At 37.5% G+C, this 531,248-nt stretch overlaps 2 protein-coding genes and 3 pseudogenes across 2 annotated transcripts; 3 read left to right on the top strand and 2 right to left on the bottom strand.

The window, feature by feature from the left end:
• The first annotated feature begins 62,831 nt into the window (after window positions 1–62,831).
• On the top strand, window positions 62,832–276,315 carry LOC131055729 (clp protease adapter protein ClpF, chloroplastic). Its single transcript, XM_057990131.1, has 10 exons — window positions 62,832–63,075; window positions 80,461–80,965; window positions 81,438–81,497; window positions 81,630–81,727; window positions 106,915–106,993; window positions 107,167–107,260; window positions 162,020–162,132; window positions 217,045–217,090; window positions 275,354–275,394; window positions 275,625–276,315. The coding sequence occupies exons 2-10, from the start codon at window positions 80,639–80,641 to the stop codon at window positions 275,787–275,789; spliced, it is 1,023 nt and encodes a 340-aa protein (XP_057846114.1). The 5' UTR covers window positions 62,832–63,075; window positions 80,461–80,638; the 3' UTR covers window positions 275,790–276,315.
• A 3,165-nt stretch (window positions 276,316–279,480) lies between these two features.
• LOC131055732 (cytochrome b6-f complex subunit 4-like) lies at window positions 279,481–280,589 on the top strand (annotated as a pseudogene).
• A 43-nt stretch (window positions 280,590–280,632) lies between these two features.
• On the bottom strand, window positions 280,633–281,634 carry LOC131055733 (DNA-directed RNA polymerase subunit alpha-like; annotated as a pseudogene).
• A 1,053-nt stretch (window positions 281,635–282,687) lies between these two features.
• LOC131055728 (cytochrome f-like) lies at window positions 282,688–283,653 on the top strand (annotated as a pseudogene).
• A 60,850-nt stretch (window positions 283,654–344,503) lies between these two features.
• Window positions 344,504–346,337, bottom strand: LOC131055731 (serine acetyltransferase 5). The gene has a single exon (XM_057990132.2). The coding sequence runs from the start codon at window positions 345,996–345,998 to the stop codon at window positions 344,901–344,903; it is 1,098 nt and encodes a 365-aa protein (XP_057846115.1). The 5' UTR covers window positions 345,999–346,337; the 3' UTR covers window positions 344,504–344,900.
• Between the last annotated feature and the right edge of the window lie 184,911 nt (window positions 346,338–531,248).

The following is a 531,248-nucleotide window of genomic DNA, read 5'->3' as shown; positions in this document are numbered from 1 at the left end:
TGTTAAGTTATTTTATCATTGTTACTTTAGATTATAACAAAATGATGATTGTTTGTTGTTTTTTTGCTTTGATCATGATTGATATGTCTTGTATTTTGGTTTTTTTTTTTAAGTTTTTTTATTATTGTTACTTTAGATTATAACAAAATGATGATCATTTATTGTTTTTTTTCTATTTGATTGTGGATTGTCATCATGAAGTTATGTGTAGGACAATGGGAAAGAACAAGAGAGGAACAAATGAACAAAGGGAGCGTATGAGGAGATTACGTGAAGGTACCTCATCTAATGCACCTAATGAAAGTAATGAACATTCAAAAATTGAAATTGATATGATGAATGCACCAAATCAAAATGATCAACATACACCAATTTAAATACATATCATGAATGCACCTAATGAATGCAATGAACATGCACCATTTGAAAATGATTCAGTGAATGCAGATGTTAATGAAATTGAAGAAGATATACCATTTGAATTTGATGTGATCAATGCACATAATGCACCTAATGAAAACGAAGAGCATGCACCAATCTTAACACCTTTTAGAATAATTCATAGAAAACCAAAGTTCCTAATAGATATTGATGAAAATATTGTGAAGCCAATGCATGATAAAATTTATGAAATAACTTGTAGAAGAACGGTTAGAAGAATTTGGAATAACTATTTTGAAAACTTAAATCAAAGTGGAAGATGCTAATTAGTTGTTGAAATGATTAAAAAACTGAAATTTAGAGAGACAATGAAAATTTTGGGGTTAAGAGCATCCGAAAATAATAGAGAAAGAACCATTGTGAGAAATCTTTTTGATGCATACCAAGACATTGGTTCAAAATCACACACTAAAGATGCTAATGTTACTCGCCGTGTCCTCACATCAACCATAATGGGAAAGGAAATGAAAAAATCTCGTTTAATAAGCAAAACAAGCAAGTCATTAAGGATAAGTTGAACCACATTACACTATGCCTTAGAGAGGTGAGATAAAATCAAGAATCCTAACAATAATTCTCTTTGGGCATTCTCGAGTAGACTCCCACGCAAGGACAAGGTTGTTTTTGATGCACTAAGAATGTTAATTGAGAAATATTGGCATGACAACACAAAGGTTTCACTCAACCAAAGAGATGTTGTTAGAAGGCGAATTGGAATTAATAATCATGAGCCACATCCAAAACACTATTTAGATACCATTCAAACACAATTTTATGAAAGGTTTCTTCAAAGCTTTCCTCATATTAAAATAAATAAAAGATTTTTTGAGATGACAAAACCATTTTATGTTAAGATTAATCATGCACGTACTACATGTTGTTGTAGGGTGCATGTTGAATTTTCCATGCATTATGATATTTATCACTATATATGTTGTACTTTGCACAGTAATGATGTTTTGCAGGAATGTGGTCTACAAGAACCTCCTAAGTCACCGAGAGAATTTATTTCAAGTGTACTATGTAAATGAGATGACGGGTGCATTTACTATAAGAAGATGTGTTTGAGAGGTTTTTGTCCTACATGTGGCAGTTTGCAACAGTTGCATAGATGCCTACATCTGGATAGCACACATGAAATTGGTAAGGAACTAGTTTCTATTGGAAAATATAAGTCAGTCACATATGGTGTTAAAGATGGAAAAGAATTAAAGAGGTGTGAGTTAGTGAAAAGGGATATATGCGTAGCTGATTTTATGAAGATGTTTTAAGAGAAACTAGTGTATGAGTACATAGGTCACACACATAGAGCTAGGTGGTTAGATGAGCAATTCAAGTTGTGTAAGGACACTTTCCCCCTTGGCACTATTGTCTCTATCGTTTATTTTGTTGATAATTATGCACTAAAGCCACAAAATGAAGTACAATCTATGCATTACCACTCTACACAAGTTACAATTTTTGTACACATAGCATTCATGCATGCACATGATAGCACCGGGGAGGACAAAAAAGTTATAAGAGAATATCACTTTTATATCAGTGATGATCGTACTCATTCCTCAGAGTTTGTGCAAGAATACTTTACAGTCTTCTATGATAGTTTAAGGGAAAGAGATATAAGATACAACCAACACTTAATATGGTCGGACAATTGCACCACACAATTCAAGAATGCAAGGATGTTCTACTAGTTGACTAGGATGCATGTGACAAGTGGTGTGCAATATTTTTGGAATTTCATTAAGGCAGGGCATGGAAAGGGAGAGCATGATGGTGTGGGAGCATGTGTGAAAAGAGCTCTTACCAGAGAGGAATTGAAGTACAAAGGTGGTGCAATGTTAATAGATGCAGAAACAATTGTGCAATGGTGTAACTCTACAATGGGACCAGGTAATGCAGGTAAGTCTATGGTTTCTAGATATTTTTGGTTAATACATGAATCTAACATTGAAAACTAACTAGATTGTTGTACACTTACTGGATCAAGTGACATGCATTCATTTAGAAGTTTAAATGCAACATCACTAGTTATTTATACTAGACAGATTGCATGCTTTTTCTCTTCATGTATGCATTTTATGTGGGATGAATGTGAATCAAAAGAGTGGGTTGACCAATGGTCATGTAGACCTTTGCAAACCCTAGATACATATCAACTTCCTAGAGTACTACAAATGAACCAGATTGAAGCATTAGTGGATTTTGACCATGTATCAAACATAGTTGAACCAAGTAGAGGGTTGTAATTTGCTACAATTTTAAGCTTAATTTATTAGTATTAACTTATGTTGATTTTGGTATTAACGTATATCCTTCTATTAAATGCAGGTCATGTATATACAGTTATTGCGGATGAGAACAACGAAGAAGGAACAAATTACTTTTTGTGTCGTTGTATTGAGTCCAAAAAGAAATTGACTTCTACAGTGGTTGATGGAGAGGGTATTGAGTACCCAATAGGATCTGTTGTTGTGACAGGGACATGGCTTAGAAGGTACCATTCTTGTGTTGAGTTGTATTGAGACCTCTTAAACTCATTTATTTAGCAGACGTTGTATTGATTTTGGCATTAACTTATCCTTCTATAAAATGCAGGTACCCTATCAAAAATTCTAATGCCTGGTTGTTTGAGGACTTTGAGACACATAGACATATTCTTCATTACTCAAACCTTCTTGTTGCAACAAATATTCATTTGATTAAATATCGTGGTAGACCTCTTAACAAGGATTTGTGGAAAGTTTGTGAATCAGACCACGAGGCAATACTTGAAACACTAAGGGTTAGAGCTGATCCAGAAGGTTCACTTGATTGATTTTGGGCCATCTAGAAGAATAATTCTACAATATGGTAGAATAATTTTGACAATTTTGTATATATCTTTTGCGAAACGTTGTAACTTCACTTTTTTGGATGTGCTCTACATGCATATGAGTTGTAATATGCATATGATCTATAATGTACATATGTAGATGCCAAATTTTGTATATAAAAATATCAATGAGTTGTAATGTGCATATCTAGATGCTAAATTTTGTATTAAAAAACAACAATGAGTTGTAATGTGCATATCTAGATGCTAATTTTTGTATAAAAAAATAACAACGAGTTTTAATTTGCATATTTAGATGCAAAATTTTGTAAATATAAACAGTAATGAGCTTGATCATTTATATTAGATGCCAAATTTTATATATGAAAGTGTCCATGGGGCTGATTTGCAAATTTTGAGAGCCCAAATTTGTACCATTTGATTATAAATACATTTGTAATAAAATTGTATACCATTTGATTATAAATTTGTACTATTTGATTATAAATAACCGAGTCTGATTCTGACATATGTTAAATAACTTGCAAATGGGTATCTGAATATGCATTTTTTTTCTAAGTCTTTTGGGAAAGTTTCGAGCTATTGTTGAATTACCCGATTTGAAGGGCTAGTGGGAATAGTCTGAAACCAAGAGAGGCCTTTGATGCGACAAAAAAAATTTCACCACAAGAAAACAAAATCAAGTTGTTCGAAATTGAGAGAGGATTTTTTAGGTAGCAATAACATGACTCCATAGGTTCAAACGGATCATCCATAAGTGCCACGGTCTCCGAGTTACATGACATCAAATTTTGACCATTTTTTCCACTTTGAGCACTCAAGGGAAAACGTCACTACGAGGTGGCTCGAAACAATCAGACATCTTGGGGAGTGAGAAAAGGGCACACCTAGCATAAACACATCCACTTGGATGCGCTCATTCTGACGGTTCATTCCCAAGATGAGTGGAACGAAAGATGCACTATTTTTCCACCTCTCACATACGGTTTTTGATGCGACAGAAAAAATCTCACCACAAGAAAATGGAATCGAGTTGTCCAAAACCGAAAGAGGATTTTTAGGCAGCAAAAAAATAACCCCATAGGTTCAAATGGATCACCCATTAGTGCCACGATCTTCGAGTTATGCGACGTCAAAGTTTGACCATTTTTTCCACTTTAAGCGCCCAAGGGAAAGCGTCGCTAAGAGGTGGCTCAGAATGATCGGACGTCTTGGGGAGAAAGACAAGGGAACATCTAGCATAAAACCAACCACCCGGATGCGCTCGCACTGACGGTTTGTTCCCACAACAAGCAAAACAAAAGATGCACTATCTTGCCACCTCTCATTGACGGTTTTTTATGCGACAAAAAAATCTCACCACAAGAAAATGGAATCAAGTTGTCCTAAACTGAGAGAGGATTTTTTAGGAAGTGACAACATGACCCCATAGGTTCAAATGGATCATCCATAAGTGCCACAGTCTCCGACTTACGCGATGTCAAAGTTTGACCTTTTTTCCACTTTGAGCGCTCAAGGGAAAATGTCGCTACGAGGTGGCTCGGAACAATCAGATGTCTTAGGGAGTGATACAAGGGCACACCTAGCGTAAAATAGGCCACCCAGATGTGCTCATGCTGATAGTTCATTCCCAAGATGAGCAGAACGAAAGATGCACTATTTTGCCACCTCTCACTGACGGTTTTTTATGCGATAGAAAAAATATCACCACAAGAAAATGGAATCGAGTTGTCTGAAACTGAGAGAGTATTTTTTAGCAAATGAAAACACAAACCCATAGGTTCAAATGGATTGTCCATAAGTGCCACGGTCTCCGATTTACGTGACATCAAAGTTTGACCATTTTTTCCACTTTGAGCGCTCAAGGGAAAATGTCGCTACGAGGTGGCTCGGAACGATCGAACGTCTTGGGGAGCGAGACAAGGGAACACATAGCATAAACCCAACCACCCACTTGGATGTGCTCACACTGATGGTTCATTTCTACAACAAGCATAACGAAAGATGCACTATTTTGCCACCTATCACTAACGGTTTTTGATACGATAGAAAAAATCTCACCACAAGAAAACAGAATCGAGTTGTCTGAAACTGAGAGAGGATTTTTTAGGCAAGAAAAACATGACCCCATAGGTTCAAATGGATCATCCATAAGTGCTTCAACTCTTCTTTTATAGCCAATTTGGATGAATAGGCGTGTCTCTTACCCTAAGGCTGACTTGTTATGGAATAAAATTTAAATGAAAACCTTACCTAAGCCGGCTCATCCTTAGATAAATTTCAAATATGCTTTGTGTGCTCAAATATTATCTTAATTGGTTCTTGAAATGATGAAATTTGCTCCATAAGCATGAGTTTATGAAATAATAACTTCACTCCAATCTCTTCATGCACAAAGGACTCAAAGCAAATTCACTCAATCAAAATACACAATATGAACATTACGGGTGTCAGTACTTGGGTATACACAATATGAGCAATAGATAGTTTAAAAGTATACGCCATATGAGTTACAGGTAATGAACAAATTGGATCACATTTCAAGACATATACACAATGAACAAGTTTGATCACATTTCACTAGCAAATAACTAAGTTTCAAGAATATAAAGTTTCGTATATATCGATAAACAAATTGGATCGAATATCAAGTTTCATATATAGTAAAATGAATAATAATCATGTACATATCAAAAAATGGCATAGATGCCAAATCAATAATAGTTACAAAAATGTGGCACGTGCCATGTCTGTCAAAGTCGATATATACATATACAAATGTCGAATATATAAAAAAATTGGTCCTTCAATGACCACAACTATAACTATATATGTCTCTATTGGTATCTATGACTGTGGCGGATCATCAAAATCAAGACTCTTCGAAGTAGTACATGGCTCTGCAGGTGGCTGCACAAGGACAATTCAAATGTCGAATCAAATATATTTTCTCAATAACATCAAAATAACTAAATACTGAACTCTAAATTGCTTGAAGTTGAAATGTTGATTACCTCATCTTTGTCTTCTGCAATTGGGTGAGGCTGAGGATCCATGGGATGTCCTGAAGGAGGTTGTAACTGGTAAAACAACATTAATACATCTTAATAATATATATGTCAAATAAGACATAATAACTAAAAATGAATAGACTAAAAAACTAAAGCATACCGGAGCCTAAGATGGATGTGTTGTGGTCTTAGGAGGCAAAGTCACAGATGAATCAATTACGACCATTTCCTATATCCATGGTAAGTGATCCAAAAGGAGTTAACTAGATGGTTTCAACTTCGTTGTGCACTTAGTGAAAAGGAGTTGATCTAAGACAAACATACCTTTTCCCTTGGTTATGTTGGATCCCATAATATACGCGTAGGACTTCTACTGAAATGGAATGGTAGAATAATAGTAGGAAGTTTGGAAGGGGCCTGCAATAGGTTAAAGACAATCATACAAGTTAATAACCCAAAGTTGTTGACAAACTAGAAAAAACAAATATTTTTAACATATGTAGAACAAATGCACACTGAAGCCTCGTATAGTTCTCTTGTAACCTTAGGAGGCCTAGTTGAATCTAATGCAGCTATTACCATTTCCTATATGAAAAATGATAACATATGATATAGACATAAAAGGATTTAGTTATTTTGAACAAGCAAGAATGCAATCCAAAGTGAATATGAAGATATCACCTCTTCCCTCTGCTGAACCTCATCGACATCAGGTGCATTCATTAATTTTGTAAACCCCATATGTTTCTGTATATAGAACAAATAAATTAAGTGCATGTATCAATATCTACATATACATGTTTAATCATAATACATTTCAACAAATGAATTTAAATTGTATTGAATTACCTTCTGTCATTTGGGTATCCAAGAGGATATCTTTTTCTGCCTCGGAGTGCTAGAGGATGGCTTTCTCACATGAGATGTCCTCGAGGCAGGTGGGGTAAACTAACAGAAAAAAATTAACATAAGGGAAAAGAGCATGTATATAATATATGACTTAAGTCAAAAATATATAAATCTAAATGGTACCGCATAGCTATCTTGGCCAAAGTCAATGGCCGAAAGTGTGATATCATCAAGTTGAGACATCTCAGCCACTGATAAGCCCTATAAAATACCAAGTAATGATACATATAATTAAAAAAAGATGTTTTGAAACCAATGTATCATTATATTTGAACAAATTTACAAATCTTTACCTCTTGTGGTGAAACTACTCATGACCGTGGAGTCGACTGAAAAGTATGTGGGGTACTCCCACCACCTACTGCACCCTGCAATGTATTTTATTTATATGTCACTTTAAATTGTTCTAAAAATAAAAATTCATTTCTTTTTATAATATTTAGTCACTTAATTGATAACATGTCATAAACAAAATTAAACGCACCTGTGTCTGATAGAGAGGGTACAACATATTGATCAGTTTGTTGGTGAGGGCCACATCCTCTGTAGTGGAAGCATGACATCTACTCCTGCAACATGTACACGAATGAGATGTCGAACCATCCTCGTCCGCGTCAGTGTCTACACCAGAACATACACCCTGGCAAGTGGGGCACATATGCTGAATGGGTTGGCTCGTGCCAAATGATGCATGAGGTGATGTTGATGAAGGAGGTGTCGCTGAGGAAGGAGGTGTTGTTGATGAAGGAGGTGTCATTGATGAAGGAGGTGCCACAGGTGCTGGTACATCCTCTGCTCCGGCCAATTGTGTGCCATACTGAATAATGACATCAGTCAATGATGCAGCTACCTGAAGAGTGTGTAATTCCATAGACTCCTTCAAGGATATAGGGACAGTGACATGAACCACGGGTTTAGGAGCTATACACCTCCTATGTTGTGGCTCTACCACCCTATGGGCCCTAGGTCTATCCTGCGTAGAGCCTCTCCCTCTACCCTGAAATTGTCGGATGTCAAAGTAATTCGGCTTCTCGTTGAGGATAAACTCACAATATAACTTTCTCAAAAAATATAGAAGCACCTCCCAATTATTACAAGGTGGTTGATCAAAGACCATATACCACCTATCCCAAAAAGCTTCTTTCAGCCTAGCATGAAAACACCAATGTATAGGAAATTGAGTCGTATTTAGTTCTAGGTTGTTACTGGTAACAGGATCAGTGAAAAGAGCACATATGTTAGCTTTACCTATGCCCTTTTTTTTCACTTGATCATATGACAACCCGACCGCATAAAATGTTTGATATCTATCCCTCCATGAACCCCATTTCATAACCTCCCTAGATACCTCATTTGCACTATTAGCCATTGTTTCTAGTGTTCTAGCGAGGGTTGAGTGGTGCTCAAGCCTAGAGGACCTCAACCTATTCACCAATATAGAAATTTGGATACTATTTTGTGTAAGGTGATTGATGAGATCCTCTTGTGTGGCATCTACATGATCTAATGGAGGACATGGAGGGTTTCGGGGTGGCGGTGGTTGTTGAGGAGCAACATTTTGAGGAATTTGAGGGTTTTCTTGTTGCTCTTGTGCGATGTTTACAGGGTTTTCTTGTGTTGCTTGTGTAGGAGGAGGTCTTTGTTTTCTATTTCATTTTTGGGGATTGTTTGAAGAATCTAACATCAAATTAATAAAAACAAAAGTTAAATCAATTAAAAAACCCTACTTCAATTAAAATGCAAACAAAAATAATCAAACCAATCAAATCTTACCTGTTTGGCGAGGTGCCATTGTTGAAAATTGCTCTCAATGTTGGGAAAATCCAAAATAGTTGCAAACCTATGTGGGTTCTATGTTTTTTTGTCTTTTCCTTGCTACTGTTCCATGGATTTTGGTGTTGAAAATGGCCAAAACCCGTGGCCTACACCAAAAAATAATGTTTCTCAAAACTCGTACGGGTTTTGAGAAACTTTTAATTTTTTTTTAAAAACCAAAAGTTCCTCAAAACCCGTACGGGTTTTGAGGAACTTTTGGTTTTTTAAATTGTTTTTATCTAGGCTTGGTGTGTACAGGTTTTGAGGAACTTTTGGTTTTTTAAATTGTTTTTCTCTAGGCTTGGTGTTACCAAGCCTAGCACATTTTTTAATTTTTAGAACCCGCATGGGTTATGAAATTTTTTATTTTTATTTTTTGGCATGTGGTCACTTTTATGTTCACCATCTTGGTGCACTTACCCTGGGAGAGACACTAGTCAAGAGGATCTCTGCTTAGATTTGGTTAACACATCATGGATATGTGTTTGGATTATATGTCAGTCTAGGTAAGCTCAGATGGATGGGAAAAGCTCAGATTGATGGGGATCATAAATGGATTGGATAGGATGGGAGGAGGATAAATGATTGGATGTGCTAGTATTTGATTGGATATAATAATATGAGAGATAAATGATTGGATACGATAGGATTGGATTGGATTGGATTGGATATGATGGGATTGGATTGTGGATATAGGACAGAGGGATTGGGACCAATGACAAGGGAGAACCAAGGCTTGGTAAAATGATAGAAGGATGGAGAGATTTCTTGGATAGGATATGGTAGACTAAGGAGATGCATAGCTATGGATAGGATATGGAAGACTAAAGGATGAAGGATAGGAGTAAGTAGACCCAGGGACTATATTGCAAAGGAGTGAAATGCCCCACACTAGAGGTGGTACAATGAAGGATGGAAGGATGGTGGATAAAGATGTATGAGATGGAAGGCTAACGTGGAATGGATATGGATGGAGGAGGAATATAGGATTTCATTTTCCAATGCATGCATATACATTACTTTTCCTCTAGCATGATTATGATAAAAGATAGGAAGGGTGTGTTTAGATATGATGAGGAATATGAGATGGAGGATATGGATAGGATAGATGGATGATATGGATGGGATAGTCAAGATCAAATATGGGTAAAGATGATGGACTTAGATAGGATGATAGCTATTGGATGAAGGATAGATAGATTGGAAGGATAGTACATGGATGAAGCTTTCCCCCAAGTGTAGAGTGCGAGAGGATGAGGAGATCAGGCATGACACTTGTTTACCAATTTTTCATCATGGTACATACCCAAGGCACCACAAGACATGGTTTTCACCATTGGATGTATTTTTTTCTTTACTTTTGTCTTTTTATTTTGCTTTTTTGCTTTTTTTTGTTTTTGCTTCTTTTTTTTTCGGGGGGGGGAATTTTTTCAAATAGATAAGGATGAGGATAAGTGGATGGAGATATTTGGAAGAGTGGATGAGTGAAAGGGAGATGGAGGGAGGACTCAATCATCTAGTTCCACTAATGGTATCCCTTAGATGTGCTATATTGAACCAAGATAAATGGAGGTACACTCATAGATGTTGGTATAAATGGATGTGGAGATGGAGTATTATAAGGATTTATCCAAAGGATTGGATTAAAGGAATGGGATTATGAAAAATGGATGTTGGATAATGGATGGAGTTTTGGAAGACTGGTGGATAAATGGATGGCAATATTGGGAAGATAATTATTGGCACACACCTTGAAAGGTGGTGGAGTTGTAGAGGAGAGAGTTTTGAATTAGATGGAGGATAAAATGTGGATTTTGGGACGTGAGGACCCAAAATAGATGAAGGGGACAATGGACATGAGATAGTGGATTTTGAGATGTAAGGGCCCAAAATAGATTTTGAAGATTGAGGATTGGTAGATGGAGTATTTGAGGACTTGTGAGTAGAGGAAGCTTAAGGATTAGCAAGTTTGGATGACAATTTGGATTTCACTTTGAGATGCACTTCTTCTATGAGTTGCTTGGGTATCCACATAGTTTTTTATTTTTTCTTTTGGGGCCTTTGTGGGCTTTTTGGTTTTTTCATCTTCTTTTGGATCATATTTTTCTTTTCTTGAGGATGTCTTTTCGATGGGACATGTTTATCCTTGGATTTTTTGCTTTATGAATTTGATGTCTGGCATCCAAATTGCTTCCAATAGCAATGGTACGAGTGCATGAAGATTTATAACTTGGAGATTTTATGGATGGTATGATGGAAGCAGAGTGTTGGAAGAATTTCAAGGATGTGTGCCTTTGTTGATCGTGCTTAGGGATTATTTGAGGTGATAGAGTGGTGGATGGAGGGATGTAAGGACCCAATATGGATGAAAGGGGTGAAGGGTTTAGCTTTGGAACATAAAGACCCAAAATGGACATGCAGATGAGGAAGTAATGGACTTTTGGATGTAAGGGCCAAAAATGGATGTGGAAGATGAGGGATGGTGTGATTTTGATTTGTATGAATGGATTTCGGATTTAGGAGGGATGGAAGATATACCAACATCTTGAGAATGAGCTTTGTAACCGAGGCCATATGATCTTTCATTTTCTTCAACTTGAAGGGGTTCCAATATGCCTTGTTCATGGAGGCCTAACCCTTTGCCTCGATAATTCATTTTTTCATAAATTATTTTTCTAATAGGATACTTATTATTTTAGAAAGAAGATACGAGTCCATTTTGAGGGGAATAGGAGGTGGAAGGTGTTGTAAGCTCTTAGAGGAAACCACGGTGGATGAAGGTGGAAGAGCCAAGTTGATATATATGGGATTCAGGAATAGGTCAAATAGAGATGATTGGATCTTGTGGAGGACTAGGATCATGTGGGGGTGAGGAATATGAGGATCTTGAGATGGATGGGGATCGTAACAGGGAGATGACAGAATACTTTGATCTTGACACGGAGAGGAATCATTGTATTGGATAAAAGGGATGTTTTTATCTTGATGAGGAATGATATGCTAAAGGGGATTACGAGGAATAATTGGATCGTGAGATGGAAGAAGATCGTGACATGGCGATGGAGGAATACTTTGATCTTGACTTGGGATAGGATCATCTGGTGGATTGGAGGGTGAAATTGGATTTTTATATGGAATGATATCATGAGATTGATGGATGTTTTGATCTTGAGATGGAGAGGAATCTATGCTAGAATGCTTTGGAACAAGCTCTTGCCTTGATTGGCATTGTGGTGATGGTGTGATGGAGGAGGATATGGATTCTTCAACTTGGGTAGATGAATGGATGGTAGATTCATGACACTTAGGGGATTGGGGTTTGTCTTGATTTGGAGGGGATGGAGGTGGATGTATGACTTGAGGAGATTGGACGATTTTCTTCAAGGTGGGAATTTTTTCTCCTTTACTTGTAAGTCTTGGATTGTTCGTTGGAATTTTTTTTGGAGGAATGGGGATATTGTGGATTTTGAAGGATTAGGATTAGGTGGAGGTTTAACATTAGATGGAAGATTGGGATTATGGATTGGGGGATTAGGTGGACGATTAGAATTATGAAGGGGTTTTGGATTAAATGAAGGATTAGGAGATGAAGGTGATTAGGATTATGGTTTGGGGATTTTAGTGTAAGGGACTTGGATGGGAAGTGGATGTGTCGTAGAAAGACGAGGATTGTGATGTATAAGTCTTCCTATGAGTCCCTTTCTTGAGGTCATTGATCATGTTTCTCAGGTCTTGGAGCTCCTTGCCTAGGTTTAGTGCTTGGGATGTGGACGAGGGAGAAGATGAAGATATATATACTAGATGGGAGGGGTATGTTTGTGAGGGATAAGATGGGGACATGGATGAGGGATAAGAAGGATTCCCCTTGTCAAAGTTAGAGGAAGGATAAGGAATGTGAGATGGATTGGGGTTGGATATAATATGTTGAGGTGGAAGGGAAGAATATATGGTAGACGGATTGGAGGTTATGGGATTAACTTAGTAATCGGGTTGGGGTGGGCATGATTGATAGGTTGATCCATGAATTTTCGTAAGCATTTTCTCATACGAAGCTCAAATTTTTGGATTTTGGATTTGGTTTGGAGGTCCTTGATGAGGATTGAGAAGTTCATCTCTTTAGGAAGTCATCTTTTGTTTTTTGTGCTTGCGTCAAGAATATTCAATGGCAAGAGTGAAAGGATGGTTGGAGATGGGAATGCTAGATGAATGAATATGGAACTTGGACTTAGGACTAGTGCGTTGATTGAAAAATGGAACCTTATGGTAGGATTGGATTGTTGGTTTTGGATTGAACCTTGATCCTTTGATGAGGATTAGATTGGATTGGATTGGATTGGATTGGACCTTGATCCTTTGATTGGGACTAGGTTAGATTGGATTGGACCTTGATCCTTTGGGTAGGACTAGGTTGGATTGGATTGGACCTTGATCCTTTGAGTGGGAATAAGTTGGATTGGATTGGACCTTGATCCTTTGATGAGGATTAGGTTGGATTAAAATCTTCTCTCACTTGGGATAAACCAAGTTTCCAAGCAAGATTGGATAAGGTGCAAGGATCAATGATTTGGCTATAAATCAAGGTAAAAACCTAGCTAGGTCAAATCTAGACTTTCGGATTAAGATTGGATTTGATTTGGTCTTTGCTAACTCAAGATAGACTCATGTTCCTAAGCAAGGTCATACATGGATAAGGTTTTGGATCAACCCCAAGTGATTAAAATTAGGACCAATACTTGAGATAGATAATTTCTCAAGCATTATGCTAATTAGGTATTTTCAAAGGATTAAGAGATCTAGATTAAATTTTGTAAAGTTTCAATCTAGATTATAAGGTCGATTTTTGTTGATTGCACTAAGTCTTCTTGAAGCAATGAAATGTTGGATTTTGAAAGAAGATGGTTGGACAAATGAGGTGAATAGTGAAAGGTGATGAGTGACAGGTTACAGATAGGTTATCTATGGATCAAGTAGATAAGATGGTGGGATGCGACAATTTCCATGTAGCAATTGATACAAGGCTACTCTTTGGTCGTGGGCTATTGTTCTTAAAGGTTCTTCTGCAAACTTAGTGGTGAACCCATGAGAAGTAATGATACTTGTGTAAGAATGTTTGATATTTCAATAAGATGTCATTGGTATTTGTAGAGAGCTTCTCTTCTCTAAGATCTCTTTTTCACTAGGTTTTTTCTTTTTGAATCAGTGGTAATTGGGCTTCTTGATATGGTTGAGGCATTTTAGGATATGGCACATTAGGACAATTTTTGATAGCAAGGTGTATGCTTGTGTCAATCTTGAGAATGTTTTCTCTTGGCAAGAGATATCAAACAATAAGATACATTGGCCAAGTTTTAACGCTTTGAGAAAGAACGACATAAAAGGGGCCTAAATTAGCCTAGATTTGAACATAAACAGGTTTCAATGATTGCAAACACTTGATTCATACAACTCAGGCTGAAAATTGGATTTTACTTGTTGATCCCCACCTGGATTTCTCCTATATACCTAGACAAAGTCGATAGATAGAGATTCGGTAGCATTGTCTCCACTCTATGACAAACACTTCTCAGGCATACCAAAATCTCATACCCCAAAGATCCAGAGATCTTTTGAACCAAGGGACATCTATCTAGACTTTGAATGATATGTGTGGGGCCGCTTCAGAGGTCCAACCTCCTGCATCAACAAGCAATAGGGATTTTGTCCACTAAAACAAGGTGTTTAGTATGAGACTCTCTTTCAAGCGTCCATATATGCTCTCTCCCTCGAGAGGCTTCCTTCTTGTAGAACACAAGTACTGGGGAAGTCGACGTAGGTAGGAAATTAGCACCCATTGTGAAGACTTTTTTCTCACATATTTTATATAGCAGCTGAGAGGTGGCTTGGCTTTAGCCCATTACCGCTTGGGTCGTTCTCCCCTCACTGGCCTTATGGGCTTCTCAGGGAGACAAACCCTCTACCTAAAAAATAAATATTTGATCATCGCTAACACTTTTCTCTTGTACCTAGGACCACGAGAGACAAGGGAGAGGATAGTGTGTGTTAGCAGTGTGTCCACTCTATAGATGTGCAAACACACCAATCGCGAAAGACACTTGTTCATTTTAATTCCTCATTGAAAAATCTGAGTTCATTTTATAAACTTGAAAAATGACAAGGTGATTTGTTCGTTTTAAACCATGATTGTAGCAAAATGAGAATGTGAATTTAAGTTTTAACCTGAGATTGCAAAATGTTTTTTCATTTTAAACCAAGATAACAAAATTTGTGTTTATTCTAAACAAAGATTGTAGCAAAAGGACAATGTGAATTTGTTTTTTAACCCAAGATTGCAAAATGTTTGTTCATTTTAAACCAAGATAGCAAAATGTGAATGTTCATTTTAGACCAAGATTGCAAAATTCTTGTTTGATTTAGCCAAGGAAGCAAGATGTGAATATTCATTTTAGACCATGTGCTTGCGCAGAGAAAAATTTTCCTATCCTAGGATTGATCAATTTGCACCATTAAAATGAATGTTATGAGATTGCAAATATTGACACCTTGAGAAACCTACAAATAATTTGTTAGAACTCTCCTTCTATGCCCTACTGTTAGTGAATAGATTTTTGCCTTTCCTCTAATTGAATTGATTCAAAACTCTGTCACCTTCTTTGAAAAACAAAAGTTCAGCTAAACAGTTGGGTAAGTGTGACATACACCAGTTCCCTCTAAATTTTTGATAGGTACAACTCCTTCCATTAGTTATTCAGGGAATAATCTAATTAAATTAAACTGGTATGCTTTTAACCTGAAAGCACATAAGGTTGCCTACTTCATTCTTAGATAAGAGGCTACTAGTTTGCAAATATTTCAGGGAAAATATTCTTCAAAACACTTCAACATGAAAATCAGAGGTGCTCGAAATAAAGTTCAAAAACACCGATTCAACACTTCATAAAAAATACATAAGAGAAATAAAATCTCTTTTCCAACATATATCCTTTTAAAATCACATAGAAAGGAGTCCCGGATTAATAACAACATCTACCATCAGAAAGGTAATCACAGTCATTTAATTAGATTAATATTTGCAAAGAAATACCACTCCACGGATTCAAAACTCAAAGATTTTCCCTCTCCTTAACGCATATGATCTTTATATATATGTATTTTATGCAACAAGGATACAACAATACACGTATAAGTTCTTTCCAATTTCAGATTTGAAAAACTGATGACTTCCTTCCAACAAAAACATAACTTATAAAAAAAAAATCTAAGTAACTTCTTCTAACCCCTTCTCTATCTATCTTAATCTAATTTATAGTAGCTTTAAAGAACAGACCAGGTCTCCCTCAAAACCCGACCTCCTCCGAAATAGTTATAAAACCAATAGAGTATTTTAGGGACAGATGTCCCGAAGTCATTGCAAGATTATGAAAAACACATAAAATAAAAATAGAGCATTATTGTGTCATGCTTCTTCTCCATCGTCTTCCTCTCCTCCACTTTTCTAGGCATCGTGGGCAGTTGCAAGCTCCTAAATTATAGACTGGCTCGGATTTTTCATGGCATTGATCTTTGCTTTTGCGGTTTCTTTGTCCCACCTGTGCTTCATCATTTTCTCGGCATGCTTAGGTAACTAATCATTACCGATAACTATCATGGATTCAATTCAGGCGACTTGTGTTATATCTTCGGGAGTGAAATTGCCTTTGGCCTTAACTTTCTCCATGTGCAGCCTAAAAGATTTTATTGTGTCCTGTGTGTTCAACCCACAAAGTCTCAGTTGCCAATTGTGGTCCAGATTAACCACTTTATTGTCATTGACCAAGCTACACTGAAGGTCTTGAAGCTCATAAATAGAAGCCCTGCCATCATAAATCACATACTTGAATGTGATTACCCGCCACATTATAGTCTTCTTCAATACGAAGAGTTGGCACTCATCAGTTACCAACTTGATTGAGTTTTCTGCTAAAAATTTGGTGGCTCCGTACTCTTCTATCTTGGTGAGCATGGGTAAGACATTTTCCCATTTATGCTCTTCTTTTTCCCATGGCACAATCTGATTATGAATCTCTGCAATGAGGTTTTGCATCTCATCACATAACTTCCTGGAGCTTGTGATATATTTTTCACCATCTCTAATCACTCCTTCAATCCATTTCTCCATAGCCCCCACGATGCTTTTGGCCTGATGAACTTGACTCGTCAGTTTCTTGTTCTCTGGCGTAGTAGGGTCAAAACTTTTTGAAGCATGTGATATGGAAAGTGCTCCAAAACAACCTATGCTATCAATGAATTGAGCTAGAATCTTGATATGTCATTTCAACTCTCTTTTCTCCTGCCCATATTTTTTTGACTTGGTGAGCATCTTCTTAGCCAAAACTTGGAAAAGGTGATTATCTGAATCCCTGCTCATGTTCCCGAGCTCCACTTTGGTGACCTCAAAATCCTCTGCATTTACTTCCTTATTTTCATCTTTGGGTTTATAAGAGGCGATTTCAGCAACCCACTTCCCGGTCTTTTCATCAGCATCCAATCTAGCAGTTGTTTTGAACTTCTTTTATTTGGGACCCTTCTTCGTGTATTTAACCACCATGTCCTGAATTGGGATGGACACTAGAATGAAACTTTGTTTCTTGCTTACTGAAGTGGTTAGCCATTTAGGAGTTGCACTTGAACTAGTTGTTCCTCCGATCACCTTAGGTGGCGGGGTCATGGCTACAGTGACCACATGAGAATCCATGGTGTTGACAATGTCATTGTCAAGGTCCTCGACTTCGAAAATTTGAGTATCAAGGATTTTATCTTTTGCCTCTATGTCTTTGACTTGGTCCATTTTCTTTTGCGCAGCACTCCCTGACCTTGTATATCAAGGAGAAAAAAAGTCCAGAGCCAGATTAGGCTTGTGCTTGGTGTGAGATGGTTTCTTATCTTTTCCTTCACAATTGAGACCAATCGAACGACTACTAGCAAACAAACCTTCTATCAAAAACTCTACAGCAATGAAGAACAAGTTTCAGAAATTAATCACTTCATACCTTATAGAAAAAGAAGTGATACAAACTTATTTAGTGCATTAATTATGATCATCAACTCAAATGTGCTGAGCATTGGGATTGGACATCACATGCGTGCATTGAATGCATGGTGGCATTTTTGGAGTAACCGCCAATTCCCAAAAATGATTACTTGCCTTGAAAAATCAACCAGTTGACGTCACCCGAGATATGGTTCAATCTTCATCATACTTAGCAATAAATGCACCATCATGTCTTTTAGTTCATTGGACCTACCTGATTTGAACACGCATGAACAATTTGAACTGACTTCACGAGAGTTCAGGTAGTTCAAAACGTACACTGCGCCAAGAAAATTCTCTTTGAAAAGATTAACTCTGTTAAGTGTCGTTGGTCTTTTGAACCTCATTGAACATGTTGAACACCACTAAACTATTTGAACTAGGTTCAAAGGGTTCACAACCTGGAGAAAGAGGATATAACACATCATACGCGACCACGAAAAAAAAATGTTGCAAAACACTTTGAATGAACGTTAGCATGCAAACTTTTTAGATACCTTAGAACTTGCGGTACCTAAATGAACATTATGAACTCCCTTCAAAATGGTTCAATGAGTTCATGGGGTTCAAAAAGACCATTAAAACTTGGCGTTACAGATTAAGAGACAATTTACAAACGGATTAAGGATTGAACCAAGGAATTTCTAGAAAGATAAGGACTCAAATAAAATTTTGTAGGGTGACTTACTCTTGCTATGAAGGATGAATGACAAGATAACATTGGCTCTAACTGGGGATTGTATTTTGTGAAAAATGCAAAGAAATTTAAATCTCTGGTTCGCACAGCAAAAATAGAAAGGGGACAAAGAGGACACACACCAAACAGACACAGAACAAACAACTAATCTACTATGTACAGGAACTCTTAACCTCAGATTTCAAAGTTTGTAGAGCTTGAGGTCCTGCCCATTATAGGTATAGGTCATAACCATTTCATCAAAATAATTCAATCTAAACGCATTTGGTCTACTACTTCATGGATTTTGAATGGACCTTTCCACAATGAGTCAAATTTTCCATGGGCACCTTTTGGTTCTTTTCTCTTGTCCCATAACAATACTTCATCTCCTTTAAGGAAAACTCTTGGTTGAGCTCTCATATCAAAGATTTTCTTCACCCTGTTTTGATGCTCAATAATTCTATCCACTAACATCTCTCTTTCCTCTTCCAACTTCATTAAATACATAACTCTCTTCTTGAGAGAATTTTGGAAAAAGGAATCCTTAATTACAGTCTGAAGCTTAGCTGCCGACAATTCTAGGGGTAAGGAAACTTTTGCACCAATCCCATACACTAGCTCAAAAGGTGCCATTCCAATCCCTCTTTTAGGGGTAATTATATCTGCCCATAGAGCTTCATATACCTTTTTGTGCCAGTTCCGGGCATTATCATCAACTAACTTCTTCATGATTGCTACCAGGTTCTTGTTGCTCGATTCTGCCAACCCATTACCTTGCAGAAAGTAATTGGAAGAGTGTGAAAGAGTAATTTGATGTTCATAGCAAAACATAGTCAATTCTTCAGAGGAGAAATATGATGCATTATTTGCGACAATCTTCTGAGGGACCCGAAAACGGACTAAAATGCAATCTTTGAGAAAATTACATACAACCTTTGAGTTCGCCTTCTTAGTGGGAACAACCTCCACCCACTTAGTAAAATAGTTCGTTGCTGTCAGAATATACATATGGCCAGCACTGGAATGAGGATTTATTGGACCAATGAAATCAATACCCCATTGTTTGAAGGGTTCATCTACTACCACAAGCCTTAAAGGTAGAGCAGCTAAATGTGGTTTTCCCAAAAAGAGTTGACATTTTTCACATCCCTTTACATAAGTATATGCATCACGAAACATACCAGGCCAATAAAAGCAATTTCTTAAAATCTTAAAAGCAGTTACTGAGGATGAGAAATGTCCACCGCAGGCTTCACCATGATAACTTCCAGAAGCTTTTGTTATTGAGGCTTATCTACACACCTCAAATAGGTACCATCCAAGCCTTTTTTGTATAAAACATCTTGCCAAATAACATACTTAGTTGCTTTCAATTTGAGATTCCTTTGTTCTTTAGCTGACAAATGACTCGGGCAACTGCCGTAGGTCAAATAATAAGATACATCAGAAAACCATGTATCTTGCAACCCAATGAACAGAGTTGATGGTGGCTCTTTTTTTGTCTCCATCTTATTTTCTGTTATTAATTTGCATAAGCCTTGTCCTTTAACCGTCTTTGTAGGACGAATATCTAGATCATATTCCTGAATTTTGGTTACCCATGTCGCCCTTTTATTGAGTCTGACTTCTTGCTAAGTCAAAGTACTTTTCACCGCGGAATCTAGAACAAAAAACACAAAATGAGAATGCAAAATATAATACCGAAATTGTTTTACAGCTTTAACCACGATGAAGGCTTGTTTCTCTAAAAGCAAATGTTTAAGTTCATGCTTCTTGAGAGGGACACTCATGAATTCTATAGGTGCTTCCATCCCATATTCATCCACCTATAATAACATTCCCGACATAGTATGTTCTGAGGCATAAAAGTATATGACAAAATCCTTTTTAAAATCTAGGTTGATGAGAATTGGCGCATTGGCAACTGAACTCTTGATCCTTTCAAAAGCTTATTTGGCTTCATCAGTCCATTTAAAAGGATACCTTTCACTCAACAAGCTAATGATATGCTTGGTAGTTTCTGCGAATTCGGGTACAAGCCTTCTTAGGAAGTTTACCTAACCGAAAAATGACCTTACTCTAGTCCGATTTGAAGGTAGACTGAGATGTTGAATTGCATTGACTCTATCAGGATCAATCTTGACACCTTCTTTCGAAATGATATGCCCCAATAATTTTCCCTCAGTTACACAGAACACTGACTTCTTTAGATTCAAGGAGATACAATGTTCTCGACAATGTTGTAGAACTGCCTTCAGATCTTTGAGATGATTCTTCCTATCTTTAGAAAACACGGTCAAGTCATCTAGGTAAACAACAATAATTCTGTCATGAAAATCCCTAAAAGAAGAATCCATGGCCCTTTGAAAAGTTGCTCCAGCATTAATCAGACCAAATGGCATATGATTATATGTGAACAGTCCCCATGGAGTGATGAATGTTGTCTTGTGCTATTCATTCTCTGCAACACCAATTTGATTGTAACCAGAAAAACTGTCTAACACTAATATCATTTCCGACCCAGCTATTGTCTGCAAAATATGATCCATATTGGGTAAAGCATGGTTATCTTTAAGACTTTCCTAGTTCAGATTGCGAAAATCTACACAAATCTGAATTTCCTCGTTCTTCTTCCTCACAAGCACTATATTGGCTACCCAAGTAGAGTGATGAATTGGATATATAATTCTAGCTTTAAGCATTTTATCTACCTCCTTTAAAATCGCGTCTACCATCATGGGATTGAAATTTCTTAGTTTTTGTCTAAAGGGAGAAACACCAGGCTTCAACGAAATTTGATGTTAAAACTGTCCATTCCTAAATTCCTTCAAATCATCACAAGACCAAGTGAACACGTCAATGTATTCTTTCAGTAACCCATTGAGCATTAGTTTTTCCTCAGAAGAACAACATTTGCCAATTGTTACCATTTTAGGATTAGATTCATCACCAAGATTGATCTTTTCACAACTTCCCTTTCCGTCATCATCAGGAGCTTTCTTGCCAGTGAACACATCATTATGGGTGAAAAACCTTTCTAGAGTCACCAAACCTTTCAGGATTTTGTTCCCTTTTCTTATCAGAATCAATACCATGGTCTGGACAAAATTCTTTGCAACTATCTTCAGAACTTTCAAAATATGATTGGGCAAATGAACAGGTGCACTCTAGGAAATCTTTAATCTGAGCATCTGTATCAAATACTTGCCAATGATTCATGTTGTCAAGAACACTAGGCCTATAAATCATTTCAATCCTCTAAGAATCATTCTTAAAATCTGGGTGTGGTAACAAGAGAAAAGTTGAAATGGCCAATGAATCTGCCCTAGTGTTTTGCTCTCTTGGTATAGCTTCAATTGAGAATGCATCAAAAAACTCTACCTCATCCCAAACTTTGTTTCTCTAATGTTCTAGTCTATCATTCTTAACTGAATAAACATTTATTACATGTTTAACAATCAACTCCGCATCACCCTTAACCTTAAGCAATTTTATACCCTTATATTTAGCTTCATTCAACCCTAAAAGTAATGCATCATATTCCACAGTGTTATTGGTATTCTTGAAATCCAACTTGAAAGAAAAAGGGAAAATGTTACCGTTAGGGGAAAGCAAAACTACCCCTGCTCCTGAGCCAGAGTTGGCGCAACTTCCATCAAATTCCATTTGCCACAGTTTGCCTTGTTCATCGACTGCTTCTTCCAATTCCTTTTTATCAGGTGCAAGAATGAGATAATTTCCAAATTGACAATCTTGGAACAGAATATGGGCTTTGGGATTATCAGAGGGAAAGACTCTATATTTATTTTTTGGCTCGGGTTCAAGTTTGATCTTTTGTTTTCCTAGTGGGATGATAGCTTCTGACCAGTCCATCTTAATTTCACCTCCAAGCTCTTTACAGAAAGTCCTACTTAAGAGTATCCCATAACTTACAGAAATGTCAGCAACCAAAATGGTCAATTTTACCCTTTTATCAGGACATGTTGTCAGCATTGCCTGAGCATCCTTTACCTATCCAATGAGAGGGACCTGCTTCCCATCCACTAAATAACATCTCCCAAATGTCTTAGTAAGTGCTAAACCTAAAGATCTAGCAACAAATGATGGCATTATGTTATCTGATGCCCTTGAATCTATAATACAATTGATAAGCTTCTGACCATTCAGGAGGAGAGAGATATAAAAAGGTTCAGGTTTCAGAACTTCAGTGTCAAGTTTATCTTCAGCATTGTGAAAAGCACAGGGATTAATCAAATCAGTGGAAGGGCAAGAAACAGATTGAGGTTTTGCAGCAGTAAACAAATCACTATCAACCACACACTTATGCACTGAGGACTCTGAGGTAGAATCTCCTTTTACATACTTGACCAGTTTGTCTAATTCCTTCGGGTTCAATTTCAAATATTCAGTAGTGGAAATTTGAATAGTTGAAGCTTTACAAAATTCAATTATGTCAAAGGAGGGCGAAGGAGAAGAATTATTTTTACTTTCAAAATTTCTTTGTAAATCTTAACTTCAGGAGTCTTTGCAAGAAAGGAAAAATCATTACTTGTGGGATCCTTAGCCTTGAAATTAGCTCCAGAAGAGTTTGCAAAAGGAGCAGGTTGGAAGGTTCGTTGATTCCTTGTAAGGATTGCACATGAAGGGTCTTCAAGAGTTACCAAAATATTACCACCTCTTTCTGAATCTGATTCATATTCAAGGTAGAATGATCCAGAGTCGCCAGGTACTTCTTGAATCTTATCCGCTTAAGTGAACTCACCTAGTTCATCCTTTGTGCTTTTCATTTGAACATGCCTTATCATATCAGGACAAGAAATCCCATCATGATCTGTAGTAAGGTGAAAAGAGCACATAGCACCTTTATCGGGAGGAGCCTCTATTTGTAATCTTTGCAGGGCAACGGGCAGTTGCAAAGTTTGCCCATAATTATACTGGTTTGGTTGTTTTCTACTTATATCTTGATAGGGTTGTGGTTAGGAAACTCCAGGTTTCAGAATCTGCCTTTTAAAAGCAATCATATCATTGACTATTCTTTGAACAACTGGATCAGTTGAAGAGGTGGAAGCTTGAGATTGACCTTGAGGAATTTGCACATCTTTTCTCCACTTCTCAGTTGTTATTAAATCATCTTCAAGCTCTATAGCCTGATTTTGTGCAGTATCAAGATCGGCTGGCCTATTTCTTCTGAGATGGAAACCAATATTAGGAGGCATAGAGTTGATAAAGAAACATTGTTGGTTATCAGCAGTTGGTCTTTTAGCCTAGGGAATTTTATGAATAATCTTATTATACCTAGCTACGTAGTCTCTCATTGGCTCACAAATCTCCTTCTTCATTTGTGTGAGCTGAGCCAAAAGTGAGTGCTCATCGTCGACACTCTTGAATTGTTTCTCAAAAATAGTTTTCATTGTTTGCCAATCAGTTATAGATCCGGCCTACAGATGACTGAACCAATCTGTTGCTCCCTCGGTAAGAGTTTGAGCGAAAAGCCTAACAGCCACATCTTCATGTTGTACTGCCAGTATCCCAGTAGCTACATTAAAGGAATTCAAATGTTCTTCAACCGATATTTTCCCATCACCATTAAACTTAGGTAAAACATCCCTAGCCCCTTTTGGAAGAGGATTATGGGCTCCAAGAGCAAGAGGCCCAACTGCAGCACCCCATGGTTGGGAAATAATAAAAATAGGGTAAATAGTTACAAGGGGAGGGGCTTGAATTCCAGAAAGCGTTAACACTTGCCAATGGCTAGAAGAGGAAGGTACCTTGGGAGTAGTTTTGGTAGCAGAAGATGGTCTACTTTTCGCATTCCTCTTGGGAGTGAAATTTGTGGAAAATGATAACCCTTGCAATTCTTGAAAACAATCATCAACAACTCCCTCTCTCCTTTGTGATCTGGTATAAGGACGAGAATCCAGTGTTGTCCCCTCTAGGGTCCCTAAACAATTCTTTCAACCACAACAATGTTCTGGGTTATGGAAATTCTTCTCAACCCTTCCCCCCTATTTTTAATCTTTTTTCAAACAAAGCAAAGTTGTTGATACTATTGGTTATGAGTTCAATTCTAACACGCATGTAACATACTGATCTATTGAATGTTTGACGCTCCCTAGTAGAGTTGCCAAAAATCTGTTAGTGAACAGATTTTTGTCTTTCCTCTAATTGAATTGATTCGAAACTCTATCACCTTCTTTGAAAGACAAAAGTTCAGCTAAACAGTTGGGTAAGTGTGACATATACCACTTCCCTCTGAATTTTTGATAGGTACAGCTCCTTCCATTAGTTATTCAAGGAATAATCTAATTAAATTAAACCGGTATGCTTTTAACCTGAAAGCACATAAGGCTGCCTACTTCATTCTTAGATGAGAGGCTACTAGTTTGCAAATATTTCAGGGAAAATATTCTTCAAAATGCTTCAACCTGAAAATCAGAGGTGATTGAAATAAAGTTCAAAAACATCGATTCAACACTTCATAAAAATAGGTAAGAGAAATAAAATCTCTTTTCAAACATATATCCTTTTAAAATCACATAGAAAGGAGTCCTAGATTAATAACAACATCTACCATCAAAAAGGTAATCACAGTCATTTAATTAGATTAATATTTGCAAAGAAATACCACTCCACGGATTCAAAATTCAAAGATTTTCCCTCTCCAAAACGCATATGATCTTTATATATATGTATTTCATGCAACAAGGACATAACAATACACGTATAAGTTCTTTCCAATTTCAGATTTGAAAAACTGATGACTTCCTTCCAACAAAAATAGAACTTCTAAAAACAAAATCTAAGTAACTTATTCTAATCCCTTCTCTATCTATCTTAATCTAATTTATAGTAGCTTTAAAGAATAGAGGAGGTCTCCCTCAAAACCCGACCTCCTCCGAAACAGTTATAAAAACCAACAGAGTATTTTAGGGATAGATGTCCCGAAGTCATTGCAAGATTATGAAAAACACATAAAATAAAAATAGAGCATTATCATCATGTCATGCTTCTTCTCCGTCGTCATCCTCTCCTCCACTTTTCTGGGCATCGTGGGCGGTTGCAAGCTCCTAAATTATAGACAGGCTCGGATTTTTCATGGCATTGATCTTTGCTTTTGCGGCTTCTTTGTTCCACCTATGCTTCACCATTTTCTTGGCATGCTTAGGTAACTGATCGTTACCGATAAATGTCATGGATTCAATTCGGGTGACTTGTGTTATATCTTCAGGAGTGAAATTGCCTTTGGCCTTTGTATGCAGGAAAAGCGGGCCAATAGAACTCAATATGTGAAAAACGGAGCTCTAGGGAGCCTTGCTCACACACCCATAGGACTTCTTGGTGTAAGCTATGGAGTCATGAAGTATGGCTCAGCTTCCCAAGGATGGTTCCATGGTTCTCTATCTTGCACGGTCCCTCAAACCAATGTTTTTGCTCTCAGATCACTGAGCAAAATGGTTTAGGGATGGCAAATGCAAGAATGAGGGATGCTTTTGTTGATTTTAAGATGAGATGCATCCTAAACTATGCATGATACTACAAATGCAATAAACTAGCTATAAGATGACAAGGTTAGTAAACAAGACTATCCTAGCATAGTATATTAGTCTATGATTAAGCTAAATGATAAGCAACATACTCTAAATTAGCATATTTAGATTAATTCCTGTTTAAAAGAGAAGCTAAATGATGAGCTAAAAAATGAGATATGAAAGCTATGCATGATGCTACAAATGCAATAAACTAGCTATAAGATGACAAGGTTAGTAAACAAGACTATCCTATCATACTATATTAGTTTATGATTAAGCTAAATGATAAGGAACATACTCTAAATTAGCATATTTAGATTAATTCCTATTTAAAAGAGAAGCTAAATGATGAGCTAAAAAATGAGATATGAAAGCTTGAATGGATTTAAGTATAAGTGCGATGCTAAAGACTTGGATGATGAAAAATGGAGGAATGAGAGCTCTATTTATAGCAAAAATAGGGCAATGGATGGTTAGGATTGGAAGAGGCAATCAAGGGCCAAGTTTGAAAGTTGGGAATCCATGTTTGCAATTGGCACCAATGAAATGGTGACAATTGTCAACATAAGGTTGGTTGAGAGGAGATGTAAGAAGCATTAAATGCTTGAGAAGACCTCATGGTTGCCCTAGGGGTTAAGGGTTAAGGTTAAGTTAGGGTTATTCATTGGATAAATCTTTTACCCAAAGGATAAACTCTTGTGCAAAGGTTTAAGGATAACCATGGTCAAAGCAATAAATGCTTGATGAGACCCTTGGGCTAGATGGAGGTTGAGTTTATGGAAATTCTTTAACCATGTAAGAGGGTTGAGTTAACCATTAATGGTTATGAAGACTTTGGAGACAAATTTGTAAGAGTCCTTCCAAATTTGGGGGCATTTAATGCATTTTGAAGACTTTACTCCAAATTTGAGAAGTGACCTCCTCAAATTTAGGGAAAAGGGATAATGGATGTGTTTGGGTTAATTAATTAGGTTTAGAAAAATCTAGAAGAGGTTAGAAAGAGGGTTAGGATGCAAGTGGGAGGTGTAGGATTTTGCAAGTGGGTGAGGGAAAGTAGGTTTTAATTGAATTTAATTCAATTTGGTTGCAATTAAATAAATTGGATTTATTTAATTTAGGATAACTATTTTAATTAAATTTGAATTTAATTAAAAAGTGGATAGGCGCTTTAATTGAATAAAATGAATTTATCCTATTAAATGGTATAGTGAATTTAATTGAGTAATTTACTTAATTAAATAGAGGAATGCAGGTTATTTAATTAAATAGAGAAATGAACATAAAATATTCATTTAGGAATATGGTCATTTTTATACGTCTACATTTTGCCCCTCTTTGAAGTGACGTGTGTGCACATGTTATTTCAAAGAAAATGATGTGTCGTTGCGATTTTATGATCAATGTCATTTTTTTATGATTTTTATGTTATGCCCCAGATTTGATGTGTGATACCCCAGATTCGATAAACGATGGTGATAATGCCCCCTCGGGAGATGAATCAAAATTTTGAAAAATTTGATTTGATTTGATAATTTGTGTTTGGTGTGCAAGATTTGGGCTAGGTGAAATGTTTAAATTGATTCATCTCCTGATAATTGACGTGTGTGAGGGTATGAGGGAGACCGCGAGCAAATTATATGCTTATTTCCCTAACCCTAATTTCATTTTACCCTATAAAAGGGAAAAAGTGCTTTGTTTTGTCTCATTTGTGCTTGTTGACTTTGAAGAAAGAGATTTTTGGAGAGAAGACAAAATGCCTATTCCCTATACTATGCATCGATTTGAGCACGTTTGGAGGTATCAGAGATGTGCCGTGTATGGTCCACCGGTAAGTCAACCCTTTTGACCCCTTTTTGATTTTTCATTTGATCATTTTTTGTTGGTTTTTTATTTTTGAAATTTGGTTTTAACGGTTTAGCGCATAGGGATCTTAGTTTAGCGCATACGAAAATGTTAGTAGCGCATAGGGTATTAATTTAGGGTAGCGTTCGAAAATGAATAGGGTAGCACATGAAAGTTCTAGGTTAGCGCATGGCGTCAGGTTAGCGCATGATGAACATAGGTTAGCGCGTCAAGTTAAAAGGGTAGCGCATAGGTCAAACCTAGCGCATAGGGTCAATAGGGGGTCCAATGGGTAGAGGGATTTAGCGTGTAGGTTAGACCTAGCACATAGGGTTGAATAGATAGTGCAAGCATGAGATAGGTTAGCGCATGGGTCAGTTTTAGCGCTTTAGGGTAGATTGGGTGGCGCATGGAGAAAAAAAGATAGCACGTAGAGTCAGTCTAGCGCATAGGGTAGATAGAATAGCATGTGGAGAAAATAGAGTAGCGCATGGGTATAGTCTTAGCACATAGCCAAGTTTAATTAGCACATGGATCAGGTTTTGCAAGATTTAGATGATTTTTGGATGTGAAAGTTTTCATAGGAAAAGGTCAGTTTTGCCTAGGGGATGGATTTTTGCCATTTGTTCGGTCTTTTGTTGTGTTGTTGATAATTTGTCCAATATGAGTATTGATATAACTTGATTTATTTTGCGATTTTTTTCAAGTTATTGATGTAGATATGAATGTGTTGTTTTGATCGAACCATGATTTGTTTTGCACTATTTTCAAGTTCAAATGTGTGGAGCCTGATTTGTGTTACAAGCTAATATGGGTTGGAAACTTGAGTTGTTTTACAAGCTGATATGGGTTGGAAACTTGAGTTGTTTTACAAGCTGATATGGGTGGGAAACTTGATTTGTTTTACAAGTTTATGTGATGTGGAGACTTGAGTTGTTTTACAGGTTTTGATATGGTTTTTGAAAACTTGAGTTGTGTTACAAGTTGATACGGAATGATATGATGTGGAACTTGATTAGTTTTTGCAAATTGTTTCATGTTTTTGATGTGATTTTGATTTTGATATCTTTGTTTTGATGTGGAAACTGATATTGGACTTGTTTTTCTTTTGACAGGATCGATTGGGAGTGGTGCAGTCGTGAGAGCGATTTCCTAGACCTTGGGTATTGATTCCACAGTTGGCACAGGTTGACCTAGATGTGATAGAGAGATGTGGTTTATCATCTTTGTTAGATATGCCTCAGTTCACTATGAACCGGGGTCTACTTACAGCGCTCGCTAAGAGGTGGCACAGTGATACGAACACCTTTCACTTTGCTACTAGTGAGATGACAATCACTCCAGAGGACTGTTACAGGATTTTGAGGATTCCCGTAGCAGGTGCTTTGTTGTCGTATGAGCAGACTAAGGAGGGTGGGACTGAGGCACTACGACATATTTTCCATGATGATACAGTGTATGGGTATGAGATCCCATGGCAGGAGTTCCTGGATCTAGACTATGCACCTCTCCCGTCAGTATTAGCAGGTTTCATCGGTGGATTCCCTTGTCCTGATCGTAGGTCAAAGGGATTCTTTGTGGGTTGGGGATTGGTTCTTAAGGAGATGGTGACCCAAGGTCGCAGGTTTGCTTGGGGATCAGCCATGTTAGCCCACTTGTATAGGGACCTTCATGAGGTTGTGTATCTGGGTTACGGCAGTTTGTCAGCTGGCGTGACACTTTTATAGGTATGGTGCTAGGAGCACATTCCAACAGCGAGACCACTGGTGGACAGAGACAGGCCTGTTGGGCAGGCATATGCTTATGTTTAAAGGGGTCTAGTTGTCCAGCGTAAGCTAGGAAAACTAGAGCACTGGGGGAGGGTTCTGGATGATACAGATACGTTCGTCTGGTGACTGTATATAGATTGTGAGGTCTGGGCAGAGGATGGGCTAGAGATGCCTTATGTGTTTATGAGCTGGTTTTTGATAGGGCGGACGCCCTTTGTGATTGAGAGATTCCAGGTAGGCAGGGTTTTGAGGCAGTATGGTCAGCAGTAGGGCATACCACAGGGGACTTGCTTGTATGCGCGCCGGAGACAGGACATACCGGATTGGGGTCCTACTATTGATAGCGGAGTAGCTATAGAGGAGTTCTCTAGCTTGGCAAGTCAGATATGGGACTATGCTCCCGAGATACTAGACACAGGGATGACCCATGAGTTTGCTGGTTTGTTTGCAGCTCGTCTTGTGGCCAGGATATCAGATCCTGAGGAGATGCGACCAACCTTTGATGATGATGAGGAGGATGTTGGGGGAGATGGAGATGATGGAGATGATGGAGGTGGAGGAGGACGACGGGGGAGAGGATATCAGGGGAGGAGAGGAGATAGAGGTAGAGATGGGGGAGGTCGAGTGGAGAGAGCAATTCGATGAGTTGTGATAGACAGAGGGAGAGGAGGGTTGGTGATATGAGCAGGGGAGAGTGGGAGAGGTGATGGCGGTGGTGGGAGGGACGGATGAGTGGAGGTGGCCAATGCAGAGGAGGAGGACTGATGAGTTACCGCCACCAGCACCTAGGACAGGCAAAGGGATAGGGGGTACCCCTTCACAAGTGCCTCTACGGGTCCGAGTCCTGACACATGTGGAGGATGCTCAGATCAGGACTCTGCAGTTGACAGTTTAGCAGCTGCAGGCACAGCTATTGACGCAATAGCGTCAGATTACTCAGCTGACTCTAGAGCGAGATATAGAGATAGAGCGGTGCGGTCGAGCGGAGGAGCTGGTAGATAGCATTCAGAGAGCGACAATAGGTGGTCCTATGAGGGACATCATGAGAGAGTTGTCCTCGAGAGTGAGGAGTCAAAGTACTATTGACGCCATTATGAGGACGTCGTGCCCAGGGAGCATAGAGTACAGAGCTTCACGCAGGCGAGATTGAGTCGATCTCAAAAGACTGGGACACAGTCAGAGAGCAGAGGCGTGACGGGGCCCTCGAGACAGGATCTTCCTAGAGATCTAGGAGCTAGGACATCAACGGCGAGACCATCCCCCTCAGGAGATAGTCATACTTGAGAGACGATGTCTCTATTGTATTTTTAGATCATTGTTTTGTTTGTACTGGGCACAGACATGACAGATTTTGTACATTTGGATCATTTTTGATATATATATATAGATGACACCATTTTCCTTGATAATGTGATGCGTTATGGATGCATGTTCTATATGCTCTTTCTTTTCTTTATGATGATACAATGCTTAGATAGATGATATGATGCATGATGTAAATGTATGATGTATGTTTTGATATGTTGTGAAATGTATTTTGAAAATGAGATGTATGATAATGATAATGATGTGAGATGTATCTTGAAAATGAGATGTATGATTTGATAATGATGTGAGATGTATCTTGAAAATGAGATGTATGATTTGATATGCAAAATGATATGCAACTACTTGTAAAATGATATGTAACTACTTGTAAAATGATATGCAACTATTTTTAAAATGATATGCAACTATTTGTAAAATGATGTGCAACTATTTTTAAAATGACATGCAACTATTTGTAAAATGATGTGCAACTATTTTTAAAATGATATGCAACAATTTGTAAAATGATGTGCAACTATTGTTAAAATGATATGCAACTATTTGTTCTTGGAGCATCCTCATTCTGCATTTGTCATCCCGATATAACCATATGTTATTTTGCTTTCGATATAGGTATCATCATTGAGCATTGATTTGGTTGGGATATGTTGAAAATTTATACAAGCATAATGGTATAATTGAACCATAATGACCTGAGAAAAATTTACATGATTTTTGATTTTGCAAGATAGCACAAGCGTCAAGGTATAACTGAACCACGACGACCAGAGTGTGGATTGCGTATAAACAGACAAGATTAAACCATTTGTATGCGTAAAGTGGAATCATGTCTTCAGTGATATTCGATGTATCACGTCTCGAGACAAGTATTTACACAGTACAAGTGATCACCTCACAGATAGAAGACTAAGAAAATATTGGAGTTTCCCCATGATCTCTAGCTTTTGAAGCGTGCAGTGAGAAAATGTAGAGAATCCAATGATTTAAAAAGTTTAAATGCAAAAATAGTCAAGACTTTATGCGATAATGCAACATTTAGTACTTCATAAAACCATCCATCTTAGCATGTTTGTGATTCTTGTTTTAGTGAGCCAATGTTTTGCTCTGCGATGGAGTGAAGTTTTTTGGTTGTTGGATGTGATGTTTCTAAGTTTTGCAAATAGTTTGGATTGTTTTGAAACATACTGCAAGTTCTGCCGATTTGTTGCCCCTAGATGGGTGTACTTATTGATGCGGATGTGTAGTGATTACCAAGCCATGGTAAAATGTGGTGAGAGGATATATGGATAAACCAGGATAGTGACTACGCTAAGTATGTCCTGACTGGATATTTGTTAAGTGTCAGGCGATGGCCAATAGTACTTTTACTACAAGGGTATAGATATAGATGAAGAAGTTGTCCTCTTACAATAGTGCCTATTACCAGGTTTTCACCAGTTGCTTTTATTGTACCTTTTTATTTTCTTTTTCTTTGATTTTTTTATTTTTTTGGTTTTTTGCTTTTTTCGTGCATTAGGCTACTTAAGTGTAGTATTTCTTCAGATGAATGCTATTAGTTGGTTCATTGAGCACATCTCCTTCTAAGGTTGTAAGCTAATAAGCACCTGATCCATAGACTGATATGATGACATAGGGACCCAACCAATTAGGTTCAAATTTCCCTTTCTTTTCTCGATCTTATTGATTTCTTGGATTTTCTTTAAGGACTAGGTCACCAACCTTGAAGTTGTGAGGGATGACATTGTGATTGTAGCTTCTGCACATGCATTGCTGATATGCTTTGAGATGAGTGTAAGCATGCTAACGTCTTTCATCTAATAGTTCCAATTCTTGCAGTCGGTTGACCCGATACTCTTCATCTGGAATTAAGCCTTTTAGAGATACTCCGAGAGATGAAATTTCTACCTCCAGCGGTAAAATAGCTTTTGATCCATAGACTAATGAGAAAGGTGTTGCTCCTGTAGGTGTACAGATGGTGGTTTTGTATGCCCAAAGTGTTGGATTGAGTTGTATATGTCAATCTTTGCCTGCATCATTTACTGTTTTCTTGAGAATTTTCAATATTGTTTTGTTGGATGCTTCTGCTTGACCATTCCCCTGGGGGTAGTATGGTGTAGAGAACCGATGTTATATTTTGAATTGCTCACATAGTTCTTGGACATCTTGGTTTTTGAACGGTCGTCCATTATCGGTGATGATGGAACTTGGAATACCATATCTGCAGATCAGATAGTTCAGGATAAAAGATGCAATTTGCTTTCCAGTGACTGTGGTCATGGGGACTGCTTCTATCCATTTGGTAAAGTATTCTGTTGCAGTTATAATGAACTTGTGTCCATTTGAAGATGAAGGATGAATTTTGCCAACCAAGGCTAGTCCCCACTGACAAAAGGGCCAAGATTTTGTAAATGGCTGCAGTTCCTGTGCTGGTGCATGTATCAGATTGCCATGGATCTAGCATTTAGGACACTTCTTGGTGAAGTGGTAAGAATCTTTTTCCATTGTAGGCCAGTAGTATCCCATCCTTAGAAGCTTTTTAGCAAGAGTAGTCCCACTTGAATGTGTTCCACAAATACCTTCATGAATCTCGTGTAAAGTGGAATCAGATTCATTTCAATCAAGGCAACGAAGAAGAGTACCATCTAGACCTCGATGGTACAAAGTATCAGCAGTAAGGGTATAACGGGCACCTTGTCGGATAAAATTACGTTTTTGGTTACGGGATTGGTCAATGGGTAGGATATTGTTCTTTAGATAAGCATATATCGGTCCATACAAAGGAGATTCTGAACCGGTTAAGGCATAGACAACATGGGATTCAAAGTGGTCATAGGCTGGGGAGAACAGTTGCTCTACCATGAACTCATAACGACTCTGTTGCTCTGGAATTTGTAGTAATGAAGCGATAGTAGCCATCGCATCGGCTGCTTTATTGTTCAACCTTGGTATTTGCTCAAAGGTGATGTGTACAATATACTGTTTGAAGTCATCCACCATTCACTTGTAGGGTAGTAGCTTGTCATCCTTTATCTGATAGTTGTTGTTGATTTGATTGACGACTAGTTGCGAATCTCCATAGACCATTAACTCTATGATTTTCCATTCTACTGCCATTTTGATGCCCATAACCAATGCCTCATATTCAACCATATTATTTGTGCATGGGAACATAAGCCGATATGATTTTGGTATAGTGTGTCCTTCAGGAGTGACGAAGAGAATGCCAGCACCTGAACCATGTTGGGTGTAGGATCTGTCAAAGTATAGGGTCCATTGTGTGGTAGAAATAGCAAGAACGTCCCTGTCCGAAAATTCAATCTCCATAGTTTGTTTTCCTAGTAGCGGTGCTTCAGCTAGTTGATCTGCAATTGCTTGTCCTTTGATAGCTCTTCTTTCTGTGTATTGGATGTCAAATTCACTGAGAATCATGACCCATTTAGCCAACCGGCCGGTAAGAGCTGCCTTGCTGAGTAGATATTTGAGAGGATCAATTTTTGCTACTAGCTTAATTGTGTGTGCTAGCATATAATGTCGAAACTTCTGAGATGCGAAGACCACCATTAGACAAGCCTTCTCAATGAATGTATAGTTGAGTTCATAGCCCTTCAATGTCCTGCCGATGTAGTAGAGGGCTCATTCTTTTCCTTGTTGATCTTCTTGTGCTAACAATGCCCCCAGTGATATATCTATTGTTGAAATATATAGAATAAGGGGCTTTCCTGCTATTGGTGGTACTAGAACTGGTGGGTTCATCAGATACTGTTTGATTTGATAAAAAGATTCTGCACACTTGGCCTCCCATCTGAAAGGTACATTCTTATGGAGAAAATGATTGAATGGTAGACTTTTATCAGCTAGTTGAGCGATGAATCGCCTGATTGATTGGAGTCGTCCTTGTAGAGATCTGAGTTGACTAATATTCTTTGGGGATGGCATCTCCATAATGGATTGTACCTTTGCTGGATCCACTTCAATACCTTTAGCTGAGATGATGTAGCCTAGTAACTTTCCTGATGTAACCCCGAAGACACACTTCTTAGGGTTGAACCTGACTTGGAATTTTTCCAATCGATCAAAGATTTTTGTTAGGATGCTGAGATGTTTTGCTCTGGTGAATGATTTAGCTAACAGATCGTCCACATAGTCTTCCATGAATGTGTGCATCATGTCATGAAAGATTGTTGTCATTGCTCTTTGATAAGTAGCCCTTGCATTCTTTAAGCCAAAAGACATAACATTCCAACAATACGTTCCCCAAGGACAGGTGAACGTTGTTTTATCTTGATCTTTCAGGGCTATTTTTATCTGATCATAGCCTGAAAAACCGTCCATTAGTGAGAGCATTGCATGGCCTGCTGTGAGGTCTACAATTATGTCGATACTAGGCAGAGGAAAGTCGTCTTTTGGATAGGTCTACAATTTTTGTTGTGTTGTTAACCTGCACAAAGAAAAGAAACAAGTTAGTAAAATTAGTGCTCAAAGGGGGGCTTCCACAAGCCTAATTTTTTTTTTTTTTTTCGGTTACAAGTCTAGTTGGGCGACACTCTGTCGCAATAGCGCTATTCTGTATTTTTTCAGAAGCGCTGATTTATGCAATATCGCTAGTCTGTGTGAGCCGAAGCGCTAATTTAAACAGTAGCGCTGAAAGAAAACCAGAATCCCGAATAGACAAAAGCGCTAAAATAGTGTCAGTAGCGCTGAAACTGGAACAATAGCGCTGAAATGCCGTCAATAGCGCTGCAATGTTGTCAATAGCGCTATTTGAGTGTCAATAGCGCTAAAATAGATTTTTCAAAAGCGCTAAAACGCGTTCAATAGCGCCGAAGCGCGACCTGTGTGGCAATTTCAACATTCAGACATGTTAGTTAAAAAAAATGATTATGTTTTTGGTGCTTGGATTCACGTCGGGTTCACCAAATGATGCCCTCCTAAATGGCACAAGGTTAGTTTATGATCAAACAACACAAAACACACAAGATGTTAGAGTTAATCAATCAAAAACTAAAACATGAAGGCATTCCAAAGGAGACACTAAAAACACATGCTAATGAATCTAACTAAAGAAGTAAGACAATGAGACATCTCCAACTATCTCTTAGCATGAGATTAGCTCCTTTCTCCCTTGTTCCTCTCCTCTCCAAGTTCCAAAATAGTGTAGCTCTCAGCAGCTTTTTGCACTATGGATGCTTATGGAGGATTGAGATTGTAGAATAGCTCTAAACATGAAATGAAAAGCTATTTTAATGCTAAAATGATGTATTTTAACCAAAAGAAAAGATTTAGTTATGCTATGCTAAATGCTCTCTAAAATGGCTATAGTCTAAATGCATACAAGTTTTCAGGATCTGGATTATGAAGGAATGGGCTCTATTTATAGGAAAAATGGAGCAATGGATGGTTGAGATTGAGTAATCTCAACAAGGGTCAGGATTGAATGATTTCAAATCCATGTGAGGGCTTTCAACCCAATCCCAAGATGACAAGTGTCAATGTGAGATAGGTTGAGAGGAGAGGGAATAAGCATTAAATGCCTGACATGACTCTGAGATTTTAGAGTCAAGGTTGGTTGAATGAATAAACTCTTTATTCAAAGAATAAAGCTTTTATCCAATGGATAAAATCTTGTGCAAATGTGAAATGGATGAATATGGTCAAACAATAAATGTTTGGGGAGACAAGATTGAAATAACCATAAATGGTTATGTAAGAGCCATAAATGGTCATGTAAGAGCCATTAGTGGTCTTGGAAGACTTTGGAGGTTAATTTGTTGAACACACAAAGCATTAAATGCTTTTCAAAGACTTTGGAGTCTTTGAGAAGTGACTCCATTTTGCTTAGGAATGTGACAATAATTAGGGGATGGATTAGGCTAATCAGGAAGGGGTTAGAAGAATCTAGAAGGGGATTAGATTTTGCAAGTGGATTTGGTGGGTGAGGGAAAATAAGATTTTATTAAAATAAAAATTCATTTATTTTAATAAATATGTGCAAGTTGCATTTGTAGGAAAATGCAAGTGGGGTGGGGATAATGATTTAAATAAATGTTTTATTTAATTTATTTAAAAGAGGAATAGGGGGATTTAATTAAATAAATAGATTTTATTTATTTAATTGATTTGTATTTGGTTTAATGAATTAATTAAAATAAATTGAATAATTTATTTAATTAATAGAAGAATGTTTGGGGATGAATTAATTAAATATTAATTTAATTAATTGATGGCTAGTGGATTTTTAATCAAATAAATACAAAATATTCATTTAATTAAAATGGACAGATTTATGTGACTACACTACATATGACCAAGCAAAGTTAATTTGCTTCTCTTTAAAAAAGATGAGAAATGTCGATCTTTCCTCCTCTGTCAGAGATTCTGCTAGGTGTATGTTTTTGACTGCTTCCATGGTACCAATGTTGATTGATTGAGTGGGCTCAATCAATATGGGTGATCGCTCATGAAAATGTCCAAGAAGAATGTCAAGTCTCCCATCCTTAGGTGTCTTAAAAAGGTTTTCACCCTCAGATGCGTCCTTTATTTTTACTTTTTCCTGATCTAGAGGTGCCATTGACTGGTTTTCAACATTAGATCTTTTATTTGGTTCATTTTTGCGATTGAGAGACTTGGCACTCCCTGGTTTGCAAACATCGTTACTTCATTCACTGGTAGAGCTTGTTTCCGGGTTAACGGTACATAGGTAGTGGATAATAGATTCATCGTTTGGGAAAATTGGTATATCATGTATTTCGAGTTCGTCCCAGTCGATGAGGTCAGGAAAGACAAGCGGTAAGGAATCATTCAGTGGATCAAGTTCTGCTACTGTAAGTGTCAAGACAGAGGTTTCATCATGATTGGTTCTGGTAAAGGAGTCAAGGATTTCGTCGAGGTCTTTGATGGTATCATCTTCCGTATAGATTTGTTTGTAATGTTTCTATTCACTTTCCTTGGCATCATAGATATTCTGCGGTCCAAATTCAAGAGGTCTATCTTCTGCGTTATGTTCTTCCTGAGAAAGGGATATGGTACTAGTATTGTCAGTGATATCTGTGGTAGCATTTGAGCAGCTACCCCATTCATATTCATTGGAATCAGTCTTTGAGGCATCATCCTAGATTCTATCAGTGTTGTAAACAGGTATGTTGTAGGGTGAAAATAGATCTTTGATGATGGATACCAGTTTGATAGTCTTTGCTGATTCGATGTCGGATCCTGCTTCTACTTTCTATATTTGTTCATAGACTGTGCCTCCTTAGGGAGGAATAATGGTATCAGGAGATGTTTCTATTGGTTTTTGAGATATTGGTGTTTGAATATGAGCTACTGCTGCAGATATGGCCTTCTTGTGACTGATAAGTTTTTCCTGATGTTGCTTTTGTTCTTGACGTTCATGTGCCTTGCGGATTGTTTCTGCTGACTCAAATAGTGCTTCATGCCAGGATTCTTCTTTGTACTTCTTCTTTGCTTTCCATTGAGGTTTTGGAGTTATGTGCGGTGTCCTTCTTAATAGGAAAGTGAGTTTACAACCCAATCCTGTTTTGTCTCTACTGGGCTGTGAAGGAAGATCTATGGGTTCAGTGACTCCTTTGCGTTTTCCAATGGGTCCTTTACTATCATATCCCATTTGTTGCATGATTAAATAGCCCTTTCCATATAGGTGTGTTGGTAGAACTATATCCAGGGCAGCTGCTCTGTTATCTTCTTCCTCATCTTTGTATAACCAGCTAAGAATGTCTTATCTTCTGATTCATGTGCTAGAGTACCTAGTTGGATGAAGGTACCATCAAATTTGGTGGTGGGTTGAGTTACCTGATGTGTTGATGTAGTAGGCAATCCATGAGATCTAGGTGATGTTGGTAATTTGGCTAAACACATGGGTTCCAAAGAGTACTCTCCCATACCTTGTTCTCTGATTTGCATTTTCTGCTTGAAATCTCTAGGTAATGATTCGGGCTTTGTCATCTGTAGATCTGATGTTGAGGATCTCTGTTTTTCCCTATTATGGGGAACCAAACTGTCCTAGGCTGCCCCCATTGCATTACAATGTTGAAATGGATTGTGATCAACAGATATAGAGACCTCTTGTCCGTTATAGGGAAATTTGACACACTGGTGATACGTAGAAGGTACTGCTTGCATTTCATGTATCCAGGGTCGACCTAATAAAATATTGCAGGTGAGGTCTATGTCTAAGACCTGACACATAGTATCTTTTTGCACTGGTCCCACTTGAATGGGTAACATCACGGTTCCTTTAGATGACCTTTCTTCATCATCATATGCCTTTATGGTAATCTTTTTACGTGGATCAATAGACTCCTTTGAGAAGCCTAATGCACAGATAAGTTTTAAGGTACATATATTAAGTCCATCTCCTCCATCTATCAATACTCTTTTTACTCGGTGTTTATAAACGATGACTTCAATATGGAGAGGAGTGTTATGTGGATGACTCAAGGAAGTATTATCATGCTCTGAAAAGGTGAGATTATGAGGCCCTGTCATATGGGCCACCATGGCTTGAAATCTGTCTGCATCCAGATCTTGAGGTACATTGGTTTCTAATAGCACTTGCTCTAATATGTTTTTGTGTTTTGGTGACAGTTTTGACAATTCTAGTATAGATATCTGAGCTGAACTTTTGCATAGTTGGCTGACTAAATCATATTGGATTTTTGGTGTAGTGGTTGTAGGCGATGTATGTCCCTTCAAGACATATTTCTGATCTCTGGTTGTTACATTGATAGATTCATGATCATGCGGGTCTCGGATTGTGATGACATTTACATGATAGTCTTCAGCTGATATGTGATTGATGGTGTTATTGTAGATGTGGTTGATACGAGATCCGCGTGTATCGTTTGAGGTTGAAGCTCCATCTTTGTTGTAGTTTGGAAGAGGATTTTTAAAAGCTTCGTGGTCACCATTTGTTTTGAGACCATCTACCGTTAAGTCACCCCGATCAATCATGTCTTGAACAATGTTTTTCAATCTCATGCAATCGTCCGTTCGATGACCTTTGTTACGATGAAAATCGCAATAATGTGAGTCATTCCACCAAGGTGGTTTGATTTGGGGTTCATAGTTGCTAATTAGAGGCAAAGAGAGAATCTTGTTTGCTAGGAGCTCTCTGAATGTTGACTCTAGTGATTGTCCCAATGATGTGAAGACACGTTTTTGGAAATTGTTATTGTTGTCGCGTGAATTGTTACTAGGTCCTTGATTTGTGGTTTTGTTTTGACTATCGTTGGTGTTGTTTGCATTGGGTTGACCTTGATTGATATTCGGTGTGTAGGTGTTAGCGTTTGGATTAGCACCTTTAGGATTCTTAGTAACTTGAGGATTTCCGGATAATGCGAGCACTGGTTGCTTAGATTTTGGATCATGTGATTCATTGTTGCCTTCGTTTTTGTTTTGAGTCCAGAATCAAGACTTGTCTAAGTTGTTGTTGTTATTGTAGTTTGATGAATTTGTTCCTTCCTTGAAGAATTTGAGCGTTCCCTTTTTGACACATGCTTCTTCTACTTGAATACCATTTTCAATCAATTTAGCGAAAGACAATATGCATTGGAGTTTGAGCCTGTAACTCATTTCACCATTCAAGTTATCGATGAAGATTTCCATTTTCTCCTTTTCAGGAATGTCTCGAGGATATCTTGACACCATACGTCGCCAGCGTTGAAGGAATATCATCAATGTTTCATTGTTTTTCTGTTTGGTGTTGCAGACGTCTAGCATGGTTATAGCATGTTGAATGTTATAGGAATATTGTGTTATGAACTTGTTAACCAATTCATCAAATGATCTGACGGGCAGGGTAATTTTGGATAACCACTCCATTGTTTGTCCTCCCAAGCTTCTTGGGAACAACCTCATTAGATAGGTGTCATCATGAGCAAATTCAAGACTCATGGTACAGAATTCTCTGACATGATCATGGGGATCACTTTTTCCATCGTATTTGTCAAATTTAGTCACGTCTGAGTTTGGAGGAAAAGGGATCATGTGCAATCTTCTGTCAAAGGGATAAGGAAAATTTTCGTTTAAAGAGTACCGTACTATTGTCCCTTGTTGCATGTCTTGCATTTGTCTTTGTAACATTTGCATTTGTTGAGTAAGGGCAACCAAAGGCGCATTGTTTTGCTGAGGGAAAACTTCTTCCCTTGTATTGATCTGGGGCTGAAACGGTGTATGGAACGGTATGTTTTGCTCTGGGATGTTTTGTCTTGGTGTATGTTGCTCCAGTATGTTGTTCCGATATGTTTTGATCGAGGATATCTTGTTCAGGTTCGCGTGCTTCCCCTTCTCATTGTTGTTCTTGATATTCGTGATGTTGAGGTCTTGTTCGGAATACATCTGCGTCAAAGTTTTCAAGGAGTTTGACTCCTTTGCTTGTGAGCATGAGCAAGTATTTTCTTTGTCATTTTCCATGAGCCTTTCTACAAGCTTTTGGAATGAAGCACTTTCCTGACATTCCTGAAGAAGTTCTTCAGAAATTTCAGTATCCTCTAGGTGTGGACCTTCAAAAGGATTTGATAACTTTCAATTCATACTAGATTATGCTTGTGACTCGTTTTGTTGGTTTTGTTGAGAGCGAGTAACAGGCATTTTAGTAGAAACTTTAAGTGATGAAGGGGACAAAATCCTCTTCGATATGTCGCTCAGGGGTTGGTGGTTCAGGTCGGGGTGTGTTATAAGTGACACTCGTCGGGCAAGAATGTTGGATTGATCCTTCCTCCATGGTTTATGATTTGATTAAGGCAGATTTTTGACAATATGCCCTAGTCTTTAAAGGCTCTTTGTCAAATTCGTTGGATTTGTTTTGGATATAACGTTTGACGTGATGAAGGAATACTTGATGAGATTTGAAGAGTTGACGATTGATGTATAAAAACTTGTTTCTCTTGATAAATTTGGAAAAACTTGGTTGGTGTTTCCTTAACGTGGTGTTACGATAAATATTCTTTCTTCTCAGAATATGGGGATTAGTCATGCATAAGTGATCAATGATTTCCTTTTGATTTGTTTTGGATTTAGTTGATCTTGCTTTGAAAACTCAAGTTCTACTTTATCAAAGTGAAGGTTTAGATGACCCTTCACGACAAAGCGTGTCACATGATATGGATAAAGTCTCCCGATATGGAAACTTGATTTGACAACCTGAGGTTTTAAACAAGTGTTTTTGAGATGAAATCCGTGAGATGATAAAGGATCCTTTTGATACTTGTGATGATGTTTCCAAATTTTGATAGGATAGATATGTTTTACCGTGCGATCAATTTTAGATTTACAACGTTTGCTTGACACAAATTTTCCTCAAGAAATAGTTTTTACAGTTTTGTTTTCGCTACTCTGTTTTGACCAAAAAAATGATGCTAATGAAAAGAGGCTTCCAAAGATGTTTTCAAAATTTTCAAAATTCCTTACTGTTTTGCCCTTTGTTTTTCAGGTTTTGGTCACGCGCTAAAACAGAGACAAGATGTGCTATCAAATTTACTTCACGTGCTAAATAAAGGACCACATGCGCTAAACTGCCCCCGGCTACGCGCTAAAATGTTTGACTACTAAAAGTTGTTTTCTGTCTAGTTTGAAAAGTTATGCACTAGTATGGGTCAGTGACGTGCTAACTGTTAAACCCTATGCGCTAAAGTGTGACTCCTACGTGCTAAGTTGATGCTTCAACGCACTATGTTGTTTTCTAAATGCGCTAACTGTTTAACACTGTTTTGGAATTTTGGATAAACGCTAATGTTTTGATCGAACGCGCTAACTTGATGCTTTGATGAGCTAACAAAAGTACCTCACGCGCTAAACTGCCCTGATTTTTTTTTTTCTTTGGTTGGTTTTTGCAATTTTTGGATTTGATTGTGATTTTTTCAGTCTTGATGGATGATTTTCTGAAGTAGTAAATGCAAGCACAACACAAAAAAGACAACCATTTTGCCTAATCTATCAAAAAGTGTATGTTCGGCGATGATGTGTTCAAATCCCCAATGTTTTGACAGGTTTGGATGCAAATGATACACTTCAAGAAGACTCTTCATTCAAAGGTCATAAATAACATCATAGCCCACTAGTCTTGATACTTCGTCAATTCAAACAGCTGTGTCACCCCTAGAGGGCGCCCGTTTCTTTGCCTTTTGCCAAAAATTAACTCAAAGTGAATCACTTCACAATTGAGTAGTTGTCTTGGGAGATATATGGTGAGTGATCTTGGGGGTAGATTCTTCCCCACCCTTGCACTATGATGTTATAAATGCCTGGTTACTGACTCGGCTCAAGGGTTCTATTTCTATGGTTCGTAATCAGGCTTCTTGTTCGGTCGTCAGTGATAAACTCCCTCAGGAGGCTTCCCAACCTTTAGAACAAAGGCTTTATGTATCTCAAGGATATTGGGGGAAGGCTAATTGCTGCGCGCAACCATTGAAAAGGACTTTCGTCACTTTCCACTTTTGATTATAGTGGGTTGGAATACTTGGCGTCAAAGTCGTTTCCCACTTAGGTCATTCCCTTTGCACCAGCCATAAATGGCTTTAAGAGTTGATTCCAACTCCTCAAGAAGGCAGGACTGCTAGAGGTTGTAAAATGATTGAAGTACAGAAAGCTTTAAGAGTGGTTTGGCTTTTTGATCACCCAGTTAAGGGAAGAGCATATACCTTCCACTTTTGAGACAAGGCAAACAATTTTTCTTTTTAGCCTTTAAGAAAAATGATTTGCTAACTTCTATTGGGAGATGTTGCTCCAAAAAGCATGGTGTTAATTTTATTTCCCCAAATCAGTGATTATTTAATCTGGGAAAAAATAATCGAGTCAACAAAGCAAAAGTTCGATTTCGGATAACAAAAGGAAACCGACAAAAAGGGGAATAACTTCCTTCTTTTGATTGTAACAAGAATCTCTTAAGTGTGGTTCTTTCCTTTGCAAAAATTAGAAATGAATACTTTTATACACCAAAGGATGGTGAGGTTCTTTTTAAAGCTACCTTTGCAAGAAGGAAGGTTTGTATTGTCCTTTTTAAAGCCCAAAAATAAAGTTTTCTCCTATGAAAGCAAGAAATTTTCTGATTTGTGGTTCTTTTTAAAGCCCCCCCAAAAAAGTGAGTTCAATTTTAAGAATAAAAGAAGTTCAAATTTTTAAACTAATTTAACTAAGTTAGTGAAAATCCTAACTATCCTAATAATCTTAAGATTAAGCTCCTATCTGCAACAAATTTGTTAGAATCTTGCAAGAGAACAAGTGGAAAACGTTAGATGACTGGTGGACTTCAACGAGTCTAAATTTTTACCCTCCGTTACAGATTTTAATTTTATGATTTATGTCTGTCTATGATGCGCTACAGAGCAAACTATACGCGCTACAAAATAACAGTGATGCGTTGAAAGAAATCAACGATGCGCTATACTGTTTTCGGTATGCGCTACTTTGTGTTTCGAAAGCGATGCTCTATTTTTCTCCCGTGCCGAGACCTACAGGAAAAGTTTAGTATTATGATGCACTAATAAAAAGACTTTACGCACTAGATGATGGACCCAACGCGTTGAACAATTAACTGGATGCGCTAGGTTGTTGACCGGATGCGCTAGGGAATGTCTCCCATGCGTCGATTCTCATTTCCCCTAGACCTGCAAAAGTGGTTAAATTTAAAAACAGATTTGATATATGGGGTAATGCCCCATAGTGGGTGCCAAAAATGTATGCGGGAAAAACGGGCCAATAGAACTCAATATGTGAAAAACAGAGCTCTAGGGAGCCTTTCTCACACACCCACAGGACTTCTTGGTGCAAACTATGGAGTCATAAAGTATGGCTCATCTTCCCAAGGATGGTTCCATGGTTCTCTATCTTACACGGTCCTCAAACCAATGTTTTTGCTCTCAGATCACTGAGCAAAATGGTTTAGGGATGGCAAATGCAAGAACGGGGGATGCTTTTGTTGATTTTAGGATGAGATGCATCCTAAGCTATGCATGATACTACAAATGCAATAAACTAGCTATAAGATGACAAGGTTAGTAAACAAGACTATCCTAACATAGTATATTAGTCTATGATTAAGCTAAATGATAAGGAACATACTCTAAATTAGCATATTTAGATTAATTCCTGTTTAAAAGGGAAGCTAAATGATGAGCTAAAAAATGAGATATGAAAGCTATGCATGATGCTACAAATGTAATAAACTAGCTATAAGATGACGAGGTTAGTAAACAAGACTATCCTATCATACTATATTAGTCTATGATTAAGCTAAATGATAAGGAACATACTCTAAATTAGCATATTTAGATTAATTCCTATTTAAAAGAGAAGCTAAATGATGAGCTAAAAAATGAGATATGAAAGCTTGAATGGATTTAAGTATAAGTGCGATGCTAAAGACTTGGATGATGAAAAATGGAGGAATGAGAGCTCTATTTATAGCAAAAATAGGGCAATGGATGGTTAGGATTGGAAGAGGCAATCAAGGGCCAAGTTTGAAAGTTGGGAATCCATGTTTGCAATTGGCACCAATGAAATGGTGACAATTGTCAACATAAGGTTGGTTGAGAGGAGATGTAAGAAGCATTAAATGCTTGAGAAGACCTCATGGTTGCCCTAGGGGTTAAGGGTTAAGGTTAAGTTAGGGTTATCCATTGGATAAAGATTTTACCCAAAGGATAAACTCTTGTGCAAAGGTTTAAGGATAACCATGGTCAAAGCAATAAATGCTTGATGAGACCCTTGGGTTAGATGGAGGTTGAGTTTATGGAAATTCTTTAACCATGTAAGAGGGTTGAGTTAACCATTAATGGTTATGAAGACTTTGGGGACAAATTTGTAAGAGTCCTTCCAAATTTGGGGGCATTTAATGCATTTTGAAGACTTTACTCCAAATTTGAGAAGTGACCTCCTCAAATTTAGGGAAAAGGGATAATGGATGTGTTTGGGTTAATTAATTAGGTTTAGAAGAATCTAGAAGAGGTTAGAAAGAGGGTTAGGATGCAAGTGGGAGGTGTAGGATTTTGCAAGTGGGTGAGGGAAAATAGGTTTTAATTGAATTTAATTCAATTTGGTTGCAATTAAATAAATTGGATTTATTTAATTTAGGATAACTATTTTAATTAAATTTGAATTTAATTAAAAAGTGGATAGGGGCTTTAATTGAATAAAATGAATTTATCCTATTAAATGGTATAGTGAATTTAATTGAGTAATTTACTTAATTAAATAGAGGAATGCGGGTTATTTAATTAAATTGGATTTAATTAAATAGAGAAATGAACATAAAATACTCATTTAGGAATATGGTCATTTTTATACGTCTACAGCCTTAACTTTCTCCATGTGCAGCCTAAAAGCCTTTACTACGTCTTGTGTGTTCAGCCCACAAAGTCTCAGTTGCCAATCGTGGTCCGGATTAACCACTATATTGTCATTGACCAAGCTACACTGAAGGTCCCGAAGCTCATAAATAGAAGCCCTAGCATCAGAAATCATAGACTTGAATGTAATTACCCGCCACATTATAGTCCTCTTCAATACGAAGAGTTGGCACTCATCAGTTACCAACTTGATTGAGTTTTCTACAAAAAATTTGGTTGCTCCGTACTCTTCTATCTTGGTGAGCATGGGTAAGACATTTTCCCATTTATGCTCTTCTTTTTCCCAAGGCACAATCTGATTCTGAATCTATGCAATGAGGTTTTGCATCTCGTCGCATAACTTCCTGGAGCTTGTGATATATTTTTCACCATCTCTAATCACTCCTTCAATCCATTTCTCCACAGCCTCCGCGATGCTTTTGGCCCACTGAACTTGACTCATCAGTTTCTTGTTCTCTGGCATAGTAGGGTCAAAACTTTATGAAGCATGTGATATGGGAAGTGTTCCAAAAACACCTATGCTATCAATGAATTGAGCTAGAATCTTTATATGCCATTTCAACTCTCTTTTGTCCTACCCATCTTTTTCTGACCTAGTGAGCATCTTCTTAGCCAAAACTTGGAAAAGGTGATTATCTGAATCCCTGCTCATGTTCCCGAGCTCCACTTTGGTGACCTCAAAATCCTCTGCATTTACTTCCTTATTTTCATCTTTGGGTTTATAAGAGGCAATTTCAGCAACCCACTTCCCGGTCTCTTCATCAGCATCCAATCTGGCAGTTGTTTTGAACTTCTTTTGTTTGGGACCCTTCTCTGTGTATTTAACCACCATGTCCTGAATTGGGATGGACACTGGAATGAAACTTCGTTTCTTTCTTACTGAAGTGGTTAGCCATTTAGGAGGTGCACTTGAACTAGGTGTTCCTCCGATCACCTTAGGTGGTGGCGTCATGGCTACAGTGACCACATGAGAATCCATGGTGTTGACAATGTCGCTGTCAAGGTCCTCGACTTCAAAAATCTGAGTATCAAGGATTTTGTCTTTTGCCTCTGTGTCTTTGACTTGGTCCACTTTCTTATGCGCAACACTCCTTGAGCTTGTATATCAAGGAGAAGAAAAGTCTGGAGCCGGATTAGGCTTGTGCTTGGTGTGAGATGGCTTCTTATCTTTACCTTCACCATTGATACCAATCGAACGACTACCAACAAACAAACCTTCTATCAAAAACTCTGCAACAATGAAGAACAAGTTTCAGAAATTAATCACTTCATACCTTATAGCAAAATAAGTGATACGAACTTATTTAGTGCATTAATTTTGATTGTCAACTCAAATGTGTTGAGCATGGGGATTGGACATCACATGTGTGCATTGAATGCATGGCGGCATTTTTGGAGTAACCGCCAATTCCCAAAAATGATTACTTGCCCTTAAAAATCAACCAGTTGACGTCACCCGAGATATGGTTCAATCTTCATCATACTTAGCAATAAATGCACCATCATGTCTTTTAGTCCATGGGACCTACCTGATTTGAACACACGTGAACAATTTGAACTGACTTCACGAGAGTTCAGGTAGTTCAAAGCATACACTGCACCAAGAGAATTCTCTTTGAAAAGGTTAACTTTGTTAAGTGTCGCTAGTCTTTTGAACCTCATTGAACATGTTGAACACCACTGAACTGTTTGAACTAGGTTCAAAGGGTTCACAGCTTGGAGAAAGAGGATATAACACATCATACGCGACCACTAAAAAGAAATGTTGCAAAACACTTTGAATGAATGTTAGCTTGAAAAACTTTTTAGACACCTTAGAACCTGCGGTAACTAAATGAACATTATGAACTCCCTTCAAAATGGTTCAATGAGTTCATGGGGTTCAAAAAGACCATTAAAACTTGGCGTTACAGATTAAGAGACAATTTACAAATGAATTAAGGATTGAACCAAAGAATTTCTAGAAAGATAAGGACTCAAATAAAATTTTGTAGGGTGACTTACTCTTGCCATGAAGGATGAATGACGAGATAACACCTACAAATATTAAAATGATTAGTAGATTAGTTATCGATATAAACCAAAACCATTTTAAATGTGATATCAAGAAATATCAAATAAAGAGCAAATGCGAGAGAAACAAAACAAATGAACTATACTCATGATGCTACCATTGCCATGAATCTTCCTTGTCCTCCTCGTCCTCATGAATCACATTGCTCCAAAGTTGACCAATGAAGAGTGGGAGAGATAGATGGGGTGAATGTGGATTGCTCACATTCGCATAACAAAATAAGGATGTGCAGGTGATGATTTGGACATGATGAGTATGGTATGAAGTGATTATGGTGTCAAAATGATAGCACAAGGATGCAAAGATTGCAGATAAATGGTGAGCATAATGATGTAATGAAAGTGGATGCCTTGATGAGAGTAGAGGCATAAATTTATAGAGTTGGGAGCCTATAAAAAGACGATTAAGAGCAAAAGTGGGATGAAGGGCTCAAATTGAAAGGGAATGTGGTCCCATATCTGAAGGCCTAGCCTTGCGACAAGTGTCACAAGGGGAAGAAGGGTGCAAGGGTAAGTGTGCTCACACATGTGTGAGAAACCTTGGGAAGAACAACTGTAATAGGGAAAAGGGGAATATGTGCTCATACATGTATGGGCAACCTTGGGAAGTCCAATTATCCTAGGTAAAATGGAAAGGTGTGCTCACACATGTGTGAGTAACCTTGGGAAGCCTAAAAAGTTGACAAGTGGAATACTTGTGGAAAGGAGTAAGGACTAGGAAAAGGGGGTTTATGACATACATGCGAAAAGGGGAAAGTGTGGGGTGGCTCTATGGGGAAGAGAAATTTTCACACATGTGTGAGCACCCCTTGGTCAAAGGTGATGTGGATGGGTGAGATGACTTAGCTAGGTGTGTAGTATTTTCAATTTGAATAAGTACTAACATGAATTAGGATTTGGGTTAATTAGTTTAATAAGGGGATTAAGATGTGGGTTTGTAGGAATCACTAAATTAGCCAAATTAACTATAAATTAATTTAGTTAATTAGGATTAGGAAATACAGAATTAGCCCAATTAATTATGAATTAATTTGGCTAAGTTTGATTGGGGATAAAATTAGAATATTTGGCCAAAGGCAGAGTTTGATTTATTGAAATAAATTAAACTTTAGGAGAAATGGGAAGGAGGTAATTAATTAAATATGATTTAATTAATTGAGGGGTAATCATAGGATAATATGATTAATTAAATTAATTAAAGGATAATTAATTAAATATTTCAATTTAATCAATTCTATGTTTCTACACTATGTAACTTTATATCAACTTCAAGTGTGTACATCTTTTTGTTGTGAATGAATTTGAGTAAGAAATGAAGGATAGAAGGGACCACTTGCATAGCATGGAGCCACAGTCTACCTAGAAGAAGATTGTATGTGGGGGTATCAGGAAATGACATGGATATGCATTGGTAGGATCACATGACCTAATTTAATAGATAATGTAATTGTACCCAATGACTAATTATCAAAATTATCACAAATAGACATATAATTAAGTTGAATGAGGGAGGTATCCACTTTGATCTCATGGAACAAGTTTATTCTACAAACATTAAGTCTTGACCCGTTATCCACTAGGGCATGTCTTATTGCATCACCATTGATGAGCACGTTAATCATGAGGGTTTCATATTGGTTTTTAACTTCCAAAGGAAATAACTCATATTGTCATAACACAATGTATGTCCTTGTTTCATGCATACAATCAAGAAAGGCCACTATATCATCTAGTCTAGAAAAAGGTGAGACAACTACCTTATATAATGCTTCTTGGAGCATCCCATGGTATGTAGGTGAATTTTGAATAAAATCACAAAGCTAGATCTTAGTTGGAGTGGCGAGAAGTTACTCAACAATATCATACTCTTTCCCACATGTTGTGAAAGACAAGGGGGTGGAGGAAGAAAAGTTGGAAAGTAGGAATCTGAACATTTGAATCTTGCTTGTTTTTTGAGTTTTATATGCATGAGCTATTGTATAATAATTAAGTTGTTTTGACACTTGATGATTCACCCCATTTCCTTGACTGAGTTTTTTTGTGAAGCTTAAAAGATGGTTGGGAGGTCTAGTTGGATTCTCAACACCTTTAATAATAATCACTGGTTTGTTTTGAGGTTAAGGGACATCTTGAAAAAAATGGACAACAATTTTAGGCTTCACATGACTAGAAACATTAATAGCATTGGCTTGAGATCAATTGGGCTCCTTATTCATTAAGGCTTCATCTTTACGAGAGAGAGAATTGAAAACATTGCTAGTGATATCCTTCTCTTGCTAAAATATCCTCATGAGTGCAATCAATTTTGGGAGAGGGACAAGTATGATTCATCAAATATAGTTCATCTCTAAAAGATGTGCCATTGGGTAAAGTGTCATCAAGGGAATTCTCAATGGTATCATTCTCCTTCAATACAATATCCTCGTGAGCAGGATCATGGTTCAACATCCCAAATTTTTTTTTGCAACATGAGAAAATTTTAAAATGTCCTTTTTTTGTCTACGATGTCTAATGGAATAAATAATATGCTTTCTAAACTATAACATATGCAATAAATAAAGAAATTATGTGGTAACTAAGCAATACAAGTATATAATGAATGAGTTTGAGAAACAAATGGATGTAACTTGAAAATTGCATGAAAAAATCAATATGAAACTAAAAATCAGAAATTATGCAAGTGTAAGACATGTCACATTCACCAAAATGAAATGTAGTAAAAATGAGGTGTTTACTAGTCTAAACATGCAAACTAGGAATCAAACCCATTCACACCAACATTCATTAAAACATAACCAATTAGGCCCAACTTCAGATCCTTGGGAGAGATGGGCACTTTGATTGATTATTCATTTGTTTACATCAGGCTCACCAAAATATAATGGGGTAAAAATGGGGTGTTCACCACTCTAAATGTGCAAACTAGGAATAAAACCCATTCACATTAACATTCATTAGAGAATAAACAATTAGGCCCAACCCCTTGGGAAAGCTAGGCACTTTGATTGATTATTCTCCTTTTTTTTGTGATTTTGATATGATTAGATAAGATATAATGATAAATGATGCAAGAACTAGGGATTTTAACAAGAAACAACATAAAAGGAAGATACAAAAATATAAATCAAGAATGAAGCTCAGATCTGGAATTGTGATACAAAGAGGAAGCCAAATCTACAATTTGGGCGTGAAAGTGTCAAATAGTGGATAGGCACCACTATCTATAGGGTGTTTTTGTCAACTTAGGTGTGAAAAATCTAGATTAGGATGCTTTTTAGATTGTCCTCTCAAAATTTGAACAGAAAAGTGTTGGACACTTTTGATAATAAAACAATGTCCAAGGTATTTCACTTGTTATTAATTTGAAACTATGTGTCTATATCTGCACTTTTTAAATCTGCAACACTCAGTCATTGGATTTGTCACCTACACACCAAAAAGAGAGAGAGAAAGTTTTTGGATTGTAGAGGGGCTTTCCCACTTATTCAAACCTCAATAAGGTGTTAACCTCTACTACAACAATGATGATTAGAAAAATAGATCTTACCCTTGGTAGCACAAAGACTAAGTTTAGAAAATGTTGAATTGAAGTGTTGAAATGAAATTATTATACCTTTGATTGGTGATGCAATTCTCTTTAGCTAAGTCCTCCAAATGTTGATGCACATGATATATCATAGCAGAATCCATCACGAACACATACTTGGAGACAACTTGTTGTAGCTTGTTGTTCCTTGTACATATATTTTCTCTTGAATGAAGGAATTAGGACTTGAATGAGACTTGTGGATTATGAAAGACGTTCAAATGAATTAGAGATGATGCCTTTATATGGGATTTTTAATGTATTTTCACTTTTAGGCTGGCTTCCAGCAGTCATATAATTTATTGGGATCAAATCACAAATGGAGGGAACCAACACTCCAACAAGTTCAAATTTGGGCCCTTTTGGGATGGACTATGGTGCCTAGCACCATAATCCACCCAAAAGGGGTGAAGCAAAGGCTTATGTGAAATGCATAGGTTTGAGACATATGATCTGGTCACCAAATAGATATATAACAACAATTTGGATGTGAAAAGGCAAAAATAGACTTAAAAAGATCTAGAAGGGGGCACACTAAAGAAAGGGCCCAAAAAGAAGTTTGAAATTATAAAGGGTTGCAATTTATGATATTGCAAATAATATTAATCCCTATTGCTTCAAAAAGTGACTTTTTTTAAATATTTAACATTTTCGGCACTATAGTCACTTTATAAATAATTAATTTAAGTCATCTTTTAATATTGCTTTTCAACATATTAAAATTAATTATTTAATTTATTAATTATTTCTTGCACAACCAATTGAGAGTATGAAAAATATAGAATTAGTCCAAAAGTGAAATCCAAAGGTGCCCACATGGTCAAGAGCTCATTGGGAACTTGACTTACTAAAAATAAACACTTTCCAAAAATAGAAAAGTCCTCCAAAATGTTTGGAGTGCACCAAAATGACTAAATTACTCTCAAAAGGCATAAAAAACGCAAAACAATCCCTAGAACTCAATGCCAAAACCCAAATTCCAAATTGATAATCTCCCCCTCCATGAAAATTAGAGCTACTGCATATGTAGAAATGGCAAAAAATGGGGACATTACATCTCCAAATCCTATCCATTCACATAACAATGATCCCTCATGTGACACTTGTCACGTGACTAGATCTTTTTCTCCAAACACCAATCCTCATTCAATCCTAGCCATCCATCAACTGGCACATCTCAGCCTTTGATTTACCTCTTGAAAATTCCATAAATTAGAGGTCTCTCACTCCATTTGCATATATGGATTTATTGAACTATTATGCTATCCATTTAGTTTTTAAATCATCTTGATTTTACCGCCATGTTGCTGGAATCTTGGGCAACCACATCCAATCCATCAACGTCAAAATATAGTTTGATTTTTTTGAGGTTTGCCTGTATTTGGTTTGCATAGGTTAGATCTAATGCAAATTTCATTTATGTCATTTACATGCAATACAAGAATAAATTTAAAGTTGGCCCAAGTGTAATCTCTTTGTCTAGTTATTGTGTTAGAATAAATGCCTCACTCAAGATAATACTATAGAGAGAGGATTTCATAGTGACTTCAAATATATTTTATGAGGCATAAAAAAAACGTTGCTCATATTTTCTTTTAGTTTCCCTTCTCCTTGGACATTTGAAGGTAATGGCGGAATATGTGGAATTATGTACCATTCATGCCACTTCTTTATTTGAGTTTTGGAAAATCTTAGGTCATCCTCCTATGTCAACTTCTTTCCTTATGGTTGCCTAGGATTGTGGTCCTATTTTCATTCTTTGGCAGATCTAGTTAGAGCATAAGTATTGTATTTTCTAGGAGTGCCAGAGTCTCATCATGTGGTTTTGCTAGAAGATTAGGGATTCAATTAAGGAAACTATTAAGGCCAAATGCTCTTTTGAAGAGTGTCTCTCCCCTTTTGATTCACATTTATCAAGCCTTTTGGAGCTCCTATCTTAGACCCAGTCCAACTATGGGTTAAATAATTGTAAGAAGGTGAACAAGATTGGTAATTGGTCTCCTTCTCATTGTTGTGAAATATGGATCGAAGAATAATGACAGTGATTCTGGAAGACTGATTGTCGTGAGTTATTGATCGTCTCCATCATTGAATCTGGTTTAAATACAAGAGGAAAGGTTGCCTACATAGGGACATGTCCATACGTGGCAGTTGCCACGTATGGACATGTCCCTATAGAGGCAACCGTTCATAACAATTAGTTTGTTTATGTTTAATTTCCAAACTGTATGCTCTATTAATATATCACTCTCCAAATAATAACCGATTTACCATTAGTTAGATTCATGAGGGCTATATCTTAACACTCCCTCTTAGCAGGAGTGGATCTAAGTAATTTTCTTGGGAGCATATTCTGTCATGACTTCCGACACAATTCAGGACAACATTTAATATAGTCTTGTCATGACAATAAACTCAATATCATGATATCTAGCTCAGTTCGGGACAATCACTTAAGAAGTCAATCATGAGATGATCACATACTTTAGGATCAAGATATCCGGCATAGTCCGGGACAACAACTTAATGTAGTCAATCTTGACACTTGGTCAACTATTGTCAAGATCGTCACCTTGAAATAGTAACCTTAAACATAAGAAGATCGTCATCTTCTTGAACACAGTTAGAATATTGCAATATACATTTTATTTATTTATTCACGAACAAATTACACATGGTAGGAATTTCATCCTAATAATCTCAATTATAATCTAGTCATACCAAGTTTACTTCTGAAGTATTCTATCTTCAATCTTGCAAGTGGCTTGGTGAAGATATCAACATTTTGTTCTTCAGTAATGATGTACACTAGTTTAATGACGTTTCGATCTACCATATCTCTTATGTAGTGATAAGGGATCTCAATATGTTTGGATCAACTGTGAAAAAATGGATTTACTGAGAGCTTGATACAACTCTGATTATCACAGTGAATTATTGTTGAATTCAGAGTTTTTCCAAATAATCCAAATAATAACTTTCTTAGCCATACCGCTTCACGAGCTCCCATGGAGGCTACCATATATTCTGCTTCGGTGGAGCTTTGTGCAACTGCTGAATGTTTTCTGTTGAACCAAGATATCATAGCAGAACCAAGACTGAAGCAACACCCTATAGTACTTTTACGGTCAGTGGTACTTTCGGCCCAATCAGAATCAAAATATCCTTCAAGTTGAATCTCAACATTTTCATACTTTAAGCCAAGTCTGATTGTGCCTCGTAAATATCTTAGAATGTGTTTAGTAGCCATTAGATTTATCTTCTTAGGTTCACACATGAAGTGACTTAATACATTTGTAGCATAGCAGATATCAGGACGAGTATTTACCAAATACAGGAGTGAACCGACGATTTGTCTGTAGAGTGTGGGATCTGTAGGTTCTGAATCTTTTGCCTCAATTTTCAGCTTGTGCAAATTAGTTTCCATTGGTGTAGCTAATGGCTTACACTCCATCATCCCAAATCTAGTTAGAATATCTGTGGTGTACTTTCCTTGATTTAGGAATATGTAGTTTTTCTTCTGTCATACTTCTAATCCCAGAAAATAATGTAGAAGCCCTAGATCCTTCATATCAAAGTCTGCTGCCAGATCTTGCTTACATTTCTCAATGAGATTATCCTCTCTTGTTATCAAAAGATCATCCACGTAAAGGACCAATATAATCATATTGCCATTTGAAGCATTGAAGTAGATGTTGGGATCTGCTAGGTTCTTGGAGTACCCTAGTTTGGAGAGATAATTGTCTATCCTTGCATACTAGGCCCTAGGTGCTTGTTTTAACCCATAGAGAGCTTTCTTTAGTTTACAAACATAGCAATTTTTATCACGTATGGTGAATCCTTTTGGTTGTTCTATATATACTTCTTCTTCAATTGAACCATTTAGGAAGGCAGTCTTTACGTCCATTTGGTGAATTTTCCATCCTTTGGATGTTGCAATTGCAATGATTGTTCTTACTGAAGTATACCAGGCAACTGGGGCAAATGTCTCTTCATAATCAATTCCTGCTTTCTGAGAGAATCCCCTGGCCACAAAGCGAGCTTTATGTTTTTCAATGCTGCCATCAGATGCATATTTGATCTTGAATAACCACTTGGATGAGACAACTGATTTGTCTTTTGGTCTAGGCACTATATCCCAAACATCATTCTTTAGTATAGATTGATATTCTTCAACCATAGCATCTTTCCAAACCTGTTTTGATAAGGCTTCTTTGACATTTGTTTGTTCAGAATTTGTGACTTCGGTTAGAAGTGTAGCATAACATTTTAGAGTTCTTGTTCTATTATTTTCTTTGGAAATTTCATTTGGTTCTACATTATTCTCTTCAATCATTTTCCTTGCCCATAGAGGTCTTTTCTTGTTATTGAGTGTTTCAATATTTTCATCAACAAGAGGTTAAGAAGCTCTTATGATGTCCTCCCTCTCAGTGTCTGAAGGTTTGGAATTTTCTATGATATTCTCCCTCTCAATCTCAGTTATGTGATCTTCTTCTTCTTTAGTGATGTCATCATCCTCAGGTTCTTTGAGTGTAGTGTTTTCTTCAAACTTTACATCTCTACTTATCTCAACAGATTTTTTTCCTAGAATGTAAATGCGATATCCTTTAGTATTTTCACTATAGCCAATGGAGATACCTCTTTTTCCATATGGTTCTATTTTTGTCCTCTTTTCTTTAGGAACATGTATATATACGAGACAACCAAATATCCTTAAATGACTTAAGTCTGGTTTGTTCCTTGTAAAAGCTTCTTCAGGAGTTATGTTTTCTAGAACTGAGTGCGGACATCTGTTTTGAATGTAGACTGCTGTATTTGAAGCTTCGACGCAAAATGAAGTGTGTAAGTTTTGGTCATGCATCATGGCTTTTGCTGCTTCAATTATGGTTCTATTCTTTCTTTCTGCTACTCCATTCTGTTGTGGATTATATGGTACAGTATACTCCCTCTTAATCCCAATAGAATTACAAAAGTCTTTGAAGTTGTTAGATGTATATTCTCCCCCATTGTCGGATCTTAACACCTTAATTTTCTTCCCTAACTGGTTTTCTACTAGTGCCTTGAATTCTTTGAACTTAGATAGTACTTCATTTGAGTCTTTGCACTTTAGAAAATATATCCATGTTTTTCGAGAGTAGTCGTCAACAAAGATTATGTAATATAAGGATCCAGTTAGGGATGGTGTTGACATGGGACCGGATAGGTCTGAGTGAATTAGTTCTAAAATAACTTTTGATTTGTGCTCGCTTGAGGGAAAAGAAACTTTCACATTCTTTCCCAAGGCACATCCTTTGCAAATGCATGTGTGTTCAGATTTTAGTTGGGGCAGTCCTGAAGTAATCTTCTTTGTGTTGGATAGAGCACTATATCTTAGGTGTCCTAATCTTTTGTGCCATAATTCATTATTATTTGAAACTTCAAGATTTAGTGCTTCCTTTTGACCACTGCATAGTTTGTATAGGCTACCATCTCTTGAACCTACTATTATGGCATTTTTGATATTTGTATTTTTAGGCCAGAGTAGAACTTTATCTTCATTGAAGGTAACCCGATATCCTTGATCAGCTAGGCCTGAGATTGAGACTAGATTTCTTTTTATTACAGGTACAAACATAACATCCTTTAATTGTAGAGATACTCCATTTCTTAGTTTGATAGTACAGGTCCCAATTCCTTTCACAATATACGTGGAGTTATCTCCAATAGTAACCTCTTCACTTGAGTGCCCGTTAAGGGTTTCAAACTGATTTCTGAATCCAGTTATATGCCTTGATGCTCCACTGTCTACGATCCAAGTGTTTTTATTTGTATTTATTTCTCTTGATAGGGCTAAGAAGAAAAGTGAGTTTTCTCCTTTGACTTCGGCTAGAGTAGCTTGTGTTTTCTTCCTTTTTGGACAATTACTGTGAGTGTGCCCATATTTGTCGCATTTGTAACACTGAATTTTAGACATATCTCTTTTCTGATGGTTTTTATTTCCTCTCTTCCGTTTGGAGAACTTTTTCTTTTTGTTGAAGGTATTTGTATTAAGTGCTTGGATTTCTCCTTCTTTATTTGTCCCTAATCCTCTTGAGATTAGTCAAGATTCCTCTTGAATGCACTCATTCTTAAGTTGTTCAAATTTGGGCAAGGGAGGTGTTATGCTAATACATTGAATGTAGGATTCCCATGAAATTGGTAATCCTCTCAGGGCTATGAGAGAGATTTCTTGATCATCTACCTCATTTCCAACAGTTTGTAATTGGTCTTTTACTTCAGATATCCTTGAAAAGTATGTAGACATTGTATCGTCTTTATTCATCTTTATGTTTAAAAGTTGTTGTTTCAAGGTTAACATTATGCTCGCATTGTTAACTTCATATGTATTTTTAATGGTTTTAAATACTTCATATGCTTTAGGCAGTCTGGCTATAGATGGAAGAATATGATCTTTGACCGAGTCAATAATTATTTTCTTTGCTTTATTATTACGCCTTTTCCAGGTAGATTTCTCTAGTTCATCATTTGGCATGTCTAGATTTTCTTCTATGTAAGACTCTAATTCTAGTTCTTCAAGAATGGCAATGATTCGTATCTTCCAGGAAACGAAGTTGGAGGCTCCTTCGAGTCTATCTTCCACTCTCATATTACTTGACATTTTGAATATTTTCTTAGTCAGATATATCCTCTGCGTATATAGCCTCTGCGTTGATTTGTTATTTACTTCTGATAAATGCTTATGAGTAATATGGCTGTCTAATTTATTCTCTTAATAACTTGGCTCTGATACCATGTTGTGAAATATGGATCGAAGAATAATGACATCGATTCTGGAAGACTGATTGCCATGAGTTATTGATCATCTCCATCATTGAATCCAGTTTAAATACAAGAAGAAAGGTTGCCTACGTAGGGACATGTCCATACGTGGCAGTTGCCACGTATGCACATGTCCCTACGGAGGCAACTGTTCATAACAATTAATTTGTTTATGTTTAATTTCCAAACTGTATGCTCTGTTAATATATCACTCTCCAGATAATAACCGATTTACCATTAGTTAGATTCACGAGGGCTATATCTTAACACTCATCTTGTTTTTTTTTTAAATTAATATTGATGGATCCTCATGAGACAACTTAAGTGCTATTATGATTGGTGGGGTTGCACATGATAGTGATGATTCTATTTATTTCTTCTTTACTTATATGGGCTATGCATTAATAATCACATGGAGCCATGGGCCACTCTTTTAGTGCTTGAGAAAGACTATGAAATGAGTTGTAAGAAGTTTACTTGTGAAATGGATTCCTTGATAACTTTGCGATTCCTCTTGGAGGTTGGCATCTCTTGATAAGTAGATTATCTATCTCACCCCAAATTTTGAATCCGTTTTCTTCGATCATATTGCTAGAGAATGAAATGTTGTTGATTACTTAACTAAATGTGCCTAGACGTGGAATGCAATTGGAAAATCACTAATTAGGGGTCTCTAACTCTAGATATAGTTAGTTAGTCTCTTCATAATGAATTTCTCCTTTCTTGTAATTCTTGGGAAATGTGTGTTTTGTTAAGAAAATAAATTCTTTTGATTCTTGGGGATGTTGGAATAGTGGAAATGTCTCTTGGATTTTTTTCTCTTTTAACCTTTTTTTTTTTTAAGTGCTATCTATAACGGGGACAATGCCCTATATTGATAAAAACAAAATTACATATGCACCGACCCTCAACAGGAAATGGCCCAAACTGTAGATACAAAAACAAACAACCACCCGATGCAACCTATACCACTACACAAGCCTCAGAATTGTAGCAATTTGATTACCCAAAGTAGCCACCTTTTCAATATTGCTATTAGACAACCAACCCATATCCTCATGCATCGTCCTTCGAAATGGACCCAATTCACTTGAAGAGACCCCTACTCGGAATACATCCCAAGCATTGCCCATGAAATTTTCCTTCTTCATCCTCAAATCTCTCGCAGCAACCTGTGCCTCATCGTCTATGTCTGAAACTTCCACATCGGAAAGGAAGCACACAAGGTTGAAAAAAGGCCCTAAAATGCTCACCCACTCCTCTTCCAGTTCCATGACAACATTGCCTACCACATTGGCGTCTACTTCCTTGACAAAACCATACATTTTCTCGATACATGCCTCCTTGTAGGGAAGAGTATCCATTTACATGCAAAGGATGGTCTCGTAGATGAAATTGTCGCACCAATGTCTATCTCCAATGAGCGCCTCTATGACAATCACCATGATTGCTGCCTGTCCATCGACATCAATGTTAAATAGTCGATCACATTGCACTGTGATGGGGTTCACCTAGTTTGCTAACACTTCACCTAGATGGTGTTGCTCAATTCCACCAACTCTCCAGGCCTAGTTTCACTCTAGACCTCCAAGTCCTTCTCAATCTCTTCTAGGGCTTTCTTCTTATCCATTTCAAGGTGTTTGCTTCAAATGTTTTAGTTAGGAACCCTACCAATTCACAATGCTTCCCATGTGCTCATTATGGCTGTCTTGGCTTCAACTTGTCAAATTGACCTCCTACTATTGTGAGTTGATGCAGAGGTGTGGAGGTGGCTATTAACATGTTTTTTTTACCTTTTGGGTCCATTTGAGGTTTGCAATCATTAACTCTCTTGCCGATTTCACCATTTTGCCTAGAAAAGGGCTACAAGGAATTAGCCCTATTAGGCCTCCAAAATCCGGTTTTCTAGGGCTTGAGGGAAAACGGTCCAAAAGACCCTACAATAACTTTGGATTTTCTTCAAAGAATCACCCAACCTCAAGTGATTTTTTTGGTTTTGGTTCCTTATCCCACCGGAGAATGCCCTAACCCAAAAATGAGGGTTTTTAAGGGTTTCTAGGCCTTCTAACCGACAGTGACTGGTCAAGTTTGAGTTTGGGCAACAAATGGTCTTGTCAATGCTTCCCCTTGCATTGGAAACTCTGTACTAACTTCATGGACCCCTCCAAAAGGTTAGATTATGGTTTGGCATTCACCCCTGCACTTTGCACTCCAAATTCACCCCGTCTCCTCTAGCTGGGTTGCTCCTAGACTCGCCTAAAACAAGGTGATAGTCATATTAAACTCCATCTCTAGCACTTGTCCCTGCATATATACATTGTACAAGTGGTTGCCTTCCATATCCCAACAGACCGTGATGGTAGCACAGAGGGAATTCATGGGGCAACCATTTTACACAAAACTGCTACATACAAGCCAAAACTGGCTGTTTGCAAACCAAAACAAGAAAATACCAATACAACTTATCTACAAAGCTTGAAATGAAAAAAAATGCTCTGAAACACTCCAAAGATACTCAATCTATCACTAGATCAATGGATTCAATCCATTTGTATTCACAAAATGAGCAAATAAAGCCAAAATGATGTCAAATAGTCCGAAAATGAGTAGTTTCAGATTGTTGAACTTACAAAACAAAGACTCTAACCTTGGTAACCATGCAAGAGAGGGTTTTTATAGTATTCCCCAAGTGTGGAGTCATTCTAGGGCGTTGGACAATCCCTAACTCTATCGCTAAGCAATTTAGGACAAAAGTTGTCATGACAACTTCCTGCAACTTTGCACTTTTTGCCTTTTTGGCTTTCTCAACCTATGAGACCTAGTCTAAGTCATCACTCATGACTTTTAAATCATTTATAAGACTAATTTAACCCTCCCTAATGCTTATACCAAGTTTTGACACTTTTGACCATCAAGAAGGTCAACTACCTACTCAAACCACTACTTATGCACAAAATGCAAACCTAAGAAGAGCTAACTCAATCTAGGCCTACATTTTACTCATCTCACTCACTCTTGGACCGTCTTGGAGTCCTTATTCAATACTTGACTTGGCTAGGGTCAGTACAAGCCAAAATTGAGAAGAAACCAATAGCCTAAGTCCTAGGTGCTCCTGCACCACATTGCCAAAGTCTCCTCTTGACACATACAAATCAGCCCAAAATGATGCACCATGATTCAAATTAGAAGAGGCTTCGACAAAAACCAAACCAGTCTTTGCAAAATACTAATCCGGATACAACCTTGCTATCCTCCATTCTTCCTAAAATAGCCGGTTGGGAAACAAATTTGAAGTTTCTGCGCAAACAAATCCAATCAAATCTTCTTTTGCAGTCTAAGCAAAGAAAGGCAATCGTCATAATATGTACTTGCCTCTTTTGACCTTATTTATGACTATTGCTATTTGGGAGTTGTTTTGTTGAAATTTTAAGTTCTTTTTTAATATAATTTTTCTTTCTCCCTCTCAATTTTTTTTCCAAAAATAACAAGTGAAACATTTCACACTTTGAATTAAAAAGAATTAAATCAAAATTGTGTAACTAAAGTAAAATCAAAACCAATCTTTAAAACCAAATTTAAATAAATTAAAAATTATATAAAAATTAAATTACATAAGAAATCACATCACTTGTACACTTATCCTTACATTAAAAAAAAAAATCAAATTAAAAAAATTAAATATATTTTTTTTTTTACAACTCATGTGAACCTTTAAAAAAACTTCCCTCTCAAACAAAATCGTCTGCTTTAATATTTCCGTTCCAAGCTTCATCAAATGCTTAACTTACCGAGCGGGATCATTTTATCATTTTTCACTTCATTGTGAGGCGACAAAGAATAATGGTGGTGTATTTCCGAACTTATTAAATACTATTATCTCCTATTTTTATGCATCACACGCGCGAAAGACAAGCGAAATTTCCCCTCTATGCATACAACCATTTATTTGGCTAACTCCACTGTTTCCGGAGTTGGGCACGATTCAAATTTTGAACGGACTGTTTCAAAAGGATGCAGCAAAAGCAGCTTAAGGTAGCATTGGTAGAACCCATTTGCAAATCATTTCGTTTCAAATCTAATTTGTAATAGGATTTCCAATTTGTGAACCCACAAGTTTTTAGTAAAAAGAAGCGTAGGAATTGAATCGACGATAATGTTTTTGTTCTGCAAGAGGTTGTACGAGTAAGGCTGGGTTTAATATTGAAAATTATACTGAATGAGTGAATTGTGATATTCAGACTGATATTAGTTCTGTATTTTAGCGGAAGTTGTTCGTAATGTTGGGAATGCTTCTTGCACCAAGACAAGGAATGACGTCACCGGATATAACTTATTCTATAGGATTATATTTTAAATTTTTTGATGAGTGAAAATGAAGGCGCAGAATTTAGTATATCTGTGGATGCATCATAGAAAGGTGATTGAAGTGAGTTTTACTTTTAATTGTGTACGAAACAAGTACATAACAAGAAGACCCTGTCCTGCTTGCATGTTTTTTAGCTCAATTGTTTTGATGAGAAAATTGGACTCAATTCCTGCTGGCAAACCCACTGGACTAGTAGTAATTAGGTTTCCGTGTACACCCAGGTTAGTCAATCTCTTTACATAGCTCACACACCTTATTTGAGCTTATGGGTAACTGGTTAGGGCAAATAGGCTTTCCAAGTACACAAAGTTGAGTCTATGGGTTTTCACTGGTTGTGAGATTGGGGTTATTGTCTTTGTAGCTGTATATAATTTTCCCGCCATCCTTGTTGCCCACCTCCTGCAACTGACACATATCCCCTGCTGAAGAAGCATCCGAATTTTGAACCGAGATTTCTATTGGGCATGAGCCGGCAACTGAGACTCGACCTTTACCAGCTCAAAATCAGGTCATTCATGAAACTCATACCCATATAAATATCATCACAACATTTCACTATTAAACATAAATTAGCAGTAAGAAGTTAGCAGCAATTTTTGTGATGGTCCAAGGTCCCACTGTAGTATATCATTTCTCCATTTGCTCACATGTTCTCCATATCATACTGTGCGTCAATTCATTTTCATATGATTTGACCTGAAATATGGTGTGAGTTTAATATAAAATAACAAGTGGAAACATTGTATCAGTTTGATGTAGCCAGTATGCTTTTATGCCATAATGATAAAGTACAACCTTATTTTTGTATTGAGGGCTTTATAAATTTTGTTAATAGCAGTTTTACGATTTTTCTAGCAAAGTAGAGGATTGATGCTGATCATGAATGACCGTTACACCATCACATCATGACATGAGCAAATGCTGGATTAGAACGTTTTGACATGCCTTTTCCCGAGTTCTAGGTGCCGATTTTTGTTGGTCACAAATTTCTCTTTCTATTCTGTGCGATAGCACTTCTCTTTTGATTTTATCTCTCTTGTAAAGGTAGCTGAAACACTTTAGACTTCTGCCTTGTTTGCTATTCTCATATGATGATCTGTTCTTTCTTCTCCAATCCGTCTTTATAGTCATTATCGAGCTTGCTATCAGCATCTAACCTTACAAAATTAGTTAGTAGGAAGACCATAAACCACGGAGACAGACAGGGCAAGACATTGTAATGTCCCCTTTTGGGAGGACACTAAATCTTGCCTAATATACTTGTAGAGTTATTGCAAATTATGCATATTCAGTCTGCTTAGTAATTTGGATAGATTCAATTCGATGTTGTTTCCCTCTTTAAATGCACAGGTTTGCTGTTTATATCAATCTGACCTGCAACCTATACTCAGATATATATATGTGTGTATGCGAATCCTTTCTATTGTTGAAAATGGATAGCTAAGTTCGGATTATATTTTAATGATGCCTAGTGGCAATTAAAATATTAATCATATTGTAATAAGGTTAATCGATTACTTGTCTAATAGGGCTGGGCCCAAAATGTAACGTGGTATAACTTGAAATTTATGTAGGCCCCAAATTGGGTGCCAAAAAGGGCAAACTTAAAATATGTAAAAATGGCGGCAATTTTGTTAAAGCCGACTTGGGAAAAACTTGAACATGAATCTTGTATATAAACAAGATTAATTTCACACTTCAAACACATCATTATCTTCATCAAGAAAACATGCCATAAGCTGTTAGCCTTATGCGAATTTAGTCAGTGAACTTGGAAGGATAGAAAGTGATCTAAGTCTTCATACTGCTGCAAGTCTATCTGATCATTGAGCGAATCCATTGGGCAGCTTGCTGGGCAAAGTGGTGTCCTATACTTTAGCGATCTCCTTCTCCAAATGATGTCGATATTCTGCTCTCTCTAAAGATATACTACAACTGCATATACTTGGTTTGAATCTGCCCTAGATTGGCACTACAATTAGATAAGTAATCTGATATATACTGTTCATGTAATCTGCTTATAAATAAAGGATCTGATCTGAATCTTTGATGCTGGGTTTTTCCTCCAAGAGGGAGGTTTTCCTAGGGTACTTGTGTCTTGTGTCGTGTGCTTTATTGTTATTTTTCTGTTTATTCTCAGTCTGATTATAATTTAATTAGTTAGATTAACATCTGATTGCCTAAATTTAACATGGTATCAGAGCTTTAGGTTCATTTAAATAATCAAATTATTAGTTGCCCTTCACTTTAAGTTTGCTGTTTTAGTTTTGCAAGATGGTTATAGGTTTGAAAGTAGAGGATAGACTTGAAGGTGCCTCAATTTCACATCATGGAAGGTTCATGTCCTCCTTGCTCTTGAAGAATTAGAGCTGCTATAGTTTGTGGAAGATATGGATCTGACTGAACCTTCGGATCCGGAAGAGCTAAAGCAATTCAAGAAGAATGCCTTCAAATCAAAGAAGTTCCTTATTGATTCTGTGAAGGATCATCTTGTTCCAGTCATGTCCAATAATGAAGACAGCCCGAGAGATGTTCAAACATCTAGAAGGGATATATGAGATCAACAACATCAACTGGACACTCACATTGATTCAGCAACTTCTTCAAGTCAGAATGTGCAAAGGAGATTCAGTCATGTCCTTCTTCATGAAGATTTCAGAATTGAAGGACCAACTTAGCACCATTGGAAGCGAGATTGTGGACAAAGATATTGTCATGATTGCGTTGAATGGTCTTCCTGACTCTTGGGATTCCTTCATTCAAAGCATAAGTGGAAGAGTTGAATTCCCTTCCTTCGATCGCCTCCGGTCAGATTGCATTCAAGAGGAGTCACGACTAGCTACCAGAGAAATGCATAAAGGCTCTCATGGAGGACATCAACATGTTAAAAGGAAGGGAGGCCATTGGAAGAAGAACAACTTCAAAAGAGAGAGACTTCAAACCTCCAGCTTTCGATTCAAGGAGGAAGCCAAGGGATCTTTCACGTGTCTGTTGCTTCAGATGCGACAAGTTTGGACATTATGCCAAAGAATGTCAGGATTCGCCCATGCAAGGGGAGGCCAACCTGAATGAAGTTGCAAACTCAGAGGATAATGAAGACTATCTCTTCATTTTTGCCTTGTCCAACAATGTGCCAACCGATAGCAACACTTCGTTGATCGACAGTGGTGTTGTTGGTATTTTGGATGTGTTGCACTAGTTTTGTCATTGATGTCAACACTTATCAACACCTATCAGCACTTGGAGATCTTTGATTATGTTCACCGACATGTTCAGTGACTTATGCACAGTCATTGGTATTTGGTTCACCGGCAGGTTATATTGTTCACCGATACTGAGGATGATCTGTTATCATCTGGAGATTACTTGGTAATGTCAAAGACATTGTTTGGACACTTTGTTTTGGTGATTTGGTCATTGGTCTAATTGGGTTTGCATATTTGCTGTTACTGGCAAATAGGTTTAGGTTATGGACCCGCAAGCGTTATCTATTCCAGATCAGCACGACATGTTATGGAGATGATTTATTATTATTGTAAATGCATTGAGCCGATATGATGCATCTCATATTGATTCACTTGTAATTGATTTAATTGTAATATTCTTTGTAAGCTGACCTACACATTTGGTCTTAGGTTTTGGTATATATGTAAGATCTCATTTGTGAGATTAGTGAGAGTGTGGAAAAGGATTGTAATAAGGTATATGCGAATATAAGCAGAGCTATACACGCAGGCATCATTTGAAGATTCAAGGAAGGTTTGGAGAAGGCAATCTGAGCTTAACCGGTACTGAATCCAGCATATGAAGATGCTATTTTGTGTAGTACATTATTGTTGGATTTAATCATCCAATTGTAGTCAGTGTGACTCCCATTTTGTGATTGAGTAGTGAGCTCTAGGCAGTTGGCCTTCTGCATGTGCAGACCCCATACTGTACACACATACTATCTGCAGTAGTATCATCTGATTGTGGGTAAGGTTTCCCACCGTTGTTTTTCCCCTATACAGGGTTTCCACATACAAATCTCTGTGTTATGTGTTGTGGTTGTTATTTGTCTTTCTATTTGATGCATTAAACTTTACTGGTATTGCAATTAACTGTTAAACTGTCAACCGACATAAAGTTTGGTTTACCGGTATGGTACATTAAGTTTGGTTAAGTTATATTTGGATTGAAATTAATAGACAACTGATTCACCCCCCCACTCTCAGTTGCCTCCGGGTCCTAACAATTGGTATCAGAGCCTAGTCCTCTTTTTGCAGAATTTTAACATCTTGAAGAGATTCTATGGAAACTAACTATTTCAGGAAGGACAGTCCGAAGCTTGATGGAACTAACTATGATATATGGAAAATCAGAATGGAGACTCATCTGAATTGCATTGGAAAAGACATATGGGATGTTACAAAGAATGGCTATGTTGGTTCTACTCAAAGTCAACCTAATCCACCAACCTTGGCTAAAGACCAGGACAATGATTGCAAAGCAAGAGAAGCACTTTTGAGCACATTGTCAGAGCAACAAATCATGGGATTATTAGACCGATCTACTGCTAAAGCTATTTGGGACAAATTGGAGACATTGAATGAGGGTGATACCACAGTCAAAATTGCAAAACTGGAATGCTTCCGGGTCGGGTATGAAAATGGAAGAAGATGAAAGGATTTCTGCTTTTATGGAAAGAGTAAATGAAATTGTTTTGGGTATACAATGTTGTGGAGGATCCTTAAGTGAAGATGAAATTGTTTCTAAAGTTTTGAGAGCATTGCCACCGGCATATAAAATGAAAGTAACTGCTATTAATGAATTAAGAACAATGCCTAATACATCAGTATCTAGAGACACTTTGGTTGGAAAACTTTCAGCCTTTGAACTTGAGGAATTTGGTCGTATTGCTACAATTAAGACAGATTTAGCTTTCAAGGTTTCATCATCTGCAGCATCATCATCATCATCTGAGAAATCTGATTGGAAAGCACTCTACGCTAAAGAACTTGAAGAAATTAGAAGGGAGAATGAAGAACTTGAAGAGCTTGAAGCACTATTTGCAAGGAAAATGCCTAAAGGTCCAGTTGGAAGTAAGTATGAAGGTAAAGCATCATTTAAATGTTTTAACTGCAATAAAATTGGTCATATGGCATCTAGGTGTCCTGATAGACATGCAAGATTGAAAGAAGAAGCTAAAAGAACATATAAGCCTAACCCTGAATATCAGAGATACAGATTTAAGAAGAATAGAGACAAATCATGTTATTATGTTGATGAAAGAGTTACTGATGATTTTGATGAGGAACTGACAGACAATGGATGGGCTTTTATGGCTATAACAGAAGATCAACCGACACCTACTGTTCAACCGGTAGAGCAGGCCCTGGCAGCTAGAATTGAAGAAAAGGATGAATGGATCATTGATTCCGGATGTTCACATCATATGACTGGTGATAAAAGTAAATTCTTAACTTTTCAGGAATACAATGGAGGTCTAGTAAGATTTGGGGATGACAAAGCTTGTTTGATCAAAGGAAAAGGCACTATATCTTTTGATGGTAAGCACAATAGTGATAATGTTTACTATGTTGAAGGTTTGAAGCATAGTCTTTTGAGTGTTGGTCAATTAGTTGAAAAAAGATTTCAGTTACAATTCAAGAATGGTAAATGCAAAATCATGAACATAACTAGTTTGGAAATTGCAACCGGTAATCAAACTAGAGGTAATATCTTTCATTTGAATAACAATGAGAAAGCATGTTTGATTGCACATATTGGTGAAAGTTGGTTATGGCATAAGAGACTTTGTCATGTAAGCTTTGATTGCATTGTGAAAATCAGTACAACTAAGGCAATAAGGGATTTACCTAAGATTGTTAAACCTCACAATCCAGTATGTAAGGAATGTCAATTTGGAAAGCAAGTTAGAACAACTTTTAAGAGTATTCCAGAGAAATCTAATAATGTTCTTGACCTAATTCATATTGATTTATGTGGTCCAGCAAGAACTAGAAGTTTATAAGGAGATAGATATTTTATGCTAATAATTGATGATTATTCTAGAATGTGTTGGGTTACTTTTCTCAGGGAGAAACAGAAGCTTTTGGGAAATTCAAACTATTCAAAGTGATGGCAGAGAATGAAACTGGTAAGAAAATTAAATGTTTGAGATCAGATCAAGGAGGTGAATTCACATCTAAGGAATTTAATACATTCTGTGAAGTGAATGGAACCAGAAGACAACTATCAACACCTCGGACACCCCAGCAGAATGGAGTTGTGGAAAGAAAGAACAAAACTATTTTGGATGCAGCTAGAAGCATGATATCAGAAGCAAATCTACCTCATGTATCTTGGAGAGAAGCAGTCAATACAACTGTTTATACATTCAATAGAGTTCACATCAAAGGTGAAACCGGTAAGACCCCTCATGAACTATGGTTTGGTAATACTCCTACTCTTAAATATTTCAGAATATTTGGAAGCAAATTTTATATTATGAGAGATGAGCATATTGGCAAATTTGATCCTAGAAGTGATGAAGGAATATTTCTTGGTTATTCATCTAAGAGCAAGGCATATAGATGTTTTAACAAGAGATTGCAAAAAATTGTTGAAAGTGCAAATGTGAAGATTGATGAACAGTTTAGAGGTAATTCAAGGTCAATGGATTCTGAACTGGCAATAGAGATTATCACAAATGAACCTACAATGAGTACACCGGTACAAAATGTTGATCCAGTCACACCGGCATCATCTGAGAATTCCACAATGACTGAAGAATAGCAACAAGTGAATACACCCAGGTATGTAAGATTGAATCACTCTGAAAGTCAGATAATTGGGAACAAGTATCAAGGAGTTATGACAAGAGGAAGACTGACAAATGAAGAGGTATGTCTAATTTCTCAAATTGAACTAGCAACTGTTATTGAGGCATGTGAAGATAAACATTGGATTAAAGCTATGGAAGATGAATTGGAACAAATGGAAAAGAATAACACATGGACATTGGTTCCCCGACCTAAAGACAAAAATGTAATTGGAATTAAATGGGTATTTAGAAATAAACTTAATGAAGATGGTAAGGTAATCAGAAACAAAGCAAGATTAGTGTGTAAGGGATATTCTCAAAAGGAAGGAATTGATTATAATGAAACCTTTGCACCGGTAGCTAGAATTGAAGCAGTCAGACTATTCTTAGCTTTTGCAGCACACAAGAACTATAAAATATATCAAATGGATGTTAAATGTGCATTTCTGAATGGTGATCTTGAAGAGGAAGTTTACATTGAACAACCTGATGGATTTTTTTTGACAGATGACAAAGATATGGTTTGCAGGTTAAGGAAAACTTTATATGAATTAAAGCAAGCTCCTAGAGCTTGGTATGCTAGATTGGACAAATATCTTTTGAAGCTTGGTTACACTAAAGGTAATGCTGACAACAACTTATATTACAAAGTGACTAATGATGACATCTTGTTTATTGAAGTTTTTGTTGTTGATATCATTTTTGGAGGAGAAGATGGATTGTGTAAATATTTTTTTAATAAGATGCAGGAAGACTTTGAAATGTCTATGATTGGGGAGATAAAATTCATTTTAGGATTGCAGATTTCACAAACTGATAAAGGTATATTCATAAATCAATCAAAGTACTTGAAGGAATTACTAAAGAAATTTGGCATGGAAAACTCTGAACCGGTAAGTACACCTATGACTACAACTGACAAACTATCTTTGAAGGATGAATCAACACCTGTTAATTCGACAAAGTACAAATCTATGATTGGAGGTTTACTGTATTTGACACAAACAAGAACTGATATTATGAATACAGTATGTATTTTTTCAAGATTTTAGAGTAATCCTAAAGAAAATCATGAATCAACAGTGAAAAAGATTTTCCAGTATCTACAAGGCACAACAAATCTTGGTTTATGGTATCCTAAAGATGAAAATTTTGATTTATGTGCATACACGGATGCAAATTGGGCTGGAGATGTAGATGACAGAAACAACACCACCGACGGAGCATTCTTTCTTGGTAGTAGACTAATTTCATGGTTGAGCAAGAAACAAAGCTGTACATCTTTATCAACAACAAAATCAGAATATGTTGCAGCAACAACTAATTGTACACAGGTATTATGGATTAAGCAAATGTTGAAGGACATAAAGGTAAAATGAAAATAATCTATAACCATTTACTGTGATAACATGGCAGCAATTGATATATCAAAGAATCCGCTATTTCATTCGAAAATTAAACATGTTTCTATCAAATTCAATTTTCTAAAAAAGAATGTTGAAGCAAAAGAAGTGAAATTGGTTTATGTGAATACTAAAGAGCAGATTGCAGATATTTTTACTAAGCCTTTGCCTAAGGAAACTTTTGAATATCTCAGAGAGCAGCTTGGAGTTATACCCTCACCGGTAGAGACTTAGATAGTTGATGCTTGGCATCAAACCGACAAAATTAATAGAGAAATCTTTTTCTGGCTTTGATGAGGAGAGCTACTTCTTAGGGGGAGTAGTTTGTATTTTGTAACAAAGTTCTATGAACTGTTTTATCTGGTTTTTGTATTGCTTTGACATTTGATGTCAAAGGGGGAGAGATATCTATGAAAAAACACATTAACTTTTGGGGAGAGATTATTCATTTGGGAGAGATTGTTACTCTCTTTATCTGTATTATGATTTCTGTTTAAAGATCTCTTTTGGAGATTGGTGGTTTTTGGTTTTTGGCATTTCTGCTTTGGCACTTAGATGGTTTTTCCATCTTGTGTTGCCATCAATGCCAAAGGGGGAGATTGTTGGTATTTTGGATGTGTTGCACTGGTTTTGTCATTGATGTCAACATTTATCAACACCTATCAGCACTTGAAGATCTTTGGTTATGTTCACTGGCATGTTCAGTGACTTATGCACAATCACCGGTATCTGGTTCACCGACAGGTTATATTGTTCATCGGCACTGAGGATGATCTGTTATCATCTGGAGATTACTTGGTGTAAAGCGGAAAAATCGAACCCTAGTTGTTCTCCCCTCCCCAACTCCAAGGAGAGAGAAGGGAGAGTCACTAGGGTTGATGGTTTTCACTTAGGAGAGACTTTACATTCAAAAGAGGGGTTGAAACCCACAGGATCCAATCCCACACAATGCAAGATTGGATTCTAAATGAGTTTCAAGGGTTGTGACATCAAGGATACCCTCTTTTGTAAAGAATGTAGATAAAAAGATTGAACTAGGAATGCATGTAAAGTAGGAAAGATTCGCTTATAAACAGAGATAGGGATATGGGATGAAGCTGCGGACTTGGAATTAGCAGTAAAATGTCGAGACGGTGTTGTTCTGCAAATTTGAGCGAAAGTTGACGGGACGATGGCGCCCGGCGTGCACACAGTCCTCCGAAAAATCCGCGAAACGAAGGAGGATCTGTTCGTCTCTGCACAAGGATTCCAGATCTTCAATTACAACTGCGTACCTGCAACCTACACACAGAAAAGAGAGGACGATTGGGGGGTTAGGGATTAGGGGTTTGCCTTTAGGTCAAACCCCGGTTTTGGAATTAACCAAGAAATGAGAATGCTGTAAGTGTAAATGTTTGTAATGTAAACAAGTACTGATACCTTGTTGTAAGAATGTTTGTATTCTTACATGCGAAGGTGTAATGTATGTAGTATGTTGTATGTTGTATGTGATCTCCTCTTCAATGGTTGAATCCTTGTCTTGAATGCAACACTTAGCCTTGAATGGAGACTTAGAATGCTCAATTGCTTGAAGGAATGCTTGAATGCTTGAATGTTTGAATGTTTGAATATTGCTTCCGCGTCTTGCTCACATATGTCTTCCTCTTTTCTTCTTACCTCCCTCAAATGGGAGGGGAAATGTAGTTTATATACTTGTCAATTAGGGCTGATAGACTGATTTTCCTGACCTTAGGCCGACCAGGAAACATTATTTCCCGAATTGCAAACTTAAAGACCTGATGCCCAAAAGAGACCGGGCCCAAAATAGGGCCAGGGACCAGGGCGCTGGGCGCCATGGTCCCACCTCCCGGGACAGCAGGGTGCAAGGAGGGATCATGCCAAGGTGCAGAAAAATGCAGTTTTTGGTGTTATAAACAGGTTTCGGGGTCTCCATTCAGGTTCAACGTTGCGCCGCCATCGTGAAGACCCAAATGCAGTCGAAATTGCAAGTGTCGCAATCTTAGGACGCTACACTTGGTTATGTCGAAGACATTGTTTGGACACTTTGTTTTGATGATTTGGTCATTGGTCTAATCGGGTTTGCATATTTGCTGTTACCGACAAATAGGTGTAGGTTATGGACTGGCAAGCGTTATCTATTCCAGATCAGCACGACACGTTATGGAGATGATTTATTATTATTGTAAATGCATTAAGCTGACATTATGCATCGCATATTGATTTATTTGTAATTGATTTAATTGTAATATTCTCTGTAAGCCGACCTACACATTTGGTCTTAGGTTTTGGTATATATGTAAGATCTCATTTGTGAGACTAGTGAGAGTGTGGAAAAGGATTGTAATAAGCTATAAGCAAATATAAGTAGAGCCATACACGCATACATCATTTGAAGATTCAAGGAAGGTTTGGAGAAGGCAATTTGAGCTTAACTGGTACTGAATCCAACATATGAAGATGCTATTTTGTGCAGTACATTATCATTGGATTTAATCATCCAATTGTAGTCAATGTGACTCCCATTTTGTGATTGAGCAGTGAGCTCTAGGTAGTTGGCCTTTCTGCATGTGCAGACCCCATATTGTACACACATACTATCTGCAGTAGTATCATCTGATTGTGGGTAACGTTTCCCACCGTGGTTTTTCCCCTTACAGGGTTTCCACGTACAAATCTCTGTATTATGTGTTGTGGTTGTTATTTGTCTTTCTGTTTGATGCATTAAACTTTACCGGTATTGCAATTAACTGTTAAACTGTCAACCGACATAAAGTTTGGTTTACCCGTATGGTACATTAAGTTTGGTTAAGATATATTTGGATTGAAATTAATAGACAACTGATTCACCCCCACTCTCAGTTGCCTCTGGGTCCTAACAAGTGGTGCATCTAGATACATCACGGGATATCGAGAGCATCTCTCAGACTTGATGGAGAAAGAGTCTAAGTTTCATATGGTAATTGGTGATGATGCACAGTATTCGGTAAGAGGCTTTGGTAGTACTTTAAATTTAGAATCTGGTTTATCCTTGCATCTTAGTGATATTTTATTTGTCCCTGGAATTAAGAGGAATTTAATTTCTATTTCTGCCCTAGAAGATAAAGGTTATCAAATAGCATTTTCTGAGGGTAAAGTACTTGCATGGCCTAAGAAATCTAGTATTAAATCTGCTCGTGTCATTGGAAATAGATATGATAGTTTGTATAAGCTTTCAGCTAACCCCATTTGAGCACTCATTCATGAAACTCTTGAATCTAGTGAGCTATGGCATAGAAGGCTCGGTCATCTTCACTATCAGGCACTTGCTTCACTTGAAAGGATGGTTAAAGGTATGCCTAAACTTAATCAATCTCATGATGATGCTTGCAAAGGTTGTGCATTAGGTAAGAACACTAAAAGTTCATTTCATAAAAGTGAAAGTAGAGCTAAAGAAAAACTAGCACTTGTTCATTCTGATCTATGTGGATCTATGTCTGTTCCTTCACCTAGCGGATTTCTATACTATGTTACATTTATCGATGATTTTTCCTGAAAGACTTGTATTTACTTTCTAAAATCTAAAGAATCCGATGAAGTGTTAAGTAGGTTTAAAGAATTTAAAGCTCTAGCTGAAAATATGTCTGGTAAAAAGATTAAAGTGTTAAGATCTGACAATGGAGGTGAATACACCTCAAGTAGCTTCAATTACTTTTGTGCAGAAACAAGAATTAAGAGGGAGTTCTGTGTTCCCTACAATCCTCAGCGAAATGGTGTAGTTGAACGAAAGAGTAGAACCATTGTTGAAGTTGCCAAAGCTATGATTCACGATCAGGACATGCAGATCTTCTTATGGGCTGAAGCATCCAAGACTGTTGTGTACATTCAAAATAGATGTCCTCACCGTGTCCTGAAGAATATAACTCCCGAGGAAGCTTTCACAAGAGTCAAAGCAGATATCAGTCACCTAAGGATCTTTGGAAGTCCTGTCTATGTTCATGTGCCAAAGGAAAAGAGGACTAAGTTAGAGCCTTCCGGGAAGAAGGGTATCCTTGTTGGATATAGTGAATCTTCCAAGGCATTTCGCATCTACATTCTTGGTCAAAGGTACATTGAGGTAAGTAGGGATGTCACCTTTGAAGAAAATATTGCTTTCAAGAAATCTAAAGGTTCTCTTATTGATAATGATAAAGAAGTTAATGATAATCAAGATATGGATATTGATATTAACCTTGATATTCAGAGGGAGCCTATTGAGCCTCCTGAACCAATTTAGCATGATGATCCTCCTGAGCCTCTAGTTCCAACTGATGGACCTAGAGATATTGCAGTTAGCAAGAAAAGACCCCTTTGGGTTAGAAGCACAATTCAAGATGTAGAAAAGTTTGCAGCTCCTAGTGGCACCTTCAGAGAAAGTAAGAGAACTTAGAAGCTCCCTAACTATGTTGCAATGATGTGCAACATCATTGAGGCTGAACCATCCAACATAGAAGAAGCTATGAACCAACAAGCATGGAAGTTAGCTATGGACGAAGAGTATCAATCCATCATCAAGAATGATGTCTGGGATGTTGTGACTAGACCTAAAGGTAAGTCTGTTGTTTTTTCCAAATGGTTGTTTAAAGTTAAACATGCTGCTGATGGTAGTATAGAGAAATATAAAGCTAGATTTGTAGCTCGTGGTTTTTCTCAAAAGAAAGGCATAGATTATGAAGAAACATTTGCTCCTGTTGCTAGATATACTTCTATTAGAACTATTATAGCTATTGCTGTAGCCAAAGGTTGGAAATTGCATCAAATGGATGTAAAGACTGCCTTCCTTAATGGTGTTATTGAGGAAGAAGTCTATATTGAACAACCTGAAGGTTATGAGATTCATAATAGAGAGACTCATGTGTGTAGATTGAATAAAGCTCTCTACGGCCTCAAACAAGCTCCTAGAGCTTGGTATGAAAGAATTGATAAGTACTTAGTTAGTTTAAGATTTTATAAGAATGATGCTGATCCTAACATTTACTTTAAAGTATTTAATGGTGAAATGTTAATTTTGGTTTTATATGTTGATGATTTATTTCTAACTGGTGAAGATAGTCTCATCATTAGGTGTAAGAAAGAATTAGCTACTGAATTCGAAATGAAGGATCTAGGTCTAATGCATTACTTTCCAGGGTTAGAAGTTTGAGAAAGACCTAATGAAATTATTCTAAGTCAAGGTAAATACACTTGATATATTGAAAAGATTTAGTATGATGGATTGTAAACCTATGTCTACTATGGAAACTAACTTGAAGAAGTTGAGTATTTCTGCAGCTAACTCTAATTTTGCAGATCCTTCAGAGTACAGGCAGTTGATTGGATCCTTGATGTATCTAGTCAACACTAGACCAGATATTTGCTTTGCAGTTAGTGCATTTAGCCAATTCATGAACTAGCCAAAGCATGTTCACTTGGTGGCAGCCAAGCACATCCTAAGATACTTGCGTGGAACAATTGGCTATGGGCTGAAGTATCCAATCAACACAGTAATCAATTTGGAAGGCTACTCTGATTCTGATTGGGTTGGAAGTGTTACTGATAGGAAAAACACTTCAGGAATCTGTTTCAGCTTGGGTTCTGCCATGATCTCTTGGGCCAGTAGGAAACGGTCCTCAGTTGCATTAAGTACTGCAGAAGCTGAATACATTGCCTCAAGTGTGGCAACTAGAGAAGCAGTTTGGCTTCACAAGCTTCTTGCTGGGTTGTTTGGACAACCTTGGGAATCCATTGTTATTTATTGTGATAATCAGAGTTGTATTAAAATATCTAACAATCCCGTGTTTCATGACAGGTCAAAACATGTGGAAACTCATTATCACTATGTTCGTGATATGGCACAAAGAGGTGCCATCCAACTGAAATATATCAGCACTAATGAACAGGTTTCAGATGTTCTCACCAAGCCTCTAGCTCGAGTGAAGTTTGAGTACTTTAGAGAGAAGCTTGGAATTGTGGAGAACACAACATTGATTGAGAGGGAGTCTCAATCTTAGTAATGCAATTTAGTTTGCATCTTCCATCCTCTGTGGGCAATGCAAGGTGACAGTATTTCCTTCTCTAGGAGAAGATTGAGGTGCAAGGTGGATCTATCCTCTGCGGACAATGTAAGATGGGAAGTTTTGTTGGTTTCTAGTAGGTCACCCTTCATCCTTTGCGGGCAATGTAAGATGAAGAGGTTTATGATGTATTATTACAATATGAGATAGCTTGTTATAATCCTCTCTAGCTAAGAGGGAGTGTTGAAAATGGATAGCTAAGTTCGGATTATATTTTAATGATGCCTAGTGGCAATTAAAATATTAATCATATTGTAATAAGGTTAAGCGATTACATGTCTAATAGGGCTGGGCCCAAAATGTAACGTGGTATAACTTGAAATTTATGTAGGCCCCAAATTGGGTGCCAAAAAGGGCAAACTTAAAATATGTAAAAATGGCAGCAATTTTGTTAAAGCCGACTTGGGAAAAACTTGAACATGAATCTTGTATATAAACAAGATTCATTTCACACTTCAAACACATCATTATCTTCATCAAGAAAACATACCATAAGCTGTTAGCCTTATGCGAATTTAGTCAGCGAACTTGGAAGGATAGAAAGCGATCTAAGTCTTCATACTGCTGCAAGTCTATCTGATCATTGAGCGAATCCATTGGGCAGCTTGCTGGGCAAAGTGGTGTCCTATACTTCAGCGATCTCCTTCTCCAAGTGATGTTGATATCCTGCTCTCTCTAAAGATATACTACAGCTGCATATACTTGGTTTGAATCTGCCCTAGATTGGCACTACAATCAGATAAGTAATCTGATATATGCTGTTCATGTAATCTGCTTATAAATAAAGGATCTGATCTGAATCTTTGATGCTGGGTTTTTCCTCCAAGAGGGAGGTTTTCTCAAGGTATTTGTGTCTTGTGTCGTGTGCTTTATTGTTATTTCTGCTTATTCTCAGTCTGATTATGATTTAATTAGTTAGATTAACATCTGATTGCCTAAATTTAACATCTATTCCATCAGGTTTGATTCTTTGATTATTGATATAATTTTTCTTCTTCTTTTCCTTCGATGCCTGCTTTATTATTGTTCGCAGATTTTTATTTGTGTTTTGATCTCTTTAATAAATGTTCGTATCATTCTTCCGCATTTTCTTATATTTCTGATTTAGGTCTGCTCCTAAATCTGCTTTTAACGCTTCAGATATTTTGTTCTACTCCATGAATCCTACCTTCTCAATTGAAAACTTCTCCACTTTATATCCTCCAACGTAAGGGAGAGTCACACCTCTTCTTAATGGTCACAGCCTCTCACAATTACCACCCTTCGAAAGGGTCACAACCTTTCATCATTGCTGCCCCTTTGAAAGAGTCAATTCCTTATCATCTTCCCATTTATGCTTCCTTAATTCCTTTGCTCCCTTCTTTCTTCCTTTTTCCCCTTTTTTTCAAACAAAGTTCTCTTCTCTCCCTTTTATATCTCATGTTTGAGAGAGTCACAACTTTTCATTTCATGTCTTTTGACCTTTCATTAAACCTAACTAAATCTTAATTATATTAATTTTTATTTTAAATCTTTTATATTTTAAATTATTATTATTATTTATTAATAAATCCTATTTCAACAAGAGGACATTACAGACGTTGGGATATAATTGTTTGAATGGATGGAAATACAAGGTTTTAACTTTGATTGACACATTACAAAATTTTTGTATGGGTATGACACATGCAATCCTCTTGTTAGGTTGGGGTAATTCTAGTAGTTAAAATCTAAGTTGCTGAATTGTGGGATTTCTGGGGTGATTCCGGGTACGAAACATACCGGAATTGGATTCTGAAACGAATCTCCTGTGGGTACATCTGAGGTCTGCAATTTTAGAAGCCAAAATGTTTCTGAAATGTTTAGTGATTCTAGTTTGATCTTTTTAATATTCCTAAGACCTACAGTGCTGATTAGTGAACTCAGAACTTATCTATCATGAGATTCCAGTTTGATCTTTTTGATATTGATAACTGAATTAAATTAGTCTGTTATGTTTCAAAATTTGAAATTTGTAATGGTTTTATTTAGCATATGTATTGATATATGACATTTTAAACTTAATTCTATTTTTTAGCTATATATATATATATGTATACACACACAGATATATATATACAATAAACTTACCCATCCCACAAAACAATTTATGTCGTACCAGCATTTCGTACCCACGTACCTGTTCCTGTTCTCGTACCCGATTCGGCAACTTAGGTTAAAATATATCAAAATCAGATTAGTTTTTATTTATACAGTTGTATAACTTCATTTCGTCTAGCATTTAGATCATTAGAATGGTTATAACAGCAGCATTTTGACAATAGTTTATATGGAGAGGGGTTGTGCACCATATATCAAGAGAATAATTTTTAGGGCCATTATATCTTGTTGTTTGCATTCAAAGGGTTGTTCATAGTAAAAATTGTATGCATTCCACAAGAAAAATGGCTTGATTCATAACTTTGAGACAATGTTTGATACAGATTTATGATCAGGGCATGTTCAACCAGCATATTTAGTTTTTTTATGTTTTGTATTTATGCATGGTCATATTGATGTTTTTGCTAAATTTGTAGAAAATTTTGAAAATCCAGTGTAACTTCTTGCGTTACATAGAATAACTTGATCTGTATCTAGATTCTATGTCTGTACCTATCTATATCAATATCCATGTTTGTTGTTTTTCCTTAATTGTTGAAGGTTTTAAGTTCTTTAAGAGTGGGTAATACATATCATTCTTTGTTTCTGCCAGGAGACATTTTCTTACCAATTCTCATGTTCATGTTTGCATTTCAGGCCTTTTGAAGCTAGTGAGGTAGGTGAATATTCTTCAGAGTATACCATGTGCAAGAAATAGTTCTAGATCATAGGTGGGTAGCAATCAAGAAAAAAAATTGCGTGTTTGAGGCTGATTTGAAGCACAGAGTTTGGATATTAATTGTATGAGAAAACTGTTTTCTGAGCAAGTTGAGCAATGTTTGTTATTGGGACAAATATAGTTCCAGCTGCAGTGGACACAGTAAAATGCACAAAGCAGATTTTATGTGGGTTTCACTCAAGTTTTTTTGACAAAGGTGGAACTAGTATTAATCTTAGCAGAGAACATCCTGAATTAAGGAATGCTTTAAATTTCTCTCTTATGAGGTCAGTTTACTCTCAGAGGGTTGACTTGAGGGTCATTGCTGCGGGGGTATCAAAAGGCAATTACCATGGACCACCTGCTGTTAACGAACACAGTGAAAGTGCTAATGAGGACATCTTGCTATTCTTTTTTCAGCTAGATTTAAGTACCCGGATTCAGGTAGCTGCTATCATTCATTTACAACTGCACTGCCAATCTTAGTTTATTAGTTTGTTCTGGGATGCAAGTTTCTTATGTTTTGTAGCCCTTGTCAATTTATTAATCATTATACTTTGTGCACATCTTTATATTAGCTAATCAAAGTCTGTTTGTAAAATTCAAAGTCTTAGTAACTTATTACTGTGCAAGTGAATATTTGTTGTGTCAATACTGATTTTCTACAGTTATATCCATGCTTTGCATGACATGGCCTTAACAAAGAAATTTATATAAAGTTCTAGAATAACAGAGTATATTTTATTTGCTTTTTCATGCTGAGATTCTAGACTGTTCAATCAGGTTATAGCTGCGTCTTCTTTATAAATCTTTGGTATATTATAGTTTAGCTGCCACATCTGAGGATATTGCTATGTATGTGGAGTTCAAGCTACTATGATAAAGCATATTGAGTGTAGGAATTTTATCATGTCAGGTCGCTTTAAACTTGGATCAATATGAGATAGCTCAGCAATTACAGAATAAGCTTGCAGAGGTATACCTTCTGCAATTAAATGATAAACTTATGGGATTTTAATTTAGTTTTAACTTTCTAATAATGCTGGCATGTGTTGCCTTCTGATAGATTTGTATTGATTTGTTTTTGTGTTGCTTGAGGCATTTGCAGCTTGAGCAAGAACTATCTAGACAGAGGGAGTCAAAGGTGGGATCTTCATCATCCAAGGATGAGGTTCAAGACAAAGCCATAACAATTTTACGTCTGCGGTGGGGAATATTTACAACTCTTGTTTATGTTATCTCCATTCTATAACTAACCAGTTCACAGCTGATTTAACTTGTAAGACATGTATGCCAGGAGGAAAATGTATACATCTAACTCATTGGTAATGGGCATTACCTATTTGTAGTAAAGACGATCCAAAAGCAGCTCATTGTATTCTTAATTTAGGTAGACTTGTTGACGTGTCTGAAATCACATCGCTGCAAACTCCATACGGCCAACGCATAATAGAATAAACTCACTGAGTATCCTACCCTCTCTTGAAATAAGGGAATCCCTAATGCTGTTTTCTACGTTTTGATCAAAGGGGATAGCCTCAAGGTTTCTTTTGTCAGGTCTTGACTACGGGATCTCTCAGTGGCTTGATGTGTTTATGCTGGAAACACAAGGGGACTTACGCTTGACTGGCAATTCTATGGATAAATTCCCCTGAACCTTTTACGATCTTTCCATCAGATGATATTGGTTAATTTGATGCTGCTTTAGTAGGGCTGCAGATTTTTTCGAATAAATAAAAAAAGGGGGAGAAAAGAAAGGAAGGATAGGGAGAGAGAGAGAGGGAGACATGAACTGTAAATTCTAACTAAGACAACAAATTCAGTCAAGTAGACAGACACCTCCAGGAAACTAGATTAGACATCATTAGCCATTTAGACACAATGCTTGCATAAACTTAGTGCAATCTTCAAAGGAGAAACCAGATTTTCATATTACCAAGTACGATATTAGAATTTTTACATTCATAGTATATATTTGATAATCGAACTGAGCATGAAATGGTCCAGATTAACCATGCGGAAAGAAAAGCAATCAGCTATTCTCTAATGGTATGGACTGTGAAGATTCTATCAGATGCTTGATTGAAAAACCGCTGTGCAAAATAAATAGACATAACTAAAAGCTTTCAAAATTAAGTGAAGGAGACCATGCACTCACAAGGAAACTTGAAAATAGTCTTAATTCATTGTATTAATTCCTGCAAATTCCTTCAGAGCTTTCGCAACAATCCAAGAACTTCTTACAAAATGAGGGAAAACCAGTCCCTTAAATAGGCTTCAAAAAGGATGAATGGCCTAGATTAAATCTAAATAAGTGGCCCAGATTCATCCATAAAGCAGTGCTGCCCATACCCATAAATGGGAGGCAAATATCAACAACTACCCCAAAATGGGCAATAACTACCCAAAAAGGGATAATTACAACAATTTGGAACAAATCAAAAAGGGGGCACAAAAGTTTTACAATTTGTTGACCAAAAGTCAACTGTCACCTTTTTGGGACAAAAAGTGCATTTTAAGATTTGGAAGGGAAAAAACACTTTTGAGAAATTACTTTCTCTATTTCGGTTTCACACTCTTTCTTTAGAAACTGGTCCTCGCCATGCAGGTATTCCCGCCATAAATCACGACCTGCTGCCCGTTCCTTGCGAACGTATTCCTAGAATTTGATACATAACTAGAAGAGTAGACTGCAAGGAGGCATGGGAGGGTGGCGAATTTTGTACTGCATGCCCTCGAGATACTGGTCCACGTGCTTTAAACCGTCCTTCTAGCTGGAGCGATTACGCTCGAAGCATAATATGTTTGAATGGAACTGACCAACAAAACTCAAGTCTCCAACGGAATAAGAAACCTTATCTGCTCCCAACCTTTCTTCCCAGTTTGGCCTGATTACACTGTCGGATAGGTCATTTATCCATCCTGAAACCATTGATCGGAGGATGGTCTTACCTAGTTCTTGCATGTTCCCCAGAATTACCTCACATGCGTCACTTTCTTTGTCAATAATTTCCTGGGCGTCGTTCTTCATGGTGATGGTCCAGTACCATTCTTTGAGAACACTGATGCCATGGGGATCTAGGATGTCAGACAATGTGGGAATTTGCGCATGTGTCCAGAAAAGAGCTCTCATGAGGGGAAGGGTAGAGGCTGCCACTTCGTGCATGTGAAGGGATTCCCTCTTTACCTCCAACAGCCTGACTAGAGTGAGCTCTCGATGGAGGGCCATTTCTTTCACCTCCTTAAGGATCTGTTCTCCCTTTTTCTTGATGTCCTGCATCCACTCCCTGACGGCCTTTGCGGTATCTCGAATTCCTTCAAATTCAGTCATGGTCCTTTGTGCCAATGCCGTTGGGGGAATATGGGATTCGGAGGGATTGTGCAATGGCCGTAGGAGCTGATCGATGTATCCCTCGGCTTGTTCAGCACGGGCCCGATACATATCCTTTTCCGCTGTGATCTCCTCGAGCTGTCTGAGTATGTTCTGCATTGAATCCTTAAATTCTTCCTTTTCCTGCTCTTTTGTAGCTCGTCCGATGGGGACAATCGTGATGCTATAATATGCCAGTGTTATTTGATCTGCTGGCTTGTCTACGGGCGGGGTGGCAATATGAAGAGTGCGGTTCCTTTGCTCATCCCTGGTTACTCTAGAATATGCCCTTGGTTTCTTCTTCCCTTTAGCTTTTGCTTGATCCATTTGCGAGAAGATATCCTCTAGATCGATGGGTGCTTTGGTGGCGGCCCTACACTGAGCTCTGGCGATCAGCCACTCTTGAGGCACTGCTTGGGTCGATGATAGGGTCAAGTTAGCATTCTGTTCTCCTACGTTCTCAACCGGCTGGCCACAAATTCGTAGCTGCTCCGCCATCGGAGGAGTGAAAGAGGGGGGAAGCTCTTTGCTTGCAGTTGAGTTCTCCCCTATTTCGCTGAACAACTGTTTGATATCCTCTTGTGAAGGTTGCTCTTCAGTCCTCTTGGGCTCATGAGTTTCGTCTATCCTTTGTTCTCCCTCGACGGTGGAGTCGTCCTTGGCTGTATTAAGGAGTAGCAACTCGTGACGGCTCTGCTGGGTAGGTTCATGCACTTCGACCCCCTGGGTGGATGGGATTTCTCCTTCTTCTACTTGGTTACCCAGTTTGGTCAACTCGAGGCCTTTTGGCTCGGTGTCCAGTACATCAGGTGCAGGAGGATCATTGGCCTCGAATGCATCGATGTCGCTCTGGGAAGGTGGAGCAGGTATGCAATCCAATTCTATGGCATCGTCGGACGAACTAGGATCTTTTGAAGATGAAGTGACCTTTGGCCTCTTTATGGGAATCTTCTCCCTTCTTGTTCTTTTGGACGTCCGAGTTCCTCTGCAAGCCTTAGCTTTCTTTCTTTTCTCTGGTTTCTCAGTTGATGTCCCTTCGTCTTCGGAAGATTGAGAGTCAAGACTGCCCATCAAATGGTAAGTGAACTAGACCCCCTCATGGACTAGCCTCTCGATTTGATGATGTAACCACTGATCTGTGTATCTTGCTGGGGCTACCATAACTGCTTCGAAATTTGTGATTGGGCCCTGAGACCAATCAACGCCTGGCAAGAGGTGTCTTACTGCTTCGAATTCTCGGACCTGGAGGCAATTTCCTGAGTCCGTGAGCTGATCTGGGACCCGACGGTATTCAAAGAGTCGCATCTGCTGCACAATCAACCTAGAATATTCCCGTTGCCTGACTTCGTAGTCATCGAAGCAATTTTTCCAATAGTCTTCAACTGACTCCTTTGCTCTGTATCTTCGACCATAGGCCCTTTTTGCCAGATTATCATGATCGAAGTATTTTCTTGGGAAATGGTCTTGGAGGCCATAAGAGGCCAATTTCGCAAGGGACTCCTTTGCTAGGGTAGGGGTCCTCAATTGGACATCATGGCTGCCTATGATCATAGGAAATGTGAATCCAGCCTGCTTGCTTTCTCGAAGTAAGATGCCGGCGGGGCGTGATTGCCTTGCCACCTCCATAAGGATTACTTTGTCGGTTGGATACCGTGGAAGTCGAAGGGGGGCACCATCGAAGCCAGCTATTCGGATGTAGGAAAACCTTGGGAACTGAATGAACCAGGCTCCATACCTCTGCACTAAAGTGGTAGCTTGCTCCGAGAGCCTTATGTGTAACCCTCCCTGCATTAGCCTGACCAGGCGCATTGTGAAGGCGTCATTGACGCATTCATACTGACCAACCGCGTAAGCCGGGCTGTTCTTTTCCCTTTGAGCTATATCCTGGTAGTGCAGCTGCGGGTAGCAATCATAGACTTTCACCTGACCGGGCCCATTCCCGATCTCACCTTTCATTATCAATCCTGGCAGTGGCTGGTTCTTTGCGAACATATAGACCAAATAGGAGGTCATGGTGAAGTACTTCTTTGTTTCGAGCTCAATAAGCTGAGTGTGGATGTTATCGCTTATGATCTGGGCCCAGTCAAACTTAGACTTTCCGGCGAAGACCTGCTCTGTAAAATAGAACATCCACTCTTCAAAGTAGCTGGACTTAGGAAGTCCCATGACTCGGTTGAGTAAGGTGACCATATCCCCATGTTCATTATGAAAATCACTTCTGGGGGTCTTTTTCACAATCCTGGTGCTTGAAGGCCTTTTCTCCTTGAACCATTCTTCGTTAATCAGTGCCTTGCATCGGGCCGGATTCATATCATATGCCCCTTGTGCTTCGTCTATGGTTGTAGCTGTGGGATTATTTGGAAAGGGGATATCAAATGCATCACCAATAGCCTTAGGGGAGAAGTCAGCGATAGTCATATTCTCCAGAAGCACTAATCTGGACTTTGGTTCGTAATGCCGAGCAGCCTCTACTACTAATTCATAGTTTTGGATTGCTGGAGGAAAACCTGCCGCTTGGGCGATGCCACTTTCCACCATCTGCCTAGGCCTGCCATATGCGTTGGGTGAGAAGACCCGATTCCTGAAGTCCTGAATATCAATATGGCCAAGGTCGGTGTCACCAATGTTGTCCCAGACGCTCTGAATCTTTGACTCCCTCAATCCTCCCCTTTGAGACTGGTACTTCATCTTTTCAACCTTACGCGGGATGTCTGATTTGGATGCTCGTGAGGTTTCGGCTGCAGCGGGCGTTTTTGATGATTCCATCGCCGATTTAGGCATCTATCCTGCACAGCCGGACGCGGATTACGAGGTGATACGAGGAAGGTAATGCGGGTTAGGTAACAAAAGAAGTGCTCCAGCAGGTCGGGATTAATTTAAAGTTTAGTCTGGACATGGAGCAATATTATTTTAGCTAACAACTTGATTAACTTTAACCGCAGCGTATTCTTGAAGATTTGTGATTATGCATTTATACTTATCACTTCTGGATTTTGGATTAACTTTCAACAAAGACAGCATGAAAATTTACTAAGTTTGAAAAGAGGTTCAATTTCTGGTGAAGCCTTAAGAGTGGATTTCTAAATTTCGAGCGATTGAACAATGTTTATGAGCACAAGAGATGCAAATTTCAAGAATTCAAGAATTGCGATCAAATTTTACGATTTGCCCATCCGACTTAAACATTTTTCAAATGATCATATGCGATAAAGTGTACTTACCTGATGGGAGCGGATGGCGAGAGATTACCCGACCTCGTTGCGTGAAATGAATAGACGATCCTGCAAAGTTTGAATCCCAACGGTTATCCCTTTGATTTAAATTTTCGCGGTTTGTTGGACGAAAGAGAATTTATCATTTTTAAATGGTTTTACCCTGGGTGATTGGCAATTTGAATTTAAATGATCGGGAGGGGTTGATGTAGCGTTTTACCTTCTTGTTTTCGGACCTTGGAGAGTTTTTTCAAATTTTGAACTGCATTTTCTCTCCAACTTTGGATTCTTTGACGAATTTGGAGGTTTCGAAATTTAAACTTGGTTTTACCCAGCCTGCATGAACTTTAGAGCTTGAACGTCTCTTGCAAACTTGGAGATTTTCAACCCGTTGGCGAATTTTAGAGGTCTTTGGGGTTTTAGGCGAGCTGGAGATTTTCGGAGCACTTAGCACGCTTCGCAACTTTTCAAAACTTCGGACCTGAGCGCCCTTATTCGCATGCTCTCGCCCCTTCAAACTTCGGAGCTTGAACGTCTCTTGCGAGCTGGAGGGTTCGCGATTTTTCAATCTGTTGAGGCTATGGGGGTTGTGAAGTGTTTTTGTGAATTTAAAACAAACTTCGGAGCTCGAACGCTATTTGCAAGCTTTGCAAAACCCTGGAGTCACGACGCCCTTCGCGATTTTGGCGATTTCTGGTGAATTTCGGAGCTCGACGCCTATAAAAAACTTCGGACTTCAAACGCTATTCGCAGCTCTTCTCTCCTTCAAACTTTGGAGCTCAACGCCTATTTGCAAGCTTTGCAAAACCCTGGAGTCACGGCGCCCTTATTCGCAAATAAAAACTTCGGAGGATGGGGGCGTTCTTGTGTCTCTCGAACTAAGTGCGTCTCTTTAAGTGTTTCGCGTTTTCGGAGCTGGAGGCGTTTTGGCAAATTTGTAACAAACTTCGGAGCTGTTGCCTCCCTCGCGATTTTTGCGTCTTCGGCGATTTTCGGAGCTTTAAACTTATTTGTTTTACCAAGGCGTTTTCGGACCACTTAACACATTTTGCGAAGTCAAAAAAAACTTCGGACCTTTGGACATGTTTCGCAACCTTTTTAAAAGACTTCGGACCACTTAAGGCGATCTTAGAATTTCGCGTTTTAACCCTTTTTTACCCCAAGGTCCGAATTTGGGAATACTTAAGCGATTTCAGAGGCTAAAGCACTTTGGCCATGTTTTACGATTTTCGCCGTTTTATCCCAGGGTTCGAAAAAAGACGAACTTAAAGGCTTTCGGGGCTAGGAGAGTCCTTGGGATATTTCGCACTCTTTCATCTTTTAAAAAAAAACAATTTGCTCCAAGGTTCGAATTTGGGACTTTCGCGATTTCCGAGCTTTCAAACATTTTGCAAAATCGTGTTTTAAACATATCGCCCCGGGGTCCGAAAATAGACGTTTGAAGCGACTTTCGGATCAAAACGTGCCTCTTACAGGCTCCAGTTTCGCCCCAGGGTCCGAATTTGGAATTTAAAGCGATTCTCGGGGCCTAGAGCTATCTTTGCAACATTTTAAAAGAACTTTTGCATTGTTTTCGGACCAAGTGGGGAGCATCCGTTTTTGAAATTTTCGCCCCTTAGACAATTTTGAAAATTTGCACGGAACGTCGAACCTGCTACTAGCCTTTTGCCAGGTTCCACAAATCTGGATTTAGGAGGCATCAGAATACTAAGGCACTTGGCCGGGCAATTCGATCCTTCATCAGCAGGCGAAAATCATCTCTCGCCCAAACCTTACAAAGGTCGGGTGACAAACCTTATGCAATTGGCCTCACAGCTCTGGCTTGGCGGGATCCGCCAATTCCTACCACCTTACGCCTATCTAAGGCGATTCTCAAAATTTCGGACAAAGCTCTTGGCGTTCACGCCCGAGAGCTAGACTAGTCAGGAGGACTCATCGGTTCATTACTTCAACGTCAATCAGTTTATGGATCGGTCACGAACTCGCTCGAAGAGACACGAGAAACTCTGCTCGGAACCTCTGGACAACGATCGAAAGCTCAAAACAGGAAAGGGGACCCTGTCGACGACAGGGAGCGTGTGCAACGCACAACAAGACCCCAAGCTACTAATCTAGGATAAAAGAATAGATGAGATGGAATGTTGAGCAGGGAAAATATTCATAGAATCATAGAGAGATGCACATGCATTGATTAGACACTTCGAAGGAACAAAAGTTGTATTCTATATTCTTGATCCACCAATAAAATTATTTACTCAACATTCTTACACTCTGTTTTCGTTAATAGCAAGGGCGATGGTGATTTTAATGGAAAACATTTTAAGTGCCAATATACATAGCAAAGCATAGACTAATTGCAATCCTCAATGAAGGAGAGATTAACTCGTGGACTCTACAATTGTAGGTCGTTTGTGAGTACTTTAACCTTTAAATAGTCACATCTTATCAACCTGATATTAAAGTATGTTAAAACGTCTTTAACTTTATCAGCTATTGTGTTTTTGATGTTGTTACATCTTTAACTTTATCAGCAATTGCTTTTTTGGTTCAGTAAAAAGTAATTCCAGTTCTTTCTATTTGTCTTATATTCTGAGATAAATAACACAGGCCCATAATTGAATAAACTCCCTTCTCAAGTATAAGAAACAATATTGTGGTGGTGTCAATAGATAACACAAGAATCAAACGATAACAAAAAATTGTGAATCTGTTGTTTCCCATATGAAAATTTTGTATCGAGTGAAGTTAATCAACTGGAAATCCTCATTGCAAAATCTTATCTTCTATGCATATTGTCTTGTTGGTTCTTTTTACTAATCCTATAGGATCATAAATTCAAGAACCTGGAGAAATCAATGTGTCATTGCAAAAAGGAATGAATGATGCAACAAGATGCACCTGTTGGGATTAAGGTGTCTCAACCTTTGCAAATCCTAACATTGATTTTGCATTTATTTATTTATTATTATTTTTATTATTTGCCTACAAATGTCTAGTCATCTAGTCGGAGCCACATGCTTGGTGGCATCCTACTTGGCGATGACTGTATGACACATGTTGCACATGTGGAGCCTTCCCACTTTGAGGATCTTGACAAGTGTCAGCCTATGCCAGATTCTCTGACATATTGGACAAGTGGCAGGAGATACCTTTTGCATGGAGAAGGTGGGTGCCCAAGTTGGGTTATGACGAGTTGTAAGAGAATAAGCTAAAATTAGTCATTTATGACGAATTCTCTTACAGCTGTAAGTGTTGTAAGTTATGACGGTTGTAAGATGTGTAAGAGCATCTGTCATACCTCCAAATAGTAAATTTTGAGTGCCTAACTTAGGAGGTTTGAATGGGGAGTCATTTGGAGATGTACACATGTCATTTGCATTTTTTTTGGTGGCCAAAAAATAGGGCCAAATGCTTTGCACGACCCCATCTTGCTACTTCATCTAGAAGCTTCCTCTTGAGTTGTATTTTTGTATAAAAGGTAGCCTTGGAGAGTTGTACTAATGTAATGTTTTGTAGGTGAAGTGTTATGTTGCCGGAATTAATCCAGTTTGTGGGTTGTAGTTGTAGTTGTTGACTCCTGTTGAAGAAGTCGAGTGCTGATATTGTATTGTAAGAATTTGATTACTAGAATACAAAGTACAATGCTTTTGGAGTGTGGGGTTTTTTACCCGAAAGGGTTTTCCCCACGATATATCTTGTGTTCATTGTGTTTATCTTTATGCATGTTTATTATCTACCTTTGAATGTGTTTCTGTTTCTGTAATAGAAGATTTGTAAGAAAATTTGCACTATCTGCCCCACTAGATTAGTGTTAGGAAGCGTTTTCCGCACCTTACTTCCTTTCAGCACCAAGTAGAGAAATGCGCTTGAACAAAGAAAAAGGGACTCAACAAAGGAGCCGAGGACTTTGAAAATTTTTCTACAATGTATTGGCATGCGCCAAAAATCTTAGGTGCGCCAATGCAAAGGGTTAGTATGATGTGCCATGAATAATGGTGTGTGTCTATACTCAACAAGTCCCGCAAAATGTAAAAAAGGAGTTTAGCTTAAGGAAGAGGATGCATCAATGTGAAGTGTAGAGAAGAATGGAAACACTTGTACAATGAAGGATACACACTAAAGCAAAGGAAGATGCAAAGGTTGTTGCAGGGATTGAGTATAATTGTTGATGCATTATAAGAATAATCTAGAAGCAATGATGAATTATGCTTAATCATGAATACACCTGTGTTTGTTAAATATAGTTGGCAACGTGATCACTTTACCTTGTTGGAATGAACAATCATTGTATTTAAACAAGATTTGGTTCTCATTCAACTATAGGGAGGATCTTTCACACTTTTTTTAGTATAGAATTTTAAAATTGAGGCAAGAAATGTTTGAGTGGATTACCCTGAAGAGTGGAGACCTCAACATAATCTGTCACACACAAAGAGCTTATTTAGCAGCAGTATCATAAAGATTATGACTTTTCAATGAACAAATTTAGGCATGCAATGCCTAGTTTGTAAGTCTTTGGCCAAAGCATTGTGGTCCTAATCCACACTAGTTAGGGACAATTGCAAGGGGATTTTGTTGTCCTAACACAGTGTAATGTCCCTAATAAATAATTGCCAAAAAGATTAAATGATATCAATTATTTTATATTACCTTTCCATTTATTAATATAAATAATTAATATTACATGAAAGTATGTTAATAAAGTTTTTATTTTAATAAAAGCACCGTAATTAGTCTCTAACTATTATGGGAATAACCAACTCTAGGCAAATAAAGGATGGCATCAGGAGAATTTAGGGAGACGAAAAAGAAAAGAATTGAAATCCGCTTGTGTAAAACACATTGAAGACAAAATTGCCTTTCGTCAGTTTCGACTGGCCTATTGGTTTCAGAGTATGATAGAAGCGTCATTATTGGCAGGAAGATAGAGTGAAGACTCCGTTGGTGTTTACTCCCGTGGTGTTTAATACGAAAGACGTGGACTGCAAACAAGAACTGCGTCGGGAGATACCAGTAGTACAACACCCCCTTACTCTAATACAACGACCTTGTAATCTGTAACACAACCGTGTTCACGTAGCAGTGGAATCCTCTGTGACCCGATATCGGGTTGTATAGCGAACTTGCCTTCACTATGTCGGGATATACCAGTAGTACGTGGCGGAAGTAATGGCGCTATTGCGTCTAGGAGGAAGCAGATATCGCGTGGGAGTTGCAGAAGGATATGTCGTGCGTGTCACCCGTGAAGATGCAGAAGTTCGGGTTTAACGTAGCAACAAACCAAGATTGGGAAGTGATCGAGACTGGAAGAATATCCTCCTGGGTTATTACCGGAAGTTGGAAAACCCATGGTTTAGCGTTCTCAGCCATCCTGACAACAAAGTGAAGATTAACTGGCAATCAAAGTACCAGGTGCATTATAAAATGAATGCTCTCCTCCGTTTTCTGTTAGAATAAATTGCTACCAATAGCAGTGAATTGAGATGATACTTGTATATTAGTGGCTATTCAATAGAATTAGAATCTCTGTGCAATGTATAGAACAATCCGATTAAAAAAAAGATGTTATGAGATGTTAATTGCTATCATTCGGCTATACAATCTTCTGTTGCATTTTGGTTATACCATTGAATGGAAATAAAGTCTGGTTAGGGAATTTTACAGTGGTATCAGAGCTTTTGAATCCTACCAGCCTGTAGGGTGTTGAAATTTCATGAAAACTTAATGCATAGTTGAGTATGCACCAGGGAAATTATAATTTCCGAAGTACTAGGGCTCGTCAAAACAGATTTCAAAACTCACCCTTAACTCAGACTAGTTCATCTATTCCGTTTGAATTTGAGGATAGCCACACCGAAACTGACGAGGAATTTATTTTTGAAACCAACATGGGAGACCCAGATAACAATAGGGACCTATTGGCTGCATTAATTAGAAGTCAGCAAGATATGCAAGATAATGTTAACAAAATGACCAACTTGATGACCCAATTTATGGCTAATAATATATATCAGCACCAAAATAATGGAAGACAGAATAATCAACATCAAAATAATGGGGGAAACAATGGGGGAAGAGATGAATAGTCAGTCACTAATCAGCCAGAAAGAACAGGAACAACTAGACCATTTATGCCTACATTTACTGCTAGAAACCAGCCACTGGAAAATAAACCTACAATAAGAGAAATTCAGGAAGAAATACATCAGGATTGGTTAGGTTTTGGAGAAGAATTCAGATCAACAATGACATTTAGAGAATATTTAGATGTCAGAATGAAACATAGGCCAAGAGGACAGCGAGGAAACAACAGTGAATTGCAAAGGAAAATTGGAAAAATGTCCATTCCTTATTTTGATGGATCTGGTAAGACAACTGCTAGGGCTTGGGTGCAAAAATTAGACACATACTTCCAATTAAACCCTATGTTGGAAGAGGAGGCAATTAAATATGCTGCGTTACATCTTGACAATGTAGCACATGAATGGTGGCATCATGGACAAATAACCTTGGGTCATAATTTGATAGGTACTTATGTTGAGTTCACGGAGAAACTTATTGACAGGTTTGATTCTAAAGATCCTGAATTACATCTTAAGGATTTGACTCAGCTTAAGCAAACTGGAATTGTTGAACAATATATTTCTGAATTTGAAAAATTTGTTGTCTTAGTTACTGAAATTTCAGAAAGACACAAGATTGTAATATTTATAGATGGATTGTCTGATTCCCTCAAAGGTTGGGTTAAGTCCTTCAACCCTTTGACCTTACAAACCGCTGTCAAAAGAGCAAGAGAATTAGAACCATCTTCAAAAGGAAAGGTTTTTAATAAAGGACCACCTCCTAAACCAGAAAAAGACAAACAACCTTTCAATAAAGATAATTTCCCTAAAAACAGGTTAGATAAAGAGGAGAGGGAAGAGCTTAGAAGAAAAAAACTATGTTTCAGTTGTAGGGAAGCATGGCAGCCTGGACATAGATGTTTAGGGAAGGGAAAAATTCATTATATCGAGGTTATGTCTGATAGTGAGGATGAAGAGAATGTTGATCCTAACATAGAACGAGCATCACAGAACACAGAGTCAAAAATAGGGACCAAACAAGGAGAAGGAGTAATAGCATCCATGACAGGAACTCCACATTATAATATTTTCAGAGTTAGAGGAGTTTTGAATGCACAGCGTGTAATCGTTATGCTTGATAGTGGTTCTACTCATAATTTTATAGATGCAACACTTGTGGAAAGACGTGGTTTACAGACTGAAAAACATGAGGGATTTGATGGTAGAGTAGCAGGTGGAACTAATTTATCTAGTACTCATAAAGTTCCTAAATTAAATATTACTCTTGGCATTTACACTGTTACAGATGATTTTTATGTGATTGATTTGGCTGACACTAATGTTGTCTTGGGTATTGTTGACGTGTATTTTGTACACTATCAAACACAGAATAAAATACCTAAAGGTACCTTATCCTCTCTTGAATAAAGCCTTTGAATGCTGAAGATATCGCAAAAGGATCAATTAGGGTGACTTCAAGGTTCTTCGCTGTAGGATCTCTACGTGTGGATAAGCACCAATGGTTGTTGTGAATGCTGTTTCTTCAAGGGGTCTTACGCACTTTGAAAGCTGGTCTGTGTTACTCTTACTTGACTGCAGGAACATGAATTTTCCTAATACTAACAAATTCTCAAAAAAAGATCAAAAGATAGGGTTTGCAAGAGATGAATTCTAATCTAATCCTAAGAGTGACTCAATGTAGGCTAGACTTGGTAAGATTCTACCAATTTCAGTACTGCCAAGGAATTACAACTTTACTGGAATTGATGCGATCTTCTAAGGTGATTAGTGATTTTCAAATCATCAAGAATTATAGATACTACCATAAAGATACATACCAATAGTTCAATAATGATTGAAGGTTCAAGCAATCTAAATATCTCTAGTTGACCACACAAGGCGTTCTTACAATCAGTAAGAAGCTAGTGGTTTGGAACGTGAATCTCACCAAAGATCAAGCGCAACACTTAGTCCTTCGAACTTAAATACTACTTCGACTGAGAATGATTCAAGAAAGTAAACAACCATGAAAATAGCCACAAGAATTGCAATAAAACACCATAACTTCAATATTTTATTGATCTCAAAGCCAAAATAGACAACAATTGTTCGAAATTCTTTCTTCACTACTCAATCTTGCTACAAAATAACTTTTTTCTCTCCAAAGCTCTAACTATTATCTATCTCCTTCACATCTAATTTCTAATGACAAAATGAAAATGAGTGAGGATATATATTGCATCCTCAATTACAATGAACGGTCCAGATCAAAAGAAGATCAACGGCTGAGATTCTGACACCTAAACCCTAATTAGGGTTTGTTACAAAAAGTTCCCCTTTTAGATGAACATTATTAAATGCATAGCCAAATATTTAATTGGCACAGAAGTCGAGGAAACATAGACCAATGATAATTAAGATGCCACATCATTCTATAACAACCTTTCTTCTAGAACCTTGTTCCCTTTCCAATGTTCTTTCTTAGCATATGCAACGAATCTGGACACAATTCCTTCAACTTCAACAATGGGAATCTCAGGAAGATTCTTCATGCGTTCCTCCAAGTGGATAACCTGATCAAAGGTAGTGAGAAGAGCAGCTTCCCATCCAGGTTCGAGTTCTTTGATCTTCTCAATCAGGAGCATAGTAGTGAACATTAGATCCCATTGCTCATCTGTGATGACATTGTCATCTTTGCAAAAGATGACCTTGACTCTCTCTTCCAACTCTTGGAGGTCTACATCCGTCTCAACTTCGATTCGTTTGCCAAAAATGGTACACAACACTTCAAACACCTTATCTTGAATTGGATGGATGATGCCTTCAACTTGATTGCATTTGGTGCTGATGTCCTCGAAAAGAACCTCTTTCATCTGGAGTAGAGTTGACCACAGAAGTAGGTTATGAGCTCCTCCATCCATTATCTTTTCTTGTGCTAGGATCTTCCTTGGTGTTTGCCTGATTACTTGCAGAACAGGAATGATAACATCTCTAGTGTGAGCGAAAGCGGCTACAGTTATCATTAGATTGTGGACGATCTCAAGGACCTGGATAGCTCGGTGGATTGTTTTCATCATTCTTGTTGTAAATTCAACAGCTACTGTGTGGGATTTGTCAATCCAAGAGCTCATAAGCTGAACCAAGCTCTTGACTCTTTCTGCCTCGCCAACTGATTCAAGGGGAAGTGCTTGCACAAGAGATACTGCTGGATCCTGACGTCCCAAGGGCTGATTGAGATGGCTAAAGTAACCTCTCCAAGCATCGACCTCTCTCTCAAGCTTCCTATTCTTTTCCATTTCTTCTTTAAGTTTTCCCTTAAGTGCTTCAAATGAATCGGTTGCCTCATCCATTGCCTCAGTAGTGAGCGGACCAAGCTCAAATGTTTCTACATCATACTCTTCTGCAAGAATTTCACCTTCATACTTGTCCACTACTGGTGTAGCTATCTGCAATTTCCTGGATCCTGTCTCATCTCTGATCACCTTGGACATCTTGGTGGCCTTCTTCTTCTCCGTTACTTCTTGAGAATTTCCTATAAGGCTCTCTAAGTCAATTACTCCTTCTTCATCTTCAATCACAATCACCCTTGTCAGTCTCTCCTTTAACCAATCCGGAATGGCAGATCTCGTCTCTCTTACTTGTATTTCTTTAGGCAATGGTTCATCTTCTCGGAGAGGAGATGTCGCTTCATCATCATTCTTCTCTTCATGTAGCTCATCAACTTGGGGAGATTGACTTGATGAATGCTGAGATGTCTGCCCCTTTTTAGGCTTATCATTCTGTACCATGGACTCCATAGATTCATCAACCTCAGGCACCGTCTTTTCTTGTCCTTCAACTTGACTTGCTTTCTTTCCATGTCGAGAAGATGTGCCTGATGAGCGATCTCGATTGGCCTCTTGCTTCTTCTTGGAGGGTTCTCTTTTCTCAGGTCTTTCTTTCCTCTTTGCGCCTCTAGGATGAGAATTGTCTTCACTTACGCTCACTCCTCCTTCTTCTAGTCTTTCCTCCAAAGTAAAAGTCATTGTTATGTTCTGCTCTCTTAGCTTTTGATGTTGTACATCCACCCATCTGCGAGTACATGACAAAACTGGAGCCATCAAAGCTCTCAAGTCCAAAACCTCAGGTTCATTCCAATCTATCTTCACTGCTTTGTCTTCTCTGTCATAAGGTGACTGGAGATGTCTACCGCTATCCTGTGCTCGATCAACTACTCTATAAACTTTGCATTTCCTGATAAGATCTAAGGGTAGCCTGGAATGCATCTTTCTTTTAACTTCTAAATCACTTGAGAGATTCATCCAAAAGTCCTCTACCTGAAATTCGTGTTTGTACTTCTTACCAACTGTCTCCTCCATATAACCATGAGGATCAAAATTCTCCCTTGAGGCAAAGAATGTGAATGAATATAAAGCCAATTCCTTCTCTGCATCATCCAAGGCTTGAGTATTAGGACATACCTCAACTGTATTCCCCAATATGATGGGCACGGGAACTCCAATTCCATGCTTGTGTCTGGATGCCTTTGCATACGCTGCCAACTGTCTGGTCACCTCAAGTAGCTCTATCCTGTCTGTCGGATACCTCGGTAACATGTAGGGAGGTGAAGGACACCCATGAGCTCTGATATATGTAAACTTTTGAAACTGGATGAACCATGCACCATACTTCTTCACAAGTTCTTGTGCCTCCAGAGATAGTCGATTATGAATCCCACCTTGCAATATTCTAGTGATATTCATCGTGAAGGTGTCATTGACTAACTTGTAGTCACCTCTAGGAGGATGATGCAAATGAACATAAGAGTCACAAACTCTCACCTCTCCGGGTCCTCTTCCGATCACTCCTCTATGAGGTAGCCCAGCATATTCGAAACTCCAGATTAGGGCATATATGACATATGAGCTCATGTGGAATGATTTAGTAGGTCTTAACCTTCTCAACTGCACATCCAGACAATGGCTAATAATTCTAGCCCAATGAATCGTTCCTTTTCCTTGGACTATCACTTGGATGAAGAAGAACATCCACTTTTCGAAGTAGAAGGCTTGAGGAGCCCCTGTAGCTTGATTGAGCAAAGTTATCAAATCTCTGTACTCCTCTTGGAAGTCGATCCTATGTGGTGTGTTGGGAATCTTGCTCAGGCGAGGACGACTTTTGAGCAACCAATTCTTATTGATGAGATTCAAGCAAGTGTCGGGATCATCTTCATATATTGACCTGGCTCCTTCTAGACTTTTGTAAATCATATCTTTATGCTCTGGAAGATGGAGAGCCTCACATATAGCCTCCTCTGAAAGGTAAGCCAAAGTGTTTCCTTCCTTGCATACGATTGATCTCAATTGTGAGTCATAATGGCGGGCACACTCGATCATCAGCTCATGACACTGGACTGCTGGAGGGAAACCGACCGCCTTGATGATGCCACTTTCAATTATCTTCTTTGCGACAGGTGATGGTTTGCCAATGTAGGGGACCTCTCGAAACTTCTTCACACTGAAGTTTCCCAAGTTGGTATCTCCGATATTGCTCCATTTGGACATGATCCTGGTCTCCAATTCTTCGTTCTTCTGATCTTCCTTCACGAGAGCTGGACGACTAGTAGATGCTCCTGCCTTTGGAGTCGCCATCTTGACACCTACACAACTTTTCATAATTAGTAATATATCTTGAAGCATAGAAATATAGGGTAGAAAGGAAGATTTAAGATTTTAATTAGGAAACCTTATGATAAATCTTGAGTTATCATTTCCTAATTAATTACGCCAAACTTAGAATTTTCAAAACAAAGTTCAAAATTCAAATCTTCAACAATGGTGTCAAGATGATTTCGCCATACCTCCTCTTGAGTACTAATTCTAAGAAATGATGCAAAAATAGGTGAATTTCGCTAGGCAAAATGTAGATCAAAGCTCTCCCTTGAATAAAATGCGTCTCCTTTAGCCTTCACAAGAATCAACTCCACCTCCTTCTAGCTTCCAACACTTGAAAGAAAATCGCTCCAAGCAAACCAGATTTCGCACCTTTAATCAGCCTTCCAAATTCACACTTGAAGCAATGATTGAATGATTTGAATTGTGAACAAACACCTCCAATATATAGAGCGCTCAATCCTTTGCTCCCTCTAGGCCGACTTGGCAAAAAAGAGGTTAAAAAATAAATAAAATTCCAAAAAGGAGGGGCCGACTTGGCAAAATAAATAAAAATAAGACCTTAAGCGCTCCATATTTAATTTTGATTTAATAAAAATTTAATTTTAAATGCCTCCAAGATAGAAGTTCAATTTTTAAGGCTTAAAATTAATTTATTAAATGCCAAAATGTCTTTTATTAAATGCCAATTTAATTTTAATTTTTTCAAATGCCTCAAAATTAGCAATTTTGGCAATCTAATGCAATTTGGAGGATATTAATTTTTTAAAACAAGGCTTAATGAAATTTCATGATGATTTCGCCCTGGGCCCTCTCTAAGGGTCAGGAGCGATTTTGCAATTTTAGCCTTGAAAACTTCGCATCTTGACTCTAAAATCCCCTGGAAGGTAAATCGATATCCAGTTAAGATGTTGCACTTCAAATTTTGATATTTTGCATGAGGAAAATAGGTGGAAATGTAGATTTCGCACTGGACCCTCTCCAAGGGTCAGGAGCGATTTTCCATTTTAGGCTTATAATCCACCTAAATTTGATTGTTGAACCCTCATCGTTATTTCCAAGATCAATTTCCTTGCAAAATTGAGTAAATTCATCGAAAATCTTGAAGGCAAAAATGTCTTTTGTGGGAATTTCGCCCTGGACCCTCAGCAAGGGCCAGGAGCGATTTTCCTAATTTTGCTCAAAATCCTTCATCTTTTAATTGTCAATTCTCCTTGTGGGGTAAGCGATGATCTCCTTCATCCATTCCATACATGCTTGGTTTGCTTTTGCAATGCAAAATAGGGGCTTCAAAGATTTTCGCTCTGGGCCTCCAGTGAGGGTCAGGAGTGACTTTTGCAATTTAGGCTAGGATCATCAAGTTTTGGAGGTAAATCCTTGTTCATCACGTTTTGGAGGACCTTTCCACCTTAGCACAACCTTGCCTTAGCGCGATCTTGAAGGGAAGTAGTTGGTTTTGCAAATTTCGCCTTGGGCCTTCAGTGAGGGTCAGGAGTGACTTTGAGTCCTTTTGCTCAAATTCTTGATGACCTTAACTTCAAATTACCTTCAAGGCGTAGAATATCATTCTTCACTCCCTTTTGAGTCTTGGAAACAAAAATATCATCTCGAAATACAAGGGAAGTGAGAATTCTTGGACATTTCACCCTGGACCCTTGGCAAGGGTCAGGAGCGATTTTCCCTATTGTCATCAAAATTTGCACTCTTAGCATCTCCATTCCACTTCAAGGTATTTCAAACACCGTTTCTAACTTGTGCCTAGGCTTAGCTTTGCTCAATTTTGGAGAAAAAAGTTGGATATTAGGTTTTTCGCCCTGGGCCCTCAGAGAGGGTTAGGAGCGATTTTGCAAATTCAAGTTTATCCATCTTTTGTTAGTCCTCCAAATTATCTTCAACGGGCAAAACACACTTGCTTTCATCTATTCCAATTATAAAAATCACTTTGTCTTTGCAAGAAAATGTGCCTTTTGAAAGTTTCGCTCTGGACCTTCAGAGAGGGTCAGGAGCGAATTTTGCCCTCTAGACCAAAATGCTTCACTTTTCATCATGAAATGTCTCTGCTAGGGAAGATTTCATCTTGTTTCACACTATGAATAAAAGTTCAAGTCCATGAAAGGTCCAAAAATGTGCATATAAAGAATTTCGCCCTGGACCTTTAGTGAGGGTCAGGAGCAACTTTGCTTCTCTTAGGCAAAACTCCTTCAATTCATCATCTTCAATCAAGTCTGGACACTTTATCACCCTCATTTCATCCTCTACCATGCCTTTGATATCTCAATTTGACCAAACAAGGCCAGGAATGACTTCAATAAGTTTTTTCGCCCTGGACCTTCAGAGAGGGTCAGGAGCGAATTTGATGATTCCAACAAGATCCTTCATCATCTCAAGTTAAAACTCCTTTAGGTGGGTGGAGAAAGTCATTCATTTTCCATTTATGCCCAACATTTGGTCCTTTTTCACTACAAGATGAGGGAAATCAAAATTTCTCCCTTGGCCCTCAGCAAGGGTTAGGAGCGATTTTTCCCTTAGCCTTCAAAATTCATCATTTTTCATGCCTTCAAATCTTCAAAAGCATCAAACCACGTCCAATCATCCCTCCTGGAGACCCTACACAAAACAAGTTAGAAAAGTCAGTGACAAATATGCCTTAAATAACATTTTCGCCCTGGACCCTCAACAAGGGTCAGGAGCGAAATTACCCTTTCTGGCTAAACTATTCAAAATTTAAGTCTCCAATCACTTCACAAGGTAGAGTCAGGTCATTTTCAAGGTCAGGAACAGTTAGCAAGCCTATCCAAAACAAGAAATTGCACTTAGGATAAATTTCGCCCTGGGCCCTCAGCAAGGGTCAGGAGCGATTTCTCTGTTTCAGACATCATCTTACTTCCAAAATTTGATCAAAACTTACCTAGGCAAGAACATACAATTTCACCTTCAAAATGCTAACACTTAGTCAAAATTTGGATTTTACCCTAAAAAACCCTGATTAAACCTAACCTAAGACCTACATGACTCCCCTGAAAGGCTTACCTTACTTCAATCGTCTCAACTCTTCGGGAGGACACTTAATAACTTTCAAAATTTGACTGGACTCAGCTTGAATAACATCCAAAAGAAACCCCCTAAGGTTTAGCCCTAGCCCAGACTGACAACTCACTCACTCAAAACCCTAAAAGTAGAGAGAAGAACAAGCAAAACAAAAGCGAAAAAGAGGGGGTCTCCATTCTAATGGGGCGATGTGTGAAATGGTCACAACAGGTATACAGTGGATGGAAACATTAGATGAATATACACAGAGTTTTAAAAGAATGGAATTCTCTTTTAAAATTGATGATAAGAAGGTAGTCCTTCGTGGTATGCCTAACAGTGGTCCCAGGATCGTCAGTGCTAAAAGAATGGAGGCTATTTTCAGACATGGAGATGTGGCATGGTCAGCACAATGCTTAATCTCCAACAGGGTATCAGGGTTTGAATCTAAATGTTATCAAGATGATTTGCTAACAGTGTTAGATTCACATCATTTGGTTTTTAGTGATATTCCTCTAGGAGTCCCACCTGATAGAGGATTTGAACATACTATTGAATTAGAAGAAGGTGCTAAACTAGTTATCACTGCTCCTTATAGACACCCTAAAACGTTCAGGGATGAAATAGAAAAGGCAATTAAGGAATTATTGGATATGGGGCATATCAGACCTAGTTCGAGTCCTTTTGCATCATCTGTAGTACTGGTAAAAAAGAAGGATGGAACTCTTCGTATGTGTATTGATTACAGAGCACTTAACAAGAAAACAATTAAAAACAAGTATCCTATTGCTCGAATTGATGAATTGTTAGATGAATTACATGGTGCTGTCTATTTTTCTAAAATTGATTTGAGATCCGGGTATCATCAAATTAAGTTAAGAGAACAAGATATTTATAAAATCGCTTTTCGCTGTCATTATGGTCATTATGAATTCTTGGTTATGCCTTTTGGTCTAACAAATGCCCTGGCACCATTTCAGTCCTGTATGAATCATATCTTTAACAAACAATTAAGGAAATTTTTGCTAGTGTTCTTTGATGATATATTGATTTATAGCAAAACTTGGGAAGAGCATTTGAAACATATTGACATATTTCTGGGTATTATGGAATCTCAATCACTATATGCAAAGGCTTCTAAATGTGAATTTGGTATGACTGAAATTTTGTATTTAGGGCATATGATCAGTGCAACAGGGGTACGGTTCATCAAGAAAAGATAAAAGCCATTTTGGATTGGCCACCACCATGGAATCTTATAGAATTAAGAGGATTCTTTGGTTTATGTAGTTATTATAGGAGGTTTGTCAGAGGTTTTTCACAGCTTGGGGCACCCTTGACAGATCTTACCAGAAAAGGGGCTTTCCGATGGACTGAGGAAGCTCAACAGGTATTTGAGAAACTTAAAGAGGTAATGAGTTCTTGCCCAGTACTGTCTCTTCCAGATTTTGATCAGCCTTTTGTGTTGGAATGTGATGCTTCTAGTGATGGAATAGGGGCAGTTTTAATGCAAAACAAACATCCTATAGTTTATGAAAGCAGGAAACTTAATAAGCTTGAGAAATTGTATTCTATCTATGATAAGGAAATGTTGGCAATCATGCATGCATTGACAAAATTTAGACAAAATTTGGTTGGTAGCAGATTTGTGGTGAAAACTGACCATAACAGTCTGCGATATTTTTTGGGGCAAAAAGACTTGAATGACAGGCAACAAAAATGGATCAGTAAGATCCAAGCTTATGATTTCGAAATTGAATATGTGAAAGGTAAAAACAATGTTGTTGCAGATGCACTATCTAGAAGGCCTGAAATAAACGCATTATCTGTAATAATAGCTGATTGGAAATCTTTATTGCTGGTAGAATATTCTATGGATTCTTTTGCTTGTAATGTGATAGATGGTAATACAGAAGATGATAAATATAAGGTTGTAAATGATGTTATCTATTACAAAGATAGAATTTTTTTGACTTCAGGATCAAAGTGGAAAGAGAGAATCCTCCAATCAGTACATGATGTCCCTTTAGTAGGGCATCCCGACTATTTCAAAACTTACCGGCAGATAAGAGAAAGATTCACTTGGAAAGGAGTAAAGAATGATGTCCTTTGTTATGTCAAAGAATGCATCACTTGTCAGCAAAATAAAGCAGAGCATACTTATCTTGCGGGTCTATTGCAGCCTTTGCCTATATCGGAACAGAAATGGGAAAGTATAACTATGGATTTCATTACAGGCTTACCACGATCTCAGGGTAAAGATTGCATTTTTGTTGTGGTTGATAGATTAACAAAATTTGCACATTTCTTATCTATCACTACAGAATTCACAGCTGTTTAGCTCGCAGAACTATTTTTTCGAGAGGTGTTCCGTTTACATGGTTTACCAAAAAATATCATCAGTGATCGAGATAGCAGATTTTTGAGCATATTTTGGGGGGAACTTTTCAGATTGACAGGTACCGAGTTAAATCACAGCACAAGTTATCATCCACAAACCAATGAATAGACATAAATAGTAAACAAGTGGATTAAGGGATACCTTCGTAATTATGTGTCTGGACATCAGAAAGCATGGGTCCGTTGGCTATATTTGGGTGAACACTGCTATAATACTACATATCACACATCTATCGGTATGACTCCTTTCAAAGCCTTATATGGGTATGATGCACCATATTTTATTGACCTTGCTTTTGATCAGAGTAATGTACCCAAATCTCGTGATGTACTCCAGGAATGCCAAGATATAACGAAAGCACTTAAGGAAAATTTACAATGTGCACAAAATCAACAAAAAATGTATGCCGATAAAAAGCGTGTTGAGCGATACTTTGACATAGGAGATTTGGTGTATCTCAGACTACAACCCTATAGGCAGTCAACTCTCAAGCGTAGCAGGGCTGAGAAATTGAAGCCTAGGTTTTATGGGCCATACTAGGTAATTCGGAAGGTTGGTGCAGTAGCATATGAATTAGAGTTATCGGCTGAAAGCAGAATACATAATGTGTTCCACGTATCTTGTCTCAAAAGAGCTTTGGGTCAACAAGTGAAGGTCTCAGAAAATCTACCGCCACTGGATGAGGAAGGAAAATTAGCTATGATACCTGAAGTGATTTTGGAGACCCGCAACAGACATTTGCGGAATAGGACGATCAGAGAATATCTCATTAAATGGCATAATTTACCATTAGATGATGCTACTTGGGAAAATGAGCAAATTCTTCAGCATCCAGAGTTACAGTTGCTTGTGGGCAAGCAACATTTGGGCAGGGGCGACTGTAATGTCCCTAATAAATACTTGCCAAAAAGATTAAATGATATTAATTATTTTATATTACCTTTCCATTTATTAATATAAATAATTAATATTACATGAAAGTATGTTAATAAAGTTTTTATTTTAATAAAAGCACCGTAATTAGTCTCTAACTATTACGGGAATAACCAACTTTGGGCAAATAAAGGATGGCATCAGGAGAATTTAGGGAGATGGAAAAGAAGAGAATTGAAATCTGCATGTGTAAAACACATCGAAGACAAATTGCCTTTCGTCAGTTTCGACTGGCCTATTGGTTTCAGAGTATGATAGAAGCGTCATTATTGGCAGGAAGATAGAGTGAAGACTCTTTTTATTTTAATAAAAGCACCATAATTAGTCTCTAACTATTACGGGAATAACCAACTTTGGGCAAATAAAGGATGGCATCGGGAGAATTTAGGGAGACGAAAAAGAAGAGAATTGAAATTCGCGCGTGTAAAACACATCGAAGACAAAATTGCCTTTCGTCAGTTTCGACTGGCCTATTGGTTTTAGAGTATGATAGAAGCGTCATTATTGGCAGGAAGATAGAGTGAAGACTCCGTTGGTGTTTACTCCTGTGGTGTTTAATACGAAAGACGTGGACTGCAAACAAGAACTGCGTCAGAAGATACCAGTAGTACAACACCCCCTTACTCTAATACAACGGTCTTGTAATCTGTAACGCAACTGTGTTCACGTAGCAGTGGAATCCTCTGTGACCCGATATCGGGTTGTATAGTGAACTTGCCTTCACTGCGTCGGGAGATACTAGTAGTACGTGGCAGAAGTAATGGTGCTGCCGCATCTAGGAGGAAGCAGATATCACGTGGGAGTTGCAGAAGGATATGTCGTGCGTGTCACCCCTGAAGATGCAGAAGTTTGGGTTTAACGTAGCAACAACGCAAGACTAGGAAGTGATCGAGACTGGAAGAATATCCTCCTGGGTTATTACCGGAAGTTGGAAAACCCATGGTTCAGCGTTCTCAGCCATCCTGACAACAACATGAAGATTAACTGGCAATCAGAGTACCAGGTGCATTATAAAATGAACTCTCTTCTCCGTTTTCTGTTAGAATAAATTGCTACCAATATCAGTGAATTGAGACGATACTGGTCTATCAGTGGCTATTCAATAGAATTAGAATCTCTGTGCAATGTATAGAACAATCCGATTAAAATAAAGATGTTATGAGACGTTAATCGCTATCATTCGGCTATACAATCTTCTGTTGCATTTTGGTTATACCATTGAATGGAAATAAAGTCTGGTTAGGGAATTTTACACATAGCATCAGTTATGGTGGAGCTAACACAACTATTGTTAGCCTAAGCACACCAGCGTCCTAGTATTGTGTGATTAGACATACTTCCATGTGATAGTGGTGGAATTCTAGTTATGTTATACATCATGCTTGATAAGTGACTGCTTTTTCCTTTTCATATCCACCACATTTTTTTTCTGAGAAATTAAATATCATCATCTTATGTGTGCATTTATGATCTGCTATATAAATTAGCTGAACATTGCATTAGCTTTCACATATGGATTTGATCCTTTTGAGAATTCATAATGTACATTTATTTTCTTGGACAATGCCCTTAAGTTGTACGTTTGCTTGTAATGTTAACTACATAATGAATGTTAGTATTAATATGAAAAATAAAAATAAATAAATAAATAATGGGTTTTGTATTTAGGGTTAATTGTAATTTATTTAGCGGCCAAGAGTAGGGAGTCTTTACATTATTTCATAACCTTTTCTGCAGGGCGGATCTACAGGAGGCTGTTGAAAATGAAGATTATGTTTATGCTGCCAAGTTACGTGATCAAATTTCCAATCTGGAGGTGTGACAGTTTTCTTGCAAACTAGATCCTTTGGTGCATAAGTAGTAAATGAGGTGATATATAAATCGGTGTGCAAATTTCAAAACATAGAATTCCTCTTAGCCTGTAGTACATAACATTAAAAATATCAGTACTTGATAATCTTGACGTTTCTTTAATTTTGGAAAATACAGGCAGATTCTTTAGCAGCAGCAGCAAGGGCAATGGCTTACCAGAATGTGGAGTACAAGTTTCGGATTGGGCAGAAAGTAAGGCATGCAATTTTTGGTACGAGATATGACCTTGGATGCTTGTGATTCAATTTATACTAATTTGTTGCTTTTATTTTGACAACAAATAAAACATTTCTTATTCTGCTCAGCAATCTGTCACATAAAAATGAGGATTCAAACTAGCCACTAATAAGGAGTCTTCAATGAAAGAAGACAATAAAATTCTCATTTCATTCACTGTATGCATATAATTCTGAAGACTTAAGTTCCTACTAAGTAAGAGTTTTCAGTTTTCATTTTTCAACGTCCAACAATGTTCATAGAGAGAAAAAATTGAAATTGAAATTGAGATATCTATAGAGGTTCATTCTGAAATTTCAAATTTCCAAACAATCTCATGCCAATATGGAGAGTGAGTAACATTGAAAAGTACAACACAAACAAAAAGAAACCTTGCAATCCTGCTGTCACTTTATTCATGCTTCTGCATTTGACCTATTTGTCTCATTTGTCTTGAGAAATTATGTCATGTTTGTTGGGCAACCAAAGCCTCGGCTTGTCTAAGTGAGCTCTCATAATCTTCTCTAGCTTAGACCTTGGTTAACCATAAAACAATCCATATCTGCTTGTTTCAATGCCTTGCGTTTCTCAACTTCTTTTCCTTGAGCGTGATTGAGATGTATTTGCACTCTTGAATATGAGCTTGTATACTATTCTTGCACCTGATTCTGCATCCCCTTATTTTTTGCTTCTCTCTTAGGAGGTCAACATTTTTCCATGCAGTAAAATCATCATTGTTTGCAAGGTCACTCTTAACCATGATGGTAGCCTTTGAAGATTGAGATATCTTTCTCAGAATAAAATGTCTAAACTGGGTCCTTTTTGGGAGCCTTGACATTGTTAAAACTTCCCAAAAAGTTAAATAGTTCAGAAAATTGCACAAAATGCGAATAAATTGCTCATACACAACCACATACTGTTCTAAATTATCATGCCTAGCTTCTCAATTGTCCAAATGTCTATTCATTCCTACAAAATCCCAAACCCAACACTAGAGGAAGAAATAATTTTGAGTAATGAAACTAAAGCTTTGTTTATGTTTTTGATGGGTCAAAAGTTATTTCAGCTGCTTCTTTTTTCAAGTTCAGTGTTTTGTGTTTTAATAAATTAATTTTGTTTTATTTAAGGCTTTTTGGCACAGGCATTTGAAATGCCCAAAAAGCTGCCTGTATCTTTGTAGTCTGGCAGGGATAACTGGGGATTCATTTCTGAGTTAGGAGCTCGCTATTTTGAGAAGATGATGCAAATGGCAGGGATAACTGGGGATTCATTTCTGAGTTAGGAGCTCGCTATTTTGAGAAGATGATGCAAATTCCAATCTCGTTTGTGGCAATCTGCATAAATCCCAGTGTTCATGGGCAATGAATGAGTATAAGCAGCAAGTGAATATTTTTGTGAGGAGAATGCAGATTTATACAATGAAAATCAGTCCTAGAGAAGCAATCAATGAACTGAACAACTACCGTTTGGCTCTAGTTATGATGTAATAAACTATATGTTAATTATCCCCCCCTTATTACATTATACGCCTGTTGTGACCTAATCACACATCACGCCATTCCAAATGGGCCCCCCCTACTTTTTAGGTTCTCTTGGTCTTTTGGTTTTGGTTCTTTGGGTCTTTTTGCAGCAATCCCTTTAGTGTCCCTGTTCTACAAGTGTTTTGGTGAAATTTGATCAAGTCTGCAAGTAGTTTGAGCGAATTTGGCTAAGTGTTTTGGTGAAATTTGATCAAGTCTGCAAGTTGTTTGAGCGAATTTGGCTAAGTCTGGACCTTGTTTGATCTATTTTAGGGTTTTGCCTTTTAGACTTAGGTTTGAGGTCTTTTCGTTAGGGTTTTGGAAAATCTTAGTGTTGCAATGAAGTCAGAGCCCTTCAAGGAAGCTACCAGTGAAATTTGAGCGAATTTTGAGAACTTAATATTTTTAGAAAGTTTCATTGTGTCCCGAATTGTTTTATTTTGTCAAAAATCAAACTTATTATTTTTAGCAATTTCTATTTTTAGTAAGTGTCATCCTGTTTCAGTTTGCCCTAATTTTGATGTTTTGAAGTACCTAATATTTTTGGCAAGTCCACCTAAGGCAGTGGTCACAACATTGAAGGCAGAGGCATTCCTGAAAATCTTTGTCTAAATCTGGAAAGTTGAAAAAGCAGATAGTTGATCAAAAAACGACTGAGTACAAAGTTCTTTCCTAAAGTGGAAAAACATGAAAATCTTCTAAGGCAGAGAAATCCACTTCAATTCCAAAAATGACATCCAAATCTGGAAAGTGTTGATGTTTATAGCATCGGTCAGTATTCTTCTCTAAACTGACAGTGCAAGTCTAAATGTCTAATTGGCCTTCTGGCCTTAGACATTTCAGGAGATCGATTTATGTGTATTGATTCACTCTTGCCAATTTTGTATTTGCTATTATAATTAAATGTAATCCCGCCATGTTTAGTGAAAATTTGGGTCAAATATAATATAACTGATGACTATTAAATGAGTTGTGTTGATTGGTTAGAAGCTGACTTTTGGCATAAGTCGTGTTGCTTGATCTCATTGTGGTGGACTATATAGATTGAAGAACTCCATCTCCTTTGGCAATTGAATTCACAAAAAGCAGATCGTATCAACAATATCATCATCTTCAGCAGTTCGTGTCTTCTTCATTGCAGTCCGAAGTGGTTCTGAGGCAGATCATGTTCATTCCATACCTCATACTGATCTCGACTTGTGTAATATTCTACATCAGCAGATTGATCTTATACTACAACAGTGTATTCTCATATAGAAGGCGAAATTTATCTGTACAATCTGATATACAGTAGTTCGAATCTCTGACTGCTATCAAGGATGAATTTGTATCATCCCTTAGCTTCAAGTGTGAAGCAAATCCATTGTAAAATCTATTGGGACTATTAAGATAATAAAGTCATCCTTCATTGCTGGGTTTTTTCACCTTCAAGAGGAAGGTTTTCCCAGGATAATATCTATGCAATTGTGTGAATTATTGTTTATCTAATCTGATCACTAAAATTAACAGAAAGATCAAGAAATGGCTAAGTCAAGAAGGAAATTGAAATTCCTTCACCATGCTCAGGATGCACTCTAGGAATGGGTTTGGGCACTAAATCAAGGAAGAGGAGGAAAGTTCAAGAAATCCAAAAAATCTTCCATCACATGCAAATAGTGCTCTAACCTAGAAGTGGGCGCCAAATTGGGGTCATGGAGGAAAAGCAAGAAATATTCAAAATCCTCCACATCATGGTTTCAGCACCCAAACATGGAGAAGAGCACCAAATTGGGGTTGTGGAGGAATTCTCCTCCAAACACAAAATTCCTCCACATCATGGTTTTAATGCCCAAACATGGTGTAGAGCGCTAGAAAGGGGTAAGGGAGGATTTTGTCCCTCCAAAGGAAATTCTTGCACCATGTCATTTTAGTGCCCAAGGAGAGTGTAGAGCGCCAAAGTGGTGCTTAGGAGGAAAATGTCTTCAACGCCAAAATTCCTCCACATGGTGGTTCTAGTGCCCAATATTGAGATGGAGCGCCAAAATAAAGAGATGAAGGAAAAACAAGAAAATCATCAATTCCTCCACAAGGTTAAATTTCATCCCAAGGATAAATTGAGAATGGAATTCTAGGCAAGGGGAAGTCATTCAAGAAATTCAAAATTCCATTCTCAGGAAGAAATTTCGTCAAGAATGAAGAAATTCCAAGGCATAGGAAAAATTAACCAAGAAAGATAATTTTCTCCCTCCTAAATTCCATATCTCAAAGCGAAAAAAATCCCTAAAAAATAGGAAAAGTGATTGATTGATAAAAAATCTCCTTTAGAACAAGATGAACTTAAAAACAAGAAAAAGTTCTTTCAGGATAAAAATTCTCTCTCTAGGAATTTTCTCTCTCAAAAAATCCAAACAAATAGGATTCCTGCCAAAGTGGATAAAATTGTCAAAATTCTTTCAAGGAAGGAAAATCTTTCAAAATTTCCTATTAAATTCAAAATGGAAAGTTTTTCACAATCAGTGAGTTGGCGACATGCAAAGGGAATATTCCACATTTATGGCACATAACTTAAGAATTTATGGAAAGTTCTTGGACCCGTTTGCATGGTGAGTTGTCAAGGGAAACATGACACATTTTAAATGCAACTGCCAATTTTAATCTTTCGCCAACTTAACAGTTTGGTAAGGAAATTCTATTTTTAAACGATGGACTGGAATTCATTTCTCACACAGGACATTGGAGAAATTTGAAGTTAGAGAGAAGTGGAAAAAAGTGAGAAGCAAAGAATTTATTATTTTTTAAGTTCTTGTTCATGGAGGTTCTATTTTTATTCCAAATTGGGAATATACATGCTGGAATTCCTTCTTCATCAATTTAGTAAATTCCTGATGATGATTTTAGTGTTAATTTATTTTGTTTTGTAGGAATGGCAGAATCCAGCAAAGCTGCAAGCACTTCTTGGTAGGCACAAATTAAGAATGAGAGGAAAGGATTCCTTCCAGAGTCCAAGATTATTTCAAAGTGGAAGGAAATCAGTCACACCAACTTAGAAACTTTCCAGCTGGGAGTGTTCTGGAACATAATTTTTGGAACAACTGGACGTGCTCCATCAAGCATTGCTATTAAGTTTGTCAACAGTGGAATTGTCTTAGCTGCCGGCTTCCCTCCAACCATTCAATGGTCGGAGCTGATTTTGGAGTGCGCAAAGCATTATAATCCTGAAAGAAGAGTAATTTTGGCGAAGAGTAATTTTGGCATCAGATGGCAAGCTTCTGGCTAACCTAATAGCCAAAGCAATTAGAGAGACATTTGAGATTCCAACATTCCAATCCATGACTTACAAAACCAAGGATAGAGTGGCAATAATATATGATGCTGGTGTGGAAAGATGTGCTAAGATTAGTAACAAAGTCCGAATGCAGAAGTCGAGGCCACACATTTCCAAGATACCCAAACAAATCACCAGCTTTGACTTCAAGCAAGAGTATGCTGACCTCGTGATGATGTTGAGTAAGATTATGGGATGTCCACATGCCTTCATGTTTGAAACATGGATGTTTTTCTTTATCAGTGAAGTAATGGAAGGCAATGGGATAGTGGATTGGGCAAGATTGATCAACCACTACTTGCATGAGTAGCTGAAGAATTTGAAGCATAAGCATACCCAATCTTTTTACATGAGTTCATACATTATCTATTTGCTGGCAAGGATGGGCAAATTTAATAGCTTGCCTAGAAAGGGGCCCATGGGATGTGGACCAGGTCCATTGAAGCTTCATGAATGCTATCCACCGTTACATCTATATAGCACTACATTATTTGAGTTAGTCAATGACATCTTCACCATGCATTTAACTAGATTATTACAAGAACCCCACACAAGGTTGTCGCAGGCAGCCAAAACGCTGATACAGAAGTACGAAACTTGGTATATTCAATTTCCAAAGTTCACCTACATCCGGGTCCAAGGGTTTTCTTTTCAGCCACATAAGCTACCAAGGTATCCGACAAACAAAATGGTACTGCTGGAGCTCACCAGATAGTTGACTGCCTATGACAAAATTCAGAAGAAGAACTTCCTGTCAATTGAATTTCCTATTGTCATAGGTGATTATGTAGAAATGTGTCTGACATTGGTGGCGGCTAAGAACTCCATGGATGAATTGGCATTTTATCACCTGGCATCCCATACGGCCAGATCTTACTTTTATCTGTACAACAAAATAAGGATTGTTGCCGGAGTGAAGTTAAAGTACAAATTCCACTTGGAGGATTATTGGGCCAATGCTAGTGATGATCTTGAAATCAGGAAAAGAATATTTTCCAGATTGTCTCTTGACATGATCAGACTTTGTGAAGTAATTCAGGTGCCAAATCAGGTTAAGGAGGATGGAAATGTGGTTCAACTAGAATACGAAAATCTGAAAGATAGGCCTATTCAGGCTTCAGATTGGTTGGAACTAGAAGTTAATGTTTTGGATGTTTTGACTAGACCAGTCCTAAAATTCACTAGTCATTGGGTTGATCAACACATCACAAGGTTGAAAGCAGGAAATGCTCGCCTGAGTTACCAATTGATGGGAAGCCTTGCTTCCCATAGTGAAGCCACAAAGGGGTCATCATAGGCCCAAGTTGAAGAAGGAGAAATTTTGCAAGAAGGAGCTGAGCAAAGTAGGGGAAAGAATGTCCTTAAGAAGTCAAGAACAAAGAAGAGGAAAGAAGTTCAGTCGGAGGACCCTCAACAAAAAAGGCCAAGGGTGGAAGAAGCGTAATCGCCAACTAGTTCTTCAAGTGTGCAAGAAGTTGAGATGTTTGCATAGGAAATTCCAAGGAATCAGCCACAAGACAATGTTCCTGATAATGTACAAGCACAAGATATGCTTAGCATTAGTGCTTCTCACAAACCGGTTCAGTTGGGGATTCAAAGGCAAGAACTTCCTCCTAGTCCAGAGCAGTAGGAGCAAGATGGTTTTATAGAGGCAACTCTGGAAGACTTGGAGGAAGTTTCGCATGAATAGGTGCACATGGAAGTTCAGGATTAGCCAGGGGCCGCTCCAGATTGGTTGAAGGAAAGGATGAGAAGACAGCCTAAAGAAGAAATGGATCTAGTGCAAGAATTGGAAAAATTTCTGAGCATAATGGACAAACTGACAGAGAAGAAGGCAACCAAGAAGTTTTTAAAGATTACAAGGGACGAGTCAGGACCCAAAACATTACATTTGGCTGAGCCTATGGTGGATAAAGATAGAAGTGAGATCACACCCGATGAATATGTAATCAGAGATGTCGATTTAGGGCATGATTCCACAACACAGGTGGTGGAAGATTTTAATGAATCTTCCTTGCAATGAAAGAGAAAATGAAAAGGATGAAGGAAAATAACAAGAGGTTGAAAAGTGAAAATAGGGCCTTGTGTGAATATGTGCGTGGTTTTAAACATCCACTCAAAGAGGAAGATCCATTCTTTGTACTTACCTCCTCTCTTCCTAAGGAATCTATTGATGGCGTTGAAGAAGTCAGGAAAAGAGCTCAATGCTCTAAGGAGTGTGTGGAAGATGTTTTCGCTTTAGCTGGAAGATTCATTGATGACTTGTCTTGTTCTCACTCTAGAATTCTTGCTATCTTGAATGGTTTGGAGATTGTGGATAGTTCATGGGAGGATGAAAGGTCCCAAATGGATCCTTTTGCTGTTGCTGCTGTAAATTCTTAATTAAACATACTATATTTTTGTAATTTTCCGGTGATCTTATAGATTAGATAGAAGTTGCAGAAAGGGAATTTCTGGGTTTTGATGTTATAAGTAAAGTATGTGATAAATAGCAACAATTGTGAAATAAAACAGTAAACAATGTTCATATGTAAGAACACTTAAGCAATCTGAAAATACTGCAAATCATACCAGGCAAATAACCTAGTTTTGTATTCAGCAAGAATCCATACATTTATTTGGAGCTGTTCTCAATCTGGATTGATGCCAGATGGAGGAATATTACTGGCAACGAACAAGGAAGACCAAATAAGCTGAATACAACCCTTCAAGCCAACATACAAACAAGGCGTGGTTGCAAAGGAGGTGTGGAAGCTGCTGCAAATCACGTGCCAGCTGAAATAGACCAGCAGCCCTGTTGAAACCCCCAATATGCATGCTGAATCTTCAGGCCAAGAAGATGTGTCTTCTACCTCTGACAATCTCTCTGCAATCCTGGATAAATCCACTGTCAACTCCTGCTGAGGGCTACGTTCCAGCAAGCTCAGACCTGGGGTTTGCGTCCCAGACCAAAATTACTCTTCCAGAGCAATTCCCAAATTCGCAAGTTTCAAAATGATCAAAGATGCTATCAATTAGGTTTTCATCTCCTTAAAACTCCTTTCCCTTTGCAAGTCGAACCCTAAAGAATAATAAAGCTTGCGCTTTATAATTAAAGTGACACTTTCCCAATTATGGCGTCAAACTATAGAAAAATATCACTTTATTGCGAATAAATAGCTTCAAGCATCCAAAAAGACTCCGGGAGGTGAGAATCATGTAGCAAAGTTCAAGACCTTTCCAACGAGCTATAACACATAGGCATATCAAACCAGATGAAGCCAAAAACCCCTTATTACTCCGAAATGGCTATATACATAGCTTTATTTTAATTTATTTAATCGTTAACTTAGGAAATATTTAAATATATTAAAATATTTCCATAGATCCAATAATAGCCCAAAATAACCAACCAAACATGAATCTGACTTTGTCACCTGTCTGTGACTGATGCCGGACAAGATGGGCCAACTGGTAGTCCCATCCCTAAAATCTAGGGATACTCCTAGAAACTAGGAAACACACCCAATCTTCCTGGAATTGAAACCATGGTATGGTCCCGTGGAGCCTCAAATATGGAAACTGCCACAACCTCCTAAAAAGTAGGAACCTCTCTCCAAACACCTGTAACTGCTCAAAAGGATCCTGCTCTACTCCTTGGTCCCCCAGGTGGTCATTCAGTCAACTGCCAGTTCTCCCTAAAAAATAGGAACTGTCGTTTGAAGGTCCAAAATGGCTCACAGAGCCCCTGCAAAGCTCAATGACCCTCAAAATGAGTCCCCTAACCATGTCATTGACCTACGGGAACTCGAATGGTAGGTCAACCCCTGCTCATCTCATGTCACCTAGAAAAGGGGACATTACAGAGGATGTCATATTTACCATGACTTGACTATTCTCTGACTTAGAGCATTAATGAGAATTCCTAGTCAGACGTTGATTGATGGGAAGGTTGTGCAGGAGAATGAAATTTATGACTTCCCAAGTTGGTTTTATGCCATTTGCACTGGAAAGAAATCTTTTGAAAGATTCAGCAAGGACTCTACATCTTTGAAGGACTCAGTCAGGAAGATACAAGGAGAAGTCCTCAATGCAGTTGAGGCATTATTTGCCAGAAGATTGACTGAGGAAGAGTTGACAACTGACTTCCTTGAGGGTAGGTTACATGAATATTTCTTTGTGGAATCATTTTCCAAGGCATATTTGGAAAATGTTTCCTTGTTCTCTAGCATGATGCAGAAGACTCAGGAAATGGCAGCAAGTTGGGAGAAGTTTTTCTCCAAGCGCGAAGAAGATATTTCCTTGTTGGAATTCCAGATGGAGAATGTGCCAAGTGTCTCTATAGGAGAATTGGAGGCCGTCATTGCTAGATTCATTGCATACGCCATTCATGAGTGAGATAATGGTCACCCATTTTTGGACGATAATCTTTTGACCGCATGAAAGCTTAGTGGCACATTCATTGCTGGAATGTTTGACCATGTGGCGGCAAATTCAATGCACAGCCGTCATACTTAATGAGAAAGTGGAGAATCTTTTGCATGTGGCTGATTATGGAGATGATGGTGTATTTATTGCACAATGGGTAGTTTTTGGCATGATGGAGCATTTATTACACATTGGGTGAATTTGAAAGAAGTGGTGTATTTAATGCACGATGGATGTGTTGTCCTCATTTTTGGATTCTCAAAAATGTGACAACCCCTACAAATTTTTGCCTTAAAAGTGTCATTTTTGTCTCCAAGGCACGTTTTACGAGGTAAAAAACTCACATTTGATAGTGTCAAATCATTGGGGGGTGTCTTTGCCATCATTGTCCAAGTTTTGGTGAGTTTTGGTCTTCTTTTTCCTAGCTTTCTATGCAATTTCGGGTTTCAGAACAGTCATTGCAAGTTGAAGTTTTTACTCTATGGCACACTTCCTGAGGCAGAATTTTGACTAATCCTTGGACTGGCTTAATCCTCAATCCATCCCCAAGCTACGTTTCAAATTTCATCGCGTTTTGAGTCCGTTTGCTATGTTTTTGCTTCAATGTAGGGGAATTTTTCAATGATTACCAGTAACTGGTAATTTGTTTTTCAAAACCCCCTTGAAGCTTTTAGGCTTGTAGGGGAATTTTTCTCCAACTGCAAGTTTTTATAAAACTTGTAATGGGGGTTTTAAAACCCCCATTACCAGTCGCTTCACTTTAAGTGTTTAAAAACTTGTAAATGAGATTTTAAAACCCCTTTACATGTCTTTATAGCTTAAAGTTGTTTTTATAATGTTAAAATAAAACTTGCAAATGGGATTTTAAAACCCCTTTACATGTTTTAAGTGAAATCACTTGTAAAGGGAATTCTATTTCCCTATTACAAGTAATTTTACTTGTAATTTCTTTTCTAAAACCCGATTTTGCTCATAAAGTGCTTTTTTGAGGATTTTAAACTTGTAATTACATTTTTAAAACCTGATTTTCATTGTTTCATGCATTTTAAACTTGCTATTTGTTCCAAAAAACCCGAATTGCAAGGAAAAACATGTTTTTTGAGGATTTTTAGCAAATTTTTGTGGAGATTTTTTGGGAGATAGAAGGCGTTTTGGATTCCTCCCTATTTTTATGCATTTTCAAACACCTTTCACGCCACATGGAGGTTAAGATTGCTGGTTTTTAGCTTTATAACAGCAAACACGTTTTTGCCAAAAAACCACGTTTTTCTTCATTAAAAATGCCACGAATCAGCAATCTTGTGAATCGTTTTGACTTGGTATGCTAAGGTATTGAGGTTAGAAAGAGTTTTGGTCATTTTCCATGCCATTTCTCATGCATTTGCTGCCACGTTTTTCAGTTTTGGACATTTTTTCAAAAACGTGGCTAGGGTTTTGGAATACGGTTTATTTCTTTTTAAAAGATATTCTTCTTTATTTCAAAGATTGATCATCTTTTGGAGAGGCATTTTCAGATTGGAGCAAGGTAAGATTTATTTTCTTCTTGTTTCATTTTTCTTGTTTTCTTGTTTTGTTGTTTCTCCTTTCTAGTTGTAAATTTGTAAATGGTTGGTTCTTCCCTAAAATCGGTTTTTATGAGAGGAAATTCCCCATTTTACAAATAAATTTGTAAAGTAAAGTTGTTATTCCCCTTTGGAATTTCTCCTTCTTTACTTGCATTCGGGTTTTAAAAACCCGATTGCAAGTAAGAGGAAAATTAGTGTTCTTCCCTTTTTGGACAAAGACTTAATCTTCTTTGGTCCAAAAATCAAGTTTCAAAATAAGAAAGATGTGTTCTTCCCAAATTTGCAAAGAGATTTGCAAGTGTAAAGAGTTCTACCTCTTGATGTGTTCTTCCCAATCATTTGCAAGAGGAATGTTTTGATGTGTTCTTCCCTTTTTGGACAAAGACTTAACCTTCTTTAGTCCAAAAATCAAGCTTCAATGATTAAAAAATCAAGTTCTTCCCATTTTCTTGAAGATGATTTTCTCAAAAAATTTTCATATTCGTTTCCCTCATCCATACATACCATTTCATCCACTCATTTCACACTTTCATTCATTTTCCCCATTTAAAGTCTAGCTACGGTTAGCTATCCAGAACCCGAAATTGGTCCAAAATGCACTCAAAAAACACTTGAAATTGAGTTTTAAAGGTCCAATTACAAGTGCAAACTTGTAGTTACCCATTACACATATGAAGTTGCATGTTTGTTCCCACACTTGCAAGTTAATTCTCTTGTTTTTCCTACACATGTAATGCAACTTCCAAAACCCAAAATTCACTTGTGAGCCCATTTTTGTATCAATTTCTCTCTTCCCTTGTCAGTCCGGTTTGCACACACGATCTACCAAATCAATGGATTAAGGCATGGGCCTTATTTTGCAAGAAGATTTCAAGAATGAAGGATGATACAAAGAAGAGATACAACAACAATTCATGGTTGAGAGCATAGAATGCTTTCAAGACAAAGATGGTCATGACATGAAAAGAGGAAGGCAGCCTGTTCCCTCTTGAAAAGCTAGTACTACCCCAAGCAAGAAGACAAGGATGCAAGTTCCCGTTCCGGTTCAAGACGTCTTTACCAATCTATAATACTTCAAGTTCTAGCATCCTGAAGCGACATGAAGATCATCACAGACAAAGGATGATGCAGTTAGAGTCATGTCTTTAGACACATGGAATAATTTTAGTTATGCATTTGTAATTTCATTTTGACAAGTTACATGTAAAAGTATTTTTGTAAAACGCAAGTTACACATTACTTGCACTTTTGTAATTACATGTAAGGAACTACAAGTTGTGTCCAATTAGGACTGTAGTTGGAATAAGTCTCAGTTATTTATTGAATGAGTCTTGGCGGTTGAGAGAATCTCTCAAGTTAGTTAGGATCCTCCCACCTTTTTCTCAAGGCTCCTCTTCTATAAATACTGGAGAGGTCCATTGTAAATATATCTTTTGGAAAGCAAGCAAAAACTCTGCCAAATTTACAGCAAGAAGTCTTTGAGCTTATGTATGTGGATTGAAAGTTTTTGAAGAATAATAAAGAAGGATTACTCAAGTTTTGAGTCTTTGAGCTACATGTTTGAGTTTGAATTTTTTTATATCTTCTATGCAAAGTGTTTCTAAAGGAACTTAGTCCAATCTGATTTGAAGTCTTTGAGCTGCAAGTAGAGAAGATTAATTAAAATAGGAAAATCTCTAGGAGCAGCAAGTCTTTGAGCTTGCATTAGTTCTTGTCTTTGTGTTAAAAGAATAAATTATTCCAGTCTTTGAGCTGTTGTCTTTTATTCATTGTAAAATTTAGTATAGCAAAGGGTAGATAGGACTTCCAATAGTCAAGTCTTTGAGCTTGATATTGTTGTCCCGTCCCGAAGGAAGTAACGGAAGTCTTTGCGCTTTCAGGAAACTTCATTTCCTTTCTCTTATTTCACTTTAAAGTGGTTACTGTTGTTATTCAATCGCTATCCTTTTCTGTGAAGAGAAAAGGATATTGTCTTTCTTGAAGAAAGAAGGAAGACTGTTGTACCATCCTGTTTTTATTTCAGTTTTAGTTAGATAGGGGGAGCCTTCCCTTAATTAGGAGAGTTTTTTACTCATGTGCTGTGGTTGAAACCACAATTTTGTATATTTCCCCAAGTGTACAAAATTTTCAACCAACAGGATGCCATCTTGGCAGGAATGCCATTAATTGATAATGGACATGATGGGTAATTAATGTTTATTCCCACCTTGTTGCATCATGTGTGTGGAATCTTTTGGCTCAAACCCTAATTAGGGTTCGCATTTAATCAAGGCTGGAGGCCTATATAAGGGAGTCACCCCTTCATTGTAGAAGAGGAGATTGTATGAAATTGTTGCGATAAGCTATTGAAGTGATAATCTGTGATACATTGTTCTCTAATGGTGTACCTTGTGTTATTTGTTAGCTTGCATGGTTTCGCTTTCCTCACTTAGAATAGATTTATTTCATGTATTTAGATGAATGAGGTTGATTGTAGTGTGTTAAGGAGAAGATCGTTTGCTCATACCTTTTGTTGATAGCTTATTGTTATCAACAGTGCAAGGTTGGACTAAGCTATTTTATGTGTGCGCTTAATTTGAATTATTGAATGAGTATTGTTCTCTGATGGTATTCATTGGTGATTTAAAATCTTTCAAACACAACCCCAGAAGATTGCACTTGCTTCATGTAGTTATCTTCTAGTGGTGAAGTGAAGTGTGATTGATCCTATCCTAGGCATTGCTATCTACTAAGTTCTTAGATTTAGAGTAGCTTTCCTAAACATGTCCTATTTATTGTTTGCATCTTCCAAATCGAAAAGTCCCAAAAAAGAGAGTTGTCATTGCCAAATCATTCGCGAGAATCTCCTTGAAAGTTATAAAATTTTAGAAGTCTTCTTCAAAGTGTGCGTAAGTCCCCCTTGGATTACCAATAACATCAACCACACGAGCCTTTATCCACATAAAGTTGCTAGTACTCAGTCGGAACCTTGGAGTCATCGTATGATCTTCTTGCAATCTTAGCATACACTTTGACTTTGATCAGGTAGCCGTTGGGAAACTTTATTTTGTGTTGGGCGTGGTCATAAAACTACAGTAGATCTAAGAATTCCTTCTCCACACAACTGCTGCTCTCAAAAAAATAATTTCTTCTCCACAATAGATCTGAGAATTTCTTCTCCACACAGCTGCTGCTCTATAAAAAATAATCTTCATGAATGAATGAAATCAGCTCCAAACTTGCTTTTAACCTCTTTACTTTTCCCTCCAAGAGGTTTGATCCACCTTTGGGGTTTCTCTTTGCCACTTAACATACTTTATACTGTTTTGTAAAATATTTCACCCCCCCTAGGAAGTTCGAACTTCTTGAGGGTCTAATTCTTCATTGGCAAATGACCATTTTTTAAAACCAACTTAAAGCTGATGCTTCCTAAGTAAAAGTGCCATGGGGGGGTCACTATATAAAGTATTATTTAATTAGCATCACATTATTTTATTTAAATAAAGTAATAAAGTAAAATTAATATTTCATTTTTTATTCTTGAATCCATCACCAAGTCTCCCAATTGAGAAATTGAAACTACTATCCATACTAGGATGAAGCCTAAGTGTGGCGGCCCCCATTGCCAGTTAACTCCTACCAAATAGGGATTCTACTTAAAATTAGGAAATCATGCCTGATCCCCCAAAATGGTTCATAAGGCCTTCTGCCACTAACACCCCACTAACTTTGGAAAGGCCAATAGGCTGACTGCCAATGCCTCCCTAAAAAGTAGGAATATCCCCTAAAAATAGGAACGACACCCAAAACCTCGAGTGATTCCTGAGGTCCCCTATTGCGTCTTGGTCAACTTCCAATCAATCTCTAAAAAATAGGTCACCCTCTTAAAATTTAGGAGACTGCCTCAAATTGTCTAGAATGGCTTATAAGGCTCTTGCGTAGCTCCACAAGCCTCAGTATGGGTCCCCTTTCCTCTCCATGGCCTATGGGAACTAGATGATAGGCCAATCCCTGCTCAATTGCCCATCACCTAGGGAGGGGACATTACACTGTGCAAATGTGACGTTGAACCTTATCAGAAACTCCAAACAAAATAATGTGTTTGGCCTTGTCAAATCTAGTTTGATCAGCACCAGTGTGTGCAGGTTTGGTGAGATTTCTAGAGACAACGTCGTAGAGGTCTTCGAAATCAAGTTATGTTTGCACATTAGTTATGATTTTGAGTGCATTGGTGGCCATTATTTTTATTTTTGAGGATCCTAGTCTCTCTAGGTGGAATTGTTATATCTCCCTAGAGTTTGATTGAATTGTGTTTTTCAAAACTAATAATGGCTTACGAAACTTTTACAATTTTGCTCCAAATAGAAATAGAATAGAAAATTAATTAAAAAAAAAAACATAATAATTATTATTTTGATTCTTTTCAAAATATTTAGGTTATTAAAAAAAATAGTGAGATAAACAAACCTTTTAATTTTTGAATGTCTGGGTCAACGGTATTTCGTAGATCTGTATTTGCATTTTGTTTGCGTTGGAACTAGCAGCAGCAGTACTGTTTTTTTTAAAAATTATGTTGAAAAACCATTACACCCACAAGCTTGTTGAGTAGATAAATATGTCAACGTTGAAAATCCTTCTTTAGTGAAGTGGATTCTAAGTGGCTCATTCGAGATATGGCACAGCAATGTTCTTTATTGGCTGTTGGCTTTTCTATGGAGTCTCATAGCCACACAATCAAACCAATTATCACATTCTTCTATATTCAGATGTGGCCCATTTCATGTTTTTCTACAGATATATGCATTGCGTTCATCTCACTGGGAGCATCTTTTTGTCATTAGCAGTGTTCCCTCATGTGGAGTATTTGGATTCCCTCACACAGATATTCCCTTGTACTCCCCTCATCCCATACAAAAACAATCATGGAATCATGGCTTCTTCTCACAGCACAGGATTAGAAAGTGCTTTGCTACCATAATGAATGAGCAGAAGCAATGGGCAAATATTATTCTGAGGAGAATGGAGATTTATACAGTGAAAAATAATTCTAGAGAAGCAACTGATCAAAGAACTAAACAACTACCATTTGATTCTAGTTATGATGTAATAAACTATATACTAACAATGGGGATGTTGTCCTCATTTTTGTTTCCAAAAATGAAGGACCACTACGGTGAAATTTTTATTAAAAAATGAAAATTTTTACTCTATGGCATGCTTCCCGAGGCAGAATTTCGATTAATCCTTGGACTGGCTTAATCCTCAGTTCATTCTTGAACTACGTTTCGAATTTCGTCCAATTCTGGGTTCGTTTGCTATGCCTTTCCTTCAATTTCGGGTTTTAAAACCCAGACTGCAGGTGGAGAATTTTCTTCAAACTGCAAGTTTTAATGATATTCATTGTTTTGGTCTTTGTAGGGGAATTTTTGACCAATTACATGTGCACTTTTATTTTAAATATGTCACTTGTAAATTATTTTAAGTTTCCCCTTTGATGTTTTTATCTTTTTATTGTTTTTTGGTCATTTTTAGTTAAAATAGGGATTTTTTGGCTCAACTGCAAGTAAACTTGCAGTTTGGTCAAAAAACCCCTACTTTAATGGTTTTTACATCTAATAGGGATTTTAAATCCCCATTACATATGTGCAAGTGTTTCTAACTTGTTGTAGGGATTTTATTTCCCTTTTACAAGTATTTTTTTTTAAACTTGCAGTTTGCTCTAAAAAACCCGATTTTGGCTTGGTAAGTGAAAAAGTGAATTTTTAAACTTGCCATTTGTCTTAAAAAACCCGATTTTGGCATGTAAGTGGAAAAAGTGAAAATAAAACTTGTTATTTTCTCTCTAAAACCCGATTTGCTTCATTTTGGGCAATTCGAACTTGTCATGTGTCTTCTAAAACCCGATTTGCATGGAAAATGGATTTGTTGAAGATGTCAAAGCGATTTTTTGGGGAGATTTGCTGGAGATGCAAGGCGTTTAGGATTCTATCCTATTCTCATGCTTTCACAAACACATTTTTCATCATTTAGAGTTTATTGTTGCTGGTTTTTGGTGCCAAATCAGCAAAACGTGGTTCTTTTAACCCACATTTTGGGCGTTTTTTACTCCATAAATTTGCACACTCCTAAATCGTTTTGCCCTTTCCTACTTAGGCGTGGAGGGTGAGAGGATTTTCGCACCATTTAATGATGGCGTTGGAGTTTATAATGGTGGCCACGTGATTCCCTTTGGCCACGTTTTCAACCTTTGGCAACGTTTTCAAACATTTGGCATCGTTGCTTCTTCTTCTACCTTAGGCGTTTTGCTCTAATAAACTTGGATGCACACTCTCATTGGCATTTTGGTCCTCCAAGTTTAAGATTGTTGCTATATTTGGGGCATTTTTACAAAAAACGTGATAAGGGTTTGACATTCTGGATTGCTCCTTTTCACCGGTTTTGCTTCTTCATTTCAAGAATTGTTGCATCATTGGAGAAGCATTTTGCATTTTTAAGAAAGGTATGTTCTCTTTCCTTTCTTCCCTTCATTTTATTATTTTCTTGTTTTCTTTATTTTTTGTTATTAGTTACATTTTTGGCATGTGATGTTCTTCCCCTATAAATTGGTTTTTGTGAAAGAAATCTTCCCCTTAATATGCAATTGTTGAATTGCATTGTTCTTCCCAAAATTCCCTCCTAACTTGTATTCGGGATTTTTAATCTCGATTACAAGTTCGCTGGAAATTCTTGTTCTTCCCCTACGGTTAAGGAACTTAATCATTTTTGGTTAAAATTCTAAGTTGGAAATTGTGAAATACCCCTCCTTTGCAAATTCGGGTTTTAAAAACCGGATTACATGTTGAAGAGTTCTTCCCATTTTCATAAAAATGACTTTCTCGGATATTCCTGTTTCTATCCATTCACGTTCCCCATATCCGTACTTTCCATTTCCATCATTTCCCGCAAGTCAAAATCTCATTTTTCGTCCATTCCTCCATTTTCGAATTTACAAGTGTACTTGTATTCGGGTTTTAAAACCCCAATTGCATGTATGTCCTTTCCAACTTGTATACTTGCGAAAATTCTCCCAAGATCCGAAATTGGTCAAAGTCAAGATTTTCCCATTTCTACATATCTCCCCTCTTCCTCTCACAAAACCGTGAAATTCAGAAATCAAAGTTTTACCCATTTGAAGAAGGAAGAATGATATTTGCAGTTGACTATGATGTTGCCTTAACTCTTTTAAGTCTTCATCACAGCATTCCAGGTTCACAATCAATGTCAGATTTGCCGGCATCTCCAACTCCAAAGAAAATGAAATACAAATATGACAAATATCAGAATGAGGTTGCACCTTCCCAGGTTCTTCTCCTTTGGATCGCATCAGTGACATGGAAATAGGGCACGTTGATATGGCAGAATTCATCAACAGGGTAGAAGATCCACAGGATAACAACTTGCAGTGGCTGTTGGACAGCCATATCCATCATGCATCTTCCTTCGCAGTGGCTGCCCTAGAACCTGAGTTCGTTCTTGCATGCGCCCATCATTTTGACAAAGAGTCGAGTCATTAAAAATGATGATGGTGAAGCTATAATTCGTCTTGATGCAGATACAATCGAGAAGGTCTTCAAAATACCTCCTGCACCTGTTTATATGGAAATCACCAAAGAAAGTGCAGCAGAGTATTATGTGAAAAGGGAAAAAGATTGCAAGCGACACATCAATAGGTGGATCCAAGAGCCACGTCCTTCTTTCTCAAGATGGGCAAAGTTGTACCGTTGTGATTTCAAGTGGGAGATAGGAGACACCATCACTCTTCACAGCAGGATGTTGGGCCTTGAGCACTCCAATGTCTTTGAGCCATGGATGTATCAATTCATTATGTTCATACGGCAGTCGCATCACATTTCATGGGGCGAAATCATCAGTGATGCTTTGTGCGAACAACTTGCAGCAGTTCCTATCACTATGACCTTCTTCATGAATTCTTATTTGGTATATTTAGCAGCGTCACTTAGACACTTTCCAGGTCTTTCTACCAAGGGTGATTGCTCGCTTATACCAGTTTGGGAATATTATGACCAGTTGCCATTGAAATCTAGCAGACTGCATTTCAGAAGAGTCCAAGATGCATTCTTCGAATATTTCATGTGTCAGTTTGACGTGGATCTCAGAAACAAAAGAGTATCAGATGAGGCATGGGTCAAGGTGTCTGAGTATGGGTGTTTGTTCCTGCAATTTCCCACCTACACCTATATGAGGATTGGATGCTATGATGGTCAGCCATACATGCTTCCAAGATACCCAACCGATAAGATAATTCTTATGGAGTTGGGAAGACAGATCATGGCTGTTCATACTTTTCAGTCTGCTAGACACAAGGTTGGAATGGGGATCTCTAGCACAAGCCCATTGAAAATTGGTCGATACTCCCTTGTCACATCTGTGAAGGCTAAGGCCATGGAGGCTGAATTGCAGGAAATCAAGCTTAAGAGGTTCAAACCTAGAGCTGATTTTGATTATAGAGGTATGAAGGAGAAGATCAAGAAATCCTTTGTGCATGTTCATTGCATTGAAGACATCTGGGTAGATCTCCGCACGGAAGCCGAAGTTCTAAAGATGGATTACTGCAGGCTCACTGTTGAGCAAATTGTTGACTTGAACTTGGTGGATATCCCACAAGGGATGATTGATGACGGGCATATACTTTATCGTGAATACACTTCACGAAGGGTTGAGGAAGCTCCACTTCCTTTGATCCAATGGTCACACAAGGAGTGCGTCTCCATCCTTGACAGATTTCAGCCTATCTTGGCCAACACTAACGCATGGCTGAAAAGTAATGCTGTTAGACTTATCAAAATCAAGGTTGGTAAAGAAGATGATTCTACAGGGCCTCTTGGACGGAAGTCTGAGATTCAGATTGATAACAAGGAGGGTGCTTCATCTTCGGGCACAAGGATCAAGTTATGAGTTAGTCGTGCGGTAGTGCTTCCTCCTGAGGAGACGACTACTCGTGGGAAGGAGAAATCATGGTTCCATGTTCCGGTGATCGATTTGGATAATCCAGAAGAGGGGTAGCAATCTGACGATGCGCCTAAGTTTCCAGTTTCAGACTCGCCTCACGAGGTCATTCCTCCAGTTTCCATTGAGATGCCTCTTTCTCCTCCTGATTTGCTCATAGATGAGTCTCCTCAGAATGCGGTTCCCATTTCAGCATACGAGCCTTCTCCTGATCGACAACGAGAAAGTGTGTTGAAAGTTCCTGAAGATAATCCCACTTGCATTCAGTTATCAGAAATTGATACTTCCACTTCTGGTTTTGAAGAATTCATGAGGCAATCTTCATGTCCATTGGTAACTGAGCAAACCGTGGTCGCCATTCAAACAGATATTCCTCCCAGGGTGACCACGGTAATTCAAACAGAAACTGCTTCTCCTTTGCCTACGGCTGCTACTGGAAGTGAGTTGATGACTTTGCCTCCATGGCTTAGTTCTTTCACCCCGAAAAGGAAGAAGCAAGAGATCTCAGCTGATGCCTTTGACTACCAGCAACACAAACAGTCCAGATCCAAAGTTGCTAAGAAGGCAAAAACTATCTCTAGGGTAACTGTTGATAGCAACAAGATGAAAGTAGCTGAAATTGTGGAACCTATTACAGATAAACCACTTGATGAAATGTCAGCTACTGATTATAAGGTTACTAGGGTAGAATTGGGCAAGCAAACACATGAGGTCATTAAACATGATGCTCAGTTTTCTATTGTTTCACTAGTGCACAGGTGTGACGATCTTCTTGCAAAGAAAGACAAGCTAGAAGAAGAAAACGGACAGCTCATGGCAGCCATTCATAAAATCACAAAACCTGCTGCTGAAGGGAGTAACTCCATAGGTTCTTCTGGTTCCCAAGAATCGATTCGTGGAGTGGAAAGGGCTGCTCAAAAAGTACAAGCACTGGATTCCTGGGTTGATCAGCTTCATGATCAATGTGTACAAGTGGTAAAAAACATTTTTCAAATAATGTCTAAGTTGGAAACCATTGAGGAGAAACTGGATCAGATTTCTGACACTTTCAAAAAGAATCTGGAAAGTGTTGAGAAAAGTCTGGCAATCTGGCGTACCATGCCCCAACAACAACCGAGTATTTTGCAGGAGCACGCCATCATCTCTTCCAGGGTCATGTACTTGGAATTTGAAAAACTCATGGAAAACAAGACCCTTGTTCTTAAATCCCTCATTGAGGAGATCAGTGATGCAAGGAGATTCCGAGATGAAGTCTATCGAGGTATTGTCTCACATTGTGAAAGGGCCTCTTGCAATATAGTAAGTCAGGATGGAGAGCTGATTCCAGAAGAAGAGGTTCTTGCTGATTTACAGATGAGGATTCATAATGAATGGAGGAGCGAACAATTCTCGGCAGCTTCAATTCAAACATTGATGAAACACCAAGCCTTTTTGCATGAGATCCAGTCTATCCTAGATAAAGACAATTCCGCGCTCCTCCGCTGTCACGACACTATTGTGAAGACTATGGTTGTTGCTAAGAACACCCATGAACCGAATCCCGAGGAACTACAAGCGAGCATCCGGAAATTTCAAGGATTCGTATCTTCACAAAATGCAACTTAAGTGTTTTTCAACACTTAGTTGAATTTTCCCTTTTTTTAAATTTTCAGTTGTAATTTTGTTTTGACAAGTTACATGTAAAAGTAATTTTTGTAAAATGCAAGTTACACATTACTTGCACTTTTGTAATTACATGTAAGGCAACTACAAGTTGTGTCCGATTAGGACTATAGTTGGAATAAATCTTAGTTAGTTAGAGTAACTCTTAGTTAGTTAATGAAGTCTCAGTTATTTATTGAATGAGTCTTGGTGGTTGAGAGAATCTCTCAAGTTAGTTAGGATCCTCCCACCTTTTTCTCAAGGCTCCTCTTCTATAAATACTTGAGAGGTCCATTGTAAATATATCTTTTGGAAAGCAAACAAAAACTCTGCCAAATTTACAGCAAGAAGTCTTTGAGCTTATGTATGTGAATTGAAGGTTTTGAAGAATAATAAAGAAGGATTACTCAAGTTTTGAGTCTTTGAGCTACATGTTTGAGTTTGAATCTTTTTATCTCTTTTATGCAAAGTGTTTCTAAAAGAGCTTAGTCCAATCTGATTTGAAGTCTTTGAGCTGCAAGTAAAGAAGATTAATTAAAATAGGAAACTCTCTTGAAGGAGCAGCAAGTCTTTGAGCTTGCGTTTATTCTTGAAGAAAAAATTACTGTTTGATAAGAAATAGCAGCAAGTCTTTGAGCTTGCATTAGTTCTTGTCTTTGTGTTGAAAGAATAGATTATTCCAGTCTTTGAGCTGTTATCTTTTATTTATTGTAAAAATTTAGTATAGCAAAGGGTAGATAGGACTTCCAATAGTCAAGTTTTTGAGCTTGATATTGCTGTCCCGTCTTGAAGGACGTGACGGAAGTCTTTTCACTTTCAGGAAATTTCATTTCCTTTCTCCTATTTCACTTAAAAGTGGTTACTGCTGTTATTCAATCGCTATCCTTTTCTGTGAAGAGAAAATGATATTTTCTTTCTTGAAAAAAGAAGAAAGATTGCTGTCCCATCCCATTTTACTTTCCAAGTTGTAGTTAGATAGGGGGAGCCTTCCCTTAATTAGGAGAGTTTTTTTTTACTCGTGTGCTGTGGTTGAAACCGCAATTTTGTATATTTCCCAAAGTGTACAAAATTTTCAACCAACAGGGGACACATCCTCAGAGTTCATATGATGTCCCCAACGTCCTGGACATACCAAGGACTTGAGAACTTTGAGGAGACATCACCTTTTTTCAGGACTGGGCAACCTGCTGCAATTTGGTGCATAAATAAAAGTTTTTTAAAGAATAAAAAACAAGGGGGATTGTCATTGTAAATGTGGTACACTATTAAAATTTTAGTTGTTTCTAATTTATTTGAGTTATTTTACTAGTAGCCCCGTTGTCCCCATAGTTTGGAAAATTTGGAGAAATGCTGATAGATCCCCATATGCCATGTGCCACACTTTTCTGTTTCTAATTTTTGCTATAAGAAATAGCAAATCATTATTTGCTGCTTGTTGAACCTTTTTTTGGAAGGGAAAAGGCTTGCTGAGTAGAATGTGTGGGTAATGACAATGACTTATCCACTATTGTAACTACCCTACAAGAGAAAGACCTTTGTAGCTAGAATTTCAGTCTTTCAAGGAGTTGCTGATGCAGATCTAATATCCATAAATATTTGAATCTCATTTTCAGCTTTGTTTATTGCTATTTTACATAAGATTTTCATCCTGTTTCAATAAGGTTTGGTACTTAGTTCTATTAGATTTATGGTGGTTCAATGGAGATAAATTCACATGGTGGTTCTATTTCCACCAAGCTTTACCACAAGATATTATCAGTTTTTTTGTCTGATTTCGACAATTTTTCGAGCCGGGACCGTTTTGTGAAAGGTTGTGTCGCTTCAAAGGGCAGAAATAATGAAGTGTTGCACTCTTTCAAAAGGTGCTAATGGTGAAAGGGTGTGTCTGTTGACAAAGGGCATGCATGATGAAGAGGTGTGGCCTCTCCCTCACATTGAGATATACAAAGGAAAGGAATCAAAGAATCCAACAACAGCACCATCGATCAGTTCAGATCAGAACTGTTATTAAGTTACAGGCAGTAACATAGCTGATCATCTGATAAATGATCACAGTTATACAGTAAATATAGTGGATACTACAATCTGATACTTGAACATAATCAGATATAATAAGAATACAAATGTGACAGGAAACAGAAAATCAAATCTGCCAGCAAGGATAGAGGAATATATAGAGACTGCCTCAAGGATAAAATAAAAGGAAGAAGGCCAGTGACAGGTACGTATGTATAGGATTTCTGATTTAATAATGGAATAGAACAGCCAGTATTATATATATAAAAATCTTATATGATCTTTAATTAAATTAGTGGCATTAATATGATATTAAGTTCAGAAGCAAATAATGCATAATTATTAAAACAGCATTAAAATGGTTATACATGACAACACTATTAGACATAAGACACCATATATATATATATATATATATATATATCTGTTAATGAATCCAGAAGGAATAAGGCAATCGAATTTAGTTTGTATAAATGACTATAATACTGTACAGTGCTAATAATATAAGATGCAGCAATGACAATTAATGAATAATTCTGATTTAAAGTAATACTAACAGAAAAAACTATTGACAATCTGATATAAGACACTAAGGCAATATTATATAATGGAAGTATAATAACTATGTCAAATACAATTGATTATCATAATTAGTTGAGCTGAATAACAAATATGACTTCATTAGAATATCACAATTGGTTCATTGCATATGAGGGACTCTGTCTTAAGTATGCCACTCCATGATGGATGCTTAACACCTGCCACGTGGAGCAAAGAGGGGTGTAGCATCTGCTCTTGGGCTTAAGAGGGAAGGTGGTTGTGATGAGGGGGAACGGCGATAGGATACCTCATTGGGTACTCCACTCCATGATGGATGCTTAACACCTGCCATATGGAGCCAAGAGGGATACAACATCTGGTCTTGGGCCTAGGAAGGAGGATCTTTTGGACACCCTATCCAACTAGCCTAGCCTAGTGCACTAAGAAATTGGATAATAAAGAATGGCGACTAACTTACAATCTGATTTTATCTAACAAATATAACAATCTGATTTTATCTAACAAATATAATGCTAATGGTAATTAATACATCAAAATATTGATATCATTCAATATAATTCATTAGCATATGTTCCAGTTTATGAGTATTACTTCATATCTGTTCAATAATTTTGTGTTGCAAGAAAACAATATACAAAGGTACTCCCATAAAACTTAATTACCTATTTTAGATTTGGGCAAATTTAAGTTAATTTATAGTATAACTAATTAGGAGACATTACAGTGGTATTAGAGCCTTGATCCTGCCATCCTGCAGGGTAAGGCTAAAACAATGAATGCATTCTAGTGAATAGGAAGATCTATCAATATGTTTATTCACATATATGCTTCATGAATCAAGTGAATCGATGTGTATACTTCATGTGCTATGTATATTCTCATATATGCTTCATGATTGATGTGTCTTCAGCATATCCACTCCATAAGTACATTTCTCATATATGCATGTTGTTGATGATATAGCATCGGTAGAAATCCTACAGGCCGACTCAGCAAGATCAAATGTGTGAATGGCCTATTGGCCTTACACATTTGATGAATCTATAACTTATATTAATGCTTTAATATCTTTATTAAGTCACATTTTCATTATTAGGTTTAGTGATTAAACATACATTATTGAGTTTGACTTATCAGATTTGTTTCAAAGGGGTCGACTTTTGGTTAAAGTCTGCCAGCTTTCGTTTGAAGGCATGCAATGCTTCATGAAGGTCGTGCCTCCTTGATGATAGACGACTCTTGGATATCTCCTTTCGACGGATATATATGGATGTTGTCTTTCCTCTTTGGAATGGAGATAAGACAACAAGTTCGATCATAATCAGGCAGATCGAATTCATGTACAAGCAGATCAATTGATGGTGAGAAATTTATGTAGTGTGCTCGGGGGTGACGATAAGAGCTTATCATCTATGGTTGGGAAGGCAACAGATCTGATGTTTGCCTGTGGTTAATGAGCACTACCTTAAAATCAACATGGTATCAGAGCGGGTTCCTTCTATAGAGCCTAACCACTTGAAGGTAGATTCTGTGTTCTCAAGGGAAGTTCAATCACAAACAATTGCAGATTTAAGATCTCTTCCTGATCGAAAGGTGACTACAGAGGATAATGCAGTGATTACACTCACCGACCTCCGCCCTTCACAGTGCGTCGGTCAGGTGTCTAAACAAATTAGGTGGCAATCAGGGGATCGAGTCTCCCCAGGCCTCGAGAACAAGTATGATGGCCCAAAATCCTTTGGGCCTGAAATTCCGTGGGAAAACGCAGATAACAACCTGTGCAAAAAGTTGCTTGCTGCCCAGTCACAGGATTTCGCCCAAGATTTCAAAGCTCGACATTGTCAGCGTTGAAAGATGCCGGCTTGTGACTCGAACTCGGGGTGTTGTGGCTGGAGAGGTTTCTGTGCTCGATAAAAATTCTTTGTAGAAGAAGAAAGGGCTAGAGACGGAGCCCGTAGCCCTGTGGAATCGGTACTTGGATTGGCTTTATCAGCACAAGTAAGCTCAGATTGTATATCGATGTCAGCCGAATGGGATTTACGGATGAATTCGTGGAGGCGATGGAACCCAAGTTTCAAAGCGCTTTTAAGTCCTTGGAAGAGCTTGAGGCTGGTTCGATTGCCAATCCGGACGAGGGCCGCATGGTCGGGCATTATTGGCTCAGTATGTCTAGTATTGCTCCCAATCCTAATTTGTGGCAGCAGATTGATAGAACGCTTGACGCTATCTTCAAATTTGCTGACGATTGTTGTCGGGTAATTAAGCATTAAGGTAAATTGTGTTAGCGTCGACAGTTAACCCGTCAGTTCTCGGCAGTTGGCACCGGGTAACTGACCAAACTCCTTTATATTGTATCTGTTTCCAGTCTTTGGACATGCTATTGTAGTCGAAAATATTGCTATCATTGTATGTACTGGCTTATTATGAATCAATAGAATACTTGTGAGTTCCATATATTCTGTGTACTTCTGTCATTTATGCAATGTCTTAACCTGACACCCTACAGGGAAAACATTTGGCTTCGTTGCCTAAGTAAAAACTTGGGAGCAACGGGAAAAGGACGTACTACATGGCACACGGATAATGGGACAACCATTACCAGAAGGAACGAGTGACCCTGACAAAGAACCTGACGAATTGTTCGAGGGGGAAAAGACACTCACGAAGGATTTCTCCTGCATCCTACAAGCGGCAATCAAAACACATGTACGGAGGGAATCCACCGCCGAAAATGTCCCAGAAGATGCTGTGTGGAGTTCGCTCGGAGTAAGCCCCGCTGTGAATCGGTTGATGAGCCAAATGCCTAACCTTTTGGCACAAGGATTTTTGGCTCTCCAGAACCGAAGGGAGGACATCTACCGAGAGAACCGACAACAACAAATTCTACGAGAATTTAGGGAGCGCCAAGAAGAGGAGCGCAATACATGAACTTTGACGGTCAGTGAGAATAAATAAGAACACCCCCATTGTAATGAGTATGCTAGTGACATACATTATGTATGAGGGATGAAGTAATACAAGTTTTTTTTTGTTTGGTTGTGTACATGGTATGTGCTTGCTGTGTACGGAAGTGATTTATGGCCAATATACTAAATAAAAACAAAAATAAAAAGATACAAAGTGACGAATGGGAAGTGGCACAAAGAGCGTTGAATCTCAGACAACAGATAGAACGAAGGCGTAGGCTAAGGCAGCTTGCAGATGGACGACCGACCGAGGGGTTGCTCGAAGGGAACCCAGGAGGTGTCACGGAGGTTGCAGAGGCAGAGATAGACGGAAATAATTACACTCTCTACACTTTTGTAGGGTTGCCCGAAGGGAACCTAGAAGAAGTCATGGAGGGTGCCGAAGGAGAACTCTACAGTTCGCCAGAATACCACCATTGGATAAGAAGTTGCAAAGAGTTGGTGGAACAAACAAGGTGAAATCTAAACCTGATCGACGCTACCAGAGACCTACTAAAGAACTTGTCCATTTCGGAGGACAACCAGAGGGAGACAACCAACCGGAGGGAGACGACCGAAGGTGCCAAGGGAACACAAGGATATCGTACGGGAGGCAATTTTTTCAGTTCAGGGTCACCAACCTTCTTCGGAAGACCCACAAGTGGAGGGTTAGGTGCAGGAGGCGGAGGCAGAGGATCACCAGGTACAAGCACACAAGGCATCAGAGGAGCAAGACCCAGCAGTGGGATGGCAAGTAAACAAAAATTGCCAAAGTTCACAGGGGACGGCAAGGAAGACCCCGTACGGCACTGCCGTACATGTGAAACTATTTGGTCCGCCAATAGAGTGACGGACTAGGATGAGTGGGTACAACAGTTCCCAGCTATGTTACGCGGAGTTGCCATAGATTGGTACTCCGATGTTGACAATCATATGGGCCAATCTACATAAGGAATTCAAGGAGGAGTTTCGGTTGCTCCGTGATGACAATGAAATCGTAGCCGAGATATACAGTACCAAACAAGGTCCCAAGGAGACAATACGGGCATACAGCCGGAGGCTGAAAGAACTGTTAGATAAAATGGAAAGCCAACCCACAGATGGGTTGAAGAAACGATGGTTCGTTGAAGGGTTGAAATCCTCCCTACAGAAGAAGATGAAAATTGTACCCCCGATGTCATATGACGATGCCTATAATAGGGTGATGGACCTCGAGAGCGAACACAAAACGTCAAAGAAGAAGAAAAGTAATAAATACTCATTCGACGATGATAAAGACTCTGATGGGGAAAGCAACAGCAGTGGCGAATCGAGCAAAAAGGTGCACGCGCTCTAAAAGAACATGGAACGAATGCTAAAAGAATTCAAAACCATGAAGGGGAGTACAAGTAAGACCGAAGAAAACGACGTGTGGTGTACGAACTGTAGGAGTGACGGACACACCAAGGGATCCTGCCCCAAGAAGGCTTTCTGCGACATTTGTCAGATTGCTGGACATTTGACAAAGGAATGTCCCTACAATATGAAAACCAGGAGCAAACAAGTTCTCTTCATGCAAGAGCAGCTGGCCGCCAGAACTTCACAAACCGCCAACAATAATGCATCATCTGGCGGATACCAGAACAACCGGTGAGGGGGGAAGACCAATAACAACAATAATAATAGGGGCCGGATCCAATATGATGCGAAGGGACGACCAATGATCCAGTGTCGAGCCTGCAATCAATGGGCCACTTTGCCAGGGAATGCACGTTAGAAGAAACTCCACAAAAACTATGCAAATGGTGTGGGTTTGGAGACCACGATGATGGAACTTGCCCAAAGTCGGGAGTGAACCCGCTCAACATTGACAGGACGGAGGAACGGGTATTGGCAATCACACGGTCACAGGCAAAGAAGGTGACATACCTGGACCCCCGCACGGAGAAGTAGCGGGCACTGGAGGCGAAGGCTAAAGTGGCGAAGGAAATGTTAGCACAAGGGAACACTCAAGAAGCGGCAAGTACTTCCCGCTCTGAGGCTGAGGAAAATATCCTGAATCAAATGCTGCAGATTGAAGTACCTGTGAAGATGAAGGACCTCTTGGAAACGATGCCGCAATTATGTATGACACTTCTACGTACGGTGCAAGTAGCCCCACAGAGTCGGGTGACCCGGAATACGGATGTTCCTGGCGGAACACCAACACTATTAGTGTTGACACTATACAGTGATCGGCACCCGGCGATGGTAGAAATGGGAATACTTGGCACCATTTTGACTGACACCATTGTTGACGACGGGTTGAGAGTGAATGTGCTTCCGGAAGAAACCTGGAAGAAGCTTGGCAAGTCGACACTATGGCCGTCAACCTTCAACTTATTGGGAGCGGATTAACATGGTATCAAACCTCTTGGAACGCTCATGGCGCAACAAGTGACCATCGGGACACAACCATTTGTCCTCGACTTTGTGGTGATTCCGCTCGCCAAGAAAGGATACGACGCCATTCTTGGCAGAGGGTGGTTGGTGGCGGCCAGAACGAATCACAACAAGAAGCGTAACACGCTGTCCATGGAGAAAGCCGGGCAAAAATTTATTATCGACCTGAAAACACAACTAGTGAGTGAAGAACTCGCGTCAGAATCAGAATCGGATGGCGAGGGTGGATTTGACGAAGGAAAGGTACGGAAGGGAACCGGATGAGGAAGGCATCCTGGGAATCCAAGGATGTTCGGAAGATGAGACCGATTCCCTTAATGGGCTCTTCCACTGGCAAATGGAAGAGTACGAGCTGCTGTATGGGTGCAACATGTTGGAGGTTGACGAGGAGTCGGACGAAAATGAATTTCCGCCAGCATACGGGGAATACACGGAAGGGGATGCTCCTGTCAACGAGACACCATCACATAGGTTTGACATGATGAAACCAATCCGGTACGAAGAGTTTGTAAAACCTACAAACCTCGGCACGAAAGCAGAGCCAAGGAACATCTTGGTTGGCGACAATTGGAATCCAGTTCTGAAAGCCGCCGCGTTTAAAATATTCATGGAATACAAGGATGTATTCGCCTGGACGTACAAGGACCTCAAAGGGGTGCCACCAGAACTGTGCGTACACTGTTGACGGGAATAATCATTATGTTATGTTGGTATATTATGTTTATGTCGTCGTCGGTAATAATGAGTTACGGCGGTCAGTTAGTTAGCCGACGGGTAGGTAGTTGGAGTTGCGACGGTTGTGTCGCACCCCTTCGGCTGTCATATATTGTACCACCTCCGGGTGTTGGAGGACATGTAATATTGGCGACAGATTATAATATGAACATCTTTTGACATTAATGGCAAGCTTATTCTGGTACTTCTTTTGTATTTGCATTGTGCATTGCTGTTCAATTTCTGTATTCTTCCTGTTTACCCAGTGAGGTAAACATTTGGCGCCGTTGCCTAGACGAACTCGGAACGGAAGACACGGATGGCGCACAGACCCAATGGGCCTACCCATTGCTGAAATAAACCCAGAAGTCGACGATGCCCAAACAGAAGTCTACGTAGGAGAAGACACCGCGACGAGAGAATTTTCAATTCTACTCCAAGTAGCCATTCAGACCTACGTGCGACGAGAGGCCGCGGAGGCGGAAGTCCCACTAAGTGCCGTGTGGACAGCGTTGGAAGTGAGTCCGGAGGTAAATCGGTTGATGAACCATCTCCCCCGATTGCTAGCACAAGCATCCTTGGCACAACAAGCTCGCCTGGAGGAGATTGCCCGGGAGGAGCGACGCCAAGAAATTTTGCAACAGTACGAGGAACGGGAAGCAGAACGAGATGGCGCCACGTCAGGGGCATTTGAACCGTGAGCCATACGGGACGGAATAAAGAACACTTATTGTAATAAGTATGTCATATTGTTGGCATAAACTTGTCTTCCACATTATGAATGAATAAAAGTGTTCTACTTTTTATGTCATTAAATATATAGAAGCTGTTGGGAATTAATGCCCAATACACTGAATAAAGACAAAAATAAGCAACAATATATAGATGAACGTGCAGTAGCCCAACGTGCCTTGACCCTTGAACAGCAAGCGGAAAGGCGACAGAGGTATAAGCGAAGAGAGGAGGAACGCTCCGAAGGGGACGGTGAGGCCAGCGGCCACCCACGGAGTCGGGAGGAGTTACTTGCGGAAACCCGCCGTAGGATAGAGTGTACCAAAACTCAGTTGAGGGATTTGAGGGACTTGCCACACACACTAGAGGCTAGGAAAACTTCAAGGAGTGGGGAGGAGGCAGAAGAGGGAGAAGACACCGGGGCTGCCAGGAGTGTCGGAGGGACACCGGGGCACGGCGGTCAAGCACCCCTTATAGGATCTGACCCATCCGGAGTAGGACAACAGCCACCAGTAGTAAAAAGGCAAGGTATGGCACAAAAACAAAAACTTCCAAAGTTCCATGGGGATGGGAAAGAAGACCCTGTCCGCCACTGTCGCACTTGTGAAACAATTTGGGGAGCGAATGGTGTTACCGATGAGGACGAGTGGGTAACACAGTTTCCCGCAACCCTCAGGGGCGTAGCCATCGACTGGTTTTCGGATACGGATAAGGCTAAAATTAGCACATGGGCAGACTTGAAGAAGGAATTTCAAGCAGAGTTTCGTCTCCTAAGAGATGATAATGAGATTGTAGCCGAAATCTACGGCACGAAATAGAGAAAGGACGAGACTGTTCGAACCTACAGCCGGCGGCTCAAAGAGCTGTTAGGAAAGATGGAGAACCAGCCGGCAGACGGACTGAAAAAACGGTGGTTCGTGGAAGGTCTAAAGAAATCCCTTAGACGAAAAATGAAGATAGTACCTCCTTCTTCATACTCCGACGCCTATAACAGGGCAATGGATTTAGAAAGTGAACAGAAGACGTCCAAGAAGAAGAAAAATAAATCCTCGTCGGAGGATGATTCCTCTTCTGACAAAAGTGATAGCAGTGATGACGACTCTAATCGGAAGGTACGGGCTCTCCAGAAAGATATGGAGCGAATGATGAGAGAGATAAAGGCAACCAAAGGAAGCACAAGCAAAGGCGACGAAGGGGATTTATGGTGCACGGACTGCCGTACCGACGGACACACCAAGGGGTCTTGTCCGAAAAAAGCATTTTGCGATATTTGCCAGATTGCCGGATACCTTACCAAGGAGTGTCCGTACAATACGAGGACCCGTAACCAACAGGTTCTCTTTACAGAACCATCTGCGTCAGCCGGCACGTCCCAGCCTGCGAGCAACAACGCCTCGTCTGGCTGCTACTGAAACAACAGGCGAGGAAGAGGCAACAATAACAATAACGGAAGCCGTATCCAGTATGACGCCAAGGGCCGGCCAATTATCCAATGTAGGGCCTGTAATCAGTGGGGGCACTTCACCCGTGATTGCACGAAGGAAGCCACCCCTCAGCACCTCTGTCGTTGGTGTGGGCCAGGCGACCATGAGGACGCAAATTGCCCGCAGGCAGGGGTTAATCTCCTCAACATTGAGAAGGCTGAGAAGACTGGTGAGAAAGAAGTACTGGCGATCACCCGCGCCCAGACGAAAAAAGCCACTTATCCCGACCCCCGTACGGAGAAGGAGCGATTACGGGAGGCAAAGGCCAATATTGAACGTGAGATGACGACCGAACGACGGGACAACGAGGTGGCGAGTACATCATTCTGTACGGAAGCGGAAAATAACATCATTGAGCAAATCTTGCAGATAGAGGTGCCGATAAAGGTAAAAGACCTTCTAGACTCTATGCCACAATTGAGGACTGCCATCCTCACCAATGTGCAAAGCACCGCATTGTCGAGTGCACCACAGGTAGGGGTTCCCGCCACCGCTACGAAGAGTACACCACAGGTGGAGGTTTCCGTCAGCCCTTCGACTGACCCGATGTTACTAGCCGTGAGCAGTGGTAGACACCCAGCTGTGGTAGAAATGCGTATCCGTGGGACCATTTTGAAGGACACCATTGTGGACGGAGGATCTAGGATGAATGTACTACCAGAAGAAACATGGAAGCGGCTGGGGAAGCCCACCTGTGGCCACCCACATTCAACCTGGTGGGAGTGGACCAACACGGCATTAAGCCACTCGGCCTGTTGATGGCCCAACAAGTGACAATTGGTACGCAACCATTCTTGTTAGATTTCGTGGTTATTCCCTCGAAGAAGAAAGGCTATGACGCCATCCTGGGGAGAGTGTGGTTGATCAACGCAAGGGTAAACCACAACTGGAAGAAAAATACACTTTCCATGGAGAAGGGAGGGCGAAAATATACCATTGACCTGCACACCCAAAATGTCGGCGAAGAGCTCGCCTCTTCCGACTCGGAGGACTCCAATAAAGGGGAAGGGGGTCCCGATGAAAGTAAGGGCAAGAACGCGATGGAGCCGAACAGTGAAGGGGTGCTAGAATTGGAGGGATGTTCTGAAGATGAGGTATGCTCGACTAACGGGCTCTTCCACTGGCAAATGGAGGATTACGAAATGTTCCAAAGCTACAGGCTCGAAGTAGAGGAACTAGAGCAACCAACAGAGGTGTACCTGCCGGAATACAAAGAATATTGGAAGGGAGACGCCCCAAACCCTGGCGACGTAAATAATCCGAAGAGTGTCGGCACCGATTGGAACCCTGTGTGGAAGGCTGCAGCCTTCAAAATCTTTATTATCCTTCTTCTTCTTATGTACGGGAAGGAGGTCGTGGTCCCTGTAGAATTTGTGGTTCCAGGTCTTTCAATGACCAGTGAAAATAGATTGGCCACCAACGGGTACAAATTGAAACCTTACCACGCGAAGCGCGCAGGGGACCTGAGAGGCCAGACAGACACTCGAGAGCCCGGAGGGGGACCCGAGAGGATGGAAGGGGACCTAAGAGGCCGGGCAAGCAACTCGAGAGGCACGGGACAAAAGCAGGAGACTTTTGGGCGAGAAAAACCGAGAAGGATGAAGGGCGATCCCAGAGACAGGGGACCCGAGCCGAAGACTCTCTAGACAACTTAAAAAAAAAATCAAAAAAAAAATCGCACGGTCGTACGATACCGACCATACGGTCAAAAAAAAAAGAAAAAAAAGAAGGGGAAAATGGCCACCGTACGGTGGGGCCAAGGTGACACCACTGTGCGGTGGAATCACCGACGGTGACACCACCGTGCGATGGAACCACCGACGGTGGAACCATCGTGCGGTGGTCACACCGTGCGGTGGGAGCCACCGAAGGTCGCGCAAGGATATAAAACGCCGCACACCGCTGAGGAAAGGAAGAAGCGACCACACCGCACAGCCGACCTTGGCAATAAAACCCCGCGGAGGAAGAAGACACCGAACACGGCCGAAGGCACATCATCGCGCAGCCAGGGAAAGGGACGCACCGCACGGCCGGATCAATACACACAGCCCACGAGCTACCGCAGGGAGTGAAGCGGATGGATGGGGTCGAGGGTTCTTACAGATTGATCCGCCGCTTAGGGAGAGCGGGATTTCACACAATTCCACACAGCCACGTAAGGGCAAAACGATCGCCACAGGTAGACCAAGCAGCCACACGATTGGAGGTGGTATGGCGGGACATTACAGTGCCTAAAAAAAAAAAAAACGACGACGGATTGAAAAATGATTCGATGACATCTGGAGCCTAGACACTGAAAATATTGGAGTGTAGAAGAAGGGTTTTGACATCATAAAATATCACAGAAATGATGCCGCGCCATGGACTTTCGTGGGGTTCTGAAGGTTGTAAATTGGTGTTGGCGGCGGGGGCGCTGCCCCTCGACCCTGTTGGGGGCGTTGCCCCCAGACCCCCAGTTTATTTTGAGCTACAGAAGACCACGGGAAGTGTTGTGGTTGTCCGTCTTGTGAGAAAGAAGCCTGCAGCTAAGCATTGGCGGGGAAGAAATAAGCCGTAGAGGGAGATGGATTTGGAGGTTGTGAACAAATAGAGTTTGAGGGAAGGCATTGCAAGTCCGCGCAGTTGTATGACACCAAGGAGTTATTCAGTTCAGTTTTTAGCCTTTGGGGAGTGTGATGGAGGATTTGAGGTGTCTCCTAGCATTTGTGCCAACGGATTGTGGCCACCTCCAGGCATGATTGGTACGCTTTGAGGAACTCGGAGTATGTCTCGGCTGGACGTGAGGTTGCCTTGGTGGATGCACAGAGGGCTCGGGAGGAGCTGACCACCAGGTTGGAGGCAATAGTCGCGTGAGACTTAGTTCAGCGTACCCAGGAGTTGGATGCCGAGAGAGCAGCACGGGTGGCTATAGAGGACAAATTGGCTAGGGAGACAGAATCATTTGAGTAGCAGTTGGTGGAAGCTGAGACTGAAAAACGTGTTTTGCAGACAAGTTTGGGTTAGGCCCAGGAGAACTGTGATGGCAAAGGAAGCAATATTGGTGAAATCCGCACTTGAGCATCGGCTGGTAGCAGAAAAGGTTTTCAGGCGAGGACGCAGCAAGTGTATAAGATCCGGGCCCGACTGGCGTCAGTAGTTCCTGCCGTTCATCTCTATTTTGTATTAAGTCGTCGGAGTTGACTTCTTTTCTTGGGGGGGATGATGTTGACGGAATAATCATTATGTTATGTTGGTATATTATGTTTATGTTGTCGTCGGTAATAATGAGTTACGGCGGTCAATTAGTTAGCCGACGGGTAGGTAGTTGGAGTTGCGATGGTTGTGTCGCACCCCTTCGGCTGTCATATATTGTACCACCTCTGGGTGTTGGAGGACATGTAATATTGGCGACAAATTATAATATGAACATCTTTTGACATTAATGGCAAGCTTATTCTGGTACTTCTTTTGTATTTGCATTGTGCATTGCTGTTCAATTTCTGTATTCTTCCTGTTTACCTAGTGAGGTAAACATACACCAAATTTCACTCGTACCTGGGGTCGTACTTGTACGGAAGAGGCCGTACAGAATGAATAAAAATGTGCTGCGAGAATGAATGATGAAATCAAGTGTATGCTCGAAGCCGAGATTATTTTCAATGTGTAGACCAGCAAGTGGGTATCGCCCATAGTGATATCCCTTAAAAAGGAGGCAAACCAGATCCGAATTTGCATGGATTTTAGATGCCTTAACGCGGTCACCATAAAGGACCCGTTTCCAATACCATTTACGGATAGCATCTTGGAGGAAGTGGCCGGTCATGAAATTTATTCATTCATGGATGGATTTTCTGGGTATAACCAGTTATCCATTGCTGAAGAGGACAAATTAAAAACGACCTTCGTAGTGGAAGATGGTGTGTACACGTATAATCGAATGTTGTTCGGGTTATGCAATGCGCCAACGACATTCCAACGGATAATCCTTCACATATTTGACAAGATGTCAGTAGGGAACTTCAGGGCGTTCCTTGACGACTGGTCCATCTACAGTAACCGGGATGCACATCTGGCCGCACTTGGAGAATGCATGGAGAGATGTAGGTGAGCCCGCCTAGCACTCAATCCCCAAAAATGCAGATTCATGGTACCTCAAGGGAAGCTGTTAGGACACATAGTGTGTAAGGCTGGACTCAAGACTGACCCGGACAAGATTCGGGTGATAGTGGAAATGGAGGCATCGGTAGATGTCATGGGAGTCAAATCCTTCCTAGGACACATAGGGTATTACTATCGGTTTATAATAAATTTTGCTCAAGTATCCTGCCCTCTGGACAAGCTGACGAGGAGAGGTGATTGGTACGCATGGGGGATGACTCAGGAAGAGGCCTTCCAAGAATTGAAGTCATGGTTGGTAGGTGCGCCAATCCTGACATATCCGAATTGAAACAAAGTGTTCCATGTACACGTCAACACATCAAATTTTGCCATAGGGGCCACACTGGCGCAGGTTGGCGATCACGGGCTAGATCACTCGGTATACTTCGCGAGCAGACTCCTGTCAAAAGCGGAAAAAGACTATAGTATGACAGAGAGGGAAGCCCTGGGGATGGTGTACTCCGTCCAGAAGTTTAGACTTTACTTACCGGCCATGCCGTTCACATTCTATGTGGACCACCAGGCGTTAATGTACCTGATGAATAAGCCAATCATTCAGGGGCGAATTAGCCGATGGCTGCTGCTGTTGCAGGAGTTTACATTTAACATTATTGTATGACCTGGGAAAAGCCATGTGATAGCCGACCAACTATTTAGAATCAATTCAGGGGAACCGGTGGAAGGAGTAAATGAAGACTTCCCGGACGCCCACTTATTCCGCATTGCCGTCCTTCCTGCTTGGTACACAAGCATCGGGGAATATCTTTCGACATCACAATTCCCTAGAGAGATGCCACTAGGGGAGCGAAGGAAGCTCGTACTAAGGAGTAGGACGTTTCAACTCATTAATGGTCTTTTGTATAAAATGGGACCTGACCAGGTCCTACAGCGATGTGTCCTCGAGGAAGAAATTCAAGGTGTTTTATGGGAAGCACATGAGGGCTAGTAGGAGGGCACATGGGGCTTGACACCATGGCCAGGAAAGTTCTATTGGTAGGGCTATGGTGGCCGACACTGCACAATGACGCCCGGGAGTGGGTGACGAGTTGTGACATGTGCCAATGGGCAGGGAGGCCGCTGAAGAGGGATTTTATGCCCCTCAACCCGTCCAATGCCCAGGAACTGTTTGAACGATGGGGGCTGGATTTCATCGGACCTTTGAAGGCAAGTCGAGCCCGACGGTGCAGATACATCGTGGTGGCCACAGAATACTTGACCAAGTGGGTTGAGGCACGGGCTCTACCAAACAATTCGACCGTCAGTACGACAAGGTTAATCTACGAGCAAATCATTACACGGTACGGGATTCCAATCCAATTGACGAGTGACCGGGGAGGACATTTTGTCAATCACATAATCCGGTTGCTCACGACAGAGTTCAAGATATTCCCCTCCTTATGAAGCCCCTACTACCCTCGGGCGAATGAGCAAGCCGAGGCGACAAACAAAATAATCGTCTCTGTGATTTACAAGTCTTGTGGAGTGGAGAAGGAAGATTGGGAGGAATGCTTACCGTCGGTATTGTGGGCGTACTAGACGACGTATAAGGTCACCACAGGACAGACCCCCTTCTAGTTAATGTTCGGGTAGGAGGCGGTGGTGCCAGTGGAATTCATGGTGCCGAGTCTTCGGATCGCCATTGACAACAGACTATTGACTTCTCCGATGCCTTTGCCCAACTCAAAAGTGTATTGTAGCTCAAAAATAAACTAGGGGTTTGGGGGCAGTGCCCCTAGTGGGGTCTGGTTGCCAGATTGACGGGAAGCATTGCCAAGTACGAAATGTTACACATTAGTATGACCATATTAGTACGGATAGATTAGTACAAACAAAGACATATTAGTACAAACAAAGACATATTCGTATGACATTTTAGTACGTGGTAATTCCGTACAGACTCGTACGGACAAAGGCGTCAAACGAACTACACAGATTCGTATGGCCACAAACCTAGGCATTTTTTGTACGGAACAATTCCGTACAGCTCCGTACGGATGCAACTCCAGAAAAGAGGAAAGACAATCCCGTACGGTCATTGGTGTATGAAAAAGACCGTATGATTCATTGGTACAGGAAAAAAAAGGGAATCGTACGATGGCAAATTAATCCATGGGAAAGAGAAAAGTCTGTAGGGTTTTGAATTGACGATGTTTTGATCTACAGGCCCATATTCCGTACACCCTTGCATGAGGGAAAGAGGCTGAAACTTGCCACGTCGTACACACTACGACAACCTTACCACCATACCGTACCACCATAACGGAATTGGCTACACGCGTATCCCAGGAAACAAAATTCAATTGATGGAGCAGGCAACTAGAAATTTGAAGAAATTAGATTGGCGAAGGAGGCTATAGGAAACTCAGAGAGGACAATACGGAAAGGATTCGATGGGTGATCAGTAGGATGCGAGCCGGGGGAAGGCCGTGGTGCAGGTTGCTCGCACGCACAACGTCACGCCGGACACTGTGACGTTTGAGGGACTAGCTAGCAGTACGTGCAGACAATGGTGGGAAACGGCCCTAACCCCAGCCGACATTGAGGTCAAAGTAGCCCTTGCCAAAGCACGCGTCCATGACGCAGTACAAATGCCCATCTTTTCTATTAAGGAATTTGAACCATGCTTGCGCACTATGATCAAAATCTATGATCCATAGTTGCGTACGTCGTCATTTAAGTTTCAGCATACATATATGAGATATCATAGTTTCTTTCAATCTGGATGATTTCGAGAGGGTTTTTGGCATTCCGGATAAAGGGAGAAAGATTGACAAAAATACAACAAAGATGTCCCAAGAATGGAAAACGCAATTGTTAAAAGAAACGTGTTGGGATGACTTGACGACAACCGACTGGGCAAGGATTCTCGCACCGCAGGGCAGAGGGTTAAAGAAAACATTAATGAAACCTGGCATCTGGCAGTGCTTGCTCGATTTGATGCAGAGTCGATTAACTGGCGCAATGCAACGGTACATATAATTGCACTGATGCAGTGCTTGAAGAAAGGTACGGTATATGATTGGGTGAGTTTGTTGTCGGATAGAGCCCACGATTTCCTGATGCTGAAGCACAAAGTTTTTTACATGCCGTACCATGCCATTGGGTGGTTTTTGGACTCCGTACGAGTACAGGTACTAGCCAATCTGAGAGGGTGGCGACCACGATACTGCATTGATTCCTTACAGCCAGCTATTTTCTATTGGACAGAGTTGGACGCACTGACGGTTAGCGGAGAGGGTCAGACCAGCAGGAAGAGAAGAAGGCAGGTCCCGGTGGTGGTGTCGGCTAGTGACACCGATTCAGGACAGGCAGAGAGTAGTGCAGACGAGAGTGTGGAGTTTGAGGAGACATTGAGGTGTTCCGGAGGAGACACTACTTTCCGACTCTCGGAACTGGCCGAAGTAGAGGTGGCGACAGGGACCCCTGGTACGGAAGAGGGCGGCTGCACAGTGTCTTTTGGCCAGGTACCACGTGGAACGCACGGGCTGCAGCAGGGGGTGTGGCACGACGTCCAGGAGAGGGGGTTCGGGCAGGGCAGTTGTTATTCAAACCAGCATTCCTGCACGTGGACGGGGAATTGACACCACTTTCCTCGTTTGGGGTGACGATGGGAGTCCTTCCTGGGGTGGCCATTCCAGCATTCGGGAAGAGGCATCCTTGTCCTATAATGCAGACACCTGTAGTGACCACCACTCGTATTCCAGTGCGCTCACTTGTCACAGAATAGGAAATAGGGACGAAAGGCATGGGGCAGGCAAAGGATAGTGGGGAAGAGCTGGTTTTGCCCACTAGTGGCAAGGAGGAGATACCTTCACTGATGGGCCTTCAGGACGGAGGTGTAGGGAGGACCCAGCCTACTGCCGTAGCACATTTTTTTGCTGAGATGGAGGGGGCAGTTCAGTAGTTTGTAGCTTCCACAGTTGAGGAATTCATTGTTCAGCCAGCCTTGGAGAGCCTACATAAGTTTGCTACTACGGGGGTAGGAGAGGCATTCCAGAGGTGCTTTGAGGCATGGGGATGGCCAACCATAGACCTACTTGAGATGAGAGCAGAGTGGTAGTTTCAGGAGGTGGCCGAAGAGAGTCAAGTGTAGACTTTGGTGAGACAGATTGAGCAGGCTGTGCGGGATGGTTATTACCGACTTCGGGAGGCTCAGATCCAAGCAGATAGAGTTGCGGAGTTGGCTGCTCGCATCCCGTCGTTGGAGACGGAGTTGGCCTAGCAGCAGGCCTGAGCCGACCGTGCGGAGGAGGTTTTGGACACGGTGCAGAGGGAATTGAGCTTTGTGAGAGTAGCACTGGTGATTGAGTCAGAGATAAGGACCACAACAAAGACTCGCGTTACCATCCTTGCGGCAGAGTTGGAGGCGAAGCAAAAGGAGCTCATGGAGGCAGTATTTAGAGTGAAGCGGTCACAGGAGCACCAATTGGTGGCCGAGCGGGACCTTGCTTATCGAACTGATCAGGTGATACAGTTGCGGGCGCAGTTGGCTTCGACATCAATGGCCCCTTCTTCTTTAGGGACGCCTTCTTGCCCTCACCAGTGATTTGTTGTTTTGGGTTTCAGTTTTGCTTGTACATCATTCCTATTTTGGTTGTTTGTCGTCCGAAGATGACATTTCTTTTTGGGGGGGATAATGTTGTTGGGTAATTAAGCATTAAGGTAAATTTTGTTAGCGTCGGCAGTTAACTTGTCGGTTGTCGACAGTTGGCACCGGGTAACTGACCAGACTCCTTTATATTGTATCTGTTTCCAGTCTTTGGACATGCTATTGTAGTTGAACATATTGCTATCATTGTATGTACTGGCTTATTATGAATCAATAGAATACTTGTGAGTTCCATATATTCTGTGTACTTCTGTCATTTATGCGATGTCTTAACCTGACACCCTACGGGGAAAACAACGATGTAGTCAACGTCAAGGATGGCCTCTCTGCTCAGAGCATCACTCGATTCTTATTGCCAGCTTCCCAGTGTGAATTCACTTTGAATTTGGTTTTGGAAGAGTTGTAGAAGGATCCGTGGGCAGCGCAGATGGATGCAAGAGCTGCACGTTGCACTGGCACTGCTCTCAGCGTGGCTGCGAGGCTGGTTGGGGCTTGTGTGCCTGACACTGCTGCCTGAATTATGCTTTTCATTGGTGGTCACTCTACCCAAGGTTTAGGCACTGACGAATCTCTATTCAATGAAGGAGGATTGCTTGCATTTCTTCGCAGAGGAAGAATCAACATCCAGAGGGAGTGTGACATATCGTCAGAAGTAACCTTGGATGAAGAGGTCAGAAGGTTGATATTTGCTTTAGAGGGAGCCACGTCATCATGAAGATTTGGTTAATGCATTTTTCTTTGTGATGGAGAAGTTTGAGGTATTAGCCCTTGTTATGCATTCTTCTCCGTGAGAGAAGTTTGAGGTTTCAACCCTTGTAATGCATTCTTCTCTGTGAGAGAAGTTTGAGGTTTCAGCCCTTGTTATCCATTCTTCTCCGTGAGAGAAGTTTGAGGTATCAGCCCTTGTTGTGCATTCTTCTTTGTGAGAGAAGTTTGAGGTTTCAGCCCTTGTTATGCATTCTTCTTTGTGAGAGAAGTTTGAGGTTCTAGCCCTTGTTCCACCCTCTGCGAGTAGGGTAAGGTGGATCCACCCTCTGCGAGTAGGTATGGTGGATGTCATGTGAGAGACTCCATGACTTAGCATTTGTGTGTATTCACCCTCTGAGAGTAGCCATTGTGATCAAACGTCACGATTAGGTGGTATGCTATCACAATAAGGTGATAAGCTTCTTTCATTCACATGAGTGTAGTCATTATGTTAGTCATCAGGATGAGGTGATGTGACTTGTAGAGATTAAGAAGGATTCCTCCCTAGCTAAGAGGGAGTGTTGATGATATAGCGTCGGTAGAAATCCTACAGGCCGACTTAGCAAGATCAAATGTGTGAATGGCCTATTGGCCTTACACATTTGATGAATCTATAACTTATATTAATCCTTTAATATCTTTATTAAGTCACATATGCATTATCAGGTTTAATGATTAAACATATATTATCGAGTTTGACTTAGCGGATTTGTTTCAAAGGGGCTGACTTTTGGTTAAAGTCTGCCACCTTTCGTTTGAAGGCATACGATGCTTCATGAACGTCGTCCCTCCTTGATGAGAGATGACTCTTGGATATCTCCTTTCGACGGATATATATATGGATGTGGTCTTTCCTCTTTGGAACAGAGATAAGACAACAAGTTTGATCATAATCAGGCAGATCGAATTCATGTACAAGCATATCAATTGATGGTGAGAAATTTATGTAGCATGCTCGGGGGTGACGATAAGAGCTGATCGTCTATGGTTGGGAAGGCAACAGATCTGATGTTTGCCTATGGTTAATGAGCACTACCTTAAAATCAACACTTGTACCTTATGTGTATGTACTACTTCATTGTTTACATGTATTATATGTGGATGACTCATGCCTTATGCATATTCATGCCTATACTTCATGTGTATTTGTTTATCCATGCTTCATAATTGACATGTTGGCTTTCTGCCTAATGTGTTTCCCACGTGTGTGTTTCTCATGTATGACTTGGTCTTAAGTGTACTTATGTGCATGATTCATGCCTTACATGTATTCCTCTGTATACTCCATGATTCATGCCTTTTGTGTATTCATATGTATTATTTGTGCTTATTCATGCTTTACGTAGCTGCTTCATGCCTTACGTGCTTTGTTTCATGTTTTACGTATATCCATGTGTGTTTTGCTTCTTGCCTTATGTATTCATGACTTCATGCCTTACATATACTCATAGTTTTGCTTCTTGCCTACACCTGTCCATTATTTCATGCCTTATGTGTACACTTCATGTCTTATGATGTTTATGTGTGTCACTTCATGTCTCACATGTATACTTTATGCTATGTGTTTACCGCATGCCCTAAGTGAATTCATGTGTATACTTAATGCTTAATGTGTTACGCGTATTCATGTGTACACTTCATATGTATTCATACCATATGTATACTTCATGTTTTATGAAGATACTTCTTGCCTTAGGTGTTTCATGCTTTACACCTTATGCGTATTTTTGTGTATGACTCACGTCTTATGTATTCATGTGCATGCTTCATACTTGATATATTGGATTCATACATAAAGTGTTTACTCCATATGTGTTTCATATGTATGCTTTGCGCCTCTATGTAATATATACGCTTCATACCTTACGTGTATTTATGGGTATTGCTTCATGCATTACTTGTGTTTATATTTCAAGACTTGCATACTACAAGCGTTGCATGTGTTCATGCAAATGCTTTATGCTTTCCATGTGTTTATGACCATGCTTCATGTGTATCCATGGATGTGCTTGTATCTTATGAGATTGCTTCATGTATTTTCAGATGAATGTTTTTTTTTGGATGCTTCATGTTTCAACGTGATTACTTCATGTCTGTGTGAGCCTTCCTTGAATATGCTTAGTATGCCTTATGAGTACTTATAAATGTTTAAGGACTATACTTTAAATGGGGTGCATGTTTTAAATCACCCTAAGCCAATCTTTTGCAAACATGAAGGACAACATAGGGGCTGTTGAAACCTCTAGGAAGGAAGAATGTGTGAGAGTAAAATTGCTCAAACCGTGCAATAATAGTATAAGAACTTGATGAATATAAGAAGTTCATTCCTTGCCTTGTCTCAAAGAGATATTCGTAGGAATAACTAAAATCGTTTTATGATCACTCACCATTGCTATGGTTAGTTAAGGATCCACACATTGAGAAGATTTAGTTAAAACAATCATTGCTTGAGGGCAAACAATTTCGGGAAGGGCGGACTGTAATGTCCCCACTTTGAAATAGAATTTAACAATAAATAATAATAATAATAAAATTTAAATATAAAAAATTAAATTAAAATATAAAATAATATAATTAAATATAATTAATTAAAATTTAATTAGATTAATGAATGGTCAAAAAGATATGGAAGGAAGAGTTGTGATTCCCTCAACAATAAGATATAAAAGGGAGAAGAGAACCTTATTTGGGGGGGGGGTGGGGGCAGAATTGGACAATCAGAAGTGCAGATCTGATTGTGAAAGGTTGTGTCCCTTTCAAAGGGCAGAAATAATGAAGAGTTGCACTCTTTCAAAAGGTGCTAATGGTGAAAGGGTGTGTCTCTTGCCAAAGGGCATGCATGATGAAGAGGTGTGACCTCTCCCTCACATTGAGAGATACAAAGGAAAGGAATCAAAGCATCCCACAACAGCATCATCGATCAGTTCAGATCAGAACTGTTATTAAGTTACAGAAAGTAACATAGCTGATCATCTGATAAATGATCACAGTTATACAGTAAATATAGTGGATACTACAATCTGATACATGAACATAATCAGATATAATAAGAATATAAATGTGACGGGAAACAGAAAATCAAATCTGCCAGCAAGGATAGAGGAATATATAGAGACTGCCACAAGGATAAAATAAAAGGAAGAAGGCCAGTGACAGGTAAGTATGTATAGGATTTCTGATTTAATAATGGAATATAACAGCTAGTATTATATATAAGATTTAAAAATCTTATATGATCTTTAATTAAATTAGTGGCATTAATATGATATTAAGTTCAGAAGCAAATAATGTATAATTATTAAAACAGCATTAAAATGGTTATATATGACAACACTATTAGACATAAGACACCATATATATATATATATATCTGTTAATGAATCCAGAAGGAATAAGGCAATCAAATTCAGTTTGTATAAATGGCTACAATACTGTACAGTTCTAATAATATAAGATGCAGCAATGACAGTTAATGAATAATTCTGATTTAAAGTAATACTACAGAAAGAACTATTGACAATCTGATATAAGACACTAAAGGCATTATTATATAATGGAAGTATAATAACTATGTCAAGTACAATTGATTGTCATAATTAGTTGAACTGAATAATAAATATGACTTCATTAGGATATCACAATTGGCTCATTGCATATGAGGGACTCTCTCTTAAGTACACCACTCCATGATGCTTGCTTAACACCTGCCACATGGAGCCAAGAGGGGTGTAGCATCTGCTCTTGGACTTAAGAGGGAAGGTGGTTGTGATGAGGGGGAATGGCGATAGGATACCTCACTGGGTATGCCACTCCATGATGGATGCTTAACACCTGCCATATGGAGCCAAGAGGGATACTACATCTGCTCTTGGGCCTAGGAGGGAGGATCTTTTGGACACCCTATTCAACTAGCCTACCCTAGTGCACTAAGAAATTGGATAATAAAGAATGGCGACTAACTTACAATCTTATTTTTTCTAACAAATATAACAATATGATTTTATCTATCAAATATAATACTGATGGTAATTAATACATCAAAATATTGATATCTTTCAATATAATTCATTAGCATATGTTCCAGTTTATGAGTATTACTTCATATCTGTTCTCTAATTTTGTGTTGCAGGAAAACAGTATACAAAGGTACTCCCATAAAACTTAATTACTTATTTTAGATTTGGGCAAATTTAAGTTAATTTAGAGTATAACTAATTATGGACATTACACATTTCTACTTGCCATCATTATTTGGCCAGTTGATTGTCACCAGAAAGAGTTTGCAAGAGTTGTTTTTGTGAAGGCATTTACTTACTTATACTCAATGTTCCACGGGCGTTCGGGACGGGGGGACGGGGGGACGAGGGGGACGTGTCTCGGGGACGGGGGGACCAAGGGCCTAAATTTGGGGACGGCGGGGGGACGGCGGCGGGGGGGGTGGCGGGGTGGTGGTGCTCATATATATACATATAGTACTTGAAAAACTAGTTTTGAAAAGATGTATAACAGTATAACAGTATAAGAATTAGATTTGAAATGAAACTATAGGAAATACCAAGATTACTTAGATTAGTGATACGTAACTAATTGCTAATTGCAAAGTCTATAATAATAAAGATGATTACATGATTCATCATTACAATGAGTAGCCAAATACAAATACGTGTAGCAATAGCATTACAAAAGAGATGAGTCAAATACAAAATGACAAAACTGAAAAGTGAAAACTCAAATTGTAGCTAATGGAGGCCTCTAATCATCTGCAAACTCCTCCTCACTGGAACTGCTGGACTCCTGAGGATCAAGGTCCCTCAAGCTCACACCAACTAGCCCTGCATCTGAAGTGGTAGGATCATCCTCATCAATCTGTGAAGGCTCCTCTGGCTCTACATCCCATCGTGCCGCTGGACTCTCCTTGTACATAAGTGTCTTGCAGTCAATGAGACGCAAAGCACTGTGTATAGCCACAAGCTTCTCTGCTCTCTTAGAGGTAAGTCTGTTCCTCTTAAGAGAGTGGATGAAGCTATATGTAGACCAGTTCCTCTCAGCAGCTGAAGAACTGGAAACTTGGGATAGCAGACGGATGGCTAGAGTGGTGGTCAAAGATTTCGGGCCATGACATTTCCACCACAAAAGTGGGTCCTCCTATGCCATAATGTCTATATCCATCTTTGCTGCATCTGAATAACCTCTAAGAGTGGCAAATCTTCCCCACTCAGTGCGCATTGTGCCGGCATCTCTGGAATCAAACATCTTCTCTATGCACCTAAAGAAACCTGCCTTCACCTCATCATCCTCAATCGGTGTCGTTCTACCCGGTCTAGCCTTGTACCACTTAGGATTCAAGGCAAAGGCAGCCATATGCAAAGGAGTGTTCAACTTGTCCCATCTACTCTGAATGATAGGCCGGATTTGCTCATTGTAGAATGCTAGAGAGGGGTCCTTCACTCGCACAGCAGCCCTCATTTGGCCAAGCATAGAGTCAATGCACTCATACACCTCTCCAAGGTTAGGTGCATCCCCATCCCCATATCTGATCACCTGGAATACTGGAGAAATGATGGAGACAATGTATTTCGCATCAGTCCAAAACACATCACTCTTCACTATCTCCTTCACCCTTCTCCCCTGCTCTGTCTTGGCCTCAGCCCACCTATTCCACTCATTAGTCATAACCATGAGTTGCAATGCCTCTTGCAACTCAATCATTCTCTCCAAGAGAATTAAATAGGATGCATATCTAGTCTCAACTGGTTTCAAGAACTCCTTCTTCACGAAGGTCCTGAAGAGTGCATGTGAAATGTGGTGGTTGCAGATAAACATCTGCACATCTCTCGCATCGGTGACCACTCCTCTAATCCAGTCAATCTTCCCCATGTCCTTGAGTGCATTGTTCATGGCATGCACACAACATGGGGTCCACCAAATGTGTCTATAGGCTGCCTCAACGAGTCTCCCTGCTGCTCTACACACATAGGCTGCATCTGTCACTACTTGGACCACATTTTGTGGCCCAACCTCCTCTTTAGCCTCCCTGAGGACCTGAAACTGGAAATCAGCATCTTTGCGATGCCCTGTACAATCAATTGCTCTAAGGAAGTATGGGCCCTCTGCACATGTGACCATGACGTTGATGAGTGGACGATGGCTAATGTTCGTCCACCCATCCATAACTATGCTGCACCCCGATGCCACCCAACATGCCTTCATCTTCTCCATCAAAATATTGATTTTGGAATAGCTTTTATCCAAGATCGAGGTCCTCATTTTCGTCTCCCCTGGTGGCACATAAGATGGTCCTCCCTTGGCCACCATATCTATCATCTTCCTATAATAAGGAGACCGTGAAACATGAAATGGAATGCCATTGGCAAAGAAGAAATTGCCAATGGATTCATCTATCTCATCTCTCAGCTGCACATTAAACATATCAGCAATGGGGTTGCTCTGTGGTGTATGCAACTTACGTTTCCCAGCCCTGGCAGCAGTAGAAGTGGAAGTAGATGGAGATCCAAACATCATTCCTCCCGCCTGCGAAGCATGATAAGTATGTGGCACTGGCACATTCTGGCTGTCGTGAAGTGATGCCCTAGCAGACAAAGTAGTAGGCATTGAAATATTTGTGTCATCTGGAACCCCCCAAAGCCTGTTAAACTCAATTCTGTAATGTATATTTTTGGGTTCCTCCAAAAACTTACAATGTTTCACGCCTTTTCCTCTCCAAAATAGAAAGTGTGCATTCACCCTGCTAATGCTACCGAACCATTCTCTGTCACAAATATTGTACTTCCACTTCCTTGTTCCCCCACTTGAATGTGATGCAGTGCCTTGTACTGATATTTGTGAAGCAAACTGTTTTAGAGGAGACTTAGGATCAAAATGACCCCTAGCATATGGTGCCAACAACTCTGAAGGGCAACCTGTACTAGCTGCTGCACTTGCCATAGAACTAGATTGGGCTTCAGGATCAGCCCCATGGTCACCCCCCTCATTTTCAGGTTCAAATTCTGAATCATTCTCACTATGAGAATGGATTTCCATGTTATCTTCACTCGTGCCTTGGGAGCTCATTGTGAAATTTTCAAATTGACACTGCATTTCACAAAATAAAAATAAAAATAAAAATAAAATCAGCCTTGTTTAACAATATATTTTTAAATTTTTTTCCTATTCATCTCAAAATGAGATTTGATGTTGAATCTTGAGGGCAAAATGATGAATCATTTTGCCCTCAAGATTCAACATCAAATCTCATTTTGAGTCTTAAGATGAATAGGGAAAAAAAATTAAAAAAACCAAAAATGACATAGAACAATGAAAATCAGAAAGTAAAACAAAAAAAAAACAAGAAGAAGTTGAAAAACCCTACCTTGTGCTTGAAAAATCTCTCCAAAATGTAGAAGAATCTTCTTCTTCCTCTTCTTCTTGCTTCTTCTAGCTCCTATCACGCTTGTAGTCACTTTTCTCAGCCCTTCAATCAATCTTCTTCAAGCTGTTCCTCCTCTTCAAGCTGCTGGAAAAAAAATCAGTTTTGCATAATGAGAGTGAAATCCAAACTAAACATGTTTTTGTGTTGTTTTGGGGGGTAGGGTGGGGCCCACGTCCAATTAGGGTTATGTTGTGACGTTTTCACACATCGCCCCATTGCAAATGGGGACCCATGTTTTTTGCTTTTTAGGGTTTGTTCTTTAGGTTTTTTAGGGTTTTGTTAGCTAGCCTTTGCATTTTGAGTGCTGTCGGGGTGATCACATGGATAGCAAGTCCGGCTTAAGTGAGGTCCTGATCTTGAAATTTGGCTAAGTCTGGAATGTCCTGACCCTGAAATTTGACTAAGTCTGGAAACTGAAAAAACCTCCAAAAACTAGATTTTGCAATATAACTCCTGGAGGTCTGAAACCACTCTCAAACATCCTGAAAGTATATATGGAATATAACTTAAAGTATAAGCTCACTTATACTTAAATGTTATATTCCATAAAAATTATCCTGATAGAGAGTGCGAAAAGTCAAATTTCGCTCATGTCCTTCACTGAGGATCCAGAGTGAATTTCGCCCCTGTCCCTCTCCAAGGGACCAGAGCGAAAATACTTATTTGAGCTATTCCTGACCGTGTTTGGACGAATTGAGACATCAAAGGCATGGTGAAGGACGAAATGAGCATGATAGAGCATCCAGACTTGATCAAAAACAATGAAATGATGAAGTTTTTGCCTAGAGGGTCAAATTCGCTCCTGTCCCTCACTGAAGGACCAGAGCGAAATTCTTCATAAGGTACGATCTGGGCAAAGATCAAGTCAAGTTTATGTTTGAAGGCAAGGAAGGAGGTGAAATGAACTCATTGAAGATAAATTGAAGATTACCAAATGCCATCAAAGGACCAAAATGCTTAGTTCGCTCCTGTCCCTCAGGAAGGGACCAGAGCGATTTTTGTTATAGATGATTTTCTTGCCAAGTTACAACCGATCTCAAGGCATGAATGAATGAAATGAAGTATGGCGAGACCATTGAAGATAAATTTTGAAGGTGATAAAGTAAAATGAAGCCCACAAGAGCAGGATCGCTCCTGTCCCTCTCCAAGGGACCAGGGCGATATAATGGTTATATTGTCGTTCCTCCAAATTCAAGGCACTCCAAGATGAAGAACAAGGTGGTGAAGACGTTTTAAGACATCTCCATCAAGCGCAAAGCATCAAAAATTGCCAAAGATGAAGGATTTGCACCAAGACATCTAATTCGCTCCTGTCCCTCAGGAAGGGACCAGGGCGATATTCCTCTTAACATCAAATATGCCTTGTAAAAATCAAGTGGAGCAAGCGTGGAGTAAAGAAACAATGTTATTTTTCGCCTATGATAGAGATTGGAGGTCAAAGAATGCAAAATCAAGGAGAAAGCATGAAGATCGCTCCTGTCCCTCCCCAAGGGACCAGGGCAATATCATATTTAAAGGACATTCATTTGCAAGAACAAGTCAATCAAGCTTGAAGGACCTAGCGAAAATGGCAATGCCAACGTAAGGATGAAGATTTTGGACGTAAAAAATGCAAGGATCAAGACAAAGTTGATGGATCGCTCCTGTCCCTCTCCAAGGGACCAGGGCGATGAGGTACGTATCTTTCCATCTTCAAAATATTTTGGCGCTCAAACACATTTTTGAATTTATTTAAATGCTAGAAAATTCGATAAGATTGAAAATTTAATTAAAAATAGCATTTAAATATTGCATTTAAATATTAATTAATTTTTGCCTTGTAAAAAAAATCGAAGTTTATTAATTAAAAACGATGGTAAATTAATTAATTATTATAGAGCGCTTGGTATTTTATTGTTTTATGAAGGTCGGCCTTTCTTATTTATTAAAAAATCGTTTATAATTGCTTTATTTTTACAAAAGTCGGCCTAAATAATGATGAGAGGTAAGTGCCTATAAAGGGAAGGTGGTTTATTCATTTCAAATCATCATTTAACATCCTTCATTAGCATGCGATTTGGAGAATACAAAGGAGGTGCGAAATTGTCATTCAAGAGGAGGGTGCAGACATCATCAAAGGAGTGCGAGCTTAGTCTCAAGTTGGGCGAACTTGCCAAAGACCATGTCAAAGATATCCTCAAGGGTGATGAATTGATAAAGGGATCGTTCATTTAAAGGAGATCACGTTGAAGCCATCTAATTTTGATTTTGCCTAGGCAAATTCCTTTATTTTGCATTCTAGAGTTAGTTCTCAAGAGAGGTATGGCGATATGGATTTATTGTTTTGATTTTGAATTTTGATCGTCATAGCCCTAAATTTTGAAATTTTGTTTTCCCTTAGCTCAGTTGTTTTTAGGAAATGATTAATAAAGGACTTATCATTAAGTTTCCTAAAATTTGCTATCTAATTCATGTTATGTATTGCAAAATCATGGTACTAATTTTGAAATGTTGTGTAGGCATCAAATGGAGATCTCTTCAAGGAAAATCAAGCCGGATCCAGGACGGTCTTCGCCAGGACGATCAAGTAAGGACATGGGCAACCTCTTTCAATCCAACGTTCCAAGGCGAGGTACATCATCATCCTGCACATCAAGGACACAAGGAGTTAGAACAAAGGGCTCGTTGAAGAAGTAAATAGTTCCAGATGAATTAATTAAAGCAAGCTTCTCAACAACATCAAGTTGAATATCTAGCAAGCTACAAGTGTCAGATGAGGTGGCATCCCAGTCATCACGTCTCCAATCAGTGAGGTCCACCTCAGCATGTCCAGATTCAATGTACTTAACTCATGGAAGGTGGCACAAACTTCGATGTACCTACCCTGGCTATCCATTGGTCGATTTTTTCTAGAAGGGACATGTGTCCAAGCAATACAATTTTATCATTGGTCAAACATTAAATGTTATGTAATGGTTGTAACAAACCCTAATTAGGGTTTTCATTGTAAAATCTTGGCCATTGATCTTGAATTGATCTAAGCCATCAAATTGTATTGTGGGCACTATATAAGCCCAGGCATTTCATTTGTAAAGGCTAATTAGCAATAGCTAGAGAGTTAGAAGATAGAGAGTAGTTAGAAATTGATAGAATAGTAGTTAGAGTAGAATAGGAGGACAAGGCAAGAAATTGTTGCCATTGATTGTAAACAAACTCCATTTTCATTGAAGTAATGGTGAAGCGTGTCGTTTCTTGCAATTTGCATGGTTTCTTGTTGAGTCTTCAATCTTAGATGGTAGATGATTAGATGAATGGAGGAAATGTGATTGATTAATGGTGGAATTCGTATATCCATACTACTAGCAGTTTGTTGATTGCAGACTTGCCTTGTGTAGTCAACTGGAATCGTTCAGCTTAAGCTCAATTTCAATTTGTCGCTTCTTCATTGATATGCATCAACTTGGATGGTATCTATGCCTGCGGTGATGATTTGAACATCATAAAGCTTCCCTTAGAAGATCGCACTAGTCTTGTGTAGATGTTCCATTGATGTCAAAACAAGATCTAGTTAGAGTTTCATCAAAAATCAAGTCATTGCTCCTACATTCTTAGTATTAGGATTAGATCCTCTCTTCGCCCTTATCCTTTTTTCATTTTTTTTCAAATCTAAGTTAGTGAGAGCTTGTGTTCTAGCAAAGTAGATCGGAAATTCAATCACCAAATGTAAGTCCCCTTGTGATTCCAGCAAATCACATCATACCACGGCGAGCTTATCCACATGTAGAGACCCTACTAAAAGGAACCTTGGAGTCATCCTAACTGATCCTTTATGCGAATCTTCAGCAGTTAGAGACTTTTTCTCAAGAGAGGATAAGATACCCTTAGGTATTTTATTCTGTGTTAGGCTGTGTACAAAATACACGTCAACAGGTTACCCCTTAACCCCCCCCAAAAAGCACATGTCATAAAAACTTAAAAAAAAAATGAAAAATGCGCTTTTAATCCCGTGGGAACGCGGGAGACGCCTGGGCGTCCCCCCGTCCCTCGAGAGACGCCTGGACGTCTCTTGAGGGACAGGGAGACGCCCAGGCGTCTCCCACGGAGACGCCCAGACGTCCGCCAGGAGACGCCCAGACGTCTCCGCGTCGGGGACGTCTCCCCGTCCCGGCAGAGTTTGGGTGGCGGTGGCGGGACGGCGGGGGACGTCGCGTCCCCGTCCCCGCGTCCCCGAGACGTCTCTGACGGGGGGACGCGCCCAAAAATGGGGGGGACGCGTCCCCGTGGTTCACTGCTTATACTCTTGAGTAATAAAAAAAGATGACAAAATTATGTTCTGTCCACCCTCTCATCTAGTTTCTTCAAAAAATATGCTCAACTAGCTATAGAAGTTGGGATACATACCACTTTCTAGGGTCATGCATGTTCATTTTCTATGGCTAGCTTTGTAAATGAATCATAAAGAATAGAAAATCTGGTCTGGGATTGGTCTTGAGGGATGTATTGTGGAATGCATTGGAGGACTTACCAATAAAAAGAAAATTCTCAAAGGCGGTTGCTGACAACACAGGGAGTCTTGTGGTCATATTTTATTCCATCAATTTCATATAAAAAGGGTATTCACGGGCTTGGTTAAATGTTTGGCTGAAGCATGGATAAGGTGTGAGCTGCATGGTTTCACACTAATCACATCACATTAAAACTCTTGAATCTACCATGGAGGATAATTGTGTAAATTAATATTTAGCACTTACGAGGTGTAACTTCTTGTGGAGCATGTCCTATTTAGAAAAGTGAGCTTTTTATTGAGATTCCAGCATTGCCATTGGTGGTTTGGCAAACAAAAATCTAGCTAGCAGTATAAATATCTAATTAAAATTTTGGAAAAGAAAAATTCTAGTTTTGACTTCTTTGCAATCCAATCCTTATGATAATAGACTGGCACGCTCAAAAAAATATATGATATTGTCTATGTTTTATACCATTATAAACTTGTGATTTTGAGTTGTCTCTAGAACAAATGATGTGATTAACTAGTAGAACTGAATAGAAAATATTGTGTTTCTTGATGTGCTCTCATATAATGATGCATGCAAATACTCTCATATTGTGTTTCCTCAATTTCACTATATCAGTCTATTTAAAATATTTTAAAATTTTCAAAGCATATATGAAATTTGTGTGATAATAAATGAAGGATGATGGGCTATATAGTTTTCATGTTAAACTAAATCTGTTTATGATCTAAAATCTGAAAAAGCTACATGATTGTGCAGTTTTGTTGAGCATGGATGCAAATGAAATAGTGAACCGATTGCAAATAACACTTTGATGATTCCCACATTGCCATTTTTCAACATATGCATGCTCGATTGAACATTTGATCCTTATTGCAGTTTCTCATAAATTTATTTATAATGGCATATACCTTATATAATCTCAGATATTCACAAACACATACATAATTGATAGGAAAGATTCTATCATAAATATCATATTAAAGCTTGATCTGGATTCTTGTTGTGTTGGGAAGTTAAAAAATGCTGTAATTTTTGTTTTAGGCTATCGTGCTGTGATCTGTGGAATGGATCCTTTGTGCCGTGAGTCAAGTTCTTGGATTGAGCATGCATGTATTGACCAGCTTTCTAGAGGACGCAATCAACCTTTCTATCAGGTAAGATGGTATTTGCAGTTGTCAGGCTTGTTTTAGTAGAATAGATGCTCACCATATCTGAAATGTCCAATCCTGATTTGTTTTTTGAAGTATATGTTTGCAAGTTTGTGGAACCAACGAAGTAGTTTTGCTGATTGATGCTTTCAGATCTCATTAATGACAAAGAACATACACAAAGTATGATACGTTTGCAGCATAGTATAGAAAACAATGAGCTGATAACAACTAATCTTCATACCAACTTCATTAAACTTTTTTTTGATAGGTAAATAATTTATTTTATTAAAACTATAAGCATCAAAATGAACAACAGAAGTCCATCGAATATATGAAACAACACTGACCAAAAAAACCACTGCCACCTGCAGGGGAAAATGAAACACATAGCAGTACCACCCCTGATCCTCAAGAACAAAACCAAGAAAAACGATTACATACACAAACTTGCCCACCCAAACTCATGCAACTAGCTACAAACTGAGAGACACAAGCTGGGATACCTGAAAAAATTGACGAGCTGCAACAGCCCACCTGGACCACAACGCATAAAAAACTCCAAAAGAAATATTATGCCTCCTGCACAGTGGAAGCATCGGCCACCACCCTTTTTACAGCTGGAAGAAGCGCCCGTCACCTCTGTATTCTTCGGCTTCTCAGCACTCTTCGAACCCAGAGGATGTCCCGTGTTCCACTTCGGCTCTTCCTGCTTCTCGTCCCCACTCTGTGATGTTGCCTCCATTTCCTCACAGTGAGCTCTGTTTTCCAGGGTCTGCAGAAAATTCTTAATTTCACCCAGCCCAATTTGGGCTGCAAAACGACATACTTCCTTGTCCTCGTCAGCACCCCAAATTAAGAAGGGGCGCAGAGGGGGAGTAATTTCACCAACATGTAACCAATCTTTGCCTAGGGCCATAAAGCCTTCCGCCGGTCTTGCAATCGCAATGTGTTGGTTGAAAATTTTGTACACCTGGGGAATGTGCAAAATTTTGATTTCAGCCACAGTGTGTGAGTATGATACTCTCCTAATTTAGGGAAGGCTCCCCCTATCTACAAACTAAACTAATCTAATATGGATGGGACAACAGTCTTTCTTCTTCTTTCAAGAAAAACTATACTCTTTTCTCTTCACAGAAAAGTAATAGCAATTGGAAATAAATAACAACAAATACAAAAATGAGACTTTTTTGTAGAATTTTTTGAACACAAAGGGAAGCAAAGTTTCCATGAAAGCACAAAGACTTCCGTCACTTCCCCGGGACGAGAAAACAGAAAGAAAGCTCAAAGTCTTCAACTATCTATTCTCCTATCAACCTTTTTAGATGTTTTTCTGCTAACCAAGCACAACATCTAGCAGCTCAAAGTCTAACGACATGATGCACTTCACCTTACATGCACAAGTCGTAAAAATAGAAGCAGCACAAAGTCTACAAGCTATCTTCCCGCTTGAGCTTTCCACACTAGTTTCAGATATGATAAGCAGCTCAAAGTCTGCAAAACCAAATCTGAAAACCAAACATATAACTCTAAATACAATTAGTAGCTCAAAGTCTGCAAGATTGGCTTTAAATCCCTCTTTCACAATAGAACAAAATTCACAATCAACTCTAGAAAATGTCGTCACATAACAACTTGAATTGGCACAAAGTCTCAACACAACTTGCCTCACCTCAATCTATTGGTTCTCCCATTGGACCGGCTTCTCGTCCACCATCACCTACACAGATTTGAGGAATCATCATCTGTTCTCCCCACTGTTGAGACATCACAACCCCCTTCTCAAGAGCCTCTTCCACCACCAAGACTACTTGCTGAAGTAGCTATGAAGAAGCCAATGGTTGCATCCTCCTCCTCAAGTGGGTAGCCTCTCGTTGTCCTAGAGAGTCCCGGAGTAGTAACACCTTTGCACACTTTGTCTCTTGGAAGGGATATACCTTTCCAGTCTTATGAAGGGTTTGATTATCAAGGTGAAGCACCTCTACCTCCACATAGATTTGATACCAGACTTGGTGTAAGAATTGAAGACCCTTCTCAAGAGTGGGCCCTTGATGCTTTCAATTTGGGAGGGGGTCTCACTGAAGATATAAGGCTTAATCCCTGTGAAGAATTTATAAGTGATGATAACTTCATCCACACAAAGGAGTTCCAACATTTGGTGATTATGAACATTGTGGATGAGATGCAAAGAAGAGATGGGATTCGGCTTGAACACTTGGAAGAGGGGGAGAGGTTAAGAGTAAAAGAGGAGCTCCTAAAGAATGCAAAGGAACAATTGGCTGTCATGACCGTTAAGATGGAAAGACAAGTTGTTAAGAAGAGTGGTATACATCTTTTGGAAGGTTGGGATATTTCTTCTGCAATTGCATTTGACAACTTGAGGAGAAGGCACAACATTGATTTAAAGAGCATGAATCCAGAGCAAACACAAAAGTTGCTTTTTGAAACCATCTTTGGTGATCATTTGTACCTGCGAGCTATATGGTGCTTGTATCCAGTAACACGGAGGCCAGCAATCACCCAACAAATGGATAGACTCTGCGGTAGTCTACTTATCAAGAGGTTGGCAGACACTTCTACCATTGAAGCTACTGATATGTCAGTTAATGTAGCTAAGTTTTCCCATAAGGTGGCATTGAAGATAGAAGAGGAACTTCAAATTCTGAGGGATAGAGTGAAGCAGCTTCAGGGCCTACGTACAAACCTCCAGCTCTACAGGAGTATCCTTCTGAGGAAGGCATGGGACTAAGGAATTATCTAGCTCAAGCTAGAATTGATATTTCAAGGATGAGGAATGAAATGGACCAACTAAGGTTTGATGTAGCAAGAATGGAAAAGAAAGCTGTCACTGAGATGATAGAGGCTCTGTTAGAGTTCAAATTTGATTGTATACTTGACCATTTTGATGTTGCTTGGGATGAGCACAAGGAACTCCTAGGGTTTTTTCAAGAACATCTGAAATGACAGAGGTTTCTTGCTTGCTCCTTGTCATCCTTGAAGAGAATGGTTATTGCATTGGAGGTTGCCTTAGTTAGGCCTTTACCTTCTTATTTACATGAGTTCATGATTGGTTTGAGATCCGAGCTAAATGTGATGGAGCAGATCTTCATCACTCACAAAATGTACACCAAAAGGATTAAGTCAGAGCTATCTGGTTTCCAACCCTTGGTACCCTGTCACATGCCTGTTTTGTTTGACAAAGAAGAGATCCAGAAGGCAGGAAGGTCTTAAGACCAAAATCAGAATGGAAATCAGAGATCAAAACAATTTTGGATCCAATGCTGGTTGATACTTTTGCTGATGAAACATCGACATTGAGAAAGCTGGGAGCATACTTTAATGCATTGTCAAAATTTGACAATGGAATGTCAAGGGTCGAAGTGGCAAGGACTACAATTGATGATGAAGATTATCAATTACACATTAGGAGAATCCAGCAGCTCAAGGAAGATGGATTGGGAGCTTCTTAACTCTTCTCTCTCTTTCTTTTGAATTTTTGAATCAAGAAACTAACTGTTGTTTCTTGCCTTTTTTGATTTGTTGCTTTTCCTTGTTTGTTCGATATGTTTGGATGTAAAGGAATATTTGTTTTAGTTAGGTGGCCAATATATGACCTTTTAGAGAGTATTTTGACTAAAGATCTTTTTATTTAGTGTAAATATTTTAGGAGATACCGTAAGCTGCTGTCTGTCCATGTGCATTTAATAGGTCTGTAGGGTTATCTGATTCTCCAGCTTGATAAGAGAACTTGTGTGAGAAAAGGAGGATTCCAGATCATCTGCAACAACTACCACCTGTTGAGAGAAGGAAGGGAATGTTTGTTCCTATCAGAATATCCAAAAAGTCTTTTGTCTTTTTCTTGTCAGGCGATTACCCACTGCCTTTTTGAAGTGAAAAGGCCCGAAGCTTATTGCATCCTTATTCTATAAAAGGATAATCAAGGCCTTATGTCGAGTATGTAGATAAATATTTTTAAGTTTATTCGAGCCTTGCAGAGTTTTTGAAAAGCATTTTCACTAAGGGTGAACATTCATACTAAAGTCCAGTGGTCTACAATACAGTACTGGTTCATTTTAATGTCCTATTTTCAGTTTCTTTGCAATTTATATGTGAAATTCTATGCAATTTAAAAAGTATCTTGGAATCAATTTCAATGATTTTCAAGTTGTCTCCACTGTGTATGCTCCAAAATCTTGTTGAATCAACGATCAATGATCTTTTTGATATTACCTGTGCAATGTGTTGTTGATTGTGTATGATTTTAGGGTTCTTCTAAAGTAGAAAATTAAAATGCTTCAATCATTCACGGGGGTTTTCTGGAGATCATATTGAACTGTGGCATAACTTGTTATTTCGTTTTCATGTTATGATTAATATCAGCTATTAGTGACATAGGCGAAGGATGTTTCTGATTATGGATATTGCAGTGTTTCCATATTTTATATCGTAATAATGATTCATCTAGCCCAATGGACAGACACTGGTCAAGTTTTCTATATTGTTAACCTTGGCATAAGAAACAATCAAAGAAATTATCTGTTACAATCAGTTTTATTTTGAATTTTTAAGATTCAGTAATTGGATTGTTTGTTCTGAAGGTAATTCAGAGTGTACAAATCAGGGATAAAAGCCATATCCAGTCAAGCACAATACTTCTCTGATTATTTTAAATATTGAGAGCATATCTATTGCAGTAATCAAAGAAGAGAAATAGGATTATGAAGTATTGTGAAAAGGTTCACCCACCTAGGTCAAATAGAGCCTAAAGTAGGACATAACTAGTTCCTTGTCCCTAGTTAATATCCTGTTAGTTGGCCACTGATCCAAACCCTTGAACATTGAGATTGGTTGTTTACTGGAAATAATAATACAAATGATAATGCATACCAAACACAACAATACAATATATCTTTATTCGCACATCCAATTATTACAAAGAACACTAGAGTTGGTCGGCCAAGGATTACAATTAACCTGACTATAATGTACTCCCTTCCTTGGCAGTACACAACAAATTTGAAGGACTCAACGGTTGCCGAGAGGTACACAACCGTCTACCAATCGACACATTAACTACCCGAGAACGACAACCCACTTAATACAAATAATTAATACATTGGCAAACAACAAATATTATCAAATATAACAATAGGCATTTTATGTCGACTACATCATCCCCCCTAAAAGATAAAGTGGTCTTCTAGACGACAAGTAAACATCAAGTAATATTCGGGAAGATTAATGACAGACAATGACTCGGATTGGACAACCCCAACTTATAGTGTACCTGCCAAATCAAATGGGGTTTGGGGGCAAGGCCCCCAATGGGGGCCAAGGGGCAGTGCCCCTTGCGGGATCAAGGGGCAGCCAAAAAACAACGATTTCATATCAAAATTATGTTCAAGTTGTACTCTCCACTTTAGAATTGATGGCCGTACTTGAAGTTGCTCTATTTTTCTTGCCTTCCCCTTGTCTCATGTAAGAACTCCTTGACCATACAAATTGCCAAGCTGTCCTTTATGCAAACTTCCTTCACATGTTGCTTGCCCGTATCCGCATCTTGTCTTATTGGACAATATCTGTACGGTTGAGTATATGACTCATACAAATGTCTCCGTTCTCTGTACGACATCTCTCCCTTCACTCGTCCTTGCCACCCGTACGAACTGCTTTATATCTGTTCCTCCGTATGACATCCAATATAGCAACACTCTACTTCCGTACGACGTACCTAGTCCTCCTATGACTCCACTTGTTCGGCGTTATGAAGTTTGTGGGCTGTACGACATTCCATGCTTCGTTTGTTCTTCGTACGGTGTTTGTAGGATCTTCAACCTTCCTCTCTTGAGTCCATACAGACTCCAATATCTGGCTTCCTTGCTCATGTATGGCCACCCACTCGGCCCGTATGGGTTCCTCCACCCTCGTCTTCCTGTACAATGTACTTCCGGCGTACGGCCTTGACACTTCGAACGGTCTTGACAGTTCCTTCCTGTATGGTCTTGACACTTCTTTCTTGTATGATTTCTCACCCACCCTGTACGACCATTCTCTGTGAAGCCACTTTCTCACTTCGGACAACTTGTCATGTGTGTACGAACTATGAGTTACACTACGAATGTCTGTGGCATACAACTTCAACTCGTACGGTTTCCCCTTGTATGACATCTTATTTCCAAGCCTGCTTTGTATGGCGTACTGATTTTGTTTGTACGATATAATCTTTCTCTGTACTCCATACAACCTATTTGGTATCTTGTACAGTGCCCTCATGACCTTGTACTATTGTTCTATTTTTCCATTCGATGATGGTATCCCTTCATATGAGTTCTCGTGGAGTCCTTCACTTTGATCTAAAGTAAAAAACTTAAAATTTCAAAGATGCAAATTTTTGGGAGGTACATGTTTATAGTTTATCTTTTGTATTGGAAAGTGATTGATTAATATTTTGTGGTGGTCTAAAGTTGTACAAAAGCCCTCTCTATGTTTGCCCTCTCGGGTGAATACTTAAAGCATAAAGTACGTAATGTAGAATAATACCATAGATATCAGACAAGTATCAGATATGTTATTCCATTCATAATTCGTGTGTTGCAAGTTACATTCTGAAGTATATAAAGATACTGAGGGGGTGCGAGTGCCAACGGTCGCATCGCAACTGCCACCCTCGGTTGCCAACTAACAAACCCAATTACGACTTAATTAACTATTCTTATTCCCGTATACAATAATGCGGCTAACATCATCCCCCCCAAAAAGAAAAGTCGTCTCCAGGCAACTTACAACAAAATGGAGAATACATGGAGCTCGCAAAAATCCAGAAGAATAAAAAAAAACTAAGTGCGTGCAGAGGGCATCCCTGATGAAGAAGGCGCCGGTGGTGGTGTAGAAGTGGACGCCAAGCGCCCATGGAGCTCATACACCTGCTCCGTCCTCCTCTTGAGATCCCGTTTTGCGACCATTTGCCACTCCATAGCAGTCTTTACCATATAGGCTGCCTCGAGCACCTCCATATCCTTCTTGTCCACACTTTCTAGTGCACTCACCAATCGAGTCTCTAGCAGCTCCCTCGATGCCCTCTCCTCTTCCAACTGTATCAGCAAGGCAGACTTCTCTGCTACTAAAGTGTCCATCGTTGTCTGGTTCTGTGCCATGGTAGCCTCTAGCTTTCGCAACCTGGTAGGCAGCTTGTCCCGAGGTGTTACTGCTGCCACCCTCAAAGCCTCAACTGTGGTTGCCGTCTATTGTGACCTCCGAAGCTCCAGATAACCTTCATGGAAGGCCTGCTCTACCTCTCTCGCCAACGACTGCATCCGGGTCTCGCCAACGATTGCATCCGGGTCTCGCCAACCCCCTCAGTGAGGCACCAAGCCTCCAGCATTGCCAGGCTCTCCGTGTCCGGCCACTCGGCACACTCAAAACACCTCTCAAACTCAGCTCGGCATCCGGTGCGGGCAAAGGTCAACAACCCTTCCATCCGCTCAACCGTGGTCGCATCGGCCTGGAGCGTGGTAGATGACAAGTCGTTATGCTCCCAAAGCCATCTCGGTAATAAACTACTCCAACTCTGCACCCTGCTGACTTCCCACAGGCACCCCCTCTGTTCTGTACGGACTGGTTACTACCACCGCAGGGGGTGAGGCAACCCTCTGGACTGCCCTGCTACTCAGGGAACTCCCTTCCTCGAGATCAATGACATCCAAGGAATACATGGTCCGTCCTGGGGATAGAGTGGCCTCTCCCCTTGCCATGGGTGCCATCTGGTAACGGCTCAACCAGTTAGTGAGGTCATCATGAAGAGTGCCTCCTGCCGTCATTGCCTCCTGCATATATCCGGGCAACCCTGGCACATCCTGTTCTGTCACATCTGGCACATAGTGGGCCATGGAAGCCTCTGGCACATCGTGGGCCATGGAAGTCTCTGCACTCGCCAAGGGCTCCACCCGTGGTGGTGTCATGGCTATCATTACCTGAGGTTGCCCGAAGCTAGGAACTGGTACCGTGGTGACTGCACTCACTGTCCCGAAGGACCGCGGCACCGCCAACTGACAAGTCTCCGGTAAGCGGGCTGGTGTAAAGTGGACCTGCACCTGTGATGCTAAAGTAGACCCTACTGTACCTGTCGACTCCACTACCCCCTCTTCAGGCAACTGGTCGCCTCTTCTCCCTGTCAGTTGGAAGCTTCCTCCACTTACCTGGGAGGTGTCTGTGGATTCCTCCTTGCCACTTTCTGCATTGTCAGCCTCGGACTCTTCTGTGTCGGACTCCGTATCGGACATGGCGGCTTTCTTTCTTTTTGTGCCCAAACGTGCCTCCGTGCCATGTGCCAAGACGTCCAAGTGTGACCAATAGAATATGGGCGGCTGGTCTGGTGCAACACGCCCCTGCGGCTCCAATGGCTGTGAGCCCGGGGTGATCTGCGTGCGGACTGCGTCGAGGAATAATCCAATGGCGTGATGCGGCATGTAGAACTTTTTGTATTGCAGCGTTATGAACTCGTCCATCCTATCCGCCAATAGTGACGCCCAGTCGTATACCACTCCATTGTGCAACTCGTTCATCAACACTATATGTGCAATGGCTATGTCCGACGTGTGGGTGGCACCTGTGAGGCGACTCTTCACCACTGACAACAGGCATCGCCATACTCCCTTGGCGAAAAATTGTTTCTTCACCCCCCGACTCTTGCTTGCACTCTTGAGGCTATCTCTCGCCTTGGGTAAGGTTATCGCGCAACATCAACTGCAGCAGTGTGGCACGATTTTCTGGGGATATTTTCTGTGAAGTGTCTATTTTCTTTCCTTTTATCCCTGATATGCCAAATACCCTAGTGAACTCGCCTGCCGTGAATGACACTGTTATCCTCTGATGTTGATAATCAAATACCGACTGGTGGCGATGTCTGTCATAGCTGCCAATCATGGCACGCAAAACCACCTCAAAGTCCTTTGTCAAAAAAACTGGCATCTGGAGGGCCCAGTGTACCTGTGCCTGGCGAAGGCTTTTCTTTATTAAATCATCCTGAGGTGTCTTTGCCCACCAGTTCCGACAGTCGATTCCATTCAAACCTTCGAACATAATATTATCTGCCGTTATTTCATCTTTGTCCTTTGTCACCAAGGCTTTGGGACAATGCTTCTTGCTTTTTGGACTGGTGCTCATACCGAGACTACTTGCAATGCGCACCCCAGATGGCAAAATCCGTTTGCCTGTGTCTGCACTGGTTACTTTTTGCCCTCCCTGCAACTTGTCTTCTAACGGCTGCAACCGTTTCCGCCAATCTGCCTTGCTCCTGTTTATGTCCATTAGTCCCAGATTACTTCTTCAATTTTGCTTTTATAACTTTTTTTTTTGAAATAGAAACCCATTTGCCGCTTTCCAAATAACCTTCCCTAGCAGACTTGTGCGGCTGCTACGGACTTGTGCGGCTTTGTGCAACTGCTGCAGACTTTTGCGGCTGTGCATGTGCGGGCTGCAGCGTTTGTACGACGTGTGCGACTTGTGCGGGCTGCGGGCGTGTGTGGCTGCGGGAGTGTGTGGGCTGAGGGAGTGTGCGGTTGCGTTTTATGTGTGCGACTGCGAGAGTGTGCGGGCGCGTTTTATTTGCGCGGTTGGCGGTGTGCGGTGACCACCGCACGGTGGCATCCACCGCCAGTGGCCCCACCACACGGTGGTCCCACCACACGGTGGCTCCACAGTCGGTGGTCCCATCGCACGGTGGTTCCACAGTCGGTGGTCCCACCGCACGGTGGTTCCACTGTACGGTGGGCCCACTTTCGTTTTTTTTTTTTAAATTCCGTACGGTACGGTCAACGTATGTTTTTTTTTTTCAGATTTAGTCTATTAAGCATCTTGACTGGATGGTCCGGGCTCCCTCTGTTTGTGGTAAATTTTTAATTTCGACTCGTTGACGGCATCTGGTATCTCTTCCCCATCCAGTGTCCACAACTTAATTGCCCTGTTGGTATTGACCTCGCGTACCTTGGAAGGCCCTAGCCAACGTACTTTGAATTTCCCAGGTTTGATTTCGTTCCTTCCGTTGAATTTCAACACAAACTGCCTAGGAGTAAACTTCATTCGTCGGAGATGCTTGTCGTGCCAAACCTTCCGTCTTTGCTGGGCTGTCTTTGTCGCCCACTGAGCCATCATCCTTCGTTCGTCCAATTTGTTCAATGCGTACAGTCTCTCCCTCAGGCTTTCCATGTCGCCAAGTCAATTATCGATGGCGATCCGGAGACTCGGCACCATGAATTCAACTGGCACCACGACTTCTTGTCCATACATTAGCTGGAAGGGAGTCTGTCCAGTAGTTACCTTGTAAGTTGTTCGGTATGCCCAAAGAACTGACGATAGGCGCTCCTCCCAGTCATCCTTCTCCACTCCGCAAGACTTATAAATCACCGACATGATTATTTTATTGGTTGCCTCGGCCTGCCCGTTCGCTCGTGGATAGTAGGGACTTGATAAGGAGTGGAAAATTTTGAACTCCGTTGTTAGCAATCGGATTATGTGATTTACGAAATGGCCTCCTCTGTCACTCGTCAGTTGGATTGGAATCCCATACTACGTAATGATGTGTTCATAGATGAATTTTGCTGTATTGACCGCCGAATTGTCCGGTAAGGCCTGTGCCTCTACCCACTTGGTCAAGTATTCTGTTGCCACTACAATGTATCTGCATCGTCGGGCTTTACTTGGTTTTAATGGTCCGACGAAATCCAATCCCCATCTCTCAAATAGTTCCTGGGCATTCGATGGGTTGAGGGGCATAAAATCACTCTTTAATGGCCGTCCGACCCGTTGGCATGTATCACAGCTTGTCACCCACTCTCTAGCGTCATTATGTAGTGTCGGCCACCACAATCCTGCCAACAGAACTTTCCTGGCCATGGTGTCGGGCCCCATGTGTCCACCTGCGGGCCCTTCATGTGCTTCCCTTAGGACGCCCGAAATTTCCTCTTCTAGGATGCATCGCCGTAGGATCTGATCGAGCCCCATTTTGTACAAGAGGCCATTAATGATTTGGAATGTCTTGCTCCTTAGTACCAATTTCCTTCTTTCTCCTGGTGGCATCTCCCTCAAGAACCGTGATGTCGACAAGTATTCCCCCACGTTTGCGTACCAGGCGGGGAGAACTGCGATGCGAAATAAGTGAGCATCTGGAAAATCTTCATTCACTCTGTCGGCTGGTTCTCCTGACTGGATTCTCGACAGCTAGTCAGCTTTCACATGGCTCTTCCCAGGTCTTACTATAATGTTGAATGTAAATTCCTGTAGCAATAGCAGCCATCGGCTGATTTGTCCTTGGATAATTGGCTTGTTTACCAGGTACATTAACGCCTGGTGGTCCACATAAAATGTGAACAGGGTGGCCAACAAGTAATGTCGAAATTTCTGGACGGAGTACACCATCTCGAGGGCTTCCCTTTCTGTGGTGCTATAATTTTTCTCTGCATTCGACAGGAGTCTGCTTGCAAAGTAGACCAGGTGATCTAGCCCGTGGTCGCCAACCTGCGCCAGTGTGGCCCCTATGGCAAAGTTGGATGCGTCAACGTGTACGTGGAACTCTTTGTCCCAGTCAGGATATGTTAGGATTGGCGCACCCACCAACCGTGACTTCAGTTCTTGGAAGGCCTCCTCCTGAGCCGTCCCCCATGTATACTGTTCACCTTTCTTTGTCAGCTTGTCCAGAGGGCAGGATACTCGAGCAAAATTTTTGATAAATCGCCTATAATACCCTATGTGTCCTAGGAAGGATTCGACTCCCGTGACATCTGTCGGTGCCTCCATTTCCACTATCACCCGAATCTTGTCTGGGTCAGTCTTGAGTCCAGCCTTACACACTATGTGTCCTAACAGCTTCCTTGAGGCACCATGAATCTGCATTTTTTGGGGTTGAGTGCTAGGCGAGCTTGCCTGCATCTCTCCATGCATTCGCCAAGTGTGGCCAAATGTGTATCTTGGTTATTGTAGATGGACCAGTTGTCAAGGAACGCCCCGAAGTTCCCTACTGACATCTTTTCAAATATGTGAAGGATTATTTGTTGAAAGGTCGCTGGTGCGTTGCATAATTCGAACGACATTCGAATATACGCGTACACGCCATCCTCCACTATGAAGGTGGTTTTTAATTTGTCTTCTTCGGCAATGGATATCTGGTTATACCCAGAAAATCCATCCATGAATGAATAAATCTCATGACCGGCCACTTCTTGCAAGATGCTATCCATAAATGGTATTGGAAACGGGTCTTTTATGGTGACCGCGTTAAGGCATCTGAAATCCACGCAGATTCGGATCTGGTTTGCCTCCTTTTTAAGGGATATCACTATGGGTGACACCGACTCGCTGGTCTGCACTTTAAAAATAATCCCGGCTTCGAGCATACGTTCAATTTCATCATTCATTCTCGCCGCATGGTTTTTATTCATTCTGTACGGCCTCTTCCGTACATGTACGACCCCAGGTACGAGTGAAATTTGGTGTATGCACAGTTTTGGCGGCACCCCTTTGAGGTCCTTATACATCCAAGCGAATACATCCTTGTATTCCATGAATATTTTAAACATGGCGGCTTTCAGGACTGGATTTCAGTCGTCGCCAACCAGGATGTTCCTTGGCTCTGCTTCCGTGCCAAGGTTTGTAGGTTTTACGGACTCTTCATACCGGATTGGTTTTGTCATGTCAAACCTGTGTGCTGGTACTTCGTTGACCGGGGCATCCCCTTCGGTGTATTCCCCGTACGCTGGCGAAAATTCGTTCTCGTCTCGATCCTCGTCAACCTGCAACATGTTACACCCATACAACAGCTCGTAGTCCTGCATTTGCTAGTGGAAGAGCCCATTAAGGGAATCGGTCTCGTCCTCAGAACATCCTTGGATTCCGAGGACGCCTTCCTCGTTCGGTTCCCTTCCATACTTTCCTCCGTCAATTCCGCCTTCGCCGTCTGATTCTGACTCTGACGCAAGTTCTTCACTCACAAGTTGTGTTTTCAGGTCGATAATAAATTTTCTCCCGGCTTTCTCCATTGATGACGTGTTACGCTTCCAGTTGTGATTCACTTTGGCTGCCACCAACCACCCTCTGCCCAGAATGGCGTCGTATCCTTTCTTGGCGAGCGGAATCACCATGAAGTCGAGGACAAATGGTTGTGTCTCGATGGTCACTTGTTGCGCCATGAGCGTTCCAAGGGGTTTGATACCATGTTGATCCGCTCCCAGTAAGTTGAAGGTTGATGGCCATAGTGTCGGCTTGCCAAGCTGCTTCCGGGTTTCTTCCGAAAGCACATTCACTCCGGACCCGCCATCGACGATAGTGTCAGTCAGAATGGTGCCCAGTATTCCCATTTCTACCACCGTTGGGTGCCGGCCACTGTATAGTGTCAGGACCAATGGGTCTGTAGGTGTTCTGTCGGAACCATCCGTATTTTGGGTCGCCTGACTGTGCGGGGTTACTTGGACCGTACGTAGGAGTGCCGTACGTAATTGCGGCATCGTTTCCAGGAGGTCCTTTGTCTTCACCAGCACTTCAATCTGCAGCATTTGCTTTAGGATATTTTCCTCCGCCCCAGAGCGGGAAGTACTTACCGCTTCCTGGGTGCTCCTTTGTGCCAACATTTCCTTCGCCACTTCAGCCTTGGCCTCCAGTGCCCACTGCTTCTCCGTGCGAGGGTCCAGGTTTGTGGCCTTCTTTGCCTGTGACCGTGTGATTGCCAATACCCGTTCCTCCGTCCTGTCGATGTTGAGCAGGTTCACTCCCGACTTTGGGCAAGTTCCATCATCGTGGTCTCCAGGCCCACACCATTTGCATAGTTTTTTTGGAGTTTCTTCTGAGGTGCATTCCCTGGCAAAGTGGCCCCATTGATTGCAGGCTCGGCACTGGATCATTGGCCGTCCCTTTGCATCATATTGGATTCGGCTCCTATTATTATTATTGGTCCTCCCCCCTCGCCAGTTGTTCCGGTATCCGCCAGATGATGCATTATTGTTGGCGGTTTGCGAAGTTCTGACGGCTAGCTGCTCTTGTGTGAAGAGAACTTGTTGGTTCCTGGTTTTCATATTGTAGGGACATTCCTTTGTCAAATGTTCCGCAATCTGACAAATGTCGCAAAAAGCCTTCTTGGGGCAGGACCTCTTGATGTGTCCGTCACTCCTACAGTCGGTACACCACACGTCATTTTCTTCAGTCTTACTTGTACTCCCTTTCATGGCTTTGAATTCTTTCAGCATTCGGTCCATGTCCTTTTGGAGAGCGTGCACCTTTTTACTCGATTCGCCACCGCTGCTGCTTTCCCCGTCAGAGTCTTCATCATCGTCAGATGAATATTTATTACTTTTCTTCTTCCTTGATGTTTTTTATTCGCTCTCTAGGTCCATCGCCCTATTATAGGCATCGTCATATGACGTCGGGGGTACAATTTTCATCTTTTTCCGTAGGGAGGATTTCAATCCTTCAACAAACCATCGTTTTTTCAAGCCCTCTGCCGGTTGGCTTTCCATTTTACCCAACAATTCCTTCAGTCTCCTGCTGTATGCCCGTACTGTCTCCTTGGTACCTTGTTTGGTACTGTATATCTCCGTTACAATTTCGTTGTCATCACGGAGCAACCAAAACTCCTCTGTGAATTCCTTTTGTAGGTTGGCCCACGTGGCCACTTTTTGCTTATCTACATCGAAGTACCAATCTATGGCAACTCCACGTAATGTGGCTGGGAACTGCTGTACCCAGTCATCCTGGTCTGTCACTCCGTTGGCGGACCAAATGGTTTCACATGTACGACAGTGCCGTAAGGGGTCTTCCTTGCCGTCCCCTGTGAACTTTGGCAATTTTTGTTTACTCGCCATCCCGGGTCGTCTTCCTGGTGGCGGTTGTGTCTGTGTCTGTGACCCTGTGCTGCTTCCTCCGGTGGCATCGGTGGTGTGTCTTGCGTGGGCGACTGGAGGTATGGTGTTTTGCCTGTCGTGTGTGGCACCTACACCCGTACGGTTGCCCTCCCCTTCGCTCTCACACGCGCCCACTCCTGGTTCCCGTTGGTGATCTTCACTCCGTGGTGTAAGGGATAAGTTTCTAAACTGATCCCGAGTCTCCTCGACTAGATTTCGCCGTAACCTTGTTTCTTCCAGAAACTCTTCGTGGCTCCGCGTCCGACGATGATCTGGCGATGCGTAGAAATTTCCGTCGGCTTATGCACCCTCCGTGACACCTCCTTGGTTCCCCTCGGGCCACCCTTCGGCAGGTCGTCCTTTGGCAAGTTGCCTCAGCCTCCGTCTACGTTCTACTTGTTGCTCCAGAATCAAGGCCCTCTGTGTGGCATTAATTGTTGCACATTTCCATAACTCACAATACATAATCAAAACACGTGTTTATTAATTCATCTGCTCAAATACAACTCGTGTCAATGACACTTTTATTTGAATATAAAGAGTTCAAGGTTCAATTCCCTCCTGGCCTGGTGCCATCCCGTTCTGTTACCTGTCGACTGTTTTCTTCGTAGTGTCGAAGGATCTGTTGGCGTCGCTCTTCTTGGGCAATCTCCTCCAGGTGAGCCTGTTGTGCCAGTGATGCCTGTGCAAGCAACCGGGGGAGGTGGTTCATCAACTGGTTTACTGCCGGGCTAACCTCCAGAGCTGTCCACACGACACTTGGTGGGATTTCCGCCTCCGCCGCCTCTCGTCGGACGTAGGTCTGGATAGCTACCTGGAGTAGAATTGAAAATTCTCTCGTTGCCATGTCTTCTCCTATGTAAAGTTCTGTCCGCGCGTCGTCGGCCTCTGGGTTTATTTCACCAACGGGTAGGCCCATTGTTTCCGTGCGCCATCTGTGTCTTCCGTTCCCGAGTATGTCTAGGCAACGGCGCCAAATGTTTGCCCTCTCGGGTGAATACCTAAAGCATAAAGTACGTAATGCAGAATAATGCCATAGATATCAGAGAAGTATCAGATATGTTATTCCATTCATAATTCGTGTGTTGCAAGTTACATTCTGAAGTATATAAAGATACCGAGGGGGTGCGAGCGCCAACCGTCGCACCGCAACTGCCACCCCTCAGTTGCCAACTAACAAACCCAATTACGACTTAATTAACTATTCTTATTCCCGTATACAATAATGCGGCTAACACTCTAGACTTGAATCTAATGTTTTATCAATGTCTCCCTTCATATGAGTTCCCTCCAACAATCTCGTATGTGTTGTGACGTTTTCACACATCGCCCCGTTGCAAATGGGTACCCCCACTTTTTTTTTTCTGCTGTCTAAGATAGTTGTCAAGTCTTTGCTATTAGCCTTTCATTTGTAAGAGGTGTAGTTGGTCAAGAACTAATCAAGTCAAGGCTCTTTCTCATTAGGATGAAGTCAGGCACAACACTTCCTTTGCCCTCCAAAGCTTCTGAGCTGCCTCTCCTAGCACTACCAGTGGATGCCCAAGCCTGATCGCTTCCCTTCCATCTCCCCTTTCATTTTCATTTCCCCTCACTTATCCATCTTTTCTTCCTACCTTTCCATTCTACCATTCATTCCCATCTCCTTTCACTTCCTCTCCACCTTTCATCTTTCCACTTACCAACTCCCTTTCCTTTCACCATTCCTCCCTTCCTTCCACTTCCTACCTTTTTACCCTTCACCTATCATCACCACGTCACCTACATCTTATATCTTACCTTCCATCACCCCCACTTCATATCTATCTTCCACCCCTTATTCCTCTCAACCCACCTTTAACTACTTTACTACCTGTTGACGTGTATTTTGTATACTATCAAACAGAATAAAATACCCAAGGGTACCTTATCCTCTCTTGAGTAAAGCCTCTGAATGCTGAAGATATCGCGAAAAGGATCAATCAGGGTGACTTCAAGGCTCTTCGCTATAGGATCTCTACGTGTGGATAAGCTCTTTGTGGTATGATGTGATTTGCTAGAATCACAAGGGGACTTACACTTGATGACTAAACTTCTGATTTGCTTTGAATATTGCTGGAACACAGGATTTTATTGCCTTAGATTTGAAGAAAAAGGAAAAAAGACGAGGGCGAGGAAAGGATCTAATCCTAACTCTAAGAATGTAAGAGCAATGAATGATCTTTGATGAAATTCTAACTAAGTCTTGTTTTGACATCCCAGGACCATCTCCACAAGGTTAGTGCGATCTTCAAAGGAAAGCTTTATGATGTTCAAATCATCACTACAGGCATAGACACCATCAGGCTGATGCATATCAATGAAGAAGCGACAATTGAAGTTAAGCTTAAGTTGAATGATTCCAGTTGACTACACAAGGCAAGTCTGCAATCAACAAACTGCTAGTAGTATGGATATACGAATTTCACCATCAATCAAGCACATTTCTTCCACTCATCTAAAAACATGAAATCAAATATGAGAAGTATAGAGACCATGCAAATTGTTGAATCGACCCATAAATTTCACCATTTCTTCAATGAAGTTACAAGTCTTTTACAAGAACATTTTGGCAACAATCTTTGCCTTCTCTCTCTACTCTACTCTAATTGCTATTCTATCAATTGACTAATCACCTTCTAACTATTCTCTATTCACTAACTCCTCTCTAACTCTTTTCTATTAGCCTTTACAAATGAAGAGTCGGGGCTTATATAGTGCCCTTAATACAATTCAATGGCTAAGATCAATTTGAGATCAATGGCCAAGATTCAATAATGAAAACCCTAATTAGGGTTTGTTACAACCATTACATAACATTTAATGCTTGACCAATGATAAAATTACATTTTAAGGACACATGTCTTCTCTGGAAAATTCGACCAATAGATAGCTGGGGTAGTGTTGACGTGTATTTTGTACACTATCAAACACAGAATAAAATACCTAAAGGTACCTTATCCTCTCTTGAGTAAAGCCTCTGATTGCTGAAGATATCGCGAAAAAGGATCAATCAGGATGATTTCAAGGTTCTTGTATGTAGGGTCTCTACGTGTGGATAAGCTCTCTGTGGTATGATGTGATTTGCTGGAATCACAAGGGGACTTACATTTGATGATTGAACGTCTGATCTGCTTTGAATATTGCTGGAACACAGGCTCTTACTAGCTTTGATTTGAAAAAAGGAAAAAAAAGAGGAGGGTGAGGAAAGGATCTAATACTATTACTAAGAATGTAGGAGCAATGAATGATCTTTGATGAAATTCTAACTAAGTCTTGTTTTGACATCCCAGGACCATCTCCACAAGGTTAGTGCGATCTTCGAAGGAAAGCTTTATGATGTTCAAATCATCACTGCAGGCATAGACACCATCAGGTTGATGCATATCAATGAAGAAGCGATAATTGAAGTTAAGCTTAAGCTGAATGATTTCAGTTGACTACACAAGGCAAGTCTGCAATCAACAAACCGCTAGTAGTATGGATATACGAATTTCACCATAAATCAAGCACATTTCTTCCACTCATCTAATAACATGAAATCAAATATGAGAAGTATAAAGACCATGCAAATTGTCGAATCGACCCATAAATTTCACCATTTCTTCAATGAAGTTACAAGTCTTTTACAACAACATCTTGGCAACAATCTTTGCCTTCTCTCTCTACTCTACTCTAATTGCTATTCTATCAACTAGCTAATCACCTTCTAACTACTCTCTATCTGTCTTCTAACTGCTTCCAACTATATTCTAACTATATATCCTTTACAAAATGAAATGCTAGGGCTTATATAGTGCCCTCAATACAATTCAATGGCTTAGATCAATTCGAGATCAATGGCCAAGATTCAACAATGAAAACCCTAATTAGGGTTTGTTACAACCATTACATAACATTTAATGCTTGACCAATGATAAAATTGTGTTGCTTGGACACATGTCCTCTCTAGAAAATTCAACCAATGGATAGCTGGGGTAGGTACATCGGAGTTTGTGCCACCTTACATGAGTTAGGTACATTGAATCTGGAAATGCTGAGGTGGACCACACTGACTGGAGAAGTGATGACTAGGATGCCACCTCGTCTGACACTTGTAACTTGGTAAATATTCAACTTGATGTTGTTGAGAAGCTAGCTTTAATTAATTCATCTGGTACTATCTGCTTCTTCAACGAACCCTTGTTCTAACTTCTTGTGTCCTTGATGTGCAGGATGATTGATGTACCTCGCCTTGGAATGCTGGATTGGAGAAGTCGCCCTTGATGACATTAGTCCAAAGAAGGCCGTCCTTGTCGATGCTAGACTGGAGGAGGTCGCCCTTGTCCTTACATCGAAGAACCTTGGAGTCATCCTGATTGATCCTTTTTCGCGACATCTTCAACAATCAGAGGCTTTACTCAAGAGAGGATAAGGTACCTTTAGGTATTTTATTCTGTGTTTGATAGTGTACAAAATACACGTCAACAGGTAGGTACATCGAAGTTTGTGCCACCTCCCATGAGTTAGGTACATTGAATTTGGACATGCTGAGGTGGACCACACCAACTGGAGAAATGATGACTGGGATGCCAACTCGTCTGACACTTGGTTGATGCCAATTTGATGTTGCTAAGAAGCTAGCTTTAATTAACTCTTCTGAAACTATTTGCTTCTTCAACGAACCCTTGCTCTAACTTCTCTTGTCTTTGATGTGCAGGATGATTGATGTACCTCGCCTTGGAATGTTGGATTGGAGAAGTCATTCCTGATGATGCTTGACCGAAGAAGGCCGTCCTTGTCGATGCTAGATTGGAGGAGGTTGCCCTTATCCTTGCTTGATCTTCTTTGATGATACTGAGTTGGAGGAGATCATCTTTGTCCTGGACCGGATCTTCTTTGATGAGAGCCTGCCGACTAGTAGATGCTCCTGCCTTTGGAGTCGCCATCTTGATACCTATACAACATTTCACAATTAGTAATATATCTTGAAGTGTAGAAATTAAACTTAAAAGGAAGATTTAAGATTTTAATTAGGAAACCTCATGATAAATCTTGAGTTATCATTTCCTAATTAACCATGCAATACTTGGACTTTTCTAAATTTTTTTTTCTAAAAATCAAACCTTGAACAAGGGTGTTAAGATGATACCGCCATACCTCCTCTTGAGTATTAAACTCTAAGAAATGATGCAAGAAAAATGAATTTCGCTAGGCAAAGTTTAAATCATAGCCCCCTCTTGGATGAATTGCGCCTCCTCTAGCTTCAAAAGAATAAATTCCACCCTCCTTAGTCTCACACTTAGCAAAATTTCGCCTTCAATCCTCTGGATTTCGCTCCTCAAATTGCTCCTCAATTTTGCACTTTAGAAGGGATGAATGAATGATTTGAACTTGAAACAATGCCCTCCTATTATATAGAGCGCTCACCTTCTTCAACCATGAGGCCGACCTAGCAAATAAGCCTTAAAATAAAATAAAAAAACACTAAGAAGAAGGCTGACTTGATAAATAAAGACAAAATAATGCCTTGTGCGCTCAACTTGTAAATTTTTAATTTATTTAAATTAATTTTAATACCTCTAAGATGTTTATTTTGAATATTTCAAGGTACAAAATTAATTTATTAAATTAAAATGCCTTTAATTTAGTGCGAATTTGATTTAGCCTTTCCAAAGGCCTCAAAGTTAGCAACTTGGTGAATTTTAAGGAATATCAACGCTCAATAATGTAAAAATGAAGGATATCACCAATTTCGCCCTGGACCTTCAGTGAAGGTCAGGAGCGATTTTTGTATCTAGTCCTTGCATACCTCCTTTTTTCGTCCAAAACTTCATCTAGGCATTTAAATGGCATTTTTAATTGGAGTTTTGAGTTTGATTTCATTTGATCTCTAGGAGGAAAGTGCTATTAGGACTTTTTCGCCCTGGACCCTCAGAGAGGGTCAGGAACGATTTTTCAATTTTGCTCTTAATCCTTCATCTTTTAATTGTCAATTCTCCTTGTGGGGTAAGCAACGATCTCCTTCATCCATTCCATACATGTTTGATTTGTTTTTGTAAGGCAAAATAGGTGCTCCAAAGATTTTCCCTCTGGGCCTCCAGTGAGGGTCAGGAGCGACTTTTGCAATTTAGGCTAGGGTCATCAAGTTTTGGAGGTAAATCCTTGTTCATCACGTTTTGGAGGACCCTTCCACCTTAGCACAACCTTGCCTTAGCGCAATCTTGAAGGGAAGTTGTTGGTTTTGTAAATTTCACCCTGGGCCTTCAGTGAGGGTCAGGAGCGACTTTGAGTCTTTTTGCACAAATTCTTGATCATTTTAACTTCAAATTACCTTCAAGGCATAGAATATCACGTTCTCCTCCTGTCCAAGCAAGATTTTGTCTTAATTCCACAAACAAAGGAGAGAATCATGAAAAATCGCTTTGGGCCCTCTCTGAGGGTCAGGAGTGATTTTTGTAATTGCCTTCAAAATCCTTACTCTTAACGATCCTTTTTCACTTCAAGGCAATTTAAACATTATTCCAAACTCGTGCCTTGGCTTAGATTTGTCCAAACTTGGAGAGAAAGGTTCAATATTAGATTTTTCGCCCTGGGCCCTCACTGAGGGTCAGGAGCGATTTTGCAAATTCAAGCTTATCCATCTTTTGTTAGCCCTCCAAATTATCTTCAACGGGCAAAACACGCCCTTCCTCATTCATTTCAATCATAAAATCGCTTTGTCCTTGCAAGAAAATTACACATTTGAAAATTTCGCTCTCGACCCTCTCTGAGGGTCAGGTGCGATTTTTGCTATCTGGACCAAAATACTTCACTTTTCATCTCAAAATTTCTTTGCTAAGGAAGATGTCATCTTGTTTCATGCGATGAATAAAAATTCATGTCCAAGAAAGGTCGAAAAATGTGCACACAAAGAAAATCGCTCTGGACCCTCTCTGAGGGTCAGGAGCGATTTTACCTTTCTTGGGCAAAACTCCTTCATCTCATCATCTTTAATCAAGTCTGGATACTTTATCATGTTCACTTCATCCTCCACCATGCCTTTGACATCTCAAATCGACCAAATAAGGCTAGAAATGACCTCCATAAGATTTTTCGCTCTGGGCCCTCTTTGAGGGTCAGGAGCGATTTTTGCTTTGGACCTCCTGAGAGGGTCAGGAGCGATTTTCGCTTTGGACCCTCAGGAAGGGTCAGGAGCGAGATTTGACTTTTTTGAACTCTCTGTCAGGATAATTTTATGGAATATAACATTTAAGTATAAGAAAGCTTATACTTTAAGTTATATTCCATATATACTTTCAGGATTTTTGAGAGTGGTTTCAGACCTCCAGAAGCTATATTGCAAAATCTAGTTTTTGGAGGTTTTTCAGTTTCCAGACTTAGTCAAATTTCAGGATCAGGACATTCCAGACTTAGCCAAATTTCAGGACATTCCAGACTTCATCACTCACCAACTTGACCTAACTTGAGCAGAACCTGCTATCCAGGTGATCCCCTTGGCGATACTCAAAACGCAAAGGTTAAAAGACAAAACCCTAAAAGACCTAGAAAACAAACCCTAGAAAGCAAAAAGAAGGGGTCCCCATTTGCAATGGGGCGATGTGTGAAATGGTCACAACACTACCTCTCATACTTTCCTTACCACTTATCTCAAACCCTTTACCCCCTTTATTGCCCTTCCTAGCTTACCCATCCACTATCTATACTCCCTTATCACCCTACCCCCTACGGTATCCTTTATCCCCTTATAACTCACCATCTCCCTTGTCACCTTCCCTTAGCACTTCCCTTTCATAACCCCTTATGACTCCCACGGTAGCGCATATCATAACCCCCCACATCTTCAACTCACCCTTACTCCCATGGCTTCTCTTTACCACTCCCTCATTTTGACTCATCACCTTTATTTCCTTTGACTCCCCTTTTTTCTACCGTAGCATTGCTTGGGCCCACCACAAACTTTAACATGGAGACTTGAAAAGTTTTTAAGGCATTTCGATTTCCTTTGAATCTCTTTCTACCGTAGCATTGCTTGGGTCCCACAAATTAAACAAGGGACAGCGATAAAGTTTTAAAGGTATTTACAATGCCATTTCACTAGCCTTGCGATTTCCTATAAGGAGCAAAAGAACACTCCCTTTGACCGTACAAAAGAAAAGTGAATTAAGTCTTGTATTTCCAATTGGCGTCAAAGGCACGAACATAAGGATTAAATCCGTCCTTTGCCTAACCACATCAGTGCCTTAAGAAGGATTGGTGTAGGAGCACCCCTTCAAGTTGACAAATCAGACTCAGAGGAGGAAGGATAAGGCATCGAGCATGTCTTTAAGATGTTTTGTATGTGTTTCAATCATGCATTGTGTGTTTGTAATAAGAGGCCCATCTTGTGAGCCAAACTCCTATTTTGGCATCTTGATAAGCCAATTAGGACTTTTGGACAAAAGGGGATCAAATGTGTGTAGGACATAGTTATCCTAGTGGTTTTAGTGCTTCTAGGATGTCTTAGGAGGGGTTAGTCTTGACCCAAGGCATTAGGAGGCGAAAGATGACATTTTGACAACTTTTGCAAAAGTTGTCAAAAGTTGTCATAAGCAACTTTTATGCACTTTTTGCATTTTTGTTTATTTGAACTCCTCCAACGGCTCTAACCTGTTTGTTTCGGTTGAGAGCACTTGTGGAACGTTTATATACCTTGTGGATCCAATTCCCAAGGTTAGCCGGTACGGAGGAGAGATTGCTGACTATCAAACTAATGAAATTCTGAGTTCTTTTATGCAATTTTGGAGTTTTGGCACAGAGTACGACCTTGTACGGATTGGGATCACTTCCCAATGATGTGAATTGGTTAGAGAGGAGAGTTATCTTTGTTTTGGCTTTGGTTTGAAGTTCTGGTTGTGTGTTTTGCTCCTGATATTCAAATTTTGCTGTAGGTGCCCGGAAAACCAGGGATTACGTAGGGTTTTACTCCTCCATGGCCATAACTTGCAATTTATCAATCTGAGACTCGTGGGATTTGGTGAAATGCAAGTATGGCCAGTGTATTCTAAGTTTTCAAAAGCATTTTGCAGGAGGAGCAAGGGAGGTGTGTGTTTGAACCGACCCTAGGTAGTCATCTCTATGTGGCTTAGAGATGACTACCTAGCTCTTAAATAGCATAGTTGCCCTTGAAGGCTAATGGCGATGATTCCAGGTGTGTAAGCCTGGAATCCATGATGATTTATGGTCCCCCACATGCTCATGGGGTTGAGATTGTACGGGTTGCTCATTTGGACATAGTTGCTTCACAAATGGAGATCTAATTAGCCCTTTAGGACAGTCAAATTTCTACCGGTTCAGACCTTTGTTTGTCAGACCTCAACCCTTACTTTTGGGGAGTTGTGTAAGGCCCAAAAGGGTACTTGAATATGTGATTTGTTTGTTAGGGTATTTGGGAGAGTTTGAACTTGAGGTCTCATTACCCGTTTTAAAGGGCTACTAGCAAATAGGCCTAATTGTGAAGGTGTCATAAGGAATGGGGTTGAATCCTTACAACCAGTCCTTGGTCTAGTCCAAGTGAGTCTTGTTTGACCCAAAACCAGTATGCAAATGGTCAGTAACCCTTGGAGGTATCAAAGTGTGTGTTGGAGCAAATTATCCAAGTTGAGTAAGTATGAGTCTTGAGGATTGAGAGATGTTGAACTAATGTTGTAGAGCCTTGTCTTGTTAGGATCCTATTGTTGCTTTGAGGGGTCAGTGTCATACACATTGGAGTGTCTAGCAGGATACAAGGAGGGCTCTGCATCAAGGACAGTCTGTCCCTTGGCTTAAGAAATGAGCGAGTTAAGGAAATAAAGGCGTCCTTTCACCAAACAAATCAGCGTCTTAAGCAATCAGCCCATCCTTACCTCATTGAAATGAGTGACTTAAGGATTCGAGACGCCCTCTTGGCAATGAAAAGACAATGTTTTGAATATCAAGAGATGTGATTTGATTTAATACGATTTGCGAAGGCCTCACTGCATTTAATTATAGACATTTATTCTTTCACCAAACAAATCAGCGACTTAAGCAATCAGCCCGTCCTTACCTCATTGAAATGAGTGACTTAAGGATTCGAGACTCCCTCTTGGCAATGAAAAGACAATGTTTTGAATATCAAGAGATTTGATTTGATTTAATACAATTTGCAAAGGCCTCACTGCATTTAATAATAAACATTTATTTAAATTAAGTATGCAAGTTGGCCTAAGAGTCTTATTGCAAACATTTAAATGAGGTTGTCCTTGTGATGACTTACTACACCCATTCGATGGCCTATAAAGGGAAGTTTGATCATTTCATTTGATCAAACTAAGTCAATTTCTCAATGAAAGCAGGGATTTGATACAACAAATTCATCCTTAAGCAAGGCAATTTTAATGAAGGAGGGATCTGAATCAATCATTTTTCACAGCGAATTAGTCTACAAGGACAATGATTTTAATTCTGATCAAGTATTGCCAAGGTCATCATTGCAAGCATACAAGGCAATTTTAATGAAGGAGGGATCTGAATCAATCATTTTTCACAGTGAATTAGTCTACAAGGACAATGATTTTAATTCTGATCAAGTATTGCCAAGGTCATCATTACAAGCATACACAACAAATTCATTTTTAAAGGGTAATTTGACTAGGACTAAGGCAAGAGAATTCAGGGAACCTTTAGCTAAGGACGTTCCGTCCCTGAGCTAAGGACACTTCATCCCTAAGACAAGGACTTTCCGTCCCTGAGCTAAGGACATCCACACCATAGAATTTCAAGACGTCCTTGAGTCGAGGACATTTCGTCCTTAATCTAAGGACAAGTGCTAATTAAAGAATTTCATCCGTCCTTGGGCAAAGGACATTGGTGACATAAGGTTTTGCATCCGTCCCTTCACAATGACCGCATTCGTCCCTTGGCAATTACCGAGATCCGTCCATGACAATGTGCGACCTAAGGCATAGGCACTTCCGCCGTCCAAGTAGAAGTGCAATCTAACATTTAAGAGTGAAGGAAGTAGCAAGTTAAGTAATCAATGAAGAAATCACTTCCTTTGCCACATGTAACCAATGCAGATCAGACCTGGGACCTATCAAGAGCAGGCATATAAAAGTGAGAAATCAGACATAAATCAAGCCTGAGACACAAAATCAGATTCAAGTTGATGAAGAATCAAGTCAAAAGAAGAGAAATCAGATTAAAATCAGATGTTTTCATGATCAAAAAATTCATTTCCAGATTTAAAGAATAGTAGAAACTTAGAAAGCATGATTAAGTACTTTTCGCAATGTTTTGATTCAAGTTTTGTTTGTTTCTAGGCTTGATGCAAGTGGAATGAACATGCAAAGGAATATGAAGAGGATCAATTTCATGGCATTGAAAGAACATTAGCTCAAGGTTTTTGAATAAAGAAGGCTTCTATCACACCAACCTTATAAAGCATAGGCAAGACAAGGTCTACATCAAATGCAATACTAAGGCGGAATTCCCAAACAAGAGATGAAGGGTGAAATGTTGAGTACCAAGAGATATGCCTCATTCATCTACAACTTGTGATGAGTTACAAAGATCAAGCGAGCTAAGGTGGCGCCCAGTCATCACTTATCCAATGAATTTAATCAAGTTAAGGCATCCAAATTCATTGTACCTGTTGTCATTTTATGACACCCTTGGTCCATCAGTGAGAACCGATCAGAGATACAATCCATGGACCAGTGCTGCCCTAGTTGATCAAGGAGAAAGCAGAAGAATCATGAAGTGTGAAGTGTTGCCTTGTCTGGAGGAAGTTCCTCCCTTGGCCTTCTCTTCCTTCCCCGGAACTTTAGAACCCTGAGGTTCCGAGGTTCTTTCCCTTTGCCTTCTCTTGTTCTCCTTCTCCGGAACTCCGGAACCCCGAGGTTCCGAAGTTCCTTCTCTTTACCTTACCTCGCTTTTCCTTCTCCGGAACTGTGGAACCCCGAGGTTCCGAAGTTCCTTCTCTTTACTGCCTCTCTTTTCTCTTCTCCGTAACTTCCGACCCCTGAGTTTCCGAAGTTCCTCTCATTCTTTCCCCTTCTCTTCTTCTGTTCGGAACTCCGAAACCCCGAGGTTCTGAAGTTCCTTTCTTTTCTTCTTCCCTTCATTGGAACTCCGGAACCCTGAGGTTCCGAAGTTCCTTTCTTTTCTTCTTCCGTTCCCCGGAACTCCGGAACCTCGAGGTTCTGAAGTTCCTTTGCGCATGTTCGCCTTTTCCTTGCCTCCTCCTAGTTCCCCCGGAACTCTGGAACCTCGAGGTTCCGAAGTTCCTTTCCCTTGCCCTCTCCGGAACTTCGGAACAACCCTGAGGTTCCGAAGTTCCCTCCTAGCCTTTCTTCCTTGTTTTCTCCGGATCTGCGGAACCCTGAGGTTCCGAAGTTCTCTTTCTTTGCTTCCCCTTCTCTCTAGAACTCTGGAACCCCGAGGTTCCGAAGTTCCTCCCCTCCTTGCCTTTTCTCTCTAGTTCCCTCGGAACTCTAGAACCCCAAGGTTCTGAAGTTCCCTGCTGCGTCTCTTTCCTCTTCCCCGGAACTCCGGAACGTTGATGTTGAAAGATCCCTGATGGATCCTGTTGTGACCATTTCACACATCGCCGCATTGCAAATGGGGACCCTTGCTTTTTTGCTTTTTAGGGTTTGTTTTCTAGGTCTTTTAGGGTTTTGTCTGTTAGCCTTTGCATTTTGAGTGTCGCCAAGGGGATCACATGGATAGCAAGTCCGGCTTGAGTGAAGTCCTGATCCTGAAATTTTGGGTAAGTCTGAAATTCCTGATCCTGAAATTTTGGCTAAGTTTGAAAGTCTTGATCCTGAAATTTGACTAAGTTTGGAAACTGAAAAACCTCAAAAAACTAGATTTTGCAATATAGCTCCTGGAGGTTTGAAACCACTCTCAAACATCCTGAAAGTATATATGGAATATAACTTAAAGTATAAGAAAGATTCTTATACTTAAATGTTATATTCCATAAAATTATCCTGACGGAGAGTTCAAAAAGTCAAATTTCGCTCCTGACCCTTGCTGAGGATGCAGAGCGAATTTCACTCCTGACCCTCTCAGGAGGTTCAAAGCGAATTTCGCTCCTGTCGCTTGCTGAAGGTCCAGGGTGAAAATGTTGTTCAAGTTTATTTCTCGCTAATTTTGGCTAACTTGTTTTGTGCAGGGTTTCCCGGAGAGAAGATTGGACGTTACTGGATGCATTTGAAAGTTTGAAAATTGTTGAATTTTGGGCAACAAAGATAAAGTCGCCCCTGTCCCTCACTGAAGGTCCAGAGCGATTTTCTAAAAGTGCAATTTTCTTGCAAGGACAAAACAAGTTTTGTGATTGAAATGAATGGAAGGTGGTGTGTTTCACCCGTTGAAGATAATTTGGAGGGCTAGCAAAGGACGGATAAGCTTGAAATTACAAAGTCGCCCCTGTCCCTCACTGAAGGACCAGGGCGAAAAACCTAATATCCAACACTTCTCTCCAAGTTTGGACAAATCTAAGCCAAGGCACAAGTTTGAAATGATGTTTGAAATGCCTTGAGGTGGAATTAAGATGCTATGATTACAAATTTTGATGACAATTTGTAAATTCGCTCCTGTCCCTCTCCAAGGGTCCAGAGCGAAATTTCCAAGTATGCCCATTTACCTTACATTTCAAGATGATATTTTTGTTTCCAAGATTCAAAAGGGAGTGGAGAATGATGTTCTACGCCTTAGAGGTAATTTGAAGATTGAAGTGATCGAGAATTTGTACAAAGGACTTAAGATTGCTCTTGTCCCTCTCCAAGGGTCCAGGGCGAAAAAGTCCTAAAGGCACTTTCCTCCTAGAGATCAAGTGAAATTAAATTCAAAGGTCCAATTAAAAAATGCCATTTTAAATGCCTAGATGAAGTTTTGAACGTGAAAATGAGGAATGCAAGGCCAAAAGTGAAAGTTCGCTCCTGTCCCTCTCCAAGGGTCCAGGGCGAAGTTAGTGGCATTCTTTATTCTTACCATATTTGAGCGTTGATATCCTCCAAATTGCATTAGATGCCAAATTGCTAACTTCGAAATATTTGGAAAAATTAAATTAAAATTCGCATTAATTTAAAAGCATTTTGCATTTAATAAATTAATTTTAAGCCTTGAAATAATTAAAAAATCCACATTGGAGGCACTAAAATTAATTTTTAAAATTAAAAATACAAAGTGAGCGCTCAAAGGCATTATTTTGCCTTTATAGGCAAGTCGGCCACCTTTTTAAAGAGTTTTTATTTATTTATTTATCCCTTTTGCCAAGTCGGCCTTGGAGGAAAGAAGATGAGCGCTCTATATAATAGGGGGGCATTGTTTCAAGTTCAAATCATTCATTCATCCCTTCTAAAGTGCGAAATTGAGGAGCAATTTGATGAGCGAAATTCATCTTGAAGGCTATTGGAGAGACGAATTTCTTGCTAGATTGGAGGATAATTTCCAGATTTTTTTTTAAAGGTATTTGAAGGCGAATTTCCAGATTTTGGAGAAGCTAGTGGAAGGTGAAGCTCTTTTTAAGGCTAAAGGAGGCGTACTTCGTCCAAGGGATGGCTATAAATCTTGCCCAACAAAATCCGGTCTTCTTCCTTCATTTTTCAAGGTTTTGTACTTAAGTACTCAAGGGGAGGTATGAAGAATTACTTTTTTTGAAGATCTCATTCAAGACTTATTGTGATCCCATTGAATCTAAGTCTTGAAAATCCAATTTCCATTCATTATTAATTTGAAAATGTGTAATTCTTGATTTATCATGACTTTTTTTCAAATTAATATCTTAAGTTTTACCTTTGAAAGGTCTTAAATTTCATGCCTTAAGGTTTGATGCTCAAAAGACTAACTTTAATATTTTGTGTAGGCATCAAATGGAGATCCCAGAGTTGGAAGATCAAGCAAGGATAAGGGCAACCTCCTCCAGTCAAGCCAGATCAAGGACGGTCTCCTCCAAGAAGATCAAGCAAGGACAAGGGCGACGTCATCCAGTCTAGCATCGACAAGGATGGCTTTCTTCGATCAAACATCAACAAGGGCGACCTCTTCCAGTCTAGTATTCCAAGGCAAGGTACATCATCATCCTGCACATCAAAGACATAATAAGTCAGAGCAAGGGTTCGTTGAAGAAGCAGATAGTTCTAGAAGAATTAATTAAAGCTAACTTCTCAACATTACCAAATTGAATATCAACCAAGTGTCAAATGAGGTGGCATCCCAGTCATCACTCCTCCAGTCGGATTGATCCACCTCAACAATGTCTAGATTCAATGTACCTAACTCATGGGAGGTGGCACAAACTTCTATGTACCTACCCCAGCTGTCTATTGGTCGAATTTTACAGAGAAGACATGTGTCCTAAAGATATAATTTTATCATTGGTCAAGCATTAAATGTTATGTAATGGTTGTAACAAACCCTAATTAGGGTTTTCATTATTGAATTTTGGCCATTGATCTCAAATTGATCTTAGCCATCGAATTGTATTGTGGGCACTATATAAGCCCCGACTCTTCATTTTGTAAAAGCAGTTAGAAGCAGTTAATAGAAGACAGATAGAGAGTAGTTAGAAGGTGATTAGCTAGTTGATAGAATAGCAATTAGAGTAGAGTAGAGAGAGAAGGCAAAGATTGTTGCCATATGTTGTTGTAAGAGACTTGTAAAACTTCATTGAAGAAATGGTGAAATTTATGGGTCGATTCGACAATTTGCATGGTCTCTATACTTCTCATATTTGATTTCATGTTATTAGATGAGTGGAAGAAATGTGCTTGATTGATGGTGAAATTCGTATATCCATACTACTAACAGTTTGTTGATTGGAGACTTGCCTTGTGTAGTCAACTGGAATCATTCAGCTTAAGCTTAACTTCAATTGTCGCTTCTTCATTGATATGCATCAGCTTGATGGTGTCTATGCCTATAGTGATGATTTGAACATCATAAAGCTTTCCTTCGAAGATCGCACTAACCTTGTGGAGATGGTCCTGGGATGTCAAAACAAGACTTAGTTAGAATTTCATCAAAGATCATTCATTACTCTTACATTCTTAGTGTTAGGATTAGATCCTTTCCTCGCCCTCGTCTTTTTTTCTTTTTTTCAAATCTAAGGCAGTAAAATCCTGTGTTCCAGCAATATTCAAAGCAAATCAAAAGTTCAGTCATCAAGTGTAAGTCCCCTTGTGATTCCAGCAAATCACATCACACCACAGAGAGCTTATCCACACGTAGAGATCCTACAACAAAGAACCTTGAAGTCACCCTGATTGATCCTTTTCGCGATATCTTCAGCATTCAGAGGCTTTACTCAAGAGAGTATAAGGTACCCTTGGGTATTTTATTCTGTGTTTGATAGTGTACAAAATACACGTGAACAGATCCCCTTGCTGATCTGCTGTAATTTTAAAAATAATAAACTATATTTTCCTATGATTTTTGCTGATGGTCTTACAGAATAGAGAGAAGTTGCAGAATGTTTGGTTTCTTTTTGCATTTCTTTGAATATATAAGCAAGTAATGAATAAAGAACAACAAATAAGAAAGGAAACTGAAACAAGTAAGAACATTCAATTAAATCAGAATTAATACAAATCGTACCAGGCCGATTTCTGATTTATAATATCCAGATTATTCCCTACGCACTGGGGATGTGCTTACATCCAATAATGGCGCCAACTGAAGGGTAGATGATGAACACAAACCAAGAACACCAGCTATGGCTGAATAAAAGTCTTCACCACTTCCATCGTATAGTGTACGTGTTGTAATGGTGGCATCAAGCTCAAACAATCACGCCCCAGTTGGGAAATTCAACCACCTTGTTGAAACCCTCACCAAGCAATCTGAATCTCCACAAGGAATAGCGCATACACTCTGACCAATAATGCCAATGCCAAAAGAATCCACTGCCAATCAATAGCTGAGGGCTACGTCCCAGCCAGTACCAATCATGGGGTTTGCATCCCAGATTGAAGAATTGCTCTACCAGAGCAATATCGCACCCAACAAGATTTCAATATGTAAAAGATAATGAGAAATTAGGTTTCCTTATCCTTATATCTCTTTCCTTCCAAATCAAACCCTAAAGATATATGAAAAGTGCGCTTGAATATAAAGTCATATTTCCCAATATTGGGCGCCCAAGTATAGAGAAAACACCACTTTTTCAATATAAAATAACTCCAAGCGCCAAAAGGACCTTGGCAAGTGAAAATCATTTAGAAAAGTTCAAGACTTTTCCAATGAGATATAACACATGGGCATACGAATCCAGATTTAGCCAAAAACCCCTTATTACTTCGAAATGGCTATAGACAGCCTTATTTAAAATATTAAAACGCTTAGGAAATATTTAAATATATTAAAAATATAACCCAAATAGCTACAGAAAGCTCGAAACACACCAAAAGCCTGAAACTGAACCTGTCACCTTTCTGTGACTGATGCCGGAAATCATGGATCAACTGGGAGTCTCATCCCTAAAATCTAGGGATGCTCCTAGAAACTAGGAAACACACCCAAATCTCTTGAAACTGAAACCAAGGAATGGTCTCATGGAACCCCAACCCTGGACGTTGTCACAACCTCCGAAAAGTAGGAAATATCTCCTGAAATGTAGGAACTGCCTCCTAAAATCAAGGAATTGCTCCAAACTGGTGTACTACTGCCAAAAACACCAAATCCAAACACTGAATATCCTGACTGAGTCTCTATCCACTATTGCCAGCCTACAATACTCCATAATAGGCTAACTCACAGGTCTCTGCTAGTCAGAGCTAAAGAGGGGACGTGCTAGATGTTCCAAAGTTCTTTCCTCGTCTTTCCCACTTTGGGAGCCCGAGTTTCTGAAGTCTCTGGACTTCTTTCCGTCTGGCAACACTTCCGGATGACGTGATTTATAATCAAGGCTTTAAATGCTCCAACAGTTTTGGTGACTTGTGCACCTTCTTTTGTGAAGCTACAAAGGTGCATTTAATGTTTTTGGCAGGATTTCCATCAAGGGAGGTACGGGGCATGCTTGTTGTGGTGACTTATGCCATATGCCTGCATGCTCTGACTTTGGAAGGTCAGTCAATCCACCCTTCTCAGGGTTGCCTTTTTAGGGTATGGCTAGGTTGCTTGCATGTACTGAAGTCAAGTGCATGCACTTCCTTGCACTCCCAGACTAACATGCAGGGGTCATGATCACTCTTGTAACCATTTTTCTATATAAAGGCTGTTAAGCCTCATTGTAAAGGGTTCTCTCCCTGCTGCCTTGAACTTTCCTATGCTCTTTCTCTTCTCTTGAAGACTTGTAATTATTTTTTGCATTTCTGCAATTGTAAGTTTGGCCTTTGAATGGATTTAAATTACATTCTTGCTTTCCTTCAATTTACGCATGTTGTGTATGTTTCCTTACCTTCATCATAAGTGTATGTTTTGTGGCTCTTCTCTCCATATATGTTGTGTTAACTTGTTTTTCTGAGTGTGACTTGTGGGAATCCTTCTCCCCTCTTGACACTTAGCAAATTCTAACCTCCATACATGTGTTTGGGTCACTCATGCAACTGAAGTTTGTGCATCTCTTGGGTATTTCAGTTGATTCCTCGTGCCATTTCGGGTGGGGAGAGGAACAATCTCTTCTTGGTGCATCACCACCTTTTATTTCAAGCATTTCTCCCTTCCCTTTACCTCTGCAATTTGTTAGGATAGGCCTATGAGTTAGTTTTGAAGTGTTGAGTTGGTTCAACACCTACACCTGGATTGAGAAGGAAGCCGACCTTCTTCGGAGATTCAACCCCCTTGCACAAGGTCCCACACTTCGGGGTTGTTTCCATGTTTCACAAGGTTGCTGAGTTGATAGCTCAACAAGGGTGCAAGCTTTTGTGATAACAGTACCTAAACTCATCCATCAAAGAGAATAACTACCACATGTGGGCACAAAGTCCGATGTACCTACGATCACCATTTATTGGTTGAATTTTCAAAGAACATGTGTCCCATCAATTGTGATTTTATCATTGGTCAAGCATTAAATGTTTTGTAATGGGTATAACAAACCCTAATTAGGGTTTCTATCTGTTGTCCTCATTTTTGTTTCCAAAAATGAAGGACCATTTCATAAATTTTTTGTGAAAAAATGAATTTTTATGTTTTGTAATGGGTATAACAAACCCTAATTAGGGTTTCTATCTGTTGTCCTCATTTTTGTTTCCAAAAATGAAGGACCATTTCATAAATTTTTTGTGAAAAAATGAATTTTTTTACTCTATGGCATGCTTGCTGAGGCATAATTTCAACTAATCCTTGTTCTGGCTTAATCCTCAGTCCATCCTCGAACTACATTTCGAATTTCGTCAAATTCTGGGTACGTTTGCTTTGTCTTTCCTTCAATTTTGGGTTTTAAAATCCCGACTGCAGGTGGAGAATTTCCTTCAAACTGCAAGTTTTAATGATGTCCATTGTTTTAGTCTTTGTAGGGGAATTTTCAGCTTATTACATGTGCACTTTTATTAAAAGATGAGTACTTGTAATTTATTTTAAATTTCCCCTTTGTTGTTTTTATTATTTTTATTGTTTTTTGGCTTGTTTAGTTAAAATAGGGATTTTTTGGTTAAATTACAAGTTTTCAAGCGATTTTTGTGGAGATCTTCTAGGAAGGTGTAATGTCCCTACTAGTTAGAGATCATTAACTTGCAAAACAGATTGTTAGAACACAACAAACATATATATATATATATATATATATATATATATATATATATATATATATATATATATATATATATATATATTCTCTAAATTGCAATCTAACTTTATTGCTTAATTAACATAATCATAATTTTCATCTAATAAAAAAGGCTACAATGCCATACGAAAGTATGTCCGTAGGCGGCCGTGAGGCTCACCTTCTTGGAACCCCTTGGTCCCAAGCCCTCTAGGAAATCGAAGATGAGTTCGAATCCTGTCTTGGGTGTAACCTCTCACACCCAAGCCATCCAAGGAAGACCCTTGTCTATTCCTTGCCTTGGGTGATGCCTCCATCACCCAAGTCCTTAGAGGGGATCGGCCAGATCCGTCGAGTCCTGTCTTGGGTGTAACCTCTTATACTCAAGACAGCCAAGGAAGACCCTTGTCTATTCCTTGTCTTGGGTGATGCCTCTATCATTCAAGTCCTCAAAGGGGATCGACCAGATCCTTCTCTTCTTGGTTGAGTTTTAGTCAACCAAGCCATACATATGCATATCAGTTTCAGTTCATAACCTATCCCTTTGTGTTAACATGGATTCCTAATGTATTCTTTAACATATATATATCAATGTACTTTACCATTTTTAACATATGCATTAAGTTTCATTAATTACCTTTGTATTACACAATCCTTCCTAATGTGTAAACTTGTGAATACAATAATTAACATGATTATATCCTTTACCTATATTTAATGACCACTGAATATTATACATCAATTAATATATATATTCACTTGGACAATAATTAACATCACATATTTACAAGCATTCCACATTACCCATTAACTAATGTTAATGAACATTACATATTAATCAATAATACTGAATACTAATTAATTAATAATGAACATTACATATTAATTAATAATAATGAACATTAATACGAGCATTCTTACCTTTCGTTTGCAGCGGAAGCTTCTCTCCACCTTGCTCCCTTCTCCTTTTTCCTTTCTTCTCTGCCGCTGCTTCTTTTATATAGCCCGTGAGGGGTTGTGCCCCTCCACGGGCCCCTTCCGCATGAAGGGGTATGGGGGTAATCAGCTGCGATTACCCACGCGCCACTTCATGCAGGAGTAACCAGGCTTATTTTAATTGTTTAAGCCATGCCTTTACAATATATTAAATATATTGTTTCCCTTTTTTTAAATATATTAAATATTAAATACATTTCATTTAACTATATTAAATATTTAATATTATTTCCTTTTAAATATATTAAATATAACATTTCATTGAAATATATTAAATATTACATGTCAAAAATATATTTAAATATCTTTCCATTTAAATAGATATTAATTATTTAAATAATGTTTCCTTTATTAAAACAATTAAATATATTTCCTTTATTCGTTCATAGATTACTTAGATTATTATTTTAATTATTTATTTACAATAACCCTATTTAATTAATCTGCACAAGTGATTTTATATCTCGTGATACCGTAGGGGTTATCACAGAAGGAGAGGCATTTTGGATTTCACCCTATTCTTATGCATTTGTAAACACTTATCACACCATTTGGGGTTTGCATTTACGGATTTTTTAGTCTAAATCAGCAACCACGTGTTTCCAAAATGCCACATTTTGGGGGATCAAAATTTCATGAAGCTGCAATCTCCTAGTTCATTTTTACCTCTCTTACCTAGGCGTGGAGTTTGTGATAAGTTTTCAGTCATTTAATGAGCCATTCAAGAAGCATTTGTTGCCACGTTTTTTCCACGTGACCCTCCTTTGGCTGCGTATTGGAAGGATTTAATGCCATTTCTTCATCTCCTACTTGGGCGTTTGGCTTTGACACTTTCATACATGGTTTTTGCATCTATAACCACGTTTTTGCAACTAAAACCGTTTTTCCAAAAACGTGGCAAGGGTTTGGGGATTGCGGTTTGCTTCTATTTATTGGATATTCTTCTTCATTCCAAGTTTGATTGCATTTTTGGAGAAGCATTTTCAGTTTGAAGAAAGGTATGTTCTCTTTTCTTTCTTTCCTTCATTTTATTATTTTCTTGCTTTCTTTGTTTTCCTTCTTAGTTGCATTTTTGAAAATATGTTGTTCTTCCCCCAAAAAATCGGTTTTTTTGAGAGAGATCTTCTCCTTGGTATGCAATTTTTGAATTGCATTGTTCTTCCCATATTCCCTGGAAATTCTTGTTCTTCCCTTACGGTTAAGGAATTTAACCATTTTTGGTTACAATTACAAGTTGAAAAATTCTTCCCATTTTCATGAAAATGACATTCCCGGATTTTCCCTTTTCTATCCATTCATGTTTCTTGTATCCGTACTTTTTCCATTTCCGTCATTTTCCACAAGTCAAATTCTCATTTTCCATCCATTTCTCCATTTGCAAATTTACAAGTGTACTTGCATTTGGGTTTTAAAACCCTGATTGCATTTATGTTCTTTCCGACTTGTATACTTGCAAAAATTTCCCCAAGATCCGAAATTGGTCAAAGTCAAGATTTTCCCATTTATATATTTCCCCTCTTCCTCTCACAAAATCGTGAAGTTCAAGAATCGAAGTTTTTCCTATTTGAATTACCATTTGAAGAAGGAAGAATGATATTTGCAGCTGACTATGATGTTGCCTTAACTCTTTTAAGTCTTCATCACAGTATTCCAGGTTCACAATCAATGTCAGATTTGCCGGCATCTCCAGTTTCAAAAAAGATGAAGTACAAATATGACAAATATCAAAACGAGGTAGCACCTTCCCAAGTTTCTTCCCCTTTGGATCGTATCAGAGATACGAAAATAAGGCACGTGGATATGTCGGAATTCGTCAAGAGGGTAAAAGATCCACAGGATAATAACTTGCAGCGGCTGTTGGACAGCGATATCCATCATGCATCTTCTTTCCCGGTGGCTGCCCTAGAATCTGAGTTTGTTCTCGCCTGCGCCCATCATTTTGACAATGAGACAATAGTCATAAAAAATGATGATGGTGAAGCTATAATTCGTCTTGATGTAGATACGATCGAGAAGGTCTTCAGAATACCTCCTGCACCTGTTTACATGGAAATCTCCAAAGAAAGTGCAACAAAGTATTACTTGAAGAGGGAAAAAGATTGCAAGCGACATATCAACAGGTGGATTCAAGAGCCACAAGCCTCCTTCTCAAGGTGGGCGAAGTTGTACCGCTGCGATTTCAAATGGGAAATAGGAGACACCATAACCTTTCTCAGCAGGATGATGGGCCTCGAGTATTCTAATGTCTTTGAGCCATAGATGTATCAGTTCATCATGTTCATAAGGCAGACTCATCACATTTCATGGGGAGAAGTCATCAGTGATGCCTTGTGTGAACAACTTGCAGCAGTCCCTACTACCATGACTTTTTTAATGAACTCCTATTTGGTATACTTGGCAGCATCACTTAGACACTTTCCAGGTCTTTCTACCAAGGGTGATCGCTCACTTATACCAGTTTGACAATATTATGACCAGTTGCCGTTGAGACCCAACAGATTGCATTTCAGAAGAGTTCAAGATGCATTCTTCGGATATTTCATGTGTCAGTTTGACAGAACTTTGAAGAACAAAAGAGTATCAAATGAGGCATGGGAAAGGGTGTGCGAATATGGATGTTTGTTTCTTCAGTTTCCCACCTTCACCTATATGAGAATTGGATGCTATGGTGGTCAGCCATATATGCTTCCCAGATACCCAACTGATCAGATCATTCTTATGGAGTTGGGAAGACAGATAATGGCTGTCCACACTTTTCAGTTTGCTAGACACAAGGTTGGAATGGGGATCTCTACCACAAATCCACTGAAAATTGGTCGGTATTCCCTCGTCACATCTGTGAAAGCTAAGGCCATGGAGACTGAATTGTAAGAAATCAAGCTCAAAAAGTTTAAACCTAGAGCTGATTTTGACTACAGGGGTATGAAGGAGAAGATTAAGAAATCCTTTGTGCATGTGCATCGCATTGAGGACGTCTGGGTAGATCTCCACACAGAAGGCGAAGTTCTGAAGATGGATTACTGCAGGCTCACTGCTGAGCAAATTGTTGATTAGAACTTGGTGGATATCCCACAAGGGATGATTGCTGATGGGCACATACTTGATCTTGAATACATTTCTCGGAGGGTTGAGGAAGCTCCACTTCCTTTGATCCAATGGTCACACAGAGTGCATATCCATCCTTGAGAGATTTCAGCCTATCTTGGCCAACACTAACGCATGGTTGAAAAACAATGCTGTTAGACTTATAAAAATAAAGGTTGGAAAAGAAGATGATTCTACAGGGCCTCTTGGACGTAAGTCTGAGATTCAGGTTGACAACAAGGAAGGTGCATCATCTTCGGGCACAAGAATCAAGTTGCGAGTTAGTCGGGCAGTAGTGCTTCCTCCTGAGGAGGAGACAGTTCGTGGGAAGGAATAATCACGATTTCATGTTCAGGTAATCGATCTGGATAATCCAGAAGAAGGGCAACAATTTGATGATGCTCCTAAGTCTCCAGTTTCAGACTCGCCTCATGAGATCATTCCTCCAGTTTCCATTGAGATGCCTCTTTCTCCTCCTGATTTACTTGTGGATGAATCTCCTTAGAATGCTATTCCCATTTCAGAATACGAGCCATCTCCTGATCATCGACAAGAGACTGTGTTGTAAATTCCTAAGGATATTCCTACTTGCATCCAGTTATCAGAAATTGATACTTCCACTTCTGATTTTGAAGAATTCATGAGGCAATCTTCATGCCCATTGGTAACTGAGCAAAACGTGGTCGCTGTCCAAACAAATATTCCTCCCAAGATGACCACAGAGATTCAAACAGAAACTGCTTCTCCTTTGCCTACAACTGCTACTGAAGGGGAGTTGATGACTTTGCCTCCTTGGCTTAGTTCTTTTACCCCGAAAAGGAAGAAGCAAGAAATCTCACTTGATGCCTTTGATTATCAGCAACTAAAACAGTCTAGATCGAAAGTTGCTAAGAAGGCCAAGACTATCTCTAGAGTAACTGTTGACAACAACAAGATGAAGGTAGCTGAAATTGTGGAACCTATTGCAGATAAGCCACTTGAGGAAATGTCAGCTGCCGATTATAAGGTTACAAGGATAGAGTTGGGCAAACAAACGCATGAGGTCATTAAACATGATGCTTAGTTTTCCTGTTGCTTCGCTGGTGGAAAGGTGTGATGAGCTTCTAGCAAAGAAAGACAGGCTAGAAGATGAAAACCGACAACTTATGGCAGCCGTTCATAAAATCACAAAACTTGCTGCTGAAGGGAGTAAATCCATAGGTTCTTCTAGTTCTCAAGAATCAATTCGTGGAGTGGAAAGGGCTGCTCGAAAGGTACAAGCATTGGATTCCTGGGTTGATCAGCTTCATGATCTATGTGCATAGGTAATGAAAGACCTTTTTCAGATGATGTCTAAGTTAGAGACCATTGAGGAGAAACTGGATCAGACTTCTAATACTTTCAAAAAGAATCTGGAAAGTGTTGAAGAGAGGTTGACAATTTGGCGTACCATGCCCCAACAACAGCTGAGTGTTTTGCAGGAGCATGGCATCATCTCTTCCAGGGTCATGTACTTGGAATTTGAAGAGCTCCTAGAAAACAAGGTCCTTGTTCTTAAATCCTTCACTGAGGAGATCGGTGATGCAAAGAGATTCCGGGGTGAAGTTTTCCGAGATATTGTCTCACATTGTGAAAGGGCCTCTTGCAACATAGTAAGTCAGGATGGAGAGCTGATTCCAGAAGAAGAAGTTCTTGCTGATTTATGGATGAGGATTCATAATGAATGGAAGAGCAAACAATTCTCGGTTGCTTCAATTCAAATGTTGATGAAACACGAAATCTTTTTGCATGAAATCTAGCCCATTCTGAATAAAAACAACTTTGCGCTCCTCTGGTGTCATGACACTATTGTGAAGACCATGGTTGTTGTCAACAACACTCATGAACCAAATCCCGAGGAACTACAAACGAGCATCCAGAAGTTTAAAGGATTCGTGTCTTCACGTGCTGCAACTTAAGTGTTTTTCAACACTTAGTTGTATTTTCCCTCTTTTGTAATCTTTAGTTGTAAATTTGTTTTGATAAGTTACATGTAAAAGTATTTTTGTAAAAAGCAAGTTACACATTACTTGCACTTTTGTAATTACATGTAAGGCAAGTACAAGTTGTGTCCAATGAGGACTGTAGTTGGAATAAGTCTTAGTTAGTTATTGAATAAGTCTTGGTGGTTGAGAGAATCTCTCAAGTTAGTTAGGATCCTTCCACCTTTTTCTCAAGGCCCCTCTTCTATAAATACTTGAGGGGTCTATTGTAATATTTATCGTTTGGAAAGCAAACAAAAACTCTGCCAAATTTACAGCAAAGAAGTCTTTGAGTTTTCATGTGTAAATTTAAGAATTGAAAGGAATAGAAGGAAATTGCTCAAGCTTTGAGTCTTTGTGCTACATTCTTGAGTTAGTGTTCTATAAAAAATTTACAGCAAAGAAGTCTTTGAGTTTTCATGTGTAAATTCAAGAATTGAAAGGAATAGAAGGAAATTGCTCAAGCTTTGAGTTTTTGTGCTACATTCTTGAGTTAGTGTTCTATATTATCTTTCTTGCAAGTGTTCCTAAAGAGCTTAATCACTTCTGATTTGTAGTCTTTGTGCTGCAAGTAGTTGAGTTTAATATAGATTAAAATAAATATTTTGTTGAGAGAAGTTGCAAGTCTTTGTGCTTTCACTTGTTCTTAGGAGAATTTAGGAATAGATTTTGTGGGAAATAGCTGAGAGTCTTTGAGCTGTCATAACTTGTTCTTTATAGTATTAGTATAGAAAAGGGTAGATAGGACTTCATATAATCAAGTCTTTGAGCTTGATATTGTCGTCCCGTCCCGAAGGAAGTGACGGAAGTCTTTGCACTTTCAGGAAACTTCATTTCCTTTCTCTCATTTCATTTGAAAGTGGTTATTGCTGTTTATATTCAATTGCTATCCTTTTCTGTGAAGAGAAAAGGATATTGTCTTTCTTGAAAGAAGAAGAAAGATTGTTGTCCCATCCTATTTTATTTTCAAAGTTGTAGTTAGATAGGAGGAGCCTTCCCTTAATTAGGAGAGTTTTTACTCATGTGCTGTGGTTGAAACCACAATTTTGTATATTTCCCCAAGTGTACAAAATTTTCAACCAACACTATCTTTCAATCTTGGCCAATGATTGTGAATTGATTTGAGCCACTGAATTGTAATGAGAGCACTATAAAAGGCTCCACTTCTTCATTGGTAAATAGTGAATAGTTAGTAGCTCAATAGTAGATAACAAATAGTTAGAGTAGGAAGAGAAGGCAAAGATTGTTGGCAAGACTTTGTTGTAAAAGGCATGTAAACTTCATTGAAGATATGGTGATTTTGCGATGTTGATTCGACAATTTGCATGGTCTCTTTCTCAATTTGATTTCCATGTTATTTAGATGAATGGAAGAACTTTGTTTATGATCAATGGTGAAATTCGTACACCAATACTACTAACACTTTGCATATGGTAAATTACTTTGCGTAGTCAACTGGATCCATCTTAGCCAAGCTTAACTTCAATTATTGCTCTTTCATTGATATGCATCAACTTGATGGTGTCTATGCTTGTAGTGGTGATTTGAAAATCATAAAGCTATCCTTAGAAGATTGCACTAGCCTTGTGGAGATGTTCGATGCATGTCAAAGAAAAGTTCAGTTGAATTCCACCAAAGATTGTCCATTGCTCTTACATTCCTAGAGTTAGATTAGCTTTCTCAACCCTCATCCTTTTTCCTTTTTTTTTCGAATCAAGTTAATTCCCATGTTCCAATGATATTCAAAGCATTCAAGCATTCAATGTAAGTCCACCTTGTGAATCCAGCAATATCACATCATATACAACTGAGTCTATCCAAGAGCACGCCAAGACCTGACATTCAAGAATCTTGGAGTTGTCCCACTTGATCACGCAACTTTGCATTTGGGAGGCTTTGTTCAAGAGAGGATAGAATACTTAGTATTTTATTTTGTGTTGCATAGTGCGTAAAAACACCATCAACAGTAGGACTGCTCCATTTTTCCATATGACAATGGTATCCTTGCATATGACTTCCTTCCAACAATCTCGTACGACTGCTGCATACCCCCATACAAATTCTGATCACCGTACAAATTCTTGCATGACTTTCGAACCTTGTTAAAGTTCTTGTTGAACGACCCTTTCTCTCCTTGGTATGGCTTGACCTTGTATGGTTTGTCCTGCCTACCACTTGACCTGGTATGGAATGCTTCGACCAGTCTTTGGTTTTCCACAAGCCGAAATTCTTCTATTATTTTTTTCCTTTTATTTTCCATCTTTGTGTTGTTAGATGTATTGCCCATAGCTTTACACACTTGCATGGGTTGCCCTTCAACAAGAGTTGTCGCTTCAAGAAAATTACACGTTGGTGAAAATACCTCATAGTCCTCCATTTGCTAGTGGAATAGTCCATTTAGGGAACTCATCTCATCTTCAGAGCAATCTTCTAGTTCGAGTACCCCTTCCTCAGTTGGTTCCATGCCTTTCTTTCTTCCATCCCAAAATCTCCACCCTCGGACTTTGAGTCGGAGGATGCTAGTTCTTCACTCACCGCCTGGTTTCTTAGGTCAATGATGTACTTTCTCTTGTCACTTTTGATGGAGAGTGTGTTCCTTTTCCAATTATGATTCGCCTTGGCAGCAATCAACCATCCCCTCTCGAGGAGTGCGTCATATGCCTTATTTTGTAATGTGATGACTACAAAGTCCAAGAAAAATTGATGTGTCCCAATTATTACTTTTTGTGCCATCAATGTTCCCAATGGATTGATGCCATGTTGGTCTGCACCTACTAACTCGAAGGTTGGCGGCCACAGTGGCGGCTTCCCCAGACATTTCCAAGTGTCCTCTGGTAGCACATTAACTCTCAAGTCCTCTTCAACGATGGTGTTTTTCAACTTTTGGCCCATTATTTCCATCTCGACAACAACTAGCTTCCTCCCGATACTCACCATCAGCAACATTGGATGACTGGCCTCATTCTCTTCGGATGGTGGTTTTCTCGTCAGCTCCTCCTCTTGTGGCTTACATTGTTTTTGATGGCTGGTGTTGTTGTCACCAACCGTGTTGGTAATTGCCATTCCTAGTTGCGGCATAGTTTGAAGGTCTATCACCTTGATGGGTACGATTGTCTGCAACACCTGGCATATTATGTTCTTCTTTGACTTTGATCGCAATGACATGCAGTTTTGTTGGAGGTTATTTGTTCTGGCTTCTTGGAGTCGTTCCTTCTCCGTACATGGGTCCAAGTACACCACCTTCTTCATCTGTGCTGTCGTGATTGCCAACATTGCCTCCTCTTGTTCTGCCACATTCAACATATTAATACCCTTCTGCTTTGGGCAGTTAGTGTCTTCATGATTACTTGGTCCACACCATTTGCACGATAGTTGTACATTGTCTTTCTTATTCTGACAGTCTCTTGCAAAATGTCCCCATTCACTACACTATATGCACTGTATGATAGGACGTCTTCTGGAGTCGTATTGTATTTGATTTTGCCCTCGTTGATTTCCATAACCGCCTAGCAATACACTCTGTGATTTTGATGGGCTAGACTCTCCCTGTGTGAAGAGTACTTGCGTACTTCTAGTCTTCAAATTATATGGACACTCCTTTATTGAATGATCCATCACCTGGCGAATCTCACAATACATTTTTTTAGGACAATTACGCATCATGTGCCCCTCAATTTTGCACTCAGTACACCATAGTTCTTACATTCTTTATTGGTTCCTTTCTCAGCCTTCAATTCTTTCATCATTCTCAACATATCCCATCAAACAACTTGTACGGTTTTGGATTCTTCATCACTGCTACCTTGGGTGCTCTCGTTATCATTGGTCTTCGTCTTCCCTCGGGAGTATGTTTTGTTTTCACTCTCGATGTCCATCGCCCAATTCTAAGCATTGACATACGAGGATGGAATCACTACTTTCATCTTCTTGCACAACTAGGGAATCAATCCCTCAGTGAACCACCTCTTCTTCAACTCGTCGGCTTGCTGGTTCTCCATCTTGTTCAGTAGCTTCTTGAGTCTATGATTGTAAGCTTGTACACTCGTTTTTACCTTGCTTGGTATTATACATTTCTGCTACAATCTCGTTGTCATCCCTCAAGAGTTTGAACTCCTCCTTGAATGGCTTCTTTAGAGTAATCCATCCTGCCTTGTGCTTACCGTCGAGGTTTGTGTACCAGTCAATGGCAATCCCCCGAAGGTTGGCGGGGAATTCCTTTAGCTAGTAGTCCTGGTCATCTTGGCCATTCGCCTCCCATATCGTTATACATGTCTTGCAATGGCATACGGGGTCCTATGATCCATCCCTTGTGAACTTTGGGAGTTTCCGCTTCTCCTGGGTGTTCATCATTGTTTTCACTCGGAAGGTATCGGAGGAGTCTTTGACTTAGCCCCCTAATTCATGGTTCCTCGGCAAGGGACAAGTTCCTGTAAATTGGTTTCTCGCCTGCGTACTTCCTTGTGTGTTGGACCTTGAGGATTGTTCTGACCGCTACGTTCCGATGCTTTCCCTGCACTCTCAGCCATGTGCACATCCTCTATACGCCCACCTCCACTGTCCCCAACACTCCGGTACTTCCAGGTGTGCCAAACTTGGGTGGATTGTTTCGACCGCTATGTTCTAGTGCTTTCTTTTCACTTTCAGCCATGCACACGTACTCTACATGTCCACCTCTAGTGTCCCAACACTCCGAGTACTTCTAGGCTCTGACTCGTCCTTGTGCTTCCTCCGGCCGAGGGTTAGCGGATCACTTCATCGCTTGATCTTGACCACCTTGTGGCCTCTTCTCACCTTAATTGGGGTCTATGAGCATGAATCACTCAAGGCTGACTTGATTTCTTTTAAGGCAACGGTACCAAAATGTTTACTCGAAATAATAATACAAATGCTAATGCATACCAAACACAACAGTAAAATATATCTTTCTTCGTACATGCAATTATTATAGAGAAGAAGACCAGAGATGGTTGACCAAGGATTACAATTAACCCGACTATAACGTACTCCCTTCCTTGGCGGCACACAACATATTTAAAGGACTCGATGGTTGCCGAGAGGTACACAACCGTCTACCAACCGACACATTAACTACCTGAGAGTGACAACCCATTTAATACAAACAATTAATACATTGGCAGCTAACAAATATATTATCAAATATAACGATAGGCATTTTATGCTGACTACATTGGCTATTCATAGAGGTTATTTAGGGACATCAGTTGGAAACACCAACAGATTGTGTTTTATATTGTTTCCTATTCCAGTTTGGAAGAGCTTGTGTGAGCAAGGCCAAAGGCCCAATATTGTGTACATGAAGCCAAGGATTATTCACATCAGACATGGCACTATATACCTTGCATAATATCATTTCCACATCTGAATCAGCAGTAACCAGTTGTGCATACTAAATTTTCCAAATCAGATACAACCATTCATATTGCCATTGGCAATATCAACTTCTAGTCCATTGCTTATTTATATTGTTCTATTTGAAACAACAAGTAATTGTGCACTTAGTGCAAATTGATATCAATTCATTCAAGCATAATCTTAATTGTATAAATCAGAGACAGCCAGTGGCTTGACCATTATCATATAATTGCATTCTTATTTCCAAATACATAAGTTTATTGTATGAAATCAGACATTAGTTGGCCTACAATTCATATATTGTTCAATAAGGGACTTTACAAGTGGTATCAGACATTACATTCTGTGGTTATATTGCATTGTTCCTGAAACTGGACATTAAAAAGATGACCTGAATCAACAAAAAGTATCAAAAGTCAGATTGACTCAATTGAGTTAGATGTTTCAATTGGCTGGTGCATATGATATGCGGAAAGATAAAGATGGCTCCACTAGAGTTCAAATAGAGCAACTTCATTTGCAGATATCTTTCTTGCAGGAACAAAAAGATCAAATAAAGAAGCAATTTTGTATGTTAAGAGAAACAATAGACTTGAGGTTGGCTTCTGTGTTTAGCATTTTGGGAGAAGTTGAGTAGAAAATGAAGGTTTTGGATGATGTTAACATAGTCGAGGACTTATACAGTTTGAATGTCAAAATTGAATCCTTACCTCAGGAAAGGGTACTTGGGATGCAACTCTGGCTCATCTCAATTTAAAGTATGAAGGCATCTTACCTTCCAAGACTGTGGCTAAGGTAGAGATAAGACAGTTTTTTGGTTGTACAGTTTTGTAGCAGATTACGGTATCATTTTTTTGGGTTCGTAGTTGAAGACTTGTGTATATAATATCATTTTTTTTTTGAGCGATCTCCTTTTAAGGGGGAGAATTTTGAGCTAATGCACACTGTTAGGGGGAGCATGTACAGTATTGTTTTGGTTAAGTAGATATTATGCCCTTTGTCCTTGTGAGATTTTGCCAAGATCTAGAGGCAATGGAAAGCACAAATAAGAGAGAACAAAATAGATGATAGGAATAAACTGTATTCTATCAAGATGCAAAATATGATCAACTGGACCATCAATCGTTACATACAATGAATATGAGCCTACTTATATAGGCAAGGCTATATGGATAGGTGAGCACACAAACATGACACGTGGCTCAATAAGAAACAAGGGTAGGTAGGAAATAGGTGTGGTAGGTAGGAGAAACAATATAATATTCCACATGAGGTGGATCACCCACCGAAGGTGGAATGTAACAACAAGATAAGACCACAAAAGGTGGAAATTCTCTTACACACACTATCCCAATGTGGCACAAACACCCAAGTGTCTCATATCAAAACTACTATGATATGCATGTACCTAAGTAAACTTAAGTAAGGTGTAATAATATCCAAGATGAATAATTATTTACACCAACACCCCCCCTTAAGTGCAACTTAAGGGAATGCACATAAGTCTACAATGCAACTAAGCAATGCAAGATGGGTCCCGGCTACGTGGCCATGTTAGGTACCCATGTACAATGCAAATGCATTCAAACCAATGCAATAAAATCTCTCACAAAGCGGCGAAAGGGAGAAAAACCCAATGGGAAAAAACCCTCCCCAAAAGAGAGATGAAAAATATACAAAGAACTCTCATAGAAGTATGTGAGGAACAAAACCCCATGTGAGGAAAAAGTCCCCCTCCATATGAGAGAAGAAGAAGAGAGACTAGGTAGCCCCCCCTTGGATGTAAAATCTGCACCAATGATAGAAGCTCGATGATGAATGAAGAAACTACTCCACGAACATCGAACCACATTCCTCCCCTTAGGAAGAAACAAAACCAAAGGTGTATCCATGAAGTCTCCCCAATCATGAAGGGAAGATGTAGGAAAAATACTCTTGATGAATGAAGTCTCTGAAAACTACTCAAATGTCCCCATGTTGATGTTGAAAGATACCCCCTCCAAGGGTGGTAAACTGCTCCATACTGTTGAAAAAAGGCACTCCAAGATCTAGTGGAGAAGAAAGTAGAACAAGTCCCAAAGACTCACATGTCTCCTCAAAGGATAAAGAGACCTCCTCCAATTGCTGGACAAAAGTATCCACAATCATATCAACCTCGAAAGAATGATCATGTAGAAAATGCACAAGAGGGTCAGAGTGTTCACTCGCAACAATCGAAGAAGGATCATCTTTATCAAAGAGAAGATGAATATCATCAATGATGTCTCCCAAATCTGTAATGTAGGATTCCACAAACAAACCTGCATTGTCTGTCAAGTACTCATCCCATGAAACTGAAGCTGGAAGACATGAAATATCCTGCTGCAGTGAATCACATGAAGGTAAAACTGTCGCACTATCCGCATCATCAGGTGCAATAGGTGATGTGATATCAATAGGAGGAGATGAAATGCAAGGCTCAAGAACGGGATCACATGTGAGAATCCCCAAGTTCAAGTTCCCAAAGTTCTCAAAATCTGAACCATCACAAGAAGTGTGATCATCATGTGAAGAATCATCATATGTGAAATCATCATCATCAACAAAAGTTGAAAAGGAGTATAACCGAGATGCATGATCAACCACCCCAGTCGCAATGATAGCTCTAGTCTCCAAGTCTCTAATGAAAATTGACTCAGGTGTGAACTCCACAATTCTTTTTGTTGCGCCATGTGTGATTTGATAGATGGAAAGGAGATTGTTTGTCAAGGGGGGTACACACAACACATCATTGAAGGAGTTATCCCCAATGGCAATAGATCCTTTCCCAATCACATCCATGTATGTATGATTGCCCATCAAAATCTGCGGCATGGTGCAAAGCTCAAATGTAGAGAACATAGACTGCGAAGATGCCATATGATGAGAAGCCCCTGAATCTAGAAGCCATCTCCCTACATCATGACTTGTAGTAGCACAAAGAGCTTTTCCTCTTGTAGTAGGACAAAGAGCTTTTCCTCTTCTTGTCCCAAAAGAGTGAGTCTTCCCACTTGTAGAAGCCATGAATGCTTGCCCTTTCCCTTTTGAATGAGAGGAAGTGGAAGTTGATGAATCATCGTTCTTGTAGACATTAGGCAAATCAATGTTATGCTTTTTGAGGATATGTGTGAGCTCATCAATCTTCTTAGAATGGCAACGACGCTCGTCATGACCAAACTTTTTACAATAGGCATAAGTAGGTCTCTCCCTCTTTGGTGAATTGTCCCTCTTGGAAGAGGATGAATTTCCTTGTTGTGGAGAAGGTGATGCTTTGTCCTTAGGCTTTGATTGCCATTTCTTGTTGTTGGAGTTGTCCTTTCCTTGATTTCCTTTGTTCCCTTGATTTGCCACTAATGCTTGAGACTTAGAAGTCTTAAGAATGCCCATGCTTATCAACTTAGTTTGTTCCATCATCAACATTTCAGCGAAAGCATCAAATGTAGGCATTGTGTAGCTTGAACGCATTGTCATCCTATGAGTTTGGAAACTAGAAACAAATGCTGCATATTCTTGTGGAAGCTTGCCCATCAAATTGAAGATCAATTGAGTATCGTTCTTATCAATGCCACAATCCTTGAGTTGTGCACTCAACTCTTTTGCCTTAGTGACATAATCTTGTATAGTATCAAAGTTCTTGGGATCTAACATGGTGAGATCACTATCAATTTGATATCCCCTAATCTCATCAACTTGACCATACAAGTCTTGAAACTTTTGCCAGGCATCCTTGATTAGAGTACATTTCTCAATATGAAAAATGAGATCCTTTGATACATACTTTCTTAAGGTACCAATTGCCATGATATTTTTAGTGAGCCAATCTAAGTGACCAACAAGATCAGCCTTAGGATCAGCGGGAGCAACAATAGTTCCATCAATATAATGAGTTAGTTCTTTTTCCATAAGTTTACTCCATGCATCAATTTTCCAAGTAGCATAATTATGAGGAGTTAATAGAGGAAACTTAGAAGAACTCATAGCAGAAAAAAAGAAAAAACACGATAGAGAGAGGCACAATCACACAAGACACCCCCCCAAATTACTCAATCAAGAAACCACCCCACCCCCAAAAAAAAATCATGATTTGACACTTTATACTTAGTGCCTATACAATGGGCCACTTGAAAAACAAGGCAAGGTGGACTTCTAATTTAAATTTTACAACTTCTCAAAATGAGATATAAGAGACTTTAACAAATACTGCTAGTGACCTAAACTGAGATCCAAGCAAAATACAAGTACCAAATAGGCCAAAAAATGACCAAATACTGAAAGTACAATTTCTACTCAAAATCACTGCAAACAAATGACAGATTATGAAAGTAGACAAAAAATTATGCATTTAAAAAAAAAACGGTACCTGAAAAAGAGTCCATATGAGCTTAAACAGAGCCTCCAAAGTTGTAAAAATCGAGATTTCACGATTTCAGAAAAACCTGTATCCGAAAATCAGAAAACTCATGCACCATTGTACAGATCACGAAATTCTACCCCAAAACAATAAAAAATTGCTCGAAAAAAGGAGTCCGGATGAGTGAGATATCACTATTTGAAAATTGCCTGCAAAATTATAATTTCTGGAAAATTTCCGTCTTAGTTTCAAACTTCAAATGCTCTAGATTTGGCCTTCAAAGTCCGATTTGGATGAAACAAAAGGCAAAACTGACTTTCTTGAACCTCCTCAATCCAATGGTGACTTCAAATTTGACCCATCAAGTTTCAATAATAACCTGCAATAGAAAGCTCCAAAATATACAACCTTAAATAGCATCAAATTTCTCTCAATTGGCAAACCAATGACACTCTAATGGCTCTGATATCATGTGAGATTTTGCCAGGATCTAGAGGCAATGGAAAGCACAAATAAGAGAGAACAAAATAGATGATAGGAATAAACTGTATTCTATCAAGATGCAAAATATGATCAACTGGATCATCAATCGTTACATACAATGAATATGAGCCTACTTATATAGGCAAGGCTATATGGATATGTGAGCACACAAACATGACATGTGGCTCAATAAGAAACAAGGGTAGGTAGGAAATAGGTGTGGTAGGTAGGAGAAACAATATAATATTCCACATGAGGTGGATCACCCACCGAAGGTGGAATGTAACAACAAGATAAGACCACAAAAGGTGGAAATTCTCCTACACAAACTATCCCAATGTGGCACAAACACCCAAGTGTCTCATACCAAAACTACTATGATATGCATGTACCTAAGTAAACTTAAGTAAGGTGTAATAATCAAAGATGAATAATTATTTACACCAACATTCCTTGGTCTCAAGGGAGGACAAATACTAGATAGATTCTATGTGAGAGAGATATTGAATAGATAATGATGTAGATATTGGTGAAAGAGGAGAGTATGTACAGATGCAGATCTGTAGACATATGTAGTTGCCATCAATGATAAACGGGCAGATTGTTGGCAATATGTGTTGTCATTGATGTCAACTTGATGTATGACAATATGTGTTGTGCTTGAGGAGATGATTGGGGTATGTATCGTGGTATTAGATGATGTGTGTTGGGCATATTTGAGAGCAGTTGTGCCATTTCAGATTAGTTAGAAACATAGAAGAGAATCCAAAGATTCATGAGATAGTAGGATATTAGTCTAGAATAGATGGTATGTATTGATACACATGATTTATGTCTTGGTTATATGATGTTGTCACCTTAGTTGGTGTCTAGATGTTCAAGCAGTCAGTTTTATATCTGGGTGACTGAGGAAATTTGTCTCAGTATAGAACAATCTGTTTTCCTATGATTGTGTGTTGGTAAATTACTCTGCATTTTACCGCATTACATCTTCTGGTTGTGCGGTTCAGGATTTAAGATTTGTAATGTGTTAGGGGCCTGATGTCAATTTTTTAAGTCATAATATCTTCTACAAAAAAGTTATAAGGTTCAATTTCTCGGATTGCAGTTTGATGGTGAAGCATGTCTCAATTAGATCACTAGAATGCTCTGCTTTCTATCATGGTTATTGGTTTGACGGTGCGGTATTGGGAAGATGTTAAGGATGGCATATTGAATCAGAGATATGAGTTTTAGGTATGGTGGTGCTCTGGTGAGTAATATTTATTATGTTGATGTCACACAGTTGGTCTGGTCTGCATAGTGTTTACTAGTTCAGTCATGTTGTTCTTCTGCACTTGCACTTGATTGATTACTTAAAGAGATGTTTTTAGAAAGATTGTAGATGGTCTCCGATGCTTTCATCTTGGTCTGCATAATGTTTTTAGTCTCTCTTCAATGTTCCTTCAATTGCGGTTGATCCTAAATTATTTCATTGGCTTTGAAGGATGTGTTATGATATGATTGGAGTTCAGTTAAGTTCTAGGTTGATCCACAACCTAATTTTGTGATTGATACATATGGTTGAAGTTGACCTATTCTAGGTCGCACGTTTCATTTGTTAGATCCTATTTGAGCCCACCTAACTGATTTTTTGGCATGTGATGGAGGATATATAAGGAAGGTTAAAACAGTTGTGAAGATGTGAAGTTTTGTGATGTGCAAAATAAATCAATGATATATCAAATGATTATGAAGTGTGTGAAATCAGTGTGACAAAATCAGTTAGGCTACAAAGAGGACTGCACCATCAGCATTTGTCAGATGCTTCTTCTACAACAGGTCACATTATGATTGTTGCTATGATCTCATTGTACCTTGCCTTGGAGAAGTGATCTTCAATTTGCAAGTCCATTGTATCTTCCAAGTCCATTCAAGTCCATTCAGGGAGCAGTTTGCCTTAGCTTGCAAGTCCATTCAGGGAGCAGTGAGCTTCCTTGGCAGTGAGCCTAAAACAAATTTTGTAAAAACTTGTGTCATATATTGTGAGTTGATCCTCACTGTGGTTTTCCTTTCCTTGGGTTTTCCACGTAAAAATCTTGGTGTTCTTGTGTGTTGTATGTTCTGTTTCTATTCTTTATTTCTGCAGATTTGATTTAATGGTTTAAAGGTTAATGAATGGTTAAGTGTTCAACATGTCTTTCATTAGAAACATGCTGACTAGAATTTCATAGTCATAATTTGTTAATTGACATTTCTAAAACCTGAGATGAAACTTAATTAAATTGCGTGTTACAAAGGTTCATGATTTTCTGATTATTTTGATTGACTATTTTGTCTCTATGTAGGACAAATTATTACTTCTCTAAGTCAGTTTAGTTGGCTATACATATTTTATTTTGTTAAAGAAGTTTAAGAATTTAAAAAAGGGCTACAATTTGTCACTGTCACTTAAATAGAAGATACATACCAACATGAAACAATCATTTTTCACTAATACCTCAGAATGGCCTGGAAACATTTCGGGATTGTTGTGTTTCAAGAAACATCTTGTAAACATTTCTAGAGAGTTTTTATATTGGATTTCTTCGTGAGTGGTATGCAGCTCGAAAGGTTTAAAACTTAGTAAAATTTTTGTACATACTCTCTTTGGTCGACTATTCTCTGTTGTGTTGTCTCTCGGTTTAAGACAACTCGTTCTTTCCATTCTTATGAGTCCCAGACATCCAGAACTTACTGTTCATTTGGAATGTAAAACAACGTTCACAGAGTTCCGAAATGTCATTATGACTTATGAGGTTCTAGTGCCATCCTAGATTTATAGGGCACTTGTATGTCAATAATGTGATTTTTCAGAGAATAGGAGTTATATTTATTACTGCAACAATTTTTCACACATACATCTAGCCTAAGATGTTCTATTGTGCATTTCAAGCTCTGATCAATTTTATTCTTACATCACATATCTATAGAAAATCCTATGGTTTTGGTCACCAATGAAAACATTTGATGTTGCCTTGGTCACATACATAACATAGTGAACCTATTCTTATTTTCTTATTATATTTCATCAATTTTGTGTCCCAAAGATGGTTGAAGACCCCAAGTCCTTCAACATCACTTAGTCCTTACATTTAACATCTATTGAAAAGACCTTAATTTTGACATGCTCTCAGAATGGGGTATTATTTATTGAATATTGAAGTACTTTCTAAAGACTTTTCTGATGCGTGACAGTAATACTTTGGTATTATTGAGAAAGTTATGGGCTACCCAAATTTGCCTCACAAAAGTTTCCATAATCCCAGCATCACATAGTTCACCCTTTTATAACAAAACTGTAATGACAAGAGGTCTAATTGGAACTACCAGAAAATAATAGAGATCTAAGCCAATATGGATGTAACATCCTTCTTTGAGAATATAAATTGATGCGGAAGTAATTCCATAAAAATAACCAGTCAAAAGTCCAAATCACCAGCTGTACTATTCAGATTAATGTTATACCTCACTGTTGTGCTGTTATTATGCATTATGATTCACATGAAAAATGATCTGGCTGTGTTCATTGAAGGTTATCTTACCTTCCTATAACAATTGCTGAATCACCTCAACAAAGGTGTAGTAAATTGACTTACATTATCGAGTTTCCAATTGCATTTTCCATGTAGGCCATGATATCGTATTAGTTTTTCCTTCAAAATAATCCCTTTAAGTGGCTTCTTGAGCTATTCTGGGGCTTCAGAAAGGTGTGATGATTGATCTCATTTTGCCCAATGACCCTGTAGTGGACAGGTTTAACAATGTGAGCAATACAAGTAGCCGTTTGATAATGTAATTGCCATTTTTGTTGCCATGATAACTTTTTGGTGGATTGAAGTTGTTTTGTGCATCGGTTTTAACTTTTAACCACGTATACTGTCTTTGATACATTCTATCTTCCTATTATGTATTATATTATTTCTTATGTTCAAATGGCAAAAAAACTTAATTTGAAGATCTACTTTCTATTTGTTCATTGGCACTAATCATAGAAAACTTATTTTTCAGGTTCTGGTGGACATACATGCAGATCCAACTTTACTGGTTGCTTATGGTAACAGTAGTTCTTAATAATTTTTTGTAACTTTCTTTATTGCAAGAGTTTTAGCTTCTAGGGACCACTTTTGACAAAAAAGAAAAATCAATTGTGAGGAAAATATCGTATTGCATTGCTGTATATGCAATGTTCTAAAAATTTGCATATGCTTGTTGATTCCTTGGTATTGGATATTGGCATCGTTCATATAATATTAGTTTTTCAGGAAACTGTTTATAGACTTATAGTTCATCACATAATCATTATTGCGAAAGATACCTTGATAAATTTATATTTGAGCGATAGATTGATTGCCTGTGGGATGAGCTTCACATCTTATCAAGAAATTGATATGTTTTTTCACTTACTCCTTTTTAACTAACTTGAAACTAATATATAAATCAATGTTGCAGAAATCATAAATAAATTGCTATTTATTGTGATTAGTTGGCATTTGAGTTGGAGGTCAATTTTTTTTTAAATCACAGGTTTGTTGTGAAAATTGGTCAAACCGAGTTTTTGACCTAATAATCATCATTTTTTTATCAGAAAAGTGCATTTCTGGGTTTTTTCCTTTCCCTCCTGATTCATGTAGTGACTTTTTCCTGATTTTTCCCTTAACCCCCCAATGGGATTTTTTCCCTGACCCTAATCCTAACTCTGAGCCAATTTTTCCCAGTTAAATCTGATTGATGGAAAAATGCTCTATCTTTAGGCTAAGTTGCCAGTTTGGGTTTGGGTTTGAGGGTTTTGGTACACAGGTATGACAATTTTTTGTTGAAGTTGGATACATTTGGGTACATCCATACAAAAAATATATAAAAGTCATAAATATGCACATATTTTTACCTAAAAATAGGATGATCACATAACATACATTTAATAAACAAAACAACATAATTTTTTTATAAGATGGTATATACCTAACATTAAAACCTTAACCACCTTTATTGGGACCCACTGAGAGCATTTAAAAAACACACTATACTAATGCATTAGGCACTCTAAGAAAACGTTGAAAAGTAAAACATGCATGTTTTTTTATAATGTGAAGCCAGTAATTATTGCTTTCTAAGAAAAATTCAGCAGGTGATACTCCAAGATGATTTCCATAGCCCGTCGCATCTAACAACCCATGAATTGAATTTGTTAAAACTATTTTGCAGTTCTCAACAGAATTTAAATCACTCCAACACTTAACTGGATTGAATATTTGATAAAAATTAGAGGTGGTTGTTGTCACAGAAGAATATTGAAGGACTTCATCTGATAGATTTGTGAAAAGTGGCTTAACTGCACTTGCTTCATCTGACATAATATCAAAGAGGGGATCATAGCGCATGAAGCACTTGCCCAGCTAAGCTCTACTGAATTTGGCATTTACATAATCCTGGTAAATACTTATATTTGCTTCTTGTGAACAGCTGAAGTATGAGTGCAGTTTGCAAAAGGAGTGGGCTGTACACGGTAGAGTCCACCTGGGTTTGATTAGGTACATTGCATAGCATACCCAGACAAACCCAGGTGGGCTCTGTAGAGCCCCATCTGAATCCACAGCAGATTGGACTGCATGCCTAGACTGGTTAGCGTGAACCTAGGGGTAAATCTGAGTGAACTGGCAATGTCTTTTGGCTTGCTGATTTATTTTCTAAAGACTTTTGCTACTATTATATGAAGTATATTCAAAGATCAAAGTCCCAATATACTTTATATCATAGTAGCAAAAGTCTTTCTCACCAATAAATCAGCAAACCAAAAGACAACATTGCCAGTTGACTCAGATTTACCCCTGGGTCCAGGTTACCCAGTCTAGGTACGCAGTCTGATCTGCTGTGGATGCAGACGGAGCTCTACAGATCCCACCTGGGTTCATCTGGGTATGCTATGCAAATGTGACTAGGCTCTCTACTTTTGGGCAAACCTTGTTATTACAATATGCTAATTATTGCCTTATTTGGTAAAATAGACAGAATATATATTATCTATTAGCACCTTATAATTTTTTATTTACAGTTCATGAAAATTTGTAAGGTAAAAAATAGCAAGCTGATTATCATAGACATGATCTGTGAAGTGAATATAAAATAGGTTGCTATCTGACTGAATTGATACTGATTAATGCACAACGGTTGCTCTCTTGTAATGGTACATGATTGTAGTACCATATATCCATCCCTACATAACAATAGGAAATCTAACGCAGGAAGGATTTAGAGGTTATATCAAACTGCCCAATCAAGTAGCTACAACTAAATTCCAATTCAATTATTTTTGGAACATCAAATTCAAACACAAATACAATAGGAATAAAAGATAAATATTTTATTTATTTCACATGTACAACAAGAAGAAACTTTATTTCAATTCAGTTCTTCACTTCTTCCTTTGCACTCCTCTATAAACTACCAAACCTTATTTCAAATTTTTTTCTATGCTGTTTTTGGTTTCTTCTGTTCTGTCTCCCTACTGGTTGCGTCTCTTTTTCACCTCTTCTCTGTTCTTTCAGAATTATTGTTTCTTCTCCATATGTTGTGCCTGCTTTCATGCTATCCCATAGGCATGTCTTGTTCCTTTCTTCTATGCTGATATCTTTTTCTTACCATTTCTCTCTCATCTGTTGCATGTCTGCTGTGTATCTTTTTCATGTTTCCCAGTTGCACCTCCCTTCTCTTCTCTTCTCTGCTCTGTACTCTCAAAATCTGCTGATGGAGACCTCTTTCAATAATGCCATCATTCCCTTATGATTTTTATTGCCACAAATGTTTAAAACCTTCCATTGAAGCTACATAGCCTGCAACAAATTCTCACCCCTGAAGCTTATTTCCCCACCATCTCTGATATCTTTTTCAGCCTCTTAGAAAATGAAAAGTCACGGCCAAGAAATTGAAGAATAAACACTACATAATAAAATCAAGATTTCTTTTTGTTCACACCACCTCAACGTCGAAATAGCTGGACCGCATTGTAGTTCGTAAGTAAATAAGATAAATTGTTTTGTAATTAAGAAATTGGTTCCTGACAGTCGGTTGTCAGTTAGTAGTTACCAACGGTTGGCGTTCTCAACCATAGTCGACTTTTCTATATATTTCATATTGTACTCACAGTTGGGGACCGAATGTATGAACTCCTGCAACTATTGCATATCTGATGAATGAATCTATTTCTTAGAGGAGTCTATATCACCCAGCCCCCTGGCCCTCTTGCGTGTGCGTCTAAGATACATCCTGGATGATGATGCAACCATGATATCTGCTTGTGTCTTAGGCTCAGTGACATCTACACCAACATCCTAGTGGTCTTCTTGTGCTCTATCCTCCTCTGCCATGGCTACTGCCTCTACCTCACACTACACCCAATCAACCCAGGCCAAGTCATCATCACTGAAGACAAGATCATCAACCTCTATGATCCACTATGACTGTGGATCAACCTCCTCTAAAGTGATAAGAGATAAGTCAATGCCGAAGATTTGTTTGGGATGGAGGCAAAGGAGTTCAATTCTATAACATACACAAGATCATTCAACCTATGCAGAAACAATCTAGTGTATGTTCTCAAACATACTCCAATTGCGCTCACATCCTGAAGCACTACATGGATGGATCAAGACACGAACTGCAATACTTTGAAGATTTGGCACCTTAGCACCAAACATCTCCCGCCATGCATCTGAAATGAGAAAAAAGACAAATCAATTCTATCATGTAACTTTGAGTTTCATAGTACTTTCAATATTAAGTTATTAACGTAAAATGGTAAAAGAATGAAAAGTTTAATTTTTAAAATTTAAATTATACCTTTAATAGATTTTTACTTGGCTGCATTTCTGTCTGATTTGCCTTGCATATCTCTCGTGCAAAGAAGTCTCGTTGTGCAAGCCTGAAGATCTCTATCTCACATACAACTTGTGCTCCAAATAATGAATCAGGTGCCATTTGCTCTACAATTGTGTAAAGGTCTGATGCAATACAAAACACCCCGTCCTCCTCCTTATCTGCACCTCCAAAACTCAAAGACACAAATATAACAGAGACATGGACTTAAGCATAGAAATATATTTCATTCCCTTCAAATACAAGAACAGACTTTGTTTACATCTGCACACTTAATAATTAAATAATTAAAACACACAATAATCTCAGATAAACCTACACTCAGCATAGGTGGTTCCCCACCTCCTACCGACTCATCCCTCTTTCTAACCAAACAAAATTTTTCTTTCTAAATGATTGTTTCTCAGCCTCCGTTCTCTAAATTTAGTCTGTTCTCTAGGGTCGATTTTCAATCTCTTGGCAGCGACCACATTATTTTTTTAACCTCCCCTGTCAGCTGTCTTCCTACGCACCTCACATCACTTTCATTGTTTTTGAATTTGATCAGATTTTCATTATGCACAGCGCTCCTCTCACTATCGTAGCAACCTCCTCTCTTTTCCATCGAACTTTCTACCCGCGGCCCTGCTGCCACACCATTTTCTCCTCCGTTTTATATTTTATCTATCATTTTAAAAACTGAAATCTATTTTTGGGTCGATTCTAATCTTTATGACCCTTTGCCGATTTGCAGTCCACCCTCTCTCCCTGGCTGCACAGTACCTCCTTTATTTCTAAACCACTACTCCCACATGGCTTCATTTTCTCTTAATTTATTCACTACACATATCCATTATAGTTTGTATCTATTTAATTCAAAATAACCTATGCCTTCCATTTTGTGTATGGGTTGGCAGGATGCTCCTGCATCAAGGTCACTCAACACCACCTCATCGGCCTTGAAATCTAGGCGAAATTGGAATGTTGGATTAAGGTAGTAGGCAGCTACATGTAAAGGCTTGTGAAGCTGAAGCTGCCATCGTTGATCAATGATCTCCCATATGGGATGGTACTTAGCCTCAACCCTTGAATAAACAAATTTAATGGCCTTCTTTGCCCTTTCCATGCCCTCATATATGTAAGGCATTGTAGGATTCTTTCCATTAGCAACTTATAGAACAACTAAAGGCTTTGTGTATTGCAATCATTGTGAAACATTAACAATGACCATAAATAAGTGTGAACAAAAATAAACAAATGAAATGGAAATAAGAACAAAAATATAATGGAAAGTTACCTCTACAATCTCCTTCACTGGTTGCCAAAAACTGTGCTCATCAAAATCCCATTAACCACCTCAACCCTTACATTGGTCTTTGCATATGGTGATGCATAGCACTCTTCACTTACAAACATGCATCTCAAAGCGGCCTTGGTGTGATATCCCCATACTTTCGGTCAGAAGTCCAATTTTGTGAAGTCTCTAAGAGACAAAATTGCAGAACTTATATGGTCTGTATTCACTATTCAACAATTAACAGGGTATCAGTAGAAGGGCCGAGAAATCATTTAATAGAGCTTCCATCGTACGACCAAGGCATATATGTTACCCAGGGAAGGATCCGATCACATTAATCCTTGCTGATAAAACAGATTCAGTAACCACTAAACATAATGTCGGTTATTATAATAAACTGGTTTCTTAATGACTAAAGGATACGTGTGGAAAGGTGCGATCTTGATAAAAATTGTATTAGTAACTAAGCAAATATTGTTACAAACAAACAATCTATATCAAACGTTTTTGTAAGGAAGAAGAGGCATGATGAGTGAAGAGTTCTCACGCCTTTCCAAAGAGGCATGTAGGTGTATAAAATACATCTAAATTCCATTTGCAAAGGGAGGAGAAAATAATCTAAAATGCTTCCAAAATCAATACTGAAGAAAAAGGAAATTAAAGACCAGACTTCGGTTGCCAGCCTATAGAATCCAAACTCATTCCCTACCAAAGGAGTGCAGAAAACCAAAAACACATTCTAGGTACAACAATATCGTGACTGCAGATCGAGATCACATTGTGCTTACAGTCATCCCGAACTGGGCGTATTCCATGTAACTAAGTATATACTTTAGAGACTGCGATATATTGGAGGATAGATTTAAGACATCATATATATATATATATACTCATTTTTGCATACAATATATATTTATTATCAGACCTTGTATGTCTGTAGTATATCAATTTTCATAACTGGGCTATTCTAGAACAATTTTCTTCAATTCATCATTTCATTAATCTGTCAAGGAAGGAAGCCTTTATAGGGGACATCACAGTGGTATCAGAGCCATAATCCTGCCATTTTGTGGAAATTTAGTTAATGCGAACTTATCAACGTAGAAGGGGCCAATCCGCTATGGCAGAACAAGTGGCAAATGAGCTAAGATACTTTTGGAGCAAACTAACAAAAAATTTGGAAGGACAAACCAACTGATCCTCCAAGCTATCCAAAGCATGAACAGCAACAATACAAGAACTAATCAAAATCAAGGGAGAGATACATATTCCAACCATTCTGAAAATGAACATTCAACTCGAATCTCCACTTTGAGACTCACCATGCCATCATTTCTGCTTAGAGAAGAACCTATGCTTGAAGGAGAAGAACCAATGACAAAGTGTAGAAGAACTATCAAAAATCTATGCAAGGTTGGTTCCCGAAGTACAAGGATGTATTCCCTTTAAGGAGTACTATGAAGTCAAGACCCAAGTTAACTCCAATAGAAGAAGAAGACACACAGACAGAGACCTTAAGGCAAGGATAAGTAAAATGTCCTTACCCTATTTTGATGGTTCAGGGAAATCTACTGCCCAATCATGGGTCTAGAAACTGGACACATATGTATCACTAAGTCCTATGACGAAGGAGAATGCCATCAAGTTTGCTACTCTTCATCCAGCCGGGACAACACACAATTGGTTGCATCATGCCCTTATCACTCAAGGTCATCAAAACATCACCATGTATAGCGAATTCACTCAAAGACTCATCAAGAGATTCGATCAAAGGCACCAAGAATGGTACTTCAAACTTCCAAGAATTAACTCCAGTTAGTCAACAAGGAACAGTAGAAGATTATGCCAATGAATTTCAGAAATTAGCAGTCATGGTCCCCGACCTCTCTCAAGGAAGACTCACCTATTTATTTGTGGAAGGACTCAAAGAATCAATTAAGAAAATAGTAAACCCTTTGGACCCCCAAAGTTTGGGTGAGGCAATACAAAGAGCTATAAAGGTTGAAGCCAACTACTCAAAAGAAAAACCAAAGTATACAGTACCCAAGGCATATCCAAAGAATCCTTGTAGAGATGAAGACTACAAGGATAAAGGAAGACCATGCTTTTTTTTGCAAAGAAATATGGAGACTTAGACATAGGTGTCAAACAAAAGATGGCCTAGAACAAAGAGAAGACCTAAGAAGGAAGAATCTATGTTTCAAATTCAAAGAACCATGGAGGCATGGCCATCAATGCAAAAGAGGTCAAATACACCAAATAGAAGAGACAAAAGATGAAGGAACGAAAGGGAACTTGTACAAAAGAGCAAGGCTCAAAGATGAAGAGCACGAAACATTAGCAGTCATCACTCGGGTACAGGAACATAGACCCTTAAGGATTAAAGGGACACTCAACGGACAAAAAGTTATTGCCTTGGTGGATAGTGGGGCCTCCCACAATTTCATAAACTAGAATCTAGTGGCAAAGAGGAAGCTGAAAACTAGAGATTTTAAAGGGTTCAAGGTAGCACTAGCGAATGGAGCCATTGCACATTGTACCAGAATGATTCCTGTTGTCATTTTATGACACCCTTGGTCCATCAGTGAGAACCGATCAGAGATATGTTCCATGGACCAGCGTGGCCCCAGTTGATCAAGGAGAGAAGAATCATGAAGCGTGAAGTGTTGCCTTGTCCGGAGGAGTTCCTCCCTTGGCCTTTTCTTCTTCCCCAGAACTCCGGAACCCTGAGGATCCGAAGTTCTTTGCCTTAGCCACTTTCTTTCCTTCTCTGGAACTTCGGAACCCCAAGGTTCTGAAGTTCCCTTCCCTTCCCTTCCCTCATCTTTTCTCTAGTTTCTCCGGAACTCCAGAACCCCGAGGGTCCGAAGTTCCTTCCCTAGCTTAGCCCCTCCTCTCCTTAGCCTTTCTCTCCTTTTGCCCGGAACTCCAGAACCCTAAGGTTCCGAAGTTTCTTGCCCCTTTTCTTCTTTCTCTCTAGAACTCCGGGACCTCGAGGTTCTGAAGTTCCCAGACTTACTTTCCTTCGCCTCTTCTCCAGCTTCTCCTTTCCCCGGAACTCCGGAACCCTGAGGTTTCGAAGTTCCCCTCCTCTTTAGCCTTGCGCAGTTCTTTGGAACTCCGGAACCCTGAGGTTCCGAAGTTCCTTTGCACAGTTCCTCGGAACTCCGGAACCCCGAGATTCCGTAGTTCCCTTCCCTTGCCTTGCTCGAAACTTTGGAACCTTGAGGTTCCGAGGTTCCCTCCTCCCCCTTCTTCCTTCTCCCTGGAATATCGGAACCCCGAGGTTCCGAAGGTGTTTCCCTTCTCTTCTTCTCTCTATCCCGGAACTCCAGAACCGCGAGGTTCCGAAGTTCTTCTCTTGTCTTTCTCACTTTGGGAGTCCGAGCTTCCGTAGTTTCCGGGCTTCCTTCCGACTGGCGACACTTCCGGATGGCGTGATCAACACTCAAGGCCTTTAATGCTCCGATAGTTTTGGTGACTTTTTGTGGAGCCACAAGGGTGTCTTAAATGTTTTGGTAGAATTTGCATCAAGGAAGGTACGAGGCCATGCTGGGTGACTTATGTCATGTCTGACTTTGGAAGGTTAATCAATCTATCTTCCTCAGAATTGCCTTTGGAGGTATGGCTAGGTTGCTTGCATGTACAAGACAGGTGCATGCACTTCCCTGCACCTCCAGACTGACATGCAGGGGTCATGATCACCATTGTAACCCATTTTTCTATATAAGGCTGTTAAGCCTCATTGTAAAGGGTTCTCTCCCTGTTGCCTTGAGCTTTCTTATGCTCTTCTCTTCTCTTGAAGACTTGTAATCTTTTTCTTTTTTGCAACTGTAAGATTGGCCTTTGGCCTTATGATTAATTGAAAATCTCCATTCTTGCCTCCTTCTAACCTATATATGCTGTGTATGCTTTCTTACCTTCATTATAGGTGTGTGTCTTGTAGGTGTGTGTCTTGTGGCTTTTTCTCGCCATCTATGCTGTGTTAACTTGTTTTTTGAGTGTGACTTGTGGGAATCCTTCTCCCCTCTTGACACTTAGTAAATTGTAACCTCCATACATGCGTTTGGGTCACTTATGCAATTGAAGTTGTGCATCTCTTGGGTTTTTTAGTTAATTTCCTTGTGCCATTTTGATAGGGAGAGAAACAATCTCTTCTTGGTGCATCACCTCCTTTTATTTCAAGCAATTCTCTCTTCCTTTTATCTCTGCAAGTTGTTAGGATAGGCTTAGGAGTTAGTTTTGAAGTGTTGAGTTCGTTCAACACCTGCACCTTTTTGAAGAAGGAAGTCGACCTTCTCCAGAGATTCAACCCCATGCACAAGGTCCCACACTTCGGGGTTGTTTCCATGTTTCACAAGTGTAATGTTCTGGACCTGTACGGTGCAGATCAACCGTACGGTGGAAGGGGACACCCGTGCGGTGACCGGGTGGACGTACGGTAGGAGAGGAAGACCATACGGTAGGGGATGGAGAGCATGATGTACGGTGTAAATGTCATACGATGGAGGGAGGGGAGGTGTACGGTATAATAGCCGTACGATGATGTCAAGCGGCGTACGGTGGAGCCCAAAAGGGTCGTACGATGGTGAGGAGGGTGTACGGTGTGGCCACAGGAGGCCGTACGGTGGTGAGGGAGGTGTACGGTGGGGCCAAAGAAGGCTGTACGGTGGTGAGAAGGGGAGGGGTGGTAGTACGGCATGTGGCTGTGAAGATACAAAGTTACGGTGAACTTCAGCGGTTGTGTGGTGACCTTCCAGAGTAATGGATTCTGAATATTAGGAGTCCTCCTTATGCATGTAAACCAGATTAATTGAGACGCAGAGAAAGTAAACAATGATAAAATTCAAGATTTGCCAGATCCGGAACGAGTACAATGATAGAATAGGGTGAGAGGTGAACCTCACCGAAATTGCAAATACCAAATAGGGAGGGTCTTTCACCTCCGAAATGGTGGATAACAGAACTCTAACAAGAATTCGCACAATAGAGAAAAGATACCAAAAATTCGCAACCTACAACAATGACTAACACGGCCATATATATGGGCTTCGGGAAACTTCCCGAAGGGTTACAAACGGGCCGACACGACCAACCAAAACTTGTCAAATCTAATTAAATAAAAGGGTCCGAAAGATTTGTTAGTAAATTTGGGGCCTTACAACAAAATAATTAGATTTATTATTTAATTATATCGGGGACATCACAACAAGGTTGCTGAGTTGATAGCTTAGCAAGGGTGCAAGCTTTTGTGATAACAATTCCCCAACTAGAAATTAAGGTGGGAGGTCATACAATGCAAGGAAAATTCTATGTAGTGTTGTGACCTTTTCACACATTGCCCCATTGCAAATGGGGACCCCCACTTTTTTGCTTTTTAGATAGATGTTTTGCTTAGGTTGTCTTAGTTTAGAAATAATTTCCTAGTGTTTGCCTTTGCTTATGAGAGGGTGTCATATCAAAATGCAAAAAGGTGTTAAAATTGTTAAAATGTTCCTAAGTGTCGAGTTACCTTAGCTTGTCAGTTTATTTTTCAAGTGTTGAATGTCATTTTTGCCTTATAATTTGAGCGAAAATGGTAAAAATGTTGCAAACTGATGCAAATTTTGTGCTAAAGCGTCAAAGATCCCTATAGGAGTTGTTTTTCCACTCCTACGAGGTAAATAAGTCAAAAATGCATAAAGTCGCGATGGACTCCTATTTTTCACCTCTAAAATCCAATTAGAATGTTAAAAGTCTTGATGGAAATAGAATTTCCACTACACGAAATGGTAAAATTTGATAAGTTTGGGCTTTTACAGTGTGAAAATCGTCATAGTCCCGATGGAAGACATTTTTCCCTCATGAAATTAAGGCATAAAAGTGAGAAGTCTTGATGGGAGGCGTTTTTCCATTGAGCAACTGTAATGCTCCCTTCCAGCCAGTGATCACTCCTAGTGAAGAATAGCCTATTCAGGAGGCCCGTAGGCTATTTTTGGCAGAATTAGGGTTTCCATCTTCTGGGAGGATTTTGAGTGGGAAGCAGTTGGAGTTTGGGACTTCTGATTGTGGGGTTTTTCTACGTTTTTCAGGAGTTTTCCGACAGCATGACATGCAACTTCATCTGACTATTCTTTAGTGGACTTACTATTTCTAGTAAGTCATAGTTGGTCCTGGTTTGTGCCCTAATGGAGCTGAGTCACTTAATATTTTTAGTAAGTATGATTTTTTAGGGTTTTAGTGAGCCAGGCAACACCGAGTATTTTTAGTAGTCTTATGGGATGACTCAGCGATTCAGTTCTATTTCTGGGAGGTAGAGTTGAGTTTAGAATGCAGTTTATTGGACTTAGTCATTTATCATTTAAATGACTTAAGAATATTTTATTTTGGCGTCATATTCTATTGTTGAATAATGGTGCTATTTTGGCATCCCATTTGGGAAATATTTAGCAGGGACTCTAGCTTGTGGTTAGAGTATTTTTGATGCCATTATGGAGAGATAAGGGGTTGAATTAAAAGACAAATTTATCTTATATTATGACGCCCTTTATGGTTCTTAGCGCCCACTTTGAAGATAGACTTATGTTTTATTAAAAAAATAACTAAGTGGTCTTTTGCTTTTTGGTGCCCATTCATGTGATGGAGTTTCATTTCATTTGGAAATGAATTTGAAGTGAATTTGGGGGAGATTTGTTCTATAAATATAGGGCGTGGGTCTCCATTTGGATCATCTCAAAGAATTATATTCTTATGCGGTTGGATTGACTCCAGACTTCTTCGAGGGTGAAAATCTCCTAGTTTTTTGGCAGACTTCGAGTGTGAGACATCACTCCTAGCTATGATTGGATCTTCAGAATGCTTGGTTCATTTTTTGTGGGTATCGTCTTGTTGGAAAGCTGATTGTTGGGCGTCTTCTTCCTCTAAAGGGCATGATTTTTGGTGGAGTGTGTTTTTTCCAAGAAGGTCGTACCATCTTGCTGGCCGTACTTCCTTGGTGTGTTGCTGGTCGTGTTTTGGAGTGTTCTGCGTGGGTGTTTTTTGGTGGTGTGTTCAACATTCACTGGTTCTTTTTGGTTTGTGCGAGTTTCCAGTGTTGCTAGAGCCTTGTTGGAGTGACTTCCTTGTGTTTGCTGAAGTTCGTGGTGGCTGTTGGTGGAGTTACAGCAGGCTGTTCTCTGTAACAGCAGCTTGGCATAGTGGTTTTTTCTCTCTTGTTAAGTTTTTCCTTGTTCTTGTGCTTCTCTCTCAGTTTAGTATCTGTATTGGCTTATATCTTCATATTCTCAATCATCTTCTGTAATGATTTATTGTAAAGCTAAATGGTAGTACCATTAGCTATCGTTGTTTGCATCTCTCTTTGTAATTCTCACTACACAAGTGGAAGAGGATGGCTTGGCCGCCTTCAGTGTTTGTAATTCAGCTTGTAGTTTAGTCCTCCCGCTGCATAAGCGGTTGAGTGATTTTTTGTTTGTAATTGTCCTCGCGCTGCATAAGCGGTTGAGTGGAGTTTTGTTTAGTGATAAGTCCTCCCGCTGAAATATTGCGGTAGAGTGCTTGATTGTTTTCTTGTTTCCTTGGCTGGTTTACCGCCAAGTTTCTTATTTCCATCCCACTGAAAAGTGGAAGGGGCTGGCTTGCCGCCCATTATTGTAATAAACATTTTCAAAAGTTGCATCTAATGATCCCCTGCTACCATATGCTCTCTCCCTCCCCGCTTGGGCTCTCGGTGATCAAAAGGTGTAGGGTTCCTTTTAGCTGGTTTAGATTTCATTATTCTAACTCTAACGAGTGTTGGTGTGCTTGTAAACTGTTAAAAAATAAAAAAAATTGTTGGGGATATTACAGCAACAAAGTTGAAAATGGACTTTGTTCCAATGGAGCATGATTTTGCACTCCATTTTTTAGCAAAAAGAGTTATTTTAATGATGAAAATGGTCCTAGTCCCGATGAGGTGTGTTTTTCTTGTCATGGACTGAATTTGCAAGTGTTTTTGGGGAAAATCTCGATGCATCGGGAATCTCCACTAAGGTTGTCCCGATGGAGGTTGTTTTTCCACCGGGCCTACAAGAGCAAAATGCATAAGGAAAGTGAGTCCCGATGACCCACGTTTTCCTAATAGGAGGTAAAATGAGTAAGTTGAGTGCAAATTAATGTGTCTTGATGAAGTTTGATTTTCCACCACAGGGAAAATAAGGGGAATGAAGTGAAATGTGGACAAATTAATGTGTCTCGATGGAGGTCAATTCTCCACTGGGGACAAAATGATGGAAAATTACTAAGTTAATGTGTCCAAATGGGGTTCAAATTTCCACTAGAGGATTTTTTGATGGATTTTAATGAGATTTTGATGGGAAGTTGACTCTTGATAAAGTGCGAATTTCCACGAGGGGGTATTTTTACATGAGACGATCAAATTTGTGTGTCCAGAATCTCCAGATGACTATTGATTTTCCCATGGAGTGGATTTGTGAGGTGAAATGAGTTAAGTGATGGATTTTTTTATGTCTAGATGAGGGTCGATTTTCCCCTCAAGGTTATCATTTGCAAATTGGGGTGAATTTAAGTGAAAATATTATGTCCCAATGTGGTTCGAATTTCCCCAAGGGGCTGGAGATTAAAATTCAAATGAAATTTTTAAGGTGAATGTGTCCCAATTGGCATCGATTTTCCCCTACATGTGCATTTAATGATCAAACAAGGTAAAATGATGCTAAGTGTTGAAATCCCAATGCATATCGATTTTCCACTTGGCTGGTAAAGGCAAATTTTTATCCCACATTGGTTGTGTGGCAATTTTACAAGGAGAAAACATGAATGAAACATACATTCCAGCGCCTTTTTTTATATTATTTTGTGACTGATTTGACAATTGGAGAGCTGGAAGAAGGCAAATTGAGGATTACCATAGCTAGGGGAAGTGTGATTTTGTCTAAGGCTCTAGAGGCACCATCATTGGGAGATCTTTTGGGCATTGAAGGGAGATTCCATTGCTGGTTAAAGACATCATTACCTGTTGTTACCTCAGACCGGAGACAACATTCCCAGCAATTGTTTATGCCAAGACATACCATTTCCAGCCAAGCAAGGGCAGATTGCTCCAGACATATGGATTGCGCCACGAACAAGATCATTTCCAGCCATTGAAACACGATTTTCAGAGGTGTTCTCAGACATTTAAACACAGCAATCAGACTGGAAACGGTGAACTGGGTTGCAATATCATTCATTTTCTTAGTTTAGAAGGGCATTTTCAGACTTACACATTGAAATCAGACCTATCCTAAGTCTGAAAATAAGGTTTATTTAAGACAAATTTTCCAAATTTTGACCCAAACACTCATATTTTCGAGCATTATGTTTCATATTTTCAAATTTCTGATTTAGAAAAGCTAACAAGTCTGAAAATCATTTAGAATCGGAACCTAAGTTATTTTTGGAAAATTAATGGTTCAAATTACCTATCACAAGCTGGGACAAAGGTTGGGAGCAGAAGTGTCTATGAAGATCGATTTTCCACTTAGGAATAACAATTAACTTACCCATCTGGAATGAGGACAAAGTAAAGAACATTGAAGTGTCTTGATGAGGTTTGAATTTCCACTCCATCAAATGGTGATCAAATCAACACAAAATTTTCAAGGACAATGCGATCTGATGAGGGTCAGATTTTCACTTGAGGGCTGAATTTGCAAAGAGAGTGAAAGGGAATGTGTAAAATGCTTTGTCCCTTTATCCATTGATTCTCCACCAAGGGACAAATCAATTCAAATGAAGATCAATGACAAAGTAGTCCCTATGGGCATCAAATTTCCACCAAGTGAAGAAATGGACAAAGATAATGCAGATGTTTTAGGAACTGATCTGCCCTTACGATGATTGATTTTCCACCAAGGCTGAAGCAAGGTTTATTCCATTGGTCTTTAATTCAATATTTGTTTGTTTTGCAGGTCTACTACAAGGAAGGGAAGCACGATCATCAAGGCTTGAGGTGAAAGAGGATGCAAAGGTTTATCCCATGGGTGTTTAATTCAATATTTGTTTGTTTTGCAGGTTTTCTACAAGGAATGGAAGCACGATGATCAAGGCTTGAGGTGAAAGAGGATGCAACTTGCAGGGATACCAAAGGATCAACACTTGAAAGCAACAAATGACGAAGGATCAGCTCCAAGACGACAAGCAAGTGAAATGCAAGAATGAAGAAACTCAAACAATGCTATGAGGAGGAATCAAAAGAAGATAAAGGTATGATTTGGAGAAAAGACTCCACAAGCATATTGCAAGGACAACATCACAAATGCAAATGAGAAAGATCAACATTTCAAGGATGGGAAGAGGATTTCAAGACAAGGATTTAAAAAAAGCAAATATGAGGACTAGCTCAAACATGAAGAAAACTTCACCAGGATGGTGAGCCAGGGAAAGACAAATCTAAGATATGAGCACAGGGAATTCCAAGCATCATGAAGAATGTTCAAGGCAAATCGATTAAGTCTACAATGCAAGCTGAGGTGGCATCCCAGCCACCATTCGTTCAATCAAAGGGTACCAAGTTAGCATTCATTCAAGGATGGAACAAGTGACACATAACACTACATCAAATATTATTTATCTTACCCATCCTCGTCTCTCATTGGCCAATGTAATGGTGGTTGTAACAAACCCTAATTAGGGTTTCTATCTTTCGATCTTGGCCATTGATTGTGGATCAATATGAGCCATTCATTGTAATGAGACCTCTATATAAGGCTCAATGCTCTCATTTGTAAATGTTAGAATGTTAGAAGAGTAGGAGAATAATAGCTAAGACAATTAGGAATTAGAAGTTAGAATAGGAGAAGGAATTGTTGCTAAGACTTGTAAATCAATATACTCTTTTCATTGAAGATATGGTGAAATGTGTTGTTTCAACAAGTTGCATGGTTTCTACTTCACATTTGCTTTAATGTTGGTTAATTGAATGAAAGATCTTGTGGGTGATTAATGGTGAAATTCGCATATCCATACTACTAGCGGTTTGTTGATTGTAAACTTGCCTTGTGTGGTCAACTGAAATCCTTATTCAAGCTTAACTTTAGATGCCATTCACACATTGATATGCATTGCCTTGGTGTCTATGTTGTTGGTGGTAATTTGAACATCATATATTTACCTTAGAAGATTGCACTAGCTTTGTGGAGTTGTTCATTGATGTCAAAGTGAAGTCTAGTAGAGTCTCACCAAGTCATTCATTGCATCCTACATTCGTAGGAGTAGATTAGTCTTCCTAAACCCTTCTCCTTTTGTCCTTTTTATTCAATTCAAGTTAGATTAGCAGAGAAAGCATCACAAGATTGCAATATCGGATGATCAAGTTCCAGTAACGTTCAAGCATTCATGGATTCAATGTGTCCCCTCGTGATTCCAACAATATCACATCAAACCATTGAGCTTATGCACAAGTCGAGACCTAACATTAGGAACCTTGGAGTCTTCCAATTGATCACGTAGTTTAGCATTTAGGAAGATTTTGTTCAAGAGAGGATAAGATACCTTGGTATTTTATTCTATGTTCGAAGTGCCTAAAAAACACATCAACATGTTGTAACACTGGGAAATGATGTATTACTTGGGACACCTTGGATCAACTCATTGGGGCATTTCACCATGGATCTTCCAAATCTAAAGATTTTCTTTCAGCATGATGGACGGGAGGTAACATTGAAAGGACTGTCGGATAGAGCTCCAAGAGTAGTCTCATGCAAAGGAATGGAAAGAATCATTCAACCCATTTTGAGGAAGCATAAGAAGGTCTTTGAAGATATTTCACTAGGTCTTCCACCAAGGATATGTTTTGAACACTCAATAGAACTAGAAGGAGCCAAGCTAGTGATTACTACTCCCTACAGGCACCCTCGAATATTCAAGGAAGAAATTGAGAAAACTATCAAAGAGCTATTCGAAATGGGACACATTCAACCAAGTTGTAGCCCTTTTGCATGTTTAGTTGTTCTAGTCAAGAAGGACAACACTATGAGAATGTGCATAGATTACAAAGCCCTCAACAAAAAAAAATTAACAGGTACCCTATACCAAGGATAGATGAATTGATTGATGAGCTTCAGGGAGCTTGGTATTTCTTGAAAATTGATTTACGGGCAGGTTACCATCAAACAAGGATGAGGAAGTAAGATGTACCCAGGACAACCTTCAGATGTCATTATGGGCATTTTGAATTCCTAGTTATGCCCTTTGGACTTACAAATACACCAACCACCTTCCAATCTTGTATGAACCATATCTTCCGTCAACAATTGAGGAAATCCTTGTATTTTTTGATGACATTCCTATTTATAGCAGAACATGGGAGGAGCATCTCCAACACATTGAAGAAGTTCTAAGTATATTAGAGACAATCCCTATATGCTAAGGTTTCCAAATGTGAATTTGGCATGAAGGAAATACTCTACTTAGGCCATAAGATCAATGAAGACGGTGTGAGCGTTGATGAGGAGAAGATCAAAGCTATCAAGGAGTGGTCAATACCCAAGACCTTGACCCAACTTAGGGGTTTTGTGGGATTATGCAGCTATTATAGACGTTTTGTAAAGGGATTCTCCAAAATGCAACCCCTCTCATAGATCTAACCAAGAAAGGAGCTTTCATGTGGAATGACAAAGCACAATCATTTGAACAGTTAAAAGAAACCATGAGCTCATGCTTGGTCCCTGTAATGTCCCCTTCTCAGTGAGGAGTAATCAATGATCCATCGGCCTATTGCCTAGACCTGTAGGCTGATTGGAATGAAGACTTAGGGTTTCCTATTTTTTTGGAGCTTTGTATGATCTAATAGATGCTTATCCGATAGGGCTTTTGCAACTTCATTCGTGGATTCCTTCTGGGTTTTTCGAGAGCTTCGTAGTGATATAACATGCATTTAGTTTTGAGAGGCATTCTGAACTTACTATTTTTAGTAAGTTGGTGGCAGCTGTTAGGGTTTTGAGATTATTCTGAGTTTTCTGAGCTTCTTCTCATGGTTCGAAAAGCAGGCTGTTTCGAGTTGTTTTCAGGACTTACTATTTTTAGTAAGTGCTATTTCAGGTAGTTCTTTTTTAGTAGTGCAGTTCAAAGCCCTGACCTAGTCCAGTTGTTGGTTTTTGGCATTTCAACCCATCAGTTCAATTTGGCACAATTAGTATTTGATTTTCAGCGATTTATTAAATATTATTACTTTATGCTAAAGTTAATATTTAATGTGTTTTTGGATGACTTATGGAAAAATACTTTGCACCTAAAAGTATTATATTTCCATTTAAGTCAGTGGCGTCAGAAATGGAGGCATATTTCATGAGTTTATTATGTTTTAAGTTGTAACTCATACACCAAGGAAAAAGTTCAAACTTTTTGGCTAGGAGTTGGACGCCAAACACATGAGGGAGTGGGAAATGAAATGCAAATTAGGAAGTTGTAATTTGGATGCCATTCAGAGGTGAATTTGGGGTCTCAAAATCTATAAATATGAGAGCTTGGTCTCTCATTTGTCATATTTGAACATTTTCATAACGAAGTGCTGCCAAAATTGTAATGTTCCGGACCTGTACGGTGCAGATCAACCGTACGGTGGAAGGAGACACCCGTGCGGTGATTGGGTGGACGTACGGTGGGAGAGGAAGACTGTACGGTAGGGGATGGAGAGAACGGCGTACGGTGGAGTGAGGGGAGGCGTACGGTATAGTAGTCATACGGTGATGTCAAGCGGTCGTACGGTGTAGCCCAAAGGGTTGTACGGTGGTGAGGAGGGTGTACGGTGTGGCCACAGGAGGCCGTACAGTGGCGAGGGATGTGTACGGTGGGGCCAAAGAAGGTTGTATGGTGGTGAGAAGGGGAGGGGTGGTAGTACGGTGTGTGGTTGTGAAGATGCAGAGGTATGGTGAGCTTCAACGGTTGTGTGGTGACCTTCCAGAGTAATGGATTCTGAATATTAGGAGTCCTCCTTATGCATGTAAACCAGATTAACAGAGATGCAGAGAAAGTAAACAATGATAAAATTCAAGATTTGCCAGATCCGGAACGAGTACAATGACAGAATAGGGTGAGAGGTGAACCTCACCGAAACTGTAAATACCAAATAGGGAGGGTCTTTCACCTCCGAAATGGCGGATAACAGAACTCCAACAGGAATTCGCACAATAGAGAAAAGATACCAAAAATTCGCATACCTACAACAATGACTAACTCGGCCATATATATGGGCTCTGGGAAACTTCCCGAAGGGTTACAAACGGGCTGACACGACCAACCAAAACTTGTCTAATCTAATTAAATAAAAGGGCCCGAAAGATTTGTTATTAAATTTGGGGCCTTGCAACAAAATAACTAGATTTATTATTTAATTATATCGGGGACATCACAGTCCTCCCGGGCCAAAAATTGCTTGCCTTCAAGCAATAGCAGACTTGGATGTTCAAGAATTTGCTCGCCTTCCGAGGTGGCATCCTCGATGGGTAGATTCTTCTAGCGTATAAGGAACTCTTTGACTGTGCGTGTTCTCAACCTCTTTTCTCTGACATCGACGATCTCCGCCGGTTCCAGAATTAGTTTCCCTTCTTCGTCGATGGGTGGCAGATCCTGTTGTGACCATTTCACACATCGCCCCATTAAAATGGGGACCCCCTCTTTTTGCTTTTGTTTTGCCTGTTCTTCTCTCTGCTTTTAGGATTTTGAGTAAGTGGTTGAGTCGTCTGGACTAGGGTTAAGCCTTAGAAGTTGCCTTTTGATATTTTCAAGTCGAGTCCAGTCTAATTTTGAAAGATTATTAAGTATCCTCACGGAGATTGCAATTTTGAAATAAGATAAGCCTGCCAGGAAGTCAAGTACGTCTCAGGATGGGTCCAGTTAAGATTTTGAAGGCAAATTCAAGTTAGGTCCAGGGGTTAGCATTTTAATGATGGAATTATTCATTTTGTCTGGGCAAACTCTAACCAAATTTTGGAAGCAAGGTAACCGATTCCTGGACTTGAAGACGACCTAACCCTGCATGATGAAGTGATTTGAAGACCTAAATTTTTGATATTTTGGCTTATAAGGGCAATCGCTCCTGTCCCTCTCTCAGGGACCAGGGCGAAAGTGATATTTTATGCATCTTGGTTATTGACTTGTTTTAATTGTTTTATGCAGGGTCGCCAGGGGATACAATTGGACGTGAATTGAAGGTTTTGAAGATTTTGAAGACTCAAAAATGACAAGTTTTTAAAGTTTAAGACCAAATCGCTCCTGTCCTTCACTGAAGGACCAGGGCGAAATAGGTTTTCTTAGATCATTTTGGGCTTTGGTTGATCGAATTGAAGCGTCAAGGACACAATGAAGGATGAAATGAGCATAAAGGAGTATCCAGACTTCGTCATTGGCAATGAAAGATTGAACTTTGGGCCTAGCAAGACAAGTTCGCTCCTGTCCCTCTCCCAGGGACCAGAGCGATTTTCTTCAAAGCACACCTTCTTGAACATTTTTGGATTTGGACTTTTGTTCATAGCTTGCAAAATGATGGTATTTTCCCCAGCAAAGGAAATTTGAGATGAAAATTATGAAGATTTGACCTTAAGGACCAAAATCGCTCCTGTCCCTCATTGAAGGACCGGAGCTTGATTTTCAAATTTGTACTATCCTTGCAGGACCAAGACAATTTTTTGATTGGAAGAGATCAAGGAGGGCATGTTTTGTCCATTGAATATAATTTGAGTAGTCGACAAGCAAGGAAATATACCAAGTTGCAAAAAGGCGCTCCTGTCCCTTGCTGAAGGTCCAAAGCGATTTTCTAAAAAGTGCAATTTTCTTACAAGGACGAAGTAGTTTTGTGATTGAAACGAATGAAAGAAGGTATTTTTAGCCCGTTGAAGATAGTTTGGAAGCCTAACAAAGGACGAATAAGCTTGGATTTGCAAAATCGCTCCTGTCCCTCACTGAAGGACCAGAGCTTGAATTCCAAGTTTGCCTTATCCTTGCAAGATTTAAATGATTTCGCGATTTGAGAAGGACAAGGAAAGTGTGTTTTGCTCATTGAATATAACTTGAATGGACCACAATGGAGAAAATCGATCCAAATTGGCTGAGGCGCTTCTGTCCCTCTCTCAGGGACCAAGGCGAATTTCAAAGGTAGCTCCTGTCCCTCTCCCAGGGACCAGAGCGATTTTCTCAAGAGACAAGTTTTTGGCAAAGGTGAAGCAAGTTTTACGTTTGGGATGAGTAAAAGAAGGCATAATCGATCCATTGAAGATAATTTTGAAAGTTTGCAAAACACAAGTGGAGCCTATAATGGCCAAGGCGCTCCTGTCCCTCACCAAGGGACCAGGGCGAAAAATGCATTATCAAGTCTTCCCTTCCAAATTTGGTTGAATCCAGGCCAAGGCACAAGATGGCGATGATATTTGAAAAGCTTCAAGGGAAAACAAAGTTGCAAAGACCGCAAAACTGGACGAATAATGGCCAAGGCACTCCTGTCCCTCACCAAGGGACCAGAGCGAAATTTTCAAATTTGCCTTATTGCCTAACATTTTGGAGTGTTACTTTCGTTTGCAAGACTCAAGATGGATTAAGGAACAATGTTTTACGCCTTGAAGGCAATTGAAAGTTGACACGATCAAGGGTTTGTACCAAGAACTAAATGGCGCTCTTGTCCTTCACTCAAGGACCAAGGCGATTTTCATAAAAACAATCATTCCCTTCCAAAGCCACGCCAAAGCAAGGTTGTACAAAGTCAAAAATGTCTTTCGAAGGGCGATGAACAAGGAACCAACCCTAAAAAATTGACTAACTTAAGCACAAATGTAAAATCGCTCCTGTCCTTCACTGAAGGACTAGGGCGAATATCCTTGGAAGAGCTCATTTGGTATTGGAGAAACGAGTTTGGCATGCATAAAACAAACGAGGAAGATCATTGATTGCCCTGCAACGTGAATTGGCGATTGGAAAAGACAAGAACCAAGAGCAAAGGGTGGGATCGCTCCTGTCCCTCACCAAGGGACTAGGGCGAAAATGTTTTAAGATACACTCCTTCCATAGATGGAATAAATCAAACTCAAGATTCCAAGCGAAAAGGCCATTTTGGACGTCCAATATAAGATTATGAATGTGAAAAGCGAGAAACACAAGGCTAAAATGCATGGGCGCTCCTGTCCCTCTCCCAGGGACCAGAGCGATGTTGTTGATGTCCCAAATATCTCCCATGCTTAGACGCCAAATTTTTTGAATTGCATTAAATGCTAAATCCGCTAAAACTTTGGAATATATTTTAATTAAAATGGGCATTTAATGAGTTCGCATAAGGCATTTAATAATTAATTTAGCCTTTTAAAAAATCAAAATTTTAATTGCAAAGGCATTTAAATTAATTATTATTAAATTAAATAAAAAAGGAGAACGCTTGGGATGTTATTTTAATAAAGGTCGGCCTCCTCTTTTATTTATTTTTTATTTATTTTAGGCTTATTTTTCAAGTCGGCCTATGGGCAATTGCAATGCATGAGCGCCTATATAAGGGAGGTATTTTGAAACATTTTGATCCATCATTCAATCATTGTTTAAATGCGATTTGGAGAAGTGCGAATTTCAATCCAAGAGGAAGTGCGAATTTCAATCCAAGAAGGAGTGCGAACTTTGTTGGGGGTTAGAGGTGGAGCGAGTTTTCCTCAAGGCGTTGAAGACCCACAAGGTGGTGAAGTTGATGAAGGAGGCGCATTTGCTAAAGGGCTTCGATCTTCATTTTGCCTAGCGAATTTCTTAATTTCGCATCTTTTTTTAGAGCTAGTTCTCAAAGAGAGGTGTCAAGATGGCGACCCCAAAGGCAGGAGCATCCACCAGTCGTCTAGCCCTCATGAAGGAAGATCAAAGGAATGAAGAAATGGAGACCAAGATCGTGTCAAAATGGAGCAACATTGGAGATACCAGCTTGGGAAACTTCAATGTGAAGAAGTTTCGAGAGGTCCCTTATATTGGAAAGCCATCACCTGTCGCAAGGAGAATAATTGAAAGTGGCATTATCAAGGCGGCCGGCTTCCCTCCAGCAATCCAGTGCCATGAGCTGATGATCGAGTGTGCCCGCCATTATGACCCACAGTCAAGATCGATCGTGTCCAAGGAAGGAAATACTTTGGCTTATCTTTTAGATGAGGCTATCAGTGAAGCTCTTCATCTACCAGAACATAAAGATATGATTTACAAAAGCTTGGAAGGAGCTAGATCCATGTACGAAGATGATCCAGACACTTGCTTGAGCATCATCAACAAGAATTGGTTACTCAAAAGTCGTCCTCGCCTGAGCAAGATTCCCAACACACCACATAGGATCGACTTCCAGGCGGAGTACAGAGATTTGATAACCTTACTTAATCGAGTTACAGGGGCTCCTCAAGCCTTCTATTTTGAGAAGTGGATGTTCTTCTTCATCCAAGTGATAGTTCAAGGAAAAGGAACAATTCATTGGGCTAGAATTATTAGCCATTGCTTGGATGTATAGTTGAGAAGACTGAAGGCTACCAAGTCATTCCACATGAGCTCATACATCATATATGCCTTGATCAAGAGTTTTGAATATGCAGGACTACCTCATAGAGGAGTGATTGGAAGAGGACCTGGAGAAGTCAGAGTTTGTGACTCTTATGTTCATTTGCATCATCCACCAGGAAGCAACTACAAGTTAGGACACTGCAAGGCGGGATTCACAATCGGATATCTCAGGAGGCACAAGAACTTGTAAAGAGGTATGGTGCTTGGTTTATCCAATTTCAGAAGTTTACATATATTAGAGTTCATGGGTGTCCTTCACCTCCATATATGTTGCCAAGATATCCGACAGACAGGATAGTACTACTTGAGGTGACTAGGCAGTTGGCAGCTTATGCGAAGGCATTTAGACACAGGCATGGAAATGGGATTCCTGTACCTATCATACTAGGAAATTCAGTTGAGGTATGTCCTAATGCTCCAGCTTTAGATGATGCAGAAAGAGAGTTGGCCTTATATTCATTTTCATTCTTTTCATTGAGGGAAAATTTTGATCCTTATGGGTATATAGAAGAGACGGTAGAAAATACAAGCATGAATGTCAGGTAGAAGACTTTTGGATGAATCTCTCAGATGATTTAGAAGTGAAAAGAAAGATGCATTCCAGATTGCCTTTAGATTTTATCAGGAAATGCAAAGTTTACAGGGTGGCCGATCAAGCTCAGGACAGTGGCAGGCACCTCCAGTCCTCTTATGATAGAGAGGACAAGGCAGTCAAGATAGATTGGAATGAACCTGAGGTTGTGGACTTAAAGGCTTTGATGGCCCCAGTTTTGTCCTGTACTCGCAGATGGGTTGATGTGCAACATCAAAAGTTGAGAGAGCAGAACATACCTATGACTTTTACTTTGGAGGAAAGGTCGGCAGAAGGAGCAAGCGTGAGTGAAGGTCATCCTCATCCTAGAAGCGCAAGCGAAGGCAATCCTCACCCCAGAAGCGTAAGTGAAGGCAATCCTCATCCTAGAGGTGCGAAGAGGAAGGAAAGACATGAGAAAAGAGAATCTTCCAAGAAGAAGCAAGAAGCCAATCGAGATCGCTCATCCGGCACATCTTCTTGACAAGAGAAGAGGACACTTGAAGTGGAGGAATCTATGGAATCAATGGTTCAGAATGATAAGCATGAAGAAGGACAGGCATCTCAACGTTCATCAAGTCCATCTCCCCAGGTCAATGAGCTATATGAAGACAAGAATGATGATGAAGCGACGTCTCCTCTCCGAAAAGAAGAGCCATTACCTAAAGAAATACAAGTTAGAGAGACAAGGTCCGCCATTCCAGATTGGTTGAAGGAGAGACTAACAAGGGTGATTGTGATTGAAGACGAAGATAATGTGATTGATTTAGATAGCCTTGTCGGAAATTCTCAGGGAGTAACAGAAAAGAAGAAGGCCACCAAAATGTCCAAGATGATCAGAGATGAGACAGGGGCCAGGAAGTTGCAGATAGCTACACCGGCAGTGGACAAGTACGAGGGTGAAATCCTTGCAGAAGAATATGATGTAGAAACTGTTGAGCTTGGTCCACTCACCACTGAGCAGGCATTGGATGAGGCAACTGATTCATTTGAGGCGCTTAAAGATAAACTTAAGGAAGAAATGGAAAAGAATAGAAAACTTGAGAGAGAGGTCGGTGCTTGGAGAGGCTACTTTAGCCACCTCAGTCAGCCTTTGGGACGTCAAGATCCAGCAGTATCTCCTGTGCAAGCACTTCCCTTTGAATCAGTTGGTGAAGCAGAGAAAGTTAAGAGCTTGGTCCAGCTTATGAGCTCTTGGAAAGTTAAGATCATCCATCCAATCCAGGACAAGGTGTTTGGGGTTTTATGTACTATTCTTGGCAGAAGGATCGAAGTTGAGACAGATGTGGATCTTCAAGAGTTGGAAGAAAGGGTCAAGGTCATCTTTTGCAAAGATGAGAATGTTATCACAGATGAACAAAGAGATCAAATGTTTGCTACTATGCTCCCGATTGAGAAAATCAAGGAACTCGAACCTGAATGGGACGCAACTCTTCTCAAGGCCTTTGATCAGATTATTCACTTAGAAGAACGAATGAGGAATCTTCCCGAGATTCCTATTGCTGAGATTGAAGGAATCGTGTCTAGATTCATTGCATATGCTAAAAAGGAGCATTGGAAAAGGAATAAGGTTCTAGAAGAGAGGTTGTTATAGATGACGTGGCACCTTAATTATCATTGGTCTATGTTTCCTAGATTTTTGTGCCAAATTAAATATTTGGCTATGCATTTAATATTGTTCAATAAAGAGGGAACTTTTGTAATAAAACCCTAATTAGGGTTTAGGTGTCAGAATCTCAGCCGTTGATCTTCTTTTGATCTAGGCCGTTCATTGTAATTGAGGATGCTATATATACCCTCATTCATTTTCATTTTGTAATTAGAAATAGTGAGCGATAAGAAATAGTTAGAAGTTTAGAGCTTTTGGAGAGAAGAAAGTTATTTTGTAGCAAGATTGAGTTTTGAAGAAAGAATTTCAAACAATTGTTGTCTATTTTGGCTTTGAGATCAATAAAATATTGAAGTTATGGTGTTTTATTGCAATTCTTGTGGCTATCTTCATGGTTGTTTGTTTTCTTGAATCATTCTCAGTCGAAGTAGTATTTAAGTTTGAAGGACTAAGTGTTGGGCTTGATCTTTGCTGAGATTCACGTTCCAAACCACTAGCTTCTTACTGATTGTAGGAACGCCTTGTGTGGTCAACTGGAGAGACTTGAATTACTTAAACCTTCAATCGTCATTGAGCTTTGGATATGTGCCTTTGTGGTAGTGTCTATGATCCTTGATGAATTGAAAAAATCATTTGTTACCTTAGAAGATCGCATCAATTTCAGTTAGGTTGTTATTTCATGGCAATATTGAAATTGGTAGAATCTTGCCAAGTCTAGCCTACATTGGGTCATTCTTAGGATTAGATTAGAATTTATCCCTTGCAAACCTTACCTTTTGATCTTTTTGAGAACTTATTAGTTTAGGGAAATCTTGTTCCTACAGCTTGGAGGACGTAAGGCCCCTTGATGAAACAGCATTCACAACGATCACTGGTGCTTATCCACATGTAGAGACCCTACATAAAAGAACATTGGAGTCACCCTGATTGATCCTTTTTTGCGACATCTTCAGCAATCAGAGGCTTTATTCAAGAGAGGATAAGGTACCCTTGGGTATTTTATTCTGTGTATGATTGTGTACAAAATACACGTCAACAGATCCCTGGACACTGTGACGCGCTGCCCGACGGCCTTCTTCAAACATGATATGTGAAAAACATTGTGAATTCGACTCCCGTCCGGAAGCTCCAATTTGTAGGCAACTTCACCCACTCTCCGAACCACCCTGTAGGGTCCATAGAAATGTGGCTTCAACTTCTCCTTACCACTTGTCTTCAAGGAGGATTGTCTGTATGGTTGAAGTTGGAGGTAAACCAGATCACCAACCTCAAAATTCCGCTCAATCCGGTGTCGGTCCGCATACATCTTTTGCTGGTTCTGAGCCCTCTATAGGTTGTATTTGAGAGACGTCGGGATGTCTAAACTCTCCTGAAGCCAATCTTTGGCCATCGATGCACGACTGTTGTGCTGAGACGTAGTTCCTGAGATAACCCTCTAGCCATTTGTTCACAATCTCGATCTGTCCGGCTATTTGCGGACGGTAGCTCGTGCTGGGCGACAGCTCGGTTCCGGCCAACCGAAATAACTCCATCCAGAAGGTACTCAGAAAATGGCTATCCCTGTCACTGACTATGTTTCGCGGTAAACCATGTAGGCGGAACACCTCACGGAAGAACAACTCGGCTACTTGGACTGCTCGATATCCTGTGGGGATGGCAAAAAAATGTGCATACTTGGTCAATCGGTCAACTATGACAAAAATGCAATCCTTTTCTTGCACTTTGGGGAGTCCCGTAATGAAATCCATCGAGATGCTATCCCATTTCTGGTCGGGAATTGGCAGGGGTTGCAGCAGTCCGACGGGTAGGTTATGCTCAGTTTTGTTCTGCTGACAGGTGGAGCATTCCCGTACATACTGCAGGACGTCGTCCTTAAGCCCCTTCCAGGAAAACCTTTCACGGATCTGTCTGTAGATTTTCAAGTAGCCCGGGTGTCCAGCCAAGGGAGAGTCTTGCAATTCCTTTAGAACCTTTTCCTTCATCTTGGATTCGGGTACTAGATAAATTCTGTCCTTGTAATAAATGATGTCGTCAACCACCTTGTATCGGTCATCCTGCACTTGACCATCCATCAATTCGCAGGCAAAAGTGTTCTTAGAGTATTCAACCAATAGGTATTCCTTCCAGTCCGTCGAAATCTGAGATAAAGAACATATGGCAGGCCTTCTTGACAGGGCATCAGCGACCACATTATTCTTTCCCTTAACATATTCAATGTCGAAATCAAATGCCTGGACTTTGCCCACCCATTTCTGTTGTCGTTCATTCAGATCCCTCTACTCCAAGAAGTATCGCAAGCTGTTATTGTCCGTTCGCACAACAAACATTGCTCCGATGAGGTATTGCCAAAACTTCGTCAGTGCGTGTATGATGGCGAGCATCTCCTTGTCGTTTACGGAATATAACCGCTCAACTCCCGAGAGCTTCCGGCTCTCGAACGCAATGGGGTGACGGTCTTGCATTAACATCGCTCCAATGCCTTCACCCGAGGCATCACACTCGAGGATGAAAGGGTGAGTGAAGTTTGGTAGTGCTAGAACCGGACATGTACTCATAACTTCTTTTAATTTGTCGAAGGTCTGTTGTGCCTGCGCATTCCAATGGAAGGATCCTTTCTTTCTCAGATCTGTCAGTGGTGCCCCAAGCTGTGAAAATCCTTTCACAAACCTTCTATAATAACTGCACAAACCAAAAAATCCGCGCAGCTCCGAGAGAGTCTTGGGTGGAGGCCAATCCAAAATGGGCTGAATCTTCTCCTGATGAACTTGTACCCCCTGGGCGTTGATGACGTGACCCAAGTATAGGACCTCGGTCATTCCAAATTCACATTTGGAGCTTTTGGCATACAGTGATTGTGATTCCATAATCCCCAATACTTCAACCAAATGCCCCATATGTTCCTTCCAGGTCTTGCTATAGATGAGTATGTCATCGAAGAATACCAATAGGAACTTACGCAGTTGCTTGTTGAAGATGTGGTTCATGCAGGACTGAAAAGTGGCCGGAGCATTGGTTAATCCAAACGGCATGACCAAGAACTCATAGTGTTCGTAATGGCAACGAAAGGCCGTCTTTTCCACATCTTGCTCCCTCATTCGGATCTGAGGAACTTACGCAGTTGCTTGTTGAAGATGTGGTTCATGCAGGACTGAAAAGTGGCCGGAGCATTGGTTAATCCAAACGGCATGACCAAGAACTCATAGTGTCTGTAATGGCAACGAAAGGCCATCTTTTCCACATCTTGCTCCCTCATTCAGATCTGATGGTAGCTGGAACGGAGATCAATCTTGGAGAAATAGATTACGCCATGTAGTTCGTCCAATAGCTCATCGATCCTAGGAATGGGGTATCTATTTTTGATAGTCTTCTTGTTTAGTGCATGATAATCGACACACATTCTGAGAGTCCCGTCCTTCTTCTTCACCAGTACCACCGAGGACCAAAGGGGCTAGAACTGGGCCAGATCCATCCCTTATCGAGGAGTTCCTGGATCGTTTTCTCTCTCATCTTTAAACTTGTTCGGGTGGCGATCGGGTGTGGTGATGATTGGTTTTGCTCCGTCCAACTCAATGGTGTGCTCAAACCCTCGGTGTGGGGGTATACGAGGTGGAATATCAGTGAAGACCAAACTATGCTCATCCAGAACTGACTGAAGTTCCCCATCTTGATAGTACGTCGGTTGCCCTTTCACAGGTTTTGTTGAGATCAAGCAATGTGTTGCCCAAACTACTTCATCATGTTTGAAGATGGCTTCCATCCTTTTGGCGGAAATCTCCCTTGGGCCGCCATTCGACATTCCCCTGAGAACTACCTTCTTGCCATCCACCTCGAATGAGAACTCCATCCTTTTGAAGCTCTGTGTGTACTGGTCGAGGGTCTCCATCCATTGAATGCCCATTATGACATCCGTGTCATCCAGATCCACAACAAAGAAATCATCGGTCATCATGTAATTTCCCATGGTGATACTCAGTTGCGGAACCAGGTGAGTGCATGATAGGAGATTGCCTCCTGCCACCTTGACATCGAACCCTTCATGTTCCTTCGTACACAAGCCCCTACGGTTGACGAGTGACGAGTTTTTGAAGTTGAGCAAGGCTCCACTGTCGAGCATAACAAGAACTCGTTGCCCTTGGAGTGTACCATGTACTCTAAATACATTGCATCTTGGGGTACCCACTAGTGTGGCAATGACGCCCCCCCTCCGTACCAATGTGGAGATTTTATCTGCTAGGCTGGTTTCTTTGGCCGATTCTTCCCTTGGGGTTTCGCTTTCTTCATGCTCCTCTTCTCCATCGGACATCACTTCAATATAGTGAATCTTTCCTTTGCCCAAACATCGGTGTCATGGTTCCCATGGTTCCTTGCAGGTGAAACACAACTTCTTCCTTCTGAGTTCCTGTCTTGTGGCTTCATCTAGCGATGACCCGTTCGGATAGGGTTTATTATCCTTTTCCCTCGGAACGAAAGGTGGTTTGGTATGTGCAAAACTTCTGGAAGAGGAAGATGTTGCCATGTTACGGGCCTTTTTTATTGCTTCCGTGAGCGTGCTGGGGTTGAACCCTTTCACCCAACCTTTCAGTGGTTCCATCAATCCGTCTATTAACAAGACCGCCAATCTTCGCTCTGAGATGTCAGTCACCAACACGGATAGTCTCTGGAATTCTGTGATGTAACTGTCCACAGATCCCGACTGCTTTAGTTGCGCCAACTCCTTGAAATTGAGTTCTAGATCCTTCCCGTCAAATCAATCTATTAGCTTCTCTATGAATTCGACATAGGAAGTTGTCTGGTCATGACCAAGAGCGATCATTCCATGATGCCACCATTCATGCGCGACCCCTTCCAGGTGGAGTGTTGCAAACTTGATAGCTTCATCTTTAGGCATTGGGCTAAGTTGGAAGTAAGTATCTTCTTTTTGAACCCAAGCATGTGCCGAGGTCGCTCCGACCCCATCAAAGGATGACATGTTGATCTTACTGACCTTCCGCTTGATGTCATTATTATAGTGTCCATAATGGCCCCGACTTCTGCCGCCCGAGTATTTCATCCGGAGCTCCACATAATCCTTGAAGGATATGTCCCCCTCGAGATTTGCATCCCTCCAATCTTGACTCACCTATGCTTGCATCTCCTGAAAGGTGGGTTCTTGCTCCCCCGTGGTGCACTTGATTTTTGAGGAAAAGTCGGCATCAGTGGCCGTGAATGTGAGTGTTGGATGTTTGACCTTCCCGTGATCGAATCATCGCCTTGTCCATTCTATTCTCCATTCGTTTTTCCCAAGGCCAATTGTCATAAAGTTTCCTCCATGATTTGTTGTCGCTACTCTCCTCTGGTTAGGGTGTCATTGAGTTGAGCTTGGCTTTTGGTTAGCTCCCTTAATAGTGCCATGACTTCTCTTGTAGGATCTTGTGGTTCCCCCATTCGATCGGCTGAAAGGTACCTCCTCCTGGTGTGCACTTGCATCCACAACACGACAAGCTGGCAAGATCACAAGCTTTGATACCACTGTAATGTTCCGGACCTGTACGGTGCAGATCAATCGTACGGTGGAAGGGGACACCCGTGCGGTGACTGGGTGGATGTACGGTGGGAGAGGAAGATCGTACGGTAGGGGATGGAGAGCACAGCGTATGGTGTAAATGCTGTACGATGGAGTGAGGGGAGGCGTACGGTATAATAGCCGTACGGTGATGTCAAGCGGTCGTACGGTGGAGCCCAAAGGGTTGTATGGTGGTGAGGAGGGTGTACGGTGTGGCCACAGGAGGCCGTACGATGGTGAGGGAGGTGTACGGTGGGGCCAAAGAAGGTTGTACGGTGGTGAGAAGGGGAGGGGTGGTAGTATGGTGTGTGGTTGTGAAGATGCAGAGGTATGGTGAGCTTCAGCGGTTGTGTGGTGACCTTTCGGAGTAATGGATTCTGAATATTAGGAGTCCTCCTTATGCATGTAAACCAGATTAACAGAGATGCAGAGAAAGTAAACAATGATAAAATTCAAGATTTGCCAGATCCGAAACGAGTACAATGACAGAATAGGGTGAGAGGTGAATCTCACCGAAACTGTAAATACCAAATAGGGAGGGTCTTTCACCTCTGAAATGGTGGATAATAGAACTCCAACAGGAATTCACACGATAGAGAAAAGATACCAAAAATTCGCATACCTACAACAATGACTAACACGGCCATATATATGGGCTTCGGGAAACTTCCTAAAGGGTTACAAACAGGCCGACACGACCAACCAAAACTTGTCTAATCTAATTAAATAAAAGGGCCCGAAAGATTTGTTATTAAATTTGGGGCCTTATAACAAAATAACTAGATTTATTATTTAATTATATCAGGGACATCACAAAAATTGTGCTAGACCTTTGCTTCGAAGTTGCGTGCTTCCTAGCTTGTACCAGTTTCGTGCTTGCGAGATAGCACCTAGCTGTGAGAGAGTATTTCTCATTCAGGGGAGTAGATTGAGCTTTGAAGTGATGGAGTTTTCTATTATATTTTCAGTTTTTTTATTGCTGCTGTGTTTTTTGGTGTATGTTGGGCATATAGTGGCTGAAGCAATATTTTGATCGTACCTCCTTGCCTGCTGAGCGTTTCAATATGGGTATTGGCTCTGATTTTCTCAATCCTATCGGTGATGATGTCCTCCAAAGGGGAGATGATAGTTTGCTGATTTGAATTTTCTATTGCTGGTCGAACTTTTCTGCTGGGCCACCCACCCCTTCCCTAGCTGCCTTGGGATGCATGCATCTGGTCTCGGACTTCGAAGTTGCAGGTTTGAGGTCCTAAAATGGTCACTTATACCATATTAGTCTTATGCTTTTGATTTGGTGTGATTTTGAGTAGATTTGAGTTAGTTATGAGCATTTTGGTGTTTTCGGCAATGGTTGGTTTGCGTGTTATTGACTTTCAGAATAAAGAACAGCAGTAGTTGCTTTATGCTTGAGTTGGTTTTAGAGGTAGCTATCATTTGTGATCAACATTGTTCTTCTATTCTAATCATTTATCTCTATATTGTAAGGTTGAATAGTAGTACTATCAACCACTTCTTGGTTGTAAAAGAAAACCCCGCTGAAAAGCGGAAGAGGCTGGCTTGCCGCCTACATTTGATATTTGTAATTCCGTCCTCCTACTGTATAAGCGGTCGAGTGATATTATGTTGTAATGGTCCTCCTGCTGCATAAGCGGTTGAGTTGAGTTTGTGCTAAGTGTTTATCCTCCCGTTGTGATATGCGGTAGAGTGATTCGTGTTGGTTATGTTTATTTCTCCTTGGCTGGTTTACCGCCAAGCTTTGTATTTTTCTATCCCGCTGGAAAGTGGAAGGGGTTGGCTTGCCGCCCATTATTGTGATAAGCATTTATCTGATGTTGTATCTAACGATCCCATGCTACCATATGCTCTCACCCTCCCAGCTTGGGCTCTCGGTGAACAAAAGGTGTAGGGTTCCTTCTAGCTGGTTTTGGATTTCTTACTCTAACCCTAACGGGTGTGGTTGTGTTTGTAATCTTGTTGAAAAATAAAAAAAAAATTGTTGGGGATATTACAGTCCCAGCTATCCTTGATTTCACCCTACCATTTGAATGGCAATGTAATGCTTTTGGGGAAGGAATTAGAGCAATCCTCATGCAAAGGAAACATCCCATAGCATTTGAAAGCATGAAGTTGACAGAAGTTGAAAGATTCTATTCGATTTATGATAAAGAGATCTTGGCCATCATGCATGCCTTGGCTAAGTTTAGGCAATGCCTAGTTTGTGGGAAACCATGTCAAAACTGATCATAATAGCCTACGTTACTTTATGAATCAAGAGGACCTAAATGATCTCCAACATAAATGGGTAAGTAAAATCCGAGCTTATGATTTTGACATTGAATATATTAGAGGATCCAATAATGTGGTAGCAAATGAACTATCAAGGCAACCCTGCCTAAACATCATTACTAGCATTTTAGAAGGATGGAGAAATGACATCATCGCAAAACATCCCAAAGATCCCGAGGCCAATGAAATATTAGAAGGAAAGATGCCAAATGATGAATACAAGGTCTGAGAAGGCATTATCCTATACAAAGGTAGAGTTATCTTCCATCATATTCAAGGATGAAGAGTAAGATCTTGAAGGAATACCATGACAATCCCTTGGCCGGGCACCGGGGTTACTACAAGCCATAGAAGCAGATTAGGGAAAGATATTCATGGAAAGGACTAAAAAAGGATGTCATTAAGCATGTGCAAGAAAGTATGACATGCCAACAAAATAAGACAGAGCAAAGCCACCCAACAGGTCTATTACACCCACTACACATTTCAAACTGAAAATGGGAAAGCATTTCCATGGATTTTATAACAGGTTTACCTAAGGTGCATGTTGAGGATTGTATTTATTTGGTAGTAGATAGACTTACAGAGTACGCTCATTTCTTTGCAATATCTACAGAATACAAAGCAGCCCAAATAGAAGAAGTATTTTTCAAGGAGATCTTTAAACTTCATGGTTTACCCAAGAACATAGTGTTAGGGATAGCCATTTCCTTAGTCAGTTTTGACAAGAGCTCTTTCGGTTAGCAAGAACATAACTCATCTCTAGCATCAGTTACCGTCCACAAACGGATGTGCAAACATAGATTGTCAACAAATGGATAGAGGGCTATCTAAGAAACTATGTTACTGGGTAGAAAAAAGCATGGCTTGAATGGCTGCATCTAGGAGAGTATTGTTACAACACCACTCATCACATGTCTTGTTGTCCTCATTTTTTGTTTTCAAAAATGATGGACCATTACATAAAATTTTTGTCAAAAAATGAAAATTTTACTCTATGGCATGCTTCTCGAGGCAGAATTTCACCTTACCCTTTGATTGGATTAATCCTTCGTCCATCCACAAACCACGTTTCGAATTTCATCACATTCTGGTTTCGTTTGCTATGTTTTTCCCTCAATTTCGGGTTTTTTCTCCCTAACTGCTCGTGGGAAATTTTCCTTAAGTTGCAAGTTTTATGTTTTCCTTTGTTTTAGTCTTTGTAGGGAGATTTTTAGTTAATTACAAGTGCATTTTTTGAAATTAGAACTTGTAACTTACTTTTTATTTCCCCCTTGATGCTTTTTGTCTTTTTAAGTCATAATAGGAACTTTTTGGATAAGTTACAAGTTAATTTTAAATTATAAATTTAAAAGTGACTTGTAATTCTTTTATAAAGTTCCTACTTAAGTGATTTTACTTGTAATAGGGATTTTATTTCCCTATTACATGTTTTATTTTCTAAGTCACTTGTAAAGGGAATTTTAAATCCCCATTACAAGTTCTTTTTTAAAAGTTAAGTTATTAAAACTTGTTAGGGGATTTTATTTTCCTCTTACAAGTTATTATAACTTGTATTTCTCTCTCAAAAACCTGATTTGCCTTATGAATGAAAATAAAGGCATTTTAAAACTTGTTGAAGGGTTTTAGAAACCCAATTTTGCCTTGTGCAATGAAAAGTGACATTTTAAACTTGTAATATGAAGAAAGAAACCCGATTTTCACTATTACATGCAAAAATTGAAACTTGTTGTTCACTTCAAAGAACCTGACCAAGTATTTTTCCTCTCCTAAACCGATTTTGCCACAAATTCTTACTGATTTTTGTGGAGAAATTCATGGAGCAAGGAGGCGATATGATAGCAAGGCGGATTTTCTGAGTTTGTGAACACGTTGTAATTATTTTGACAGCCGTTTCATATTTCAATGCTGCGTTTTGACCTCTTCAAAGCTGTTTTTGCTTGCCACGATTTGGGGTTTGCTTGACACGATTTCACTCCATCGTTGGGCGTTTATCTTTGGGTCTCTCCTACGTGGTATTTCCTTGAAGATTTGACCCTTTCTTCTTGCATCTTGAAACACGTTTTTGCTGTTATTTTTCAAATCCGAGTTTGCAAAAAAACGTGGCAAGGGTTTGGTGTCATTTTCTATTTAAGAGGTTGCTTTCTCCATTCAAAGACTGTTTCATATCTTGAAGAGGCATCTTGGATAAGCAAGGTAAGATTTCTTTTGGTTTTGCTTTCATTTTTCTCTCTTGCTTTGTTTATTTTCTCTTCTTGTTTGATCTTCCTAGTTGTATATATGTTTATTTTGTTGGTTATGCCCTAAAATCGGTTTTGTGAGAGAGATTTTCCCTTTTGCAAAGCAATTTGTGAATTGCATTGATCTTCCCCATTTTCCCTCTTTACTTGTATTCGGGATTTTAAATCCCGATTACAAGTAGGATGAAAATAATTGATCTTCCCCAATGGTTGGAATATTTTAATCATCTTTTGGTGAAATTCCAATTCTCTAAGTGAAAAAATACCCATTCTTTCAAAATCGGGTTTGTAGAACCGGATTACATGTTGAAAGTTCTTCCCATTTTCTTGAAGATGACATTCTCAAAATCCTTCCATTTTCATCCATATTCATTGTCATTATCCGTACATTCCATTCACACCATTTCCCACATGTCAAAATCTCTTTTTTCACTCATTTCTCCATTTTCCATTTTACAAGTATACTTGCATTCGGGTTTCAAAAACCGATTGCATGTTTGTTCTTCCCCACTTGTATACTTGTAAAACATTCCCCAAGATCCGAAATTGGTCAAAGTCAAGTTTTTAGCATTCCCATTTATTTCCCATCTTTCTCTCACAAAGTTGTGAAGTGCAAGGGCTGGAGTTCTTCCCAGTTGAAGAAGGAAAAATTTTAGTTGCAGCTGATTATGATGTTGTTTTAACATTTTTAAGTCTTCATCGCAACATACCAAGTTGTTCTTCAATGTTAGATTTACCATCATCTCCCATTTCAAAGAAGATGAAGTATAAATATGGCAAGTACTAGAATGAAGTTTCCCCTTCACTAGTTTCCTCTCCTTTGGATCATATCAAGGATACGGAGATAGGGCATGTTGACATGTCAGAATTCATTAAAAGGGTGGAGGATCCGCAGGATAGTAATATGGAGCGGTTGTTGGACAACCACATTCATCATGCATCTTCTTTTCCAGTGGCTGCCCTAGAACCTGAATTTGTTCTCGCTTGTGCTCACCACTTCGACAAGGAGACGAGAACCATTAGAAATGATGATTGTGAGGCAATAATCCGCCTTGATGCGGATACTATTGAGAAAGTCTTCAGAATACCATCAACACTTGTGTATATGGAGATTTCAAAGGATAGTGCAGCTGAGTACTATGTCAAGAGGGAAAAGGACTGCAAACGCCACATTAACAAGTGGATTCATGAATCACGAGCCGCTTTCACAAGGTGGGCTAAGTTGTACCGTTGTGACTTCAAGTGGGAAATTGGAGACGTGATTACTCTCCTCAGCAGGATGATGGGTCTTGAGCACTCTAATGTTTTTGAGCCTTGGATGTATCAGTTTACCATGTTCATAGGGCAATCCCATCATATATCATGGGGAGAGATTATCAGTGATGCTTTGTGTGAACTACTTGCAGCAGTCCCTACTACCATGACATTTTACATGAATTCATACTTAGTGTATTTGGTAACATCACTTAGACATTTCCCTGGTCTTTCTACTAAGGGTGATTGCTCGCTTATACCTGTGTGGGAATACTATGATCAACTGCCCTTAAGACCCAACATATTACATTTCAGGAGGGTTCAAGATGCATTCTTTGGTTACTTCATGTGCTAGTTTGACAAGACTCTAAAGAACAGAAGGGTGTCAGATGAAGCATGGGAAAGAGTGAATGAGTATGGTTGCTTGTTCCTTCAATTCCTGACTTTCACTTATATAAGAGTCAGATGCTACAGTGGGCGGCCATACATGCTTCCTAGATACTCGACTGATAATATTATTCTTATGGAGTTGGGAAGATGTAATATCCCTTGGCTAATCTGACCCTGTTTCGCTTATTTGAACCCCAAGGAATATTGTCAAACACTTGGCATACAATGTTTGAAGCCACTGTAGTGAATTCTTATTTGTCTTCTTTGGGATTGTAGGCTGCAAATGAAGTTATGGAAAGCTTCTAACAATGCAAAGTTTTTATAGAAATGATATGCTAGCTGTTTTAGAGCTTACACACACGTGAAATGACTGAAATTAACTAGCACAGCTAGTAGACATTAAGACAAACACTTGTCATGCATCCCAAAGTACACCTACAGCCATTAGGCATTTAAGCAAACAATTGGCATGAAAGCTAAATGGCTGATCAATGCTGAATGTTACCATGAATGTGGAATATACAAATTATATCTCCATTAAACATATGCAACCTCCAAGTATTTCATGATATAATCATAATAGAAAATGATGCAATGAAGTAATGATTTTCTAATACAATGACCATAGATAGAAAACCTAGAATTTCAATGGCTGCCTTGATATATTGGTTTGATTCTCCTCATATGCAAATCCCTTGTCAAATATATATAGCTGTTCAACCTTTCTAAATCCCCTTCTATAGAACTCAAACTACCGTAGCGCACTGTTCACGGCACTGTTCATGCGCACTGTTCACAGCATTGTAGCGCACTGTTCATGCACACTGTTCACGACACTGTAGTGCACTGTAGTCTCTTTCAATCTGCAAACAAACTCTGAAATAAACCTTCCAATCAGCTCAATATTGACTTCTGAATGAAGCCAACTCTCACAAGCATAATCAGATGATATTGCACACCCTCTATATGCTGTTACAATGAAGAAGCCACGCTCTCCAATGCCGACAAGCCTTGAATCCTGCAGAAACCCTTGGTATTCTACATTTCAACGCTCCAGAGAAACTTCAATCAAAAACTCCAATCACATAATCAATCCCCTTCTATTCTTTTCAAAAGCCTTATATATATTTCCCATGAAGGTTTGATTTTCTCCAATAAGGCATTAAATCAATTAATGATATTAAATGACATTTAATGATATAATATTTTCACTTTGTCATTTAATATTTCACCTTGGTAAAAGAGCCACAATTAATTAATTAAATGGTCCCCTTTAATGATACTTGGACCCTTACTTAAGTTATAATATAAAATTATATTATAACTTAATAATATAAGCTCTAAACATTAATGTTTATTTAAACTAAATAAACATTAATATCTCCATTAATATTCAACATTTTTGAACGCCGTCTGAACTGGGAGCTGACATGATGAAGCTGCATATGACCATACCTCCTTTACTAAAAATAGCAGGGGTCCATCTCTAACAACCCAAGACTTACTAAAAATAGGAAGTAGAGCAAATGATGTCCGAATGATGCCAAACGAAGACCAAACTGAAGCACTCTAAACACTGGAGATGATACCAATCCTCAAAAGACCCTCTATCCAACACATTAGCCTACGAGGGTCAGGATAATAGGCTAATCTCATAAAATCCAAGTCTGCTAAAATGGAGACATTACAGAAGACAGATCATGGCTGTACATGCACATCAATCTGTCAAACATAAGGTTGGGATGGGGATTTCTACAACCAACCCATTAAAGATTGGCCGGTACTCCCTTATCACATCCACCAAAGCTAAAGCTATGGAGATCGAGATGCAGGAGATTAAACTCAAAAGGTTTAAGTTGAGAGCAGATTTTGACTACCGAGGTATGAAGGAAAAGATCAAAAAGTCCTTCATACATGTGCATCGCATTGAGGATATCTAGGTGGATCTCCGTAGAAAAATGGAGGTTCTCAAGATGGACTACTGTAAGCTCACCCTTGAGCAGGTTATTGATTTGAACCTGGTGGACATTCCGCAAGGGATGATTGATGATGGGAATGTGTTTGATCCAGAGTATGTCTCACAAAGGGTTGATGAAGCCCCACTTCCTTTAATCCAATGGTCACATAAAGAATGTGCTTCCATTCTTGAAAGATTTCAGCCTATCCTAGCTAACACCAACACTTGGCTCAAAGGTAATGGTGTTAGAATCATCAAGATTAAGGTTGGAAAAGAAGATGACTCTATAGGGCCTCTTGGACGTAAGTCTGAGATTCAGATTGACAAAAAGGAAGGCGCATCATCTTCAAGCACTAGGATCAAACTGCGGGTTAGTCAGGTAATAGTGCTTCCTCTTGAGGAGGCGACAGTTCGTGGAAAAGAAAAGTCCCAGTTTCACATTCATGTGATTGATCCCGATAATCCAGAGGAAGGACAACAATCCGATGATGTTCCTAAGTCACTGGCTTTGGAGTCACCTCATGAGATTCCCTCAGTTTCCATGGAGCTGCCTATATCTCCTCCTGACACAGTAGTGGAGGAGTCTCCTCGGAATGCCATTCCTATTTCAGCAGTTGAGCCACCTCTTGATCATCAACAAGAGAGTTTGCTAGAAATCTTCGAGGATACTCCTGCATGTATTCATTTGTCAGAGATTGATACCTCTACTTCCAGCTTTGAAAAGTTTATGAGACAATATTCATGCCCTTGGTTACCGGACAAACCATGGTTGCCATCCAGACAAATACTCCTCCCAGGGTGACCACGGTTGTTCAAACAGAAATTGCTTCTCCTTTGTCTTCGGTAGCTACTAAAGGAGAACTAGTCGTTTTACCTCCATGGCTTAGTTCTTTCATCCCCAAGAGGAAGAAGCAGGAAATCTCTCCTGATGTCTTTGATTATCAGCAACTTAAGCAATCTAGGCCCAAGGTTGCTAAAAAAGCCAAGACAATCTCAAGGGTAACTGTTGACAGCAACAAGATGAAAGTGGCAGAAATTGTTGAGCCTCTTGCAGATAAGCCACGTGAGGAAATGCAAGTTGCTGATTACAGGGTTACAAGGATAGAATTGGGTAAACAAACGCATGAAGTGGTCAAGCATGATGCCCAACAATCCGTAGCTTCACTAGTATAACAGTATGATGAACTTCTAGCGAAGAAAGACAAGACAAAAGAGGAGAATAGGCAACTTGTTGCAGCTGTTCATAAAATCACAAAACCTGCTGGTGAAGGGAGTAATCCTTCAAGTTCTTCCGGTTCACAAGAATCAATTCGGGGAGTTGAAAGAGCTGATCAGAAGGTACAAGCATTGGATTCTTGGGTGGATCAACTTCATGATCTGTGTGTGCAAGTGCTGAAAGACATATTCCAAATGATGGCTAAGTTGGAGACCATTGAATAAAAATTGAATCATACCTCCAAGAATTTCAAACAAAATTTGGAAATGGTTGAAGGTAGCTTGACAGTTTGGCGCAATATGCCTCGACAATAGTTGAGTGTTCTTCAGTAGCATGCCATTATTCCTTCCAGGTTCATGTATCTAGAATTTAAAGAACTTCTAGAGAACAAAGCCCTTGTTCTCAAATCCCTCATTGAGGAGATTGATGACGCAATGATATTGTGAGTTGAATTATTCCAAGGTGTTGTTTCTCACTGTGAGAAGGCCTCTTGCAATATCATGGGTCAGAATGGAGAGTTGATACCAGAAGAAGAAGTGCTCACAGATCTACAAATGAAGATTCATAATGAGTGGAGGAGCGAACAATTTTCAGCTGCCTCAATTCAGGTTTTGATGAAACATCAAATCTTCTTGCATGAAATCCAGTCCACTTTGGAGAAGAATGATTGTATGCTTCTTCAATGCCATGATACCATTGTGAAGACCATGGTTGTTGCCAAGAACACCCACGAGCCGAATCCTGCTGAGCTATGAACGATCATCCAGAAGTTCGAAGGATTCATGTCTTCACATGTTGCAACCTAAGTGTTTTTCAACACTTAGTTGCAGTTTTTCAGAATTGTAATCTCTTCATTGTAGTTTTTCTTTTGACATGATTACTTGTAAAAACATTTTGTAAATTGCAAGTCAAGTCATTACTTGCACTTTTGTAATTACAAGTAGACGAATAACAAGTCAATTTAGAATAGGACTTGTAACTTTGAATAAGTCATAGCTAGTTATTGAATAAGTCTTGGTGGTTTAGAGAATTTCTCAAGTTAGTTAGGATCCTCCCACCTTTTTCTCAAGACTTCTCTTCTATAAATACTTGAGGGGTCTATTGTAATCTTTATCTTTTGGAAAGCAAGCAAAAATTCTACCAAATTTGCAGCAAAGAAGTCTGAGCTTTTATGTGTAAATTGAAGAATTGAAAGGAATAGAAGAAAATTACTCGAGTGTTGAGACTTTGTGCTATATTCTTGAGTTTATGTTCAATATTACCTTTTTTGCAAGTATTTGTTAAAGGGCTTAATCAATTTTGATTTGCAGACTTTGTGCTGCAAGTATTGGAGATTAATTTAGTTAAAGTAGAAGTTCTATTGAGAAAAGTTGTAAGACTTTGGGCTTACACTCGTTTTTAAGAGAGATTAGAAGTAGATTTTATAATAAGAAATAGCTGTGAATCTTTGAGCTCACACTAGTTCTTGCTGTCTTTTCTAGAAAGAAAGAAGTTGTTTCAGACTTTGCGCTGTTATAATTTGTTCTTAATATCATTAGAATAGAAAAGGGTAGATAGGACTTCACATAGTCAAGACTTTGATCTTGATATTGCTGTTCGGTCCCAAAGGAAGTGACGGAAGTCTTTGAAATTTTAGGAAACTTCATTTCCTTTCTCTCATTTCATTTCAAAAAGTTGTTATTGTTGTTTAATGTTAAATTGCTATCACTTTTTTGTGAAGAGAAAAGGATATTGGCTTTCTTGAAAAAAGAAGAAAGACTGCTGTTGTAATGTCCCCACTTTGAAATAAATTTTAATAATAAATGGTAATAATAAAATTAAATTAAAATATAAAATAATATAATTAAATATGATTAATTAAAAATTAATTAAGTTAATGAAAAGTCAAAAGACATGAAAAGAAAAGTTGCGACTCCCTCAACAATGAGATATAAAAGGGAGAAGAGAACCTCATTTGGGAGGGGGAATAATTTGGGAAATGAGAAGTGCAGATCTGATTTAAATAATAAGTGCAGATCTGATTATGAGAGGTTGTGTCCCTTTCAAAGGGCAGAAATAATGAAGAGTTACACTCTTTCAAAGGGTGCTAATGGTGAAAGGGTGTGTCTCTTGCCAAAAGGTATACATGATGAAGAGGTGTGACCTCTCCCTCACATTGAGAGATATAAAGGAAAGGAATCAAAGCATCCAATAACATCACCATGGATTGATAAGATCAGATTTGTTATTAAGTTACAAGTAGTAACATCTTTGTTCTTGGTGGTATGCATGGGGATGAGCTGAGTATGTGTGCTTAATATATGAAACCTGCTAATGTTCTTATGCAGAATTAATAGTAATATTAATATGGACTGCAATATGTATGGCAGTCATACTTAATTTCATATATATCCATAATACATAAGAAATTAGTATACTTATAGACTTATAGTCTAAATCATGTTATTACTGTCAGTATTTAAGAAGATGGGAATGAGATGTTCCAAAGGGGGGCAGTCTAAATCCAAGCAATAGGTTAAGACCCAAGATATGGTGGGGATCAGTGACCCATAAGCCTCGAGGGTATAGACCCAAGATAGGTAAGGGCTTGGATCTGTAAACTTTGAGGGAACCTATTGTATTTGGTCTCTAAGCGCTTTGGTAACATACATAGACCCTTCTCCCTTAAAACTGAAGTAACAACAGGGTTTGATATCTATATTAAAAACTATGAATAATGAAATTAATCATCTAATGAGGAAAATAAATAAGAAATTTGTTAATAACCAATTGAAGAATATCAATCAATTTTAGTATATTGAAATAGATCAAGTAGGGGACATTACAATCAATTTTAGTATATTGAAGAATATCAATCAATTTTAGTATCTTGATATTGCTGTTCGGTCTCGAAGGAAGTGATGGAAGTCTTTGAAATTTCAGGAAACTTCATTTCCTTTCTCTCATTTCATTTCAAAAAGTTGTTATTGCTGTTTTATGTTAAATTGCTATCACTTTTCTGTGAAGAGAAAAGGATATTGGCTTTCTTGAAAAAAGAAGAAAGACTGCTGTTCCATCCTATTTTAGTTTTAGTTTTAGATAGATAGGGGGAGCCTTCCCTTAATTAGGACAGTTGTACTCACACACTGTGGTTGAAACCACAATTTTGTATATTTCCCCAAGTGTACAAAATTTTCAACCAACATGTCTATAGGGGTGAGTCCATTCAAAGCCTTATATGGATATGAAGTTACATCATTTGGGAGCATCATCCAAGACAACAAAGTACTTGGAGATAAAGATTTTGTCTAACAAAGCATAGACATCATGAATGCTGTCAAGGAGAACCTCTATCATGCCCAAAATCAGCAAAAACTATATGCTGATAGGAATTGTCTGGAGAGAACATTTCAAGGAGACTTGGCGTTTTTACGATTACAACCTTACAAACAATCATCAATCGAAGCTATTGGGGTAGAAAAACTCAAACCCCGGTTCTATGGACCATACAAGGTTTTAATGAAAGTTGGTGAAGTAGCTTATGAGTTAGAGCTTCCTAAAGATAACAAAATCCACAATGTCTTCCATGTATCAAGGCTCAAAAGGGTCCTAGGACAACAAGTTGCCCCATGTGCAGAATAACCACCTCTCAATGATGAAAGGAAACTTATATTGGAACTAGAAATCATCCTAGATACTAGGAAGAAGACATTAAGATATAGAACTATCACTGAATTTCTAATCAAATGGAGGGGACTACTAGAGGAAGATGGCACATGGGAAAAAGAAGATATCAAAACATTCAAAGAAAAACAAAATTAGCTTGAACATGGATGAATAGTACCCTATACAAGACAACATTATTGTATTTAAAGATCATAAATAACATCAATGTGAGAATGTATAGATCATTAATTAAAGAATTAATAATGCATATGAGATAAGAGTAAAAGTTGGAATGAATGACTCATGGCAAGATCCATTCTAGAACACTTAGAACCTTAAAGGTCTTACCTTAAGGAGTTAAGCAATTTGGTTCCAAACAACCAAAAGAGGGAAGTGAGAATGGTGGTCAAGCTAGTAAGGTCTCCCAAGTAGATGCTTGGTGTAGGAATGGCCTAGTAGAGGCCCCATTTCTTCCAAAGATTAGATAGGGGAGTAAGGATGTGGACATGAAATGCGAGCCGACAAGTGGAGTAAGAAGGTTGTAGAGAACAACCTCTCTTAGGCTTGGTGTAGAAATGGCTCCAAATAGGCTCCCCGCTCCTCCCAAGAAGGGAATGAGAATGGCACAAAGACTACTTGAGCCGCGAAGCAGAGGAAGAAAATCTCTTAGACTTGGGATAGAAATGGTTCAAGGGAAGTCCCCATTCCTTCTTGGTATAATCAAAGACTAGTATAAAGTCAAGTAGTGTATCAGAATTGTAGAGAACAATTCCTCTTAAGCTTGGGCAAATGTGACTCAAAGAAGCCCAATTTACAATATATGCAATAACAACTAAGTAGTACTCTTTCTAAATCCATTATTTCTTTGATTTATATAATTGCATGATTTGTATAGAAATTTCTAACCAATGTGCAGGTTCATCTAAGAAAAGGCTACAAGGAGGAGGGAAACTGCTTGAGGACAAGCAAATTCAAGAGGGGGAGATTGTGATATCCCCATACTTTCGGTGACAAAATCGCACAACTTATATGGTTTGTATTCAACAATTAGTAGGGTATTGGTAGAAAGGCCGAGACATCATTTAATAGGGCTTCCATTGTACGACCAAGGCATATATGTTACCCAGGGAAAGATTCGATCACATTAATCCTTAATGATAAAACGGATTTAGTAAACACTAATCATAATGTTAGTTATGATAATAAAACCGGTTTTTTAATGACTAAAGGATACGTGTGGAAAGGTGCGATTTTGATAAAGATTGTATTAGTAATTAAGCAAATATTGTTACAAACAAACAATCTATATCAAACATTTTTGTAAGGAAGAAGAGGCATGATGAGTGAAGATTTCTCATGCCTTTCCAAAGAGGCATGTAGGTGTATAAAATACGTCTAAATTCCATTTGCAAAGGAAGAAGAAAATAATCTAAAATGCTTCCAAAATCAATACTGAAGAAAAAGGAAATTAAAGACCAGACTTCGGTTGCTAGCCTATAGAATCCAAACTCAGTCCCTACTGAATGAGTACAAAAAACCAGAAACACATTCCAGGTGCAAGAATAAGTGCAGATCGAGATCACATCGTGCTTACAGTCATCCCGAATTGGGCGTATTCCATGTGACTAAGTATATACTTTAATTGGTCCAACCATCAATTATGAAGGTACAACCCTTCTTCGTCCATATTTCACACTACTAATCAATTGTGGCTTTCACATCAGCCACCTTTTGAGTCAATATAGAGCTTTTTTTCCCCTTGTCATTAGGGGCTTTGAACCCCGACACCACAAATAGTAATGGCGTTTATCATATTTTGCGAATAAGGAGATTTAAAACAAACTAAATAAACAAAATAAGTATTAACTTTAAAATCTTCAATGCCATGTACTCTTAAAAGCGAGAAAATCAAGACAGAGAAATCAAACTATGTATTTTAAAATGAAAATAATAATGATTACTTGGCTGCATGGAAGGGAATGGTGTAATAGAACCAAAAATCTCCAGTTGCACTTTTTGCAGCTTCATGCTTGTCCTTTGTCCAACCCATGCTCTCAAATGATGGTTGGGAACTTGGAGTCGTGCTTGAAACAACATATGAATCTAATCTGGATGAAGATTTACTAATCCGAGGTCTAATACTTACATTGGCACTACCACTGCCACAACTCATAGGTCCAGGAAATGGAGGAATTCAAGAATTCTCTCCACCAATGGCTGCCATCATAGATGCAAGACTCACAGAGTACTCGACAAGTTTTTAAAATTATTACATATGCTTTTGGATTAGGTTGTGTAGAATTTTTTGCATCAACGTTTCGGATCACACTCTGTGATCCATCATCAGGAGGATAAAGAGTCTGAAGGAGAAAAATGATAGATGCAAACCAAAGAGCTATCTAAAAAAGGGATGGGAGGGAGGAAGCGTAGGAAGGGTTACACGGAAAACAAGGCAACCAAAGAATTCAAGGACTAGGTCAAAGAGAAAAAAAGGGGATTAAAAACCAAAATAACCAAAACAAATAAACAAAAAAAAGGAAGAATGAGAATAAGGAAGTTAGAAAGTGTTATCGGAAAAAATGTATAGTTTAGTAATGTTAATTATTGATAGTCAGTTAGCCGACGGGTAGGTAGTTGGAGTCGCGACGGTTGTGTCGCACCCCTTCGGCTGTCATATATTGTACCACCTCCGGGTGTTGGAGGACATGTAATGTTGACGACAGATTATAATATGAACATCTTTTGACATTAATGGCAAGCTTATTCTGGTACTTCCTTTGTATTTGCATTGTGCCTTGCTGTTCGAGTTCTATATTCTTCCTGTTTACCCAGTAAGGTAAACAGAAAGGACAAAAAGAGAGACAAATAAACATAAACGCAAGAAATTAATGAAAATAAAAAAAGAAATAACACAGAATTATATATATATACACACACACATATAACACACAAATAAATATAAAAAGTATATATATATATATATACATATATATACATGTATATACATGTTACACACACACACACACACACACACACACACACACACACTCATATATATATAAATGCCTACATATAAATATACATGTAAATATATAAACATGTATATAAATAAATATACCACAAAGGATTGCAAGCGCAAATGTGTGAGTGTGTGTGTGAGAGAGAGATAGAGGAAGAAAAAGAAGACAAAGCAATGAAAGATGTAATGCCCCCGATTTTAGCCTAGAATTATTTGAGGAGAAATTAGGGGGAAATTATTTAATTTAATATTATATAAGTTGTCTCATAATATTTATTTAAAATCACACGTGAGATGACTTTATTTTTTATTAAATTAATAAAGTGACTAAAGTATAAAATTAAAATAATTAAAAATTCACTTAATAAATAATAAAGTGTACCTACCCTCTTCTAGAAGGAATCTCATGATGAGTTATGAAAAGGATAAATAGAAGAGATCAGGCAGATTGGAGATGGATTGGATATGATAACATGACTGATGCGTTGCATTGGTTGAATCTCTGAGGACACAAACCTTTAGTAGATTGATAGAAGGGCTGGACGAAACCCTAGTTCTTCATTTGGGAGTGGGAGATATTCAGTTTTCCACATTGTGCATAACGGGTTATGGTGATTGGGAAGGACAATCAGTCCTTTCACTTGCGTTTATTGAGGATTTTCCATAATATTTTCAGGGCATAAGGGTATTACATTACTTTCAGCTCATCTTACCAGGGTGCATCAAATTGTTTGTGAACGCTAGGCGAACTCTTTGAGGCATTGAGGAAGTGATTTGAAGGAGTTAATCAGACCTCCTTACCCACGATTTGGTTCTTCTTTTATCATCTAAACATTGTACCCTACCTTATGGACCAGCGATACCATTGAGAAAGGGTGGCGATGTGTTTTAGGACATTTTGAAGGAGCATTGGCAGCTAATAAGTCTGAAGTGAAGTTGTGCCTGATCAGTAAAACCCTCGATTTTGTGTATATCCTTCAAAGAAAGCTGCTAACTTCACATAGAAGGTTGGCGATTGGTTAGAGGGAAATGGCGATTCACAAGGAGACAATTTGGTGGTGATTTGAGAGAGGATCAACCTCTAAATAACTGCAAATCAGAATTCAGACCTGACTGATATATCCTATCGATTTGGCTTTAGCTTGTGCCTGTGACTTTCAAACTCCATATTAAGTGGGGCGATCAGTCTGAGCAAGAGAGGCGATCATTATGGAGGAGATTTGAGGTAAATTCAGCTGTCATAAATTGAGTTGTCAGTCCACAAACTACAGCAGCAGGGGCAGCACTAGTAGAGATCTGATTTGGTATATGAGATGTCAAAAGAAACCGAACATTGTTGGCTTCCCAAGGCGTCTTAGACAGGTTCTTACAAATTCCTCTCATTTGTAATTTTGAAGTGTGAATGCATGATTGTAATTGCAGTCTTTGTGCCCTCAGACATTCTGAGAATTGTTATTAATGACAGCTCTTATAATTGTTCTATAGCTGCCTATATTTCATGTTCTTAGACTGTCATTGAATGATAACTCACCCATCTTCTGAAATTAAGGAAAGGGAAGTGTGGATTACATCCAGTTACACTATTTTTCTGAGGATGCAGACTACTGTTTGACATAATGTCAACTAGCTGTAAGAAGTCTGATTTTGAGTCTAATTTGGGTGATAGAACATCATACTTTGGTTATATATGCATGCTTGGCTATCATACTTCATTAAGGAATCATTTGTAGTTGTTTTTTCATGATAAATGTATGTTTGTTGAACCTTATACCAATCTGAAAACTTCTGAGACAGCAAACAGCATAACATACAATTTCTCAGAACAGCATAATACGCAGTTGGGACAACAAAATATTCCTTGTTTTCAGTCATCTTTGGACAGGGGATATTACAAAAGGACAGAGATTCCAAAAAATGGGAGAAACAATGATAAAGGAGTGGCCACAAGATCTAGCTACTATCACCAAGGAAAACCATTGAACAAACAAGAAAAGACTTGGGGGGAAGGGTGGGGGGGGGTTTGGCAAGAAACAAGGGGACAACCTAAACAAAACACAAGGTCAAGGAGCCTAAGAAGAACAACCAAAAGAGCTAAGAAGGGTGGAGCAACCTAAAGGAGGAAAGCAAGGGAGACCAAGAGCTACTCAGACTCCACCCATCATCATGATTGAGATTTAAGGGGTGGTGGTTGATTTCAGTGGCTTCTTTACGTTTTTTCTCGAAGAAGTTATCTTCTTTGAACAAGATTTGGGTGTTTTCCAAACAAATGTGGTGTTTGGTGGAGGAATAGTTTGCTAGGGCTTACTTAAGCACTCATTCATGCTTGATGTCGGAACAATGCTCTTTGATTCTAGTGTTAAAAGAGCGCCTGGTTTCACCTATATAGGGCATGCCACGCGAGCAAACGACTTTGTACACTCTAGCATCTTGGAAAGCGTCCTTGGAGTCTTTGAGCAAGGGGATATGCTTATTTAATGTGGAGAGGGGCCTGAAAGCACAACGAAGGCCTTTTTTAAGAAGGATTTTGGGGTTCTTTTTTGAAATGCCTTCGATATAAGGAAGAGAAGCAAAGGGGGGTTTAGATGGAAGGGCAACCCTAGTGCCAGAAAAGAATCGAGCCTTAGCTTGGTTGAAAGCTCTAGATATTTGCATACTAGAGTACCCATTCAATTTGAATACCAAGTGGAGATGGGAAAGATCTTGCTCAATGTTTTCCTCATCACAAATCTGAAGGGCTCTCAAGATTAGAGTTTTGAGGATCCTCGATTTTTGGCAAGGGTGATGATGGGAAGACGAGTGGACGTAGAGATCAGTGTGAGTAGCCTTATGAAACACCTGTTGTCCCAAGGAACCATCACACAAATCTCTCCCTTCACTCGTCTTCCCATCATCACCATTGTCAAAAATCAGGGATCTTCAAAACCCTGATCTTGAGAGCCCTTCGGATTTGTGATGAGGAAAACATAGAGCATATTCAAATTGAATGGGTACTCTAGTAAGCAAATCTCTAGGGCTTTCAACCAAGCTAAGGCTTGGTTCTTTTTTGGCACTAGGGTTGCTCTTCCATCTGAACCCCCTTTTGCTTCTCTTCCTTATATTGAAGGCATTTCAGAAAAGATCTCCAAAAACCTTCTTAAAAAGGCCTTCGTTGTGCTTTCAGGCCCCTCTCCACATTAAATAAGGGTATCTCCTCGCTCAAAGACTCCAAGGACGTTTTCCAAGATGCTAGAGTATACAAAGTCGTTTTCTTGTGTGGCATGCCTTATATAGGTGAAACCGGGAACTCTTTTAACACTAGAATCAAAAAGCATTGTGCTGACATCAAGCATGAGCGGGTGTGTAATTCAGCCATTCCTCAACCAAACACCATATTTGTTTGGAAAACACCCAAATCTTGTTCAAAGAAGATAACTTCTTGAAGAGAAAACTTAAAGAAGCCATTGAAATCAACAACCACCCCTTAAATGTCAATCGTGATGATGGGTGGAGTTTGAGTAGCTCTTGGTCTCCCTTGGTTTCCTCCTTTAGGTCACTCCATCACACTTCTTAGCTCTTTTGGTTGTTTTTCTTGGGCTCCTTGGCCATGTGTTTTCTTTAAGTTGTCCCCTTGTTTCTTGCCTACCCCTCTTTTCTTGTTTGTTCATTGGTTTTCCTTGGTGGTAGTAGCTAGATCTTGTGGCCTCTCCTTTATCCTTGTTTCTCTCGTTTTGTGGGGTCTTTGAGTTCTTTCGTTGGTTTGTCTACTTTTTCTTCCTCTCTCGCTCTCTCAAACACTCACACATTTGCTCTTGCAATTCTTTGTGGTATATTTATTTATATATATGTTTATTTATTTACATGTATATTTATACGTAGCCATATATATATATATCAGAGTTACCGGAAACAACACCTCCTACCCCCGGATACGTGTATTGCCGTATCTGATACGGATATGGATACGATACGGGTACAATACGACATGAAAACGTTTCCACGCGTTTCGAAAAACTTGCCCAGTTTTTCATACGTGTCAAAAAACTTGCCCTTTTTTACATGCGTTTCAGATTCAGTTCGATAGAAATTTTGAAAAAAATTGCCAAATAAAGAGAAAACTCTAGTTAACAATCAATAGCATCCAAAAATTATGATTTCTGTCTTATAAATAAACAGACAACCAGCATAGTAATGCACCCATTCTACACAAATATTTTCCGCAAATAGTGTTGTTCGCAATATTTTCTGCACACAGTGTCTTCCGCTATTGGGCTTTGCGATTTCGGCTTTGAAATTTCATCTTTTCTTCAGCTTTGAGATTGAGATTTTGGGTGACTATGACATCCACTTCAGTGCTTCTCCACAAAGCAGCTCCATCTCCGCACGACAACTCGATCTCCATACGGCAGCTCAAGGATTATAAACTTCGATTTATAATGTTCTGAGTTATATTGTTTTGATTTATAATGTTTCAATTTAAATTTTGTTTAATTGTTTAGTATGCATTTTAAATTTTTTATTTAGTTTTAGTTTTTATTTATTTATTAATGTTTTAAATTTATATTTAGTTTATTAAATTAATGTTTTGATTTAAATTAAGTTTAATTGTTTAGTATGAATTTTAAATTTTTATTTAGTTTTAATTTTTAATTTATTTATGAATGTAATAAAATTATTTTTAGTTTGTTTAATATTTAATTTGGTTAATTAATATTTATTTAACATAATTTAGTTAATTTATATTTATATTTATTTTTATTTATTAATCATTAATTTAATTTTAGTAGTTGTAGTTTTATTCATTTAACAAGAACTTTATTTTTTCATTTTATTTTAATGTATATAGTTCATTTTAAATAAATAATTAATTTGATTAATTAATATTTATTTAAATTTATTTAACATAACTTAGTTAATTTATATTTAGTTTTATTTGAACTCTGTTTTAATAATAAAACTATATTTAAATATAGTATTTTGGAATATTTCCAAATTATGTGTCCATATTGCTTTCATGGTAATGAAATTCTTCTTTAATAAATTAGAAATTTGGGTTAAATATATATGTATGTGTTTTTTACGAATGCCGCATCTTGACGTTCCCTAATGAGAGGTCTCAAAAAATAGTCGTTCCTGTATGCGATACCATTCTTGTATCTGATACCGTATTCGTTTCCATGCAACTTTGATATGTATATAATTCTTTGTTATTTCTTTTTTATTATTTTCATTAATTTCTTGGTTTTATGTTTATGTCTCTCTTTTTGTACTTTCTAACTTCTTTATTCTCATTCTTCCTTTTTTTTTGTTTAATTGTTTTGGTTATTTTGGTTTTTTGTCCCCTTGTTTGCTTTTTGATCTAGTCCTTGAATTCTTTGGTTGCCTTGTTTTTAGTGTAACCCTTCCCCCCCATCCCCTTTTTAGATTGCTCTTTGGTTTGCATGTATCATTTTTCTCCTTCAGCACTCTTTATCATCCTGATGATGGATCACAGAGTTTGATCCGAAACTTTGATGGAAAAAATTCTACACAATCTAATCCACGAGCATATGTAATAATTCTATGGATTGTGGAAACTTAATATCATTAAGTTTTCAAAAACTTGAGAGTTTTTTTCCGCTATGAGTTTTTCAAAGAAAACTATGAGTTTTTGTGAAAAGTGTGCAAAGAAAACTCGTCGTGTTTTTCAAAAAAATTTGGCGAGTCTTTGACAAAAACTTGTCTGCATAAAAAAAGAGGCCCAAATGCATCAATTTTGTTTTTCGTCAAGTCGGTCTCTTTCTCTTCGTTAGAATATATATGTCACATTTCAATATTTCTTTTTCTTTAAGTTGTATTTTATGTATATATTGGTAGAATGTTTGAGTGTTTTAAGATGTCTAGGAGCTATAATGCAGATTCTAGGTTTTAGAAGATCTTATAAGTTTTCAAACTTAGTCAAATTTCAGTAATCAGTAGGCTCCTATCAACATCCTCTCTTCCTCTCTCTCACTCTCAAACCCCCACGAGGGGTGCTACCCTCAACCTCGTTTTGGCGAGGTGGAGGAGCCACAACAAACTCCTAGTACTAGACCCTGTAGTTCTACCTCTTTGTTAATTTTCACTAGAGCTGGGAAGAGGAACATGTAAAATGTATTGATATAGTATTTACTTTTAGTTTTACAAAACAATTTGCTATTTTCATTTTGTTTCAAACTAACGGCCATCAAACATCCCACATGAGGATGCCATTTTGTACTTTTCCCTCGGGTATACTTCCCTCGAGTACTTTGCCCTCGGGTATACTTTCCTCGGGTACTTTGCCCTTGGGTATTTCCCTCGGTAATTGCCCTCAGTTACTTCCCTCGGGTACTTCCCTTGGGTATACTTCCCTCGAGTACTTTGCCCTCGGATACTTTGCCCTCGGGTACTTCCCTCAGTAATTACCCTTAGGTACTTTGCCCTCGGATACTTTGCCCTCGGGTACTTCCCTCGGTAACTACCCTCGGGTACTTTCCCCTCAGATATACTTCCCTTGGGTATTTCCCTCCGCTGCTCTACCCTCGGGTATTTGCCCTCGGGTACTGTGCCGTAAGAAAGCGCTGGTGCATCACAGTGGTACGTGATGTGCGGTGGAAATATGGGTATCGTACGGTTGGGTACATTACAGTGGTATCAGAGCCAAAATCCTGCCAGCCTGTGGAATGCTTGGGATGACTGTAGACATGGAAGAAAGGGATAATGAAATTGCTGCCAATAAAATCACCAAGTGGTATAACAAATATCAAAAGAGGAAGAATCTTCTGACATTTCAAGAATATCTAGTTTTGATAGGAAAAAGTATACCTGTGCATGAGGAGGTTATCAGAATCTTTGATGAATACTCAAGTGAACCTGAGGATATCAATGTTACCGAATCCTTTGATAGGTACTATGTAAGGAAAAGAAAAGAGCAGTTGGATCTTGAATTAGGAACTCAATCAGAATCAAAGAAAGATGAAGACAAGTTCACATGTTCACCCCAATGACAGGAGGATATGGACAAGCCAAAGACAACAATTGTCCCTTCAAGTGGAGAACACTTAAACTTTCATGACAACTGCAAGGATGAAGATGTTTGTATGAATTTTGTCAAGCCAACAGTGGTTGATCAACTTCATGGAGATGCGAACTCTAGCAATGATCCCTTTCAGGAGCAATCTTTACAGTTGGTTGAATACGAAGTTTACCCTTTGGTTGGGCATGAGGCGTGCATGATTGTCATCTCCTTGTGAGTGGAATCTATATGAAGAAAGCAAGTTGGATTTTGATGAGTTATTCCTTAACTCCGAGCAGGGCAATGTTTATATCAAAGTGGAGCAGCGCAAGCTGATTGGTGATTTGCAGGTGGTGCTTGTAGTCATGGTGCAACATCAAGCTTTCAATGGATACGGCTACCAGCATCCGTTCATGGTCTAGGATCCCGGAGCTTGTCAGATGGCAGATAGTTATGGATTGCTTGAGGGCAAGCAATCTTTGGGCCGGGAGGACTGTAATGTCCCCAATTTTAATAAAGTGACTTAATTAAGTTAATTAATTAAGTGGCCCCAAACTTTAATAATATCACAAGGACTTATTTAATTAATTAATTAAATTATTAAATAAAGGGGCCCAAATTAATAAAATAATAAACTATTGTCGGCCTGCTTGTAACCCTTTGGGAAACTTCCCGGAGCTCTTTATAAGGCCGAGTTTGGCATAGTTGTAGGTATGGTGAATTTTATATTTTTTTTGTATCTACGAATTCCAATTGGAGTTTGGCACTGTTGCAGTATCGGAGGTGCAAGATCCTCCCTATTTTGTAATCTCAGTTTCGGTGGTTAGTAGCCACCCTAATCTACCATTGGAGATATCATTTTTGATATTTTACTTTGTACTTCATTGTTGGATCTATCTCTACCGTGTGGAAATATAATTACAAATATCTAGTTCTTGGCTACTCTGTGTTGATAATTCATTCCCATATCTGCAATAATCTTATTGACAGAGGAATTATCTACGGAAGTGACATTGTCGTACGGAGTGTTTGGAAGTGTGCGGCCTACTTTTCCGTATGAGTGAAACTTTACGTCTGGAGCCGAAGTGTGCCAAGTGTTGTTGATTGAGGGCCAAAGGTGTCGAAGGTACTTTGCCCTTGAGTGCTTCCCTCGGGTGTTTGCCCTTGGGTACTTTCCTCGGGTACTTTTCCTTCGAGTATACTTCCCTTGGGTACTTTGCTCTCGGGTATACTTCCCTTGGGTACTTTGCTCTCGGGTATACTTCCCTCAAGTACTTTGCCCTTGGGTATTTCCGTTGGTAATTGCCCTCAGGTACTTCCCTTCGGCATACTTCCCTCGAGTACTTTGCCCTCGGGTATACTTCCCTCAGATACTTTGCCCTCGGGTACTTACCTCAATAATTGCCCTCGGGTACTTTGCCCTCAGGTATACTTCCCTTGGATACTTCGCCCTCAGGTATTTCCCTCCGGTACTCTACCCTTGGGTATTTGCCCTCGAGTACTGTGCTGTAAGAAAGCGCTGGTGCATCACAGTGGTATGTGACGTGCGGTGGAAATTTGGGTACCGTACAGTTGGGTACATTACACCAATTTACATTTAAATCAATCAAATATAATTAGATTTATTTTGTTTCTTTTATGTACTCATTTATTGACTCATTGGATGCATCTCCTCATTGAATTTTCCAAAAAAAAAAATGTGTTTCTAATGAAATTTAAGCAATTTTTTAAGATGTCAAGTTTTTTGTCGAGCTTGTGTCGAATTTTTGCCAGATTTTTGTAGAGTCACATTTTCAGGCCTTGCCGAGTTTGAGTTTTTCAACTATGGCTGCCATTTCTTCTCTTGGCCTCTTTTTCAATTTCTTTTGCTACTCAAAAGTCTCAAGTTGACATTGCACTTCATGTACAACTTCACGGAGTGGTGCTGTGCATGGTTTAGCATCATGGCATGGTATGTGTGCAAGGTGATACTTAGAGCAATTAATAACTCCCTCATTGTTTTTCCTTTTGCAATAAACACATGTTACTTCACCTTTTTTTGTACCAGGATGGCATGCTTTTGACAAGGATCCTTTCTAATTGTGATAGACATTATTCTTGAAAATATTGATCAATTTATAAATGAATAGTAAGCTACAATAAATTATAAATGAAAAAAAAAACATTTAGACTCCAACTAAATTAAAATAGAAAAAATAAGAAAAAACTAAGAATAATTAGGGTTTGTAGCTTTAAAAAAGGAAAAAAACAAAAAAAACTAGAGTTTGATTATTTGATAGTTAGGGTTGCTTTCATTAAACCTAAAATGAAATAAAATAAAACAAATGTAGAACAAAAATGGAAATTTGAATAAAATAAATAATAACTTACCTCTTGAAATTTGGTCCAAAATGAAGAAATGCAGCTCCAAATCATTGGTGGCCTCCTCCGATTCCTTATGTTCCTATAGAATGATAGCTACTAACCTACCCAAATGATCTTCAATCATTGTTTTGTCGTCAATCAATTTGCTGGTTTTCTCTCCAATGTCGTACAAACAATTTTTTGCTGAAGTAGTTTTTCTCTCCTTTTGCTTGAAAACAAAATGAATGACTTTTCAGGGTTGGGGGGGATAATTTTTAGTGCTTTTGTTTTTAGTTAAAAGTGTTGTTGTTGTTTTTTTTTTTAATATTTATTTTAACTCTACTTGCATGATGGAGTCTTAGGCTCCAGATCATCAATTCTGATGAGTCTCGCAAGACTTGCCCAGACCCAAGTCTTAGGTCCTTGGGCCTCATTTCGCTTGGCTCGCTCCTCGACTCGCTGAGTTTGGGCAAGTTCAAGTGAGTCTTGTAACTTTGATTAGAATAATAAGTCCCGAGTTTTAGGTCTTTGGGCCTTGTTTTGCTTGGCTCACTCCTCAACTTGCTAAGTTTGGGCAAGTTCAAGCAAGTCTTGTACCTTTGATCAGAATAATATTAAATTATTAGAAGATTAACACTTACAGTTGTAATAAAGTCAGCTTAGTGGCAGGTATTTCTATCCTTTTTTTTGGATTCACATTTTAGTTTTTAGTGAGTCATGTAATGTTTATTCATTTGGGTGGTTTCTTCTCTAGTGTCTATATAAGGAGATGAAACTCTTTGTAAATGTATATTGTTAATTAATAGAATATTAAATATTGTGTTATATTCATTTTTGCAATAGATTCCTCCAGCAGCAGTTAATCATACTTTGTTGTAAGTGGATGGACAAGTTTGAGTTTACCCTTGAGCTTGGTCATGAGGTCAAAACTGAATACGTAAATTGCAAAACAATCTTGTTTTGGGCCTCCTCACCAAGGGAGGTCTTATACACCAAATTGATGTCTTGCTTGATGGTGATATAAAAAAACTGCCTTTCCTCTTCCTAGAAACAAAATGCGCCAAGTATGCCTTTTGCCTTTTGCCAAAAAAAAATGATTATATGCAATAAGATATGGCATGGGCATAATAAAACTAGAGGCGTTTAGTTTGTAAATTATGAGTTAGTAAATCTTCATATTTTTAAAATGTATTTTACCCAGATTATTTTTTTTTGTGTGTATATTTGTTTCTTCTCTCTGATTTTTTAAAACAGTTATGGCAGTAAGTTCACTTTTCATTTTGTTTTTCTTATTTTATGAAAAAGTTAAGTGATGTTTGGTTTGGAGCTCGGCCAGACAGATTGGCCGACCCAAAAGGTTTGAATTCAGATTAAACCACTGCAAGGTTCAGCTTTAACGTGTAACTGTGCAGAATAGTCCTAGATTTGTTTGGAAGCATAAATGGAAGCAATCGAGATGTAATGTTAATTCTACAATGCACCGTGTCTATTAAACAGTATTTGAATGCATTATGATAGGAACTTTGACTCTATAATTGATTTTTATCTTGGTTTGTTGGGCATCTGAGTTGTATGATATTGTTTGTTTAACAGTTGCTGAAGAGAAGCTGTCAGAACTTGACAAACCAGATTTGGTGAGTTATGTTAAATGCATCACACATTTCTATGTATATTCTTACTTCCTAAAGACAAAATCATAATTGTAAACGCAAATTCATGCAAAAGGATACTTTGATATGTGATGAATGGTGTTAGGCATATTACTATATGCTAAAGACAAAGTTTTGAGGGATGTAAGCACAGTTTAGGTAGAAATTAACTTTCCCATGTATCTAGTAGGTACTGATGGATTTTTACAATGCAGGACCGCTTTGATCATCCTTACGTTTCTTTCTTATTTTATGGAATGGATTCTGCTGGGGATTTTATCCCATTAAAACAATTACGTGAGAAGTATAACCGACCAAGACATGAAGTGCATATAGAAGATAACAGTGATGATGCTATGGACGGTGGCAAAGGTCCTTAGTTATCAGATTGTTTTCAGTGCTAAAGAAATAAGTGCATAATTCGAGATGACTCTTTATGTTGTGTACATGTTGTTCTACTCGTGCAATATTTTTCTACAGAAATCAAATCATAATGTGATAGGTATGTTAGTACCAAATTGGTATCATCAAGGTCAACAGGTATCATGTCAATAATTTCATATAATGAATGGTAATGAAATTATTAAAGTTCATAATCGTGATTATGCCAAGCAACCATAATGATGCAGAAGTCTTTGTCGGTCATATATTCATTTGTGTTTTGTCATATATATGATACACACTACAGTGAAGAATTCAACTATGCAACAGTGATGCGTTTGAGTTTACCACATTAGCTAACATTTCTTTTCATGCCAACATACTTTTCACATTTACCAAGTAGAAAAATCAACTTACTAATAAACCTTTAAACGGACAGAGGCTAAGATACACTTTACACAATTATGTTGTCTGGCTCCTCTAATAAGAATCAATAAAAAGGCAAAAGATATTCAATTGTTATCATTCAAAGAACATTTTATATTATCATAGTTGTTTGGATGCTTAAAAATTTCATGTCATAGATGCAGCTTCATATTCATCCATGGAGATTTTCTATTATAGAGGCAGAAACAAAGTCGCTTGGCAGTTATATCTTGTCACTTAATACTGTCATATACTGCATATCTGGTTTTGCATTATCTTACTATAGTGGTCTTAGGTTAATAGATCTTGATGATGTTAGAGTACTTAGCTGAACTGTGTCTTAGACCTCTTTGTGATTTCTAGTTTTAGTTAGTATTTTAGCTTTTGTATTGTTTCCTCAAAACTTTTTCATGGCCTCTTGATCAAGACCGACTGGCAATGTAGTTCGCCTATTCAGGATATTAAGTTTCAATTAGGAAATTGTTATATTTGAAGAGGACAATGTAAATAGTTTATTTTGCTTGGATTTTAACTTTTTGCAGATCGAATGAGAACCATCAGTCTGAGATGTTGCTTGCTATACTAGATTATTTTTTGTGTTTCTCAATTTAGTGTTTTACTATTGTTCAAGGGAGATTGAATAGTGATCCTGGAATGCAAACATCACGTTTGCATATTCATCAAACTCATAACACTCTGAATTCATTTGCCCTTGTGAGGCATTGTTTCAAACCAAGAACCCAAAACCGTTTCTTGTGGAAGGGAGGTGATGTATTTCCTCTTCTTGGTCTGGATATTTGCGTAGAAATGAAGACAAGTTATGGTTGGCAAAAAGGAGACTGATTTTGTTATACGATGTTAATTTTTTCTCAAGCATCTTCTGGATGGTTTTTCTAGTGCAATTTCAGCTCCAAAATTGTCAGAAGAGTTATTCATTGCTTCTGAACAAGGTAAGTACGTGTTGAAAAGATTGTATTTCAAATAGGGATCTGGGCTAAGGGTATATAGATATATAGCTTTCGGAGGAGGCCCCTGGTTTATAGTTAGACTTGGATTGTTCATGAAACTGTGGATACCCCTTGAAGCTTTCTACGTCGATCTACGCAAGAAGTTCACTATTACCCTTAACTTTATGGCGTTAATAAATTTTTGATTAGATACAAGATTGTCATGTTTTACCACAACCTTCGTCAATTTAAAATATGCGAGGATCCACATTGACATACAGTCTACGGCGCTTCCAGCGCTGATCATTCTCAAATTGATAAGTTTTGCTTGGGAGCAACAGTGGTGTCATGAAAATATTTCATTTTAGGTCGTCCTTGCAAGTATGGGTGATTAGTATAAGCTTTTCTTAGGATTCCAACTACAACATATCGTTGGTTGAAAATTTTGTACACTTGGGAAGGTATGCAAAATTTTGGTTTCAGCTACACTGTGTGAGATATACTCTCCTAATTTCAGAGGGAAGGTTTCCCTTTTGCTTTCTATTTCAACAATTCAAAAATGAACTTTAACTCTAAATCCATTTTAAATCTGGGTGAAACTCCATCCTGTTCTCTTTTTTCAAAAAAGGCACTTATTGTTTTCTCTTATTTCAAAAAAGAATCACAACTGAAAGCAAAAATGATTAATGAAGCAAACTAAATAAAGGAATAAAGTCTTCCGTTGCTTCTTCGGGATGGGAAAACATAAAGAAAACTCAAAAGTCTTCAATTATCTACTCTCGTATCAACCTTTTTATATGATTTTTTGGTAACCAAGTACAATATGTAGCGGCTCAAAGTCGAACTACGTGATGCACCTCTTATGCACAAACATAGAAAACAAAAAGCAGCACAAAGTCTGCGAGTTACCCCTTTTGCTTGACAATCTTACAATAGTTTCAAACATGAGAAGCAGCTCAAAGTCTACAATATCAAATCTGAAGACCAATCTAAAACTCCAAACACAATAAATAGCTCAAAGTTTGCAAGATTGAGCTTGAATCTCTTTTGTATAACACCTCAAAACTCACAATGAATCTCCAAAAAATGTCGTCACATAACACCTTAACTCAACATGAAGTTTGAAAACAATTTGCCTCTTTTAATTGATTGCAATTTGATTTACAACTAAGCTCAAAGTCTTAGAGTGCACATACAAACTGGTAGAGTCTTGTTGTATTGCCAAAAGATAAAGATTACAATAGACTCCCTCAAGTATTTATAGGGGAGGAGCCTTGAGAAAAAGGTGGGAGGATCCCAACTAACTTTAGAAATTCTCTCAACCATCATGATTTATTGCAACTACAATCTTAATTTAACTCAACTTGTAGTTGCTTTACATGTAATTACATTTTACAAAAATGCAAGTGAAAGTGACACTTGCAATTACAAAACTTGTTTTTATATGTAATTTGTCGAAACAAAATTACAAATACACAATTGAAACTACTCTGTGTCCGAAGACACGACTCTAAATACATCATCCTTTGTCTGTGATGATATTCATGCTGCTTGAGGATGCTAGAACTTGAAGCATTCAAGATTGGTTAAGACATCTCGAACCGTAACGAGAATTTGCATCCTTAATGATCTTTGTGTCCTTTGCTAACAAACTTCAATCGTATCTTCTTGCTTGGGGCAGTATTGGCATTTGAGGAGGGAAATTCTTCTCTTCGTTGTGTTCTCTCTCCATGCTTGATTCACTATCACTAGATGACTTCATGAGGATTATTGACCCTTGGGCTGCCCCATGAACTATTGTTGTATCTCTTCTTCTTTTGTTCATTGATAAAGAACCCATAACACCTTATTCAAGATGAAAGTGTTATAAAACAATGTCCATGTCTTGATTTGTTGGTTTGATAGATCGTGTGTGCAAACAAGATTGACAAGGGAAGGGATAAATTGATGCAAAAATGGGTTCACAAGTGAATTTTGGGTTTTAGAGACTGCATTACATGTGTAGATAAACAAGAGCATTGACTTGCAATTGTGGAGAATGAACATGCTATTTCAAATGGGTAATGGGAAAATACAAGTTTCCACTTGTAATTAATTTTTAGAGACTCATTTTCAAGTGTTTTTGAGTGCATTTTGGACCAATTTCGGGTTTTGGAAGGATGACTGCAAGTGCAAGTATAGGGGAATTTTTTTACACAACCACTTGTAACTAGGTCTTGAAGATCCGACTAGAAGTGTTCTTTATTTGCAAAAAGGGGACATTTAAAACTTGTTTATGAATGAAAGAAACTTGGAGCCGCCTTGTGGAGATCCGACCATGGAGGGAAGGTCATCAAAATCAAACTCAAATATGCAAAAACGTGGCAATGGTAGATACAAAATGGGGGATTCAATAAAGTTGCAAACCTTGCCAAGTGTTCTTCATCCCAAAAATTTCTCCAATCGGGGTACATATGAGCAAGAGCAAGTTAAAAATTCACAAAAACACTTGCAAAACTAATTTTGGGTTTGGGGAGACTCATTACAAGTTTAAAATAACTTGTAGTTCCTCATTGCATGTATTTCGGGTTTTTCATGACCCATTACAAGTTGAAAATGTCTTGTAATGCTTTACTTGAAGCAAATCGGGTCATTTTTGGTTCATTACAAGTTGCTTTTTGAAAATAACTTGTAATGGGAGCTTTTAAAATCACTTTACAAGTTTGAAAAAATGACTTGAAGGCCAATTTCAGGGTTTGAAGGACACTTTACAAGTTGAAAAGACTTGCTACTTATCCCAATAACAAAGAACCTGACTTAAATGATCTTGTATTAAGGGCTAAATAGGCTAAAGGCATGGGCCATAATTATTATGGCGAGCTCGCTTGGCCCAATGATCTCTTATATATTTTTCCAGTAATTATTTTTGGTACTATTGCATGTACCGTAGGTTTAGTAGTTCTAGAACCACCAATGATTGGTGAACCGACAAATCCATTTGCAACTCCTTTGGAAATATTACTCGAATGATATTTTTTCCCCGTATTTCAAATACTTCGTACAGTATCTAATAAATTATTAGGTGTCCTTTTAATGGCTTAAGTACCTGCAGGACTATTGACAGTCCCTTTCTTGGAGAATGTGAATCAATTTCAAAATCCATTTCGTCGTCGAGTAGCTACAACAGTATTCTTATTCGGTACCGTAGTAGCTCTTTGGTTAGGTATTAGGGCAACGTTACCTATTGATGAATCTTTAACTCTAGGTCTTTTTCCAATTTGATCTAATTTAGAATATCTTAATATAGGAGAGGAGGGAAATCTTTTGTTTATATATCTAGGGAGTCATTGCTTTAAAATAAAGGGTCTCTCCCTAGATATATTTTTTTATCGAATATTTTCTAATATTGTTACAAAATGGTCAAAGATTTATTCCAGAAGAACTTAGAAGAAGGGAATGAATGGGGAGATTGAATAGAACTCTTAGAAATCTAAACCGGATTCCTCGGTGAATCAATTTGAATATTTCGCATAGATTCCAAGATTTCTTTGATAGATTGTTCCCCAAGATGTTTTTTTTTCATTAAATCTTCTCGATTGTAATTCAAAACGTCTGATACTGTATTTATATTTGCCTTTTTGAGGCAATTATATATCCTAGTAGAGAAGTTTAATTGGTCAATATGCATTTGATCGAAAGCTATTCTCTTCGTATCAGTCGATATATGCAAAATAGCTAAGGAAGGAGTAATATCGTCGCTTAGATTGTTTGTTCCATCGTTGTTCTCTTCCTTTGCATTTAGAAAGGGAAGGAAAAAGTCAATCAAATTCTGAGAAGCTTCATAAAGTGCTTCTTTAGGAGCTAATCCTCCATTCATCCATATTTCAAGAAATAGAATTTCTTGTGTCTCATTTTCGGTCCAATAGGAGTGAATACTGTAATTTACATTTTGAACAAGGGCAAAGGCAGCATCTATAGGAAAGACAAAGGCAACATCTATAGCAAAAATTTCATCCTTAGGATTGTAATTATTTGGATTTTGGATAATATATCTGCGACCTTTTTCAATTTGTAATGATATATCTAAGGTAATTGATTTGTTTATGTTAGCTATATGTTGTGTAGTATCAATTATTCTCACAGAAGGTGGTAACATGATATCTTGAGCGGTTACTTTTTTTGGTCCGACAACATGGATAGATCCTTCTCGAATTCCGTACGCATCACTTTGAAGTACAATTTCTTTCAAATTCATCAAAATTTCATGTATTGATTCTTCAATACCTATTATTACGGAATATTCGTTTGATATATTGTGAAATTTAGCACGTGTGATACATGTTCCTTCTACTTATCTGAGTAAAACTCTTCTTATTGTGTTGCCTATTGTATTAGCTTGACCTTTGCGAAGCGGAGATGGAGTGAAACGACTATAATGAAAACGCTTATTCTCTGTTCTGGATTCAACGCACTTCAATTCTGGTATCTTCATTGAGAAAAAACATACGACGTTTGACATCAAAATGGTTCAAAAGGTCTCAATTTTATTGTACAAAGTAATTTCTGGCAAATATTTTTACAAAGAATTAAAAAAAAAAAATATTACAATAAAGCATTGAGAATATTAGTAGCATACAACAATACTCTTGTTAATATCCTTAAGGTTGCACTAGGATCAAAATTCATAAAATATTTGAATTTAGATTCAAAAGAAACTATTAAGATACTACAAGATATTATTGATACAAGGTTGAAAACAACTCAATTTGTACTATTTGAAATATTGGTCAATCAAATTTTTTTTTTGATTATTTACAAGAAGAAAACGCTATAAAGAAATTTGAAAAAATAGAACTATTCCTGTTAGAAATAATGGTGGAAGATTATTCCGAAACGCCTTCACAAGATATTCGTGTAGAGATGCAGAAAAAGACGATCCAATTGGTCAAAATATATAATCAAGATTGTATCCACATCATCTCACATTTATTAGCAAATCTAATAGGTTTGGTTCTTCTAAGTGTTTGTCTCATTCTAGGTAAGAAGAAACTTGGCATTCTAAATTCTTGGATCTAAGTAGTCTTCTATAGCCTAAGCGATACAATAAAAGCTTTTTCTATTCTTTTAGCAACTGATCTATTTATTGGGTTTCTTTCGCCCCATAGTTGGGAACTAATGATCAATTGGATCTTCGAAAATTATGGATTTGCTCATAACGAACGAATAATATTTGGTCTTGTTTCAACTTTTCCAGTCATCTTAGACACAATTCTCAAATATTGGATTTTCCGTCGTTTAAATCGTATATCTCCTTCACTTGTAGTAATTTATCACTCGATGAATGAATAACCAATGGTTTCTCCCCCATTTGACCTCCCCTCTTTTTTACTTTTTTTTAAGGGTGATACTTCTTATTTTTTAGCTTTAGTACTTCTTATTTTTTAGCTTTAGGTTTAATATAGTAGCAGACTTGCAGGCAGGTAACTATGATGGTTACCTACCACCATTTATTTAAAATAAAAGAATTGTAACAAAAAATTGAACTATGCAAAATAGAAAAACTTATGATGTCTGGGTGAAAAAGTGGATAACTCAATCAATTTCCGTCTTAATAATGATAGATATAATGACTCGCACATCTATTGCAAATGTATATCCCATTTTTGCACAACAAGTTTATGAGAATCCTCGAGAAGCAACTGGGCGTATTGTATGTGCCAATTGTCATTTGGCTAAAAAACCTGTGGAGATTGAAGTTCTGCAATCCGTGCTTCCTGATACCGTTTTTGAAGTAGTTGTTAAAATACCCTATGATAAGCAAATAAAACAAGTTCTTGCTAATGGTAAGAAAGGAACTTTAAATGTAGGAGTTGTTCTTATTTTACCCGAAGGTTTCAAATTAGCTCCTCCGGATCGTATTTATCCTGAGATTAAGGAAAAAATAGGTGATCTTTATTTTCAAAACTATCGTCCGAATCAAAAAAATATTCTAATAATAGGTCCCATTCCTGGTAAAAAATATAGTGAAATTGTATTTCCCATCCTTTCACCAAATCCCGCTACTAATAAAGCAACCCACTTCCTGAAATATCCCATATATGTAGGTGGTAATAGAGGAAGAGGACAAATTTATCCCAATGGGAGCAAAAGCAACAATACAGTCTATAACGCTTCAACAACGGGTAAAGTAAGTAAAATTGCGCGTAAAGAAAAGGGTGGATATCAAATAACTATTGATAATCCATCAGATGGTCGGCAAGTGGTTGACTTTGTACCTCCGGTTCCAGAACTTCTTGTTTCAGAAGGCGAATTCATCAAGGCGGATCAGTCGTTAATGAATAACCCTAATGTGGGTGGATTTGGTCAAGAAAATGCATAAATAGTACTTCAAGATCCTTTACGTGTTCAAGGTCTTTTATTATTCTTAGCATCTGTTGTTTTAGCACAGATATTTCTGGTTCTTAAGAAGAAACAATTTGAGAAAGTTCAATTGGTCGAAATGAATTTTTAGGCGCATAAAAGTGAATCTCCATACGAATTTCAAACACTTCCATTCAACTCAAAAAATTCCTACAAACACTTAAAGTGAAAAAAGAAACATAAAGTGAAATTTAAAAGCTTGTAATTGCATCAAAAAGTTCCTACCTGCAGTGACTTTACTTGCAATGACATCTAAAAGTTCCCCAACTTACAGTGACTGCTCTGAAACCCGAAATTGCACAGAAAATGGCCAAAACAAAGGCCAAAAGTAACCAAAATTTTCACAAAGATGGAAGATAAGCCCGTGATTGATTTACTATCAAGAAATGTAGACTTTCCACCTTGGGAAGCATGCCCTAAAGCCTTAAAATCTTGTAATTTTGTATTAAAATCTTCTACTTGTAGTGATTGCTTTGAAACCTGAAATTGAAGAAAAACCCAATTTTAAGACAATGAAAATTGACAAAAATGAAGGTGAAGGACTTGGACTCATCAATGGATTCCTAGGTGATGAAAAAATGCCTTGGAAAACATGTTTAGAGCCTTAAAATTTTAAATTTCAAGCAAAAATCTATAGGGTTGTCCCAATTTGTGCAAGTTCAAAAATTAGGACAACACATATCAGTGTAAGGAGACTAATCAATGACTTCAAACAGTTGACTAGCCAATTATGGGTAAAGGTACTAGGGAGAGTGCCCTATAGCTAAAAAGGGTTCAATAGGAGTTGAGCACAATTAGTTTATTAGTGGAGCACATAAAGTGTCATGTCAATACTTATTTTTAAAAAGGTTCCACTTAATTTGAAAAAGCAACCAATTATGTGATTCCACATTAGCACACCAATAAACATGACTTAGTGCATAACTATGGGTTTGACTTCTCTTTGGGATCATTTAGGATATTCTTGGCAAAAAAGACATGTGATGGCATCATATTTGATCATGTGGACTTGAAACCAATTTTTCTAAGTAGGAGTCTTATGAGTAGGCATATGTACAAAATTCAATTTAAAAAAAAAAATATTTAAGAGAGGAGACACCAAATTTGGATGCTCCACTATAAGGCCCTACATATGTACAAAATTCAATTTTAAAAAAAAATATATTTAAGACATGAGGCACCAAATTTGGATGCTCCACTATAAGGCCCTCTACCATAATGTCTTTATATATATCAATATCTTGCTTGAGATATCAATGATAGAAACCAATTGACAATAACTTTTAAGACAAAACACAACAAATTAATGGTATAGGGGAGAGGGACTAGTAGTCGTTAGGGCTAACTTCGTCAACATGTAGCTGTCACATGGAATATCGTAACACCTCCATTTAAAAAAAAAATGAAATATGGACACTTAACTAACTACAACTAAAGTTTAAAGGTGTGACTCATCATGCAAGTTGTCAAAATAACACATCTAGTGCAAAGTGTCCAAAAAATGACTTTTTAAAGATTCAACCAAAACTTAATCTAAAAATCTCTAGTTGTTGAACACAAAAATATCATTTGTTGTTAGTAAAATTTCATATTATTATTTAAAATATAACTTATATGCAACATAGATGGACCAAATACGTATTAGTAACCTTAGACCTTTGTTATCTATAATTTGTAAATCCAACATAAATGGATCAATAGTTGAACACAAATTTTTTTTTGCTCTTATAGAAAAAACACATTATTATATAAAATACAACTTATATCCAACACATGGACCAATAGTTGAACATTAAAACTTGTTGAAAATCCTTCTCATTTAATGGAAAAATACAAGGTATTTTTTGTGCTTACCTTTTATATTTGTGATAAAACAAATTATTAATATGAAATACTCCAATGAATATACATTGCTACCCCAATAGTTGTACACATAGGAATACTATTTTTTCACTATGACAACAATATTTGTTTAAACAAGTATCTTATTTTATTAAATGAGCATCTTATTTTATAAATGATATACTTATAGTGGATAGTTATGATATTTTATTTCAAACAAAAAATTATTTATTTTACTGGTTAATGAATGTATATATGTACTTTTTATATAACATTTATAGGTTCTTATGTGTTCAAGTATAGGGCTATTTTGACCAACATTTGGTGATTTTTTAATTTACAAATGGACTATTTATTCATAATAGATAGTATAAATTTGTGGTAAGATTGGATATTATAAGCACAATTGCTATAACAACTAGACCCTGTACAAGTACTGATCTCTCTCCCCTAGATATCTTAAATACATTTATAAGAAATATATTTTGAAATTATTTTAATTATTTGAGAATATTTTATTTAACTTTATAATTAATTATGAATTATTTAATTTTTTTCAATAAAAGTGGATTATTCCACTAAACTTTTTTATTAATGTTTTTTATTTTTTACGCAGGATTCAAAGAGCATACCAGAGGAAAGAACCCTGGAAAGAAAATCTTCGGTCACAGCTCATAAAATAAACCTATAGTATCTAACGGATCAGTTTATACACCCCACCCAAAACCACATACAAAATGCGGTCACAACACATATAATATTAGTTTTGCATAGAGCCCATATGACAATTTGCCAAAAAAACCTATCGGATAATTTTCAAATGTAGACTCCACAGATGCTATCAATGGAAGAAGACAAAATTTTCCAAAGCCCTGTGCCAAATCCCATGAGCCAAAAACCTTCCTGCCAAAAAAGAAAGTATCAAAAAACCTTTGGAAAAACACTATTGTATCAAATACCATGAGCTCGAACTCTCCTCCAGACAACGAACATGAATACTTGAAATGAAAGGAGAAAGCGAGAATAATTATCATCATAAAATTTTACATCAACATTACTCAAGAAAATAATATAACTATTGATGCAAACCTTCCCACACCCTAGAAGGAATTTCCTCAAAACCCACCTCTCGCTAATTAGCATTGCTATCAATGGCTAAATTTGCCAAATAATTCACAATCTTATTAACTTCTCTGTAACAATGGGATACCAAGAAATATTCAAACAATTCTAATTTTTGTAAAATGGGATCAAGTATATACTGCAAATTCCAACAATTCGATTTCTTTTTCATAACACATTGAATAATCACCATAGAATCATCTTCAATTATTAAGTCCTTAATTCCCAAAGAGATTGCCATATCCAATCCAAAAGACAAAGCATGAAATTACGCATAATTGTTAGTTTTAAAACCAATAACATGACACTTAGCTCGAATATTATGAATTATTTTATTTTAGTTATATTCTATATTTATTTTTTATTTTATGTTATTTTAAAATAATTTTATTTTTGTTAAGAATAATTTAATAGTTTAATTTTTAATTTTTAAAATTTATATGAATTATGTTTCAATTTTTATTGCCATTTCTTGCTGTCATGGCAAGATATCCCTTGAAGTAATTAGTGTGATGTAGGATGCCTTTATATTTTGTAAATATTAGCCATACATTTACAATGGGACAACTATGCCAACCTTTGGATTCGTGTGTTTTGTTTAATGTGAACAAGTATAAATTCTTGTGTGAGGAAAAAGAGTGGCCATTTATCCATGTATAAATAAAAAATGTTTCTACAACTTAGCTTATATTTGAAAAGTGTATATAATCTTATTAAAAAATATTCTTTAATATTTGTGATATTAAGAGGTACAAGTCTATCAATGTCTCTAACACCCCTTCTCACCCTATAAAGCTTTTGAAGATTCATGGGAATGAGGATTTTTAAAAATGAGAAATTTCAATACAACAATTAACATTGTAGATAAGAAGCTTCAAATTTTAGTTTTTCAATTTTATGTATTAAAATTTATTGTATAATATTTTTATTATTTCTATTGAAATTAGAATTTATTTATTGCACATTACTTTATATTTTATTATAAAAATAGTATATAATGAATTTGTGAAATATATCTAGATAAAAATGATCTTATCATTTGTATAATCCTTTCTTACTAGTATTAGGGAATGCTCCTTCAAAGATAATCCTTGATCATTAATTATGTATTATAATAATCAAGTAATTGATTCCTAGTCACATTATCTTGGTTATTCCAATTAATCAATACTTGCCTTGTGATCCTAAATTGTCTCAGGTTAACCAACTGCATGAGCACAATCAAGACAATTGCAACTTGCTAGCATAGACAAATAGGAATTTGGGAGTTGATCTCATATAAAAAATAACAATTGTTTAAAAAAATGGTAGAGTGGAAATTCCATAATAGGATTGGTGGGACTACTTAGGTCTTTCATATGTTTAATATGTCAAGTTGGGTTGACAAGTGAATTTCATAAGTGCTTGATTGGCTATGTGTTTCCTTGATGATTGTTCTTTCATCAAATGAAGATCAAATCATCATTTTTGGAATATAATTTTAGTTATAATCAAATATAGTGAAGGGTTATCAATTAACCATGTTTTCAAGAAGCAAACCATGAGACATGATGAAATACCTTAAGTTATTTGAGTGTCCAACAACTCCCTTAACCTTTGTAGTTTAGCCATCCATTATATACACGATACACCTAGTGAAAAATATTTTCCCTTGATCTACTCAATGAAAGAAAGGGATTGACAAACACCAACCAAATAATAAAAAAAATACATCATTTGCTCAATTAATCCCAACCCAATGGGAGAGGGAGACGACCCCGTTGTTAGAACTATTCTTTTCATGGTCTCAACATCCTTTACAAGGCTATTGTGTCTTTTTAATGCAAGAAACGTACTATTGTAGTGTCGTAAATTGTATCCTTACACAATTCACACTCATTTGGGGCCCACTTCGATGTTTCTCCCTTCTTGCCCCCAAACTTAACTAATTTTTCTCAAGCCAGTGCAAAATCTATAAACTCTGCACTTTTTCAAGCTCTCTAACCTTCATTCTAGCCTAGGTCAAGACTATGGTGCCTAATGCCCTAATTTCCCTAGACTTTGGCGCCTAGTGCCCTAGTTCCCCTAAACTTTAGCGCCTAGCGTCATGGTATAGTCAAAAGGGGCCCAAATTTGAGCCCTCAATGGTTAGGAAAAGGTTAAGCGAGAAAGTGCTCCTTGGTGTCAGCCTTTTCAAAATTTTAACACATTTCATAAGGTTGAGTATAAAATCAAGTCTCACCCCTTCATTTGAACATCTCTTCATAAACAATTTGATTCCAATTCAAGTTCAATTGAGCAAGTAATCATCTTTATGATAGTGAAGGAGAGATCAATCATTCAAGCATTCAAGATGGCATTTATGATCAGGTTTATATGTTTCCTCCATGAGTGAAGACATGCATGAACTCCCACCTAGTAACATCAACCTTTCATGAGGCTTCAATGCAAGAAGATTTATAGCAAAGATATAACGTCTCAATTCTACTTTTCCTTAAGGTTTTCAACCTTTTCCCTATAAGGGTAATCTCTCTTTTCCATCAATCATTTTTGTAGGGGAGGTTAATTCCTACTTGAGGTTTGACTTAGGGAAACCCCGATACAACCCAACACTTCCTCTCTTTTCTCTTTGTGGGTGATAGATCCAATGATAGAGAGTAGTAGATCCAGAAAGTGTAGACATAGACACATTGTTCTAGATTCCGAATAGGGGAAAAACCTTGGAGACTAGTTAGGAGTTTGAAGTGTACGACACTTTTTGGCTGAAATTTTGGGAGGAAGATCTACAAAGTATTTTAATTCGAATTCCACACATTTGAGATAATAAAAACACCCCCTAGATGGTGATGCCTATTGACATAGTCTAACACTTTTAGGTCTTGATTGTAGACATATGTTCCTCTTCTTATCTCATTTCCAAATTTGGGCTTCTCTTTTGATTTACATTTCTCTACCTTTATGCTTATGTTGTTTCTTGTCAAAATCCCTAATTCTTGGATCACCGCCTATTGATATACTCCAACAGTTTTAGGTCCAAATTGCAGACATAGGTTTCTTTCTGTATCCCATTTCCAGATCTGAGATTCTCTTTTGATTTACAGTTTTGCACTTTTCTGTTTATGTTGATTTTTGTGAAAATCCCTAGTTCTTGCATCATTTATCATTATATCTTATTCAATTATATCAAATCACAAAAGGAGAATAACCAATCAAAGTGCCCAACTCTCCTAAGAGTCTGAAGTTGGGCCTATTGATTATTCTTTAATGTATGTTGATGCAAATGTGTTTGATTCCTAGTTTGCATGTTTAGACTAGTGAACCCCATTTCCAGTACATTACATTTTAGTGAACCTAACATTTCTTGCATAATTTTTGATTTGGATGTTAAGATATGAGTTTAATTGCATATCATTTTTATATTTAGAGACATTAATTGTTGAAAGCTATCATTTCTATAGCTCACTTTGCTTAATTAAGTGGCTAATTGATCATTCTATTGCTATTTTGCATTGTTTAATCACTTGTTTCATTGCTAGTACTTGCACTTTATTTCACAATTGTATAAAAGGTATTGAGAACATAAGTCAATTCCATTAGCTTTTCTTTCCTTCTTTGTTGGAGCTTGTGCTTGTGTATGAATTTCATTACCTGTTGTTTTGAATCCAATATCTAGATGAGAAGAAGTTATAGACTCATGGCTTCCCATGGTTTAAACACAAAGGGTTTTGAGCCTGAGTTGGCTAACATATTCCCTAGGAGCTTGGGTGAATCCTCTTCTATTAATCCAACACCTACCATGCCTAATGTTCTTCAAAATCCTTCCTTTCATGCATCTCATGATGAGGTTGACTCTTCAAATCAAGTGTCTTTTGAGAAATTGGGGAAGATTGACAAGCAATTGGAAGATAATCAACAATTTATGAGTCAAGAGCACTTGGATGGAGAGGCAATCCCCTTGATTAAAGGTTTAAGGAGGTTGATTCAAAATAATGAACACGGTGTGGCTGTTTTATATGGTATAGCTCACATAGTGGATGAAAACACTATGAAATTGGCTAGTTGTGCCAAAGTTCTTGGACATTCCATTCCTTCAAACCAAATTGATATTTCTATGCCTATTCTTGCATTTCTACCTAGTGTGCTTGCATCCACATCTTCCATCATGGCTACCGCTACACATGTTAGTAGTGGGGGGAATCCTATCAATCAATATGTTTGCATTCCACCTTCAACCAATCTCTCATTTGTTTCTCAACTATCTCCTCCACCTACCTACCACAATGTTCCACCTACCTATCATACTACACCTTCAAATCCTCCATCACAATACAATCTTTCTCGATCCAATCCATCCATTAAAGCCACCATAAACCATTTGTTACAAAATATTTTATCTTTACAAAAACAATTGGCCATCATAACCCAATCCGAATTCACCATTCCTACATATTTCTTAGCTAGCCCACTTTCCATTGATATGCTTCATACTCCTCTTCCATAATGCAATGAGGTTCCTCAATTGGAGAAATATAATGGACAATGTGACCCCACTTTCCATTGATATCCTTCATACTGCTCCTCCACAACACAATGAGGTTCCTCATTTGGAGAAATATAATGGACAAGGTGACCCCAATGCTCATGTGCAAATATTTTCCATTGTGTGGCAGCTTCTTTCATGATCAAAGGCTTCTTGCAAAACCTTCCCTTGATCTTTAAAGGATAAACATTTGAAATGGTTTTGCTCCTTGCCTAGTGATTCAATTGAAACTTTTCAATAATTATTTGATGTGTTCATTCAATAGTTCCAAAATAATATTGGGCCACAAGTTACTTTGACTAATTTAGTGCATTGTAAACATGGTGTTAAGGAAAAAGTAACTGATTTCATTGGTAGATATAAACATTTGTTTGCACAAATTGCTTCTCCTATGTCTGAAGGTGATATTCAAAGTAGCAAAAATTTTAGTGGCTAATATTTGGAAATTGGCTATTTTTTGAAATTTGCGAATCAAAATTTGGCTAATAAGTTCAACTTTTAAGGTGAACCAAATTGCCACATTTTTACAGAATTTTATTTTAGTGTTATTTAAATCGCCAAAGAATTTATTTTATTAATTCTTTTAACTCAAAGATTTGCCAACGTTTTATAATTTATTGTAGAAATCTAAATTAATTCACCAATAATATATCATAATTATTAGTTACTTTAGGGTTATATCAACAATCTTTAATTACCACCATTGATTTAAAATATAATCCAATGACCTTCATTGTATTCCATGAGGTAAATTGTACCTACAAATTGTAATGATTGTGGGGTTTGAAATTTCTTTTGAATTGTTGACCTCAATTAAAATCAATGGTCTAGAGCAATGTTTTGCCCCATGAGTATTACAAATTTTTGGTACATTTTGTCTCACAAAATACAAAGAGGGCTATTAGATTATTTTAAATAATGGTAGAAACTAAATAAAGTAGAGTGTACCCCTTAAACTCTTTAATGATTTCCACCTTTAGGCCTTTAATTTTCTATAAAAAACTATTTTTTGAAATGAAAGAATTTGCAATAGTAATTAATGCATGCTCTTATTTTTCAAGTTTCGCCATTTTTTCTACCAAAAAAAATTATATTAAAAAATTTGCCAATAAAATTAATATTTTTCTTTTTAAAAAAGGAAAGAATTGCCAATAAAATTATTATTATTATTTTTAAAATTAAATATTCACCAAGATTTATACATTTTTTTGAGAGGGGGTTTCCTAAAGTTATCATTGATTCAAAGGATTTTCATTAATAATTTGCAAAAAAGATATTATAGATAAGCTTTTATTTTTTGAATTCACATCGTTCACACAATTGTGCATGACACTTCATAATTATCAACTTCAAGTGAGTCAATATGAACAAGCCTCTTCATCTTTCTCCAGCTGATAGAAATGAAGATGTTCATCAAACATTTCAAAACTTTAGAAAACAAAACAATAACTTTATCAAGATCAATGACAACAATTTTTCCAATTATATTGATTCTCAAGTGGCAACCACAATCCCTATTGTAGCTCACTTTTCTTCAAAATCCAAGCATCACAACTTCACTCCTCTTTCTAAGTCTTTGCATAACATCATGTTTCAATAGATAATGTGGACATCTTAAATTAGTTAAATTTAATCTAAGCTTGTCAACATAATTAATTAATTAAATTATGTTGATCCCTTTCTTCTTAAAATTAATTAAATCAAATTTAATTAATTTTATTACTATAGTCCAATAATTAATTTATCATTAAATTAATTATTCTCCATTCTTCTAAAGTTATCTCAATCATTAATTCTTCTAAAATCCTCTTAGTTAATTAATTCTAATTAATTAACTTAAGTCATGTGATTCCTACAAATCACTTCTTCTAATCCTCACTTAGGATAATTAATTCTTCTAAAAGCATGATTATCATTATTCATCAATTTTCGATTCCTTTGCTCATTCTCTCTCATGTCACATCCTCCTAACTTTCCCACTTGCACTGTAATCCTTGATTAAGCCACCTAATCAATACCTTTGATCATTTGCACATCTCTAATCACCTTGATTAGGGATGAGTCAACTCTTTGCCATAAATGGCTTTCCCATCTCATCATCCAATCTTAAATGCTACCCACTTTGATCATTTCAAAGAAATTAAAATATTTGAATATCCCTATGCATCCTCTTCCCAAGGAATTTTTAATTCCTTTTCTTATTTAGTCTTCCCACACATCCTCTTATTTTGGAATTTTTAATTCCTCTCCCCTTTCTCCAAGGAATTTTTAGTTCATTTTTCTCTTCCCAATGTACTTGAGGAGCTTTTCCCCATGTACTTTGAGAGGCGTGGAGATAAGAAATGCCTTTATGACATATCCCTTGAATCCCACACCTTGTCCTCTCAATCCTCTCCCTCTCTTTCTTTCAATCCTAGCCTTTCATTCCAAAATCAATCTTAACCCTCTATTTTGGTCTCCTCCAATCTATAAATTGGAGTCTCATCTCTTCACAAATCATCCACTTTTCATGCAATCTTATGCTACTAATTTGAGCTCCTAAATCATCCATCATGCCATCATAATGCCAAAATCTTGCCTCACATAAACCATATCCATCATTATCATTCAAATCCAATCCAATCCCTCTTGTGTAGTGGAGAGCAATCCATAATCCTATCAAAGAGCCAATCCAATCAAGTGGAGAAAGGGTGCATTCTTCACTGTACCGAAGTCTCAATTTGAGGAGCAAGAGAAGATTATTGTGAAGGTATAAATTGTTTTATTTCATGCATGATTGAATGTTTTGTGTTTATTACATTTAAAATTAACCATAAGACCTCACATTTATTTTCCATTGGTTTAGATAATAATAATATGATGAAGATTCCTTATCTCCATTCTCAATATACTTCCAAGCCTTTGCCACCTTTTGATTAAAAGTCTCTTGTCAATACCATTTTCAACCTTGACATGGCACAGATAAATTTATCCATTCGAACATGAAATCCATGATCTTATTTATTCTATTGCTATAGTGGTGGATGGTGTGAAATCTATGGCACCTCCTAATCAAAATTTACAAATCGTTACCAATCTTTTGCCTTCTCATTCTACCAATGTTGTTGAGCATGATGATAGAGGCTTTATAGGTATTGATGATATATCTAATGAAACCAAAAATGTGGTGAACTTGATTGAGCTTGACCTAAACCTAAGTGTGAACCTTGCTTTACATTTGACTTAAGAGATATCATAGAAGCACTTGATGGTCCATTATACATTAGAGCGAAAATCAAAGACAAGCTTTCACATGGAGTGTTCATTGATCCATTATGTATGGTCAATGTTATTACAAAAGAACATCTCTACACACCATAATTTCAATGAGATACATATGGCAAATCTGATGTTGTGATTAAGGTGCATGATGATTTCACTTGTCCCATAGTGGGTTCCATCACCCTTCTTGTCGAAGTTGGTACTAAGTGCTTAGATGTTACTTTTGTCATTATTTGTACCTTAGACCAATTTCATGTGAATTTTGGAAGTCCTTGGATAAATTCCATGAAAGCAATCCCTTTCTACCATTCATAAGTATTTTAAGTTCCCTCACAATGGGCAAGTTATAACGATCAATCATAGTCTTTATTATCCCTTCTAGCTAATTGTGGAAACTTCACCCTTGATTACTTTTTACCCCCAAAACCTCAACAAGATGTACTCTTCTTCCTATCAAAACTTCAAAGCCAATAGAATAAATGTCTTAATTAAACTTTTGGGGTCTACTTCAATTGCTCTACCTAAGGATTTGTAACATGCTAACTAATTCAGAATGAAATTATAAGGAAATACTTTTCAATTGATATACAAATAAATCACATCTTTTGCATGAATGAAATTTAAAAGAAAAAATTATCACTAATTTGAATCAAGAGATAATATGTAATCATGATTATTAACTAAATGAATTACATAAGACAAGGAAGATAACGTGTACTTTTTCTCTAACATAATGACTATGCAATAAATAAACAAGAAGGGTTAGAGTTTATAGAAGTTTTCTTTCCAATATAGAATCTATTATAAGTCTCGGGTTATTCTACAGGAGGGAGAGCATCATCAAGGAACTTTACCTCCAACCACGAACCCAGCGGTCTTATGCACCCCTTCCTTATGGAAGTGGCCCTACCCTTCACGAGGGTGTAGACACAGGACTAGGTCTAATTGCCATTTGAGCCTGGTGTTTAGAACCTACATGACTTTAGTCGGTCACATAATATATGTACTTCCTAACTTGCATGACCTTCTAAGTAGGTAGTGTATTTGGTTCTAGTAAACTAACAGGCGCATGCAGAACAGTGTGCCACCTTGGGCAAAGGTTTTATATAATTGCAAAGCATGTTTAATGCACAACCATTGTTCACAACCCCTTACTTGTTACAATATCACTCAAGTTCTAGTTGACTTGACTTGATTTGACTTGGTGGACTTAACCACTATGACTCAATTGAATGAAGTTCACATTTATTGAACTTATGATTTCAACTTCTTTATATTTCTTATGTATAGTTAAGTTCTTCCATGCTAGCTGATAAATTACAATATAAATTTGTTATACTTTTACTTCTCTCCTTTAGCTAGGATTTCTTCCTAACCCTCTAGATAAAGACTTTGCCCTAGTATGAAAAAAAAATGCTCGAGAGTTCCTACTATTAATATGATTCATATTAACCAGTCTCATTATTTAATTATACCTGCATGTGGGTCCCTCTTGGCACATTACATATGTGCATGTAGGTGCATCCCTTGCACTTACATGCATACATGCATGTGCCTCTACCATACTTTTATATTTATATACTTCATTTAATTCCAAGTATTTACAACTGTTAACTTCTCGGTTTGGGTTAAGCTTACCAACAATTATTACAATTTCCTATCAACTGATTATGGTTCAATGAATAACAAATAACTTGACTCTATCGAGTTATTAGATTGCAATGCAATATGTTATTAATGCATAACCGAGAATATTATATTCCCTCAAATTTCTAATCGGCCCACATAAAGATCTTATACAAAGTTTATCAGACAATATTAATGCCAGCCTCGACTTGATGACAATGTCTATCCAACACCCATATTGTACCATTGACCATATTTAATAATTAATTAAAAAATAAACACATGTTATATTTAATTATTAATTAATTAAAAAACATGATCAATGGTACAATATGGGTGCTGCGTAGACAGAGGTCGACTTGACTGCGGCTTAGTGACTGCGGCTTAGTGACTGCGTCTTAGTGAGAAAGGAAGTATTAAAATGCATTTTCTATACTTGCAATGATTTTGCACCTAAGTTTGTATGATTCTTATCATCTACAGAACAATTTAATAATGGCACTACGTTTTCATGCCAAGAAAGTCAGAGATCATGCCTCCGTAACAAAATATGCACAAAGTATTTGGCACGGGTCTATCACTGGGTTACATTAATATTATCTTGATATTTTTTCATGATCTTCATACTACAACCCTTATTAGCTAAGCATTCTTCTAGACAATTATCATTGAATTCAGTAACTTATTGAATCATTCCTCTTACTAATGCGCAAAAGATAGCAATAAAGATTAATTCATAATAACGCATTCTTCTACTGATAAGGACTGATAATAAAAGCTAAAGAGAGCAAACTATAATGGTTATAAATCATGCTTGAATATTTCTTGAGAAGAGCAAAGTATGAAGACAATCTTTCACAGCTTCGCACCACGTAACCCTTGCAGATGAGCTACCTATCTTCCTTGTTTAACCTCCAAACTATTCTGCTATTCACTATAGTTTTTACTGGCATTCATTCCAGACATCATAATGATGTTTTCGAGAATCGGATCCCCCTCTATATGACTGGATTCCAAACAAAATTATTCGATAACAAAATCAAGAAACAATTATGCTCATTGCCACTTTTTATTGGCATTACATTTCATTTTCATTTCCATTCGACTATGGTATCGATCACCACCACCGCAAATAATAGATGCGATGTAAGCAGACGGCTTAAATCATACACTCTCAGCTTTGACTTCTAAATCTAAAAGTGCTAAACGCTTAGAGTTGACTGACATTCTCTAAGCTTAATATGTTGTTTAGTGTGTGTGGTTTAAGGCTGCTTCGATGTAAGTAACACCCATGCTTGTTAAGTATGTTCGGCTATAAAGATGCATATACATGGAGACTTCCACTTTAAGAGTCATCTCCACATTGTCTCCCAAGATTTAAATTTGAATTCTTGAATTAACATATATACTGATATTTATATAGGTATGCATATGTGTGTTATTAATAATAATTAATAAAATTGGTTGAGTAATAAGATACTCCCAAACATGAATTCATTTACTTATATCAATTAAATTATATTTCCAAGTCAAAATATAATTTAATATTGGAGATTATTAACATAAGGTAGAGGATCTTGACCTAACCAACTGGATAACAAGGTCTCAACATCTTAATGTCATAATACTGGCTCAACCCTAATGATTCTAGGGCAACAAAGACAAACCTATTTAGGTTACTTATCTCAATAATCATGACATTGATGGAAACTTTGACCTTTTCCCATGTCTACACCCCTCTCCCCGATGATTATCTCCCTCTTTTTTCAGAGGTGATAGGATTCTCTGCATCCAATTAGACACATGGAGGTAGTTAGACATAATCTTGTTCCATTTAAAGTATCCACATATAAAAAACATTAATTGCTCAATTTCATTTATTTCATAAAATTCACCAAACTAATGTTCACAATAAACCATAACATCATCATATCTCTAATATGCAATAAAGTAAAAATGAAATTGTTCATGAAAGAGGGATGTAACAGGATCCTTCATCATCTATGGACATGGAAGTAGTTCATCCTTCTCCACATCTTGGACCTAGGCTTCTTCCTCCTCCTTTCATTCCTCCCATATATGTTGCAGTTCCGCCTCTCAAATCTTATAAAGGACAAAGATAAATACACCCAACATCTTCTATCTCTCAACCTATTGTGGTTTCTTTTGTTCCTCCTTCTACTTCTAGACAAAAGAAAGAAAAGAAACCAATTTTGACCAATGATCCCCAACCTTCTTTTACACAAGCTTTGAGTCGTAACAAACATAATCGTAGTGCAAGAGAATTCTGACAAAGACATCGTGCCATGACTCATGATCTTCTTACCCAAAATGATTCTTCTCCTAAGCAATCGAATGTTGATTTGATCCCATTTTCCCAACCTTCACCCATTCCCAGAGAGGAGATTTATCTTGACCCACCTCGCCAAAGACTTAAGATGCCAATGCAAAATGATTCTTCTTTTTCATCTCCTTCTCACATGAGATCTCTTATTTTAATTAATTTGGATGATGATGTTGAAAATAATTTTGAGAGTGCTAATGATCCTAATGATATGTACAAAGCTATTGAAATTAATCATAAATTATCTTCAATATTTTAAAAAGCTTTAACTATAGCTCCTAGTGACATATATTGATTCATCAATAAAGCATGGTTCTTGTTTGGCACTAGTGATAGATCCATCTACCATACTAGTTGTGGCTCCTTCAACATCTTGTCCACCATCTCTAAATAATGCTGAGAAAGATTGGGAGGTAGATGATTTTCTAGACTATCTCGCTCATGTAGTAGATTATTTTATGTGTTTACTTGCATGTAATGTGATTCTCATAAAGTGATGCTTGACATGCCTTGTGTTTTTTTATGCTCTCTTTGGATGACCCTTGTTGCTCCATTGACACAAGGCAACAAAGGGACTAACCTTGTCATAAAATTCCTTTATTTGTATCTCATTTCTTGTATATGTTGTATACATGTTGTGTCGTAAATGTGCTCTTGTTGTAAGTGTGCTTTTGTGTTGTCTACTTAGGGACAATGCAAAGGATTAAGATCCTTTTGGTTTCTTCCATGTTGACTCAAAAAGACTTGTGTTGTTCATCTTATGTGCTCTTCTTCCATTGTGCTCATAGTACCACTACTTTGGGGGATGAGGTCAATTCATTTAATAATGTGAGATTTTGCCAAGATCTAGAGGCAATGGAAAGCACAAATAAGAGAGCACAAAATAGATGATAGGAATAAACTGTATTATCTCAAGATGCAAAAAATGATCAACTGGATCATCAATCGTTATTACATACAATGTAGAATAAGCCTTCTTATATAGGCAAGGCTATATGGCTATGTGAGCACACAAACATGACATGTGGCTCAATAAGAAACAAGGGTAGGTAGGAAATAGTTGTGGGTAGGTAGGAGAAACAATAAAATATTCCACATGAGGTGGATCGCCCACTGAAGGTGGAATTATCCCTCCACAATTTAAGTGGATATGATAAAGTAGTAACAAGATCAATACCATAAAATATGGAAATTCTCCTACACACACTATCCCAATGTGGCACAAACACCCAAGTGTCTCATACCCAAACTACTATGAAATGCATTTCCTAAGTAAACTTAAGTAAGGTGTAATAATAGCCAAGATGAATAATTATTTACACCAACACCCCCCCTTAAGTGCAACTTAGGGGAATGCACTTAAGTCTACAATGCAACTAAGCAATGCAAGATGGGTCTTGGCTACGAGGCCATTCTAGGTACCCATGTACAAATGCAAATGCATGCAAAACAATGCAATGAAATCTCTCACAAAGCGGGGAAAGAGAGAAAAACCCAATGGGAAAAAACCCTCCCCCAAAAGAGAGATGAAATCTATACAAGAGAACTCTCATATAAGTATGTGAGGAACAAAACCCAATGTGAGGAAAAAGTCCCCCCCATATGAGAGAAGAAGAGAAGCTAGGAAGCCCCCCCTTAATGTAGAATCTGCACCAATGATAGAAGCTTGATGATGAATGAAGAAAGTGCTCCATGAATGTCGAACAACATTCCTCCCCTTAGGAAGAAACAAAACCAAAGGTGTATCTATGAAGTCTCCCCAATCATGAAGGGATGATGTAGGAAAAAAACTCATGATGAAAGGAATCTCTAAAGACTACTCAAGTGTCTCCATCTTGATGCTAAAAGATACCCCCTCCAAAGGTGGTAAACTGCTCCACACTTCTGAAAAAGGTACTCCAAGATCTAGTGGAGATGGATGTAGAACATGTCCCAAAGACTCACATGTCTCCTCAAAGGATAAAGAGATCTCCTCCAACTGTCGTACATAAGTATCCACAATTATGTCAAGCTTGAAAGAATGATCATGTAGAGAATGAACAAGAGGGTCAGAGTGTTCCCTCACAACAATCAAAGAAGGATCATCTTCATCAAAGAGAAGATGAATATCATCAATGATGTCTCCCAAATCTGCAATGTAGGATTCCACAAACAAACCTGCAATGTTTGTCAAATAGTCATCCAATGAAATTGAAGCTGGAAGACAAGATATATCTTGTTGCATTGAATCACAAGAAGGCAAAATTGTCGTACTATCTGCATCATCGGGTACAATAGGTGATGTGATATCAATAGGAGGAGGTGAAATACAAGGCTCAAGAATAGGGTCACATGTGAGAATCCCCAAGCTCAAGTACCCAAAGTTCTCCTCAAAATCTGAACCATCACAAGAAGTGTGAACATCATGTGTAGAATCATCATATGTGAAATCATCATCATCAACAAAATCTGAAAATGAGTATAACTGAGATGCATGATCAACCACCCCAGTCGCAATGATAACTCTAGTCTCCAAGTCTCTAAGGAAAATTGACTCAGGTGTGAACTCCACAATTCTCTTAGTTGCGCCATGTGTGAATTGATAGATGGAAAGGAGATTGTTTGTCAAATGGGGTACACACAACACATCATTGAAGGAGTTATCCCCGATGGCAATAGATCCTTTCCCAATCACATCCATGTATGTATGATTGTCCATCAAAATATGTGGCATGGTGCAAGGCTCAAATGAAGAGAACATAGATTGCGAAGATGCCATGTGATGAGAAGCCCTTGAATCTAGAAGCCATCTCCCTGAATCATGACTAGTAGTAGCATAAAGAGCTTTTCCTTTTTTTGTCCCAAAAAGGGTGAGTCTTCCCACTTGTAGAAGCCATGAATGCTTGCCCTTTTCCTTTTGAATGTGAGGAAGTGGAAGTTGATGAATCATCCTTCTTTTAGACATTAGGCAAATCAATGTTATGCTTTTTGAGGATGTGTGTGAGCTCATCAATCTTCTTAGAATGGCAACGACACTCCTCATGACCAAAATTTTTACAATAGGCACAAGTAGGTTTCTCCCTCTTTGGTGAATTTTCCCTCTTGGAAGAGGATGAACCTCCTTGTTGTGGAGAAGGTGATGCTTTGTCTTTAGGCTTTGATTGCCATTTCTTCTTGTTTGAGTTGTCCTTTCCTTGATTTCCTTTGTTCCCTTGAGTTGCCACATATGCTTGAGACTTAGAAGTCTTAAGAATGCCCATTCTTATCAACTTAGTTTGTTCGATCATCAACATTTCGACGAAAGCATCAAATGTAGGCATTGTGTAACTTGAACCCATTGTCATCCTATGGGTTTGGAAACTAGAAACAAATGCTGCATATTCTTGTGGAAGCTTGCCCATCAAGTTGAAGATCAATTGAGTATCCTTCTTATCAATGCCACAATCCTTGAGTTGTGCCCTCAACTCTTTTGCCTTGGTGACATAATCTTGTATAGTATCAAAGTTCTTGGGATCTAACATGGTGAGATCACTATCAATTTGATATCCCCTAATCTCATCAACTTGACCATACAAGTCTTGAAACTTTTGCCAAGCATCCTTGATTAGAGTACATTTCTCAATATAAAAAATGAGATCCTTTGATACATACTTTATTAAGGTACCAGTTGTCATGATATTTTTAGTGAGCCAATCCAAGTGACCAACAGGATCAGCGGGAGCAACAATAGTTCCATCAATATAATGGTATAGTCCTTTTTCCATAAGTTTACTCCATGCATCAATTTTCCAAGTAGCATAATTATGAGGAGTTAAGAGAGGAAACTTAGGAGAACCCATAACAACAAAATGAAAAAATACAAGATAGAGAGAGGCACAATCACACAAGACACCCCCCCAAATTAGTCAATCAAGAAACCCCCTCAAAATCATGATTTGACACTTTATACTTAGTGCATGTACAATGGGCCACTTGCAAAACAAAGAAAGGTGGACTTCTGATTTCAATTTTACAACCACCTCAAATAGGCTATAAGAGACCTCATCAAATACTGCAAGTGATCTAAACTGATATCCAAACAAAATACAAGTACCAAATAGGCCAAAAAATGACCAAATACTGAAAGTACGATTTCTACTCAAAATCACTACAAACAAATGAAATATTATGAAAGTAGACAAAAAATTATGCACTTTGAAAAAAAACGTCACTTGAAAAGGAGTCCATATGAGCCCAAACGAAGCCTCCAAAGTTGTAAAAATCAGGATTTCACGATTTCAGAAAAACTTGTATCCGAAAATTAGAAAATTTTTGCACCAATGTACAGATCACAAAATTATACCCCAAAACAAAATAAAATTCTCGAAAAAATGAGTTCGGATGAGTGAGATATCACTATTTGAAAATTGCGTGCAAAATTATAATTTTTGGAAAATTTCCGTCACAACTTCAAACTTCAAATGCCTCTAGATTTGGCCTCCGAAGTCCGATTTGGATGAAATAAAAAACAAAACTGACTTTCTTGGACCTCCTCAATCCAATGGTGACCTCAGATTTTACCCATAAAGCTTCAATAATAACCTGCAATAGAAAGCTCCAAAATGCAAACCCTAAATAACATCAAATTTCTCTCAGTTGGCAAACCAATGACACTCTATTGTCTCTAATACCATGTGATATTTTGCCAAGATCTAGAGGCAATGGAAATCACAAATAAGAGAGAACAAAATAGATGATAGGGATAAACTATATTCTATCAAGATGCAAAAAATGATCAACTGGATCATTAATCGTTATTACATACAATGTAGAATAAGCCTTCTTATATAGGCAAGGCTATATGGATATGTGAGCACACAAACATGACATGTGGCTCAATAAGAAATAAGGGTAGGTAGGAAATAGGTGTGGGTAGGTAGGAGAAACAATAAAATATTCCACATGAGGTGGATCACCCACCGAAGGTGGAATTATCACTCCACAATAAGTGGATATGATAAAGTAGTAACAAGATCAACACCATAGAAGGTGGAAATTCTCCTACACACATTATCACAATGTGGCACAAACACCCAAGTGTCTCATACCCAAACTACTATGAAATGCATTTCCTAAGTAAACTTAAGTAAGGTGTAATAATATCCAAGATGAATAATTATTTACACCAACAAATAATCATACTTGATATACATGATTTATTGAATGCACATATGGACCCCAAATAGTGGATCCCTTATGTGCTCTTTTTGTGTCTCGTGACCATCACCTTTGATTTGCCTATGTTTGGGGGTGTTTCATTGTCATAACATGGTTGTCTTTCAGACATATGCTACCTTAAAGAAATTTCTCTTGATAAGACGTACACAATCACTTTAATGTGGGGGCGTACACTTTGCTAAGCGTTACACTTTGTGCACACCCTACGAGGTTGGTTTGTACACTTTGATCACATACCATGATATGCTTGGTGCACACTGCAACACCCATTTTTTAGTCGCATTTTCGGATTACTTTGCAAGTTTAGGCTTTGTTTTGTAATCTTTGTGTTTGATGCACATTGTTGCTCCCATTTTGTAGTCACCTTTTTTTCAGATTATTTAACAAACTAAGGTTTTTCTTTGTAATCGCTCGCAAGAGTAAACTAGTAGAACACGCCTTTCTAGACCTATTTGACACTCCTTTCTCTAATATGACTCCTAGTAAGTAGCCCTTACTAAACCAAGAAGTCACATCTCTTCTTCTATCGTATGGATCCTAGTAGGAAACTCCTTACTAGACCTAGATGTCACATTTCTTCTTTATTCTTGCATGTTCCATTTGTATCTAACCTATACTAATCATGTTGTTTTCTTTTCTTGATATTTGAGACCAGTAAGATCTTGTTATTAAAGGCTTGTTGTTGTCTTATCTCTTTAATGTCTTGGTGAAAGTCTTTTGATGATATCCTTTATAGAGAGTATGGGCATAAGGTTATACTCTTGCTAAAGTGGGGCTAAATGTAGTGTCATAAATTGTATCCTCATACAATTCACACTCATTTGGGGTTCATTTTGGTGTTTCTCCCTTCATGCCTTTGAACTTGACTGATTTTTCTCAAGCCAATGCCAGATTCGAAAGCTCAACACCTTTGTAGGCTCTCTAACTTTTATTTCAGCCTAGGAGGTTAAGTCTAAAGTGTTAAGTGCTTTATTCCTCCTGGACTAAGGTGCCAAGTACCCTAGTCCCCTTAGACTATGGCACCTAGCACCATGGTCCATTCAAAAGTGGCCCAAACATGAACCCTCAATGGTCAAAAACAATTAAAGTGGGAAAGTACTCCTCAATATAAAAGCAAGTCTCACATCCTCATTTGAACATCTCTTGATAATAAATTTAATTCCAATTCAAGTCCGATTGAGCAAGTAATCAGTCATCTTCAAGGTAGTGAAGGAGAGATCAAGCATTCAAGATGACATCCGTGGTCAAGTTTATGTGTTTCCTCCATGACTGAAGACATGCATGAACACCTACCTAGTAACATCAACCTTTCATGAGGCTTCAAGGTAATAAAATACATAGCAAAGGTATAACATTTCAATTTTGCATTTCCTTGAGTTTTTCAGCCTTTGCTCTTCAAGGGTAAGATCTCTTTTCCATCAATCATTGTTGTAGTGGAGGTTAATCCTACCCAAGGTTTGACTTAGGAAAACCCCTATACAACCCAACACTTTCTCTCTCTCTTCTACTTTTTCTACCTATGTGTTTACTTTGTCTATCTAAGTTGGTTGTTTGCTTAATTGTTTGCCAAGTCAAATTATTGTGACACATCCTTAGTTAGAATCTTCTAAGGGACAACTTCTTTATTTATAAGCTACGATAGTTTTAAATGAGATGGATAAATTAAAGTTAAATAAGATGGGAAACTTCATAATTAAATAACCAACATATGAATGGGCAGTTGTTTGTAACATATTGCTAACGAAAGGAATAATGCATATCATTGTTGGTTATTATGATTGTTCGATAAAAATATTTTTTATCGTATTTACTTTAGTAGAGTATTAATCCTAATATGAGTTGCACGATTTTGTATTTTGATTATCATATGGAGTGGAAAACATGTGTTGCTTTTATTATGATGAGTTTGAATGGCTTGGTGATGGATTAGAATCATATTTTTGAGCAGTTACGTGAAGAGTGCCTAACAAACCTATTATGCAGTGAAGTTTTTTCAAAAAAAAAGAGGATACTTTTTGTTTTATTGTTGTTTGTATTCATGCCAGGTGTTTATTTTTGTTCGAGCACACTATTGAAACAACATTTTTAATTTTACACGACTTCAAAAAGTTGAGACTTTTTTTGGAAGTGTGTCTCGTTGAAGGTATGCAACGTGGAAGTAAATTTTGTGTTTCTGAACCGGTTGTGTTTCGTCTTCTTTCTGGTTTTCACCTCGTTAATACTCTCATTGAGTCAATTGCGTGGAAGGGCGAGTTAGATATTTTTTGTTTTGTTGTTGAAATATGTGTTGTTCAGTTGGTTTAAGAGTCATATACTTTCTTATAAAGATTAAAAGCTTGAAGGATTGATCCCATTATCACACAAGATGAATGTTCTTGAAGGAGTTGCAACTAACAAAGCTCCTTTGTTCGATGGCTCTAACTATGCATTTTGGAGTGTTTGGATGGTGATCTATTTGATATCGCTTGGTTTTGATGTTTGTATGAGTGTGGTAAATGGTTATACTATTCCTTTTGCACCTCCTATGGATACTAATGGAATGAAGACATTTGAAAATAATGCTAAAGCTATGAATGCAATATTATCTGGCTTATCAAAGTTAAAAAATTTAAAGGTAGTGCATTGTGATACAACTCATATCATGTGGTAAGAAATTCAAAATTCATATGAAGGAGATGAAAAAGTTAAGAATGTCAAATTGCAAACTCACATAATGGAGTGTGAAAGTCTTAGAATGCAGGAAGAAGAAAGTGTTGTTGCTTACATTTTAAGAGTCGGCGAAGTTGTAAGTTCTCTTAAGGGCTTAGGTGAAAAGGTTGAATATAAGATTGTGGTTCCAAAAATCTTAAGGTCTTTACCTTTAAGATTCAATGCTAAAGTTTCAGCAATTGAAGAGATGGATGATCAGTTGTCTATTGACAAGCTACATGGCATCCTGATAGCCTATGATATGAGAACAAATATTGAATTTTCTTCAAAGAAAGAAACTGCATTCAAATCTTTTAAGAAATAAAAACAAAAGGTGCATGTTTCTAGTGATTGTTATGATGATAATTCCAATTCTGAAGAGGCATTGTTCATGAGAAATTTGAAGAGAGGTTTTGGTAAATATAAAGGTAAATTGTCTCTCAGGAGTTTTAATTGTAACAAGGTAGGACATTTTGTAGCCAAACGTCCATATGAAAAGGATGAGGACAACAACTATGAGAAGTTTTCTAAGTTTAGTAAAAATAAATTCACGAGAAAAGAAAATTAGACTTTTAATTTCAAACAAAATTTCTACTCTAAAGAAGAAAGTTGTTCATCAGATGTGTTGGAAGTGAAGAGGAATCCCTAAATGATGAGATTTTATCATTGCCCTAGAAGAAACAATTTTTGAAAATAAAAAAGAAGACTAGCTTGATGAAGAAGAAGAGGAAGTTGATCTTGAGCAAGAGTTGGTAAGTGCTTTAAATGAAATTAAGAAGCTGAGAAATACAAATTAGAGTGTAAAGTTGTTGTAACAAAATGAGAGTAACAAAAAATCTAAAATTTTTCAAGCTTTATAGGTTGTAGGAAAGTTGATAGTTGATCTAAAGCTCCTGATTGAAGAATCAAAGAAAATAGAAGAAGAAATCAGATTTCAGCTCAAGGACAAAGAACAAAATTGTGAGAACTTTGAAGTTGAAGTTGTTTCTCTAAGAAAGTTGGATAAATCTTCACGGTTACTAAATCATGAGAAGATTAATCATAAAGGAACTATGTCTTTGGATGATCTTTTATGCTCTTAAAAAAAGTCCATTGACAAAAGCGGAGTTGGTCATTAAGAAGGCCAATGCTCTAGATCCACTAAAAGAGAACAATAGAAGATTGAAGCTAATGATACAAGAGATTCATCATCTAAAATTAGAGATAGTACCTTCAAAAGGTGCCCTAGTTCTAGACAAGATCATATGACCAAGTTAAACAACTCCTACTTTTATGGTTATTGCTTTACTTGTAATTATTTTGGTCACAGAAACATAAATTGTAGAGTGTTTGCTAGAAGAGATTCCAGTTTTGTGAAGAGAAATTCATTTGCTCCTCTTAGAAATTATAACATTATTTGTTATAAGTGTAATAACTTTGGTCATACTGCAAGAGTTTGTAAAAGTGGCATGACAAACTTTACTAAGAAAGAAGAGACAAAAGATAAGGCAAATGAGAGTACTAAGGTTTGGAGGAAGAAGGAGAAACAAGTATATGAAGAATCTTTGATTGTACAAACAACCTTTCTTGCAAAAAATGAAAAGGATATTTGGCATGTTGATAGTGGTTGCTCCAGACATATGACTGAAAATAGAAGCAAATTTTTGACTCTCAAGAAGATGAATGGAGGAAAAGTAAGGTTTAGAGGTAACTCTTTAGTGAAGGTGGCAGGTAAAGGAACACTAATGTTGAGTAATGGTAAGACAAAAGTTGAAAATTTGTTGTTGTAGAAGGACTGAAACACAACTTACTGAGTGTTAGTCAATTATGTGATCAGGGCCAACTTAATTTTCAGTTCAAAATGTTTCAAAATCAGTAATGATGGTGGTCATATTGTTGATGCTAGTAGAGCAACTGACAACTTGTATATTCTTGATGATGTTAAGAGTGAAACATGTTGTTTGAGTAAGGTTGATGAAACATGGTTATGACATAGAAGATTAGGACATATGAACTTTGATAGTCTCATTCAGATCACTAGAAAGGAAGTTGTTAGAGATATACCACAACTCTCTAAACCTTCATACATTGTTTCTAAAGAGTCTCAACTGGGTAAACAAACAGGAAGAGCTTCAAATCAAAGGAGTATTCAAGCCCAAAGCCTCTTGAGCTGATACACACTAGTTTGTGTGGACCTACCAGGACAAACTTGCAAGGTAAGAATATTTCATGCTTTTGATTGACGATTATTCACTTATGACTTGGGTTACATTTTTAAAAGAGAAATCAGAAGCATTAGAGAAGTTTAAAGCTTTCAAGGCTCTAGTTGAAAATGAAAAAGGTCTGAAAATTAAATGTTTACGTTCAAGCAATGGAGGCGAGTTTACTTCTAATGAGTTTAACAAATTTTGTGAGAAAAAAGGTACAAAAAGATAGTATTCAACTGCTAGGACACCTCAACAAAATAGTGTTGTTAAAAGGAAAAACATATTAGTCCAAGAAATGGCTCGAAGTCTGATGAATGAGTCAAAAGTGAGTGACACTTTTGGAGAGAAGAAGTTCATACTGTTGTCTACATTTGGAACAAAGGGATGATTAAAAAAAAGCACAATAAAACACCATATGAACCGTGGAAAGGTAAGACTGCTACAATCAAGTACCTTAGAGTTTTTGGTAGTCCTTGTTACATTAAGAGAGATGAAGACAATCCAGGTAATTTTGATCGTAGAGCTAATGAAGGTATCTTTTGGGTTATTCTTCTAAAAGAAAATCTTATAGATGCTTAATAAAAGACTACATAAGATTGTTGAGAATGTTAACGAAAAATTCATGAGAATAATAACACTTGTGACAAGCATGAAAATGTTGAAAATAGTTGATGAAGTGGAAGGTGTTGTCCAACATTCTTCCACTCATGTACAAGTTGGGACAACAAGTGGTAATGCTAGGAATACATCAGTAAGTGTTTAACCTGAGGCTATAGATACTTCTTCTAAGAATACATCTTCAAGTATTCAACTTGGGACAACAAATACTTTTTTTTGAAAATGAATATGAAATTGAACATGGTAAGACCACATCTAAAATATCCTTGAAGACTCCTTCTAAGTTTGTTCAAAAGGTTCACTCCGTTGATCAAATTTTGCTTGAGGAAAAACCTAGAGTTACAAAAAGAAATGTAAATTATCATGAGCATGAAGATATATCTTTGTTGTTTATGATTGTATCAAAGAATTTTGAAGAGGCAACTAAAGATAAACACTGGGTTTTAGCCATGAAAGAGGATCTTGATCAAATACAAAAAAGTGAAACATGGGATCTTATACCTAGGCCCAAAGAAAAAAATGCTATAGGCACAAAATTGGTCTATATAAACAAACTAAATGAAAATGGCCAAGTGGTAAGAAACAAAGCAAGACTTGTCTACAAAGGTTATGCTCAAGTAGAAGGTATTGACTATGATGAAACATTTTCTCTTGTTGCACATTTAGAAGCAATAAGAATGTTCTTAGCTTATGCTTCTTTTAAAGGTTTTAAATTTTTTCAAATGGACGTCAAATCTGATTTTGTTAATGGTAGATTGAACATGAAGAAGTGTACATAGAACAATTTGATGGGTTTATCTTATCCTAAAATCAGGACTATGTTTGTAAGCTAAAAAAAGATCTTTATGGCCTTAAGCAAGCCCCGCGTGCATGGTATGACATATTTGACAGTTATCTACAATAACAAGGTGTTAGAGTTATCTTTTATTACCTAATAATTATTTAGTCTATTATACTCTACACTAAAGCTAAACTTAGGAATCTTATAATTCTTTAGGGTTTTCACCTTTAGGGTTTCGAGTATCCTTTTATAAGGATTCTCTCTTTCTAATTTTATGACAACTCTAATTATTGAATTGCATTCTTGTTGCACAATTAATATGACTCCTTTTTTATGGATCTTTGAATTTTGGCCTCCATAGCTTTTTCGCTTCTCTCCTTCTGTGACATGTTTGCATGCAGGTGATCCTCGAAAGCTGTAGAGTTGTTTTTTCCTCAGCTCCTATATGGTATCAGAGTGTTTACATAAATAAAATGATGAATACTAAGAGGGGGGGTGAATTAGTATACCAATAATTATTGAACTCAAACTTTTAAATATTTTAACAGATAACCGGTGCAACAGTTTGACTAATAAACCGGTTAAGATAAATGCAAACCAAATAGAAAACAAAGCATTCACCCACAAGAGCACAAACAACATAAAACAAGATATTTGTCATGGAAACCCAAATGGGAAAACCCATGGTGAGCAGAGACTCACAAGTAACTATCTGCAAAATAGAAACCAGACCAGTTAAGGTCTTACAATGTTCTTCACCAGAACGGTTCTTGTTAGGAATCTAGATCTCTATTAGGAGATAAGTCTTGTTAAAGACTACCTTGTTAGAGGATTTTAGATCCACAGTTGTGAACCACCTTGTTAGAGGATTTACGAAGGCTTTTCTGGGCCTACCCGGTTAAGGGTTTTAGACTTGTCAAAGATGTGAGTAATCAACAAGTGAGTGATCTAGAAAATAGCACAGACTGCTCAGTTAGATCCTTGATAGCTCATTGTTAATGCATTCTAGCATTACTTCAGTCTTCAATATATCCACACTTTGTCTCTTAACAGACCTAATCTTCTCTTCAATGATCGCTTACACAAAACCCTAGACATGATGTCCTTATAAAGGAGTCTGATTTCATGTCGGTCCAATAGGATTTTACTACAAGTTCCTAGGTTCAGTGCATCTAGACACATTTGGTAACACGACACAAAACACACCGCCAAAGTGTCGGTGGATGATAACTCATCACACATTACAGTGATACCTGTTGGTAACTCATCACAGAGTTATACCGGTTCATACAATCTACCGATTACCGGTTGTCAAAATGAAGACTGGAAATTTTTTTATCTACCACTTAGTTCCTTCGTACCGCTTGAGATCCTCTAACCGCTTGAGGTCTTCATACCGCTTGAGATCGGTAAACACTATTTGCAAAACACCGATAGTCTAAAGACTATAATACATAATATCGGTTGGAACAACTATTGGTTGAGCATAACTCATACATTAAGAAGATGATCACAAAACAAGTGTGTGTCCATCAATGACAATCACAACATCATCATAAAAAATGCCAACAGAAAATGCTTACAAAAAAAATATCTACAATGATTAGAAGAGACAATACATAGTGTCGTGGAAGGAACACTCACTTGACACACATCATCTACCTTTTGTGACGTGAGTGTTCTAGAGTAAAAGGTATTAGTTTACTTAATTAATTAAGTCATATTGATTTAATAATTAAGTTACCTTTTCTCTATTTCACTTAAGCTAAATTTAGGAAGCTAAACTTAGGAATATTAATAATTAATTTATTATTAATTATTAATTTCTTTTAGGGTTTTCCCTTTTTAGGTTTGATCCCTTTGTAATCCTTAACCAATCTGATTATCATTATTGTGATCTTTTGCTCTAGGTTTTCAAAGCAATCTTTGTGTTTTGTGAATCTTCCATTGTTGTGATAGGTTATTTACATACATGTGTTCATTGGGTTCTGTGAGGTTTTATTTCTACAACTTTTACATGGTATTAGAGCTTCAGACTTGAGGCTTTCTTGTCCTTTTGATTGGGAGATTCTACTAGAGCAGGTCTTTTGTCCAATTTGGGTTGATTTGAACCTCACCATTGAATATGGCACATGGAAAATAGTCAAGATTGACCTTTTGTTTGTCAATTTTTGATTCACGAGGCCAGATCTATGAGGGTTTGAAGACTTTTTTTTTTGTGATCCAAGGGGCACCTATTTTTCGAAGCAATTTGGGCCCAAAAGGACCTCACGGTTGGATTCAAAAGGCCGATTCCATGAATGTTGATATATAATTGGCCTATTTTCGGTGACAAGGGCATCTAGAAAATGATTTTTATTGGCACATTTTTCAAGACATGAAAAATCTGCATGGTCGTACCTGCACATGTGTCAGAAATATTTTTCAAAAAAAAAATCAACTGGCTGGTAAAAAAAAAATTTGATTGCTGGGTTTTTAATTTTTTTTGTTGAAAAAAAAAATCAAGTTGTTGCATGTTGTTAGAAGATTTTTTTTAATTAAAAAAAGAAAAAAGTCAACCTTTTGCAGCAAAAGTACATTGCATCAGTGCTAACGCCAGCATGACATAATGTTGATGTCAATGGTACATACAACACGCATGGCCCCTGTGACCCTCTTTGTGCCCTAAAAGAGGGGTTTTTTTTGTTTTGGCCATAACTTGGGCATACAATATTGTTTTTTGGCAAACGAGATACCGTTGGAAAGCTGGTTTCACATACTTTTCAGATTTGTGGGTTTTATCACCTGTTTTTTCTGCTGGTGCATTATACAGTCATTTGTAGTCAGAGGTGTATTTTTCAACCCCGAGCTCGTAACTTTTCACCAGTTTCTCCATTTTTCGTGATTCTAGCGGCGTTGGGACGGTGTTTCAAAGCTCTTCACAACCATCCATGCACTTTTTCTAGATTTTACTCCAGGTATATTTTATTCGGTGTTTTGTGTTTTCACACTCTAGTGAATTGTGTACCTTATTTCTAGGTGGTTGTCTTGTTTCTTGGTTAAGCAAAAAACAACCTTCTATTTCATTCTATAGCTAAAGTGGAGTATATTGTAGTTATTTCATGTTGCACATAAGTTCTTTGGATGAAGAAAACACTAAAAGATTTAAAGTTAGATTATAATAATCTTATATCTATCTTTTGTGACAATACAAGTGTTATTCATATTTCTAAGAACCCAGTTATGTACTCTAAGACAAAACACATTCCTATCAAGTACCATTTTTTGAGAGAACATGTTACTAATCAACAAGTCAAGTTGGCATATGTGTCTACCATAGAACAAATTGCAAATGTGTTTACAAAGCCTCTACCAAAGGATACATTTGAATACTTGAGACAATAGTTAGGAGTGATTTCTGTCCACCATTGAAGAGTTGTTCTATCTCGGGGGGAGTGTTTATTGTCCCTTTATATGCCTTGTTTTAGTGTTTGTAGATTGGATCTATCATTGATTTCAAAGGGGGATAAACATTGTTTTATTTGTTTCAAATTGGTTTTAGATGAGATTGTCATCAATGACAAAGGGGGAGATTGTTGAGTATGTTGTCATTGATGTCAAAGGTTGATGATCAAGGTCGCGTAAATATTAGAGAATTACTCAAAGTATTGGAAAATTGGCTTGAGGTGCTTGAGGTACTTGATGTGCTTGAGGTGCTTGAGCTACTTGAGCTTCTTGAGGTGCTTGATCTACTTCAGTTGCTTTCTTGGTTGCTTGAGCTATGTGGGTGTCTACTTATACTACCTATGTGTCTACTTGTCTAGCTAAGGTAGTTGTTTGCTTACTTGTTTGCCTAGTTAGATTATTATGACACATCCTCAGTTGGAATATTCAAAGGGTCAACTTCTTTATTTATACACTACGATAGTTTTGTTATCCTCGATTTTAGCACAGCCAAAATCATGAGGCAACCCTACGAAATTGGTCTGTTTCATACCTTATGACCTCCGGGAGATCTTGATCGACTCCGTCGGTTAGCTCGTTTAGCTTCCTACTTTTCATTTTTAGTGTTTTCTTAGTTTTTCAAAGTCTGCAGTTTTGCCTGCAGGTCGGACTTTGGTCGGGTCTTTCTTTGCAAAGTTTTTTGAACATCGGACTTTAAAGTCCGATGTGTACATGTTTGGTTTTTAGCCTGCAGATCGGACTTTAAAGTCTGACCTGCAGGTAGTCTTCCCTTGCAGTTCGAACTTTAAAGTCCGATCTGCCGGCTGTCTGGCCGGAGAGTGCATGTTGGACTTTAAAGTCCGACTTGCAAGGGTTTTAGCCAAGTCCGATATGCACTGCGAGTTAGCAATTAATGCAACATTTATTGTTAATTAAAAGGTTTATTTAGTTAATTTTGCGTTTCATTTCTTCATTGCTGCTTGTGATTTCTTTCTTCTCCGCGTGTCCTCCTCCATTTTCGCTCGCCACTTTGAAGATTTGATCGCATCACCATTGGATTTTTCGATCATTGTGGCGGAAAAGGTAGGGTTTTGTGTTTTCATTTCAGGTTTTTTTCCTGTTTTGCGTTTTTCCCGTTGTTCCTCTTCCTTGTTTTATTTTTTCCGTTTTTTTTTTGCTTGGTGGTGTGTTGAGAGGGTAATCGGACTTTAAACTCCAATTGCCTTCCTAGTCTTATCCTTCTCCAACTTGCATGACAGGGTTTGAAACCTGATCTGCAGCTGGATGGAAACCTCTGCATATCGGACTTTAAAGTTCGATATGCGGGATGATAACCTTCGCATATCAGACTTTAAAGTCTGATATGCGAAGAAGTGAGGATTTGATTGACATGTCAGGTTTTAAAACCCAACATGTCAATCAATTTTTTTTTCCCCTATGAGCACATCGGACTTCACATCGGACTTTAAAGTCCGATGTGCTAGTTTTTTCCAAAAGGTTTTATCGTTGCACATCGAACTTTAAATTCTGATGTGCTATTGATCTTCCCCAGTTTGTACATCGAACTTTAAAGTCCGATGTGCTAATTAAGATGTTTATCCCTGCACATCAGGATTTAAAGTCCGATGTGCATATGTTTTTTTCTAAAGAGCATGCCAGACTTTTTTCCCCGACCTGCTGTTTTTGGCAGTTTTACTCCTAAGCCTGTTTTGAGTCCGATTTTTTTGATCCGATTGAGAAAAGTTGATTTTGATGATGATGATAACTATCAAAAGAGCTAATCCTCAGTGTTGAATGCAGTCATCACGAATGTCAAAGCTCCCTCACGACAAATATGAGCCTTCCTTGAGTTAGTTGGAATCTTCTCCGGGTAAAACATCAACAAAAAAGATAAAGTACAAGTATGATAAATACTTGAATATGTACCCAGAGAGTTCAGTGGAATCAAATATCAAGGAGATCAGAGATACTGAAATTGGACATGTCAGTATGCAAGAATTTATTGACTGAGTTGAGAAAGCTTCTGCTCGCCTAACTGGTCTGATCAAATCAGAGTTGCATAAATATGCATCCTTCCCAGTTGCAGCTCATGATCCGGAATTTGTACTGGAAGTAGCGGATCACTTTGATCCAAATACAAGACAAGTGAGGGACGCTGATCAAAATGTCATCATGACTCTAGATAGTGTGTTCTTTAACAGTGTCTTCAAAGGTTCACCAGTTGAGGAAGTAGCTGAAATTTCTCAAGAAAGTGCTCAAGAGTACTATGAGAAAAAATGAGGATAAATGCAAGAAGGTGATCAATATTGTTTACCTCTTTGCTGCAAGAGGTTCCATCACCTCATGATGGCCCAAGTTCTTTCATAGGAGTGACTTCAATGAGGAGTACGACAACATGGTCACCATGTTATCAAGAGTGAGGGGGTTAAAAGACTCTCATTACTTTCAAAGCTGGATGTCTTATTACATGAATATAATCGGAAAAGGGGTTGCAAGAATTGATTGGGGTGAACAGATCAGTGATGCGTTCTGTGCTCAATTGAAGGAAGTCAAAGTGACACTAAAGTTTTATATGACCTCATACCTGGTTTATGCAGCTGCTTCTATGAGGCAATATCCAGGTTTGTCTACCAAGGGTGATAGAAGATTGATGTTTGTCTGGGAGTATTATGATCAACTTACCATCAAGAATCAAGGTAGTCACTTCAGAAGAGTTAATGATGCCTTCTTTGCTGTATGGAAGTGCATGTTTGATAAGGGCCTGCAGAAGTAGAGATTATCAGAGGCTGTGTATAACAGGGTATCTCACTTTGGATGTGTTTTCCTTCAATTTCCTACATTCACTTACATCCGAATTGGATGTTTCTCAGGTGAGCCTTTTATTCTACCAAGGTTTCCTTCTGAAAAGATCATTCTCATGGAGTTATGTAGAAAACTAATTTATGTGCATTAAAAACAATCACAAGCACATAAGACTGGGTTGAAGTTTCCGGAATCAATCGACAGGTGCTCAGTACTAACCAACCCCAAGGCCAAGAACATGGAGGAAGAAATACAATGGAATACCATGAGAAGATTCAAGACACGAAACAATTTTGACTTTCGTGGCATGAAGAACAAACTCAAGAGGAGTTATACCCATGTTTACAGGTTTGAAGATGTTTGGGCAGACTGTCAGAATGAGGAGGATATAAGAAGGATGGGTTTCAGTCGTCTTACCTTGGAATAAATTGAAAAATTGGATTTAGCAAAGAACCCAATGACCATGGAAGACACAGATGACATAATAGACCATGTCTATTATGAGAAGAAGATTGTTGATTCTCCGCTTCCTCCTGTGTAATGGTCAAAGAAGGAAAGAAAATCTATCACTCAAAGGATTTCTCCCATCCTAGAAAACACCAATGCTTGGCTGGTAAAGAAAAATCTTAGGATGAAACAGCTTCCTCCTAGTTCAGGGGATGATGATAATAGTGATGGCCTGGTTGGCAAGACAACTACAGCTGAGACAAGAACAAAGAGCAGGGCAGATCCACAAACACTATCTTCAGCTCATGTGGTACAATCTAAGAGGAAAGGGCCCAAAATTAAATCACGGTTAAAGGGTCCAAGAAGGGTGAATCATCATTGACAGTACAGGAAGCAGTGGCAAAAGAGCCAGAACAGCCCCCTGCCAGTGAAGTTGAAAAAGAGAAGGGAGTTGAAGAGGGTGAAATTCCTCAACAAGAGGAAGTATAGGTTGAAGAAACATCACACCCAGCTGGAGTTAATGCCCTGGCCACTTCACAAGTACTAACTCATTCAGAGGTGATCATCCACTCTATTGATTGCAACTCTGATCAAAGACGATGAGGATTTTCAAGATGGCGATCTAGGTATGGGCATGGCGCATTCAGAGACCACTCAACAATTTTTCACACTAACCAACTTCTCCAGTTTGGATGATATTCCTTCATCTATCATTGAATCTATGATGATGGATTTTAATGAAGCCTTGAAAGAGGTATTTGCAGAACATGTTTTAGTGGACTTACCTGTTACTACAGTCATGACAAAAATTCCACCATTGGTAAGTACTGAAGTTGCATCCACGATGCTTTCAACTCTCCCATCTGTAATTGAAGAGGTGTCAGCAACAACAAATATCACAACATCGACAAATGTTCCACTAAATGCTTCAACATTGGTGCCATCAACAACACTCATAACTGCTCTGAGCTCCAATCAGCCTGCTCCCGAAACTTTAACTAAAAATTAGCAAGGAGCAACTACTCCATTAGCCAATCTACAATTACCCCCTTGAATGGAAGTAGTGGCCTCTAAGAGAAAAAAAAAGGTAATTTATCTAGATGAGTTTGATTTTGAGCAGTTGGTTCCTTCGAAGCCTAAGGGAACAAAGAAGCCAAAGACCGTATCTCGGGTGTTAGTAGACTTGACTTCTAAGAGAAAGTATGCAGAGGTCATGGTGCCATCATCAAATAAAGACAAAGGCAACATACGACCTGAGGATTACACCATGCAAATCATAGAGCTTGGGGTAGAAACACATGAAAGTGTTAAGTTGGATTATCAGATAGCTTTCAATTCTTTGTTACAGAGGTTTGATCGGGAGAGAGATGAGAAGAATGAATTGAAGCAGAAGTGTGAACAACTGACCAATGTTCTTCTGAAGGTCACACAATCTTCTCAAGAAATTGAGCCCATAGGATCCTCAATGGACACTGAAGCTCTAAAGAAGATTGAACAGGTAGGAGCCAAGGGTCAAGTGATGGATGAATGGATTTCACGACTAAGGTCAAAAGGTTCTCATCTTCTAAGTTCGACAGTTGGGTTATTGGCAGATTTTGAATTAATTCAGAGCCAAATGCAAGGACTCAAAACCTCATTATCTCAGGAGATCGAGGAAGTTGAGAAAAGAACAACCCTTTGGAGTAAGATGGATGACTTCAGAATAGATGTCCTCATTGAAAATAAAGTAATCCCTACAAGGGAAAAATATATCCAAGTTTTATCATTGTTGTCTCACAAGCAAGAGACGATAAAGTTGATGATTGCAGAGCTGGACCGAGAAAGGACAAAAGGTGATGATGAGACTGATCTCATTTCTGCCAGAATTGCTAATCTTCCTTGTTATCTATATGATGACAATCAGAATCTCGTTTCTAGTGAAGCGATCACACAGGAATTCCTCTCTTTAATGGATCACTACACGGGACAAGAATTTTCACTCGGTGCATTCGATAAGTTGCTGGAGATCCAAGTCAGTTTTGAAGTCGTCGCATCCATGTTGAAGGATGGTAAGAAGAAACAGTTAAAGACCGAGGATGTGATTTCCCGTGTTTGTGTGATCACAAAATCTACCCCAATGTCGGACGAAGCCGAGATGAAAGCCATCCTAACTAAGTTCGAAGAATTCCATAAATCAAACGAGGAGGAGAAAGATGAATAAAGCGTCCCCTTTTAGCTTTTTCCTTTTATGTAGTTGCATCATTAGACGTTGCTAATTTTCTCGCAACTGCACATTTTCCTTATGTTGTAGTTGTAGTAAAGTGGGATTGTGCACTTGAATAAGTCAACTGTGCCCACATTTTTCTCCATTCTTTTCCTATTTAAGGAGGACCTCATTTGTAAATATTTTTATCTTTTTCATGCTAAGCAAAACTTTGCAGGATTTTTACCTCAACTAAGACTTTGAGCTTTTGTTGTGAAAATTCTATCAAGCAAATAAAGAAAGCAATTTTGTTTGATCTCAAACTTTGTGTTGTGTCAAGGATATTATTTATATGAGTTAATGTTCTTATGTCCATTACTTATATATGTTCTTTACTTCTTTGATATTGGAGATATTGTTATTTGGGTTAAAGAGCTCTTGAATCGTGCGAGTAGACTGTGTACTCCTAGCATATTTGGGAAATCTTCTGATAATTGAGTGATTAGTGGTAGGCTTTGTATTACTGCAGTTACTTGTAGTTTAAAAGATTAGGAATTTATAGTTGAAGACTTTGAGCTACAAGCTAAGTTTCCAATTATTTGTAATAATCATTTTAAGTTAGTGTTACATTCAAGGGAGACTTTGTGCTACTTGATAGTAACTTTTAGCATAGTTTGTTAGATTCATTGTTCTTTTCTTTAAGTATCTAAAGAGATAGATAAATTGTAACAAGGTGAAGGGAGAATACATAGACTCTGAAAAAAGAGAGTTATATGCCCAACACCAACCCACAGATTTTGATTTCTTATTAATTAGAGAAGAAATTTCAAAGGGAACCTCCCCTTGATGAGAGGAGAGATTAATTTCTCAACATAGTTGTGTGTGAATCACATACTTTGCCATTAGTACGTTGGTGACAAAATATTCACCCAACAAGTTTTAAATGAGACAAATTAATTAAAGTTAAATGAGATGGGTAGCCTTATAATTAAATAATTAGCATATGAATGGGCAGTTGTTTGTAACATATTGCTAAAGAAAGGAATAACGCATATCACAGCTAGTTATTATGATGGTTCAATAAAAATATTTTTTATCATATATACTGTAGAAAATTATTAATCCTTTTATGAGTTACAAGATTTAGTATTTTATTTATCGTATGGAGTGGAAGACATGTGTTGCTTTTATTATGATGAGTTTGAATGGCTTGGTGATTGGTTAGAATTGTGTTTTTGAGTAGTTACATGAAGAGTGCATAACAAGCATGTTATGTAGTGAATTTTTTTTTTAGAAAAGAGGATACTTTTTTGTTTTATGTAGTGAATCATGACCAAGAAGAATAATTGTTGTTTGTATTCATGCTAGGTGTTTTTTTTTTTCAAACACACTATTGAGAAAACGTTTTTAATTTTACATGACTTCAACAAGTTGAGACATTTTTTTTTGGAAGTGTGTCTCATTGAAGGTATGCAGTGTGGAAGTAAAGTTTGTGGTTGTGTGTCATCTTCTTTTTGTTTTTAACTACGTTAATACTCCCATTGAGTCTATTATGTGGAAGGGGGAGTTAGGTGTTTTTTGTTTTTCTATCAAAAGACATGTGGGAAAACTCAGGCTTTACAGACAAAGAATGTGATATTTTCTTTTAACCGTTTTTTGTGAATCGGTTTTGGCATTTTTTTGGCTTTTTAAAAAAATTTCATTATGTTGAAAAGTAGTGAAAAGAATAGAAGTTATGGGGCAGAATATATCATATTGAAGATATTTTTTTGTTGTTGTGTGAATTAAAAAAAGGGTATCCAAAAATAGAAGATGTGGTTGTTCATTTGGTGTTCATGAAGAATTGGAAAGCTTACTTGTGGAATGTATATTTTATTTACTGGGTGATGCTACTCAATTCATGATGTATATATGTAGGAGTTTCTTGGTTTTTTAAAACATGAAAAATATTAAAAAATTTCTTTCGGTAGAGCACAGTTATATGGGATGAGAAAATTAGACAGAAATACACTATGTGGGTGTAGCACGTTTGGAATTTAAGATGTTGTTGTTGGGTCAAAAAGGATGCTACTATGTGTGGTTAATATTTTACTTAAATTATTTTTGCAAAGCACTGTAGTTGGTGGCTGGGTAAACTTCTTTTGGAGGTTACCTTTTTGTCTTTCCTTCAAAGAGGAAGTGGTCTGTATTGGAGATATTGGTAATCCTCGAGATAGTAAGGAGTCAAGTAAGGAATGTTGGCATAGTTGGATTAATTTGTGTGATTGAACATATTATTTCTGTGAAACTGATGGGATTGAAGAAAGACATGTTTGTGTTTCTTGGGTTTGTGAAATCAAAGGAGTTGTGCATCACAAATATAAATTGTTAAGTGCATTTAACCACTTTGTATTAAGTGTTACATTTTCTTGTGTTTGCACTTAATTTGGAGTTGGTGCTTCAACAAAACAAAGGTAATTGGGTTGGTGACCTTTTGGTCGTGGCTTTTTGTTAGCAATAATCACTAAATATAGTGTTTCTCCATTTTAGCGCTCCCCACTAATTTTAGCCGCAAATAATATTTTGGCAGAATATAGATATCGTTAGCATTTTTTTCAAGCTAACCATTTTGTTTTGCAATAGAGAATATTCTAGAAATATTATATTTTTGGACCTCTTTTTTTATTTTGACCTGCCTTTGGTTTTTTGGCCATATCTTTGTTATACAGACTCAAAATCATGCAAACAAGATATCATTAGAAAGTTGGTTTTGACACCAATATAGTGGTGTTGGTTTGGTTTGCTAATTCTGCTCCAATTTTTCATACGAGGCCTATGGAGTTAGATCTTCTGTTTTGCACTTTTGGGGCCATATCTTGCTTATTCAGACTCCATTTTTCACAAACAAGAAGGTGATGGAAAATTAATAAAGTCCTCTATGCATATCTCGGGTCCATTTCTCTAGGAGTTTTTGTTCATCCTTTTATTATCAGCCTGGCAAAGGGCAATTATGAGTCTCGACAAAATGATATCATGACGCATCTTAGTTGGCTTGATTTTTTTGCCTTATCTATATGGACTCATCCCTCAACTAGCCTCAAAGAGGAGTACGCATGCTTGGAGGATCATTAATGACCATGTTATAGGATTATTGGATCTAGTGTTGATTGTGACACTATGTGTGCTTTATTATACATTGAATGTGCCCACACACTTTGGACTTGCTTTTTGGGAGATCTATGAAAAACCTCATATCTCTCTATTTTCAAAGCATCTTGTAGATTGTCTTATTCGCCTTGCACATGTATATTATATACCCTATGATTGTGGTAATTTTGAGATGCTTAAGTATATCACAATTCTTTCATGCCTTGATGGATTAGAGACTTGTCTCTTAATTCTCACTTCTCATATTGAGACACCGTCTCCATCTCAATATACATGTTTTGTTGTTTCTGATGACCTTGGCATTAGCTCATGCATGGCCTCCATTGATTCAATTCAGTAGGTTGATAGTTCCCTTCCAATTTCTTCTTTGTGAGATGAGTATTTACCAAATATTGTAGGGTTGTTTGATGCATCACACATTCTAGACATTGGAGACATGATTGAGGATATTACATTCCTCATTATTGAAAGCTTCGATATTTATGTCATCCCATCTTCAATGTCTTCAGAGGTTGTTCATCGGGTATGTTCACAGTTGTTTAGATTTGCTTCATTTGATTTTGTATCTTTTGATTTAGACATATGGAAAATTGAGCAATCTTCCATGGAACATATCATGGGACTATTCCTTCCATTTCCCAAGGGGAGGAACGTAGTTTGTCGCTCTTGGATCTTTATCATAATTTGTCCTGAGGCTTCATCTTCAACATTTGAGCTTCTCTCTTATAAGGGGGATACATCGCCTCTTCTTTTCTCTCCTATGGGGAGATATTGATTGTACCAATGTGACCAATTTAGTACTTGCGGAGACACTTGGATTCCATGCTTAGTCACATGTACTTTAATTCATTTCCTTTGCTCTCTTTTAGAAAGGAGTTTTCTCCCACTAGGTTTTTCTCCTTTTCTCTATTTATGAGAGTTGCATTAGTTTGTACATAAGTACCTAATTGGGCCTTGTTTCTGGAACTTGTTCATGCTCGCATCTTTACATTCATCATTATCTTTTTAGCTACTCCCTAAGTTAATCTTAAGGGTGGGTGTTGGAGTAATTAGGACAATTATCTAATTATCTATTTAATTAGGTTTTTTAATTATTTCATTTAGTTAAGCTAAACTTAGGTAATTTTTTATTTTATTTAATTAGGCTAATAATAGATTACGTTGTCTCATTCATTATGATTGTGACATTTGGCGCTAGCTAATTTAATCTAGCTTTAGGTTTGTATCTAGGGTTTTGTTCATCCTTTCATAAGGATTCATTAATTCATTGTAATCATATCTTTTTGTGCAATCAATACATAATTCTCAAGTTGTGTTGAGAAGATTATTCTTGGTTGATTTCTCTATGTGACATGTGGTGTGCTTGTAGAAGATTCTTGGTTTATGAGGTTGAAATCATCAACTTCTACACTTATCATCCATTTAAGGTGGAAAAGTGATAATGTGATAACTATCCATTAAAAGTGGGAAGTTTCCTATGTGTTCCCTAAGTAAACTTAAGTAACATGTGTGATTAGGACCCAGGTGTCAAACTTGCTAGGTACAAAACTAGGTACAATACCCCTTTCACACCAACAAGTCATACTTGGAATTGGAGTGCTAGTTACATGAGATGGGGTCAAACTTAGAATTGGATTGCTAGTTAGATGAGATGGGGTTAGAACTATATGATTCATTGCACCATAATAGTGAAGGACATGGACGTTTATCGCATCCCTAAATAAGGCATGGTGTTCAAGTAGATTTATTAAATGCCTTCATTTGTTTATATCCCTTCATGCAAAATTTAAATTATTTTTTCCTTCTTTATTGCTCCCTTATGATCGTCTCTTGCAATAATTTTATTCCTTTTCCTACCTTTTTAATTTTTTTTTGCTATTCTCTTACTTGTCATTGAAGGTCTTAGAATCTAACTATGCTTGTTATTCAATTCACTTGCAGCGATTTGTGTTGTCTCTCTCTCCTCTATGTAGTCTCCCTTTCTCACTTTCAACACTTCAATTTCTTTCTTCCTTTACTCCTGCTCCATAAAAAGGTTCACAAACAATAAAACTTCTGTTGTGCCATTGAAGTACTACTTTGTAACATGGGTTTGGTAGTTCATAGCAATGTCTAAACAAAAGATTATTTTGTAATTTGAATTTTATATTTTTTTCGTGAGAAGTTTAGTTTGACTGTTTTATGTTTAGTAAAAAATGAGAAGGTAACCAAAACCTATAGAATTTTCTCTATCAAGTCTTGGGAGGAGAAAATAATAAAGTATTCAATGACCTTGTTTACAATAGATAGTTTTTTAGCAAGGACGATTTTTCCAATCCATGAACATAATATTTAAATTAAATTTGTTAAACTAGGGGGTTTTACAATTTAGGGTTTGGGAAATAATATAAGAAATATTGTTTGCATAAATCTTGTTTTATGATACAAGGTTAGAGTTTAAATAGGTATAGTCATAGAAGATGGCATGTATCATTCTTGTTTGAATCTATAAATAGTTGCAACTTATTACTATATTAGCTACACCATCGAGAAAATATATGCCTTATATGTGACCAAAAAGACAAATTTAAATTAGATTCAAAATGAATTGTAATATATACAATATTTTTATTGTACAAATCATATGAAACATATAAGCATTTATAGTGTGTAAAGAAGATAAACATAAAAGCATTTACAACGTATAAAACAAATAAACATTCAAAATATTGTGAGCTTATAGTTGATTAAGTAGATAGAAGTATCCAATTTGAATTTTATAGTAATTTTTTGAAGGGTTGTAAAAAATTGGACTAGAAAAATGGATGTATTTGTAGCAAAATGTGAGATGACATATTGCTTATCTGTGTACTTTCATTTGAATGGTTGAATTTAAAATTCATGAATGGATTCATTTGAGATTAATAGATGGATTTGATAATGTTTCAATTTTTTAATTTGGTAATAAACTTAGCAATTGATTGATTTGATTGAATAGTTGTTTGGTTTGAAGTCTTAAATTTATGTCTTTTTGTTTTAACACCTTGATCGGTCAACCTTACACCTTTGACTGGAGTACTCATGCAAGTAGTAGTTGGACAATTGTCGTTTTGATAGAATTAAGTTGATGAGGAGATATGTGACATATCTAATTGTTTGGTAGCTAAGACAATACGTTCTTGTTGTAAACTTCCATGTGTATTGGAGACAATTGAAGTGTATATTTTTCATGAGTAGACTTAATATTAACTAATGATGAAAAAAACTCCAAACATTGATTGAATCTTAAATCATATTATTTTATACAACTGCAAATTTAAAAATATTTAAATAATTTTATTCAGTATATAAGATCTCACGACTGACATGTTGATCAACTTTTATACCTAGTATAAAACCCTGCCTCACTATAAACCCTCTCCCCTAATCAGTGGTGATAAATGAAAGCAGCTATTCTCCACACAAAAAGGCACATCGTACGATTTTGAAAAACTACAAAATACAACAAATCTATGTTAAATTTTTAGGAGTTAAATTTTCATGCTCTACATTCCTATTGTTATTTGAGCACAAAAATCAGACAAAAAAAAATTATATTTTGCAAATCTGAAAGATTCTTTGAAGTGCCATTTTGTGTGTGAAGATTAATTTGTACTGTGATAAATCCACTGATTTCGAGTCATAGACGATAAGTCAAAATTTTCATATTTCGTACAGAATGGAATGATATGGAACGAAAATAGATTTCATTTTGTTCTTTTGGGTTGGATCATGCAAATTTTTGCATTGCCAACGTTTTGGATCAAATACCATGATCCATCATCAGACCAAAATCATGATATTTGATCCAAAACATTGACAATGCAAAAATTTACACGATCTAATTGAAAAGAACAAAATCAAATCATTATAAGCTGTGGAAATTTCAAGAATTCAAACTAAAATAGATATTTAAATCTGTAAAATGCCATGGCCCTTTCTACAGCAGTCACATGGCTCTAGTGTACGGAATGTACGGGCATCTGTCATTTATAGCAGTCGTGTACTACTGTTAAGTAACTGGAATTCTCACCACCTATATTTATCTTAAATAATGTTTTTCCAAGCCAAACCCTAGTGCTGTGAATTGATGATACCGTTTTTAAAATAGCAGATTGAGTTCAGCAATTGAGGAATACGAAATTGGGACATCTGGGATGATTACGTCACATGCATCAGCCGTAACTGACACCAGCAGGTAATATACTGATTCGTGTCATTAGGAGGTGAAAATTTGTCTATGGGATAGTCAATTTTGTCTTTTATTATTCAAGATCATTATGAGATTTTTCAATTTCTTGATTGTCTTTTGGTTGAATAAACTATACCCAAAATTAGTCATTGACATGTTTGTTTCTGATATCTTTGAAGACATCATATTCTATGGTAAAATGTTTTTCTGATTCTAATGTTTTTATTGTGCAAAAAATACGCATCCTTTCTTCCTGTATTTTTTTTGGCCTTTTTCACTGCCTTATTTCACATCGAAATTGATGAGAACTTTATTTCTTAATTGAGCCCTAAGAATTTTGGCTATCCATGGTATACTAGCCCTCATGTGTGCATTTTGATGATGATCACATGTGGGGTTGAATACCTCACTATAACTTTTCTTCTTTCTCCAAAGCAATTTACCCCAAGTATGCTTGAGAAAATTATCCATAACAAAAGCTTTTCTCTTTATTATATGTGGGCAAGCATTCAAAAAGATATTTCATTTGCTCATCCATTTATTTTTTTTCTTTATTCAAGTCTTCTTTCTTTCACTAAAGATGCAATTGAAGATAATCTTAGTTCATTTGGTTTCTTCCATTTGCTCAGCTCTTTTTAAATATCTTAAGAGACTCACCATAGCAATTGCTTCAAAAGGAGCAACCCCTCTTTCATTCACCTTAATATCATAAGGAACTGACTTTTTATTTTGAACTTGCTTGTGACCAAGCGCTTTTGGATTTTTCTCAATTTGTTCCCACTTTGAGTCTAAGGTGTTGCTAGCCCACAATTCACACCCAATAGTACAGCTGAAAACACTAGAAGCCCAAAAAGAGCCTAAGTAGTTTTCCAATCCCATAGCTCTACTTCTCTACATCTATTTTGTAGAGCTAACAATACTCTCCATCCTCCAAAAGTTCTCTTCTTTTTGTAGCGCTCCCAACTAAGCATGTTGTTAAAGTCAATCATGATGTATTTATACTTGGTTACTTTAAGAATATTGTCTTTAAAGTAGAACTTAATGTTTTGATGTTGTTGTAGATGAACCAAATTTTTCTCAATAGGTTTCTCTACCCTATCTTAGTGTGGTGTTTAGACATTTTTGAGGGAACTGGGAAGAAGTAGAGTTTAGTTTCCATCCAAAAAAAAATAATAGTGAATTTGTTTCATTCATCAATGTCGAATAAAGTATGAAGATTAATATAAGGCAATAAACCATTTTTATTTAATATTGCAAAGACAATGGTTTACTCCTAGCTTTCATGAAATTGTTTTAAGGATTTAATTGAATGAGGTAGGAATTGTTTACTTCTGGTTTCTATGAAATGATTTTAGGGATTTAACAAAATGAGGGAGGAAGAATAATATAGTATAGAGTTAAATGTAGGTATCGTCCACTTTTTGCCTCGTTGCATTGCATTTCAAGTTTGTGGTAAATAATTTTCATTTAGTACTATAAAGCAAGGGTTTACGTGTGGATTTTATGAAATAGTTTTAGTAATTTCCTCAAAGGATTTTATGAAGCTTTGGGGGTTCCTAAAAATCTAGTATTCTATATTTACGCATTTATTATTGTGTTCATATGGGGTTTATGTGTCTGAGGTGTTATTAAATTGTATGACCACCATTCTTATAAACCAAAGTAGTTTGGATCAAATCCCATAATGATATCTTAGCGGGAGTAACACGAAGTTGCTCCATAAGATCATATTCACTAGGTTGCTTAACATAAAGTTTAGGAACTTGAGGAAGATCCAGTTGAGAAGGTGGTAAAGAAGTGTTAGATTGATCAACATTTTACTTATTTCATTTTGTGTTATACGTATGAGCAATAGCGTTATAAGAAGTGTTTCTAGATTGAGTAAATCTCGTGAACAAATCAAGAGAATTACTTTCAAATGGTTTGCCACAAATAACTTAACTTTCTTTGGAGAAGGACTAGCTACAGTCACATAAATAATAGATCTCTTGGACCTTTAAAAGGTAACAAAGACAACGATAACATTAATGAACTTTTCATACTTCAAGGAAGAAGAGTCTAGGTCTGGGTTGTGCTTAGTGGACTCACAAATAGGAGACACCTCTAGGATATCATCTAAGGCATCCTCCAACATATTAAAGTCATCCTTCGAGAACACCTTATTGAATGCATCAAAACATTGGAGGAAGAGATCCAACATAAGGCATTCATGTCGGGTTCACCAAAATGTAGAGGAGGGGATTTGCTACCTTTGAGATAACGAAACCTCAAGGAGAAAATAACCCTAAACTACCTCACTTAACTAGCACTTTGGTGAGATAGAGAGAACAATATTGGAAACTAAACTAGATTATACTCATAAATCAGAAATGTCAAATAATTGGAACATATATTGCAATAAAAGTGTTTTAATAATAGAAATTGAAAGCTTATAATTTAAACTATTTACCCTCAATCAAAGAAGGTCTTGATCAAGGATGCCAGCGCATTGTGAGGATGTTTGTGCGTCACAATGTTGTCTATATAAATAGAGGCCATAAAACTTCCAGAATGGGCACAATAAACGTCTACACATTCTTCAATTATGTTCGTCATCTACACACATAGAAACAAGGAAAAATGTTGGGGTTGTTTGTCACAATGGCAATTGTATAAACTGATATTCACAATAGAGACAGAAGGCTCTATTTATAGCAAATTACAAGACGATGTTTTTATATGAAACAATCGTAAACTGAAGCCAAAAATAGAAACTAAGTAAACTAACTAGGATGACCATTAAAGAAACATTACATTATTTAATACCCTCCCTTAATGGTCATCGTCCCAACAACCCTACAAAGGACAATTTGTAGGTCTTTTGATCACAAACACAAAGAAGGCTACCCCTTCCCGTCATAATACTTTGTTGTTGTTGAGACCCTTCCTGGATTTCTAGAATGTTAATGATCAAGAGTACCAAAATCCGTCCAACTTGATCTTGGGTAACAATACTGAAATTGACAAAAACTTGAAACCACGATTTTGAAGAAAAATCATAAAACCCTCCAAAGAGCAATAGATACGATTTTGTTGAAAAATGCAAATTTTTTTGCAGATGTTCACCCCAACAACTCTAGATGTGACTCAAAGAGATTGCCAAAAACCATGAATTTTGTGGAAAAAATTGTCCAACCCTAAAAACTGAAGTTACAAATCATCATTTTTTTAAAAAAAAAAGGTAAAAACCCTAAAACCAAAACATCATAATTTTCGATGGAAAAAATTAGAAAACCCCCCCAAGAGAACCTGCGATTTTAAAGGACACAATCATGCAAAAACTAGACACGATCCTTGAGGAGAAATTTGAAAAAACCCACCGATTATTTTTTAGAAAAAAATTATAAACCCAAACAATAATTTTTTTTAGGAAAAAATTACAAAACCTTATAAATAATTTTTGAGGTAAAAATTACAAAATCTAGAATAACTTTTTTTAAGGTAAACAAAAAAACAAAAAACCCACAAATAATTTTTTTTAAGGACAAAATTATAAAAAACCCTACACAAACTCACGATTTTTCTGAAAAATGTCTACAAAAGTCCATCATTGCAAAACACATCGTTGACTTTCGTGTGGGTAGATGAAACATGACCCACAAATAAAAGGTTGCACGCAAAATATCCAAGTCACATGGGCTTGAAGAGACGACACATCGGCTCAGAAAACAACAACAACACCTTGCACAACATCAGGCCATTGTGCAAAATGACACCTCGTTGTGCGAGTAGAAATGAACTAGAAAAACACGAAAAAAGAGTGTGTCATGAGTAGAGGGAAGAAGACGTGGATGAGCAGAGGAAAACGTGAAAAAAAATGGATGCCTTTTGTAGAAGATCAAAGACCATTTGCTTGTAAATGAAGCCTCGAACCTACACGAAGTAGAAAAATGGTGCACAAAAGGTCATGCTTTTCAAGCAATAATCCTCACGTGATTTTGCGAATTACAGGAGTTAGAAATCCGCTCAGAAACACAAACCCGTGATTTCTCCTTGAACAAAACCCTTCAAAAATTGCACAAAAAACACCAACTATTTTGTTCATAAAAAAGACAATTAAAAATTTCTAGAAAACTAACATGCAAATTACAGAACCCTCACACGTGAATTGTAGAACTGGAAAACACTCCTAAAATCCTAGCCCCTCCCTGTGAGGGGGCCAGACCTAGATTGGCTCTAATACCATGTTACAATGGTAATTGTATAAACTGATATTTAGAATAGAGACGAAAGGCTCTATTTATAACAAATTACAAGACAATGTTCCTATATGAAACAATCATGAACTAAAGGCAAAAATAGAAACTAACTAAACTAACTAAGATGACCATTAAAGAAACATTACATTATTTAATATTGTTTAGGGGCTTGCCTCAGTCAAACCTCCACTATGGTGCTTCCACCTCCGAAGACAGTCAAAATAGATAGATTTGATCAAAATAATGGATTGTGCAATAGAAACAACCCTGCTTAATGGAGGTAAACCCCTATTACTAGAGATAAAATGATAAATGATTAAATTCAAATAGATGATAAATACACTAAGAGATTAATGAACAAAATAACGAAATACAAGATAGGAGATAAGAGAGCATTACACAGCAATGACCCTCTTGAGATGATAAACATGATTGTAAGCAAGATAAGGCTTGAATATTGTGAGATTGCGGATAGATTTTGGCAGTATTTCACTATAAAAGAGTGAATATAGGAGAGAACTTGGGATCCAATAGCTAGAATATGAAAAATAAAGGAAAAAGATGAGTTTTGTTGCTTGGAACGTGTGGTAATAGTTGTTTTGAACATGACCACGTGAAGGGAAATATGTCAAAAGAGGACTGATGTGGAATGAATCTATAACTTTTTTGGAATGTTTGCATGCTATGAAGAGGTCTACGCATCACACTCCCGTCCAACCAAATTAATCCCAAATTTGGACCAAGGGCTGCTAATACTTCATCTTTGAAATCCATGATGTCATAATGATAAAATATCAATCATGAATTTTCTCATAAATGCATCATGCTCAATGCATAAGTGTCATAAATGCACCAAGTGCAATTTGTGACACTACACTTAACCTGAAGGAAATGTTTATCATTAGATAATGAAGGGTTACCTTTGTTGTCCTTGTAAACCTTCACAAGACCCTTAGTGATAAGAGATTTTTCAATAGTAATCCATTTTTCTATGATATAATTAGATGTGTTGGAAGATTGAACTTGCAAATGGAAAACCAATTCTTGATTTAAGTTTTGAACAAATATGTCAACAAGTTGTTTTTCAAGAAGGTGATAAGGGAATTTTCTTGCTAGGTTTCTCCATCATTATAAGAAGGAAGCAAATGTCTCTCCATTTCTTTGTTTTGTATTGTATAGGTCACTCATAGAAACTTCATGGTCAATATTGTATGAAAAATGTGAAACATTTTTTTCTACCAACTTAGTAAAGGACTTGATCCCATGAGGTAAATGCGAAAACCACTCAATAGCTTGACCCCCCAAGCTTCTTAGGAAAAGGTGAATAAGATAAGTGTCATTGTAAGCTATCTCCATGCAAGCTATATAGAACTCTCTTACATGATCACAAGGGTCATCTTTCCCTTTATACTTGTCAAATTTAGGCATTTCAAAGTGTTGGGTAAAAGGTATCATGGGTATGGATCTATCAAAGGGATAAGGGCACATATCCTCAAACTTATAACTCTTCTTAGTGTGTCCCATCTCCAAATTAGTAATCTTTTGTTGTAATCCTTTCATTTGGGATGCCAAATCAACCAAGGGTACTAGTGAAAATTAATTGAGGTTATAGTTTTAAAAAGGCCGTTAACTTTGTGGGTTGTATATTGAGCCAAAAGGTTGACTAGGTGGAATGTAGGTGGAGCCAAGAGGTTGACCAGGTGGAATGTAGTTGGAGCCAAGAGGTTGACTAGAGCCAATGTAGTTGTAGTAAGCATGAGAATGAGAAGTCATGTGTTGACTTCAAGTTGGTAGGTTTAAGCATGAGAAGCCATTGATTGACTTTGTTAATGGGTGGACACAATGTGGGAATTAGTTTGTTGTGGTATGGATGAGAATGAAAAGTGGGATCTTACTTGGCTCACTAGTGGGTAGCTTTGTGGAATGGAGAGACCTATCCAGAGGGAGGAGTAGAAGATGGCATAGGAGAGGATGGGTTTGGTGTGGGTTGATTTATGTTAGTAGAGACATCAAAATGAGAAGGTAACTTGACACTCCTTTGAGCTAGCAACTCAAAATAGTAATTTGGATTGGAATTGAGGACTTATTTCAATACTCTCATTTCCTTATGATCTTGCTCAAGATCTCTTATGTCTTCCATTGTCAATTCTTCTCCCTCACTTTCTTCATAAAGAGGATTGGATGAAATTGTCTATTCATCTTGTGAAGTTGGTGTGTCTTGAGAGTGTTCCAAAAGAGATGATTGTGAAGGCCCTTGATTTTCTTTCATGTTTCTCCTATGTTGTGATCTTGTTGTTGCCATATAAAGATGCAATATCTTAAATAAGCTTGGATACTTTGATTTTCATAAAAGATACTTGTTTCTTCAAAGCTAAATTTGATCAAAGATAGAAGTGAAATAGACCAACTCAAGAGTAGACAAAGACTCAAAAGCCAAAACATTCACCCAAGACAAAAGATAGCTTTTCAACTTAGAATATACTTGTGAGACCAAGCAAAAAGCAAAATGATCAAATGATGAATCAAAAGACAGAAGATCCAACTTGAACTATAATGAATTTGAGCAATGATATGACAAGATACTTAAATCTTGATCTTGTTCCCCAAAACTTTGATATGCAATTTGTCATTGTAGTTTTCAAGTGTGATTGTTTTGAAAATTTTGTGTTTGAACACTTGGATTCTTTTGGCAAGAGATTAACCTCAAGATGGAAATTGACTCTTTGGAAAGAATAAAAGATAAAAGACCTATTTGTTCTAACTTTTTTACTTGATTTGATGCAACATGCAAGATCATAAAAGATGAAGACACTCTTCCTATGGCTCAATTTGGATTTTTGTCCCTTTTTGGCTTCAAGTGGGGAAGGTGATATAAACACCTAAGCACACAAAACACACCAACAAATGTGACTGATGTGAAAATGTGAATCGAAGGAAACATGCAAGATCCAAACTCACAAATCCACACAAACACAAAATGAAGTCTAAGATCTATACATAAAATCAAAAGATAAACAATAATACCATCACGAAGACATTATGAGGCTCCATTTGTTGATTGAAACTTGTTTGAGTGCTTCCATATAGTGGGGTTCTCTTCAAAATAGCATAACCATGATTGCATAATGAAGTATAGATGTTTGATTGATGCTAGCTCTTGATTGAGAATGCTTGATAATTTGACCATAGTGTAGGTGCTCCAAAATGCTAGATAGGTGCTTGATAATTTGACTATACTGTAAGTACTCAAGAGTGCTAGATAGATGTTTGATAAGTTGACTATAGTGCAAGTGCTCCAAATGCTAGATAGCAAATGAGGTGGTGAAGACCTCACTTATACACTTGACATACATTTGATCAATGGTAGGGATTATGTGGCAAAATCAATGGTTGACTGCTGAGATAGGGTAGACCTATAGTGCACATGGATTGATAAGGAAAAGGGATAAGGTGAGGTATAAATGCATAGAGAAAATAAATAAAATATTAATTATTATCATTTTTCGGTAAGTGAATAGTTGTTATGGGTCAATGCCCATTGTATTGATAATAAAAGATTTTTACATCATCCACTGTATGACTATGTCCACCATATACAATATAATAAACTTACTATTGAGCTCTGAAAAAATATTATTAATTTAATTTATGAGGTGGAAAATTAAATAAATTTATTAATTTGAGAGGGAAATGTTAAAATTTATGGAGATCTAAAATGCACATGAATTGACAAGGTGTAAGGATGAGATGAGGTGTAGGTGCATAGAGAGAATAAATAAAATATTAATCTTATCTATTCAAGGTGGGTATGATCTATGATGCACATAAATTGATAAGGTGGGGGTTAAAGTGATGTGTAAATGCATAGAGAAAATTAAAAAATATTGATTTTGTTTTATTTATTCAAGATGAAAAATTAAATTTGAGAAAGAAATATTATATTTTATGGAAGATAAGATCTAAAATGCACATGAATTGACAAAGAGTAAGGATAAGATGAGGTGTAAGTGCATAGAGAAAATAAATAAAATTATATTGAGGTAAAAAATTAAATATATTATTTGAATTTGTTTAATTTGAGAGGAAAGTGTTAAATTTTATGGAGAGTGGGATCTAAAATGCACATGAATTGATAAGAAGGGAGGAAAAGATGAGATGTAAATGCATAAAGAAATAAATAAAATAGTAATTTTATTTATTCAAGGTGGAAAATTAATTAAATAATTTTTTTATTTAATTAATGTTAGGAGAAATGTTAAAATTAATTAAATAAAAATATTTAACTAATCATGGATAGAAAGGGTTAATGAAATAAATTTTTTTAATTATTAGAGCAAAATTGACTTCATTGAATAATTAAAAATATTATTTAATTAATAAAGATTAGATGGATATGTCAAAGATGACATGATGAGAAAAAGATAATTGAAAAGAGGTTTTTGGAGGCAGAGCTCTGCAACCAAGGACGAACACGAACGGTCCTTGGCGGCAGGTTGGCTCTCCACCCGGGGGCTCCCAAACCTAGTGGGAAGCCCCCACATTTATTCCTGCCCGTGCCTCCATTAATGGAGAAGGAACCCAATGGCAGTGGGATTAATACCCGCAAAGTCACCAACAATGGCAAAAAAACGTTTAGCCAAGCCATCCAAGGGCTCTGCACAGCCTTTCCAGACGAGGTGAGGTTCGAACTAGAGGTGGCCCAAGATGCAACAACAACCCAAAACCGAGAAGAAGGTGAGGTTGCCTCAACCCCAAGAGTCATCATTAAACCTAATTCCTCTATGACTGAATGCATTTCTAAAGAGATTTCTAGGCTTAGGGATTCTACGATTTTTTTAGCAACCCTTGATGTAGATAAAATGCCATCTAGGCAATATTTGAATAAATGGTTTCAAGATACTTGGTGTATAAAATTTGGTATTCAGTTTTCGTTTTGTAGAATGTTGCAAAAAGGGCTTTTTCTTTTTTTTTTTAATGATAAAGAAATACAGAGAAAGGTTGTCGAGAAACAATTTTGGAGTATAGGTAACGCCTGTTTTAGGGTCATTCCCTGGACCCCTCTTGCATGTAACGAGGAAATAATGGCACTCTCCAACCCTAAATGGGTAGTTATTAAAAATGTCCCCCCATTTCTATGGAACTGTATTACTAAAATCACTGAACCTCTAGGCAAAGTAATTAAAATTGATCCCTCGGCTGCATTACTACCCCATATGGATGTGAGGGTTCTTATTGCTTTCAACCTTGGATCAACTTTTCCCTCTGGAATAGATATATGTATTGAAAACCAGTTATTCTCATGTCCCTTAGAATATTTGGGAGGGATTAATGCATGCCATAAATGTAAAAGAAGTGGGCACTTCCTTAAAAACTGCTCTCTGATGGTAAAGAAAAATGGTACCTCCTCCAAGAAGACCTCTGTTCGAAACCACCTACACCCGAATTCGGAAGATTCTAAGCAGAATGATCCTACTCCTCACCCAGTGCACTCTGCACCTCCACCTCTCGACCCATCTTCCCAGCCTATTGTCACTGAATCACTACCCCCATCCAAACCTACCCCCCCAACTTGTCAACCACAAGCTCACCCCTGTCCTGCCAGTGCTCCTCCCTCAATTTTTGAATCCTTACTCAAGTACCAGTTGGCCTTGAAAGAAGCTAATTTGGCTGCTAGTGAAACTAAATCAATGGAACCAATTGTAGTTAAAAACCCCACCAATACAGGTGAACCCAGAACGCAAAATGCTCAGCAAATTGTCATGGAAAAGTTGAAAGTGGCTGCAAAACATAGAAAACAACTTGAAATAACATTAAATAACCAAAAAAAGGAGATTGAATTGTGTACCATACCCTTCCTCCAAGAGTTAATCGAAGGGGAAGATGGTGGTACTCATGTTACCACCAATGCTACCGAGGTGGTTAGTCACTCCCCTCAAAGGCCTAAAGATAATAAAAATGACCCTTATGGGGATATGAGCATCCCTCAAATTGAAAATACTCCATTGGAGACTAAGGATGGAGGGGATACAACACCACAACCCATCAAACCTCCTGAGAGGACCTCTGATAACACTGATGGGGAGGTGGGGCCTACCACTTCTCCTTCTAACCAACCCCTTGAGAAAGGGCATGATACTGAACCTAGGATGTCGTCTGATGAAAATGTGACTAGCAATAATGAGGGGAATACTTCATACTCCCCTGATCCTAGAACCTTTGAGGTTGGAGCTAATAATGGGGGAGAAGACCTAGCTGGTAATAAAACAAAAAAAAAAGGAGAAAAAGGTCTCCTAAGGTTAATAAAGACAATACAGCTAGGAAAGAATCATTGGGACCTGAGCAGCTCTCTGAACTTAGGAAGAAGAGAGGTAGACCACTCTCAGCTGTGGCCTTTGATGCCAGCCATCTTTTTAAACTAGAGGAATGGCCCAAATGCTTTGAAGGGTTTAAATCCTTAGTGGACACTCCTGAAGCAACCTCCTAATGATGAAAGCCATCTCATGGAACATCAGGGGATTAGAGGCCCCTGACACGAAATATGTTGTCAAAAGATTTCTAAATATGCACAAGGAAATTGATTGCCTTATGCTCCAAGAACTAAAATCAGTGGGGTTTTCTCTAGAAATTGGTCTAAAATCCATCTGGAGGGAGGCCACCCCTTCTTCACCATTCACCCTAAAGGAAAGGGTGGAGCTGCAATATTGTTAAACCCTAAATGGGTGAATAAAGTTGTCAAGTGGGGACAATCCCCTTGTGATAGGGCAGTATGGGCTATCATTCAGAATGAAAATTATACATTTGGTCTCTGCTCAATCTATGCATCTAATGATTACCGAGAAAGGGGGGCGATGTGGGAATAGATTGCAAAATTGGAAGACATCCCTTGGCTCTTGGGAGGGGACTTTAACATGGTAATCAATGCACAAGATAAACAAGGAGGGAACAAGGTGGAATGGAAAGGTGCTGAGAGAATACAGTGGGAAAGGATGGTTAACAAAATGAGATTGACTGACCCAATAGCAGGAAAGAAGGGAGAGCATAATTCAATATGGCACACCTGGTGTAACCACCAACAATACAATAAGAGGGTCTATTGCAGACTAGATAGATTTTACTTCAATAAAGACTTTTTTGAAATTGTTAAAAATAAGGAGGTTATTCAATATGTTGTCATACCATATACATTATCTAATCATCACCCTATTTTGATTGGGCTAAAGGTAACTAATAGTAGAGTGGCCCTACCAAGCCCTAGCTCGAGCTTTAGAATGAACACTAGTCTCCTAAAGGATGATGACCTAAAATGTGCATTGTGCCTAGTTAGAATGTATAATAAGTATGGAAACAGCCAGTTGACAAACATTGATAGATGGAATCAAAATGTTACAACCTGGACCTCACTTTGTCAGGTGGTAGGTAAAAAGAAAGCTAAAGATGCCAGAGCATCTGAGATGCAATTGCACAGTGCCCTACAAATGGCTGAGCTTGAACTCCAAGGGGATCCAGAGAATGTAACACTCACCAATCAACTAATTAAGGCCAAAAATGACCTTAGAAGGCTGCAAAATCAAAAAATCAAAGGATGGAGAACTAGGGCTAAGTTAAACTGGTTAGATACTAGGGATTGAGGATCTAAATTTTTCTTCCAGATTCTTAAAATGAAACAAGCAAGAGAGAAAATAGACACCATATGGGAAGAGAATAAAAACCTCTCTGACCCAAATGAGATTCTAGAGTGCTTTGCTCAGTTATACAAGCAATTGTTCTCTGCAGAACCAGTTAGGGAGGAGCAGGATAATGCAAGAAAGTTAGTCATGTCTTTGGTCCCCAAACTTCTTGATGAGGAAGATAGTAGGATGCTTGAAAAAAATATTTCTAAAGAAGAAATCAAGGAAGCTATATTGGCTCTCAATAATGACAAATCCCCTGGCCCTGATGGATTCCCGATAGAATTCTACAAAGAAAATATTGAATGGGTTGTGGATGACCTTCACGCTCTATATACTGAGGCTATTCACATTGGGTCCTTGGGAGCAAACATTAACCAAGGTCTGATCAAGCTCATCCCTAAAGAGGGTGACAAAACCCTAATTAAAAATTGGAGACCCATTACATTGTTAAATGTGTCATATAAAATCTTAGCGAAGTTGACAGCAAGCAGATTGGAAAAGATCTTACCTAAGATTATCAGTACTACTCAAATAGGGTTTGTCAAAGGACGGTATATTCTAGAGAACCTAATCACATGTTGGGAATCACTCCATTGGGCAAAGGAATCAGGGCAAAATGGAGCTATGTTACTCATAGACTTCGAGAAAGCTTATGATAGAATAGAATAGGAATATATCATTCAGATGCTTCAATCACTAGGTTTCCCCCCTGGGTTTTGCAAACTGGTCAAAACACTATTATGTGATGCCAATGCCTTCAATGAAGTGAATGGGATAAGATCCCCCAATTTTACACTGACCAGATCTATCAGACAAGAATGCCCCTTAGCCCCAGCCCTATTTGTTCTAGTTGTTGATGCAATGTTCTACCTACTCAAAGACTCCTCTATCACTCCTCCTGTCAGGGGCATATCCTCACCTAACAAAAAGGAAATTTGTAATGTCCAATTTGCTGATGACACTGCAATTTTAATTAAACTTGAGGAAGAAAACCTTGCTGCTCTGCTGAAAAATATAGATATATTTTGCCTAGCCTCTGGCAGTAAGATAGCTATGCACAAATCCAATCTACTTGGCTGGGATGACAACCCCCTGAACTAGCTCTCAAAATTTTATCTCAACTGGCTGGGCCCTACTCATATTGTAAAATATCTAGGCATCCCCTTCTCTGTCCTTCCAAGTTTAAAAGAAATGTGGGAATGGGTAAGAAATAAGATAGAGAAGAAGCTCTCTAAATGGAACAGGAACTATCTGTCCTTGGCTAGAAGATTTCAGGTCTGTCAAAAGATTTTGGCATCATATAACATCTATTTCTCCTCTGCCTGGCTCTTCAAAAACTATCAATTCAATCATATCTAAAAACAGATTAGGGAATTCCTATGGTCAGATGGAAAAGGTACCAGGAAGCATCATGCAATGAAATGGGAGTGGTGCACTATGCATAGGCTTTATGGTGGGATCTAAAAGATCTCAAACTACAGGGTATGGCCCTCGCCTCCAAATGGATTCTCAAGGCCATGGATGGGGATGAGCCATGTAAAATTCTAATAAGAAACAATATTTCATCCTCAACCCCTAAGAAAGCCAAGAAATGGAAGGATTTCCCCATGATTGACTTTCTTCTTGGACAAATAGAGGTGTCCCCAGCTGGGTCTGGGGTCTTTAAGTCCCTATGGAAAGCTTGGGAGTAGGTGAAACACTTGGTACACTACAAGGTAAATGGAAGTATACAGGGGCAGATTGCCAGTAACAGATCTATATGGTGGAATCTATTTCATAATGGGAAACCATTAGCAGCTCTTCAAGGCTGCTCTGCACTAAAATGGCACAATATGGGAATTAAATGTTTTGATCAGATATTGGAGAATGGCCAAATGAGAACATGGGAGGATCTGAAACTTACCTTCTCTATCCCGATTTCCCAGAACATAACCTATAACATCCTTAAAATGGCCTTAGTTTCTGTCTTTCCCCCCTCTCACCCTCTTCTCCCCCACTCCCCCATTTTTGCACTTTGCTAGGTTGATGGCACACCTCTCCCCTCCCTTAAAGCCAAATGCATATATGCTTCACTTACCGAGGCTGATACCATTTTTCTTCACCTGAACAAATGCTGGGATCTAAAATGGGAACCAAAGGAATGGAAAGATAGGTTGGGTAAGTTCTGGAGGGCTCAAAATGAACCAAAAAAACAATTCTTTGGTTGACGCCTGATGTTAAATAAACTCCCCATAAAAGATGAGGGTAACTACCTAAACTGCAAAATATGTAGAGTACCTGAAACTGTGAAACATGTCTTTTTTGAATGTCACTTTGCAAAAGAAATATGGAATTTGTTCGGCCTTAATCTGGAATCTAATTTTGTTGAAATCATAAATGTTGTTTTAGTCTACATTAAGGGCCGTAGGAAAACTGCAAATATCTTCTGGTCTTGTTTATCTTTAGAAGTTCTTTGGCTCATTTGAAAGTACCGTAATGATGATGTCTTTAATAACAACACTAGGCACCTCACTGAGTCTCTTAGGAGACTCATTTTTTTATACTGTTTTGATGCAGGTAATTGTGGTAATAACGCTGGATTCAGACAAGTTTGATAGATGGATAAAGGAAGGTGCCACCACTGTATACATCCGAGAGCTGTCTCACGGCTTCACATGGGAAAAAGATGAACCGGGAAAGGTCGCATTTGAATAAGCACTCATGGCCTTCATGAGGCAGATGGACCGTAGACACCTACACATGGAGATCTCTCGGGAGGAAGCTGACCTGTTCCATGAGCACACCTCACACCCCCACAAACAGGACATACTTGATGGCCGAGTGGAAGTATGGCAGGATGGAAACCTGGGTTGGGTGGCATGGATCCCTCCATTGGGAGCCAACCTTGCACCAGAATCTGAAATCTCTTCTTCCTAGTCCTCTAGAACTATCTATTTTGTTTTTTGTTGTTATAATTAAGATGTATCTAATGTAATCATCTTCCCAAAAGTGGAGGTGCCCGCCAACTATATATTTTTTGTATATGCACCCTCCTTTGGTGCCTTGATACTGCTAAACTCAGTCATTCCTGATGATATGCAATGTTTATATGATATCTAATCCAAAAAAAGATGACATGATGAAAATGCATTAATCATTTTTACAAGTCTATAAAACCCAATTAAGATCTCATTGTACTTTTTCATTTCTTATATGACCTATTAGAATTTTGTTTATTAACTTTTGAAATGATAATATAATCTCATATAATTCAAAGTTTTCAATGTAATTTGTGCTTAACAAAACAAATAGCACCTCTTTATAGGCAAACATATCTTTATCTAGTATCACCAAAGTAACATAAAGAAGTTTATATCAAACCCAAATATCTCATGTTGTTGAACATTTATGCAAGAATTTTGTTATATTTTGATGCCAGAGCATCTTAGAGGTCAGTCATCAACATCAACCCCAAAAAAATTTGCACATTTGAATTTTTGTGGTCTACCCTTGTATTTCCAAGCCCAATAGACAACTTCCTCACTTAAAATTAATCAAATTCAAATATTTTCTCCCCTATTTGAACATTCACATTTGGTTGGAATCTTTGGAGGGTCCATTTGATACTTGCACATTCGTTCATGAGATTCTTTGGAAGTCAAAGAATCACAATTTCTCATAAGAGCACTTGGACTCATGGGCCACTTGCATATTGTTTATTTAAATTGTTTATATTTGTGGCAATGATCTTGAATGGGATGCTCATGTGTGGAGTTAAATTTTGAAGAGTATCTTGCATGCTTTATTTTAATCATGCTAACAAGGTGGACAAAGTTATAATTTGACTTCTTAGATTTTTGTTTAGATTTGCATACAAATGTAAGAGGGCCATACCTATGGGAGTAACTTTTTACATTTTCTTAAATAATTTTATTCGTTTGTCTAGAGGCATTTGGTTTAATGACAAAGTCTATGTTGTCACTACATGGATGGTGCTGAGTTCAAATCTTCTACAATAAATAAATAAACCTTTATTCCTTTGGAAATGACAAAACAGTAAGAAAGGATTACACCCAACAATTCTCGATGTTTCTTGAAACTTCCAACTCTAGGCACCATGTTTGTGAAAGAGTTATAAAAGGAGAACAAGTTGGAGTTAGCATTTCATATGAAGGTGGAAGGAGGCCTTTGCAGGTTGACAGCTCAAGGGTTGGGTTTTTGAATGTGTTATTTCAAGATGGTGTGACAACTACTAGTGTAGGCATCCAGTTTTCTCATAGTTGTGTATAGTTCCTATATCAATTTTGTATATTCTTGGGTCTAATATTTGTTCATTTTGTAAGGGGATACTCAGTCCGAATCCCCCATTAGATCTGATGTACATTTTATTCTTCTATGCTATATAAAATTAGCATTCTTCCCTCATGTGTATTGTCTTTCTGAGATTCAAAAATTTAGCTTAGAGAAGAGAGAGAGTTTCCAAATTTTGGCACTGATTTCAGATCAGAAAATTTGTCTTTTAATGGATGTTGGGACTGTTATTAATCAAAAGTGAGAACCTTTAAATCAATATATTCAAATTTCAGTTGTTATGGCCAAGTACGTGTAGCTATTCAATGGCAATTCTTTCAAAATTTAGGTCTTATGAAATTATTCTCAAATTTGATTTGTAATTTTAATATAGATACCCTCATGGATCCTTTATGGTGGTATTGTGAAAACTTGCTGCAAGGGAAAGGTCACCACTCACTTGGCTCCCTACCCTTGACTGCATCATTTTTGTTTTGATTATTTAATGTAGATATACCACTATATTTAATGAATTTCCTACCCAGTAAAAGAAATCAGAATAATTTGGGTTTGAACTAAGAACTTAATTGATCATCTAATTGCAGTCAGAATTGTCATTATTTTGTAGCTTACATTACAGATTGAAATTGCTGACCTCTCGTGGGTTTCAATACAAGGTTCTACTGACCAGAATAGGGCAAATAAAGGGGAACACATTGCAGGTCAACATAATTTTGTGGCTTCAACTTCTCTAGTAACTTCTATCAATGGAGAGCCCACTATATGTCTGTGCCTTCTATTAGCATCCTATATGGGAACTATGAAGCTTCAAACTATTCTGGTTTCATCAAAAAACCATGTCAAATACATCACTTGGCAGGCTTTGTTTGAAGGTCAATTTGACAAAAATGGTTCAAAATTTACTTCAGCCAATAAATGAAGCAACACAAAAAAAAATTAACCTTCTTGTCAATATATGCAACCAGACTCTAACAACTCTGTAATTTCTTCAAAGTTGGCAAATCCCAAGGTAATAATACCAAAGACCTCAAAAATTTGATCAGAAGATAGACAAGTTTTAGCTCTTGCTGATATTCCATAGAAAAAACCATCTCCGTTTTACAGAAAAAATGCTAGCATTATAAAGGCCAAAAAGGTTCCAGTTGTTCAGCGTGGACAAATATGTAAGATTATAGAGTTCTCATTTGATCTGTAATTATACATTGAGTGCTGATTCTTTAAGAGTAGATCTTCAGTAGTTTCTTAGAGTCAGATGTGCAATAGCTCAGTCAAGTTGAAAATATAATGCTACATATTGAGGTCAGGTCTGAGAAATGTGGATTTTACAAATCACTTTCTAAACACAGCAATCCATTAGAGTGTCATTACCAGTAACATTACAACAGTTACATGTATTATTGTCCTTACCATTAAGGTTTTTCTCATAATGCAGTCAAATGTTTTATGGCTCAGTTACCTATATTAATATGCATGATTTTCCTTAAATAGATTAAGAATTCAAGTCCACTATCGTAACCAATGGTTAGTGTTTCGGTGACTCAGACATTGGACATCTTGGATTTACAGTATTTGGGAGTGCAAAAACACTACAAAACTGTAAAATTTGCATGTCTCCAAGTTCATTTACCCATTGAGTAGTAATCATGGCATCAATTAAGAGACTAATATTGCCACATATGCAATGTTGAAGATAGGTTACTTGCAAAGTTCAAAGCACAATCAATAAAACGATGGCATGCTATAATTCAATTTGTGCATAGAAAAGCAATGAGAAACAAGATTTTCTTCATATATTAGTGTGTCCATAGATATCATTTCTTAGCATATTCAGTCCAAGCAACCCAACAATAAGCACACTGGAATGGCGTCAAGTAGAAGCTACCAAAGCTATACAAGGAATTAGGAGAATTCTCTTAAAACATGCTTTCAGATGTTTTTAGATGATGAAGATGTACTCATGCTAAGCTCTCTCTTCATGGGAAAGATATTACAGATGTTGATAATGAGAAACCGTAATATTTCCTTTTACTTGGGTAAGAAGAGGTTGTACTATGATACCAGGTTCTTCTTGAGGTATAATATTGTATTCATGTATAACCTCAAAAAGAGTACAGCAATGCATTCGTCTTTATGCCTATCTAAAAAATCAATGACAAACTCAATATTATTAAGTTAATGTCACATTTAGAGAACAACATGAGCATGGATACTACCATAGCAAAAAAGACCCTGGTTTGATCTTTGGGTTAAAAACTCAGACACAAAAGTGCAAAGTTATGAGTTATATGCCAGAGATTCATAATTGGTAGCAACTGCAGCAACAAGGAGGTAGAGGCCTGATATTTACAGTTGCCGAAGAAAGAGAAGTAGTATTTTCATATTATATAAGGCAAGTCAATGTCATAATAAATGCGTCCAAATCACATAGCCAGATCAGTCACTGATAAAGGAAGTGTGATCCATGGTTTTGCTAGGGATTTCCCAGAGCATAACAGGGAATGATCATTGCAATTGGACATGGATGAGAACCAGCAATTTGCTATGAAAATAAGGCAAATCAATATGATGCTCTACACATCCAAATTAATGTAAATGAATAGAACGCCCACTGATAGAGACTGATCCTGGTCTTGCTTGGGATCTACCAGAGTGTAGCAGGATTTGATATTTGCTATTGTGCAAGGAACAACAACCACAAATTCCTATGAAAATAAGGCCAAACAACATCATTCCATGCACATCAATATCAAATTACATAGTCAGACCACTCACTGATAAATGAAGTGTGATCCATGGTCTTGCTGGGGACCTCCTTCAGCATACCAGACCCCTTCTTGTTACCCACCAACCTAGCAGGGTTCCCAACAGCTGTAGCAAAGCTAGGCACATCAATCAACACAACAGAACCTGCTCCAATCTTAGCTCCCTCACCAATCCTAATATTCCCCAAAATAGTAGCCCCTGCCCCAATGAGCACCCCATCCCCAATCTTAGGATGTCTATCACCTCCATACTTCCCAGTGCCCCCCAGTGTGACATGATGGAGAATCGATACATTGTTGCCTATTGTCGCAGTCTCCCCCACCACGAGCCCTGTGGCATGGTCAAAGAACACCCCTTTTCCAATTCTTGCAGCAGGGTGTATATCAACAGAAAACACCTCAGACACCCTGCTCTGTATTGCAAGAGCCAATGAGACCCTCCCCTGGTTCCACAGCCTGTGGGCTACCCTGTGGGCCTGGCAGGCCAGAAAACCCTTGAAGTTAAGCATGCACTGAGTCAATGAAACACAGGCTGCATCTCTCTCCCTAAAGGCCCGAATGTCTGCCCTAATGCAGTTCCTTATGTGGGCATCTTCCATGAACGTATCTGCAATCAGATTATATAATTGTGAATTCAAAAGAGTGGAGTTTGAAAGCTTATTACCCAGATGGAAAGCCAGGGCCCTTTCAAGGGACCTGTGAGCCAGTATGGTGGAATACAGAAAACTTGCCAATGAGGGTTCTGCCTCTGCATCTCTCACGGCCTCCCTCCTCATCTCAAGCCACAGTTCATCTCTCCCTGCAACATACTCGTCCTCGTCCTTATCATGGCTTCTCTGTTGCTCTGTTCGCAGTACCATAGCCATTGATATCGGGCTCTTTTGGATTATAGGTCTCCAAGATGTCCTTTCTCCATTGAATGCAATGCTTGACCTAGTTTTCCTTCCTAGTCCCAAATGGGTGTCGTTATTTTGAGAAAAAAATGGCATAAAACAGTGTTTTGGATTGGGAATACTCCTAATATGTGCAGAGCTGCAGGAAATTTCAATACCCGATTGTGGACCAAACCTCAGAATGGCCATTTTTGCAATTGCAATGCACTGCAGTCCATGCCCAAAACAATTTATCAAAATTACTTAAATGATTCTTGCAAGGTTCATTGAAGCAAAAATCTGGAGATTAAATCTAATCTCATTTTATCGCTGCCAAATCATGTAAGATGTGGAATTAGGCATGGCCATAAGAAGTATACAAGTTAAAATTTGTTTGTTATGTTGAGGGACGGCAGGGAAGAGAGGGTCGTGGGCCGGCTTAAAACTGAAATGATGCAGGATCCTCAGTCAACTTTTTTTGACTGATCAAGAGAATACAATTATTGGGGAATGAATTCTCGCTGCTTCTGATTGAATTGGAGGTCTAATTGGTTTGAAAGACATCTTTGCAAACGAATCCCACTAATTTTAAAATACTTGCATCCATTATGCAACTTGAGTTGGAAAATATTGATTTTTAAAAATATAAATGATGGTTTGAGGGGGATCAGAACAAAGATAAATTCCGAGAATATTGATTTTTAATGTATACATGATGGCTTAATGGGGATCCCTATAATTCCAATAATTGTGGTATTGTGAATATTTATTTATTTTAGTGTAAGGGTGAAAATTGTATATATTTTTTATTTCATTTAGTTTAAGTTAATTTTATGTAATGATAAAATAAGAATTTGTTTATTTTTTTTGTTAAAAATTGATTTATAAATTGAATTATATTTGTTTCTATTTGTATTGATTTTGAAAGATAAATTTAAATCTTAAGTTTCATCGATTTCCCATCTTAAATCAAAGTGATTGCACAAATTACCTAGGTCAAATACGCAATTGTGGAAACTCTAGGACTTTCCATTTTCAAATTCAATTTTAGGATTGACTTGACCCTTCCAACTAGTTGTTATTTGCCAACTTGAAACAAAAAACTCTGTTAGTGTCTTATGGAGTTGAATTTAAAGACTTACCCTAACTCATCTTTATAGATCTTAGACAACATCCAATAAGAGAATTTGTTAGCATAGTTAGCGCATTTATTATAAGTGTCTATGATAAACTCGAATTCTTATGATCGCCTACAAAACCAAAGACAACCTTTGACAAAAGAGTAGCAAGAGGATGAATTGTTTGATTATGGATGCAAAATGAGATAATAATACTATGAATATAAAAAGGATATATAAAGTACATGATGAGCCTTACTTATATAGGCAAGGTAAAAGGATAGGACAACATAGGTGTTACAAGTGCGGTTGTCATTGCACCAAAAGATTGACATGTAAATGCTCGATACAACCACTAGACTTATAGAATCCACAAGAGGTGGTTAAGCCATGTTACAAACCCAAGCGCTACATTGCACAACACAAGGAGACCAAGGGCGCACAACTTGGAACAATCCCCCAAAGAAAGCGAGGGGTTTGAACTTGCGACCAAGCTCTGATACCACTTGTTACAAGTGCGGTTGTCGTTGCACCAAAAGATCAACCTATTAATGCTCAATACAACCACTAGACTTTGGTGTAGGAGCACCTAAGTTATCATCAAGCCTCTATGAGGCAAGCTATGCATCATTTGTGTTTTGAAGAGTGAAAATTGTAAATAAGATCTCAAAAGACCATATGTGATGTAATAAAGGTCATTAAGACCATTAGTTTGTATGTGGAGTCTTAGTAGGAGTCATGTTGATAAAATTTGTCAAAATTATCATTTTGTGGGAAATATGTGTCAATGGGTCTAATGTAATGATTCAATGGTGTATAAGGTCCTTTTAGATCTATTTGGGCCTATTTGTATCCATCTTGAGTCATGAAGGTCTTAGGTTGAGTCTAGGATGCATTTTTGGCAAAGTTGTCAATATTGTCAAAAAAATGACAAAGTAACTTTTTTGCATTATGTGAGTAATTAGGTGTTAGTTGGTAATGCAAGTTGAAAAGTTATCTATAACCATTGGAGAGGGCTCAAAGAACATTTAAATGAGCCTTTCCTTGATCAATGTGAAGTTTGATATGCTTTTGAAAAGAAAATCAATAAAAATCTTGGAGTTCCCTGCACATTTCTTGTAATTCTTTGATGTAACAGTATGTATTTTGGTGTTTTTCTCTATGATATCTCATTCATCTTATTTTCAAACTCATTGGGAATGAAGATGAATTGAGTCAATTTAATTTGATCTTTGTTTCATTCATTTTTATTGCGTTTTGACTGAGATATCAAAGTTTTGGTGTGAACTGTCAAAACCCTCCCTAAGGTTAATAGTGAACATAAAAAATGTAAATATTCATTGTTAGTCATTGTAAACCTACCAAAATGGGTAGAAACTTGTACAATAACATTCTTTTCTATATTATTGTGTTTTCAGGGTCTCATGAGCATTTTGGCATGTGTTAATGTGTTGGAAAGCACTAATTTTTGTGTCTTAGTCTAAGAACATAGTGGTTTCATGAATTTTTGGGTGGTGAAGGTGAATCATTGGTCCTTGGGATATCTTGTGAAGGGAGAGATGGATGTGTGAGAGACCCCTTGGCATGATCCAAGTGTTAGGTGACCAAGGAAGCCAATCAATTCATGAGGGTTTATGTATGTCCACTTTTGTGGGTTGATTGTCAAAGAATGACAACAGACTGAGTTCTTATACTTTGCAAGGTCAGGAGATGGTTGGATGTTGAGTTGGAAGATATGGAAGAGAGTAGAGATTGCCCACACCATAAGACCAAGTGTTTGGAGTCATTTGAAGGAGGAATGAACTATTTAAACATGATTGTCCCTACACTTTGTATGACTATCCAAAAAAAATAGTGAATCCACATTAAGTATTGTTGTGTCCTCTTGGGTGGTTGGGGGGGTAGTGAACCTTGTTTGAGCATGTTGAGAAACCTTTATAGGAATGTTAAAAGGGGTAAATGTGTTTAGGAGTATCCATTACATGTTTTGAATGGGTGTTAATTGTGATTGAAGTCCTAGTAAGGGAATGGTGATGAGCAAGTGGCCACAAGGTGTTGATGGTGATTGAGAGTTGGAAAGGATGGATTGTGGTCTAGTTATGTTTTTTTCCCTGTTTGAGTGTATGTCAAGGGTTGGGGGACTGTTGATAAACATGGGTGTTTTGGGGGTCTTGAGGCCCTGTGAGTACCCAATAACCTTGTGAGGGATCTTGTGAGCAATTGAAGGTTTGTCACCTAATTGGATAGGTGAGTTGGGAGAAAGATCTCCCTTAGTTTGTTGTGTGTGTGGATTCCCTACATCAAAATTATAGAATCCACAGGAGGTGGTTAATCCATGTCACAAACCCGAGTGATGCACTACACAACACAAGGAGACCAAGGGCGTGCACCTTGGATTAATAGGACTATGACAAGTGGCTTAATTATGTGAAATGAGATGAAAAAATAAATAGTCTAAAGATACCCTAATTAATTAGTGTCAATAGGACTTAGGAGGTAAATTAACTAGGTAATATACCTCATTCACATGAACACCCCCCTCAAGTGGAACTTATAGCGGGGAATCAAATTTTCAAGTGCAAATAGTAGACAAGAAGTTGGTTATGTGTGTTGACAAAGTGGCATCAAGATGATTTTGATTTTTTGTTGTTGTAATGCATTTTTTTGCCTCTGAAGTTAATATTGTAAGAAAATTTTTCATAGATCATAACTTTCACTTTAGTTATCAAAATTTCACACCTTTTTTGTGCATATTAGACTTTTACAAGGAATTTATTTTCTCTTGCAAGTTTAAGACTTTAAAGATTGCCCATTTTTCCAAAACTTGTAGAAATCACCATGCATTATTCATGGTCAATTTGGCATCCAATCTTTAACACGACTTGAAATTTCTCTTTCACATCTTTCTTAGGCATCCAACCAAAACTAATTACTTGGGGGGCTCTCAAATCAAAGGGGAAATTTAATTGTTTTTGCCTTTGATTTTATTGGTTCGTGTGAACATGTCTCTCACACTAAATCCCTTCCATTTGAGTATTCTTTGTAATACTCCTGATAATATTAAATCAAGTGTGAATTTTTTAGGATAAAAAAACATACAATAAAAGATTATCTTCAATGTCAAAATGTTGAAATGATGCAACTTCTTGATTGTGGTACTGTCTAACCTGATCATCAAATTCTAGCATATGAAAAAACATAACATGGTCTCACTAAAATATATTTTGAAACATCACCATAATTTGGGGATGAACAATGCATTCACATTATTAAGGATATATCTCCCATATCACCTATTGCTACTTCTAAATCTAGAGTTGATAGCTCCATGTATTCCAATGATACTTTTCACTAGGGCATTGTTATTGTCTTTCTATATCCATAACATTGGGGCACATTTCGACCAAACATCACATGTTTATTTGTAGAGTCTTGCATTATCGATTTAGAAGACACTATTGAGGATATTCATCTTCTCTTTCCTGTCAGCTTTGATGAAGTTGCATAACCATTGCCATCTTTGGATCTTTATCTTGTCTTGCCTACAATCACTTTTATTGTGACAGGTTGTGTATATATCTATGAGTTTGTCTATCCAAATTTGTAATTATCTATGTTGACACCATTTTCAATAGTATCATATTCTCATCGGTACAATTATCACCATACATCCACAGTTCCTATTCTTGAATCTTATATGTTACACTTGATCCATATTTGTATCATTTGGCACACATTAACATTGTCTTTGAGATTGTTGAGCATCATTTAAAGGCATCGTGGAAATCATCAATATTGTAGATCATGTATATAATTCAAGACAATCATTCTTCTTCTTATATGTATTCCTATCAAGAATGGGAAGTCATATTGCATACATTTGTGGTGTTTTTTTTGTAAGAGGAGAAATAGCTTTAATAATTCATGTATTATCTTTAAACATCCAAAATCAAGCATCTACGAGTACTACATACACCATTTTTATGAAAGTTTGCATGATTGAACTCATCACATCTTAGGTTTGGGATGAAGTATTTATTTCCATGGAGACATTTCCTTCTCACTTTCTATAGAAAATCATAATGCATATGCATTTTCTCTTTTCTCTCCTATGAGGGAAACATTCATTGTATATTGTGTTAGAAGTAGTCCTTGTGGATCATCATGATTCCTATCACTTTTACATGTTGGTATTGTATTGTCATTGATGTCAACTAGTAAGTATATCATGTCGCCAGTATGGATGGTTATCTATATGCAAGGTGTATGCAGGATGCGTGAAGGAGATGTTACCGACATGGATGTTCACCAGTAAGTAAACATGACCATCGATAAGCAAGCAAAAGACAACAGAGAAGAGTGTAATCCATCGGTAGGCATGGTTATCAGGATGTGCATTAATGACATGTTTTACTCAAGGATAATACCCGTATGAAGGCAGGTGTAATATCACTGGTAAATAGACTTAGTGGATGAATCAATGTGTTTGATGACAAGTCAAGTTGACCCACCGACAGAACAAAGGAAAGAAGGCATGAAGGATAACCGGTAGGGTGACATGTACAGGCAGGGTTAGTGAATCGGTGAGCAAGCATCAATAGTATGTCTTGGTCAGTGAATGAATCTAAATTGACTCAGTGGACTGAACAGAGATGGATGTCGACAAGGATGACATGTGGATACTAGGTGGCAATCATCCAGAGGTCAGTGAAGTGTCCATCAATGTGGTAGGTGATGAGAAGGTCAACTTTAAATGAGGAACCCATAAATCATGAGTCAATGATAGAAGAAGTGTGGCTCGAGGAAAATCAAGTTGCAAAAGCTTTTTGGTGATTTAAATCAAGCAGGACAATCTGATCTTTATGGTCATTGGTCTAAGGAAACAACTGAGGCATTAATGGTGATTGACAGAGCGGGGCCAAAAAATAAGTTGCAAGTTGCTAATTATAGAAAGTGTGTATAGATATCATCAAAAATGGTGGTGATGTTTGATCTACTGCAGATCATCAATCGAGGAGATGAGATATAATCAGATTTGGTACAGATTGAGTTGGTGGAGAAAAGCCCTAGCATGCCACCATTTGAATTCTGGTCTTGGCAGGAAAACCAAGAATAATTATGTAGACCGAAGATGAAAGATGATGATGCTAGATATCGGAAAAGATAGAGTAACTGAGAGAGAAGAGAGTGATCAGAGAGAAGATCAAAAGAATCTAAGTGTTGGAGCTAACTGACATAAAATTTGAACTTGTATGAGGGCTAATCAAAGATTTTAGCGGTAAGGTTAGAGACACCGACAAGGTGCCATATACGATAAAAATTGTGTGAACTGGCAAGGGGGATTCAGGAAGAAAGCTATTGAAGGTGAAGGAGAAAAGAGAGTGTACCGGAGGAGGTTATGCAAGATAGAATTAGGGTGAAAGGATATAAATAGAGGATAGTGAACGAACATAGAACTGAGCATAGGAGAACCGATAGATAAGAGTTAAATCGGTGAAGTATTTAGATTGTAAGTGTTACAAAACTCATTTGTAACAAGGCTACAACTATTATATTGATTTGATCTATTGTATCTCACTAAGTTGGAGCTTAGTGCAGGGGTTGGTACTCCTTGGGTTGGTGCCCTAAATCAGGGGTTGGTGCCCTAAATTTAGGGGTTGCTAATCCTTGGGTTGGTACCCTAAACTTTGTAACCGTGTTTATTATGAGGTTGGATTGGAACAGTAGACTCCAACAACATTTCTCACTGAGGTTTTTCCCACATTGGGTTTTCCTCGTATATCTGGTGTTATGTGTTGTGTGTCTTTCTGTGTTTGTATTTGATCACTTTCCTTATCTCACCGGTATATCCTCCTTGTGGTTGATTTGCTAATAGGTACCAAGAGTTTGGTCTAGAAGGTTTAGAATATTGGGAACCATTGATTCACCCCCCTCTCAGTGGTACATTGTGTTCAACAGTACATTCCTTTCATGCATCATTTCTTTTTTGGAGAGGGGTTTTTATTTTTCATTTAGGATTTCTCATTTTCTCCACTTTATGAGAAATATATGCATGATTATTTGACTTGTCCTAGTATTTAGGACTCACCATATTGCATACATTAATCCCTAAGTTGTATTTAAGAGGGGTGTTAGTGTAAATAGAGTCATTAGCAAACTAGTTAGCTAAGTTCACCTTTCTAGGATTGACCTATTCACACTTATCTTAAGTTTACTTAGGATTTTCATACTTTTATCTCACCTCATATCATTAAGACATATTTCCTCATCTATTGAGACACCTATTGCATGCATACTTTGTACTTTCTAACACACTTGTCAAGTGAACTCACAAGTGTTTCACCTTTGGAGGGGTAGTTAAAGTTTCACTCCTACCTTCTCACATTCTTTCTCTATCACATATATGCTAGGATAATCATTTTATTTGTACATTATTCATTTTAAATTGATATCTACATACTATTGTGCTTCATTATTCACAAGTGGAAGGTATTTTCATTCTTGCAATTCTTGACATTCTATAACAAAAACTAATGTAGAAAAATTTCCAAAGACAAAGATGATAGGATAACAATTATGCTATAACTATCATGAAAAAGGTAATGAATATTCTTTAACGAGTCCTTCAAATTAAAATTGTGAGACTCCATAAACAAGGATAAAATATCTGATAGATAGGAATCCCCTATAGTTGTATTTTGAAGAAGATGTATATGATATTGCATTGACTCAATATGATCCATGGAAATAGAAATATTAGTCTTCTCTAGAGCAATAGAAGATGGAGATGCGATCTCAATAAAAGGAGAATAAGTAAGAAGATAAGTCTTTATGTCATTGAAATCTTCTCTAAAGTATCATCATGAACATATATATTATTTTCATCATTAAGGGGGATGATGTGATCCATAATAGGGTGATTTAATAATGGAGAGATATGTGCATCTTAAATATCTCCCAAAATTTGGTCTAAAGAATGCAAGGACAATCAAGTTATAATATAGCTCCCATATAGTGTCATAATTAATACAAGAACAAATTATTTTACAACATGGTCAATATTTCCATCCCATGTTGATTTCTTTCTAGATGTGTTTAACTTGGGTATGAGTCCATAAAGATAAGATAAAAGATTAAGACACTTGAGATATGTCACCATGCCATTTTTCCAAGACACATACGTATCCTTATTTAAGATTACAATAGAAGATTAAATACAAAACCCTGTTATATTCTCTTCAAAATATAAATTAGAGACTAATAATCTCAGTACATATCAAACAACTACAATGAAATCATCTCATGAAAATAGAACTTTTTCAAATGTGAAAGATGTCCAAGTTATTAATTATAATGCAAATATGACAAAATAAACAAAAGATATTTGGGCATAAATTTAAAAATTCATATGGATTAATGTAAAGAGGTCTTCAAAACTTTTCCAATTCCTATTCATTTTCTAAAAGTAAAGATTCTAGGAAAAATTTGTGAGTTTAGAAGCAATAAAAGGTATTAAAAACTTAAATCAACAATATTTAACATCAATAACAAAATCTAGAAAAAAACCTACATAACCATACTTTTGATGACTATCAAAAGTAGAAAATTTGAATCCTTGGTGAAAAGTTATGGCTCTCAAAAAATAGCTTCTTTAATAATGAAGGGGGCCTTGGCATTGTTTCAAAGGCAAAATCGGTGGTGTCACTCACTAGGAAATAGGTGAATAATGGATTTAAGTCAAACTATCCAAGTGGAGCAAAGGTGTTTTGAGTGGCAAGAGGGATGACAAAAAATAGTGAAGGCATTGAGTATGAGTGGAGATCATTAGTGATAGTTGCTGAGTAGTATTAAGGGGCTGGTGATGATCTATCTTGGTGGCAAAGCTTTAAGCCCATACAAATAAGTGGAAGCATGAACAAACCTCTCATGGGACTATGGGTTTAACAACGTGTGCTATTTAAAAAAAATAAAATAAAAATATTGACCCCAATAACTCATGCTAGCCTAGGATACTAATGATGATGTAGACTGAATAGATGATGGAGAGGGTTCATAGAAATTACACTAGCCAAAGATTGTTTTCCCCTTGTACTTAGAACTAATAATGACAATGTTGTATGATATGGATCATATGAATTTCATATGACTATATACAAAATTTTATGTTGACCAATTTTTAAATCCTATAAAAAATATAGAGTTTCGTATATTGAATAGTATTTTTTGGGCCTTTGGATTTAATTGTGAGGTCTATTTTCCACAAAAATATATGTGGCAAAATTTCTTATGTGAATCGTTACCTAGATTTGAGAGGGGGCTTGTAAATTTGAATGTTTAGCACCATGTAAAAGTCAATGATGGACTCAAGCTCCTAGGATCACCTACTAAACAAAACATAACCTTCTAAAAGAGAGTAGAAAGTGGATAAATTTATTCGTTTTGGATGAAAAATGATACAATGATAGGATAGGCAAGCAAAGAATACATAGAGTGCATAATGAACATTAATTATATAGGAAAGGGGGAAAAATAAGATAACATAAGCTTATGAAAAGTGTATTTAATCATATGACATAAGACACAAAAAAAGTAAATATCATAAATATGTCTCAAGTAAACTTAATTAAATTAGTGTGAGTAGGACCTAGAAGGTAAATAGTTAAGGTGTATCTCATTTCTACCATCAATACATATCTTGTTGGAATAAAAATCTAAAGAATCTATGGAATGTTTTTATGTAATAAGGAATAAGGAAGATATTATCCTTGGCAAATGGAAACTCTTAACCGCATATCAAGTTTTTGTAGAAAAATAAATACAAATACAAACTTAAGGTGACCATTTAGATTTCTATATAGATTAGATCCTTGCATTTATATTAAATATGTATTTGTGAAAGTTGAATCCATAGGTGCATGATTAATCCTATAATTGTGAAAGTGACCCACAACAATAGAAGATGGGAATATAAATTCCAAAAAAATTAATCCAAGTATCACTAAATTTATTACACATTGAACCATCTATTACAACACATTTGTATTGAAGTTTCCATCTAAAAACCATTATTTTATTTATTTATTTTTCAATATTTTTATGTGAATGAAAATAACCTTTTTTCCAAGCTTAATCTCAAATAATCAAATCAAACAAATACACCTCAACACAAATCAACCTAGATTATAGTAATAATTAATGGGAAATGAGAAATTGAACAATTAAATGTTATTTTGGGAAAATACGTATGAAGGTAGTTAAGATACTTAGCTCTAATAATTATAAGGAAGAATTTTGATGTCATACTAAGATTTTCCTACCTTGGGACTAAAAATGGATCCTCCCTATTGATAGTTTGCCATAGATCTATTGTAGATTGATCTTATAGTTTAAAATAAGTTACATGAGTGTGGATGTATTATAGAACCCATATATATGATATGGTTTAGTGTGAAATTCCACTTACTAACTCATCAAATTATCTACTCTTTGTTAATTGTAAGGATTGACAACATTTAAAATTACCTTGGTGAAATCATTAGATTACAAGCACACATTTTCCTAGATCAAACCTTTGAATAGACTAACTATTATAGTTATGGGAATGAACAAATACAACATGGTATTCATTAATACAAATATCTTAGGATGCTAACATAAAATTTAGGTTCCTTTTACTACTCCAAATAAAAATATTCCTAGAATTATTTCTTTATGAAGTGTGAATGATATGTAAATGTTAATCTATTATAAATGAATAGATACAAAATACCTTTCAATACTAAGACATGAAAAATAATCACATATAATGTACAACAAATCAACTTATGGTGGGAACGAAATAGGTGAGCGCCAACAAATTTTAGATTAGAACATTTGAAACTTGAGTCAATTCTATATAGTGCAAGACCGATCCTAAATACTAGTAGATTGATTCGGGATAGAAAGATATAAATATTAAGGTAGATAATGCATTTGTGGTTGTAATTTCAAGAAATATGTTAATTTGCTAAATCATGGTAATATGCGTGGATGCAAATAAGATAATTTGTATGTATGGGAATAAGTGTAAATGGAGGGAGATGATAGATCCAAGAATCTAGCTTTGCACAAGATTGTTCCATTTATTGATATGTAATTTATTAATTCATTGTATCAAAATGGGCCCCAAAATGTAGGGTAATGGCTTGGGTATGCAAAATTTACCATTATATTTTTTCCTATTTTGAGATGCATGCACGAGAAGTCAAAAATAATCATGTATCTCAAATTATATGAAAAAATATATTTACATGCATTCAAAGTAAATATTTTGACACAAAAGGACATTGTGGTCATTGTAAAGTAATGGATTCTAGTAGATCCCATCGTGTGTGTTAATCCCTTGGCATGCATGTTTTGGGAGAATGTATAAAATCAAGAAAATATTTATAATGAATGGATTATATCATGCAAGTAAAGATAAGCATGCTTACAAGTTTAGTTTTACTATCAATAGTCATGATAAAAAGGTTAATTAGTGTTAGAGAGATTCTACTTGTACTGTGCAATGTCCTTGTTGATATATTTAGGAAAAACAACCTTAAGATTATAATATTTCAAAATTAAAGAATTAAAATCCATATTTCATTATAATTGTTTGCAACTATTGATATCTTATATTTAAATTGGGTTTACAAAATGTAAATGAATTATAGAACATGTAATATATTAAAGTTCAATTTTAAATTGATGGACAATGGTACAATAACCATTACATATATGAATACATTGCTTAAGCATGTAATAAAAATTAAAAAATAAACAAACTTGCTATGGTTGGATTTATCCACCATGAAATATAAGACATGAAATATGTATAGGCTATAGGGTTTTCAACCTTCAATGTATAGAAAACTTAATGGTTATCACCCTAAAATATGTCACTTGAATATAAATTCTTAGAGTAGGAATTTCATTAGGGTTTCTATGTGTAATGAATGAACAATAATTTTATGAAGACCTTGGGCCCTTAATATCTTTAGAATGAATGTCAAAATCTATAGTAAGGTCCATGAACATATGATTGGTATGCCATAAATGACACCCATTCCTATTAGGCACCATTTTTACTTGGATTGTGTTAGAAATCATGCCCGAGTGTGTAGGGTTTTACTTGAAAAATATGGTTGTTCTTCTTAAAACCTACAAATTTCCTTTATAATAATGGTGAGAGGTCTACAAGATTTTGAAACCCTAACCACCACATTAATGGTAGTGGGAGTCATGTTTTCTATTTTGCAACTCTAGGTACATGTATACTCACACCCTAAATATTAAACAATATTTCTAGGCAAAAATTACCCTTTTTTGAAAGTTATAACATCAAAATTGAGCATTAATGATTCTTTATGTCATTCTTGGTGGTAGGTGAGGTGAAGAGTGAAAAATGATATGAGCTTTTTTCCTTGAAGGTCAAGGATTATAAGGAGCTCATACATCCATTAAGGTAGGAAAATAAGGGGAAGTCTATAAAATAAGTCCTTATGACATATGATAGTGGAAAGTGATGGGGATTGGAGATTAATCATTACTAGTAACCCATTTAATGTATGTTGAAAAATCCAAAGCCAATATAATATGTGTCCAAGTTGTTAGGCATTAGAGATCAAAGATGCACAATAAGAACTACTCAAGTAAAGAGATAACAAAAGAATAATTTTGATGAGATGTATTCAACTACCATTGGGATTCAAGAGTTAGGCATGACATGAAATAGTATGGCTTGTAAGGAGGTTTTCTAAAATATATATTCCTTTAATGAATCACATTTGAGTGCTACTAATAAAGGAAGCAAGGATGTCCACCACCCTTTGCCAAAACTTTTGCAAGTATCTTGTAAGATACATTGAGTAAAGTAATGGGCTCCAATTATTTGCCAATGATTTATCTCCTTCATTAGGCAATAGTTTAATTATTCCTTTGTTATTATTATAGAATTCAACAAGTAAATTATTAGTCCTTAAGGATTTATCATTTTTAAGTTCTCTACTAGACTTTGCAACTTACCTCTTTCAAACATTATTTGCCAACATTTTTTAGCTTTCGTTGGATATCTTCTTAAGTACTATACTTATAAAAAATTCCTAACATCATGTCCATCTTGATTAACCCCTTCAGATGTAAACATATATTTATATAAGCAATAAAATTTATTTTCACATCATCAAGTCACACTAGAGAGTATTATCAACCCACACACAATTTCAACTTTTTTCTTTTAGAGTTTTATATTTCATGTATCTAAAAAATAATTTAGAACCTTTATAAGCATCATTCAACCAATTCATTCAAAATTTTGGGATTTTAGATTTAGTAATTGTTTTGAAGATAAATATCATTTTTTCTATTATCCATGGCTCTCTTCTTTCCAACAGCCTAAAAGATAGTAGTCCAGTTTTTAATATTAATGTTCCATCTATCAATAGTTGATGTGTCTTTTAACATCCATCTATTAAATTCTCTAAGGGTAAAAATGACCTCATTATAGTTCTCATTCTTGAGAAGGGTGGTGTTTAGAAGGAACTTGTCATCTTTCCTAAAATATTTAGGTCTCCCATTGACTACAATGGCCTTGATAGTGATAGGGTGATGTGAAAGGAAACTTGCAACCATCTTTATGACAATTTCCACATAACCCAATATAGATTTCATTCAAATCAACACATATAAACCATATGCAAAGAATAGACAACATACCCATAAAAATGTGACACAATATATATCTCGGGAAAACCTTCATGAGGGAGAAAACCCAGCCTCCAAAAGCATCATCCACCATGTATTATCAACAATGTGTTTATTACAATACATATATGGAAAGCCTTCGAAAACTCAGCCATAACGAAGCACTCCATGTGACCAAGCATGAATCCACACATCCCATGCCATGCTTCCTCCTTCACAAATTCTAATGTGGCTAACCCAAACAACTACCCTTGTGGTTTCTTTTATAAACACAAGCTCCCACAAAACCACCAAGTGGTATTACATCAAAACCATGTGCCCAAAACCATGTGACAATAAAATATAATATTTTTCCTACCTACCCTTGACCCACATTTAATATTGGGTAATATAATAATATCAATGTGTCAATACAACTCATCAAGTGGTTACAAGAATATTCCAAGGGAACCTCTACATGTTGCACGCCCATCTAGATGCTCCTAGGTGCAACAATACAATACGATATTACAATATAATTCCATGTCCACCTCACACAATAATAAAATAATATAACAATAAAACATTATTAGGAAAGGTGTACAACACCAGTTTCCCAACATTATCCCACTTGTTGTATACATTGCATAAGGGCCAAGAAGTAATTTGTCACATGAACAAGAGACTAATCTCTCCACACACATATACCATAATGGAATCCAAGTGCTCCATGTGCTCCATCAAGATACTTGCAACAAGAAACAAAGTGATCACCATCTCATACATGAATGCTCCCACCCTCCATCATGCCACTACCACTGGACATGAAAAAGGCCATCCAAAGAGAAAGCCACACAATCCGTCGCAACAAATGATAAGTCCTGCACCAAATGATATCTGAACACAAACACTAATCCAAAGGTATCCAATGCAAAGGTAGTTGTTTACATGGCTGAAATAACACCCACAATAAGTGCTAACACATCAACTATACATGCCTCCAAAGCATACAAACCAAGTGAATAACATCTCATCAACATATGCAACCTATAATATGCAACCATAAGTCCCAAGTCAATACATGCCACATATGTACACCAAGGAACTCTCACTGCATAGGTAATGTAAGTATCAGAAATGAATCAACTAACCACATATCATAGAAGTGTAACCATGTAGTATCAAGGACATCCACATCGATATGAACATCATGTAAACCGATAACCTACAAGTACTACTCTTACACCATATCTCCAACATTCTCCCATGTTCTCCACACCAACAAAAGAAAGAGATAAAGGAACCTCTATGCCATCTCTCACACGACAACACATGAATAAAAACTAGTGAACACATAGCTCCAAACAAACTCCAGCCAATGTAATGTGAATACAAACATCCAGGAATATAACTGAAACAAAGAGAGAAACACTACAAATCAAATCATGTAGTATGTCCTTCTACACACACCTCAAAATGCTAATTGTGTCAAGTGTGATCTCCTCCATAAAACCCCACATGAAAAGCATAAAAACACCCAAACACCATTCAGTCCCTTGGACTAAACCAATATATATATAACATGTAATCAACATGGATGTAAGCCTCTCATAACCAAGAAGATCAAACTAAATATCCATTCCCAAGCCTAGGGAATATGCCCAATAAACCATCTCCCAAACTAATATCAATGATTTCCACCATCATAATAATAACTCAAATGCACAAGGAGATAACCAATGCCAAATATCTCTCAAACTTAATCCTCCAAAACTAACCATCTATCCATAGCTCAAGATCAATATCTATGAAAGATAAGCATAAACATAATACACTTAAAAGGAAACAATGTGCACTACCTCTCAAGTAGTAAACCATCGAGTAGACCAAGAGTGGGAAAGAGAATTCTCCTCCAAGATATCCAAGTCATCATGACTCATCTAAGAACAATCTCCTCTCGTTCACTTTCTGAATAGCAATGAGACACACCTAGCCTACCTAAACGTGCTTGGAACCAACGTAGATGCACCTTAACGTTTTTCCCCCCACTTGACATTTTTTCTAGACCTACCTAATGCACATTGATTACCCTACCTGACATGCATTTATGACAACAATTAATGCAACAAGGTACAAGGAAGTTTTGTGGTACTCACCGGCTCTCCTACATCTACTGGCCGCTGATATTGGCAAACATGATCGAATCTGTGCACCAATGCCATCATTGTTGACTGCTAACTACTCTCTACTCTCTCCACACTATGATCTCTTAGGTGTGTGGATGACAATGGGGATGTTTTCCCTCATAGTCTATCTTATAGACTACCCTAGCCCTAGTTTCCCGAGTCAGTCTTCTTTATCCCGTGACTCTGTCACTCTATCCTATCTTGTCAGTCTATTCTAGCCTTTCTTTCTTATCAAGAGATTGTCTGCGATCTTTTTCGACATATTCATCCAATCTCTCGAGGGGGCATATCATTCCCATCTTGGGGAAACTTTGTATCAGTTTATCTTATCTTCTTTGAAACAACGTGACAAGCTGCATTGTCTCAAAGCGGGGCAAAATGTAAAAACCTAAAATTGTCCTATCTAATTAAATAAATATTTTTATTTATTTAATTATTTAAGCCTAATTCTTCTATTAATTAAATTAATCTTTATTTATTTAATTAATTAATTTATCCTCTTCTAAGCCTTTCCTCATTTAAATAAATACCTTTATTTATTTAAATTGTCCTTTCCTAAATATAATAAATACTTTTATTTATTTAATTGATCCCACTTCCTCTATTAATTAAATAATCCTTTATTTATTTAATTAATTAATTATCATTTTATACCCATGACACATGTCATTCATCTCTTAATTCCTACACTACCTACCCCTCTCATTATTTTCTTATTTTCTCTACCCACCCTCTAATCCTAGCCGACCATTTATCTTTTACACCTCTCAATCTTATCCCTCCATTTCTTATAGTGTCTTCTATATAAGGAGATGATTTCTCATTATCAACCCTCAACTATTCAACTAATCAATCTCCCAAGCATTCTAGCATTCAAACTTTCATATGCTATCAAGCCTACTTGCAACCATATTTCTATTCTTTGTTGAGCTCTTGTGCACATATAAAATCTGAGATCAAATATATCATGCAAGATCAATGGAGATAGGAAGAATGGAAATCCAAACCCTATTGGACATGTGATGGTATAATCTTTGTGATTTCATTGATTTTCATTGTCTTAGGTAATCTCCATATGTTATGGTGGATCTTTGTTGTTGTTAGGCTAGGGTTTTGTGGTTGAATTCATTTAGTCTTTCAACATTGTTGTTTCCATTTTTACCAAAATTATTTTGGCACGCTCGGTGGGACTCTTGTCCTTTTTGCACTTAACATCTTGGTTGCAGATTCATTGCTTTTGAAGTTGCAAATCTGACATTTCCGACAAAATTTTGACATTTTTGCATCTGCGCATTTTGAGATCGCGTTTTTGCTTTTCTGCCACGTCTATGATATCTGGAATCGCGTCTGCATCTTCGGTATTATTTCACTTTTTTGTAGATTGCAGAGTCGCGCCTGTGTTCTCAAATCGTGTCTGTGTTCTGGATCCACGTCTATGTTGTAGAAGTGTGTCTGTGAGTGTTGCAACTCTTATGTGTCCTATAACCGCATTTGCGTAAGATCTAATCGTGTCTGTGCTTTTGATTCTACAATTTTGGCTTTTATTCCAGTTTTGAGGGCTTTATTTCATCATTTTTTTAGATTTGGTTTATTTGGGGCTAACGTCTTGTGATCTAGCTAACAAATTGGTGCAACTTGTCCTTGAAGCGAATCGCATTGTTGAAGACCCCTATTTCACAAAATATTTTGGATCTAAAATTTACTTAACTTGTGTGCTTGTAGGAGAGGTATTATTGCAAAACTACTAACAAATATTTGTTGTAGATTTTTTACAAGAGTTTTTTTATCTTTATTGTGTGCCTTGTTTTCATAGATTACCAAACACTTCAATTGGTGCACTAAAATTGAACCAGTGTCTTTTGTGTTTTGAGCAATAGGCTCTTTTTGTTTAATCTCTAGAGGGCCTTTCTCCCCATGTGGTCATTAGGACTACTAGTGAGGAGAGAACAAGCCAAGTGGTAGTGAGGAAAACCCACCTCTTCCGAACCACTATAAATAACTATATCCATGGGTAACGTGTGTTGATTAGTTCATACTGACACTATGTCTCCCCATAAACCCATTTGATCAAATTTATTTGATCAGTTGTAGGGCATAACCCCTACCGGCTGGGAGTCTTCTATATTTACAGAGCTGAAAGTGCTGCATGTATGGCCACATGAGTGGGTGCCCTTACTAGCACCTTTTTGTTTTAGAAAGACAAAATCCTTCTAGTTGTTGGGGTAGGAGGTCGGACCTCTAGAGCGACCCACACACATACGGTTCTTAGTAGAGATGCAAAGTTCACCATAGGGAGTTTTCATGGGAACTGATGCTTGGTTGCCCCAAGAAGTGAGTGCCGAGGGTGGAGCCAGTGGGGTCAAGCATCTAAGTATCCACTCTGAATAGCATAGCCTCAGGGGAAACCCCATGTGGGATCAACAACTATTGTCTTGGCCAACCATAGAAATTTTGCTTGTCTTCTTTTAAACATTCAAACATTCAAGATCAAACTTCAAAACATTGTGTCTTTTGTGTCTTCAAGTGTATGCAAAACAATTTTCCATCAAACAACACACTTTTATTTGAGTCATTTTGAGTTTAAATGGTTGCAAACATTGAGTCCTTATCAACATTATGTCCTCTTGTCACGAAAAACAGTAAAAAAAAATTAGATTTGGTCACAACAACAACTTTACAAAATTGGAAAAATTGCACTCAGTTTTTGGAAACGCGTATGTGCAGTGTTCAAACACATCTATGTCATTTAACCGCCTCTGTGCAGGACATAAATGTGTTTGTGTTCTGATAAGAAAAACTATATTCATAAAATTTTAGAAACATGTTCGTGCAGTGTTCAAACACATGTGTGTTGGTAAACCGCGTCTATGAAGTATACAGGCACGTCTGTGTTTAGAATTGAAAAACACTTACAGTCCAACAAACAAGAGCAATCAGTTTCATATTTCTTGAGATTCCTAAGTTATTTCTCCACATTTTCATCTAGCATTCAATCTATTTCTGGGTCTCACATAGTCCATCATTTCTTTACATCTTGCATTACATTCACATTTGTCTAAACTTGAGTCAAAAGGTCACTTGCTTGTCCTCATCTTGCTTTGTCAACACACTACATACAACAACATTTTGCTAAGTGGTCCCTCATCAAGGTCTATCACCTTTGGGTCTCATTTGGTCTTACTTAGAGTCAAGGTCAACTTACCTCATCAAGAGAAATTATCATCTCTTTGGAAGTCACACCTACTCTACTACATACATACTTGGTCTTACACTTTGGACATTGTAAGTACACCTTAGATTCATTTACATTCCATCCAACTCTTGATCTTCCATACTCTTTCCATTTTCATCTAGTCTCACACATCTTGGTCAAGACCTAGTTCATGGTTGAAACCCATTCCCAAAAATCTAGGAGAGAAGCTAAAGAGGCTCAAGAATCCGCAAACATGAGCGCCTATGAGTATGAGAATGATATCTTTTTCAATTCTGATCATACCACATTACCTGACATGGACACTTATAGAAACACTCAAAATATGGAGAACATGGATAACACAAACAACAATGATACACACAATGACAATATGGATAACGTTTCCGTACATTCAGCAGAAGTGGAAGACTCCATCATGGATCCCCATTTTAATAGATTGGTTGAGGAAATCATGAGAAGATATAGACAATATTTTTTGCAAGTGATGGCACAAAGTGGAGCTAAGATATCTCATGATTTTGACATGTCTCAAATAGTGGAAAATCGACCTATGCCAGAAACTCAACTCAACATGGATCAAAAGAGGCCTAATAGTGGAGGCACTAGAGGACCATGTTTCATGCCTAAGTCACCATCATCTTTGTTTAAAAAATATGAGGTCCCCCATACACATGGTCAACCTTATGGTACTCATGAAGCAACATCTCATGAACAACTTCGTCTACATAGACCATTGTGGAAGTCTTATGCAGAAAAATACACTCAATCACATACCAATGCTAAGGACCAACCTCCAAAACAATTGGATATCCAAAGGCATGTTCAAAATTTGGACACAAGGAAACCCTGTGTCAAATTTGGGGGCAACACACATGAGAAAACTCATGACATGCCTGTAGAATATGATATATAGGGATAAAACAAACATTCTACTCCTTATTATGACTCTATACCAAGTGGTTCTCATACATAGTATCATTATAGACCTCCTCGATATGAACATGTTTATGATCAATACCATCCATACATGCAGTATTCTCCTCCTCCACCTGGTGGCTCAGGCGTGGGATATGGTCCAAGAAGTCGATCTCCACCTAAGAACAATTTGGAATAACAAATTAAGGACTTACATAAGAAAATGGAGGATATTAATACACCAAATCCAACTTACACAATGAGAGACATATGTCCCTATCCATTTGGCAAAAGCATTCCAATGCCTCCTTTTCCTACATACTTTGTGACACCAAAGTTTGATAGATACAGAGGCAAAGGAGACCTTAAAGCACATATAAGACAGTTTTTCATAGCTTGCATGTAGGTAGCATCAAAAGAGAGATACTTGATGAGATTGTTCCCATAAAGTTTAGGTGATCAAGCTATGGAATGGTTCTCCCATCTTCCACCTAGAATTAAGTCATGGGGTGATCTAGCAGAAGCTTTTATCGAACATTTCTCATACATCATAGAGACAGACATATCAATCACCACATTGTGCAACACCAAGAAAAAGGATGAAGAATATTTTTGATCATTTTTACAAAGATGGAGAGATCTAGCCAGCAGATGCTCTTGTGAAATTCCACAAAAACAAATGGTAGAGATGTTCAGACAGAATGTCAACAAAGACATTGGTTATGACTTGAGAAAAGCTTGTTTTTCCATCTTCAAGGACATCATTGAAAAAGTCTTAGCAATAGAGAAGGTCCTAATTGAACAAGGAGTAATTAAGATATTCAAAGAAAACAAAGAGGACTTTAAAGGAAAAGACAAGCCACGAATTTTGGAACAAGAACAAGAACACAGTAAATGATGGTTTTGTTGATGCTAACGCAGTGAGACCCAAAATCATTCTTTTTGGATCAAATTCTACAAACAACCAAGTGAATACTCAAGCAAATTTAAAACCATGAAGGAAATACACTCCATTGGGAGAACCACTTGAGCCAGCCTTCAAGAAGCTAGTGGCAAACAAGAGCCAAAGGTCAAACCAAATTGGTGGAATGATGATGAGTACTGTGTATATCATAAGAGCAAGGGTCATAAAACAAGAAATTGTCATCACTTGAAGAACATCATATATGATCTTATTGATAGAGATGACATTGAGATCGAAGGACATTCATCCAATCAAGAACATGAGATGTTTAAGGAACCATTCCCTAAACATGACAAGGGAAAAGCCAAAGCCACAAATGAATAGAGAAACTATACTAGAGCATCCTATAACTATGATTCCACTTTTAATCACATTTTGATGGATAATTATGTCTCTACCATTATGATAAAGGACAAAACGCTTGAGAATTCTGCCCAAAGACCCAAAGTTGTCCTAAAATAAATTGGACCTTCTTTTAAATCTACCTCTGAATGTAATGTCACAACTCATCAAGGTAAGGTCACTTTGCAAGGCGCTTCAGCTAAAACCATTGCTTCCTCATCAACTAAACCTGAGTACGATCTGGTAGAACAGTTAGGGAGGACACCCGTGCTTATCTCCATCCTTGAGATTTTACACATATCCCCTGCACATAAAGCCATCCTTGACAAAACTTTGAGAGATACTTCCATCCCCACTGATCTGAACATGGACTAGTTTCAAGCCATGATGGGATATCTTTCCATTCAAACTCCCTTACATTCACTGAAGTTGACGATGCCTCTGTAAGACAACCACATAATGCACCTTTACACATTGAATCCTTCCTACACAAACATTGAATAAAATGAGTTCTGATAGAAGGAGGAGCTAGTCTCAATATATGTACTTTGAACACAATAATACAATTAGGATATTCTGATAAAGATGTGAATGATACAAACAAAAGCACCATCAAGACATATGATGATGAAGAGCGTTCATCCAAAGGCATAGTCACTTTGCCTCTCAGAGTTGGGCCTGTTACAAAGGATGTGGTTTGTCAAGTCCTAGACCTGGATCTCACATAAAACATATTGCTAGGATGCCCATGGATTCATGAGATGAGAGCAATCTCATCTACATACCATCAATACATTAAGTTTCCTCACAATGGAGTGGAAGTAACAGTTAATTGTGATCCTAATCCATTTATATATTGCAACAATTTGAGGCCAAAAGCCGAGACAATAATTCCAATTAATAGAGAGGCTATCCCATCTTTTGCATACGTTGACCCTGAATCATTAAAACCTTCAACATCAAAGCAAGGTGAGCTTAAAGGGAAATATCAAGACAAAGGCATGGGTGAATACACTCTAAATCAAACCATGTGCTTGTGGCAAGTTATGAGTTCACCAAAAGAGTATGGATGACCACATTCTTCTAAATGGGTATCTATCATTACACTAAAATGGGATCCTACTATATTTCAAAAGTGGGGTGAAATGGAAGAAGAAGACTTATACAAAATGCTTTACAAGGACCCTGAAGATGGTACACAAGATCACATCAAGATACCATGTGAAAAATATGGCAAAGGATTCAAGATCTTACAAAAGTTTGGGTATGATGGTAAAAGTCCTCTTAGCTTAAGAAAAGAAGGTATCACTCAACCTTTTCAACCAGAATTGACATTTAAAAATCAACGCTCGAAAGGGCTTGGTTTTATCTCTTCCAGGGTAAACACTCATAAATCAGAAGAAGCACTACAAATCATGATTTCTAATGATTAACAAGAGAACTGCTATTCCACTGACTCCAATGGATGGGAATAGGGTTTAGAAAAATCCTCCAAGGATTATGAGCTCACCAAGACATTCAGGGAACCAAGTGAACTCACAGAAGAAGAGAAATTTCATAGAAAATTCAAAGTTGGTCAAGAAACAACCCCTAAGGATCCCACATAGTCTTTGTCTTGAGGTTCTAGGTTGAAATCATGAAGAATGAGAACACCCGTTCCAGAATACGCTTTTAGTGATGACAATTTAGACTCATTCATGATCGAGACAGATGAGGAGAGTGACAATGATGACCTCGACAACTACCTTGACATACTTGAATATAATTGTATCTGCACCCTAACACCCGCTGACTTTGAAAATATTGAAGGCCTTCCCCTTGTTCACCACCAACTTATTGACTGGGACCACGAAGGACCTGTATAATTAGACACATTCCAAAACAATGAATCCTTTATCGACTATCTAGGCATACGAGATGATCTTCCACTTAGGGACCATAAGGAGGGATACACTATGGAACTCAACAGTGTGGCATATTTTGGTGAGGGTGTTGGGCCTTCTAGTTGTAAAAATGTAAAAATAAAAACAAATCATGGGTTTTACGGTGAAAACCACATTGTGGCACTGTTTGACCCCAAAAAAGTAAAGAGAAAGGATGTATCTGAGGGTGAAAACCTCTTTGAGGCACCCAAAGATGGAAGGCTCAACATTCTCCCGAAATCATATGAAGAGAAAAATCATCTATGTTAGTAGAGGAGACCATCAAAACAAACATTGGTACATAAGAGATTCCACATAACATATTTCTAGCACAATCTCTGACAGAAAGAGAAAGACCGAAGTTCATAAGTTTCTTCACAAAGAGACAAATCAATTTTGCATGGTCCTACACCGATATGCCTGGATTGGACCCAGATTTGGTAATGCATCATTTGATAGTTAAACCAGGAGCAAAGCCAGTGAAACAAAAATTAAGAAAGATGCATCCACAAGTGGCATTATTAGTCAAGGTAGATCTTGAAAATTTGTTGGATGTCAGATTCATATGCTCAATTGATTATCCTAAATGGATCTTCAACTTAGTACCAGTCAGTAAACTAGATCACAAAATTAGAATATGCACAGATTTTAGTGACATTAACAAAGCTTGTCCTAAGGATGATTTTCCATTACCAAACATCGGCCTGATCATAGATCTCATGACAGGTCACATAGTGTTATCTTTGATGGACGTATTCTCTGGCTACAATCAAATAAAAATTGCATCTGAGGATCAACACATAATAACATTTACTTGGCCTTGGGGAACTTTCTACTGGAATGTCATGCCCTTTGGGCTAAAGAATTTAGGTGCTACATACCAATGAGCCATGACTACTATCTTTCATGAACTCATGCACGTAACTGTAGAAGATTATGTTGATGACCTCTTGGAAAAATCAATAGACAAAGATACACATTTGGACATTCTTTCAGTCATTTTTGATTGATTGGAAAAATACAAAGTAAGACTAAACCCCAACAAATGTGTCTTTGGAGTAACCTCTGGGAAGCTCCTGGGATTCATTGTTTCAAAAAGAGGAATTGAATCTGATCCAACAAAAGTCAAAGCAATCCTATAAATGCCACCACCAAGGAATATAAGTCAACTTTGATCTTTACAAGGAAAACTCCAGTCCATATGAAGATTCATAGCACAACTTGTAGATAAATGTCATCCTTTTCAGCACTTGCTACACAAAAACATTAAATTCAAATGGGATAATAACTATCAACAAGCTTTTCAGATACTCAAAGATTATCTTCTGAATCCACTAGTCTTAATGCCACCAGTCCCAGATTAACCACTATTACTTTACATATCAGCTACATCAACAACACTGGGGGCACTCTTAGCACAACAATATGTTGCAGGCAAAGAAAAGGCAGTCTATTACATCAGTCGTACTTTGGTTGGTTATGAGATAAACTACACACCAATTGAGCGTGCATGTCTCGTTGTGGTTTTTTCTTCGCATAAATTATGACATTACATGCTAACTCATAAAACTAAGTTGGTCAGAAAGGATTGATCCATTGAAGTATCTTCTCAATAAGACAACACTTAATGGCTGACTAGCCAAATGGGTGATGCTATTGGGTGAATTCGACATTGAATATGTGGATAGAAAAGCAATAAAGGGAAAAGCTATCACAGTTCAGTTAGCAGATGCACCCATGATAGATGATGCTCCTCTAATTTCAGAGTTTCCAAATGAATCCATCTTGACGGTATCACACACAAATCCTTGGCAACTGTACTTTGATGGCTCATACACGTAGCATGGTGTAGGAGATGACATCCTCTTTATCACACCTCAAGGAGATTCCATTCCCAAATCATACTGATTTTCATTTCCATGCACTAATAACATAGTAGAATACGAGGCTTTAACAACTGGATTACAGTTTGCAGTTCAGTGGAAGATCCAGGAACTTCATGTTTTTGGGGACTCTCAATTGGTAATTCGTCAAGCAACAAATGACTACCAAACAAAGGATGAAAAATTAATGCCTTACAAGAAAATGGTAGATGACTTCAAGCAATATTTCACAAAAAAAACCTTTGAGCAGATACTAAGAGAGCAGAATTGAGCCACAAATGTCATAGCTACTATTGCTTCCCTGATCGATCTATCGCAAAATGAAACCCGCTATGAGTTCTTGGTGGACAACCTTTTGGTTCCCTCATATGAGATCACTCCTACTGAGATGATATGTGTCGTTGGTCCTGATTCCCAATTATATGGTTCCATTTTCACATACCTTCGTAACAACACCCTTCTTCCTGACTTATCCAACAACCAATGCCACACTTTCATTCGCCAATCTTCCTGATATTTCATTATAGCCGATATCCTATACCGTCGAGGTCTAGATGGAACTTTTCTTAGATGTTTAGAAAGGGACAAAGCTCAGATTGCGTTACATGAAGTTCATGAAGGTATATGTGGTCCACATTCTAGTGATCCTACCTTAGCCAAGAAACTCATCAGGATTGGATATTACTGGCCCAATATGGAAAAAGATTCATATCAACTTGTCAAGGAATGTAAGCAATGCCAAATCCATGGAGACCTTATTCATGCACCAACACAATAACTTCAATCGATTGAGACTCCTTAGCCCTTTTATCAGTGTAGACTCAATCTCATAGGCAAGATTCACCCTCCTTCTTCCAATGGCCACAAATTCATTATCACTACCACAGAGTATTTCACAAAATGGATTGAAGTCGTGCCTCTTACATAAGTTATTGGAAAACAAATTGCTACATTCATTCTCAACTATATCATTTGTCGGTATGATATTCCTCTTTCCATTATCACTGATAACAAACATCCCTTCAAAAACCATGATGTTCGTGAACTTTGTGATCGCTTCCATATTACCCATCATTTCTCCACTCCCTATTACCCTCAAGGTAATGGTCAAGTTGAGGTGTCTAATAAAACTATTCTTAAAATCCTCAAAAAGACAGTCGATGACACTGGTCAAAATTGGCATATCCAACTTAATCCTGCACTTTGGGCTTACCGCACAAGTGTTCGCACACCTACAGGAGTCACACCTTATTCACTTGTCTATGGCGTCTAAGCTATCTTACCTATTGAGCTTGAGTAACCATCTTTACGAGTCTCTTTGCACAACATTATCAATGATGAAGACTATAGGGTCTCTCGTTTACAAGAACTTGAACTATTGGATGAACAAAGACAAACTTCTTTTAACCATCTCAAGGCTTATCAACAATGAATGAGGCGTAGTTACAATCACAAGGTGAAGCCTCACACATTTGAGGTGGGTGACTTAGTTCTCAAAGAAAATCCTAAAAAATCAGCAAGACAAAGAGAAGAAGGGCAAGTTCAAACCAAATTGGCTTGGTCCTTACATCATCACAATAGTCTATGGATTTGATGCTTATCACCTATCAACCACAAAGGGCGAACCTTTGGAGGATCCTATCAACAACATGCACCTTCGCCGGTTTTACACATAGCTCTTCACAATATCCTAATTCAAAAATACAAAAAAAAAAATAAAAATAAAAATAAAAATAAAAATAAATAAAAAAATAATTTTTTTTTTAAAAAAAAAAATACAAAAAAAAATTAAAAAAAATCATAAATATATAAAAAATCGTTACTTGGTGAAAACCTGACAAATGGGAGCCTTGTGACACAAAAAAATTGAAAAATAAAAAAAGTAAAGAGAAATAAATCCGTCCAATAGTGAAAACCACTTCGGTGGCGCCCTGGGCAAGTACCATGGTGAAAATCGGGTCACCGACGCCATGCATAGAGACATTGCTCCTCCCTCCTTCAGGATTCATTTCCATCCTTTCACTTTGCACACACTCACAACCTTTCCATCCATAATAAATCAACTCCTATCTGTGGCTAAGGCAAATCCTAAGTCTAGTGATGGGTGTGGAATTGAGAACATCACACGTTCTGAGAAGTACAGTTTCTTCTAGTTTCCTTCAGTCTATCCGTGCACAATCCACAATAAAGAAACATTTGCATCACAGATCTATAATAGTTCCATCTTCTCCGCAATAAAGTATCAATTTCATGGATTTAGTCAGTTTCAGATGAGACACAACAACAACAATGGGCTTCAACATATTAAATATTTCAACAGACTCAGACAACATTATGGTTTAGTGCTATCTATCCTTTTGTGAAAGTAAACATTGTGACCACAATAAAAAAAACTTATACAAGTGACAAGAGACACTAAACTTGAGGACTACAATGGATATTGGTGTCAAGTCTTGGTTTTCTTTTGATTTTATCTTTTGGTGACATGTCTTTTAGCTTTTTCGGGATGTCTCTGACTAGAGATTTTATCTCCAGGATGTCTTTGACTAGAAAGGCAAGGATGGGGTATCGCCACCTATTTTTCTTTGTTGTCTGTGGATTGTCTCTTAGTAATGCTACAACTTGTCCAAGGATATGAGGACATTGAGAGTCTGGTATGAACTGGGGCATTCCTTGTTTGTGACTTTATGATCTCCTTGCAAATGGGTACAATGACTTTCCGGTTCGAACATATACCTGGATTGTCATCACCTATTTGTCATAATAAAGCTCAATGATGATAATAGCACAAGAAGCTTTTTCACTTCCATATCTTTTATCTTTCACCCCCCTTTCTTGATTGACCTTCATTGTCCTTCTCGAGTCCGTGTAGCCCGCTATCACATGACTGAGTATAATGACACGCCAAAAATGTCTACATTCCATGTAGTTTGCACCTGCATTACCACATATTAGCATTTCATACATACATATAGATATCACAATTGCATCACTTCTTGCACACAACACATGTTAACACATTTTACATTCTCATCATATTAATAGTCATTTGCATTATCATATTCATTTGCATTTCATACATTCACATTTGCATCATGCATAACATATTAAAAACATAAAAGAACAAAAATATTGCATTTCATCATGTACATATTTGCATCCATATCATAAACATGCATCACATATAAACATACATCTCATAGGTACACATGCATATAGCTGTCGCAAGGATGAATCATCTTATATATATATATATATATATGTATCAAAATCATAAGTGTCATGATACAAGGATGTCAAAATACATATGGCTACAATCACCCAAAGGTGTCTACATCATCATACAAAATGGTACAACACTGATACATAGGGAGCCCTCTAAGGCTATGATGAACTCTCTCCCTCAGAACCAGCTAGCCTCGATAGAGTCTGAGTCGTGGAAGGACCCTCCCTAGGATCATCTCTCCTGCCCCCTCTATCTAGTGGTGGTGGAGGACCCATGACCCCACCACTAGATGCCTATCTCCTGTCTCTCTCTCCAGAGGTCGTCACCATCCGCGATGGTCTCCGAAAACTCCTAGCTCGCTGATCTGGTGGCAACACTCCATAGTATAGGTCTCTCTAGTAGCCTATCTCCTCCTCTGCCCATAGAATATTGGCGTATCTGGCCCTTGTGTCCTCTGGTGCTTGTCTGCCTGCCCCTTAGTGCTGTCTCAGCCTCTATATAGAGCTGAATAACCTGATCCCTCTCCCACTCAGTGTCCCTCAGCTGTCTCCTGGGCCTAGCCATATCCCTCTCTAGATCTTGGATCTGACCTGCCTGTCCCTAGCAGATCTCCCTCAAGGATAGTATCTCATCCTCCTCCTCTCTCCCTTCACCCTGTCCTTGTGGCTACTCCTGTCCTTGTCCCTATCTGAGAACTCATGCTGCTGGCACCTGTAGTGGCAATCCACCTCTACCCCTCACTACATGAGCCTATCTTTCCACCCTCTCTTATCTGAGCTACCCTCCTCTCTGCCACTGCGCCTCGCCTTCGCCATCAACCTCTACCTCTACCATCTCCAGTATCATCTCCATCGCCTCCACCATCTCCCTACATCGGCTCCCCTAGATCTGTCAGTCTTGGAAATGGATGCTCTACCCAATATGCACTATACTCTGCATCCATCCCTGCATCCTCCATATCAACCCATATGTCCCAAGGAATGGGAACCATCTCCTGCATCTATGTCACAGCTTGATCATACGAAAGTAATGGCCCTAAATGCACCTGATCCCTCACCATCTGTGCATACATCCTCGACCCCCATGGAGTCTATTGTATCCTACCAAGCTGCCTACATACCCTACCTATCAAGTGCCTCTCAATAATATATGGTGTCTAACCAATCAGATACTTGCTCCTGAACACATATGGTAGATCCACTACATCATCCTCCCACTCTTGATAGTCTAAGTAAGGCCTCCATATTACGCTATATATCTCATCCATAACCTGATGCCAATAATCTAGCCTCCCAATCCATGGCTGAGAAATAATCATATCATACAGATGCACATAGCTACACCCATGTCCTCTTCCCCTAAAATGCATCGATCGTGTAACCGACAGATGCTCATATGCCCATACCTGTAGTAATGTCACTTTGTATCCTAATCCTGTTGATCCATGATATACAAACTGATACAACTCATAATACACGTGTGCCAACAAACACGGTCCCCATGCAAACCTAGTGTGTTCAGTCACCAATGTCTCTAGTGTCCTCCCCCATGCCACTGGCAACCCTTGTGTTGCCCTGTCCGAACATAGGAACCCACTGATTACTCCTGCCAACACCCTCGGTAGCGTCAATCCTGTCACTATCATGGTATCCCAAGCCACATGTCCTGCCCTCATCTCCAGTCCTGGATTCTGAAACACTTGTCTCAGTGCATCCCTGTCTCTCTCTCAATCCTAAGGAACCAACTCCCCATCGATCCGTATCCTCAGTATCCTGTAAACATCCTCTAAGGTGACTTTCATCTCACCCATCGGCAAATAAAACATACATGTCTCTGAGTGCCATCCCTTAGCTAATGCAGTCAGCAATCCCATGTTCGCCTGAAACTTAGGCACATACATAATGTATCACAGTCCCATGATCTCAACTGCTTCTCTATCCTCAAATGTCAGCTCTGGTTTTAAGCTCTGAGTCGAAGGGAATCACTCCCGTGACTCCAACATAGGTAGGTCCTCCCGCAGTCAAGAAAATCAACCGTGTCAATCCTAGTAGTACTCCCTGTTCATCACAAAGTGTTTCTTTTTTATCTTAGTGCTTATATCTATCATATGGCACTCTATCCTAGTGGTACTCCTTGTTCATCACAAATTGCTTCTTTTTTTATCCTAGTGCTTGTATCTATCATATGGCACTCTATCCTAGTAGTACTCCCTATTCATCACAAAGTGTTTCTTTTATCTTATCTTTTAGGGAACCTACTTGAGTGTATCCTCTTGAGTAGCTTATCCAATTGACAAAGTATGTTCTATCACATAATTGTCAATTTCTTATGGTACTCCTTGTTCATCACAAAGTGCCTCGCTCTATCCTATCCTAGGGCCTCTTCTTGAGTGTATCCTCTTGAGTAGTTTCCTGATTGGCAACGTATGTTCTATCACAGAATTGTCAATCCTAGCCCTATCTCTTATTCTAGTCTTCCCTAGAGGACCTGCTTGAGTGTATCCTCTTAGTAGCTTATCCAATCGGCAACGTATGTTTATCATAGAACCGCTGATTTGACCTTGAAGACATAAACGCGCATTCATGACACAAACATGCTTATATACTTCATAAATGTGCCTACTCTGCACAGATGCACCTAAAACACATAGATGTGCCTCTACTCTACACAAACATGTTTGTCCTACATAAACATGCCTGCACAACACAGATGCACTCGTATTGGACACAGACTCCTTTGAAACCATAGATGCACGTGACACAAACAGAGACATGCCTAGCCTACCTAGATGCGCCTGGAACCAACATAGATGCACCTTAACGTTTTCCCCCCACTTGACATTTCTTTTAGACCTACCTAATGCATATTGATTACCCTACATGACATTCATTTATGACAACAATTAATGCAACAAGGTACAAGGAGGTTTTGTGGTACTCACTGGCTCTCTTGCATTTGCTGGCCTCTTATATTGGCGAACGTGATCGAATTTGTGCACCAATGCCATCGTTGCTGACTGCTAACTACTCTCTACTCTCTCCGCACAATGATCTCTTAGGTGTGTGGATGACGATGAGGATGTTTTCCCTTGTAGTCTATCTTATAGACTACCCTAGCCCTAGTTTCCCAAGTCAGTCTTCTTTATCCCGTGACTCTGTCACTCTATCCTATCTTGTCAGTCTATTCTAGCCTTTCTTTCTTATCAAGAGACTGTCTATGATCTTTTCTGACATATTCATCCAATCTCTCTAGGGGGCATATCATTCCCATCTTGGGGCAACTTTGTATCAATTTATCTTATCTTCTTTGAAACAACACGAGAAGCTGCATTGTCGCAAAGAGGGGCAAAATGTAAACACCTAAAATTGTCCTGTTTAATTAAATAAATATTTTTATTTATTTAATTATTTAAGCCCAATTCTTCTATTAATTAAATTAATCTTTATTTATTTAATTAATTCATTTATCCTCTTTGAAGCCTTTCCTCATTTAAATAAATACCTTTATTTATTTAAATTGTCCTTTCCTAAATATAATAAATACTTTTATTTATTTAATTGATCCCACTTCATCTATTAATTAAATAATCCTCTATTAATTAAATAATCCTTTATTTATTTAATCAATTCATTATCATTTTATACCCATGACACATGTCATTCATCTCTTAATTCCTACACTACCTACCCCTCTCATTATTTTCTTATTTTCTCTACCCACCCTCTAATCCTAGGCGATCATTTATCTTTTACACCTCTCAATCTTATCCCTCCATTTCTTATAGTGTCTTCTATATAAGGAGATGCTTCCTTCATTATCAAACCTCAACTATTCAACTAATCAATCTCCCAAGCATTCTAGCATTCAAACTTTCATATGCGATCAGGCCTACTTGCAATCACATTTCTGTTCTTTGTTGAGCTCTTGTGCACATATAAAATCTGAGATCAAATATATCAAGAAAGATCAATGGATATCCAAACCCTATTGGATATGTGATGGTATAATCTTTGTGATTTCGTTGATTTGCATTGACTTAGGTAATCTTTATAGGTTATGGTGGATCTTTGTTGTTGTTAGGCTAGGGTTTTGTGGTTGGATTCATTTAGTCTTTCAACATTGTTGTTTCCATTTTTACCATAAACAGTAACATAGCATCATCATGAAGTATCAAGAAAATGATCACACACTCAATACAAAGAGAACCACCAAGATCAATGTCAAAACTCCAACAACGGAATCAGGAACATAAACATAAAAACATGATCTAATCCATCACAAACAGATAGCATTATCCATATGAACATATCGAATAACCATATCATGCCAAAACTCTAAATGCACATCAAGAGTGTACAATGGCATAATATAATCCATCCAAACAACAAGGATAAATATGTCAAATAAAAGCATAAAACCACATCTATACCAGGAACTCTGTTAGTCCTCAAGATGCAAACATATCCTAACAATGTACCCATAAATACAAGAGAACCCTTCTGCAACAACAGGATCTAAGACATCCTCTAACATATGCACACAAAGAAGATCATCCACCATCCAACATGGTGAATATGCATCACAGCTAAAAGCTCCCACTGAACCATGATACCAAGCGCTGCATAGCATCATGATAAACCATCTCCTAAATGAAGCACATCCAGGTCTACACATATCAACTGAAATGTCAATAATAACAAGTAAGCCACGAACTCCATATCAAGAAGATACATACTATATGCAGGAAAAGCGGGGCTATGAAACTCAAAATGTAAAAAATGATGTCCAAGGGGCTTGTCCACACACCCACAAGGCTGCTTGGTGCAAGTTATGGAGTCATGAAGAATGAGTCAACTTCCCAAGGTAGGTTCCATGGTTCTCTATCTCACAAGATCCCTCAAGCCAATGCCTTTGCTCTCAGATCACTAAGTAAAGTGACTTAGGGATGACAAATGCAAGAACGAGGGATGCTTTAGATTGATTTTAACATGAAATGCATCCTATTTATGCATGATTCTACAAATGAGTTAAACTAGTTCATAAGATGACAAGGTTAGTAGCAATACTATCCTAACATGATATAGTGGTTAATGATTTAAGCTAATGATAATAGAAATACTCTAAAATACTTATTAGATTAATTCCTATTATAAAGAGAGGCTAGATGTATTGATAAAATTGAGCATAAGTGAGATACTAAAAGCTTGGATGATCTTTGAAATGGAGGAATGAGAGCTCTATTTATAGGGAAAATAGGGCAATGGAATGTCAAGATTGAAGGAGTTAATTAAGGGTCAGGATTGAAAGTTATCAATTCATGTTTACAATTTTCACCAATGAAATGGTGACAATTGTCAACATAAGACTGCTTGAGAGGAGAGGTAAGAAGCATTAAATGCTTGAGAAGACCTCATGGTTACCTTATAAGGTAAGGGTTAAGGTTAGGTTAGGGTTATCCAATGGATAAAGCTTTTACCCAAAGGATAAAGTCTTGTGCAAAGGTTAAAGGGATAACTATGGTCAACGCAAGGAATGCTTGATGAGACCCCTGGGTTAGAAGAAGGTTAAGTTAGTCAAAAAGTCTCTAACCATACCACTAAGGGTTAGTTAACCATTAATGGTTTGAAGACTTTGGGGACAAATTTGTAAGAGTCCTTCCAAATTTGGGAGTATTCAACAAGTTGGCTTGTTGAAGGCATAAAGGCTTTAATGCCTTTTGAAGACTTTACTCCAAATTTGAGAAGTGACCTCAAATTTAGGGAAATGGGATAATGGATGGGTCTAGGCTAATTGATTAAGATTAGATGGATCCTAGAAGAAATTAGGAATAGGGTTAGGATGCAAGTGGGAGATGTAGGAAAATGCAAGTGGGTGAGGGATAATAGGATAAATTACTTTATTTCAATTTGGTTGCAAATTGGGGATTAAATAAATTAGATTTATTTAATTGGGATAAACTATTTAATTAAATGTTAATTTAATTAATAAGTAGAGAGAAGGGATTTAATTGAATAAAATGATTTATTCAATTAAATGATGTAAAGGGCTTAAGTGAATTTAAATAAATAAATTGAATAATTTATTTAATTAAATAGAAGAATGTGGGTGATTTAATTAAATTAGATTTAACTAAATAGAGGAATGTGAATAAAATGAACATTAAATATTCATTTAGGAATATGGTCATTTTTATACGTCTACATTTTGCCCCTCTTTGAAGTGACATGTGTGCACATGTTGATTCAAAGAAAATGATGTGTCGTCATGATTTGGTTATGATCAGTGTGATGTCAAGTCAAGATGCTCATGTCGTGCCCCAGATTTGATTAAATGATGTTGATAATGCCCCCTCGAGAGATGAATCAAAATTTTGAAAATTTGATTTGTTTTGATAAATTTGATTGCATTGTAAATTTTTGTCTATGTTGAATGTGATAAGTTGATTCATCTCCCAATAATAATGTTTGCCAGGGTTAGAAATGAGGCTACAAGCAATTTGCGTGTTCGTCCACACAACCCTAATTTTCATTTACCCTATAAAAGGTAAAAAGTGATTTATTTTGTCTCATTTGTGCTTGTTGACTTTGGAGAAAGTGACACTTAGAGAAAAAGACAAAATGCCGATTCCTTTTGCTTCTCATCGATTCGAGCGCGTTCAGAGGTATCAGAGGCCCGCCACGTATGGACCATCGGTAAGTCATCATTTTTTACCCCTTTTGGATTTTTTTTTGTCATTTTTTATCATGTTTTTGAATTTTGCCATGCGAATTTAATAGTTTAGCGCATCGGGGTTAAATCGTACCGCATACGATAGGTTTCATAGCGCGTAGAGTTTAATGAAGTAGGGTAGTGTCCGGGTAGATTAGGATAGCGCAGGGGTGGGTTAGGGTAGTGCATAGAACTAGGTTAGTGCATCAGGGACGCAGGGTAGCACATAGGGGGAAAAGGGTAGCGCGTAGGAAAAACCTAGCACATAGGGTTAGCCGGGGCTCGCTGGGGTAGTATAGGATAGCGCATAGGTATGACCTAGCACGTAGGTTTAGGTTTGCAGTGCAGAGACCAAGTAGGATAGTGCATCGATTAGAAGTAGCGCAGAGGGCAGTTTAGGTGGCACGTCGATAGGACAAGGTAGCGCATAGGTGCATGCTAGCGGATAGGGTGATTTGGGTAACGCATGAGTGGAAAAATTTGGGTAGGTAGGGTTTTGGAGGAAAAAATAGGTAGGTTTTTGCTAATTTGGCCGGGATGGGTGCGAATTGTCAGTCTGCGTGTCTGTTGTCATTATTTTGATAAGTTGTCCAATATGAGTTCCGATAAAACTTGATTTGATTTGCAATGTTTCAAGTTGATTTTGATCTGATGTTGATTTGATATGATGTGGATTTTGATATGGTTGTTTGATATGAACTTGATTTGATATGCATTGTTTCAAGTTGATATATATGTTGATCTTGAGTTGTTTTACAAGCTGATATGGTTGTGGAACTTGAGTTGTTTTACAAGCTGATATGAATGTGAAACTTGAGCTATTTTACAAGTTGATTTGATTGTGAAACTTGAGTTGTGTTACAAGTTGATTTGATTGTGAAACTTGAGTTGTGTTACAAGTTGATATGATTTGATATGGAAATGGATTTGATATGATGTGGAACTTGATTGGATTTTCAATGTTTCAAGTTGATTTTGAATTTGATTTTGATATGAATTGATTTGATGAGGGAACTGATATTGAACTTGTTTTGTTTGTGATAGGAGCGCATTGGAGTTGTTCAGTCGTGAGAGCGATTTCTGAGACCGTGGTCATTGATATCACGATTGAGACAGGTTGACAGGGATATCATTGAGAGGTGCAGCTTATCCTCTTTGTTAGAGATGCCCCGGTTTATCATTAACCAGGGTTTATTGACAGCATTGGCCAAGAGGTGGCATAGTGACACGAACACCTTCCATTTGGCGACAGGTGAGATCACAGTGACACTTGAGGATTGCTACCAGATTCTGTGGATTCCTATGGTAGGTGCACTTTTACCTTATGAGTAGACAGAGGAGGGTGGGACAGAGGCACTTTGCTAGAATTTACAGGATGATACAGTTTGCGGATATGATATCTCTTGACAGGAGTTCATAGATTTGGATTACGCTCCCCTACCATCAGTGCTGGCAGGATTCATAGGTGGTTTCTTATATCCCAACCATAGGTTGAAGGGACTGGCAGTAGGATGGGGGTTGGTCTTGGAGGACATGGTGACATAGGGTCGTTGATTTGCATGGGGGTTGGCTATGCTAGCCCACTTATATAGGGATTTGCATCAGGTGGTGTACTTGGGGTAAAACAGTCTATCCGCTGGAGTGACACTGCTACAGGTATGGGCATGGGAGCATATTCCTACAGCCAGGCCACTTGTGGACAGAGATAGGCCTGCTGGGTGTGCATATGCATATAGATATTGAGGGATAGTTATACAATGTAAGCTGAGAAAAATAGAGCATTGGAGGAGAGTGTTAGATGATATTAATACGGTCGTCTGGAGACCATACATGGATTGCAAGGTATGGGAAGAGGATGGGATGGAGATGCCCTATGTCTATATGTCCCATTTTTTGATAGGGCAAATGCCCTTTGTTATTGAGAGATTATTGCATAGCCGGGTGTTGCGGCAGTATGGTCGTCAGCATGGAGTTCCATAGGGAGCATGCTTGTATGCTCGATGAAGACAAGATATACCAGAGTGGGGACCTACTATTGATAGTGTGGTGGCAGTTGAGGAGTTCTTTCACTTAGCTGACCAAATATGGGACTACGCCTATGGGGTAGTAGATGCAGGGATGACAGAGGAGTTCGCCACACTATTTGGGGCACATGCAATGGCCAGGATATCAGATCCAGCAAATATGATTCCCTCTTTTGATGATGATGAGGATGATGAGCAGCCCGAGAGGCTAGGGAGATGGAGAGAGGATGGAGAGGAGTTGGATGAGAGAGGTGGGGATGGTGGAGGAGGTGATGGTGGAGATGGTGGAGGAGGTGGCTGAGGTCAGTGAGGGGATAGAGGGAGAGGAGATCGGGGGAGGAGAGGAGATAGGGGTGGAGATGGTGGTGATAGAGGGATTCGGGTGGAGAGAGCAGTGCAATGAGCTGTGGTGGATAGAGGGAGAGGAGGTTTGGCTATTGGAGTTGGGGGTGAGGAGAGAGTAGGAGAGGTGATAGTAGCGGTGGGAGGAACTGGCGATTTTAGACAGTCGACTCAGAGGAGGAGGTTTGATGTGTTACCTCCACCAACATTGAGGACAAGGGGAGGGATAGGGGGTACCACTTCATAGGTACCCATCCAGATATGGATTTCAATGCACTGGGAGGACGCGTAGATTAGGTTGCTGCAGTAATCAGTGCAACACTTGCAGACACAGCTATTAGCACATCAACGACAGATTACACAGCTGACCATGGAGCGAGATACAGTTTTGGAGTGATTGGGTCAAGCCGAGGCTCGAGTAGAGGTTTTGGAGAGAGTTGCGGCGGGTGGCCCGATGAGGGACACCTTGAGAGAGTTTTCTTTGAGAGCCAAGGAGGTGGAGTACTACTGGAGGCATTATAAGGATGTGGTGCCCAGGGAGCACTGAGTGCCAAGTTTTACAGCTTTGAGATCTAGTCGATCCAGAGAGACTGGGTCAAGGAAAGAGAGCAAAGGCGTGATAGGGCCTCCTAGACAGGATCCACCTGGAGATCCGGGTGCTGGGACATCTGCTACAAGACCATCACCCTCAGGAGATAGTCATACCTGATAGACGTTGTCTCCATTGTATTTTGATCATTTTGTTGTATTGGCATAGACATGACATATTTTGTACATTGATCATTTTTGATATATATATATATATATATATATATATAACACCATTTTCTTTGAGCCCTATGTGATGTGTTATGGATGATGCTTTCTATATGATTTTGATGTTTCTATGATCATGATGCAATGCTTAGATGTATTGTGATTTGATAATGTGTTAATGCATGATTTTATGAGACGTATCTTGAAAATGAGATGTATGATATGATATGTTGTGAGATGTATCTTGAAAATGAGATGTATGATATGATATGTTGTGAGATGTATCTTGAAAAATGAGATGTATGATGATGATATGTTGTGAGATGTATCTTGAAAATGAGATGTATGATGATGATATGCTGTGAGATGTATCTTGAAAATGAGATGTATGATATGATATGCTATGAGATGTATCTTGAAAAATGAGATGTATGATATGCAACTAATTGTAAAATGATATGCAACTAATTTGAGCATCCTCATTATTTGTTTGTCATCCTTGTATAGTCACATGTTTTTGCTTTCTTTGCAGGTATCATCATTGAGCATTTATTTGTTGGGATATTATGCAAATTTATACAAGCATAATGGTATAATTGAACCATAATGACCTAAGAAAATTTTTACATGATTTTTGATTTTGCAAGATAGTACAAGTGTCAAGGTATAATTGAACCAGGATGACCTGAGTGCAGATTGCATAGAAATAGACAAGATTAAACCATTTGTATGCGCAAAGTGGAATGATGTCTTCAGTGATTTTTTTGAATCACATCTCGAGACAAGTATTTGCACAGTACAAGTGAACGCCTCACAGACATAAAACTAAAAATATTGGAGTTCCCATGACTTTCTCTAGCTTGATGCATCGTTGAGAAAATGTAGAGGATCCAATAGTTCAAAAATTTCAAGCACAAAAATAGTCAAAAATTTATGCAAGATGCAAACATTTAATACTTCAAAAAATCATCCATCATGTTTTGCAAATTGTTTTAAGTGATCAATGTTTGTTTTTGTGATTTGTTGATTTGTTTGTTGGATATGATTGTCTGAGTTTGCTGCAAGTTTTGATGTTCTGAATGTACTGTAAGTTTTGATCAATGCTGCCCCTAGTTGAGTTTTCCTTTTAATGCGGATATGTATAGTGATTACCAAGCCATGGTGGGATGCGGTGAAATGATATGTGGATAAACCAGGATAGTGACTAGGCTAAGTATGTCCTGGATAATGTGATAAAAATATCAGGCGATGGCTGATAGTGCATGACTATGGATATAATGTCTTGTGAGTATAGATAGATAGAGGATTTGTCCTCTCACAATAGCGCCTGTTGCCAGTTTTCACCAGTTGCTTTTATTGTACCTTTTTATTTGCTTTTTCTTGATTTTTGATATTTAAATTTTTTTTTTGACTTGTCTGTGCATTAGACTGCTCAAGTGTAGTATTTCTTCAAATGGATGTTGTTAGTTGGTTCGTCGAGCACATCTCCTTTTGAATTTGTTAGCTGATAAGCACCTTATCCATAGGTTGATATGATGACATAGGGACCTAACCAGTTAGGTTCAAATTTCCCTTTCTTTTCTCGATCCTGCTGATTTTAGGATTTTCCTTGAGTACTAAATCACCAATTTAAAAAAATTTGGGAATGACCTCGTGGTTGTAGCTTCTGCACATGCATTGCTGATATGCTTTGAGGTGAGTGTAGGAACGTTAGCATCTTTCATCCAGAAGTTCTATCTCTTGCAGTCGGTTGACTCGATACTCTTCATCTGGAATTAGGCCTTTCAAAGAGACTCTGAGAGATGGAATTTCTACCTCTAGGGGTAAAATTGCTTATGATCTATATACCAATGAATATGGTGTAGCTCCCGTAGGTGTGCGGATGCTAGTTATGTATGCCCAAAGTGCTGGATTGAGCTGCACATGCCAATATTTGCCTGCATCATTCACTGTTTTCTTTAGGATTTTCAATATTGCTTTGTTGGATGTTTCTGCCTGACCATTCCCCTGTGGGTAGTAAGGTGTGGAGAAACGATGTTGGATTTTGAATTTTTCACATAGTTCTCGCACATCTTGGTTTTTGAAAGGTCGTCCATTATCTGTGATGATGGAACTTGGGATGCCATATCTGCAGATTAGATAATTAAGGATAAAAGAGGCAATTTGTTTCCCAGTCACTCTGGTCATGGGGACAACTTCAATCCACTTAGTAAAATATTTTGTTGCAGTAATAATGAACTTGTGTCCATTTGAAGATGAAGGATGAATTTTGCTGACTAAGTCGAGTCCCCACTGGAAAAAGGGCTAGGATGTTGTGAATGGCTACAGTTCTTGTGTTGGTGCATGTATAAGATTGCCATGGATTTGGCATTTAGGACACTTCTTTGCAAAATGATAAGAGTCTTTTTCCATTGTCAACCAGTAATATCCCATTCTAGAAGTTTTTTAGCAAGAGTAGGACCACTTGAATGTGTGCCATAGATACCTTCATGAAGCTCTTGTAAAGCGGAGTCAGATTCATTATGATCTAGGCAATGAAGAAGAGTACCATCTAGACCTCGACGGTACAAAGTGTCAGCAGTGAGAGTATAACGGGTGGCTTGCTGGATAAAGTTGCATTTTTGGTTTCGGTATAGGTCAGTGGGTAGGATATTGCTTTTAAGATAGTCGTATATCGGTCTGTATAACAGAGAGTCAGAACTGGTCAAGGCATAGATAACATGGGATTCAGAATGGTCATAGGCTGGGGAGAACATTTGCTCTACCAGAAACTCCTAATGAATTTTTTGTTCTAGAATTTGCAGTAGTGAAGCGATAGTAGCCATTGCATCAACTACTCTATTGTCCAACCTTGGTATTTATTCAAAGGTGATGTGTATAAAATATTGTTTGAAATCATCCACCATTTGCTTGTATGGTAGCAGCTTGTCGTCCTTCATCTGATAGTCATTGTTGATCTGATTGATGATGAGTTGTGAATCTCCATAGACTTTTAATTCTGTGATTCTCCATTCCACGACCATTTCGATGCTTATGACTAGTGCCTCATATTTAGCAACATTATTTGTGCATGGAAACATGAGCCTATATGATCTTGGTATGGTGTTCCCGTCAAGAGTGATGAACAGAATGCCAACACCTGAGCCATGTTGAGTATAGGATCCATCAAAGTATAGGGTCCATTGTTTGGTAGAAATAGTAAGAACATCTCTGTCCGAAAATTCGATCTCCATTGGTTGTTTTCCAGGTAGTGGTGCTTCAGCTAGTTGATCTATAATTGCTTGTCCTTTGATATCTTGTTGCTTTTTGTAGTGGATATCAAATTCACTGAGAATCATGACTCATTTAGCTAATCTGCCTATAAGATCTGCTTTGCTGAGTAAATATTTGAGAGGATCAATTTTTGCTATGAGCTTGATTTTATGCGCTAGCATGTAGTGTCGAAACTTTTGAGAAGCAAATACTACTATTAGACAAGCCTTCTCAATGAATGTATAGTTGAGTTCATATCTGTTTAATGTCCTACTGATGTAATAGATAGCTCATTCCTTCCTTTGTTGATCTTCTTGTGCTAACAATGCCCCCAGTGATATATCTGTTGTTGAAATGTAGAGAATGAGTGACTTCCCTGCTATTGGTGGTACTAGAACTGGTGGGTTCATTAGATATTGTTTGATTTGATAGAATGATTCTACACATTTGGCCTCCCATTTGAATGGTACATTTTTATGTAGCAAATGATTGAATGCAGACTTTTATCTGATAGTTGAGCAATAAATTGCCTGATTGACTGGAGCCATCCTTGTAGAGATCTAAGTTGGCTGATGTTCTTTGGTGGTGGCATCTCCATTATGGCTTGTACTTTTGCTAGATCCACTTTAATACCATTAGCTGAAACTATGTAGCCTAGTAACTTGCCTGATGTAACCCGAAGACACACTTCTTAGGGTTGAGCCTGACTTGGAATTTCTCCAATCTATCAAAAATATTTTCTAAAATGCTTAGATGTTCTGCTTGGGTAAATGATTTAGCTAGTAAATCATCCACATAGTCCTCCATGAAGGTATGCATCATGTCATGAAAGATTGTTGTCATTTCTCATTGATAAGTTGCACCTGCATTCTTTAAGCAAAATGACATGACATTCCAACAGTATGTTCCCCAAGGATAGGTAAACATTATTCTATCTTGATCCTTTGGGGCTATCTTGATTTGATTATAGCCTGAAAAACCGTCCATTAGTGATAGAATTGCATAGCCTTGATAAATACTAAGAGCGGGGGGGGGGGGGGGTGAATTAGTATACCAAAAATTACTGAACTCAAACACTTAAACAGTTTAGCAGTAAACCGGTATAACAATTTTACTAACAAACTAGTTAACAAAAATACAAACCAAACAACAAATAAGGCATTCACCCACAGAAGCACAATCACCATAACACAAGAGATTTTGACGTGGAAACCCAAATGGGAAAAACCATGGTGAGATGAAACTCACAAGTAACTATCTGCAGAATAGTAACCAAATCAGTTAAGGTCATACAATGTTCTTCACCAGAACAGATCCTGTTAGGAATCTCAATTTCTGTTAGGAGATAAGTCCGATTAAAGACTACCTTGTGAGAGGATTTCAGATCCATAGTTGTGAACCACCTTGTCAGAGGATTTACAAAGGCTTTGCCAAGCCTCCTCAGTTCAGGGTTTCAGACTTGTCGAAGATGTGAGTAATCAACAAGTGAATGATCTAGCAAATAGCACAGTTAGCTTGATTAGATCCATGATAGCGCATTGCTAATGCATTTCAACATTACTTCAATCTTCAGTAAATACACACTCTTTTTCTACACATAGACTTGATCTTCACTTTTAAGATCGCACATACAAAAACTTATCAACCATCAAAAAACCTAACTAACTCTCTAATCAAAAACCCTAGACATGATGTCCTTAAAAAAAGAATCTGATTTCATGTCAGTCCAATAGGATTACATTGCAAGTTCCTAGGTTCATTGCATCTAGACACATTTGGTAACATGACACAAAATCATCGTCAAAGTGTCGGTGGATGGTAACTCATCACAAAAGTATCGGTTGGTAACTCATCACAGAGTATTACCGGTTCATACAACTTTACCGATTACCGATTGACAAAAATGAAGACTGCGAAAATGATAACTATCACTTTAGTTCCTTCATTCTTCTTGAGATCCCTGAACCACTTGAGGTCATCATACCTCTTGAGATCAGTAAACACTTTGTGCAAAACATCGATAGTCTAAAGACTATGATACATAATTCCGGTTTGGAACAAATACCGGTTGAGCATAACTCATACATACAAAAAGTGATCTCAAACCAAGTGTGTGTCCATCAATGACAATCACAACATAATCATCAAAAATGCCAACAAGCCTACTGTGAGGTCCACAATTATGTCGATAATGGGCAAAGGAAAGTCATCCTTTGGACAGGCTTTGTTGACATCTCTAAAATCAGTGCATATTCTGATATTGCCATCTGGTTTGGAAACTGGTACAATGTTGGACATCCATTCCGCATAGTCAATAGGTCAAATAAAGCCGATGTCTAATAGTTTCTTTAGCTTAGCTTTGACCATGAGTGCTACATGTGGATTCATCTTTCTCAGTTTTCTCAGTTTTTGCTTGACTGGCTTAGCTCCTAGAGCAATGGATAAGTGATGCATGATTAACTATGGATCAATCCCATGCTTATCTGCATATGACCAAGCAAAGTTGATTTGCTTTTCTTTGAAAAATTGGACAAACTCTGATCTTTCTTCCTCTGTCAAAGATTCTGCAAGGTGTATGTTTTCGGCTGCTTCTGTGGTACCAATGTTGATTGATTGAGTGGGCTCAATCAATATGGGTGATCCCTCCTAATAATGTTCAGGAAGAGTGTCAAGTCTCCCATCTTTAGGTGCCTTAAAAAGGTTTTCACCCTCAGATGCTTCCTTTATTTTTACTTTTTTGTGATCTATTGGTGCCATTGACTGGTTTTCAGTAGTAGATCCTTTATTTTGTTCATTTTTGCGACTGAGAGACTTGGCACTCCCCTGATTGCAGATGTCATTACTTTGTTCACTGGTAGAGTCTGTTTTTGAGTTAACGGTACATAAGTAATGGATAATGGATTCATCATTCGGGAAAATTGGTTTGTCATGATTTTCAGGTTCGTCCCAGTCTATGAGGTTAGGAAAGATAAGTGGTAAGAAGTCATTAGGCGATTCAAGTTAAGTTGATGTAAGTGTCAGGATGGAGGTATCATCGTGGTTGGCTGGGGTATTAAAGAAGTTAAGGATTCTGTCGAGGTCTTTGACGGTATCATCTTTTGTGTAGAATTTCTCTTAATGTCGTTGCTCATTTTCTTTGGCGTCATAGATATTTTGTGGACCAAATTCAAGTAGTCTAAGTTCTATGTCATGTTCTTCTTGAGAGATGGGTGTATGATCGTCATTTTTAGCAATATCTTCAGTAATATTAGAACAACTGACCCATTCATATTCATTGTAATCAATCTCCAAGGTATTATCCCAGATTCTAGCAGTGTTGTGGACTGGTATGTTGTAGGGTGAAAACAAGTCTTTGATGATTGATACAAGTCTGATAGTTTTCTCTGATTTCGTGTCAGATCCTGCTTCCACTCTTTGCATTTGTTCATATATTGTCTCTCCTTGGGTAGGAATGATGTTATCAGGAGGTGATTCCTCTTTGTTGGACACTTGTTCTTGAACATGATGTATTTCTATTGTAGATGCTTCTTTCTTTTGATTGATGGGCTTCTCTTGATGTTGCTTTTGTTCTTGATATTCATGTTCTTTGCATATTGTCTCTGCTGACTCAAATAGTGCCTCCTGCCAGGAGTCCTCCTTGTATTTCTTCTTTGCTTTCCACTAAGGTTTTTGGTATTTGCTTGGTGTCTTCCTTGGTGGTAGAGTGTGTCCATAGCCCAATCCTATTTTGTCTTTACTAAATTGTGAAGGAGGATCTAAAGGTTCTGTGACGCCTTCTTGACGTTTGCCGATAGGTCCTTTGCCATTGTATCCCATTTGTTGCATGATTAAGTAACCTTTTCCGTACATGTGTGTTGGTATAGCTACCTCCATAGTAGTCACTCTGTCTTCCTCCTCATCCTTGTATAGCCAACTAAGGATGTCCTTTTCTTCTAATTCATGTGCTAGATTGCCTAGTTGGATAAATTTGCCATCAAACTTGGTGATGGGCTGTGTTGCTTGATGTGTTGATGTTGTAGGTAATCCATGAGATTTAGGTGATGCTGGTAAGTTGGCCAAACACAAGGGTTCCAAAGAGTATTCTCCCATGCCTTTCTCTTTGATTTTCATCTTCTTCTTGAAAACCATAGATAGTGATTTAGACTTTTCTTGCTGAAGAGTTGGTGCTAAAGAACTTTGTTTTCTCTATTATGTGGAACCAAGCTATCTTGGGCATTACAATATTGAAATGGGTTATGATCTACTGATATAGAAATCTCCTACCCATTGTAGGGGAATTTAACACACTGGTGATAAGTAGAAGGTACTGCTTGCATTTCATGTATCCAAGATCGACCAAATAAGATATTATATGTGTGGTCTATGTCTAAGACTTGACACATAGTGTCCTTTTGTACTGGTCCTACTTGAATTGGTAACATTACTATTCCTTTAGATGATCTCTCTTCATCATTATATTCTTTGATAGTGATCTTTTTGTGTGGATCAATAGATTGCTCAGAGAATCCTAATGCACAGATAAGTTTCAAGGTACAGATATTGAGTCCAGCTCCTCCATCTATTAATACTCTTTTGAATCAATGCTTGTAGACCAAGACTTCAATGTGGAGTAGAGAATTGTGTGGATGGCTCAATGAGATATTATCATGCTCAGAAAAGGTAAGGTTATGAGGCCCTATCATATGAGCCACCATGGCTTGGCATTTGTCAGCATCCAGATCTTGAGGTACATTTGTTTCCGATAGTGCCTGTTCCAAGATGTCTTTGTGTTTTGGTGAGAGTTTTAGCAACTCCAGTATAGATATTTGAGTAGGAGTTTTGTGCAATTGGCTGACTAGATCATATTGAATTTTGGGTATGGTGTTTGTTGTTGACGTGTGCCCCTTCAAGACATATTTTTGAGCTCTGGTTGTTACATTGATGGATTCATGTTCACGCTTGTCTTTGATTGTGATGATGTTTACTTGATTGTCCTCGGCTGATATATGATTGATGGTGTTATTATATATGTGATTGATATGAGCTCCACGTGTATCATTTGAGGTTGAAGCTCCATCCTTGTTGTAGTTTGGAAGAGGATTCTTAAAAGCTCCATGGTCACTGTTTGTCTTGAGACCATCGACTGTTAAATTGCCTCTATCAATCATGTTTTGAAAACTGTTTTTCAGTCTCATGCAATCATTTGTTTGATGACCTTTGTTGCGATGAAAGTCACAAAAGTGAGTCATTCGACCAGGGTGGTTTTATTTGTGGTTCAAAGTTGTTGATCGCTGGTAAGGAGATAATTTTGTTTACCAAGAGTTCTCTGAAGGCTGACTCTAAGGATTGTCCTAGTGGTGTGTAAATGCATTTTGGAAAGTTGTTGACGTTACCTCGTGAGTTTGTATTAGGTCCTCAATTTGCGTTATTGCTTTGGGTATTGTTGGTGTTGTTTGTGTTGAGATGATCTTGATTGGTATTTGGTGCATAAGTGTTAGTGCCTTGGTTAACACCTTTTGGATTCTTTGTAGCTTGAGGATTACCTGATAATGCCAGCATTGGTTGCTTGGATTTTGCATTATTTGATTCATTTCCTCCTTCATTTCTAGTGTTTTTGTTTCTGGTCCAGAATATGGATTTGTCTAAGTTGTTGTTGTTTTGGTTGTTGTAGTTGGATGAATTTGTTCCTTCTTTGAAGAATTTGAATGTTCCTTTCTTGACATATGCCTCCTCTACTTGGATGCCATTTTCAATCAATTTGGGAAAAGATGGTATGCATTGAAGCTTGAGTATGTAACTCATCTCACTATTCAATTTGTCGATAAAAATTTATATTTTTTCTTTTTCGGGCACATCTCGAGGATATCTCGAAACCATACATCACCAACGTTGAAGGAATACCATGAATGTTTCATTGTTTTTCTGCTTGGTGTTACAGACATCTAGCAAGGTGATAGCATGTTGAATGTTGTAGGAATATTGAGTTATGAATTTGTTGACCAATTCATCAAAGGATCTGATAGGAGGTGTGATTTTGGATAACCATTCCATTGTTTGTCCTCCCAAGCTTCTTGGAAATAACCTCATGAAATAGGTGTCATCATGGGAAAATTCAAGACTCATGGTACAAAGTTCCTGAACATGATCATGAGGATCACTTTTCCCATCATATTTGTCAAATTTGGGAATATTTGAGTTTGGGGGAAAAGGTACCATGTTTAAGCGTCTGTCAAAAGGATAAGGACAAATTTCAGTCAAAGAGTACCGTATTGTTGTTCCTTGTTGCATGTCTTGTATTTGTCTCTGCAACATCTGCATTTGTTGAGTGAGAGTGATCAAAGGCACATTTGTTTTCCAAGGGAAGGGTTCTTCCCTTGCATGATTTCTAAGCTCGAATGGTGTGTGCAGGGGTATATTTTGCTCAAGGATGTTTTGCTCGAGCAAATTCTGTTATGGTAGATTTTGCTCAAGTATGTTTTGTTCAGGATCACATGCTTCCTCCTCTCTTTGTCATTCTTGATAGTCATAATATCGAGACCTTATTCTAAATATGTCAGTGTCAAAGTCATCAGGGAGTTTAACTCCTTTTCTTGTGAGCATGAGCAGATATTTTTCTTTGTTATTTTCCATGAGTCTTTCCACAAGGTTTTGAAATGAAGCACTTTCTTGACACTCTTGGAGGAGTTCCTCAGAAATTTTGGTGTCCTCTAGATTGGGACACTCAAAAGGATTTGATAATCTTCGATTCATGTTGGACTTTGGCTGCATTTTGCTTTGTTTGTTTCATTAAGAGCGAGTAACAACGGGCATCTAGTAAAAACTTTTTGTGACAAAGGGAATGAACTCCTCTTCGATGTGTTTCTCAGGGGTTGGTGGTTCAAACCATAGTATGTTGTAAGTGATGCACTCTTTGGGGAAGAGAACCAGATTGATCTTTGCTCCTTGATTTATGCGTTGACTGAATGCTGATTTTTGACAGAATGCTCTACTCCTCAATGGTTCCTTGTCAAATTCATTGGTTTTGTCTTGAAGATATAAGTGGATATGACAAAGGAATGTTCGATGAGATTTAAAGAGTTGGCGATTGTTGTATAAAAATTTATTCCATTTTGCAAGCTTCAGGGAACTGGGTTGTTGTTTCCTTAACTTAGTGTTATGATAAATACTCTTTCTTTTCAAAATATGAGGATTAGTCATACACAAGTGATCAATGGTTTCCTTTTGATTTTTTTTGGATTTAGCTAGCTTGTTTTGGAAATTTAAGTTTTACTTTATCAAATGAAGGTTTAGATGCCCCCTCACGACAAAGTGCGTCAAATGATATGGAATACGAGCTTTCCTGATATGGAAACTTGATTTGACAATTTGGAATTTAAAAACAAGTGTGTTTTTGGATAGAAATCCCTTTGATTAGAAGGACCTATTGATACTTGTGATGAGGTTTCCTGATTTTGATAGGAGAGATGTGTTTTATCTTGCGACTAGTTTTCAGATTTTGACAACTTTGTTTGACAAAAAACTTGCTTTGGGAATAGTTTTTGGTACTCGGTTTTGATTTTCTGTTTGATGAAGTTCAGGCTAAGGAAGGAAAGCTTCCTAAATTGTTTTTAGATTTTTCAAAAATAGCCTTTGTTTTGCCCCCTATTTTCTTGGTTTTTGCTATGCGCTAAAACAGAAACTCAATGCGCTATAGAATTTCCTCAACACGCTAGAGAATAGACTCCACGCGCTAAGCTGCCCTTTGCGATGCGCTAACTGGTTTGTTTTAATTTTGTCTTGGTCTAAAAGGTTATGTGCTAATATGGGATACCAATGTGCTAACTAATGGTCTCTACACGCTAATTCACTATCCCCACGTGCTAAGTTGTTGCTTCAACATGCCAGAATGTTTTCAGAAAGTGCTACTTTTAAACTGCTAGTTTTGGATTTTGATGAAGCATTAAAGTTCAAACTAATGTGCTAAGGTGAAGTTTGATTGCGCTAAAGGATGGTTTCTACATGCTAAGAAGTTGCTCTTACGGGCTAAACTGCCCTGATAGTTTGACTTGGTGGTTTTTCTGTAATTTTTGGAACTTTGTTTTCAATGATAATGGATGATTTTCTGAAGTAACAAATGAAAGCATGACACAAAAGAAGCAACCATTTTTGCTTAGTGTAAACAATGAGTGTATGTTTTGTGAGGATGTGTTCAAATCCCCAATGTTTTAACAGGTTTAGATACAACAACATACAATTCAGTCAGACTCTTTATTCAAGGGTCATAAGTAATATCATAGCCCACTAGTCTCAATACTCTGTCAGCTCAAACAGTCATGTCACCCCCTAGGGGGTGTCCGTTTTTTTGCCTTTTGCTAAAAATTAACCCAAAGTGAATTGCTTCACACTTGAGTAGTTATCTTGGGAGATATATGGTGAGCGATCTTGGGGGTGGATTCTTCCCCACCCTTGCACTATGATATTACAAATGTCTGGATACTGACTCGGCTCAAAGTTTCTATGCTAAAGTTTGTAATCAGGCTTCCCGTTCGGCTGTTAGTGATAAACTCCCTCAGGAGGCTTCCCAACCTTTAAAACAAAGGCTTTACATATCTCAAGGATACTGGGGGAAGGCTAATCGCTCTGCACAACCGTTTAAAAGGACTTTCATCACTTTCCACTTTTGATTATAGTGGGTTGGAACACTTGGCTTCAAAGTCATTCCCCACTTAGGTTGTTCCCTTCACACCGGCCAAAGAATGACTTTAAGAGTTTTTCAACCCCTCAGGAAGGCAGTCCTACTAAAGGATTTAATGCGATAAACACTGAAAGCGTAAGAGTGGTCTTGCTTTTTGATCACCCAGTTAAGGGGAGAGCATATTCCTTCCACTTTTGTAGCAAAGAAAACAAGTGTTCTTTTTAACTCTTCATTGCAATGATTTGTTTAAAATCTATATGGAGATGTTGCTCCATAAAAATGGTGTTTATTTTATCCCTTTAAAGCAATGATTTTCTGATCTAGGAAAAGAACCCGGTCAACAAAGCAAGTTCGATGTTTGGTCAACAAAAGAAATTGATCAAAAGGGGAAGATTTTCCCTCTTTAATTGTGACTGACTTTGGACATGTGTGATTCTTTTACTTTGCAAAAAATTGAAGTGGATCCTTTTGTGCACCAAAGGATGGTGAAGTTCTTTTTAAAGCCCTTTGATTGCAAAAATGAAAAGATTGCCTTGTTCTTTTTAGATCCCAAAGTGAAAATTTTTCTCCTAGAAAAAGCAAGAAAGATTGTTTTTGTGGTTCTTTTCATTTGCCCAAAATAAGGTGAGTTCAATTTTATCCAACATGAATTAAAAAGACTCTAAATTTTAAGTAACTTAACTAAGTTAGTAAAAATTTAAACTATTTGTAATTCTGAAAATAAAACTAAGCTCCATCTGCAACAAACTATCCAAAATCCTGCAAAATAACAATCAAAACAGTTAGAAAAAATCTTGGATTTTGTGGACTTCTACAACTCTAAATTTAAGCTCGGTTACAATTTAATTTTTGCTTTCTATCTATGATGCGCTACAGAAAAGATGGTACGTGCTACAAGATAACCGGGATGCGCTATCGGACAAAACCGATGCGCTGAAATTTTTTCCGAATGCGCTACTCTATTATGTTCCCAGGTCAAGACCAAAGGAAAAATGTTAAAAAGTCTATGTGCTAAGTGATGGTCTTCACACGCTAGGAAATGAGTCCCACGTGCTAAACAGTGAGTCAAATGCGCTGGAATGTTAACCAGATGCGCTAAGGGATGTTTCCCACGTGCCGATTCTTGTTTCCCGCCTACCTGCAAAAGTGATTAGATTTAAAAACCTATTTGATTAATGGGAATGTGCCCCATGGTGGGCACCAGAAATGTATGTGGTAAAAGTGGGGCTATGAAACTCAAAATGTAAAAAATGATGTTCAAGGGGCTTGTCCACACACCCATAGGACTTCTTGGTGCAAGTTATGGAGTCATGAAGAATGACTCAGCTTCCCAAGGTAGGTTCCATGGTTCTCTATCTCACAAGATCCCTCAAGCCAATGCCTTTGCTCTCAGATCACTGAGTAAAGTGACTTAGGGATGACAAATGCAAGAACAAGGGATGCTTTAGATTGATTTTAACATGAAATGCACATCCTATTTATGCACGATTCTACAAATGAGTTAAACTAGTTCATAAGATGACAAGGTTAGTAGCAACACTATCCTAACATGATATACTAGTTAATGATTTAAGCTAATAATAATAGAAATAATCTAAAATACTTATTAGATTAATTCCTATTATAAAGAGAGGCTAGATGTATTGATAAAATTGAGCATAAGTGAGATACTAAAGATCTTTGAAATGGAGGAATGAGAGCTCTATTTATAGGGAAAATAGGGCAATGGAAGGTCAAGATTGAAGGAGTTAATCAAGGGTCAGGATTGAAAGTTATCAATCCATGTTTACAATTTCCACCAATGAAATGGTGACAATTGTCAACATAAGACTGCTTGAGAGGAGAGGTAAGAAGCATTAAATGCTTGAGAAGACCTCATAGTTACCTTAGAGGTTAAGGGTTAAGGTTAGGTTAGGGTTATCCAATGGATAAAGATTTTACCCAAAGGATAAACTCTTGTGCAAAGGTTAAAGGGATAACTGTGCTTAAAGTAATGAATGCTTGTTGAGACCCCTGGGTTAGAAGAAGGTTAAGTTAGTCAAAAAGTCTCTAACCATGCCACTAAGGGTTAGTTAACCATTAATGGTCTGAAGACTTTGGGGAAAAAATTGTAAGAGTCCTTCCAAATTTGGGGGTATTCAACAAGTTAACTTGTTGAAGGCATAAAGGCTTTAATGCCTTTTGAAGACTTTACTCCAAATTTGAGAAGTGACCTCCTCAAATTTAGGGAAATGGGATAATGGATGGGTTTAGGCTAATTGATTAAGGATTAGATGGATTCTAGAAGAAATTAGGAATAGGGCAGGATTTAAGTGGGAGATGCAGGAAAATGCAAGTGGGTGAGGGATAATAGGATAAATTACTTTATTTCAATTTGGTTGCAAATTGGGGATTAAATAAATTAGATTTATTTAATCTCACTAATTCAGGAGAGACTACTCCTAAATTCGAGGGTGAAGGATGGATAGGATCCCCCACCCCCGAGTAGTCAATGAGTTGAGGATGGTAATGAAAACGCTAACATTCTTATGGACGGATAGTAACAATCCATATTATGGACGGGTAGAGTTAGGAAGGGTAGTCTTGGGTGTTGAATTAAATAATCCTGTATTAAGGGCTGAATTAGCTAAAGGCATGGGACATAATTATTATGGCGAGCCCACTTGGCCTACTCCGAAGTTTATCCGAACAGTCTTAGGAGCCAGGGAAACACTCATTTATTAGGAGGTCTTCTTAAACCATTGATTTGGCTAAAGCAAAAATTGAGTTAGGGACCCCAGATGGATCATATCTGTCTTAACCCATAGAAACAAACACAAACTTTTCCTTCTCAAATGCGCGAAGCTTTTTTGGATCTACTGGACCAACCCCACTCATTCACAAATAGCTCTTCGGGTCATGGGCTTTCATTCAATGTGATTAGATGAAAATAAAGGAATATTTACAATTCCCGAATTTGGTGAAATACAACTTGAAGGATTTGATCATTTTATCGAGCAAGGCTTAATAGAAGAACTCAATAAGTTTTAAAAAATTGAAAGCCCAAAAAAAAAAAAAAAAATTCTCCTTTTTGGGAATGAATATAAATTAACAGAACCTTCCATTAAAGAGAGAGACGTTGGGGTAAACTATTTAATTAAATGTTAATTTAATTAAAAAGTAGAGAGAAGGGATTTAATTAAATAAAATGATTTATTCAATTAAATGATGTAAAGGGCTTAAGTGAATTTAAATAAATAAATTGAATAATTTATTTAATTAAATAGAAGAATGTGGGTGATCTAATTAAATTAGATTTAACTAAATAGAGGAATGAGAATAAAATGAACATTAAATATTCATTTAGGAATATGGTCATTTTTATACATCTACACATACAACCACCAACAAACCACCAATTGAGAATCAATCCTACACAGCCAACTCATCATTGTCAAAATATCCCACTGAAAGTGTAATCAAATAAATAACCAAGATATCATGACATCGTGATAAAATACATGATACAAGTCCCATGCCAACTATCCAAGTACCATAACATCCTCCATCCTCTCATCCCAAAGAAAACATACCAATGCACTAATGACCACGAACAAGGTCAACTAACAAGTATACACCACAATGAATCAAACCTGGTGGATATAGATAGTCCACATCTAAGCCATCCCACTGCAACTAAATAGGTGATCAACACACACAACTCTATAACTCACAGGTGAAACACTAAACATGTAAAATTATCATCAAATTAGTAAACTGCAAGCTGAGATATCAAAGAGAATAATCTTGTAGATCACATGACTCAAACACCAAATCAACATCTTATCTAATTTTTCAAACATGTCCACAACCAAGTACCATAGTCAAGGAATCAAATAAGCATCAAGGAGATAAACAACGACCTCCTAACATCAAACCAAATCACCACAAACATGACTATATCATGTCAATTAAAAATATATACCTGCATACCCAAGACACCATAATCATAACCATCGGTGTACCTGCATTGAACTATCACCCACATGAAACTCTAAGTCTCAAACCATGTCCAAACATGTGCTCAAAACAAATAAAACCTGTGTACCTATCACCATCAAAGTCCAACTCTAAAAAAAAACTTGTAAAACTGTACCAAGGAGCAACAAATATGATAAATAGGTATAGCATCATAAATATCTCATAAAAACATGTTCTCCCTCAAGGTTTCACCTCATGACTCGTCCAAATGCACTCACACTTACATCCCAAATCTCAAGCACCTACAAGTGATCAAACAAGTACAAACCTCTCCAAACTCATCAAACTGATAAAATAACAGAATCACATTATAGTCAACTAAACATTCTCTCCAATGCCTATTTGAAATCCAAAATCTGATTCCATATGCAAAAGTTATGACCAAAACTGTGTAGAGGAGAATATATGACTTCCAGGCCCCAATAAAGTCAAAATGGAAAAATCAGGGAACCAAACTAGTACCAAACTATAGTTCTCAGAATCATCTTTTCAACGAGTATAAGAAGTCAAAAAACAAACTTCCCGGGTGAAAGTTATGCTTCATTGAATAAAATAGCTCATTTCCTTTTATAGAAATAATGTGTGGATTTTTAAATTTTCCTTTCTAAAGGCGTTAGTCATTTTTTTTCATTTTTCAATAATGTGGACCCAAAATTATATCCACTTTAGTTTAATTTTTTAAAACCTAAAATTTAATTAAAAAGTGTCTGATAGTTGAATTTTTTTAAAAAAGGCCAGTTTAAAATTTTGCCATGTGGGGTCCACCCCTGACCGGGGCCCATGGCCTCATCGACTGAGAGTCCCCACTGGCACTTGCAGAAGTAAACACGGGTGACGTTAGACACAAGGAAGGAGTCGGTACTGGTGCAAGTACCAACACTGCCAGTACCGACAGTGACACTTTTAATAGCATGGTCTACAGACTGTCCATAGGTCGCGGTGGGTACTCTTGGGCAACCTGAATCCATCCATGAGGTCCATTTGTGCCATGGGGCCAAATATGAAAGGTCACCCCCAAAACCCTCATTAAAAGCATTTTTCAATGATTCCCTAGAGTGACCAAAATTCTTCCAACCCCAAATCTACAAACAACCCATTGTAACAACAAACCCAAATAACATAAATCTGCAATAACAACCTGAAAAACCATATTTCTTGCCTTGTATTTTCATTATTTCATGCATTCATGGATTCCAACTAGGGTTATAAACACCATTAAACCAATAGATCTAATACTACTTGAAAGAAAACTTGCAACCATCTTTATGACAAATTCCACATAACCCATTATAGATTTCATTCAAATCAACACATAGAAGCCATATGCAAAGAATAAACAAGATACCCTTAGAAATGTGACACAAGATATATCCTAGAAAAACCCTCATGAGGGAAAAACCCCAGCCTCCAAAAGCATCATCCACCATGTATTATTAGCAATGCATCCATTGCAATATAAATATGGAAAGCCTTCGAAAACCCAGCCATAACCAAGCACTCCATGTGACCAAGCATGAATCCACACATCTCATTCCATGCTTCCTCCTTCACAGATGCTAATGTGGCTAACCCAAACAACTAGCATTGTGGTTTCTTTTATAAACAGAAGCTCCCACAAAACCACTAAGTGGTATTACATCAAAACCATGTGATAAGAAAATATAATATTTTTCCTACCTACCCTTGAACCACATTTAATATTGGGTACTTCATCACAATTACATTCCCCAATATTAAATAAATACAATATAATAATACCAATGTGTCAATACAACTCATCAAGTGGTTACAAGAATATTCTAAGGGAATCTCTACATGTTGCACATCCATATAGATTCTCCTAGGTGCAACAATACAATATGATATTACAATATAATTCCATGTCCACCTCACACAATAATAAAATAATAAAACAATAAAACATTATTATGTGAAGTGTACAACACCATTTTCCCAACATGATGGTCAAAAAAAGATACATGATATATTTTGACCTTACTAACAACATCACTTTGGTAAAAAGTGAAGAAGTATCTATTAGAGTAAAACATATTAGGTCTACAATAAATTCTCGTGTTCCCTTTTTGATAATTAAACCAAGTTTAAACCAAAGGTTCTTATTCTCTTTCTTCAATCGTTCAAGAGGGTCAAAGAGATTGAGTTTATTTTTCATCTTGTACCAAAAATATTTTTCATTTTCTTTCCATTTCATGTTAATTATTCCAAATTTGTGCTTAATTTTCTCATTCATGTTAAAATTGCCTCCCATAATCCATTATATATATTGAAGTCTATGAATCCATTTCTAAAGATCAAGTCTATCTTTGTATTCATTGGAAGCATAGATAGAGAATAAAGCAAATCTCCTATCACCCTTTTTCAATAATAACCCATATTTCTATATTGCATGGAGATATTCTAGAGCCAACCCAAAATTGAGACCAATGTTTAGACAATAAACTAACTGAGCCTACTCCACCATTTCCATGATTGATACAAAAATCGTTGGCATCATTGCATCTAAAATCGAGATTTATTTCAAGATAAAATTTTACAAATTTTACTTCTTGTAGAAAAACAACATATTTATTCTTAATAAGGTTCAAGTAACTCCTAACTATATATTTCCTAGCTAGGGATTTCACTTGAGATTAGGATCACTAGTAAGTGTGTTTGGAGAATCTTCTTTAGTATTCATAATTTTATCAAAGCATTTAGGAATCATATTATATTTACCTTTCCTCTTTAAGTAGGGCTAAATTTATCCTCTACTCATTCATCTCTTTTTCTCATCAAATTTTATCCATCCATTTACTAGAGGGAGAGTATAATCATTTATTGGTAAGTCATCTTCACTAGCAAAGGGAGAAGCTTTAAAAGTGTGTTAAGAAATCCCCTCTCTAAACTCCTCATTGACCAAAGACCCTACTTCCCCTATTAGTTCCTCTTTTTTATTCCATTTTCTCTTTTCCTTGTTATTTTCTTTAGCAATCCTCTACTTAATCTTGTCTAAGGCTAACTCATGTACATTTTTATTATTTATAGGGTTAGCGTTAGGGAAGGATATCATATCAAAGTCATTCCCAGTATCAAGTTACATATGGGAGAATTTAGTATTATGGGGAATATTTATGTCAATCTAATTAATAAATTTTGCATCATTAATTTTTTTCATATTGATATCATTATTATTGTTGAAATTTGTAGTTTTGACATTAGGGTTTTACCAAACAATTGATGTAGGAGCACCTACGTTTAAGTGCATCTTCTAGATTTTGGTGTGTTAGTCCATATTTTAGATTAGGTTTGTGAATAATGGACTACTCATAGGTCCACATGTGTTTTGGATATGCATTTGAAGGATGATTGTCAACTAGGTTCTGTGTTTGCTCAAATTTGGCCTATGAGCCCTTGTAAGCCTAAAATGACATAAATTTGCATTTTGATGTAAAATGTCTTGTAAAGCCTCATTAGGAATTTAGGCATGTCATTTTAATTTTATTTATTCATCCTAGAAGGTTTAGGATGAGTGGCAATGCATAAAATATAAAAATGCACATTTTAGCAAAAGTTGTCATTGTTGCCCGACAACATTTTGCAACTTTTGAGCAACTTTTGCATTTTTTGAGCACATTGATGGTTAGGAAACTGATGAAGAGTTGGTTAGGATCCATATGGCATATAAAATTCTCTGAGAATTATTGTAAATGGGTTTTCAAAATCCTTGAGCAAATTTGAATAGATTGTGAAGACATTTTCCAGATTTTACCTTGCATTTTCTAAAATTTTGAGCAGCAGTCTGTACATAATGGATTGATTCTACTACTATTCTTTCATGATTGTTTAGTGTATGAAATTGTATTTCTCTAAAAGTGTTTTTAATAGTTTTTAGTGCAGGTTGAAGTGTGTTATTAAATTTGCATTGCTCTCGGCCTGAGCAAGGGTTTAAGAGCCCAGTTATGGTTCCGGCTTGAAATCCCTTGATTTTTGCTCAATAACCCTTGGGACTCAAGCTATGGAACCCTTGTACAATGTAAATATGTTTTGTATTGGCCTAGAAGTTTTTGAGAACCAACTTTCCATCATCTCCTAGGCGAGCTTAGTCATAACCCGGTTAGGAAGATGATTGAATTGTTGCATATGCTTGTAGGGATGACCAGTTGTGAGGATGCCAAGTGTTTGGCATGAGAAAGTAACATGTGGTAGAGACTATGTGAAAGGGTGGAGGCTGTGTGATAGATTGGAGAAGACAACAAACCCATTGGAGAAGACTGCTATGTCCCAAAACCCTCTATAAATGCCATTTTTGGGTTTCGTACCAGTACAGACATACCTGACTATCTCACCTAGAGGATTCAAAAGTTCATCCAAAAGGGTACTCAAATCACCAAATATGTTGTTGGAAGGTCATTTGAGTTATATTTGAATAATTTCCCAAAAACTGGTGAGGTAGGGCTAATTGGGGCTCTAGGGCTACTAGGCCTAGAAAATAGGAGAACAAGGAAGCGAGGAGGAAATGGTGAAAAACTAGTTGAAGAATCAATTGGTTGGAATGAAACACATATAAGTCACCCCCTAAAGCCCCTACAAGTACATGTTGGAGAGTCGGATAGCATAATGGTTGGATTTACCCTTGTGAATCTCAATCATGCTTGAAGCAAATATTGAGCACAACTTGATAGGGAGCACTCCTAGAAAGTTTGAGTTTTTGGCTTGTTACATGACAAGTAAAGAGTGGAAGGAGCCCATAAAAATATCACCCAACTACCTATTGAGCAAGGTGAAACTCTCTTTGAGAACCCCTCCCCATCAAAGTGGTATCAGAGCAAAATAAGATTTGGGAAGAAGCCAGTTCATGTTAGAGGTTGACTCAGTAGGAGAAAATAGCCTAAGGATGGTGACCAATGTAGAGTTAGCCAAGAAGGTAGAAGACCAAGAGGAAGAGAATAGACTCCTCAGGGTAGGATTAGAACAGTTGGAGAGTAAACTAGATGCAGTTGAAGACAAGACTGAGAAAGTGACAATCAAAGTCAATGAAAGGAAGGGTAAAGAAGTAGTAAAGAGGATAGCACACCTGAACCAGATCCTATTCTACTTGAAGAACCTCTACTTAGAGCCATCACAGACTTAGGAGGAAAATCCCTAGAAGAAGTGCCACTTTTTTGTGGAAAAATGGAACCAGAAGTAGTCATGGCATGGATTGGAGAATCACTTTGAATGTGATGGGATTGGTGAGGCATAAAAGGTGAAGGTAGCCAAATCTAGATTGAGAGGAGCAACCTTGACTTGGTGGAAGTTCATCAAAGAGGAGAGGAAAAAGGAGGGTAAGAACCCAATTGCCACTTGGAAAGGAATGCTAACCAATGTGAAAGAAGCATATATCCCTAAAGACTATGAAATTCAATTGCACAAGAGGAGACAAAACCCAAGACAAAGAGAACTAGATGTGAGCAGCTACACCGAGGAATTTCAAAAGTTGTGTTTAAGATCCAAGGTGGTGGAAGATGAAAGCATCAAGGTAGCCAGGTACTTGAATGGCTTGAGATGGAATATACAAGAAGAGTTGAGTTTGTTATGTCCTAGTATTGTCCATAAGTGTTATCAATTGGCACTCAAGGTGGAAGAGAAGAGAAAAGAGAAATAAGAGCAAAGCAACAGAGGCAGAGGTAGGGGAAGAGATGGTAGAGGTCATAGAGGTAGCTATGGTGGAAGAAGTGTAGACCATATATCCCAAGGGGAATCCAAGTTGGTAGAGAAAAGTGGGGATTCCAATAGCAAGAGCAGCTATAGAGGAAGGAGATCTAGTAACTCTAGTAGAAGAAGGTCTAGTGGATCAGGAAGAGGGTCCTATTTAGCCACAATGAAGTGCTACAATTGCCATCAACTTGGACACCCAACCTATAGATGTCCTGAGAAATCTTCTTCATCCCAAGGAGGTGAGAGGAGAGTAAATTAAGTTCAAGAAGATGTAGCAAACATGAAGGCATCAGAAGTGAGTTTAGATTCAGAGGTTGGAGAAAATATCATGATAAGAAGGGTCTTGATTAAGGAACCGGTTAAGGAGGAACCTAGCCAAAGGAGATCCTTGTTTAGGATGAAATGCAAGATTATGGGAAAAGTGTATAGAGTGGTGGTGGATTCAAGGTCCACTGATAACACAGTATTAGAAGAAGCAGTGAGTAATATCAACCTACAAAGAATCCCACATAATGATCCCTATAAGGTTAGTTGGCTCAACAAGGGGTAGCATGTTCTTGTGAATGAAAAAAATTGGGTGGAGTTAGCTATAGGAGGCTACAAGGACAAAATATTGTGTGACATCATGCTAATGGATGCTTGCCACCTACTCCTAGGTAGGCCTTGGTAGTTTCACAGAAAAGCAATACACCATGGGGAAAAGAATGCCTATACTTTTCAAAAGGATGGAATCACCTATAAAATTAAGTCCATAGGAGACCAAGAAGAGGGAATATCAAAGGGTGCTAATGTGCTGCTAGTTGGTGAGAAGGAGTTCATTAACACACTCAAGTAAGGAAAAGGAGTGGGGTTTGCAATTGTAGTAAAACCAAAATAAGAAAGCAAGTAGAAGAAGGTATACATTCCCAATGAAGTGCAACAGATTCTAAATTAGTTCAAGGACATTATCAATGATGAAACACCTGCAACCTTTCCTCCTCAACGTGCCATAAGTCACCAAATTGACTTCATACCCGGAGCCTCATTGCCTAATAAGGCAGCCTATAAAATGACACCGGATCAGAACAATGAGGTAGCTAAGAAAATACAAGAACTCTTGGACAATGGTGTGATAAGGAAGAGCATCAACCCATGTGCAATACCCACCATTTTGGCCCCAAAGAAGGGAGGTACTTGGAGACTTTGCACTAATTCTAGAGCCATAAACTGGATCACAATCAGGTATAGAATTCCCATTCCAAGAATTGAAGATTTGATGAATTATTTAGGAGGTGCTAAATACTTCACCAAGATAGACCTCAAGAGTGGTTACCATCAAATCAGAATCAAGGAGGGAGATGAATGGAAGACAACATTCAAGACCACAGAAGGACTTTATGAATGGCTTGTTATGCAATTTGGACTCACAAATTCCCCTAGCACATTCATGATACTCATGAATGAAGTACTCAAGGATTATATTGGTAAATTTGTTGTTGTTTATTTAGATAACATCTTGATTTTTAGCAAGTTTAAATATGAACACCTTAAGCATATAGAGATTGTATTGAGGAAACAATGTAATGAGCAACTAAAAATCAATTTGGAGAAATCTGAGTTCATGAAATAGGAGTTGATATACCTTGGGTTTGTAATCTCAAGAGGTGATTTGAACATGGATACTTCTAAAGTGGAAGCCATAATCAATTGGCCTACACCTAAGACAACAAGTGAAGTAAGGAGTTTTCATGGCTTGGCACAATTCTACAGGAAGTTCATCAGAGGATTTAGTGAGATATGTGCACCCATGTTTGACACAATCAAAAGAGGTGTGAAGACTAAGTTCCAATGGACAAAATAAGAATAAAGAGGATTTGATCTCTTGAAGATAAAGGTGGCTACTGAACTGGTACTAGTTCTTCCAAGCTTTGACAAGCTCTTCACCATTGAATGTGATGAAAGCAACATAGTAGTTGGAGCTGTCTTAAGCCAAGATAATAGATTGATTCCATTTTTTAGTGAGAAGCTAAATGATGCCAAGAAAAGGTATTCCTCTTATGATTTGGAGTTTTATGCAATTGTTCAATCTCTTAGGAAGTGGAGGCATTATTTTCTGCCTAAAGAAATTGTGGTTTATACTAATAATCAAGCTCTATACTAATAATCAAGCTCTTAGTTTTCTCAATTCTCAAGAAAAGTTGAATCATAGGCATATTAAATGGGTAGAGTATTTGCAGTCATATACCTTTACCATTAAACACAAGAAGGGTAAATGTAATAAAGTTTCTAATGCATTAAGTAGAAGGTTGCCAACAGTGCAAGAACTACAGCTCAAGAGCATTGGAGTGGATAGTTTTAAGGGGTTATATCAAGAAGATGATGACTTTGTTGCTGCCTACAAGGTTTGTCAAGAGTTTAGAAATCATTTTCATAGTGAATATGCAGATTTCACCTTACAAGATGGTATTTTGTTTAAAGGAGGACAAATTTGTGTACCTAAAGGGGCTATGAGAGAAAATTTGATGCAAGAGAAGCATAATGGTTGCCTAAGTGGACATTTTGACTTGAACAAGACTTTGGAACTTGTCCAAAGATTCTACTATTGGCCTAAGATGCGAAGAGATATTAGGAAATATGTGGAGCAATGTGTGGTTTGCCAAAGAGATAAGGGTACCTCTTCTAATGCTTTTCTTTATTAGTCTTTACCTATCCCAAACCGGCCATGGGAGTGCGTAAGTATGGATTTTGTTGTTGATTTACCTAAGACCAAATCAAGTTTTGATAGCATCTATATTGTGGTAGATAGATTTAGCAAGATGGCCCATTTTATTCCATGTAAGCTGACTCATGATGCTAGTCATATTTCTCTTTTTTTTTCAAGGAAGTCATTAGGATTCATGGCTTACCTATCAACATAGTATCAGATAGAGATGCAAAGTTTTTTGGTAATTTTTGGAAGACTTTATGGCAGAGATTGGGTAATAACTTGTCTTTCAATTCAACCTATCATCCCCAAACAGAAGGCCAAATAGAGGTGGTCAATAGAAACCTTGGAAACCTTCTTAGGTGTTTGACAAAGGAGTATGGATAGGCTTGGGATCAGATCATCCATCAAGATGAGTTTGCCTATAATGACAATGTGAATAGATCAACTGGTAAGAGCCCTTTTGAGATTGTGTATGGCCTTCATCCCAGAGGTGTTTTGGAGCTCAGAGATGTTGGAAATATGGGACAACAGAGTGGACATGATATGGAGATGGCTCAATCCATGCAAGAGATTCATGAGCAGGTTAGGACAACCCTACTAGACACCTCTCAAAAGATCAAAGAAAAAGTAGATGAGAAAAGAAAGGATATACAATTTGTTGTTGGGGACTTGGTCATGGTTCATTTGAAAAAAGCAAGGCTTTAGAAAGGTGTCCCTAGTAAACTTCAGATGAGGAGGATTGGACCTTGTAAGGTCTTGGCCAAGTATGGACACAATGCCTACAAACTAGACCTACCCGGTGATATGGCTTTATCTCCTATATTCAATGTTGCAGAGTTGGTGCAGTATAAGGGCACACTTTTAGAGGAATGTAGCAGAGTCTTAGAGCTCTCTCAAGCACTTTCATACCTTCCCTTACCACCTGCAACCATTCCACAAGCAGAGCAAGTGTTAAATTCTAGAGTTCTCAAGAAGATAAGGCACACCACCTATATGGAGCATTTGATCAAATGGTAGTACCTTCCAACATCTGAGGATACTTGGGTACCTAAAATAGACTTTTCTCATCTTGTAATTCCCCTTTCTTTGTTACCTCAAGGAGTCACTCGACTTCTTTCTCATTGGGGGAATATGGTGCAGGAGCACCTAGGTTTAAGTGCATCTTCTAGATTTTGGTGTGTTAGTCCTTATTTTGGATTAGGTTTGTGAATAATGGACTCCTTAGAGGTCCGCATGTGTGTTGGATATGCATTTGAAGGATTATTGTCAACTAGGTTATGTGTTTTCTCAAATTTGGCCTATGAGCCCTTGTAAGCCTAAAATGGCATAAATTTGCATTTTGATGTAAAATTTCTTGTAAAGCCTCATTAGGAATTTAGGAATGTCATTTTAATGTTATGTAGTCATCCTAGGAGGTTTAGGATGAATGGAAATGCATAAAATGTAAAAAATGCACATTTTAGCAAAAGTTGTCATTGTTGCTCGACAACATTTTGCAACTTTTGAGCAACTTTTGCATTTTTTGAGCATAATGGTGGTTAGGAAACTAATGAAAAGTTGGTTAGGATCCATATGGATTATAAATTTCTTCGAGAATGATTGTAAATGGGTTGGAAAAATCCTTGAGCAATTTGAATAGATTGTGAAGACATTTTCTAGATTTTACCTTGCATTTTCTCAAATTTTGAGCAACAGTTCGTACATAATGGATTGATTATACTACTATTATTTTATGATTGTTTAGTGTATGAAATTGTAGTTCTAAAAAGGTTTTTTTAATAGTTTTTAGTGTAGGTTGAAGTGTGTTATTAAATTTTTATTGCTCTCGGCCTGAGCAAGGGTTTAAGAGCCTAGTTATTGGTCTGGCTTGAAATCCCTTGAGTTTTGCTCAATAACCATTGGGAATTGAGATATGGAACCCTTTTATAGTGTAAATATGTTTTGTATTGGCCTGGAAGTTGTTGAGAAGAAACTTGCCATCATCTCCTAGGTGAGTTCAGTCATAGCCCGGTTAGGAAGATGATTGAATTGTTGTATATGCTTGCAAGGATGACTAGTTGTGAGGATGCCAAGTGTTTGGCATGAGAAATTAATGTGTGGAGGATCCTATGTGAAAGGGTGGAGGTGTGAAAGAGTGGAGAAGACAAAAAACCCATTGGAGAAGACTGCTATGTCCCAAAACCCTCTATAAATGCCATTTTTGGGTTCCATACTAGTACGGACAGACCTGACTATCTCACCTAGTGGATTCAAAAGTTCATCCAAAAGGGTGTACTCAAATGACCAAATATGTTGGGAGGTCATTTGAGTGATTTATGAATAATTGCCCAAAAATCGGTGAGGTAGGGCTAATTGGGGCTCTAGGGCTACTAGGCCTAGAAAATAGGAGAACAAGGAAGCGATGAGGAAATGGTGGAAAACTAATTGAAGTCTCAGTTGGTTGGATTTGAAACACCTGTAAGTCACCCCCTAAAACCCCTGCAAGTACACGTTGGAGAGTTGGATAGCATAATGGTTGGATTTACCCTTGTGAATCTCAATCATGCTTGAAGCAACTATTGAGCACAACTTGATAGGGAGCACTCCTAGAGAGTTTGAGCATTTTGGCTTGTCACATGTAAAGTAAAGAATGGAAGGAGCCCATAAAAATATCACCCAACTACTTATTGAGCAAGGTGAAACTCTCTTTGAGAACCCCGCCCCATCGACAACCCAATTGTTACATTACTATCTATTGAATTCTAGTGGATTCTATATTACTAAAATTTGGGTTTTCATCATTGTTTTTTTATTTTTGATACTTTTTAGAGTTAGGATCATCAACTTTTGGATAAAATCTTGGGTCACCCATTTTCTTACTTATAAAATTAGGCCATTTTTTTCTCAAATGGCCTTCTTTTTTACATATAAATATTCATTCAATCCCCCTAAAATCTCAAAGATATAGGTTAAATTAATTTCCCCAAAATCAAATCCAATAGGATATCTACCCCAAGAGATGATGAAACCAATAATCTCACATCCATGGGCAAGAGTGTAGCTAGTTTCTTCTACTTTCAATACTTTTCCTAATGGAGAAATCAATAATGAAAAGAATGAATATGGTTGAGGAGGCATGTTTTTAACAATAATCCATCTAGGATATGAGAGGGACAAAACCTCCCCATTTAAACTTTAGGAGACCAATAAATTGACTTGAAGATTGAATTCCCAAAGTTCCAAGTTTTTTTTGAAATAGTCCTTGTATGGTGTGGTTCTTGAAGAGTGAAAAATAATTTTTTTTGAATCATTCTATAAAAGGTGAAGTGAAGCCCTAACTTCTTCCCCCCAAAACTAGTAAACCATTCATCTGAATTTTTTTTAGCAAGGATTCTATTATAATTAAGAACCACAAAAAAAAATTACTATAATGTGGTAAATGGGATTCAATAGTTTAATCATGAAAACTAGTAATCAAACTCAATCCTATGAATTACATTGGAGAACAACCAATATGCCCAAATACAAAACCTTCATAGCATTGGGCATAATGATTAGTTGTTCTCTCTTTTGAATTGATTGATTGTATAAGATTGATGCAAATAAAATACATAATGGATAATTAGAGAACAAACATAGATCTGGAAAGGGGATGCAGAGAGGAAATTGTCAAAGATATCTAAGCTCAAAATGGGTGGAATATGTGGCTAGGTGCTATAGTCCTTACAAGTGTCTAGGAGTAGAGCATGGATCAAATTGGTCTCAGGAGCTTCCAAATTGCCTTCTAGTCAACTTTCAAGTCACGATACCTAGACTCTAGTGCTAGGTGTTCTAGTCCTCCTCTTTTCTATTTAACTTTGTCTTGTTGCCTCTATCTTTGTCTATGCTATGATCCTACACTCTTAATCTAAACCTATAACCTATTTATAAGCTTGCAAATACATAAGAGTAGAGAAAAAAGGTGTTGGGATGTGTAGGGGCTTGCCTCAGTCAAACCTCGAGTTGGACTCAACCCTATAGAAATGATGATTAGAAAAGTAATAGAAATTTGAAGTAAATATGTTGAACTTGAAACAATATCACCTCAAGATTAATGATATTGATTATGTAATGCTCTTAAGATAAGTCATCCATGTGTTGATGAAATAACATGATAAATCATCACAAAAATCTACCATGAAAACATAATTTAAGATGCCTTTGTTGTATCTTGATTTGCCTTGAACTCATATTTTCTCTTTAAAGAATAATAATTTCTCTTGGAATGAAAATTAGATGATCAAAATGAATCAAGTATGATGTCTTATATAGGGTTCTCAAGGTAAAATCACCATTTTGCAAACTTAAAACAATCATTTTCCAACTTCAAGGATAGATCTAGAAATGGCAAGGCCAACACTTTACCCTTCTAAAATTTCAACCAAAAAACATAAAACTATGTGGCTAAGCTACAAAGTCCAAAAAAAATAAGCCCAAATTTTAAGGGTTGCAAGATAATGTGACCCTAATACCAAATATATCTATAATTTATATGAAAAATGAAAATATTAAAGTGGGGGAAAAGGTGATTTGAACTTTAAAATGACATAGGAACCACATAATATTAAAATGATATAGAAGAAATGACACACTTAAAGTAAGGGCCCAAATATAAATTTGTTGATGTTTTAAAGTAAAATAGTGCTCATTTAATTTTGAATTGAGAATTATTTCAAGGCAAGAAAAGGTACCAAAATGCTTAGAGGAATGGAAAAATTAAAATGACTACATGGAAAGTGTGAAATTGGACTCAATAATTAAAGGAGTAGAATTTTTTACACTACATTTAGCCCCCACTTTAGCAGGAGTATGAACTTATGCTCATACTCATGATAAAGTGGATTTTGATGCTTCATACTTGGATTGGGGGACCTTATAGTCTCCATGAAAGGAAGGTGTAAAGTCTAATAGTTCTCTAACAAAGCATCATCGATGGGATACTATATTGTAGAAGGAATCATAGTGTGAAAGGAAGATATGCATCCTACTTCATCTTGAAAAACATTGTAAGGATTAGGATCAGCATTGATTATGTAAGTTTATTGTTATGTATGAATTTGATTGTGTGGTGAAGGGTAGAAGGGATTGATTTCATATCATGAATCCATGGTCTACCTAGAAGAAGATTATAATTGAGAGTATCGGGCATGACATGGATATGTCTAGGTAAAGTGACAAGTCCTATTCTAATAGGTAATATGATTATACCAAGAGACATTCTATTAATATTATCAAAGACATGAATATAGATAGAATTAGGTTGAATGAATGAATAATCCAAATTGATCTCATCTAATAAGTCAATGTTGTAGACATTAAGGTATAAACCATTGTCAATTAAGGTACATATTATCTTGTGTTCATGAATACAAGGTGTTATCATAAGGGGATCATTTTTATTTTCAACCTCTCAAGAACGTAATATCATTTGGTCTAGAACAAGGAGGGGAAACTACCTTTTGTAAGGCTTTCTGGATCAACCCATGGTAGGAACATGAAGTTTGAATCAAGTCCTAAAGGGAGATCTTAGCTAAAGTAGAATTAAGTTGGTCAACAAGATTATGCTCCCTACCAACATGTTGTGGAAGATGGGGGAGGGGGGTAAGAAGTAGGAAGAACATTATTTGAATAGTTATATGTGTGAGCCACAATATGATATATAGGTTGTTGTGAAATTTTTTTTTTCATCCTATCTCTTTGAGTGATGTATTTTGCATAGGCTAAGATATAACTAGGAAGTCTCTAGGGCTTAGGATTCTCATGTTCATTTGTGTAATTGGAAAAATAAATTGTATTGGAATGAGTTGAATTAGGATCTTTGTTCTCTAAAGGTGCATCTTTAGGGGAGGGAATTGGAATTATTTTTTGTGATATCATCCTCTTGCACCAAAGTAGACTCATGAGCATGACAAATTTTGGGAGAAGGAAAAGCATAACTCACCAATGCTTCATATCTAGAAGGGAGGCCATTTAAGTGGATAGAAGGTAATATATCACTATGAAAAGTAGAAATGGTATCATTATCTTTCAAAAATTATCCTCATGGTAGGTTTACATTTTAGGAGAAGGATCAACAAAATTCTTCAATCTTCATCCCTAAGAGGGAGAGTATTGATAGAAGTGTCAATAATCTCTTTTTGCACCAAAATTTTCTCATTGGGGGCAAAAAAATTGGGAGATTGACTATCATTGACCTTAAATGTATAAGATGAAGCATCTACTAAACAATATGTCACAATTTTTAAAGAACTCATAAGGCCATATGTCACCAATTTCAAAACATTTACCAAAGCTTTTAAGAACATGAATCTGAAACATAAGATATGTATCAAGGCTCTTAAGAAATTAAATGTGAAACATAATACCTCATTCAAAGCTTTCAATAAAGTGATGTGAAACGTAAGACATCTTCCAAAAATTTTAAGAAAGTGAATGTGAAACATAAGACATATTTTAAGAAAGGAAGTGTAAAGTACAAGACATTTTTCAAAGTTCTTAATAAGGTGAATATAAATTATAGGAAAGACAAATATGCTTGAAACATTTTTGAGATATATTTAGGTTCATATGAGATATATTTTAGAAATGATTCCAAATATGAATCCATTAAATGCATACAACCCAAAGATAGAAATATGTAATGCCCACCAAAATACCCTAGAGAAAATAACCAAACTAACAAACACATAGAGATAGTTAAAAAAAAAACTACAAGTGCAACATAATAAACTATCATTACTCAAGATCATAGATTAACATCACATGAATATAACCATATCCATAGCTCAACATATAACACAAGCATATATAGCATCAAAGCAACTATCTCTTATTATATACATTCATCTATTCATTCATTCCCTAGGGTATCTTAATGTCACTACTTAAACAACTCTAACACATAAACACATCTCCATCTAAATGTCATATGCACATAATACAAGCATTTCCTATTCAACTACTTTATTATTAACCAAGAGAATCACTAACATCATATGCATATTATAACTTGTTCCATTATCATTTAAGTTCATTTTTAAGCACCAAATCAAATGTTCTTAAATCCTATTTCAAATCACCTATCATGATATTATCTTTCTCAAGAAAGACACCTCAAATAAGCCTAAATCATTTTTTTTTCAATATCCATCTATCGGATCATAATTTAAATAACCATCTTTCATAATAGAACTAGACCATTTCCTTAAGAATCAAAAGATTCTAGTCACATACATATTCAAGAATCATAACAATAAATACTTATTTCCTCCCCAAATGGGATTCCATATAACAAGACTAATTACATGAACTCATATACTACAAGAAAACATATAAACTAATCATTCATTTTATGATCCAATATAGAATCCAAATCTTAATCTCTTACACATTGAACATTTATTGCAATATATTCTCATACAATTTTTTCTACACGTCACATCTTACAAAGTCATAATATCATCTACTACATCATGTCCTAATGCATAATCTTAATACAAATCATGAGAGTACATAATCTCTTTTAAATTTTTAATGCCATCAAGATACACTAATTATTTTTTACAATGCATGGAAATCAACTCCATAAACCATCTGCAAAATGAAGAATCATAGATTCCATATTCACGCACGCTACCATGAAATGAGGAACATCCCAATGGAAGAAGGCATCAAACCACCTGACCATGTGGAACCAAATAGGAACCACACCCCATGATAGGAGATGACATGGGGTTCCAACTCATACTCAAGACCTAGGCTGACACCTAACAACCAAGGGACTCAACATGACATCCACAAAGATAAGAACCATAAATAGTGAATTAAATCACATCACAAGGATAATCATAAATCAATAAAATCCCAGAGGCATAGAAAAAAATAGGGCATAAGGATCATAGACACATGTAGGGAAGAGTGTCATCACATGATATCATGAATATAGTAGGGGCCAAGCCACACCTTGATAGACATGTGGAACCGTCTCCACCTTGGAGCCAAACAAGGGAGATCGGTTTACTGCTCCAATGGTCTTCCTAAGCTCATCTTGAGTCAACAATAAAGGGCTATGAGGTGGGGCACCATAACCAATTTCATTATCTTGATTAAGTGAATTCCTAATTACCCAAACCCACTAATCAATTATTAAGTTTATCACTTGCAATTACAAAGGAAAACTCTTCATGTGGTTCCTTGGCTGGTCTAGACCCTAGTGGTCTATTTCTCATGACCCCGATCCACACATGCAAAAGCCCACTCCCACTAACCATGGACGAATACCTTAGGGTAAAACATATCTCACAATGACATCACAATAACATCATGAAGGCTCAACATGAATTGAAACAATACCATAACAATACTGATACAAAACTTAAGCACAATTGAACCATTAAGCCAACATATAAGCAAGAGCCTTCACCAAAAAAAGCATAACTATGAACAAGAGTAAGGTATGAATTTATCTCACTCACACATAACCAAATACATCCTCAATAGTGACGTACAATCCTCTCACTGGAGCTCTCTAAATATATCCTCAACAATAAGGCATTCTCCCTCTTGCTGGAGCTAATCAAACATATAAGCACAACCCTCAATGGTAAGGAACAAACCATCTTACTAGAGATCAAATAAAGAAAAATATGATCAATATAACATAAAGAAACATCTCTGAGAACTCAAATCAATCACAAGAAGCCTCTAGTAAAAGCCCAAAATCTAGAAAAGTGACCTAACTAAGCAAAACTAATAAAATCGACAACTTAGGGTAGAACAAAGCATCAAAAGACCAAACTGGCACATCTGGGAAGAAAATGATCACATATAGGACATTATATAGTGCATCCATGACATATTTAGCACATCTAGTGTCTAGAATAGCACATTGGAGCTAGAGAACGAAAATGAAGAAAAATGAGAAAATTAAGTGATGAAACTACCTAGTTTCACACATAGGCTCACATAATTGATAAATGAAGCTCTCAAAAGGTATGGAAGGACAAAATAAATCCTTGAAAACATAAAATTGGATTTAAAAATTCACATAAATAAATTTCAACATCAAATCTCTACACCTCCTTCACACAAGCTTACACAGAACTTGCCTAGATTGCAAAGGACTTCACCCAAGGATACAATGGGGTAAAGGGAAGACTCTTACACCATAAGGAAAGGAAACAATATTCTATAGGACCATCAAGAATAAAAGACAATAAGAACATCAACCACAACAAGAGAGTCACTTGCAATCACACCATACACAGTCACATTTGTTCATCCTATAGGAACATATGTATGAATAGAACCATGAAATTTTATTCCCCAATCATTATATATATATATAATATTAATATAAAAAAACATTCCCATTAACCCCAAAAACAATCTTTGAGAAGACAGAGTGAAGACAAATCTTTTCTGAAAATCAAATGCAAGAAGTTAATATCCTCCAACCTGGATCTAGAAGTGATGGTAATGCCAATCGAAGAAGAGCAATCAACACAATCCAACTCTAGCAATCCAATTCCAATATCAAACAATCCAAAATATTCTAGCAACTTTTATAGAGATGTCAACCATGACAATGCACAACTAAAACCAATAAATAAAAAAATAAAACAAAAACTATAGAAATGCATCTACCAATCAAAATATTCTATTAAACTATATAATATACCTACCATGCATAATATCAAGGCAAGTGATATTTAATAATATTATTTACTTACCCCCACAAAATCAAAGAATTAGATAAAAGGGTAGGTAAACTATATAATGTATTTGATTCTCCAAGTAATAACAAGATAATAACATAATAAACATAAAGTAACAAGAGGAATCATAAATCAAAACCAATTAATAAATTAATTAATTAATTAATAAAAGACAACACAAATAAAATCTAATTAAATATAAAATCAATCAACATAAGAAAACATTAATAAACAATAATAATTGATAAATAGTCAATAAGTAATAAATCAATAAATTAAATAAATTAAGCTCAATAAACATTTATCAAGCCAATACAAATAAATATTAGATAATCGTCCAAATAATAATCAAATAATCAAACTATCAAATAAATCAACTTTAGTATTAATACTATATTAATCAAATATTAATTAAATATTAATCACATACTCACAACACCTCAAGCAACCTATGTTGGCATTTTAGTAGAAAGAAAGATTGTTAGCATTTCAATAAGGATATTGAGAAGGTTGTTGGAGATTATTGATATAACTGAAGAAGAATGTTTACTGTCTTAATAATATTGTTTTGTCATTGATGTCAAGAAATTGATTTTCTGATTCAGTATGATGTTGCCATATCTTAAGAAGTATGTTTTGATGAGTATTAAGCGGTCGGTAAGTGACACAGAAAGAATGCGATGAATAAGGGGAGAAATAAGTTATTCAATGGGCAACTACTACCGAGTTAGACAATGATGAGATCATGATGTTTAGATTGTTTTTATATCCTACAAATGTTGTTGATTATAAGGTTAATACAATACTATGTCACTGAGCAAAGAACCTAGTCGGTAAACCCTAAGGAACCTAGTCGATAAACCCTAAGGTTATCGATATCGGTTAATGAAGACAGAATGACTACCGAGTTACAACCGAGTTATGACAGATTGTATTGGATGAATACAAGCATTATTTAATGGACAATGATGAGTTGGAGTTGATTAAATGATTGGTATGTCATGCATGAAGTTTGTTAAGGATCTATGGCATTGGAAGATCTACAACTCAGATTGAACCGCAATAACCTTGTGCAAGTTCTAAGAAAGGAATGCAAGTACCTAGGCAAGTTAAAACATTTTCAGATTGAAGGATACATTGAACCTGGTCAAGTTTGAAGATCTGATGGCTAAGATTGATCATGGGAAATGTGATCAAGGAGATTAAGCGGTTAGAATTGTTTATAAATAAGGAATTGTTGATAAACAATGCATGCAAGTAAATGTATGCACAGTGATGCTACAGAAGAGATTACCGAGCACTGAAGCTTGAAGATATGATTGAAGAATAGATTGTGAAGCCCAGCAGAGGACTAGATAAGTCCTATGACAAGATTGTTTTGAGCAAATAAGAATCTACTTTAGCATTTCAGATGTGAAGTTGCATAAATATTTATTACTGTTGTTTATTTTGTAAGTGACAAGAAATCTCTTAACTGAGTGGACCTAACAGTCTTATTTGTAAATCCTCTAGCAAGGTAACATTCTAAATGAGTGTTTGAAATCCTTTAACAAGGTCACTTCTAACAAAGTGAAGATCTTAATAGATATGAGGAAAATCCCTTAACCGGGTCACATCTAGCAATGTGTTTGTAATCTTTAACAGGATTTTCTTTTAACCGAGTGTAGCGTCCTAAAATTGCGACACTTGCAATTTCGACTGCATTTCAGTCTTCACGATGGCGACGCAACACGCAACCTGAATGGAGACCTCGAAACCTGATTATGACACTGAAAACTGCATTTTCTAGCACCCTGGCCTGAACCTCCTTGCACCCTGCTGTCCCGGCGCCCTGGTCCCCAGAACCATGGCGCCCAGCGCCCTGGTCCCTGGGTCCTATTTTGGGCCCGGTCTCCTAAGGGGTCTCGGGTCTTTTTGTTTGCAAATTGGAAATTAAACTTTCCTGGTCGGCCTAAGGTCGGGAAAATCAGTCTATCAGCCCTAAATGACAAGTATATAAACTACATTTTTCTCTCTCATTTGGCATAAATGCATGAGAAGGACATATGTATACAAGCGTGGAAACTATACTCAAACATTCAAGCATTCAAGCATTCAAGCATTCAAGCATTCCTTCTAAGTCTCCATTCAAGGCTAAGTGTTGCATTCAAGTCAAGGATTCAACCATTGAAGAGGAGATCACATACTACATGCTACAACATACAACATACAACATCTATACCTTCGCACATAAGGATACAAACATCCTTAGAACAAGGTATTAGTACTTGTTTTACATACATTTACATTTACAGCACTTGCTCATTTCTTGGTTAATTCCAAAACTGGGGTTTGACCTAAAGGAAAACCCCTAATCCCTAACCCCCCAATCGTCTTCACTTTTCTGTGTGCAGGTTGCAGGTACGCGGCTGAAATTGAAGATCTGGAATCCTTGTGCAGAGACGAACAGATCCCCCTTCGTTTCACGGATTTTTCGGAGGACCGTGGCACCAGGCACCATCGTCCTGACAAATTTTGCTCAAATTTGCAGGACAGTGCCGTATCGACATTTTACTGCTAATTCCAGGTCCGCAGCTTCATACTATATCCCTATCTCAGTTTATAAGCGAATCTTTGTCACTTTCTATGCATTCCTAGCTTAATTCTCCTATGCACATTCTTTACAAAAGAGGGTAGCCTTGCTGTCTTAACCCTTGAAACTCATTTAGCATCCAATCTTGCATTGTGTGGGATTGGATCTTGTGGGTTTCAACCCCTCTTTTGAATGTAAAGTCTCTCCCCTAAGTGAAAACCATCAACCCTAGTGAATCTCCCTTCTCTCTCCTTGGAGTTGGAAGAGGGGAGAGCAACTAGGGTTCGATCGTGATTTTCCACTTTACATTTTGGTGAACCCGACGTGAACATCCTTTCTGATTATTCATAGTTAGATCTGAAAATTGGATTCCTTGATTACATTTCCATGTTTGATCTTTGGCAAAATTTTAGAGGTTAATTGCATAAAAACCCTAAATTTTCTTTTTAAGTAATTAAACTTGTGAAATGTTTAATTGTTGATGCTTGTTTCAGATCTGCCCTTCTATTACAAATTATCAATTCATATTTGTGCTTTAATTCTGAAAATTAAGTGGTTAAGTGTCAAAACCCTAATTTTTGAAACCCTCTTGATTCAACCTTTGCCCGACAATTTCACTGATCAAAACATTTCCAAATCAGCTGTAACTTTGGATTCCGCAATAAAATCACAATATCTTTCATCCCTGAAAATTTGGAAAAAAGTTGCGAGGACCGTGTGCACTCCGAGCGCCATCATCCCCGACATTTTTTTCAAAATTTCGGGAGCGAGATCTTACTGTATTTTCCTGCTAAAATCCAGAATTTTGGCTGATTTTATCAATTATAACACTTTCAAAATTACAGTCAAAGTTGGTCTAGGGATTGCTTGGATTAACGCTTCTAAACATTTAAAAATCATCGAAATTGAAATTTTGTGTCAAAATTGTCTTCTTACTGTCCTAAATCTGAAAAGTGTGTTTGCATTCATTCGAAATTTCAGTGCTTTATTCAAATTCTTACAATTTGTGACTTTTGAAATTAAGTGCTTAATTACAACAACTTTAATTTCCGCTTTCAAAATTGAATTTTGCGTGAAATTGAGTCAATTTTTAAATTTCAAAAATTGCATTGCTTTTGGCATTACCTCTAAAATCATAAAATTCAAAATTTCAGTTTCCCTCTCTTTTCCAAAATTCAAATTTTGCATTTTTCGACAATCTTGGTAGGGTTCAATTTCGAGATTGCAACTTTAATTTGGCCTATCTACATATCGTAAAATCACTCAATTTTTTCAGACTAGCTCTAAAATCATCATACCTTTCATCCCTGCAAATTTTGAAAAAAGTTGCAAGGTTCGTGTTGCACTCCGAGCGCCATGGTCCCGGACATTTTCTCCGAAATTTCAGGAGACTGTTGTGATTGCATTTAACAGCTTAAATCCAGAAGATTGGCTGATTTTACTGAAAATTGCTACCTCTAAAATCAAAATCTTCTCTCTCTTTCTAGTGCATGAGTTTTACAACAATAAGCACTACTTACACTATTCCTGTTAGACGAAGCCGTAGAATTAAGTCTTTCCGAGGTTTAACTACTGAGGAGATGGAACATAATTTGAATAGCCTTTTTAACGAGGACATGGGTAATTCCTCTAATCCTCCTAATGATGAAGAAGCTCTCCATGAGGTTTCTGAAGAACAACTTTCGAAATTGGATAACCAATTTGATGATTTTCGACAATGGATGTCTCAAGAATACCCTGATAGTCAAGCTCTTCCTTTAATTGAGGGTCTAAAACGTATGCTTCGAAGTGATAAGAATGGAATTGATATTTTGCATGGTATTGCACACATTGTGGATTCGAATGTGATGCCTATGAAGAGTTGTGCTGAAAATTTGGGTTATACACAACCTCCTACTCAAGTCAATCATTCTTTTCCTTTGATGACTTCTATTGCTAGCGTACCTACCTTTACATCAAACATAATGGCTACTTCTACACAAGACATTCCTCCTGTGATCACCAGTCATGGGGGTAACCCTTCTTCTTCAATTAACCCTCTTCCTTCATTTAATCCAACTTCTTCATACATTCCTTCAATGAGTGTCCCTATTATATCTCCACAAATGAACATGACGCAAGGGGGCAATTCGTTTAACCATTCCATTCCTCCTTGTAGTGTTCCTCCTGTCCAATCATCTCCTATGACTAATTATCATAGAGTCCCACCACCTTACTCTCTACCTTCTTTCAATAACATAACACCTCCATCTCAATCTAACACATCTAATATGAATTCTTCGACTGAAGCGACCATTAACAATCTTGCACAAACTGTCTCTTCTTTACAGCAACAAATTGCCTCTATGAATCAATCTAAGTTTAGTGTGCCCACATTTGATGTTGCGAGCCCACTTTCTCTTGACATTGTTCGAGCTATCCCTCCTAAACATGTTGAAATCCCGCATTTGGAGCTATATAATGGTAAGGGTGATCCTCTAACACATGTTAAGACCTTTCAAACAATATGTACTGATTTTGCTTATGACCAAAGGTTGTTTGCAAAACTGTTCACTAGAACATTAAGAGACAAAGCCCTACAATGGTATTGCTCGTTGCCTTCTTATTCTATTACTTCTTTCGAACAACTTGCAAATGCTTTCATTCAACAATTTCAAAACAATATAAGTCCTAAAGTTACTTTGATTGATTTAATGCATTGTAAACAAGGTGTTAAAGAAAAAGTGACTGATTTCATTGGTAGATATAAGCATTTGTATGCTCAAATTTCTTTTCCAGTGCCTGACAATGATATTCAAAGAATCTTTATTTCTAATTTACAAAAAGATATTCGAGACAAACTCCTGTTTTCTGAGTTTACTTCTTTCCAACAGTTGTGCGCAACCCTTCACAATTATCAACTGACTGTGAGTCAAATGGAACAATCACATCCTATGGCTCTGAGTGATAAGGGTGATAGCAGTCAACAACCATTTGGGAAGTTTAAACCGAAGAGAGATTCCATCAAATTCAATGAAAACATCATCAACAACAATGTGAATGCAGCATCAGGTGTGCCTCCTATTTCTAAGTTTTTCAAGAAAGAAAGAAAGTATACTCCTTTGAATGAATCATTGCATAGTATTATGAATAAGTTATTGGAACAAAATGTGCTTACTCTTCCTCTTGTACGACAAATAGATCCTGCAAAGATTACTTCACCTTATTTTGATAACAAAGCTTTTTGTCAATTTCATCGTCAGCCTGGGCATGATACTGAAAAATGTTTTTCTTTAAAGGGTAAAATTCAAGATTTGATTGATAATAATACTATTTCTGTTTCTAGAGTGAATGATAAAGGCAATACATCTGTAGCTCCTCCTAATCAAAACCTTCAAATTTTCACTGATCCATTACATTCTCATACCTCTAATGCAATTGAGACTAATGATTCCTCTCTTTCATCTGATGGTCTTGTGTCTATGACTCCGAATGTGATTAACTTTGTAGAGCAGCAAGAAATCCCTAAAGAACCTTCCATCACATTTGATTCTAGTGAAACCATTAGAGCACCTGATGGTCCTTTATACATAGTTGCAAAAGTCAAGAATACACCTTGCCATGGAATTCTTATTGATCCTTCGTGCATGGTTAATGTTATCACTGAAGAATTTCTTTTTACTTTGCAATTGAATCAAGTGATTTATGACAAAACAGATGTGATTGTGAAATTATTTGATGCATTTTCTTCTCCTGCAATTGGTTCTATTACATTGCCTATTGAGGTCCATAACAAATCCCTTGATGTGAACTTTGCTATCATTCCATCTTCCGAACAATTTCGTGTGAAGCTTGGCTATCCTTGGCTATCTTCCATGAAAGCTATTGCTTCTCCTATTCACAAGTGTTTGAAATTTCCCCATAATGGTGAAGTTGTTACTGTCAATCATAGTCTCTTTAAACCAGTTGAAAGAACTTCTAGCATTCCTATTGATTACTTTTGGCCTAAACAATTCCAATCTCTTCCTCCGCGAAGTGATCATCTTTTCAAATCTTATCAAAAGTGGAAAATAGATATGATCCTATCTTTAAGTGAACCTAGAACACCTAAACTTGATATTCCTATCATTCTTGAGAAGGAAGTTCTTCCTTTGAAAGATAAAACTAATGTCTTTCCTCAAGAAGATTCCCAACCCATCCCTATGGATGTGACTATGTCTATATCTAATAAACTTCCTAAAAGTAGACCTATCCCTCCTCGTCATGATGGACTTGGTCTCCTTCCTAAACCAAAAATTCCTCCTTTATATGGAGCAGTTCCTCCTCCGTCCTTTTATAGAGAGAAGAGACCTTCTTCTTCTCCTATTGTCTAGCCTAAGAGACCACAACCTAAACACCCAAATGCTAAGGATGAGAACATTCCTCCTCCTCAATCTTCTCAACTTCCTACTAAGACTAGATGAAATCGTTCTGCATGTGAATGCCGACGAAAGCGTCATCTTAGAGCTCAAGCAGCTGCTTCTCAAACTTTGCAATCTCCAAAAACACCTTCAACAAGCATTATTCCATTTTCTCCTCAGCCGGAAATTGAGCCGAAATCTCCTAAACATAAGATGCATGATGGTTTTGATCCTGTGCGAGTTAAAGATCCTATTTTTATAAATCTTGATGATGATATAGATGAAAATGTTATTCATGATGAAAATGTTACTCCTCTTGCTTCTGATAGTGAATATGAACTTGTTGATATTGATAACCATTTATCTAATGAATTTTCTAAAGCACTTATCCTAGCTCCTAGACAAGAACAACGTGGCTCAGAACATGAACATAGCCCTTGTTTGGATCTTGTGATAGCTCCATCTGCTGTGTTGGATGTTCCTCCTCTAGCGTGTTCCCTGCCTTCCCGAAACATTGATCAATAAGATCGGGGGGTAGATGACGTGCTAGACTAGTTACATTAGCATAGCAGATTCTCTCCTCCTCTCTTTTGTTACTTCTTCTATATGTTACTCTCATTCTTCTATTTGTTGTCCTTAGTGTTGTCTACTTGAGGACGATGCAAAGCATTGAGATCTCTCGATCTCTCTCATGTTGACTCAAAAGACACATGTGTTCCCTTCTTCTAGGTGACCTTCCTTGATTGGGGAATGAAGAACAATTATGCATACATACATATGATATATATACATGAATTATCATACAGCATACTGACCCCGAGGAAAGCGAAGTCACCTCGTGCTTTGTGTTTTGTGTCTATTATCCTTAGGCTTATCTCACACTTGGGGGCTAAATCCTTGCGATAACGTGCTCCTTTCCTTTCTCATTTCTTATGTGTATCACTACGTTAAAACAATCACCCCCGGTGAGGCGTGTGCGATCGCCTTAACGTAGGGGGGCATACATCCCGTTCATATCTTTTCAAGATACTTGAAAATTTCTTGACAAACTTAGCTTTGCCTTGAAAATTTTTGGTATTTCTTTTGCATGACTCATAGTGAGGGAACCTTACTACTGACAGTCATGGTTCTCCCTTGTGATCTTCCCTTTTACTTTGTCAATCGAAGTCATAAGATCCTTAGTCCACTGGGGGCTTGGTGTGTCTTGCCTCCTTGACGTGGTGAAATTCTTTCAATGTTGTTTCCTTGTACTTTACCGGAAGTATGAGCATACATACTCCCGCTAAAGTGGGGGCTAAATGTAGCGTCCTAAAATTGCGACACTTGCAATTTTGACTACATTTCGGTCTTCACGATGGCGACGCAACACGCAACCTGAATGGAGACCCCGAAACCTGATTACGACACTGAAAACTGCATTTTCTAGCACCCTGGCCTGAACCTCCTTGCACCCTGCTGTCCCAGGAGGTGGGACCAGAGCGCCCAGCGCCCTGGTCCTTCAGCGCCCTGGTCCCCAGGACCATGGCGCCCAGCGCCCTGGTCCCAGGGTCCTATTTTGGGCCCGGTCTCCTATGGGGTCTCGGGTCTTTTTGTTTGCAAATTGGAAATTAAACTTTCCTGGTCGGCCTAAGGTCGGGAAAATCAGTCTATCAGCCCTAAATGACAAGTATATAAACTACATTTTTCTCTCTCATTTGGCATAAATGCATGAGAAGGACATATGTATACAAGCGTGGAAACTATACTCAAACATTCAAGCATTCAAGCATTCAAGCATTCGTTCTAAGTCTCCATTCAAGGCTAAGTGTTGCATTCAAGTCAAGGATTCAACCATTGAAGAGGAGATCACATACTACATGCTACAACATACAACATACAACATCTATACCTTCGCACATAAGGATACAAACATCCTTAGAACAAGGTATTAGTACTTGTTTTACATACATTTACATTTACAGCACTTGCTCATTTCTTGGTTAATTCCAAAACTGGGGTTTGACCTAAAGGCAAACCCCTAATCCCTAACTCCCCAATCGTCTTCGCTTTTCTGTGTGTAGGTTGCAGGTACGTGGCTGAAATTGAAGATCTGGAATCCTTGTGCAGAGACGAACAGATCCCCCTTCGTTTCGCGGATTTTTCGGAGGACCGTGGCGCCGGGCGCCATCGTCCCGACAACTTTTGCTCAAATTTGCAGGATAGCGCCGTATCGACATTTTACTGCTAATTCCAGGTCCGCAGCTTCATATTGTATCCCTATCTCAGTTTATAAGCGAATCTTTGTCACTTTCTATGCATTCCTAGCTTAATTCTCCTATGCACATTCTTTACAAAAGAGGGTAGCCTTGCTGTCTTAACCCTTGAAACTCATTTAGCATCCAATCTTGCATTGTGTGGGATTGGATCTTGTGGGTTTCAACCCCTCTTTTGAATGTAAAGTCTCTCCCCTAAGTGAAAACCATCAACCCTAGTGAATCTCCCTTCTCTCTCCTTGGAATTGGAAGAGGGGAGAGCAACTAGGGTTCGATCGCGATTTTCCGCTTTACACCGAGCATACTCTAGAAGAGTATATTTCTTAGTGGGTCCGAAATCTCACAGTGGTTTTTCCCTATTTGGGTTTCCACGTTAAATCTGGTGTTATATGTGTTATGATGATTATGTGTTTATGAGTTAGCATGTTTAGCAGTTTTTGGTTATATTGCTGAAGTTTAAGTTACCGAGGTTGAATTTGTTGAAAATCTTGAAGATTAAGTTTGTATGTTTCACCCCCGCTCTCATCTTGTTAGCTATTGGCATCAGAACTTTACAATTGGTATCAGAGCTTTGGACTCTGGATGAAAAGTTTAAAGGTACTTGAGGCAAAGATCCGAAGATGTATAAAAGGGATGCACCAAAGTTGAACAAGTCAAGTTTCTCCACATGGCAGAAAAGGATGAAGCTGCATTTATCAGGAATTGGAGAATATGCAACATATTATTTGGAGAATGATTATATACCACCAAGCACCAACCCGATGACCTTGGAAGAGATAAAGGCAAAGTAATAACATATTCAAGCTATGATTGAAATAACATCATCACTGAATGACTCAGAGTTTAATGATCTAGAAGGTTGTAATGATGCAAAAGCAATGTGGACCAAGCTTATATTTGTGTACAGCGGTGATGAACATGTCCAAAGAGAAAAAGTAGATAGTCTAAGAGGACAACTTGAATCCATGAGAATGAATGAAGGTGAGAACATAACCCAATATAGTACAAGGTTAAAGGAGACTGTCAATCAAATCAAAGGAGTAGGAGGAACTATTGAAGAAAACGATGTAACAAGTAAGTTGCTTAGAACACTTCTACTAGCTTATGCCATTCGAGTCTCTGCAATCAATGAATTGAGGTCTGTACCTAACATGCTAGTTTCTTTGGATGCTACTTTTGGTAAGCTACATGAATTTGAGTTAAGTAATTTTGATAATAGTGGGTCTTCAGTAAATAAAGTAGAATCTGCATTCAATTCTTTTCATATTGATGAATCTGATGATTACAATGATAGAATGAGTAATTACTCTGAAGGGAATCATAGTGGAGCAAGTGAAAGATTTCGTAAGAACATGGAAGAAGTACACAAACTGTATGAGGAAATCAAGAAGCAAGAAGAGTTTGAAGCATTATTAGCCAGAAGGTTACCGAGAGACAAAGGCAAGTATAAAGGAAAGCTACCTTTAAAATGTTTCAATTGTGATAAAATAGGTCATATGGCTTCTAACTGTCCTGACAAAGAATCTAGTGAAAATAGTGAATACTGAGATAACAGGCAAAAAGACAACCAATACAGAGGACACCAAGACTTCAGAAGGAGAGATAGAAAGACATGCCTAGTAGCTGATGAGGAATCCAACGATGATCAATGTGATGAAACTGATACAAAGGAAGTTGTTTATGTGGCTATTAAAGATGGATTAGATGAAGAAAGGTATGAAGAAAAATCCCTAATATCTCACATAAATAATAATGATTCTTAGATCATAGACAGTGGATGCTCACATCACATGACAGGTGATAAACACAAGTTTGTTAAATTAGAAGACTATGATGGAGGCTATGTAAGATTTGGTAATGATGCACCATGTCCGGTGAAAGGTAAAGGATCTATAACACTTCTTGACAATGCTAAATGTGATGATGTATACTGGGTTGAAGGTTTGAAATACAATTTGTTGAGTGTAGCACAACTAAACAATATAGGATACCGAATAGAATTTCAGAAAGGAATTGTCAAAGTTCATGACAAGCATGGAAAGTTAGTTGCTACCGGGACACAAACAAAAGGTAATACATTTCATCTTGACTCAAATCGGAACAAGTGTCTTTATGTTAAGATAGATGATACTTGGTTATGGCATAAAAGGTTTTGTCATGTAAATTTTGATAATCTGATCAAAATAAGTAAGATGCACCGAGTAAGAGGTCTACTAAGTTTGGAAAAACTTGAGAATGCTATGTGTCGAGGATGCCAGATGGGTAAGATGTCAAGATCAGGCTTTACAAGTAAGTCCTACACTTCTAAAGGAATTTTAGATCTAGTACGCACTGATCTTTGTGGTCCCATGAAAGTTCAAAGTTATTATGGTGATAAATATTTCATATTATTTGTGGATGATTACTCAAGGATGATGTCAGTTATGTTTTTAAAAGAAAAATTAGAAGATTTTCAAATGTTTAAATAGTACAAGGCAAGAGTTGAAAATGAAACAGGAAGACAACTGAAATGTCTTAGATCTGATAGAGGAGAAGAGTTCACTTCTGATTGAATTTAACTTATTCTGCAATGATCATAGTATAAAAAGGCAAGTGTCTGCACCAAGAACACCACAACAAAATGGGATAGCTGAGAGAAGAAACAGATCAATTGTAGATTGTGCCAGTACCCTAATGATAGAAAAGAGGGTACCTCAAACATTTTGGAGAGAAGCAATTAGCACTGCTGTTTACACCCTGAACCGAGTACAACTGAAGAAAGGAACTATGAAGACACCATATGAGATCTGGTATGAAAAGAAACTTAATGTAAGTTATTTTAAAATCTTTGGAAGTAGATGTTATGTTCACAAAGATGACGGAAATTGAAAGTTTGATTAGAAAAGTGAGGAAGGAACATTTCTTGGTTATTCTTCTGGAAGTAGATCATTTAAATGTCTGATCAAATCATCTAAAAAATAGTGGAAAGTGCAAATGTGAAAATTGATGAATTTGCATAAAGAAATGATGAAGGAAATTCCAAAGAACTAGAAAATTATGAAGAATTTGTTTATGTTCAACCGAGAAGTCCTACCAAGAAAGTTGCTGAAGAAAATGAAGATAATGTCCAGAACCCGAGTGATGAAGATCATACAGAGCCTACTGAGCCTATATTAGCCAAATATGTTAGAAGACATCATTCATCAAGTCAAATTATAGGAGATAAGGATGATCCAGTGATGACAAGGAACAAACTGAGATAGTACACATGTCTGATATCTGGATTTGAAGCAAGAATAGTAAAAGAGGCATTTAACAGTGAAGATTGGGTAAATGCTATGACAGAAGAGATTGATGAAATCAAGAAGAATGACACATGGACACTGATCCTAAGACCGAAGGACAAAAATGTAATCAGTATAAAGTGGATTTTTAAAAACAAGCTAAGAAAAAGATGAGGTCATATCGAAACAAAGCAAGACTAGTTTGTAAAGGTTATGCTCAAGAAGAAGGAATAGATTATGGTAAGACTTTTTCACTTGTGGCTAGACTTGAGGGAGTAAGAACATTGTTGGCATATGCTGCTTTCAAAAATTTCAAGGTATATCAAATGGATGTTAAATCTGCATTTTTGAATGGTATACTAGAAGAAGAAGTTTACATTGAACAACCTGAAGGATTTGTTGAAGATAGGAGTAAAGATCAGGTATGTAAATTAAACAAAGCTTTATATGGTCTGAAACAAGCACCTAGAGCATGGTATGAGAGACTGCACTCTTACCTAATCAAGATTGGTTTTATAAGGACAAGTGAAAACAATAATATGTACATGAAGAATGATGAGGACAATGGAATACTGATCTCAGCTATATTTGTTGATGACATTATATTTTGTGGAGATGACTCTCTATGCAAAAACTTTGGTAATGAAATGTGCAAAGAATTTGAGATGTCAATAATCGGTGAGATAAAGTATTTTATAGGTTTACAGATACTGCAAATGAAAGATGAGATTTTCATTACTCAATCCAAGTACGTAAAGGAAATCTTGAAGAAATTTGGAATGGAGGATTCTAAACCTGTAAGTACTCCTATGACTACCAACTATAAACTATCAAAGAATGATGAATCTGCATCTATTGATGAGACACTTAACCGATCTATGATTGGAAAGTTACAATCTGTTGTACATAGTAGATCGGATATAGCACATGCAGTAGGTATTGTTGCAAGATTTTCTACAGATCCCAAGGAATCGCATATGACAACAATCAAGAGAATTTTCAGATACTTGAGAGGCACTGAAGATTATGGCTTAGTATATGAAAAGAGAAATGATTTTGATTTAAAAGTTTATACTGATGCTGATTGGGTAGGGAACATTGATGACCAGAAAAGCACAAGTGGTGGAGCTTTCTTCTTAGGAAACATACTAGTAAGTTGGCTTAGCAAGAAACAAGGATGCATTTCACAATCAACAGCTGAAGCTAAATATGTTGTTGCAGCATTGAATTGCACAAATATAGCATGGATCAAACAACTGTTGGAAGGTATAAATGAAAAGGTTACCGAGCCAGTAACTATATTCTGTGATAATACTAGTGCCATTAACAGTTCAAAGAATCTGGTAATGCACTCTAAGACAAAGCATATATCTATAAAGTATCATTATCTCAGAGAAGAAGTTCAAGAAAAGAAAGTTGTGCTGGAATATATTAGTTCAAAGGAACAAATTGTAGACATCTTCACAAAGCCATTGCCAAGGGACACTTTTGAGTATCTTAGAAGCAAGTTAGGGGTCCTACCCCTATCTTCTACTCACTGACAGAGTTTTGTGAAAGCATTAATTCAATGAATCTACAGAATATTATGTGTGGATTGATGTTGATTTACACACTTTAGAAGGTTTTCTAAAGGTGTGCAGGAAATAGTGAATAGAGACTAGTTGCTCTGACCGAGACTGAAATGATACGTGTGTAACACAGCAAAAGCAAGCACTTCACAGCAGAAGAGTTCATGATTTAGTTCTTTTACTTTTTGGCATTGTTGTCAAAGGGGGAGAAGACTAAATGGTAAAGTCCTAAATGATGAAAATAACAAAAAACTAATGACAGGGGGAGAAAATCAGTGCAAAAAGGAGAAGTCTAACAACAATCTGAATCCGAATCAATTTGAATATCTTGTTGGTATTACCATTTAATTGTTGGTTTTTCCATCAATGCCAAAGGGGGAGATTGTTGGCATTTCAGTAGAAAGAAAGATTGTTAGCATTTTAATAAGGATATTGAGAAGGTTGTTGGAGATTATTGATATAACTGAAGAAGGATGTTTACTATCTTAATAATATTGTTTTGTCATTGATGTCAAGAAATTGATTTTCTGATTTAGTATGATGTTGCCATATCTTAAGAAGTATGTTTTGATGAGTATTAAGTGGTCGGTAAGTGACACAGAAAGAATGTGATGAATAAGGGGAGAAATAAGTTATTCAATGGGCAACTACTACCGAGTTAGACAATGATGAGATCATGATGTTTAGATTGTTTTTATATCCTACAAATGTTGTTGATTGTAAGGTTAATACTATACTATGTCACCGAGCAAAGAACCTAGTCGGTAAACCCTAAGGTTATCGATATCGGTTAATGAAGGCAGAATGACTACCGAGTGAAGTTCAGTATTTACCGAGTTGCAACCAAGTTATGACAGATTGTATTGGATGAATACAAGCATTATTTAATGAAGGACAATGATGAGCTGGAGTTGATTAAATGATTGGTATGCCGTGCATGAAGTTTGTTAAGGATCTATGACAATGGAAGATCTACAACTCAGATTGAATCACAATAACCTTGTGCAAGTTCCAAGAAAGGAATGCAAGTCCCTAGGCAATGTAAAACATTTTCAGATCGAAGGATACATTGAACCTAGTCAAGTTTGAAGATCTGATGGCTAAGATTGATCATGGGAAATGTGATCAAGGAGATTAAGCGGTTAGAATTGTTTATAAATAAGGAATTGTTGATAAACAATGCATGCGGGTAAATGTATGCACAGTGATGCTATAGAAGAGATTACCGAGCACTGAATCTTGAAGATCTGATTGAAGAACAGATTGTGAAGCCTAGCAGAGGACTAGATAAGTCCTATGACAAGATTGTTTTGAGCAAATAAGAATTTGCTTTAGCATTTTGGATGTGAAGTTGTAGATATATTTATTACTGTTGTTTATTTTGTAAGTGATTGGAAATCTCTTAACCGAGTGGACCTAATAGTCTTATTTGTAAATCCTCTAGCAAGGTAACATTCTAAATGAGTGTTTGAAATCCTTTAACAAGGTCACTTCTAACAAAGTGAAGATCCTAATAGATTTGAGGGAAATCCCTTAACCGGGTCACATCTAGCAATTTGTTTGTAATCTTTAACAGGATTTGCTTTTAACTGAGCATACTCTACAAGAGTATATTTCTTAGTGGGTACAAAATCCCATAGTGGTTTTTCCCTATTTGGGTTTCCACGTTAAATGTGGTGTTATATGTGTTATGATGATTATGTGTTTATGAGTTAGCATATTTAGCAATTTTTGGTTATATTGCTGAAGTTTAAGTTATCGAGGTTGAATCTGTTGAAAATATTGAAGATTAAGTTTGTATGACTCACCCCCCCCTCTCATCTTGTTAGCTATTGACATTAGATCTTTACAACCTGACATGGGGTCAAACATCGACACAAAACTCTAACCACCAACTTGTGCCACGACACAAACTAACTAGGTAGACAACTTAAGCCTAGAGTACATGAAGAGGGAAACACATGTCATCTCCAACAACTTTCCATTGGGATAAGACACGCTCAGACATGTGAGACCAAGTGGAGTCAATGTCTAATAAATGAAATCATGCATCCACCACTAAACACAATACAACATATATACAACACATATACATCATAAATGATAAGGCAAGTGATAAATAATTACAATGTCATATCATGCTTGCAATGAGTATTATGGCATCGTCCTTATCACGAAAACACTAGAAGACAATCACAATCATTGAAGAATCAACTCAATCATCATAATCATAGAGTAGGGTTAGCGTAATCATAATTTCATCAAAATACCATAAGCAATATGATCCATCATGAATAATGAACACATAAATTGTCAAATATAGGTCCATCATCAATATAGTCTAAGGTGTATTAATCATCCACATAAGTCATCAAATAGCATATGTCCATATAAGTATCTAGCATCATCAATATCATATGGGATAGAAATAGAGTCATAAACATGAATCAAAATATCACATAAGAGTCCATATATGTCTATCAATGCAAAAATCAAAATACAAGTCCAAGAGGGACACTACAAAATGAATACCAGAAAAGGTGCAACTGTAAGAAATGTTGGGTTCACCAAAATGTAATGTGGTAAATGGGATTCACTAATTTAAACATGAAAACTAGCAATCAAACCCAATCCCACAAATTACATCGTAGAACAATCAATAGGCCCAAGTACAAACCCTTGAGAGAGTTAGAAATAATGATTCGTTTCTTTTTTTATTTGATTGATTGGATAAGTTAGATGCAAATAGCTAGGCTAAATAGTGCAAAAGTGGCAATAATCAACATAGACAAAAAAATATAGAATTGATAATCAAAGAGCAAACCTTAATCTAGAAAGGGGATGTAAAGTGAAACCTTTCACATAAATATGAGCTCAAAATGGGTGGACTATGTGGCTAGGCACCATAGTCCTTATAGGTGTCCATGTGCATAACAGGGGTCAAAATGGTCTTAGGAGCTCCAAAATTCCTTTTGGTCAACTTTCAGGTCAATATACTTGGACCATAATGCTAAGAGCCCTAGTCTAGGTGGACTATGTAGCTAGGTGCCTTAGTTTTCCTCTTTTCTATTGAAATTATTTTGTTTCCCTTGTCTTTGTATGTATTGTGCTCATGTATACTCAGTTTGAACCTTAAAACTATTTTTGAGCCTGCAAATGTACAAGAGTAGAGAAAAATGGTGTTGGGTTATATAAGAGTTTTCCTTAGTTAAAAACCATGTTGGAATCGACTCTACAACAATGATGATTGGGAAGGAAATAGAAATATGAAGTAAATATGCTAAACTTGAAATGATGTTACCTCAAGATTAAAAAATGATATTGATGATCCAATTCTCTTAGGATAAGTCTTCCAATGTGTGTTGATACAATAACATTATGAATAATTAAAAATACAATCATGAAAACATAATTGAAGATGCCTTATTGGATCTTACTTCTCCTTGAACTTGTATTTGATTTTTGAAGAATAATAATTTCTCTTAGAATGAAACTTGTAGATGATCAAAATGAATCAAGGATGATGTCTTATATAGGGTTCTCAAGGTAAATTCACCTTTTGGCTAACTTAAAATAATCATTTTCCAATTTTAAGGATAAATATGAAAATGACAAAGATGACACTTTATCCTCCAAAAATTTTAGCCAAACAACATCAGATTATGTGGCTTTGCCACATAGTCTTGACAAAATGGGCCCAAATTTTAAGGGTTGTGAGATAATAGGGCCTTGATACCATATCTATAATTTATATGAACAATGAAAATATTAAAGTGGGGGAAAATGTGCTTTGAAATTTAAAATGATATAGAAGAAAGGGAACTCTTATAGTAAGGACTCAAATATAAATGTATTGATGTTTTAAATTAAAATAGGACTCATAATATTGAATCAAGAATCAATTCATGGCAAGAAAACTGTTGAGCACTACCAGATGCTGAGAGCATGGTGGGTGAATCAACATAGATGAAAATGTAATCAAAATTAACATTTTAATTTAAATCTTATTCCTGTAATGGTGAAAATTAGGGTTTCCACAATTGGATGTAGTAGAAACCACTAATTTTTCTTAAGGACCATTACAATAGGGAAGGATACGAATTTGATAGATCAAAATCTAGTATATCTAGATTCTAATCAAATTCCAATGGGATTTTAAACATGCCTCTTCTTTCTCTTAAGTTGAGTTGAAATGTTGAATATGCTAAAATTAGGGTAAATATGATGAAATCGAAGTAAAAATGCATGAACAGTGAGCTACAGTCGTCAGATCAAGCCACAAACCTGGATATGAGGAATATAAGTGTATTAAGACTTATTCCCTGAAGGAGCTTTTGATTTGTTGGGACTGTGGTGGTGGTTGCCTTGGTCCTCAATCACAGCTCCATACCTATTTCCTACACATAGAAAGAAGGGGAAATAGGTTGGGAATAGGGGTTTGCCTAAGTCAAACCTCGGTTTAGGAATTAATCTCGAATGAAATATTGCAAATATTGAAATAAACAATGGAAAGATATACCTTAGATCTACAATGACTGATAATGATGCTTTTCCTCTTCATTTAATCACATATATTATATGAAATGGAATGAACAGGACAAAACCCTAATCACACACACATGCTTGCATATGAATGATATAATTTTTATCCATAATGGGTGAATAAAGAATATGCAACCTTGAAGACCTCTGGAAATACTTGATGATGAATGCTTCAATGCTTTAGGTCAAATATTTATGATTCTTGGAGTCTTAGATTCAAAATGAGTTGAGAAGGATGCCTTATATAGGTGTATGCTTAGAGTGTTGCACTTGCATAATAGACACAAAGAATCCAAACATACCAATGGACCATTGCATTAGAGATCAAAATTAATCAAAACATGTTAGTTAACCAAATCCTCTCAAGGTTGTCTCATTGTCCTCTATCTCCAAGTATCTTCAAGATTCAAGGTGGCCCTCACTTAGAAGAGCACTTGATCTTTAAGATGACTACCTAAAGAGCACAATTTGAATGATAACTATAATCAAAATGGATGCAACTGAGATCCTAGTTGATTAAATGATTGAAACTAATGATATGACGATGATATACAAAATTGAGTTGTGTTTCCAAATTGAAGAAGTAAGTGATCTAATTAAGCTAAGATGAAGATGATAATGCTATGAAATTGATGTGCAATTAAGATATAATGATTGATCTAAAACATGATAAAATCTATCTATGATGTGATTAAGATGGCCTAATACTTAAGAGAGGCATAATGAGAGCTCCTTGATAACCTGCAAAACAACTATATTATGGATGCATGAAAGTGGATATTGGGATCCTTTGATATGAGACAAGGGCTCATCTTATAGAGTTGAAGGCTTAGAAATGGATGACCAAGATTTCTTACCAATCAAGGATCAAGATTGAAGGAGGAATGTGGTCCCAAGTTGGAAGGCTTAGAATTGTGACAAGGGGGAGAGGGTGAGGATTAATGTGGTACCATGAGTGTGGTACCAGATTTCAAGCTTAGCCTTGTGACAAGTGTCACAAGGGAGAGTGGGGTGAAAAGTCAATGTGGTCCCACATTGGGAAAAGGGGGATATGTGCTCACACATGTGTGAGAAACCTTAGGAAGCTCAAGTGGATTAATTAAGTAAATGAGGATATTAGATAGGTTCTAGAAGGATATTAAGATGCCAATGAGAAATGTAGGATTTTGCAAGTGGGGGGGATAATAGGTATTTTTTAAAATAAAATAAAATGTTTATTTTAGCCAAAAAGGTGCAACTTGCATTTGTAGGATTTTGCAAGTGGGGGGAGGGGTTATTTACAAATAAATAATGATTTATTTAAATGCAAGGGGATTTTTAATTAAATGTAAATTAAATTAAAAGGGAAAAGTCTATTAATTAAATAAATAAGATCTATTCAATTAAGTGGTTAAAGGGTACTTAATCAAACCTTAGTTTAATTAGTGGGTTAGATTAGAAGAAAGGGTAATTAATCAAATCTATAATTTGATTAATAAGTCAATTAGAAGAATAGGGATATTAATTAAACCTTAGTGTAATTAATAGGTGATTAACTGATGATTAAATGAATAAAATCAATTTAATTAGTTGTGCCAGTTTTAGGTGTCTAGATTTTGCTCCTCTTTGAGTTAACATGTGACCACATGTTGATTGAAAGAAAAATGCTCAATATGTTGATATTGGCATTCTACACTCATATGAGAATAGTTGATGTTGTCATTTATGGCAACCAACTCATAACCAATCGACAATAGGTTTCTACATGCACCAACATCACAAACTTCATGCATTGGCAGACACTGGCATCGATAGGCACTTAAACTGACATTCAGATTACATTGGAAACAAAGATTACAGTTGACTTGGTATATTGTAAAAGACTCATATATGTATGAGATCTTATAGGTCATTTTGTTGTGAAAATAGTAGTAGTATGGTGAAATGAATAGGAAATTATTGTATAAGGTGATATAGTGGACAATGAAGGTTTTGGTTAATGACTGAGCTTAAACCAGTACTGAACCTGGCATTAGAGATACTATTTTGAGTCATACATTGTATTGGATTTGATTATGCATTTTGTAGTCAGTGAGACTCTTCATTGAGCAGTGAGCTCTTGGTTGTTGGCCTCCCTGCATGTGCAGGCCCCTATTGTAAGTAGTATTTATTCATTGACCAGTGAGTAAATATTGTGGGTTACAAATCCCACTGAGGTTTTTCCCACACCGAGTTTCCTCATTAGAATATCTTGTGTTATGGTGTGTTTCTATGTTGTCTCTGCTATTTCTGTTTACTGCATTAATTCTTGTTTACCGGTACACTGTTTTGGGTTGCAAAGTTCAAAATAAGTTTAAATATTCTGCTAACCGATTAGACACTAATTCACCCCCCCTCTTAGTGTCTTTGGGACTGTCATTGAATCTAACAATTGGTATCAGATCTTGGTCCTCTATTTGCAAAAGCCTAACAACTTGAGGAAGATTCTGAAACTGGTACATATGGAGAACTTAAGAAAAAGATTGGAAGGAGCTCTTGAAGATTTTGATGCAGAAAAATTGAAGAATATCAAACTTGAAGATGATCTGAGGATTGCATAGGAATTCATTAAGGGACTTCAGGAGAACCTGGTTATAGCATAAAATAAGAGAAAGGAACTTCATGAGAAAATGCAGAATGATGATGATGAAAAGGAAACTCTTAGAGACATTGCAGATAAGTTGAGACAAGAAAACACTAATATGAAGAATGAAATGCAAGATATGACTATGAGGTTATGTAAGGATATTGAAGATAGGAAGAAGAATGAAGAAGACTTGACTAGGAGACTTAATGATGCGGAAAATGAAAATTTGAGACTTAATCATGAGAATGATATGCTAAAGATAAATCTAATTCACATGCAACATGATAAGGAGGAGTTTGCAAGAAAAGTTGGAATTCTGGAAAATGAGTTGATCACTACAAATGAACACAAAGACAAATTCAAGAAAAGTTCAAAAAGGATTGATGATATGCTGAAAAGACAGAAACCTGATGGAGATACAAATGGACTTGGATTTGAAAATGGAGAAAGTTTCGGTACTGCAAATAATCATGATCACAGTAAACCGATAAGACAACCTAATGCTTATAAATTTAATGGAAAATGTTTTAATTGCAACAAGTTTGGTCATAGAGAAAATCAGTGCAGATTTAGAAATAATCAGAATAACTCACTCACCGGTCAATGTTCCAAATGCAACAAAGTTGGTCATAATTCAGAAAATTGTAGAATGAATGTGAAATGCTATGTTTGTGGTAGATTTGGGCATTTATCTAATTAATGCAGAACACAAACTAGTCAAGGATATGGAAAGGCTATTCAGAGGAATAATGTAACTTGTTATGCATGTAACAAGATTGGACATATTGCAAAATTCTGTAGAAGCAAGAATACACCGACAAACAATAAAGGATCTAGTTTGAAGGGAAAAGAAAAGGTAGATGAAGTAAAGCAAGAATTTTCAAAACAATGGATTAAGAAGAGTGATCAGAGATCTGATGAATCTGTCTCTGCACCGGTAGAACAGAGTAACCCTCCACTGGTAGGAGATTCTTCATCTAACTGAGGAATAACCTTTAGGGGGTATTGCAACAAGTTGAAAATCATGCATTCTACCCTCGGTTGATGGTGAGAAGATACATTTATTCTTTATCGACAGATGTGTTAAATTTTCACTTAACCGACGAGCATTTAATGCGGTTGTTGGAAGATATTTCATTTTATAGCACCAAAAATCCCTCACTTTTGACTCACCGAGCATCCAAATAATTAGAGAGTGCGAAACTGAGCATGGGCATTCTAAGGCGAAGCTGCGAAGTGACTTTCAGGCATTCAAATAATTTCAGCTAAGAGGTATTTATCAAATGGAAACCTCATCCTCTATTCCTGAGTTTATTGCAAACCCTACCATTGTTGAAAACGTCAAATGCCCTAGACCCACGCTTAAGATTATCCCTGAGATTGCAAAGCAAGATGATTCTATCAGAGCTTTTTCAAAAATTCTGATGGGTGTAGCAATTGCTGAAGACCCTAGAATCTACATACATTGCAACATAGAAGACCTAGGGACTGAGGATTTAAAGAAAATGTTTAATGAGGTTATTACCGATGAATAAGGTGTGATTAAACCTGAACATAAGATTGTGGAAGACTTAGGTTTTGTAGAAATTCTGAACATTCCCGTATTTCTGAAGGAAGTCATAAGACTTGTATTGAGCAGATTCCATGGAGAATTCATGTGGTTAGAGTCAGTTTGCAAGATATCTAAGGAAGAAATTAAGGCAGTTACAGGTTTACCTTCAACCGGTAGGAGGCCTGATAAAACCAATAAAATACCTGACAAGGGAGTTATGGAGTTAACCAGAGCCACATATGATAACATATCACTTAGAGTCAATGATGTTAATGATATAAATGTGAGATATGTGAGTATGATACTAGGATATAAAACAACACATGCAAATAGACTAAATTCGGTTTCTAGCCTTTGTATTCATAGTGCATATGAGATGGTGAACAATAATGTTAAGATTGATGTTTGTGAATGGCTTAAAGATGAACTGATTGACAACATGAAGAAGATTAAGAGACATAAGAAAGGTAATTTCCATTTTGGGAACCAACTAGTATGCTTGATGCTATACTTTACCAAAGAGATACTTGATATAGGTCACAAAGATTTTGGTTATGACATCCCGGTAGGCAAACGGATTCAGGAAGCTTTCACCGGTATGGGCACTGAAAATAATAAGAACATTATAGATTACTTCAAAACATTTCAAACTAAGATGAGAGCAAGAGAGAGATTACCGCAAAGCATAATTGATAAGTATGACAAGAAAATTTGTTTTGTCATTAAGCGAGATGAGACTTGGATGGAAGAAGTAAGCCCTAGAACTATTTGGGTTACTGAGATGGGTTATGAGGTAGACCTACCTATTCTGGAGACATATGCAAAAGCTCTACTTGATGCACCAAGGGAGCCATCTGAGAAATTCTTTGGTAGTGCTAAAACAATTGAGAGTAATGTATCTATGCTAAAGAGGAGAAAAAGAAGAGAAAAATTTATCAGAGATGCATCTAAGAAGGTCAACGAAATTAAGGAAAATGTCATGAATATCAGTGGTATATTAGCTAGTGAGCTTGAAGGACTGCAACCAGAAGCACATATTTCATGGGTTGTAACATCTTCTGATACTGACGATGGGAAGGCAAATGAGTTTAAAAGAGATGAAAGGAAGAAGAGAAAACCCTCACTAGTACCCTCTCCTTCACCTAAAAGGCCTAGGACACTAAGGAAGAAGCAGCAGGCAGTTAGGGAACCTCAGAAGAAACTTACACCAAAGAAGAAACATACACCAATTACCCCCAGATTGGATGATCTACTGGATGAGATAACACAAGAAGGCAATCTGGTAAATGTGAACAAAATGTATAATTCTTTTAAGGATCTTGACAAAGAAACTATTGAAGAAAGCATCATCTTACATTTGGATATTTACAAGAAAGTTTTGATAGAAGTAATTGATGACTTACCTAATGACTTATACATGATATTAGAAGCTAAAAGACTATCTATGATGGAACTAGATAAGAAGTTGAAAGTTGGAGCACTTTTGGCTGTACATCCGGTAAACTCTAAAGAAGTGATAGATGAGCTTATATCTAAAGTAAACTGGTCAGTATTTGTCAGTGGACATCATCAAGTAAGCCTGATGGCTAGAAGAGTTAAGGAAATTGCATATGAGACTGTAGATAAATGGGAGATATTTTTTGTTGAGAAGGAAAAGCAAGAGGAAAGAAATAGACTGAAAGTGGAAAAGACATTCAAGGTATATCAGAAAGATAAAGGAAAATGTAAAGTAGGTGGTGTACCTACTATAAAAGTAATAGATAACATACCTCCACTAGGTCAAAACATCCCTCCATTAACTTCAACATCACTGGTACATACAGCTAATCCACTAGATATGGCTACTGAAGGTATAACTCATGATCATACTAACCCAGAGTCAGAAATACTTTTTACAATGAATGTAGGTACACATAACATAAACATTGTTGTGGATAAAGAGACCATAGAGGTTAAGGTAGATGATATTAAGGGTAGCAATATCTCTGAGATACTGGCACACACTGTTGACTCTCAGGAAACTGGGATATTGACACAAGATAAGCAACCGGAAACTGAGAAACCAACAGAGGTCAAGACAACTAACACAGAGCAACCAAAATTAGAGAAACCATGTTGAGTCTAGGAAACTAGCAGTTGCAGAGGTTCTTAATCAAACAAAGAAACCATCAAAGGTAGAGGTACAAACACAGACAAATCCACTTGAAGAAAATGTAAGTAAAGTGGAAGCATATGATGGAAATAAAGAGGATATAGTGAAGGTAATTGGACAAACATCTGTTGAGAAGAAACCCATAGCAGAAATGAGCACATCTACAGATGAATTTAGACCTACTAACATAACAAAGGTTATATTAGATTCTATCAAGAGGATAATTGATTGCAATACCTTATCATTTAAGGCAATTGATAACACATTTCCTGTTCTGAAGATGATTCCACCTAATTGTTAGGTAGATCACATTAATGATTCTATAGGTAAATTAGACACATTGTCCAAATTCATTGTTGATAATGTAATAAACATAGATAAGGTGAATGAGGATATCATTAAGGAGAGAGTTGACAAAGATAAAAATACATTCTTTGAGAACACTATAAAGAATTGTACTGATTACTTGGACACACTTTTCCCGGTACTCAATTCTACAATTTTGGAGTATAAGGAGTTATATAGAGAAGCATGTAAACCACACTGTTTGACAAAGGACATTGATGAGGAAATTAAAAAGACACAGAAAGAGATTGATGATATTGCAGATAACATGATAGGTTCATCTGGACTTTTATCAATTTTTGAGTAGGAAATGATAGTTTTTGAGGAGAAGTTGGAGAAACTTGAGAAAGAGAAGGCATGAATAAGGTCCAAAGCTCGGGAACTGAAGAATAAACTTGGTCCAAGGTTGGATAGTCTGATTACTTAGAGAATTGAATTATCTAAGGTAACAGTTCAAGGAGAACGATCACCGGACCAACAAATGTACTATCTCACCGGTATGATCTAGCAGACTGAGGCAACTCTAAATGACAGCAACAAGTTTATGTAGAGTTTGAATCTAGTTTTGGCAAACATCTTTCAGATTGTAACCAACCAGTTATAGACCTTTAGGTAGTATTTTTGTACTCTTTTGGTATTATTTATGACATCCTTTGTCATTGATGTCAAAGGGGGAGTAGTGCAGAGAAAAATGCATGTACAGAGGAGATCACTTGCTTAGGGGGAGCATATCTTTTTGGATTTTAGTTTTGGATAACAGTTTTACATTTTTCTCATAAATTTTTCCATCAATGCCAAAGGGGGAGATTGTTGGCATTCTACACTCATATGAGAATAGTTGATGTTGTCATTGATGGCAACCAATTGGCAACCAACCGGCAATAGGTTTCTACATTCACCGACATCACAAACTTCATGCATTGGCAGGCACTTACACTGACATTCAGATTACATAGGCAAAAAATTATACCAGCACTTAGGCCGACATGGGATGAACTTTTGTTTATTGTAATATAATTATCTTTTGTAAAGCCGACTTGGTATATTGTAAAAGACTCATATATGTATGAGATCTTATAGGTCATTTTGTTGTGAAAATAGTAGTAGTATGGTGAAATGAATAGGAAATTATTGTATAAGGTGATATAGTCGACAACGAAGGTTTTGGTTAATGACTGAGCTTAAACTGATATTGAACTTGGCATTAGTGATGCTATTTTGAGCAGTACATTGTATTGGGTTTGATTATCCATTTTGTAGTCAGTGAGACTCTTCATTGAGCAGTGAGCTCTAGGCTGTTGGCCTCCTTGCATGTGCAGGCCCCTATTATAAGTAGTATTTGTTCATTGGCCAGTGAGTAAATATTATGGGTCACAAATACCACCGAGGTTTTTCCCACATCGGGTTTCCTCGATAAAATATCTTGTGTTATGGTGTGTCTCTATGTTGTCTCTGTTATTTCTGTTTACTATATTAATTCTTGTTTATTGGTACAGTTCTAAATAAGTTTAAATATTCTGCTAACCGGTTAGACAATGATTCACCCCCCCTCTCAGTATCTTTGGGACTGTCATTGAATCTAATTGTAGACACCTAGAAGTTGCACAATGAATTAAGTAAATTTTATTCATTTAATTATTCTTAATTCTTCCTATTAATTAAATTAAGATTTAATTAATATCCCTATTCTTCTAATCGCCTATTAATTGAATTAAGATTTAATTAATATATCCTTCTTCTATCTAAGCCATTTAACTAAATTTACATTTAATTAAATACCCCTTCTAGCCCATTTAATTAAATCCCCCTTCTAGCCCATTTAATTAAATTTACATTTAATTAAATCCCCCCACTTGCAAAATCCTACAAATGCAAGTTGCAACCACAATTGAAATAAATTAATTTTATTTTAATTAAATTCTATTTTCTCCACCCACTTGCATTATCCTACATCTCCCACTTGCCTCTCTAAACCCCCTTCTAGATTCTTCTAATCCCTTCTAAATTAGCCCAACCCATCTCCTAAATATTTTCACATCCCTAAGCAAAGGGAAGTCACTTCTCAAAACCCTTAAAGTCTTTGAAAACCACTAAAGGCTTTATTTCTTCAACAAGTTAACCTTGAAAGTCTTCCAAACCATTAATGGTTAACTCAACCTTCTTGCATGGTTAGAGACTTTTTGCCTAACTCAACCTTCATCTAACCCACGGGTCTCATCAAGCATTCATGGCTTTGACCATGGTTATCCCTTTAACCCTTGCACAAGAGTTTATCCTTTGGGTAAAAGCTTTATCCAATGGATAATATTAACCTAACCTTATCCCTTACCCCCTAGGGTAACCATGAGGTCTTCTCAATCATTTAATGCTTCTTTCATCTCCTCTCAAGCAGTCTTATGTTGACAATCATCGCCATTTAATTGGTGAGAATTGTGAACATGGATTGATAACTTTCAATCCTGGCCCTTGATAAGATTATCCAATCTTGACCATCCATTGCCCTATTTTCCCTATAAATAGAGCCCATTCCTTCTTCCAAGCAATCAAGTCTTTGTGCATCAAACTTATAGTCTCATAACATTAAGCATATTATCTCTCTTTGATTAAATATCATTTTAGATCATCTTGATAGAATTATAATCTTAGATATATCATGTTAATTTCATATCACGTTAGCTTCATCTTAGTATCATTTTCATACTAGTTTAACTTCATATCAATATCTTGAATCCTATCATCATCTAGTTTCATATCTAAATCATCACTAAGATCATAGTTGCATTTCATTTAGATCTTAGAATCATTTAAATCTCATTCTTTAGGTTGTCATCTTAAAGAATCAAGTGCTCTTCCAAGCTGAGAGCCACCTTGAATCTTGAAGATCCTTGGAGATAGAGGAACATGGAATGATTTTAAAGAGTTTAGATTCATTTAACTTGCTTTGTTTGGATTTCTAACCTCTAATTAAATGTTTCATGTGTGTGTTTGAATTCTTTTCTCCTATTACAAGTTGATACCACATTTTCAGTATACATTTCTTCTCTCAGCTTGGAAGAGCACTCGATTCTTTACAATGACAACCTAAAGAAATGATTCTAAGATCTAAATGGAATGCAACCATGATCTTAGCTAATGATTTTAGATATGAAACTATGGGATGATAGGATGCAAGATATTGATATGAAGCATGAACTAGTATGAAAATGATACTAAGATGAAGCAAACTTGATATGAGATTAACATGATATATCTAAGATTATAATGCTATCAAAATGATCTAAAATGCTATTCTATCAAAGAGAGATAATATGCTTAATGCTATGAGACTATAAGTTTTATGCACAAAGACTTGATTGTTTTGAAGAAGGAATGGGCTCTATTTATAGGAAAAATAGGGGAATGGAGGGTCAGGATAGGATGATCTTATCAAGGGCTAGGATTAAAAGTTATCAATCCATGTTCACAATTCTCACCAATGAAATGGTGACAATTGTCAACATAAGATTGCTCGAGAGGAGATGAAAGAAGCATTAAATGCTTGAGAAGACCTCATGGTTACCCTAGGGGGTAAGGGCTAAGGTTAGGTTAAGATTATCCATTGGATAAAGATTTTACCCAAAGGATAAACTCTTGTGCAAGGGTTAAAGGGATAACCATGGTCAAAGCCATGAATGCTTGATGAAACCCCTGGGTTAGATGAAGGTTGAGTTAGGCAAAAAGTCTCTAACCATGCAAGAAGGTTGAGTTAACCATTAATGGTTTAGAAGACTTTCAAGGTTAACTTGTTGAAGACATAAAGCCTTTAGTGGTTTTCAAAGACTTTAAGGGTTTTGAGAAGTGACTTCCCTTTGCTTAGAGATGTGACGATATTTAGGAGATCAGTTAGGCTAGTTTTGAAGGGATTAGAATAATCTAGAAGGGGGTTTAGAGAGGCAAGTGGGAGATGTAGGATAATGCAAGTGGGTGGGGAAAATATAATTTAATTAAAATAAAATTAATTTATTTCAATTGTGGTTGCAACTTGCATTTGTAGGATTTTGCAAGTGGGGGGATTTAATTAAATGTAAATTTAATTAAATGGCTTAGATAGAAGAAGGGTATATTAATTAAATCTCAATTTAACTAATAGGCAACTAGAAGAATAGGGATATTAATTAAATCAATCTTAATTTAATTAATAGGAAGAATTAAGAATAATTAAATGAATAAAATCCACTTAATTCATTGTGCAACTTTTAGGTGTCTACATGTTGCCCCTCTTTGAAGTGACGTGTGTGCACATGTTGATTCAAAGAAAATTTGTTAGATATGATGTTTGTGTCGAAATGTCGATATGATGCCCCAAATTTGATGAACGATATTGATGATGTCTAAGATATGAAGAATTGATTTGATATGAAAAGTTGATATGAGATTGATGTTGCAATACCTCGCCCAAAACCCCAAAGGAAAACCCACAACAAGGGTGAAACAATTTTATTTTAAAAGTATAAACATCATAAGTGAATTTATACAACATGCATGATAACACAAGTGAAAGACTTACACCAGAATTCCTTAAGGGTTACCAACGAAGAATTAACTTCAAGAATAAATTCCACAAAATCATAAATCCACATATGCATCATTAACTCAATGATCACAAGAAGCCATAAGCAAATAAAGAATCATCATAGAAAGATTGAAAGGATACAACATAATTTCCAATTCAATAAGTACTAACATCATCAAGGAAACTAATAAAAACATCCAAACATAGGATTACATTTCTCTTCCAATACATAGCTTCTCAATAAACATAAGGGATAGATCTCATCCAATTACAAGGTTACATAAGATCAATATTACAATGATAAAATGACCACATAGGTCTAAAAATACCAATAATCTTCAAAACATGAGATGAAGCATGAGCCATGAACCACAAGAACACCTACGAAGCCAATCCTCACATGAAGGTACAAATCCGAACATCCGATGGGAAGTGGCACTACCACCCGACCATGTTATTCCCAAATGGAATCACCCCACCGTGCTAGGAGATAGCTGAGGACCCTAAAACAAGCATAAGCATGACATGGTTGACAAAACAATATGACTCCTTGACAACACAAAAGACTCCACAAGAATCCAGGTGACTCAACTTCACAAACATAATTGAATTGACATCACAAAACACAAGTGAACCAAATGAGAGAGTGTCATTACATAGCTTAAGATGGATACCATGGTACAACCTCCATAGGTCTTAGCTCACTAACATGGTAACCTTTCCTGACCTCCAGCTCCAACTAAGTCTTATGCGGACCCTACCGGCCTTTCATGAAGACAAGGTGGTTGGTTTGCCATTCCAGGCCTTCTCGCCACATTATGAGCCCTGTACTAGCACTCACCTATGCACGAGGTACAATTATCTTTATTAATGTTATGATACTACCCACCTAATCAATTCATTAGATTACTCGTTATTATCTAACTTTCGCTGGGCCGTAATACCTACCACTTTGGGTGCAACCCCCAAGCGAAAGCCACTCTCTCAAAGGACACTACACAAGCATGGTCAATCCCCAAGGACCCTATGGCGAAGTAGACATCCATAACACCACTATCAGAAATAAGTGGTCAAACAAGGACATACTGACTCTTGACTAACCATAAGACAAAGACACTACATGGTTAAGACAATGGAGCCAACATATATCTCTTGGTAAAAGGTACCAATTACACCACCACAGGATGACTGAACCACAGACCAAAATATCACAATAAACACTTGCAAGGATGGCTAAATACATCAAGTCCGCACTCAGACAATCTTTGAGAATATCAGCATCATAAGCACTTGCAGCATCATTGATTGAAAAAAAAATGAAATAAAACACTCTTCCAGCAGTCACATTGTTCAATTCTCAAATCAATGTTCCATCAGAAATGAAATCCACATTATACATTCAACCGATTATAATAGGAATTCCAACAGGCATTTAAATCATTTTCAGAATATATCCAAAACTACCAATTTGAATCTCTAATTCATGCCTTAATTTAAGTTCTTAGCACTAATTGGTTTGGGGACTAGTGAGGGCTCAAAGCTAAGTGGGGGTCAAACCAACCCGTGGTTGTGTTGTTGCAAGGGGTAATAGACACTACCTACCGGTAGTGCTGCTACCACTGGTAACAACCCTATTGACTGATGGTTGCTGCTACCAACCGGTAGCACTGCCGCTACCAACCAGTAGCACTGCTACCAACCAGTAGTGGTACTGCCGACCGGTAGTGCCCACTACCAACTGGTAGTGGTATTGCCGACTGGTAGTGCCCACTACCAATCGGTAGCGGTACTGCCGACAGATAGTTCTGCTACCTATGGGTAGCAGACACTACCGACTCACATGATGAGGCAAGCCCATCACGAGAGCAGTAAAGTCCACAAGAGAGGCACAAGAAACATGCCTCCAAGCATTCTAAAACCAAAAGGACACAAAATCAATAACCACAAGGGACATTCCATTTCCAGAATTATTTCACGGGCACACACATACAGTGCCAATTTCCAAAATTTCAAGGAGGAGTTTACCAGCAAGGTAGATGGTGAAATAAACACACTAGAAAGAATAAGTAGCAAAATCTTGATAGTAAGAAGCAAGGATGCACCCAACAAACCCAATCTAAAATTCCTTCCTTTCAAAAGAAGAGGTAAATCAAGAAGTTGTTTTTCAGAATCAAACACACAATAGTGTAGCGTCCTAAAATTGCGACACTTGCAATTTCGACTGCATTTCGGTCTTCACGATGGCGACGCAACACGGAACCTGAATGGAGACCCCGAAACTTGTCCACGACACCAAAAACTACATTTTTCAAGCACCCTGGCCTGATCCTCCTTGCACCCTGCTGTCTCGAGAGGTGGGACCAGAGCGCCCAGCGCCCGGGTCCCCCAGGACCATGGCACCCAGCGCCCTGGTCCCTGGCCCTATTTTGGGCCCAGTCTCCTTTGGGACTTCAGGTCTTTTTGTTTGCAATTTGGAAAATAACATTTCCTGGTCGGCCTAAGGTCGGGAAAATCAGTCTATCAGCCCTAATTGACAAGTATATAAACTACATTTTCTCTCTCATTTTGGGGAGAAGATGAACATATGTGGAAACGATACTCAAGCATTCAATCATTCAAACATTCCTTCAAGCAATTGATCATTCCAAGTCTCCATTCAAGGCTAAGTGTTGCATTCAAGACAAGGATTCAACCATTGAAGAGGAGATCACTTACTACATACTACTACAACATACAACAAACAACAACATCTATACCTTCGCACATAAGGGTACAAACATCCTTACAACAAGGTATTAGTACTTGTTTTACATTACAATCATTTACATTTACAGCAATTTCTCATTTCTTGGTTAATTCCAAAACCGGGGTTTGACCTAAGGGCAAACCCCTAATCCCTAACCCCCCAATCATCTTCGCTTTTCTGTGTGTAGGTTGCAGGTACGCGGCTAAAATTGAAGATTTGGAATCCTTGTGCAGAGACGAGCAGATCCCCCTTCGTTTCGCGGATTTTTCGGAGGACCGTGTGCACGCCGAGTGCCATCGTCCCGTCAACTTTTGCTCAAATTTACAGGATAGCGTCGTATCGACATTTTACTACTAATTCCAGGTCCGCAGCTTCATCCTATATCCCTATCTCAGTTTATAAGCGAATCTTTCTCAATTTCTATGCATTCCTAGCTTAATTCTCTTATCAACATTCTTTACAAAAGAGGGTAGCCTTGCTGTCTTAACCCTTGAAACTCATTTAGAATCCAATCTTGCATTGTGTGGGATTGGATCTTGTGGGTTTCAACCCCTCTTTTGAATGTAAAGTCTCCCCTAAGTGAAAACCGTCAACCCTAGTAACCTCCCTTCTCTCTCCTTGGAGTTGGAAGAGGGGAGAGCAACTAGGGTTCGATCATTTTTCGCTTTACATTTCGGTGAACCCGACATGAACATCCTTTCTGATTATTCATGGTTAGATTTGAAAATTGGATTCCTTGGTTATATTTCCATGTTTGATCTTTTGCAAATTTTAGAGGTTGATTGCATAAAAACCCTAAATTTTCTTTTTGAAAATTGAACTTGTGAAATGTTTAATTGTTAATGCTTGTTTCAGATCTGCCCTTCTATTACAAATTATCAGTTCATATTTGTGCTTTAATTTTGAAAATTAAGTGGTTAAGTGTCAAAACCCTAATTTTTGAAATCCTCTTGATTCAACCTTTGTCCGACAATTTCACTGATCAAAACATCTCCAAATCAGCTGTAACTTTGGATTCCACAATAAAATCACAATATCTTTCATCCCTGAAAATTTGGAAAAAAGTTGCGAGGACCGTGTGCACTCCGAGCGCCATCGTCCCTGACATTTTTTCCAAAATTTCGGGAGCTAGATCTTACTGTATTTTCTTGCTAAAATCCAGAATTTTGGCTGATTTTATCAATTATAACACTTTCAAAATTACAGTCAAAGTTGGTCTTGTGATTGCTTGGATTAAGGCTCCTAATCATTCAAAAATTGTTTAAATTGAAATTTTGTGTCAAAATTGTGTTCTTACCGTCCTAAATCTTAAAAGTGTGTTTGCATTCATTCGAAATTTCAATGCTTTATTCAAATTCTTGCATTTTGTGACTTTTGAAATTAAATGCTTAATTACAACAACTTTGATTTCCGCTTTCAAAATTGAATTTTGCGTGAAATTGAGTCAGCTTTTAAATTTCAAAACTTGCATTGCTTTTGGTATTCCCTCTAAAATCATAAAATTCAAAATTTCAGTTTCCCTCTCTTTTTCAAAATTCAAAATTTGCATTTTTTGACAATCTTGGTAGGGTTCAATTTTGAGATTGCAACTTTAATTTGGCCTATCTACAGATCGTAAAATCACTCAATTTTTTCAGATTAGCTTTAAAATCATCATAACTTTCATCCCTGCAAATTTCGAAAAAAGTTGCCAGGACCGTGTGCACTCCGAGCGCCACGGTCCCAGACATTTTTTCTGAAATTTCGGGAGACTGTCGTGATTGCATTTAACATATTAAATCTAGAAGATTGGCTGATTTTACTGAAAATTGCTACCTCTAAAATTCAAAATCTTCTCTCTCTTTCTGGTGCATGAGTTTTACAACAATAAGCCCTACTTACACTATTCCCGTTAGATGAAGCCGTAGAATTAAGTCTTTCCAAGGTTTAATTACTGAGGAGATGGAACCTAATTTGAATAGCCTTTTTAACGAGGACATGGGTAATTCCTCTAATCCTCCTAATGATGAAGAAGCTCTCCATGAGGTTTCTGTAGAACAACTTTCGAAATTGGATAATCAATTTGATGATTTTCAACAATGGATGTCTCAAGAATACCCCGATAGTCAAGCTCTTCCTTTAATTGAGGGTCTAAAACATATGCTTCAAAGTGATAAGAATGGAATTGATATTTTGCGTGGTATTGCACACATTGTGGATTCGAATGTGATGCCTATGAAGAGTTGTGCCGAAACTTTGAGTTATACACAACCTCCTACTCAAGTCAATCATTCTATTCCTTTGACAACTTCTATTGCTAGCATACCTACCTTTACATCAAACATAATGACTACTTCTATACAAGACATTCCGCCTATGATCACTAGTCATGGGGGCAATCCTTCTTCTTCAATTAACCCTCTTCCTTCATTCAATCCGACTTCTTCATTCATTCCTTCAAAGAGTGTTCCTATTATATCTCCACAAATGAACATGACGCAAGGGGGCAATTCATTCAACCATTCCATTCCTCCTTGTAGTGTTCCTCCTGTCCAATCATCTCCTATGACCAACTATCATAGTGTCCCACCACCTTACTCTCTACCTTCTTTCAATAACATAACACCTCCATCTCAATCTAACACATCTAATATGAATTCTTCGACTGAAGCGCCATTAACAATCTTGCACAAACTGTCTCTTCTATACAGCAACAAATTGCCTCTATGAATCAATCTAAGTTTAGTGTGCCCACATTTGATGTTGCGAGCCCACTTTCTCTTGACATTGTTCGAGCTACCCCTCCTAAACATGTTGAAATCCCGCATTTGGAGCTTTATAATGGTAAAGGTGATCCTCTAACACATGTTAAGACTTTTCAAACCATATGTACTGATTTTGCTTATGACCAAAGGTGGCTTGCAAAACTGTTTACTAGAACATTAAGAGACAAAGCCCTACAATGGTATTTCTCGTTGCCTTCTTATTCTATTACTTCTTTCGAACAACTTGCAAATGCTTTCATTCAAAAATTTCAAAACAATATAAGTCCTAAAGTTACTTTGATTGATTTAATGCATTGTAAACAAGGTGTTAAAGAAAAAGTGACTGATTTCATTGGTAGATATAAGCATTTGTATGCTCAAATTTCTTTTCCAGTGCCTGACAATGATATTCAAAGAATTTTTATTTCTAATTTACAAAAAGATATTCGAGACAAACTTCTATTTTCTGAGTTTACTTCTTTCCAACAGTTGTGTGCAACTCTTCACAATTATCAACTGACTGTGAGTCAAATGGAACAATCACATCCTATGGCTCTAAGTGATAAGGGTGATAGCAGTCAACAACCATTTGGGAAGTTTAAACCGAAGAGAGATTCCATCAAATTCAATGAAAACATCATCAACAACAATGTGAATGCAGCATCAGGTGTGCCTCCTATTTCTAAGTTTTTCAAGAAAGAAAGAAAGTATACTCCTTTGAATGAATCATTGCATAGTATTATGAATAAGTTATTGGAACAAAATGTGCTTACTCTTCCTCCTATAAGGCAAATAGATCCTGCAAAGATTACTTCACCTTATTTTGATAACAAATCTTTTTGTCAATTTCATCGTCAGCCTGGGCATGATACTGAAAAATGTTTTTCTTTAAAGGGTAAAACTCAAGATTAGATTGATAATAATACTATCTCTGTTTCTGGAGTGAATGATAAAGGAAACACATCTGTAGCTCCTCCTAACCAAAATCTTCAGATTTTTACTAATCCATTACCTTCTCATACCTCTAATGCGATTGAGACTAATGATTCCTCTCTCTCATCTGATGGTCTTGTGTCTATGACTCCAAATGTGATTAACTTTGTAGAGTAGCAAGAAAACCCTAAAGAACCTTCCATCACATTTGATTCTAGTGAAACTATCAGGGCACCTGATGGTCCTTTATACATAGTTGCAAAAGTCAAGAATACACCTTGCTGTGGAGTGCTTATTGATCCTTCGTGCATGGTTAATGTTATTACTGAAGAATTTCTTTTTACTTTGCAATTGAATCAAGTGATCTATGACAAAACAGATGTGATTGTGAAATTATTTGATGCATTTTCTTCTCCTGCAATTGGTTCTATTACATTACCTATTGAAGTTCATAACAAATCCCTTGATGTGAACTTTGCTATTATTCCTTCATCCGAACAATTTCGTGTGAAGGTTGGCTATCCTTGGCTATCTTCCATGAAAGCTTTTGCTTCTCCTATTCATAAATGTTTGAAATTTCCCCATAATGGTGAAGTTGTTACTGTCAATCATAGTCTCTTTAAACCAGCTGAAAGAACTTCTAGCGTTCCTATTGATTACTTTTGGCCTAAACAATTCCAATCTCTTCCTCCGCGAAGTGATCATCTTTTCAAATCTTATCAAAAGTGGAAAACAGATATGATCTTATCTCTAAGTGAACCTAGAACACCCAAACTTGATATTCCTATCGTTCTTGAGAAGGAAGTTCTTCCTTTGAAAGATAAAACTAATGTCTTTCCTCAAGAAGATTCCCAACCCATTCCTATGGATATGACTATGTCTATGCCTGACAAACTTTCTAAAGGTAGACCTATACCTCCTCGTCATGATGGACTTGGTCTCCTTCCTAAACCAAAAATTCCTCCTTTATATGGAGCAGTTCCTCCTCCTTCTTTTTATAGAGAGAAGAGACCTTCTTCTTCTCCTATTATCCAGCCTAAGAGACCACAACCTAAACACCCAGGTGATAAGGATGAGAACACTCCTCCTCCTCAATCTTCTCCACTTCCTACTAAGACTAGATGAAATCATTCTGCACTTGAACACCGATGAAAGCGTCGTCTTAGAGCTCAAGCAGCTGCTTCTCAAACTTTACAATCCCCCAAAACACCTTCAACAAGCATTATTCCATTTTCTCCTCAGCCAGAAATTGAGCCAAAATCTCCTAAACATAAGATGCATGATGGTCTTGATCCTGTGCGAGTTAAAGATCCTATTTTTATAAATCTTGGCGATGATATAGATGAAAATGTTAGTCATGATGAACATGTTACTCCTCTTGCTTCTGATAGTGAATATGAACTTGTTGATATTGATAACCACTTATCTAACGAATTTTCTAAAGAACTTATCCTAGCTCCTAGACAAGAACAACGTGGCTTGGAACATGAACATAGCCCTTGTTTGGATCTTGTGATAGCTCCATCTGCTGTGTTGGATGTTCCTCCTCTAGCGTGTTCCCTGTCTTCCCGAAACATTGATCAACAAGATCGGGGGGTAGATGACGTGCTAGACTAGTTTCATTAGCATAGCAGATTCTCTCCTCCTCTCTTTTGTTACTTCTTCTATGTGTTATTCTCATTCTTCTATTTGTTGTCCTTAGTGTTGTCTACTTGAGGACGATGCAAAACATTGAGATCTCTTTTGGTCTCTCTCATGTTGACTCAAAAGACACATGTGTTCCCTTCTTCTAGGTGACCTTCCTTGATTGGGGAATGAAGAAAAATTATGCATACATACATATGATATATACATGAATTATCATACAGCATATTGACCCCGAGGAAAGCGAAGTCACCTCGTGCTTTGTGTTTTGTGTTTATTATCCTCGGGTTTATCTCACACTTGGGGGCTAAATCCTTGCGATAACGTGCTCCTTTCCTTTCTCATTTCTTATGTGTATCACTACGTTAAAACAATCACCCCCGTTGATGCGTGTGCGATCACTTTAACATAGGGGGGCATACACCCTGTCTATCCCTTCAAGATACTTGAAAATTTCTTGGTGAACTTAGCTTTGCCTTGAAAATTTTCGGTATTTCTCTTGCATGACTCATAGTGAGGGAATCTTACTACTGACAGTCATGGTTCTCCCTCGTGATCTTCCCTTTTACTTTGTCAATCGAAGTCGTAAGATCCTTAGTCCACTGGGGGCTTGGTGTGTCTTGCCTCCTTGACGTGGTGAAAGTCTTTCAATGTTGTTTCCTTGTACTTTACCAGAAGTATGAGCATACATACTCCCGCTAAAGTGGGGGCTAAATGTAGCATCCTAAAATTGTGACACTTGCAATTTCAACTGCATTTCAGTCTTCACGATGGCGACGCAACACGAAACCTGAATGGAGACCCCGAAACTTGTCCACGACACCAAAAACTGCATTTTTCAAGCACCCTGGCCTGATCCTCCTTGCACCCTGCTGTCTCGGGAGGTGGGACCAGAGCACCCAGCGCCCTGGTCCCTGGCCCTATTTTGGGCCCGGTCTCCTTTGGGACTTCAGGTCTTTTTGTTTGCAATTTGGAAAATAACATTTCCTGGTCGGCCTAAGGTCTGGAAAATCAGTCTATCAGCCCTAATTGACAAGTATATAAACTACATTTTCTCTCTCATTTTGGGGAGAAGATGAACATATGTGGAAACGATACTCAAGCATTCAAGCATTCAAACATTCCTTCAAGCAATTGATCATTCCAAGTCTCCATTCAAGGCTAAGTGTTGCATTCAAGACAAGGATTCAACCATTGAATAGGATATCACTTACTACATACTACTACAACATACAACAAACAACAACATCTATACCTTCGCACATAAGGGTACAAACATCCTTACAACAAGGTATTAGTACTTGTTTTACATTACAATCATTTACATTTACAACAATTTCTCATTTCTTGGTTAATTCCAAAACCGGGGTTTGACCTAAGGGCAAACCCCTAATCCCTAACCCCCCAATCGTCTTCGCTTTTCTGTGTGTAGGTTGCAGGTACGCGGCTGAAATTGAAGATTTGGAATCCTTGTGCAGAGACGAGCAGATCCCCCTTCGTTTCGCGGATTTTTCGGAGGATCGTGTGCACGCTGAGCGCCATCGTCCCGTCAACTTTTGCTCAAATTTGCAGGACAGCACCATATCGACATTTTACTGCTAATTCCAGGTCCGCAGCTTCATCCTATATCCCTATCTTAGTTTATAAGCAAATCTTTCTCACTTTCTATGCATTCCTAGCTTAATTCTCTTATCAACATTCTTTACAAAAGAGGGTAGCCTTGCTGTCTTAACCCTTGAAACTCATTTAGAATCCAATCTTGCATTGTGTGGGATTGGATCTTGTGGGTTTCAACCCCTCTTTTGAATGTAAAGTCTCCCCTAAGTGAAAACCATCAACCCTAGTAACCTCCCTTCTCTCTCCTTGGAGTTGGAAGAGGGGAGAGCAACTAGGGTTCGATCATTTTCCGCTTTACAAATAGATAGAGAAATGAACCATTTCCTTCATAAATGCAAACATGCGATATAGATTTCAAAAAAACAACAATAATAAACACTATTTCTTCCATTCCAATTATTCCACAAACATCTACAGGAAAATTATATAAATTTCCACACACAGGAAGCAAACTAAAAATTTTAAAAAGTAAATTCAAAACAAGAAGGGAACCTCCAACCTTGAAGCAAATAGCAAGCAAGAGGTGAAGAAAATCCAGTCTTGCAACCAGTTCAAATTTCCAGCTCCTCTAGTAATTTTTCCCGAAATTTTTTCTTCTCCTCCAAAATTTCTCTTCTTCTCCTGCCGTGAATCCCTAGAATGGATGCCCAAAATATCTTTTTAACCTAAGATTATAGGTTAAAGTTATTTCATCCAATCAGATTTAAATATTTTAAAACTAAAAAGGCAATCAGATTTATTTCTTTCCCAAAAATAATAATTATTTCTAATGATTAAATTAAAAAGGCCAAAATGGAAAAATAAAAAGGGAAGCTTTTATTTATTTCTTTTTCCATAAATACTTCCTTCAACATAAGTATTTAACCTTTTTAAATGGCTAGGCAATTTATTTATTTCACAAAAATATCAATGCAACTTTACACAATAAATTAAGCCATTTAACCATTTAATCTAGGAATTCATCAATTTAATAAATCAATAATCACAGAGCATAATAATTAAATGATTACGCTAACACCATTTAAATTAAATAACCATTTAAATAAATGGAAATATGCAAAACCAAGATAGATCAAATGACAACTCTCAAATGACCAAACCAAGGCACCATGACGCACATAACAACTAGACGGGGAAACACAACCGACTGACAACACTCACACGAGTGTAACTACGGTCAAGCTAGGGTAAAACAACTATCTCCTCCACTCCCATCGAATATATATATATATATATAAGGCATGCTCAGACCTGTGAAACCAGGAGGAGTCGATACCGCTTACCTACCTGATACTTGTACCTGCAATGTCCTGCACCAAGGAACCACACGTGCATATAGACAATATACAGACAGACACGATGAACACACTGATCAAGGAGAATCATGACGTTCCCTATCTCACTGGAGTGAGTGAAGGAAAATCATCCCCATGCATCCCAATACACTTGCAAATATGCAACATATAAATAATGCATCACAATATAAGGGAAAAGTGTCAGTCCATGATAATGATCCATAAAAAATAACATTACTCATAAGCACTGAAATACTACATAAAATTATACACCATAAATCTAGTTAAAGTATGAAATAATGTCGCATAATATCCGAATCAAAATAAAATAATGTTCCACAGAACAGTCACTGAAGTAACTCAAAACATACAAAAGAGGTTGATTGAGGAGGGGTACTACATCCTCCCCCCCAGGCCTAGGCTTACTTGTGGAAGCCTAAAAGAGATAAAAATAAAGCTCTCATCTTCGCTGCATCTTCCCAAGTCACAAAGGAATCATCATTGGGGTCCCATAGGACCCTTACCTACTCGATGGTATGACCCCTGAGGGTCAAATCCCGATGCTGAAGGATGCATACGGGCTCCATGGAAAGCTTCCCGTGCTCGACCTGCAAAGTGTTCCAATCAAGAACATGGGTCACATCACAATGATAAGGATGAAGAATAGAAACATGAAAGACATCATGGATGCGAGATAGACTCAGTGGCAAGGCAAGGCGGTAGGCAACAGGTCCTATCCTCTCAAGGATCTCAAAAGGGCCTACAAAATGAGGTGCCAACTTAGAACCCTTTCCATAACGGATCGGACTCTTCCACAGACGCACTCTCAAGAACACACAGTCACTAACTGAAAACTAGTGATCAACTCTATGTGCATCAGCATACTTCTTCTACCTATCCTGGGCATCAACCAAATGCCCACGAATCTGCTCAACCTGCTGCTCCATCTCACGAAGCAATTCTGAGCCTAAACACACCCTATCCTCCAATCGATCCCAACTCAAAGGAGTATAGCAAGGATGAACATACAATTCTTGGAAGGGCGACATGCCTATAGAGCTGTGATATCCGTTATTATAAGCAAACTCCACAAGGAAAAGATATTCCTCCCAACGCCACTGCTGATCCATAACATACATGTGAAGCATGTCCTCCAAGACCTGATTCACATGCTCAGTCTGACCATCGATCTCTGGGTGATAAGTTGAACTGAAGTTCAATTGGGTCCCCAAAGCATGCTGAAGTGAGGTCCACAAGGCCGATGTAAAGACAAGGTCTCTATTAGAAATGATCCACCTTGGGATCCCAAGCAACCTCACCACATCTTCCAAGAAGACTCATGCCACCACTGCTGTAGTGTAAGAAGATCGAATAGGAAGAAAATGAGCAAATTTTGTCAATCTATCAATAATGATCATGATGGCATCATGACGCCATGAAGAAACAGGCAACCCTACTATGAAATCCATGGAAATCATATCCCATTTCCAATCCGGTATCAAATTTGGCTGTAAAAGCCCTGCAGGGTGCTGATGCTCCACCTTCACCCATTGACATTCCAAGCTTTTGGACATAAAATCAGCAATGTCACATTTCATACTAGCCTGATGATATATCTATCTAAGATCTGCATGCATCTTCTTGACACTAGGGTGTGCCAAATAAGGTGCACGATGGGCCTCAGTCATGATCAAAACACGAAGACCCTCCAAAGGAGGTACATAGATCTGTCCAAGATGTCTAAGAAGACCATCTGACTCAAGAGTATATCCAGAATATCTACCCTCCAATGGTCTTCCAGACTCCGCCACAGCTCTAACATCCTGATACCAAGTGTCCTAAGGAAGAACTTCAAGAATTCTCTCACTCAAGTCCACACCAAGGGACAATGCTGCAACCTCATGCCGCCTATGGCTCAAAGCATTTTCCACTATATTCTCATTCCCCTAAATATAATGAACCTCAAAATCATACTCGCAGAGGAATTCCATCCATCTTCGCTGTTGAGCATTCAAGTTCAGCTGCGTGAAAATATACTGCAAACTGCAGTGATCACCATGCAGCTCAAATCGATGCCCCAACAGGAAATGTCTCCAATGAACCAATGCATGCACTATAGATGCCAACTCCAAGTCATGAAATATATAGTTCAACTCATGATCCTTGAGTTTGCGAGACTCATAGGCAACCACACGTCCATCCTGCATAAGCACCGCACCTATACCTTCTAAAGAGGCATATGTGCATACCATGAAATCTCTGGATTGGTCAGGAACTACCAAAATCAGAGCACTAACAAGGAATTCCTTCAAGGTATGAAAAGACAATTCACACTACTCTGACCAAACAAACTTCTTCCCTTTTGTCTAAAGAGAAGTAATTGGATGGCCTATCCAAGAAAAGCTCTGAACAAAGTGACAGTAATATCCGACCAAACCCATGAAACTTCTAACTTTAGAAATATTGGTCAGTGCTGGATAATCACCAATAGCTTGGATCTTAGAAGGATCCACAGATACACCTTCTCCTAAAACTATATGACCAAGATAGCTCACCTCTGATTGGAAGAAATCACACTTCGCCAAATTCGCAAAAAGCTGAATCTCCCTCAAGCTCTGCAATACCTGACACAAGTGACCCTCATGCTCTTCCATGGATCTAGAATAAATCAATATGTCATCCAAAAACAAAAGAACAAAGTGGTCAAGGTAGGTGTGAAAAACCCCATTCATAAGACTCATGAACATTGAAGGCGCGTTCATCAACCTAAATGGCACCACTGTGAACTCATAGTGACCATAACGAGTACGAAACACCATCTTATGAATGTCTGCATCATGAATGTGCAACTGATGATACCCAGACTTTAGGTCTATCTTAGAAAACACCTTGGCTCCCTTCACCTGATCAAAGAGGTCATCAATCCGAGGCAATGGATATCAGTTCCAAATGGTTACCTTATTCAACTGTCGATAATCAATGCATAATCGAAGAGAACCATCCTTCTTCTTGACGAAGATAACTGACACACCCCAAGGAGAAACACTAAGACAAATGAATCCCTTGGCCAACAAATCCTCAACTTGCAATTTCAACTCACTCAACTCCTAAGTAGTCATCCAATATGGTGCTCTCGAAATAGGTTATGTGCCAAGAACCAAGTCAATGCAAAAATTTATGTCTCATTTTGGAGGCATACTGGGAATATCCAAAGGAAACACATCCGCATACTCTCAAAGAATAGGGTGACCATCAAGAGAGATTTCTTGACTCTCTCCTACCTCCATATCCTCAAGACAAACTACAAAAAGCTGACACCCTTGATACATGCACCGCTTAAGTTGCAGAGTGGAAATCATACGTAAGGATATCGATCACTGAACTCCAATGATCCCCACTCTCCTGCATCTACACACTCCACTATCTTCTGATGATAGTCTACACAAGCGCTATGAGATGATAACCAATCCATCCCCAATACAACTCCATAGGACCCCAAAGGAATTACTCAAAGGTCAGCTGAAGTGACAAAGGGTCCTAGATCCAACTCACAACTGGGAACAAAGGCATCAAAAAATACTTGCACACTGGTAGCCAACACTACTTGCCACCTATCTGCCTGCTTAGTAGACATGAGCTCGCATCGTTCCATAATGGATGAAGAAAAAAAAGAATCTAAAGCACCAGAATCAAAAAGTACAGAGATAGGGGTACCACGCAACACACCTGTGGTCTCAATCACATTACTTTGGTGCTTAGCCTGGCGGTCATCCACTGCTACAAAAACTCTATGGGATCTACCTGCATCCCCCATTGTCGGCTCTGATGTGGCTAGAATCTAGCTGATTGACTGATTCCAATGTCGAGGACACAGAGTAGCCTTGTGGCCAAACTGACCACAAGTGAAGCAAGCTCCACTGCTAGGTCCTCTACTTCCAGACTGTCCACTAGACTGCTGAAAGCTCTCCCCACTAGGGGCCTAAGATGCTCCCTAAGAAGACTTCCCTAGAAAGGTCTGTCTACCCCTTAGCTATCTCCTTCTCTTCCAGGACTGAGAGATGCCACCCTACTGGCCCTAAGACTACTTTGATCTCGGCGGCTGCTGCTGCTACTGTTGTCCACCCTTGGCGGGTGCCTGAGGACCCCTAAAAGGTGCAACAGTCTAGGACTGATTCCCTCTACCTCTAGACCCACTAAAAGGATCACTCCCAATATGAACTCCAGACTGGCCGCCATGAGCATGACTAAGGTTCTACTCTACCAACCTGGCTTTCGCCATGGCTACATCTACTGACGCAGGCTCAAAAACTCTCACTCCTCCACTGATGCGGTCATTAAGACCCCTCAAGAAGTGTTGCACAAGCATATCCTCTTCATTACCGATCCTGACATACTGTTTGAGCTCATAGAACTTGTGCTTAAACTGATCCACTAACAACTCAAACTGGCGCAGAGCATAGAACTCATCTGCTCGCGACTGCCTCCACTAGGGTGAGAGGAATTGTGCCTTGAACCTCTCCAAAAAGATCTCCCAAGATGCAGTGTTAATGCTCACACTGATCCTCTCCTCCTCTAATCTCCACCAGATAGATGTGAAGCTCTTGAGATGCATGATCTTGCACCTTGCCTTAGTGTTGCTACTATAAGGATACATAGCAAAACACCGATCTAAACTGATAAGCCAGGTCTCTGCCTCAAGACCGATACCTTTTACATCAAAGAAGGGAGGATTGGACCTCATCAAGTCCCTCAAGTGCCCTAAGATAGCTAGATCCGGGTCCACTGGGACCTCTCTCCTTCTAGGATCTCTCTCTCTCTCTCAGGAATCCACTGAAGCAACTCCTCTACCCGATCGTGGATGGGTTGATCCACCCTGGGTCTAGGGCCTAGTCTAGCTAACACCTCATGAAGCATCTGACGCAACTCCTCCCTTTCAAGAACCTTCTCTATTGAATGTGGTTCCTCCTAATGAACTGACTGATCCCTATCCACACTCACATGAGTGGGTGGTGTCAAAGGACTATGGTGATCGAAACCTCAACCCCTTCCTCCTCCTCTGCCTCTGGTGCGGCCACCAACGCGGCAACCTCCCTTGGATTTCCTAGCCATGACCTGACACTGCACAAGAGAAAAAGGTTCACATCAAAGGCAAAGAAAGACACAAGGAAATCACACCACAAGACCTACACAAAAAGGTCAAGGCAAATGGGCTCACTACAAACCCAAAGTACCCAATGTTGAAACATGGGCTCTGATACCAAATGTAATGCCCCGCCAGGATCCCCGAAAGGAAACCCACAACAAGGGTGAAACAATTTTTAAAAAAAAATTATAAACATCATAAGTGCATTTACACAACATGCATGATAACACAAGCGAAAGACTTACACTAGAATTCCTTAAGGGTTACCAACGAATAATTAACTTCAAGAATAAATTCCACAAAATCATAAATCCACATATGCATCATTAACTCAATGATCAAAAGAAGCCATAAGCAAATAAATATCATTTACTAATTAACTCAATAATTTCCACTTCAATAAGCATTTACTAACATCATCAAGGAAATTGATAAAAACATCCAAACATAGGATTACATTGCTCTTCCAATACATAGCTTCTCAATAAACATAAGGGATAGATCTCATCCAATTACAAGGTTGCATAAGATCAATATTACAATGATACAATGACCACATAGGTCTAAAAATACCAATAATCTTCAAAACATGAGATGAAGCATGAGCCACGAACCACAGGAACACCTACGAAGCCAATCCTCGCATGGAGGTACAAATCCGAACATTCGATGGGAAGTGGCACTACCACCTGACCATGTAATTCCCAAATGGAATCACCCCGCCATGCTAGGAGATAGCTGAGGACCCTCAAACAAGCATAAGCATGACATGGTTGACAAAACAATATGACTCCATGACAACACAAAAGACTCCACAAGAATCCAGGTGACTCAACTTCACAAACACAATTGAACTGACATCACAAAACACAAGTGAACCAAATGAGAGAGTGTCATCACATAGCTTAGGATGGATACCATGGTACAACCTCCATAGGTCCCAACTCACTATCCTAGTAACCTTTCCTGACCTCCGGCTCCAACTAAGTCTTATGCACACCCTATCAGCCTTTCATGAAGACAAGGTGGTTGGTTTTCCATTCCAGGCCTTCTCGCCACATTATGAGCCCTGTACTAGCACTCACCTATGCACGAGGTACAATTATCTTTATTAATGTTATGATACTACCCACCTAATCAATTCATTAGATTACTAGTTATTATCTGACTTTCACTAGGTCATAATACCTACCACTTTGGGTGCAACCCCCAAGTGAAAGCCACTCTCTCAAAGGATGCTACACAAGCATGGTCACTCCCCGAGGACCCTATGGTGAAGTAGACAATTATAACACCACTATCAGAAACAAGTGGTCAAACAAGGACATATTGACTCTTGACTAAACATAAGGCAAAGACACTACATGGTTAAGACAACAAAGCTAACATATATCTCTTGGTCAAAGGTACCAATTACACCACCACTGGATGACTGAACGACATACCAAAATATCACAATAAACACTTACAAGGATGGCTAAATACATCAAGTCCACACTTAGACAATCTTTGAGAATATTGGCATCATAAGCACTTACGACATCATTGATTGAAAAAAAAATGAAATAAAACACTCTTGCAGCAGTCACATTATTCAATTCTCAAATCAATGTTCCATCATAAATGAAATCCACATTATACATTCAACTGGTTATAACATGAATTCCAATAGGCATTTAAATCATTTTCAGAATATATCCAAAACTACCAATTTGAATCTCTAATTCATGCCTTAATTTTTATTAATAAATTTATTAACGACATAATAAAAATCACATGAAAATCACATTACATCACGCAATACCACTTTAAACATTCCATCTATAAAATTTAAGTTCTTAACATTAACTGGTTTGGATACCGGTGAGGGCTCAAAGCTAAGTGGGGGTCAAACCAACCCATGGTTGTGTTGTTGCTAGGGGCAACAGACACTACCTATCGGTAGTGCTGCTACCACTGGTAACAACCCTACCGACCGGTGGCTACCTCTACCAACCCGTAGCACTGCCTCTACCAACCGATAGCGGTACTGTCGACCAGTAGCGGTACTGCCCAGTGGTAGTTCTTCTACTTGTGGGTAGCAGACACTATCGACCCACATGATGAGGCAAGCCCATCACAGGAGCGGTAAAGGCCACAAGAGAGGCACAAGAAACATGCCTCCAAGCATTCTAAAACTGAAAAGACACAAAATCAATAACCAAAAGGGACATTCCATTTCCAGAATGATTTCACGGGCACACACATACAGTGCCAATTTCCAAAATTTCAAGGAGGAGTTTACCAGCAAGGTAGATGGTGAAATAAACACACTGGAAAGAATAAGTAGCAAATTCTTGACAGTAAGAAGCAAGGATGTACCCAGCAAACCCAGTCTAAAATTCTTTCCTTTCAAAAGAAAAGGTAAATCAAGAAGTTGTTTTTCAGAATCAAACACACAATAGATAGAGAAATGAACCATTTCATTCCTAAATGCAAACATGTGATATAGATTTCATAAAACCAACAATAATAAACACTATTTCTTCCATTCCAATTATTCCACAAACATCTACAGGAAAATTATATAAATTTCCACACACAGGAAGCAAACTGAAAATTTTAAAAAGCAAATTCAAAACAAGAAGGGAACCTCCAACCTTGAAGCAAATAGCAAGCAAGAGGTGAAGAAAATCTAGTCTTGCAACTAGTTCAAATTTCCAGCTCCTCCAGTAATTTTTCCCGCAATATTTTCTTCTCCTCCAAAATTCCTCTTCTTCTCCTATCATGAATCCCCAGAATGGATGCCCAAAATATCTTTTTAACCTAAGCTTCTAGGTTAAAGTTATTTCATCCAATCAGATTTAAATATTTTAAAACTAAAAAGGCAATCAGATTTATTTCTTTCCAATGATTAAATTAAAAAGGCCAAAATGGAAAAATAAAAAGGCAAGCTTTTATTTATTTCTTTTTCCATAAATACTTCCTTCAACATAAGTATTTAACCTTTTTAAATGGCTAGGCAATTTATTTATTTCGCAAAAATATCAATGCAACTTTACATAATAAATTAAGCCATTTAACCATTTAATCTAGGAATTCATCAATTTAATAAATCAATAATCACAGAGCATAATAATTAAATGATTACGCCAACACAAGATATTATCATCCATTTAAATTAAATGACCATTTAAATAAACAGAAACACGCAAAACCAAGACAGATCAAATGACAACTCTCAAATGACCAAACCAAGGCACCATGACACACATAACAACTAGATGAGGAAACACAACCAACTGACAACACTCACAAGAGTGTAACTATGGTCAAGCTAGGGTACAACAGCTATCTCCTTCACTCTCATCGGGTACATATATATATATATATATATATATATATATATATATATATATATATATATATATATATATATATATATATATATATATATATATATAAGGCACGCTCAGACCTATGAAACCAGGTGGAGTCGATACCCCGTAGCTACCCAGTACTTGTACCTGCAATGTCCTGCACCAAGGAACCACACGTGCATATAGACAATATACATATAGACACGGTAAACACACCAATGAAGGAGAATCGTGATGTTCCCTGTCTCACTGGAGTGAGTGAAGAAAAACCATCCCCTCACATCCCAATACACTTGCAAACACGCAACATATAAATAATGCATCGCAATATAAGGGAAAAGTGTCAGTCCATGATAATTTTCCATAAAAAATAACATTACTTATAAACACTGAAATACTGCATAAAATCATACACCATAAATCCAGATAAATTATGAAATAACATCGCATAATATCCGAATCAAAATACAATAATGTTCCATAGAATAGTCACTGAAGTAACTCAAAACATACAAAAGAGGTTGATCGAGGAGGGGTACTACAGATGTCGATATGAAACTGATATGAAATTGATGTTGAGATTTGATACGATAATTCCCCCTCTGGAGATTGTTCATGCACTAAAGGCATGAATGATCTCTCAAAAGAAGAAGAATGGTATTCGAAAGATAGAAGAGTGGATAGTGATGACATGCATGAGTTTGATAAGATTGATTAGATTGATTGGATTGAGATTAAGATTGATCAGATTAAGATCAGGTCTAGTTTTAGGTATGATACCTCCTGTGTAAGACATGGATGATCGAGCATCTGGTTTCAAGATTGATACCACCTATATAAGACATGGATGATCGAGTGTCTGGTTTCAGGAATGATACTGCCTGCATAAGACATGGATGATCGAGCGTCTGGTTTCAGGAATGATACTGCCTGAATAAGACATGGATGATCGAGCATCTGGTTTCAGGAATGATATATCCTATATAAGAGCTTATCAAAACATCTAGTTTCAGCAACGATATATCCTGTATAAGAGCTGATCAAAACATCTGGTTTCAGGAAAGATATATCCTATATAAGACATGATAGAAGATAGTTTGGAATAATGATGAAGATATGGAAGTGAAGAAAGAGTCCATGATGATACGATATCTATGCATGTGATGGATGCAATGATGAATAATATGCATTATGTTTTGATATGAGATTCTATGAGGATGATGTGATGCTTAGATAAATGCTCTTGATTTTGATTATGACATGAATGTATGATTTATGATAAGATGATAGAAAATGTGATGATGCCTTGCATTGATTTATGAGATGTATGATGTATCTTGAAAATGAGGTGTATGATAATGATAATGATAATGATGTGCAACTAAATGAGAGATTAAAAATGATGTGCAACCTAATGCAAGATTAAGATGATAATGATGTGTAGCTAATGAAAAGCTTAATATGCATTCTCGTTCTCAATGTTGCCATCTATTATGATCAAAGTGCTAGTGCTTCCTTTGTTTTCATCATCGAGCCTTGATTTGTTGAAAGTTGATACAAGCATCATGGTATAATTAAACCATAATGACCTGAGTATAACTTACATGGATTTTGATATTACAAGATGACACAAGCATCAAGGTATAATTGAACCAAGATGACCTGAGTGTTGCTTGCGTAAAATAGACAAGAGTTAACCTTTGTCTCATACAAATTTGAAATGTCTTTAGTGATATGTTACCTGATCACGTTGTAAGACAAATTTGCATGATAAAAGACTTCACTCATAGATAGCAGATAAAGAAAACATCACATTCCTTCCTTGCTTCTCTAGTCGTTGAGACATCCTTGAGTCACTTAGGTGATATGATAAGAAAAATTAACAACCATAAGTAAGCATGCATGCTATTGGAAATGTATTCTTGTCAATTAAAACATCTTGTAAATAGATCTTTTATTCAATTCTAGTCAGTTTAAGTTTGTGATGTCTAGCCTTCTTGCATTGTCGTTTGTCATTTGTTGGTTGTTCTGATCCTTGTTATCTTGCTACGTGTTTGGTCTGATGTTGAAAATCTTGAAGGCGAAATGCCCCCAATGAGGTCAAGATTTTTCCCCTTGCTATTGATACTACTTTGATATGGATATGTACACTGATTTCCAAGCCATGGTGGGATACGATTTGGATAACTGATTTAGATAAACCAAGGACAGTGACTACGCTAAGTATGTCCAAGATTGATAAGCATTTGTTAATTTTTGGTGATGTCTCAGATGGGTGTATATGATACGTATAATATGATCTACGAAACATGAATTGATAAAAATAAGGCTAACTAGAACAAAATCTAGCAGTCATACTGATCTATGTCATTGTTTTGATTTGTTTGATGATTGATAAGAATGTCTGGTTTCAAAGAGTGAGTACCCCGTATAAGACCAATCTATCTGGTTCGAGCATACCTATCTTTGTATAAGACATGTTGATGTTGATATTGATAGATGGATTGATTATCAAGACTCGATGATTGATAGGAATGTCTAGTTTCAAAGAGTGAGTACCCCGTATAAGACTGATCTATCTGGTTTCGAGTGTACCTATCCTTGTACAAGACTTGTTGATGTTGATAGATTTCGAGTGATGAATTGATTAACAAGACATGTGATTAGTTTGATTGCAGACTTTGAGAGTTTTCCTGTTGTTGATTTGATTTGATGGATGGTCCATGCTTTCATGTTTTTTATTTTCAATTTTGTTCTTGATTTTGTTGATTTTTTTTATTTTTATTTTTTGGATATTTTGATTTTTTGAGTTTTTGGATTAGAAGAAATATGTATTTGGTTGCACCAATGTATAGAAAGATAAGGAATGGATGACTAAACTGTTGAGGTGGAAATGGATAGGAGAAAGACAAAATCAGCTTAAGAGATTTTTGAAATCATGTTTTTGTCCTTAGTTTTGACCAAGATCAAGGATTGAAAAGGGGATAAGGATAGAGATAGGATATGGATAGCACTGGATGATGGAAGCAATGAATAGATAGGATAGATGGTATGGATAAATCAAAGCAAGATTTTAGATAGCACTAGATGATAGAAGCTATGAATAGATAGGATAGATGGTATGGATAAAGTGAAGCAAGATCGTAAATAGCACTGGATGATAGAAGAAATGGATAGATAGGATAAGGGATATGGATGAGAGAATATGGATGAGGTGAAGCAAGATCATAGATAGCACTGGATGATAGAAGTAATGAATAGATAGGATAAGGGATATGGATTAGAGGATATGGATGAGGTGAAGCAAGATCGTAGATAGCACTGGATGATAGAAGCTATTAATAGATAGGATAGATGGTATGGATAAAGAAAATGGTAGGAAGAATAGAGTGGATGAACTTTGCCCCCAAGAATTGAGGTTTACATTTGCAAAAAGGCAATATGTAAGATTGTCATAGTATTTAGCACCATCTGAATAAGTGTTCTTGAACTTTTCAAAGATAGAGACCCAATCCACACTTAGAACCTCTAGAAAATTCAACTGAACATTTCTAGGAATTGGGAAGTAGACTCAAAAGGGAAGAAGAATCCCAAACTAGATAAAGGTACTTAGTCTTTGATTACCCATGTGTGTGCAAGTGGGTTCATTTTGGATCATATGATCACTGTAATCTTTAGAATCCAGCATGGCTAGCTACATGAGTTATCTTGACTTCAAAAGCATCCTGGATAGAGGCTCACTGCCAACTAGCGTCCATAGACCCGATGAGGTTACCATTGTAATCTCACAAATATTGCTTTATTGCCAGCTAGGCATCCATATCCCCGATGGAGTTACTTGCATGTTCCCATAGCCAAGCATTTTGATATTACATTTCATTGTATTTTTATTTTCTTGATATTCATTTGCTTGCTCATGCTTTTCATATTTATTTTTTCTCTTTATTTTTCTTGCATTGGCTTGTAAGTGATGAAACTTACATGGGTCTGATAGTTACAGTGGCGCTGAAGGAAGATTTTAGATTTTTCACTAGCCATGTCTTCAACTAAGAGATCACAATGATTTAGAGAAATTAATTAAGTGTATGAGATATAGTAATCAAAAGATGCCAATACCAAGATATGATAAGTGGTTCTTTTATGGATAGAGTATGTATCCCAACCAAAAGAAAATATTAAAGAGGGACAACCTCAAATTAAGAAGTATTTCATGAATAGATATCTAGGAAAAGGACTGAACATGAGATTCGAGCATGGGTAAGTATGTGACAAAATGACACAAACACCTATCTCACAGATGAAGGATTTATGCAAAGGATTGAATGAAAGGGATGGAAGGATAGAAAAGAGGTGTTGGATAATAGATAGAATGTTTGAAGATTTGTGCGAGGATAGATGGAAATTTATTCAAGATGAGTGTTGGTATACAACTTGAGAAGTGATGAAGAGATGGAGGAAAATTGAATTTTGGGACATAAGGACCCAAAATAGATAGAGGAAATGATGGAAGAATAGTTTTGGAAAGATGTTTAGATAGAGGGTTGAAAGAAGCTCAAAGATGTGTTCCTTTGTTGATCTTTCTTATGGATCATTTGAGGTGATGGATTGGTAGATGGATGGAGGTAAGGACCCAAGATGGATGGAATGGAAGAAGAGTTTGATTTTGGAATGAAAGGACCTAAGATAGATTTGGAAGATGAAGAGTTTGACTTTGGAATGAAAGGACCTAAGATAGATTTGGAGGATGAAATGTTTGACTTTGGAATGCAAGGACCTAAGATAGATTTGGAGGTTGAAAATTTCGGATTTGGAATGAAAGGACCTAAGATAGACTTGGAGGAAGAAGAGATTACTTGATCTTGATTTTGACTTGGAGTAGGATCATTTGAGTTTGTTCTTTCCTTTTGATTTGGAATTAGATTAGTGGAGGATATGGAAGGGATATCATGCTTTTTCTTAGGAGATGTATGTTGAATGGGACTCTGCTCTTGAGATGAAAGGGGGTCATCATGGATGGAATACCAAAATATTAGGGGATGATCATAAGATTCTTGACAGGTGGCATCTTGATAAAAAATGGGATTAGATTTTAGAGCCATGATATCTTGATCTTCATTTAGGTTTGGACTCATTTTCTTTGAATAAGTTTTCCTTTTCTCAGTTTGATGATGAATGATCAAAGTTGGTATTTTTGATAGGTTGATGTAGAGAAATTTACTCCTTTTGATAAGGTTCCTAGGAATAGGTTGTCTCTTTTTTTAACTTAGTCTTTTGATGAAGACTTCTTCTTCTCAAAATGTGGGGAGTGGTCATATACAAATGATCAAAGGTTCTCGTTAATGTTGGATTTGGATACTTCATTTGAAAAACTCAAGCTTACTTTATCAAGTAGAGGTTTAGTTTGATTTGCCTTCATAACAAAGTGTGTCAAATGATATGGATAAAGTCTCCCAATATAGAAACTTGATTTGACAACTCAAGGATTAAACTAGGTATGTTGTTTTGATAGAATCTATTGGATGGTGAAACTTTGATCACTATTTCTGATACGTCCTAATTTTGTTGGATGAAGTCTTATCTTAAACTAGTTGATGATTTGAAAACTCATTCTAATAGTACCTTGTTGGATATGGAAATTTTCTTTGATAATCTAGTTCGGATTTTGACTGTTGAGTTTGCTAAAGGATCTGAAAGGGTATTTGAGGTTGTTGATGAAAATTTCCCGAAAGGCTTGATTTGCTCTTTGTTTTTCTTGGTTTTTACCATGTGCTAAAACAGAGACTATATATGCTAATAAATATTCTAGATGCGCCACAAAAGTCTCTTTATGTGCTAAGTTTCCTCTCCTATGCACTAATTCAAATTGTTTGAAAATGACTGCTTTGGATGGGTTACGCGCTAATATGTTCTGATTACGCACCAATGTTTGAGTTGAAAGCACGATGATATGTCTTGGATATGCTAGAATGATGTTTGAATGTGCTATAATGATGCAGACAAGTGCTACTTGAAATTTCACCAGTATGATACTGATTGTGTGCTAATTTTACTGATGAAAGCACTAAGTTTTGGTACAAATGCGCTATTGAAAGTTTGAGATGCGCTAGGTTGTTGCTCCTGTGTGCTAACTGTCCTAATTTCTTTGTTTGATGATTTTTCTATGATGTTGAAAAGTAACACTTGACTTGATGGATACTTCATTTTGGATACTCAAGCTTACTAAGTCGAATAGAGGGTTTGTTAGATAGGCCCCTATGACAAAGCACATCAAATGATATGGATAAAGTCTCCTGATATGGAAACTTGATTTGACTAACTTGAATACCTAGCTAGGTATTATTGTCATTGAGATAGTTGGATGATAAACTCTTGATCACTTGGTTTGATATTCCCCTATTCTCATTGGATGAAAGTCTTTCCTAAAGATAGTTGAAATGTCGATACTCACCTTAGAGAAGTGTTTTGTTGGATTTGGTAATTATTTTCTCTCTAAGGTTTCTCTTTTCTCTTTGTTTTGAATTAATTGTTGTATGGGGTTGATTTGCAAGATATTTCAATATTCATAACAAGAAGACATAACACACATGAAAACAATGATCATCCCTATGTTAAACATTGAGTATATGTTCTTTTGAGGATGTGTTTGAATCCCCGATGTTATTACTGGTTTGATTTACAACAAAAGACACATCAAATAGACTCTTTATTCAAAGGTCATTGACAATATCATAGCCCACTAGTATCGATACTCTGTCAACTCAAACAGCCTTGTCACCCCCTAGGGGGCACCCCTTTTTTAGCCTTTTGCCATAAACTAACTCAAAGTGAATTTCTTCACAGTTGACTAGCTATCTTGGGAGATATATGATGAGTAATCTTGGGGGTAGATTCTTCCCCACCCTTGCACTATGATATTACCAATGTTTGGCAACTAACTCAGCTCAAAGTTTCTAATGCTAAGGTTCGTAATCAGGCTTTTATTCGGTCTTCAATGATAAATTCCCTCGGGAGGCTTACCAACCTTTAGAACAAAGGCTTTACGTATCATAAAGATAGTTGGGAAAGACTAATCGCTGAGCAAAACCATTGAATGGGACTTTCGTTAGCCTCCACATTTGACTATAGTGGGTTAGAATACTTGGCGATAAAGTCGTTTCCCACTTAGATCATTTCCCTCTCATTGACCATTTAAATGGTGTTCTAAGAGAAACTCGAGAGGGCAGGCCTACTAAAGGATGTAAATGCTTGAAATGAAGAAAGCATAAGAGTGGTTTGGATTTTTTATCACCCGATTAAGGGAAGAGCATATACCTTCCACTTTCGAGACAAGGGAAACAAGGTTCTTTTTAGCCTTCAAGACAATGATTTGCTAGCTTCTATTTGGAGATGTTGCTCCAAAAAGCATGGTGTTCTTTTTAACCTTTCATAAAAAAGTGTGTATTTCTAAAACCTTTGAAAAACAAGCCTGGTCAACAAAGTAAATCATGATGTTGGTCAACAAAAGGAAAATCGTGAAGTCAATCCTTAATGAAAACTCTTTTTGCTTTGCACAAAACAATGAAAGTGAGGTTCTTTTTATCCTTTTGCAAAAATGAAGTGAGTTTGTTTTATACACCAAAGGAAAATGTGATTCTTTTTACCTTTTGCAAACTGAAAAGCAAGTTGGTGTTCCTTTTAAGCCCAAATTAAGTGTTTTTTTCTAACTTGCAAAAATAAAAAGTTTGTTTTGTTGTTCTTTTTATCCATGCAATAAAGAAAAGATTGAGTTTTATTGTAAGCACCAAAAGGAAAGCATGAAGTTCATTTTATGCATCCAAAATAAATCATGAGGTTCATTTTAAGCTTTTGCAAAAAAAAAAAAAGAAAAAAAAAAGCTGAGTTCTTTTTACTAACTTTGAAAGAAAGCAAAGAAAACTAAACTAATTCCTTTTGTTCCTGTATAAAAATGTTAGAACCTGCACACAGTCAATTAGGAAAAAAAAATTAAATCATGATGGTGGGCTTCACAAGCCTAAATTATGATCTTGGTTACAAATTTTACAATCCTGATCCTGAAATGCCCTAAAATTTGACTGTCTGATATTTGGAGGATCTTCCAAAAACTAGATTTTGCATTATAACTCCTACAGGTCTGAAAGCCATCTCAAACATCCTAACAATATATATGGAATATAACTTAAAGTATACTTATACTTAAATGTTATATTCCATATATGTTGTCCTCCCACAAGCCTAACTTTTTTTTTTACCTCTGTTACAAATTTTTGCCTTTGCCAGCTCTATGTGCTAAGCTATGGTATAGGTGCGCTAACAAATGATGTCTATGCGCTAGAAAATCAAATGGATGTGCTACTCTGAGGCCTTTATGTGCTAAAATAGTGCTCCTATGCATTTGACAAGCAGAAAAGGGTATGCACCAGAAAGGTTACAGAATGTGCTAAAGAATGGTCTATAAGCGCTAAACAATGCCATGGATGCACTAAAGTTTAGCACGGATGTGCTACAAGAAGTTCTGGATGCGCTATTCTAATAGTTTGGTGTGATTGTTGTTTTCTACCTGCATGAAAAATGATGTTATTTTTTGGGACGTGCCCCACGGTGGGCGCCAAAATGGTATACTGGAAATGTGGTATCATCCTGTAATAGGAGAAAACAATTCAAACACACACATGAAACATCACATTAGAGGTTAGAAATCCAAACAAAGCAAGTTAAATTAATCTAAACTCTTTAAAATCATTCAATGTTCCTCTATCTCCAAGGATATTCAAGATTCAAGGTGGCTCTTAGCTTGGAAGAGCACTTGATTCTTTAAGATGACAACCTAAAGAACGAGATTTAAATGATTCTATCTAAATGGAATGCAACCATGATCTTAGCTGATGATTTTAGATATGAAACTATATGATGATAGGATGCAAGATATTGATATGAAGCATGAACTAGTATGAAAATGATACTAAGATGAAGCTAACATGATATGAGATTAACATGGTATATCTAAGATTATAATGCTATCAAAATAATCTAAAATGCTATTCTATCAAATAGAGATAATATGCTTAATGCTATGTGACTATAAGTTTTATGCACAAAGACTTGATTGTTTTGAAGAAGGAATGGGCTCTATTTATAGGGAAAATAGGACAATGTAGGGTTAGGATAGGATGATCTTATCAAGGGCCAGGATTGAAAGCTATCAATCCATGTTCACAATTCTCACCAATGAAATGGTGACAATTGTCAACATAAGACTGCTTGAGAGGAGATGAAAGAAGCATTAAATGCTTGAGAAGACCTCATGGTTACCCTAGGGGGTAAGGGATAAGTTTAGGTTAAGATTATCCATTGGATAAAGCTTTTACCCAAAGGATAAACTCTTGTGCAAGGGTTAAAGGGATAACAATGGTCGAAGCCATGAATGCTTGATGAGACCCCTAGGTTAGATGAAGGTTGAGTTAGGCAAAAAGTCTCTAACCATGCACGAAGGTTGAGTTAACCATTAATGGTTTGAAAGACTTTCAAGGATAACTTGTTGAAGACATAAAGCCTTTAGTGGTTTTCAAATACTTTTAAGGGTTTTGAGAAGTGACTTCCCTTTTCTTAGGGATGTGACAATATTTAGGAGATGGGTTAGGCTAATTTAGAAGGGATTAGAAGAATCTAGAAGGTCGTTTAGAGAGGCAAGTGGGAGATGTAGGATAATGCAAGTGGGTGGGGAAAATAGAATTTAATTAAAATAAAATTAATTTATTTCAATTGTGGTTGCAACTTGCATTTGTAGGATTTTGCAAGTGGGGTGATTTAATTAAATGGGCTAGAAGGGGGATTTAATTAAATGGCTTAGATAGAAGAAGGATATATTAATTAAATCTTAATTCAACTATTAGGCGATTAGAAGAATACGGATATTAATTAAATTAATTTAATTAATAGGAAGAATTAAGAATAATTAAATGAACAAAATTCACTTAATTCATTGTGTAGCTTTTAGGTGTCTACACTAACAGTTGATATGTCGATATGAATAAAATTCAAAGAAAAATTCTCGATATGATGTTATCGTCAAAATTGTTGATATGATGCCCCAGTTATGAATAATTGATTTGATATGAAAGTTGGTGTTGATTTGAGATTAATATGAAATTGATATGGAGATTTGATATGATAATGCCCCCTCAGGAGATCGTTCATGCACTAAAGGCATGAATGGTCTCTTGGAAGAAGAAGAATGTTATTTGAAAGATAGAAGAATGGATAGTTGATGACATGCATGGGTTTGAAAAGATTGATCAGATTGATAAGAATGAGATCAAGTTTGGTTTCAAGAATGACATCTCATGTATAAGACAAAGATGATCAAAACATCTGGTTTCATGAACAATATATCCTGTATAAGTCCTGATCAAAATGTTTGGTTTCAGGAAAGATACATCCTATATAAGACATGACAGAATGGATTAGATGAAAAGGATTGATAGAATTGATAAGATTGAGATCAAGTCTGGTTTTAGGAATTACATCTCCTGTATAAGACAAAGATTATCAAAACGTCTTGTTTCGGGAACAATATATCTTGTATAAGACTTGATCAAAACGACTAGTTTCAGGAAAGTTGCATCTTGTATAAGACATGATAGAATAGATCAGATGAAATGGATTGATAGAATTGATAATATTGAAATAAATTATGGTTTCAGGAATGACACCTCCTGTATAAGACAAAGATGATCAAAACGTCTGGTTTCAGGAACGATATATCTTGTATAAGACCTGATCAAAACATTTGGTTTCAGGAAAGATACATCCTGTATAAGACATGATAGATGAGAATAGGATGAATGATGAATATATGAAAGTGAAGAAATATTTCATGATGATGTGATGCATGTGATGTGACTAGATGATGATGATGATATGCAACTAAATGCCATGATATGATAATGCAACTAAACACAGATTTTAGGAATGATCTGGTAATGATAGTGATAATGATAATGATAGTGATAATGCACCTACATGAATGAGTAATATGATAATGATGTGCAACCTAATGCAATTTGAAGATGACAATGATAATGAAATGATACTAATGCGAGATTAAAATGATACGCAACCTAATGCAAGATTAAGATGACAATGATAATGAAATGATACTAATGCAAGGTTAAAATGATATGCAACCTAATGCAATATTAAGATGATAATGATAATGAAATGATACTAATGCATTCTCATTCCCAAATGTTTCCATCTGTTTTAATCAAAGTTTGAGTGCTTCCTTTCTTTTCATCACCGGGCCTTGATTTGTTGAAAGTTGATACAAGCATCATAGTAAAATTAAACCACAATGACTTGAGTATAACTTACATGGATTTTGATATTGCAAGATGATACAAGCATCAAGGAATAATTGAACCAAGATGACCTAAGTGTTACTTGTGTAAAACAGACAAGAGTTAACTTTTGTCTCATAAAAATCTGAAATGTCCTTAGTGATATGTTACCCGATCACGTCGTAAGACCAATTTGCATAGTAGAAGGCTTCACTCCCAAACAGTAAACATAGAAAACATCAGATTCCTTCCTTGCTTCTCTAGTCATTGAAACATCCTTGAGTTTCTTAGGAGATATGATAAGAAAAAATTAACAACCATAAGTAAGCATGTATGCTATTGGAAATGTATTCTTGTCAAGTAAAACATCTTGCAAATAGATCGTTTGTTCAATTTCAATCAGTTAAATTCCATGATGTCTAGCCTTCTTGCATTGTCATTGTCATTGTTGTTTGTCTTGATCCTTGTTGTCTTGCTACGTGTTTGTTCTATTATTGAAAAAACTCAAGGCGAAATGTCCCCAGTGAGGTCAAGATTTTGCCCCTTGCTGTCGATACTAGTTCGATATGGATATTTAAACTGATCACCAAGCCATGGTGGAATATGAATCGGATAACTGATTGTGATAAATCAAGGATAGTGACTACGCTAAGTATATCTGGGATTGATAAGAATAAGACTAACTAGAACAAAATCCAGTAGTCATACTGATCTATGTCATTGTTTTGATTTGTTCGATGATTGATAAGAATATCTTGTTTCAAAGAGTAAGTACCTCGTATAAGACTGATCTATCTGGTTTTGAGTGTACCTATCCCTATATAAGACATGTTGATGTTGATATATGGATTGATTAACAAGACTCAATGATTGATAGGAATGTTTGGTTTCAAAGAGTGAGTACCTCGTATAAGACCGATCTGTCTAGTTTTGAGTGTACCTGTCCATGTATAAGACATGCCGATGTTGATAGATTTTGAGTGATGAATTGATTAACAAGAAATGCAATCAATTTGATTGCAGAATTTGAGAGTTTTCATGTTGTTGATTTGATGGATGGGGCATATGTTCATGCTTTGATTTTTTATTTTTATTTTTAGACATTTCTGATTTTTGGAGCTTTTTGGATTAGAAGAAAGAGGTATTTGGTTTCCCCAATGTATAACAAGACAAGGAATGGATGACTGAATCATTGAGGTGGAAATAGATATGAGAAAGATGAAGGTAGCTTATGAGGAGACATGTCAAGATCTTTTTGAAATCATTTTTGTGTCCTTAGGTTTGATCAAGATAAAGGATATGGATGGAGATAGGATATGGATAGGAGAAACAAGATCACCGTAGTGATAGATGATGAAAGAAATGAATAGTTACGATAGATGGTATGGATTAGCATGAAGCAAGATCATAGATAGTACTGGATTAATTTAGATAGGGTAATGGATTTTGTAGGGAGGATAATGGGAGATGTCGTATGAAGAATACAATGGATGAAACTTTGACCTCAAGTATAGAGGTCTCCATTTGCAAAGAGGTGATATGTAAGATTGTCACAATATTTAGCACCACCTGAATAAGTGTTCCTAAAATTTTCAAAGATAGAGACCCAACCCACACTTAGAACCTCTAGAAAAATCCAACCAAACATATCTAGCTGTGTCGACTTGAATTTCATCCTCAGAATGCTACCTACAACAAGTTAGTTTCACAAAATACCAATGAAAATGCTACAGGAAATCCAAAATCAACCAATGAAACTACATGAAATACATATGAAATAAAAATACTAATATTACCTTCATAGTTTATGTCTCATTATGTCCTAACTCCACTGTTCCTGGTTGCAGATGGTGTGCTCTTAGACAATGCACTGATAGCTTCCAAGATGACATATAAAGAATGGACTGATAACTCGTAGTTAAATGATGCTATGATATGCAATACTACATGATTATGCTAAAATGATTATGCTAAAATGCTAATTGCTATTTTGCTAATTGCTATTTTTGCTTCAAGATTAAAACTCACAGATGCATAAGTTTTCCAAATGATTTGCTTGAAAATGCACTTGAAGTCTCTTGAAGTCTAACTCTCTCTCAACTGAAGCTCTTGATTTTATAGACCTTGAGAGGATGAGATGATGTGGCACAGATCAATGGTCATGATCAGATCTACAGATTTGGATGGTTGTGAGCAAAGGTGAAGGTTGAGAGAAAGAAGAAAGGAGAAGACAAGTGTCACTCATCTCACCTTGACTAGGTTGCTGACTAAAAGAATCTAAGGATGGTTGGAGAAGATTTAGGCATGATAGGACAAGTGGACTCAGGTCTTTCCTAAGATGTAGGGGTGTTGGAGAGAATATAGAAGATGGTTATGAAATATGTGTACGTACACAATATTCATTAAATTTGGTGGTTGAAGATAAATGATGAATTAATATTTAAGAAATGTTAATTTCCTTAGCCACATGCTTGATGAATTGGCAAAGGGAAGATGAAGTGGAGATGGAGGGTGAGTTGGAAAAGAAAGATTAAATAATTTAAGAAATCATTTAATATTTGAGACTATAGGATAGGAGAATAACTATTAAATATTGGATATTTAATTAATTGGAGAAGATAATTAAATATTAGATATTTAATTAACTTGGTTAGAGGAATAATTAAATATTAGATATTTGATTAACTTGGTTAGAGGAATAATTAAATATTAGATATTTAATTATTTAGAGGAATAGAATAGATGAATTAATTAATAAAATATTAATTAATAGAAAGACATGAAATGAATTAAATAAATTAATCTTTTCAAGTTAACTATTTAATAGAAGAATAATTATTAAATAAATATAAAATATTTATTTAATCGCTCATAGCCATTTTTATGTGTAAACATTTTTTCCCTCTTTGAAATGATGTCAAGACAACATTGTTTAAAAGATTAAATCAAGTCTTGATAGTGTGCCTGATGGAGATAAAAAGTCCTGATTATGTGCCCCAAATATTGATTTGATGATGATGCCCCCTTGAGAGATCTTTTGTGCATTAAAGGCATGGGTGATCTCTCGATAGAAGAAGAATGTTAAATGAAAGATAGATGAGTGAATGGATTGCAGATTGATAAGATTGATTGGATTGAGATCAAGTCTGGTTTCAGGAAGGACAAATCATAAAGATGATCAAAATGTCTGGTTTCAGGAAAGATATATCATGTATAAGACATAATACATGATCAAAACGTGTGGTTTCAAGAAAGATACATCCTTTATAAGACTTGATAGATGATAGTTTAATAAATGATGAACATATTAAAGTGAAGAATGATTCCATTGGATGATGATGTTGGTTCTAGGGATCCAGGTATGAGGAGACGTCGACAAAGATGAGAGCTTAGAGCTTCTCAAGAGGCTGTGGGAGGTGGAGATGAGGGTGGGGATGGAGGTGGTGGTGGTAGGAGACCTGGACAGAGGGGAGGTCGATTGAGAGTCTGGGGAGGACCATTTGGATCAGTTGCCAGGATTGGGAGACCACGTCCTATGGGTGGGAGGGATGTTGGATAGATTGGGAGGGAGCATGGAAAGGCAAGTATGAGATCACCAAGAGGGTTGCCATTGACAGGAGGAGGCAGGGTGACTGGACTGAATGGGGGTTGCGGGAGAGGCATTGATTTTGGTCAGATTCAGCCAGACCCTAGGGTTATTGCAACTCATGGTGGAGATGATGAGGATACAAAGGATCATGTTGCCCTTATTAGATGATGGATTGTGAGAGCTACTTGCATGGAGAATCCAGCAATTAGACAGAGTGGTGGTGAGGAGGGGATTGGGGTTTATGCACCACGATAGGATTTGCCAGAGAAGGATGCACCCGAACATGATATGACAGAGAAGGATGCACCATAGCATGATGTGCTAGAGAAGGAGACCATTGATAGTCTTAGAGCATAGATTGATGTAGACTCTTATGGATGAGAGGGATAAATTTGTTAGGAGACAACAGGATACTCAGAGCCTTCTTGATCACATTCAACAGGTTGGATTAGGTACTCTCTTAGCTGACACTGTTAGAGCATTAGTTCGAGCTGAGAAGGAGACTTCCCACTAGCGATGATGATATGAGGAGGGAGTTGCAAAGAGCCAGAGAATAGGTAGTTATCATACCACCATGTTGATGGATACTAGCAGTGGTGGGGTCATGGGACCTCCTTAGAGGAGTGGTGATCATGGGAGATAAGCATCTGGAGGATCTTCTCGTCCACAACCACAGAGATGGATAGAGTTAGGTGGTAGTGGTACAGGACAGTTGTGACTTGATTTGGAGGCACATGTATTGTTTATCTGATATCATTGTATACTTGGACTTTTATTGTTTTATGATGATCTATATGCAGAGATGGATTCTATATGATGATGGACTTTATTATGTTACTCTATTTGATGATGATTCTTTATGCTTTTGATTATATGGATGCAGTGATTAGATGAATGATGATATGATGATGATTGTCTTTCCTTGCCTTATGATTATGATCTATATGATGCAATGATAAATGTTTTTGTTTTGATTTTCGATTTTGATGACCTTGGATGCAAATGAAAATGATTACTAACTTAAATGAAATGATGCAAATGCAAATGATCTATATGGAAATGCAAATGAATGATTGATTTGCTTTTGATTTATGATGATGTAAATGCAAATGATCTACATGAAAATGCAAATGAATGATTGATTTGCTTTTGATTTATGATGATGTAAATGAAAATGATCTACATGAAATGTTTTTTTATTTTTATATGTAATATTTATAATGATTATGAATCTAAAGTGCAAAGATGCAACTAAATGATCGTTAATGGAATGATAATGCAAATAACAATGATGATACACTACATGATGAATGAAATGCACTTAATTGAATGAAAATTAATGCAATGATTTAAATGCAACTAAATGAAATGGATGATGATTAAAATGATTCTAAAAATGAATGCACCTACAATTAGATGCAAATTGTTTTTGTTTGTTTGTCCAAGTCTACTCAATCTTTATTCATGATCGTTGATCTATGAATGAAATGAAATGCTTATAATGCAACTGACATTGAATGATTATAATGTAGAGGAATAATGAGCTAATGAAATGATCTAACCAAAAATGATACTGTCATTCTTCATATGTTATCTTGTAACAGTGCTTGATTTCATCATTGAGCTTTAAAATGTTGTAAGAAAATACAAGCAACTTGACATAATGATTCAAGATGACTTGAGTATTCCTTACATGGATTTTGATATAGCAAGTTAATACAAGCAACTTGATATAATGGATCAAGTTGACCTAAGTATTGCTTGCAGAACAAACAAGGATTATCCCCTTTCATGCATGACTTGGAACGTCCTCCTTGATCTTTTGCGGATCATATCCTAAGACAAGTACATACCATAGTAAGAGATAAACCACAGACAACAATCAAAGAAAATAATCATGCCCTATCATAGCTTCTCTAGTCATGGACATCATTGAGTCACATAGAGTACATGATTAGCAATAAAATCAAGATATAAACACTAAATCTTGTATGTCATTCACATGTTCTTATGGTCATTAACTGATATAATAATCTTGATGAATGATCTTTTGATAATCCTTTATTACTTGCTGATCGATTCTTGATTTCCTGAGTTTCATGATTCAGTTATTGATGAAATGCCTTTATCTTCGTTGCTTTGTTGCTCGTTATCTGTTTCAAAACCCTAGGTGTTTTTGGTTTTTCTAAATTTTTTGAATGTTTTGGATTTTTCAAAGATTCAAGAGATCACCTTACCAAAAGGAATTTGGATTTTGCCCCCAGTGGAAACAAAAATTCATTATGGATGTATGAATTGATAAAGATCCAAACCATGGCGGGATACAAATGCAGATATGATTGATTTTGATAAAATCTAGGATAGTGACTACGACAAGTATGTCAAAGATTGTTAACTGTTGGTAAGTTGCATATTTCTTGCTAAATGGTTCAGAGCAATGGATGCAAAAGATGGAAGATGAAATGGATAAGGTAAGATAGATGGAAGCAATAGATGCGATACGATGGAGTAGATAGGTGCACAAAGTGATCTCATAGATGGAGGAACTTACTTCTAAATTTATTGCATTTTTTCCATATTTTAATTTTTTTAAGACTTTATATGCTTTTTGTTGATTTTTTTAGGACTTTATATGCTTTTTGTTGATTTTTTCAGGACTTTATATCTCAAGCATATAATTTCTTGAGATGGATATAATTGATAGGTTCATCAACCAATCACCTTTAGGGGTAGATAACTTGTATGCTCATGATCCATATGCTGCTATTATGACAAAGGTCCTAGCCAATTTGGTTCAAATTTTCCCTTCTTTTCTCGATCTTGCTGATTTCTTGGATTCTCCCTTAGAACTATATCTCCAATCTGAAAAATGCATGGCTTGACTCTATGGTTATATCTTCTTGCCATTCTTTGTTGATATACTTTCAAATGATCTGTTGCATTTTGGCGACATTCCTGAATCAGTTCTAGTTCCTGGAGTCAAAAGACTCTTTGTTCTTCTTCTAGTATAAGACCTTGCAAGGATACTCATAGATAAGGTATCTCTACTTCTATAGGTAATATGGCTTCTGATCCATAGACCAAACAATATGGAGTTACCCCTGTTGGAGTGCGGATGCTAGTTCGGTATGCCCATGATAACTCAATGATGAACGAATATTACCAAACTAGTACTGAGAGGGGGGGTGAATCAGTACAAACAAAATATAGTCCAAAACTGGTTTGACAACAAATACTCCAAATGACTGGCAAACAGTGACACTGGTTGAAACAAAGTGCAACCGGTAAGACCCAGAACAACTAAAACAATCATAAACCGGTTACTCACTCAGCTTTCCTCTTAGCTCAATACTATAGTACCATTACACCCTCATGCATGAATAGGTAAACTATCATCAGATCTTCACAATAGTTAGTTCAATATGTTTTATAGATAGGCATAAAACACAGAACCATCATATGCTTAAAAGGTAATAACAAAGCATCACAAGATAAAAGAATCACACATGACACACATATTTTTCATGTGGAAACACAACTGGGAAAAACCACGATGGGGATGAATACCCACAAGCTGCTTTTTGAACTCCTTAGAAGTCCGCTCTGTTAGGAGCCTTGTCCGGTTAAAGACATAACAATAGGTTCTACTAGGAACCGATCCTGTTAGGGATCACCCGGTTAAGGGATGGCTATAATACCCAGTTAAGGGTTAAACCCAGTTAGGGTTACCTTGTTAGAGGATTTCAAGAACTCAATAGCTAAAGGATCTCTAGAGCTCTATAGCTTCCCAGAACTCAATAACTTTGAGTTACCCTGTTAAAGGATTTGTATCAAGTCGGTTAAGGCTACCCTGTTAAGGGATTTCACAACTGTTGAAGTGGTTAAAGATCAGCAGGAATTACAATGATTTGGTAACAACACTCAATGCTAATGCAAATCCATTTTGGCTCCTCTTCACCTTCTGCACATTCAATTTGCAGGTATCTCTTCTCTCCTTTGGTTTGGCAAGAATCATGTATCACTTCCCTTGGATACACACATACAAATTTTGCCAACAACTTTAGAAAGAAACACAACATTGACCTTATAGGAAACAGATAGGTCGGTAGCAAAAAACCTAAACCCTAAACTTGTTAGGTTAAGCAATTCAAATGGTTCAATCTTGACCGTTGAATCATACTACATTAAATGCAACAATCTTGAGTCAATCTCAAGACATTCTCCATCATCCATTATCCACCTATTTCATGGTGGCTGATAACCCATCACGCGTTATCACCGTTTGACAAACTTTGCACATTCCCAAGGTGGATAGGGATAGTCTTCTTCATGCAAGATCCTTCACATGCACATGGCTTATGTGGCAACATGATCTGTTCTTCATTATACTGCAAACTCATCACACAAAGATCACTGATTGAGTCACATAGGCTTGAGGTACTCCAACCGGAAATCCTGAAGTGGAAACTACCTACCAACCGGTAGTCATACAATGCTTCCATGTGCCGGTTCCCATAACTACATGTCGGTTCACCTTGACATGCCGATTCACCTTGAACAAATATACCGCTTCACTTTGGCATATATATCGGTTCACACATATGCCGGTTCTCTCTTCTCACATATCACATATGCTGGTTCACATCATATCACATATTGACATCAATGACAACATACAATATCATTATGTCCTCATACAGGTTCACATAATGCCAACAATCTCCCCCTTTGGCAATGATGGCAATATACAAATATATCTCTCCGCTTCACATCTTCTCCCCCATTTTCTGTAGATATCTTTTCCGCTTCACTCCTTCTCCCCCTTTGACAACAATGCAAATTGGAGGCACAAGCATCCCTATTCCATTATGCTGCTCCCCCTAAGGAGTAGCATCCTTCAACACATCAATCAACAAAAAATTGACTATGCAATACCTGACTGATGTGGAACAAATACTTTTAGTTCACCTCCTGAAGGGACAGTACCCCCAATTCACCTCTTAAATGCACAAATGTAGTCTTTGGGAGAGGCTTGGTGAATATGTCTGCTAACTGCTCCTTACTGGAAACATGTTCCAGTGCAATCTCTTTATTCTGAAACTTTTCCCTCAAGAAATGATACTTAAGCTCAAAATGCTTGGTTCTAGAATGTAAAACCGGATTCTTTGAAATATTGATAGCGCTTGTGTTATCACAGAATATACTTACCGGTTCAGATATAGGGATTTTGAAGCCATTTAAAACATGCTTCATCCAGATTGTCTGAGTGTAGTTCATGAAAGATGCAACATACTCCACTTCCATTGTAGACTGAGAGATACAACTCTGCTTTTTACTCATCAATGAGACTAGTCTACCACCGAGAAAGAATGCACCACTGGTTTTGCTTTTCTGATCATCCACATTACCTGCCCAATTAGCATCTGTGAATACTTTCAGAATGAAATCATTTTTGTATGGGTACCACAATGCATAGTCAATTGTTCCCTTCAGATACCTAAGAATCCGCTTGACTACAACCAAGTGCGATTCTCTTGGACTTTTCTGGAACCTTGCAGTAATGCCAACTGCATGTGCAATATCCAGTCTGCTATGCACTACATAATGCAACTTACCAATCATTGATCGGTATTCCTTCTCATCAACCAGTGCAGAATCATCCTCTTTTGACAATTTGCAACTGGTCACCATCGGTGTACCAACCGGTTTGCTATCTTCCATGCCAAAGGTCTTCAACACCTCTTTGACATATTTGGACTAAGTGCTAAAGATTCAATCTTTCATCTACTGGATCTGCAGTCGAATGAAGAACTTAATCTCCCCTATGAATGACATCTCAAACTCTTTCTTCATCTCATCAACAAACTCATGACTCATCTTGTCATCTTCACCAAAGATAATGTCATCAACAAAAACCTCACAGATCAGGATCTAATCTCCTTCATACTTCAAATAGATATTGCTATCTTCACTTGTTCTCTCAAATCCAATCTTCACATTATGGGAATGTAGGCGCTCATACCATGCCCTAGGTGCTTGCTTTAGACTATATAAGGCTTTGTGTAGCCTACATACCATGTCACTGTCTTCAGATAGGGAAAACCCATTTGGTTGCTCAATATACACCTCCTCTTCAAGTACACCATTTAGGAATGCAGATTTTACATCCATTTGATATACTTTGAAGCCTTTAAAAGCTGCATATGCAAGAAGCATACGAACTCCTTCCAATCTGGCTATAGGAGCAAAGGTTTCTCCATAGTCTTTTCCTTCTTCTTGAGCATATCCTTTGCACACCAATTTGGCTTTATTCCTAATCATTGTGCCATCCTAATTCAACTTGTTTCTGAACACCCATTTGGTGCCAATGGCATTTTTATGCTCTGGTCTGGGTACCAAGGACCATGTACCATTTTTCTCTATCTGGTCAAGTTCCTCTTCCATTGCCTTGATCCAGTCTTCATCTTTATGAGCCTCTTTGAATGATTTAGGCTCAAATTCAAAGATCATACATGAGTTTTCTCTGATCTTTCTTCTTGTAAGGATTCCTACATCCTTATCTCCTATGATCTTCTTAGGATCATGATTCAGCTTGACATACCGAGGAATGGTCTTGACTGGTTCTTCTTGCTTTTCCTCTTCATCCTCATCTTCATCAATATCAGCATTCACCGGTTCAGGATCACTATTACTAGTACCTGGTTGACTTACAACCAATTCTGAGAACGTTGCAATCGGTTCATTTACAGCTTGCTCACTGCTGGTTTCCTTAATTTTCTTAGAGGATTCATCAACTCTTACATTGATACTTTCCATAATTCTCTGAGTCCTATTGTTGTAACACTTGAGAGCTTTACTCTTGGTGGAATATCCTAGGAATATTCCCTCATTGCATTTAGCTTCAAATTTGCCCTGATGTTCACTCCTCTTGATGTAACATTTGCTACCAAATACCCTAAAGTAGCTAACCATAGGTGTCTTACCGGTCCAATACTCATAAGGAGTTTTGTCCTTACCTTTCTTGATGAGTACCCGGTTCATTGTGTAGATTGCAGTGCTCATCGCTTCTCTCCAAAAGGTGTGAGCTACCTTTCCTTGAATCAACATGGTTCTAGCTACTTCAACAACAGTCCAGTTATTCCTCTCTGCTAGGCCATCCTGTTGTGGAGTCCGGGGGGCAGACAGTTGCCTCTTGATGCCAAATTATTCACAATACTTGTTGAATTCACTGGAAGTGAATTCCCCTCCTTGATCAGTTCTGAGACACTTGATCCTTTTACTGCTTTCCTTCTCCACTAATGCTCTGAAAGCTTTTAATTTCACAAAGGCTTTAGACTTGTCTTTCAAGAATGTGACCCACATCATTCTTGAGTAGTCATCAGTGAGAATCATGAAGTACCTATCACCCTGCACACTTCTATTTTTCATAAGACCACACAAATCAGTATGCACATGATCAAGCAAGTTGTCAGCAGTGAAAGATTTACCTTTAAAGGTTGAGGAATATATTTTCCCCAATTGACACTCTCTACACAAGGTATTATCCAGTTTGCTTAGCACCGACAACCCTCTAACTGCCTTGATCTTACTAGCCTTCATAATGTTATCAAAGTTTACATGGCAGAGTCTCCTATGCCATATCCAGCTATCATCAAACTTAGCCATAAGACATGTACTTATATTTGTATTTAGATGAAATAGGTTACCTTTAGTCTGCATGTCAATGGCCACCAATTCACCATCTTTTCCTTTGATTCTGCAAACTCCATTCTTGAATTCTAGAGTGAGGCCACTGTCATTCAGCTGGGCAACACTCAGAAGGTTGTGTCTCAGACCATCAACCCAATACACATTGTCAGCACTGCTCTTTCCATTTAGAGAGATGGACTCTCTACCTTTGACCATGCATGGTGCATCATTACCAAAGTGAACCACACCTCCATCATACTCCTCAAAGGATAGAAACTTGCTCTGGTCACTAGTCATATGGTGAGAACAACCATTGTCAATGATCCACTCATTGGAGTTATCAAACCGGGAGACAAGAGCCTTCTTGTCTGACACATCTTCTTTTATAGCAACAAACACAATATCTTCATTTTCTTCATCCTTTGATTCTTCATCTTTGACACCTTCATCAACTGCCACAAAATAGTTTCTCCGGTTTCCTCCTTTAAATTTCTTGAACCTTTCTGGTTTGTCCTTGTTATCACCATTAGGACAATTTATAGCAATATGTCCTATCTGATTACAAGAAAAGCAATTTGCCCTTGTTATCACCATTAGGACAATTTATAGCAATATGTCCTATCCGGTTTGTCCTTTAGGAAGCTTCCTGGCAAGGAGAACTTCAAATGCCATCAGAATCTCCTCATCATCCATTTCTCTGCTTTGTCTAGGTTCACCACTAGTGCTAGCTTCTTTTCCTTTTTTGGATGGTATAGTAGAGGCTTTAAAAGCTGATTCAGTCTTTTGAACACTGCCATCAAAACTATTTAGCTCATAGGCTGTCAACTTGGCTATGATGGAGTCCAAGGATACCTTAATCTTGTCTATTGATCTTAGCTCCTGAATAGTAGCAACCCTTATTGCATATATCGGCAATAGGGAACTCAGGACTTTGCTTACCACAGTGGAATCTTCTATTTTACCACCTGCACTCTTGATTTCTCCAACAACTATTTTGATTCTTATTCCATACTGCTGAATGGTCTCACCTTCAACCATCCGCATATCTTCAAACTTCCCTCTCAGGCTTTCTTCCTTAGCTTGTTTTACATGTTCATCACCACCATAGATATTTTCAAGAGCATCCCATACCTCTTTGGTATTTACCTTGTCCTGAACATCAATAAACTCAATGTCAGATAGACTACTAATAAGGGCTTCCATGACTTGCCCATTTTCTTGTATCTCTCTCTTTTGGTCATCGGTGAGAGTACTGGTAGGGACAACATAGACATTCTCAACATAACTCCAGTGTTGAGCACCCATGCTTCTAATGAATATCTTCATCCTATCTTTCCATATACTGAAATTTTCCCTGTTAAACTTTGGACCTTCCCTCTTCATCATTTGACTGGGATCTTTACCTCAAGCGGTTAAGCTTAAAACACAAAGGACCTGGAGGATGCTCTGATACCAATTGATAACTCAATGATGAACGAATAGTACCAAACCAATACTGAGAGGGGGGGGGGGTGAATCAATACAGACAAAATACAGTCCAAAATCGGTTTGACAGCAAATACTCCAAATGACTGGCAAACAGTGACACTGGTTGAAATAGAGTGCAACCAATAAGACCCAGAATAACTAAAACAATCATAAACTGGTTACTCACTTAGCTTTCCTCTTAGCTCAATACTATTGTACCATTAAACCCTCATGCATGAACAGGTAAACTATCATCAGATATTCATAATAGTTAGTTCAATATGTTTTATAGATAGGCATAAAACACATAACCATCATATACTTAACAGGTAATAACAAAGCATCACATATGACAAACATATTTTTCACGTGGAAACCCAACTGGGAAAAACCATGGTGGGGATGAATACCCACAAGCTGCTTTTTGAACTCTTTAGAAGTCCTCTCTGTTAGGAGCCTTGTCTGGTTAAAGACATTACAATAGGTTATGCTAGGAACTGATCCTGTTAGGGATCACTTGGTTAAGGGATGGCTATAATACCCGGTTAGGGTTACCTTGTTAGAGGATTTCAAGAACTCAATAGCTAAAGGATCTCTAGAGCTCTATAGCTTCCCAGAACTCAATAACTTTGAGTTACCCTGTTAAAGGATTTGTATCAAGCTGGTTAAGGCTACTCTATTAAGGGATTTCACAACTGTTGAAGTGGTTAAAGATCAACAATAATTACAATGATCTGGTAACAACACTCAATGCTAATACAGATCCATTTTGGCTCCTCTTCACCTTCTGCACATTCACTTTGCAGGTATCTCTTCTCTCCTTTGGTTTGGCAAGAATCACGTATCACTTCCCTTGGATACACACATACAACTTTTGCCAACAACTTTAGAAAGAAACACAACATCGACCTTATAGGAAATAGACAGGTCGGTAGCAAAAACCCTAAACCCTAAACCTATTAGCTAAGTAATTCAAATGGTTCAATCCTGAGTGTTGAATCATACTGCATTAAATGCAACAATATTGAATCGATCTCAAGACATTCTCCATCATCCATTATCCACCGATTTCATGGCAGCTGATAACCCATCATGCATTATCACCGTTTGACAAACTTCACACATTCCCAAGGTGGATAGGGATGGTCTTCTTCATGCAAGATCCTTCACGCGCATAGGGCTTACGTGGCAACATGATCTATTCTCCGTTATACTGCTAACTCATCACACAAATATCACCGATTGAGTAACACAGGCTTGAGGTACTCCAACTAGAAATCCTGAAGTGGAAACTACCTACCAACTGGTAGTCATACAATGCTTCCATGTGCTAGTTCCCATAACTACATGTCAGTTCACCTTGAACAAATATACCGCTTCACTTTGGCATATATACCGGTTCACACATATGCTGATTCTCTCTTCTCACATATCACATATGCTGGTTCACATCATATCACATAGTGACATCAATGACAACATAGAATATCATTATGTCCTCATACTGGTTCACATAATGCCAACAGCCCAAAGAGCAGGATTTAGCTGAATGTGCCAGTCTTTTCTAGCTTCATTGATTGTTTTCTTCAAGATTTTCAAGGTAGTTTTGTTTGATTCCTCAGCTTGACCATTTCCCTGTGGATAATATGGAGTAGAAAACCTATGTTGGATATGAAATTGTTCACATAACTCCTTCACATCTTGATTTTTGAATGGTCTTCCATTATCAGTGATAATGGTCATAGGAACTCCATAGCGACAGATTATATAAATCAAAATAAATGATGATATTTGTTTTCCTGTCACTTTTGTTAAAGGCATTGCTTCAATCCATTTAGTAAAATATTCAGTAGCTATCAAAATAAACTTATGTCCATTAGAAGATGAGGGTTTTATCTTTCCTACCAAATCAAGGCCCCATTGTGAAAATGGCCATGATCCTATCATAGGATATAACTCTTGTGTTGGCGCATGAATGAGATTCCCATGGATCTGACATTGTTTGCATTTTATAGCATATGTGAACGAATCTCTCTCCATAGTAGGCCAAAAGTAACCCATACAAAAAAGTTTCTTAGCCAATGTTAAACCACTTGAGTGTGTGCCACAAATACCTGCATGAACTTCGTCAAGAATTTTCTCAGATTCTTCTTGCTCAAGACATCTTAATAAAGTACCATCTAGACCACGCCTATATAGGATATCATAAATTATAGTATAGCGAGAGGACTGGTGGATAAAATCTCTTCTCTAATTGCAAGATAAGTCAAGAGGAAGGATATGTTCTTTTAAATACCGATAAGTTTGACCGTATGAGGATTGACCGGTTCTTGATGTATGGAAAATTCAGTAGGTATGCTAGGATTGAATGGTAGGGGTTAAGATATCTTCCACAAGAAATTCATAACGTTGTTGATTCTCCTTATTTTGCAAGAGAGATGCTATTGTAGCCATTGCATCTACTGCTTTATTCTCATTTCTTGGAATCTGGGTGAATGACATTTCTTTAAAGTGTCCTTTAAACTCCTCCACCTGTTGTTTGTATGGCATAAGCTTATCATCCTTTGCTTGATATTCATCATTTATTTGGTTGATGATAAGTTGTGAATCACCATAGACATGTAGTTCCTTGACATTCCATTCAATGGCCATTTTAAGCCCAATAGCCAATGCTTCATACTCTAGAGTATTATTAGTGCATGGAAACTGTAGTCTATATGATTTGGGAATTGTGTGTCCTTGAGGTGTGATAAATAAAATGCCTATGCCTGATCCATATTGTGTGAAAGAACCATCAAAGTACAATTCCCAAAAGTTTGTACTTACTGTCAAGATATCTGCATCAGTAAATTCAATGTACAAAGGCATGTCATTTTGTAAAGGCACATCAACCAATTGATCAATGATAACTTTTCCCTTGATAGCTTTCTGATCAACATACTCTATATCAAATTCACTGAGTATCATAACCCATTTGGCTAGTCTCCCTGCCAATGTTGACTTGCTCGACAAATATTTGAGAGGATCTATCTTTGCTATTAGTTTCACAGAATGAATCAACATATAATGTCACAGCTTCTGAGTTGCAAATACAAATGCTAGACATGTCTTTTCTATTGAGGAATAATTTAATTCATACCCAACAAGCATTCTATTGATATAATAAAGTGCTCTTTCTTTTCCTTCATCATCATGTTGAGCTAGGAGAGCGCCTAATGATACATTTGTTGCTAAGATATAGAGAAATAATGGTTTCCCTTTGGTTGGTGATATCAATATTTGAGGACTCATAAGATATTCTTTTATTTGTAAAATAGCTTCTTCACATTTTGGATCCCATTTGAATGGAACATTTTTATGTAGAAGATGGGTGAATGGAAGACATCTATCTGCTAACTGAGAAATAAATCTCCTGATTGATTGCAATCTTCCTTGTAAAGATCGCAATTGACTTATGTTCCTAGGTGACTCCATTTCCATGATAGCTTTGACTTTTTTAGGATCTACTTCAATTCCATGGGTTGATATAATGTACCCAAGGAGCTTTCCAGAGGTTACCCCAAATGCACATTTTTTTGGATTTAATCTCAATTGATATCTTTCCAACCTGTAAAAAATCTTGCTTAAAATGTTCAAATGTTCTTGTCTTGTATGAGATTTTGCAAGTATGTCATTGACATAATCTTCCATATATGTATGCATCATATCATGGAAAACTATTGTCATAGCTGTTTGATAAGTCACTCCTGCATTTTTAAGCCCAAATAGCATAACATTCCAGCAATATGTTCCCCATGCACAGGTGAAAGCTATCTTTTATTGATCTTCAGGTGCAATTCTTATTTGATTATATCTTAAGAAGCCATCCATTAATGAAAACATCTCATGCCCTGCTGATAAGTCCACTATGATATCAATATTTGGTAGCAGGAAATCATCTTTTGGACATGCTTTATTCAGATCTTTGAAATATGTATAGACTGTTATGCTTTTATCTAGCTTTGACACTGGTACAATACTTGAAACCCATTCTGGATAAGCAACAGGTCTTATAAAACCCACTTCTAATAGTTTCTTTAGCTTGGTTTTTACAAGAAAGGCAATGTGCAGATGCATCTTTCTTAGTTTCTGCTTAACTGGTTTTGCTTTTAAACCCGCATTAAGATGATGCATGATAAGATTTGGATTAAGTCCTAGCATATCTACATAGGACCAAGGCAAATTTTATTTTTCTTTGCTTAAAGAATTCCATGTATTCATTCCTCTCTTTTTCTGATAATGAGGCAGTATAATGAAGTATTTTAGGATCCTTTGATGTACCAATGTTTACTACTTCTGTTGGTTCTATCAGGATAGTAGATCTCTCATGAAAATATGTAGGAAGAATGTCAAACTTTCCATCTTCTAGCACCTCAAAGAGGTTTTCACCATCAGATACGTCCTTTGTTTTCTCTTTTGATTGATCTAGTGTTGCCATGAAATGGTTTTCAACAATAGGTCTCTTTCCTTGTTTTATTTCGCTTTTGCGATTGGAAAGTTTGGCATTCTCCTGACTACGAGAAACATTACTTGATTCTGCAATGGAAGATTTCTTAGTTGGGATGGGTTCAATTGCATTAAGGTACACGGCTAAGTCATGATCATTGGAAAAGACATTTAGTTCAGGGTTGTCTAAATTATCCCAATCAATTAGTTTAGGATGAAGAAGGGGTAAATCATAATCACTGTCATCATTAGGTGTTTCAATATTCATGACATAATGACCATAACTTGGCATAGAATAGGCTCTGTCATAGATTAAATGTTTTTGAGAATTTTCTTTCTCAAGCGTCTCTAAATTAGTTCTAACAAAATCAATATTAGCATTTTGTAGTTCACACTCAAGTGGTTCTTCAACTGACATTTGTCTCTTAAATGAATGTATTATATCAACACACGCATCTTTAATACTGTAAATTCTTTCTTGATTGATCTCATTTGAATATTGAAGCTAACATACTTGTGTACATGATAAACAAGATTCTTTTGCTAGATTTTGTCTCCTTTCAAACTCAACTTCTTCTGGACTAATAGTCAATCCAACTTGACTATCTCTTAATTCTTCTATGGTTCTGCCTCATCAGGATATATCTTGTTGCTCTTTTGATGATAATCTTGTATTTCTAGATGCTTGATCTATCCTTGTTTGTACTTCTTTTGGCATTACTTCTTTGTTTTTGTCATTCCCTTTCCTTTTTGCATATGCCTCTTTTCTCTAAATTCTGAGTTTTTCTTGTCTTCTTTCTAACTCCATCTTTTGTTTTGTAATAGACAAGTCTTCTTTCATGATAGCTGCTTGTTCTTCATTGTGTTCCTTACTTGATGTAGTAGATAAGACATCTGGACCCCATTCATACTCATTTGAATCTGTCTCTAAATCATGATCTAGGACTACTCCATTATACCATACAAGAATGTTGTATGGTGCAAAAAGTTCCTTGATTTCTGCCATCTCTATTTTTGCTACTTCTGGAATATCTTGTTCAGATTTTGCATTTTTTTGTATTTCTAGAACTTGTTGACAAGATTTTTCTTTACCTTGGATGATAATCTCCTCTTCTTTCTTTTCATGTTCTTCTTGCTTCTTTTGTTTATTGGTTACTATTCCGGCCGCTTGATGTAGCTTTTCTTGCCAATTTTCTTCCTTAGAAACTGATTTCTTTTTCCATTTGTGCTATTGATGATTATGTTGCCTTTGATTGGAATTTAGATATCCAAGCCCAAATTTATCTTCTTTGGATTGTGAGTGTGGACAAATAGAAATACCTCGATGTCACTTACCAATTGGTCCTTTTCCTTCATATCCCATTTTTTGCATGATTTCATAACCTTTGCCATATTGTTTTATGGGAATATTGACTTCTACTGCTATTGCTATAGTTTTATCTTCATCCTTGTACAACCAACCAATAATGTCTTTGTCATCATTTTCTTCTTCAAGAGTTCCAGCACTGACAAATGTTCCTTTAAACACATGTTTTGATCTTTCTGATGTCTTTGATTGAATATCTGTAGGCTTTCCATATGACTTACGGGAAATTGGAAAATTATGCAAAGAATATTTTCCCATTCCTTCATCATTTAATTGGATCTTTTCCTCAAAATTTTCCATAACTTTTCTTGAATTCTCTTTGGTAGGATATATTGATTCTTTGTTATGTGGAACTCTTGTATCTTGTGTTGGCTTCAAATTATTGCAATATTGACTAGAATATGCAATTATAGTGATCTCTTGTCCTTCATGAGGAAATTTCACACATTGATGATATGTAGAAGGAACTGCTTGCATCTTGTGAATCCATGGTCATCCTAGAAGAATGTTGTAAGAAAGGTTCAAATCTAAAACCTGACACAATGTATCCCTTTCCATGGGTCCTATTCTTATTGGTAGCATAATAGTTCCTTTAGAAGAACGTTCTGCTTCATCATAAGCCTTGATGGTTATTTTCTTTTTCGGGTTCACTATATTTTTTGAATATCGCAAAGCTTTTATCAAACTTAATGCACAAATGTTTAAGCTTGCTCCTCCATCTATGAGTACACATTTGACACGAGTTTTATTAATGGAGACTTCAACACATAAGGGAGCATTGTGAGGATGTTGTAAGGATGCATCATCATTTTCAGAAAATGATAAGCAATGAGGAGCTATAAGGTGTCCTACCATGTTTTGGAACTGATCTATATCCAAATCTTTTGAAACTGTTGTTTCTACTAAAGCTTTCTCCAAAATTTCCTTATGTATAGGTGAAACCTTGAGAAGTTCCAGAATTGGTATTTGAGTGAGTATTCTTTGTAATTTCTCTACTAAATTGTATTGTTGTGAAGTGGATGTTGGGTCTTTTGCTATACCTAGAAAGGGAACCTTTTCTTTGATTCTTGTAATAACATTGATTGGCTCTGAAGATGGATTATCTTTAACAATGATTACATTTACCATAACATCATATGTATAAGTGTAATTCACTTTGGCTTTTCCTTTATCATCTTTTATTTGGGATGGTTCACCTTTGTCATAATTTAGAAGTGGAGTTTTGAAAGCCAAGTGTGATTCATTTGTCTTATGGCTATCCACTGTGATGGTTCCATTATCGATTAGATCTTGGATAAGGTGTTTCAATCTTTGACAATCATTTGTTAGGTGTCCTTTATTCCGATGGTAATTGCAAAAATGATTGTCACTCCACCAATTTGGCTTGACTGGTGGTTCATAGCTTCTTGCTTCTAGTAAAACAATCAATTTATTGGCAAGGGGAGTTTTTAGAGCTGATTCCAAAGGTTCTCCAATATTTGTGAATTCCCTCTGAGGATTGGAGAAAAAGGACTTGGCTTTATTGTTTTCTGGATTATTATTGCTTGGGATTTGACTTGATAGATTAAAAATTGATTGTTGTTGTTTTGTAGTACTATTATCATCATTTCCTTCATTGCTGACATTCCTATTCTTTGACCAAAACTTGGGTTTGTCATTGTTGTTGTTGTTGTGGTTGTTGTTATTGTTGTAAATTTTTAGCTCTCCTTTCTTTACCATTGCGTTCTCTATTTTCAGACCATTCTCGATCATTTTGGCAAAAGAGGGAGGACATTGCATTCTTAGTCGATAACTCATTTCACTGATAAGATTATCAATGAATATGTCCATTTTTTCTTTATTAGGTACATCTTGGGGATACCTATTAAACATGCATTTCCACCGTTGTAAGAAGATCATAAAAGATTCACCATTCTTTTGTTTAACATTGCAGAGATCCAACATCGCTATCTCATTCCTTATATTGTGGGAGTATTGTGAAATAAATCTATTCACAAGTTCTTCAAAAGATTCAATTCTAGATGGTAATCTTGAAAACCACTCCATTGATTGTCCATTTAAACTCCTAGAAAAAGACGCATAAGGTAAGTTTCATCATGAGCGAATTCCATGCTCATAGTACAAAACTCCCTAATATGATCCTGAGGATCAGATTTTCCATCGTATTTGTCATATTTAGGAATCTCGCAATGTTGCGGAAATGGTATCATATTCAGATTCTTAACGAACGGATATGGGCATATATCTTCTAATGAATACTTCTTACAGCTTGTTCCATTTTGCATGTCTTGTATCTATTGTTGTAAAGTTTGCATTTGTTGAGTAAGGTTTGACAATGGATTATCCACATAGTTTCTCTTTGTTTCTTCGTGAGTTCTTTTATCACTACGCTCTTTTCTTGTGTCATCCCTTTCTTTCCTTGTTTCTTCATGACTTTCTTTGTTCACATCTTTGTTATTTGGATCATTTGTGTTTTGTGTGTTACTTGCCTCTACATCTTGTTTCAAGCTTTCTATGTTAAAGTCTTGTGGTAGTTTAGCCCCAGATTTTGCCAACATTAAGAGATATTTCTCTTTTTTCTTTGCCAACAATTTTTCCATTAGCCTATCAAATTTGAAATCTTGCTCGAGGTCTCTAATGGTGCTATTGACTGCTTCTTCGTCAACAATGGTAAACCCAAAAGTTTGAAATACAGGATTATCTTCTTCCTCCATTTGTTATTGTTTTCTAAATTGTTTGTATTGGGCTCTAGTCCAAACTGGCATGTGATTATTTCAAAGTTGTTGAAATTTCCAAAGGACAAAGTCAATAGGTGATTATTGGTTTAGGAAGATATGCTTTGTTGATTTTACTGCTATTGTTTGTTCATTGTGATAAAGTGTCTCTTTGTTGAAAAGAACGTCCTTGTAAAATTTCTCCGTCAAACTCTGTACCGCAGCCACGTAAGTAGTGATGAAAATGGTGTAGGAATGTCCTATGTTTTAATAAGATCTTGCGATTGACATACAAGAATCTTATTCATTTCTGAGTAGCTTTATAACCGGGTTTTCTTTTCTTAAGGTGATACTTAAAAGTTATATAAGAATTTGACAATTTACAAGTTTATTTGATTCCAATGTTGGTGCAATTCTGATTTTGATATAACCTAGGTTCAAAATAGGAAAGATATATCCAAGATTATGAACCTAGTATAGATTTATCAAGCTTCGTGATAGAGAATTTGATTATCCTGATGAGAAACTTGATAATGATGTTGATTGTTTTGCACTTAAGATGTTTGAATCAATAGCATGTTTAATGTTGATGTTTATAGAACTTCTTGGGAATAACCTGTGGGATTAGTGACCTAGTTGTTTGAGCTAGTTTGACAATACGTGATGGTTTAGAGACAAACCTACTTCAAGAATTATTTTGATACTAACGTTTTGACACTTTGGTTTTGATCTGGTGTTTCAAGTGTTGGAAAGCTTTTGTATTACCCTTTTGATCAAACTTTTTTAGCAATTTGTTGGATTTTTGCTCACACGTAGATGATAAGTTTCTTCAATTTTTTGACCATTTGGAACATGTAATAGACATAGAAGACACAATGTCTAATAAACAAAATGCACAAGCAAGTACAAATCTTATGGCAGGCTGAGACAATAGTTGTTGAATCTCATGTGGGGTTTCCCCCGAGGCTATGCTATTCAAAGAGGATATTTAGATGCTTGACCCCATTGGCCCCACCCTTGGCACTCACTTCTTGGGGGCAGCCAAACACCAGTTTCCATGAAAACTCCCCATGGCAAACTTTATATCTCTACTAGGAACTGTATGTGTGTGAGCCGCTTCAGAGGTCCGACCTCCTGTGCCAACAACTAGAAGGATTTTGGCAACTAGTACAAGTGGTTTTTAGTAAAGGCTTCTGGTCATGTGGCCATACATGCAACACTTTCAGCTCTGTAAATACAGAAGGTTCCCAGTCTATAGAGTTTACACTCCATAAGTTTATGGGGAAACATAGTGTCGGTATGAACTTATCAACACATGTTGTTTGGGACTTCCATCACAAACACGATTTATTTATAGTGGATTGGAAGGACTCGGTATTAGCCTGTTTCCACTTTAGGTCATTTCCCTCTCACTGGCCCCCTCAAGGCAGCTCAGGAAGGCAGACCCTCTAAAGGATTTAATTGCTTGAAAGTAAAGAAAGCATAAAAGAGTGGGTTTGGCTTTTTGGTCACCCAATTAAGGGGGGAGCATATACCTACCACTTTTGAGACACGAAATATAAGTTTTCTTTTTAACCTTTTCAAAGCAATTGTTGGCTAAGTCCTATTTGGTGATGTTGCTCCAACAAGCATGGTGTTTATTTTAGCCTTTTTAGAAGTCTATGTGCAACTATTTTAGAGAAGTTACTAAAAATGCAAGTTGCATGTTGTCAATTTATCCTCTTAGTTACTAAATGAACAAGGCATGATATATTACTTCCCAAAATAAGGCCTTTAATTAACTAGATGAGGAAATGCATAAAAATTGCCTTAAACACCATCCTACACATGCATGTTAGTAGTTTGAAAAATCTAATTTCTTGGGCATTCGGACCTGCAAGAAAATTTTGTTAGCTGGAAACAAAAGCGCTATTCTAACATATGCGCTATCTTTCTCCTCAAAAGCGCTAACATTAGAGAAAAAGCGCTAACCTAGACTACAAAAGTGCTGCTTTGCAGATACAAAAATGTGATTTTTTTAATAAATGTGCTAATCTAGAGGACAAAAGCGCTAACCTAGAAGACAAAAGCGCTAACCAACGATGCTAATGCGCAGATTTTCAGATAAAAGCGCTAACCGATGATGCTAATGCGCAAATTTTTAGACAAAAGCGCTAACCTGCATGGCATATGCACTAACCTGTGATGCAAATGCCACAACCTATGAACAAAAGCACTGTCAGAATTCACATATGCGTGAATTTGCATTACAAATGCATTAATTTTACTTTTTGTGAGATTTTTAAAGGTATATGCGAGGTCCATGAGCCCCATGGTGGGTGCCAAAATGTGTCAACTTGAATTTCATCCTCAGAATGCTACCTACAACAAGTTAGTTTCACAAAATACTAATGAAACTACATGAAATAAAAATACTAATATTACCTTCATGGTTTATATCTCATTGTGTCCTAACTCCACTGTTCCTGGTTGCAGATGGTGTGATCTCAGACAATGCACTAATAGCTTCCAAGATGACATATGAAGAATGGACTAATAACTAGTAGTTAATCGATGCTATGATATGCAATACTACATGATTATGCTAAAATGCTAATTGCTATTTTTTCTTCAAGATTAAAACCCACGGATGCATAAGTTTTACAAATGATTTGCTTGAAAATGCACTTTAAGTCTCTTGAAGTCTAACTCTCTCTCAATTGAAACTCTTGATTTTATAGACCTTGAGAGGATGAGATGATGTGGCTCAGATCAACGATCATGATCAGATCTACAATTTTGGATGGTTGTGAGCAAAGGTGAAGGTTGAGAGAAAGGGGGAAGGAGAAGACAAGTGTCACTCATCTCACCTTGATTGGGTTGCTGATTGAGAGAATCTAGGGATAGTTGGAGAAGATTTAGGCATGATAGGACAAGTGGACTCAAGTCCTTCCTAAATGTAGGGGTGTTGGAGAGAATATAGAATATGGTTATGAAATATGTGTACATACACAATATTCATTAAATTTGGTGGTTGAAGATAAATGATGAATTAATATTTAAGAAATATTAATTTCCTTAGCCACATGCTTGATGAGTTTGCAAAGGGAAGATGAAGTGGAGATGGAGGGTGAGTTGGAAAATAAAGATTAAATAATTTAAGAAATCATTTAATATTTGAGGCAATAGGATAGGAGAAAAACTATTAAATATTGGGTATTTAATTGATTGGAGAAGATAATTAAATATTAGATATTTAATTAACTTGGTTAGAGGAATAATTAAATATTAGATATTTAATTATTTAGAGGAATAGAATAAATGAATTAATAAATAAAATATTAATTAATAGAAAGACATGAAATGAATTAAATAAATTAATCTTTTCAAATTACCTATTTAATAGAAGAATAATTATTAAATAAATATAAAATATTTATTTAATCGCTCATGGCCATTTTTATGTGTATACACTAGCGATTAGGAAGAATACTCAAAAGGGAAGAAGAATCCCAAACTAGATCAAGGTATTTAGTCGTTGATTACCCATGTGTGTGCAAGTGGGTTCATTTTGGCTCATATTATCATTGTAATCTTCAGAATCCAATGTGGCTAGGTACGTATGTTACCCTTACTTCAAAGGCATCCTAGATAGAGCCTTGCTGCCAGCGAGCATCCATAACCCCAACGAGGTTATCGTTGTAATCTCACAAATATTGCTCTATTTCCATCTAGGCATCCATAGCCCCGATGGAGTTACTTGCATGTTCCCATAGCCAAGCATTTTGATATTGTATTTCATTGCATTTTTTTCTTTTCTTGATATTTCTTTTAATGCTCGTTCTTTTGAGCTTTTGATATTTCCTTTTTCTCTTCTTATTTTGCTTGCATTGGCTTTTAAGTGATTTAACTTACATGGGTTTGATAATTACAAAGGCACTGAAACAAGAGTTTAGATTTTTCACTAGTCATGTCTTCAACTAAGAGATCACAATGATTTAGAGCAATTGATTAAGTGTATGAGATATAGTAATCAAAAGATGATGGTACCAAGATACGATAAGTGGTTCTTTTCTGGATTGAGTGTGTATCCCAACTACAAGAAAATGTTAAAGAGGAACAACCTCAGATTCTGAAGCATTTTATGAATAGATATCTAGGAAAAGGACCAAACATGAGATTCAAGCATGGGCAAGCATGTGACAAAATGACACAAATTCACATTAAATAGATGATGAATTTATACAAAGGATTGAATGAAAGGGATGGAACTATAGAAAAGAGGTGTTGGATAATAGATAGAATGTTTGAAGATTTTGTGTGAGGATAGATGGAAATGTATTCAAGATGAGTGTTGGTACACAACTCGAGAAGTGATGAAGAGATGGGGGAAAATTGAATTTTAGGACATAAGGACCCAGAATAGATTAAGGAAATGATGGAAGAATAGTTTTGAAAAGATGTTTAGATAGATGGTTGAAAGAAGTTCAAAGATGTGTGCCTTTGTTGATCTTTCTTATGGATCATTTAAGGTGATGGATTGGTGGATAGAGGGAGGTAAGGACCCAAGATGGATGGAAGGGATGGAGAGTTTGAATTTGGAATGAAAGGACCTAAAATGGATTTGGAGGATGAAGAGTTTGACTTTGGAATGAAAGGACCTAAAATGGGTTTGGGGGATGAAGAGTTTGGATTTGGAATGAAAGGACCTAAAATGGATTTGGAGGATGAAAAGGTTCCTTGATCTTGATCTTGACTTGGAGTAGGATCATGTGAGTATGTGCTTTTCTCATGATTTTGAATTAGATTAGTGAAGGAGATGGAAGGGATATCATACTCTTGCTTAGGAGGTAGATGTTTAATGGGACTCTACTCTTGAGATAAAAGGGGATCATCATGGATGGAATACCAAAATATTAGGGGATCATCATAAGATTCTTGATAGGTGGCATCTTGATAAAAAATGGGATTAGATTGGAGAGCCATGATATCTTGATCTTGATTTAGGATAGGACTCATTTCCTTTGAATAAGCTTCTTCTTTTTCAAGCGACAAGGGATGGTCACATGAGTGATCAAAGTTTCAGTTTAGATTGGTTGATGTTGTTGACTTGATGGATACTTCATTTTGGATACTTAATCTTACTAAGTCAAATAGAGGTTTGTTCGATAGGCCCCTATGCCAAAGCACGTGAAATGATATGGATAAAGTTTCTCAATATGGAAACTTGATTTGACTAACTTGAATACCTAGCTAGTTATTGTTGTTGAGATAGTTGGATGATAAACTCTTGATCAATTGGTTTGATACTTGAAATTAGTTGGATGAAAATCTTGCCTAGAGATAGTTGAAATGTTGATAACCACCTCCATAGGTGCTTGGTTGGATTTGAAAATTTCTCTCATCTATGACTTCTCCTTGTTTTTAAACTGATTTTTGAGTTTGATTTTGGATGTTTTTGCAAGATATTTTATCTTTTATGACAAGAATACATAACACACATGAAAACAATGGTCATCTTAATGCTAAACATTGAGTATATGTTCTTTTGAGGATGTGTTCAAATCCTTTATGTTTTTCAATAGTTTTGATCACAATAAATACACATGAGATATAATCTTTATTCAAAGGTCGTTGACAATATCATAGCCCACTAGTCTCGATACTCTGTCATCTCAAACAACCTTGTCACCCCCTAGAGGGTGCCCATTTTTTTGCATTTTTCCAAAAATTAACCCAAAGTGAATTGCTTCACAATTGGGTAGTTATCTTGGGAGATATATATTGCGAGTAATCTTGGGGGTAGATTATTCCCCACCCTTGCTCTATGATATTGCCAATGTTTGGCAACTGACTCGGCCCAAAGTCTCTATCGCTATGGCTTTTAGTACAGGCTTCTGTTCAAAGATATCTTTTGAAGTTGCGCAAGCGTGATTGAGGTCTGTAGCCCAACAAAATATCAAACAAGATGTAGTCACGCAAGCGTGATTGAGACCTCAAGGTCCTACAAAGTGCTCGATATGAGATAACTAAAATATGCTCTATTACCCGATATATTAATCTCAAAATGAGATTTGATTATAGTGAGTTAGAATACTTGGCTTTAGTCATACTCACTTGATTCATTCTCTTCTCACTAGCCCCTTCAAGGCGTTTGGGAAGACAGGTCCTCTAAAGGTTGTAAAATGCTTGAAGTAAAATAAAGCAATGAAAAAAAAAGTGGGTTTGGCTTTTTGATCACACAATTAAGGGGAGAGCATATACCTACCACTTAAGACAAAGCACTCAAAAGTTTGTTTTATCCTTCAAGTCAATTGTTTGCTAACCTCTAATTGGAGATGTTTCTCCAAACAAGCACAATGTGGATTGTTCTTTTTAATCTTGCAAGTAAATGTTGATTGTGAATTTTAACCTTTACAAGAAAGTAGAAAGTTTGTCTCGTTCTTTTTAGAACCCAAATTGAAATGTGAACTTTAACTTGCAAAAGAAACGTTTGAAGTTTGTTGTAAATTTTATCTTTACAAGTGTGGTTCTTTTTAAAGCACCAATTGAAGATTGTGAGGTTCTGTTTACCTTGAAAATAAAATGCGTTCGATTTTAACCAACTTTAGGAAAAAAGTTACAAAAAATAAAATCAAATCCTAATTTAACTCTTTCAAATTTGCATCAAATTGTTAAAACCCGCAAGAAGAAAAAGTTAGTGAAATATCAAAAAAAAAATTCACTCCTGATCCTGAAATGCCCTGAAACTTGACTAAGTTTGAAATTGGGAAGATCCTCCAAAAACTAGATTTTGCATTATAACTCTTGGAGGTCTGAAACCCCTCTCAAACGTCTTGACAATATTTATGGAATATAACTTATACTTAAATGTCACTTATACTTAAATGTTATATTCCATATATATTGTAAAAGCCTCTCTGTTTTTCATACCAGTAAGTAGAAACTCGTATGACAATTGTCACTTGCCCATACAAAAATTCTCACATGTCCATACAACAAAGGAAAAAAAATAATACTATAAATAAGAAAATCTCGTACAAGATTTCATGCTGAAACGGAACCTACAATTTCTCACAACACAAAAACTTGTAAACATATTAAATTCAGGGATGTGAGCCCCACGATGGGCACCAAAAATGTATGCTCAGAATGTTGCACCTGCACAATACATTCCAACTTGGGACCACATTCCTTCTTCAATATTGACCCTTGATTGGTAATCAATCTTGGTCATCCATTTCTAAGCCTTCAACTCTATAAGATGAGCCCTTGTCTCATATCAAAGGATCCCAATATCCACTTTCATGCATCCATAATATAGTTGTTTTGCAGGTTATCAAGGAGCTCTCATTGTGCCTCTCTCAAGCATTAGGCCATCTTAATCACATCATAGCTAGACTTTATCATGTTTTAGATCAATCATTTAGCTTAATTGCACATCAATTCAATATCATTATTGTCTTAATATTAGCTTAATTAGATCACTTACTTCTTCAATTTGGAAACACAACTCCATTTTGTATATCATCATCATATCATTAGTTTCAATCATTTAATCAACTAGGATCTTAGTTGCATCCATTTTGATTCTATTTATCATTCAAATCTCATTCTTTAGGTAGTCATCTTAAAGATCAAGTGCTCTTCCAAGTGAGGGCCATCTTGAATCTTGAATATACTTGGAGATAGAGGATAATGAGACTATTTTGAGAGATTTTGGTTAACTAACATGTTTTGTGCACCTTCACAAATAATCTAAACATACCAATGAGACATTGCATTAGAGATCAAAATTAATCAAAACATGTTAGTTAACCAGAATCTCTCAAAATAGTCTCATTGTCCTATATCTCCAAGTATTTTCAAGATTCAAGGTGGCCCTCACTTGGAAGAGCACTTGATCTTTAAGATGACTACCTAAAGAATGAGATTTGAATGATAAATAGAATCAAAATGGATGCAACTAAGATCCTAGTTGATTAAATGATTGAAACTAATGATATGATGATGATATACAAAATGGAGTTGTGTTTCCAAATTAAAGAAGTAAGTGATCTAATTAAGCTAATATGAAGATGACAATGCTATGAAATTGATGTGCAATTAAGCTGAATGATTGATCTAAAACATGATAAAATATAGCTATGATGTGATTAAGATGGCCTAATGCTTGAGAGAGGCACAGTGAGAGCTCCTTGATAACCTACAAAACAACTATATTATGGATGCATGAAAGTGGATATTGGGATCCTTTGATATGAGACAAGGGCTCATATTATAGAGTTGAAGGCTTAGAAATGGATGACCAAGATTCATTACCAATCAAGGGTCAAGATTGAAGGAGGAATGTGGTCCCAAGTTGGAAGGCTTAACCTTGTGACAAATGTCACAAGGGGCAGAGTTTCCTTGTGACAAGTGTCACAAGAGAGAGTGGGGTGAAAAGTCAATGTGGTCCCATCTTGGGAAAAGGGGGATATGTGATCACACATGTGTGAGCAACCTTGGGAAGCCCAAGTAGATTAATTAGGATAATGAGGATATTAGATAGGTTTTAGAAAGATATTAAGATTCTATTGAGAAATGTAGGATTTTGCAAGTGGGAGGGACAATAGGTATTTTTAGATAAAATAAAAGGTTTATTTTAGCTAAAAAGGTGCAACTTGCATTTGTAGGATTTTGCAAGTGGGGGGGGGGGGGGGTTATTTACAAATAAATAATGATTTATTTAAATGGAAGGGGATTTTTAATTAAATGTAAATTTAATTAAAAGGGAAAAGCCTATTAATTAAATAAATAAGATTTATTCAATTAAGTGGGTAAAGGGTACTTAATCAAACCTTAGTTTAATTAGTGGGTTAGTTTAGAAGAAAGGGTAAATAATCAAATCTATATTTTGATTAATAAGTCAATTAGAAGAATAGGGATATCAAATAAACCTTAGTCTAATTATTAGGTGATTAATTGATGATTGAATGAATAAAATCCATTTAATTAGTTTTGCTAGTTTTAGGTGTCTAAAATAGGCATTTCACGATTAAAATCACCCTTAGGCCAACTTAGAATCAACATATTTTTGCATGGAGATAAATTTGAATAGGATAAGACCGCCCAATCATCCTCTTGAAATTCGAGGAAAATAGTGTGGGACCATGGTGGTGGGTGCCATGGTCCCAACCACTTTTTCCCAAATTTCTAAGAATGCGAGCTATCATGATTCTAATGCTAAATATAGCTTAGTGAATCAAACCAAGATGTGTAGATATGTGAAATATTCTTTGAGAGTTGAAATTAGGGTGGGATTGAGGACAAATCAAGTTAAAATGATAATGGACACACCTAGAATTAAGGGCCCAAATAAGAGCGTGATGATGAAATAAAGTGGAATAAGACCCATAATATTGAATTAAATATTTAATTATAATAAAAGTCCTATAATGCATAGAGGAAAAGGAAATACTAAACTAGGTGCTAGAAGAGTGTGAAATTGGATACACCAATAAAGGGTGTACAATTTACGATGCTATAATTCCATATACCTTATGCATGAAAGTAAACAAATGAAATCACAACAACCACCACACAAGAATACCAATATTTTTACAACCTTAGGGAAAGATACAAAAGGGACTTGTAAATAATGAAGATCACTTCTTTAGGACAAGACATAATACATGTGATAACGATACATTAATATGGTTAAATTGTAAGGAACCACCTCCACTGAAATGCTAATCATAGTTCACAATTCAAAACATATCAGAAACTATCTTCATCATTGGTGTATAAAAATTCCAAACCATTGTATTGCTTCACATATAATTTGCACAACACACACTACTTCTCTATATATTTCCACAATGATTCAACCCTTTATATATCAAATGCAACCTCAATTACATCAATTAGGTCGTCCTAATTATATGTAATGTGCAAATACATAATTGCCATGCCAAATAAAACCTACAGTGCAACATGGAAGGGAAAATGAGATGTGTGAGGCTTCACACCAAGTCGACACACATTATTGTCCATCCTAAAACATCACCCATGGATCCACATGCAACTACATGGACCAAAGCATTATAGGTCAGATGCAAAAGATAATATTGTCAAACCACATCACCACAACTTTATACAACCTTCAATGTAGACCACTAAGAGTACTTGTGGATGCCCAAGGTAGAATCATTAAATACTAATAACACTAAGTAATCAAACTGCATCACGAAAATACTAGCAGGTATAGGAATACAACACATTATTGTACACTAACACCTGAACAATCACACTTGACTAAACACCAATTGTGAATCTAAGAACCAATACCAAAGATCCAAAAACTTCAAGATACATCATTAAAATCCTTCTGTAATAACCAAAAATATTCTCTACATATCCACATGATCATATTTTTTATCCCACTGTAACAGCACTATACCAAACCATATTTGGACAAATTTGATATCAGTGACAATAAGAAATTATATTTACAACAATATTCCCCTTTTTGATTGATAGAAATACTTGTGCCCACTCCAAAACCACTCTCCCTTCGACATCAAAGACAAAGGGTCTCTTCTTAAAATAAAACTGAACAACCTATGTACATCTCCCCTATCAACAACACTTCCTCAAAATTATAAACCAAAACTGTATTACCAACATGTCAACATATGTATACAATCAAATTCTTATTACTAGAAAACAATTTAACCACCTCATTGAGCTAGGCGTATGATACTTTTATGAATGAACTTCAACTGAGCCCAAACAATACTCCAATTAACTCTTGCAGAGACCAAAAGATTACACTGATTCTTTATCTTTAATAGAAGATCCCCTGCCTCTTCAAAACTTCTCGATTCCTTCATTGTCTTGCTTAACTCTTTTTATTTAAAAAAAAAATACACCATAGTGGTGAGATGCACATCTATAATATCTCTCAACTAGTAGATATCCTTCTTGATGTATTCTTTTTGATTAATTATTAAATTTAATTTTATGTACAAGTTCTCTAACTGAACTCTTCCTTTACCATCTCCATATAACTTAAAGTTTATTGACTTAGACACCTCTACAATATGATTCTCAATTTTTTTACATAATCATGTATACCTTGAGTTGAACTAGACCACTTTTGACAAAATTTATTATGCTCTCTTGCAACCGGTTGTGTGTATTTGTACACTTATTCATTAGATCACTTAACCTCTTCTTTGCCATCTTCTTCTTAGAATTTTCCACCAAGTTAGAAGCATAGTGCTTCAGTCCAGTCAACATAGCCTGCAACTACTCCTCTTCGCTAAGGAACTCATCAACCTTTACCTTCATAAGTTTCTTATGGAGAAACTTCACAATGTTATTTATCAAATTGGTATAGGCTACCTTATAAATGATGTATTTATTTCTGTTGTGTGGTGGATAACATCACCCAAATATAACATATGAAGGGGCATCAACTTATCTAAGTCCAACATACCATACGTCGCTAGTACTTGCAATACTTATGATGTTACAATTGGTTCAAACTTTATTTATAACTATAATAATTCTAATCCAAAATCTTCAGATAGTTTGGAATATTCTCCCACTAACATTCTTCTAATCTCCTTGTATTAGACACAATTTTTTCTTATTTAGACTATCTTTCTTCTCTTCTTCCTTCTCCTCATCTTCCTTCTCCTCTTGTTTCTCTATCTTTTCACCTTCAATATTCTCCTTATTTGTTTCCTCTTTCCTTTCGTTCTTCAGATCCTCTTTCTACTTCTCATCTCTAGCATCTTCCAGAATCTTCTCAACAACCTCCATCACATTCTGTTATGTATTCAACTGATCATTTGGAATAGTATCTACTTTTTTCTTGTCTCCTTTATCTTTAAGAATAGCTTGAACACAAGTTTTGGCTTCAATTTAGGTTCTACAATGATCAAAGTTTCCATTTCACCCTTTCATAAAATTCATAGAGCTCTCAAGATAGAAAGATCACAAGTGATAGAAATGATTCAAAAAAGATTTTTTTTTGTTGAGTTCACCTTCTTAGGGTTTAGCATTCTTTAATGCATTTTACCATTTCAAGTCATATAGTTGATACTATGTTTCATAAAATTTCATAAAAAGTGTTGTGGATCAACAAAACCATCTAGAAACCTCTAGAAACACTTTCACAGTCTCTGCTATGCTAAAAAAAACTTAGCATCCAAACTACAAGGGGGTTCATAAGATCTTCATTTTTCTCTCCCCCTCAGATATTATATTTATCTAATTACCGAAAGATGAATTTGCACCATCAATAAGTGCAGACCCATCCTCATTCTTTTCTTTCATCTTCTCATCTGATTTATTCACCCATGTCATCTCATCTTCTCCTTTTCTTCATTAACATCAATCTTCTTTACTAGACCAATAGACTTCTCATTCCTTGTTCTGTAGAACCTATCAATGTGTCCAATTTATTGCAGTTATAACGAGTCAAAACGTTATTGCAGACCATTTTCATTCCTTTTGATATTAGGTTTGCACTCATGGTTTGTATTCACATATCCATTTCATACCATTCTACTACACTCATTTTCCTTCTGTCCAAACTTATTGCAAGTGTAGCATTGACCATGAAATTATTGAGATTTGGTCTGAATTCTACATTCACTAGCTCTATGTCCAAATTTATTGTATGAAAAATAATTACCAGTAAAGGTTGATGAATACTTGGTTTGAGCAAGAGGAGTCCTTCTGTCAATCTTCTTGTTTCGGATTGGAGCGAAACCTTTTTGATCTTTGTTAGTGTCCTTCAATTGATCCTTGACCTTTTCCTTTCCTTTGTCTCCTTGACTGAAACTCTTAGAGCTTTCACCTTTTTCAAATCCAAGTCCATATTTATCTTTGTTTTCCTGCTGAGCACTAAGCATCACATCAAGCACTTCACTACGCCTTTAAGCTTTAGACCTTTGCCATTTTTTCTCTTTTGCCTCCTTTAACTCTTTCTTCAACATATCCACTTCTTCCTCAAGTTTGATACTTTTTCCAATATTGTCATGTATCATTTTTTCAAGATCACCAATAACCTTTCTTCCTTCATCAAGTAGCTTTATTAGATAGGTGATCTTCTCTTCTTCTTTCTTGCACTTGTTTCTTCTTTCATCCAAATTTGCTAAAGCATGCCTCAATTCTCCATTTATGTCCACCATAACATCAATGTCCCATTTATTTTGTTCCATAGAATCCAAATCAAAATCAAACATAGTGTTCAAAACTTGGATCTATCTCAACTATTAGGCTATTCCTTCAAGAACCTTGCTCTGATATTAATTGTTGAACACTATCGAGAGTTGAAAGGGGGGCTGAATAAGAATATACAAAAACTTAATCAAAATTAACCTTTTTACTTAACATTGATTCCACATACCTTATGCATGAAAATAAATAATTGAAATCACAAAAGCAACCACACAAGAAGAATATTTTTACATGAAAAACTCAAATTGGGAAAAAACACAGTGAGAACTATCTCATTATATGATAAATTGATTACAATGTTTAGGCCAAAGGCCAAGGAGCTCATTGCCCCTAAGATGAATTACAAAGATAAGGTGCACAACCTTAGGGAAAGATACAAAAGGGACTTGCAAACACTAAATATCACTTCTTTAGGGTAAGATATAATACATCTGATAAAGATACATCAATAGGGTTGAACTATAAGGAATTGCATCCCTTGAAATGCTGATCATAGTTCACAATTCAAAATATATTAGAAACTGTCTTCATCACCGCTCTGTAACACTTTCAAGCCACTATAATGTTTTGCATATACTTTTCACAACACACACTACTTCTATATATCTTTCCACAATGATTCAATCCTTTATATATTAGTTGTAAGCTCAATTACATCAATTAGATTGGTCTAATTAGATTTAGCGTGCAAATACATAATTGTCGGCCCAAAAATTAACTCCAATACAATGTGGAAGGAAAAATCAAATATGTGAGGCTTCACACCAAGTTAGCTCACACCTTCTTGTCCACCCTAAAATGTCACCCATAAATCCACACATAATCGCATGGACCAAAGCATTATAGGTCAGGTGTAAAAGATAACTGTCAAACAACAATGCCACAAATTTACACAACCTTCAATGTTTACCATTAAGAGTACTTGTAAATGCCCAAAATTGTATCGAAAAATACCAATAACACTGAGTAATCAAACCACATCACCAAAATACTAGCAGATATAGGAATGCAACACATTTCTTTACACTAACACTGAAACAATCACACTTTACTAAACACCAACTGCAGATCCAAAAAAATAATACCAAAGCCCCATAAAATTCAACATACATCATTAAATCATTTAGGAATAACCACAAATAAACTCCACACATTTGCATAATCATATTGCTATCCCATTGTAATTGCACTATACTCTACCACATCCAGACCAAGGACTGTAGCCAAGTTGCTCATCCATATCAAAAAGTTGGACATCAATGAAAACAAGAACTTATATTTGCAAAAAAAATACCCCAAAATGATTAGAGAAATGGGAAAATTAAAATGAGGTCTAGGAGAGTGTGAACTTGGACTCAGTAATTAAAAAGGAGTATAATTTATGATACTACAAATACAACATTTAAAAGCCTTTTTTCTTCCATATCCATGGTTGTTACCATGTCAGAGTTAGGAATGGAAATGAGTTTTCTAGGGCTACTAGGAGGGGACTTACTTTCTGCTCCTCTAACTATTTTATTTCCATCTAGCCCTCCATGGTCTACCAGTTCAAATTTTGTAGAGTTTGGAACCCTTTGTCCACTATTTTCTAAAGTAAATCACAAAATTACATTCCATTGACATTCATCACTCCATTAATTATCTCTAGTCTTATCATATCATTGGGAGGCTCACCCAAACCAATATTACCACCTTCCATAGTTGTTTGAGCACAACCAAACACCAACTTGTATGCAACTATGAATGCAACAAAAATAAGGAAAAATAAAAATCAATAGAGCAAAAAAAATTTAAAATTCATAAAAGAAAAATTAGACACAAGCACATTAATTAGAATCTATTAAGGATAGGAACAATGGACGTGAGGAGCATACTTGAGGAAAAGAGCACAACAACACATCAATGGTAGATGGCCATTATCCTTCCACCAAAGTTGTAGAACACCTCTTCCCCCTCCCACTAATATTTTATATTTGAAAGTATTGAAATATTGAAATTTTGTTTTGACTTCAACTAATCTTTGTTATATAGTTAATATATTTTCTATTCAATTCACCTTTTATAGGCATGATTCCCTAGATTTTGATCTCCAAACATTTCTTCCCTTATAAGGATTTCGTGCTATACTCTACCAAGAGCTCCATTTATTTTAATTAATCTTGTTGGAACATTCCATTTGTGGTAGGTCATTTGTTAAGTGTCTTCAATTCCCCCCTATCCTATCTCTATCCTTAAAGATGTCTTTGAAAGATTTTTTGTTCCATTATTTTATCATTTGTTTGATGTGCTATTTTTTTTTGTAAAAATGAACATCTTAAATCTATTATAGTTAAATGGTTTGTCCCACCATTCGTTGATAAGTTTTTTGATATTCAGACATCTTAACCACATTTTTCAAATGAAAATTGCTATCTAGGGGGCAAATGCTCCTCCACTAGGCATAGGATGATGAGAAAGTGATTGGAATTGGAAGTGGGATTAGTAAGGAAGTTTTTAGCCACTATGAAATTGACCTAGTTGGTTGATAACATAAAATGGTCAAGTTTATTTGTTAAACTTGTCAACCCTAATCTTATGTTATTCTTAGTATATTTTCCATTGGCAAGAGAGGTGTCAATGAGGTTGAGGTTTTGTATGAAGGCAACAAAATCTTTTTATGTTTGAGATATTCTGCCTAGGCTCCCCGCACTTTTCTAATTGATCCAAGATCACATTTAATTCTCCACCTAAAATATACATCTTTCCCCCAAAAACCTTAGTTTTGATTTTAATTTCATTCCATAATTTCTTTTTGTTATAAAACTAAATAATTTTAAATAGTTTACACTTATTTTAAAATTAAATATTTGTTAAAATATATTTAAAAAAGAATTCATATTTTTTTAATGAGTGGTAGCCATTTTCATTAAAAGAGATAAAGTACACTATTTACAAAAAAGGTAGGTGGATACAAGATCACCCTTCAGGAGTCAAATGGGCAACACCTGAAGAAACAAAAAACACAACAACATGGGTTGAGCTCAAAGAGTAGAAAACAAGAAATGACCGCTTAAGCAACTAGAGCAGTGGCCGAAGGAGGTGGATCTCTGTCATCCGATTGTTTCTATTGTTACAGATTCATAATGTCTTTGTTGTTTTTTGTAATGTTTCCTCTTCACTTTTGTTATTGTAGTGTAATATAATTTTTTCATTCACAACCTTCTTTGTTGGTTACTTATTCTTTTGTAATCAAATTTGTTTAGTACACATAAAAAAACTATAAGAATAATGAAGAAAAATCAAGTTATTAATGTAACTTGATCTTTAGTTTGGTTATATAAAGATTTTAAATATTATACATGCCTTTGAAGATATTCAACTTTAATTGAAAAGGTTATAAATAAAAAACTTCATTCTATATAATTTAATTTACTATTAAATATTTAAAATGTACAATAACTTTAATGTTACACTGTATAATTATACATATAATAGTTATATGCATTGTTAACTTTTAATCATTTTAAGAATATTATTGACAAAAATATCTTATAAAAAAACTACATAAATTATTTTAAAAATATATATTTCTCTGAAAAAAATATTATATATAATTATTTAAAAAAAAGATAATATATAATAATATTTCAAATTTCATAAATTAAATTAAATTTTAAAATTTAATTGAAATAATTAAATAATTTCAAACCTAATAAAAAAAACTCTCTTCTAATTTGTGCTCTTTACTTATAATTTATCAAACAACTAATTTAAAAAAAATATCTAGTAATTTTTTTTGGTTAAATATATCTAATAATAAATAACTATAATTATAATAAACATAATATAATATTTTAAAAATTATTTAACCCAAAAGATAAAGAATATAAAGACATCGTGAAGAATATTCGACCAACTAATTTGTACTATCATGATAAATACTTGGTCTTATATTGTTACGAATGCCCTACCATAAGGATGTAGTGTCCCTACACATCCCTTTCTTATACACGAGAATATTAAAACAATGATGACCCTATTTGTTGGTGATTATTCAAATGAAGGGAATATACCTATGTTAGTGTGATATGGGTATTTAGAGGAATAAAATTACCCTAATATTAATTTAAGTGAGTATAATTTAATTATTTTAACTTTCAATTGATTTAATTGAGGTTGACTATTATATATTCAGATAAATAAAATAATTTAAAATAGAATGATTGAAATAATTTTGTGAAATGGTTTAGGGGATTATTCCACAAATAGCTGTGATCCTCGTACATGGGAGGTCAAATGTTTGAGTCTACTTGAAGCCCATGTGTCCCACACATAGGTAATGGAGAGATAAGGTGATGCCTGAGCATGGAAGACATGATGACACAAGGAGATATAAGGGTGTTATTGCCGAACAAACATGAGAATGAGGCCAATGAGGCCCCTCAAAAATGTGGTGTCATTGGTTCATAGCTCCAATCAAAAGCGAATATTGCTTCGACTGTGATTGATCAATTTTTTTTTTATGTGAAATGGTTTTTTTTTATTTATTTATTTTAAATTTGCATATTTTTAATTTAAATTGTCAAGATGTAAGAAAACCCAATAAATTTAAATATAAAATTGAATATAGTATTAGAGATTAGAGATAAATGAAGTCTATCTTTTGTATGTAGGGATTAAACTACAACTATAAATTGGTTCTTGGATGTTTTTTTCTTGTGTGGTTTTGTTCACTATAAAATTTCAAGTTCAACGTTAGAAGCTCATGTTTGCTATACATCTACTTGTATCTAAAAAAAGTGTGGTGGTTAAAAGTATCATTAGGAGACTACTATGTACAAAGGGAAGAGTAATTGACTTCATTGATGATAGTTAGACACTTGAGCTATTTAAAAGATCAAATAGGGAAAAAGATGGTTAGATGTTGATTTACTAAGTAATCACATTTGATGTAAAATGAGGCCAATGAGGATTGATTTTGTGATGAGTATGGTTGACTATATGAATCTAAAATATAACTAATCAATAATTAAATGACCTAGGATAATGTCCTTAAATACAAACCTTAGACCCATTAATCCAAACTCTCGGTACCCATGGTGATGGGTAACAACTATATCCCAATATTATCAACTTTGAAATTTTGATATTTAAACTTAGAGGTTATGATCATTCTAAAATTCTATCAAGGGGTACAAAATTGTAGGTGCAATACAATTTAGGACTACAAAAGTCTTGAGAATTAGGACAATGGAATTCTAAGATGGATAATTTAATGTAGCAGAGTAATGGATTTAGGTTTAGGGTCATTGCATGTGTCAAAAGAGACAAAATTTGTGCTCTAGAAGAGATAAAATAAGTACTAGCAGTATGCAATCACAACATCTACTAAACCACTTAATTGTTACTACTTATTATAGTTGCCATTAGTTTTATATCCAAAGTCATTCTATATACTCTAGTTGGTTACTACTACTGAAACATTCAGTCGGTATGCATAGAGCAGTCAGCTATAGAAGAAAGTAGTCACAGAGCCCAGTATACACCGAGCTATCTACCAAGTAACACTGTATGACTACCGAGCAGCAATAATGATACACCGAGTGAAACGTTTTACCAGAATCATTGAATCTAGACACACATGGAAAATGTGTTACAAGATCGAGGAACATAGAATCGTTATCACATTGGAAATTGCACTTAAAGATTGTGTATGATTTTGAGGTTATCTATCCAATGAAATATTTTGTATGGTTATTCATTCGATAAATCATGTTTGTAAGATCGAAGCAATGAACCAGATCACCGACATAAGAGATCTATTTATACAACATGGATTGAGATCAGATAAAGATATAGAGGTGTATGAAGCAAGACATATGTGATACATAAGAAAACACTGAGTGTTATGACTGTTACAGAGACACAGAGGTCACCGAGAAGGATTTCAAAGAACAGTCAAAGAATAGAGTAAACAGAAGGGTTTACCGAGTTACTTTATGGGTTACTGAGGTATGTTATAAGCAAGGTAATCTCATTTTGAGCACATAGAATCTGCTATAACATTCCAGATGTAAAGTTGTAGATATTTGTAAAGATTTTATTATAATATTTTGAAGTTGTAAGAGAAACCTTTAACAGGGTAAAAGACTCTAACAAAGTCTATAAATTGTAAAGCCTTTAACCAGGTGCATCATTTAGAATAAGTGTTGTAAAATCCTTTAGCAAGGTAGATCTAATGATCTTGATACTCCTAACATGGTAAGCTATCAGAAATAGCTGAACATGTAGCTCTAACCAGCAACCTTTATTATTGCAGTAGTGAAGTTGTGGGTGCCATCCCCACCATAGTTTTTCTCTCTAACCAAGAGTTTCTGCATAACCAAAATATATGTGTTATGGAGTGAATCATGTATGATTGTTATTTATTTGTTTTAGCTTTATGTTATGTTACAGCAGTTTGTGGTTTATGCATAATAGTAAAGATATTGTTGGTAGAAGGATTTGAAGTACTGATTCACCCCTCCCCTCTTAGTACATTAGCTTTCCATATTGGGCCTAACAATTGGTATCAGAGCTTGAATCTTGGAAAAGGGTTTAACAACCTAAAGAAGATCTTATCAATGGAAGGCTATAAACAATATTAGAAATTTGTGTATCTACAAGAAGAGTTGGATCATGCTAATCAAGTGATTGCAGACATGCAAAGACAAATGCAAAAATCATTGAAAGTTAGAAGGAGATTATCTGATGATTTATAGGACTCTCAAGAGTTAGTGGAACAAATTGAAACATCATCTGAGAACAGTATATCTGAAGAGATGATTAAAGAATTGAAGGAGAAGAACAAAGCACTGACTGATCAGCTAAAAGCAATGAAAAGAGGACATGAACATTTCAGCACACAGATGATTAAGAATCTTGATGCATTGAGGACAGCTGAAGATAAAGTAAGAGATCTAGAAAGAGAAAAACAACAACTTGAAGCATTAGTATCTAAAAAGAATGATGAAATCACTAGGATGATTGGAATACAATGTAATCTATCAGATCAATTGGGCTATGCACATCATGAAGCAAATCTGAAAGATGATGAGAATCAAGCATTGAAACTTGAAGTATCAAGGTTGACCAATGAACATGAAACAGAAAAGAAATCCAAGGAAACACTGAAAAAGAGTTATGAAGCATAAAAGATGTTGGATGAGCAACTGAATACAAGAAGACCCAACAAAGAAGCAGGACTCGGTTACAAAGGAAAAGACTCTATCGAGAAGGGAATTCATACAATCGAGAGAGGAGAATCATCAAAGCAAGCTGGAAATAAGAAGAATATCAAAGGAAAGAAGCCTGTTTGCAACTACTGTGGAAAATAAGGTCACACTGCTAACATGTGCCAAACCAGAAAAGGTAAGCAACCGAATGTCACTAGGTCTAATGGTTATTGTCACAATTGCAACAAATATGGTCACACATCTAACCAATGTAGGACAAAGTCTCCTAGCAATTATAAGAAGGCAAAATTCAAAGGGTTTTGTAAAAACTGCAATAGATATGGACATAGTACTGAGGAGTGTTGGTTTAAGCATAAAAACTATATGTGGTCTACACACTGAGCAAATACTAGAGGCTACCGAACTCACACGGATCCTTACCGACAGTATTCTATAGTACCATGGGATTACAATACAAGGATGTGGTGTGAATGTTGTGGAAGATATGGACATATAAGTTCCAACTACTTTATAAGGTTTAGAATGAACAACCGAAGATCATGGAGAAATCCTAGTATGGCATGTTTTCATTGTCACAAAGTTAGACACTTGGCTAGAGATTGCAGAGATCAACCTAGAGGAGACACTGAGGAAATAAAAGAAAAATTACAGATGATTTGGAGAAAGAAGGAAATTGTGTCAAATGAAGAAAGCACCTTACCTACCGAGTTAAGTGCACCTATTCCAAATTAATCGGTAAAGGTACGAAGGGACTGCATTCTTTCAAAGGTTAAATCTTAACAGTTCCTATTCTATCATGTACTTAATTTAAAATCTAATTAAAGATGCATTAGAAAATTTGAAATTTTATCAAAGTATTTTCGAAGCCTGTCAAGTCGGTAAATGCAGGAAGACTACTCGGTAAAAGCATAAAAAGCAGTGGTACCAAGTGGATTTAATGTTTTCGGACCTAACCGCACGAAGCCCGATGAGGTACAATGAATACTTAAAGCTATTGCGCGGTCATTTTTCACTCACCAAGTTTTCAAGAAAGTAGAGCAAAGCAAATCAAAGGCAATCAAACCTCCTTCAAAGCAAATTCAAAGGTATTTAAATCAATCACAACGCATTATCAAGATAGTTTACCAATCATATCAAGTTGTTATTATTTGCTAAGTAGAAAGCATCTGTCGTTTGAAAGTCTTCAAACCCTAAGGATCTTTTGTTAGTATTTATCTGAAATCTGCAATGGCACCTAAGATCTTGAAGCCTATTGTTGTGCAGAACATTGAAAAGCCCTCACTGAAATACTCTTTAACTCCCAAAATTGCATCTGAACCGGGTGCCAAAACTGCATTTTCACTCAGTCCAGATAGGGTTTTATTAGTCGAGGATGTGAGATTCTTCACTAAGTGTCGTGTTGAGGAACTAGTTCATGTTGAGATCAAAGACACATATGATGAATTATGTACCGATGGTAAAATGGATAGCAAATATGAACACATCAAAATCAAGGGATTGACCGAAGCCCTAACCTATCCCCGTGTCTTCAAACCCCAATGGGTCAAGTTTGTTTTGAGCAGAGTTCATGATGACTTCATGTGGCTAGAAGAGCAACCATTTAAGATCACCAAGGAATTCATTCATTTAATCACCAGCTACCCTATTTATGATCATGCCCGAGCTCAGAAAATGATATCACAAAAGGAATTGATCAGTTTAACCGGAGTAGAATCTGATTGCAGGGGACTGAAATTGAACAATGTCATAGATGCAGAGCTAAAGTTTGCCATTAGAGTAATAGGTTATTGTTTCTTCCAATCGACAAGGGAAAATAGTGTACCCTGTGCAGCAGTCGACTTAGCATATAAAATTGTGAAGAAAGGCATGAAAATTGATTTATGTGAGGTATTGTTGAAAAACCTGTTTGAGAATCTCAATACCATAAGGAAGCCAAAGAACAACAATTCGGCTAATACACTATAATTTGGATCACTTCTGGTATGCATGTTTTTCTATTTTGAGAAATTCTTTCCATCAGTCGGTAAAGTTGTTTGGGAGCTACACCGACCAATCACCCATCAAATCAATGACTTCATCAAGAAGCTAGGTGATAATTTTAATGATATTATGGATGATTATTTCAGCAAGTTTCAGGAGAAGATGCATAACAAATATAGAATTCCACCCAAGTTAGTGAGAGATACAAGGATGACATATGTTTTGAAGTGGACACTGATTACTGTTATGTTAATGTTGTGGAACCAAGAACTCAATCTTTGCCACCTATGGGTTATGAGATTGATTTTGACATCACACAACAACAAATAGATTCTTTTCTTACATTACCAAGGCATGCTACCGAGATGAGGTATGGAACATATGAAGAAATAAAAGAAAAAGTAAAGATGAGTATTGTAGTACCAAAGGCTACAAGGAAGGCAACAAAAATGATCAATGTATTAACGGAGAAATTTGGAGAACGTTCTTCCTCCACACCTGTCAAGGGCACTATAGCCATCATCGAAGAGGAATCTGAAGCCCAAGAGGCAGCTATAACACTAAGCACCGAATTGCCTAAAGGGAAAGTTTTGAAAAGAAAGAAACATGATACATCAAAAGTATCACCGACTCCTCCAGCAAAGCGACCTAACACAAGAGCATCTACAGCATCATTGAGTAAGAAACCAAAGAATTTTGCTGCACCAAAGGTAACAAAAACTTACAAGAAATCTACTTAGAGACTCATTTTGGCTAAAGAGTCTAGTGACACTGAATCTGAAGATGCAAGCAAATTTCAAATTGTTAAGAGTAAAAAGGTAAATGTACATAGTGTTGAAAATTTTTGTGCTAATCTGAAGCAATATGGTGGATTTGGAGCATTCAGATATGTTAAGTATGAATCCAGATGTAATGATGAAAAGAGACAAATAGAAGAAGTTGTCATCTGCACACTATTGAAATTCCGATTGGTCCCATTGGAAGTATCTAAATCTCTTCCAAATGAATTATATTTGCATATTGACAATAGGTGGAAGTATGCCATGGACTTAGAGAAATAGATGAGAGAAAGAAGTCTGGTACATCTTTTCCTAGACTTGTCAGTAGATGAGATCACCGAACATCTAAAAACCTGCCACACAAAATTCCTAGTCAAGCAAAGAGCCTTGAAATTGATGAATGGCCTTTACTTGGATGTAGAGAATGAGACCAAAGAAAAATGGCAGGAAATATTTCGAATCAAGAATGTTGGTGAGTAAGCTGAAGTTGAAATAATTGATGTCATCGAGCAAGATCTTGATATCACCGAGCAAGCCCCTACTGACACTATACAAGTTGATGAGGATATCATGGACACCGAGGCACCAAAACAAGAAATGATAGAAGGGAATGCTAATGCCCAACTTGTATCTAGTGAATCAATTTTGGAACAAGTTCAGCCCTATCCTTTGGTCAATCAACCTGTTTCAATCGAGGCCCCTCAGGATACGGAACAAGGCACAAAAGGTCAAAAGTCAACAATAGGAGAAGCTACTTCTCAAGAACATACCTCTCAAGCTCCATCTAGCACTAAAAATGTTACAACCAAGACACCAAGCTCAAAGACATCAAAGGAAACTATAGAGGCTAAAGAAACCGACCAAAGTGTTGCCTCTACTGAGCAACCTACCAAGGGTCAACAAGCCTCCCAAGCCATTGTTTTAGTTCAACCAGTGAAAGGTATGTTAGGTCCCGGAGACAACTAAGAGAGGGGGGGTGAATCAGTTGTCAACTAATTTCAAACCAAAAACAACTTAACCAACTTAATGCTTAATACTGGTAAACTAGTTAAGTATGTCGGTAAACAATTTTAATAGTTAATAGCTATACCGGTAAAGATTAATGCATGAAACATAAACACAAAGTCATCCATAACACATGACACCAATATTTGTACATGGAAACCTTGTAAGGGGAAAAACCACAATGGGAAACCTTACCCACAATCAGATGATACTACTGCAGATAGTAAGTGTACATAAATGGGGTCTGCACATGCAGAAAGGCCAACAGCCTAGAGCTCATTGCTCAATCACAAAATGGAAGTCACATTGACTATAGTTGGATGGTTAAATCCAATAAGAATGTACTGCACAAAATAGCATCTTCATATGCTAGATTCAGTACCGGTGTAATGTTGACATGCTTTCACAAAAACCTAGCTTCACCTTCAAATGATGTCTTCATGTATAGCTTTGCTTAATCTCACATATACCTTCACATAATTCTTTTTCACATTCCACATTCAATCTTACAAATAAGATCTTACATTTATACCATAACCTAAGACCAATTTTAGTAGGCTAGCTCAACAAGATATTACAATAAAAACATTTTACAAACAATATAATATCCGATGCAATAACCGATTGAACATGTCGGATTAATGTATTTACAACAATAATTAATCATTTCCTTAGCGTGCCATGCTGATCTGGAAAAGATAAACCTGCTGGTGTAACCCTAGGTAACCCTGGACCTATTTCCCGATAAAAGCAAATATGCAAATATGAATATACCAATGAACAAAACTCCAGGACAAGATGTCCAAAAGATGTCTTCGACATTACCAAGTGTCTTCCACATAATTCTGAGTGTTGATGATCATTATATCCTATCGGTGAACCATATACCGGTAACTATGCAATATTTACTTGCTTGTCGGTGAACGCTGCTGGATCTCCAAAGTGCTAGTGTTTTAGTAGGTGTTGACATCAATGACAAAACCATACCAAAATACCAACAATCTCCCCCTTTGGCATTGATGGCAACACAAGATGGAAAAACCATCAAAGTGCCAAAACAGAAATGCCAAATACCAATAACCAACAATCTCTTAAAAAGATCATAACCAGAATACAGAGAGTAATAGTCTCTCCCAAACAACAATCTCTCCCCCTGGGAGAAACATGCATTATCCAAAGTTTCCATACCAATCTCTTCAAAAGATAATGTGTTTTTCCATATATATCTCTCCCCCTTTGACATCAAATGCCAAAGTTACAATAATACCAAGTTTATATACAAAATACCATCTACTCCCCCTGAGAAGTAGTTTCCTCATCAAAGATCGGAGTAAAAGTTTTTTCTTTTAATTCTGCCGGTTGATGACAATCATCAACTGTCTAAGTCTCTACCGGTGGTGGTATGACTCCAAGTTGATCTCTGAGATATTCAAAAGTCTCCTTAGGCAAAGGTTTTGTGAAAATATCTTCAAGCTGTTCTTTAGTGTTCACATAAACCAGTTTTATCTCCTTTTCTTCAACCTTTTCCCTTAGAAAATTCAATTTGATAGAAACATGTTTTGTTTTAGAATGTAGTACTGGATTCTTAGATATATCAATTGTTGTAGTGTTATCACAATATATGGTAATAGGTTCCTTGCATTTTACCTTTATGTCTTTCAACATTTTCTTAAGCCATAGTACCTGTGTACAATTAGTTGTTGCTGCAACATATTCTGATTCTGTTGTTGATAAAGATGTACAACTCTATTTCTTACTCAACCAAGAAACTAATCTCTTTCCAAGAAAGAATGCTCCGCTGGTGGTGCTTTTTCTATCATCCACATCTCCTGCCCGATTTGCATCTGTGTATGCACATAATTTAAATTTTTCATCTCTAGGATACCATAATCCAAGATTTATAGTGCCTTGTAAGTACCGGAAAATCCTTTTTACTGCTGATTCATGATTTTCTCTAGGATTACTTTGAAATCTTGAAACAATATATACTGCATTCATAATATCAGGCCTGGTTTGTGTTAAATATAGTAAACCTCCTATCATAGATTTGTATCTAGTTGGATTAATAGGTGTAGATTCATCCCTTTGAGATAATTTGTCATTTGTAGTCATAGGTGTGCTTACCGGTTTAGAGTTCTCCATCCTAAATTTATTTAGTAACTCTTTTAAGTATTTGGATTGACTCAAGAATATACCTTTGTTAGTTTGTGAAATCTGCAATCCTAAAAAGAATTTTATTTCTCCAATCATAGACATTTCAAATTCTTGCTGCATTTTAGTAGAAAATTCCTTACATAAACCATCTTCTCCTCCAAATATTATATCATCAACAAATACATCTATAATCAAGATTTCATCATTAGTTATTTTGTAATATAAATTGTTGTCTGCATTTCCTTTAGTAAAACCAATCTTTAAAAGATACTTATCCAATCTTGCATACCAAGCTCTTGGGGCTTGTTTCAGTCCATACAGAGCTTTCCTTAACTTGCAAACCATATCATTGTCATCTCTCAAAGAAAATCCATCAGGTTGTTCAATCTATACTTCCTCTTCAAGATCTCCATTCAAAAATGCACATTTAATATCCATTTGATAAACTTTGTAGTTCTTGTGTGTTGCAAAAGCCAAGAATAATCTGACTACCTCAATTCTAACTACTGGTGCAAAGGTTTCATTGTAATCAACTCCTTCTTTCTGAGAATATCCCTTACATACTAGTCTTGCTTTATTTCTGACAACTTTACCATCTTCATTAAGTTTGTTTCTGAATACCCATTTGGTTCCAATTACATTTTTATCTTTAGGCCAGGGAACTAATGTCCAAGTGTTATTTTTCTCAATTTGTTCTAATTCTTCTTCCATAGCTTTAATCCAAAATTTATCTTCACATGCCTCATTAACATATGATGGTTCTATTTGAGAAATAAGACATACCTCTTCATTTTCCAATCTTTCTCTTGTCATAACTCCTTTAAATTTATTTCCAATTATCTAATCTTTAGAATGATTCAATCTTACATACCAGGGTGTCTTTGTTTGCTGTTGTTCTTCAATTATTGTGGAATCCTCAGATGGTACCGGGGTAACTGGATCTTCATTTTGTACCGGTGGATTTGGTGTAGGTTCATTTGTCACAATTTCTATTGCTGGTTCAGAGTCTATATACCTTGAAGTTCCTCTGAATTGTTCATCAATTTTTACATTTGTACTCTCAACAATTTTCTGCAATCTCTTGTTAAAACATCTATATGCTTTTCTCTTAGATGAATAACCAAGAAATATTCCTTCATCACTTCTAGGATCAAATTTGCCAATATACTCATCTCTTCTAATATAACATTTACTTCCAAAAATTCTGAAATATTTAAGAGTAGGAGTATTACCAAACCATAGTTCATGAGGGGTCTTACCGGTTTCACCTTTGATGTGAATTTTGTTGAATGTATAGACCGTTGTGCTGATTACTTCTCTCCAGTACACATGTGGTTAATTTGCTTCTGATAACATACTTCTTGCTGCATCCAAGATAGTTTTGTTTTTCCTTTCAACAACTCCATTCTGTTGTGGTGTCCGAGGTGCTAATAGTTGTCTTCTAATTCCATTCAGTTCACAGAATGTATTAAAGTCCTTATATGTGAATTCTCCTCCTTGATCTGATCTTAAACATTTGATTTTCTTACCAGTTTCATTTTCAACCATTGCTTTGAATAGTTTGAACTTTCCAAGTGCTTCTAATTTTTCTCTGAGAAAAGTAACCCAACACATTCTAGAATAGTCATCAATGATTAGCATAAAATATCTATCACCTTGTAAGCTTTTAGTTCTACCTGGACCACATAAATCAGTGTGAATCAAATCAAGAGCATTATTGGATTTTTCTGGAATACTTTTGAAACTAGCTCTAACTTGTTTTCCAAATTGACATTCCTTGCATATTGTGTTATGAGGTTTGACAATTTTAGGCAGATCTCTAACTGCCTTAGAAGTACTGATCTCTACCATGCAATCAAAGTTTACATGACAGAGTCTCTTATGCCATAACCAACTTTCATCTATATGTGCAATCAAGCATGTCTTTTCATTGTTATTCAAATGAAAGATATTACCTCTAGTTTGATTACCGGTTGCAATTTCCAAACCAGTTCTATTCATGATTTTGCATTTTCCATTTTTAAATTGTAACTGAAATCCTTTCTCAACTAATTGACTAACACTTAAAAGATTATGCTTTAATCCTTCAACATAGTAAACATTGTCAGTGTTATGCTTACCATCAAGAGATATTGTACCCTTACCTTTGATTGAACAGGCTTTGTCATCTCCAAATCTTACTAAACCTCCATTGTATTCTTGAAAGTTCAAGAATTTACCTTTGTCTCCTGTCATATGATGTGAGCATCCTGAGTCAATGATCCATTCATCCTTTACTTTGAATTTAGCTGCTAGGGCTTGTTCTACCGGTTGAATAGTAGGTGCCGGTTGATCTTCTGTTATAGCAACAAAAACCCATCCATTGTCTACTAGATCCTCATCAAAATCATTAGTCACACCTTCATCAACAATGTAACAAGATTTGTCTTTGTTCTTCTTGAATCTGTATCTCTAAAATTCAGGATTCGGCTTGTATGTCCTTCTAGCTTCTTCTCTTAGTCTAGCATGTCTATCAGGGCATCTCAAAGCCATATGACCAATCTTATTGCAATTAAAACATTTAAAGGGTGCTTTACCTTCATACTTACTTCCAATTGGACCTTTAGGCATTTTTCTTGCAAATAGTGCTTCAAGTTCTTCAAGTTCTTCATTTTCTTTCTTTCTTTCTTCAAGTTCTCTTGCATAAAAGGCTTTCCAATCAGATTTGTCAAATGATGGAGAAGATGATGTTGATGCTTTAAAGCCTAAATCTGTCTTTATAGTTACTAATGTATTAGGCATTGTTCTTAACTCATTTATAGCAGTAACCTTCATTTTATATGCCGGTGGAAATCCTCTTAAGATTTTTGCAACAATTTCATCCTCACTTAAGGTTCCTCCACAACATTTAATGCCCAAAACAATTTCATTTACTCTTTCCATAAAAGCAGAAATCCTTTCATCTTCTTCCATTTTTAGATGTTCATACCTGACCCGGAAGCTTTCAAGTTTTGCAATTTTGATTGTGGAATCTCCTTCATTCAATGTTTCCAAATGATCCCAAATAGCTTTAGCAATAGACCTATCTAATAATCCCATGATTTGTTAATCTAATAATGTGCTCAAAAGTGCTTCTCTTACTTTGCAATCATTTTCTTCATCTTTAGCCAAGGTAGTTGGACTAGGCTGACCAGATACAACAATAGTGTAACCTTTCTTTGTAACTTCCCAGACATCTTTGCCAATGCAATTTAAGTGTGTCTCCATTCTGATCTTCCATATGCCATAGTTGGTTCCATCAAGTTTAGGACTGTCCTTCCTGAAATAATTAGTAGACATTGGATCTCCTCAAGTTGTTAAACTTCTACAAAAGAGGACTAGGCTTTGATACCAATTGTTAGGTCCCGGAGGCAACTGAGAGGGGGGGGGTGTGAATTAGTTGTCAACTAATTTCAAACCAAAAACACCTTAACCAACTTAATGCTTAATACCGGTAAACTAGTTAAGTATGTCGGTAAACAATTTTAATAGTTAATAGCTATACCGGTAAAGATTAATGCATGAAACATAAACAAAAAGTCATCCACAAAACATGACACCAATATTTGTACGTGGAAACCCTGTAAAGGGAAAAACCACAGTGGGAAACCTTACCCACAATCAGATGATACTACTGCAGATAGTAAGTGTACATAAATGGGGTCTGCACATGCAGAAAGGCCAATAGCCTAGAGCTCACTGCTCAATCACAAAATGGGATTCACACTGACTACAGTTGGTTGGTTAAATCCAATAAGAATGTACAACACAAAATAGCATCTTCATATGCTGGATTCAATACTGGTGTAATGCTGATATGCTTTCACAAAAACCTATCTTCACCTTCAAATGATGTCTTCGTGTATAGCTCTACTTAATCTCGCATATACCTTCACACAATTATTTTTCACATTCCACATTCGATCTTACAAATAAGATCTTACATTCATACCATAACCTAAGACCAATTTTAGTAGGTCGGCTCAATAAGATATTACAATAAAAACATTTTACAAACAATATAATATCTGATGCAATAACTGATTGAACATGTCAGCTTAATGCATTTACAACAATAATTAATCATTTCCTTAGCGTGCCATGCTGATCTGGAAAAGATAAACTTACCGGTGTAACCTTAAGTAACCTTGGACCTATTTGCTGATAAAAGCAAATATGCAAATATGAATATACCAATGAACAAAACTCTAGGACAAGATGTCCAAAAGATGTATTCAACATTACCAAGTGTCTTCCACATAATTCTGAGTGCTGGTGATCATTATATCCTGCCGATGAACCATATACCAGTAACTGTGCAATAGTTACTTGCTTGTCGATGAATGCTGTTGGATCTCCAAAGTGCTAGTGTATTAGTAGGTGTTGACATCAATGACAAAACCATACCAAAATACCAACAAGGTAAAGAAAAGAAGATGAAAAAGCATAGTTTCAAATTAGATTTGTCAAAACCAATAGTGTTGCCCAATGTTGATATATCCAAATTAAAAGGGCAAGCACTCATTGAATTTGGTGAACTATACAAAGCCAAAGCCGAACAGGAGAAGCAAATAGCTATTCAAAAGAAAAATAAAGTACTTCAGAAAGTGAAAGCACTCTTAACCAATATGCTACCTGAAGCAACAGTCACAAAAGATGTCACCATCCATATTCAACTGGATGAACTCCTAACCAAGATAGAGACATCTAGAGTAGATGCATTTGAATATTTGAGCAAGTTAAAAGACAAGGAGCTCATTGCTAAAATGATTGAAGAGGTATAGAAAGCTATTGCTATTGGCAAAGTTAAACTTGTCAAATTTATCGCTGAGTTGTCCCCTC

This window comes from Cryptomeria japonica, chromosome 3 (genome assembly GCF_030272615.1).
Source record: "Cryptomeria japonica chromosome 3, Sugi_1.0, whole genome shotgun sequence".
In the NCBI taxonomy this organism is placed as follows: Eukaryota; Viridiplantae; Streptophyta; class Pinopsida; order Cupressales; family Cupressaceae; genus Cryptomeria; species Cryptomeria japonica.
This window is presented reverse-complemented; position numbering and strand designations above follow the sequence as displayed.

What these genes read in the sequence shown, in the direction of transcription:
- LOC131055729 (XM_057990131.1), top strand. Translation starts at nt 80,639, where the DNA reads ATGTTTGTTATTGGGACAAATATAGTTCCAGCTGCAGTGGACACAGTA. An exon ending in ATAACAATTTTACGTCTGCG is followed by an intron (nt 81,728 to 106,914) that starts GTGGGGAATATT and finishes CCTTTTCTGCAG; the next exon opens with GGCGGATCTACAGGAGGCTG. An exon ending in AGTAAGGCATGCAATTTTTG is followed by an intron (nt 107,261 to 162,019) that starts GTACGAGATATG and finishes TTTTTGTTTTAG; the next exon opens with GCTATCGTGCTGTGATCTGT.
- LOC131055731 (XM_057990132.2), bottom strand. Translation starts at nt 345,998, where the DNA reads ATGGCCATTCTGAGGTTTGGTCCACAATCGGGTATTGAAATTTCCTGC.